This window comes from Myotis myotis, unplaced genomic scaffold (assembly GCF_014108235.1).
Source record: "Myotis myotis isolate mMyoMyo1 unplaced genomic scaffold, mMyoMyo1.p scaffold_m19_p_16, whole genome shotgun sequence".
Lineage (NCBI taxonomy): Eukaryota > Metazoa > Chordata > Mammalia > Chiroptera > Vespertilionidae > Myotis > Myotis myotis.
Genome location: NW_023416320.1, coordinates 21,064,481 through 21,641,196, shown reverse-complemented (window position 1 = coordinate 21,641,196; position 576,716 = coordinate 21,064,481). Strand labels below are relative to the sequence as shown.

The window sequence follows — 576,716 nt, the reverse complement described above, 5'->3', positions numbered from 1 at the left end:
GTTTTTTTATTTTTGCATATATGAAGGGAATTTGGGGTTGGGGTGGGAATACCTATTAGAAATACTTACTAACTTTTGCCATGCAAAACTTATAAATGTTGCACTACCTCTTTTTTCCCTATGAAATTGTTAGCAGTTTATGTTATTCATGAGCATATTGTGGGCTTCAGTCTATATTTTGAGAAATAAAATGGAATCAAGAATATAGTTCCAAGATTGGTATAGGACAAGACCACATAAGACAAGACCACAACATATCTGTTTACACTGGTCAACCTAAAAAAAGCATGTTTGGTGGTTGTGTGAAATATGGCAATGCTTTAAAATGTAAAAGAATAGTAAAAATAGCAATAATATTAGCAGATTAAATTGTAAGAAGTTTACATTTGTATATCTTAGAAAAAAACATGTAAAAGTACACCAAGAAAATATAAGACAGGGTTAATTCTTCTGCAGGAGCTCATTAAAATTCATAAGAAAACATCAAGGTAAAAATGATGAGGAGACAGTTGATAATTAGTAAACAAACATATGGGGAAATGCTCAAACTCACTGGTTATTACAAGAATGTAAATTGAAAAAAATGTTACTCTCTGATATTATTAAATTAGTAACATTTTAAAGTGACATTATAACCTCGTGTGAATGTATGTTTGCAAGAAGTATTAATTAATTCTCAGCTATCTGAAGTTTAACTGAACAACTCAGGAAAAAAAGTTACTATAAATATGTTAATATTCTTTAAGCTAGTATTTCTGGAACTTAGCCCAAGGAAATAATCGAGAGGTAGAAAAAGTCATATAGATAAAGTTGTACAAAATACAGCAAATTAAAACTATTCATATTTAATGGCAATAATATTTCAAATGCCTTTACAATTTTTCCTTTATGTTATTCTAGTGTTGCATTTGAATTTTAAAAAGAATCAGCTCTTCTAAGGACAAGTTTTTTAAACAAGATTATTTATTTTCTTCTGTCAAAAATAATCAAGATCATCATTTTTATGGTGCAAATTTTGCTCAAAAATAGAGTGAATGGATACTATGCAATTAAAATTTAGCTTATAATAATGCTTTGGCTTCAGAATTGTCGTGATGTTGAAAAATACATTAATTGCTAATTCTTGAGCATAATTCATATATATTTTTTCTGCTTTTAAATGAAACAAGATTGATTTTATAATTGAATACTCAGACATTTCAGATTTCCTATAATATTAAGGTTAGCAAGCTTTACTTTTAATAATCTCTTTATTTTTAGGATCAAAGAACAACACATATTCACTGTAGTAATTTTAGAAAAATAGAGAAACACATGAAGAAAAAAATAAAATCCTTAGCCTCTCACCACCCAAAGATAACCGTTATTAAAATTTGGCCTCTATTCATTGCATATCCACAAACAAAATGGAATCATAATGTGCAAATGTGATCTGTAAATTTTTTTTTACTTTATGTAACATGATGAATTTGTGCATTTCAATAAGTATTTTGCAACATCACAATTTTTAACTCCTGTTTTGCATCTAAACTTGCCTTATTTAATTCGATATTAAGTGGTAAATTAGATCTGTTCTACAATAAGGAAAATTCATGCAAATGTCTCATAAGGAAAGAGAAATAATAGTACAGAAAAGCGTTTTCATAGAGAATACTTCTGTCCACCCAGTTCCCTATAAGTCTGCTCTATGAAGCAGATGTCAAATGTTTTTTGTTTTATTGTGATTTTTCGCCATAGCTCCAAAGTCAATATTGTGCTGTCAGATGTGAGCTTACATGTGAAGAATAGGAAAGGAACTTAACTAGGAAGCATTGGCATTGGGATCAGGGAATTGAATTTGCATCTAATTCACAAAGCATACATGTTTCCATGACCTTTAGAAAAAGGGAATTAAACCAGTTTTTCACTAGCTCAAGGCAAACCTTGTTAAAGAGGTGATGAAATCAAGAATCTAAAATACTCCTTACAAGACAGCCAGGCTAACAGAAGATTATTTTGATTAAAATTTATCTCACTATTAAATTAATGGTGATATTAACATGGCAGGATGATCCTAGAAATAAACTAAAAGTATGAGTTTCAGTTCTAGTAGAGTTGTTAAATGAACCATGCTCTATTTTACTAAGCACCAAAGTAATCTTAACCTCTTCCCCCAAATTCAAATACAATATTTTAAAATCTCATTTTAAAGCATCAAGATTTCTTCAGGCAATTTCCTGAATAAATTCCAGATCTGTGATCAATGATAATGTCCAGTATAAAATTGATATAAAATAAGGAAGCATGGGTTAGGGACTAGCTCCATCCTTAAATAACTATATGATCATAAGCAAGTAACTTATGCTTTCTAGAGCTTACTTTTATCACAAGTAAAGAAAAATATTGGCTTGTATAAGGGTCACATAATCTATAAGATTCCATGTAGTTCTAATGCTTTTGTTTTCTAGTCCATATGACCCATCCTTTTTGGAAAGATTCAAAGTGCTATCAGTATATTGCAAGGAACCTGCTGTATGGCAGCCTCAAGGATAGAATAAAAAAGCCAAATCTCACCCGGTTTTCAGGCTTCCATTCTAAACCCAAGAAACATATGACTGAATATTTATTAAATATAAGGAATGAATATATGAGTAAACTTCTACAAATACATACATAGGGCAAGAAAAGAATTGGACTAGCATGCCAATACAGTATTATCTATTGCCAGGGTTGTGTAAAGCACTGTGTATTGAGCTGGCATACAGTTCTATCTTCTTTGTTATATATTTAAACTTCAGGTTGTGTGTACAAAAGAGTCTAACTTTAAAGGAAAGGTAGCAAGAAGAGAAAGTATCAGAGTCCAAACAAATGAGAGGGGAATAAATATTCCAGGTTTTAAAAATTATTCTAGTAATTGTCTTTAAAAAAAAAAATCCTATTTGAATTTCCTTCAGACATACAGGGATTGGCAAAAGTAGGTTTACAGTTGTCAGTTCATGAAATAGTTTATTCTTGTTTTATTATTTATTATTTATTGTATCATTTTCCATACAAATAACTGTAAATGTACTTTGGCCCCATGCTTGTTTAACTAAGTATTCATTTTTCTTGGGAATAGGAAGAAGACCTGAGAGCCATGATGAGTAGAAAGGGAGGGATCACCAATTTGGGGGAGAATTCAGAAAAGAAAAATAAAAGCAATTTAAAATCTTTAGAAATTTCATAAGAAATGGTTAAAGAAGTATATATATAGCCTGAGTGAGCAGAGATGGAGGAGAGCAGCAGTATTCATCCAACACTACCTATGGATTTGATGACATTTTTGTTACATAGCAGTTAGTTCAGTGCACTACAGTGAGTCAATATTAGTCAAGACTTAGCTAAGGAAGTGGAATATCTTATGGAAAACAAACCAAATATGAACAAGTTTTTTATAATTATGAGTTCATTTACATCCTCACAGAAAGAGGAGACTGAGAATGAGTAGAGTCTTTTTTGGATCATGGGAAATATTTAAATGAAGACAGGAAATTCAATAGAATTTTCCTTTAGTATTTTTGGAAAAAGCCAACTTTGACTAGTTGTTCAATAAATATTTTAACAATTATTTATGAACTACCAAAATGTGCAGGTACCGCTCCAGGCTCTTGGGATACTTTGACTCCTGCTTTTATGATACTCGTATTCTAAGCGGGGGAGAGGGAGAGAGGTGCAATAAACTGATAGTTGTACCATATGCCAGGTAATGAAAAATGCATGGAGAAAAGTAAAATAGGGTAAGGGAGAGAGTGACTGGGGTGGGCATTATTTTACATTGGTGTTCAATTAAATTATTTTTTTTATAATGGAACATTTGAACAGAGACCAGAGTGAAATGAGAGAGCAAAAAATGTGAGCATTTTTTAAAAGTTATAAAAGCAAGTGCAAAGACCTTGGGGCAGGAAAATTTTGGAATATTCAAGGATGAGCAAAGAGATCAGTGTGGAGAAAATAAATGTTCCAGGGTGATAAAAGGGGGAGACAAATCCATAAAGATAGCAGAGAGCAGATCACATTGAGCATGTAGGTCAAGTTAAGAATTTAGAATTTGCTCTGAGTGAGACAAAAAGCTATTGGAGGGATTTGAATAGCAGAGTATTATTTGTTAACTTCTATTTCAAAGAATCTGTCGTATTGCTGTAGGGAAATGACATTGTAGGTATGCAAGGGTCAAAGCAAGGGAAAAGCATTGGTTCACATGGGAAATGGTAGCTTGGACTACATAGGTAGGAATGGGATTAAGAGAAGTGATTGAAATATGTATAACATTTGAAGGGAAAAAGCCAAGATTTGTTGATGGATTTGGATATAAGAGAAAAGAGACAGGCATGTATTTAAGCTTATGATTACTACTAAAATGTAAGTACAGTAGAAGAGATCTTCAATTGTTTTGTTTACTGATGTGATCAAGCACATAGAACAGTCTTTGACAAATAGTAAGCGCTCCATAAATGTGTATCAAATGGAGAACGTGTGGTCTGAGATAGTTGGAGAAATGGATTTGCCATTTACAGAGATGGAGAAAACCAGGGTGGGCAAGTTGTAATGGGAATCAAGAACTTTGGTTTTGTACATATTAAGTAGAGATCTCAATTAGATATCCAAGTAAAAATATAGAATAAGTAGTTGGACACACAAGTCAGGGCTATGGAAATTAATCTGAGAGTTCTTGTATTTGAATCTATAGAACTGGATAAAATCACTTACTGATTGAAGATGGAGGATAAAATACACCTAAGAATTAAACACTGACATACTCCAATATTTAGAGATTGAAACATAAGAATGATTCAATGAATAATCCAAGAAGGATAAAGATAAATGAAAGTTGAAAATGAAAGTGAAGAAAATGTCTCAAGAAAACAGGATTAATTAACTGTGTCAATTATTGCTGAGAAAGCAGTTAGGATGGAGACTGAGAAACACTAAATTTATCATTAGTAACCCTGAGAAAAACTAAGTTAGGACAAAAGTTTCATTGGAGTAAATTCAATCAAACATGACAGAATAGAAAGTGAAGTGACAGTAAATTTAGACAATTTTTAAGTAGGTTTACTTTAAAAAACAACAACAAAACAAAACTGCAAAGAGGTAAAGAATTATGGGACAATTTTTACAAGATGCATGTTATATCATTTTTATATATATGTTGTAGCAAGTAAGGAAAGAGCAATGAGGCTTTAGGTATAGATAATTTCAGGCACAAAATCCTTATCACAAATGGATGAAGTTCAAGGCAAAAGAGAAATTGGCCTTAGAAGGACTGAGAATTGAGAAGGAAAGCAAAATATATGGGTAAAATAGGTATATTTGAATATTTTTCCCTTGGTGAACTATGTAGATGCTTGAAATAATTCTTCATGAAATAAGAATTCATCAGCTAATAATGAAAAATTCTTATCAGCTAGTAATAAAAAGTGGGGAGAAGTTATAGGGAGTTTGAAGAGAGAGAATGAGTGAAATAGCCTTGTGAACAGAAGTTATTAGATTAGAGAAATAAATATTGGGGTTGTAGGTAACACTAGGAATCTCTTAAACAATATCATAAGGCTTAATAATTCTACAACCTACAGTAATAAATGTGAATTGTGAATAATCAGTATGATTGTGTTTTCCCAGCCATGTTCTGCAACTTGGGTGCAAGAACTGAGTAGGGGCAGTTAGTTTTAATCAGGTTTGAGGGTTTTGCCAAAAGTTTTGACAGAAAGAGAGAAGGTCAAAGAATTGAGAATATAACAAGGGAATAATTGTAATACTGGGTCAGATTTGACCCATTAAAGAAGGAATGTAAGGTCATTGGAGAATTATGAATGACAATGAACAAAGCGTAGAGTCAATGGGTCAGAAAGTTCCTGTGAGGTTACTGGGTTCAAGGTTGAACTAAAATTTAAAAAGGGTGGTGGTCAGAGAGCCATATACTTGAACATGAGATGATGGGGTTCAGCTATTGTAATGACCATTCAAATATGTAATTTACCTGGAATGAAGAATAAGAACATTAGAGATTCGAAAAGGTCTAGTGGTGAAAGAATAGCCACTTTGATGCTGAAATCACAATGGCACAACTAAAAGTGTACAGAGAGGAAACCGGTTTGGCTCGGTGGATAGAGCGTCGGCCTGCGGACTGAAAGGTCCCAGGTTCGATTCCGGTCAAGGGCATGTACCTGGGTTGCGGGCACATCCCCAGTGGGGGATGTGCAGGAGGCAGCTGATCGATGTTTCTCTCTCATCGATGTTTCTAACTCTCTATCTCTCTCCCTTCCTCTCTGTGGAAAATCAATAAAATATATTTTTAAAAAAGTGTACAGAGAGTAAGATGAGTGGTAAAATAATCAAGTAATAAGGCAGAGAACGAAAGAGTGATTTAATGGGATGACGCTGATGGGGGCTCACTAAGTGAAGGAAGAGCTAGATAGCCCAGATTTGAGAAGGGCAGGATTTGAACAACAGGCATCTGTGACCTTCCTTCTAAGATGTTGCCATCATTTCTGGTTATCTCTGCTAAATATGAAAATACTAGAGAGCTTCTGATTCACCAGTTTGATTAAGGAGTCCAAACCTTAGATCAATAACAATGTAGCAGGCCCTCTCATTGGCCATAAATGCGGGGATCTGATGTCAAAAAAATGTAGGAATAGATGTAGGGTGACATTAGAAATAGTCACTGTAAAGAATATCAGCCAGTTAAAGACAAATTAGAAATGGAAAAATGTCCCCCTTGAGGCACAAGAATTCTTAAGTGTTAGATAAAGGCACAGAAGTTGCTGGCAGTTTTGAAAGTATCAAACTTCTAAAATAAAACTGAAAGATAAAAATCTATGTTTCAAACTATGATCTTATCAGAGAAATCTTGAATCAATATTGTTGGGATATTTAAAAGGTTTCTTATTCATATCTATTTGTATACAGTGTTTACTAGTAGAAGAGAATTATTAAAACCACTTTTAGCTTAAAAAACAAAAAAACAAAAAATAAGCATTTATTGATTACTCTTTATGTTCCTGGTACTGAGCACCAAATAAAGTGGGAAAATGGGTAGCTGGCCTCTCACTTTACAAGTAACCTTGGAGGGAAGAGAATACCAATGGCAACAAATGCCAAGATGACATAGTTATAAATAGATATAGACGATATAGATATAGATCTGTCACCATCAATTTTTGCCTTTGGTTATTTTTTTAAATATAATATAATAAACTAGAGGCCTGGTGCACAGATTCATGCACCAGTGGGGTCCCTTGGCCTGGCCTCTGGGAATTGGGCTGAAACCAGCTCTCCGACATCCCCTGAGGGGTCTCAGATTGCGAGAGGACACAGGCCAGGCCAAGGGACCCCACTGGTGCACAATTGGGCCAGGGAGGGATTGTGGGAGGGCTCCAGGGCATGTGCGGCCCATCTCGCCCAGTCCTGATTGGCCAGACCCCAGCAGCAAGCTAACCTACTGGTTGAAGCGTCTGCCCCCTGATAGTCAGTGCACATCATAAGTACTGGTCAAATGGTCAAACGGCGAACGATTGGACACTTAGCATATTAGGCTTTTATTATATAGGATGCTTGTTGTAAAAAAAAAATACAGATGTTTATGGGTTAACAAGTAAAAAAATCATTATTCACCACCTCCAACTGAGTTCAACATCTAACTCTCCTCATCACTTCACCCTGCAAATCCTTCAACCTTATTGTTTTATTGAATTAAAAATGTTTACCAATTTAAATGTATCACATTCTTCCTGTGTAGCTTTTTTTTGTCACTTAATTAGTAAGGCCTTTCACACTTCAATATCACACAAGCATTCTCTAATGTATTCTGTCAAATTTTCAGCATTGTTTTGTCATTATTGTTAATATTGTTTTACTATTTACATATTTAAATATATTTTATGTGTGATATAGGGTATGGACTAAACTTCTTTAAAAAAAAACAAACATTCAATTGTTTTTAAAATGTTGTAACCCATCTTTTCCACCACTAATTTGAATATTTCTATATTATTGTGTTGAATAGCTGCTCCTTTCCCTCTTAACATCATATCTAACCATTTTCTACTAACAATACCTCCACCTTCTTTGGGGAAGTACTGTCAATCCTTTCTTCTATGGAGTTTGTATGGGGTTGTCAATAATATAATTCAATCTGCTGAAGCAAGAGTGATGGTCAAATCACCTCATCCAGGTCAGTCTGAATGTACCTATCTGGAATTTTAATCATAAGAGCTGACACAACATGACAAAAGACAATAACTAGAACCAATGATCTATATTTTGCTAAAATCAATGACCATTTCTCACTTGATCTCTTTTTCTCACTTGAACTCTCAGTGGCATGTGACACAGTTGAGCATTCTCTCCTTAAATCCTTTTCTCTAGTCGTTCACATCACCACAACTATTTAGATTGCCACCTGTCTCAGTGGCAGCCATTTCTCAGTCTCTTATGTTCACTTCCCAACCTCTTTTTTTATTTCATGTTTGTATTGGTTTTATAGAGAGAGAGGAAGGGAGGGAGAGAGATAGAAACATCGATGAGAGAGAAACATCATTGATCGGCTGCCTCTTGCGCGCGCACACACACACACACACACACACACACACACACACACACACAGGAGATCAAGCCCCCAACCCTGGCATGTGCCCTGACCAGGAATCAAACCTGTGGCCTCTTGGTTCATGAGTTGAAACTCAATTGATGAGCTACACAGGCCAGGCCCAATATCTTTTATTCTTCTACATTTTACCTGAGGCGCTGAACTTGGTCCTCATCCCTGGTCTATGTTGTCTTTTGGAAATTATTTTACTAATGCAATTGTTCAGGGATTTATGGTTTGCTCTCACTAGAATATGACATATTGAAAGGCAGGATTTTGTCTGTCCTGTTCGCTGCTCTATCCACAGCACCTAATATAATGTCTGATATGTGGTAATTGATCGATAAATGTTTGCTGAATAACTGGAAAAAATATAGCTTGTTAAAAAACTATATTTCTAAGTATACATTATTCTACAAACATTCCTTGCATGCTTTCTGAGAACCAGGTATGGTATTAGACACTGGAGCTATAAAGTGGTATACTGGAAGAACGTATGGGCTAGTCCATGGATTCCATAGAGAGAGAGAGAGAAAGTTGCCTTGGACATTATGAGAAAACCTGAGAATCAGATGGCAAACAGATTGGTGTGAAACTTTTCAGTAAAACATGGCCAAGTTAGCCCCAGAGATTAATGAAAAAGGCAATAAAATTAAGTCTTTTCACCAAGAAAAAAGGTAATATTTGGGAGAAAGCATCTGGTAGATAGCCATGGATGGAAGCCTCTGATGCTGAATTCAGTGACTATAATCTCACATGACCCCATTTTGGCAGCCATTAGCTAGAACGCTCCAAATGACCTAACTGGGAGGGAGAAAAAGCATTTCTAAAAACACCCAAATCACATAACACTTCATTACTCAAAGATAACATCTTCAGTCATACTTTGAGTAGTAAGTCAGCAAAATTATAGCAATGGGCTTGCAGTGTATTCAGGAACTACAGTATAATCTGTCTTGACTAAAGTTTCATTATAGACTTCAACATTTAATATCTGACAATATTTATGTATAGAAGTGTGGACTCCTGGTCCTAATAAGTCACTTCAGGGGCAGTGAGAAGAGAATACAGACTGCAGCACACCAGATGCTAGCAAACTGTTTTACTAGGTCCTTCCACCACTCAGCTTTAGGTCTCTTTTTCAGGTCCAGGCTAGTTCCCACTTTCATTCATACCTTCTCTTCAACCCAAGGGTCTCCAGCAACTCAGCCAACTGCTCTCTAATTTTCAAAACAGTTCCCATTGTATGCCAAGTTGTATGGCAATGGGGATATTATTTTGGAACTTGAAATTTTAAGTTTATTTGGAAGACTATGTAAAAAGTCTTCCAAATAATACAAAGAGATACAAAGAGAGAGAATTATATAGCCAACTATTTGCAGGGCTCATGTTTGTGAAGCGTTCCATAGAAGTCAGATAGAAGCCAAAGATGCTTTAGGAAGGAAATTTTTTTAAAGCATAAAGAGGGAAATTTTGCTTTCTAGCAAACAAAAAAATCAGTATTATAAATTTGTAAAATTGGTTTTGGAGTATGTAAATGGAACCAAGGATTAGACTAAAGAATACAAAATCTGACCCATATATGTAGGAATTAGCATATGATTTCACAGAGTTCACTGATTGCAAGCAACAGACATGAACAGTGATTAATTCAGAGATTTCCTAAGTAACTTACAGTTTAGAGGGCATCTTATATAATAAAAGCCTAATATGCAAATTGCTTGACCTGGAGTTCAACCAGGAGTTTGACGGCTCGCTATGATGTGCGCTGACCACCAGGGGGCGGCGTGGAACATGGCGGGCGTCGGCAATGCAGCCCTGGCAGCGGGTCCCAATAGGCCCCAATGAGAGCGGGTCCATGGTGAGATGCCTTGGACATTATGGTGAGATGGTGAAGCAGGTGAACGGGTGGTGCCAGGCCAAAGCGGGTGCAAGCAGGGGCCCGATTGCCCCGCAGCCAGCGACCAGCAGCCGGCAAGCCCAGACCACCCAATCAGGGGCCAGGCCCCGGGCTGGGATGGGGAACTGGGGGTGGGTGGCGACAATCAACCTCTCTCAGCACCTGGGCGGGGGGGGACTGCGTCCTCTCGCTGGCTACCTGGGGGGTGAGAGTGATGGGGACAGAAGTGCAGTGAAAGTGCAGGGTGTCCGCTGAGCTCGCTGTCACTCCCCCTGCTACCCTCCCCCAGGATGCCATGGCTCAGGTGCCAGGTGCCTGCAAGGAGCCCGCCCCACACCTGTGCAGCCTCTTTTGGGTGTGCTGAGCTGCAGCTGCTGGGATCGTGGGGGCCGGTTGGGCTCTCTGTGGGTTTGTGCAGGAGCCAGTCTATGAGGTCAATGGGGAGAGAACACGTTGCTCACCAAGCTTCCATTTGGAACTGCTGGGCAGCCCAGAGGCCCATGCTGCACCCCGGCCTGCAACATCCAGCTACACTCACCGCATCTTCTCATGGGCACTCAGGTGGAAGGGGGCACGTGGGGGCCCAGAGACCCAGGTGCTGCCCAGGGCCCAGAGGCCAGCTGGGATCTGCCCTTCCATGCCAGATGCTCGCACTTCAATCGCCAGCCAGGCCTAGGGTCCGCACCCATGCACAAATTTCGTGCACTGGGCCTCTAGTTTTAAATAAATAGGTCCCAAGAAATGTAGGGATAAAGGAAACTCTGGGTGTTGCAATATTAAAATTAAACAAATAAAAACAACAACAACCAACATCTTGTGGCTTATCTATAGGTGGTGCCAATATAGGTCATTAGTTACCACAATTAGATAGGTGAAGTGGTGGGGAAAAAAATGGGAGGTTGGTATTTGTTAAAGAGAAAATGGAAGGAAATACAAAGAGAGAGAATTATATAGCCAACTATTTGCAGGGCTCCTGTTTGTGAAGAGTTACATAGAAGTCAGATAGAAGCCAAAAAAGACTTTGGGTAAAGGCAGGTTTTTGTTTCTGTTTTAAGATGTATGTTAAGTCATGTTTGTAGGCCAATTAGAATGAGTCAGTTCATAAGGAGAAATTGGTAATGCAGAGAGAAAGAGTACCATTGTTGGAACAAATTAGGAAGGCAAGATAGAAGTCAAGGTTTTTAATAATACAAAGGACATTTATTTTAATAAGAAGAATATAGAATGTATGGAATTCAATGTAAAAGGATGGTGAAATCAATAGTGGAAAGATATGGTAGTTCTATTTTCTTCTGTGAAATCTTCAATGAAGTTATCACCTGAGAGTGAATCGGGAATGGGAGATTAGAGATTGTAACAAAAAAAGAGAAGGATGAGCTAGCGCAGGGGTGGGCAAACTTTTTGACTCGAGGGCCACAATGGGTTCTTAAACTGGACCGGAGGGCCGGAACAAAAGCATGGATGGAGTGTTTTTGTGAACTAATATAAATTCAAAGTAAACATCATTACATAAAAGGGTACGGTCTTTTTTTTTTTTTTTAGTTTTATTCATTTCAAACAGGCCGGATACGGCCCGCGGGCCGTAGTTTGCCCACGGCTGAGCTAGCCAGTTTGGCTCAGTGGATAGAGTGTCAGCCCATGGACTGAAGGGTCCCAGGTTAGATTCTGGTCAAGGACAAGTACCTCAATATTTCAGGTTCCCAGGCCCTGGTCAGGGTGTGTACAGGAGGCAACCAATCTATGTGTCTCATATCGATGTTTCTCTCTGTCTCTCTCTCTGCCTTCCACTCTCTCTAAAAATCAATGAAAAAATATCCTTGGGTGAAGATTAATCAAGAGCGAGAGTGAGAGCGAGAGCGAGAGCGAGAGCGAGAGCGAGAGCGAGAGAGAGAGAGAGAGAGATGAAATAATCATCTCAGATGGGAAACATGAAACCAAGTAAAGGCAGTTAAATGCAATAAGATCTCCAGATAGTAGAGTAATGTGCAAAGTGAGCCCACTCAGTATAGATATGTGATTTCCCCCCTCACACTATTTAACTTCTCTGGTACAGAAATGAGAACATGGATACTTAGATTTAACACATAAATAGTTAGTCTTGGATGCTTTCCAAACAAGATGAGAGAAGAGTGTTTAAAGGAAATCAAGGTTATTTGCAACGAGATGTTAAATGCTGAATCACAGAATTTAGGCCGAGTTAAGTGGGGAATGAGAACATGAGGAAAATGACACCAAGTAAAAACATAGTCCACAGATTGGAGGTATCAGTGAGGTTCGAGACTTGCTGGGGGAGGAAGAATAGAGAAAGTGAGGTGAAAGCATAGTAATAAAAGCCAAAGGGTAGGATGTTTTACTCAGCGATTTTGGATTTGCTCCCATTTTTGGTGTTAGGAAACGGGCAGGGCAACTTGAGTGGGTGGCTGAGGTCATTGAAACTAAAAGATCACTAATTAAAGAGGTCAGAGAGATGGGTGTGTCAGGAACTGTGAACATTCAAATCACCAATTATATTAATAGTGGCCATAGTGCTGAGGGAATCAGTGGGCTAGATCTAATAATACTAATCAATGAACGAAGATGACACAAGAGGAGTAAACACTTCAAAACGCTTCTAAGAGGAGAATTGGGGAGCGATATGGAGGAAGGAGGACACTCATGTACATGATATAAAATATGGGACAATAATCAAGTTCTACTTAACAGGGAAGTAGTGAAAATAACATTTTCAATGCACAACTAAGTTTCAGTTAATACAACAGGATGAAAGGGATGTTCATAAAAGAAGTAGAATATTGAAGTAGTTTGTTGATGGCAGACCATGAGTTCAGTGGGCCAGGCAGAAGAACATTGGCCAGAGAGAGAGATTCCAATTATTAGCCTACAGAGAAGGATGAGGATGGGTAAGTGTCCACACCAGGATATGAATGGCAATGGCCTAAAGCACTGGACAACGCTTATCTCAGAGTGGCCTGCCACTCTGGAGATGAAGAATTGAAGCAGAATGGAGCATGTTGAGACATTTTCCTTTTGTGTTTCATTAGAAATTCAATTCAATTTGGGCTCTTTAGATTCCTGCCTTGAAAGAATTTACTATAAACAGCCTTTACTAATCTGTTTCAAATTGTGGTTTTTATTGTAAAAATGTTCATGGTTATGATTAAAAGAATCCAAATAGTGTGGAAGGTTGTAAGTTGAAATGTAAATGCCCCCTTTTATTCCAGCTTCCCTTCAGGTATACTCTTGTAGAGTAACTATTGCTAGCATTTTCTTATGTGTCACTTCAGAAATATTAAATCTAGAAGCACAAATATAATAATATTATGTACATTATTCTATCCTTGCTTTTTCTCCTTTAATTTAATAAGATCGGGGATAATTTTCTGTGAGAGTATGCATACATCTACATGCCTCATTTATTTAAAAGCTACCTGGTGCTCCATTATGAGATATACCCTATATAAGGATACATTTAATATTACCAAACTGGTTGCCATTATTCCTGAAGACTTAGAAGCAGCAAGGCTAATCCTGATTAAGAGTGTCAATCAAGGATCTTAGCAAAGATCAATACATAATCAACTCAGAGTCCAAAAAAAAAAAAATGAATGATGACACCAGAAGTATTGCCTTTCAGCAAGCATCTCACCTGGATCGGTGATTTGTCACTGTCACCTATGAAACAAGTAGTGGGTAAAGCCTTGCCCCGCACAGTGGCCCTGCCACTCTACAAGAAACGCTAGGGCTGAGGTTAATGAAACCGTGTTTGACTGAGTTACCTGAGAATGGGCGTGATAAAGCATTTGTGAACTGTGATTTTCCATTGACCTCACAGTGCCCTAGAAAGCAGTGTGCTGTTATCCTCTCCCTAAGAGCCATTTCTATTTGCCTTAGTTAGCTAAATTAATTTTATTTCCATTGCATTGAAAAGCAGTAACAAAAATAGTTGTTTCGCAGTGAAAAGCTCCACACCTGTTACATTCAAGAACCAGTGTTTCTACAATTTATAGAATAGGTGGGCTCCTGAAAATTTTATTTCCATTCCCATTGAATTTCATACAAAAGGGAAAATATGTTGCCTATAAATTCCATAAATTCATTGAATCTTTAAAGGACTTTTTAAGAGCAGTTTTAGGTTCACAGCAAAATTATGAGGAAAGTGCAGAGATTGTCCATAAGCCCCCTGTCCCCCAACTCCCATAGCCTCCCCCATTGTCACCATCTCCCACCAGAGTAGTACATTTGTTACAGTTGATGAACCTACATTGCCACATCGTAATCCCAGTGTTGACAGTTTAAGGTTCACTCTTGGTGTTTTACATTCTAAGGTTTGGGACAAATGGATAATGGTGTGCATCCATCCTTATACTATCATACAGAGTATTTAGTTTCATTGTCCTGACAATCTTCTGTGTTCCATCTATTCTTCCCTTCCCTCCCCACCCCCAATAAGCACAAGCAATGCTGATTTTTTTTAATCAGTTTTGCTCTTTCCAGAGTCTCATATAGTTGGAATCATGGCTTGATAGCTCATTCTTTTTAGGGATAAGTAATATTCTATTGTCTGGGTGTACTGAAGTTTATCTGTTCACCTAGTGGAGACATCTTGGTTGTTTCCACATTTTGGCAAATATGAATAAAGCTGCTATAAACATCCATGTGCAGGTTTATTTGTGACCAGAGTTTGCAACTCTTATGGGTAAATAGCAAGGAGCATGATTGCTGGATCATTTGGTACAAAATTATGTTTAATTTTGTAAGAACCTGGCGAAATGTTTTCCAAAGTGGCTGAACTATTTTGCATTCACACCAGCAATGAATGAGAGTTCCAGTTGCTCCACATCCTCACCAACATTTGATGAATTTTTATAAAAGTCTTAAAAGTAAATAATTGTTGGTAATAGTGGAAACTATTTTGCTAAGTCTTACAGCAGAGCGGCTATTTCCCAACTCTAAGATATCCCGCCATTTTCCCTTTGGGTCCTCTTGGATATTATTATCATTTTGTAAGAATGCTTTTTTTAGTTAGAAATCTTCAAACTCCATATTGAGTTTCTATGGTTTGGCTTCTCTCTTTCCTATAATAGAATATTCTTTCTTCATTGTGACTTATCAATATTTAATCATTGTTGATGTTTTGGTTGTGTTAGTTTTTGTTTTGTTTTTTTTAAAGATTCTTAAATATCTCCTTTGAAGTCTACCCACATTCTCTGTTCATGAATTTGAATAGGTCCCCTGTATGGACATCTTTCATTGCGAAGTATGTGATTCTGTCCTGGCCAATCAGCACTCTGAGATTCCCCCTAACAATATCCATGTGTTTTGCCAACACATAAAAAATGATAACAGGGCCAACATAAAGTAATAGAAGCCTGGGAGCTAGATAGAAAGAGACCAGGTTATGATGATATCATTTTATTCTTTGAACTGCACCTATCTTCCCCCTTTTGGGCAGCTATAAGAAAATACCACAGACTGGATAGCTTATGAATAACGAAAATTTATTTCTCACAGTTTGGAGACGAGGAGTCCAAGTTCAGGGGGCCAACATAGTCTCCCAGGTGGAAGGGGCTTTGTGAGTTCTCTTCTAAAAGGATGTTAATTTCGTTCATGAGGACTCCACCCTCATGACTTAACTACCTCCCAAAAGTCCGACCTTCTAATATCATTTCACTGGGCATTAGGATTTTGACAAATGAATTTGAGAGAGATAGAAGCATTTAAACATGCAGAACCTCTCCTGAATAGAAATGCTTTTTTAATCATCATCACCATTAAAATTAGTCTTAAGCCAATCTGAGTAGGGCTTTCTGTCACTTGTAACTTAAGCGTTCATAACTGATAAAAGGAAGACATGGGGAAATTCAATCTTCCTTAGCACATACCTATACCAGTGAGAAAAACACACAAACCAACAAACATCATGGTGAGGCAGACTGAAGCCAGGTTTGCAGGGTCTCACAGGCCACATTATGTGTTCAGAGTTATATTATTGGTATAGTAGGAATTTGTTGAAGAGTTAAAAATTGGGAAGTGATGTGATTGGTACAGAGGAAAGTGGGTAGAGACACGTGTGGCTACAGGGAGACCAGGCTGTAAATAATCCATGTTATGGATGACAAAGACTTGAACCAAAGTGGTGGCGGTGGGTATGGGAAGAAGTATATGGACTTGAAATATTTTGTAGGAAGATTTATGGGCCATAAATCATAGGCTTCTCCAGCTCTAACATTCTACCATTTATTTGACCCAAAGGCACAATTACTAGTATTAATCCCAAATGCTTCCTTGATGTTTTGAAGTTTTTTTTCCCAATTCAATTTTTATCAGGCTCTGCACATAGCACTGTAATATCATAGATCATTCTGGTTTTCCCTCTCATTATCATCCTCCACTCCTTCCTCATGCTTCCTTTCTCCAAAGCAATGACTTACAGAAAATAATAATCAATAATATTTGTATTCATTCTCCTAATAGTCAGCAATATTATTTAATGATTACAGTGGTTTTGGTTTTGGTTTTGGTTTTTATATTTTAAATTCAGCAATGTGTTTAAAAAGATAAGTTAATCCAGGTGCCCAGATGACAAGAAGGGAAACAAAATTTATTGCTTTGGATGCTGCTTCAGGCAACCCTCTTTCATTTTTCTTTACTGTCTCCTATCTGTCAAAAAGGGAAAAACTATCTTTGCTGTTCACCGATCTCTTGCACTGTCATACACAACTAACCAAAAAAAATAGTATTGTTCTAGGTATACACAAGTAACAACAACAACAAAATAGTATTGTTTTAGGTAAAGTACTTCCATGTTTGATTTGCTGGAATTTCAGGAAGACATGGTTTTGAAGTTGTCTTTAAAAATCCAGTGGCTTTTGCATTTACTGAACTTTGCCTTACAAAATGCATTGTTTTTCACCACCGCCCCCCCAAAATATCTGCAATTGCATTTATCATTTTACTTCCCCCAAAACCTAAATAGGCCAACAGAATAAAATTGAGCAGCTTGGTAAGTTGTAAAGTGTGGGAATATACTCTAAATATTTGCCTAACTTTATAGAAAGATGTGTTCCTAAAAGTTAATTGCTTTTAAAATCCAACCCTATTACTTGTATGCATGCATATGAGCATAACCAATGGACACAGATGGGGGGCAGGGGGAGGGGGTGGTGAGGGCATGTGCTGAAGGGTGGGGATGGCTGGGGAGAGGTCAGTGGGGGAAAAAAGGAGACTTATGTAATACTTTAAACAATAAAGAATTTAAATTTAAAAAATAAATAAAATTAGGAAAAATAAATAAAATTAGGAAAAATAAATAAAAATAGAAATTATAATAAGCAAAAAAAAAATCCAACCCTATTTTTAAAACGTTGGAAAGTGGATTATTTAAGGGAACTCAGCAGCTAATCATTTTTGTGGGTGAAGTTGTATCCTTTTGTAATGCAAATATTCATGACTGTGTTTATCTGTTTTATTATCTAAAAGGTTTGTATTTGATTGTCATGAATGGTACATTTATATCATCACTTTTTAATGACCAGTAATTATAATGACAGGAATCTATTTCTCAATCAGGCACACAAACTTAGTATCAAGGTATAATATTTTATTCCCAAGAAAGGAGCATTTCATATATATTTGTGTTCCTTTAAAAAGAATATCTCTACACCAAATTATCCATGATGCTAAAAATACCAATCATAAGAATAAACAGAAAATTAGGATCCTAGTCACATGACTATTATCAAATGACACCACTTTTTTTAACTCTTGTGGTTCTCTATATTTAAGCCATCGCTACCCCTACACAAACAAAACAGCTTTTTTAAATTTAAGTTTGTGTTGTTGCTTTTTCCCCTTAATTTTATGTGCTCTATATTTGAGAGCAGAAATCCAGACTCCTGACAACATACCCATGTATATACACCCCACTCAATGCATCATGTCACTATTTAGATAACAAATGTCTAAAAATGAAAGAAAACAGACATATGGAAAAATGTCTTGTGCCGTTACATGTTACAGAAATATGTTTGTCATATCAAAGGTTTTCAGGCATTTCATAATGAGCAGGTACCAAGGAAGGCTGGTTGCCTGTATTCAAAGGAGCCCTGGAGAGAACGTCTTTACTATGCACATCACGTCCCCTCCCTCAAAGTAAAGGATGAAGCCTGGTCTCCATGGGCCTGGGAAAAGAAAATGTGTGAGCAAGGGAACACGGTGTGAGCTTGTCATTTTGGAATTACTTAGATACAGAAGAATGTGTTGAATAACATGAGTCTTACAAGAAAAGTAAATGAAGAACTAGAGAAACACCTACATGAGCATGCTGCTACCATAACAAAAGTTTGCCAATATTTTCACAGGGGTGTGGGGATGGGCATCCTGAAGGGCTAAACAAAACTTCAGACACTAAAGGGTTGATTATTTTCAACATCTCTCTGAATAATATTTCTTTCAAGACTAGAATTCAGCTAATAAAGACAAATTAAGGTATAATAAAATCATTACAGTGATGCATATGTAATAGTCTATAGAGTCTAGTACTCATACTTACAAAATCATGTTTTCCTAACACAAACAATGTGGATCTTCTTTCTAATGAGAAGGCACTGAGGAGAGTTCACGTGTCCTCACCCAGAATCCCCTCCATCTTCTGATACATCATCAGCTTCCTGGGTTGTGCTTCAGGAGCCCAGGAACCATTCCCTTTCCTTCCCCTGAGCCTTCCCTCACCCCTCTGGCTCTCAGCTGGCTTCATCTCACTAAGTCTACCCAAGCCTTATAGAAATTTAACATTTCATGAATTGGAATTTAAACCAAGAATGATTATCTCTTTTCTAAAAACTTGTATTAGACTATTTATAGTTTCTCCCCTCTGTTAACTTATGGGCTACACTCCAACAGTGCCAGCTACCTATAAAGTGCTCTGTTCATCCCCTTGAGCAACACTGTCAGCTCCACATAAGTCAGTGCAGTTATGAAAACTTTGTTATATCATGTTCTTTGATGACATTATGTTAGCGCTTAAATAATCATTCAATGTCTATTTATTCGGAGACACTGCTGATGCAGGCAGTGGACACTGAAGTACGAAGATTAATAGAATATAGTTTTTGCTTAAAGGAACTACGGCCTCGTAGGAAAATAAGAAAGCAAAGCAAACAAAGGGCAACAACATAGACAACATAATGGAGTAAGCGATACGATGGCTGTCAGTACAGGGCACGGACAATCTTCAAAAGGAGCAGCATGTAGCCCTTTTCCGTGGAAATTACTTTGAGATTTGAGAAGACCACAAGGTATATCATTGCATGTGGAACAGCAATAATGTCCAACTATTAATTTATTTCCATTTGAAGCACACACAAAAGTAAAATTAAAAGAAAGAAGATAGGTAAATTTAACAGGTGTATCTGTTCGAAAAACTTCCCCTCATTATTCTTATTCTTGCCAGTCCCTTCAATACTCAACAAGATTATGTGTAGAAATTGTGATACTCAGTGACCACTAAGAAGTAGTACACAATATCTGGGGTTGTTTCTAAAGGATCACATTGACATAAGAACATAATACATAATAAACTTTGGCAGGAATAAAGGTCTGACTTTCATGTTTAATGGAGGAGAAAAGTTATAACATGGAGCAAATAGAGACTAGGTAGAATCCTTGCTACATCCATGTTCTTATTTTTTGTGTTTGCACTATGCCTCATTATACAAATGCTTAAAATGGCTTTTGGAATCTCATAAACAGAATGAAGTATTATGCTAATGGGATGAAAGTGGTGTGGTTTGGGATTAGAGATATTTAAGTAGATTCCATGTTTGAGTATGACAGGAAAATAGTAGATTATGGAATAGTAGATATAGTGCAAATCACCTTTAATTTACAAATATAGTGATATGAGAATATTGATTTAACTGCATTATACACAAAGGAAGATGACTTTCACATTATTGTTCTCATTAACCTAAACATTCAGCAAATTAAATCCAGTTAAATATAAAATATGTATAAAGTATTCATTCTGGGAGGAGGACAAAAAACCTCTTAGTTGTTAACTAGTAATATAAACTTCAGTCAGATTGTGAACTTTCTATTAAGAAAGCTCTAGAGAAACTTTCTAGCCATCCTAGAAAAAGAATGCTTGTAAACCAAATGTTTGCTCTGCGCTGTTCCTTACATTCATTCTATCACAGGTCATGTAGGATGTGATGTAAATTTTGTTAATTAACTTATCTTCAGCTTTACTACTTACATTCTCTGAATATGTAATTATTTTTCTCTAGTGTGAACCACCTTTTATGACAGCGGAATGAGCCAGTGGAACCCACCTTTGGGTATGGTTTGACTTGTTTTAGAATAATCCACTTACTTGATTTGCCAAAGCTGGGGTCCTCTGATCTTTGCAGAATCAACCCACAGATTTACTAGCCATATAAAGGAGCGGCTGCTCCCTGGGTAGAAGGCTCCCCTAAAGGATGCCTGCAGCTTGGCACCCCTCCCCATGGAATGCTGTAATGTTAACTCACACTTCCCTCAGAGGGAAAGCAATTCGAAGGTAAACAATCAGCTACCTCTCCCAGACATCTGACGCGTTATGAACAAAGTGCCCTCAGTCCTGGAGGCTATTTTGTCAGCCTCGGTCTTTAAAGTATACAGCATAACGATTTAAAAGAGCCCCCTGACAAGGGCATGGACATGCCTCAGCCTTCCCTTGGCTACATTTCAAAGAAACTGCGCTGGCCATCTGAGTAGCTCTGCTCTCTATTCTACAGAAAAGACAAATCTTCGGAACAAGAGGAAAAATCTACCAGACTAGAAACCCTGGCTAGCACGGCTGTGCAGCACACACACACGCAGCAGCAATGAGCCTCATTTGCAGGATGTGTGAGTGTGGTGGTGTTCCTGGTTTGGTTTGGTTTGTTTTTTTAACCAGGTTTTTGCATCTGTAGGAGTAGAGTCTGGTTGTAATCTATGTGGAAGCCATCAAGCTTCCACAAGCAATGGTGGTATGCCATCAAGCAATGTATCCTTTGGGTGATTTGATACAGATCGGTCCTGAATAGTCTGATTGACCTATTTTCCTTCATTGAAATACATTCTGTATTTTAAAATCGTCCTGACTTGTGACAAATACATTGCGAGGGTTTTTATTGATTTGTGCCAATTTACGCAACTCCCAAGAAACTGCTTAAAATTCTAGAACAAGCCTGTCAAACTCGAGGCCTGCAGGCCGCATGCGGCCCACAATGAATATTTTTGCAGCCCAGCCAATATAACAGTACGTAAGAAAACATTCATTTTATCATTGCTCTTGTTCTAGTTTATACTATGTTTTTCAAAATCTGTTTCTATGAAAACTGAAGCTTGTGTTTCTTTGTGGCCCACATAAACTTAAACCTTGTTTATTTGGCCCCTGTTAGCCTTTGAGTTTGACAAGCTTGTTCTAGAAGATGGTTTCTTCAGCATTAACTTTTTTTTAGTGAACTCCACTATCTATCTATCTATCTATCTATCTATCTATCTATCTATCTATCTATCTATCTATCTATCTAAAAGCCTAATATTCTAAGTGTCCGACCATTCGACTCTTCGACCAGTCACTATGACGTGCACTGACCACCTGGGGCAGACACTCTGATAGGTAGGTTAGCTTGCTGCTGGGGTCTGGCTGATCAGGACTGGGCAATATGGGATGAACACTCCCTGGAGCCCTCCCGTGGTCCCTCCCCAGCCTCTAAAATATTTCTTCTAATGAATTTCCTTTCAATGTACACAAATCCATGCACTGGGCCTCTAGTGTAATTATAAATAAGTACTGTATTTCCCATTTGAGTCTATTTTTTCTACATGGCATTAATAATCTCTCATAATTTTTTACCTGAGGAGAAATTGTTGAGAGTAAATTTTGCTTGACTAAGAAGAGGCACATGAACTATACAACTTCTTGGAATTCGTTTCTAGCTCTTCAACAGATGGGGCCCTGACAACCTTCAGCAAGTATGGCCAATCATCTTTCGACCTCCCTGTGGTCCTCTTGTGTGTGTCCTATTTAGATCACGTCCCATGCTGTTGGTCTGAGTTAAAATGACTTCTTCTTACTTCAAGGCCTTAATTATTCCTTTTGGTTCTAACACATGCACTTGCTTGAAAAACGTCTTCAACTATAAAGTCTCCAGCAGTTGATGTCAGTGGACAGCTTAGTGCTCAGCAGCATTCTGCGAAGCATCGTGAAAACAAGCCATTTGATGAGTTGAGTGCTTGCTTCCTTCTGTCTGGGAGATTAGAGATCCCTTCCTCCACTGTTGTGTGGTAATCCTCCAAAGTGTAGGCAAGGAATAGATGCTCTAAACAACTTTTGCCCCAATGGTCACTTCTTATTTAATGTCTACATTAAAATGAGCCCTCAATAGGCTCAATCTCCCCACTCCAGGCCCACAAACCTAGCAGAAAAGCCATCATTAAAACAAAGGATAACACAACGTCTCCATAGAGTCAGAGAAGCGCATTGGAAAAGATACAGATTTTGAAGGCTTCAACTTGGCTTAAATTGCAGTTCCTCACTTACTGTCTGTGGTGTGTTAGGTACTGCGTGCTTTGGTTTTCTGGGCTCCTGTTGAATAGGGATTGTGAGAGACAGTGCAGGCCAAAGTACATGGCACATTAAGCAATTTTGAAATGCATGGCATTTGTGGTAGTGACTTGAGAATTAAAAAAAAAACTGCACTAAGTACAACATAAACTCTAACTACCCAGGAATGAACGATAATGTGGAAACCCTGCCCAGGTTTGCTGTATAGCTAGGTGGCCTCACAAGAAAGCACGTATCCTAGATAAGTGCCGTCAGTCAGGGGTGTTGGTTCTCAAATTCCTAAGGTCGGGTTGGAAGTAGCTGCAATTCCTGACATGCATGATTGTGTTCGGCCGTTGCAGTTCACATAGCAACTCTGTCTGTAGCTTGTGGACTCAGGTACGATATGCCTGGCAGAGGGCGGGGGGAGGGGGGGGCGAGGGCAGGAAAATGGAGAAGTGGGTATAGTTTATCTTTTATGCACCTTCACACAAGCATTCCTTTGCTTCTTCCCAATCCCTTGGCATGCCTCTCTCCCTTTTCCTTACCTCCCTCTTTAACATTTCCTATTCTAACACTATTTTGTTTTGTGAGTCTTCGTTTTTGAATTAAAGAAACATTTAGTTGCAAAAGGAGGATTATTAACTATAGTTCATTAGTTCTTGACCTCATTCCCAATTCCCCCACACATTATTTCCTATGACTGTACTTTCTTCACAATGTTTTTCTCCACTTGCAATTTCCATTGTTAAACTTTTGTTGAATAGGGTTATATGTCAGTTGCTAAGGCATACAGAACAAAATCAGACCCGTTCCCTGCTCTCAAGGAGCTTGTGTTAAATATAACAGCATAAGTTGAAATCCATTTATTCATATTATAATGTATTTGTTTATTGGAATAACATATTGAATGACTGCTATATGTCAGTCTCTCATATTAGCACTGGTAAGAAAAATGATTGTTTTCCATTATGGATTTACAATAGAGTGGGGGGCATGGTTGGGGATATGTGTGTGAAAAAAATAATTTTATAAAAGCTTGATATGCTAATTAGACCAGACATCCTTCTGGACGACCTTTAGGACGAAGCCGTGGTGACAGGGGAAGAGGCAGCCACCGCTGTGGCAGGGGCCAAGCCCCTTGCATGAATTTCTTGCATCGGGCCTCAAGTAAATATATAATTGCAAACTTTGATTAACTGATATAAGGAAGTCATAAAAAGCTAGTTTTGTGTATGTTAAAAAATAAATTTTAAACAATGACTTTATATCTAAAAAAACTGTCTTTCAAAAAATAAAAGTGAAATAGACAGTTTCAGATAAAGTAAATTGAGATCAGCCAACCAACTTTATAAGAAATAAATACTAAAGGAAGTTCCTCATACTGAAAGCAAGGAACCACAAACAGTAATTGAAATGCATGGAGAGAGAGAGAGAGAGGGGCGGCGGGGGAGAGGAGAGAACTGGCAAAGGAAATTATGTAATTATAAAAGACAAGATAAATATATCTTCATTCTTTTATTAAGTGATTAAAAGGCAGTTTTATAAAATAATATTTTTATGATGCTAATGTGGTTCTATAACATATAGAAATGTAATATATTTGACAATAATAGCATAAAAGTGGGGGCTGTATTGAAGAAGATCATTAGCAACAAATGGTAATTCAAATCCACAAGAATAAATTAAGAAAACCATAAACCATAAATAAGAGGAATTATAAAATTCTATAAATTTATCTTTGTCCTTTTTCTCTCAGCTTCTTTGAAATTCATAAAGGCATATAAAGTAATCATTATTATAAGGTTTCATTTGATTTGTCATCTATAATAATAAAAGTGTAATATGCTAATTAGACCGGACATCCTTCTGGACATCCTTCCAGGCATCCTTCCAGATGAAGCCGGGGTTGCAGCCGTGGGATAGAGGCAGCCGCCTCGGCCGCGAGAAAGGGATTCAGGCAGCCGCCAGCGGTTGCCAGGAAGGGATTGACACAGCGGGTGTGGCTGCGAAGGCCTACTCTTGCATGAATTTCATGCATCTGGCCTCTAGTATGTATAATAATAATAGTACAAAAAGGGAGAAGAGAAACCTGGAATAACATTTATTTATCTCACTGGAATTAAGCTAGTATAAATCTGAAGTAGATTTTGATAATTTATGTTGTATATTATAAAGCCTAGAGCAACTACTATGAAAATAACTTAAAATAGTAAAAAAAATCATTAAAGGAATTTAAATAGTAAAGTGTAAAATAATCAGTTAATTTTAGTGCAATCAACCTCCAAGTAATACTATTTTATCTAATCTAAGAAACGTATAGCATTATATTTATATTCCTCCCTCTAATCATTTGTGTTATTATTGTAGATTATAATTCCAAATTATAAACACACGATGCATTCATATTATTTTGCTTAAATAATTATTTTTTAATAAAATAGCAATTAAGTGAGAAAAATATATTTTGCCATCCTTACTATTCCTATTTTCCATTCCTTCATATACTTACAAGTTTTTATTTGATACTAGAGGCCCAATGCATGAAATCCTTGCAATAGTAGGCCTTCCTTCCCCTGGCTGCCGGCACCAGCTTCCCTCTGGCACCCGAGACCCAGGCTTCCCTCCGGCCACTGGCAGGCACCTGGGACCCCTTCCCTTGCAGCCCCGGCTTCATCTGGTAGGTCATCTGGAAGGTTGTATGTAAGGACGTCCGGTCTAATTAGCATATTATGCTTTTATTATTATTATAGATTTTTTTTCCTTCTGCTTTTAGAATTACTTTTAACACTTTTTGTACTTCAGCTATATCAGCATTGAATTGTATCAGGTTTTAAATCTGAATAAAGTATTTCCCCTTTATTTTGACAATAGCAGCCCATCATGTGATATCGCCCGCAGTAGGCCACCGGCCGCTTCCGCGGGAGCCGGGGGCAACCGCAGCCCGCAGCTGGAAGCCGCTGGCGCCCATGGGAGCTGGGAGGGAGCCATGCTGCTTCTGCGGGAGGTAGGCCCGTCCTCTCTTCTCCAGGCCTGTGCTCTGCAGCCCGGTGCCCCTGTCCCTGTCCGTGTCCACTCCGGCTCCAGGGGGCTGGCCTGAGCAGGGCGCGGCGGCTGGACGGCTCCCCTGTTTCTGCCTCCATCTCCACTCCGGGCCTCACCTGCTTGCACAACCTCCTCTTGTCCAGTCGTGGCTCATTATGGTGTCCCAGCCTGATTTGCATATTTCTTCTTTTTTTATATATATGTGTGTATATATATATATAGATGTACTTTTATTGTCATTCAATCTGAAGTATTTTATAAATTGATGTCCCCTTTGACACATGGGTCTTTTGGAAGTGTGTTATCTAATTTCCAAATAATGGGATTTTTCTTAGATATTTTTCTAAATATTTTATTGGTTTTTATTTCTAATTTAATTCTCTTATGCTCAGAGAACGTCTTTTGCATTATATTGCTCTTCCAACTTATTGAGAATTTTTTACTACCCGTCATATGATTTATCTTGGTGACCATATGCTGTAGCCCTGATATAATTTGTTTTTCTAGTTGTTATGGGTTACTGTAGTATAAATATTAATTAGATCAAGATGGCTGATGCTTATTTTTTATATCATCTATAAACTTTTAATTTAGATGGTCAGTTGGTAAGGGGGACAAGTTAAAATTTGTTATTCAGATTTTGGAACTAATTTTTTTATTTAATTCTGCCAATTTGTGTTTCTTGTATTAAACTTTGTATTTAAGCACATTCATAGTTTCCTTTATCTCTGTAAAAAAAACCTTTTATTAAAATATATTTTTCTGGATATTAAAAAAAGCCATACCAGCTTTGTAATGCTTAGTGGTTGTCTAAGTACATTTTTTTCCATTTACATACTTTCAAACTATCAATATCTTTTCATTAAACTACATCCCAAATAGTTCATTCTGCTTTTTTTTAAATCTATTCTGATTATCTCTGCTTTAAAATGTAATAATTATACTCTTAACATTTAATGTAATTATTGATATAGCCAGATTTTGGTCAACTATTTTGTTAATAGTGTTCTATTTGTTCCTCTTGTTCTGTTATACTGTTTCCCCTCTTATGCCTTATTTGAGGTGATTTAAATATTTTTTTGAAATTTCATTCTAATTTATACATATCCTTTTTAGCTATATCTCTGCGTCTTTTTAGTAGTTTCTCCAGGGATTATAATATGTATTCTTTGTTTATTTTTCAATTACAGTTAACATTCAATATCATTTTATATTAATTACAGGAATACAGCATACTGGTTAGACATTTATATAATTTACAAAGTGATCCCCCTGATAAATCTAGAAACCATCTGGCACCATAATAGTCATTACAATAGTATTGGCTATATGTACTATGCTGTATTTTACATCCCAATGACTATTCTATAATTTGTATTTCTTAATCCCTTCTCTTTTTCACTCGATCCTCCAACCTGCCTCCCATCTGACAACCATCAGTTTATTCTCTGTATATATGAGTCTATTTCTGTTTTGTTAGTTCCTTTATTTTGTTCTCTAATGTACATATATAAGGGAAATGTATTCATAGATAGACATTTAGATAAAGAAGATACGGAACATGTGCATGATGGGATATTTCTTGGACATAAAATGAATGAAATCTTACCATTTGTAACAACATGGATGGACATGGAGGGTATTATGCTAAATAAAATCAGTCAAAGGAAGAAAAATATAATATATATTATTTTCATAGTCCAACTACAATAAATATTGTACCACCCCCACATAAAGTATAAAAAACTTATTTATTCCCTCCACTTTAACATTTTATTTGATGGTTGTCATATGTAATAAATTTAATATATTACAATCCCCAAAAGAAAATATAAATTTTGCTTTAAGTAGTTTTATTAAATTTAAATAAATTTAGGCTAAGCATGTACTTTTATGTTTACACAGATATTTGCCACAACCAACAATCTTTGTTCTTTTTTGAAGATCAAATGGTCCCTCTTTTTTAAAAATATATTTTTATTGATTTCAGAGAGGAGGAAAGGGGAGGGAGAGAGAGATAGAAACATCCATGATGAGAGTCATTGATAGGCTGCCTCCTGCACGCCCCACTCTGGGAATAGAGCCAGCAAATCAGGCATGTGCCCTGAGAATTGAATCATGACCTCCTGGTTATAAGTAGGTGCTCAACCACTAAGTAGAGCCACACCGGCCAGGCCAAATGGTCCCTCTTATTAAATTTTTCTTCAAGCTGAAGATCTTTTATCATCTCTTCTTCTGTCAATTTGCTATAGACAAATTGTTTTGTTTTCTATTATTTGAAAACGTGTTTATTTTGCCTTAACTATTGAGAGATATTTTTCAAGGCTATAGATTTCTGGGTTGATATATTTCTTTTTCCATTTAACACTTTAAAAATACAGACCCCTCCCCCCCCCCCCCGACCTCTGATTTATATACATAACTTCAAATGAGACGTCTTCAGCCATTTGACTCATTTTCTCCCTGTATATGTTTGGATTTCCTCTGAATACTTTTAAGAATTTCTCTTTATCTTTAGTTTTTACTAAAGGTTGAATATGATATGCTTCAGTTTGGCATTTTCTTATTATTGTTGTTTGGGGTATGCCAACTTTCTTGATATTGCAAATTTATGTCTGCTACCAAATTTTAGAAGTTTTTCCATTACATATTTAACTATTTTTCCTGCTTCTTGATTTCTCTTCTCATTCTCGGATTTCAATTACATATATGTTATAACTTTTGATATTGTTCCACGGGCACTTGAGGTTCTGTTTATTTTTTTAAAAAAATAGTTTTCCTCCATTTGTTTCAAATTACGTAACTTCTATTAACCTTCATCAAGTTCACAGACTCTTTCGTCTGCCATTTCCATTCTCTTATTAAGGCCATCCTATGACTTTTTAATTTACAGATGGAGTATGTTTCATTTCTAAAATTTTAATTTGGCTCTTTTCATATTTTTTATTTCTTTGCACAGACTTCCTAATATGTCATTCATTATAAACGCTTTTCTTCATCTAATTGATATTTAAATTAGCCACGTTAAAGTCCTATCTGATAATCCCAACATCTGATTTACCTTGTATGTGGCCTCTGTTGCTTGTCTCTTCCTTACGATATTCCTCACATTTTCTTTTTTCAATAATTTTGGCTTGTTTCCCAGGCATTGCGAATGTTGTGTTGTAGAGACTCAGAATTTGTATTTTATTCTATTCCTCTGAAGACGGTTGACATTTTGGTTTTAGCAGACAATTCATTTGCTTACACTTAAACTGCAAACGTACAGTGTGGCAACTTACATTTTAGTTATTTCTGTTGTCCTAATTCGAAATTTTTGAAGTCTGCCCTGCACAGTATGTTTCCAGATATAGCCAGAGACTTAGACACATACCCTTCCCGCGATCTCTCCTTCTCAGAATTCCATCTTTACATTTCTGGTGCTCTGGCAAGACTGGGATTTTTTGTTTCTCAGACAGAGAATTTTCTATCAGGTCTTCAGTCACACCTCACACACTGAGACTGTAGTGCACCCTCAGGCCAAAGAAACAAATACGTTGAATTCCCCTTGTGACAGTCACTTCTTCCAACTTTTTACTCCCCTCTAAAATACATAATGTGTTTTTTCCACTTGACTTCTTATAAAATTTTCTCTTTATCATTCATTTTCAGCAATTTAATTATGATATTATTGGCATGGTTTTCTTTATACTTATCTTGGTTGAGATCATTGAGTTGCTTTAATCTGTAGATTTATATTTTCATTAAATCTTGAAAAAATCCAGCCATTTATTTTTCAAATGTTTTTTTTTTCTGCCCCTCCTTTCTATGGGACTCTAATTATACATTTAGACTACTTTATGTCACCTCACAGGTAACTGATACTGTTCTTTTTTTCAGTTGTGTTTGTTTCTGAGTTTCATTTTGGATAATTTCTACTCATAAGTTTTTAATTATAAATGTTTTATCTACAGAATAATCTGATATTCAACCTATTGAATAAAGTGCTCATTTAAAGTGTTGTAATTTTTACTCTTAGACATTCCATTTCGTTCTGTTTATATTCTCCATTTCTCTATTTACTATTTTTTTTTCTTTTAAATACTACAATACTATATAATAAAAGGCTAATATGCAAATTGACCAAATGTCAGAACCACCGGTCACTATGACTCACAGTGACCACCAGGGGGCAGACACTCAATGCAGAAGCTGCCCTCTGGTGGTCAGTGAGCTCCCACATGGGCAGCACCTCTCAGCCAGGAGCCAGACTCATGGCTGGTGAGCGCAGCGTTGGTGGCAGGAGCCTCTCCCGCCAACTCAGCAGCGCTAAAGATGTCCGATTGCCGGCTTAGGCCCACTCCCCTAAGCTGGCAAATGGACAACCCCCCAAGGGCTCCTGGACTGCTAGAGGGCACAGGCCAGGCTGAGGGACCCTCTCACTGAGTGCATGAATTTCATGCACTGGGCCTCTAGTATGAATATAATAGCTTTTTCATGTTTTGTCTACTAATTCTTTGCTGTTATTTTTTATGTTTCCAATGACTGATTTTTTGTCACCTAGTTATGGGTTACATTTTTCTGCTTCTTTGAATGGCTGGTAATCTTTCATAGAGTGCTGAGCATTCTGAATTTTTAATGTTATCTTTCTGGATTTTGTTGTCTTCTTTAATGGTTGCTGGCTTTGTTCCGGTAGACAAATAGTTACAGATTAATTTTATCTTTTCAGGCTAATTTCTAAGCTCTGTTTGTATGGGTCTCAAGTAGCCTTTGCTTTAGGTATATTTTAGTAACACAACAAGATCCAGCCCTTCTATAGATTCTACTAAATTTTCCAGTTGACTATCAAGAAATTTCCATTCTGACTGATGGCACACTGACTGATTACCACTCCTGTGTGAGCACTGAGAACAGTTCAAGTCGCATAATACTAGTCATTCTGTTGCACAACCTTATGGATTTCTACCGTACATATGTGCATGTTTGTATTCAGGAGACTTATGGAACTTTTTTTCATCATTTCCTCTTTGCCAGACTTGTGACACGCAATTTCCCACCAGTTCAGACTTGCTGATTACTCAATTTCCAGACTTCTCAACTCAGCAAGACTTCTACTTTCTACTTGGGATTCTGCCTCTCTGATCCACAGCCTTGAAAGTGCCCCCATTCAGAAGGCTTGCATGCTCTTGTTTTTCCTCAGTTATTTCCTTTCTCTCAGGACCCAAATCCAGCGCCGCCTATATGTGCCAAAGTCTGAAAATAGTTGTTTCATGTGTTTTGTCCAAGTTTCCAGTTTCACAAAATGGGAGGTTAAATATGGGAGGTTACTGCATTATCGCCTTAGAGTTTTTAACTGGTATATACTGCAGATGATAAGATGTATAGTAAACATGATGACATAACATCAATGTTTGTTGGAAAATATTGTGCGCCAAACCCTGTATTTATCCCATCTTATTCCATTAAATTGCAAAGCAGAAAGATGATTGTTCTAATACATGTGTTGGCTTATTGACTAGTATCTTCTACTTATAAGATCATTATCAAAGAACACAAACGTTAAGGATCTTCATGTTTGCCTAGGAGTCCAGCTTTGTAGCCATATGATGTTGGAAGCTGAAACTTCAAAATTTCAGTCGTCACACATAATAAATAAGATAGATGATATTCCATAAATATCCTTGATTATCTGAAATGATTGAACTAAATAATTAATTAATTTTATCTCCTGCCTTAGTAGCATATAGTAGCTCCAGATATTGAAATTAATTTGATCAAGAAAAAAATCAAATCTCTACCTAATATCCAAATAAAAGACTCCAGCTCCATCGTGCGCATAAAAAAACAAACAACAACAAGCTTCTTTCAGGACTCTTTTAAGAGCCTTAACAAGTTTTGTAAAATACACATGAACAAATGTGAACAGTGTCAGTCACACCTACAAATACAGGGTTGGGCAAAGTAGGTTTACAATTGTGAGTAGGTGAAACACAGCGTTTAGTCTTATACTATTATTTATTAACTATTATTTTCCATACAAACAAGTATAAACCTACTTTTGCCCCACCCTTCATAAAGGTAAGAACAAATAACATATAATAGTACTTTTGTTCATCACAAAGGATCATAATATAAATTACCAGGTACTTTTATTTTTTAGGATCAACTTATGTCAAGGGCTAGCAAACTATGGCTCACACACTAAATATGGTTCACTTCCTATCTTTGTACATAAAGTCTTATTGGAACATAGTCATTTCCATTCATTTTTGTATGTTTGGATGCTTTCCTGCTACAACAGTAGAGATGAGTGTCTGTGGCAGAATCTGGGGGCCTAAAAGCCTAAAGTATTTATTATCTATCTCTTAAGAGAGAAAAAAAGATTATCCAGCCCTGTCTTACATGTATGTGGTGTTAGAAGACAAAGATTAGGAAATGGAAAGGAAATGGTGGGGAATAAGCAGTCCAAATTGTCATTTTGGTGCCCATTAAAAGAGATGGAAGAGCAAGTATGAAGAGAATTATGTCCACATGGTTACTATACATATTACTCTTTGATCCTGTGCCTCACTTAAAATTAGTAATTTTAAGATAATTTTTAGCATCTGGAAGAGAATCTAGAGATCATTTAGACTTTTAATAAACTACCCATACCCTGCTGAGTTCTACTTCAGTCATGCAAAATAAGATTGCAATAATTATTTTTTACCAGATTAATATAAAGCCAAGATGAAACATGCAGTGTTTGTGGAAATGCTTCCTAAACTTGGAATATATTGAGTGCTGAGTTTCTAGTTGCTTGGACCACCTCGTTTTACAGAAGAGGAAACCAAGGCAGAGAATAGATGGATTGGGGAAGACCTTATTAATTATTTTGTGGTGTTCGTGTAAATCAGTTCACACCTTGTATTTCTGGTTTTAACACAATTTTTTTTTTTACTGGAGTCCCCAGATCTGCTTTTTTCCAGTTCCCTCTCCCCATTGCCCAACTTTGGACTGAAAGATAGTTTACTCACACCTATTTAACCTCCCATCCAGCTCATAGGAGTAAATGTATCTTCATAAACATTTGGCTTGAAACATAGTCATCGTTAGTTTTGGTTTGGTTTCTAAATGTTGTCCTTTTTTATATCCTTTCATCATATTTGAGCTTTAGGCAATATTTACTTTTTTTGCTTCTTTACATTCTGGAGAATGAAATAGGCAAGAAAAAAAACATTCTATAAAACCCACATCTTGTCAGAAAAAGCTAAGAATCTTATGATTTCATTCATATGTGGGGTATAAAACTGAAACTCATAGACACGGACAACAGTATGGTGGTTACCAGGAGGGGAATAGTAAGCAGTAAAGGGGGTCAAATATTTGGTGACGGGAGATGATTTGACTGAGTGGTAGACACACAATACAATATACAGATTGTGTGTCATACACGGTCCTATTAAACAATGTCACCTCCAATAAATTTAATAATAGAGAAAGGAAGGAAGAAGGAAGGAAGGAAGGGAGGGAGGGAGGGAGGGAGGGAGGGAGGGAGGGAGGAAGGAAGGAAAGGGAAGGGAAGGGAAGGGAAGGAAGTTATTTCAGATTTTAAAAGCCCACATCGTATATCCTAACATATCATAATTAAGATTTGAAGCTTACTCAGAGTTACAGTGAGTTTTAGCTGAGATATAAATATATGTATATATGCATATGCTTCTAGGTGTGTATGTGTAAAGGTGTATATTGAAAATAGATGCTTACATGGTACGTTACCACCCTTAAAGTGACTATATGTTGGTGCTGCTTAAAAGTCGATATCAAATCTAAATATGACTTTTCTCAATACATGAAAATAGGCATAAGATCACTTTATGCTAAATATAAAATATATCTCCAAGTATATATATTTTTTATCACAACCCAATGATTAGAAGGAAAAAAATCTGGCTAAAATACAATATAAGCCTTTTTACCACCCATATCAATGGCACTTGAAATATTCCTCCCAGTGAAAATATTTTAGTTATTGTGTCCTCAATATCTATAAAACCTATAGGGCCTGGGTCTCATATGTCGACAATTGTTTAGCAATGAGTGTTTTTCTCCCTTGAATCACCCCTTCATTTCAATCTCCTACGGGGGGGGGGGGATTATTAGTGAACAAAGGACTTTAAAATTTACGTCTTTTAAGCAAAGTCTTTAAAATCTTTACAAAGTTCAAAAACATTTTAAAGCATTTTAATTTGTTTTGTGCTCTCTGTACTTGATGCCAAGGGCATGATGCTGCCTGCCTCTGCTTGTTTCCAGGTGGAAGCAACTTGAGTCCGTCTGATGGAGGATGTTGGGAGGGGTGGGGGGAAGCATGAGAGGGAGATGTCATTTCAGAACCAGATCCTGCTTTCACCCGTCACAGAGCCTTTTGGAGCAGCATGGCAGCTCAGCTGCCGGTCTACTTGCTGGGGCAGCAATGATAAAAGACAGGAACATCCTGACAGTTTGTGGGTGGGTGGACTCTGCCAGACCCCAGGAACCCACAGTGCTCTCCATGTGGGCCCTATCTGTCTGAATCCCTTATTTCCAGGATCATGTGTCTTTCTATTGGTGTCACATACCAAACCTCATTAAACAATGGAGGCCTGATGGTCACTCAAAAATCATTTAAATTGCTATGATTGGCATTAGTTTATAAATATTTACCAATGTAAAGTGATCAGCAGTGAACTGTGAGCCACCCAGAGATCCGCACATGTGAGATAATGATGAAGAGAGAATCTGTACTAAAGAAGAAGTACCAGTAATTGACAGGTCATGCATGTTTTTATTTTTTTATCTTCTGAAATTTAAAGTAACAATAAAGGGCACAGATAGAATACAGCATGTGGCCAAGGCTTAGGAAATCTTAAAATGTAAATCGGACAAATGGTAATACTGCACCCATAAAATGAGATTTGTAAGCAAGAGTTAACTTTTCTAAGGAAAAGCAAGTTGATATATTTCCCTTAATTTAGAAGTATTTACTATAAGAAAATTCATATAACAAATTTATTATTGAATGAATAATGTCTATTAAATGTTAATGATATTTAAAAAGAAATATGAGAAATATTTGGATTTTGGAAAAATACCAGCCATAATCCACCAGCCAAATGTGAATCTTGCATACTTTGCAGTCTATATCTACCAGTGTGCATATGCTTATCAGTAACAATTATAAAATGCACATATACTCTATAATTCTTTCATAAATAATTCAGTGTGGATTTAAATCTGAACTACTGTGATGAAAAAAACTTTTTGAATGTTACTTTTTAGGGTATTGCAATGTTAGCTGTATTTTTCAAAATTTCATTGAAAATTACCTTTCTTTACTGATGTCCAAATGTCATCACATCCAGAGTCATAATTTATTTTGACTTATCAAATATCAGGGGAGGAAGTAAATTAATGTGTTTGTTAAGGCCATCTCATGAGTGTGGCTGGCATTCCCTGGCAAGGATTGTCTAGTAGATGGCATGCCAAGGTCTTAAGGCTAAAAGTAATTATATCCAATGTACTTTAGTTTTTCTTTGCCAGTTAAAATTGTCTTTTCAAAAGAAGGATTTGAATCTACATACATATAAACTATTTCAAGGACAGAGGTACAAGAGGTACAAGTTAAATGATTTAGTCAGCTTCCATACACAAAGTGAAAGTCAGAAAATATTGAGTGAAAGAAAAAATGCGTTGGAATTAATAATGGTGTTTCTAGGTAAGGGAATTAACCTTCTTTGCACTGAAAATAGATGGGCAACAGCGTAGTTATTGAACATTGCATTTTTCTTGTATTGTGTTACCTTTTTCATTATATTCTAAGGGGGGAAATGTCATTGTATTGCAACTGTGTATTCAACTACACCTTTTGTATAAAATTAATTAACTTAGCTAAGCGATAATGTTTCCAAATGTTGAATAAAACATTTCTCAAACTCTGGTTGTCAGGTTAGAACATAATAAAACATATTATTAGTAGCACAATGATAATATGTTTTCAGTTAAAGTATATGAAGTTGGGTAAGAAAGCAATATGTTACTCTACATAGTAAGACAGAAACAGACTTATTTTAAATGAGTAATACTGTGATAGCACTAAATTTATTTCTAAGGACGTGATGACCTCCTTGAGAGTTTCAGTTTAGTCCAAGCAAGATTTAATGACAGGTCTTTGAACTTTCATTTGTATTCATCTGCTTTCTGAGTGTTTCACTTTAGATATATTGGCAATATTCCTTAACTCACAACAACTGCAATGTAGTATCCCCAGTGTGATGAGCAAGGGATGTTGCCTTCTCTGGGTCCTTACAACCCGTGTAAGTTACGTTTATTATGCTGTTAATATGACACAATTATCGCTCTAATTAGATGCAGATGTGACTAACAATTATGTATATAGTTTCTCTTTCTTTTAGATCTAGTTTTAACATGTCCCCAAATAAAATGTTCCCCCTCTGTCCCCCACTAAAAAACTCTGTATGCTTATTTGTTAGGAAATGCCTACCTAAATGTTCTAACACTGTAAGATTCTCAATGCCAATAGGATTAAAAAGAACAACAACTGGCCTAAGGAATCCAAGTCTTCTCTGTAAGGACACCAAGCACTCTTCCCTTCCTTGTGTTCAAACCTTGAAAGATTTCCAGGCAGTTACCATGCTCCCAGTTAGTCATTCATTGCTTAGACGAACTATACATATTCTTTTTTTTTTTTTTTTAGCTTTGTTGTTGTTGTTGTTGTTGTTAATCTTCACCCAAGGATAATTTTTCATTGATTTTTAGAGAAGGTGGAAAGGAGGGGGAGAGACAGAGAAAAACATCCATGTGAGAGAGAGACATCGATTGGTTATCTCCGTATGCACCCCATCCAGGACCGGGGATCAAACCCACAACCAAGATATGTGCCCTTGACCGGAATCAAACCTGGGACCCTTAGTCTGAGGGCTAACGCTCTATCCATTGCCAAACTGGCTAGGGCTACACATACTCTTTTATACTTTTTTCATGCAGTGAATCAAACTCTTCCTTCTGATGTTCTCTAAACTCTTAACAATACTTCTATATATTTTAAAATAGAATTCTAGTGTTGACAATGCATCTGTTTTAGGAAGCTTTTCATGGAGCCAAAGCAATATACTGGGTTTTTTAAATAAGAGTTTGTTTCAGAGAGGACATGTAAATAACAGCATGATTATTATGAATGATCACTTGCCCATATGACAAGGGGTGTGTCGCAAATCATCACTTACTTTCAACCTTTGTGGGTTATAGAGATAGATGATTTAGTAAGTTATTATTTTTTCCCTCCATATGGGAGGATGGGTTCTATGATATTTAATAATACCTTCTAAATGCCCCTTGGGTAAGTTTGTTTTGCATCCAGTTTTACAGATGAAAATCTAATTTCTAAATTATATTTTTATAGCCACTTATCTTTGCCTCCTCACATTGTATGCAAATTTGATAATGCCATGGTTTCGCAATGAAATCAGCAGACTGTACCTTGACCCATCAAGAGCATTTGAAATTCTTTATCCTGCTTTGCACAGGAATAGGAAATTTCTATTTTACTGAATTTCGCACTTTTCAAAATGGAAAACACAAGTGTCTCCCTACTTTCTGGTTCTTTCCCACTGAATTCCAAGTTTTCCCAATAGTTCAGATGTAGCAAACCATTCCTCGTACCATTTCCAAATGCGGACTAAAGAGTTGTTAGTCCAGTTTTCATGGCTGTGTTTGCTAATCATCCCCAGTAATTTGGTGTGAAGAGAGATGAGTGAGGATAAGGAGGAGACAGGAGTGGAAGCTCTCATGTGAACACAATGTGAGTGCGTGGGAGGCTGGGACTTTCCTATTTCTTTAAGAACTAATTTTATGGATATAAAAGACAGTGGCTCTACAAGCACTGTGCCTGAAGATATATAATTATTATCATCATCATTACCTCTCTATATTTCCCCAGAAAGAAGGTTGAACTAAAGAGCTTAACTCACTTGACAAAAATCCTGGTGGATGAAAACAGTGGCCACAAATCTCTTAATAGGCACCAACATGTTAGAGACCTCCTCTTACCAACTCACTGTTATCCAAACATAGTTTAATACTATCGGAATCAGATGAGGGCTGCATTGCTAATGAAAGAAGTTAAAACCAAAGAAAAATAAGTAGGCAAAATCAGGTGGAAGAGTAAGAGGAAATAGTCTGAAAGGATGTAATTGGGAACCTCAAGCAGGGGCTGTAGCTGGTGTGTGTGTTTTCTTGTGTGGGTGTGTGGTGGGGGAGGACTTACATATGGCACTTTCTATGGAACACCTATATGCCTATTTTTTTTTGGTGCAGGTAAATAGGACATTTAATTTACTATATGAAATTTTCAGTTTTTATTGAAATGTTTTGATTATATAAACATAGTCACTATCTTATTATTTTTCCATGGTTAATATAAAAAAAGCCTCTGAAATATTTTATGGAGTGAAATCCGATTCTTCACTGAGTTGAGTAAATGAACAAAACTTACTTAGCATGTCAAGCTAATTACTCAGATGATCTTCTCACTAGTCAACTTAAAGATTTCATATAAATCCACAGAATTTTAATTATGGAGCCATGAGTATTTCCTCTGACTTCATGGTGTTTTTGTTTTGTAGCTGTTTTTTGTTTGTTTGTTTGTGTGTTTGGGGGGTGTTTGCTTGTTTGTTTGTTTGATAAGCAGAAATGAGCCCACACATATTTTTCAGGAAAGAATATTCTTGATGCAATTCTTTTCTTTCTCTTGTCTTTCCTTGGTTTCTCCTTTCCCTCCCTCCCTCCCTCCCTCCCTCCCTCCCTCCCTCCCTCCTTCCCTCCTTCCTTCCTTCCTTCCTTCCTTCCTTCCTTCCTTCCTTCCTTCCTTCCTTCCTTCCTTCCTTCCTCCTTTCCTTCCTTCCTCTGTCCTTCCTCCCATCCTTCCTTCCTTTTTTTTCTTTCCTTCCTTTCTTCCTCCATCCCTCCCTCCTTCTCTCCCACCTCCCCTCATTTTCTCCTTTTTTTCTTCCTCTCTATAAAGAAAGAAAAGCATCATTTCTTAAACCATTACACACTTTTCAAGATATTTGTTGCAAAACATGAAATGGCTGCACACAAATGTTCTAACAGTGGGTTCTAAGTGGAGAAGGGGAGTCCTGCCCAAAATTTTTCTTATCCTGCTATTTGTTTGTTTTTCCTGTAAAAATATCAGGTCACTATACATGGCCAATTACAATCCATTTTGCAAGTGTAACTACACATTAAGTATAATAAAGGTATCAAGATATAGTAAATAGGGGTTACTTTCAAACTAAACAAATAAATATAAGGCAACATGGAAACTCAGGTAGCAGAGTGTAACTTACTTTATTTATTTATTTATTTATTTATTTATTTTTAATTTCTATTACTAAAAGTATTACATCTGTCCCCTTTTTTCCCCACTGACCCCTTCTAGCTTGCCCCTGCCCCAGGCCTTTACCACACTATTGTCTGTGTCCATGGGTTATGCATATATGCATACAAGTACTTTGGTTAATTTCTTCCCACCCACCAAACCTCTCCCTTCCTCTGAGATTTGAGAGTCTGTTCAGAGTGTAACTTTTTTTTAAAAAATATATATATTTTTATTGAGTTCAGAGAGGAAGGGAAAGGGAGAAAGAGATAGAAACATCAATGATGAGAGAATCATTGATTGGCTGCCTCCTGCACCCCCCACACTGGGGAGCCAGAAACCTAGGCATGTGCCCTGAATGGGAATTGAACCAAGACCTCCTGTTTCATAGGTCCACACTCAACCACTGAGCCACACCACCAAGATGAGAGTGTGACTTTTTAAGCACTGCATGGACGGAAGCATAATCTATAAACTTGACAAGAAAGCAAACATGGATCCAATGAACATATTCTTTCCTTACAGTTTATTCATGTTCTTCTCTCTGAAAATAGACTCTGGTGTCACTGTCCTCTGAAAGCCAAAGCATTGCTATGGAAATGGAAATAAACTCCAACTGGATTCCTGAACTGGGAAAAGATTTGTACCTTTTGAGTGAGCAAATATTCAGTGGGTTTGATTTCCTGCTTGATCTCCAATCCAGAATGAGCTTCTCTCCAAGGCTGCTTCTTCGCCTGGGGCCATGGCTGAAGGTGAGTGTAGGTTTTGCTGAGCCATGGCACAGAGAATTACTCTCTCTACTCGCCCAGGTTCTCTGAATTCCCACAGGCCATGCCCCGAAGAACTCATCATTGACATTTCCACTCAGCTTTCAAGAACTCTTTTCCCTGCCCTGGAGATTCGTAGCAAGGAAGAATTCCAGTAACATTTTAGGGCAGCTGGCTAGCTGAGCGAAAGGACTTTCGGTTTTCCTTCCCTGCCATTCTCTATAATACCTTGGGAACACATCAGTTTTAATGAAAACTGATTCGCAGAAGACAGGAGTTGGGAGACCTCTTATCCCTCAACTTCCCATCCTTGGGATTTGCTCTTTGCTCTCCCACACTCACAAGGGAAAATTGGATCCAATAATCTTTCATATTTAAAGGTATTAGGTCTATGCAGGAGGAAGAAATGCACCTCCACACTCCAAGTCCTTTCCGTTGGTCTAATAATCAAATAGACATGAGAAAAATTAGCAAGAGACAGTAACCGGATGTAGTACATATGTATGTGTATGGGAACGCCGCACACATGAGAGAGTCAGAGAACCCACAAGCATGAGAGGCTCAGACAGAAAGGGAAATTGAGGTCCACAGGACATCCTGAGCTGGGGATGAGGTAAGGCCTCCTTGAGTCTTCACAGAGTAATTGCAGGGACAGCACGTGTTCAGTAATTAGTAGTTTGCCCTGTCATATACGTAGGCAAAAAATCATTTCTTGGTGATAACTCTTATTGTCAGCAAGGCTGCTAATTCAAATTCTTCTGGATAGTTAAGGGGGGAGCAGAAGTCTCTCTTGCTCTCGCAGGGTCTCAGTGGCCTTTTGCTCAAAATAATCCACATACCACGGAGGCACATCTTGGGGTGACTCGTTTTATATGATAACTCTGTCAAATACAGTAAGCATCAACTTTACTTTTAAGATGTCCTCTTTCCTCAGTTTTACAAGAAACCAGAGAATGTAAATCCCTTTTTTAAAAATAGTTTCTCCACTATCCAAGCAATCAAGTAATGCACTGTGACCCTACTGCAACCTGATAATAGATGCAAATGGTTTTAAAAGAATATTAGTTCATAGACACAGACAACAGTACAGTGATTAGCAAATGGAAAGAGGTATTGGGGGCGGGATGCAGAAGAGGGTAAAGAGGTAAATGATGATGGAGGGAGACTTGACCTGGGGTGGTGACACACGATACAATATACAGATGATGCATTATAGAATTGTACACCTGAAACCTATATAATTGTATTAATCAGTCACCCCAATAAATTCAATAAAAATTTTAAAGAATATTAGTAAAAATTTTTGAGTTTCTTGCTCATTTTAATTCTACATGCAGTACCTGACCTCTAAATCCACAATGGAAATACTATTTTCATCTTGCTCTTCCTCCTTCACAGAGAAATAATTTTAACACTTTTCCCCCAAAGATTCCCAAATGCTAGCTATATCATTAAGTGTGAATTTGTACCCATTATAAAACAGTACACATATTAAAAACCTGGTAGAATGGGGTTTTCCTGGTGGTTATGGGTGTGTAGGTCTGTGTGTATATTCTTAACTGTAGGGATTTCTCTCGTGGGGCTGTTTGTTGGTCTGAGAAAAGTCAATTTCATAAAATCACGCTGGCAAAACATCCTTTAGTTCATGTGTGCCTCTCAAAAAGATCCCTATTAAGTCCTTAACCATCGGCAGCCATTGAGACTCCACTCCCTTTCTTAGAAATTCAATTCTTAACTCTCTAATCAGTAAGTTTTATTAAAAGGCTTACCTGGAGAAAGCACTCATAAAAATTCCAGTCTATCCTCATTTGACTCTTTTGAGGGGAAATACTGAGGTTGCTTAGCTTTGTTCTGTGGGGGTCTGGAGCAAGTCTCCCCAGGGTGTGCCACGTTGGCATGCAAGTTATTTCAAGCTGAAAGCAATGAAAGCCCAACAAACTCAAGAAGAGCTTGTTATCTCCCCCTTGCCTGCCCAAAGAAAATCAGATAGAAAAACCTGCTTCAGAAAGGGAACCTTAGCATATTCACCTTAGCATAGTTGAATTAAGCATGGCAGCCACTAAAATCTGTGGTTCGATTCTCTGTGTTTCATTGTTTCTGGTGGCCCTGCGAGAATTTGTGTGCCAAATGTTTGCTCTTTCTCACCTACCTAGTTTCCCCTTGAAATCTCAGATCCCTGCCTCCCCCTACTTAGTCCAGAATGATATATATGCCTCATTTTGGCTCACTACCTTTGGAATTTTTATGTCATGTGAATTCCTCTGCGCACACATTAAAACGATTTTCTCCTGTTAATCTGTTGTATCTCATTTGAATCATTCAACCAGCCAGAAGAACTAAGGGGAAGGGGAAGTTTTTCTGTCCGTCAGAGTTCCTTGCAAGTATGTGAATATTGTTAAATGTCAACTACCAGCGGTCTCTAGGTTACATGACCAACATTCTTTTTGGCTCAGTTTGCCACTTGAACTCAGTCCAGAAAAGACAGCTCAGCCAGCATGGCTCAGTGGTTGAGCATTGACCTGTGAACCAGGAGGTCATGGTTCCATTCCTGGTGAGGGCACATAACTGGGTTGTGGGTTCGAACCCCTGTGGGAGGGCCTACAGGAGACAGCCAATCAATTATTCTCTTTCATCATTGATGTTTCTATCTCTCTTTCCCTCTCCCTTCCTATAATTAACAAATATATTAAAAAAAGAAAAATATACATTATGCAATTAATTATTTTTTGTTAGAAATATGATTGTTGCTGAGTTTATAGGATTTACTTACTCAGAAAACATATACAGAATATTTACTATGTACCAGGCACTTTGTAAGGCTTTAAGGGTGGGAAGGTACGTGGAGGTGGGGAGAGGGGGGAGAAGGGGGACAGAAATAGACTTTGCTTGAGGTGATAGATGCATCATGTAGTGTGAAGATGACATTTTATTGAGTTGTACACTTGAAACCTATATCCCAATAAGTTCAATCTAAAAAATTTTAAATCATAAGACAGTTTCATAACAAATAATTACAATGGAATCTGAGGAATACTATAATAGAAGCTTATATAATGAGCTATAAGAACATAAGAAGAGACCTCAGTCCAGGAGAGTTGGAAATATTCTCATACATAAGTGACATTTAAATTGGGTGGAACCTTTCCACAAGAAGTGAGCCTCCTATGTAAACGTACAGAGTTCTGAAACAGTACAGTTACTAGTAATGAGAAGTAGCTCAATTAGGCTACAACATAGGTCAGGTATGTGGGAGTTTGGGGAGTTGGGACCAAATGGTTATAATGCAGCCTAGAGTTGAGGATTATATGCTTTGCAAAGCATTTAGGCTTTATCTTGTTAGTTCAATAATGTATGCATTCATTCAAAAATATCTTAACAAATATTTATAGAGTACCTACTGTGTGTCTGGTAATATGCTAAACACTGGAGGCACAGAAGGGGTGGGGGGAGAAGGAGGTCCTAATATATGATGACTAGAGAAGATTTGACTTTGGGTATTGGGCACATGGTGCAATATACAGATCTTGTAACATACAAACCCATATCTGAAACCTATATGTTCATGCTGACCAATGTCACCCCAATCAATTTAATAAATAAATTTAAAAAAGAAAAAGAAAACCAAATCCTTGTTGTTAACGGATTTGTATTTTTTTTTTGAGTAAAGACAGTAACAAATCAAGTAGACATTCAGTAGAATTTTAAAATAACATTAATGTGTTAGTAATATATTGTGGTTTTAGGTATCATAAGTGTCATGAAGAAAATTAAAATACTGTAAGGAGAAAGTGATGTGCAGTGGGAATAGTGGACAGGGAAGTTTCTCTAAGAAAGGTAACATTTGAAACAGGGAACTGTTTACCAATTTGAAGAGAGGCAGCCAGCTTATTAGGGTTCTGAGCATATTATCCAGATCCTAAGGTGGACAAGTTAAGTGACTTTAAGAAATGAATCTCTTAGGTCAGTGGTTCTCAACCTTCCTAATGCCACGACACTTTAATACAGTTCCTCATGTTGTGGTGATCCCCAATTTCATTGTTACAAATTGAACATAATTAAAGCATAGTGATCAATCACAAAAACAATATGTAATTATATATGTGTTTTCCGATGGTCTTAGGCGACCCCTGTGAAAGGGTCGTTCGACCCCCAAAGGGGTCGCGACCCACAGGTTGAGAACCACTGCCTTGGGTGATAAGAGACCATCCTGTAAATTCAAATGGGATGAGTTATGAGGGCTATGTCACTCAGAAAACACTGCCATTAACAAGAGGATGACTGAAAATACATTCTCCTTTACTGGAAGTAATTAAAATAAAAAGCTTTACACAAGAAGATTAAAATTATTTTTAATTGTTAACTCTAAATTCCTTTTTGTACTATCATTGCCTCTCACCTGGAATGAAGATTTGAAATTTGGAGATATTTAGAAAGACTAATTTAAATATTGAACATTTGTCTATATTCCTAGGTTTTATTTTTATTTTATTTTTTTATTGTTTTATTGCTTTTATTGCTTAAAGAGTATTACATATGTCTCCTTTTTTATATATATATTCCTAGGTTTTAAAGTTTGCATTGGGATAGAGGCGTAATCTGTAATGGATGGTATTGGGTGGGTGTTATCCATTTGCTTTGGGGAAAACTAGGCCTTTATTGAAATTGTTAATGAGAACAATTGCAGCAGGAACTTTGAGAGGATAAATAATGGCAAGTCAGAGTTCAATGGGTTTCACATTGTTTTCTTTTTCATATTTGAAAAAATGCTGGTCTCTTACTGTTACTCACATGTGTTATAGAGGCTAAGATACAAAGTATTAGTGGGAGACTGGGTCTTTTTAGAGTTATTTTTGATGGCCGGTTAGTTTGCCTCTGTGCTGGGAACTGGATTTAGCTTCAATTTATGCTCATGCACCTCTGCAGACACGACAAGGACAAGCAGAGTGACAAAGCAGTGATGGCAAACCTATGACACGCGTGTCAGAGGTGACATGCGAACTCATTTTTTTGGTTGATTTTTCTTTGTTAAAGGGCATTTAAATATATAAAATAAATATCAAAAATATAAATATTTGTTTTACTATGGTTGCAAAGATCAAAAAATTTCTATATGTGACACAGCACCAGAGTTAAGTTAGGGTTTTTCAAAATGCTGACACGCCGAGCTCAAAAGGTTCGCCATCCCTGGACTAAAGGGACATCAGGGCCACGATGAGTTCGCGAAGGAAGCATCTTTAATTTTCCAGGCTCACTGCCGATTGTCCATGCCAGAAATACAGTTTCACTGGCTAGCTTCTCATCATTTCTTTGCACAAGGACATGTGCTCTCTCCATCCTGAGAGAGTTTTCCTTGTTTTGAAATTCATGTGCAGGGGACAATATTTACCACGTTCAGTGTCCTCAAATTGACACTGTGTTTGATTTTACGACTAACCTTCTCTTCTGTCACCTGCCATTTGCCAATGAATTTCTGCTCATAACTGAAGCCTGAGACAAAGACACAGCAGATCCTTCCCACAGCAGTACCCTGTCCGAAATAAAACAAGTGATGGCTCCCCGTATGTTTTATGAAGCCGCACACAAGCTGTTTAATTACAGAATGTCTTAGTAGAAGAATGTGAAACTTAAAATTCAGAGGAAAATGTCTTCCTTTTCTGGAATAAAGCAACTCCCCAGAATTCCCATGAATTTCTCATACACTCAAAGCTTCCTTGTATATCACAGGCAGATAAAGGAAAGGAGAGAAACTGGGCTGTGAGAAGCCGATTCATACATAACCAGTGGGCAAGGCGGCGGCGGCAGCAGCATGTCAACTCTTGCGTGAGTGTCTCATGTAAACTTGAGTTCAGCCCAATTTTTCCTCCTCTATTTTCACTCCAAGGGCAAGCTATAAATCTAGTCTCGGTACCTCCATTCTGGATAGTGCTGCAAGCATTTCACCCATAGGATGTAGACAAATCTATATTTGTGTTTTATGGCTTGGTTGGGTTAACATGGTCATAAGAGAGTTTAAAATAGTAGCTTTGGGAATAGCAGAGCTGGAAGGACCCACGTTCTCAGAGACGAGGCGCAGAGGAGGATAAATGGTGGGTGAGCCGGAGAGATAGTGTGCTCTGCTCCACACACTTTACTCCTTTTGTATTTCCCATGGTACCTCCGCCTGGAAACTGGATGCCTGACTGTCAGGGCGATGAACTGCAGTTTAAAATAGAAGGTACCACACCAGCTATTTTGCTACTCAGAGACTATTTTAAATTGGTCTTTAAAGAATTTTAAACAGATAAACAGAAAAGCTATGAGAGTCTGATTAGATGTCACCAATGTTGTGGGACAAAAGAATCCGTATAGAACTGCTAACCGCCTTGACAATAGTAGAGAAGAGAGGAAAACTGTAAAAGCACTCTTATTTTAATATCTACTTTCTGCTTAATTGTTCAGTGCTGAGATCATTTAAAGACTTGTGATGACTCGTGTGGTATTTAGCTCCCTCTTTCTTTAGCTTATGTATTTAAACCACACTATTTATCTATTCATTTCACAAATATGCCTTGTGACTATATAATATAGAATGTGCCACACATATACTAGGTATTGAGGAATATAAAGGTGGACCCCATCTGGACATTGTCCCCATCCTTCTGTAGCTTACAAACAAGTGGTTAATTATTTCACATGATCAAATACTTTCTTCTTGGGTCTGGAAAGAAAGGCTTCAGAAGGGAAAAAGTGTGTGTTTCGGGGCGGGGGGGAGGAGGGAAAAAGAGAAAATGAGAATAAAAATCCTAGCATACTGTTGTATTTAAAAATTATTAAACATGAAACCATGATCAATAGACCTAGAAAATAATAATAATGATTAAAAACTACTTTTAAAACAAACAAAAAACTGTCCAAAATGACATAAATATAACTTGCAGAAAAGAACATCTGAAGAGTCAAATGGTTTATTGTGGCGTAGGGACAGGACTAAATCGAGAGAAGGCAGGGGATATTACTTTCATGCATACATCTTTGGGGACAAATTGATTTTTTTAAACATGCTCACGTATTGCTTTGATTAAACTTAAATTATATTAAAACTATTCAGTCTTCCATAGACCTCTTTCATATATGTTTTCTTTAAATCATAATTGAGTCTGTAAACTTAGTAGTGTTGAACAGCAGTGTAGAATACAGCTTATAAACTCTTAACAGTGGTACTTGCTGTCTTCTGTATCCTATGCTCCCTATCAATTCAGCCACTTATAATAAAACTAGAAGCAAGGCCATAAGAATTCCATGACTTTCTTATTTGTCAGGTGGTTGACAATTATGAATTAGTGTTTTAGAAAGGAGAGTTGACACACAGATCATAAATATTGGAGGGGACCTAACTACGTGTGTGTCCTCACACTAGAACAGAGACATGGAGAAGAACAACGGAGCAGTCACTATTTCTCCACCTATTTTACATAAATTGCAAATCACCTCGCATTTCCTAGGGAACTATTTTTTTGTATATAAACAACAGCTCCACTGTCCCTCACTATAACTTTGGTGATAACTGATGATAATGAATAAATGTTCAAAATTATAGAAAAAAATACATCTATACGTAAGCAGATTTGAAAGCTAGCCTATGTTTTTCTCTTTAACCAAAACGACAAGATTGTTTCCTTTCCCAAAAGCTGTTAGAATGATGCCATAGGAAACAAAAGAAACCTGGGTACAGAAAAAAAGATATACCTAAGTATAGATACTCACATGTACCATTTCTTGAATTAAAAAAAAATTAAGCAAAATATGAAGCAGTTTTATTTCAGAATTAAGGCTTATTGCTCAGACTTTGATATATAACAGATCTAAATTCAAACCTTGGTTCCCCCGGGTGCAAATTACTTTATTTTGCCTCAGTTTCCATATCTGCAAAATGGGGAATAAAATGACAACATTACAGTTTTGTGAGAATTAGCACAAAAAGGATGCCTATATAGCATTGTCACCAAACACAACAAACCATCTATAAATATTGGGTTTTTCCTTAGCTATCAATGCCACATCACACTAGTGCATGGATAGTGCAGTTTTCAGCAACAATGATAACTGCCATTCTATGAGCATCCCGTTCGCACTCAGTGTGTCACATGAAGCAAACCCAGCAGGGTTATCACCCATGTGACACAGAGAGAACATAGTCCCACAGAGGAAAGAAGGGACTTGCTCTAGATTACAGGGTTAATATGTGACAAAGGTGGGATTTTAATCCAGAGACGTTTGACTCCAAAGCCCTAGTTCTTCACATTATGACATTGCCTGAAATGTCTCATTTCTATGAGGAGGTCAGCATGTTTAAGAATTCTGCATTCAGAGCAGGTAGAAGTCCTGTGGAAATGAGAATAAGCCTCTATGTTTAATATCAGTAGCATTAAAGTAGCAATGCTTTCTTACAGGAGCAATTTGAAATCTGTGTCCATTCAAATTAATTAGAGCAACACCTGCCTACTTAAAAAAGAAAAATCAGAGCCAGTAACATTGAACTATGTGGGAATTACTTACTTGAGCATTAAGGTAAAATTTAAAGTCTATTAATATGAGTTTTTAGCAGTGCACACTATATTACACAGGTATGCAGGGCTTCTGACAGCAAAGTAATTTACATATATTATTTTAATCATCATCATAATTTCTCTGCTGGGAAAGTAAGTAGCAATTATTGCTCAGATTTTTTCAGATAGTGAAACAAAAGCAAAGGGAAGAAAAATCTTTTCTATGTATCTCTCACTGGATCTCAAATTGTATTGTTAACTTTGGGAGCATTTGCTGTATTTAAAGATGTCTTTATCTTAAGTGGAAAAATAGTAATGACTAACTTTAGAGAGATTAAAAAAAAAATTGAGAAGAAATAAATCAATTTGTGTGTGTTTTCTGAAATTACAGAAAATATCCAGGGGGGCTCTGGCAACTATTTCAATGAAAGTGAAAATGACTCTTATCAAATAAGTCATTTTGGAGGTCCACGTTTAAATAGACTTGAAATGCAAGTCATAGAGAACCGTGGAATAAAAAAAACAAAAACAATTAGCCATCCTAATGTAAGCTGTAATGCAAAATATCTCCTTGGGGTGTTTGTGATACCAGGATCACAGCTCTAAAATTAAAAGTCAAACTATCAGGGACAAAAAGTCAACATGGAACTACCACTTGTCTTATTCAAAAAGTCATCATATGGTTTTTATGAGTTTTCAAACAAACTGGAAAGATGAAAACAAAATGGAAGCGAGAATATCTGATATCCCTCATGAGTCAATTTGTTTGCCTGATTGTGCCAAGTTGTGTTTTATTACATCTGTGATTAGCAAATGGCTGTTTAAGAGCACTAAATGGTTGCAGAATTCTCCTATCAATAGTTTATTTAACAATAAGATTTAAATTAGTTGTCTCCAAAGAGTGAATGTTATTACAATTTGAAAGAACAGTTGCCCTTTATGTTAATTTTGCTTTGGTGAGATATGGAAAATTTTAATTTGATGGGAGGAAAGCTGTAATTACTTACTGATGTATTGCACATAAAAGAAAATACAAGAATTAATGAAACTTGACACAAAAGACAAATATGGAAGTGATCTCAATTTGTTCACACAAATATTCGATGAGCACCCACTATGTGGCAGGCACTGTATTGGATAAAATGATAGGCAAAGATAGACATAGCTCCAACATGCATTACAGTTTAGAGGAGGAAACAAACATGCATCAAATCCTATATCATAAAAGGCTAATGTGCAAAATGACTGAACAGCGGAATGACCGGCTGCTATGATGCACACTGACCACCAGGGGGCAGACGCTCAATGCAGGAGCTGCCCCCTGGTGGTCAGTGCACTCCCACAGGGGGAGCACCGCTCAGCCAGAAGCTGGGCTCGTGACTGATGAGCGCAGTGGCAGTGGCAGGAGCCTCTGTGGCAATGCTAAGGATGTCTGACTGATGGTTCCGGACTGTGAGAGTGTGAAGGCCAGGCTGAGGGATGCCCCCACCTCCCCCCCCAAGTGTATGAATTTCATGCACTGGGCCTCTAATAGTTATATAAATAAGTGCAAAGTTAGAAATGAGGTAAATGTGATAAAGATGTAGGATTGGACAACTTTGGGAAGTTGGAACCACTGTAAAAATGATGACTACATTGTAATCTGAAGGATGAGTAGGAATTGAGCAGACAATAGGAGAAAAGGCATGTTAAGAAAAGACTATGTACAAGGCCCCTTGGGAGTTAGCTTAGTATATATAAAAGATTGAATGAAGTTATATGTGCCTGAAGCAAAGGCAGAGGGGAAAGGTTATATTGTACAATTGTATTACATATAATTCATGTTGAAAGCTGTAGTGGAAAATTCTCTTTCCAACCACAATGGAGTAATAGGGACTAGATTTACCTCATGTCTTAAACAATGATAAAAAGGAATGGAAACATATAAAATAGTGCTTTTTCAGACATTGGTTAACAGGCAATGCACTGCAGGAATCACTACAGACTGAGGAACAAACTAGGCCAGAGCCATGTGCCCCAGCTCCCTGCCTGGAGAAGGTTTCCCAGCTACAGTGCAGGGAGGGAGACCCAAAACAGAACCTGCAGGATCTCTGAGTCCATGAGACAGAGTTGAGAAAGTGGAGAGGGCACAGCATTGAAGAAAGTAGAGCTGCACAGAAAAGGGCGGTGCCACACAGAGAGCTAAATTGACAATCTATAGAAATCTGCAGAGACGATCAAAGGCCAGGAAAGAACCTCCATAGAGGACCAGGCTGACCCATACTGGAAGATCATACAGAGCTAGGAACATCATTTTATATCATGAAAAAAAAAATGAAGCACTTATATATAAACTAGAGGCCTGGTGCACAAGATTCATGCACCTGGGGGTGTCCCTCAGCCTGGCCTGTGACCTCTCACAGTCCGGGAGCCCTTGGGGGATGTCCGACTGATGGCTTAGGCCCACTGGGACATCCTTAGCACTGCCATGGAGGCAGGAGAGGCTCCCGCCACCGCCGCTGCGCTTGCCAGCTGTGAGCCCGGCTTCTGGCTGAGTGATGCTCCCCTGTGGGAGCACACTGACCACCAGGTGACAGCTCCTGCATTGAGCGTCTGCCCCCTGGTGGTCAGTGCATGTCATAGTGACCAGTTGTTCCACCGTTGGGTCAATTTGCATATTAGCCTTTTATTATCTAGGATTTAAAGGAATACATTCAGAATCTCTATGTTGAAAGCTACAAAAAAGCACCCAATGATGAAAGAAATTTTTTAAAGATCTAAATAAGTGAAGAGCTATGTGTTTTGTAGATTGAAAGACTCAATACTGTTAAGATGCCAACTTGATTTATTTAGTTGACACTATCGGAATCAAAATCTCAGAAAAGTTTTATTTAAAAAATTTTATGTGAATAAGCTGATTTTAAAATTTATATAAAAGGGTAAGGAACTAGAATAGCCCCAAAAAATCCTAAAAGGGAAGGAAAGTTGAAGAACTCCTGCTCCTTAATTATAAGACTTATTCTAAATCTATAACAAGACAGTGTGACATTGGTGAAATGATAGACCACACTGTTCATGGAGAAATATCTCAGTTGTGGAACAAAACTCCACTTCTCAACCTGACAACCCTTTCATGCCAATACCTGTATGATCAGTCACATGTCTCTCAGGGGACAAAGGAGAGAATGGACCAAAATGAGTTTGTTTACCACTAAACCTCAAGTTGTTAACATCTCAGGAAATTGTGCTGTGAATCTTTTCATGGTTTTTGCTTTTGTTGCTGCTTATTATCATTAAACTATAGGCCCAGCATGCAAAATTGTGCAAGACCCAGACTGCCACACCGTGGGACCCATCAATGCACTTCCTGGTGACCAGTCATTTGGTCGTTTTGGCATTCTGGCATTACAGCCACTGGCCTTTTATAATATAGATACATACAATCAGTCACTATGGGTTCTAAGAAGGTTAGTGATAGCAGCAAAGTGAAAAGGAAATTGTGGGAATGATAGAGCTTAAAAAAGAAACAATTGCAAAATATGATGAAGGTGTTCACATGTCTGATCTGGCTACCGAGTATGGCATGGTGAGATTGACAGTACAGTTTAAAAACATAAAGAGTCCATCAAGAGTGCTGATTTTGCTAAAGGTGTGAAAGTGCTAATGAAACAAGGATCTCAGGCCATTGAAGAGGTAAAAAAAAAATGTTGATTTGGATAAACAAAAAGCAGTTAGCCAGTGAGCTGGTGCTAGCATTTCAGAGGCAATAATATGTGAAAAAGTGAAAAAGGCTTTATTCTGGCCTCCTGAAAGACACTCTAGAAAGTGATTCATTTAAGGCTAGTAGGGGATGGTTCGATAAATTTAAGAAAAGAAGTGGCATTTATAGTGTAGGGAGGCATGGGGAGGCTGTGTATAAGAAATGTTACAACAGGAAATCATTTGGGGGGTATGGAACAGATTAATTCAATTTACCTTATTTCTAATGGGAAACATTGACTCGGTTTTTTTTTTTTTAAATCACTTCTCCAACAGCCTTCCAGAATGAATTAAGTGCAAGGACCAAGGTTCCACTGTATTTATTCTTCTGTATATACTTTTCCATTTTGTTTCTCAACTGGTGCCATTCTTCATAGGACAGTTGTATTTTTTTTCTCATTTCAATTTTGCCTTTCAGCGATCAGGTTCCTTAAGATTAAAAGAATATAGATTTTGTTATAAGGGATGAAATATAGTTCGGAATTTTAAAATAAGTACAGGCTGGCCATGTTCTCTAAAATATTTACACCTGTTGCACTGATGAATTATCTGACTTCTAGCAAATCAATTATAATTTATTCTGTTTATTAAAAATGGCTTAACCAGGAATAAAAACATTTTAACACATTGAATCCAAGATGAACCTGTTCCCTCACATAGTCTAGGTGTTAACTTCTCAGAAAAGCAATTACTGGCAACTCCTCAGGGGTTCATTTGCAATGTCACTTTTTCCTTTGCTATTCTTTGTCTTGTGATACTTTTGCTTAACTTTGGATTTCTTTGGCATTGACAGCTGAAGAAAACCACCCTAATTAAAAGTGTGCCTTTTGAGTGAAATATCCCATCTTTTGTGTTTCACTGAGCCTTTTAATTGAAAAAAAAAAAAAAAGGTCAATGTTTTGAAATGGTGTGCTTTGTTTCTGTGTTTTTAGTATTGGCTTTAGTTTGTGATTGTACATACCATGGCTGTAGTAAATAATCCGGCTTTATAAATTTGTATTAGCATCGTCATAAAGTTACAAAATGCGACTGCTACCCTCATATCATTTTACCTTTTTAAATCCTTCTACCATTTAGGGTTTGTGTGGCAGGTAGAGTGGCAGAGACCAAGTTGTTTTGACTTTCCTTACAAACCAGGCCTTGAATGTGACACAGGGCTTCTTAGGGATTTAAAATTTGCCACTTGGGTTCAATTGCTTCTCCATTTATGTTTACTCTGAAGCTAAAGAGTGTGTGTGGGGGGGGGTGGCGGGGGGGCGGGGGGGCGGGAACCACACATACATTTAAGAAATGTTAATAAGCATCTACAAATTTTCTCACCCCAAGAGCAGAAAGAGCACTGCTGACTTACTCTCCTCCTCCTTCTCCTCTTCCTCCTCCTCTTCATTAGCTCATTAGCATATTCGGTTTATAAATTATTCATAAAAGAAGACTGTTTCATAGAACAAGAATCAGAGAGGGATCAATATCGTGGGGAGGAGTGGGAAGTAAGAACAAATAAAGCGACCTGCGGGCTATAGAGGCCACAGTTTGTAAAATATTCAGCCTCCAGACAGCTTTTTGGAAGTGGGGAGCAGTCTAGTTATAAGGATCTGAAAGCCAGAAGATTGCTTTTTTAACCGTGAAAATCTGTATTGTTCCACCTGGTTCGGGTATATTTTTACTTAAACAGGCCAGCATTTATTTTCAGGAGAGAAAGTGATGTATTGCAGCTCCACGCTTCCATATGTGCGCTCCTGTGCCCAGGCGCAAGCCAGTTGACTGCAAAAGGAGAATGTGACCAACACTCCAGCCCCACTATTCACCCTCCGGCAGAACTCGAGGCCCTTTGCCAAGGTTCTGGCAGTTTTAAGACTCTTTCCTGGCAGCCATTGGCTTTGAGAGGCCATATGACTCTGCTTCTGTCCGTCTGGAGTTTGTTCTGAATTTCTTAAGGGCTTGCTTCTGAGCAGCATCTCAGCTGCAGCAGGAGCCCTGGGATTCAGTGGAGCCATGTTCGCCAGGAACTTTGGATCCCCGAGCGGCCCCAGGCTCCTGCCAGCAGCTTGCTTCTGGGCTTCAAAGAAGGGCTTGGCTGGAGTACCCAGGATGCTTTGCAGCGGCTGCCACAGCCCCTCTTTTGAAGCACCATGGTAGCCAACAGAGAGGATTCTGTGTTACGTACAGTATGACCCTGGAGGTGCCAGCCAGCTGCTGTGACTCAGCTAAAAACAGGGAACTCGCTGTAAGAGAGAGGGCGTACAGGGGAGAGAGGACCGAGGGGGAGGGAAGCGAGGGAAAGCAGCAGGACTTTATGATGCCCAGAGTGTGTCAAAGGGCTCAAAACACATTTCTGAAAGAGCTTTCTTGATGGGCCAAAGGAAGCCCATCTCTGGGAGTCTGAAATCTGCTTGGCCTACATAATGTTTAATGGCCTTCCCAGCTAATGAAAACAAGCAGCAGAAGGATTAGGGGAAACCAGAAAAGAGAGGTCTCGCCTCTTACCGGCTCCCAGGTGCCCTGAGGAAATGTGTACTAATTGGCCCCCAGATTTTTGTTTGCGATCAAACACATTGATGTAAAGAAACAGAATCACTAGAACCACTTAGTGTATGATTTTGTTGTTGGCTTTTTCCTGTGGTGTCTTTATAACAGGAGGGATTATTGTCTGAATACACGTGGAATTAATAATCTCAGAAGCAACTCTGAATCAACATTGTCAAGACAATAACAATATGGGGAGGATTTATGAAACACTCTATTATGCCGCTGTCCTTGGCTCTGGACAGTTTTTTGAAGGAAAAATCAGTTCTCAGCTACAAATAGATCTTTGTGAAGCATTTGCTAGGGTGTAATGCTCAGTTCAACGATAGAAATTTATGAACAAATAGAACATAAGATACAAAAGGCACGTTGCCTAATGTAAACAAAGGTGAGCTTTGGCAAAGTGCTGGAGAGCAGATATCACAGGAAGAGAGTAACAGAAAGATTTGGTTAAATCAATATTTTGAGGCAAAGACCAAGGTACTCTCCCCTTACCATCCTCTCTGAAGAAGGTGTCCCTGAGGTGATGCAATGATCTGTCTGCTTAGAGAAGAAAATCTAGTTTGTGTCTTTTATCCACCGGACTTGAAGTAATGGGTGAGAAAGAAGCTTAGGGTTAAGATCACTAGAATGATCAAGTTTGCTCATGACAAGCAAAGAGAGTACAGCCCATCAGCTCAGACCTGGGCGTGTCCCATCCTGGCAGAGGTTCTAAGGTGATAAAACCTTGTGCAAGTGGTGACAGCTATCCTCTGGGGGGGAATAAATAAATAAACTCAGTCTCCAGAATTTCCCCAACAATCTTTTTTTCTGGTTTGTTCAGCTGTCACGAAACATGTCAAATTGATCAGCAAAGGAGGAGAGGCTCACCCTCAGGAGCTCATACCAGGTCCAAGGCTTGGCTTTGCTATTTTACTTTTTGTTTTGCCTGTCAAGGCTGCTGGATAAGTAAGCAGGCGGGTTTCATTAAGGAAGAGTCATTTTACTCTGAGATCCAGTTCACACATAGGCTTACTCAAACTGGATCCTCAAAAGAAACTTAATGGGATTTCTCATTATTTTTGTGGTGGAATATGTATTCTCTTTTTAAAAATGATTTTTTTATTAAATTTTTTTTGAGAGAGAAATATCTATGTGAGAGCAAAACATCAATCCACTGCCTCCTGCACGCCCCCTACTGGGCATCGAGCCTGAAACCTGAGCATGTGCCCTGAAGGGGAATTGAACCAGCAATCTTTAAGTGCATGGGATGATGTCCAACCAACTTAACCACGCTGGCCAGCGTGGAGTACATATTCTTGATAAGGGCATATGCAAAGATAAGGAAAAAAGAAGTGTATATTTTCTTTCTCATAGGGGTTCTCTTTTGAAATTCTGTTTCCACATAAGAAGGAATTGGCATCTTCTTAATGGGCATTCTGGTGAGGGCTTAAACTGAGATTAATAGAGGACAGGTTAGACGTAAGGAGGGAGGCCTCATGTTCTTGCTTAACCCTAAAAGGTTATGAATAGCTTCGGCAGGAAAAAGATATGAAAAGAAAGATATGAGCAGAATATCAGAGAGGGAAGAGCATAAACAGTAGAATTAGGAATTCCTCTACTTCAATGAGTAAAAGAAAGCTTCAGGTGACATCATCCCAAATGCCCACCATATTGCCATTGAAATAAAAAAGCCAAGAGAAGAAACAAAAATGAGGATGAAAGGCTGAACAATCTGGCTAAAAACCTGATCCCCCTGGTTTAGAAGGGGTGGATCAATTGGCTAGATTTTAAGACTTATTCATACGTTTTATGTGACTGATTAGTTCCAAGTCCCATTTGACCCCACAGTAGTCCTTGTCTGGTTTGGGGTATCCTGTGTATGGTTTCGTAGGCAACTGCCACTCCCAGTAATTCACTTGGAAATGTTAGGACCTTGTACTGGGTTGAATGGTAGACTCTCAAAAGATCTGTCCATTCACAACCTGTGAACATGACCTTATTTAGGTAAAGGTCTTTGCAGTTATAATTGTGCAGGACACTGAGAAGTGAAATCCTGGGTGAGAATGGGCCCTATAGCTAATGACAGGTGTCCCTATGAGAGAGGAAAAGGGGAGAAGACACACAGAGGTGGACGCCATGGAAAGACAGGCAGAAATTGGACTGTATGCAATTGTAGGCCAAGGACTGCCAGCAACGACGTAAGCTAGGAGAGAGGCGGAAACAGATTCTCCCCAGAGCTTGTGCCTTGATTTCAGACTTCTGGTCACCAGAACTGTGAGAGAGTGCACAGCTTTTGTTTCAAGTCACCCAGTTTGTGGTGCTTCGTTGTGGCAGCCCTAGGAAACTAAGGCAGACCCTTTTCAAAGCCAGCATGGCAGTACTGGCTGTGCTAAAGTTTAGGCAGAGCAGGAAAAAACAAACTGGATTTATTTTAGCTGAACTATAATACATGCTGATGTGAATTCCTCCAGAAATTGTAAATGGATTAGAAAATCAACTCAAGTCATAGGTCAGTTGAGACTTACTATGTGCCAAGCACCCTGCTAGGAGTTCGGTCAATACAGCAGCTCCCCTGCCCTTGGGATGCTCAGCTACGCCAGCTCAGCAGAGAAAGTTTTCAGACATCAGCAAAACATCTGGGGGCATGGAAATTCATCTTTGGGGGATGGTAGCAAGTTGGGAATTACAAATTCTGCTTTTCAACATCAACAATCCCAATCCCAATCTTCTTCTTATGCTTCTATCCTGAGCACCTCGCATAGTGTCTAGAGCATTCTGGGCAGTATATTAATTGGATAAGTGCATAAATGCATGCAATTTCTCTTGCCCAGAAGGTAAGGGCGCAGATAAGATATCAACAGCACATGGGAAACAGTAGGTGGGGTTCGTCAATGCCACAGAATGTGGAGGGGGTTTTGCAGTCAGCACCAGAGTCCCTCTTTGTGGGTCTCTTGATTGGAACTGTTTTTGAGGTTGTGGCTTCTCAATTGCTCTGTCAATACTTCGTCCCTTTGACTCGCACTCAGTGAATTGTGTTCTAAAGAAACACCTGCTCTGAGGTGCCATGCTGTTTCCAATGTGCAATTTGGGAAAGACCCACAGGCACGCTGCGGGAGGCACCACTAGAGGCTCCGCGTCTGGGAAGTCTGCTCTTTTCCCAGCCAGCACTGCTGTGGGTTTTGCCTGCTGGCTTACATGAATTGGCAGTTACATTTCTTAATTTAGACACTAGCAGTATGGAGATATATATATATATATTATATATATATATATATATATATATATAATATATATATATATTATATATATATATATATATATATATATAATTTCTCTCTGAGGAGAGCAGTGTTTTCCATTGCACAAATACAGATTGCCAGCAGCTCGTATGCACACAGAGCAACACACAGCCCACAGATGTATCATTTCGTGGCATAATGCTGGACACTGGGAGCTCAAGATCTTTCTTGTGATTGACTTGGACTATTCCTTTGCTTGTTGTTTGTTTATTAATATGATTAGGAACCGGGATGTTTAAGTAATAATAGCTATTCTCATTCCAGAGGAGGGGAGGTAAACTTCTTTACGGTGTTTCCAATGTTTGAGGAGATATCACTTCATCAGAATTCCCAATCTGTATAGCAAATAATGTAGCTGGTCATACAGCTGTGCTACAGGCCAGGTATTGTGCTAAGCATTTTGTGAATACTTAATATCTATAACAACATTATGAGATCAGTGATAGGATCAATCTCACATTAACAGATGGGAGACCAGAAACAGAAAGAGGCTGATAGAATAGCTTCACCTTCCCTGCAGTTTCAGTTACCTGCGGTCAACTGTGGTCTGAAAATAGTAAATGAAAAAGTCTAGAAATAAACACTTCATACGTCTTAACGCATGTGCTGTTCTGAATAGCACTGTGAAATCTCAAGCTGTCCTGCTTTATCCCACCTGGGATGTGAATCATCCCTTTGTCCAGTGTATTCATGCTGTATGCTGTTCCTACCCTTTAGTCACTGAGTAGCCATCTGGTTTATCAAATCACTGTTGTGGTTGCATAATGCTTGAGTTTAAAAAACTCTTATTTTACTTAATAATGGCCCTAACGTGCAAGAATAGTGATGCTGATAATTTGGATATGCCAGCAAGGAGCCATAGACTGCTTCCTTTAAGTGAAAAGTATATGCATGTATAATAAAAAAACATAGCATATATAGGGTTTATAACTTTCCATGGTTTCAGTCATCCATTGGGGGTCTTGGAACATATTCCCTGCAGATAAGGGGGGACTACTGTACTTCCCAAATTCACCTAGTGGCTCAGGTTGGTTTTCCTAGAAGCAAAGCCATAATTAGTCATTTATTTGGGGTAAGACTGGGGCCTCAGCTCAAGTCCACCTTTACTCTGATCCCACAGGGAGACTGAAGCACAAAGTGCACTGTAGATTTGGTCTCACCTTGAAGGAAGGGGTAGAGGATGGTCTTTTGTGGCAGGCTCTCAGTCAATCTTCAGCTTCTGGAAAGATCTTTTCATTTTTGCCAAGGGCAATTCTCTGAAGCATGGGAGAGTTGTACCTTCCAGCAGCCAATACTGACAGCAGGTGAGGTGAGTGCAAAGGCAAGGTGAAGGGACTCTTGGAGGGGCGCTCACAGCATCCACTACCAGTAGAACCTGGCTTCAAATCCTATGCGACTCAAAAACCCAAGCTCTTAATACTGTGCTATATTATGAACGTGAAATTTCTTAACATGATTAAGAAGTGCCATGTTTTTATCAGTGCCTGGATTCCAAGGAGTGTACAGTCCTCCACTGTCACTCCCAAAGCAGGTGTGGATAAAATCTCAAACATTTTTCTCCCACAGTTCAAATAACTTGACCTCAGAGGCCCCTGGAGGTGCTGCAGAATCTAGGGCCCACTCAGGGCCCCAACACTACTTGCTTCCGCTCCAGTTCACTCACAGCTTGTGCCTCCCACTTGCCTTTGGCCCCCAAGTTCATGATGAAGAACAGAGCCTGGGCAAGGGCTGCATTTGGGCATGTGTATCCCCGAGCCTCGCAACCAGCAACAAACAAGAAAGAGTAAGAAGAGAGAAAAACTTGTTAACACCATACTGTCTCTAAACAAGCAATCCCAGATGGCACCCTTCATGCCTTCTGCCTCTGACAAGAAAAGCTGAGTGGGGAAAGTAAGCAGCAGCTGGCAAGCCGTACCCAGCATGAAGAGCAACAGGAAGAACAGACACCAGCTCTGCGTTCTGCCCTCAGCCATGGCTCAGTACCCAACCCGGAGGCCCGCCCGCCTGCGCGCACCTTTGGCTGTGCACTCTTTTGTGGAAGCAACAAATCGTGGAATGTTACAGACCGAAGGGTTTTTCTTTCTAGTTCAGTGCTTAGTTTTCTGATGGAGACCGAGGCATGAAGCAGGAAGGTGATTTATTTAAGGACATTTTGCTACCAAAAAGACAGAGAAGGAATGAAATTCACAAGCTCCTGACTCCTGGTCACTGTTTTCCCCAGAACCCAACTTTAAGCATGTGAACATACATTTTTCTAATATACATATATGTACATGTTATTATATTCAACTATACATATTCTAATATACATGTTATTCTATGATTCTGAGACTATAAGGCAAATTTGATCACTGTCTCTAAAACTGAGTCCTGGCTCAATTACTGCATAGTGCGTGTCCTTATTCAAAGACACACATCTATGAAGCTCTATTCCCTACACTTCAGTCTCCCCATTGACAAACTGAAGATAATAATTGCGCTGTGGAAGTTTGGGAAGCGTTGGACAAGATAGTCCTCGTTCAGAGCTTAGCACAATACCTGACACACAATGGACATTCAATGGAGTTAACACTCGCTATCAATTGTCTATTGACTTGGGTAAAAAATCTAAATACCTTCTCTGTGCCAGGCACTGTGATAACTGGATCATCAATTGCTCTGGCGATCCAAACATCAACACAACATGGCATCCTTCCTTAAAACTCAGTTCAGTTACAGTGGGGCCTTGACTTACGAGTTTAATTCGTTCCGTGATGGAGCTCGTAACTCAGATTACTCGTATATCAAATCTTAAAGTGAACGAGTGAGACACGTGATGCTGGGCTGATGTTGTTGGCGTTCACTGTGACGTTCGCTGCGCCAACTAGCGGTGGGGTATCTGAAGCTGGCTCGTAACCCGAATTTTAGCTGGCAACTCAAAGCAAAGAATCGGCTGAGAGACGGCTCGTATCTCAGAAAACTCGTTAGTCGGGACACTCGTAAGTCAAGGCCCCGCTGTATTTTAAAATGCCATCTTGGAATTAAGCATAGCTCATGATACTTAAATATTTTAATATGGACATTGTTTATGTAACATGCAATAGGGCACGGATTTTAACAGGCCACTTGCAAAACACAAGTCAGCAACAGCGTTCATGCGTAAGAGCGTGATGTTGTGATGAGCCCATAGTTACGTTATAAAACGATACAGGAGGAGCACCCTAATGTTGCCACTGGACAGAGACCCATTTATTATATCCAAATTAACCAGGCATCTAGGCCAGCTCCTATTTTCACAATGCGATCAATGTGACATACTCAGAGACAGTGCTGAAATGATGGAAGAATTTCAATGAAAACCCTCTGAGCAAAGGTCAAAGGCAATGGTGTGGCTCTTCATACAAATGAGAAACCCAACTGGATTTGACTTTTTCCCCTTCCCTGCAGTTTCAGAAGATGGCTGAGTACTGCATCTCAGCTAACAGGCATTGAAGTCAGACAAAGGAAGAATTTCTGATAGTCAAATTCCAGAAAGCAAAGGTTAGGAAGTCATAGATGACATAAATGTGTCCTTTGAAAATGTGAAAATGTAGCAATTCTTTAAAAAGAGCTTATGATAATGGCATGGAAATGAGTCAAAATATGCAAATTAAATTCACTTGAAATATATGTCTTTAAAAATTAGGTGATAAATTGCTTTGTCAAATGCTTTTTGTGTGTGATTTACCGCCCATAAACCCCCATATTTAAATTCTAGTTCAAGATGATTTTCTTAAACTCAAATGAATTTTGAGAAGTGACTGGGAAGGTCAGAGGCAAGGCATTCCTCAAAACATGAGAAGGTATGACAGTATTTTTAGTTTGTATGGGAAAAAAAAGAGTAATGGGGGTAATGTAGTGAAAGTGGAGGTACAGCAATATAGTAGCATAAGAATCTTAGTAAATTAGATGGAAAGAAATGAAGCACTTTTATACTATAATGAGCTTAATATGAGATGTTTCCTAAGAGCAGGGAGCTCTCCTATCCTAGTCTTAGTAATTAACACAGCTTGTTGAAGGAATAAGTGCATATTTTCCTGAAACCCTGATGCACACTTTCATTGTAATTTGTCCTTAGAGATAAGCCTTAACTCTTCCAGGTACTAGAAGATGACAATGCATTTTGAGTGAGATTCTGTTCTCTTAAAACCTGTAAGTTAGAACTTACAACATCTGATCATGCCTAAGAAGAGCTATACCCAGGCCTAGAACAGCAGTGAATAAGAGAAAGTAGGATGCAGCGAAAGATGGCGAGAACTAAGGCTAAGACTGCTACTGGGGAGAAAGAAGTTCAGAAAGTCAAAGTTATAAGTTAACCTGCCCAAGTCTAGGAAAACACAAGATCCCAAGGCTGAAAGACAGCAGAGAATGAAAAAGTGCCCCTCTAGGCAGAGATGGTATGGCATCAAAATCACCCATTAAATTGTATACATTAAATATATGCAGGCTTTTGTATATGAGTTATACCTCAGTTATACATCAGTTATGCTATTTTAAAAAGTGAATGGACGCCATAGCTGGTTTGGCTCAGTGGATAGAGTATCAGCCTACAGACCGAAAGGTCCCGTGTTCGATTCCCAGTCAAGGGCACATGCCTAGGTTGCGGGCTCGATCCCTGGTGTGGGGCATGCAGGAGGCAGCCAATCAATGATCCTCTCTCATCATTGATCTTTCTCTACTTCTCTCCCTCTCCCTTCCTCTTTGGAATCACTAAAAAACATGTTTAAAAAAGCAATGAATGAAAGTTAGGTGCCCAGTCAAGAAAATGGGTGAGGACTCATAGCTCCTGACACAAAGCAGCCTTAAACCTAGCAAAGGCCTGACTCAGACAGGAAGCCATTTGATATTCCTGCTGCAGCAAGCATGAATGATGATGAAAGGAGGGAATAGTACAGGGCCCAGGGCCTCAAAGTCTGCTAAAATATGGCAACTCCCTTCTCTGGGCTGCTTCTGAACCCACATATTGAAAACTATTGTGGAACCACAGTCAGTATAGCCTACCATGCTCCTAGCAAATTGATATACATTTTTCAAACTACCTGTAAATCCCCAGAACATTGATAATTCCCTGCCACTCATTTGAAGTCAAAGTGACCAATGCAGATGTTCCCAGTGCCTCTCTTCTTTCCTCTCATTGATGTATTTCTCTGTACAATGAGCTTTGGAATGAAGGAAATGGATTGTTTCCCGCATGATTTCTCTGTTTGCTTAAGTAGTGATAACACATCTTTGGTTTTTGTCAATGAACTTTCAGAGGTCTTAGCATACTATGAGTTCAAAATGTCAGTCAAAGGAACTACTTACAAACATATTTTCTCACCCATTTGAACCATTGGCTAAAATACCTAAAAACAGTGGGACAGCCACTGTTTGAGCATTGACCCACGAACCAGGAGGTCACAGTTCCATTCATAGTAAGGGTACATGCCCAGGTTGTGTGCTCAGTCCTGGCTGGGGGGCATGCAGGAGGCAGCTGATCAGTGATTCTCTCTCATCATTGATGTTTCTATCTCCCTCTCCCTCTCCCTTCCTCTCTGAACTCAATAAAAATATATTTAAAAAATAAAACAAAATGAAAACAATGGAACAAGGGGATGGAGTATACAATAGATGCTCAACAGGTATTTCAAAGAGTGTAAATAAGAGAGATGCTCCAGACAGCCAAACCAATTGTTTGTCCCATGTAAGGGCTCATTTCTTTTTACAAAATTTTATAATTGTATTTCAGAGGAGATTCATCTGCAGTTTCTCCTAGAATTCCTCCAAGAAAAAAGCAATTCATTTTACCTTGTTCCATGTGTTGTTAGAAAGTTCTTATGACCAGAGGAAATGTGACTCCCTAGGCCTTATCATCTTTGATGCTAATTCTACCTTCTATAAGAACACTTTGATATATGTAAATCTTTAAAATATTGGGAGACATTTTCCCAATCAGACAAAGACAAATCCCCAACTCTGATTTATTTTTCCTCTGTGTTATTAAACTCAAATCTGCATGTCTTGTTTTCATGTCACTCAGCATTCCAGATATTCCCTTTGAGTAGATTCGGTTTGTCAGCATCCTTCTGAAAATGTGCCACCCGCACAGAAACTCCATGTTCCAGGCCTGTCCTAATCCATGCAGGGAATTTCGGGCACTTTCCTTCTGTCATTGATGCAACATGGGATTGCATTAATTCGTCTGGCTGTGAAGTACACTCCTGACTCACTGAGTTGCCAATTAAGCTAAGTCTTGAGGGGTTTTGTTCTATTTTGTTAGCTGTTTATTGATTGATTTGAAAGAGAGGTAGGTAGGGGGAGAGAAAAAGGGGGAAGGGTGGGAGAGAGAGAGAGAGAGAGAGAGAGAGAGAGAGAGAGAGAGAGAGAGATTTATTGTTGCACTTATGCATTCATTGGTTGTTTCTTGTATGTGCCCTGACCTGGGATAGAATCTGCAACCTTGGCATATGGGTACAGTGCTCTAACCAACTGAGCTACCTACCCAGGGCCAAGTATTTTTAAAATATATATGCTTCTAAGCAACTACATCTGCTCTAGTTAATTGTTTTAAACAAATATTCAATGAATAAATACAAAAAAGCAAGTATATATACCTTTTTTACTGATAGTAGCTTAACCATTAGATGATAATCCAGTAGAAATAAAATAGAAGAATATTATTTTTACAGAAGAATATTATTTTTGTTGGAAAATATAAGTCTAGACTAATATTGACTTTCAAGTTTATTAAAGAAATTATCCAGTCACGTTTAATTGTTACATCTGTAGTGGCTCTGACTTTTAATTTATACCTGACCTCATTTAGGTAATTATTTTAGAAAAATCACTAGTAACATAATGTCATTCAGACCACAAAATATCTTTACCAGTTAAATTCCTCATTTGCTGAATGGTTTCAAGAGTTTTTAAACACCATTGAGAATATAGGTCATTAGAAATTTGGTTGTCAGCCTTGAGTACCATATAAAATTTGAATCAAATTAGTATAAGGCAAGTGATTTAAAAGTGATTTGAAATTTTCTGATATGTTTTTGCTTAAATTCAGATTGCTTGTTTTGCTTTAAAAAATAATTTTCTTATCTTGAATTTGGAAGCAAATTTCTTGACAGATTAGAGTCAGGAAATCAGCACCTTACGTTGTTCTTATATAATATTACTTTTCCTATTTTAGCTCAAAAGACAGTTGAGAAATCAAGATGCAATCTACTTTATTATTCATAGGTTAAATGAAATGTATTTTAAAATAAAGCTTGACTAAAAATACCAAGTCCTTACCCCTGTGATTACTTGAGAGAAACCTACAGAGCTCTGAGCACATTTCACAGGATAAATATCTGAATCCAGAGGGTAAAAAAGAGCCATACAGAGAAGAAAGAGCATGGGACAGATTCTCACAACTGAACATGACAACACTCTATGTCTTTTTCTTAACGCCTCCACACCAAGGGTTGTATGCAAAATAATTCCTTTGGTTAACCTGGATAGCAGAGATTTAGAAACCCCAGATGTCTCTTTGTCCCCTGGCCACAAAGTAAGACAACTCACCTCTGTTCCCTGAAGAGGAATAATTTTGTACGTTTCAACTAGAAGCCATCCCTGCCTTTGAGCTCTCTCAGTCAGGTATAGACAACCAAGGGGATGGATCCTCAGGTGAACACCCTTCTGTGGCTACAAGAAACATTTTAGAATGACATCATTGTAGGAGCACGTGTTAATAAATACATTCGTATCCTTACGTACGTGCAAGCCAGTGCACTCATATCTACACACACAGATAATTATATATCTCTAGGTTTAATTGGACAAAATGGGTCTATTGTGTGAGAACAAGCCATAGGAAATCTACCTGACAGTTACAAGTATCAGGGACGGCCTAGCGCGACATAATGAATCACTGTTGTTGAACGAAATAGCACAGACCAGCTATTATTTCCTAGATGAAGGTGAGGTTATTCTGGCTCTTTTGGTGATTGTAAATAAATCTTTTGCAATGTCCTGGAACCCAATCAGCCAACAAGAGAAAGAACAGTTGTGAAGCTTCTAAGCTGTCTGACCACAGCCTGCGCTGAGGTGGGAAAATACTCTCCTTGAAAGTCATCTTCCTCACACCTTCCGCATTTACAGGTTTTGGATCCAAAGTGTCGCACCGCCCCTACCCACTACGGTCCCCCTTATAAATGGAACAGAAGTGTTGTCCTCTTTACTGGGAAAGGTTCTCTGAAGTGTTCAAGTTTTCCTTTCATTGGATTGCAAGCAACAGTTTCATCTGGTGCCAACCGGCAGAAGCAGTGTGATCCTGGCTCTAACAGGAAAAGGTGGTGGGCCAAGTGGTACACAGCCCCGGGGACAGGAGAATGCTGCAATCAGTGTTGGAACCACCGCATCTGATGTACGGGCAAGGAATGCGGAGAATGCTGCTGAGCCCAGCCACACAGCCAGGCTTGTCTCGGTGAAGTCCTTTGTAGTAAAAGACAAGGTAGATGCTGGCTGTCCCTGGCTCAGGATTTGCATGGAGAAGTTTCTGTGTCCATGTGACTCCCTTTAATTTGTGAATCTAAGGATCTGAACAATATGGGGGGGAAAGCAGGCAGGAACAAAATGTCCAGACTAGTGTTTGCCATTAAAAAAAACACAAAAAAACAATTTAGAGCAACATTGGATGGAAAAATAACCCTATCTTTAAAAAAAAAGTTTAAATTTTCAAGCCCTTGTCAACTCACAAGTCTACTTCTAAACTCCACATGTCACTGCAAGGCTCAGAAATCCGTGGACAAACATATTCTGCTAATACCCCTCTGGCTAACGTGTATTGTATTCTGGACCTGTGCTGTCCAATACCATAGCCACCAGCCACATGCAGCTCTTTAAATTCAAATTAATTCAAAGTAAATAAATTCAGTTCCTTAGCCACACTAACCACAGTCAAGTGTTCCATAACTACATGAGGCTATGACTCTCACATTGGACAATACAGAATGTTTCCATCATGGCAGAAAATTCTACCAGAGAATACTATTCTAGAATATTCACAAGATTTGTGAGTTTCTCACAGATTTCCATGGGGAGGTATAAAAAGAGCAACACTATCATGGAGCCACCAGAAATGGTGCTCCACAGTTAATATTGTGTGGGAACCGTGATGCCCCATGAGAGAAAAATTCTCTTTAAAAAATACTCCATTCTCTGCCCTGGCTGGGTGGCTCAGGTAGTTGGATCATTGTCCCCATACACCAAAAAGTTATGGGTTTGATTCTTGGTCAGGGCACATCCGTAGGTTGCAGGTTCAATCCCTGGTAAGGGCACATATGGGAGACAGCCAACTGATGTTTCTCTCTCACATTGATGTTTCACTCTTTCCCCCTTCTTTACTCTCTAAAAATCAATGAAAACATATCCTGGGGTGAGGTTTAAAGAACAAAAGCAAAAGCAAAACCAAAAAACTCCATTCGCTATCCCCTTCTGAGAAAATAGTAATGCCCGTGAAAGCTTCTGAGATGCCCCATACTAGAGAAACTTGCTTGTCATTGATTGACCCAAGTAATTCCAACATAATTTGAACACATACCTTCTACTTACAAGACATCTATTAACTTTCTACAGAATTCTGGTTCCATCAAGGATTTTGCCATGGAAGGAGCTCAAGCCAAGACTCTATATCGCTTGCCCATCTACAATCCAGCAGACAATTAGGACAGTTCCAAACTAGAGTAAATTTACTAGGGCCTGCCTGGGTCAGAATTTATGCTTCATGAATTTAGGGATATCAAGTTGGCAGGGGAGCTCAGCAATGAATGTGAAGTAAGGTACTTCTCAAGTTTGATTCCTGAAAATATTGACCAAGTACATATTGCTCTGGAATCAAGACTGTCAGATAATCTATCGTGGCTTTATCTCCGATATTCCTATGCCATAGAGTTCTCATATTTCATAAAATTTGCTGAGCCATGCTTGTCAAGTGGGATTCCTAGCTGGATTTCTCTGTGTACATGAGTGCCAGCATTCTTAATCTACCCAGCTGACAGAGACTTAAAATTTCTTAAGAAAGAGAGAAACAATTTCTTAGCAAGTCATGTGTTCTCAGATTCCTGACCCAGCATCTGTGGGCTGGGGGGCAGAGGGTGTTGCTGAAGAGACTTGAAGCTGCTGCCACAGAAATGCTTCGGTTTATATATTTCAAGTAGCAGAACCAAAATTTTTTCTTTCTCCCCCCAAGTTTCTTTTCTTCAAACCTCTCCTCTTCTTTCTTCTCTTCCTTTCTTTTCTTTAATTTCCTTTCTATCCTTCTCCCATTGAGTTAGACAGCTCTGATGGAGTCATTGCATCTAAGGACTCTCATTGTCCATGGCAGCCTCCTTGAAGAGTATGTCAAAGGAAATAAGGAGCTGCCTAACATCTCCCCTCTGGAAAACATCAGCAGCTCCTCTTACAGTTGTACCCCTTGGAATGTATGCTGTGCAATCTGAATAGAGAATTATAAAGTGAAATTAACTCTATACAGATTTCTGTTGTTTTTGTTTTGTTTTGTCTTGTTTTCCTCTCTCTGTTATGTCTTCTCCCCTGAGAAATTTGGTCTTCTGAAGGTACTACAGCTATGAGTGTTAATACTAAAAAAAAAAAAAAGAGAGAGAGAGAAAAGGAAGAACATCTTTGCTGCTTACACTAATACCACTAACATGAGGATTCTTGTTTAGAATGGTGCTCTTCAAGCCTCAGACTAAAGGCTTATTCAAGATGACAGCAGTATTCAATTAATAATATATTTGAGCATTTTAACTTTAAAATATAGCATAGATTATACCTTCAAAGTAAGTGGTACATTATAAATGAAATATAAAGAACAAAGTAAACAAAACTGAAACACTCATAGACACAGAAAACAGACTGATGGTTGCCTGAGGGGAGGAGATTGAGGGACTGGGTGAAAAAGGTGAAGGGATTAAGAAATACAAATTGGTAGTTACAAAATATTCATGGGGATGTAAAGTACAGCACAGGGAATATAGTCAATAGCATAGTAATAACTCTGTATGGTGTCAGATAGGTACTGGAAATATTAGGAGGAATCCTTTGTAAAGTATATGATTGTCTAAACAATATACTTTACACCTAAACCTATTACAGAATAATATTGAATGTAAGCTGTAATTGAAAAATAAAATTTATTTTAAAAAGTAAGTGGTATACGGTAAAAGAAAGCTAAGTTAGAATGTTTATGCTTATTGGCTAAATTTCTCCAGTATTTATATTTGCGATACAAATTGTGAGATTAAAAGGGTAATAAGTTAACTATTTATAAGAAATTTTTATAACAATACAGAGTGCTTATACATTACCTATGGCTGTGAATCAGCCACAACCCAAGAGAAGATGTTTAAAAATATCCAATGTCTGCCAGTTTAAAGGAATCAAAGTTAGTAAATAAAATTCCAGCAAAAAAAGTATCATTTTGCACAATGTTATAATTAGGTCATTCCCCAGGTGTTTTAAAAAATACTAGACAAGTCTAAGTATATTCTGACCATATAGTTCCTGCATCATCACATTAGTGATTTATTCGGTGGCACTAATTCAACAGAGATTCTCTTCCATGATTTGCAAATTTTTGTACTTTGGCAATATAAATTGTGCTACAGCCTAACTGACTCACAGATTTTTATTCAGCTTTGAAGACATGACCTGGATAGATAGCTCTGTAATAAAAGCAAGCACAACAAAACTGTTTTTGCTGAGAAAAACCCTACGAGCCAGCAAATATAAAAGAAAGCTGGGAAAGTAAATATTGCGTTGGTGGTAATACAAAACGATGTGAGTAAAGGTCCTCCCAATAGACATTTTTGAGGCTCTCACGCATGACGGTGGGCTGGAGTGCTGTCTTTTATTCATTTAGTAACTAGAAGCAGAATGAGTTTGCTGGATTCCTTAATTAACTAATTTCAAAATAGCCTCAAATTACCCCATCTTTTTGCTTCCACAGATTGCACCAGCTTTTGTTGTTTTGGGTGACTCTAGGCATAGTTTTTCACAATACGAGCCCCTGGAGGAGTGTTCTTGTGAAAGCAGGTTTTCTACCGTCTCGGTGTACCTACATTTCCAGGGTCTATTGCCCCACTCTTGCCTCTGCTGCCCGTGAATCCTACCTCTCCCCTGACTTCAGATACCTTCCCTCGAACTTTATGTTCCAGCAAAGGAACAAAATGGAAAGGAAGCAAGAAATGAGTATTACATGCAATTTTTGTCCTTTGCTTCCTTAAGCTGAAAGTACACTTTAGTGATAAGAGGTTTCACCGTTTTAACTACAGCCACCTCTGTTTCTATCAATACTTACAGAACCACACACACTCAGCTCCAGTGATTCGTCCTGTAATAGCTTCGTTTAGATCAGCGGTTCTTAACCTGTGGGTCGCGACTCCTTTGGTGGTCGAAGACTCTTTCACAGGGTTCACCTAAGACCATCCTGCATATCAGATATTTACATTACGATTCATAACAGTAGCAACATTACAGTTATGAAGTAGCAACGAAAATAATTTTATGGTTGGGTCACAACATGAGGAACTGTATTTAAAGGGCCAGAAGGTTGAGAACCACTGGTTTAGATCATGGAACCTCCACTCACCCTTTCACAGTCATCAATCCGGCTCCACCTTTCACTTGCTCCTCAGTGTTCCTGTAAGAAAAGCCACAATGCATCAACCTGCAGCAAATAATTAGTACAATGTAAACATGTGTACCTGTGAAATTAGCCAAGAAGGAATAAAAGTAAGAGAAAACACATATCTTCCCAGCCTTGCTAATTTTTTACCCGTGGTCTATTTTCACTGGTGGGACTTTTCAGACGCTATTCTTCTGTTAATTCCAGATGAGGAATTAAAATTTAGGACAGCTAATTACTAAAAGGTCCTTGATGTACTGCCCCCAAAGACGTATTTATTGTTTACTGGCTACGTGTGTGTTTTACTTTGTTAACATGACTATACTTGCTTTCTTCACATATTATGACATTTGTTTGTCTTTCTCCAGATTGATTCTAAATTTATTCGTCTTTGTCTCCATCTTCTAAAAAAATACATGGTAGGCACTTATGTTAAATAAATATTAGTTTTCATTTCATTTTTCCCAGCAGAGGTGTGTGTGGATGGACGTGTGGCTGTACCTGTATGGTTCGGAATTCAGATGAATGATGATTTATTTTGAGCAAAGACATGCGCACAGACATTGCTCATGTATACTCAATTTTAACTAGGACATGGGAAAATATGGCAAAAGCAATGTGATGTTTCAACATTATGCATGTATGAAAATCAGCCTGATTTCGAGCTACCTGATTTCGAGAAGTTATGATGTATTTTTCTACTTTAAGACACAGCATACTTTGTCTCCAGATCAATTTTATTGGATCATGATTTTGATTTTGTTCCTCTTCTGGTTAGAAACCTCCACAGACTCCTCATTGCTTACATATTCAAATCTATATACTTTAGCGTTCTTTTCAGGCTTACATCTTTTCCACTCCATTTCCCATTATTCTGTCATTCCCTGACCTTGCTTACTCCACAACTCCAACTCTGCACCTCTGGTTCTGCAATAGCACACCCACCCTGGAATCATATGTTCCCATCTTTCCATGTCCAGATGCTACCTATCCTGCATGGCTGAGGTCAAATGCCATCACTCCCTTCTGGAAGATTTCTTGGTCATCCAATTTGAAATTAACTGCTCTTTCAGTGTCTATAGCATTTGCATCTTCTCTGATCTCCCATAACATGTGTATTTCTTGCTCATTTATCTTGCTAAACTGGCATTTATAGAGTATCAATAACCAAGCACGGTCAACGTGTCAAGGGTGTGCTTGTCTAGTCAACTCAGTCAGTGCTCTTTTTAAGAGAGAAACAGCAAGTGTTGGTTGGATGCACTCTAAAAGGATGTTTTTCACTTAAGGTTTTATGTGACCAAAAAAAAACCCCAAACAAACAAACAAAAAAACAATTGAGGAGAAAGTAAAACCATATAACTAGACTCTGCAAGGTTACCATCAATCCAATTCACAAGAAACAAATGAATGTCCATTTACTAACTGTTAACAATCCCATAGACACATACAAAACGTTCAGTGAGCCCTAGCTGATGTGGCTCACTTGGTTGGAGCACTATCTTGTTCACCAAAAGATAGCGGGTTCCATTTCCAGTCAGGACACTTTCAAAGTTGCGGGTTCCATTTCAGTCAGAGGTTGTCTGGGAGGCAACTCATTGATGTCTCTCTTTCTCTCTCCCTCTCTCTCTCTCTACCGTCTCGGTGTACCTCGGTGTATTGTGGCAAAAGCAACAATAAAAATAATTGTTTAGTGAATTATGATTGATATGCATGCTCAGTGTAATTATAATTTAAGTTGGGTGTTGGTGAAGTCTTTAGCCAGAAGTCTCTGGGCAAGAATTATCTCTTCATTTCATCTATCATCCTGACTTTTTATTGCCAACTTCAAATATCTGTGTGTGCCGCTCACAGAGATCTGCACTCTCCCAGACATTTCTTTGTTTCGGTGGAAATAACAGAATCTCCAAAATGCCCACTCTAACATTCTCAATTTCTTTCTCAATAGTTGAACTACGAGTGTTTCCATTCTGCTAACGACTCCAATTTCCTTAAGCAATTGCTACCGGAGTCATAGGTGAGGAGATAGTAGGTGTTACATCTGAATCTCTCAGCATTTTGGCTTCTCTGATACTTGCAGTCCTGGTCTTACTGACAGTCCCCATACCAGATTGACATGTTGAACTAACCTAGCTCCTAAGCGTACAGGTTTCTAATGCTGGCTTGCAATTCTGTTTCTATGAAAGAGGAGCTGCGTTAGCTATCTGCAGAGTACACACATCCCAGCTGAAGTTCAGGATCCATGCTTCCCATGTGCTGCCCTTGGATACTGCCCTGATTCTCAGCCCAAGCTTCAGAGTATAGCAGTGTTTGACAGGGAAGTGACAGTGGTTCAAAATGATTGCAGACAAGTCTCACCAGGGGTTAAAGCAGGAGACAATCACACTAAAGGACATCCGTGTGAAGCAGGTTGAGCTGCTCAAACAACTTCACACTCTTTTTATAAATTTATCTTTATTGTTGAAAATATTACAGATGTCCCCTTTTTTTCTCCATTGACCCCTTCTAGCCCACACCCGCCCACCTCCCCAGGCCTTCACCACACTATAACTTCTCACTCTTGATTTCCATGCCAGAGGAAATAACTAGAGAGGGGAAACCATCAACCTTTGCTAGCTTTTAAGAGGAGAGAAGGCAGAAAAGGATGAGATGAATGAACACACCTAGTACAGCCAAGCATTTATCTCCAAACGCATAGGAAGCTTTTGTTTCCCCAGAGGCTAACAGGGTGCACTGTTGTTGACAATGTTAATAATGCCTGGTACCCTAAAGCAAAATTGGTGATTAATAAACACTTGACATAAATTTCTTTTTCTGCCTTACATCTTTGTGGTGCCTACCCAAGGATGGCATTTAATGAGTGATCCTTGCCTAGTTTTTTTCAATTCTGTGAGGACTATTCATTCTAGTTAGCATTTCAACTGTTGTATATTAACTAGTCTCATGTTAAGATGGCTTCATACATTATTCATCCAGTTGTATTACAAGAAACTTGAAGGACAGCTCTGCAGTCTTCCTATCCCTTCATTATTAACCCTTACAGAATAGGAATTTAATGAATAGTTTTTGGTTACAATTATAAGCAGAGTTTTACTTCTTAACATGCCCCTTATTTTGGAGCGTTTTATACTTGACTGTTTTATTTTGGGCTGGTACATGTGCTCTGTGTGCCAGCAGCAAAAAGGATGCCATACTGACATAGTGTTTCTTTAAACAGTTCTTTCATCCACCCTTTTTGTGGTCACCTCATGGCAACTCATCAGATTAAATGGTTATTTATGAATCTTAAGATTGCTTTCAACTTGGTCCAACCGGTAAAATTCTATTAAGATGAAACTTGTCTTAGTGCCAGTGGATTAGTTATATCCTATATCCTAATTAATGATCTTTTATCATTTGTGCCTTCTTGGAGGTGTCCTGAAAGGAAGGGAGAGAAGGAGAAAGGAAGGCAGGGAGGAAGGGAGGGAAAAGGGGAGGAAGAAGGGGAGGAAGGGAAGGAGGGAAAAGGGGAGAAAAAGAGAGAAGGAAAGATGAAGAAAAGAATGGGAAGAAGGAAGAAAAAGCAAGAGAGAAACTTTATGATAAAATAGCCCCAATATATTTTATTATCAAATCTGATTATATACAAAAAGTCTTATCTGAAGAAATAAGGAGAAATTTAAAGTTCCTTAAAACCCAGTCGATTAATTCTTCAGGCTGTTTGACCAACTTAAGCTCAAGGATGTTTACACTTTGGAGTGACCAATGTGGTCACTGGTATTCAATCTGCTGGTGCATGACTGGATCATTGTAAAAGATTTCTCTGAATTTTGTTATTGATGTCAACCTGGAAATTAATAGTTAACAGAATTATGCCACTATTGCTATGAATTAACTTGTGTCTTGTCAGACCTGAATAATTAAGGTCTGTCTCTAGAAGGAAGCAGTCCTTCTCATCCTTGCATATTTAACTTCTTTAGTATTTGGTATTTACAGAGTTGCCTTTGGCATTTCCTAGCACCTTTTAGAGGAACAACTCTACCAAATATTTTCAAGCACAACACAGATTGTAAAGAACACCTGTAAGTTCTGTCTCTCCTTTGTATGGTTCACATTCTAAAGAGCAAGGACACAAACACTTCCCTAATCACCTTCTAAGAACTTTGTTTTCCTTTCTTGGGATTATTTGGCTTTTTATTCTGCTCTTCCTACAGCAGTGAGGAGAAGCTTAGCATAGTTTTCAGACTGGTTAGAGATGGAAGTTAAACATCTCTGTCTCAATGTTTCAGCAAACATGGGAAGGTCCGGAATTAAGAGTTAGACAAATATTTATCATTCATTCACCATGTGACTAGTTCTTAGCACAATGATTAAAACAATGTCCAAATCCTCCTCTTCACTTAACACTAAAATCCAGGGCCACCTTTTCCATGAAGCCTTCCTGACTTACTGGTTGCTTCCTACATTCTTTTTCATCATCATGACATCCCATGGTACTTTTTGTTTATGTCATGTATGTTGGCCCTTGACTGTTAATCTGCCATCTATTGTTCCATGATTACTATCTTATGTCTAAGATTTCCTCCCCAGTGACAGTGCAAAGGCTCTGGTGAAACACCTTTAGATCATATTTGACTGTAAAGCTGAAGAAATGATTTGTCTCATAAAGATACATGAAGTTTGACACCCAAGTGAGAGCTCTCACCTCCCAAACAGTCACTGTGTTATAGTATCCTCTCACTGCAAGCAGGTTGCCAGGGCTCAAAACTATCTAGGGACCTGCCCTAAGAATCTGTGGCCCGCCCAACAGGTTGCTGGAATATTCCCTAAGATGACAAATCTTTGACTTTTGAAGGTGGATTTGGGTTTTGGAAATGGCCACGAGTCATTTGGAGTCTGGACTTAGAAATTGCTGTATGATTGAGAAGGGCGTTAGTTTCTAGTGAGGAATAAAGTGAGACACTAAAATGGGGGCGCTGATTTTTTGTGTGTTATTTATAAACCAGCTGTGATGACAACAGTGGGGGGGGGGGGTAGTGACACATGTTTTAAATCGTGACACTTCATTATTCTAAGGGTATTTCTTCCAAAGGTGACTAATGGGAAGGAGATGGTTCTAATTTTAAATATAATGACTGGTCATTCTGTTTAAAAAATCGGTCCTACTGTTTCATACATATACCTCCTAGTTCTTCTGCATCTGTATCCAGCTCAGTACTAAGCCAGAAATTATAAACAGAAAGTACTACATACTCTGGAGCCAGATTGCCTGGGCTTGAAGCATGCCTTTGCTGCTTGCCTGCTGAGTGACCTAGGATGGGTAACCTAACCTCTCTGTGCCTCAATTTCCTCTCCTGTAACATGGCATGGGTTTCTATAAAGATTAAACAAGTTAATATATGTGCAGTGCTTAGAAGCATGCCTGGCACATAGCATTCACTATAGTATTAGTTACTACATTAGAATGAACTAATTAGGATTAACTATTATCATAGTATTCACTATAGTATTAGTTACTACATCAGAATGAACTTATTAGGATTAACTATTATCATAGTATTCACTATAGTATTAGTTACTACATTAGAATGAACTAATTAGGTGAGGTTTTACATATGAGATCTTTTTGAACTGCAATACTGGAGGGCCTTCAAATGCTCTCTCCATGACGCCATTGCCTACTGCCTGGGCACTAGGTCTGCCCTGGCATTTGAAAACAGGGGACCCTCAGTGTGAAGACACCAAGAGTCAGAAAGTCATCACATCACACTGGGAGATGCCTGGTCTTGGCAGAAAGCAGCCCACCATGCACAGCTGTAGCCAGAAAGGGGCTTAGAAAGAGGCTCCATAAAATATCTGGGTTCTGGATGAAAGCACCATACAAGTAAAATGGCTTTAAAAAGTCTGGCTGCCTCGTTACTATTCCTCCCAACATTCTGCCATTTATAGCCACAGCCATTAATTACCCTGCAAAGTAGACGTACTCACCTACCCCTTTGCTTACCCCAAGTAAATTAGAAGCCAAGAGAGAGGGGGGTGGAGGAGACCTCAGCTCTCCAGTCTCTGGTGCAGGGGAAAATGCTGCTTTTCCTCATGGATCATGAATCTCCAAGGACAAGCAAGCCCGCTTTCACTTTGCCACAGCCTCGGAGAGCTGACCATGTGAGTAGGAAGACCCTCTGACTCTCCAGAAATGGGGCAGCTGCCCTTGCTTCCCGCCACCTGGAAGTGGGTGGCCTCTAACTGACGACCTGTTAGTGTTGCAAACATGTATTGTGTTGAGTCCATCATCCTGTTTAACTTGGCATCACCTACAACCACTCCAACATTTTGTGAATGAGATGACTGCCAAATCGGTATGTTTCTGATTCAGTCACACTTAACCCATTATCCCTAAGTGTGTTCCTGCTGCTTGTACCTGTGATGACGAGCCCTGCCTTCGGTCTTTTTTTTTTTTTTAAGTAAGACTGTCTACGTTTTCTTTCTGTCAAGGAGATTGAAAGCCATGAGTCTCTATCCAAAAACTTTTCAGGATCTGCAGTGGCATTTTCAGTGGGAAATTGGCAAGGTCTTATGTGTGAATGAAGACAAAGAAAGCCAGTGAGCAGTCGAAGCCCCAGGATTGAGCGTCTGCTTGTCCACATGTCAGAGAGGAAATGTGCAAATCTTCCTTCAACTCCTAACAGAGTATGTCTGTCTGAAACGCATGAGGTCTGGTGCATTTTAAGAATTTAAACAGAGGAGAGAGAAAATAAAAACACCTAAAGCATCAATGCAAGCTTGTCTAGAAATATTATTCCTTTAACAACTGTGTGTTGTCACACCCTTCCTCGGCTGCCTCCAACAGAAAATGGAAGAAATGACATAGGTTGTGTCTATACGGTGCCAAGCATCTGGGTTAAATTCAGTCTTGATGTTTTGATCTCATAGAGACATAGGGTTATTTTTTTTTAGCACCATCTGCAAAGCTGACATAATCTGTGTCAGCTAGGGTAGTACAATCACCAGCCTGCAGAGACTTTTACCAGATCATAAAATTTTCACCAGCCTTTCTCTCAGTGACTGCTGTTTTATCAACATTTTAATAAATTAATCACTTCCTTGTAAATGAAGCTTTTGAGGGATCTTAGTGGGATGGCTATTTTAGAAGCAAGAGCTCTAATAATCTTGCTCAGAAGAATCCATTTTGACAATGGTGATTCTGGAGTGATCAGGCAAGCTTTCACTTTCCAGCTCCGCTTTTGGATTCCATGGCATGCCACGAAAACTACCAAGAGATTCAAAGAGGTAATGATGTATGACAGCAAGATTATGGATTTAGGATTCAGATAAACTGCTTCAATGGTTTCAGTACAGCTAGAGCTAAAATAGATATGTGAATACACTTCCTCATAGATCCCATTTTTGGAATTTGATTGTGTTTAATTAATATTAATCAGTTACTGAAACAGAAGTAAAGGTGAATCATGTAAGTCTTTGATATGAGTCACCATTACTTCTGTATTCGACAATATATCATGTTGGTATTTTCATGCAGATTCTTTTGTACTTGTGGCATTATTTTAAAATTCTTTCCTACAACTTCCTGTCTTCACACCAGCTTCTCTAATCTGATTTTAATTCAGCAGTGTCACTGATATCCTGTGTGGAAAAGTCAGCACCTCCAGTCTTCTCCAGATCTTATTTGGTCCCTTGAAAATATTAATGAATGAGGTTGCAATACCTTGTGAAGTTTATGCAGGGGTGTGTGTGTGTGTGTGTGTGTGTGTGTGAGTGTGAGAGAGAGAGAGAGAGAGAGAGAGAGAGAGGAGAGAAGGAGAGAGAGTTGTATGGCATTTGATTTTTTTCTCCTCAAGTGTGTATTTTTCTAATGCTTTGTCTCATGTGTGTTCACAGAGGGCAGAAGTGATTAGCTTTCATCATTTTTTAACAAGGGAGGACACATCCAGTGGGAATCTGTTCTGTTATTAAAGGCAGATGATTTGCTATGTCTGAGTGGCAGAACTTAAGGTCTATTGTGTATATTTCCTATCAACTGCTTCCATGGCTTCCATCACCAAGTAGTTGATTCTTGTGTTTTGGTACCTGTATGTTGGGATTTCTATTCCCTCCAGTGAATTAGTGGTGTTTTTATTAACATGTTTTCTCTGACTGATATTATAATAATTCCCAGAAGAAAGGTAACATTTTTGACTTTTTATTTTAACACTTTGTTCTGACCCATCATTGAAGAAACCGTATTTCCTCCTTACCTTCATCAGTTTTAAAACACACATAAGATATCAGATTGAGTGGTATTAAAGGTGCCACAGAATATGGCTAATATTACAGTGACCCTATATTTACAGATGAGTATTATATTTATATGCAGGACTAAGATGGAATTTTCTAGGTTCTGATTCAGTATTAGTCACTTATATGGATCAAGTAGAGAAGCCATGCTGATAAAACTAAAGGATCTGTAGCAATCAAATATAATGTAAATGAAATTACATGTAAAGTTGAGAGGACTATCTTTAAGAGTATCAAAAATGATTCTTGAATATGCATACCTAAAGAATATTAGTCTATAAGCCCTGGCCAGGGTTGCTCATGTGGTGGGCATCCTACTATGCACCAGGAGGTTGCTGGTATGATTCCGGCCAAGGGCACATGGCCCGGTTGCAGGCTTCATTTGAATTAAATCTATAAAATTTATGTGAGAAAAAGTTTACTATGGTTCTAACAATAAATATAAATCTTGATAGTTGGTGAATTGTTTACTCAATAGGGGTACCAAGTGGAGTTATTGAAACAACTTCCATCTATATTTAGAGAAAAAAATCTAGGGGTTATGTTAGATTTTATTTTTAATCTTTTAATATAGTTCAAATTCAGTAATACAACCTCATACAATTCTTATATTTAACATATTTGTTAGTTTGTTGTCACAATCTCTCAGGTTACATAACGACGTTAATGATGACACCAAAAATGAGGTCCAGCCCTAGCCTCATTTGGCTCAGTGGATAGAGAGTCAGTCTGTGGACTAAAGAGTCCCAGGTTCAATTCTGGTCAAGGGCACATGCCTGGTTTGCGGGCTTGATCCCCAGCGGGGGGCATGAAGGAGGCAGCCAATCAATGATTATCTGTCATTGTTGATGTTTCTCTCTCTCTTTCCCTCTTCCTTCCTCTCTGAAATCAAATATATATATATATATATATTAATGAGGTCCAGAGGAAAGCACATGGAAACTACAGAGTATGTACTAGGTGCTCAATAAACCTTGGCCATTTTCACTATTTTATAATCAAGCAACAAATAGCTTAACTGAAAGTAATGTAGCAGGAAGGAAGTGGGCTTTAAATCAAGAGGCACATGCCTGCCTTATTTTAGGGTGTCGGGAAACATCTCAAATTTAGTTATCTCACTTTTTTTAATAATCCTCACCCGGGGATATGTTTGCTTGCTTGTTTGTTTGTTTTTCATTGATTCTAGAGAGATGGAGAGAGAGAAACATCGATGTGAGAGAGAAACATTGATTGGTTGCCTCCCATACATGCCACCATAGGGGACTGAACCTGAAACCTAGGTATGTGCCCTGATCTATAATCAAATCGGGACCCTTCCATGCACAGGATGACACTCTAACTAACCACTAAGTACACTGGCCAATGGCTCATTTTGATTGGAGCATTGTCCCATGTACCAAAAGGGTTGCAGGTTCAGTCCCCGTGGGGAGCCATATGGAAAGCAACAGATCCATGTTTCTCTCTCACATGGATATTTCCCTCTCCTCTCCTCCCCTCCCCTCCCCTCCTCTCCTCTCCTCTCCTCTCCTCTCCTCTCCTCTCCTCTCCTCTCCTCTCCTCTCCTCTCCTCTCCTCTCCTCTCCTCTCCTCTCCTCTCTCCCTCCCTCTTTTTCTCTCCCTCTCTCCCCTTTCCTCTCTAAAATCAATCAGCATGTCCTCAGGTGAGGATTGAAAAATATATGAATGAATGAACAAATGAATGAATGAACGAACGAAGAGTGCCTCTTGCACCTGTCTGTCAGGGATACTTTGAAGACAAATGAGACTTTGAGTGTAAAAATATGCAAAATCTCCAGACCTAATACCCCTGACTTTCATTTTAGTTATTTGCCACTGACCCCAGAGGTCCTTGAAATAAATACAGGATGGGGTAAAAGTAGGTTTAGAGATGTACATACTCGAAACACAGATGTATCCTTGTATTACTACTTATTGATTATTGTATTATTTTCCATGGGAACTGTAAACCTATCTTTCGCCCCACCCTGCTTGTTTCTAATTTTGTTTGGACACAAATTTGAATCCAAATGATTTCTAAGTAAAGAAAAAAAATTGCTATTTTAAAAAGCATATTTACCTACTTCCAGTGTGGTGTACCCCAATCACATAGCTAGTAGGTATTTTTGAAGACACGGTGTCATGAGAATGGAGAAGAGGGGAGTACGGGGACCAACCCAGTGGTTCCCTCTTGTATTTCACATGTAATCACAAATATTGATGTCCTTGCATGGGATGGTGCAGAGAAACCTGCAGGGCAAGTGAGATCACGTGGTCCTGACAAAGCCCTGTCGCCTGTGGTTGGAGAGTTAGGCAGGTGCACATATATTATTGGGATGAGTCAGTCAATCAGAAGGGCTGAAGGACAAGGCGAGTAGCCCCAGCCAAAGCATCAGATGGCTGGTTGTCTCCTGCAGAAACACTCTCACTAACCCTGAAGGATTCACTGAGGATATTCAGTTACTGCCTATGTTCTTTACAGGTAAATTATAGCTGTAGAGGTACCTTTAGATTTAGGGATTTGAGTTCCCTCCGAAGAAATCTTTGGAAAATATAAAGGGCTATGTGGTCGGTCATCCTGAAACTTTAAATTATCCATACTTCCTGTATTTAGAGCATACTTTAAAAATAATATAGAAGAAGCCATATGCCTATGAAGATACAAATCTTCATGCCATTCATCTCATATGTTAATTGGTTTAGAGAAATACTTTCCTCCTCATTCCCACAGTTGCATCTTTCTTTTTTTAAAAAAAACTCCTTCATCTCATATGACAGAGCAATTGTATGTTGGGCTGCTCCTTAGTTATGCAGCTGAAATGATAGCTGGCTTTTTAAGAAGGTAAGATTGGACACTCACCAATAATATTGCAATGACACTGTGAGGCTTATTTGGCTTTGCCCAATTCACTCATTATGAGTAGATGTGTTCCAGTCAGAGTTAGATGATAGAGAGGGCCTTTGTTACTGTGACATTTGCTGTACACATACTGGGGAGAATGCAAGACTTGCAATAAATATATAATTGTATATAATAGGTTCGCTTAATGACTGATAAATTGAAGGCTCTATTTTATAATTCTGATTCTCAGGTTCCTGTCTGGTTTCTACACGTTGGCACAATAATCAAGTTTATGTCACAGCAATTTCTCATGAAAAGCTGGGTTTCCAATGAATCTACATACATTTATGGTGTTAGTGTAGTGCTGTGCCTCCAGCATTGATAAATAACTTTTATTTTCATATATTGTACTCAGCGTCAAGTTATTCACTTAATTTAGAAGAACTTCAGGGTTACCAAAATTCAGGTCCCCATATTCTGCTCTTGGAAACTATTTGCTCATGACCAGTAGCTATACAAAGTCAAAATACAATGTACATGACCTCTTGTTTATGAGTTGGCTACATATCTCATTGAAGTCATCATAATATTGACTCAGCTGGCCCACAATGATATGAGAGGAGCTGGTAAGAATGGAAATTCTTGGAAGAATTGTACCAAGGATAGAAAGAGAAACAAATTCATAGCGCTTATAATCATCATGCTGGAGTTGTTTTTTCTAACCCAGTGAGATCTCTGTATAAGTCATGATGCACTTGGACAGAACCCTGCCTATTCCAGCTCTTTGCCTACCACTCCACGCTCATCTGCTTGCATTCAGGCTAAGCCATCTCTTGCCTGGCTATCTTATTGGTTTCTCCTGCACACTAAGCTGCAGTGCCTTTGACCATGACATTTAGTTTCCTAAAAATCCTTACCTTGTTCTTCAGGCTTTCTGCCCACTTCATTTAGGTCTCTATTCTAATGTCGCACCTTGAAAGGTTTTGGCTCTTTACTTGATCTAAATAGCCCCCTCGCTCTCCCTGTCACTCTCTATTTTTCCTGACACTACTTGTCTTTACCTGACATTAACTTTTATTTTTATTGGTTCATTTGTTTATCATTCATCTCCTCCATTAGACTCTGAGTTCTATGAAGGCAGGGAGTTTGTCATAGTTTTCACATTGTCCAGAGAAGTTCCTAGTATGTAAGAGATGCTCAGTAAGTATGTGTTGAATTAATGAATAAACTAATTAATGAATGACATTTTGGAGCTGTGAAGTTCAAGTCCTGGATCATCTTACTGTCTGATATTATTTTCTGGTCCTTAAAGTGAGGACAAAACTTTTTCTGCTTCCAAAATACTTTAAGAATCAAGTAAAATTGTGTTTTTGGAAGGACTAATAAGCCATAAAGCTCATTAACTTTATTAACTACGTAAAAGTTAGTGAATGACACTGCTCAGGCACTGTGGTGTGATGCAAAATTAGCTGAACCTGAGTTCAAGGTCAGACTTCTAATGGGGGCTTTGCCATATAGAATAGTGTGTGCCTTTGCCCTGGCCAGTGTGGCTCAGTTGGTTGAGCATTGTCTCATGTATTGAAGGGTTGTTGGTTTGATTCCTGATCACAGCATATACCAAGGTGGTGGGTTCAGTCCCCAGTCAGGGTGTGTATAGGAGGCAACAGATCAATGTTTCTCTCTCACATCTATGTTTCTCTCTCCCCCTCCGCCTTCCTCTATCTCTAAATCAATAAAAAATATATTAAAAAATAGAATAGTGTGTGCCTTTAAACAAGTATGTACTTCCCTGTGCATCATTTGCCTTTTCTGCTGTGAAATAGTAAAGTGATAAAATGTATATGCATATACTTCATGATCTGTAATGTGAAACAGAAATATAACATAGCATCGCTTGTCTATATGGAGCAGAACTACTCCGCTCATTGCTCTCAACCCCGCTCTCCTGTGTTCATACGTATATAGAGGGGAAAAGGTAAGTAACTGACTCTGTTGCTAGGTTAATGCTTTCCCAGAGGTAGAAAGGGGGCTGTTAAATGGATGAAGGTATCATTTCTAAATAAGTAAGTTGAATAGTCAGATAAGTTTATATGCTACTGATGTCACCACAATGCTAAGACAACCTATTTCTTTATGAACCTTTGGCTCTAGTTGTTTTCAGTGAACTTCTCAGGTTAGCCAATTCCCTGGAATGCTTCAGCCGCACAGTTTGTGAAGATCCTTGACCACTTTGGCTGAAGTGAAGCCATGCATGAATTTAACCTTCTTCAGATTGTTTGCTTGTGCTCAAAGCACTGCATTAATCAGAGAAGGAGGCTTCAGTCTTGGGCCTATTCTCAGAGTCTCTGCTGCATTGTGTTGCCTTTGATGAAAAGCTTGAAAGGCAGAGAACAGGAAATCCACTCTGATTTCATTGTTCGCTCTGAACAGTTCTTTATTGTTTGGCACAATGCTAGTTGGCCTAAAATGACTAATAATCACTACCATTTATTGAACATTAATTCCGTGCCAGGAACTGCACAAAGTAGTTTCTCTGAATCTTTACGTTTCATTCTCACACCAATGCTCTGAAGATTTTATTATACCCATTCTACAGAAGAAGAAACTGAGACAGAGATTCAGGAAGTGGAAAATGTTCTTCCATGGTAACCAGGTGAGAGGAGCAAAGCTAGAGGGTAACCATGTCTATTTGGCTCTCGGTCTTACACCCCTAACCACTAAGCTAGAACCAATAGATGCCAAAGCCTGACAGGAGTTTAGAAAATAATAAAGGAATTATTTCCCATTTCCCATAACAATTTTTGAGACCACTTAAATTTTAGCCTATCAACTCCACCCACTGACATTGAAAAGCCAACACCTCTTTTGTTCCATTTGGTGTCTTTGTATATTGTTACTCATTTCATCCTCTGAAATTGGATTACCCTATTTTGTACAGTGAAAATATGTTACCTTGGAATAATTGATTTAAACAGAGATCATTTTGAAGTATCATCATAGTGCCTAACATTGGCCTGGATTTGGGCAGTTTTTTCCCTATACAGTTAGTTAGAATTATCTGTACTTGAAACTAGCATTGTGGTTCCAGTATGGGCTTTGGAATCAAGCTTGGCCATCCACAAGCCCTTGATCTATGATTCTGGGCAGTTGCAGGAACTCTCAGATGCACAGTTTCTTCATTGGCTAAATGAGGATGATGATGATCTTGAGAATATCATGCTTAGCAAAATGAATCAGGCAGAAAAAGTCAATAAGCATATGATGTGACTCATATGTGGGATATAAAATTGAAAGCAACAAATGAACAAACAGGACAAACAAATAAGAATTCAGAGACACAGACACTACTAGGTTGGTTACCAGATGGAAGAGGAGTAGGGAAGGAGGTAGAAGAGCACAAAGGAGGTCAAATATATGGTGACAAATGGAGACTTGTACACTTGAAACCTATATAATTTTATTAACCAATGTAACCCCAATAAATTTAATAAAATTTTAAAAATCAAATGAGATTTCTACTTCCCAAATATATCCCATATAATCATTAATTGGAATAAAAAATAAAAAAATAAATTAAAATGATAACAATAAATGAGGATGAGTATAGCGCCTATCTCACAGGTTTGAGAGTTAAGTAAGAGAATGCATTGTGGATCTGAAGATTAGTTGAAATAAAGTATGTAAAGCATATAATACGGAGCCTAGGAAATAGCACTCTTGATAAATGTCAACAACTTTAATGCTTTATAAAATTGAACTGTCTTTTGAAGAATCAGGACTATTAGATACACTTTTAAGTATAAATAAGTATAAGTTGTTTATAACTCTAATGTTTCCAAGTAGGATTTGAGGTTGCTAGGTCAATATTGTATCCAGTAGCTGGTCTTTAAGCAGATTACTGCCTTTTAATATTTGGGAAGGATAATTAATCTCTGTAGCCTGAAATCAACCTACAATTCCTCTGGCATATTTCCATTGTTCTCAAAAACAAAATCTCTGCTCCCAATTAATTACCCTCCATCTCTCAAACATATCAGCATATTTTAGCACTGCTCTCTTACTCAAAATGCCATCTCCCTCACCTATTTATTTTTCAAATAATGGCCCAAATTTCTCTTTTTTCATTCTCTGAACTCAACCTTTTTTCATTCTCTGATACTAATTGGCCCTACTACTCCATTGGACCTTGTAATTTTTCGCCTGATTTTATTGGTTAGATTTTCATGTGCTTTTATGTATCTTCTCTGACCAGCTAGAGCCAGCCATGGGCAAACTACTGCCCGCGGGCCGGATCTGGCCCGTTTGAAATTAATAAAACTAAAAAAAAAGAGACCGTACCCTTTTATGTAATGATGTTTACTTTGAGTTTATATTAGTTCACACAAACACTCCATCCATGCTTTTGTTCCGGCCCTCCGGTCCAGTTTAAGAACCCATTGTGGCCCTCGAGTCAAAAAGTTTGCCCACCCCTGAGCTAGACAGTAAGCAAACTGTCCTGCAACTTCTTCGTATCATTCACATGGTAGAATTTCAGTTTTATAAATATTTATTGATTATTAAAACCTCATGTAAAATAGTTGATAAGCATTTAGTAAGGAATGAATTCTCCTTTTCATGGTGAGTTGTGCTAATATCCCGGCATTTGGTTTACATCTCCACTCCAGCATTTCACCTCTTGAAAAGTAAAATTTTAGTCAAACAGCTAGGATTTTTGTTAGCACTGTTATGCAAATAATTTTTATCTTCATCTATTTAGTTTCTTATTGATTTATTATTTTCTAATATCAGCAATTGACTTCATTTCCCAACTCTGACAATCCTTAGGTTGTTACATAGACAATGCTAACAAGATCAAATGTTGATGGGCCCCATTTAGTTAATACTGTATTTAAATTTGTAGCTGACAGGAAGATGAATAATAGCTGTTGATAAGATAATAAATTTGTAACCAATGCAAAAATTTATGTTCACTCTATTTGCTTATCACTTTGTCCCAGACTGATTATGTTTTCAAAAAGAAAACACACACACACACACACACACACACACACATAAAAGTTTTAGAATCTTGATAAACCTGTTTTTACATGCCCACAGCTGATTCATGAAAAGCCTTAAACTAGTAGCCCATTTTATCAAGCTTTGAGCTTCCAAAAATTACTTTAATTATGTTGAGGTTTTCAAAAGTGACCATTCAATTTTAATATTCTTGGTTGGTTTCGTAAATGCTAAGGGCACTATTTACATTTTGGTCATGGTGTTTATAGGTAGCTTAATAGAATGGATAATTCAAAAATGGATTCCATGCATGCATCTACATCTACTCTTATTCTCATCTCTAAAAAGGGAAATGTAGTATTTGGGGGATTTCCTGAGATCAAATATTTTGACGTGTTCAAGCCAAGCATTTTAATGACATGAGAGATTTTGACACACTCTCAGTCATTGAACAATGGTTGAGTCTAGACAGATCTTGAGGAAACTGTAGGGGAGCCAGCACATTTCAGTCATTAGAAAAGTTGTTGACATAGCTCCAATCCTCTACAAAGACACAGGAACTTTTTCAAGGACCCCTATGCAAACCACTATTACCTGGATACAAAACCTTGAACAGCCACCCACAGAACCAAAGAAGTTTGGAAACCAGATTAGATATTTTTAATATGTCCCCACACTTCTGAAAATCCCCCTTTAATAGCATTCATTACAATCTGTATTATTATTGTGTTGTCAGTCTTTCATGCTAGGCTGCAAGCTTTATAAAGAACTAGTTGTGTTTATTTTGCTCCCTATGCTACCCCTTGCATCTCCAAGGTTGTTGGCACAGGACAAGTCCTTAGTAAATATTTGTAGAAGAAAGGACATAGGATGGGTAAAAAGAAAATAGTAATGTATTGAGTTAGCAGAGTCTATTTAGGCAAAGGTGGTAATATTTGGCTCAATGGTTGGCCGCCACTGTCCCTGTGTTTGTCCTATTTCAGACTTCTTCTCCCATTTCTCAACCCTGCCCTCCCATTCCTGCATGGCACTGCAATTAATGTGACCTGCCCTGTACTCACAAACACAATAGTCAGGTAATTTTATTGACTAAGGTTATTCAGTATTATACCATTCCTGCAATCTTTAAGCTTAGTCCTTAACCCAAAAGTTTCGATCATTAATAATGATGTTGAACAGAGGAATCAGGACAGAGATTTCCTTGCAACAGATAGCAGTCCCTTTTTTTACTATAAAACCAGCTATACCATGTAGACAAAACTTCTACATTCATTCAATATTTCAGTGAGTCATTTGTTTAACCAATATTTATTTAACTAGTATTTATTCAGCATCTGTTGTATGATAGGCTTAGTCCTAGTCAAAGTAATCATAACCCGAGAAAAGAAAATAGCAAACTTATAAGGAAGTGACTGACTTCTCTGTGAGGTTGGGTCATCTTTTATCTTTTTGAAACAGCTTTTAGAAAGTGAGAGTATAAGGGATGAAATCAATATTCATCCACAGTCATTGACTGAAAAGGTATGAGCAAATTATAGGTCACTTTAAACCTTCAGAGGAATAAGAATCACTTAAGACAGGGAGCCAGCTTTCTTGCCAACCTTTGGAAATCTCTGTCTCTTTCACTGAGTCATCCAACAAAGCTCACTGAGCACCGTCTACAGGGCACTGCACTGGGCCCAGGACATGCAGATGAAATACAGTCCCCTCCCTGAAGGAGGTCACAGTCTAGAGACAGACAAGAACAGGCAAATGAACACTTACAATACATGAGATAAGTACAGGGTAGACGTCAGCAGATGGTACTATGGCAACCCAAAGGAGGGGCACACAACTATGCCTGAGGCAGCGGGTATGGCTAGCAGAGAAGATGACACTGGGTGAATGTGAGCAAGCCAGACAAGAGGGTGTGGAGCGGATGGGCTTTTTAAACAAAGGAAACTGCAAATGCAAAGGCTCAGAGGTGAAAGAGAGCAAAACACTTGTGGGAATCAGTAAAGTCGGGCTCACACTATGGGAAGGAAAATGATATTATCTGCAGGGGCAGGAATGAAGGCCCTATTTGGGGAGCTACCAAAGGTCTGCAAACGTTTAAGATGTGATGAAAGTGGCCAACTTTAGTAAGTTGCTTCTGCTAAGGTGGCTTTGAAAGAGGAAAATGGTCATGGGAGGTAACATAGAGAGGTGATTATTTTTATTTATTTGTTTGTATGCTTTTATGTTTTCTACTCTGTGTTGCTTTTTAAGAAGAGTATAGATGTTTAAAAAGACATACAAAACAATGACGTTGCAAATCATTTAGTGCTAGGGATAAGGCAAAGTAAAATAAAAGCAGGGACACAACATGGGACCTAAAACAAGATAAAACACAAAAAAAACATATCATGCATTTTTAATCAACCTCTCAAGTAGGCACACTTGGCTCTAGGCTTCCTATGAGCCAATGATTTGTTCTGTCTGTAAGGTAAACAAGTTGATCAGGATTGTCCTGGTACTAAGATCTGAATGAATATCTAATAAAGAGTCTATTATATAAAGGAAGTCAGGAACAAAATTACCCTTTGTTAGAACATGAAATCTATGAGTATAGGGACTTTTTCACTCCTATAACTTCAATGACTTGAAGAATAACAAAGATATAGGAAGGACTCAATAAATTATTTCCTAAATAAATGGATGAATAAATGGATAGGAATAAGTAGGCAGTTATAAACTAGAGTATTCTCCCTCTAAAAGTGAAATAAAAGCTGTGCAAAAGTAGACCAGCATAGAATAGATCAATGAGATCCCCCAATCATTTAGCCTATATGAGAGGTCAAGGTTTTAACCACAATCATTTCTTGAAGGGTGGATAGTAAAACCAAACTTCCTGATTATTCTGAAGCCCATCAAATTCTGCCACCTTGAGAAGGAAGGAAGATAAAGTAGACACCTCTCAGTCTAATGTAATGAGCAGCGTTCTCATGAGTACCCTTGGAGTGAACCATGTAAGGATTTTTATAGAGGTATTTCTAATAATGCTCTAAATTTAGGACAAAAATATAATATCAAAACGCAACTTAATAAATGTGAATGATGTGCTATATAATCAGTTCTCTATTAGACTGACATAATTTAAGAATAGCTTTTAAGAGATCTTCATGGATTTCTTTTTTAAAAACTTCAAGACTTTTTCTAGAAATGGTATTTCTCCCAGATCAACCATTGCCAAGTACTGGCAGCAGTGATTTTAGAATTATGCTCTCTGACAAGTATCTGCAGACAGCCATTTGGTTTGTCATGTTCAGGTTAAATTCCTAGGCCATGCTGTGGGTGAGGTTGGTAACCTCTGAGAATATTGTAAAGCTTTATGAGGACCGTACTTGGATATAAGGAAATTCCGTTTCTATTCAGAAATAAGAGGAAGAAGTAATATCAGGTAAAATCAATACTTGGCTGAGAAAATGCTCACTTACGTGTTCTACCACAGAGTTCTACATCATATGACATGACCAGAACTATAGCCTGAAAATTTTAAAAGATGGTGTGTCCAATCACTCTCCTAGGTTCTTAAAATATATTACTAAAGCACCCATGGAACATGTATATTTGAATAATGTAACTTCTATGTTTACCCTTGACACTGAGATAACTGTACAAGGTGACTTGCTCTCTATGGATTTATTAGTAACAGAAAGTTAAAAGTTGTAAAATACTGTTAAAAATGATGGCTTTTATTTTAAAATAGGGACCCATAGTCTCTGTTTAGGGCAACATTACTCAGCAGGACCAGTTTTGTGTTACAGCCAATTTAGGGCATAATAATCAAACTATATTGTATGCTTTAAAAAGAATACTCACCTTTTTATTGATATAAAAATGGACATGCATCCTAATAATGAAAAATAATATGAAAATACAAGATTGGAACATTAGAAGAAACACATGCAAGTATGGGATCTAGAGGTTTAGGTTTCATTAGCATCATGGAAAATCTGCCTTCTGTGGAGGGTCCATTCACTAAGAGAGAGAATATAGAGTGAGAAGACTTTTAGGGTCAGTGATAAAGTAAGTTTTGGAGATGCCAGGTTCTGGTGAGTCATCAAAATGAAAATGTTTTATAAAAATTGGACATATAAATCCTTTTAAAGAGAAGTCTGAGTTGGACATAGATCACTTAGGAGTCTATTATTTAGATTTAAATCTATACCAATAACTTAGAGGGAAAGCTAAACCTAGTCATTAAATATGGGGGATAGTTCTGCTATATGAAAGAGTAACAGGTCTTTTTTTCAGCTATTGTTTAGCTCAGCTCTAAAGTGATACCACAAATATTAATAATTTTTAAAGATCAGTTGGAAGATTACTGTACAAGTAGCCTCAACTCTTGATACTGTATCAGGCAAAATTTGAGGTGACATTCTCAAACCCTGGTTTCATAGTCTATTATCACAAAGTAAAACAAATCGGAGAAGTAAAAAACATTTTTGAGAGTGACTAATTAGTGCAATAAAATTTATAGGTTAAAGGAATACTAGGTAATGTGAAGACTGAGCTAACAACAAGTTTAAGTAATAGATCGATATATTATTTAGACAGAGAAAACAGCAAATGCGTGGCAGACTGTATTTGCCAAAGACGGTGAAGGCAATATATCCCCTCCAATACCCTCTACTTACAATGGCCTGTTGACACTCCTTCCTTGATACTGAGCAAAACTTTGTGACGACCAATGAAGACCAGTGGAAGTGATGCAAAGTGACTTTCGAGACTAGGTCATAAAATTGCTATGCAATTCCCTCCTGTTCTCTTGGGACATTTGTTTTATTATTCATTTTCCATGCTGTGAGGAAGCCCAGGCCACATGGAGAAAAGCAGGTGTTCTACCCAAGAGTCCCAAAAGAGTTTCCAGCCCATAGCCAGCATCAACCACCAGACATATGCACAGAGATGCCGCCGGATGATACCAGAGTCACCCCCAACCTTTGAGTCTTTGCAGCTGAAGATCTAGACATTGTGGAGCATAAACAAGCAGTCCCTTACTTTATCCTCACGAATTTGTTCTGCAGAGCCCGGGAGCATAATAAAATGGTTGTTTTGTGCCACCAATTTTGGAGGTAGTTTATAATTCAGCAATAGGTAACTGGAACTAAGTGCTAAAGCCATTAGGGGAAAATGAGCACTGGATATTCAATAAACACACCAGGCTTGCCAGGATTGAGCAGTGCTCCACCTTGGACCAAGTGTAGGGATGCGGACAAAGAACTTGGAAAAACAGATTGCAAAGGGCCATTCAAGCCATAAGGATTTTAAATCTTTTTTTTACGTATTATGAGGCCCTATCGTCCTATAGGTTAATGACCTAGAAGTCTAGTGTAGAAAGCACTTTGACCTTGGAGCAAAATTATGTGGATTCAAATGACATTTCCATCAGTTATTATTTGTCTTTTCTTGGAAAAATCTAATAATCTTTTGAACCCTAAGTTTCATCAGCAAGAATAAAAATAACACCTACTACTACCGCATAGGTTTATTGCAAGGCTCAAGGGATATAGTGTGTGTGTGAAATCACTCAGGAAAGTAAAAAAAAAAAAAAGCATTTCAGACTTTAAAAGGTTTGAAGTAATATACTATCCAAAGTTAATTAAATTTTTAGGTAGAGAAATTAAGTGCATCAAATGTGATTTTTAAAAATGGACTGTCTACTAACATTATACCATTCCTACAGGGGACTATTAGCCAACTTGACACATACATAGTCCATACTTGACTTCAGGTTGGTGGTCAAATCATTGTGGTGACATATACAGTAGATAAATGGAAAATAACACTTGCTAATTTTATTAGGAAAAGGGGTAATGGCTATTTACATAGAGAGAAGGAAGACAAGAACTTGTGAGCATTTTGGACCCTTCATTTGAAAGCCAGCAAACACTTCATTACGGGGCTGGATTATTTACCCAAAGCCCTCATCTGGATTGGATTATTAGAATTTCTTTTGTTTTGACAGATAGGCTGATGCAAACTAGAACTGGAAACAACTAAATAGTACTCTTTCTCCAAAACCAACACCCAGGAAGTTTTGAGTAGCAGTGAGAAAGTTGCACCTGTAGTTGAATTCCTGCCACAGAGAACAGCATGAGCCTGGACCACCTCTCCAGTTTCAGAAAGTAAATACAATCAGAGAGAAAGTGCAGTGGTTGGAGATTATCTGACCGGTGAGCAGCTTTGGATTCCTTTCCACTTTCCCTAGGCTTAGCAATAACAAAGCTGAATTCAGTAATGGGAATTGCAGTTATAATAACATTTATTTAATGCTAACTGCTTTACATACATTAACACATGTAATATTCACAATGATTCATAGATATTTTAGTAAATACTGATATTATTATCATCATGCTACAGGTGAGAAAAATGAGGCGTAAAGTGCATTATCCAAGTCAGTTCAGCTATTATGTATTGGAGCTGAGATTTGAACTCCTGTTTGTTCTGACACCAAACTCATGGTTTAACATCTAAGATGTACTTGGTTCCTACTTTCCAAAGGGCAACCACACTCACTACACTCTAAGTTCAGGTATAGAGAAAACTCTTCCCCTTTGGCATTGTGGGTCAGTCTGAATAGTCACATCTTCCTTGGGCTTGGGGTAAAAATGATTGAAACAAGACTTCTTGTCGGGGTCAGGAGGAGTAGAGAAGTTGGACAATGAGAAGCAACCTTCACCAATGTCATTCAAAGACTCATAAGTTAAAGGTATTAAATTTATTCCACATGAAACTTTCTAAGTTTCATCATCAGTGATATAGTTGATATATTATCTGATATTCCAAAAGCATAATCTTCTTTTGGGGGAAAATTAAGTTATGTCAGCACTCTTTTATCTGTATATTCATTCAAGCTAGAAGTAGCACAAGCCATTGTCTATGAGAGATGATTTCATACCTTACTTTAAAATACCCTTCCCTACTCCATGCCTATTGCCTGAAATCCTATCATTAGCTGCTCATTCCTTGGGGTTGAGCATTGTCCACATAATGTCAGGCATTCAGGTGATGGAAATTTTTATTTTTCTTCTGGAAGTCTGACTTTGAAGACTCAGGCTTTGTGAGTCATCTAACTCATTATTTGTGATAATAATGGACATTCTGACTAGTGCATGTTCCAACGCAGCACTGGGTGCAGAGATCAGATAAAAGGCAAGCAGACAGACCGGCACAAAGGAACTTTCAAAACCCATTTAATGATCAGTTTCTAAATATTTTACAGCTTTAGGTAGTGCCAAGTTGGAAAGAAAAGAAGACAGTCAGTCCCAAGACACTGGAAACCTCTGTCTTTTAGCTATATGTATATTCACATGAGTGAACTCTTTTTTTGCCTTCAAATTGATTGGTTATATTTTAAGTAGAGTCCATTTTTCTTCCTTCCTTTCTTCTTTCCTTCCTTCCTTCCCTCCTTCTTCCTCTCTTTCTAATGTTGACCATTTCCTCTCTCCTCTTTAGGCATTTTCGACATGATGCACTCCTAATATTCCCTATTCACTTTTCATTGTAAACTCCTTCTCCTGTGTTCCATGGGAAACAGCCCTAGGTCCGCTTTATTCTCACTCTCTACTTACTTTCTAGATACTTTCATTGACTCCCATGTCTTTAAATACCATCTGTAAGGGAGGAACTCCACATTTGTATTTCCAGCCTGCACTTCTCCTTGGAACTTTAGACCTGTGTAAATAACAGCCTACTTGAAATACCTTCTTGTATATTTCAAATGTAGCATGCTTAAAAAACAACTCCTTGATCGTCAACATTCCTTGCCCCTAAAGGCGCTTCTTCAAGTGTTAACCTTCTTAGTAAATGATACCTCCTTCCCCTAAGATGTTCATGCCAGAAATCTGCCCTGAAGTTTCTCATTCCTACACCCCTACAATCATTAATTCCTTTTGTTTCTACACATAAAATATATTTATAATTCATCTGCTTAAATCCATCTCTATGGCCTGTCTCCTAGACCTTATATATCATCTGTTTCTTAGATTATAGATTTCTAACTGGTCTACCCAGTTCAGTGAGTAACTCCCTATAATAAATTCCCTAAGACAACTCTTTCCATTGAATGGAAGAATCTCAGAGGGAAGGGATAGGGGTGGGGAGGCAGGAAGAGATTAGCCAAAGAACTTATATGCATACATGTATAACCCATGGACACAGACAATAGTGTGGTGAAGGCCCTGGGGTGGGGGGAGGGCAGTGGGGGTGGAGAAGATCAATGGGAGAAAAAAGGGGAACATCTGTAATACTTTCAACAATAAAGATAAATAAAATTTTTAAAAAAGGAAATGAATGAGCCCTGGCCCTTGTCGCTCAGTTGGTGAGCACCATCCCATGCACCAAAAGGTCTCCTAGTTTGATTCCTGGTCAGGGCACGTGTGCCCTGTGGTGGGCTCAATCCCCAGTAGGGGTGGTGCAGGAGGTAGCGGATCAATGTTTCTCTCTCTCTTCCTCTTCTTCCCTCTCTTTCTAAAATCAATACAAACATTCTTTTTAAAGGAAATGAATGAAAAGTCTGCAGAGGAAATTAAAATTCTATAAGGTAACACATGGTCTGCCAGGGGCCTTCTCAGTGGAGTTTCCTCACCCTTAAGAGACAAAGGGAAGAAATCATTTTTGGTTTTGTGTTTTTTTTCTCTGGGCTGTTTTTAGTCTGAATGTGACACATGGACCCATGGGCAGCCGCCTAGAAGCGTGAAGGAAACAGGCATGAGTGAAATCTGAAACAACAAATATGGCAGACTCGAGAGATGGAAAGGCCTTAGATCCATGGCAGTAACAGCACTGATGAAGCTCATAGCCTGATACTCTGATGAATTTCACTCTATCTCTAAATTCTGTTCATGTGAGATGATAAATGGCCTATTGTTTAAACCAATTTGAGGGGGGTATTTTGCTACCATAGCTCAAAGTATCCTAAATGATAGGTAGAAGGTAGGCTAAGAAATCAGTTTTGCCCTGGCCACGTGGCTCAGTTGGTCGGAGAATCATGGGCTCCATCTCTGATCAGGGCACTTACTGAAGGCAACAGATCGATGTCTCTCTCTCTCTCTCTCTCTCTCTCTCTCTCTCTCTCTCTCTCTCTCTCTTTCTCATTTCTGTCAAATCAATAAGCATATCTTCCAGTGATGATAAAAAAAAAGAAAAAGGACGAAATCAGTTTAAACCTAAATGAGAGACCACAGAGGAGAGGAAGGAGAGATTCTGTGTTTATAAGATCCACTCAGTGGGACTGAGATAGAGCAAAAGGAATTTGCATGGGGAAAAACATGAACACAAGTAAGTTAGGGGGGGAAAGTGGTAACAATCACAACAGAGGTGCAAATGAAATACTATAGGAACTCAAAGGAGAGAGTTCATTTCTCAAAGTAAGTATTAGGAAATGCTTTTTGAAATAGAGACATATGAGATAGAACTTAGCAGAAAAATAATTTTGACAGGCACCAAGGTAAAGTGATAATGTGTGTGTGCGTGTGTGTGCGTGTGTGTGTGTGTGTGTGTGTGTGTGTGTGTGTGTGTGAATTTATTCTTGGTTTGTAGTAAATATCTTTAGGAGACTTATAAGTACTAGTGATTAAACTCGACTCCTAACCAAGGGGAGGTTGCTGTGTAACACAACAGTCCTTTACACATTGTATTAGTTTTCTATTGATGTATAAACACTTACCACAGCCCTAACTGGTTTGGCTCAGTGGATAGAGCGTCAGCTTGTGGACTGAAGGGTCCCATGTTTGATTCTGGTCAAGGGCATGTACCTTGGTTGCGGGCATATCCCCAATAGGCGGTGTGCAGGAGGCAGCTGGTCCATTTTTCTCTCTCATCGATGTTTCTAACTCTCTATCCCTCTCCCTTCCTCTCTAAAAAATCAATAAAATATATTTTAAAAAAACTTACCACAAACTTAGTGGCTCAAAACAATGCCCACTTATTAGCTCACATTTTTGTAGGTCAGAAATAAGGCATTGTGTAGCTAGATACTCTGCTCAGAATATCACAAGACTGAAATCAGGTATCAGTCAAGCTGAGCTCTTTCCTGGAGGATTTGGGGGGAAATATGTTTCCAAGCTCATTCTTGTTGACAGACTTTTGTTCCTTGAGGTTTAGCACTGAGGTTCTTGCCTTCTTACTGGCTTCCAGACAGGGACCACTTTCAGCTTTTACAGACCTCCGGCCAGAAGAAATGATACTTGAAAGCAGAGCATTCTCTCTCTCTCTCTCTCTCTCTCTCTCTCTCTCTCTCTCTCTCTCTCTCTCTCTCTCTCTCTCCTCTCTCTCTCTCTCTCTCTCTGTACTGGAAGAGTCCTACTTACAATTGAGCAGGATTTCTCAACTTCTGCACTATTGGTATTTGGGCCAGATAATTCTTTGGTGGGGGTGGGGGTGGTGTTCTATGCAATGTGATTATTGAGCAGCATTTCTGATCTCTTCCAAACTTCCCACCAGCTGCCCCCTTACTTCACTTGTGACAACCAAAACTGCTCCCTACCACTGTCAGATGTCTCCTGAGAGACATCATCCTCACTGAGAAATACAGCTTCAGGGCAAGCCAGTGTTCTAATGGCTGCTGAACAAAGAGAGTTATGTGAACCTAAAAGGTTTCCCAGCTAAGGCAGCTTTAAGTTTTTCACCTTATACTATAGGGAGAGTCTTGGCAAGGAGACTATAATCCTCCAGTTGCCTTAACCAGGATAGTTTTCTAGAAAAATTTGTGGTGCTTCTTGCCCTTTCTGATCATGGTATCTATCTCCCAATCCTTTCCATTGATTATATTTCTGCTTATTAAATTAAAACTATGTTTTCCCTCTCTGGGATTACTTTATGATCACCTTCACTAAAGCATTAAGTGTCTCCAATATATTTAATTACACCCGAAGACATCCCTACTGGGTTTACCTTGGTTTGCTTCTACTGAGCACAATCACAGTCATTGTACATGGATTTAATTGAATTCAGAGGTAAAACATGTTCAACTTCTTATATGAGGAGAACGCAGCTTTCTCATATCTCATATTTAGCATCTAATTTTTGTATCTTTTTCTATAATTTATAATTGTATTTGTTAATGTACTATTCTGTTTTTCATAATAGACAAAGAGCTCTCTGAAAGCAAGTATTTTGCATATTTTATTCCATATGAATGTGTGTAGACCTACATAGTGCCTGCCTTGTAGTAGTAGTGCTCAATGAATATTTATGGGATGAAAAAAAGTGTGTGTGTGCGTATGTGTATGTAAACACTCATATATATATATATATATATATATATATATATATATATATATATATCCACCTACATAAAGTATTCAAGAGACTTTATATTATCACAGAATATTCTAGTGTCACCTTCAAACAAAGTAAGATTCCTAAAAATTTACACTTAATATGTATTGCTGTTGTTTGTTTTCTATGGGGAAAAGGACATATGATGGAGGCTTTCACAGTCAATAGCATGGGTGAGGGGTGATATACTGACTTTAATGTTGAAATTCATCGCAATGGAGTTGTTTTGAAGACTGAGTTAAATCAGGGAGCCAAGCGACGTCTGATTTGCTATATCCAGCATCTAGCAAGAAAATCTCTTATTTTACTTTCCTAATAAAAATATAGGAGTGCATGTTTTTAATACGTGACACAAATAGCTTGAGTATCTTACTTGTAAAAGTTATTTAACTACAATTGTTATTGTAGCTGAGTTGTTATAACAAATCCAGTTATTGTGATTCACAAGTACATGACAATCATAGCATGAACCTATAGAATTAAAGTCAAAATTCTCCCAGTGTCTTCACTCCCCTTTCAAGAGTCAAACAATTTTTTCACCAGAAGGTAGAACATGTGGTGCCACCTGTGATCTTAAGTCAAGTTTCTTATTCTCTCTGCACCTCGGGAGCTCATCTATAAAATAGTGGTCACGCTATGCACCGAGCAAAACTGTCGTGCCTCACACATAGAAAGTGATGAACAAGTCAGCTTTTGCCCTCTGTAGGCAGTTCATCTCTTGTAAGAAATAACCTTTTGTGTGTGCCATAAAGAGAAAACAAAAGGGCTTGCCACTCAAATTATGAGGCAGTGCTATCATATGATGTAGACACACCCTGGTTTCTGAAATGTTAAAATATGAAAAAGTATGTTTTATAATGAAAGATCTATCATGTTATTTAGAAAAATATGACTCACATTATTAATTCAGCAAACTTTCCTAAAGCACTTATTGCAAATGGTTATGATAAAAGTTAGGTTGTCCTGGCAGGTATGGCTCTGTTGGTTGGGCATCATCCCACACACTAGGAGGTTGCCCATTCGATTTCCAGTCAGGGCACTTGGCCCAGTTGCAGGCTCCATCCCTGGTAGGAGGCAGGCAGGAGGCAGCCAATCAATTGATGTTGCACTCTCACTTCAATGTTTCTCTCTGTCCCTCTTTCTTCCTCTCTCTTCCCTCTCCCTTGCTCTCAATAAACTATTCTTTAAAACAAAATTTTTAAAGACATACAGAAGAGCCTTTCAACAAAAATGAAACTAGCTGTGCTACAAATTCATAAGACTGAAAAGAACTTTAAATTTAAAAATACGTGACATTTACTTTCTTTTAGATTGCCCAGTTCCGTGGTCGGCAAACTGCGGCTCGCTACCACATGCGGCTCTTTGGCCCCTTGAGTGTGGCTCTTCCTAAGCCTTAGGAGTATCCTAATTAAGTTAATATCAATATACCTACCTATATAGTTTAAGTTTAAAAAATTTGGCTCTCAAAAGAAATTTCAATCGTTGTACTGTTGATATTTGGCTCTGTTGACTAATGAGTTTGCCGACCACTGGCCCAGTTTAACAAAATATTAAAATAAAAGCTAAAAGTTTAATATGGTACTAAGTCTTAATGAAGCATTTTTTTAATGATTTCACTTATTTTGTCCTTCTGTGAAAAATTATCTGGTCTAGGCTTTGGCTTAGATGTTCAGGACAGACAGAGGATAAAGGAAGTGACCTTGTGCTGAAGGCATTTGCAGTCTGGGAGGAATGCAGACAAGAAAACCGGTAATTAGGATACAATGGAATCAACTCACTGTCAACATAACACAGAGAAGGGAGCAAGTACCATCATGTCCCAATATATGGTGACCAAAACTGTAAGGCAATCCCTCCATTTTCACAATAGGAAGATAAAAAATAAACAATGAAAACTACAAAGCATGTTTGTTTGTTTTTACCAACTCGAATGAATAAAATTTTAGAATGTTGATCAACTAGTTAAGAAGGATTCCCACTACTTAAATTGTTGGCCAGCTAATAACAGATATATATATAATATATAATAAGATATTAGTTTAGCTATACCTATTTTCCCATCATTCACATCCATGAAGCAATTTTTTTTTCAAACTCTTCCTAGCACTTTGACATCAGTGTCTTCCTCTTTACTAGAGTTGCTTGACATGTCAAACCATTTTTTTTTTTTTTTTTGGAGCATGCCCTCTATATTCTGTCTAAATTGTTCAAGGCACAGCACTTGTTTAATCTATATATTGTCATTGAAAATTTTATCCAAAGGTTCAAGTGCCAACGTAAATAAACATGGGAATGATTTTTTTTAAGAATTTATCCTTTACAAATATATTTGTAATCACATTATAACCACTTTCTGTATTATATTTTTAAGTGATCATTAAAAAAGACTTACCCTCAATAATCCTTTTTTCCGGTATGATATTATACTGGAGAAATAATTTAAAAATCTAATGTAAATGTATTTGCCAGCTTCTATTAACCATATTCATCATGGATATCTTTGAGCACCATTAGCAGTGCATACTATCATTTCTGCATAATATGACTTCTCCCAAACAAATTGTCATTCAAAAGAGAAATGGAAAGAATTCCCATAATATAAGAAAAGAATTAAGGTGCCATTTCATTATTTTTTGCAAGTTAATTTTGAGAAAGAAGCTTATTCTGTACTCAGTCATATATAATCACTAGGGGCCTGGTGCACGAAATTCGTGCACTGGGTGTGTGTGGGGGGGGGGGTGGCGGGGGAGTGTCCCTCAGCCCAGCCTGCCCCCTCTCACATACTGGGAGTCCTCAGGTGTTGACCCCCATCACCCTCCAATTGCAGGATCGGCCCCTTGCCCAGGCCTGACGCCTCTGGGCAGGGGACCCTCATTTCCCCCCATCACTGGTTCTGCCCCCAGCCCAGGCCTGATGCCTCTGGCCCAGGCATCAGGCCTGGGCAAGGGGACCATCATATCCCTCCAATCCCCGGCTCCACCCCCCACCCAGACCTGATGCCTCGGCCAGAGGATTTGACCCTCATCACCCTCCGATCACCAATCACCGGATCGGCCCCTTGACCAGGCCTGAGGGCTCCGGCAGAGGTGTCAGGCCTGGGCAGGGGACCCCCAGCTCCCCACGGTTGCAGGCTCCGCCCCTGCCCAGGCCTAACGCCTCTGGCAGAGATGTCCAGCCCGGGCAGCAGGGACCCGCAGCTGCAGCGGCCCCGTGATCGTGGGCTTCGCTTTAGGCCCAGGCAAGGGACCCCTAGCTCCTGGGACTGCCAGCTCGACCGTGCCCAGCTCCCATCGTTGGCTCCACCCCTACTTCCTGTTATCACTGGCCAGGGCGGAAAAGGCACCTGATTCTCCGATTATGGCTGGGGGGCAGGCCCTGCCCCCCAGCTCTTAGATCCCCCCTGGGTTTCCAATCACTGTCAGTGTCAGGGGGCTTCTTCCTGCTTTCCCTTTCGCCTCCCTGCATTATGCCTACATATGCAAATTAACCGCCATCTTGTTGGCAGTTAACTGCCAATCTTAGTTGGCAGTTAACTGCCAATCTTAGTTGGCAGTTAACTGCCAATCTTAGTTGGCAGTTAACTGCCAATCTTAGTTGGCAGTTAATTTGCATATAGCCCTGATTAGCCAATGAAAAGGGTAGCGCTGTACGCCAATTACCATTTTTCTCTTTTATTAGTGTAGATGCTGAGAAAGTGAAGGAATTTTCATCTGTGGAGAAAATTAGATCAAGTCAGAGCTTGGAGGATTAGTTGAATGTTCTGAAGGACAGAATGAAGGAAAGAGAAGAAGAAATAAGAGTATTGATGCAGAAGAATGCAGGCTCAAAAGTATAGTATTTTCAGGCAAAGATAGTTTTATTCAGCTGGAGCACAAGGTAAAGCATAGATGTGAAATGGAATGTAAAGCTAGAGAATGATGATGGCATCAGATCATGTAGCGCTAATGAATTTAGATTTTATTTTGTAGGCAATAGGAAACTACCCAAGGGTTTTCAATAGGCAAAACGATAATATTAGGGTTTTTTTTAAAGCTACATAAATTAGCTAAATGCTAATGACCTGCACTAAAAGAAATATAATGTAATAGATATAATGAAAGCTATCCCTATGCAAAATAAATATTTTACTCCCATTTGTTATCCACACCCATCACTTTTTTTTCTGTACTCATCCCCCCTCCTCTATAGTATATTTATTTCAATCCATACCATTTTCCCAGTAGCCTCACACACTCCTCTTAATCCTCCTCTATCAAAAACTTCTTTCAGAGAAAAATAGGAAACCTGTCATGGACATCTTATTTAACCCAGCAGCCACCATAAGGTAGGTCTTATTATCAGGATTTTTACAGACAACCAAACTATAGCTTTCAGAGGTAAGGAGAATTTTAGAGCTAGAATTTCAGAAGCAGGTCTATGGAAACAGACGTCCCTGCTCTTAAACATGACATAATATATGGGTCTGAAACTGTGCTGAGTTCGATGTGCAATATCAAGGAATTTACAGTGGAATCGAGAAGGAAAGAGTAACAGATGGGGAACAAAGCGAGAAGAAGTCAAGGGTGTGGATAATTTAGTGGCAAAGTCATTTAGAGAATAAAGAGATATGCCCTGACTGGTTTGGCTCAGTGGATAGAGCGTTGGCCTGCGGACTGGGGGGTCCCGGGTTCTATTCCAGTCAGGGGCATGTACCTTGGTTGTGGGCACATCCCCAGTGTGGGGTGTGCAGGAGGCAGCTGATGGATGTTTCTCTCTCATTGATGTTTCTAACTCTCTATCTCTCTCCCTTCCTCTCTGTAAAAAATCAATCATATATATATATATATATATATATATATATATATATATATATGTATTAAAAAAGAGAGATTTTGGAAGACTGGAAAATCGTGAAAGAAGGACCTTGAAAGCTGCCTAGAAAATAGATAGTCAATGAGTGGGGATGATGGCAAGTCTGGTAGTGGGAAGGGAAAGAACAGACACATGGAGGTAGAATGTTCAGGATCATCAAGAATGACTAAGACAAGGGAGAGATTCCAGTTATAGGAAATAAGAGTGGATATGGGTAAAGAGTTTATATATGAAAGACTCTGATGTCAACTAGAGATTACGCCAGATGTGCTTGTCCTTGTAGACTGTGATATGCTGTAGATTTAGAGATGATGAAAAAGATTGATATCACAAGACTCATCTGGCAGCCATATACAGGATGGGTTAAGTTTGTGAAGGGACAGAAGAGAAGCCAAATAACAGCCTGTTACAGTAATCCAGGTGCTAAACGGTGGTGGCCTGGGCGTCTTTTCTCCCTGAAGTGAAACTCCTGGCAACAGCCATGTCTATGCAGGCTTTCAGAAAATAATCCAAAAACACAGCCTTGTCAACTTGGAGGTTGCCCGTTTAACTGGACAGAGGCCCTGGGCCAGTGAGTCACTGGAGACATTTTAAACAAGGCATCCAGACAGTCTCACTTTGTACTCAGGTACAATATACCTGGGAGGTAGGGTAAGGTTATCATCAAAAACTGCGCTGAATAATTCTGTGATGCCATAGGCCAGCCATTCAACCCATAAAACTCCGGCCTATGACCCACCCAGCACATGGAATTATATGTTGAGAAAAAAGTAATCTACTGTTATACATTAACGTCAGTAGGTTTCACTAATTCAAAAAAGGTTGAGTTTATCAAGATGTAGAGAAAACAACAGTTTCTGTGGTAACTCTCAAATTACAGGGAAAATCCCTCAATTTGCTGTCATGGATTATGTCTTTCATTTAGGAAAATGGAAGAAAAAATGTTAATGTTGTTAAGCACTCCAAATGCTTTTTGGATTTACATTCTTTTTCTATTTGCTTTTCCAGAATGTTTCTGCCTGTGTGCTCTGCTTACTAATGTGGACAGTGTAATGAAAGCTTCCAGGAGAGAGGTACAGCCTCCTATTTGTATTCTACAAGATAGACAGACTCTACTTTAGAAGCCTACATGGATAAGCACCTGAATTTATTTAGATGCCCCTGGCATTTCAGAGAACCCGGTGCTTCTCTCTGCTTTATTCGTTCAGATCTTACAGGAGTGGCAGAATGTACACTTGCCTAAAATAATTCACTGAGGACCAAGATTCGTGCCAGGAGCAATGGCCATAGTTTAGGGAGGGATGACCCAGCATCTCACCAGAAATGGAATTGCACTCTGCTGTTAGGCTGCGGTATTTCCGTGAGAAAGGAGACTAAGGCGTGTGTGATCTCTGAGGAGAGCATGAAGAGAACTGGGGGAGGGAGTGGAGGACCTGGTTTCTTTAGCCACAGTGTTTGTTAAATAAGGTGAGCACTGTCCAACAGAGGCACAAGGTGAGCCAACATGTGAACTGCATAGTGTAATTTTAAATTTCCTTGTACCTGCATTTTAAAAAGTAAGCATAAACAGGCCAAAAATATTTCAATAACACCGTTGATGTAATCTAATATATTTGAATTATCATTTCAACAAGTAATCAATAGATATGTGATTTATGTCTGTTTTGTATTCTATTTTGTACAAAATCTTGTATCCATTTTACAGCGTCAGCACATTTCAATGTGGACTGGCCACATATGAAGTGCAATAAGTACATGTGGCTAGGGGGTACCCTAATGTACCCTAAATTCCACAAAACTGTTTAAACCAGGAATGGTGTTCTCACTCAGAGATGAGAATGAGCTTATCACTGAGATAAGTCCATCAAGTTGAATAAAGAAAAAGGAGGTGAAGAAAGCTCAATTTTACCATCATTTAAACTCAGTACTTAAGTTTATTCTCATGAAGGAATCTCTCCTTGTGTGAAATGGAGACAGCATGGTTGCAAATGAGGACACAATAGCAAGAATAAATACTAATCTCTAATGAAGTGTTTACTGGCCTACAACAAAATGAGCCAGAGGCAATATAGTGAGATTTCCATAAAGTCACATTTATTTAATTTAGAACACTCCCTTTTTCTTTTTATTGTATGTTCTTCCTCTATTGTGTGTCTAAATGCCATTACTTCTATTAAGTAATAGTTATAGTAAGTAGTTGATGGATGTGTTTTTAATGGCTCCCCTGGCAAATATATATGGATTCTGAATTTTAAATATGTTCCTTTGAAACATGCAAATCATAAAAATAAGTCTAGAGACAACCGTTCAGTGACAGAGACCTATTTTGGGGATCAGGAGCCCAGAATTCAAGTTCTGTTTTTACTAACAAACGTGTTAAGTGGCCTGAATCCACTCACTGAGCCTTTCTGCTCCTCACATATTTATCTGTAAAATGAGGGATTTGTACGAGGTCACCATTTTATCTGAGAAATTCTCTACTCTCATGACTCAGCTGGGATCTCTTAGTAAGGCAGTGACAAGATACTGAAGGTAAGTGGCTCCTGACACAGAGCTAATGTGTATTTCCACCAGAGGCAAATTATGTGATCCCTGTTTCAGAAACTCCTCCTTGAAAGCCTATGAAAGGAAATGTGCTACATAAATAAGTGATCATCAAAGGAAAGATTTGCTTCTAAAATACAACCTGTATGTACATGGTGATGTAGGCACATAATACCTTCTGAGTCATGCCCACAGCGCTGCCACGTCTCCTGACTAATACACCTTCCCCCAATCCTTATGTGAAGATACATTATGGTTTTGGCAGTTAGACAGATTGATATTTGGCTTTTTCACTTTAATACTTCTATAAAATACATACCTGTTTGACCTGTTCTAGTCTGTGGGCGAGTAGGAGTCAAAATGGTTTCCAATAAGTAAACTGAAATACTTCTCTTGATTTACTACCTAGGATTGCAAGGAAGAGGAAGTGAGTTCAAGATATAATAGTATCTATTTGAATATACAGTATAAAAATAAAACTCAAAACCATCCAAGGTACAATAGTATTGGTACTTTACTCAAGTTCATGACTTAAATATGAAGTCCTCATAGAAATTTGCATGGTTTTAAACATGCATTCTGCTGCCTTGCACTTACTGGCACTTTGTAGTTCTACCAACTATCAGTTTCACATGCCAAAGCTTTAGAATTGATCTTTTGTTCAATATGCGCTAGTGCCCAATTTTCACAAGCTTTACAGTGTGTGAGTGCTATGGATATACTGCTTCTGTATTAAAAGTTTATGTGTGGATATGATTTATGACTGATGTATTACTTCAGTTTCTTTCAAGGTATACCTTAATCTTCATCTCAGAAAACAAACAAACAAAAAAGCACAACTGTTTCTAAATATAATCAAGGGCCATGCCCCCAAATTCTAAGTGCTTCAAACTTCTGTGGAAAATATAGATATTAAAAGTGAGATTTTATTCAATAAAACTCTTTAAACTCCAGCCTTCCTATTCTGATGTTTACCTGTTACAGGGCACACTTCCCAATATAGAATTTAGCTACCAAAGAGATAAATTTAGCTTGATTCTTATTTAATATATATATATATATATATATATATACACCTTAAATGAGTCAGATTCAACAATTTTTAAATAAAAAGTTTCCATGATTTAAGAAAGTGTGAAAGTTCTGTGTGATAGATGAGAAATGCTATTTACTAAAAAATCACATTACCACTTTTCTCTTGTTATAGGAAAAATAAATGAGCTAGCCTGCTTTTCCTTCTGAATAAGAATTTTGTTACTTGGGAATTACATTTATGTTTATTATCTGAGGAAAATAGCTAAATTCTAACCATTTAAAAAAAGATGAAGAAAATACATAGTCAGTTCATATAATAATCATTTTTCTCTGCCAGACTAAATTTCTGTCTGATAAATATAATAGATTATATTTGTGCATACATGGATATATACTATAGAAAATATACTATTTTCTGGAACTCAAATACTTAGTGTTTCAGCAAAAGCAAGGAAGCAAACCAGATTATTTTTTTAGTTACATAAAGCAATTTCTCTTAATATATTTAAATTAGAACTAAATGTATGTTTCTAATGTGCCTTTTTAGCTCTGAACAGATGAGTTTTTCCATCTGAACAGTTGAAGATAATTAAGTCATTTTTGCAATAATAAATCTCTTCTTTCTATCTGTCCACCAGTAATGAACAAGTAAGAGTATCTTAGCATTTATTTAAAAACTCCACTTTCTCTTAAGCATATCAGTTGTGTTATTAAATCTGCAAGTAATATTCCTGTAGTCATATTAAATCATTTCTTGAGCAGCTCCTGTTCATGCCTGTGTTCCTTCATTTGTCCTGCGAATATATTTTGAGTCCCTACTATATAGGTATCTGTCATTGTGTTGGACACACGCAGAATGTAATAGTAAGGAAGTCCTGGATGGCCTTGGCCTGCAGCAAGTTTATGGTCTAACATGAGGAGTCACTTCTATTAGACAAATGTGCATGTGATGAATGTTATAAAAGCTGAGGGAATACGAGGACGGTAATAAAAGAGAAGGGAAAATTAAAACAAGAGTTTATAACAGGTCTAGCTGATCTGGAAGGCAAAGACAAAAGATTCTCATGAGGAAGTGACATGCAAGCTAAAAAGTAAAGCATTGAATAAGAGTTAATGTTAGGTTAGAAGAGATAAAGAGGGAAGAGATAGAATTATTTATGAATTTTATTTTTTAAATCCTCACCTGAGGGTATTTGTTTTTCTTAATTGCTTTTTTAAAGAGAGATAAAGGGAGAGAGAGAGGAAAAAAATCTATATGAAAGAGAAATAGATCGGTTGCCTCCCGACCGGGGATTAAACTGCAACCTAGGCACATGCCCTGACTGGCAATCAAACCTAGAACCTTTTGGTGTACAGAACAATGCTCCAATCAGCTGAGCCACCTAGCCAAGACACAATAGAACCTTTTAGACAAGAACCAATAATGTGTTGAGGGTCCTGAATTCTGAGCGATATTGGATCATTTGAGGAATGGGAAGAGTAGAGTGAGGGGTGGCATAAGATGGGGTCTCTGAGAGCTAGTCAGGAGGTTCTTAGTGCAGGTTTTTATGGGCCATACTAGGGGCCCAGTGCACAAATTTGTGCACCTTGAAAGGAACTGTGGGCCACGAGGCTGCAGTAGACATAGGGGCAGGTCTCAGCCCATCCTCTGTGCCCCCGCCCAACCCCTCCTGCCGTGACCCCCGTCCCCTGTCTGCCAGCAGCCCTGCTCTTGCTACCACTGCTCCCATGAGCTGATGGCACCGGCCCACTCGCACCCACTGACATTGCAGAGCGATTGGGGCCAGTGCCAGCAGTGGGTGCGAGCGGGGCCGGCGCTGTCAGCAGGTGTTAGTGGCGGTTGCTGCCCCGATTGCTCCTCAGGAGCAGGGGGAGGGAGAAGCCCTCAGGGGCGATCAGGCTGGCGGCCGATGTTAACACCTGCTGATGGCACCAATTGATTGGGACTGGTGCCGGGCACTGGCAGTGAGTGCAAGCGGGTGCGAGCAGGGCCAGCGCCAGCAGCAGGTGCGAGCGCAGGGCTGGACTGTGGCGCGCAGGAGCAAATAATTTTCAGTAACCACCAGAGGCTCGCCACGGTGACAGCGACCGGCGCCCCGCCTTGGTCTGGTGCCCCCACTCACCTGCTTCACCATCCTGCCGCGGCCAATGCCCACCATGTTCCGCACACGCCCCCTGGTGGTCAGTGCACATCATAGCAACCAGTTGTTCAGTTGTTCTGGTTGTTCTATTTGGTCTATTTGCATATTTTCCTTTTATTATATAAGATTATTAACACTGTATTTTATTCCAAGTACAATGTGAAGCCAAAGAAAGGCGTTAAGTAGGAGTTTCTGAGAAAATCAATCTCAGGATAGAGTGTGGAGAACAATTTAAAGGGAAGCAAGAGTAAACACAGACTATTATGAGGTTATTGTAGTCAGTCATCTAAGCAATAGCTTGGACTAGGGAGAAGGCTGTGAAGATTGAAAGATGTGGAAAGATTCTAGATAACTAGAATAGAGGCATAGTAGGACCTGGCTATTAGCGTAGACCTGGAGATAGAAATAGGCTCCTAGATTTCTGGCTTAGACAACTGGTAGATGGTGGATTTTTGAGGAAGCTGGACCAGGAAGACAAATTCGGGGAAAGCCAGATGAACTCACATTGAGCGTGTTGCTTTTAAGGTGCCTGTTGAGACACCCAATTGTTGATGACAAGTAAGCATTTGAAAACATGATCTGGGGCTCAGAAAAGAGGTCTGCGCTGGAGATATAAATTTCAGATTTGCTTTCAAGGATGATAATTGAAGCCATGTGAGTATATGAGATTGCCTGAGGAGAAGGTGTAGAGAGTGAGCAGAAAGAAGGTTATAGGACAGAGCTCTGAGACACTCTACTACCTAAGGGTCAGAGGATGGAGAGGCGCAAGAAGAGATTGAGAAAGAGTAGGCTGAATCATGTAATGAAAACCAAGAGAGGACCCCACAGAAAAGAGCTTGGAGGAGAAAATTGATCCAAAGTTTTGAATTCTGCTGAGAGGTCGATTCAGGGATGTGCTGTATAAAAGAAATTGTGCTGAGTACTCTGAGGATCACAGAGATGGCAAGAAGGGACCTTGCCCTCAAAGAGCTAACAAACCAGTAGAGGAAATGGACACCTAATTAACTTCCAAAGAGAGTAGAATAAATAAGCACTTAGATAGGTTAACTGCAGACATTGGAGAATAAGGAAAATTGTATGTGATTGTCTAAATGATTTTGTAAAACTGGCTCTAAAAGTTTTAGACAAAATTCATGTTTGAGTGCATTTTTAAGGTATTCATTATAAGAATGGCATAAAGAAAAATAATGTTCTCCTTTATTTATGTATTGTTTGGCTGGTACGGAGCAACCATGTATGACAAGGAAGAAAAAGAAGTATTTTTCTGTTCAGGAATCTGAGAGTTTTTACCCTGGCCCAATAACTCAGCTGCATATTAGCTTATTCAGGGAAGAGTTTCAGGATCTGCTTCTTCTGGAGTTGGCTTTGCCCCATTGCTGGCCACTTCATAGAGATCCAGGAATTTGGCCTTAAAGAAGATTGGACCTTAAGGCAAAGGAAGATATTGTTCTTTCCTCCTCAGGGTGACAAAATGGCCCATCTGTTGAAATGCTCAGTAATAACTGGGACAAATGTCATAGACACTTAGTATTTCAAAACTAAAGATAATTTGAGACACACCATAATTCAGCTATTACTTCAATTACAATTCATTAATTTAAAGTTGTTTCCAAATATTTACACATTTTATATGTGTATTTCTTAAATCAATATAATTTTACAGTTCAGCATTTACATTTTCAAGAGAAAGAAATCAAAAAGTTTTTTCTAGTAAAGTATCATAGTAGTGATTTTCTCTAAATAATAATTTCATACATGCAACTTTTTCTGTTTTCACATTTGGTTTAGCAAAATTTCTGATAATTAAGCATGTTTTGTTTGTTTATTTGTTTTTTGTGTTGTTTTAGAAATACCTTTGCTAAGTGAATGAGATGTTTTTATAATTTTCTTTTTAGTACCTTTCAATATACTAGAAAATGTCACATATTTAAAAGCAATAATTACATTTCATTAAAATGATTTAATTTAGAATAGTCACTAATTAACCAGAATTTCTCTTTAGTTTTATGATATATTGATGAAGCTTTACAGACACAATTAAAAGTCTCAAATTAATTTTAATACCTTGAGAGACTTTGAGACACAGTTTAATTTTATCTTACAATGGGGATGGTAGGCAAAGCACCTTTTGGCAACCCTGCTAGTAATAAGATTCTCTCCTGGTCTATAGTCTCACTTTTTACCTTCTTAAGTATGTTCAACTCAAGAATTATTATTATTATAAAATATTAAAATATTATAAGAAAAATAAAAAAATACTGGTCTTTTTGGTCCTAGTGAATTACTTCACATAAACTGTACAATTTCAAACAAATTGAAGCCTTTATATTTATAGATGATATACTAAATCAAGTTGTAGTTTTGTATATTTCAATGAAAGTTCACATGTTGGGTGACATTTAATTAAGACTCTTTGACATGAACAAACCAGGAATTACAATTTATTTTCTTCCTAATATATTCTAGGAGATTATCCTTTATGTTTCTCTGGGAAATTTTTAATTGACACTTCAGAGTATATGTCTTGAGAGTTTATATTTATCAGCTTGCTTAGTGCTTTTAAATTTAATCCCAAGCAATTTTGTCATCAGAAAATGGCCATATTCATAACAACCCACGTTGGGTTAAATTCACATGTCAGAGATTCAACACATGTGGTTTCCTTTTGGCTCCACTGTTTTTGACTCAATAAATGTAAAGAGCTGAAGGAACACAGGTGCCAAACTTAAACTTCATTTTCCAAAGGATGTTAGAGAGAGTCAGGGGGAGGGGGAAGCAACACACACACAAAAAATAATCCATTTCTTATAAATATATATTTTATGTGTTTAAACATGCATGTGAGATTGTTGGTAATTTTTTTCAACCATCTCTATATTTTACATAGTGCTTGAATTATTTTCACAAAAATATAATCAGTTAACAATATTATTTTCATTTTGGGGGAAAATAATGTACTCAGCTGTTTTGGGAGGAGAGGGGAATTCCGTTCTATCAAACTTGAAGAGTTTGTTGTAAAAGACAAATATGAGCAAGAAGCAACATATACTCTTTTGTTCTTATGTTTTTAATCTTTAAAAATGACTGATGTAAACCTGAGTTCTATTGCATGTCTGAGTCTTTAAATAAGACTGCATATTGATTTGGCAGATTTTAGTTTGCAGATTTCCAATTTTAGAATGCATTCTCTCCTCCAAAAAGTTGAATGAAGTGTTTGCAACATTCATTTACATGTGCAGAACGCCATCTTCAAAACTGAACTTTCCTTTCCACACACAACATCTTAGAACATTTTTAAGTTACAGTATTCCTAATTAATTCCCATTATCTTATAATACTCTTACTATGTTTCCCCATCCTTGTTACCTTTTTCTTCTCACTGTTGTTGTTGAGCATTTGTAGGGAAACACTTGGATGGAATGGAAAGAAATTCAGGTTAGACAGCTTGGGCTTGAGTCATGTCTCTACCACTTACCAAGCGAATGACCTTGAGTATCAATTAGCCTGTCATGTAATTGTCTCAGCTTCCTCATCTGCAAAGCAGAAAGAATAGTACTTGCCTTTAATGCCTCACTGTATGATTGTGAGGATCAGATTATAGGATAAAAGTACACTATAAAATAGTGTTCATGGAAAAGGTATTACTATGACCATTAATATCAGTTTTAGTAGGTTCAGGGAGGCTGTTAACAAGGACCATGTGTTACCCTTTGGCTGTCTTTTTCTCAGACCATAGAAAAGAAAGCATTGAGAATTTTTGGAAATTAAGATTTTTCTTTTTAAGGAAAGATAGACAGTCACACTTGTCTGGACAACAAAGTAACAGGAAGGTTGGAGAGCAAGATGAAATATGTAAATATGAGCAACATGTGCATGTTGGTATGAGACATTGAATTCCACATTAAACAAATCCATGTATATTCCCTGTTAGCTGTGGAAATTGCAGAGACAAGTTTTCTTTAGTTTATCACCAAAGTTTCATATTACATTATTTCTTTCTCCGTGTCTTAATTTATAAAACAGAGTTAATATCTAACTACAGGATGCCGTGTGGGTACTGCCTGTGTTATTAAAGGACTTAGTCTTATTACTATTTCAATAGATTCAACCCCACAAAGATCAGTAACTATGTACAAGACATTGAACTTGGCAGCTACAGAAACCACTGAACAAATAAGATGTAATTCCTGGAAAAACATACATTCTGAAAAGTAGATGATATAGATATATAAATAAAATGTCAAAAAAAGGTAAGTGCATAATGGGAATAAAATTTAAATGCCATAGGATTCAAAGAGGGAGGAATCAAATTTGATTTAGTCAAAATCCAAAAACTTTATAGGAAGGCAGAGAGGATGTGAGATATTGATGTGAATATTTGGTTTGGCTGCCGGATAGGATTATCATGGTGGCACTTGTCATGGTCCTCAGAGGGTCGTGATAAGGATAAATAAAGGAAGAATTCATTTCTTCACTTATTTGAAATTCATTGTGAGCCATACTGTCAGGTATTGTGCAAGGAGCTGAGAATATGATGGTGAACAAATCATACATGAGTTATCAGTAGGGATTAAGACCAGAGAGAGACTAATACAAGGCATTCATTCAGTTTGATGGGAGTTCCATGAGAGAGAAGATGTGCTCGGCTGTCCTAAAAATAATGACATGTTGAAGAGGATGCAGAATGACCAGTTGAAGATGAAAAGGCATTTTGAACATAGGGATGAAATATCCAGGAACAGGTGTTGAAAGTTCAACGTGACAGAATGAACTGAGGTGATTTTAAATGCCCAGGTATATACTGAGGACATTATAGGAATGTAAAACATTTTATTGTATATTCTTTCCTTTAATCCTCACAACTACTTAGAGGTAGGTGTTATAATTCCCATTTTAAATATGAGAAAACTGAAGCTCAGAAAAGGAAAATGACTTATACAAAGCTACAGAGTCAATCACGGGCAGGGTTAGGACTTCCACCCTGGTTTTGACTCCAAAGTCAGTGATCTTGAACTCTGCCCTATACTGACACCCAGGGAGAAAGAAGTGATCAGAGAGAAGCAAATTGTCATCCTCAACTCTCAGCACTGACCAGTGTCATTCCATCCTCTTCACTTATTTTCACAGTGGGGATTTGGTGTGAAACTGCAGTTCATTCATATATTATTCATTGTTTCACTCCTTGAACAAATCTTGATTATGTCAAGTACAGGGCTAGGAGTTTAGATACGAGATGAATAATACAGAATCTTTGCTTTCAAAGAGCTTAAAATTTAGATGAAGAGGCATTCAAATAAACAAGCCAGTGCATGCCCTTGAGGTTAATGCTATGGTGGCTGAGAAGGAGAGGGTCTATAAGAATAAATAGGGGAGCCCATTGTCAGTCTTGGGGAGGATCAAGGAAAGCATGATGAAGGAGCAGCTTCCAGTGTGGAATGGGAAAGATAAGGAGGTGCTAGGAAAAAGCACAAATGAGATAGATGGGGAGGCCAAGAGCTTGTGGGACACTGTCAGGCCCCTGAGTAGTTTGATACACCTTCCTCATAGACTTATCCTAGTGGTGGTGTGAGAGGTGAGTTCTAGAGACAGCGGGGCAGATTAGGAAGAGCTTCTCACCTTTTGGGAAAAATGGCACCTACACATACCATGGGAGTGTAAATTTAGCCAAGCCTTCAAACAATATATTACAAATGTTTTCAAATTTTTATACCTTTGATTTCATATCTGTGACACTTTTGTGAAATTCCATTAAAGGAAATACTTTGAAATGTAGGCATAGGCTTATGCACAAGGTTATTCATTGAAGTTTTATTTGCAATACCCAATTTTATAAATAAACTAAATGCTCAACATCAGAGGAACAATTCAGCCAACTATGGTGTTTCAATATTATTGTGAGGTATAGATAGATGGGTAGATAGATGGATGGATAGATAGATAGATAGATAGATAGATAGATAGATAGATAGATAGAAAGAAATAGATAGACTGTGATATATAATTGCTACATTATAGTGTCAATCCTAATTATTCATGGATTCCATGTTTTCAATTTGGCCTACTCACTAACAATTATCTGTAACCCAAAACCAAGACCTATGCACTTCACAGTCATCCCAGACATGCAGAGAGCAGCAAACATTTTGAGTCACCAAGAGACACTCATTTTCAGAGGTTAAGCAAGGTGTTGTTCTGCCTTCTCATTTCAGCTCTCAGACAGTAAGCAAGTATCCTTTATACTTAGAACTACATTTTTCACATTTCTGTGCTGTTTGTTGATGATTTTTGCCTTTTAAAATGGCCCCCAAGAACAGAGAAAATACATGTGTTAGATAAGATTTGTTCAGGCATGAATTAAGTGACTGTGGGTTCAATATTAATGAGTCAACAATATATATTAAACAAGGAGTCTTTAAGCAGAAACACACATAAAATAAGGTGGCATATGGATAGGTTGATGAAAATGTGACCAGAGGCCCATAGGAATCTAACCCTGTACTTCCCCTAGGAACAAGCTTTCAGTATTTGCTAATTCAGTGTCAACAGCAATTGTATAGAACATAAGTAGCTCAAATAATGTATGAATATAAACACATACATTCAGATATGTGTGTATGCACATGTGTATATACAAAGACACACGTTACCCAAATATTAATTTTATATATATATATATATATATATATATATATATATATATTGCATTATAAGATAGTAATATCTTAATCATCTTTTTATAATATTACTAGAGGCCCGATGCAGGAAATTCGTGCAAGGGGCTTGACCCTCGCAGCCCTGGCTTTGTCCAGAAGGTTGTCCGAAGGTTGTTCCGCTGTCTGGTCTAATAAGCATATTACATTTTTATTATTATAGATATATGCTATATACCCGCAATTCAGAACAGGACGAGATTGGAAACACAAATATGGGATCCTTTTTGTTTCAATGACATATTAATATCATAATGAAGTAATAATCAACTAAATAGCACTTAATTTAGATTTTAATTTACTTCAGATGAGCGGGATAAGGAGAGCTAGATGTTGTGCTTGATATTGTGTTTGGAGGAAGCCTAGGGCTGGAGTCAACACTCTCATTACCTCCCTCTGTGAAGGAAGCTGAGACACAAGTCACCTCATAAGATCATTCTTTTCATCCTCACACTCTTCTACGAATTATCTCAGCCTTTACTGACGTCACAACACTGAGTCGATGACTATCTCAACTACCTAATTGTTTGTATCTCTTGGCCAAAGTCCATGGTGGAAGGGTGATTTATGGGAGGGATAATTTGGAATATTTTAAGATAACCAAGAGAAAAATCATGTTTGTCTCAGCACATGCATAATGAAGGCCTCAGAGAGATATACTAAAAAGTTAAATCAGATGACTGGCATAAAGTCGAGAAAATACACACATACACACATAAAACCCAAGACACGCCCCATGGTAGCAAGATTACTCAAAGGATTCCATCAAGGTCCCAGCACATGGGCACAAGAAACAGAAGGGGATTTCAGTAAGTCCTTCTCACTATCTAGTTAGGACTCTCACTCTTGTTTATCTCCTGCAAACATTGGGATGGTGGGTATACAGCAAGGATCAGGGTGGCCTATTTTTGATTCACAACAGGGAGTCTTGACAGTGAAACCACGCATTTTAAGAGGAACCTTCCCAGTGGTTTGTGCACAATCTAGCTCATAGGAATAACATAAATTGACTTTTTTCATATTTTCTCCTTTTGTGGGAGCACACCCGTTTGGAGGGGGAATTTGGGGAATCCTGCTCCTGGGAGCAGATATCTAAGAGGGGATTCCCTCTGTCATTTCCATTCAAAGCATTAACATAATTCCTCAAGCACAGACTCTCTAAGATACCTTGAGTTATTTATTAATATTTAAAGAGGTTATTTGGCATGAAGCATGGAGCATAATTCTTAAAAGGAGCTGACAGCAGAATACATTTGTTAACTAGAAAGACATGTCTAAACTTTGCCAAGAGAAATACTGTGTGCAACAAGCACTGGTGGAAGGGAGGGTTGTTTTTTCTCTGGGCGTGTTTGTGTGCGCGTGTGCGTGTGCGTGTGCCTGAGTGTGAGGGTGGGGGGAGGAGGGAGGAACACAGAAAGAGAGTAGGAGAGAGAGAGAGACTTTCTGTTTCTCCTCAGTTTCCACTTACACACCCAGCCCCTGTGTCTCGGCCCCACTTCTGAACGACTTACTAATGATAAAGAAAAGAAAGGCTTGTGCTAGCCACGAAGACTTAGCCTCTCTCTGTTCCTGGCACCATCTTTTCTTCTAGCTCAGAATTTAATAGAAGACCACCCCTGCTGTCCTCCCATCTAGCTTGTTTATATTTTGTTCATTTTCTTCCTTTTAACGAGGTGATGAATAAATGTGATTTACAAGGAAAAGGGGACTGTCAGGGTTAGAGACTGGAGCCCTCTGTTCATTCATACACTAGGTAACGTCCAAACAGGCGAAATGCAAATCTGTCTGTCAGTAATCACGGATCTGGCCTGGGGGAGAACCCGGTTAAGTGAAGGTAGTTAATGTTTCCTCCCTGCTGCTTCATTCCTGGGCCTCTTCAGAGGGGGAGCTAGAATGCTAGTTACTGATTTGTTTCTTTCCCCAGACCACTGGCTAACACCATTTCACGTGCCCCTCCGGCAAGAATCATCATACCACAGCTTTCAGCAGGCAGTGTACACGGTCTGGAGTGGCGATAGCTAATCAATGCAAATCAATATTGTCTATATTTTTTGCAAATGCTCTGAAAGCTTTCAGGGCTATCAAACCTAAATTCAGTTTAAAGGATTATGTCTAGGGATTCATGCATGGGTGATGAAACCATTAAAAAAAAAAAGCAAGGAAATGATTACTATAAAAATCAGGAAGGTGGTCCCATCTGAAAGGCGCCAATGTCCGCAGTTAGGATGGGCACATGCTGAGGCTTTTGGGTGGCCCCCAAAGTTCGGTGTCTTGGCCTGGGTGGTGGGCATAAAGTAGGTGTTCACTTTACAGCAATTCACGATGTTATGTTAAAAAGTGAAGTGAAATTCAGGATCATGGCTGCCGTTGGTGGGGGAAAGGGGCTAGCCAGAGAGGTACTTCTCAGATGTTGGAATTGTACCTTTTCCTGCTCAGAGTCCTGGATACATGACTTGGTTCAGCGACTGAAACTCCTTCCAGCTGACTACTTATATGCACTAGTTTATATGGGAACTACATTCCCATCAAAGTGTAAAAATTCAAAATCGGACTTCTCAAAAGACTTTAAAACATTTATTCAGGTTCCACCCCAACTCTGTTTCTACCTCCAATAAATCTTAGTAATTAAGAAGAAACATATCCTTCCAAGTTTCCTGAACTTTCCAGTGGAAAAAAATCTCACCAGCTACCATAGCACAAACTTTGCTCCTGTTGGGGGGATAGGAGTGGAGGGAGAATTTGGAAGGTGGATTTAGAGAAAAACAGTTTATCTAGGGAATGCCATAAGCCTTCCAGAGGCTACGGCTTTCTATAAATAAGAAACAACACTGAACAACTCAAGGCAGCAGGTCAAAATAAATATATAGTCGCTGCTCAAACTTTGACCTTATATGTGTTAGGATAACCAAACAGCACTCAATGAAAGTATGTTGATTTGTTTTTCAGTTTGCCGATAGGATTTTCCTTCTTACGAGGCTCTAAAGTCCTGTTAGAACTGAAGCCAACAGAGACATTTTGGTAGCTGAATTAATTTTTTTTTTTTTCATCCACAAAGGATGCTTCTCACTGAGAGTCAGAGTCCATTTGGGATGTAATCTAATCTTTTTAATAGCTGATAAACGGAAATGAATAGCTCCTTGGATGCCACAGAGGTGGAGCAGGTCTGGACAGCTGGCGCTCGCCTCCTTTTACATGTTCCTGCAAAGACAACCAGCTCTTCTGAAATACGCTATTGCCTGAGAATCAAGCAAGCAGAGCAGAAACCACGTTCTGACTTTTTTCCCTAGCGTTTGCACACGATATTTTTGGAAGATGGGTTTGCGAAAACACAGGGACAGGATCGGAAAGCCTAGCTAAAATAAACACAGACAGCACTCGGATACTCAAGGTAGAGTTCGTGGACGCGAAGACGGTGGAAATGATAACAATGAAGGGTGTGGGAAGGCTTTCCCTGGCGTCATGAAAATTAATGTGGGCAGATTGCCTTTAATCATCACCTAAACTGGCAAAACGAAAGGGCAAGGATTTCTGAGTGACAAGAAGAAGGTACTCCTTTTTTTTTTTTTTTTTTTTTTTTTGAGCCAGGATTACCATGTAGTTCCTCCAGAGAAGCGAGGGTGAAGGTAAAGGAAGTACAGTTTAGTGTAACATCCCTTAATTATTTACAGATGTTTATGAAACCCCTCGTTGTCTCATCTGTTCAGCAGGGGGAAACACATAAATGGAAAAGCAGGGATCCTCTGCCTCAGTCTGCTATCAATTAAATCATCAAAACAAAATTATCATTCAAATTACAATGTATCATTTCACTTTTAGAATGTATGGGGGACAACCATCGATGAAACAGAAATCTGTAAGCCATCAAAGCAACAAAGCAACATTAAAGTTCAATGAGCAGTTTGTTCATGCATGTTTTAATCTAGTTAAAAAATGGAAACCATGCTCACGTGGTCAAAATAACACTTGCGTCAAAGAAGCCTTTGAGGTTCAATCCAATGAGACAGGCAAACGATTTTTGTGAAACCCCAAAATATTTTCAAGAAGATAAAGGGCTCCCTGGGGATCGAAATACAGTGGCATTAGCGGAATTTTAATGTGGGAAAGTTATCTAGCAATAAGGCAAGCTTGTTAGACGGAGAAAATATCAAATGTTCAACTTCTAAATGTGTTCTCTTCAATGCTTATGTAATTGAAAACTGTTTTATATTTTCTATTAATACTTACATTCTATTGTTTCCTATCATGCATATGCTAAGCTTGCTTTGTATTAAGTTCGGTGTTATTGTGTCTTGCCATGTTAAAGTAATTATCTGTCTCTACAAAAGAGATTTATTACCTTCATGAATCTGACCATACACACATCTTAAATAAATTAATGAACTGACAAACAAAGAGTGCCCCATCATTCTAAGTAGCTGACAACATTTAAAAAGCAGTCGCATTGCAGTGGCAAATCTTTAAAGAGATGGGCACTTTTGGGAGAGTGAAGGAAATGATTTTGTGGATTGTCATTTCAGCAAGAAACCTAACCAAATGTAAAAGTTAATCAAAGATCAATGCTGCGACCAACTTTTCCTAGAACACTGTGTTGTTAGAGGACCTTGAGTTATTTTCTACCAAAAGACCAGGTCGGCCTGGTGTTTCTCAAGAAGCAGTTCTCTGAGTCGGCTTAGTAACTTTCTCCAAAACACACTGACCGGTCTGATTTAGTAATTTGAGACCAGGTGTGTGGATTTTATTAAAGATGAAAAAAAAGATTATTTATTTATGGACGTGTGTAAAGTATTGGCAAAGAAAACAAACACTAGATACCTTTAAGCAAAAGGAGTTTTCTCTGATAAAAAAAAAAAAGATTTTCTTTTAATACAGTGGCATTAGCGGAATTTTAATGTGGGAAAGTATCTAGCAATAAGGCAAGCTTGTTAGACGGAGAAAATATCAAATGTTTGACTTCTAAATGTGTTCCCTTCAATGCTTATGTAATAAGCATATTTTCTTACTCTGAAATATAATAGTCAACTAATAGTTAGGACTGCCAAATTATCTTTCACTCCTCTAAAGAAGACAAATAGGCTCCATGTCTCCTTGTTTATTTATATTGTTCTTCTTCCGATTTTTTAGAAATAATTGTGAGTGGTAAATAAAAATGAAAAAAATTGTGACTGCAGAATTGTTTTGACCTGATTTTAGCATCATTGAAGTGTCGACAAATATACACACAGATTTTGCTATGAGCCAGTTGACTACAATCCTACTCGTTCACAGAGCTAGTAAAGGGTATTATTTGCTTATTAAATTTTAGGTCAACAAAATAAATACAACAAATATTACACATGTTGCAGAATCAGGGATGTCTCCTTTCTGTGTTTGAGAAGCATCATAGGAAGCAAGAGCAGTGTGCTCTGCTGGGCCTCAGACATCACAAGTATTGAAAAATTATTGAGCTAAATGTGTTCTGTGAGGTTTTATTTCTGAGCCATTTCCAAACATTTACTTCTTACCGTTTGACAGGTTTTTTTCCCTCATAAACAACACGCTCAGGAAAGATTTGGAAACTTGATTCCAAGAGAACTTCTGAAGAAAAATGTCACTGAAAACAGCCATCCCTCTAGCACACAAATGCTTTCACAGTTGTGATTTCCTGTGGATGGCAATAGTGGTTTTAACCTGCCAGATTGTGTTTGAGGCGTTTAAAATGTATTGTGTATAACTAGCAATATATCAGATCCACATCTCGGAGATAAACTTTCTAGTAACCAAATCGCTCAAATCCCCCTCCAGTGTTCATCATACTTTTCCTTGACACGATTTTAAAGTTTTTGCTCCAATAAATTGTCCGGGCATTTCTGTTCACTATTACTGGATTTCTGTTGTTCACTTTCCTTAAAATTCAAAATTAAATACTTAACCATCCACTTGAAAAAAGAAAACCGATTTCTGTATATTTAATTTCAAAGTATAACTTAGCTAATGATATAAAAAATACTTACTACTACATCTTTTTATTAGTCCCTGACATTAGATCTGGAAGAGTAAATTTGTAATATTTTCCATGAATTAAAATGTAAGTAAATATTGCTTGCAATTAAGCTACACTTACAATAGTTACTACATGTTCCATATATGTTTGTTCTCATTACTATCATCATATTGTCATGACCACCACCATCATAACTAACATTTTCCAAGTACTTGTTTCATGCGATGCCCTGTATTAAGTGCTTTATGTGCATGATTTCATTTCTCTATCCAGCCCTTATTCCCAAGAAAATGTCATAGGATCAGCACCTGATCAGAAATGTCTTAACGTGAAAATGGTTCTTGGTGGGAGGATTTCACCTAACAACAGTGGCCAACAAGTTTCATGTTGCTATTTGAATCAGTGGAGAAAATACCTTCATATACATTCCTTCTTCTTTCTATTGTCCAGTAGAAAAAGAAATAGTGTATGGGGGAGGGGAGGAGGAAGCAAAAGAGTGAAGATAACTACATTTGGAGAAAGTGGGAGAATGGTCTCTATTTAGAATGGAGGAAATAGCATTATTTTCAAGTATGGTGTTTATTTTCATTGTAACGTTCTTCTTCCATGTACTAGAATGAAATTTACTCTGAGTGTCATTTTAAAGGAATATTCAATAATTGTACTACTCACATCAATTTAAATATACACAAAAGTCAGTGTCCAGAAGCCTGTTTTAGAATTGCCATGCATTTTCTTCCCAACTACAAGTTATTTCTTTAGAAGGTAAGTAAGCCTATAGCAGCAATCTTTTCTTTAAACTGTGTGCCTTTCCATTTGATCCTGTTGTGTAACTTTAAGAGAAAGACAGCACCTGAAAAACCTTCAAATTTCATTTTATCTGTCATGTCATTTGATACTATTCTATACTTCTAGGAATTCGTTTTTTTAATGTTGTTCCACAGATGAAATAATTTTTAGTTGAGTGAGCCTAATTTAATCCTTCTGCAAAAAATAGAACTGTGTAATCCCTCCGACTGAACTTTTTAAAAATGTTGATTTAATATTTCTTAGACAGGTCATTAAAAAGTGGTAACTTACAGATAAAATTTGGTTACTGTGGATAGATTTTCTGTTATGAAAATGTCCTGATATAAATCTCAGTACAAATAATTTTCTAAGAATCCCTTTTCCTTCTTCCCTGTTTCATTCTTATTGACTGTTTTGTCTAATCCTGATACTTCATACATATTCTTGGGGGGAAAGTGCCATGCAGATGCAAATATGCTTTAATTAAGCTCACCACAAGCCAAGTGAGGTGGGTGAACAGGAATTATTTCACGTGTCATGGAAGAGGATCATTTCTAGAAGCTGTTTGTGGTCTGAGTGCATGCAAACACTCTGGTCTCTCTCATGCATTTTCCATGTCAACACTCCACAGAAAATGCTTTCCAAAAAGTCCAGCTTTGCCAGTGGCCTTGCAATATAAAACTTGAGTTTAGCGTCCTTTGCAGAGAAAGTAGTATTGTTTACAGCTTCCAAAGAACGGGGGTGTGACTGTAAATACTCAGCTAAGTGTCCTTCAGCAACATTCTTATCCTGTCCTGTGTAAGAATCTAAACTCCACCTTGAACAGCCTGCAGGGTCTGTCAACAATATGTTTTTCTTTTGTAAAAGTTAAAAGTGGGTCGATCGTGCTTATTTGAATTCTACGAAGCAGTGAGAACCTTTCAAAGGAAACATGCCATCCACAGCAGAAAAGGAGAAGGAAAAGAAAAGCTGTTACTTTAAGATAGAGCAGCTCTTTGGGGAGCAGTCCTTACCCACTCAAAAGAATGTGGGTGTGGAGAATTAAAGGCAATTTCACCTGGAAAATCAGAGGAACTGTGCTCTTAAATTGTAGGAGCGAATTATATAATGTATTTTTCTATCAAAAAGATAGCACATGGAAGCCAGAAAGGAATGTATACTGCTGCTCAATAGAAGCTGGTTCATTTGGTGCCACACTTAATAATTCTGCTAGGAGGATCACCTATTTGTTCAAACAACTCCAAAAAGCCCAGAAATGCATTGACTTAGAGGGAAAATTGGACTTCATAGTTACTTAATACAGGTCATTTTCCACCAACTAAGTTGTTTACCTGTATGTTTTCTCACAGAGAGAAAATTTTGAAACCAACTGAATTTGCCTACATGCAAACAGCTTCGAGAATCAACTAGTTCTTTTTTAAACAGGGAGATTCGGTGTGCTCGTAGAGAAACAAGTGTAGCGTATTTCTTTCCTTCTTCTAAGCTTTCCACAGGTCATCAATCATGGATTTTCCCTGGTATTTTGCCGAAGCAGGGAGTGAAATGTGCAGCTGTGGATCTGCCGATAGGAGGGTTTCTGTACCTGCACATTTTAATAAGTCATCTAAACACAGCCAGAAGGAAATGCGAACTGTGTGTGTTTACCTCATCTGTGATTGTAGCTGACATCAGAGGGTTTTGGCTGAATGGATTATGTATTTCAAATAGGACTCCTGCATATTAAAAGTGAGATGACTTAGTTTAAAATTAATAGCATTAGTATATTAATAAATTAACAAAATTAATTTATGTTCTGGAAATGGCTCTAAGTTGTATTTTTCATTCTCCCTTTTTTACTTCTCAGTTACACTGAAATAATTCTATGGCTTTAACTAGCATACTTTCCATGTGTTTCTGTCTTCTCTTTTCACACTATTTGTCATTCATAATCATAAATTAGTTCATCAAAGCAGTATCGCTGGCAGATAAGGTGATATGCATTTCCATATTTTCAGATGATAAGAAATTAGGATATTTATTTAAGGTGCACATGTGCAAAATGTGCTACAAAGAAAACAAGATTTAAAAGCAACCAGTTTCTAATTAATTTCTTGAATCATTCTCTGCCACTGTTTCTGAAAGTGGTCCAATGCTTCAAGCTCATGCTGTAGTTTTCCACTAAAAATCTGATGACATATTTATATTTTGCCTGTAAGAGGCTGAAGCACTTTTAAATATGGAAAGTGGAAATTTTAAATGTGTTTAGTTTCAATGAGGAAACAATTACTGAGCATCTATTATACGCAGGTACTGTCCTCGACACAGTGGATCCCAAAGGTGACCAAGACATGGGCCTTCATTTTAAAGAGCTTATGATATAGAAACAGGAAATCAATACATGGAAAGAAATATCCAGAAACATCTGGGGAATATCAGAGTAAAGAGTGAAGATGCTGCAGGTCTGAGAAGGCTTCCTGGAAGAAGGGGCACCTAAGGTTAGTCTTGTATTATTGGTGCATTTATTTAAATCTGTGAGATGGTCCGGAGAAGTTGATGGGCTCTAGGTCTTTAGAGGACCTACTATACCATATGAAGAAGCATGGAGTTTCTCCAGTGCTTGAGAGAAAGACTTTAAGCAGCAGACACAGCTCATTTCTCAGTTCATTCTAGAGTTGACTCTCTAGTCCAGAGGACAAATATGGAGGCAGCAAGATGAGTGAGGAGATGATTCCCAAGTGTGGTCTGCGGACAAGACCTTGGGCAGAATCTCAGGCTCTACCTGAAGTCTGCCTAATTAGAATCTGTTTTTATCAAGATCCCCAGTTATTCATGTGCCCATTAAAGTTTAAGAAGCACTGATCTGGACTGAGTGGGACTAGGCAATGGGTTAGATTTTGAGAGTTATTGAGAAGGAGGGTCCTACGCCTGAAGAGGTGAAGGGCGTTGCTGGGGTCTTGCAGTTCTTCCATTAGAGGCTAACACACTAATGAACCATAAACATTAACGGAAATGATATTATTTGTTTTAAAAGACTACGCCAACACTTTACTGTAAAGCAAAAACAGAGTAAAACCTGTGGTGAAGAAAAATGTAGGAGATTATATTTTTAATTTTACGCAAAGCAAAAATGTTAGGGAACTGGGAAGTTGGAAGAGAAATGCCCATTAGGAGTTTGGATTTATAGATCTGCAGAGCTGAAAAAGGTCAGGGTAGAGATAAAGATGTGGAAGTAATCCATCTACTTTTGGTTGTTAAAATCACGATAGGAGGACATGAGCACAGGGGGAGAATAGGTTGACTTAGAAGAGCAAAGGGATGCAGAATTTCTGAGAACAACATTGATTGAGAGAAAAACCAAGAAAGAGCAGTCAAAGGTACCGGAGGACATCCAGGAGCCGAGGGGAGGGAGTGTTTCAGGAGGGTGTGTTCAACAAATTCCAACACAGCAGGGTTCCAGAAGATTTATGTCCACTGGATTTGGCAACTCTTTTGGTTCGAAAGCTGGAATATTAATTTCTCAAGGAGACTCAAATTCAGTCTTCTTCTAGCTAGCTCATGTTACTTTTCTAAGTGAAATAGAAATCATGGCTGAGTCTGAGTCAAAAATGCAGTCTCTATTGGTGGTTTCATTTATTATTTAATTTTCCCTCTGGCATTGAAAATCATATCGGGGTTCAGTGAGAGGCCCTGAGATGAGCCCCTGCAGAATCCACGCGTGATGTAGCCCAGGAGCTCTAAAATCTCTTGGGGAGTAAGTCACACTCTAAAGGTTAATTTCCTGGCAGATCAGCTGGCACTGCAGCATTTGTTGTAGGTAGTGTGATCCCAAGTATGGGATTTATAGTCAGGCAACTCTGTTGTCAAAACCCATTAATGTCAATTACTAGCTGTGTTGTTATTTTTTCTCACTCTCATTCTGCTCATCTGTAAAATGGGACTAAACATGACAGTGGAGTCATTGAATTATTTAAATGAGATCATACACACACACACATATACACACACATACACACATATGAGAGAGAGAGAGAGAGAGAGAGAGAGAGAGAGAGAGAGAGAGAGGGGGGGGGGGATACATTCCACAATATGGCGGAGTCAATAATCCACACCTTCCCACTTCTGTAGGGTCACAGTTGTTACTATCTATTACGGAAAAGTATATATAATTAAAAAGTTACTTACCTTGCCTTGAGATTATTTAGAAATTCTAGTTTGGGTGATTATCAGGAGGCCACATAGTACTTCAGAAAAATAACAAGTGTTAGGAATTCAGAAACCTGGATGGAAATCAGTTTCATAACTAATTTGTTGAACAGTAGTCATTTGTCTCACATATGTGCAGCACACTCATTGTAGATCAAGTTCTTTGGTAGGAAAGACAAAATGTAAATTACATGGAGAAAGGGATTTTGCTGGTTTAATTTATTGCTATACTTTAGCATGTAGTAAGAACACTCAAATATATATATTTACCTGGGCCATGAAGAGTATTATGTTTTAGTTATAAATCCAAATCATTGTAGATTTCAATTTTTTCATCTATAAAATGGCATCTAGGGTCCTTTTCTGCTCTAAGATTCTGTAATTTTATAGTCATGGACAGAATAAAAGAAAGAGAAAACTGTGTGTATAAATTAGAGTAGGACAAAATTAAATTGTCCATGTAGTTCTGTAGTTTTTATTAGGTTGGTGGGACAGCCATTAATAGTCCACGTAGTGATAAATTTTTACTGATAAATTACCCACTGAACATTCAGCAAATATTTTGTGCACCCACTATGTGCTAAGCACTGAGACGTGGTGAACAAAGTTGACATAGGCTTTGCCCTCATAGGAAATATAGTTCATCTCTTCTGTTTCCCTGTACCGAGTGCTATTAAATGTGAGGTGGCTGGCAGGGAGTTAGCCTGCAGCTTGTCACCATGCTAGAGAATGAATTAAACTTATCTACACTAGAGTTAGTCCCATTCCACTGAATGTTACTAAAAGACAGTGGGTTGAAAAGGTGAAAATAATGCTAGAATATCTTCCTAACAACTGCAGATGTCTGAGATAAACAAAGTAGATTAAGGTCTGCCATTATAGCATCAGCGACCTGACCAAGTAGGGAGAAAGTATGCAGGCTAGCAGAGTAGGAAAAAGAGAAGTAAATAAAACCACACAGAGGTAGAATCGTAAGGGTGATGAAAGAGCAGGGGTGACATAAGTCACTTTGACAGCCTACTTGGGCTGAGCCTGATGCAGAAGAATGTCTTCGCAAGCATCGGGTTTAAATCCCACGGGCTGTTGGCGAATGTTTAGTTGTATTTCCCAGTGTCTAGTGATAAGCCCTCACATGCATCCCAGGAAGATATTCATCACTATGTATATGTCTTTCCATAATTTATCAGCAATCCCCTTTGTTTTATAGACAATATTTCATTATATGTTTAGAAATATCACATCATAACTAATTCCAACTGGTTGAGTTACTATTTATTTTTGTCACACTGTGATGATATTTAAATGTCTTTTTTAAAACTTTTGTTTAATTTCCCCATTTCTATATATTTTCCATTTTGGGAATAATAATTATTAAGTATATTTTATTTAACTTGTATAGAATTTTCCATAAAATATATTAACAGAAAGTCTTTAATCTGAGAGATTAGTAATGATATCTTCTTACTTTTGATATACTAACATGTATGTATTTTTAATTTATGTTTTAATAAGTTTTTCAATTATTTAGTATAAAAATACACTGTTATGACAGATGTTTATATACAAAAATAAAGTCACATTTCTGTAAAACATTAGCACTTTTATAGTGTAACGCAAAATGTTTTTATATGTATGGTTAAAAAGTGATGGAGTGAAAGTACCTATTTGTATACACAGCTGCTAATTAATGTTTTCTTAGACTGAGAGTAATACATAAATTGTACATATTGACATGTATTTGCTATAGGCAAACCTATGTAAATAAATCTATTTAACCATATGTTAAGCAATCAATACATATCGTCTCCTACGTACTGAAAGGAAAAGTATTCAGGAGACAATATGTCTCCTAAAAGGAAAACCCATAGTGCCCTGTAACTTGCTTACAACGTATGTTGAGGACATTAAAACACTGATTCTTTATTCTGGGATCCTTAAACTTGAGGGTCAGATAGATTCCCACCTATTTCAAGACCATGTATCCATAATGTTTTCATAGAACCTCCACTAAGCCATTATACAATCTATAAAATATTTAGAAATACAATTTTCCCTGGCTTGCAGAAATTTTTGAAAGGATTTTCTGGTAGTTCTAATTAAATTTTCAAAACATATGTATAGTGTAAATGACAAAAAATGAACATATTTGTTAATAAAGTTTGAAAATTTTCAATTAAGTTTTATCTTCGATTTGAAAACAAATGTGTCTTCTGATTTTACAACAGTGTATTCAACTTTAGAAGTAAAACAGAAGAAAACCATCTTTAGATATCCTCTTGTCAATTAGAAGGAACAAGGTAGAATTCAGATTTTGTCATGAATATAGCCCATCTGCTAGTGTTCCCAATGATTCCTACTTTAGAGAGTTCGAGATTGCCACAGCATGAAAAATTCTCTATACACTAATTAATGTTATTAAGGCTTTCAACTATTAATGATTAGAGGGCTAAAAATAAAAAATGGGATTTTGTTGTTCTTGTTAACATTAATATTTTATGGTTTTAAGCCTTGAACGAGGAAACATTATATTCATTCCTCAGGAAAGATGTTGTAATGTTGGTAGGCAACAAAAAATAAGCAGAAGTATTCAGCTTTTCCCCACTTTTCTCTCAAGGGGCATGATCTTCAAATTGGAAAAGTTAGAATATACATCATTAAGAGGGCACTGAATTCCAGAATAGATGAGAAGATAATAGAAAGTAACTAGCACTTCAAATGCGTTCAAGCCTTTGTATGAATGACATCCCATGATGCTGAAAGAACTTGCAGATGTGGTGACGAAACCAGTTTTAGTAATCTTTAAAAAATCATGGACCACAGGCGAGGTGCCAACAGACTGGAGATGTGAATTTACACCAATTCTCTAATAGACATAAAAGCGGATTGCATCAACTATATGCTAGCAAACTTTTCAGCCCACAGTCAAATTCAAGATTATGTTATCCTATAAATGGCTTATATGTCAATGGGGGGGTGGGATGCAGTAATTACTAGAAGTATTCATGGGTAACCCAAAAATAATGTGGACACACTAACCTCATTCGTTAGCCACCTGTGTGACACCCACACTAAATGGTGACAACATTGTGAGGTCTATTAATTTCACTTGAGGAAAAAGAGTCTTACCATGGCACTTACAACTAATCAGAGCTCATCTTGACAATTCTTGTTTCCAATGTTGGGGCACCAAACATTTGGAGGATATTCTGAAATTAAAGCCTGAACAAACAAGAGTGACCAGGTTGATGAAGGACATTTCAATCGGTGGGGAGCCATTGAGATACTTAAAAGGATTAACGGAGTCCTTTCAATGATGTAAGGAGAAGTACACAGTAGAGAATACATTGTTTTGAGCAGATCCAGAGTCTGCAGCCAGGAACAATTGGTGGATGTTGCAGAAAACCAGGGAAGAGGTTTCTTTCAATTAGAAATACCAAAAAAAGGAATCCACCTATCTTGTGAAGCAATCATTTTCCTGTCTCCCCAAGTATTTAGGGAGAGACTGAATCGAACAAAGGGATTTCTACGTTGCTTTGGGCAATTGGTCTGGCTTTTAGATTCTTTTCAAGTCTATGATCATTTAATTCTAAGTATTTCTATCTACCACTTAGTATTTTTTTTTGATACAAAAATAGGGTAAAGAAAGATAAAATATCTTGAACAGTTTTTAAGTATTTAGAAAAAGTTATTGAATATAGTAGTTTTCATTGCTGTGAAAAAATGCATTCAGATGTCATCATACAATATATTCCAGAAACAAATGCTTTATTTGAGCTTCTTCTTTGGCATAGGTACAACATTTATGTCATCTTAATGATGAATATATATATTTTGCCACTTTATCTGATTTGTTTTTATAAAAGAAACATGTTTAAATTGTATACTTACACAAGCTTAGCATCATTTCCTCTTTACTGATATAGTTAAATATAGATTGCAAGACTCAGAAGTGAGCAATTCATTGATGATTCTCAGAGTCGTTTGTCAAGAAAGTAAAGGTTTCCAACCAAAGGAGATTAACTTATCCACTGCTCCCGGCAGAATGGAAATAATTTGATAACGTGAAAAAAAAAATTTACTCTCCATTTCCATGAGCTACTCAAATTCAGCCTATATAGAAAAGTATGTCTTCTCAGTTGGCATACCTATAAAATTTTTAGACTTCTATCTCTAGAAATTTGCATGTCAGTTAAGAAATCTTTGTGATATATATTAAAATCAATGAACCATGTGCAAAATAATAAAAACAACCTCTAAAATAAAACACTTCTTGAAAAGTGCCAGTACCTCAGTGCAAGGAAATGGAGACTTTTAAGATATGGAGAAAAATTAATTCAAAGAATGATGTGAAGATTTTCCTTCAAAATTAAAGAGAAGGCAATTCTATTGTGTATTACAGATCTTGCTGACTCCACCATAAGTATTTTTTTTATCTTTATTGTGAGAGTATTATAGATGGCCCCAATTTTCCCCCTTGCCCACCACCATCTGATTTCCCTCCCAACCCTGCCCCCAGGCCTTTACCACCCTATCGTGTGTGTTCTTGGGCAATGAATATATGCATACAAGTTCTTTGGTTAATCTATTCCTGACGCCCCCTCCCCACTTCCATGTGAGATTTACCATAAGTATTTAATAAAGTTGACTTTTTGTTGATAACATCAAGGAATATTTTTGAACATATGCAAAGTATAAGTGAATTAGCTAACATGACTTTGCATATTCATTAGATAAATTTTAATGCTTGTGAAAGTTGTGGAGATGAAATTTAATTATCATAATGGCATGCTTACAGGAGGTTTCACTATAGGCAAAAGTTGTTATATGTAGTCACATTTAAAAAAAAAAAATAAGGTAGTACAGTGTACCTTGTATGCAATACATCTCATTATAACTAGGATTCAGGTATACCAAAGGGCAAATCATGATTTACCCACCGATTCCAACCCCTTATCCCCCTGCCCCCTTCCCCCACCCCTCAGTCTGTAAGAACTAGGTATTTCCCTTTAGCTCTTGTTTTAGATATTACTCCTGAATCCTATATCTGACATTAAAAAGGATTTCATGTATTTAAAAAATGAGAAGAGTTACTGAAGATACAATGCTATAATTAAACAGATGAACAAAAAATCTTAAGGTCTAAAGACAGGAAACAGTATAATAACATAAAAGTGAATTAGTTTTAGAAAACATAGCATCGCTCAAAAGAATGCTAAATGATATAAAACATAAAGCAATACATTCATACTTTAGCAAAGCATTAATTTTCCTTCCCAAATAACACTCGCTGAATTAGTTAAACATCAAGAAAAATTATATGGAAGAAAAATAGGCCAAAATACAAAGACCATTCTCAGTGACTGTATATTTTGTTATATAGAGGAGATTACAAGTGTATTTTTCTCTTAGCTTCTTAAAGTTTGGAGCAGGGCACCTATATTAATGGAGTTTGCTGATGGGTGCCAACATTATATTAAATTGTCAACACTAAGAAATATGTTAAAACTTGAGTACTGCTAAAGAACTGGAAATGGTTACAGAAATGATATAAATTAAAGAAGTATGAAGCAAAGTAGCTATGGAAAATAACTGAAAATATACTATTCTGTGGTGAACCTGAACGATACTTAAGAATTGTCATAGAACATTGCTTCCCTTCCTTGGGCCATGACCCAGATTAAGGTTGCTGAGGGTCTACAGACGAATCAGGAAAGATTCTCGGGGGGGAAATGTGTTCCCTGCCTTTCTAGATAAGCACAGAATGGCACAGGGGAAAGTGGCATATTTTGGCCCACCCCTGCCATAGCACAAAGGGAATAGTCCAGAGGAAATAGAGGGCGCCAAGGAGTCTTTCTCTGGGCGCAGCAATGGAGCTGGTAACTGGCATTTACAGATCAATGTGGCATAAATCCCTTTCTATATAGAGCTGGCTGTCACCTACAATCCACACTGGCTACCTCGGGTTCAGGTGAGCCAGAGACCCATGAAATGTTTTATTGCAACAGTCCTTGTTATATACTCATTTCGCTAAAGCAAATGGGTGGAACTCTTTTAGTAACTTTTTTTAGTCTGGCCAGTAAAACCATAATAATGACCAGTTTATAGCTTCCTTGAGAGAAAACTGAGAAGCAGGGAAATCAGTGATAGAAATTGATGGTTAAGTAGTTGGTTCACAATGAAAAACACTGAGATCCAAAAAGGAAGCAGCATTTTCTTCCCCCTCCTCCCCCCACCCGGAAGCTCCCCACCCCGGGGAACCAAAAAAAAAAAAATTGGGACAATTTTGTTTTTTCTGAATGTGTGCCAAGAACAACTAAAATAACAAAGAAACTCCAAGGATGCATTGGAGGAGAAAAAAAATGTGTCATTTAAGCTGCAAAAAGAAGAGCCTGCAAACACATAAGTGTGGCAGGCAATTCAGGTGGCTGGTAAGAATAACATCGTAACTGAAACTAAAAAATTATCCTGAATATGTAGAGAGCTATTTCCAAAAGGTGAGCATGTTTATCTGATCTTGCATACATACAGGTTTTTTGTTTTTGTTTTTAATGATGGCCAAGGCATTCATTCCTTCAAAGTTTAATGAGCTTGAACAGTAACCTAGTACTAGACTTTCAGTAAAAAACAAACAAACAAACAAAAAACAAAAACAAAAAATAATCAGTTGATATTTCTCTCATAGCTGAGATTTCTGTTTTATTTACACTAACGGGGAAGGTAATTTCAACCTGATAATTTTCAGCTCTGAAGTTTCACTTTATGTGCACACTGCCAACTTACAGACCCTCTCAGGGCTCTGCACACTGTAATCAGGACCGCACTGCTCCACACCCTTAGAACAATAAAAACCCTCCATACCTTTTCAACTTGTCACGTTTTCACTGCATTATAGAATTTAAGCAAGCTTTGAAGATGAAAAACGCTGTACACAATGCTGAAGTGTTACTATTATTATGATGATGATGATATGGTCTACAAGATGTACAAGGGCATTTTGGGATGAATGTATTGTGAGTCACAAAGTTGCGACTGAAGACAGCTGTTTGATTGCTACTTGAGAGAGTAGAGTTGAACAAGCCTGAATATGGATGATCTCATTTGGGTTTATAAAACTAAACAGAGCACAGGCAGTTAATTGGATAATATATCTCCAAGGAAAAGAAGAGTTTGTGTAATTCATCTCTTTGCTGTAGTATATGTCTTGCTCTTGGTTATAAACTCCAGATAGGATTTCTGTTTCTAAAAGGTCAGATTATCTTTAGCCTGGTGACCTCACCCTCTGTTCACAACATGTAAGCTTACATGTTACTATTATTTTTTTAATGTTGGTTATCTGTATTTATAGCTTTCTTATTTTCTTTGTATTTCACTCTACTTTATCTTCCTTGTGTTATTGATATTTTATTTACCATTTTTCTCCTCCCATGGAAATGAAGAAAAAATTAGAATATTGACTTGTATTTATGAACTCCCATGCTACTGTAAAATATGAATCATAAACCTATAAGCAATTGAATGTTTCAGGATGCAAAGAAATGAAAAGTTAAATAATTATATAAGACTAATTAACAATAAATATCAAGGGTATCATGTAGTTAGTTACCAAATGATTGCAGACTTAGGCATGGAATCTGTCACAATGTGTTAACTGGACTATTAAGGTTGTAACAAGGAAATGGGACTTTTCCAAAGTCATATTGATAGGCATAAAGGAGCAGGGATGATATTTCAGACCAGAGGAATGCTGTGAGAAATGTCGCAGTGGTGGAAAGGAAAATATGTTTTTTTTCTGGAATGGTATGGGGGAAATAAAGACCCAATGGGGAATTTCTGAGAAAGGGTTTGGGAATGTTGCTGGGGAAAGATTTAGGCAGCTGTGGAATCTACATTAAGTAGATGAAACTTCATTTTGAAAGCCTAGGATAGTAAATATCATGTGTCACATCTGATTTATTGATTGATTTGCAGATAGATTGATTTATAGACAATGCCCTAAAATTTGTGTTAACAAAGATTAGAAACTAGCTCTGGGAAGGATTTTTAAGGTTCAGCTGGAAAGAGTGCTATGATTGTGGACATGAATGTATTGGTAATATGGATGCAGAACCCATGCTATAGATATTTACTATCTGTGAGTTAATCAATATGGAGTAACTAATGATCTTGATACAGAAGAATAGTTGGACTAAGGGGTGTGAAATACTTACTAAATGCATATAAGGTGATTTGAGAAGGAAGACAATAGACCAAAACAATCAAGCATGAAACAGAAATCTTCATAAGGGGAAGTGGCTGTAAGGAAGGAATAAATGATAGAAATAAATGACATGACAAAGGAGAAAAATCAATAAGATTTGAAGGCTGGTTGTGCATATGGAATATAGAAGAGTGCTGGGGTCCAGCCCCAGCGGGTCCAGGGGTCCCCAAAGGTATTGATGGAGTCGGCGAAGAAGGAATGACATGGAGGCAGCATTCAGTTCATCAGCGGCCTAGCTAGGATCTCTAGCCAAGCTCTGGTCAGGATCTCCAGCGAAGTTCTGGTTAGGATCTCCAGCCAGGTTCTGTGTCCATGTTCTCTTGCTAGGTTCTCTAGCCAGGTTCTCCAGGTTCTCCAGCCAAGTTCTGTAGCCAGGTTCTGTCCAGGATCTTTTGCCATGTTCTCTCCAGCGAAGTTCTTCTGTCTCTAGGTTCTGTGTCTAGGTTCTGTGTCTAGGTTCTGTGTCTAGGTTCTGTGTAGGTTCTGTGCCTACGTTCTGTCTCTAGCTTCTGTCCAGGATCTTTTGCCATGTTCTCTCCAGCGAAGTTCTTCTGTCTCTAGGTTCTGTGTAGGTTCTGTGTGTAGGTTCTGTGTGTAGGTTCTGTGTAGGTTCTGTCTTCTAAGTTCTGTCTCTTGCTGTCTTGTTACACCTGTATTTATACCAGTTGATTCAATCCTATCAATCTCTATTCCAAAGGTTAGGGCGTTTCTTATCTCCATTCCAGGGAGTAAAGATTATGTAGCTTAAGCATGATTGTTCATAGTTAAAGTGATTAATTACCCGCCTGGCACTTAGTTTAGGGGTTTTATTCCCTCCCTAACTTCAGGGGAAAATCCCTACCTGGGGAAACAATCTTTCTCAGAGAGGAGACCTTGGTTAAAACACATAGTGCCAAGAAGGTGAGCAAACATATTAAGAACAGTATGCCATATATGCCAGGTCCTTTGAAACAGCAAGGATGGACCGGCTCCCGGCAGAAGAGAATGAATCAAAGATGAAAACACAGTTTTGAGCTTGAGTGATGGAGAGGTATTGTCTCATGACTTAAAAATATACTTCTTCATTGAATACATTTATCTTTCTCATACAATCTGGATCTGTGGAATCTGGGTTATTGAGCAAATGATAGTCCATCCTGAATGAGTAATACTCCAAAATGGAGTATAAAGATTATGAGGAACATTTGGAGTTTGCAGACTTGAAGAAAAGCAAACCATATCCAAGATATCATTAAGTGATTCATTGTCATTGTTGACAATATTTGACTGGTGATTTTTAAAAAATCAAAAATGTATTTTCAGTAACTTATCTACACTAATAGAAGAGAAACATACAAATTGGTGTCACTTCGCTACGCCCACCAGCAAATCAGGATGAGTATGCAAATTAACCCAACAAAGATGGTGGTTAATTTGCATATGCAGCTGCCAAGCGAAGGCTGAAGGCTCCAGCTAGAGTGAAGACTGAAGACTGAAGACTGAAGACTGAAGACTGAAGACTGAAGAGGCTTGGCTTCTCCACTGCAGCCGGACCAAAGGCCTGGGTCCTGGGTGCCGGAGGAAAACCGGTGCTGGCAGCCAGGGGAGGAAGGCCTATTGTGCGAATCTTCGTGCAACGGGCTTCTAGTATTACATAAGTGAAGAGCAAAAGCATTATACTTTCTGGATCAAATATGTTACAAATGGTTGAGTATGTAAGTCCCTAGAGGCAGAGACAATATATATACTTTTGATAACAAATAATATGGAAGTGAAAGCTTTATACAGATCTCAAATTTAATGTTTTCACTGAAAAGGAAAGTATTCATTTGATTTTTGTCCTGAAGTTGTCTGATGTGCTATGTGAAAATGAAGATCTTTCATTATCAGATGACATAGTTCTTAAAAATATAGCCTTTTAAATCAGTAAGTTTTCTTACTAGGGTGTGACACTTTTGGTAGTACTTAAGCTAAGTTAGACAACAAAATATAACACTTGGGGAGACTATCAGTGAAGAATAGGCCCAAAACACATTGACCAAGAAGAATAGTAAAACTAACCCCCCTTCCTCAGAATTGATTATTGGCGATAACTTATATGCAGCATTATCTCAAGAACCTTTAGGGTACTAAAGGTCAAAATTACTAGTCATATAATATTGTTTTCCCTTAGAAATATTTATCAAAGGCTTAGTCATATGTTCCCATGGTATATTAAAATTTATTTCATTTGCAAGAATTTGTTTTAGGATCAGTTCTGAGGAAATCTACTTTTGTTAATTCACTTTTTTGTTTTAATTTGATAACTTTTTAAAGATATCTGCTGAATGGTGGGGGTAGAGCTATGCTACCTGATATCTAGCTTAAAAGTCAAATCCTAAAAGAGATAACCTACTTCTCCAAATGCTTAATATATCTAAGAATGGCTTGAACTCAAATGACATAATGTAACCTAGAAATGGATGGAGAGCATAGCACAGAAAGTAAATTTGGTTCTTTTACTTTTATTTTATTTTATATAAACCAAGAAGCTGTGTGAATGCAAGAAAGTCACTAAATTTCTCTGGGTTTTCATTTCCTTAGCTGTGAAGTGAAGTGATTAGACTAGAGATGCTCTCTCAGAGAACTAAATTTTATGAGGTTTCTTCATGTGGAATCTGTGTAGGTGACCAAGTAGGCTGACATGAATATTGATTTTGAAAATATCAACACAAGAAAGTCTGGAACTACTGGCTGACTACTTTCTTTGTGCTGCTACATTACATCCTTCCACTGACTAATACATAGGGAAAACGTCTGAGAGGAATAGTAAATGGCACCTTGATTATAGAGCCCTGGCAACTCTGGAGGATCAAGGTTCGCTGAAGGTATGAAATTATATAGCCCTGCCCATTTCCTCCAAGTGTCTTCAAAAAAGCATTGGTTCCCATGGGCACTTCCATGCCATGCTGGTAAAGATATAATCAGTGCTTGCTTTATTTCTGGAGATGATTTGGGCAATACATATCAGAATGTATACAAATCAGAATACTCTATCCCAGCCACCTCTGTTATAAGAAATTTGACCTAAGATGATAACCACACAGGTATGAAGAGCTCCACACGAATAATGTTCATGACAGTGAGTTTCACAACGTGAAGAATAGGGAACAATCTATATGAAATGAATACTCTAAGCGGCCATTAAAAATGATGATGTAAGGGCAATGGAAAAATGTGGACAGCATCTTATTAATTGTAAGAAGGAAATTAAAGACCAGTATGCCTAATATAACACATAAAAATTTGTGAAATTGTGTGTGTGTGCACATATGCATGTAAATGCATTGGTAGGTGGTTTTTAATTCTTTATTGGGTCTTTTATGTACCGCAAGAATTTTTTAGAATCAATATATATCACTATTTCAAAAACAGTAAAATGAATAAAGAATAATTTTGGCTCCTGATCATCTGCAAGTGAATATAGACTATCACCTGGATAACAGCCATGTCAGATCATGGCTAAGTTGTGAAATATTAAAATTTGGAGTGACTCTTTTTTAAGAAATATCTTTGGTATCAGGAATTACAATGTCTAAAACTGAGTTTAAGTGTTTGTTACATTATCATAACTGAAGGATTTCCCTTTATTTCTGGCTTAAAATCCTGAATTTAAATAACTATCATGTATTATACAATACTAGAGGCCCGGTGCATGAAATTCGTGTACTTGGGGTGGGGGGTCCCTCAGCCCGGTCTGCCCTCAGGGGATGTCTGACTGCTGTGGAGGCAGGAGAGGCTCCCACCACCACTGCTGTGCTTGCCAGCTGTGAGCCTGGCTTCTGGATGAGTGGCGCTCCCCCGGGGGGAGCGCACTGACTACCAGGGGGCACTTCCTGCATTGAGTGTCTACCCCCAGTGGTCAGTGCACGTCATAGCAACCGTTCGTTCAGCCATTTGGTTGATTTGCATATTAGCCTTTTATTATATAGGATGTTAATATACTATATGTTAATACTGTTAGCTTTGAACAGATTTTGTTAAGATTTTTAAAGCTAATATATTTTGTCTTTTCTTGAATATCCCTGTGGAATACTTTTTTTTTTTGCCTGTTCAGCATTTGAACTTACTCTTCACTTTATAAATCTCTGTAGGAAATAAGAAAAAAAAAACTTGCCTTGTAAAAGCTAGTCATGTGAGATACTTGCTTTCCCAGCATCCTCTGAGCTAAGGCACAGCCTCCACCATCAGAAACTCCTGCATCAGACTTTAACAACTGGGCAGGAACAGTGGTGATGGCTACATGGGCAAGTTTTAGGGAGCTAAAGTGCCCATTGTGCAGATGTTGCATCTTGAGCTCAGTGGTGGCAGCAGTAAGTCATTTCTTTATCAGTCTAGTTCTAAGGATCCTTTGGAGTGTTATTTCTGGAAGTTAAGCTTTGAGTTGGCTTTTCAGATCCCCCAATGATTGTTTGAGCTACTGGGAATACTCATAATTTATTTTCTTCTGAGTTATCCAGTCAGCTTGTAACTGAGTACTCTTCCCAAAACACTCCTGTTTCTCTACTTCCCACCACCAAGTGTACACTCACACCTGCATCTTGGCCTTTTCTCAGACACCCTGGAGGATGGGTGGCCTCCTCTCCTCAAGGAGAAGAAAGTGCTATAGATACCACCGGCCACCATCTTAAAGACTTAGCTTCTCGAATTATGCCCTCTTCTATCTGCTTTATCAATCTCATACTTTTCACTGGGTCTTTCCCTTCCACATTCAGACAAGGTCATGCATCTTCCATCTTTAAAGATGTCTTGCCCTCACCTGTACTTGCAAGTAACTAAGTCTCTGGTGCTTTAATTAACAGACATCCTAAAAGGGTTGTCTGTGCACACTGCTTCTACATCCTCACCACTGAGTCATTCTCTGAATCTTTCCCTTACGGTTTCAGTTCTCATCCTTCCACTGACACACATTGTGCCACCGTCTCCAGCAACCGAATGCCATGCAATCTAACTTATGTAACTCAACCTCCTAGTCTTCCCTCTTTCTTGAAATAGTTTCCTTCCTCTTGGATTGTTTACACCCTGCCTTGGTTTTCTCTCTTTCAGAGAGGCTGTTTCTTCCTAGTCTCCTCTGTTAGTTTGCTTTTAATTGACCTCTCTAGTCTCAGTCCCAGGTGCTTGTCTCCCATACTTTTCCCAGAAATAGTGTGGTCTATTTTCATGGCTTGAAATGTCACTTGTACACTAAATGTAAACCTTTTGCACTGGTCAGGTTTAATCTTGTCCCTCATCATTTTATGGCCACCAGTGACGTTCTATTGAATCCCCATTCCTCTGTGTGGATTTGAATTCCTTGGTCATCTTTATATGAGGGCTTTCAAATATCAAAGGAGTACTGGCATGTTGTGATAAATATTTTGCCTAGTTGGTCTTTTACTTTTCAGTAAGTTTTGAAGGGTGTTGTAAAAAATACCTTTAGCCTTCTATTAATACAATAATAGTAATTTATGAGGTCAAGGACATATGTAACTTAAGGTTATCAAATAAAACTACTAATTTAAGCAAGTAAACAAATATTCTAGAGCTTGAGAAGGCACAACGTGTTCCCCAAATTATTGGAATTTGTCTTTTGGATGCATTCACTGAATTTCCAAATAATTTCTAATATCTTCATGTCTTTGCCATCTGAGGATGAATTCAATGTCAAATATTGTCAAAAATTACACAGACCCAAGTCTGGCAAGTAAGATGCATCACCAATCTGTGCAATACCATTTTGGGTGAAAATCTATTTGGCTAGAAATGCAGTTATAACTTTTTGAAGTTCCATAATAGTATAATGCTTTGACACCAATTGGCACTGGTTTGAACCAGAAAGTAAACTGGAGAATGCAGGGGTTACAGCTGACTTGGGGTGTAGTGTTATTCAGGGGTCCCAGCAATGATGTAGAACCCAGGACCTCTTTCTCCCCATGTCTAAGCTCTGTTTTCTCTGCATTCACTCAAACTTTCTGTGGTGGTGAGACAGCTGTAGGAGCTCCAGCCTCCCATCTTTTCTGGAACAAATGCCATAGAATAAAAAGTCCAGATTATCTTCCCAGTTGTCCCCCAAGGTTTTCTTGGCTCTGACTCTGTCAGGTTCCTGAATGTGATGCTCTGATAAGCAAGGCTGGAGTCAAATGCTTGCTCTTCTTGCAGTGAGTCATTTTTCTAGACTAAGAACAGTACTTTCTTTTCCTACAGAGGAAAATCAATGGGCTATTGCTAGGGAAGAGAGAGTGGATGTTGGTATAGCCAAATAATAGCAAGTGTTCACCACAACTAGACACACACATGCAAACACACATTCACACACACCATAATTGCCAGGCTTAGTGTCAAGTCAAAAACATAGGATTGAGTCCCAATTCTGCCACCAAAATGAAATTGCAGTATAGTGGGACATTGGACCCTTGGTGCAGCAGGTTCTACCCCTGACTACCTGTTTGACTTTGGTTATGGCATTGTATATGCCTCAGTTTCCTTATTTATGAAATGGGGAGAACAGTGACACCTATCTCACAGAGTGTTTGTTCAGATTAAATGAATTCACATATATGTGAAGTAGTTAGAACAGAGCCTAGCACAGGGGTGGGCAAACTTTTTGACTCGAGGGCCACAATGGGTTCTTAAACTGGACCGGAGGGCCGGAACAAAAGCATGGATGGAGTGTTTGTGTGAACTAATGTAAATTCAAAGTAAACATCATTACATAAAAGGGTACGGTCTTTTTTTTTTTTTTTTTAGTTTTATTCATTTCAAACGGGCTGGATACGGCCCGCAGGCCGTAGTTTGCCCACGGCTGGCCTAGCACATAGGAAGCCTTGTATAGTGTTAGTCATTATTATTACTTAGGCATGGCCTTGAGCACTGCTTCAATTTTTTCATTTGTAAAATTAGAGAAGGGGTCTACATTGTAATAGAAAGCAAATGTACCATAATTCTATGCTTTCATAAGCATGTGGTTGGTTCTTATCCTCAAATAGTCTTTCCTAAGGAGTCTTTGAAGCAGGAGATCTGAAATGCATTGCAGAGATTGAATTTAAAAGTGACCTTACCCTGGCTAGGTAGCTCAATTGGTTAGAATGTTGTCCCAATATACCAAGGTTGCAGGTTCAACCCCTGGTCAGGGCTCCTACAAGAATCAACCAATGAATGCATAAATAAGCGGAACAACAAATCTCTCTCTCTCTCTCTCTCTCTCTCTCTCTCTCTCTCTCTCTCTCTCTCTCTCTCTCTCCTCTCTCTCTCTCCCTCTCTCTCTCAAACCAATCAATCAATAAAAAATTGATATTTTTACCATGACCTTAATAGAAATTATATAGCTTTTCTATGATGATATTCTGAATGAGAAAACTAATAGAAATATAGCTAAGAAATATGTACTTGTTAGAATACCTCATTGTTATACAAAGTCTCAATAAAGCAGAATGATCCTTCACTCTTACCTCTGCTTTGTCAACAGAATATCATGCTGGATATGTGATGAATCATTCAACAAAAATTCAAATTTTGTCTAATGACATTGTAAGTCACAGCATAGTTTCACACTGAGCAGTGCATACTGCATAGTAGGATAGATCATAGAGTTATCAAGCATGACTAATAGTTGGACCATTTTTAGAACGTATTTCATATATTAATCTGTAAAAATTGTTCAGATGTTCCCCCAAAGAATGGGTTATTTCTAGAAGGCCACTTTATGTTGATTTTCACTTTTGTGGCCTAAAGATAGAATTGGCTTTGCTCACCTAATATGAGATCAATGTATGACGTAGCATCTCTTTAAATAAAATAAGAATTGTGCTGGGACTCTGTTAGATTTTAACCTATAGCAATTGGAACCTTCTGGCATAATTAAAGCAGTAGTTGCATTCTTCAAGTGTCTTTGTGTTTGGGAGAGATAATAGGGGCTATGTTTTAATTATGTTTCCTTGTTTAAAGGGCCTCGATATATATGTGAATATCTGTGTATGGTATATGTATATGTATTGTATAATGATATATACATAGTTGGATATTAATTTAAGAATCTTGCCTGGGACTTTAAAAAAAAAGAAGTTAAAAACGTTGAGAACTGCCCTAACTGGTTTGGCTCAGTGGATAAAGCGTCGGCCTGCGGACTGAAAGGTCCCAGGTTTGATTCCAGTCAAGGGCATGTACCTTGGTTGAGGGCACATCCCTAGTAGGGGGTGTGCAAGAGGCAGCTGATCAATGTTTCTCTCTCATCGATGTTTCTAACTCTCTATCCTTCTCCCTTCCTCTCTATAAAAAAAATCAATAAAATATATATTTTTAAAAATGTTGAGAACAGGTTAGCTAGCCTGTCTAAACTTACTTTAAGTCTGTGAATAATAGGGGGAAGGGTAATTAAATTCTCATTTAATAAGAAGTAATTGCAGTGATCATGTAGTGGTCATCTGTAGTCACAGGCATGTCCCTAATCTAAAAACCTCAGATGTCCTCGGGAAGAGTGAATAATATGGCTAGCAGTCTCAGATATTGCCAATATTTTCAACCTCTAACTTGTGGATTTCTTGGGGCCCAAGAAATTCCCCTTATCCCCAGGAGTCTTACCTTGTTTATCTTACTGACTTAATTAGCTTTGAACTAGAGTATCCAGGCCTTTCTTTCCAGACAGAGCTATCTCTAGATTCTAGACTGGAGCAAATTGGAACAATTGCTCAGGGCTCTGCTCTGCTGGGGAAACCCAGCCAGCTGGGGCTGCTACAGTGGATGTGTGATGCTGGCTAGGGAGGAAGGAGGCAGGGTTGAGAGTAATACAATAGAGCACAACGATCAAACACAACTAGCACAGTTTGTAGAGCATCCTCTACCACCAACTTTTGCCCACCCCATGAAAAGGCAGCGACCCCAGTGCTGCTGGCACTGCGAACCACTGTACATGACCTTGCCCTCTATATCTGAATTACCTTATTCTCAACATTAGTTCATGCTTTCATGCTTTCACCCAACTCACATTTATCAAGGTCTGCCTTTGTATCTTCATATTTGTAGTAGATTGTTTAGTATTTGTCGTAGTCAAAGGACTGCTGTCTCTCATACATTAATGAATATAAGAATCACATGGTGTGATCAGCTTGCATTCTCAGGCCCCACCACCAGAGATGCACATTCATTGCATGAGACCCATACATTTATACTTTTAAAAAGCACCCACGTTAGTTTCAGAAGCACTGAATTCTTAACTAGATCATAAAATCCTCAAGGTAGGGGGCATGCCACTCATGTACCACTTGGTTCCCCAACACTTAACACAGAGTCTGGTACACGATAGTTACTTAACATATATTTATTTAACTATTGGATTATATTATAAGGACTGTGTTGGACCCTAGAGTACAAGGATGATTTTATCACAAGCCATTTTGTGTTCAGCAGAGTCCAGGTAGATAACTCAAGGAATACTCGAAGAAGCATTTAAAGAGAGTTTAACAAAAGATCATTGACAAGTCACAGGCAGGGTTTAGGGAGGCAACAAGACATGGTGAAACATCCAGGGCCTAGCAACAGCCAGAGGCAGCTGCCCCTAGGGCTAAAATCTCAAGGGGGGAGTGGTGGGATGGGGGCCTTATTACTAGAACCTTGTGAGAGTGCACCCATAGCAGAGAGTGGGGAATAAATACCCTGACTGTCTCTCTTCCCATTCTCTGAGCTGGTGGTGTCATCAGTCAAACCCTTCAGAAACCAGATGGCAGGAGAGCCCAGGTGAGGTAGTGAACCCCCTCTCATGGCACCGAGCAGAGAGAGAATAGCTTCTTTCCAGAAGCTGGAAGCCTGCCGTCTTCTAATCAGTGTACAGTTACTGAGGAACAAAGTTGAGAGTCAAGATAGTAACTAATACTTATCACTGGATCATCTGGCCATGTCTATACACCACTCCAATGGTCCAATTCATCCTGCACGAAGGATGAATCAATTGTGTGAACACGAAGATGAAATGTTAATTAAATGGAAGCTTTCATTTCCCAGATGATCACACACTCATAAACACATGCACATGTACACACACACACACACACACACACACACACACACCCTCACATACTCTTTTCAATGGGATTCATGTGATATTTTGAAGTGTGACCACTGTGAGAACCTGGATAGTTTGATCTGTACCATCAGTTAAATATCAAATAAGTGTTTGGTCACTTAATGTCTCCAAAAATTAATGGCTATTGGCAGATTGACTTACATTACCATGATTCACTATTTTAATGTTAAAGAATATAGAGAAAAAACTACCATTAATGTTTAAAGAGATAATTATTTATCTCTATTGCACTTTCACAACTTTCCTAACTCACACTTCTGGCTTCTAAAACTACAAATAAACCCTTTCCATCTGAAAATTCTCAGCTTTCTGCTTCATTTTTTTTTTTATAACTCCATAATGCCTACTATTTAGTTAACAGTCATTTAATTTGGTATTTTTAGAGCAACATGGAATTATGAACCAAAACTTAAGATAATGAGGACAATATTTCAGAGAAGGACAAACGTCTCCTCTGATATATTGCCAAAAATATGCTGCTGAGATGAAGACCACCCACAAGCCTCAACTGGCACATGATGTATCGGCGCATATGTATTAAAGAAAAAGAGAACAGAACGGAAGGAAGAAAAGGCCACATGAAGCATCTGAAACTGGGCTCAATAGTGTGTTTCTGAGTAAAACGTAGAGAGGTTGTTCCAATCTCCAAATTCAATTTAACAGATGTTATTGAGTACCTATGATTTGCTCATCTTCTGCCCTCAAGAATCTTTCAGTCTAGCATGGGGGTGGGGGGTAAGTCAACAACATAACATTATACAGGTCACTGTGATACATTGCTACCTCGAGGAAGAAGCAATGCCCTTAGAAGCTTACTTCCTGCCTTGTTGGGGAAGGCTTCATGCAAAAGGCAGAATCTGAGTTTGACTTTAGAAGAAGAGATGTTACTTAGCATGGAGAGCTGGCTTTCAAGTAGAAGGTAGCAGTAAATATGAAACAAGACATTCTAAAGTGTCAGATGGTCTGGCGAACGACTCCACCAGTGGGTCAGGAGAGTGGCCTGTGTGGAAGCCTGGAGTGAAGAATTAGGCCAGAAAAGTGTTTTGGACTACGTTATGGGAGAACTTGAACGCCCTAAGCACTTTGGTGTTATTCTTTCGGTAGTTGGAAGTCATGGATTTTTCCCATCAGAAGTAGAATATGCAAAATGGAAATGATCTGATCAGATAGCTCAGTATAACAATGAACAGAGGGAGAGAGAGTAGAGTGATAATGCTCAGTGGGATGTCTTGGGAGAGGTAATAACTTTTTAATTTGGGAAGGCTCTGTGTGGATGGAAAGAAAGGCAGTAAAAGGTACACAGTCCTTTAGAAAAGAAAACAAGGGGAAGACTAGGTAACTGATTGAATGCGGGTCGTGTGGGAGAAGGTATTGCCAAAGATGTCAAATGTCTGAGGTTTCTGGTCTGGATGACTCATACCTTCAAGACAGATAGGGTTGGTCTGTTTCCTTCCTCCTCCATGTTGTCTCTTTATAGCCTCCTCTTCTTAAATTATGATATCAGACATATGTCATTCAAATTCACAAGTTCGATTTCTAGTGTAATATTTCAGTCTGAAATTTTGGCAAAATCAGATGTGGGGCTTGGTTATATACAACTGAGAGTTAATTGAATAAAGTTTGGAAAGTGGATGGGATGAAATAAGGGTAGAAATAAGGAGAACTTTGGAAAACACCTACTTTTCAGGGGCAGATAGTGGGTCTGGGTTAATTCAGATGTAAATGTCCTTTCTTAGTAAGAGAAAGGAAGTGAATCCAGTTATTTCCCATAATAGTTTGGGTTGAATACATGGCACTGAGCAATACTATTTAATTCTGCTTTCAACCCAATGATACTATATGGTTGGACATTTATAAAGTCTATTGAAAATGCAAGAATCGTTATTATTCTGGGTCTCCCTAGGCAGGGGTGTGTGTGTGTGTGTGTGTGTGTGTGCGCCTGTCTGTGCCTACACCTCAGAAATTTGTTTCCTCTTTTAATTAAATGAAGCCCATGTTTGCTGGCTTTTGGGGTGGGCTGCAAGGCCCATCTGTTTAAGTAGGCAGTTGCCTGATATTGCAGGGGGGAGGATTGGCAAGTGTAAATGTGAATTTGAATACCAGATACAGGCTATTTAAAGCTGAATTTATCTTTAATAAAATCACCCAGAGGTGTTCGGCGATAGGTAGGTTGGAAAATGGTCATAATTTGTGTGCAGTCTTTTTTTTTTTTCTTTTTTTTTTTTTTTCGGTTGAGTGGCACATGATCCAGAGAAGAAATAGAGTCGGGGAAGTTCATGTTTGATAATGCTCTGTTTCTCTAGGTCTCACCATGCAGGAGGCAGACTCCTTCAATAATTGCTTTTAATATGCTGGAAGGCAAAATGTTCTTCCATTTCATATGATACAGTACTAACTTGAGAGCAAATAATACATAAATGTTTTCTTGCTAGTATGTGTTAAAGCAGTTGGCATTTAGGACCAAGGGTTGTCAATCTTTGAGGTTTCTGAAAGGAATTGCAATTTATGACGTGTTAGGGTAAACAGTTGGATTACATTTCTGAAATACGTGTTCCATCAGGTAAAATCATTGTGATTACAGGCACTGGAACTGTAAGTAAGTTATGTGGTAAAAGGTGGAAAATGTAAAACAAGTATGCTTTGCTTAACTACTAATCCCTCTTTGTATCTCTGCTGAATAAACTACAAGAAAAAGGGGGGGGGCAGAATGTTTAAATAATAAAACAGAAAAAAATGCACTACGTAATTTTAGTAAATAATAAGCATTATACAGCTCAAGGAACTCTTTCATCAGTGGTCCAGCCGTGAAAGAATATTCCAGAATTCAAAGAATTACAAAAGATTACAAAGAAGTTCTTTTAGTTGGAAGTTATTTCTTTTGTTTGCTTTTTAAAAATTTCTCTTCACTTGCCCTTTACTTTCTGATATAGCTGATAAAAGCACAGGTTGTCACTTTGACATGGAGACTCTATTGTTCAGAAACACTTTGCAAATAAAAGCAAAAGAAGAGAATGGCTTTAAGAGCTTTGCATATGTTTGACAGCAGAAGACAATAAATGTAAATAAATCTTTACTATTTCCCCTAATTCAGTTTGTGCCATGCACATGTCAGGACTATAAACACAAATCAACAAACATTTGAAAGAAAACAATATACATAACTTATTTTATATATTAAAAACAACTGTCAAACAATTATGACCTCATGTATTAGTTGGTTGTTTTGAAATATTCCTACTAGAATTAAAAAATGCTCTGAGGGCCTTTGAGCTTATACATATTGTGTCAATCAAGAGCATATGTAATACATCTAAAGCATGAGGTAAAAATTTTCTTCATAAATTATTTCATAAATAAATAATTTGCTTGAAAAAGTTTACAAAAATATTTGTGCTTTTATTAACTGCTCTACAGATCTTTTGTGGTTCATGTAAATGAATTGATACAGACAGCATTTTGCTCAGCTGAACTCAAAATACAAAAAGGAACATGAAGAGAGTCTTCATCTCTCAGGCAAACTTCAGCAAAATTGGGTCCATGAAACTCCATTCATTAAATTTTTAAGTGAACATGAATTTGTTGGCTTCGGTACCTGAAGTGTAACTTTATCCTTTCAATTGAAGGACATAATTCACTCTCAGACCTTTGGCTTTAACATTTTATATAATGTATAATTTGGGGTACACTTAATGGTCAAATTTTGTATTATTACAGGTGGAAAAACACCAGCCATCTCAAGGGTTTTGTGCTTGCAAGAGCATGTAATTTCATTATTTTTTTGAACCAATTTAATCAATGCTTGTTTCACGTGAGTAAATTTACACCCTTGATGATTGGCTTACATGTGAGAGTGACGAAGAGGAAGATCACTTCCCCTTTTAAATGTCATTTAAGTCTTGGGGAGCAGAAATAGATTAGGGGACTAATCCTTGTGATATATGGTGCTATTTAAACTTTGCTGCTAAGATGCTATTGCCTGAGATTTTTATCAGTTAGATACCAGCTTCAGCAGTTTTAGGTGGTATTAACCCTTTAAAAACAAACCCTTTTACTATTCAGATTCATATTTCAAACTTTATTTGATCTAATATTTTTAGTTAGTCATGACTCAAGAATGTTTCCCTCAGATCCTTTTTTTCTCCTGAATAAAAATGCTTCTCACTGCGCCGTGCATATTTCCATAAATGTCGGTAAGCTAATTTATGGCTTAAAAAAGAAAATAAAGCTCTATATTTAATATATGAATACTTTTTACAGTGGAAATTGGCAGTGGACAGTATTAAATGACTCTAGTGTGAAAATATGCAGGTGGTCATTAGTAGCTGACTCTGAGATTTACTGAAGATTTTGATATTAATTTCCCCTGCAAGCAGGACTATATATAAATCTTACTCTGTTCCCAAATTAATTTAAATTGATGGTCACATATGAATAACTCCATGCATATAAGCTTCATTGTCTTCTCCTTTAGGGAATATATTGTTTGCCTCATTGTGAAACTGTATTTTGACTACTGTTTTACCTGACTAGTTTCCCTATTGCAAAAGAATTAATGCTTTTCTACTCATAGTGTCTGGGACACAATACCAAAATTCTGGAGCAAAAGGGCTACAAAAAGGAATCACAGATCTGCCTGACTAGGAATAAAGATCTTAAAAAAAAAAAATAAAAAAGCATTAAGGTTGGCTTTTTCACTTCTGATAATAGTATGTTTCAAAATATACACTTAGCTTTTTTCTCTTAAAAGATGCAAGAATCATTTAGTGAAAAAAATATTTTGGAGGAAATTACTTCATCTTTGGCTGACGGATTCATGATTGTACGTACCTCTCTAAAATTCTAATTTTAATCATTTTGCAGTTTGGAGAAGGAAGGATGTTTCTTCTTTTAGCACAAAATTAGTTTAAACTGATTTTCACCAGAGGAAAAACATGCCACTTAAAGTCACCCAACTGAAGAAAATGGAGTCCAAACTCCCAAGAGATATTTACTTAGTTTTTAACACCTACTATACTTTGGATCCTGTCGTGGTACTCCTATGAATTGTTGGTTTTTAGAAATTTAAAAAAGAAAGAAAGAAAGAAAGAAAGAAAGAAAGAAAGAAAGAAAGAAAGAAAGAAAGAAAGAAGGAAGGAAGGAAGGAAGGAAGGAAGGAAGGAAGGAAGGAAGGAAGGAAAGAAAGAAAGAAAGAAAGAAAGAAAGAAAGAAAGAAAGAAAGAAAGAAAGAAAGAAAGAAAGAAAAGGAAAAGAGAAAAACCCCACCTGGTTCAATTCAGTAACTTATTTTGAGAGAATTTCACTTAACAATGAGAGTATTTGGAGATGTGAAGTAGTAATAAGAATGGCATGCTTAATTCAGTGTTCCTTGTCTGCTACTATAACTCCAAAGAGCTGCAGGTACTAATCTTGCAGCACCTGAGTAATGTTCCCATTTTCTCTATTTTGTGGTACCCCATTTAAGCACCCACAGAGCTTGCTAGAGTCCCCCCAGCCCACAACACCATAGCAACCTCAGTCCGCACTTCTCCAACTCAGGACAGAGTTCAAGTTCTCAGCCTCACTGGCCATCAAATGCATGGGAAACACAGACCACCGACTAGGTGACCTAGGACTTCTTCATGCCCCAGAAAAAGGGCGGGGGAGGGGCGGCGCGCGCGCGCACACACACACACACACACACACACACACACACACACGCACTCACACACACACAAATCCTGCGTCGCTTAATTGGGAGGGAGAAGGCAAAGTAACACCCAAAAAGGTAAAAGCACTTTTGGAGTTCTTTGGACGGTTCCCGAGAGCATCTCCGAGTGTTTTGGGGACCCACGATCTGGCCGCCACGCGCCGGCCCCCACCTGCCCCCCACCCCCTCCCAAGGTAAGTCCTTATCTTTTACCACCTTATTCCCTAAAGCTTTCGGATTTTTTCCCCCTGGGTTTCCAGCCCGCACGTTCACCCGGGGGGGAGGGGGGGAGGAGGAGGGGGGAGAGGCGGGGCGGGAAGGTAGCCGGGTCCCTGCCCCGCGCCGCTCTCATTTGCGGCGCTCAGACGCGGGCGAAGTTCTCGCGCAGCCGGCTGGCCGCGGCCGGGGCCGGTCCCGGCGGGCGGCGGCGGCGGCGGGTGCTCGGAGCCGGGCGGGGCGGCGGCGGCGGCGCGGGGACGCGCGCTGTCTCTTTAAGGGAGCTCGGTCTGGGGTGGCGCTTTCCTCCGCGAAGGCTCCTTTGATATTAATAGTGTTGGTGTCTTGAAACTGACGTAATGCGCGGAGACTGAGGTCCTGACAAGCGATAACATTTCTGATAAAGACCCGATCTCACTGCAATCTCAAGCGTCCTCTTGTTTGGTGCTGCTCGTTCCTCCAGACCCCGCGTCCTCTCGATCGCGCTCTCGCCTTCCCATTATTATTTTATTTTATTTTATTTTTTAAACAAAAAACAACACCCCCTCCCCTCTCCCACCCGGCACCGGGCACATCCTTGCTCTATTTCCTTTCTCTTTCTCTTGCTCTCTCTCTCTCTCTTTTTTTATAAAAGGGGGGAGGGAAGGAAAAGGGGGGGAGGCAGGAAAGACCTTTCTCTCCCCCCCACCACCCCCCCAAATAATCCAAGATCAACTCTGCAAACAACAGAAGACGGTTCATGGCTCTGGCCGCCGCGCCACCATCTTTCGGGCTGCGGAGGGTGTTCTTGACGATTAATCAACAGGTAAGGAGGGGAGGCCCGGGCGGCCGCGGGGCCGGGGCGCGGGGGGCGCGGGGGGGCGCGGAGCCGCTCGGCCCGGCCGGGCACCGCGCTGCGAGTGCTGCGCCCGCGCGTGTGTGCGCAAAATGTGGGCGATCGCGAGCGGGGAGCCCTGGGAATTAAAAGTGACTTTCTTTGAAAAAAAAAAAAAAAAAAAAAAAAAAGCAGCGGAGGGAGAGTGTGCAGAAAGCCAAGCGCAGGCTTCTCGGGTTTCACATGCATTTTCTTTCTTCCTTTTTTTGCGCGTGTGATTTCTTTCTTTCTTCTCTTCTGCTCTCTTTCCCCTCCCTTCCTCTCCTCCTTTTGGTGGGTCGGAGGCATCTGAGCCTTAGAAACGAGCGACTTCCAACTGCAGTAGCCCCTGGAGTCAGGAGGGTCAAGTTCAGCCGCCGGGGAGGAGGAAAAACAAATCCCCATTTGCCAAAAAAAGAAGTTTCAGGCCGGTGCCCCCTCCCCCTCGCAGCCCTACTCCCCCTCGCTGTCTCTCTCGGGCTGATTTTAATTCTCTCCTACCGGGCGCAGCGGAGGAGCTGGAGGTGGCTGGACCCGAGGGGCCGCTGCCGCCGCCGCCGCCGCCGCCGCTGCAAGTTTTCTGGGGGCTCCTGACAAGCGGGGAGCACACTAGGCACCAGCATGCAGAGTAGTAAGTTGGGCGAACTTGGGAGGGTCGGGAGGGGCCTTCGTGCGGTCCCCAGAGTAGGAAAACAGCACCGGACTGGCGTTGGCTTGGGAAGAGTTTGCAAAGCCAGGCTCCAAACTTTTTTCCCTTCCAGGCCCAGCTGGGCTGGAGGAGGAGGCTGGTCGCATCCCCTGATGCACCCGCCTGTGCGCGGCTCAGGGCGGCTCGACCGAGGGGTCGGTGCCCCGCGGTGCCATGTGGCAGGGCCTTGCAGCCCGGGCGCTTCCGTCGGGGCCGAGGCAGGGGCAGACTTCCTCTGCGGGTGCGGATGATGCGCCATGTGTCTCGGGTCAGCGGACACTGGCCGGTGATTACACGCCTGACAGCGGTGGGACAGCCCGGCGGACGGGCGCTGCGCCTCCTGTCTAGTTCCTGTTTGGGTTCTAGAGGCACGCACCGTGCAAAGGCCAAGGCAAACACCACTGCCCCCCTCCCCCCAAAACTCCAGGATTGCAGGACCCCGTGAATAATCTGAGGGTGAGGCGGAGGTGGGAGTTGTTTGAAGTGCAAAGCTGTTTTTGTGGCTGGGGAAGCTTTTTTTTTTTTTTTTGGTTTTGTTTTGTTGGTACCTGTGTGAGATGGTGGTGTTTCCCTCCCACCCCTGGGAAGTCAGTCGCAGTTTTATGGCCCGAAGACTCTAAAGCGATTTAAGTTAGAGGGCGAGAAGGACTGGTGGGTTTCAGGGGTGGGGGGAATCTTGGGCTTATTAAATTTCAGGTCTTGCTTTACTTCCTCCTGTCTTTTTAGGCCTCATAATTGATAACTAGGCAAGTTTTTGAGTCAGAGCGATGGATCTTTAATGATGAACCCAAAGTATGATAGGATATTCATCCTTGCCCTATTTTGGACAATCACGGCGAGACTTTTCAGGGAGGTAAGTGAAGTGAGAAGCTTTAGCGGGAGAAGTGAAATCGCAGAGAAGTTAGGCCGATTCCTGACTCATTGCACTTCTGTGAAGTCATTGAACTTTTGTAAACGCACCAGGTGAACAGGAAAGGGTCTGGGAGGGAGACTCAGTGCAAAGGGAAAACCCAGATAGGGCCCGAGACAAAAATTACACTGAAGTGATCACTCTAGGCCTGGTTGTTGGCTTACATGGGATTGCTCACAGCAAAAAAAATAAAATAGGAACCTTCCAGCCAGTCTTCAAAGTCCTTCAGCTCTTTCAGCGCAAACCTATGGATCTTGCTGGCATCATGTTACTACTTTGCTGCTGGTTTTAGGAAAAGTTGATCATTTCGAAAAGGCTGCCAGAGTTAAAAATGCAAGGGGCAGCGAAGGAAAGTAATGCGCCGCAGCCAGTTCTTGACGTGGACAAAATGAGAATGAAAGTTTCTGCACTCCCTGTTGTCAAGCTTCTTACAGGCTGCTCATTTGCTGAGAACCCTTTCTCAGATATTGCACCAGTTAGTGTAAAAAAGCCAACCAGCTCTGAAATGGTGAGGGCTTTTTTTTTTCTTCCCCCAAGTATGCCAGGGTTGTGAATAAATACAGGGTTTGTATGGGAAGATGAAGCATTTCCTGTAAGTTGTGATGCTGACAGGACAGTCTGGAAATGATACCAACATTTTGAGGATTTTTTTTTTTTTTACCTTTAAGCGAAAGTTTATTAATGGCATGCTTAATCTTAACAAGTCAAAAATGTCCTTCTTAGAGCTTCCCCCTCCTCAGATGGTTAAACTTTCCTTTAAGGTTATGCCCTGGGATGAAACGTGTCTAGGTTCAATGTGATGTACAGGGCCACTAACGGGCTGACGTTTGACGATTATTTCTGGATATTAATAATGTGAAAAGGAAGTTTCTGAGGGGAAATGTAATTGAATTGCCAGCATTCTGATTTGATTTCTCTAAAGGTGAGGCTTCTCGAAGCTTCAGTAGTACTCTGTTGGCAAAGTATTCTTTCCCACCCGTGAGCTGATGTGTGCGGCTCACCGATATATCTGTTGTATGTTAGGATGTATGTGTGTGGAATACTTTCCCGCACATAATAATCACTAAATCTGAGACTCTCCAAGTAAATAGTGGAACATAACAAGTTATTTACAAAAAAGTTTGTCACCCCTTTGGATTCTAGACGCTGTGAGGGGCTCTGCTGCTATTTTGATGATGCCCTTTGTGTCTTCAAGGTAACGTTACATGTAAGGAGAAAAGCGTCCTAGGAGCTGAGAAGTCTGAGTTGGTTTTAGACCTCAGCGTTTTGGCGATAATATTTTAAGTGATTTTATAAAAATTTTGCTTAAAAACAGGCTAGACTCTCAATCAGTGTGCTAATCTTAAGTGTGGTCCATATGCCCCTACCATATTTTCAGTATTATTTTTACTTTTCTTTTAAGTCATATTGCTTCTGAGTTGACTCTGATTTCCGCAGTGTAGGTCTCTCACATACACATAAGGAAATCTTCATTCATCAGGAAAACCTTCAAAACAGGGAAATGAATGCAGCTGTGGGAAAGCTGCTTTTAAGATCCTAGTATCTCAATGATGTTTCTATTATATTATCATTGTTATTATTTTTATTGTGTGTGTGTGTGTGTGTGTGTGTAGAGAGAGAGAGAGAGAGAGAGAGAGAGAGACCACAATTTGTATTTATTGATCTGCATATTTCTATGAAGAATGCCAAAAGGTGTTAAGCTTTAATAAACTGCTGTCTTACCTTCTTTGTTGAAGTAAATAAACATTACTGAAAGTTTTAAAAGAACTTGTAGCAAATTGTTTTTGAGCTAGAGCTTTATTTTAAATTTAAAATGAGCACAAATATTGGTAACTGGCCTTTAAATGTATCCACAATATATTTGTATAAAATTTATTTTTTGTTACTTTACTGTCCCTCTAATAGCCAACAATACCATAACAATACTATGCTATTGTGTGTAAAACAAAATAGACTTTTTAAAAAGTTATGCACAGGTGTTTATCATCAATTTCAAGGGAAAATCATTATTTTTGAAATAAGCACTTTATTTTAAGTGCTTAAAATAAAATGACGTGCACATTAAGACATATTCTTATTAAGATATTCTCTGGTGTGTAAAATGAAGCCATTCATTCAACAGACTGACAACTTTCCACTTGGTATTTGCCTTTGCTTAATTTAGTTTCCGCAGGACAGCGAGTGTGGTAGTCTGCATCTGTTTTTGGCAGGCAAAGAAAACTATAAACTCAGACGGTTCTGTCCCAAATAGTGCAGCTCACAAGTTACAATCAATTTGATAAAAGCAGCCAAGTTTTATGGACTTGCTTTCTGTTGTTCATCCTCGGTGAAGCGTTCAGGTAACTGAGGTTTCTTTCTCTCTCCCTTTTGCTGGTTCTAACTACTAATACCATCGATAACTAATTCTGAGTCTTGTTTACTCCTTTCTCGTATTTATTTCTTATTGAAATGTGGAGAAATTAATGGCAGCATATCGAGACTTGGTTTTACCTTCTGGTAACTACATTCCTCTTTTAATATCCTACAGAAAGAAGTAGATTTTTTTTTTGTTTCTATAATCATAATGATTTATGGAATTGTAGGGTCCCCCTTAGATAAAATATGAAGGAACTCTTCTAGCCTTCGCCAAGTAGAAATTTAATCTGCTTTTCGAAGGGTACTCGTAATTCTTACGTATCGAGGGGTCTAATGCACTTTGTAATCGTTTACATTGAAAAAATTGAGCAGAGTTTTGGTAGTTATCAAAAGTATGTATCTCCTAAAAAACTTTAACCCACTGGTGAAAGTAAATATGCTAAAATGCCAAGTGTTGTTTTATACTACTGTTCAGTAGCAACCAGGGCTGCTGAGGGAATAGCCACTTTAAAAAATTTGTCCTGGAGTAGAAGTGGGTCTTAAGCCGTTTGTTTATTTGTGTAGGATATTTGATTAATTATATAGGGCCCTTGCAATGTCTTCAGTGTTGATCTTATGGTCATCTTTAGGCTTGTGTCCTATCACCCCGTGGTTCTCTGATCCCTGGGAATGGAGTTTGTTGGTCTTTGGTTTGGTTCTCTGATGGCTATAATAATGTAGAACTTGATTTAAGTTAGAAAGAGAACTTTTAGAGTTAAGGAAACCTCACTGAATTTGAAGAAGAATCTGTGATAAAAATAATTTAAAATGTTAAGAGTTAGATGAAGAAATCTGACTGGTTACTTAGCAATGCCTACTTTTTTGTCATCCCACTTTTTTTTTTTTTCTTCTCAAGAGCACAAATACAAGTAGCAAAACAAAGATGAAATTATCTATGTATTTCCAATTTGAAGCATCATTGGAAATCATTTTATGATTGAGAGCTATGATTGAAATACCCATAACATCCAGACACTTCAAAGAAGACATGAAGGCTACGCTTTTTCGTTCCTAAGTATGTTTCATTAAAAATAAGAGAAAACTTTTAATTTTTAAATATTTTCTAGCTCTTTAAAAACCTGCAGTAAATACTTTACAAGTGGCTAGACACCTTCCCTGGTGGTTTAGTTTATACAAGCAGGAAACTTTCTCTCCTACTCTTTCTCTCTTTCTTGTTTTCTTTAAACCAACTGACGTAATGCCAAACTTTGCTTTAAAAGAACAGACAGAAGTAATTGGTAGCTTTTAACTTTTAATAATGTTCTGGATTGGTTTTAGTGGCCAAAATGCCATTTAAAAAAAAAGAAGTTCAAGTAAGAACGGGCTTGTGGCCTGAGGAAGAAAGGCTCTGTTGATGTAGTTATTTTTATTCTTGTTTTTCAATCTGTTATTAAAAATCTTTCCTGCTGAACACTGCCGGGTCTCTCCAATCGCTCTCTGTGATGGCTGGTGCATTTCAGGTTACCGTAACTTAAACAGTTTTGGGGTTTGGGGGAGAAGTGGGTATTTGTGTTGCGTTATTTCTTTTTTATTTGAAAAAGGACATTTGTTTTTGTTTCAACCGAGATGAATTAATTAAGATTATCAATGGCGACAGGTCAATGAATATGTTTATATAAAGAACGCTACACCTGTTAGCAAGAGCCTGAACTGTGGAAGTTTAATTGTGGCATTAATCATTTTTATGTGCAGAGGAAGGAAAATAGATGAAACTTTACCAAAATATATTTTGAGAGGGGAAAGCGTTCATTTTAAGGGTCAGTTTGTTTCTGCTGGTGTTTTTTTTGTTTTGTTTTGTTTTTTTCTCTCTCCCAATTTTAGTTGATCATTCTTTAACCCTATTAATTACACAGTGTTTTTAAGTTTTTATTTTTTCCCCATAGTCATCTTCTCTCTTCCTGATCTTGCGCAGGCGAACAGAACTTTCTCCAGTTAGGAGACATCTTGGTGATGTTGATTGACATCAGGGCAACTTCAGAAGCTGGCAAGTCGGACAGTCTTGCAGGAGGGCAGAGAGATTTGTGCCAGTGTTTCCTTCCTTGGGGAAAGACACTCCACCCAGAGATGGGGCCCTCGCCCCACTTGATGGGCCAGGACTGAGCAACATTACTGATGTGATTGTTCCTAAGGTTGAAATCTTATGGTTACTTGTCTGGGACTTGGCTTTTAAGCCCAAATTTGTTCTGAGATTTTTTTTTTTTCAAACAGTGTATTTTAGAAATAACACATACTGAAAATTAGGCATCACATTGATACCTTAAAATGCCTTTTAAGACATTTATAATAGTCATAAAAACCACTCCACATATTTAGGGAAGTTGAGGTGTTCTCTCGTAGAAATCTGACAGTTTTGATTTACCTTTATGTGTTTCTCAGTTTTTCTTGTGAGGACTGTAGACTTGAGTTCAAATCAGAGGCATTCTTTCTTTGCTAATTACTTCTTTCCTTAAGGAGTTGTCAGGAAAATCTTTAGAAACTTAAGCTATAAGTTGTTTGCATCAGAGTGTCTTTAAGTAAGTCTTGCTTTATTTTATTTTTTCCCCAAGTTTTCAATCCTAAATTTGAAGTTATGGGGTTCTCTGTTAGTACATTTTTATTTAATGAATGTTGGCTTATTCAAAACTGAGGGGACAGTAATAAAGTTTAGCAAGAAGGAAAAAAAAGGGAGGAGGAGGTGTTCAGAGCTGCTATCCTTTAATATCAGCAGTTTGTTTACTGTTCAGAGGCGGGGAGGGGTTGGAGAGGCTTTGTGGAAGATGATATAAAAAAAATCCATCAATTGCGCATATGATCCCCTCCCCTTAAGGTTTACTTAAACAATATGTTTCAGTTTTGCCTCAAACCACTCGGCACCACTTCTGCTCCAAGAATCCACCACTCTGTTGGATCCTGAGCCATTGAGGATGACACTTTCTGTTATAGAATGAACTGCAGTATTGTTTGAACAAAGGTAACATTTTGATTTGTGCAATTTTGGGGCGGTAGATACCTACAATATGAGAGGAAATCTAGCAGTGTGAATGCCTGCAAGTGCTTGAAGTATTCACAATAGCTATTCTGTGTTTAAGTTATTGCTGCTCTGTGTGCATGCTATTGTATGTGTGTGTTATGCATGTAATGTATATGGACTGATAATATGAAGGAACACCTTGGTGGTGGAGTCTTAATATGCTGAGCCATTCACTCTGCTCTTTAAACATGAATCTTTTAAGGAGATACATGATCTACTTTATAAATTCTAGAAGTTTGAAATGAGTATGGAGTTTAACAGTAATGAAGCCATTACTATCACAATACTAATATCACCTCCGAATTTACTAAGAAATTTAAGAAATGACAGAAAACTATAAATCAAAATGCTACCATTCAGTATATTTTAAGATAATGTTTCCAAAGTCCCATTTTTGTCGAGAGTAGCAGATAAGTGATGGTGCTGTTTCTGAATATATCCTTTTATGGGACAGCACTTTACAGTTTACAATTCTGTCATCTCAAAACGTTATGTAGAAATAATATAGAACATGTAAAGACTCCATACTATGACCATACCATTTTCCCCTAGGGTGATGGATTCTGTGCGTCACCCAATTGTGATGCTGTTTGCCAGGCTTGTAATACTGGTTTTGAGGGTTGCTGTATGTCCTATTTCATCAGGCAACACAATACAACAACTTTGGTATCTAGGTAATTGACACAGTCAAAGTAGGCTCTGGAAAATGTTCCAAATACTTTTAAGTAAGTCAGAAGTTAACTTATATATTCAATTTATTTAAGACTTGAATAAACAAATGACTCATTGTCAGCTCTTTAAGCCTTCTATAGTAGTGTTAAAAGGAAATATTCAAGTGTCCATAGTTTATTTTGTTTCTCTTTTTCCTTTATGTGAAGGGAGCATGGTTCATTTATTTGCATTTATAATTGTTTCATCTGTTAATTACTTTGCATTCATGGTAGTGAGTAGCATAGTATTGTAAAGAATAATAAGCATATTCATATTATCGAATGCATATGTCTCAAGTCTTAAAAAAGCATTAACATTATTTTATTAAATTGAGTATTATAATAAGCAGGAATCGACCCAGTGTAGGGTGATAGATACAACACAATTGCTATTTAGACAATAAATATATTTTAGCTGTTGAAAAAGAAGAGATAAAAGAGATTTTGCTTTAGAGCTTTTTTATTTGTTATATCTGAACAGAATTTATGAAACTTACAAATCAAAACATTTATATTATAATGTGCTTCTTGATTAGATTCTAGCTTTCAGTGAATTCTTGTGAATCACTATTTTGATTTCTTCTTATAGAAGTATCTATTATGTTTGAGATCAGATACATCTATAAATACCGGTAGTGTGAATATATGCGGTAGAAATTTGTTTGTGGAATCTAAATTTCTCTATTACATATGATACACTTCATGTGCAAAGGCATCAAGCATTACTAATCTAGTTTTAGCTTTATTTTTCTCTGAGCTATGCACAAGTGCAGCATATGAATTTGTGGCTTCATATTAATTTAGTGTGTACATGAACGTGTGCGTATCTGAAGTCTCATTCATATAGAATGTTTCTGCATTACAGGCACTGAATGGAATTTTAACATATTACCTATTTTTTGAAATGACTTTAGTCTTTAATTACTTAATGCATCCCAACACTGATTTAGAGGTTAATTTAATTATAATTTTGGTTCTGAAATGACAGCAAGCTTGGCAAAACACATTAAAAACCAACTTCTACTTGTGACTTCTCTGTGATGTCATTATCCACACAGCATCCTTAGCTCTGACAGATGTAGAAATAAATACAACAGCCTGTTTTACTCTCAATACTATGAAGTAATCCCAACGATATGCAAGTTCCTAAAAGAGAGTTTGATATTTGGTTCTGCTTTACTGTTTGATGCCATTAAATATTTTTGAAAGAGAATCTAGCTCACTTTAACTTTTAAAAATGCCATTCAACTGATGGAAGTTAAGAATGATCATATATATTAATTGGAATCAAGGCCCATGTTATTAAATTTCCTCGAATATTAGTGTAATTATTAAATGATGAATAATTCTTTATTATTTTTAGGTATACCTTTGAGATCTTTTAAAATCATGTGTTTCTGTATTTGGTGGCTGAATTTTTGCGTTAATAAATCAATTTAAATTATAAATTGAAAAAACAGAAATGATAATGTTTAATACTGTCTTTAAGTTACTCTTTTTAAAAATGATTGCAAGTGTTGCTCCTCAATTATGCAAACTTAGATAAGTTTTAGAAAACAACTTAGGTACAAGTGGCCAACCCAATTACATATCCAAGTAATAAGTAGCATAAAACAGTATTTTCTGTAAATGTAGAGTAAAAGATGTTTCTCCTTTATTTTTAGAGTGAATTTGCATTACATTCATTGGATAGAAAATGTGGTCAATTACTGTGAAAAAAGTCACTATCATCTAAACCTAAATTACAATGAACAATTTATTTTACTCTATCTCATCACTGTTTATTTTACCTTTAAATGTCCCGTTCTTAAGACAACTTATGTTTTGGAAGAGTGCCCTAGTGACTTACTTTTTACTTTTTCTTGGTACTTGATAAGCTTCCAGTAAGAAAGCTGCCACTCGTAAAATTTTAGGCCAATACTAAGAATCCTAATGTACACATTTTACGTGCAAATATGTGTTCATGATCTTGCACATTCACTTTGTCAAACATTTAACTCTTTGGTGTTACACTTTTGTACACACCTGTCCTGTAACTTTTTCCTCCAAGAATAGTTTAGCATATCATTGTTCACGTTTAATGATGTCTACATGCTATGGACGCTTCTTGAATACTTCGATGTATCAGTGATAATAATAACAATTTTAAAATGAGACCAATAAAGATTACAAGTGGAGACTAGGAGGTTAGATATGAGCGTAAACAGGTTTTCATCCTCTTCGTTTTTCCCATTTTGGGTTCCTATAGAAAAAGAGAGAGAGAGCTGAATAAAAGGGGGACTTGCATACTGTACACTCCATGATAACGTAAGGAACTATTGCTATATCTAGCTTCATTTATTTGTATATTTTTGACAAAGAAAACTTTTGACCTCCTTGCCTGAGGTACGTGGGGATTTTAGATAAACCCCATTGGGGTCACACTCATCAGTTCCGGCTTTGTGTGACAAAAAGCATAGCTTCTGGTGCGCTCCTTTGCTGTTTCCCTTCAGGAGTGGAAGTCCCGTAAGTTAATTTGGCATTTGAAAGCACAACTCGAATTTTCCCTTTTTGAAAAGCCTCTGGCTGGTTTTCAGAGTAAGCAGAGATCACGGGCAGCGTGATGTCGTTCATTTCAGGATGCTAAGGGAAATAATGCCGAACCCAAGCATGCTTCCTTTGGATTATTCTGCCATGCTTTATTACCATTTTTTTCTTTCCTCCTTTTTTTTCTTTTTTTCTCTTTGGGAATTTAATATTTCAGTTTAAAATTTCTGCAGTATTTCTTCTTTTAGTGGAAAAAAGTGCTAGCTGTGGGTTTTTTTTGCCTACATTTCTTTATAATATTTATTTTGGGGGCAGTATAAGAAGAGGAAAGGCATACACTGTAAAATAATTTCACTTATTGATTTGTTGCGAGCAGGCCTTTACCGTCCTATTTGTCTGAGGAAATGCATTGAATGAAATTAAAGAAAGTTGTGGTATAATTTTGAAACAATTGTAAGCACCAACTGACAGATTTCTGGCAAAAAGATTAAGACAATTTTAGTTACTCAGTGCTGCTACCAAACTCTGTAGTCCAAGTTTATAAATATGTATCTGACAAGTTGATCACGGATGATGCTTGAAATGCATGTGTCTTGGTTCAGGGAAGAGAGTACTTACATTAGTCTCACCGTCAGTATGCTTTATTCAGATTTGCAAGAAATAGAATGCCAACTATCCTGTTATCAGCCCTTAGGGGTCTTTAGTAAAGAGTTTTATTGTTTATGGTAGCTTATATCCAATAACATCAAGCACTGGCAGCTTAACATATTTGTACGTTGAGCCCTAGCAAAGTTCAATAAGTGCTTGTATATATTTCCACCACGATTTAGGGAGTAATGTGCTAGAGTAGTAGCCATCTGCTAAGGAGGATTTTGAGGTTTGGAATTTGTAGCTGATTTTGGGGAGCCACGGCATAAATGTAATAACTGGTAGAAATATTCAGAGCAATCACCTTTTATAAAAGTTAGCTCTGTCTTTCACATCTAGGAAAATCTAGCAGTGAATGTTTGCGTTTTGTATGTTTTGTCTCCAAGCAGAGGAAACTGACAGTTTTATGTTTTAAGTGCCGAAGGTTGTTCTTGGCTAAACAGCCCCTGGGTTAATCACTGGGATGTTAACTTGAATTTTTGTCTTTAAAAGTTTTCAAATTTGAAAACGAAATATGCTTCCATTATTTCCAAATTGACATCCTGCATTCTGGATTGGTTTTTAGAGAAATGTTTTCCAAATTCTCTTGGATTGCTTGAAGTCCATTGATTTTGAAATAATTTAGTTTTGTTGTTTTTTTAAGCTTTTCAGAAAGGAGAGGAAAAACTTCATCTTTTTAGGGTTTTCTTATTACAGAATCCTTGTTATTTTCCATAGGATGCAAATTAATTTTGCATTAATTTTGTATTTTTTCTTTTGCGTTATCTTTTTAGAAACTCATTTGAACTATCAAATTGAGAGGTCAGTGATTTCATTTCTCTTTCCATAGCTTCCTATGATAAGATATTTTGGTCATTTCTAAGGATTCACTACGGAGAAATCCTTTTTTATGTTAATCGCATACTTGTATTTTTACTTCAAAAATTGGTGTTTGAAAATCATGTATTTATTCTTTTAGGTAATTGCAAAAATTCTGAATGGTGTAAAATAACATGACATCTAGTTATTTCTCATTTGCGTCTTAGGCAATTTGTATCTAAAAATGCAATTGAAGGAAAAAGAAAAAAAAATATTGTAACCACCTTTGACATCAATTAGGGTATTCCTGTGGAATTTTCCAAAAGTAATAGGAAAATATTAAACACCGTGAATGCACAGGGTTAAAAGTAAATCTGTATATACACTGAAGACTTTAATCTGACATGTCTTAGTGTAAAGGTGTGTTTAGTCTAAAGATTTTCTCTGCTTTTGCCTGTATTTTATTTTGTGCAAACGACTGCTTAAAATGATTGGCATCCTTAAATTATAGTATGTGTAAAACAAATAAGGCTGCTACTGTGAAGAAGCAGCAGCTCTGCACACTCGTCTTAAAGCCTGTTTACAAATATTTTTGTTCGGAATAAATGCATCAGGCCCTAGAGAAATAGATACAAAATTGCAAGCTTAGTATCCCTAACACATCACCCACGCTATTCACTGAAGGTGGAATTGACTCCAGAGAGCGCCTCGTTTGCACTCCTGGTGGAGTGTATTTAACAGTATTTTGGTGTCTCCACTGGTAGAAATGTGGACATTTCAACCAAACACGCCCTCCTTTGGTCCTTATGATGTCAGGATACCATTTTGCCAAAAGTTGGGTCCAGTGTAACCAAAACCACGTTGCACAATTAAGCTAATGTGGTGATTTCAAATCACGTTAAATGTGCTATTTCGAAAGGATAATTTTAGAAAATTTACCTATTTGGAATCTAATGGAAGAGCTGGGACAATGTTTTTAGATTTAATTCAAAGCTTCTAGATACAGATAACGAATAAAAAATTTCCCCAGATTGTTTCTTCTTTTCGTAATGTAGGGTTTATTTGCATAAACAGCGTTGTAGAAATAATTTGACAAAAGATGATCATATGAAAATATGAGCAAACTTTCTGAGCCCAATAATATGTGTTCTTTATTTCATTAAGTTACATCAATAAAACCTTGGGCAAAGGAAATAAACAGATGGATAAACATTTAATCACCTATTTGAGCTCAGATTGAGAGTGCGAGAGCATGTTCTTAGTTCTGTGCCTGTGCTCTGAAACCTGGCCCCCATCTCCTTTGCTGATGGGCACATAGTTCATCATATGTGTGTGAACGTATAATGCCCTGCTTCCCACATACATGAGGGAATAATGGATCTAGACTTTTGAATCTTTTGAATATATATATATATATATATGTGTGTGTGTATATATATATGTATATATATGTATGTATATATATATATATATATATATACATATATATATATATATATTTTGGTTGTTGTGGAAACACAGACCCTGGCCAATAAAACACTTCTTTTCTCGGTGGCCGAACTTGCCTTGATTGGTCTGTTGAAATCTGCTGTTCAAGTTTAGGTTTTGTGTCTCTTTAATTTGGGTGTTATTGAGCGCGACCCTAAGGATCATGCTTTCTTTTGAATGATAGGAGGGACATGATCTACTATCCATTCTAGTGGAATCATCTTGTTTTACAAAGGAGAAAACTGAAGATTAAGGGAATTTCCGTGATCATATAGCTACTTAGATCAAGGACGGAACTTGAACCTGTGTCTGGTCACCATCCTCATTTGTACATAAAACACTAGACAGCTTTGATGTTTGTTGAGGAAATCTGCCTAACGTTTGCAATTCATTAATTTTCCTTTTTCCTTTTGTAGATAGGTATGAGAATAGAATTAGGATATAGTATGAACAGGGAGTTGATCGTATAGTAAAGCAGTTGGTATATTCGGGATATTTCTCTGTCATTACCTTATGAAGAAAGGGGAATCAAATGTTTAGACATTATCCTGGAAGGTTAAAAGTTACTGCAGAAAATCTAGGCTTACTGTTTCTTTCAAACACTTGAGTGATAGAACCTTCTTTGGAATATCCAGTTGGTACTGAAGAATTGTTTATAAAATTGTTATTAATAAGGAGTTAGTTTGCATTGTTCTTCTCCCCTTAGCTTAAACTACCTCCAACATTTATCTATTTTGAGACCAATTAAAAAAGTGGTCCATTTGAATTAAGGATTTTTTATCTTCCAAGAAACTGAACTTTTTTAAATTTATAACAGCCGTAAGTCCCTTGGTTGGTTGAAAACTATAGACAGCATCTGTGAGATTAGGCCTGAATGTGCAATTAATTATTAAAATGTGGTTGAAAAATTATTTGTGGCATTTTACATAAACTCAGCCTTTATAAAAACAAATTAACAGAGAATAGAAAAGGAACCTCATTTATTTTAAATGCCTTTTTTCGTAATCCTGTCTTTTGAGTGATACATTTCAGCCTAAATGTAGTGAAAAATTTTAAAATATAAATTTAATGCCTTTTTTTTTTAGAATTTCTGTAACGTTCCATATTTTATCTGTGACCTTGCTATACATGATGGATGCAGTTAACGTTTCTTTATTGGTTATAGTTAAGCTCATTTAAATCATTTACTTTGTTGTATTGGGAAAACAGGAAAAATTTTTCTTCTTAGATATCTGAGGTATTTTACTTGTTTCTTGTGTTTCTTTTTTTCTCTTCATCTTTCCAGTGCTGATGGTTATATTATATAATGTAAAGGGTCAAGGCAGCTCCCCCCATCAGTGAAATTTACAGTTTACATACTGGATGCTACTGTCATTTCCCTTTTGCTTCAAAGAATCGTGGTAGATTCCACGCAGAGAGATGTTGGACCAAGACACTTTCCACACTCTTTCAAGTCAGCTCCAGAAGTAGCTTTGGAGGAGGTGTGTCAGACCTTAGAAATGGGCTGGTTTGGTCCAGGGTTTGATATGAACCCACTCCATGTTGAGTTGCAAGGTGGCCTTTTATGTGTCTGGGTTTTCCACTGTTTGTATGTTATCCGGAGGACAGGCTTGTTTTTAATTTGGTTGTGTTGTTTTATTAATGTTGCTTTAGGTAAAAACCTGTTACAAGTGTCTGTGAGTAGTTATTCCTTCAAAATGAAACAGTTTGCTTGGGGAAAATAATCATATTCAGTCAGTTAGAAATAATCAATGAAATCAGAGAGTAATGGGGTGATTATTAACATTTAAAAGCAATTCTTCTAACATAGGTTAAGGGACCATTTTAACTATTAATGCTGGTCATCTCACATAAAATCTCTTTCTGTGTGTAGTAAGCATATTGTACAGAGAAAGGCTAAAACCTCCCATTATTCTTATTACATAACTATCTAGGAATTATTTCCAGCTCTTCCTCTGGCTTTTATCTCTTTATATAGTTGATTTTTTTAAACCCTGACTGTGATTATAATTTAATACCCAATGTATACCTGATAGAACCATAGGAGATGCTATGAATGTCTAATTTGCCCTAATTTTTCTTAATTTATTTAGAATTTATTTTCCTAAATAAATTATTGGTGTCTCCCCCAATATACAGACATTTTCTTTTTCTTCTTTTACTTTAAGAGATTGGAACCTAACCACGTACTTTTGGCGTTGAAGACCAAAATAGGTTTAAAGTGCCTCTCACTCTGGGCTTGGTTGATCAGAATATAATTTTTGTTGTTGTTGTTGACTTGCAAGTCAAATCCAGAAAAGTTTGAAATAAGATATTTTTTTGTATTTTATTTTTTCCTGCCATTTATTAAGGGACTTGCTTTCGTGATAAATTAGTGTGCATTTAATTTTCTTTTGCTCCTCCTTAATCACAACTCTGCTAATATATTCCCTTACTTTTGGTAAACCTCTTCTCACATATACTTTTTTATATTTTATATCTCGTTTTATGCTTGTTCTCATGGCACATGTTTGTAAGCAAAGACTATCCTGGATGTTTTATAGAGGGTAGTTAAATGGCATTCATCTTCTGCCCATTTGGATTATCATCCAGTTGTAGTTGCTTATGGAGCATTCTTGGAATCTAGGAAAAATACAGTTGTGATTCCGTCGCTAATAGATGGCTACTGAAGCTGATTGATAGGTTCGGGTTTAAGCACTGGAGTGATTTTAGGTAACGATTGACAAATATTGAATATATCTCCTTTGACAGTGTAGAAAAATACAAGGTAAAACAAAACAAAAGGCTACTTTTTATTTATTTCCAGATGGATTTCATCTTGTACTTGGCATGGCACAAAGTCAAAATGTTGCTCTTTGAGATTTATTAATTAGAATGTTCCTAAGCCAGATATGGAATGTGGTCTATTTTTTTCTTCAGATAAAAGATAAACCTACTCAGATATAAAAATAAACCCAGAGTGGGGAAAATATTGAAAGCTGGAATCTGGGTTTCTTTTCATGTACATCTTCATTTTTCAGCGACGTGGATGCTTGCCAAGGCTCCTCCATTTATTGACACTGCTGTATTGAGTATACCAGAGGCCTCATGGTAGCCAAGCCCAATTGTCTTTCCATCTGACTGCATTTCTTAAATGTATTGGATGCTGCCAGCCATTTTCTTGGGTATCTCTCCTGGCTGGGCTTCTGGAGCACTGGGTTCCTGCCATACGTGTTCTGATCTGCCCTTGGCTTTCCTCTTCATCTCTACACTTTTTATTGAGGATTATATGCTTTCAGTTTTGGATCTGAATGAAAGAACCCCAGCACATTCACCTCTAAACCTAACTTGGATTCTGAGTTCCAATGTCAGTGGTCTTCAAATGCCATAGGTATCCTATATAATAAAAGGCTAATATGCAAATCAACTGAACAGTGGAATGACCGTTCGCTATGATGTGCACTGACCACCAGGGGGCAGATGCTCTATGCAGGAGCTGCCCCCTGGTGGTCAGTGTGCTCCCACGGGGGGGGGGGGGGGCACTGCTCAGCCAGAAGCCTGGTGGACAGGAAACGGGCCTAAGTCAGCAGTTGGACATCCCCCAAGGGCTCCTGGACTGCGAGAGGGTGCAGGCTGGGCTGAGGGACACCCTCTCCCCTTGCCCAGTGCACGAGTTTCATGCACCGGGCCTCTAGTTTTTTTAAAAGTTTGTTTATCATCATTAGCTCTGCTCCCAATTTATCAGTTCCGTCTGTACCACATGATGTGTTCTATCCTCAAAGTGTTACTTAGTCCCAGAATATTCCCAAACCACCCTGTGTTCATGTTTTTCCCTTTAGGAAATACCTTTTATCTGACCTTAACTATAGCAATTCTATCTATTCCTCAGATGTTGGCTTTCATATTTCTTCTTTTTTTATCCTCACGTGAGGATATGTTTATTGACTTTAGAGAGAAAGGAAGGGGAGTGGGGGAGAGAAGAAAATATCTATCAGTTGGTTGCCTCTCCTATACGCCCCAACCAGCACCCACAACCTAGGTATGTGCCCTGACCAGAAATTGAACGCTCAACCTTTTGGTGCATGGGATGATGCTTCAACCAACTGAGCCACCTGGGCAGGCCATGTATTTCTGCTTTTGAAAGCCTTTCCATTTCCTTTAGTTTTAAACACCCCCTGCCTTTGTCTCCCCTTGTCAGTTTGAGGAGAGGAAGAACATACTCAACTCAATTTTGTTCTCTTTACAATGCCTTGGAAATGATGGTTTCTCAAAAGCATTGCATTAAATTGGCACATGGGGGAAGAATGCTTTGTCCAGAAGCGTCTACGACTTTTAGGTGCTGAGAAAATTGTGAAATTGTATCGTCAGGTTTCCGAGATGAAAAGGGTTATCTGATGTTGACTATTTGCCCTGATGTATTTTTCCTGAGGTATAATACTGCTGGCTGTGACTTAACACAGTGTATTTTGAAATGTGCTTTCAAAGTCTGTCTTTTATTGATTAATATAACCAAGTGTGACAGTGTCAGTGAAACTGAGGCAGAGGGAGGCCCGAATACATTTGCAAACTATAGAAAAGTGAAAACCCGTAGTGTCTTGGTGTGCTTTACCGATATTGCATCTGAGGTTCTACAAAGTAATCAAAGATGCCAGGTGATAAGTGATACAGCCTGAAAACACGAAGGGTGACCATGTTAGGCTCTGAGGTCATGAGTCGGAAATGCGTAGTTTTAACTTCTTTGTGTTGGGTAATTGTCGGCCCAAATGTGTTGTGATGTTTGAGACAGTGGCTTATGTATTGGCTTCCCGATCAAAGTTACCTGTAAGCGATCCAATGCTTGGACGCTAACGGAACAAGGTTGATTTAGACCTTCAGAAGTTCGAACAAGGATATTGATGAATAGGGTTTGTGAGGAGCTGAGCACAGAACTGTAAGTAATGCGGCTTTGGGATGCCCAGGCTTATGGCATCCCCTTCACTCTATTTAATACCCAGGGCTCCTTGCAAGATGGTCAGTAAAGTGATAACTGAATAATAGCTGCTGAGACATTTCTCACGTTGGAACAAGAATGCCTGAGACTTCTTTGAACGTTTTAACAATCACTTTTAATTTCATCTGAAAAGTGAACGAACAGTTTTGACGTTTGTTTTTGTTTTTAAAGATCATATCCTTGGTCTTCTCTCTGTAGTTGGGAAGTCCCTTTATTTAATTTATGAATCAGTTAAGCACTTAAATATTATTTTAAACAGCTCTGAAGGATTATTATGCATTTCCAAATCTGTATGGACACAGAACTATGAAGAATAAATAAAGAAGATTTATTTAATGAATTTCTTTACTTCTATGACAGTTCATTCCTTCTAAGGCTCACATTTTTCTATTTCTCCCTTAATAATAAAACATTCCTAAGCTTTCTAGAAGCCTTAGCTAATTGCATTGATAAACATACTTTCCTGATTCACCTAATGTCTGTCACCAACTTTAAAAACCCTTTCAAGGAGACCGCTGGATGTTTAAAAGTAATATCTGCCTGAATTTTACAAACTATTTAATTGACAGTAGACAGTTTCATGGACGAGAACAGTCTAGTTAATCAGCAGGGTTATTTTTTTATTTTTTTTTTTTTTAAATCCTCTGTACTTTTCCACAACTGAAGGAAGGGGTGCATACTTCTGGTTGAAAGTGAGTAAGTGAAATTTAGTCCTGCTGTTCTGGTCCTCTTGGTGGCTTAGCAATCTCTTCATTGCAGTTTCATAATCCCCGACATGACTCTCCAGCTCTCATGTCTGCTCAGTGCAGAAATAGAGGAAGGAAATGTATGTTTGGGCTCCATGAACACGTTCCTTATCAGACTGTAGGAGGAGCGGGCGCTGTGGAAGATGCCTCTCTGCCCCAGCTGGACAGCATGTGCACCGCGGTGGCTAGTTTCCTGCCTCCTGAAGCTGCGAGGTGCCCTTTAATGATGGGAAGGAGCACATTGATGCATGTGTCGCCCGTCGTGTTTTCACTTGTGAAAATGAGGGAGCAGAGGGCATGCAAACTTTGCCCAGAGGCTGGACACAGTTTGCATAGGCATGAGGGAGCGGCATGTAGCGACAACACGCTGATTTGGTCCAGGCCTACCTAGCCCTGATCCCCAAGTAGAAGTGAGAGCGGCCTCAGGCCCCGGGTGAACCAGGCTGGCAGGGGAAAGGCTGCCTGCTGCTCAAGAGGCCAGCCCTCTGCTTGGGGCCACCTTCACATGGCGATCGTGGCTCCCATTTTTGGAGCAACTCTGCTAAGTCTGTTTTCTCCACTTGAACAGGACCGCAGTCATCCTCATTTCTCAGGGAAGTCTTAATGCATTGCCTGGGGCTGCGGCAGGTAGCGACCGCAGAATCAGGATTTGAACCCAGGCAGTCTGTCAGGAGTGCTAAGGCGTGGTGAGCGCTTCTCCTTTCTTTCTCATCAGGGGCGAGCAGGTTTCGAGTTGCTGTGTATACCAGGGGTTCCCAAACGAGGCGGCTTTCCTATCAGCATGTTCCAAGCGTTCTCCTTTGGCCCTCATCTACCTTTCTTCATTGTCAGCGATAAAGCCATCACCTTTATATACAGGGCATTTTAAAACCTGGCTTTAGTAATAATTCACATTCAACTTGTGTTATTTCCATAGAGATGGCTGCAATCTCCTGGTTAAAAAAAAATCGTATTTAGTCTAAGTAACTGCCTCTTCTTGGCTCCGTTACAGTAAAAAGGCTGCGATCAGCAAGCTCCTGGAGGGGGATGTTGTTGAATGACAAGGAGATGTGGTACTGCCCCTCTAATCCTCAGGACTTTGTGTTTCTTAAATTGTTTGCCCTCCTGGGTAACTCCTGTGCCAACGGGGCCTTGACAAGTGTGGCTTCTGTGTGTAACACAAACTTTTTATGTTAGAAAGGTTGGTTTGGGTCAGACATAAAAAACAGCCAACCAACCAAAAAGAAAAAAAAAAGAAAAACAACACCCTTTGTCATCTGCCTTTTTGTCTCTGTTGGGTTAATTTAAAAAAAAAGTAATTTATATTTTATGAATAAGCTATAAAGACCCAGCGTGTTTGGGTGGTTAGTATCATCACAGAACTAAAAGCCAAGAGTAAAATAGCTTTTTTTGTTGTTTCCTTTGATTTTTTTTTTTTTTAAGGAGAAATAAAAAATCAGAACCGCAGATGAGTAGCAGAAATAGGATTCCATTCCGTTTTCACTGCTTCCCCAGAAGCCGCGGAGTGAGGAGTTGGTTGCCCTGGAAGAAGGCTGCTGGCTGGCGGGCGGGCGGCCTTTGCAGCTGCAGGCGGCAGAGCTGTGTGTGTGTCGGGGTGTCCGCCGGCGCAGGCATCGGGGCCTGCAGCAGCCACCACGCGCTGCACACCCGGCTGTGGGCGTGTTGTCGCAGGAAGTCCTGCGGAAGCGGCGGTGCACGCTGGCTCCCCCTGCACCCCGAGGGCGGGCGGGCTGGTGCGCGCCCGGCTCCGGCTCCCGGCTCCCTCCCTGCGCCTGCCCCTGGGGTCAGCTGCCTCCAGCCGGCCTACCGCGCTCCACCTGCATCTCCCGCCTCCCAGCCCTTCTCCCCACTTCATTCCTGTGCCCTCCCTCCACGCTCCGGCCTCTAGTCTTGTCTTCTCCCTTGCTTCCTCTTGCTCTGCTGTCTCTTTCTTTGATCCGATGCTCACATTTCATTTCCCCCTGCGGATCCCAACATGGGCTTATCAACACTCACTCCTCTTCAGATCTCAGGAGTCACCTGGGACCCCTGTGTGCAACGTGTAGACACAGTCTTCAGTGGAGATCATTGAAGTTCTAGTTTTTCATTCCGGTAATTAAAAATGTGTTGTTAGTCTTTCAGTCAGTCACATACCTTTTGAGAGTTTTCCTAGAGCTGTTTTATTTCTGACGTTTTGAAGTGCATTTATTTATGCCAGCATAGATGGGCCTATTGTGTCTCCTGCATTCTCAATCAGAAAGCTCTGAATAAAATAAACATAAGAAAGACATATGCACCAAATCACAATTTATATAATAATTTAGTAGTCTCTTATCAGTACAGGAAGCCTTTTTTGGAGTGGCTGAAGCTTCCGTTATGTTTTGGTGATCTAGGAATTGAGGCCTTTATATTTTTCTGAAATTTTAAGACAGTTGCTCTGCATGGATCCTGATCAAATTTTATCCCTCTACCTTATCGAGTTTATTTTTAAGTTAGTTATATTTAAGGCTAAGGTTTTTTTTACATCCTTTGTATTCATTTCTTTTTCTGGAAGTTCTTATTATTAAGGCCGTATCATGATACATCAGTATTTTTAGTAGAGCTGCTTTTAAATTCCTTACTATCAGAGATATTTAGCAAGGAAATGAACTTTATTGAGTCATATAATTTATATCCAGGTGTTTCGTTTTTACCTTGAAAAAGTCAGTATGTCTGATGTAAAGAAAATAGTTGATATAGAGCTAAATGCAAGGGGCCAGTTTAACTTATGGCTGACGGCGCTTATATATTGATGCCTTAGTTAATTTTAAAATTAAAAAAAGAAGAGGGACATTTCTATCCTTTTTTTACTTCATAACATTAACTTCTAGTATTGCTATCTGTAGGGAGAATTTAGAAAGCCTTTTTGGGGTGGCTGAGGCTTTGTTTTTTAAATTGATTTCATAAGACTATAGGACTGGAAATGTTTTATTGAAAAAAAAAGTTAAATGTATGAAATGGTTTAATAAGTAAATCTTTTTAAAGTAATATGCTGAAAAGAAAATGATTTTATGATTAAAAACAAAAACAGTACTAAACCAATTAGTAAGCACTGTTCTGTCCTCAAACTTCTTAACTAAATGATCACCCTATGAAAACAAAGATACTCAAGTCCCAGACCCAGGAACCCTGGTTCTAACATACACACGAAGATTGAGTCCACCATCTATGTTTATTGTTGGAGTTCAGAGGCTTCTTCGTACTTCAGTGGTCATAATTGCACATCATAATATTTTTCAACCTTTTTGTTTTGTTTTGATTTTGCATTTTCCAATCACTTGCGCACTTTGACCTCTTTCCAAGTTTATTTGTTTTCTAAATATGTGTAGTACAAAATAAAATAAAGGAGCTCCAGCCATCCCCTTGCCTTCTGGGACATGTGATTGTCTGAAATAGGCTAGTGTCCAGTTGTGTTTAGAAGTTCAGTAGGTGATGGCTATGCTTTCCTATCTGTGGTGTGGCTTTGTTAGAATAAAATCAGAATTAGAGTAAGTCTCTACTTTCTCTAGTTGACAGCGTCCCCAGCTAGGCTGTGAGTAATACTGCCTGGGAACAGGCTGTGGGAGGAGAATCAATTTAAATTATATATGTAAAACAGGTTTGGTGCATGCCAGAGGACTGTGAGAATATTTTTTTGTTTGTTAATCCTCACCTGAGGATATTTTTTCCATTGCTCTTCAAAGAGAGAAGAAGAGAGGGAGGGCGGGGGAGGAAGAGAGAGAAGCATTGATGTGAGAGAGAAATGTAGACTGGTTGCCTCTGGGGGAGGGAACTCACATCCTAGGTACATGCCTTTGACTGGGAATCGAACCTGTGACCCTTGGTGCACAGGCTAGACCAGTGGTCGGCAAACTAGTTAGTCAACAGAGCCAAATATCAACAGTACAACGATTGAAATTTCTTTTGAGAGCCAAATTTTTTAAACTTAAACTATATAGGTAGGTACGTTGTTATTAACTTAATTAGGGTACTCCTAAGGCTTAGGAAGAGCCACACTCAAGGGGCCAAAGAGCCGCATGTGGCTCGCGAGCCACAGTTTGCCGACCACGGGGCTAGACCAAGGCTCTATCACTGGGCCATACCAGTCAGGGCTCTTTCTGACTATAGTAATAATAATTGCCTTGTTTTTAATCTTTTTAATTTTAATATATCACTAACTATGGGAATACTCATTTCGACTGTTCAAAATGGTGTTTCTTAGGCCTTCTTTTATTTTTAAATTTAAAATATTATACAGTATTTAGGATATATACAGAGTGAATTATGGAGAAGAGTGGCATCAGTTATTCCAAAAGACCAGCTGGCATCGTTTTCTTGGAAGAATACGTGCCTTAATTCATCAGCTCTGATGTTAGGGTTTCTGTTGTACAAATTTTGGTGTTCAAGGCCGCTCTGAATTGTTAAAGTTACTAAAAGACATGTTTTTGGTTTATTTTTCCCCCCACATCGTTTATTTGTGACTTATTCTTTGGGTTATTAATGACCCATGCCTCCATTTTTATTTTAAATTGTATTTGTATTAGTACTTCATTTTAATACAGGACATTTCTTAAAACGTAACTTTCTGAAAGCCAGAGATTTCCCATCATAGCTTACTTTTTGTATTAATCTCATAAAATTTCTTCTCCTCCCATATGAGTCTTACAAAATTCCCCTTCAGAATTCATCGTTGCATTCTTTGTCAATAGGTTGTGGTAACTTTGTCAGAATGCATCAGACCCTCTCCTGAGTAGTATCTCACAGATAATATTGAGTTATTCTCTCTGGACGTTTCAGAATGTATTTTTTTTTTCATATATGGGATATGTGCCACATGATTATAAGCACTCTGTGAATAAAAATGATTTGTTACCACTGAGGTCACTCAGTTTTTCCGCAGGAGAATAATAAATAGTCATGTGATTTCATAGCCTCTGTAGATTGTGGTGTATGGTACAGTGATTCCGAGGCGTCACTTGCAACCACATGTCCTAGATTTCCAAGTTACGTGTATGTGTGTTTGTGTGTGTGTGTGTGTGTGTGTGTGTGTGTGTATTTTTTCCCTTTGCCAGAGGTAAGCAGGCTTTTTAACATCAGAGATAAAGTGTTACTTATTTACAAAATATGTCTGTTAAAGAAATAACAAAATGATTAAAATTAACAAGTTGGGTTTTTTTAAGGTTAGAAGTTCTAACTATTTTCCTAACAGTGACACATGAGATGTCATTCATATTTTCTAGGGGAATATACAGCAGACCGTTGAAATTACTTTTGATTTGATAAAAAAGAGGTCACTATTGACAGAGTACTAGTACTAAATGTTTGCTGGCAAATGCTGCTGTGGAATTATACTTGGGAACAAAATTTGCAAGCTCCATAACTAAAGGCTTACAGTGCATTGATGAGAAGACTAGAATTTCTCTTTTTATGCAAGTATTCAAATAATGGAGGAAGTTCCAGAAATCACCCAAGAATTTCCAAAAATGAGACTTTCAGAGGGCCTGAGTGATACTGATTTTCTGAAAACTTCTTTATCATTTAGACACAGTTCCCTGTTTACTTTGTCAGTAATGAGTCAGTAGGTTTATATCTGTATTTGTATTTATATTGTATTTATGGGTATACATGCATATAGTACTTGATAATAAATATGCATACTTAAAAATACTCCTATGCCTTAGACTTTGGAAATTAAGTAAACTGAAAATGAGCTTTACCTCTCTCCATATCACAGTTGTGTTTCAATACAGATTTTAAGTAACTGGAAGTCATTTCTATATTCTGGTAATTTGATAACCCATTTTGAAATGCATTTGTGAGCTCATTGTAATTCCATGTGCCTCTAATGAAAGGCATGTGAAGGTATGGATTGAAAGAATGAACTGTGGTTGGTCCCTACAGAGAACCTGCTGCCCCTTTTGGGCAATCTTTAATCCAGAACCCATGAGTGTATTTGCTATAGCAGAGTTTTCCAAAATTTAAATGATGTCACATTTGAAAGCGATGCCAAGAAACAATGTGGCAGTTTCTAAATTTTGTGAAGCTAAAATCCCTGGTTACAAGAACGAGTACATGTCACAGATGAGTAGTTAGTAATGACTTCAGTTTAGCAGGAAAAGAGCAATTCCCATATGCTGATTCTAGTCTCATAACAAAGAATGTTATAGAAAGATTGCACAGTATTTAACAAGCTGTGAGTTAATGTGACAGTGTCATTGGATCTAGTTCCAGAAGGAGAATCGCTTTACCATATTTCTTCAGAAATATTTTAAGTTATACAGAAAACTTGCTGCAAATAAATCCAGACTGTTCCCACTGCACCCCATCCCCCAAGTTAGGCAGTAATATTGAGTTTAGTTAAATTGCCCAAGACTGCCTGAGCTTAAGTACCTGGATAAATCAATAAGTCTCCTTGTCCGACTCTGAACCTCAGCCACTTACCTCCTAAAGAAGGGAGAGTGGGTATGAACAAAAGAGTTATTACCTCTTGCACCTTAAGTATCCAGTACAGCAGTTTACCGCTTATGGGATCCACTCCCAGTTTGAACATAGAGTCCATCCATTAACATTTATGAGCACGTGAGAAGTCAAGGAGGTGAAGTGAAGTTATATCGCTTTCAAACCTTTGGAACATGTACTGTGGACAATCTTTGATACGATAGATTCGTTATCAACAATTCATTTCCATGGCCTTTCCCAGAAACTTGGTCTCTTATGAAAATTCATACTGGCACTATGATATCCTTGCTGCTATGAACTCTAATAAACTGGTGGATTTCATTATGCATGATAGGCTTGACTATGTCCCTTTAAAGCTTAGAAATTGTTGCTCATCATTTTGCTGTTGCAAAGAATTTGAAAGGCATGGGATGGGAAGAGCTAGGGAGTGCAGAGAGAGTTTATTTTATTCAGTGATTTAGAAAAACATGTATATTATTTTCTTTTCTTTATTGATTAAGGTATTACATATGTGTCCTTATCCCCCCATTGCCCCCCCCCCACTCATGCCCTCACCCCCCTGGTGTCTGTGTCCATTGGTTAGGCTTATATGCATGCATACAAGTCCTTTGGTTGATCTCTCCCCCTTACTCCCACCCTCTCCTGCCTTCCCTCTGAGGTTTGATGGACTGTATATTCTCCATCATGAAAAAAGAGAACCTTTTTCAAATTCAGATAATATTGTTTTATTATTTCACTAATGAGGCTGTCTCTCTTTTTTCATTTAACATGTATAGTTGGAAAGTAGGAGAGGGATGCACATAAAATTAATAATTCATCATGAATTTTCACGAAATGCCTTTTATAAAGGTTATTGTTTTCTCTAAAAGCAATTATAAAGTCAATAATTAAATGAGATGCAAATATGATTATATTTAAATCATATTTCCCAATCTTACCGATACTTATAACATTCCCTGGTAACAGACTGTGGAACTAAGAAGTTAGGGGCTTGTAGTTCGTTAAAAGACACAAGGCTTTTGTATGCAATCCTTTCCTCATGAAGTGACATAGCCATCAGACACTGTGCTGCCAGTCAGTGATTTACACTGTACTTTTAAGTATAAAAACTATTTAAGAGAAACACTGATTTGAACAGAAAATTCAGTGACTCTTTCAAAAGACGAAGTATGGTCCAATTCACTTTTTTTTTCCAATGCAACAATGTTTGTCGGCCTAATAGCGATTTTGAATTTACCTGTTCACAAAGTACCTGTTGCTCCCAATAATTGCTGGTAGCTGGATGTCCCTCTTCATTCGACATATAGAGAGTCCTCACTCCGTGTGCTGCTGCTGCGAACTCATAGTCTATTGGGGAAGGATGTGGAGTATACCAACCATTATGGTCACTGCCTTTTACAATCTAGTCCAATGTCTGTTGTCTTATGAATTGAATTTGTATCCTCGTCTCTTTTCATTCCTTCTAGAAAATAACTTTGTAAAGTAGACAAGTTATACTTATTTTTATAATAAATTAAGACAATACAGATAATTTCAAAGAGGATAAAGACCTGGCCATCACCATTCTTGCTTTTGGTTTATACGCTTCTGTGGTCCTTGTAGTGTGTGTGTAACTGTGTGTGTGTCTGTGTTAAGTGTGTGCATTTCTCATTTATTCTGTCCAACCGAGAATAAAAAAGGGGTCGTTTTGCCAGCTGTTGCTTTTGGAAGTACAAGGAGATCTCTGCCCACAACTTTTGGCAAGAACTATTATCTCAAATTTGAGAGCTGTGCCAGGTTTTTTGGCTAAAAATGCTGTTGGCTTGTGCCTAAAGGTACCTTCATGGCCTTACCGCAAGTCCTCAGGTCAGCCCATTCTAGTCTTTGTGCTCATGTTGTAGGTTCTCCGCTGCAGAGCCTTAGAGTAATTGTTCTGGATGGGCACAAAGAAAATGAACTTTTGCCGAAAAAAAATGACCTGATTTTGGAGTTCTTCTTTAAAAACAAATACCATCAGGATGGGGGGAATTGGGGGACTTGAATAGTTTCCAGGAAGTAGTACTTTAAAATGGAATCTTAGATGAACATTTAGTACCTAAATATGAGGCCTGCCAAGTTTTTCTCTGTATAGATCCGGCTGGAAATAAAGGAGAGTGTTGTGTTGAGGTCTTCTTAGTTTATTTTACTTTATTTATTTTTTTAATATTTGAGAAAATTTAATAACATGGGACTTGATTCATATATATATATGTCAATAGGTAGATAGATAGATATAGATATAATCAGTCTTAAATTCCATTAGTTAAATGGTATTTTTTAAAATTAAAGTGAGCTATATTCTTTGTTTTTTATTGTGATTTTGTAAAAAAGTTCTCAATTACAGTTTACATTCACTATTACTCTGTATTAGGTTCCGATATATAGCATATTGGGTATACAAAATGATCTCCCCAATATTTCAAGTACCCCCTACATAGTTAATAGGCCATTATTGACTATATTACTCGTGCTGTAATTTACATCCCTGTGACTATTCTGTAACAGTTTGTACTTCTTAATCCCTCACCCTTCTCTGGCCATTATTTTAACTACTGATTTACATGGATCCAAATGTACTAGTTGGATTATCAATGAGTTTTCCACCCAGTTCTGAGTGAGCTCCCAATTAGACTAGAAAGATCTGGGATCATTTTGGAAGGCTTGCTTTTAAGTTACTTTGGAAAACTCCTTAAAATGCTGTAGGTCTAAGACCTTACAAGGTGGGAGCGATTAGGATGGACAGGGCTAAGATAAACCGGCAAGGATGAGCAGGCACTTCAGAAACAAACCAATGGGTGTCAAATAGCTAAGTACATTGATTAACTCTTTTTGTCTTTTCAATAAGCTTCACTAACCGTATTTTACTAAACTTCAATAAGTTCACTCCCTAAATATTTACTAAACAGCACCTACTCATTTATAGGTACTTTACTTGAGAATATCAATATGAATGACCACAGGGGGGAACACTATCCAGGCAGGAACATAAATATTGAAGGAGAAAATAGAACGTTAATAAATGTTACTCCAATTTAAACTACCCAAGATACAGTCACACATAAATGTCTAAATAATCCAGTAGCATTAATAATCCAGAATCAAGGCCCATGTATTAAATTTTCTCATAAATGTACCCTCATAACCCTATCTTTTCATCTGAACTTGTAAGATATTCCTGAATTTTTTTTAAAATATATTTTATTGATTTTTTTACAGAGAGGAAGGGAGAGGGATAGAGAATTAGAAACATCAATGAGAGAGAAACATCGATGAGCTGCCTCCTGCACACCCCCTACTGGGTATGTGCCCGCAACCAAGGTACATGCCCTTGATCGGAATCAAACCTGGGACCCTTGAGTCCGCAGGCCGACGCTCTATCCATTGAGCCAAACCGGTTAGGGCTTCCTCAGTTTTTAAAACAATTCTTCTTTCATTTATGATCAGAGTTGAAGCAGTTGCTTTTTTAAAGATATATGGCATCCTTCATTTTTCACCTTTCCTCCGTGTGCACTTCACATCACCTCTCGTTTAGTTTTCTAATTCTATTAGAAACTTAAAGTGGGTTCCTGTTTCTACAAGTACTCCAGCTTCATCAACTGGGATTCAAGATTCTAACTTATTAAACTTTATAACCGTATACGTTAATAACCCAGATATCAACGCATGCGTGTATGTATTAGTGGTTAATACCATTCTATACATGTCAGGTGTACAACATTATAATTCAGTATGCGTATGCTCTATTGCGTGCTCAACCACCAAAAGTCGCGTTTCCTTTCATTAGCATTTATTTGATCTTCCCCCTCCCTCAGATTTGTCAATGTCCCTTGACATATGTTTATACTGGAGAGCAACCCTTTGTTTCTCTTACTTCTGTTTACTTCAACGTAGTTTTTATTCTTTCTCAGCTTTTTTTTTCTTCTTCTCATTTCTAATTTCTCCTGCAGGATCGTCTCCACTATCAGCTCCCTAAAAGTTTCCAATGCTGTTGATCGCATTATTCTATTATGAGTTAAGGAAACTGTGGAAATAGTACTTGTTAAAAATAACAGCAGACATTTAGGACTTACTGTTTGCCTTCAAGGACACTTACTGTTCTCATGGATGAGTTTGGTGTGAAATCCTCTCTCATCCTGTATTGCTACTAAGATATTGACTGTAATCCTTATTGCTTTGACAGAGGAAGGGTGTTTCTTAGAAAGCAATAATTTCTCTTAAAATTTCTTCTCCTTTTGGTCTTCAGCAACATTGTTTTAAACATTACATGCTCAATAAACGTAATATATTGTAGGAATGAATTAATGGATTAGAAATTTTAGTACGAAGTGGCTATGCCCATATGCAGAATGTATATGTGATATCCGATGTTGCTTTGGTACTTTATTTTCCAAGCTGATGAACAACAGTGGAAGATTTGTAAGTCATTAATAATCAGCATTCATGGCATAGTAAACAATAACCTAATTGAGGATTAAATGTGTCAGAATATGAAGCTTTTGGGAAGAGATCGATATTAAATAAATATATATATATGCACATACACATTAGTATATTAATATATAAATGGATACAACTGTAGAATATAATGATTATATTTAATATTGCTTATAATAAGAAACTACAGGACTATTGGCACTATCATATCAGGCAGTAAAAAAAATTGTGTGAAAGTCACAGACATTTCTGTAGGCTAAAATATGATTGTATTTTATGTCTGCTTGTACCTACAAAGCAAATATTAAATGCCACATGAAATAGTTTCAAGAAATAATATTTTAAGTTTCTCTGTTAATGTTTGTGTGTCCCTTGTTCACTTATTCTTTTAGCAGGCATGTGATAATAGAGAAGCCAAAGTCTTCAGAAATATTAACCAGGTGGAAAGTTTACCATAGATAGAATTTTACCTATTAACTTATCTTTTTTATGCAAGATGAGAAGCAGCTATTATTATTCGTATTGTAAGATGGCATACCTTTTTACATAGATTGAGAACAACTACTTTATTTTTTTAAAATATATTTTATTGCTTTTTTTACAGAGAAGAAGGGAGAGGAATAGAGAGTTAGAAACATTGATGAGAGAGATCAATCAGCTGCCTCCTGCACACCCCCCACTGGGGATGTGCCCACAACCAAGGTACATGCCCTTGACTGGAATCAAACCTGGGACCCTTTAGTCCGCAGGCCGACGCTCTATCCACTGAGCCAAACCGGTTCGGCAAGAGAACAACTACTTTAGATGAAGGTAGAATCTGCCACACTTCATTTACTAAACCCATCATTTATTTAGCCTTATAAGAATACTAGAGGCCCCATGCAAGAAATTCGTGCATGGGCAGGGTCCCTAGGCCTGGCCGGCAATCAGGGCTGATCTGTGGGGTGACTGGTGGGGCGATCTGGGGTAGGGGGGCCGGTGGCCTCTGCCTTGGCTGGCCTGGGGCCTGCAAGCAGGGGTCAGCTCCTGCATTGAGCATCTGCCCCCTGGTGGTCATTGTGCAACCTGTCATTCCGCCGTTCAGTAGATTTGCATATTAGGCTTTTATTATATAGAATTCAAAATTTAGATGTGTGAATTGTCTGAGAAAAGTACAGTTTTATGCTGTGTGTGTGTGTGTGTGCGTGTGTGTGTGTTTGGCTGTTTTTCATCTATTCCATCCAGTTTTCTAAGGTAAACAGGTTACTTTATCTCCTTATTAGTTCCAGTTTTCTCATTTGTAAAAATAGGGCTCATAGATTCCTTGCAGGCTTTAGTGAGGATTAAGTGAGAGAATTATGTGAGCCACGAAGCCCATGGCTGGTACCTAATAGGTACCAACAACAACATGTTAGTTCTCTTAACTTAGTTTGTCTCTGTGGTCTGACTGATGTAGTGTTTTCTAGTGAGACATTTAATAACTATAGATATGTGTCTGTGCTTTGCCGCCTTTGACACCACCCCTGCCAGCAGCAGAATCAAAGACAGGGCTTTCCTCTCGTTTACTTGTCTCTACTGTCTTTCCCTTCAGAGCACGTCTCTTGCTTTTGGTTCTTGTTTTTGACTCCAATCTTTTTTGAATCCTTGTACCCGTTCAAATCTCTTTTGCCCAGAACGCTTCATTTTTTCCATTTCTCTTCTTTCTTCTATTGCCTTGTTGCCTACTTTGGCACATCCGGGCTCTGAGTGGCCCGAGTAGTGAATGACAACTCTCCATTCCATTGAATGGCTTGGTTTGCCCATCAAAAAATGGCAGCTAAAAGTTTCCTTCTCCATTTATTACTCCCTGGTTCCTGAAAAGCAACTGAAAAACATCTCACACACACACACAAATGCACACACATGCACACACACAACGCACACACATGCACCCTCTCTTTTGCTAACACAATGCACAGATCATAACATAAGTGTGTAGCTTAGTGAATTTATTACGAAATAAATACCCTGTGTAACTATCTCTCGTGCCAACAAAGGGACACCTCTTAGGGTCCCCTCCTGTTCTGTGTTCCCTTCTCTCTCCCAGGAATTAATCACTCTCTTGATTGCTCACACTTTAGGTTAGTTCTGCTTGTTTTGAACATTACATGAATTGAAATACAGCATTCACATGTATTTAAAAATCATTCTTTCCTGTCTGATGTCTCACACTGAACATCTCATTTGTGAAATTCATTCATGTTGTTGTATTTGGTTTGCACTATAATATTCAGCTGTATGACTGTGCATTCTGTTGCACAGTAATATGCCACAATTTTTTAATATTTTAAATCATATTTTAAGCAATATGCAGAAATTTTGAAATATGCTAATAACATATTTATCCAGTAAGGACTTTTGTACATACTTTGTTCTAATACTGATCTTCATTTATTTTGTTTCCAGTTTTGCCAATTCAAAAAATGATGTTATGAGCATTCTTGTGAATATGTGTGTGTGCCTGCACTTTTAAATTGAACTTCTGAGGCCCTGACCAGGTAGCTCAGTTAGTTAGAACGTCAACGTTGTCCCCATGCGCCAAGGCTATGGTTTGATCTCCGGCCAGGGCACATACAAGAAGCAATGCATGCATGAATAAGTGAAACAACAAATCAATATTTCTCTTTCTCCCTTCCTCTATTTCTCTCTCTCTTTCTCTTCCCTCCCCCTTACCCCTCCCGGCCCCCCGCACTCAAATCAACCAATTAAAAAATGAATTAAATTTCTCGTTTTATGTCATTCTGGTTTTCTTAAGTTGTAGGAGTCTGATCCTGATATTTGAGATTTTCCTATAATCCGTTCTGTCCCAGCCTGTTCCTTTAAAATACAACGTTTTATTGCCCTGGTCAGCATTGCTCAGTGGTTAGAGCACCAGCCCTTGCACCAAAGGATTGCAAGTTTGATTCCTGGTCAAGGGCAAGTACCTGGGTTGCAGGTTAGATCCTGCCCTAGTAAGGGCTCCTGTGGAGGCAGCCAGTCGATGTGTCTCCTTCACATCTCTCTCTCTCCCTCCCTTCCTCCCTCCCTTACACTCTCTCTAAAAATCAATGGAAAAAATAACCTCAGGTGAGGATTGACAACAACAAAAAAGACAAGGTTTTATTTATTTTTATATATTTATCAAATACCTGTATCTGGAATATATTTCTTTTGGTCTGTTATGACAGTTGTCTACCATAAGATTGATGGAGAAAAGGAATTACTAATTGGGGTGGAGGCAGTGAAAATCTTTTTAAAGGTGTGTGTGTGTGCACGCGTGTGTGCGTGCGTGCGTGCGTGCGTTTAGATAGATTCTTATATTCGACTCAAATGTAAAGACTGATTAAATTACTTATAACAAATATTTAATGACTGAGCTAATTTTTAACTTAATTCCACAGCCCTACACGTATGCATCAAATTGCTATTCTTTCTCCTTAGGTCAGCAATTTTCAACTGGTGTGCCGCCGCACACTGGTGTGTCGCCAGAATTTTTAAAACATGCAATACCTGACTATTTAGTCAGGGCACTGACTTCTTTTCCCTTAGGTTGTCAAATAAAAGAATGACAACAGCCAACACAACAATAGCTGTCCATTGTGAATGAATCAAAATATTAGACCAATTTTTTTGGTCATATTGGCAAAAAATATATACTCTATTTTTGGTGTGATGCAGAATTTTAGTAATTAGTTTATCTGTGCCATGAGATAAGGTTGAAAATTGCTACTCTAGGTGAATGAATAAAGTAGGAGCTGTGGGGGCTTAGGGGTAACCTGGATATGTGTAATCTTCTGGGATTTGATAACATTGAGCTTATACCCATATATGTTTATGCATGTATAATTTGGACCTCTGTGATCATATTGTACAGAGGTGTTTATCTCCTGTCTTTTTCACTCACTTTTCTATCATAGCTATAATCCTCTGCCATTACACATTCTTTTCAAATACTGACTCTAAATCTTTCATGATAATGGATCCAGATCTTTTAATGTTTATAACAACGCTGGGGAAAACAAACACACTTACAAAACAGATCCTTTAAAATGGTCCACTCCAGATCAAAGCATGTTAGTTTTCTTGCCAAGTTAATGAAGAAATACTACTTCATTTAAAAATATTACATAAGCTTTAAAATTAGTAATTTTCTTCCTTGAAAATTCCTGCTTAGAGCAGCATCTCCTTCTCAACAGGTAAGCGACATCATGAAGCTGGTTGATATTGGCAAATCTGGATCAAATAGAGCAGACTCCCCATTCAATGAACCCTGGGACTGTTCAGAGCGATGGTCACTAACATACATTGTGGATTTCTGAAAAGGGATTCAAAGTGTACAGTGTCTACTAAACTCAATATGACCAAAGAACTGCCTTACATTTCATTGTGGGGAGCTAATATCATAGGAAGAATGTAGGTTTTTGAATTTCTTGTCATGTGTGCTTAAATAGTTACCACAGTAAAATCTACAACAGAGCCTGGCTAAACTTGGGCAGAGGCTGAATGTCTTGAAATAATAGTTTATTCAAAAAAAAGTTCTTACAGCTGAAGATTTCTAAGTCTATTACCTACCTAAATGATTAAGGAATCCCATATGTACCCTTTTCTTCCTTTTTTCTTTTGTATATGTATATACAATTTTCTCATCCCAGGAGTCAGGAAAAAGTGGTTTAAACTATTCTACTCCCAGAACTTGCTTTCCCGTTTTTAAAATGCTTTCCATTTAGAAAATGCCTGTTTTCCTTGGAAAATTTCGATGTACTTAACAAAAGAAAAAAATGCTTCCAACCTGTGTGTATATAATTTGATTGTATCAGAAGGAAAAATGATGCTAAATTGGTCACATTAAGCATTTAGCACTAACCAGGGTGATATCTAAACCAGATTTCATGTCATTAGTGTGTATTCATTACACAGTGTGAAAGCTATCCATCAGTACTGTTTATTAATTTAAATGGACTTTTAAAAATACAGGCAGAACAGAGATCCCTGGCCTCCTGGAACTTAGATAGCGACATTCTGAGCGTGTGGCTTCCCTTTCACTGCCTTACGCGTTTGGTGATTTCTCATGGAACGTGTGCCTCACCTGTTGGACACTCCTGTGGTTCAATCATTGGTCTATTTATTGATCCTCAGATGGGTGAGGCCTTTCAAGCTGCTGCTTGTGGTACCTTAGGGGTCCTCACAGTGGTTTGTGAATTCCTTCACAATTTCATGAGCAAAAACTGTGGCATATCATGTCACAGACTTCCTTCCCTTAACTTTGGCTATGTAACATATATATACTTAACACATATATACATAAATGTTATATATACCATGTTAGATATTATGTTAAATATCACATCATGTTAAATGCTGCATTATATTTAACACATACGTGTGTGTTTAAATTACATATATGTATTATTAGTATAAGCACTCACTATGCTTTCACAACATTTGTTTTAATCTTATATCTAGTTGCACTCTGAAGAAAATTAGCAAAACTCTTGCCTAATACACTTGACGTACCAGTGCTGTGAAGACAGGGAGCATTCTATTGAATCTTCATGGTATGCCTTCCTCAGATTCACTGTGCTGTATATGTGCATTAATTTGTCAAATTGATTTGCAGTGATTGACACAGATTTTTTTTTTTTTATGGGAGAACTGAGAAAGCTGTTAGCCAGTTATATTGCTGGATTGAGGTAATAATTGGAGATTATTATTATCAATATATTAAAATTAAGCCATCTTTTAATGTTTTTCGGAAAATGCTGGAAAGTCAAAGATATTCCTACAAAGCACCATGCTCATTCATTTGGTTATCAGTGGAAATTTAATTTATGTATATATAAAATGTTAATCGCATCCTAACATCAGTAGACTAAGTTGCATTTATACTTTTCCATGACCTGTTTTTTTTGAACTTAAGTTTTATATTGGCTCTTGGCTCGTGGATTAGTTGACATACTCTTAAGTTTAATGAAGAAGAATAATGCTGAGCCTGGCCCATGTACACACGCAGAGCCAAAGTGATCTGTCTGAATAGACAGTAGTCATTTTAGATTATTTTAATTTTTTTTCTCTTTTGGGAGGAAAGCAAAAGAAAAACCAACATGTATGTGGGGAAACGAATGGTAGCATTTCTTAATTTGCTTAGTGAAATTGTGATCTTATTCAAATTAGAGCTTTTAATACATTTGCCTCTCCCCTGTTACCAAAGGGGAAATAATCCCCCCTTTCCTTTTGATAATCCGTCAAGTATACTTGGTTTATTTTAGTTATCCTATTTAGTGAAATTGGCCCATGCTTCGTTTTTTTTCTGATATATTCATTTGGACTTCTATCATAAAGTCTTTAAAGGCCAAAAAAAAAAAAAGGTTTTGTAATTTTCATATATAAATAAAATGGTTAGTGAAATTCTTTCTCTAAGATGTTTATGGATATCCGGAGACTGATTTTGGCAAATCTGACATTATTACCAGGCTATCATCTTTAACCTAGGCTAGTGCATTTGAAATGAGATATTTAAAATATAGAGAACATAGCATGATGAAATAAGAGCCTAATAAAATGTGTTTGGGCCAGCATCGAAACTCTTTGAAATAGGATATCTAAATAGTGTGCATTTTATCTCGGAGAGGCTTGGGTTTGTTGCAGTGTCCAGATGACTATTAATAGGCTTTGTGCTCTGGAGCATATGTTAATAGAAGGGATCATTTTGGATTAATTTGATGTGAATTAATAAGAGATTTATTTGATGGGAGTTGTTTGAAGGTGATGACATTTAAATCTCAACAGGATTTAAGATGTCCAAAAATACCTTTAAAGATTCAGGATCAATCAATTCAGAGGGCAAATGAAATAGACATGGATAGCAAGGAACAGGATCAGACGTTGAGTGTATGAAGTTTGGAGCCGTTTACATGAAAAGCCATCTACCAGTGCAGTATTGCCCTAGAATCTGAAGAAATGGAAAACATTTAAACTCCCTCAGCAATTCTTGGGTTTGTGAATTGGATAAACAATGTTCTCTTGCATTTTATAGTTCACTTAAGCAATCTGATTTTGATCTGTATATATGGAGTAGACAGCATTCAAAGTTTTTTCCCTAAACCAATGAGCAAACACATATGTTCTTGAAAAACTGAACTTTATATGTTGTTCATATGGAAACTATCTAGTTTGCTATAGGCCCCATATTTGACCTTCCTTTTATTTTGCTATCACTTGTTTAATTCTTTAAATTCCTTGTGGGAGACTTTTGATCAAAAGAAACAACTTGCTGTTCTCCCCCCCCCCCCCCCGTGCCCTGCTTCTTTTATTTTTTAAATAAAAGCTTCATGATATGTGTATCTAATAACTCAGAACTCCAAGGCGGTTGATATAAACAGGCATGGAAGAGAGATATATTAAGGAGAAGACTATCATGTCTCCTTTGTACTCAGCTTTGATTTCAAACAGTTGATAGTTTTATTGTATGGAAAACAATAGGAAAATGTCATGTGGTATTATATACTATGATGATAAGAACTGCTACTTGTAATACAAATCATACTCAACAGGATTTGAGACTGAGGTCACCTTACGCCCTGGCTTGCTTCCATCACTTTTTAGCCTTGTTCAGGATATATGTATTTGGAATGATATTTGAAAAGATACTCAAACGTTTGAATCTTCTTTGAGAAAGAGGGGTTTCTTGTAGTTCTTTTCTTTGCTTTTTAAAAATATCTGTCTCAAATTAATGATGACTAATACAATTAAAGTCCTCTCCCTGAATGTGTTTGGCACATAGCTGATGCTGGATATACATTTATTTGAGTGAATGAATGAATGTTAGAGGCAATATCTAACTGAGTGAATGGTAGACATCAATGGGATTTCTGCTGCCCTTAGTTGTTGATGGTTTAATATGTAAAGTCTTTTAAGGATATTGGATAAAGGTTTTCAAAGGGAAAATATTAGAAAGGTTTTTCTGAAGTGCCTAAGCCATTCATCAGAACCATTATCGAGTCTTAGAGGCAGGGCGCAATTTAAAAATAATTTATTGTAATTCCCTTGTTATAGGGATAAAAATAGAGGCTCAAGCAAAGGGAAGAGGCCTGGTCACATCAACAATGATTTGAGTCAGATTCAGAAACTGGACGCATAACTGCTGTACCATTCTTCCTCCTTAGGTTTGATTCTTTACTTTGTTTAGGACCAAGATGCTACTAAGAACATAGAATTTATAGTTTTTACCTTCAAGGAGTTTCTCATCTAATGGAAATACATCCTAGTTCTCTCTTGCATTGGATGTATGTGTGAGCTCAGTTCTTTTTTTTTTTTAATTTCTGTGAAAGTTGATTTTTTTTGGTTAAATAATTCATTTGATTATCTATTGCAAGATTTTTTGGAGCATGTGTATTTCACAACTGTGTGTGTGTGTGAAATAAAAGTAAGTTCGTTAATGGTTAATTCACAACATCTTGGTAATAATGGAAAACTCAGATTCCTTTGCTCTGAAGGTGCCATTCTGAGAACGTGAGTCACAGTCTTCTACAGAAAAAGGATTTTATTCTTACATTGTAATCAGAGAGATAAAGTAGTTACCATAATTATATTTTAAGCTGTAATGCTGATTATTTCCTCCACATAAACCTGTCTAAATGATACTGTAGCATAGAAATAGTACAGGATCCTATTGTTTTTTTTAAATAACAAACTCTTGTATTAAAAAATGCAGAGAAAGCTTTTAGATTTAAGTTTTAATTTAGAAGGAAATAATTAAGAGTAGGGATTTAGATTTTTGCAACTGGAATGTCTTACATCTCAGTAATGAAAATTAATACAAAAGAAGCATTTTTTGAGAAGCTAAATATATTTTAACCTGTTTAAATATCTTGGCACATAATATGCATTCAGGTATACCAGCCTCCAAAGGGGCATTCATGTGTTTGTGTCAGTGGGTAGTGATATAAATGTGGGAATGCTCACTGCCCCCGGGCCCTCAGGTCAGTTTTGTTATCTCATATTCCATAAAGGACTGAAATTAGTGCCTGGCCAGTGTTGCTCAGTGGTTCAGCATCGACTCATGAACCAGGGGCATATGCCTGGGTTGCAGGCTCTATTCCCAGTGTGGCGAGTGTAGGAGGCAGCCAATCAATGATTTCTCATCATTGATGTTTCTGTCTCTCTCTCCCTCTTCCTTTCTCTTTGAAATCAATTATATATATATATTTAAAGTACTGAAATTAGCACCCTTGTAGCTCTCATTACATTCTTCAACTCCTCTTTATCCGAGTCACTTTTAGCCCCATTATGTAAACCAGTGATGGCAAACCTTTTGAGCTCGGCGTGTCAGCATTTTGAAAAACCCTAACTTAACTCTGGTGCCGTGTCACATATAGAAATTTTTTGATATTTGCAACCATAGTAAAACAAAGACTTATATTTTTGATATTTATTTTATGTATTTAAATGCCATTTAACAAAGAAAAATCAACCCAAAAAATGAGTTCGCCTGTCACCTCTGACACGCGTGCCATAGGTTCACCATCACTGATCTAAAAGGTCGTTTATAGAGGGCCTACTGCAACTGGTATTTTTAATTTCTTTTTAGAGTCAGTCTAGCAGAATAAAAACACGTTTAAAATGGGGTTACCAAATTCAATGTGATTTTATATACATATATGTATAGGTATATATTTACTTACATAAGTGTATATATTTATATTTATGGTACAGCTGATTAATTTATATGAAGACCATTAATGCAATATCTGCCTCTCTAATTTATTCCGATAAAAATGATGATATAACGGGGGTTTCAAGCTGGTTCAATCACGACTTGGTAAGCTTACTGTAGCCAGAGTGAAAATAGAAGACTATTGCAAATAGCTAGAGAGAGAACACACGTCACAGCGCTCAATGTTTCTGTAACTCTTGGTCAGGCTTACGTGGGTCTGAAGCAGAATTGCTGATGGCATTGCACTGGCTTTTCCCTCAGCCGCATGGCATATGCACTGGGTACAATGAGTCTGCAAGGGACTGGCCATGGGTGCCACTTCTCCTCAGCCGTGACTGTGCAGTCCCAGCAATGCACTTGTTATCTCTTCTAGAAGCATGCCCCTCCATGTTTACTAATTAAGGTCTTTTATCCCTGCCCTAACGTAGGTAAGTATTATGATGCTTAGAGTTCAGAGGGTTCTAGAGGTTCCATGATTTCATCAACATCCTGGGCTGCTGTGAAAATGACTTCCATTCCCTTTCATGTCGTGTTCCTGCTTCTCCTGCCACTTGATGAAAGCCCATGGGGCTGGAGGTGATCTTGCTCAAGATTTGCTTGTGCTTTTTATCAGGTGTCTTTCAAGCAGCCTGCGGCGCTGGCATGGGAATGTATTTTCTGTGTGATACATTGAAGTGTGTTTACATCACTTAGGAAGGAAAATATTTTTGTTTTGCTTTGTTTTGCAGATGTACAGATCAGCTCTCAAAATGTCTTCTGTGTCTTCCCAGCGTCTTCTCAGACAGTTGCGTTAGCCTCCTGCTAGTTGACTAATAGGATTAATACTTGTAGAAAGCATTCTAAAGCCACATGCCTTATGAAGTCAGTGCTGGGTATGACTTTACAAGTATGTGATCTATTTTTTCAAGTGAAAATGTTAACTGGAAAAGTTCTTGGCACACAGTGAAACATCGTGCAATCTGTTATTTGTCTTAAAGATAATAACTGGAGGGTGGCTATAGTCCTTCGGCATCTAACTTATGATTTGTTAGGGGAGTTTCTTCCACTTAGAAGTATTGCAAATGTGCTTATATTTACATAATATGTCATTCTGAAAAATTATGGTGATATAATTCCAGTAGAAAATTATATTTTTTTTCTATAGCTACTTCAAAGTGTAGTCAACTAAATTAACCAGGATATTTTCTTTTAAACCCAACTAAAAAGATCAGGCCCCTTTCCCCCACTACAAAAAATAAAACCAAAATGACCTTTCTGAGACTTCTTTGAAGTTTTAGCAGTTAACATTCTTTGTGATATATATTATTAAGAGCTCTATTCAACATAAGGAATCAGTGAGTCATATGGGTTCTAAAGGTCTGTTTTTGGGTAGAGGAAGGAGCTGAAATTTGAAAGAATGATAATTTAATTAAATCACATTTTCCCTCAGTCACTGTAGATGCTGGTTGAGAAGTATTTAAACTATGACCCTTACTTTTCTTCACAATCACAATAAATGAGCACAATCCACTGTTTTTGTTGTTCTGAAAAACAAGTTACTTTGTTCAATATAAACATATTTATATATATATATTCACTTTAAGTACTTTATCTTCTTTCCCTTGCTATGTAAAATGCTGCTGGCTTTTCTAATTACCTTGACATTACTATATATTTTAATTTTCTCTTAATCTAGTGGAAGGAGAGTCTTAATGAATTGGAATATTTTATTCTCATTTCTTCATGAACCCTGCCTTTCAGTTAGATTTTTATCTTTTTTTTGTGTAACTTTATTAATTTCACTTTGGTGCATCCTTGCTAGATTTTATTTATCTTAAGGGAGAAGTATCAAAATTTAAATGATGTGGCTTTTCAGTATTTGTCCAAGCAAAAATTAAATTGCAGTATTACTAAAGGCATCATGTGCAATGGAAAAAACACACAGGAAGTTCAAGAGGGAAAGGCAGACAATGGCTGTGCCAAATCACCACATTGTTACATGTAGGGATGGCCGATGCTCCATAATTTAGAATGTTTTAGTGTGCAAACTAAGTTTAAAAGGTATATTTTTCCTACTCAAACTCTTGTGTTTTAAATGATTACTGATTTCTTAAGCTTCCCTCTTATTAATTAGTTGTCCTTTTCTTTACTACCAGTAAAATGGCTCTCAAGTCTTCCATGTGTTGGTACAAGTTCCTAACTTCTACCACTTCCCACACAGAAAACTACATGTCTCCTCAAACTTTGACATCCACAAATAAGACACTTAGCATGCAAACCTTAAAAAGCAAACGAGTTAACCAGTGTTCCAGTTTAGGGCCCAGCGGTAACGCCACCACAGGTGAAGACTCGTTCCCTCCCCTGCCCCACCCCTCAGAAGCCTGGCAGGTGTTCACTGCCTCTTGCCCTTGACCGCCGACCTCAGCCCTTCATCCTATAAATGCTTGTTGTTGCTGCTGCTGCTGTTCCAAGAACGAAATTCTGTGGCTACTTGGTGACTAGCACTATTTGTGTATAGAAGAAGAGCAATGTACTTCTTAAGTACAGTTACGCTATTTTCTTTAAATATATTTTATTGGTTACAGAGAGAAGAAGAAAGAGGGAGAGAGAGAGAGAGAAACATCAATAATGAGAGAGAATCATAGATCGGCTGCCTCCTTCACGCCCCCTACTGGGGATTGAGCCCAAAATCTGGGCAGGTGCCCTGACCTGGCATCGAACCGTGACCTCCTGGTTCCTACGTGGACACTCAGCCACTTAGCCAGGCCAGCTGGGCCGGTTAACTGCTTTTGACATTATTCAATAGAGTGGATTTTGATCTTATAAATGACTTCTTATACTCTAACTAGTACATTATCTTGGCTTAGTGATTCCTATGATAAAAACTTTGCTTGAGCAGCTTTTCAGAAGCAAAGGCACACCCAGATATACCAAGCCAGGGTGGTTCCCTCAGCACTTGTGACACGTTATAGATGAAAATGACTAAGACATCTTATGAATTTGGATTTGCTCAGGACGTTTTGGGTAGTCATGGTGCAACTAACTGTTAAATCTGTCCTTGTGGCAGAGTCGGCGAGCCCAGAAGGCTTATTTTATTAGTCTGTCATAGGTGGGTTTTTCCACGGGACATTTGGGGTGACAACCTCACCCAGTACTCATCGGTTTTCAGCCAGGGGAGAGGAGGTTAAGGAACACACACCAGGAACCTCGATCCTCAACGAGCCTTTGTTGCTGCATTCCTTTATTGACACAACACAAATTGTTTCTTATTCCTTACACACTTAGAGTTCTGATTCATTAGACTCCAGTAGAGGAATTTGTCACCGTGTTCTTATTTTGACCCTGCTCACTGATGCCACCAACGTGAAAGTCACAGCTGAACTAGCATGTGAAGGTGAACCGTAGGGAATTGCTATTATTTTGCCATTTTGAGCTATAAAATGACAAGGTCATGTGGTTTAATTTAAGATTTTACTTTAGTCGATATCCAGTGTGTTCCTGATGGTGGAATTGGTACTATTTCTATCAGTCTGTGCATGGAATCCTGGGGCTTAGTTAGGTTCCCCATCATTCTGGAGAGAGTTCTAGTAAAACCCAGCCTGGCCACTCTGATGCATACCAGGGCCTCTTCCTAACTTCAGGCAACCCCCCCACTCCGCCCCAAAGGGGGCTTCAAGGAATTTAACAGCAGGCAGAGGCGAAACATTTCTTATCCTTCATTGCTGAAAGTACTAGGGCAGTTTTCACTTCATTTACAGCAGGCTATTTCTATATTTTGACTATGATGATATTTTGGTGGAAACTATATTTATATCTCAGTTGCACAGTGTGTAACAGTATCGAGTTCCAATTTACGTTGTTTATATACACATACAAAAATAAACATGTAATATATATTCTATAAACATAAACATGCATCTATAGTCTATAAACATAATACGTATACACATTCTACATAATATATAGCATGTATAAGAATGCAAGCATATGTATATATATATCACCGAGTATAACTGAAGAAAGAAATTGAGCAAAATTATAATTGGCAGGAAATGATAACTGATAGGAAGGATAGAGCTAGTAATAACTAATCCTTTAGTATTCATAAAACCATTTTAAAATAAATGAGCTACTCTACAACAAAAATTTTCTAAATGTTAATTGGTGGCTTTAGTCTCAATTTTTTGCTATTTTTAAAACTGAGGGTTGTCGTGTGTTTTTTTTCCCCTTGAGGAAGTTTTTTATTATGCACTTTAACAAGCCTGGAATAGAATAAGTAAAATGTTCTAGATTAGATTACATGTCTGCAACCTTCAAATAACCCTGTATCTCCTTTTTCCTTATGTTTTTACAGATATGGTCCGGAAAAAGAACCCCCCTCTGAGAAACGTTGCTAGTGAAGGCGAGGGCCAGACCCTGGAGCCTATAGGTACAGAAAGCAAGGTATCAGCAAAGAACAAAGCATTTTCTGCAGGTCAGATGTCAGAAAATACGGAACAGAGTGATGCTGCAGAACTAAATAATAAGGAGGAACAGAACTTGCATGTTCAAGATCCATCTTCCAGCAGTAAGAAGGACTTAACAAGCTCAGTCCTGAGTGAGAAGCCTGGCTTCAATTATGAAAGCCCCAGTAAGGGAGGAAACCTTCCCTCCTACCCACATGATGAGGTGACAGATAGAAATATGTTGGCTTTCTCAGCTCCAGCTGCTGGGGGAGTCGGTGAGCCCTTGAAGTCTCCTCAAAGAGCAGAGGCAGATGACCCTCAAGATATGGCCTGCACCCCATCCGGGGACTCCTTGGAGACGCAGGAAGACCCTAAGATGTCACCAAAGGCTGCCGAGGAAACAGGGCAAGCGCAGAGTGGTCAAGCCAATTGTCAAGGCTCGAGCCCAGTTGCAGTGGCCTCCAAAAACCCACAAGTGCCTTCAGATGGGGGTGTGAGACTGAATAAATCCAAAACTGATTTATTGGTAAATGACAACCCAGACCCGGCACCTCTGTCTCCAGAGCTTCAGGACTTTAAATGCAATATCTGTGGATATGGTTACTATGGCAACGACCCCACAGATCTGATTAAGCACTTCCGAAAGTATCACTTAGGACTGCATAACCGCACCAGGCAGGATGCTGAGCTGGACAGCAAAATCTTAGCCCTTCATAACATGGTGCAGTTCAGCCATTCCAAAGACTTCCAGAAGGTCAACCGCTCCGTGCTTTCTGGTGTGCTGCAGGACATCAACTCTTCAAGGCCTGTTTTACTAAATGGGACCTATGATGTGCAGGTTTGTGCTTTGTATTGTGATCTCTTTGTACACAAAAAGTTATTACTAATGAAATGTGAATTCTTACATGCATGTAAAAGTTACGCTCCCAATACCCAAGGGGTAGTAGCTGGCTAGATCCAGCAGAAAAGAGGAGCATGCTTCATTGGCTCTGTCATCCAAATGTGTAGTGAGGGTTATCTTTAGCCTCTCATCATGGAAATTAATCCCAATATTTCTATGATGTTGGGAAAAGTCTTTTCATGAAACAGCTAGGCTTTGGATGTGACCTCCTACATTTTTTAAAATATCAGTTATTTTTATCAACTCAATAGCTACAGTGCATTTGATCTAGACCTGTCTATATTTCATGGTTAATTTGATTTTTTTTTCAGTCTTCTGAAAAATGGTACTAATCTTTATGGGTCTACATGGTAGTGACTCATACTTTGTTCTAGTTTTAGATTGATTGTCTTTTGCTATAGTCTTTGTATAGTCTTTCCTTCAGTAAGGGTTTTTCCTGTGTCTTGGATTAGAATTTGATTTTATATTCAGCCCAACATCAACTTGGACTAGATTTAGGTCATGTTGACGGATAGAGATAAATTACTGAAAAGACAACATAATTGCAAGTGAAAATTTGGAAATAAAATGACATTGATGAAAAAGAAGTCAAGGTGATTGTAAGTACTTAGGGACACCGGAATGTCCTTGATATGGGCCAGTAAAGCATTCCTTTTTGCAGGTAAGGAAAATAATAATTTATGAAAGCATTTAGTAGTAATTTAGATATCTACTTTTAGTAAACGTGGCATACCTTTTTGATCTCCTCTTCTGTCTCTTGGTTACGGCATATGTACAATAAAAAAAAAGCCATTTCAAGTAGAGTGAACTGCAGAACAGACTCTAAAGAAATGTACTTATTTTATTTTAAGCATAGTCAAGACTCACGGTCAACTTGAGAAAACTAAATTAGGTTCTATTATAGTGTGTAGATTTTTATTGTGTTATTAGGCCAGATTTCAAAGCATATTAGGTTTAATATTAACCTTCTTTCGGGGTGATTAGAAGAAGTATCAGAGAACTAATGAAATCACATCACACTTAATTGGCTTCCTAAATTTTTGAAATTATCAAACGTTTTTATCAACTCCATAGCTACAGTGCATTTGATCCAGACCTGTCTATTGACTTAGTGTCAATCAAGCCAGGCAGGCAAGGGGGGTTATAAATAAGAGGTAGTGAACATATTTGCAATCCTTAGAAGAAGAATCAGAAGAGAAATTTCCAAGTCCTTTGAAAAGGTCACAATGGCAATCTTATCATTTTAAGGGAGATATAAAGAACTCTTGAAAAGCCAATTTCATCTTGTAAAGCTCTCTTAAAAATTCCATCTTACTTTGTGAATTTCCACAAATAGAATTATTTCCGTGGAGCAGCAAATTAAGTCAACATAGCTATTATGCATGAAAGCTACATGCTTTGAACTGCAGTCTCATTAAAGATCATTCCACTGCCTTATGTCAGGTACACTCTGCTGTCAAACTATGATTGTAAAATGTGTTTTAGATAAAAGGCCTAGAAGTGAATAATGTCAGTATGTGAAATGGCGTTTTATAATTAGCAAGTAATATGATGTTAATACCTGGATTTCCGGCTGGAGTTTCAGTTTGTTCACTCTGGGGACGACTTCTGAGGGAAGCTGATCTGGGCTGTCAGGAAGGCTCTAAAAGGAAGATTACTAAGGCCTATAGTTTGGAAGAATTCAGATTTTTAAACACACTTCCATTTCCCCCAAATGGTTATTTGTTAGGTTCTCAGTTATTTATAGTAAAGTTTATGTTTGGGTAGAATGAGCTGGACACTTTTCCTGGGCAGTGATCTTAGAAATAAAACAGATGTGTGAGCTATCTGAGTTTGAACTAATAGAACTAGAAATAAAACAGCTGATCCTCGATTGTGCTATCTACTAAATCCTTGCAGAAGCCCAGAGTAAAGAAGACAGAAAGTGGCAGGGAAGAACATACAGGAAGATAATCTTGTTAAGATCTATTTTTTTTCCCCTCAAAGAGAAATAATATGACTAAACAGAAAAAAAGCAATCTGTGGGAAAAGGGGGCAATTATTTCAGAAACACAACTGGATTCAGAAACAGGTCTAAAGAGAGTTAACTTTCTCCAATTTGGGAAGAGAACACCAAATATTCTTGTAGGCCAAATGCTAATCCTGACTACTTTGCACATATACCAGATGTTGATGCAAAAACATGTCTGAAGATAAGTAACTTGTTAATATTTTTATGCTGAGATAAATATTGAACAGCTTCCCTGGATGCATAAATCGAATAAAAGCACATCTGAAACTCCCCCTTTTTCCACACGTCTGTGTTGCTGAAATGCTGTTTGAGGGCTTCTCGACTTGTCACTTGAATTGTGTGGAGGCTAAGAGCTGTGGGTGATAAACTGCTGATGGTAGAATTTCTTCAATGCATTTTCATCAGAAATTTAGGGTATATTAATGGCATGTGTGTTCTGATAAAAAAAGATGTTGGTAAGTAAGACTATTGCAGACAGTAATCATTCAATTCTAGGAATTACTTAGATCAATCTGTAACTTAAGCTAATTGAAGTAACAGATGAGCAATTCATTGATCTTTTTCAATTAAGTTGGCTTTTTTTTTTTTTTTAACACTCAGGACAGTTGGTGGTTAATGATAGATTTATGACATTTTAGGCCAAGAAAAAAGGAACAGGAGACAGAGTACAGGACTTAAGAACTCTGTGGCTTTGATCTATATTTTGGTTTGACATGGTTGGTTTTAAATAATTTGATTTGCGTGCAAACATGAGATATACAGTTGGGAAGAAGAAATCATTTAAACAAATTTTAAGATTTCCAGTTCCAAGTTCAGATAACTTAACATATATTTGCAGGACTAATTGAAGTTTAGACATATTTGTACCGACAATATCCACCTCTGTGACAATTTTATTAGCAGTAATGAAGTCAAAGAATTACACATTTGTAAAAAGAATGTCAAATAGCAGTGTCACTTTGCACTGCAAGGTAGATAGAGCCTCAGCTGGATAATGGAAGTCACTTTAAAGGGCCATTATAAAACCGGGATAGACTTTTCTGAGTCTGTGGAAATCAAATGCGCACACCACCTTGAGGTGTGTGCCCCGCCCTGAAATCAGAAGCTCTGTGGATTCTTTACCAAGAAAAACTAGAAAAGATACATCAGCTAAATGATAGAATGCAGATATGTTCACTAGCTCAGAGCTACGTGACTTGACCTGGATATTAGTTCCTCAGGTTTTAAATGTTCCCTGCCTGTTTTTATCAATGATTATGCTTAAATCTTTAAAAATAATGGATGTGGCGTGATTGGTAAGCCCTTCATGTAATTTTTACTACCTATATTCAGACTTTGAGGCTCACAGAGAGAGCAATAATAGGACAAGAGATTGAGTTCTTCAAAAAGTAATTACAGCTTCTTTCTTTTTAATCTGCTTTATTATGCTTATATTTAAACCATCGTCGAATGGAGGCCTGAGTTGTTAAACACGGACTGTGCTGTTTCATTAGGGCTTAATGTGCTGCGCATCAGGACGTTTGTGTCATCTTTATGGGGGACTCTGAGCCCTTAGACCAGGTTATAAAAGTTGGAGTCCTGTCAAGTTGTGCTTCCCACGGGAAAGTGGTTAGTTATCCCGAGTTTATAAGTGCTCACGATGTGTATGTTGCCTTTTCAGATGACTAAGCCTTTTTCTGCGATTCCACATTATTCAGGACTCCAAGAAGGTAGCTATCAGATTCCAGCTATTAAGTTCATTTTGGCCCTTCATGAAATTCTAAGGTTCCCCAAAGAATGACACTATTAACTTACCAGTAACTGTCTTGTGTTTGATCTAAGAGCACTGCATTTCTGTTCTGTAAATATTTTTATCAGAGTTGCACAATATGTCATGTTAGAAGCAGGAAGAACAGATTTTAGAGATAGGAAGTCATCCTTTGTATCCATATTTTCAACATATTTAACTCTGAGCTTTAAAGATCCTTAACATATGCCAGTACATTCATTTGAACAGGGGGTTACAGTTTGGTCTTGGGAAAAAAAAAATCAGAGAACATTAATCTCATTTGGGTCTATTTTGACTTTTCTTGAATTTTATTTCCAAATATTTATTTTTTGCCTCGCAGTTTCCTTTGATCTGGAGTAGGAGGGAAGTTGTAGATCTTAGCAGGTTCTGTTTCTTTGTTTTTTCTGAGTTGAGGACAATTGTACTTCAGAACAACTGGTGAATGAGACTTTAATCACTTCAGACTGTCTATAGAGTACCGAGTGTTTGGCATATAACCCATACTTGTATTCAGGACTGTGTCTCTTTAACAAGTAATAAAGTGTGCAAAATAAAACATATGCTCACCCTAAGGCCATAAAACAAAGCAAAGTTCTGGCATTTACCAGACTATTTTCATCCTGGAGACGGCCGAGCTGGATAGTGCAGCCACCCAGGTGGAGTAGAGTAGCTGGACCATCTTCACTAATCCCTTTACCTGCATGATGGTTAAATCTCCATTTGGCTGTGTTACATGAGGGTCAGGAGGATAAATGTCAATGCCTCTTTGATTTGGGGTTTATGTGCTATTGTTTAAAGAACATGTATCACTTTCTTGAATGTCAGTATTTCTCTCTGGGCAGAATGTTTAGAAGAAGTAATGGTTATCAGTGCATCCAATTGAATTTAATGTTATTTAACTCAATAAAAATTCTATCCTCTAATGGCTTGCTCTTCTAACCTTATCAAGTCACTGATTATTTAGTGCTTTTTGTTTCTTGGGTCATTGTAATTACCTTATACATGCAGCTGTTGGAAACACGGGATTATAAGTAGTGTGCTAACCACAGGAAAGTTTGGAGAAAGAGTAATTCCCTCTCATTTTTCAGTTTCCTTCCTGGAGTCTATTTCTGAGACTTGTTAGGCCATAGACCTCTTGAATTCTTCATCCTAGGATTTTAAAGTTTGAAGTAAGTGTGCATTTTCAGAGTATCAGAAAAGACCTTTGTTTAATTTTAATTGAAAGTCAAATGTAAAATTAATTTTTGTATTACCTTTCATTTGATCTATTCTTCTTTCATCTGATAGCTTACATAATCAAAATTGCACATATCTTCTGTTTTTCCCCCTTTAATTTTGGATTCTCTTCTAATAATAACATTTATTAAAGGTTTCATATGTGCATGTGTAGCTCTAAGCTCTTTGCATGTACTAATTAACTCATCTTCATAAAATGCCTTGAAGTTGACACTACCATTATGTCCATTTTAAAAAATGAGGAAACAGGCATAGAGGAATTAAAGTAACCTGCCCAAGATCACATTGTTGTGTAAGTGGGGTAAAGGGTGTGTACACCAGGGTAGATAGGCTATGGAAGCCTGTCTTTAACCGCTATGGTATAGCGCCTTTCCAAATATAAGACTGGTTATTACAACTAGAATAGCAATGGAACATAGGCCAACTGCAAGAAAGGGAGGAGATGTAAGCTGCCACACAAGGGTTGTGATGTATACAATGTGTGAATCGCAATGAATATGGGGACATAAGTGATTTCTTTGTGGTTATTTTATCTGTCATGTAATGCTGCCTTATTAGAACTTGCTAGGCTTATAATTGAAATCACTGAAAAGGAAATTAATTTTGCTGATTTGTCTTTTTTTAAATTACTGTGATTCATTTTCATTGGTACTTCTGCTACAGAAACTAGTTCAGACAGAGTGAGCAAGTGCCACCTTTTGATCTGATCAATCAAGGGTGATGCAACGTCTGGTCTCCAAATTCAGCGGCATTTCACCCACGTATTTGATTTATTTATATTCCCCTCTTTTGGAGAACTTTGTTTTAGGAATTTATGGTTTGACATGTGGTCTGAGAGTTGTATTCTCCTCTTCTAGTTACTAGGCACAATCCAGGTTGGTTTGTCTGTGAAAATTAAATGGTAAGGAGATGCATTAGTGGTGTCCAAGGCTGTGTAATGAAAATTTAACTTTGCTTAGGAGTGAATATGGAATTTTTAATTAAAACAATATTTATAGATCAATTTTCCTACATTTCGTAAGAAGTGTAGGCAGCGGAAACGTAGAGTGTGGAATTTGAGTGTATCACATACCCCACCCATGCATGGGGCTGGGCGATTGATTTCCCTGGATTCCGAGTGTGAGGGAAGTGTGGGCTACAGTGAGGAGCTCGAGAACGCAGAAATGGTTTACTTATCTACCTGCTGTTCTCCTTGAGTATTAGATGATTTGCTAATGTAGGAGTGAAGGACACTGGGATTCTTTCATGGGCCCAGTAACATATTTGGGAATTTTATAATAAACAATGGTTTGTTCTGAGACCTGTTTTTCCAGCTGATGGGTAGCTGCACCTTGGTTATTCCACTGGCATCTCAAAGTCAACCTGTGTAAAACTAAAGTTGTTAGTTCCTTCTCTCATGCAACATTTTTTTAAACCATCCTTTGTTCTCTTCTCCCATTTTCTAGTCAGTCCCCACTGGAAATGTCAGCTACTGGGATTTCTTTCTGATAGGTATCTCTCCCCAAGCAATTGGTTGGTTTGTTTCCTCTTCTTTATTCTTTAACTACCAACACCCTTCAAGCTTACTTAGTAAATTCTTAGTGGTTTCTTTACGTATTTTCTTTTTTCTTTCTGTTCTCTTCTCTTTTCCCTTCTCTTCTGTTCTCTTCTCAATTCCCTTCCCTTTCTTTTCTTTTTCTCTATCCTTCTCTACCCTTTCTTTCTTCTTTCCCTCTTTCCTCTTTCCCTTTCTTTAATTTTTAAAATTTTTATTTATAGATCAATTTTCCTACATTTTGTAGGAAGTGTAGGTCTACTTTGTATAAAAACCTTATCATTTTATTTAAACCTGTATAATCATATATAGACTTTCCAATAAGACATTCCTTTTCCAAATTCTTTCTCACCCCTCCCCCAGGATCCCTCCACATTTCCTGAGAACGACTTCCCTTGTTTCACCCTTATTTCTGCTTTACTGATTTTATTTCCTGCACCTGAAAAACCTTTCCATGACCACTGCCTTTGAGATTCATCTCAAATGCCAATTCATCTGTCTGCAGCTGGGCTGTCACCTCCTTCCGGAAGCCTTTGCTGGCCTGTCAGTGTAGGTTAGGTCTCTTCCTCTGTGTTGTCATGGAACTCGGTACATCTCTCAGCAGAAGCACATATTCCACTGTTGTTGTCATCGATTGACTTGTGAGCTGTCTGTACTAAACTACAGACATCTGGCTGGGGTTCTGGACTGTGCTGATTCTGTGTGTATGCCTAGTGCTTGGCACAGTAGGCATGCAACAAAGCACCCTTTCCTGGAGGAAGGATGCTACACAGTGATTTGACTCTGTTTTCCCCATTAAGACACTCTTCAGAGAACACATGCAATTTTTATTTATCTCCATTATGAGCCGGTAGCGGTGGTGAGTCAGTACATGGAAAATATACCGTTTTGTAATCCACTTGCGCTGCATTTTCTGTTTTGTTTTGTGTTCCGCCCCCTCTCCCCCAAAGATTGTCTTCCAAATTATTGAGACTGACTTTGAGATTTATCGCTATTCTGTCAGCCCCAATACCAAATAACCGTAGAGAATTAGTTCAGTATTAAACTGAATAAAATGAGAAACGAGGTTGGGGCTTGACTGTGGATTACTGTAATTAAAAAAGATGGTGATAAAAATGTGTGTAATTAAGAAGATGCAGTATTTTCCCCTCAAACTTGCCCCATTATGCCCTGGCTGGTGTGGCTCAGTTGGATGAGTGTTGTCCCATGGACCCAAACGCCACTGGTTTGATTTCCAGTCAGGGAACATGCTTGGGTTGCAGGCTGGATCCCCGGTAGGGGAGGTGCAGGAGGCAGTGGATGTTTCTCTCTCCCATAGATGTTTCTCTCTCTCTCTCTCTCTCTCTCTCTCTCTCAAATCAATAAACATAATAAAAAGAAATTTTCCCCTCATACAAATTTAAATATTTGTTGGTGCTTCTAAATCCAAATGGGTAGGGTGTTTATTCCAGTTGTTCCAGTGACACAAGGAAGTGGCTGTGACGGCATGAGACCGAGATGATTGACATCTAATTAGACTTGTTATTGAACTTTTTTTAAAGTCTCCATCACGATACATCATTAAGGCATATTATATGCTCCAGTGTTTTTTGAAGCATAGTACTACGCAGAAACATCCCCTCTGTAGATTAGCACATTAATACTGACTATAGTTAATTTCAGTCAAGATTGGCCCTTACAGATTACTTCACGTTATTTGTAACGTCAGTATTTGAACAGTGATTTTTTTTTAACACCTGAACTTTTTATTGTTAAGGTTTTACTTTTTTTGACTATCAGCCCATAACCTCAAGCCCTTTTAAATAAGCACCCTCCTAATTGTCCCTCTGTTACTGCCAATTATAGTCCTTGAAAATGAACCGCATCTAAGGAAGAGTTTGTGTTTAGTTAAACAACTTTTTTTGTTCCATTGAACAGAAGTACATGTGCTAAAGTGTCATTTTAAGAGTTCTGAGGCTTTAAAAAATATTTTCCTGTGACATATTAATTTAAATTATTCTTACAGGTTGTTCCATATTATTAAGAAGGGAGAAATAAATTGAGGGTTAAAGACCTTGAAAAAAAGCCAACCACTTATATTTTTAGTTTATATGCTGAAACATTCTTGTGAAAAGACCTCTATGTATGTGAGTTATAAATTAAAGCCATGGAATATACCTTATAGAAGGAATCGTTTTTAAAATATAAGGTTAAAATAGAATAAAAAGCCATTATGTTCTTAACCAGTGAAAATTAATTTAAAATATGTTCTTGTTCATGCATTAACATGGCTGTTTCTTTATATAACTAATTCTCCAGCAGCGGCTTCATAGTAATTTGTCTTTGGGCAAAAGATGGATTTTGTTCTATTTTTTGAAGAAGGCCCTATGTGTCAGGTTGAGTCCATAATAATGGGGCCATGAATTACTATCGCTTGCTTATTCCAGGTGACTCAGGGCCCTTAGTGAGATATTTCTCCATGTGCTCATCTGTTCAGTCTTTTCATCCCATTGGCAGGATAAATTCAGCCAGATAGTTCATTTCACTCAATAGTAATTCTGTTTATGTGACTGGTACTATAGAGCGTACTGTCTGCTGTGGTATTCACTAGTCCAGTGATGGCGAACCTTTTGAGCTCGGCGTGTCAGCATTTTGAAAAACCCTAACTTAACTCTGGTGCCGTGTCACATATAGAATTTTTTTTATATTTGCAACCATAGTAAAACAAAGACTTATATTTTTGATATTTATTTTATATATTTCAATGTCATTTAACAAAGAAAAATCAACCAAAAATTGAGTTCGCGTGTCACCTCTGATGCGCGCGTGTCTTAGGTTCCCCATCACTGCACTAGTCACATGTGGCTCTTTAAATTTCAGTTAATGAAAACTAAATGAATGAAAAATGTATAAAAGCTGCTTACATTAAAAAGGCAGTTCCTCAGCTGCCCTGGCCCTATTTCATGTGCTCGATAGCCACATGTGCTAGTGGCCGCCACGGGCACGGTAACTGCAGGACATTTCCATCATCTCGGAAAGTTCTCTTGGAGCTCACTGACCTAGATTTTGCAAATCACTTGCAGGTCCATTTACTCCCTTGACCTTCACAATAATCCTATAAAATGGCAAGGCGTACAATATTGATTATATCTGTGAGGATGAGGATACGGAGGTGCCAGGAGATTGCATAATGTATCTTTCCACAGAATTTGACTTATAGAATTTCCCTCAGGAACAAACAAATGCAAGTAAAGGTGAATGTAAATGACTAAAGGATTTTATCTACAAATTTTGGTCTTTAACTATGAGTAATTTAAAGGCAGAGAGGTGGTCTAGCTTGTTTACGGTTGTAAACTGATATTTATCACGGAGAGGGCACAGTTAAACTCTCAGTAGCTACTTAACTACTGATTGGATGCATCAAGAGTTGGTCCAAACAGAATTTACAGTTTAGTAGAAATTGTAAAGTGTGAATAACCCTATCAAAGGGACTACTGAATTAATGGGTTACAATTAAAGTTCTGGTTAGCAAAAGAAGAAAAATCAAAACTTATCATCTTTATTCTGCTTCTGATCTCTTCCCTAGTATAATCATAGCTAGGGAATATGTTTTTTTCTATTTCTTGCTATGTTTAACTATTTGAAAAGTTTGAGATAATTCTTTGAATGTGTAGCTCTATTTCCTGGCAATAATGTCCAATAAACACTTACTGCACACACTTCCCTTGCAGAGCTGTTCTTGCTGTGTATTTATGTTTAACCTAGAAAATAATTGTTTTACGTTAACGTTTGGGAATCATGAAAATAAAATGTAGTCAATTGTCTTAGGCATGGTCTCCTAAATTAATAAACTACATTTTATTTTAGAAGGGCATTTAAATGATATACATCACTTATATTTCACCATGACCAGAATGTAGATCTTTTTTTTTTTTTGGAAAGAGAAAGGAATGTAACACTGAGTAATTATGTTTTCCAAAGTTGGCTTTATAAAATGCATTCCATTTTGGGGCAAACTTTAGTTGCTTTAGTCACTGCAGTGCTAGGTTAAGGTGATGACTCGACTGTGTCCTCATGGGGTCTGGCTCTGACGTCTGTCACATCGCTGATTGGTAGGTGCTGCCTAAGAGGGGGGCCCATTCTTCCCCTTCTAGTTACCTGATGCTCTGCTGGTGACAGGCTGAAATCTGTGCGCTTGCCATGGTGGGTATAGACATTGTCAAAATGAAACGTTGTCCTCCTTCCTTTGAAGGCGGTGGGAGACCTTCATAAATGATTGTCTCGATGTACTGTACATGTTGAGCTATTTGATGTGTTCATGTGCATGCCCTACAACTGTAATATTGGAAATACATGTAGAGGTTGCCCCAGTGGAGGAAGCTACTGTTCAGAGAGGTTACGTCATTTGATCACGGTCACTACTGTCTCTAAGTGAAGAATGGACTTCAGTCTTAGTCCTGTGCAATCGCGGTACAGACATCCCTCTCAGTGTGTTGGAGGAATACTGTCTGCATATCAACTAGAACCTTTTACATGATTTTGAGAAGCTTGAGACTTTTCTCCTGGTGTGATTTGGGTATGAGCAGTGATCACACATGTCATTTTTGAGCAGCTGTTGAAGAAGGCGGAACATGATTATGCCACGTGCTTACTGTATGACATCTGGTCCTGGAAACACTCAAAAACTCTCTGATAGATGAAAGCAAACCTCTCTCCCTCCTTGGAGCATTTCAGTCAAAGACTCTATTTTAAACCAGGAATTTTGGCTGCTCGGTGGTGGCCCTTAGTAAACTGCCCATTGACGTGCACACCGGAGAGGGAGTGAGGATTTTATATAAAGTGCCCTTTGAAGGCCTTCTTGCCTAGATACTATACACATTTATAATGAAAATGCAAAGCGGTGGTGATTTTTATGGTAGAATTTTTGCATTTTGGCCTTTGAACGATCCTCTTAGGAGGGGCTGGGCCTTTGCTAGGAGATAGAACTTTAATGCATCCCTGTTCTGTTTTCTTTTTTTCATTTGTCCTCCACTGGGAAACATTTCAAACCTTTACATTGGTGCTTCTTCACCAAGACCTCAAGCCCACTGCATTCATTTCACTTTTAGCCTTAGAATGCATGCTCAGGCTCTATAATTATAAGCCATTTTGAGTGGTCGTGTCAGTATCATTGTTTTACCCCCAAAAATGAATGTCATCTTGGCCTGCAGTCTCATTGCTGTAGAAGCTGAATAGAGGATTCCCTTGAAGAACCTCTGCATTGAGTAATCTCTGAGCAACTGCCTCCGGTTTTGACAGCAACACTTAGTTTTGTCAGGAAAAATACCCACATGGTCTGGATGCTTTTGTAGGAAGTGGATTTGAAGGAGGCAGTAGTAAAACCTACTTTGTAGAAAATGGTTTTCTTCACCTTTTTTTTTTTTCCTGAAAAGTATATCTTATTAAATCCTTTGAATTAGTTCTAGTCCTTTTACTACTTACACTCTTCTGATACTTTGGCCCGAAATGTTTAACATAATGAGCCTCTCATCGAGTAGCTGTTGAATAATGGAGAGTGGATTTATTTGGCTCTGATTATTCAAGTGATTTCCTAATAAGCAGAAGTACTATTGTATTCTTTTATGTGGAACACTTGCCCGTGCCCTCTCCTCCCTCCTACGCAGAGCATGGCATTCATGACACCTTGTAAAGTAACATCCGTCTCTTCTATACCAGGTCACTTCAGGTGGAACCTTCATCGGCATTGGACGGAAAACACCAGATTGCCAAGGCAACACCAAGTACTTCCGCTGTAAATTCTGCAATTTCACTTACATGGGCAACTCTTCAACTGAACTAGAACAACATTTTCTTCAGACTCACCCGAACAAAATCAAAGCTCCTCTCCCCTCCTCTGAGGGTGCCAAACCTTCAGAGAAAAACTCTAACAAGTCCATCCCTGCACTTCGATCCAGTGATTCTGGAGACTTGGGAAAGTGGCAGGACAAGATCACGGTCAAGGCGGGCGATGACACTCCTGTTGGCTACTCAGTGCCCATCAAGCCCCTTGATTCCTCGAGACAAAATGGTACAGAGGCCACCAGCTACTACTGGTGTAAATTTTGTAGTTTCAGCTGCGAGTCATCTAGCTCACTGAAGCTGCTAGAACATTATGGCAAGCAGCACGGAGGAGCGCCATCCAGCGGCCTGAACCCAGAATTGAATGACAAGCTTGCCAGGGGCTCCGTCATTAATCAGAATGATTTGGCCAAAAGTGCAGAAGGGGAGCCCATGACCAAGGCAGAGAAGGGCTCCAGCGGGACTAAAAAGAAGGACTTCTCCAGCAAGGGGGCGGAGGAGAATGTGGTGACCAGCTACAACTGTCAGTTCTGCGACTTCAGATATTCCAAAAGCCACGGCCCCGATGTCATTGTCGTGGGGCCACTCCTCCGTCACTATCAGCAGCTCCATAACATCCACAAGTGTACCATCAAGCACTGTCCATTCTGTCCCAGAGGCCTCTGCAGCCCAGAAAAGCACCTTGGAGAAATCACTTACCCGTTCGCCTGTAGAAAAAGTAATTGTTCCCACTGCGCGCTCTTGCTTTTGCACTTGTCTCCTGGGGCGGCCGGGAGCTCGCGAGTCAAACACCAGTGCCACCAGTGTTCGTTCTCCACCCCCGACGTGGATGTGCTCCTCTTTCATTACGAGAGCGTTCACGAGTCCCAGGCATCGGACGTCAAACAGGAAGCCAACCATCTGCAAGGAGCATCGGACGGGCCGCCGGCTGTCAAGGAAAGCAAGGAACACTCATGTACCAAATGTGATTTCATTACCCAGGTGGAAGAAGAGATTTCCCGACACTACAGGTAAGCCAGGGGGCAGGGACAGGGGGCACCGAGAAATTGATAGAATACAGGGGGCTGATCCAGAAATGGTTGGGAATGATTGTGGTGACCTGGGGAAGTTACTGAGCAAGATCACCTAAAACAGTGGTTCGCAACCTTCTGGCCCTTTAAATACAGTTCCTCACGTTGTGACCCAACCATAAAATTATTTTCGTTGCTACTTCATAACTGTCATGTTGCTACTGTTATGAATCGTAATGTAAATATCTGATATGCAGGATGGTCTTAGGCAACCCTTGTGAAAGGGTCTTTCAACCGCTAAAGGGGTCGCGACCCACAGGTTGAGAACCACTGACCTAAAAGGTCATTCATAAAACTGCAGGATATATATATAATTCCAATTATAATATATATATATATTTAATTGATTTTTTACAGAGAGGAAGGGAGAGGGATAGAGAGTTAGAAACATCGATGAGAGAGAAACATCGATCAGCTGCCTCCTGCACACCCCCTACTGGGGATGTGCCCACAACCAAGGTTCATGCCCTTGACCGGAATCGAATCTGGGACCTTTCAGTTCGCAGGCTGACGCTCTATCCACTGAGCCAAACCAGTTAGGGCTGCAGGTTATATATTTATAGACAACCACAGATTCTAATTGAACCGCTTGTTTCAGACCATTTATTCTCTGTTCCCTGTTGTTGTTGTTTTTACCATTTACTGAATGCATTTTAAAATCCACAGTGATGCTGATAATGCCGATGATTTTACTAATTGACCACAATTCATTTATTTGTCCCTGCTAAGTATGGCTCTGTATTCCATAATTTTTTATGGAGCCACTCCAAAATGCAAGGTACCGCTATAATTTGTTCTGTTTTTTATTTCAACCTGGAGAGAGTCTGTTTGAGAACATGTTGCTCACTTTTCTTTTAAAATGAGATTGGAGCCTTAACCGATTTGGCTCAGTGGATAGAGCGTCAGCCTGCGGACTGAAGGGTCCCAGGTTCGATTCCAGTCAAGGGCATGTACCTTGGTTGCAGGCACATCCCCAGTAGGAGGTGTGCAGGAGGCAGCTGATCGATGTTTCTCTCTCATCGATGTTTCTAACTCTCATCCCTCTCCCTTCCTCGCTGTAAAAAAATAAAATTAAATTAAAATAAAATAAAATAAAATAAATCAATAAAAATATATTTTAAAAAGTAAAATAAAATGAGATTGGATATTCTTTGTGCTTTAAAAAATCGAGCAACAACCTTTTCTTTGCATACAAACAGTAAATATGAAGGTGAGAATTCCGTAATATGTGTGACTAGGATTCCAGTACTCACTCCTGCTGAAGTTACTTCAGATTTGTAAACAGAGTATGTCAGTGTTTCCTGCTCCTTTTGCTCTATTCTTTTTGTAAATGTTAATTTTCCCAGTTAATTTTTGTATTTTCTAGAGATGAGTTTAGGATATGTATCTTTATTTCATTTATGTACTCATTCCTTAACTAATTAATTCCAAAAATACACATTATGCCCAGTACTGAGAAAAGAGAAAATAAGACAAACATAGTCAGTGGCCTCATGGAACTTAGTTTAGTAGGGAAGCTTAACAGATCTTCAGAATGATGGGTATCTTAAAGATGAAGCAGAGACCACTATATTTGAATACAATGACAACATAGCCCAATATGGTAGACTAGAGGCCTGGTGCACGAATTCATGCATGGGTGGGGTCCCTCGGCCTGGTTGGCGATCAGGGCCAATCGGGGCTGTCTCGGTAAGTCCCAATTGGGGCTGAATGGGGCCCGCTGGCCAGGGGGAGGGGCCACGGGAGGTTGGCCAGCCATGGAAGGTTGGCTGTAGGAACGTACTGACCACGAGGGGGAAGCTTCTGCATTGAGCATCTGCCCTCTGGTGATCAGTGCACATCATAGCAACTGGTGGACTGGTCCTTCAGTCGATGGGTCGTAACAGTCTCTTAGGTTTTATATATATATATATAAATATATATATATATATATATAAATATATATATATATGTATATGTATAGATATAGATATAGATATATAGATTAGGAAATGCCTCCTTGAGGAAGGAGCATTTAAACTGAGACTTGCTTATAAGTAGGAATTAGCGTAGCAAAATCCTGATGGTACAGCGTGTTCAGGTATAACTTAGCACTTATTAGATGCTTTTCTGTTATTATGCCTTTAAGCATCAAAGTAAAGAGATTTATTGACGATTTAAGTGCTTTTCCATATGTAGACTCGATTTCCTAACTTACAAATTTTCACTTCTCAAGATCTTAAACAGGTCCTCCTCCCATTCTTTTTAAAAGTTGCAGGTTCGTGCTAGTGTGTGTATGTTTTCTCAGTCGCCAGTAGTGAAGCCGTTCAAGTCCAACAACAGCAGGCTAATGATGTGAGATGTTAATTTGAAGGGCCTCCTCATGTTCACAGCGCATGTGAATGTTCAGAAAACACTTCCTTAAGATCTGCACTGTTTAATTTATAAGGTCAGCTGTAGGAAAGATACAGCCCTGCAATCAGATATGTTCACACTTGCAGTGTTTCTGGCTCCTCTGATGTTAGCTGCATGTTAATTTGTTCTTGAGACTCGCAGACCTTCGCTTTCTCCCGAGCTTTACCGGTGTGCGTACTGTGCGTGCACATGTGTCAGGTGATGTGAAAATTAGGTAATCCACTCTTGTTTTGAAGGAGGAGGCTTTCTTCAATCATGAGGGAATCGGCCACAACACGCACACGCAGCCACACACGCACACACAGGCACACACGCACACACTATGATACATCTAGATACCCCGTCATTGAGATGAGTGGTTTTTCTCGAGGAAACTGAGGCCATTGCCTGAAAACCTGTCTGTAAAAAAAAAATAGTCCCTCTATGCTTTGGTGAAACAAAAGAGATCCTAAGACATAAAAGTATGAATAACAAATATGACTGAATAATCTCAAAGCTTACTTAATATTTGCTAGGGAAAGTAAGCTTCAGAGGGAAAAGAGACGAGTCTTGTGTTGTGACTGCTGTGTCTGCATGATTTAGCACTGTGCCAGGATGGCTAAGAGGTGCTCAGCGAATATCTTTAAGTACATGAAATCCCGGTGAGATTTTGACTTCACCGTAGTTTGAATACGCTGAGAGCCCCGTGGTAAGTTAGAGTTTAATCTTTGACTATTACAAGGTCTTGGAATCCTTCTGAGGACCTAGATTTTAGAAAAACTGACGTTTTCCTTTGCACTTTGTTTTTGGAAAATTTATCTTTATTGTTGGAAGTATTACAGATGTCTCTCTCTTTCCCCCATAGAACCCCTCTACCCTGCCCCCCTTCCCCGACCTTCACTGCACTATTGTGTCCCGGGTTATGCATACAATTTCTTTGGTTAATCTCTTCCTGCCCTCCTTCCCTCTGACGTTTGTCATGTTCCATGCTTCCATGTCTCTGGATCTATTTTGTTCATCAGTTTATTAAATTTAGGTCCACCTCTCAGTATTTTTTTAGATTAAAAAAAAATTGAACAACACTTGTCCTTAGGGCATTAAAATGATCTTGCCCTTATTCTTAAAACCTGATGGAGTTTGTATGATCCTAGACTCTTTAAATTGCTGAGCACTTTACCTCTAATATTTTTATGAGTTCTTGTAGAAATATTTGAAACTCAGACAATTACAATTTCAGGAGTCCCAGCCAGTGGAGGCTGCAGGGATGTGAAAGAAAGTAGTCACATGGAAGTCAAAAACGTTGACCTGCTATCAAAGTATTTTCCCCAAATGGCACAGTTTGAAGATAGCATAAAGGGACAAGTTTACCATATCACAATAATGTCTTTATAGTTAAATTTATGTTTATTCATTATTATTTATGTTGGGAAACTTTCACCATAATTCTGCTTTACTGTGCAATAGTCTAGGGTTTTGAGTGTTTTATATACAAGACTTACAGCGTAGTAAAATGGTAGTATAAGCTGAGAACTGTACAATATGTGAAATCATGTAGCTATAAAATAACTACAGCTAAAAAGCAGGAGAGCTGATTTAGAGCTGTGAGTGGAAAAACCTCAGTGTGGATTGCATGGGCATTTCCCCAAAGAACCACATCTAACCTGGGCTGAACTGCAGGCATTACCCAGTCAGTATCTGGAACTTGGTCAGTTTTCTTAATGTTTCGTATTTACTTTTGATGTCCCAGCTCCCAGCATGACTGAGTTATTATATCCACTCATGAATTTGTATCTCACACTCCATTTCTTTTAGTATTTAATTAAACAGTGTACTCCTTCTCTAATTGGCTACTATTCTCCTTGTCAAAATTTTCAGTGTTATAAAGTTATGTTTCTGGAGTAAGAGGAATACTTCCTTACAAGAATGACTATACTATATAAAATATACGTTTTTATGCCTTGCTAGACTTCCATGAAGTAAGGGAACTTTCTGAAGCTTTTTTCTTCTCTGTTCACCAAGAGTGAGCTAAACCCAGACTGAAGAGAATGAGGCAAACATGGAAGGTGAGGCCTCACTGAGGGTCGATGTCAATATTGATACTGCATTTGATCAGGAGTCTAAGCCAGGAGTCACCGGCAGAGAGATTGTGCAGAATGGGAATTTTACTCTAAGCTGACACCTTGAAGGTGACAATAGTGATTCCATATCAGTGCCTTCCTTTGACTCCTGTCAGAAGTAAACACAAATTTGTCTATACTGCCATTTTCACCTCCACGATAGCCATGGCCTTGCCTAAGATAAACCTGGAATGAGCTCACTATTATAAAAATGTTCCATATGGACAGGGATATAAACCACTATATCCAAAACCAGTAAAAAATGCAAATAGTAGCTTTAGATACCTAGCAACTTCAGATATATAGTCTTTAATTACAAAATCATAATCAATTCTTTAAAAATGAAAATTAGACTTACAAATTAATCAAGCTGTATGAGACTATAAATGAACATTCAAAAAGAAGCAACTAATATTTTTAAATTTAAAATATAATTATTGAAACTTAAAACATATGGATAAGTTAAATAACAGCTTAGCAAACGATTGAGAGCAACTACACATGCATTAGTACAGAGTTTCTAAAAGGGTGAGGGCCATGATGGCTACATTTGGATTTGTGTATGTTATGGGACATGTCCTTTTAAACAATATCTAATAAACCAGCTGCCTGTAATACCTGAAAATGGACATAATAGTACAAATTGAAAATTTCCACTATGAGATAAAAACGTTACCCAGGATATTAAAGTCCATCAACAAAATAACTCACAGTAGCACGACATTATTTACTAGAAATTCAGATTTAATGGTACTGAAGACTGTACAAGAACAGTCACAAATCTTGGAATAAGAGAAATTTTAGCCATGATTTCATTTCATATTAGTTTACAGAAATTATGTCCCAACTTCTTGTTTACTTTCTATTTTACCGGAAAGCTTATCTTTCTCTTTTGAATATTTCATAGGGGATATCTCCTTCTCAAAAGTGAATCATCAGTTGAAATTTTTCAGATATGACATTAGTTGTGCATTTTCCACTACTTGAAGATGAAATCAGCCCACAACCCACTTAAAAATCCAGTTACCCCAAATGAGTACTTACTAGATTATTTCAACTTAAAAAATAGGCGATAAGTTGACTGAATGGAATTTCAATTCAGAATTTCAGTTTTTCCTAGATTTTAGTTTGTAGACTGCTCCTCTGTACGTCACTAAAGCTATCATATCTCCAACTTCTAAGAGTTGATTCATCTGCTTATTCACCTATAACTTCATATTTTGTCCTTGAGATTTTCCTCTTCACCTGGTTTTTATTCCGTCCTTCTAGTGTCAGTAATCTCAACTGCCACACCGGTAGACTTTTTAAAAACAAATATATGTTACATAAATGATTGACTTTATTAGATATCAGATCTACTAAACTATGTAAATTAAATCACCTCCATTTACTCCTCTTCTGTGACAGTTTATCTGTGTCATAGTCCATAATTACCAAAAAATAACTTTCATTGTCTAATTGATTGGTACTTATGATTTATTCAGTTATTTTGATGTTCATTTAGTCATTGCAGAAGAAAAAACTGTGGTTAAAACTATTGGAAGCGAAATACAATTATTTGGTAAAGGAGAGCTTTTCAAGCATTGGCATAAATCTCTGGAAGATAAAATTTAACGGAAAAAAGGAAGCATTGCTCAGAGCTGACTTCACATGTACTATAAGCTGGTGTAGTAGGAAAATAGAAATAAAGAAATAGAATAAAAGAGTAGCATCTTTTAGCTGACTTTTTTTTAAGAATCTAAAAAACCTCAGCCCTTTATGAATTATAAAAATACTTTTAATCTCTACTAATGAATGAAATGCTACTACCAGGATAAAAGCCCACTGTGCATTGAAATGTGAATGGATCTGAAATAAGTGCTTTTTATAGCACATGAAAATTCTGTCCAGTAGGATAAGGAATAAAACATCTCTTCTCATAGAAATTTTGTCACTTGAATTAAGTACAATTTGGCCTTTTTTTAGGCAGCTTGATGTAGTTTTTTTCTGGATGCAAAGGATGATTTAGCTCTTTTATCAAAGTTTCTTTGATTCATGTCCTCATTGTCTAATGTATTGCATGGGACATAGTGAGATTTTATATAAGTATATTCCAAATATTGCATGGAACATACTTGCACTAAAATATTTTTATTTATTATCTGAAATTCAAATTTAACTGAGAATCCTATATTTTATCTGGCAGCTCTTATGCTAGGGAGACCTATAACATGACATCTTTTTTTTTTTTTTCTTGGATAGAGGAAAGTGTTTGCTCTTGAATTGGCAAGAGAGTATAGAATTTAAGTTAATGCAGAGCATTTATTTGTAGTGTCTTTTAAATTAGTTTGGCTTAATGGAACCAGAAGTTCAAGGAGTTTGTAAATAATGAAGAGTTTATGCAGAGGACCACTCAAAATATACCATCTGCCAAATATATACCACTTCGTTTCCTCTGCCACTTTATGGCTCTACACATTAAATCCAACATTAAGTCCTGAACTCCCTCAAAGCTACGGTGGTCTGTGGAGTTCAGAGTGAGTCAGATCAAAATATGCTTCTTTGGTATGTGGGCTGTTTTGAGCTAAGGGCGACATCAGCTGCAGGCTCAGGAGAAACTTCTGTCCCTCCCCTGACTACCTGGAAGAACTTGAACTAGGCGCCTTGCCCATAATGGGAGATTGTTAGACAGAACATCTTTGATCTGTTTGCATTTACTAAACATCATTTCACAGTGACCCTTTGAAGCCCCCAAGGCACTTACCTCATGCACTCTCTAGCTCAGGATGTCTTAAGCACCCATATTCCCTTTTGGCCTCTGAGCCTCTCATACATGTGGAGTTTCTGACTCTCTCATGTATGTGGGGTTCCCATACATATGTATGTGTTAAATTTGGTTATTTTCTCTTCCTAATCTTTCTCATTCTATTCTATTATTAGACCAGTCGAAAGAGCCCGGAGGGTAGAGAAAAGTTTCTCCTCCCCCATGGGTTCTACTTCTCTGGCTATGAAGCAGATATTTACTGACTGACTATCAGCCGTGGGCAAACTACGGCCCGCGGGCTGGATCCAGCCCGTTTGAAATGAATAAAACTAAAAAAAAAAAAAAGACCGCACCCTTTTATGTAATGATGTTTACTTTGAATTTATATTAGTTCACACAAACACTCCATCCATGCTTTTGTTCCGGCCCTCCGGTCCAGTTTAAGAACCCATTGTGGCCCTCGAGTCAAAAAGTTTGCCCACCCCTGGATGTTCTTGGTGGGGCTGGGTGTCAGCTTTGATCTTGATCTTAAGGCAGTGATAATATAACTGCAAAGTAAGATACACACAGGATTTTAATAAAAGGCAGTGTGGAAAAAATCCTCAGAGGAAGACAGTTTCAGAGCAGCACCGAGGATTGCTAAATTTACTCTTGGGTTGAGTCATTTGGAAAGTCTGTGGATGAGAAAGTGGTTAATGTGGGTCTTAAGAAATGGAGGGAAAATTCCCTGCACCTTTCTGAGGTTTTCATATGAATGCTAATAAAATGAAATGCATTTAATAGGTTAGAGGAGAGTCCAAACTAATAAAATCTCACAATGACTAAACTTTTATTCTTGAGTGATATTTCTTAGACTGGGTATTAAAATCATCTATTTTTATTCTCTGGGGACATGGCATTACGTTGAAGGTCTTCTCAGTTATTATTGAGGGAATGACACGCATCCTAGAATATGCCCAAATCTTAATTCCTGAATAAGCTAGATACTTTTCATCAAGTACCAAACAGCATACATGAAAGAATACTCATGGACAAGAGTTAAGATACTGTGTCATGCCTGCCATATGTGAATTGACTTGTCTGTGTTTCAGGTTCTTGTTCTGTGAATTAGGGACAAAAATATATACTTAGTGTGATTGTTGTGGGCTAATATATATATAAATGGCCCGGCACTAAAGAACATTGAAAGATGACCCCCAAACAATGAAATAAGTAGATGAATTACTGTTTGGGGATTATGCTTGACAATATCATGTTTATAATTTTAACTTACAAAGCTGTTAGTGTTGACTCTCTGAGGTGAGTAATATTGTATGTGTTTTCAGAGAAAAGGATGTTGCCCATCATAAAGAATTCATATGGGAATGTTCAAATGCTAAGTATATATACTGAGAGTTTATTCCAAACTAACTAACATCCGTGTTGAAGTTATTTCTGACCATGGCTTCATGATCCTTGCTACTTAAGGTGTAGTCTGGGGACCCACAGCATTAGCATTGTCTGGGTGCTTACAAGAAATACAGAATTTTGGGTCCCAACCCAGACTTCCAGAATTAGGATCTAAATTTTAGCAAGATTACCGGGTGTTACCTATGTATGTTAGAATTTGAGACTATTGCTCTAGATCAGTGGTTCTCAACCTTCCTAATGCCATGACCCTTTAATACAGTTCCTCATGTTGTGGTGACCCCCAACCATAAAATTGTTTTCGTTGCTACTTCGTAACTATAATTTTGCTACTGTTATGAATCGTCATGTAAATATCTGATATGCAAGATGTATTTTCATTGTCACAGATTGAACATCATTAAAGCATAGTTATTAATCACAAAAACAATATGTAATTATCTATGTGTTTTCCAATGGTCTTAGGTGACCCCTGTGAAAGGGTCGTTCGACCCCCAAAGGGGTCACGACCCACAGGTTGAGAACCGCTGCTCTAGATGTTAGCATAGGTTATTGAAAAGTTTGTATTGCTCCGAGCGTTTAAAGTAATGTTGTCTTTTAAATGTAGTTTCTGTCATTTATTAAGGCTGGTATTACAGGGAGTAAGAAGTCCTCCAGGTCTTTAGAGTACTAAGTTGGAAATTGCCTTTTCTGCTTCATCTTCTGGGGTTCAAAGAGCTGAAAATTGAGCAGTTTAACAGTTTACTGCTTAATTATCAAGATTTACTCTCTTTTCATTAACAGTAGTCAACCCAGATTCTTAAGATTCTGAATAAGAAAGATTGTAAGAGCATTTCCTGCCTTTATTAAAGTTGCTGGGCTTGGGGGACGTCTTATGAGTGTTTACTGAGTTGTTGGAACCATGATCCTTCTATTAAGGTTGATGCTGGTTCCTGCATTGGTGTCACCTGAGGAGCTTGTTAAAAGTTCAGATTCTCTGATTATGCCCAGGAGATTCTGATTCTGTAAAGCATCAGATGGGCCTTGGAATATGTATTACCAAGAAACTCCTTAAGTTGCAGCATTGCACATAGCCTGATTTGCAAATCGTTGCTGTAGTCCGTTTCTTTTTGTATTGGTGAGAAGACCTTTACCATCCCCTCATGTATTCACTTTTCATTCTTCATGTTGCATGTCTTGGTTTTCCATGTTACCAGTCATTTGATTTATTGTTGTATAAAGTTAAAAATGGAGGCAGCAGAGGGTAGAAAAATAGAACATTGATCTGGGAGGTAGAAGCCCTATATTCTTGACTTGATGTAGGCTCAGTGGGTAAGTCACAGTTTCTCCATTTTACTGTCTGTGAAATGGGCTTTATACTTCAGTGGAATGTGAGTGCTTTGAACTCTTCAAAAGAAAAGGTGTGTGAGTTGAGCGTGTTATTACCATCTTATTTTAATATCCTTCCTGTTAAAACCGTGTTTTCCTTTGCAATGTAAAACCTGGTTATTACTGAATTATTATCTCTGTAGTTGGTGTTCCTTTTGTGCTTTATACCCAACCCCCACCGTTCTCTGCATGCGACAGTTCTCCGGCTTCTGTCTCCTGGAAGGTTTTCCTGGGCCGGTTGGATCAAGAGCTCCTCTGTGGGGCTGATGAGAGCAGCTCTTGTTGAGACCTGTCAGGAGTGGGGGAGTTGTTCACTGGGACAGGAACTTGAAACTAGAAAACCTAGAAGGCCTAGACACCGTGTCTCAGTGTGATACCTTGAGCTGAATCCATTGTCTGGGCAAGGGCCCCAGGCCTAGCCTATTTAGGAGGAAGTACCAGTCGAATAATGGGTTAAGGGTTGGATGTGGTTATTTTTTATTATTTCGTAAAGGGATGGGATGGCTCAGGATCTTTGAAGGCACATCGTCCTGATTATTAGATATATTACTAGATATAAGGGCTCTAAACCACCCTAATGAACACACTCAGAAGACATCCCGGCCTCCCCAGACTTTAATAAAACAGGTAATGCCCTTTCTAGCTTCGTTATTTAGAATCTAAAGATTCTTGGTGTGACTACTATTAATGGAAAGAGAGGAAAGCTTGACAATTAAGAAGTAAATTGCTAAACTGTTCAGACTTTCAGGCCAAGGACTATGTGTCTTTTATTCACCAATACACACCCAGGACCTGGCAAAGTAATACTGTGATGATTAACTACAATTACATATATGAGTACATATTTTACAGTGGCTTTAAGTAATATTTTGTTACTTTAAGTTGGAAACTCCTAACCCATTATATCAATGGAGTGGCAGGTGTTTCACATGTTTTTAGAGAGCCACACGAGGCTTCCAGTTAAAGAAAATATGCCTAATTCCAAACCCTTGTGTACCTTTCTGGAATGCTTTTTAGAATGTTCTTTCTTGTTTATCAAACATTTGTCTTATTTTAACAGTTACTTTTTTTGTCTTTAACAGCAGGAGATGCTATAAAAGTTAACAAATAAGATCTTGTTCTAGGCCTTTTAAAAGAAGTCCCACACATAAATACAGAGTCACACATACCCTGTTCATGAATTTCTATGTATCATGCTTCTTGACACCTTATAGACACCCAATTTGTTTAGAAAAATCTTGAGTTTCTAATACATATTATTTACTAGATTATGTAGAACAGTCAACCATATTTCCTTGACTAAATCGGTTTGAATTTTATGATAGAAAAGAACATTATAGTTAGGTAGAATTTATTCCATATATAAAAGCTGTACAGAGCCCTTCAGCATCTGAAATGTGTGTATGTGTATAGCGAAAGAAAATCTCAATGTAGTTTAAATAAACAGAGTGAAAGACCATTGATTAAAACGGCTGTAAAAAATGTATGAATATCTGCTTAAATAATATAGAATCAATGGTCACTGAGCCACGGTGAAATGAACAGAGCAGGCCAATCAATAAGAAAGTAAGGCAACCAGCGTTACAGGTGAATTGACAGGAGTGTGTGTGTGCCCATAAATATGTGTGTCTGCCTACTATTGCTAATATGCCAACAGGGAATGCCGCATTCTGTAGGTAGAACTGAAAATGCCAGTTCCTTACCTTCCAATGTCTGGATGCTGAGAAGATTGTGTCGTTTTCTACCTCTTGCGTCACCTGAGATAAGATTCAGGTGTGTAAAGAGCGTTCTTTTAAGAGGCCCTTGGCGCGTTCCATTTCCCATGCCTGTTTTCTCCTCCCCAGGAGAGCGCACAGCTGCTACAAATGCCGCCAGTGCAGCTTCACCGCGGCCGACACGCAGTCACTACTGGACCACTTCAACACTGTTCACTGCCAGGAGCAGGACAGCACTACAGCCAACGGCGAGGACGACGGGCAGGCCGTCTCCACCATCAAGGAGGAGCCCAAGATTGACCTCAAGGTCTACAGTCTGCTCAGTCCAGACTCTAAGTTGGGAGAGCCCGTTCCCGAGAGTGTGGTGAAGAGGGAGAAGCTAGAAGACAAGGACGGGCTCAAAGAAAAAGTTTGGACCGAGAGCCCCAGTGATGACCTTCGCAACATGGCTTGGAGAGGGGCAGACATCCTCCGGGGCAGCCCGTCCTTCACTCAGACAAGCCTGGGGCTCCTGACACCGGTGTCCGGCCCCCAAGAGCAGACCAAGACTCTCAGGGACAGCCCCAACGTGGAAGCTGCCCACCTGGCCCGCCCTATGTATGGCTTGGCTGTGGAGACCAAGGCGTTCCTGCAGGGGGTGCCGGCAGGCGGAGAGAAGTCCGGGGCCATCGCCCAGCAGTACCCTCCATCTGCAGAAAGCAAGTCCAAGGATGAGTCCCAGTCCCTGTTACGGGTAGGAAGGTTTCATTTTTAAATAATTCCTATATCTTGAAGGGAAAAGGAGGGCGGGGGGGGGGGGGACACACATATCCTCTAGATCAGCGGTTCTCCACCTTCCTAATGCCGCGACCCTTTCATACAGTTCTTCGTGTTGTGGTGACCCCCAACCATAAAATCATTTTCGTTGCTACTTCATAACTGTAATTTTGCTACTGTTATGAATCGTCATGTAAATATCTGATATGCAGGATGTATTTTCATTGTCACAGATTGAACATCATTAAAGCATAGTGATTCATCACAAAAACAATATGTAATTATCTATGTGTTTTCCGATGGTCTTAGGCGACCCCTGTGAAAGGGTCGTTCGACCCCCAAAGGGGTCGCGACCCACAGGTTGAGAACCGCTGCTCTAGATTCTCAGGTCTCACCAAGGAAAGGCAGTGCTCTGTGTCAGTCGGGGGATTCATGCCTATCAGGACGGAGTGGCAGAAAGTAGCTCACCTGAGTGTGAGTCCTGTGCACATACTTGGCACAGTGGTGGGCAGTCGTTTGTCACCGCTCTGGGTCCAGAATGAATGTCGGTTCATCCTTCCTGGGGATTATGCGAAACAATGAGGCGGCATTCGGAGAAGGGCGGTTCACAATCCCAGAAGGATGCACACCTGTTACATTAAAATAGCGAAATGACTTTTACGTTCTAAGGTGGTGTGACGGCATGTGGTGAATAGAGAATGTAGCAGAGACTTAAATCACTGGGAATGCAATAGCCCTTGGTGAGACGTTAATACGGAAACGGGGTGTTTTTTAAAACTCACTATAATTATGTACTAGTGGCAATGCTCGTTGTTTAGTTGCCAAGAAGAGGGAAAGGGCGGGATAGATCTAAGTGTGAATGGCGTGAAGCACATTCAAAGAAGAGAACCGAGAACCGTGCATTTTATATTATCGGGCTTTTTAAGGGAGAAAGACATAGTCCCATGTGGAAAAGCAAAACAAAACCCCTGCATAGGATAAGATCCTTGATTGCCCTCTTCTAAAAATACTTTAGATTTTGAAAATTCATGAGTTCCCAATAAGTGATGCTTGCCTTTTGCCTAAGGTATCACCGCTTAGTCATTTCACCCTGACCCTGAGAAAATTTTGAGCTTCTGGATGATTTTGAAACTTGGTTCATGTGCCTAAGGTAGGATCAGAAAGCAGCTAGCCGTAATGAAAAAGCCAGTTAGGAAACGGAGCTCAGCTGGCCCGGTAGACCTGCAGGTTAGAGACCACTGGTTCTCTCTCCATGTATTCTGGGGAGAAAAATTGCTCTTTCCAGTGTCTGCGTGGCTACGCTGCTCTCATTCCCTGCCCATTCTCCGAAGCCTACCTGTGCTTCACAGGTGTTCTCGAGTGCAGTTGGGAAACACTCCTTCGAGGTGCACAGTTAATTATCAAAGCTGTTACTTTTCTTGTTTGCAGTCATGCCCTGGAGCTAAGAGAAGGGCTTGAATGCAGAAGGGGTGATGCCCCGTACACTGAGTAACAAAGAATCCTACAGGGGAAAAGCCAGTTTATTATAAGGAACTTTGAAAAGGAGGAAAATGGTTCCTATACCCATCTAGAGGGTGTGCAATCCAGGGGGCTTCTTTTAGATAAATACATAGGGAGCTGCATTTATATAAGTGTAAGTGCCGGTTACTTTCCAGCATGTCAGGACTTCTCTGGTCTCAAGTGCTCTTACAGTTTCTGGTTCTCGGGCAGGAACGATATGTCTGAGGTTTTTAAATGTCATACTGCACCTTGAGAGCATGGTGTGAATGGGCCTCAGCTCTCTAGCCCCAGCGCTCTCCTTCCTTGTTTCTTCCACTGAAAATGGTTTTCACCTGTGACAACTTCATTGCATACCTAATTGTTTGACTCTTTTAGACTGTGTCTGGAAGATTCTCTTTCCTGCCAACATTTGTATACATTAAGAATCTGTAATGAGGAATAATTAATTAAGCAGTGAAGTCTAAAACCTGAGCCTGATAGTTACATACTTTTTTAAAAAATATATTTTTATTGGTTTCAGAAAGGAAAGGAGAGGGAGAGAGAGAGAGATAGAAACATTAATGAGCAACACCGGCCAGGCAAACCCAGTTTTCACGAATTCACAAGATAAAGCTTATGTTAAGGTGCAATAATCAACACAGGTCACATATGCAATTTAAAAATTTTTATAGCAAGATCAATTCCATACTATTTACAAAGAAAAATTATAAAGACAGTTCACTAACTAAAAATATACATACATATTGGACACAAAACTAAAACTAGAAGTAGAAAAAAGCAACAGACTATTTTGAAATTTTAATTCTCGTCTGTGATTCTTATATTTCCTTCCTCACTTTGAGTAAAGCAAAATTTCATAACTGAAACCAGTTAAAAACATGTATTAGAAAGACCAATATTCTAAAAACAACAAAATTATGTGCTTTATAGCATGACCCTAACTCCATTCAGCCAACCCTTTAAAAATGTTTCCAATATTTACCAGTGTTGAAATATTTTACATTAATATTTTCTGCTAGATAAATTTTCCATATTCAAGTTTTTACTTTTAGTATTAGAAACTGTATGTACAAATGCATTTACAAATATATTTGTTCTAATAATGCTATATTGTGTGCACTATTTAGATAGAAAATCACTTTTAAAACCTATTTTCCATTTCTTAAATTGCTTTCTAAATACCATGCCAATCAGTGAGATAATATCAAGTTAAATTCTACCTTTTAAACTCAAAGATGAATAATACATTCTATCAGTCTATATTTACACAGACCGCTGTATTTTCATTCAAAATGTGCAGATTATTTTTGCATAGTTCAATTGTGCATTTATAAATTTTTATAGGGTACTCTCACTACTCACTGGACTTCTACAATTATAAAATTGAAAGACATCGTTTTTACTTTTAGTAAATAGGATGGTGATATTCTGCTGGGTTTTCCCCCACTGATGGCAGAGGAATGAGCGGAGAAGTTTGTATTTGCTGTGATAACTTATCAATGCCAATTTCTACCACCAAGAGTAAAAATCTTGTCAAATTCACAGTCAGAGTGGGCGCTGCTTAAATTCTCTCCAATGCCTTAAAGAGTTTATCAGTTAAGACATGTGTGCATTGAAGTTGTTAATTTGGTTAATACAGTAAATATTTCACAATATGTTAAATTAGCTATGCTTCCTATTCCAAATATCCAATAAAACTGGTGCTTTCCAAAAGCACTATTCAAAGACAAATAAAATGAAAATTTTAAAAATTCAAATTTGATTGAAATCACAGAAAAGTGATCCAACACTGTTTAAAATATGTATTGATCATATGTGTATTTAATTTCGTCAGCAGTCAGAATTTAGTGGATGGCAGCCTCTAAGGACCACACATCGTATGATAAGGAATTTGGTCACTCCCTGCAGAACATGGTTAAGTCTCTCGCTGAAGATTTGCTGCTCAGCAGCTAATGTGGAGGAACTGAAAAAAAAAAAAAAGTTGAAATGATGCAACACTAACTTGAAGTCAGGGAATTAAGGAAGTGGAGAAATTGAGAAAAACAATTTTTTAAAAAAGTGTTATCATCCTCAGCTTGCTTAAAGAATGTAACTATCGCCCAGCCCGGTGGCTCAGTGGTTGAGTGTCAACCTATGAACCAGGAGGTCATGGTTCGATTCCTGGTCAGGGCATATGCCTGGGTTGCAGACTCAATCCCTAGTAGGCAGTGTGCAGGAGGCAGCTGATCGGTGATGTTCCTCTCTCATCCATGTTCCTATTTCTCTATCCCTCTCCCTTCCTCTCTCTCTAAAATCAATAAAAATATATTACTAAAAAAAAAAAAAAAATTAGGTGTTTGTTGTGTATTAATCAGACAATATCTCTACAAAATCATGTGATTTTTTTTTTTTGTGAGTAGGAAAAAGTATTAAAGCCTCTAGATTTTTGCTAGAAATAGTCCATGTTTCAATGAAAACTTTAATTGGTACTCTTAAAACTTCTAGAAAATATCTTATAAAACATGAAAGCTCCTGGAAATGTTTTAAAAGTGCAGTATTTTCATTTAACTTATAATTTGTTTCTGTGAAGAAGTTAACATATTTAATATTGCCTGTGCTAAAAGCAAAAGTTAATTGGTTTTATATATTCAAATAGATGTTTCTTTCTCATTTTGAGCTAAACAGTGTAGTGTACTCAGAATTTAATATGGTTATGTGCCCTTTACTGACCAGTTTCTTCTATTTTGTGTATTTACACAAAGGTATTTATTTATTTAATTTATGTATTTATTTTGTTTAGTGGATCGACTCTTATTCACATACAACTGTGTTCATTTTATTATTTCCTGCATAAGAAATGCTAGGCTTTATTCTTGTAATTGACCTTTTAGATTGAATTTTATAAGATGGATAACTTTATCTTTTAACTGATAACCACACTAATAGGAACAAAACCTTGTGTTAAACAAAGATCCTTTTAGTATCAAATGCATTTTTTGTTTGTTAGTGAAACAAAAAGGTACTATTAAGATTAGTTGGTAAATATGTTGTTTCTGTGGTTCATGGCAAATCAACATTCAGCTAAACTTCTGCATGTCGTTTGTCAGACAGAATGTCAGAGATAATTCATAGACTCTGATTCTGCCAAGCACCATAGTTATTGGCCCACGTTCTTCATGTATGTAGGGGGGAGATAAGTCTCCGAACTGATTTCAGTTTCCCATGTGAATTTATTTAGGAAGGTTTGTCCGTTTTAAGATGCACGTTTTTCGCTGCTGGGTTCTGGCAGAGATGTTCAGCCAGGGGCTGTGGGCATTGAGTTCCAAGCTCGGGGATTTGAGTTCCAAGTTGAGTCTCTGACTGTAAAGGAAGGGCCTCCGAGAAGCCCCGTGCATCTCTCTGGGAGAGGATCGGGTGCCCGCGGTGCTCACCGGAGGGCTGTGCCGCTTCGTTAATTACCGTTTGTCAGGCCATTTGAGATCGGCAGATGCAGGGTTCTAGATAAGTGCAAAGTAGTGTGATTATTTGTTCATTTGGTAAATGCGATATCAACACGGGACAAAGCAGATGTTATTTCCCCTGTTCCTCGCAGTGTTAAATTTATAGTTTAAAGATCGTTGATACCGGACAGTCTATTGAGATGCAAAAATGTTCTTTTGGGGACAGTCCATTGGCAGCCAAACAGGCATTCAAACAAGCGGCAGTGTTGAATGCCTTTACAACCACTGACAGGAGATCGCAGGAACTTTTTTTAACCAAAGATGGTCTCAAGTGAAAAGTCTGATATTTTTTGTTCTGCTTAATGTTTAGTGAAAATGAAAACAAGTCCTTCAGTTATCATATAGGTATTATTGACTTATTATCTTCTTTATGCACATAACCATTTCCCCGACCCTATTAGAATGTTTTACATAGGTTTACCAAAGAGAACAGCCTATACCAGGAAAAAGGAAATATACATTTCCCTATTCATTGCTTATGAAACAGTAGTATTTAGGCCATGTTGATAAAGTTTCTCTTTAGGTAGCCATTGGCATTGAAATTGCCCAAGAATAAAGTGTTAAAATCAAAATCGGAGCTTAATAATCTTTGTAGATCTCTGTGCTTCTGTCCTCTATAGATGTATTTCTGTTGTCATGTCAGAAAAGGGTACAATTGAATTTCAAATATATTACTGACTTACTTTAAAAATACAATCCAGTCATTGAATGAGTTAGGTGTAATAATGAAGGTGATCATTTTAATTGTTTTCACTGAATAAAATCCAGGTAGCTTGTTTTCTTTTTCTTTATTGGTTATTCATTTTTTATATTGGCAGGTCACTTTTGATAGTAGATCTGTCCAAACCAATTTGACACATACATGTTTGGTTTTATTGATTTGGCCAATAGGATTTCCCATTATTCTAATTTCTTTTTCGTAAGTCAGCTCCAGTGGCCCAAGTATTTTTTTTAAAGCACTTTTTCTTTTTTCTTTTTTGTAACCAGGCTTTTTGTGAAGTCTGGCACAGTTCTGCTGGCCCAGGTTTCTAAGGCAGGGGAAACAGATGTATCTTGCAGTGAATTGGGCTGTAAGTGTGTAGTCACTGTGAAATGGTATCCTTCAGCACAGTATCTGTTAATTATTTCCTGTATAACTATCTTTTGCTTGACTTCCTTTTTTCACAGACTGCATGAGTCAGGAGATAACAAGGCCCCAAAAGGAACCTATTGTTGAGTGTTTTTAGATGTTGGAAGTAAAGAGTTACATAGAAGGTGGTCCAAGTTTCAGAAGCATAGATACAGATTAATTCAAAAGTGTGTCAGCCATGAGCTCCACAGCCTTGAGGTAAACCTAGTATTTTCTGGCAAAGTCCAGTCTGATGGACGGATTTCATAGAACTGTTGATCACCTAAAGTACCAGGAAATTTTTTTGTCTTGGATTGTGTGTGTGTGTGTGTGTGTGTGTGTGTGTGTGTGTGTGTGTGTATTTTGTTATTTGCTGCCACCAAAAAAGTAAATACTGTTTCCATTGTCAGATTCTTTTATTCTCCTTTCCCTTTGACTCTGTTGGAGAACTTTCATTAAGTATTTACAGAAAAGGACATTGATGACTAGAATGGTCTGCTTTTTTAACTCAAGGAAGCTTGGAAAATAGGGTACTGCTGTATCCAGTTGGGTGGTTAGTTCAGGGAGATGGGAAGAGTTTCAGTGAAGTTTCAAGAACTTGCTTCATTTCAGCAAAGCAACATTCTCATTTTATGTGTCTACAGTTAGCTCTAATTTACAAATTAGAACTGGAATAGGACTTTATTTTGGAAAAAAATCCACAATACTTTATCTTCTGGCATACTTCTTTTGTTATCATTATCAGTGATTAAGAGTAAGACAAAGGAATCTTTTTTTTTTTTTTTTGTAAGTACAGGACATTTGTGATGTGATAAATTGAGTATTTGGTATCTTTGCTCATGTCAGATTGATCAAATAGCTCTCACACATAATTTTACATGTTAACTTACCTCTTATACAAGATGGTGTCTCAATTTAGGAGATTTAATTTGGGCATATTAATTATGAAAGGGATGAGACATTTCATGCCTTGGAAATTTGCCTATCTGTAACATCATTATTAACCAGGAAAAGCTAAGAATATATAGATATATTTGTAAAAGGCAAAATACAATTATAATTTTATTAATTTTTTAAAAGGTAAGTAGTGATTATCAGTCAAACTTTTATGAGAATTTGGATGCAAATACAAATATTTTTAAATATATTTTTGGTAATAATAGTTTGAAGAAAGTGATGAGATCCATGACAGTGTGATTTATTGAATTGCATTTGCCTGTAGTGTCACATTTTGTTTACAGTTTGGTATTAAAGACATACTAAATAGCGAAAAAACGTCTTGGTAGACTCATGTCCCATAAAGTAATCTGTTCTCAGGAAATTAACTTTCTGAGTTTACCTGGTAATGTACTGAACAGCACAATAATTCCTTGTAGCTGTCCAATTTAATTCTCAATTAAACTACTTTTGAAAGCATTCAAAAATAAAGTAATGGTTAAAATAGATGGATATTTATTTATAATTGGTTGCTAAGTAACGTAGCATTTCAGTTTCTAGGATTAAAAGTTGACTGCCTTTTCATTAACTTATTATTGGCTTAACTCCTTTCATCCTCACCAAAGCCCTTTGAGGTTGAAGCTATTATTATCTCTTTTATTTTGATGAGGAAACTGAGGCAGAGAGATGAGTTAATTTACCCAAGGTCACGGTGCTTATGATGGCAACGATGCACTTCTGACGCCGGCGATTTGGCTCTGGAGTTATGTTCTTAACCATTAACATTGCACGGCCTCCTATGACTCTCTGACTTGTTAAAATTTGGACAGCTTTCTGCAACTTCAGAATAATTTATTGTATCTAAACATATACTTTTTTGTGTTTTATATACAAAACAGAAAAATAGCTTCTTGAAAATTATGAAAGTGGCTCGTACTTATTGAAAAAGAGATAGATGATACAGAACACTCAAAAGAAAATGAAGACCACTCATGAATTCTAACTCACAGATACTTTCCTATTCATGTTTTCGTGTATAATTTATTCTATATATGTATGCAAAGATATATTTTATCTAAGTATAGCATCATGTACCTCACTCTTTTATAATCTTTTTTTATTTACAATATATTGTGGATGTATTTTCCCATCAGCCAGTATAACCCGCAGTATTTGTTTTAGTGCCTGCACATTATATCATGAAATAGCTATATCATGATATGGTCAATGAATGCACTATTGGTGAACACTTAGGCAACTTGTAGTTTCTAGTTATAAAGAAAACTTGGATGGATCTCATTGTATTATTTTAATTTTCATCATTTCCTTAGGATAATTTCTTATCATTTCAGTTATTTAAATGAGAACATTCATCACTGATACAACAAATGGTGTTCCGTGTCCAAGTCACTGTCATGTAAAAGGGTCGTTTTAAGACATAAATAAATTAGCTTTTAAAAATGCTGAAAGAACAAAATCTTAGAATATTCAATTAAGGATTAATTGGTGAACTATAAATTGACTTAACGATGAATGCAGGTAGTGAAAGAAAAAGCAAATGATGATTATTAAGAGCTATTTTTTTTATCATGTATATGGAATGTAACAAATGCCCTATAGCCAGGCATATGGTGGTGCTTACCTTGTATTGTATGCGTAGCATAGTTTATTTTGTAGAGAAGTTTATGTTCAGGCAGGACCCATTTTCCTAAGCAGAGTTGAGTCATGTGTCTTATGTGAAAGCGATCAGCTCAGCTATTCTTGCCTTTTTTAGGGGAGAAATTTCTCCTTTTGCTTGTTTTTATTTTGCCTCCATGGGCGATGTTCTTGCTAACCTTCACAAATTCTCAAACCTTTTTAAAAGTTTTTACCTTCCTTGGATGTGTGTTGGGTCTGGTGGGTAATGGTGTGGGCTTTGTGGAAGTATAAGAGAAAATAACTTTTTAAAAAAATATATGAAATTTTAAGGATCTTTACTTTTATTTGTTGCTGAGATATTTATATTGATTCCATTAGAGAGTATTTTTCTTTGAAAGGATTTTCAGAATTCAGAATATTCCTTATTCTTAGTAGGTCTGGAAGAGATACAGTCTCAATTTACATGGAATTCGTGCTTGTTATTAACTAGAAATACAGTCTCAGGCCATTCTTAACCAATTGATAACATTTATGAAAACTTTTTATGATGCCATTTATAAATGCAAATTTTAAGTCAGCCATTTTTAGGTGGGAATCTAGAAATTTCCAAATATTACATTTGAGAGAGCTATTCATTTTATTTAAAAATATTTCTTTAAAAGAAAAAAAGTCAGTATGGAACTTTTAAAATTTCTTTTCACGTTTGTACATTGAAAATTAAAAATGCTTTTATTTACTTATAACTTTTTAGAAGCATACGTGTTTTGCAAAGCGTGGTGCAAGTGAAGCAATGCCAGCCATATTTTAGAAGATACACATGTTTGGCTTATTTAATTATTAATTATTCTTACTGTCAGGAATATACAACCTAAAATTTTCTTGATAACTCAGGAAAACCCACCTACGTTGCCTGAATTGGATAAACTACTTCAGAGAAAGTTGGAAGTTTTTAAAATGTGGATTGTTTGGATGAGCAGTTTATGGTCTACAAATTATCCAGTCAAAATGCCTCTCAAAACTTTATGCTGTTTTTACATATAAGAATGTAAATATAGGATGATTTTTAAAATAACAATTCATAGCTTGCCTCAAATTCACATATTATTTAAAAATTTCTGAAGACTCAAAAATATAGCCTAATTATTCTTGAGTAGTATGCTCAGCCCTTTGAGGTTATTTACTGTTGGGTTGGAGGTGGGTGTGTTCCACCTTTAGTATGCTCTCCCGATTCAGGCTTGACTGGATTTTATTTTCCAGTAAAAATATATTTCATGTTTTCTTCTACTCTTCCCTTGTGAAGTAGTGGAAAGAGGTATTGGATTGGAGGAAAGGAGTCTTTGTGTTCTAGGCTGAATTTTGTGACTAACTAGCCTTGTGATGCTGGGTGAGTCACTCAATCCTTATACACTATTTCCTTCTTTGGAAAATTATAGAGAGAGAAGTATACAACTGCTCACATCTCTTTAAAATTGCAAATCCTAGGACCAATAAATTTTCTATAACACCTTAAACATTTAGATCTGTAAATTGATACATGAGGCAAGTTGAAAACAAAAATCTTACATTTTAGACTCAGTGTCAGTGTCGAAAGAGATATCACATACTTGGTACACAAGTTCTTAAATCAGATTTCACTCCCCTGGCTTAGAATCCAGTAATTATAAACAACCGTCGCAATGCAGTCTGAAATCTTGAAATCTCAAATAATTATGTCCTTTGAGATTATCTTATACAAGAAAGTTTATTCTTTGAAAAAAACTTTGTTTCAAAGAATCATGCTATGAATAACAATAAAGGGAAGTATACACAATAAGAAATAAAATAATGCTGGTGAGAATATGACATGCTTAAAGCCTATTTCCTCCATTTCTTGGCATTGAGCGATGATGCCTGTTTTGTTCACAGTCAGATGTTCAAATCAGAATTTTGGATGCAGAAACTAATTTTAGTAGGTGGGGTGCAAATTTCTTATGAGTCCATGAATAGACTCTAATCCCAGCTGTTTCATTACAATTATAAAAATAAAATTGGCTGTGAATCATTCCAACTCTATTTAATGGATGTGAATAATTCACTTACATCCCACTGCATCTTAAAACTATAAACCTATCTTAGATTCTTCATGCTCTTTCAGCGTTCATATATCATTATTCACATATGAATTATTTGAAGTGTGATTGTTCATGATAAAACTGATCATGTTTCCACCCAATTCCTGTGGTTCTCAACCTTCTGGCCCTTTAAATACAGTTCCTCATGTTGTGACCCAACCATAAAATTATTTTCGTTGCTACTTCATAACTGTAATGTTGCTACTGTTATGAATCATAATGTAAATATCTGATATGCGGGATGGTCTTAGGCGACCCCTGTGAAAGGGTCGTTCGACCGCCAAAGGGGTCGCAACCCACAGGTTGAGAACCGCTGCTATAAAGGGTATGGATACGAGTAAATCAGGGTTCTTATTCTCAAGTAATATACAGTCACGTGTAAGTGATAAGCCAGATATACAGGGAGCTGTAATACAAAAAAGACTTATATAATAGGGACAAGAAGAAAGGAGAGCAGAGGTCTTTGGGAGTTTAAAGAGGAACAGATAACATTCAGTTGAATAATTAAAGATAGTTGTCGTAAAGGGTTTTGTGGGTTGGTTTTTTAAAAGAGGCTGGGTTTTCAGCAGGTGAATAAGCTATGTAGAGAGAACAATGTGAAGTTAACTTCTGGCATTAGATCATAGAAAGGCTTGATTGAAAGGTATGTGCAGTGTAGTTAGTAAGCTAAGATTTGACATAAAGGTTGAGAATTTCCTTCAGTGCATATGTGAACATTTTTGTTTCAAAAGGATAGAGGGAACCATCACAGGCGTTATAGCCAACGATAAGTTGATCAAACCTTTTATAAGGTTAATGTAGCATTTTTATATAGGATGGCTTGGAAGGGGGTGGGTAGGTGGACAAAGTTGGGATGACAGGGGATTAATTAATAGGTTAATCCCTTACCCTGTGAGTGGTAAAGTCTGTACCAGGATAGTAAAAATGAGGAATGATTTCTGTAGATAAGCTAGATGTAGAATCTTCAAGAGTTAGCAAAGTTTCCGATTATGGGTGACCACAAGGAGGCAGGTTCTGATGAATGAGGCTTGGAGTTTGGATGACTGGAAGAGAAGACTAATAACAGCTAACATTTGATAATCACTAACTGTGGGCCAGGCTCTGCCCTTTATTTGTGGTAACTCATTTAATCTTTGCAATAACCTCATGACATAGATGCTATCTTTTTTTAAATATATTTTATTGATTTTTTACAGAGAGGAAGGGAGAGGGATAGAGAGTTAGAAACATCAGATGAGAGAGAAGCATCGACCAGCTGCCTACTGCACACCCCCTACTGGGGATGTGCCTGTAACCAAGGTACATGCCCTTGACCGGAATCGAACTTGGAACCCTTCAGTCCCCAGGCCGACGCTCTATCCAGTGAGCAAACTGGTTAGGGCATAGATGCTATCTTTAACCCGATTTTACAGAGGAAGTAGAACCTCAGAGATAAGTCACTTGTCCAGTCTCCTAGCTAGCAAGTGACTAGGTCAAGATAGGTCCATATAATTTTGCTTCACAGTCCACATTCTTTACTACTTTTTGATAAATGCTAGGGCCACTAGCACAACTATAGTGAACTGTTTTGTGAGTATAAAATAATGAAGTTAGTCTTATACCTACAAAATTTACAGGACATGCATATGAAAATGTCTCACTGATAGTGGCAAATGGCATCTCTCATGGGGAAGAGAGGCATTGGAATGACTTCTAAATTAATTGACATTTATTTAATAATTGACTTATATTTGAAAGTCTAGTTTGCATGACATATTCTAGGAGCAATATCAATATGGACAAGCTATAGACTCTGATTCTTTAAGTCATTTGCAAACCAGTAGGGAGGATATTGTTAAGAAAAATGACTGTGGTATGAGAAAAGGAATGCCAAGTGCCATGGAGTGAAATAAACAAAAGGTAGTATTTTATTTATTCAATTATTTTTGGAGGAGGAAATGACCTCTTTTTAATTTAGTCACCAAGGAAGACTTCTTGAAAAAAATTACTTAGCAGCTGGCTCTTGAAAATGGGCAGTTGTGGTTTGATAAATGAAGATGGATCAGGCAAGGGATTACTAAGGTTTGAGAACAAACAAAAAAGAACTTTGGTGTTTGGAAAGCAGAAGGAACAATCAAAGTACACAAGTCTAAAGAGATTTCAAGTAGAAGGTGAACTTTATTACTCCAGCCTTAAAAAAAAAATAGTATAGTGGGTGAGCTCCCCGCTAGAGTGAAACATGCTATTTAGACATTAATGAGATCAAATTTTAAGATCCTCTCTACATGGTAAAATCTTTTCATTGATAGGATTCAGAAAATCACAGAAATATGCCTGCCTGAAGGGTGGTCTTATTATTTACATGCTGAACACAAAGGAAAGAATAGGTTTTGGAGCAGAATTGGTTATTTAAGTCAAAGTCTGAAGTAAGAATTTAATAATTTCTTTAATTGTTAAATAAGCACTGGAAAGTTGTTTTTAGCATATATATATACTTTATATAAATATATGTAGTATATATGTAAATTACTCTTTTATTCAAATGTAACTTACACATAATTCTATCTAGGACCATTGCATAATATGGTCAAATGAACTATAAATAAAAAAATGTTCTTGAATATCCATTTAAAAATGTATGCCATATGTACTATACTGATTTGATTGATTCATTATAGGTAAGAACTATTGTATTTTAGTTTTATGTATCAGTGTTGTGATTTATTAACTAATGTCTCTTAGGTTTAATCTGTTGGCTCATTTTCATGTCCAATTTAATGTTCTATTTTGCCATGGAGAAGAAATAGACATCCTTGCCTGTGATATGTCACCTGTTGTTTAATAGATAAAACTGTTACATATCCTAATACTGTATTATACTAAGTCATTTAAAAAGCATGCTTTTCCTTTTGTTTAGAATTCCTAGAGTCCCTGGGATATTGGTAGGGGGTTAATGGAAGTCTTGATTAAAATCTCCCAAGCTTCAAGGTTTTCAGTTCTTGTAAACAATTTGGATCTGAGAGATAGGCTTATATCTTTTTACTAGTCTATTTACTGATACAATGTTTAAAAAAGCATAAGTTTCTTCTTTGTTTTTATTCTAATAAGTACAAATTAAAATGCTTTTAAAAAAATCAACCTAGAGCATTGTGTCATGATCACAGAATTTATGGCAATTCTTTCAAAAATTCTGTGTAGACACAGCATAATCATTTAAAAGTAGTGGAGCTGTTTTCCATTACTTGAAATAAGTCTTTTAAGCTTTAGATCTAGACTGCTTTTAAGTGGTTCTTTCCAAACTTGCAAGACCTTTAACTTTAATCATGATGTAATCAATATCACTTGATTTCATATTAGCTAGCCAAGCCATAGGTGGATAAAAGCTCTGAAATAGGTAAAAGTCATAATACAGTTGGGATTTACATGTTGACTGACAAGTGTAAATTCATTAATCTTTGTGACCAACCCGAACTTAGCCTTACCTTTCTAAGACTAGACACTATGACTGTATTCAGGTTCAGTCAAAAGTCTTAGTTCTGTTTTTAACTAACCAGATAAGTTTCAAACATGGTGGTTTAGGTTTGCATGGGATTGGGTTGGCACCCCTGTTGTTTTCAGTCCTTATGATTATAATATAAGAATTCCACTGCAAAGTTGAGATATCTGTGATTTTTATGACTGGGCCTGAATTTGAGATTCGTTGTAGTATCTGTGTGTGTGTGTGTGTGTGTGTGTGTGTGTGAGAGAGAGAGAGAGAGAGAGAGAGAGAGAGAGAGAGAGAGAGAGAGAGAGAAAGAGATATGTGTTTTTCTCTCTGAAAGCAAGGAGTGCTTGTACAAGTTTTGAACACAATAGAGCAAAGAAATAAGAGAAACAGCAACTACCAGGTCTTATAATTTATCCATTTGTGCATTTGTCTCTCTTAGTAGATTGTGAGTTCCTGAGAGAGAAGAACTGTGCCATGTTTATATTTCTAATTTTCGTCAGTCCTGCCATATGTTATCTCTTAGGAGATCTAGAATTAATATATGTTTCATTGAATTTAAGGTATATGCCCTTTTTGAAAAACTTAAAAATTACATTTTAGTTTCCACATGAGGGTAAAATACTGCCTGTTTAATTTTTCTACTGTTAATTAACTTTATAATTATGAATGGATTAATATTTGAACACTCTTTTTGAGGGCTGAAAGATTAGGTAAGTTATCCTTACCTGCAATTTTTTCAATGACTATTAGAGTATGATATTATTTGCTGAGTTCCTTACTCTGGAAAAAAAATCAATTATTCCAATTTAAAGTTCACATAAAAAAACATATTTGAGGTTTAATGGATCATTTTTAAATATGAATTTTTTTTCTTAGTTCTCTGGTGAAGCAGAGGTTTCTCAGGTTGACAACATTTTTGATACAGGTATCTAGAGAAGCGGCCTGCCATTGTGTGTTTCTAGGCTTGAAAGGGGTCTAGTAAAACCTAAAAGGTTTACCTTATTTTTAAAAATCATGAATCCTAAATTCATTTTCTTGATGTAAATTCTTTTATAAAAATATTGAACTCTAGATTTTATTTTGGTTCAAATAATCAGTCCTCTGCACAGCTAAGTTCATAGTTTATAGAGCCTGATGCTGAACAATGCCAAATCTAAAATATGGGAGGAATGTTTCATTATACTTCTGTACTGCTCCCTTGTAAAGGGAAACCTTGTAGAATATTGGATCCTGGGCTCAAGATAAGATAAGAGGAAATGGGCAATGGAACTGTTTACTCTAATAACTTTATGACCAAGTCAGAGAATTCAAGGCTTATAACCTAGAAAGTATGATATGAAGAGAAAGATATTCGTAGATATTATTCCTTGAGCTTCAGCATCTGACTTACTACAGACAAACCCGAGAGTTTGAAAGCTTTTATGAACTCAGGAATGTACACAATGTTTGTTCTGCAAACCCAGCCTCCTCATCTTAATCTCCTTGCCTGGAAGAGATGAGTAAAAGTAAGGGTTGTGTCTGTGGAATTGAAATTTATAAAGGCAGGGAGCTTTGTTCTTCCAATGGAGTTCTTGTTTGTTTTCTTGACCCTTTAGGGAACAGTGGAGGGGGAGGAGAGAGAAAGGGTGTAGGCATATGCAAAAGGAAGCTGGTGAATTAGTTCTCTCCTTCTTAGTCTTGATTTTGAATTGTGCCTATGCTCTACGGTGTCCCTCTGGTACCAGATTCATTGCCTTTCAAGATTGGAATCTATGCAGAGAGCAGGGATTCGTGAAGCAATATTCAAAGCCGAGAAAGTCTTGCTGTAGTCTTGTTTTATACAGTCAGTTATTTTTGTCTAGGTGGTTTACAAAAACCTAAGTCCTTCAATCATCTAAACATGATGTACTGAAATAATTTTCAGGAAGTGAAACTTCACTCTGTTACTTTTTTTTTTCATTTAAAGGCTAATCTGATTAGTTCTAAAATATGTGTTCATCTTCTTATCCAGTAATTGAACTATGCCTATGGAAGTCATATGGATTTAAATAGTTACTTGGCTTACCATCTGCAGATAAGGGAAAGTGAGATGCTAAATCAGAGTGGCAGGAAAGTCTATTTCAGTAGATGCTATTTCGATCTGAAATAGTGTAGGCAATCTTACAGACTATTTTTAATTTGGTTTATATTGATATGTGTTAGTAAAAAGTGTATTTGTTGGTATAGTTCAAATTACATATTCATTAAATTTATATGTCGGTTTAGAGATGTGGGTTGAGGATATGTGAAATTTTGATTCCATTAATTATAGACCCCCCCCCACAATAGTCATTTGTGGTAAAACCTGTCTGATACATATTTTTACAGCAATGGTAGATTTTATGTTTCATATCAGAAATCAGAATAGAAAGCATTAATTTCTCAGGTAAATAAACTAGAAATTAAAAGACAATTTCAATTTATTTTTTGCCTTGGCTGGGTGGCTCAGTTGGTTGGAATGTCGTTCTGTAAGCCAGGAGGGTTGTAGGTTCGGTTCCTGGTCAGGGTGCATACCTATGTGGCAGGTTGTTTGTGGTTGGGTGCCTAGAGAAGTAATTGATTGATGTTTCTCTCACATCGATGTTTCATGGGTGTTTTTTCTCCCTTCCTCTCTCGAAGATGAAGATCAATTAACATATCTTTGGGTAAAGATGTAAATGAACATATCTGTGGGTAATTAATGTTTACACCAGGTTTATTTTGTTTTTTCAAATTAATGGTCACTCTTTCATAAAACATGTGTCTGTCACATTGCTTTTGGTTGGGGTAATGATACAAGTGTCAGTGATGTATGGTTTCTGCCTCCTGGGAAGAAGTAACTGAAGGGTATGTGTTGGTGTCCAGAATTACACTGGTACTTTCATAAGCATCATCCCAGTCAATCTTCTGAGGAACACTATGATGCTGAACATCTGTAACTCCATTTTGGGGAAGGCACTAAGGTATAGAGAAGTTGAATAATTTGCCCCCAAATAACATAAAAGTGTAATTAAGTTTAAAGATTACATAGCAAGTGCCCATTGTGCAGTGGATCTGTGCTGAGCACTAAGCATTACAGGGTGAATATGACAAAGTCCTTGCCCTTGAACAAGCCTGTGAGGTGACAGAAACCTAACGGGATGATTTTTAATGCATGGCAGACAGTGCTGCAGCAGAGAAGTGGTGCTGAGTGCAGGCAGCTCTCTTGGCCTGGGAGGTCCCCAGAGACTTCCTGGAGGAGATGATGCCTGTGATGTGCTGTGGTTTGATGAATAGAGATGGAGTGGTAGGTCCAGGCCAATAAGTCACACACATGAGCAAAATACTGGAGTGCTCCCCCAGTGTACAAGCAGTGCATCAAGATCAGTTCTGTGCAGTCCAGAAGTAACTAGCCACCTGTGGTTATTGAACACTTGAAATGCTGCTAGTCTGAGTTTAAATGTGCTGTAGGTATAAGGTACACACTTGGGTTTCCTACTCAGTAAGAAAAAAGTAATGTTAAACGATCAACTTAACATGTTTATTATATTTTGAAATCCCAGTATTTTCTATATATTGAGGTACATCAATTATACTTAACAATTTTACCTAGATTCAGTGAATTTAACTCACCTATTTAACAAGTAAGAGATGGTTTGGTGTTTTGGAAACTTTAGGATTTCCACATATATTGTATATGTTCATATGGTTTTGTTGGCTCATTAGAGTGATTGGAATGACAGGTTTTTTGGTGCATTAGTCTTATTAAAGAACTAGCTGGGCACTTCATCCATTTATTTCCATGGGAAAATGTGAGAGAGGCCTTGAAATCATATACACAGTCCACAGACCTAGTTTTTTTCCTTCTTTAATTTGGAAATTTTGCATTCAATTTCTTTCAGGTAGGTTTACAATTTTTAAAATATTTAAGACTACCCTTTTCCTAGTCTAAAATATTGCTTGTTTTGAACTTAGATGTTTTCCAAATCATTTTTTTTGCACATGTGTGATATTTCAAGATGTGGAAACTTAAAATTTTGTTACAGTGCTTACAATACTTTTTATGGCATCCCAACCCCCCCTCCCCCACTCATTATTGAAATGCACTATTGTCAGTTTTCTTTACTAAGGAGCTTATGAGGATCTCATTGAGAAATCTAGCACAATCTGTAACCCCAGGATCCTACATTGTGTTGGCAAAACACAGGTCAGTACTTCAGATCCTTTTAAGGGACTGGCCTTGTCTTAGATCAGATGATGCAACTTAGGGCTGAATGAATGCCATTCAGCTGACTTGCTGGGTTCTACAACCAGGACTGTGCCTCAGACACAGAAAGTTTTTTTCAAAAGCAGGTATTACATTTATTTTTGTAATGTTCATGCTTAGAAAGACCACAGTTAGATATAGCATCACACTACTGTCTTTGATATATTGCAAACCACCCCGGAATGACCGATGAGTTAGGCATGTCCTTTTAGTATATCAGAGACAGCACTTTTCTGCCTCCTTAAGTGAGAAAAAGCCAGGTTGCTGTGAATATTTTTATGTTGGTGATGGCACATGGCACAATATCAGTAAATGCCTTCCCTATTCTTCCCTCTTTCTTTCCCATTCCCATTCTTCCTTTTACTCCATTTAACTTTCACTATTACATTGAGTGATTCTGTAACTATCCCTACCCAGAAGCTCCTTTTGCAAAGGGAATGATTGGAAACCCTGCATATGAGCCCTAACAGGGTTTGGCTCAGTGGATAGAGCATCGGCCTGCGGACTGAAGGGTCCCAGGTTCGATTCCAGTCAAGGGCATGTACCTTGGTTGCAGGCACATCCCCAGTAGGGGGTGTGCAGGAGGCAGCTGATCGATGTTTCTCTCTCATCTGACGTTTCTAACTCTCTATCCCTCTCCCTTCCTCTCTGTAAAAAAAATCAATAAAATATATTTTTAAAAAACCCTGCATATGAGAAGGGAGTAAATCATAGTCTCATAGAACTAGACGTTCTTGGTAACCAACTTTTTAATCCTTAATACATCATGAATGATGAAAAGAGTGGTTCGACTCTTCTCCACAGCCTATCTGAAGGAGCGACAGGAAGTACAGGGCATGATACAGTGAGGACAGAGGCAAACCACCGATCCATGAGAAGTCCACATTGGTAGTAAGAGATGCCTGGCATGGATTCTCCTCTTCTGCCTGGGACGTGCAGGTGTGACCTGGTGGGTGGCACCTTTCCCAGAGAGGCTATGTGCTTCAGGTATTTGGAAGACTTTGTGATGAACCAACTGAGATTTTTCTTAAGACAGTACCAGTGTTTATTCCAAATTCTATTTAGTGTATTTGCCTTGAATATATCTCTGAACAAATAGGAAGATTTGATCTTGCAATGGAGAGGAACTCTAAAGTGTGGTGTGTTTTTTGTAATACTCTCCACTAAGCAACTTGCTTCCATTCTGCCACTGCTTCAGGTAGTGTTGTCAAAGCTTGCTTGCAAATCCTTCTGGGCTAGGGTCCTAGAAATGGATTTTCTGTGTCAAAGGATACGCACCTGAAAATGTGTGCAGGTGATGCTGGATTACTGTCCTATTTCCAATATCAGCAATGATTTGAAAAATAATCGTGTCTGTTTAGAATTCCGTGACATCAGAATGGCAATGAAGGTAGAAATGAAGAGTCAGCATGTGGAAAAAATATGTCTGTAATGAAGGGAGCTCGGACTGAGTTTCCCCTATCGTGTTGACGTGTTATTCCCTTGATGGCATTTACTGGAGCCACTTACTTTCATCACATGGTGAATCTTTTATCCCTCTATCTCTCTGTCTTTAGAACAAATATTTCTTGGAGATGCCTGATGAGTACAACTTGATGATGTCAACCAGGCTTTCAAAGGTGCAGACTGCTACAGTTGTTAAGAAATATTCAGGAGGAAAAAAATTCCCAGATGAGTAAGATACGCAGGGTGACTTAGGTTAATGGTCAGAGACATAGATACAACAAACATACATACTATGTTAATGGACTGGTTATTACATGTACCTCATCAGATAGTAAAGCAGTGAAATTGTTTTAGTTACTCAATTTCCCATCTTATTTTTTTCCTTTCATAGAACAATTTGATGAAGTTTAGGTACTAATCTATTTTAATTACTTTATTTTTAAATAGTTATTTCTAACTAAGCCTGGGCTAACTAAAAGTGTATGCTTAGCTCAGATTTTATTATAACTTCCGTAGCCGTCTTACATTTTTACAGAGAGAGGATCACGTTGCTGTTACTTAGTGAAGAGTCACCAAGCAGTTTGAAGAAGGAGTGGCAAAAGTGATGACATTCTGTTTCTTCTCACTGTTTTCTGATTTCTGGAGTACTGCCATTCTCCACCACATTTCCTCTGGCCTTATGACTGCCAGCTGGCTATTTAAAAAAAAAGAAGAAAGAAAAAAAACGAAAAAAAACAACAATAAAAAAAACAGAAATCCTGACTTAGGGAACCTGGGCACAGCTCCTCCCTCAGAGCCATATAGCCCAGAGCTCCTTGGCCAGGTTCTGCTGTTTGATACCCGGGAGACCTGCATCATCATCATTTTCTATTCTGCCAACTGGCCTGGGGCAGTAGAAGATCAACTCTTCTCTTTGCTCCAGGCTTGGAGGAGCTGGAGTGCAGCTGCTTTCCATAATTCTGACCACCCTGCTTTTGGGCAATCTTGCTGGTGACTTTATGGGTGTGTTTTGTGTGTGTGTGTGTTTAAACAAAGCCAGTCTGTCTGTAGATTGGTTTCATGCAGCTTTTCTGATCACCCACTAAGACAGACACACACACCCACACCCACACATGTACACACACACGTGTGTGCCCAGTGATGGTATGCCCACAATCCAGTATGTATAGTTTGTTTTAAAATAGCATTTAGCCATGTTCTTGCCAACATGTGTTTCATAGTATATATAGGTAGAATTGACATGAAGACAACATTTCCAAGATTAGGTAAGTGGTGCTGTTCATATGTGAACTTAGAAATGCCTTCCTCCTAAAGTTCAAGTAAATATCTTTGGTTCTTTTAATTTGATCTGATAAAAAATGTTGCCCTTTGGTGAGATCAGAATTATGGAGCACAATGCTTCTCATTTCTTGGTGCTGTTATTTTTACTGCACCAAATATATGTTTTAGATGACATTGTGAATTGCTTCAATTGTCAGGGCAGTCAGCAAAGCTATGATTAAATTATATTGCTTTTTGCTCATAGGATCATTTTCTCAGCTAGTGCACCTTGGAAAGGCAGCTTCTACAATTTTTACCAAATTACAGAAGCCGAGATAATTGGGTGGGATTTTTATTTTTTTCTTTTCATTTTGATTTAAAATTTGGTCACTTCGTGTAGTACTTTGGCAGGCTCACTAACATATGTATGAAAGCACAGGCTTATGAAATGGAAAATAAAATCAAAACAGGAAACTCCAGTATGTTTTGTAATGAAGAAAACAAAAAACGCATTGCCATTTTTTTCCAGTTCAATTAAAAAAAGAGACCACTGCTATGACATTTATCTAATTAGTGTCTCCGCAACACGAGCCAGCCTTCATCTTCATCCACTTCTTTTGACAGGTGTGCGGGCCGTCGGTCTTTCCCAGCAGAGTGCATAGTTGGGATTTTGAAACTAGCCTTTGAGGCTTCTTGTAGGCCAGCCTGCAAGAAAAGGTGGTGTTAGAGAACCACTGGGGAGAGCTTTCTGAACTTGAAAAAGATCAGCACCTGTGGCTGTCAGCACTGCTCCCAGCAAAGAGTGGCCGTTGTCAAGCATCGTGCAGCTACTTTCTCTTTAAGCAAGAGTCTGTGTCACACCTGAGGGTTGTCATGTCAGAAGTGGAAATAAGGCCCAAAGTCTCTCACTGGCATTTTATTTATTTTTTTAAAATATATTTTATTTATTTTTCACAGAGAGGAAGGGAGAGGGATAGAGAGCTAGAAACATCGATGAGAGAGAAACATCAATTAAGCTGCCTCCTGCACACCCCCCACTGGGGATGTGCCCGCAACCAAGGTACATGCCCTTGACCGGAATCGAACCTGGGACGCTTCAGTCCGCAGGCCGACGCTCTATCCATTGAGCCAAACTGGTCAGGGCTCTCACTGGCATTTTAACAGTGAATGAAGATCAGGATTTTTTAAAAATGCCAAGCCCAGCTAGGAGTTCCATGTGTGCCCAGTAGCCTCTTCTATTCCCGTGGCAATCACGTGTTAAAAGTTATTTTTCCCTACACACTCCCCTCTCATTCAGCTGTCTTCTGGAAACCTGGATGTTTATTAGAAACTCCTATTTATATAGTACAGAGTTAGAGTGTAAAGAAATGTTAGTCTTTTATCTGACCCTCCTCTCAACATGTGAGGGTATGTGCCATTATTTAGAAACCTGTAACAGTAACGTCGGGGGAGTGCACATTCACAAGCGGGCCATGGGTGTGTGGACAGAAATAGCCTTCCTGGAAAGCACAAAGCTATCAAAGCAATCATGGATTGTGACCCTTCGCTGTGGCTGAGCAAGCGCCTCTCATCCAAGTTGGCTTCAGGAATGGACAGAAATCGATGGGAATCTTGGGTGCGAACATGGTGAGGGGCTTGCGCAAACACAGCATTTTGGCACCCAAAACTGGAAAGGAATAATGGATGGGCCATCCGGTGTGTGCAATGGGCACGATCAGCTGTTTAAACATACACTAGTTATTTTCGAGCTTCCCAAAGCCATCTGTCACCATCTTGTCCAGTCACATGAAACAAATTGTCAGTTCTCACTGTATAAACCGACAAAGTCCTAATGGAGTTTTGCTTCAAACTTTTGTGTAGATAGACTTGTGTCATCAGGATCTATTGTTTATTTGTTTTTAATGTTGTTTCCCCTATCAGCAATGTATTGTACAATTTTTGCATATTTGACAAAGGGGAAAAAAAAAACAGGTGTAGCCAAATGACCAAATCATAAAAAATAAAGTGTTAAAAACATTTAATTATAGGGTTTAAAATATACCTAGTGAAAACTAGCATATCATCTTCTCAATGTGCACACAGTAGGTCCTCAAATAATGTCATTTCGTTCCATCTTGTTTCCTTTTAGCATCGATGAGATGCTGTAGGAACTTAACTCCTGTGTATCTGTTAGTCTGTGGCAATACTGGTTTTGCTAAATGTCCCTTTGTTTAAAGCCACAGAACCTATGGACAATGTTAAGTGAAGATTACTGTAGTTGAGTCAAGAAAAGCATAGTGTGTCTTTATGGTAAATTCAAGTAATATATTTCATAGTCTTATTTAATCACTGATATTTTTCTCTCTTATTCGTCACAGCACAAAGTGTAATTTTACAGAAATTCCTGGGCCCCTTGGCAGTCCTGGCAGGCCCAGTTCATAAACAGTGGTGACAAGAGTGAGTTTTCTGCAAGAACTGAACAATGTTTAGGGCGCTTCCAATTCTCTCGAGAATTCTGTGGAGCATAAGAGGGTGTGCAACTGAATATAGGAAAGTGTACCTCCTCCTCACCCCCAGTGGTGGTAAAAGCAGGAGATTTCTTGGTAACTGTTTTTGCTGGTTCTCAAGTATGTTTTACCTCTGGCAATGCTGAATAGACCCAAGATTGCATGGGGTTCCCCTAGGAGACGTATATTCCAGAAATGCCCATTATCATTGCATGGGTTATCATAACACCTAATACCTCAGCTGGAGTTTAAGCCTTATGACAGTTAGGGGACTTAAAGTGAGTGCGCCAAAGACAGGAGGGCCTGTGAATACAAGTGAAAAATAATGCGGTCGGCTCCCAGAGATTTAAGTTGTTAAAATCAATGGGTATGAGCCACTTTGAAGTCTTAGATTTTCCATGTAAATTAAAGAACAAAGGGTGTATCCTTTTTTAAAAAATTTTTCTTGAGCTTTCTTTCTTTCTTTCTTTCTTTCTTTCTTTCTTTCTTTCTTTCTTTCTTTCTTTCTTTCTTTCTTTCTTCCTTCCTTCCTTCCTTCCTTCCTTCCTTCCTTCCTTCCTTCCTTCCTTTCTTTCTTATTTGCATAAGAGGGAAGGAAACAGTACAAAGTTTTAATTCCCCCTCCCTTCTCACGAAAGCACCGGTTTAGTGATTAGCAGAGGAGACTTTATATTATGTTTTCAGCGCAGTTCCCTGGCCGCAATTCACTCAACCTTGAGGTAAATCTGAAATAAGTACGTTGTAAGGGGTTAGTCTTTTGTGCAGGGCGTGCGAGAGAAATCCTGCCCAGCCAGGTCGGTTACAGAAACCAGTGTCAAGTTGCCTTTCCTGCGCTGAGTAAGAAAGCCCCACAACAGAACCCAGGCGGGAATCTCCCAACGCACATCCTCACCCTCCACTTCCCACTTCCCAAAGGCTCCCAGTTCTGTTTAGCGATAAGTATTTGTTGGGTGGGTTATAGTTGCTATTCTTTTATTTTTCTAGGCATTATTCAAGTCATCGCTCATGGATACAGTCTGTCCGGACAGCAGACAGGAGTATCGCTCGCATAATCCACATTTTGTGCGGTGCTTGTTGAGGCTGGTCGTTTTTCATTGAATCTATTTGATCCTGCTCTTTGCCTTAGGTGATCAGCAACCTTTAATGTAAATCCTAACCAATCTAATAAAACTAATGAAAAGAGAGAGAAAGTACACGCACCCACACGTGCACACATGCGTGCGCGCACACCCACAGGGACTGTAGGAATTCCTTTGCTGTTTATGCCTGTACTGTCCTAGGGGGGTAGATAAATTATATATCTCCTCTCCACCTTTGAAACACTGCTCCTTTTCTCTTTTCATTTTTTTTAAGCGAGTACATTCTATAGTTTGGGAATTGAAGAACTATATTTTCTTATCGGTGCTCTGCCTTGTACTTGAAGCTTGAAATAAAATTGAAAATATATTTTAGTCCTAAATACAGAAAGTTGTTTTCAGTCAATCATGTTCCTAAAACCCCACCCCACCCCGATTTTTTATTTTTTCCTTATAAAAACTGCAGTTTAGCATTGGTTAAGCATTTTTTGGCAGTCACACTGACTTGACCGAGTTGAGTTTCAGTTCTTTTTAGAGAAAGGGAAGAGGGAATAAAGCTTGATATAAAGACTAGCTACAGATTTGTATTAAGCACCAAAACTAAAAAGGGGTGTTGCTTTTTAATAAGAAACTTTTTTTTTTAACGGTGAAAAAAAATATTTTAAAATGACAAAAGTAAATAGCTGTTTTGCTTTTTATCCGTCAGAAGACTGGGAATAAAGGGAATGTGGAGAGGGTGGAAGTATAGGAGTGGTGCCCCTGGTTTATGTAAATACTATGAATGGTTCTGCTGAGTTAGGATTTTTATTTTTAATATCATTGAGCTACATTTTAAAATCGTCATGTTAAGAGCAAGAATTATACCTGCCTGCAAAAAAAAAAAAAAATGCCTTCTCATACTTCCCTTCTGGGAGCGCTTTATTTCTTTATTTGTGTCTGCCCTATACAGTCTTCTTGTATTGTCAGAGCTTGTTACTCAGAGAACATTGATTCAAGCACCAGGGAAATTGAAAGCTTTTTTGGAATTAAGTTTTGGGAACTATGTTTGGATGTGTTGGTTCAGGGCTCCCCGGGATTCAGGCCCTTTGCTTCCCTTTCGCACTTGGGGAAGGTCCGTTACTACCAGGTGTTCGATTGCCTGGCCCTGGAAGACTTGCTTTTGAGAGGCGGGTGTACGTTTTTCCGTGCTTCCGTTCGTGCTTGGCAGTATTGTTCCTGGTGATCCAACAGGTTAGGTACTTTTTGTTTTCTTGCTTGCGTTCGTAGCTGTGGGTGATTTGAGCCAGTAGCTTAAAGATACGTATTGTGTATGAAAGGATCTTTAGAAGTTATTCATGGCATCCGCCTCTGTTTAGCAGGTTTTATTTAATGCATTCTCTAAAGGTCACCAGGGGGGAAATTATATTTCCATTACTTAATTTGTATTTGTTTTTGCAATAGGCCCCCCAAATTGCACTTTTTTTTCCCCCTGCTGGAGTTCTACAACAATTGAGGGGGAACATAAGAACAAGATTAAGGACATTGAGAAAGCAACACACTACTTTTCTTCTGATAGGGAACACAGCCTGTTCAGGAAAGTAAGCCATGCATCCAAGTGATCAGAACATGGGTCCATATTCGGTTAAGTGTCCAAAGCAAGGAATCAGCATTTCAGAACGAGGTGTAGCAGTCACACTTACCCCGCTTTGCACCACACAGCTTGTGATTACGAAATGTTTTTGAAACGTTCAGACAGAAAGGGTTGTGTTCGTTCAGAGTAACCGTGGCCCTAATCCATGATTCATGTTAAAGTTACTTCTGTCTTTAGGAAAATAAAGCTGTGACTTTTGTACCTTGCATTTTAGTAAGTGCGTTAGAGGTAAGGAGGGCAGAGAATGTGAATGTTGAAAGGGTCAGGAGGGTTGGATCCCTTTTTCTTTACCTCCTGAAGAGAGCTTTCTGCATTTAAGCTGTCTTTTTCTTCCCTGTGTGTTTTCCCCCCTTGGTGTTACCCATTCAGGAGAGACTTATTTTGTGCCAAAGTGATGGTCCTTCCTACTTCAGCAGTCAGAAAGGGAGTGACAGTCCCTCTCTGTGCCCTCCCCATGCTGCCTCCTGCCAGGTAGCATTGTGAAAGCCTAAGTATGCAGAGCCCGGGGAGGCACTGGTCCCGTCTAGTTTCTGAAAGGCCCCTGAGTCTTCCGAGAGTTGAAAAAAGTAAACTTGAAAACCTAACAGCGGTTCACGCCAGAGTACAGGTTATTTTACCCACTTCAACAGTCGTCCCCGTTTCTTTTAACTTTTCTCACAGTGCCTGTAATTTTGTACTGGGGACTTCCCTAAAATGGATTTAGCACCAATTCCCTGGAATGTTCCAAATAGTTCAAAGCACAAAGTAACCTAGATCTTTAAACGGCCCCTTTCCACCTTAGCAACGTGGTTGTTATGATTTTATGAAAACACTCTTTGTTTCTCTTCTCGGCTAACTTCTGGCTTTAGTCAGCAAAGGTTCCTCTGCCTCATTAATGTTGTGAGGACTCTTAAGTAAAATCTTTCTCCGTGGATTGCTTCTTGGTCAGGCTTAATGTGGATCGCCGATTGGAGGGCTTGTATTTTCCTGACCCATTTTATAGTTTGGGGAAGGAGCCATTTTAGACTTCGAATGCCCACAATAACCCTTTTTCTGTCTTTGGGAAATTATTTGATCCTTAATGTTGACGTTATTTTTATTCTAGTCTAAACAAAAAAAAAAGATTAATAGACAACAGCATGAAAGTAGACCGGTGGAGCAGAGAGCTATCTTTAAATTCTCTTAAAATGCCAGTGACTCATTTTTGTGCTTTGGATGTCCCAGTTTCCTGGTGCCTCCCAGACGGTCAAGATGAAGGTTCACATTCACACATTTATGTCACTGAAGGAATTATGGGGAAAAATTAAAAGACCAACTCACTCATCACTGGCCATTATTAGAATCAACAATTGGGGGATTCATTTTCATACTAAAGACACACATATGGGGAAAATGTATTTAAAATGCAACTCTAAGATTTTACAGGAGTTTGAATTTTTCTTTTTTACGTGTTTGGAAACGATGCCAAATTTTATTTGTAAACTCTGCATCACCCTAAAAATAATACCCACATTTGGCCTCAAAGATGTTGAAGCTGTGTTCATTCACACACTCAATATACACATATCAGTGCCTGTTAAACTAAGAGCAAGGCCTAAGGCTGGGCATTGGGCATTTAGTAGTAAACTAGGTGGAGATAATTCCTGCTCTATTGCTAGTTATTCGTTTTTGTGTATGTGAACATTCAAGGCTAATAAGCATAAAATGTATGTGGTGTGTGAGACCTAGGAATAAATCAGAATGAGCTCACACCTACTTAGTTCTTATTTTAGCCCTGGAATCGACACTTTATGAATTTAGTGTTATCCAAGTAATAATGCCATATGAAGATGAATACCTAGATTTAAAATGTTAAAAGCTTGTTTTAGAAGGCCAATGAATAACACACTCTTGCTTTTGTATCAGTATTTCAAGTGCTGCTCAGTAGCATATTGATATGCCGACAGCAGCCATGGATGATAATAAATAGGCATTTTTATCCATATTAATATACTGGGGAGAATAAATGACGAAAACATCTTCATATGATTTTCAAATGGATTTTGTCATACATAAATATTAATATATTTTGTAATGCTGAAGCATTAACATTAAGGAGTAAGACAGCAGGCTTTATCTTAAAGGTTTGTTTTTTGTTTTGTTTTGTTTTGATTTTTTTAGTGTTTAGTAGATTTTAAAACTTGGGTATATTTTAAATAATGCTGAAGTCCCTTTAAGAGCAACTGAAGACCACAAATATTCTGGCAGGAATGTTATCCTTACAAATGAAATCTTTATGTAGTCTTTGTAAAAGTAATTGGTTTTAAATTTTACCTCCCCATCCTTTGTCTTAAAAATACATACCATGTTAGCATCCCAAAGATTTTTTTATTGTATCTAGTTATAGCAATTGTCTTATCATTAGCACAGTGCTTTCATATATCTAGCAGGTCTGATTCTAACTAATTTGATAACCCTAAAAGCACATGCAATTCATCACAAAGCTGTTACAGAAATATAATTGTAATTGTGGATTTGAAAAATCATAATTGTACAGAACCCCACTGAGTAGATGATGAAAAAAGGCAGTGATTAAGTGCAGGCCGATAAGGGGAGAATATAAATCCACAAAGTGAATCTTATGCTACCAGGAGTGTCTTTTCTCATACTTAATTGCTAAAATGCTTTGAGGCACTGAGCAATATACTGAGAAGCACTGAGAAACACAATTCCTTCTACCCAGATTTCACCTTGGATTCCATGTAAGACTGGTGCCAAGGGGCCTGAGTGGCTCAGGCTCTGGTCTTGGGTCTAGTTTGCTCTTTCTATGGGAGAGGTGAAATGAAGATGGACCTGCCACTGTTTCCCTCCTTACTTGTTTTCTGATTTCTGTCCTATATAATAAAAGGCTAATATGCAAATCAACCGAATGGCGGAACAACGGGTCACTGTGATGTGCACTGACCACCAGGGGGCAGATGCTCAGTGCAGGAGCTGCCCCCTGGTGGTCAGTGCACTCCCACAGGGGGAGTGCTGCTCAACCAGAAGCCGGGCTCACAGTGGCGGGGAGCGGACCTAAGCCGTCAGTTGGACATCCCCCGAGGGCTCCCGGACTGTGAGGCAGCTTTACTCTAATGTTGTTTACCATCAGGTGTCCATTTTATTTCTGGTCATAGGCTGTATCTCAGTAAGTTTAAGCATAAAACACAACCTTTTTTTTGTGTCAGGGCAAACCTATTCCTTTCTGTTTTTTGAATTGAGTTTAGGTTTGCCCTCATTATCAGGAATCTGGTTACCTGAATCCCAGTGTTAGATTTTTCTTAAGAAAACATCGCTTCTTAACTGCACCATAATTACTGTTACACTAGAATTTAGAAGTAATGCTTTTAGGAGTCTTAGTGTCATTGACAAACAAAAAAATCCTTAGAAATATATTATTCTTCTCAATTCTTTGCTGAACGGAGAGAATAGGGGTGGGGAATGGTAAAAGCATTCGCCATTCAAGGGTCCTGTTTGCTCATCTTCTTGGATGCGGTGTAGGCATTTACCTTTGTTGGGGGGAGGAAGAAAGTTTCAGTGTGGTCATTCATCATCATCCTGTGAGTTTGGGACACACGAAGATGGGAGATAGGGTCTTTTTTTAAAAAATTATTATTATTTTTTATTATTGCTTAAAGTATTACAAAGGGTATTACATATGTCTCCTTTTTCCCCCCGCCCTTGACAATCCCCTGGCCTCCGGGAAATAGGGTCTTAAGTGGCCAATAATCTCTAGCACTGAACCTGTCCTTTGCATGGGCTGATATTTGATGAGCTGGGATCAAAGATGCTAGGACAAACATAGGCAGCTTAGAGATATGGCAGATAGGCATACTTAGCATTGTAAAAACTAGGAAATGCGACTAAACATGATTGAATTTCCAGAGATCCTAGAGCGATTTCCCAAATTAATGAGGTTACCCAATTTTCTGAATTTGTTTGTGTATAAAGGACCCAAAAAATATTAGGAATAAATAACAATGGGATGTGCTTCTTGGCTTGAGAAACACACAGTCTGTTTGGGAAAGAACACAGGCCCATGGATTGGCACAGGTGTGACAGTTGCCATCCTCTTAGACAGATGTGGTCACAGTGCACCATCTGAACATCAGAAGGACACAGAATAAGTAAAGGAGATTGATTTTCAACGAAAGGACCTTGATTTTTGAGAACTGTACAGGTCACACCAGGGTTTGTAGCAAGGGTCAATCCTACTAGCTGGATATGGACGCATTGTAGGAGCAGTAATAGTCAATTTAAAGAGGCTATTTATGTCAGTAAAAAAAAAAAAAAAAAAGTTGGGAATTTAGAAGATCATGGTTTTCAAAGCAACCGTTCAGAAAAAAAAATATATACCCTGCAACCAGCTTTTGTTATAAAGAATATTTTGTCCATGTGTAGTTTTTCCAAAGACCTCATTATCCAAAAGACAAATTCAAAACCTTTTTAAGGAAGGGGCAGTTGCCACCATGAACCTTGATACCCAGAGGTTGCCAATATACTGGGTGTTTTGTCTTGGAATGGTTAAACTTTTACCATCTCTCTTGAGGTCAGCACATAGAGTAGTAGTTGGAATGCATTGAAATCACACTTACTCTTTAAAGTTCTGTGAGAGCTTCAGCATCATTTTCAGCACAGGTGTTATCAGTCGGTGTGCTGGCTACTGGTTAGCAGATATGATTGATTTAAGCCCCGCCCACCTGACTGTAGGTTGATTTATGTAATTGCATGTCCTATCCAGTCTCCACATTTGTCTGAAGAGAATGTATCAGCTTGAGGTGAGGGGCATAAAAGTCAAAATAATGTTTCATTCACCCTGTCTACTCTTACATTTGGAATATGTAGCCTGGTAATGAAGACTCTAATTGAAATTCTAGTAAGTATTTTACCGAAAGTTATAACAAAGTTAGCAGAGAGGGGACCAGAAGCCCAGAAACTAAGGGCAATTTTTAACTAAATTGTTCAGAATCATCCATTCGGTAGAAGCTTACCTCTGAAAACTCAGTGATTGTTAGGTGCCTGTTATATTGTATTTGCCTCTGACAGTGAATAGCCTCTAGGGTTTGGGTGTTCAGGGAATTAGACTCCCAAAGATAATTCGGAAAGAGATAGGAAGGTATCTATGACCACAGAGTGGAAGAAGAATACCTCAGTGTTTGAGGCAGCACCATTTACTTTCGCCCCTTTGCCCTGTTTCATTCGTGCTCATTATCCAACTGGTCTCCGGCTCCCTGTTCCTTCCTTTGTCCCTCTCCTCGCCTCCCCCTGGGCCTCCGTGTCTCTCTTCACACTGTCACACCTCTCAAAGGGCCTTCTCTGAACCCGTGCCATCTGGAGCACCGGCCCCTTATCTCCGAGCTCCGCTGACTTGCCTCCTTTGCTAATCTCTTTGGAGGACTTATCTCTTCTTTTTGGCCTCCACTCTGTTCATTTATTTCTGCTTCTATTATTACATTGACAAATCTCCCGTTGGACCGGACAGTGAGGGATGTGCTGTTAAACTGATGGGGATCTTCCACTGGAGATAGCATGACAGCCCTCATTTGCCAGGATGAGTGGCTTCTTCTGCACATAGACCTTGTAAAGGCATCGCAGGTTAAAATTTGAAAATGAAGCGCAGCTCAGTTTTGTCCCCTGAAATCAGTCATTTTATTTTGGTCGTTGTTTTATCTTATTTTTGGAGTAAGATTGGTTCTAGGGCAGGCGTGATCATTGGATTCAGGGCTGTGAAATACCCTCCTATTTAGGTAAATTGGGTTTGAAGGGAGGTCCAGGTGGGGCTGAGATGGCTGGCTGTTCTGTCATTTTAAAAAGCTCCCCTTAAAGACAGGTGAGGCTCCGCCTTTAAGTCTGCTCTGAGGGCTTTTTAAGAGGAAGAAAAAAACAGTCTCCTATTATTTATTAATGAGTAGGAATGCTGAGTCAGTTTTACAGATTTCCCTTCATTTTTTTTGCTTTGCATTAACTTTAAAAATGCTTTTGAGGAATTAGATTAGTGAGGGAGAAATAGCAGATAAACACACTCATGGAAATGTTTGCTAATATCCCATCCTGTTAAACATTTCACAATATTAGAATTGTTTTTGTTAAATTAAAAATGTTTTTCTAAATGTACTATGCAAATAAATTGAGGATTGTAGGAATAGCACCAAGAGATTAACAAAGCCTATAACTTTAGAAATTGATAATAATTTTATTAAAATAATAAATTGTATGGGAAGATCATGAACCCAAACTATTCCCCTTTTACAATCTATACTGAATAATAGATTACTGTCTTCCAAATTTCAGCTCTTCTTTGTTGAAGGATTCAATAATTCTAACATAAATTTACTTACACATATGCTGCTGTGAAAATGAGGACAAGCAGGCAGTTTCTGAATATTAGAAACACCTATCATCACAGTATTTTAACCTAAAAAATAAATGGAGTTGAAAATTAAGCTAGTTAATATGTGTAGTGATATTTACACTCTCCTAAATAAACAGTTTGTCTGTTTACTTATTTATTGCTATTTACTTACGAGTATAAAAGCCACCTTCATATTAAAGAGGAAAGCAGAATATTGCAAAACAACATGTACTATCACAAACTATAAGCAGCAGAAATGGTTTTCTATTCTAGAAAAGTTTTTAACAGCACACCAGCCTAAATTTCATGTTAGTGTGTTAGCATAAGTAATAAAGGAAGAAATATGAACTACTTTTTGAAGAATTGCCACACACATCTATTTATAGTGAGTTAAACAATAGGAATATGGATGCCATTTGTTTATTCATTCCTTTATTATTTTAATAAACTGTTTTAAAGCATTTACTCTACATGAGCCAGACACAGACCTGGGCATTGTGATTACAAATATACAAAGTCCCAGAGGTCAATGGGGAATAAAATGGGACATCTGTAATACTTGAACAATAAAGATAAATTTAAAAAAAATGAAATATACGAAGTCCCTGCCCCTAATATCTTTTTAAAAGACAAATATTTTTGGAAAGATATTTACTTAACTATAATGATATTATAGAGAATATATAATGTTTGCATTATTTAAAAATAAATTTTTAATATAGCGTTAGAATTGTTTCACTAGTATCCAGACACATGCTTTGACTTGCTTTTGCAGTAGACCTGACCCAATTGTAAAACTTCTTATTCTCTAGGACAGCTTATTTCCCGATGAGGTGGTGATACATTTTTACGTTTCAGCATTCTCAAGATGATGTAGCCTGTGACCCTTGCACTAGGACAAGTTTAATTAGTCATTTCTTGGGTGGACGTTCCACTCTGGATATTGCCAGGATAAAGTTTGAAGGTGAGAGTGCTTTGAAGAAAACAAAGAATGCTGACACATAGTGTACCTTCAGTGGATGGTGTAAACGGTAGAATTCAAACTTTATAAGAACCAATGGGAACAATTATGGTAAAAAACAAACTTTTACAAAAATCAAACAAAGAGTGTTAATGGTATAGCTCAATTACAGTATGGTTTGTTGGTTATCTTGAGCCAACTTACTACAAAAGGTACTGTACTGCAGTTGGGAATCAATTGGGAATTAAAAATCCCAATGGATTTCCACACCCCGAGAAAGGGAAGTAGTGCAGTGAGCCTGTGTCACCTGCGGCTGAAAAATCCATTTAAAATTCTTAGTTTAACATTCATCTGTTACACACTCATGAGAAAGAGTCTTTGCGAAAGGCAGCACGATTATTTTCTTCTGATGTGAACAGATAAAATGGTAGGAGCAGACAGCAGATCAGATAATATCTTTGTTATTTAAAGAGAGATTAAATAACTCCCTCCAGAGATTCCAGAATTTTCAGATTTATAAAGTACATTATGTAACTTCATACACCGGTGTGGATGGCAGACAGATTCTTTAATTTTTTGGAAAGGCCTTGTAGCACACTTAATCTACAAATCCTTTCCGGAAGGCAGGGGGGACGCGGGGGGAGAAGCACATCCTGTTAGATTTGGTGACATAAAGGTCAAAAGATAAACTGTAAGTGATACCTGTGTTTATTTTTTTGACAGTGTTAAATTAGCAACCCCTCAGACCTCTCCGGGAGCAGTACAACCTGAGTAATTGAACATGTCACTGGGGACTATGCTTGGTTAAGCTGATTCCTATTATGTTGACTTGTCAGGGGCCAATAATTAACGCTGAAGAGCGATGCTCATTAGTGTCTGCGAGATGATTCAAAGAGTAAGAGGGAGAAGTCCTTGAGGCGCACCTGCAAAAGGCAGGCCCTGCACGGAGGTGAGCGCAGGCGGACTGGCTTGCTTTTCTGCTGCGTAAGCAATGCAGCCATACAGGGGATGCACTACATTAAGTGTTGCAAATGTATTCTCCTCAACTGAGATTTTAAAATGCATTTTACTTCTGCCTTTGAATGTAATTTTGTTCCATGTAATCATATTCTGCTCAATTATGTTTTTAATGCTGTAGAAGATGTTTCAGAAAACAGAGGCCAGTCTATTCAGAGGCACTTTGAAAAAAATGCTATACTAGTAACCATTTCATTCATTCTACTGGAAGCATCATAATATTCCAAATCTACTTGCTTCTTTGAACTCTCAATACTCTGCACGTAAAACATGGGAATTATCCAGGTTTGATGATAAAGGCTTGAGAAGCATACATTTGCCACATTTAGTTTGCCAAAATGGAAATGAAAAATTTAATATATATTCGATGTGAACAAAAGTACATACAGTACACAAATACTGGCTCAAGAGAAGCCTAGAAGAAAAGAATACATAAGTGTAGAATTTAAATTTATCACAACCTGAGCAAGCTGTAGCCCATTTTTTTTTTTAAGCAGCCAATACTTTTTAGCACTGGAATGGTAGGGGAACTTGAAGCATAAAGCCATGAAAAGTTTTTGATTCTTTTCAAATTTGTCTTAGGTGGGCTCAATTTTAAAAACTCATCACGGAATTATCCTTTTCAAATATTTTTAATATTTTGGAAAATTAAGACAAAATAATTTATCAAACACACATATATAGGATGTCCCAAAATGTAGGCACAGTGAATAATTATTCCAATGGGCTAAATCTGAAAAGAAACATCAATTGAGCTATCAGTGTTTTGCAGTGGTGAGCTGGCCTTTTTGCTCCCAGTGTTGTGACCATGAAACCCATCCTTCATACTTCAGCCTGAGGGATGTGTGTGTCTTTTACAAGATTTCAGAGTTAAGGATGGAGTCTTTAACTGGGCACAGAGGTCCTCTGGGTACATAGCAGAATTCAGCCTTGAAGAGGGTTCTTCCTGAACCCGAAGTTCGTAGAGCGTGTGTCACTCATATACCACGTGAGCTTGAAATTATGTGTTTCTCTCTTCCCCATCGATCTGAGTCCCTCAAGGGCAAGGACTGATTCTTGTTAATGTTTTCATGCCCAGTGTTTGGAACTCAGGAAAGGTTGGTTAAACTTAGCCAAGGGGCAGAAGAGACCTTCTGGATAGTTATAGATTTCCAAGAATACCAAGGGCTTTAGAAACCAACTAGAACAACCTCCTGCCCAGTGCCAAGAATTCCTCTCATGATGTTTTTCAACAGCTCTTTCCAGGGTTGGTAGAAGATTTCTTGTATCAGAGAGATCACCACTTTGCAAAGCAGCTCTTTCTAAATTGCTCCAATTTATGATAACAAATAGTCAGCAGTTAAAAGGCCTGTACTTTACATGAATTTTCATCTAGTGATTGAGATACTAATTATTATTACCTCCATTTTAGAGATAAAGATGTTGAACTTCAGAGAGGGTGAGCGACTTACCCAAAACCCCACAGCTAATTAATCAGTGATTGAGCTGGCATGGGAATCCATGTGTGTCTAACTCAAGAGCTGGAATGCTTGGCTGCTGTGCCCACAACTGCCTCATTTTTTTTTTTTTTGATTGTTACAAAGCTATTTTTGATTACTTTCCTTTCCAAAAGCCCACTTTTAGGAGTTTTTAAAACTCTCCACAACTCATTTGTTTCCATGAGAAATCATTACATATATAATGCATTTTGAGAATCTTCCAAACAAAAGAAGATAATGAAGAGAAATCATTCCCTATCTATCTATCTATATACCTACCTACCTACCTACCTACCTATCTATCGCATGCAGGGAGAGACTTTTGCAATATTTGTGATCCATCCAGGCTTCCAAGGTCAACATTGCCCATCAGATTGTTGCTTCATAATAGTGACATGAAAAGCAGTGCCAAAAACAAGTGGCTTCCTTGAGTGTACCTAGTAAAGCTTGAATTTGCATTCAGTACTTTGTGTATCTTAAATCTTATTCTGAAGGGCCATTTTTAATAAGGTATTCTAGTAGACAGACTAGAGATTGACTGAGATACCCAGGTTTGTGTTAACTAGCTGGAAAATTTGGATGATCCACACAACTTCTGGAGAAGAGTCCTTTAGGTATAAAAATGGGGTTGATATTGGGGTAAAATGGGCTATATATGAGAACATTCTCTTTACCAATTTATGTGTTGAAACTGTTGGCTCTTAGAAGAGATTGTGATATTGATGCTATCACCTGACACAATATATTTTCCTAAGACGTGTCATGTTGGAAACATAATCAATATTGACTCTCCTGATAATGATGTAACACTGAATACATACTCATCTGTATGAAGAAGACTGACTCTGTTTGAAATTAAGAGGGTCTGTCCTAAGCCTTGAGCAATTTTTTCTTAAAGGTTCCTGATTGACACAAAGGGGATGGGTGGGTATATATTTAATTAGACATTTTCATATTTAAGTGAATGTATTGATTACAAATGGAACAAGCTGAGCTTCCACATTAACTCATAAATTTCAACAATTTCTCTTTGTGATAGAACTAGATAAACCAATTTTATATCCTGCCCAGTACGTCTCTGAACTATTCCTTTAAAATATGTGCAAGCTCCATTGAACCAATTTTTACAGTACTATTAACCAGGGTAATCAGTATTAATATACTACTTTACCAGCTCAGTGCCACTTGTCAGTAATCTGACAGGGCGAATTTCAGATCTTCTTCACAGAGCCTTTCATCTATGAGGGGAAGAAGGAGCCCGCTATTTTAATTGCTAGCAATCAGAAGCCTATGTGATTAAGACTGGCATTCTGAACAAGACAGCAGAGATTATGCTGAGAATGTTTTTCAGCCCTTACTAATTCTTTTATGAATCCGAATATAGCCTTATTTACCAATATCTGAAACTTTAATTATAGACTTACTGGAGAGTAAGATGTCTGTTAGGAAGGTAAGAGTTTAATGTTAAGAGTTAAGGGTGAGCCTGGCTGGTGTCGCTCAGTGGTTGAGCATCCACCTATGAACCAACAGGTCACGGTTGGAGTCCTGGTCAGGGCACATGCCTCTGTTGTGGGCTTCATCCCCAGCAGGGCATGTGCAGGAGGCTGCTGATCAGTGATTCTTTATTATAATTGATGTTTCTGAATTTCTCTCCCTCTCCTTCCTCTCTGAAAGAAATAAAACTATTTTTTTGAGAGGTAAGGGTTTGCAAATGTGGTTCACTGGCCTCTTTTCCTCTGTGTCTTGGTTGGCATGTTTCTGAAATACCTTCTCCGCTTCCTCAGTCCTCCAAATTAATGTTACTGGTTTCTGAAATGGCCCCTTGAAGGCTTCTGTAGGTTTAGGATTATTATGAGTGTTTTCTGTTAAAATACAGGTGATCTTTAGAGTAGCCACATGTTAATTTATTTCTAGTATTTACACCCCAGCCAGGTTTTGTGTTCAGGTCATTATAGCTGTTCCAAGCTGAGAACAGGACCCAAAAGACAAGTTCAGGTACGTGCGATATACAGGGAGTGGTGAGGAGATGTTCACATAAAGGCTGCTGGTCTGCAGGGGTGCAGCCTTTGCTGAAGGAGAGTTGATCCAGATACACAGGATCCCTTTAGAGGAGAAGAGAGAGGGAAGAGAGGCCCGAGAAAGATGTGCAGATTCTCCTGAAGCTGAATATCATGATTGCTTCCTATCTGGACCGCTTAACAATGTGTGATGCTTTCAATGACCAGAGGACCAAGTCACTTGCTTAAGATCCCAGAGCTAGGGACAGGAATTCACACCCAAGTCGCTCTATAGCACAGCCCATGCACTTGAACCCCATTGATTCCCTGGCCCAGCTGAAGCTGGGGAGACTGGATGGTTTTCGTTTAACCCAGATAAAGAGAAAGGGAGAAAAGGATGGAATCATACATTGTCTTTTTCCATCCCTGACTTAAAAACCAAAACAATCTGATGCTTAGAAAGTCATTTTAACAAAGTATGGGTAATAAAAACATCTTTTAAGTTTTTGCTGTTTGATATGGCATTTTAATGATTTTATCAGACAAGAATTATACTATTTGATATATTTCTTAATATAATTAAAAATTAAAATTAAGTAAACTTCCCCTAATTTGGATGCTAGATTAAAAACCTAATTTCTAGGAAATTACTAAATCACTGATAAACTTCAAATGTAGTTGACAATTGTACTGGCAGTTTTATTATTTCAACATTTGAACTGGACCTTTGTGGGGAAAGTTAACATGGGATCCAGAGTTTTTTCTCAGAATTATTTTAATAACTGCTCTTGTCTGTACTTGCGGACATCTGCCCTTCTTTTCACCAACCTGGATCTAGAATGAATCTCTGCTCCGTGTTGAAAAGTTAGTGAGTTTCAATGAGAGTAGCAGTTGTTAATTCAGCTCACAGTATTAAATAGCTATGCAGACAAATTGCTTTGTCCAAGTTTACGGTGTCTGCTTGTATTGAATGTTTATAACTGTAGATAACGTGAAAATATTTTTAAAGTTCTTTATGGAAATTCAAAGTTCAACTTAAACATCGAAAACTGCGTGCATGTCTGTGTGAGTTACATTTTTACATACCAAGAGCATTGCATTGATATTTCTCTCTCCTTTGTCCATTGGGCAGATAGTGTTTTTTGGAAACAGTAAGGACAAAACATGTCAAATTCAGAGTGACTTATAAAGCCAGTGCTATTATGTAAGAGCTATTGTATTTTTGAAATCAAATCAAATAGCATCCAAAGAGTTACTTAAATATATTGGAATACTGATTTGATTGTTAGAGAAAGTCACCTCTTGGTACAACGATTTTCTCAGGAGTTTTTTTGTTTGTTTGTTTGTTTTCATTTTTGTAGCTAGCTGTGACATTCTTATTAAAGACATATTACAAATGAATTTTAAAGATATATGTATAAATGCATGTATGTATACATAGACATTTCTAATGAAATGCGATTATTTAATTATATGTATTTTTTCAATTTGTGGCATTATATTTCTTTTGCAAGTTGATTTGTGCCTACTCTTAGTATTTTCTAAATAGGTTCTAATATATAAATAATGCCAGGTCCAGTTTACGATTTGGACACTTTGAAAATACTTTTGTTTTTTCCTTAAGGGGGGGATGATAATAAATAAAAGGCATGCTATTGTATCTTTTTTTCAGATCATAAGCTATCTTATTTTGTCTATAGATTTTTATTGTATTCTGTGGTATCTGGAGATAAAATGATCAAAATTGGTAAAATGAACTGTAATATATGCATTTCACTCATATGTCTTTTTATTCATTTTCACATCATTGAATCTATTCTTGAAATAGAACAGTGGGACCATTTGTCCTAAAACTTTGATTAATGGTTGTATAAAGTATAATTAAAATATGCTATGAGATTGACTGATGAGAAATGATTAGGTGTGTCGGATTGTTTCCATCAATCTAAACTGAAGCCTCATCTAAAATATGTGTAATGAAATGACTACCCAGTTTTAATATAATCATTTTAGCAACTGTAGAATATTGTGTAGATCTGTTTAGTTTTTATTTTGGCTTTAGTTTCAAATAGTTTCAAGAGTAAAAAGAGTTAAGCAATTGACATCATTGAATATTTGTGATAGTTTAATGACTATCTTTAAGATTATGAAATCGTGGCTACCAGTAATGGCCGAGGCTCTTGGGTAGTATAATGAGGGATATGAATTATCTAGATGGAAATTGGAGACATTTAAGAAAACACAGTGTTAACTATTGAATTTGAACTCATTGACCATTTCGTCAAAGCACTATTGAACTAGAGGAAGGAAAGGTTTAATTCATGTGGTTTAATTACACCAGTTACCACACAGACATTAGTAGAACAAACTCCAATGTGGATCCATAGCAGCATGCTACGTTTTTTTCACTTCCGCATATTTGACCCTCAAGGTGGTATTTCTTCTTATGCTTGGCTGTATGTAGTAGGAATCGTTTCTGACAGAGTGAAAGACACAGAGAAAAAGGGTTGTAAGGAAGTATCCTTCCAACCGTGCAACTGCCCTGAGCTCAGAGACTGCGCCCAATAGCTGCCAATAATAATGAGATTGATAAAGAGGGCTTTGTTTGAAATATTCTCAAAATACAATCGTTAAAAGAAAGCCACAACTTTTTTTTACTTATCTCAAGCCCTTTAGATGTCATGTACTGTTCTCTGCATTTTAAATGGCTTTTATTAATAATAGGAACTTTAAAACTATATATGAAAAGGTGGAAACAAAAGTTATTCTTTTATTCCTCCTTCTTCCTCTCTACCCTCTTCTCCTCCTCCAGTTAGGTTCAGTTGCTTGTAAATTCTGAAGCCCATTCACTGCAGTGGTTCACAAAAGGAAAAACTAAAAACCCCACAGAAGTTACACTTTCCCAGAGAATGAGGTAGTTACATTTATAAAATCTTGTGTTTTAACTGAATCAGATGTGAAGCATTGGTGACTTCAGTGCCTCTCTCTCAGGCAAAAATGGCTGTGCTTATGATCCTGTTGGTATAAATAACTTCATGTCTCTGTAACTGTTGTCCCTTAAATGGATTTTCTTAGATTGCTGGATGCCTATTAATTTCATTGAGCAAAATGGTACACACAAATTTTAGTTACTATTTCCAGCTATTATTAGGAGAAATTTGCTTCCACACGGGGATGTTAACTAAAACACTGCTGGCACTAACTGGTTTGGCTCAGTGGAGCTTCGGCCTGTGGACTGAAGGGTCCCAGGTTCGATTCCGGTCAAGGGCATGTACCTTGGTTGCGGGCCCATTGCCAGAGGGGGTGTGCAGGAGGGTTTTGCTCTCATCGTTGTTTCTAACTCTCTCCCTTCCTCTCTGTAAAAACTAAATAAAAATATTTATATTTAAAAAAATAAAAAATAAAACACTGCTGACACCTCAGCTGATGTTGGGGAGACACAGGAATTAGAGTTCAGAGCCTTCCTGACACTTCCACCTGCATATGATCCAGCATCAGATAGGTCATGATGGTGTGTTCCTGAGGTCCAGGTAGAAAATATTTTATATATTAGTTCATTAAATTCTCACAGCAATCCCAGGAGACAGATATTATTACCGCCATTTTAGTGGTGAAGAAAATGAGGTCTGAAGAAGGCAAGGGCTGCTTGGCAATGGGCTGGAACTTGAATTTGAGATCTGGGACCAGACCTTTCCTAATAAGATTGAGTCTCTTCTGCTTCCTTCCCTTTGTTATGTCCAGCCAGTGACACTTTGGGGATTTGGCATTATTTCCCTTTTGGCCTAAAATTTCCTTTAAATCCCTTGATATCTTAGGAGGATTTTACTTCATGTTTCAGAGACATTTTTGTTCATTTTGCCTCATTCAGTTGTAAGTAATGATTTAAAAAAACACATCTTACTATTTAGGATGTTTGCACTTTTATGTTTAACTAGAGGCCCCGTGCATGAAATTTGTGCACTGGGGGGGGGGGGGGGCCCTCACGGCATGCTGCACCCTCTCACAGTCCAGGAGCCCTCGGGGGATGTCTGACTGCTGGCTTAGGCCCGCTCCCGCCACTGCCACTGCACTTGCCAGCAGTGAGCCCAGCTTCTGACTGAGTGGCGCTCGGGGGCAGCTCCTGCATTGACGTCTGCCCCCTGGTGATCAGTGTGCATTATAGCAACCAGTCGTCCCGCCATAGGGCCAAAACCAGCTCTCCGACATCCCCTGAGGGGTCCCGGATTGCAAGAGGGCACAGGCCAGGCTGAGAGACCCCACCAGTACATGGGAGGGTCTCGGGGTGGTTGGCCAGCCGGGGAGGGACTGCGGGAGTCTCCAGGGTGTGACCAGCCTGCCTCGATCAGCCCCGATCGTCCGGATCCCAGCAGCAAGCTAACCTACCAGTCAGAGCGTCTGCCCTCTGGTGGTCAATGCACATCATAGCGACTGGCCGACCAGTCGACTGTCTGCCCCCTGGTGGTCAGTGCACATCATAGCAAGCGGTTGAGCAGCCTTAGCATATCATAGCATATTACGCTTTGATTGGTTGAATGGCCAACTGGACGACCAGACAATTAGCATATTAGGCTTTTATTATATAGGATTATTAAGAGCATTGTCAGGAGTATGTGAAGCCAGCACCAGCACCTGGAACATGTAGTTAGAGCAGTTTCAGGTAACTTATTCTTAAACTGTTTTGTCAGAGGAAAACCTTAGGATTTTATAAAATGATTAAATGATCGACAAACTGATGAGAGGGCCATTTTAAAATCCAGACTAAATTAAATTAGACTATTAATTATTTTTAAGTGAAGTTGTGTTTCATTTTTGGTTCATTTTAGTTTGAGCTTGGTGAATAAAAAGAGAAAAGACTTTTGGCTTTAAACAAATCACTAGAGTGAACCTTGAATGAAGAGAAAAACAGGACATCATTTTTCAATTTTTAAAAAATTAGGCTCAATTTTATAAATCTTTATTTTGGTAAAATCTTTTCTTGTATTCACTTGCGTAGACTAAAATTAAAGACCTGTTTGTTTGCACAAAATAAACACTTGGTTCTTTCAGAGGAAAAATGACAGGTGGCTAAAAAATGAAAAAAAATTAAGATGTCTCTGTAAAGCTAATAACTTGGCTATTTTTTAAGTCATTTCTAATCTTGAAAGAAAGAAAATATATGAAAACTTGATATTAGAGGTGGATGTACGTAACCCAACAACCAAGGTAACAGAACCCCCATAAACCAAAACTTACTTTAATCTTTATCACCTGAGTGTGGTCCACTAAGATCTTTGAAGCTGTATGTTTTCTGTGAGACCATGGCTGGTTCCATATGAGAGTGATAATAGAGATAACAGTAATGCAGCAGGCATCAAGTGGTTTGAAAATATCCTGTCTTTTTCTCCTGCCCTTTCTCCTTTGGGCTTTCACATCCCTTAGGACACCAAGCTGCTTCAAAACTGTCTCGTAATGACTCCATGAAATTGTTTGTGTCAAGGATAAGGAGGGTGTGGATTCTCTGCTTTTTGCCAGTATAAAATAAATGCATGGGTTTTGTTCCCAGGTTTTTGTTGGTTTGTTTGTTCGTTTTTCAGTAAATCGAAAGGACAAAGATAGTGCTGGGCTTTTCCTCATGGAGCCCTGATCATTTTCGAGTAGGTCATATTGTGGGACTTAAATTTGTTTAATTATAGCATTGGACAGTTCTCTTGGAATAATAATAGTTAGCGTTTATATAGCCTGTTTCATTTCATCTTCAAAGCATTTCCCAAGCACTAATTAATTCTCACAACATGCCGGTAAGGTGGGTAAGTATCATCATCCCCATTTTACAGATGTGGAAATTGATGCAAACAAGCTAAGAAATTGCCATAGGCCACAGAGGGAAGTCAGAGTCTGAAACCAGGATGCAAACAGGGGAGAGGCTGGCACCTAAAGTCCTCTTTCTTAGTCCTAAATTAGGTCTCCTCCCTCTTCCTCCCCATCTTCTCATCTCTCTTTCTCTCTCTCTCTCTCTCTCTCTCTCTCTCTCTTTTTTTTTTTTTCTTAAGTCCTGGAAGGGACTTTGTGTGGTCTTTTCCTTTTCAGTCTCCTTTTAGAAAGTAGTTTTTTTAACATTGCCCCAGAAATAAATAAATCATCTTAGTATAACAGCTTTAAAGACCTAATATGTCTAATCAGGATATAAATATTTCGGAAAGTCAGGAAATGAATTAGGTTTGGGTGCAAGAAAGGATTCCAAATTACATTCTGCCTAATAAATATTGCATTCGTAAACAGTAAAAGTAATGATAGTGATTAGTTAACAGTACCAAATAAAACATGTATTTAAAATGAACCTGACCGGGCATTTGTATGTCACACTGACTGATGTGTACATAGTCCATTCTTTGAAAAATCAAGGCACTCATTTGAATTGTAAATTGGCAACATTGTAAATTGTAAATTGCAGGCATCTTATTGTGCTGAGAGATGTGACAAATTACAAATGGAATATTGGCCGGGCTTCCATATCTTACATGTCTCCTACTTGCTGCTACCATCCCCAAGAGCCGCTTTTGCTGAAGCTGCATGGAGAATGGTCCTGGACATGGAAAGGACATTAAGTTGCATTGTTGGCATTTGCAGGGCTTTGTGTGGTTTCGCTGACCTCTGACTTTTTATATTGGTGCAATTCCATCCTGTGCTACTCACGTTGGGCCCTGCTGTAGGTGGATATAAGAGCTTCTGGCATAATTGATGCCTGACAGCTCACTTAATAAATATTGGGTTACAGTCCAGAATTTGGGCTCAAATATGTCATGTAGATGTTAAAATGGAATATGGTCTTCAAAAGAAGATCCGTATCAGAATAAAAAAAATGTATCAATGTTGAATGGATTCTTAAACATTGGTCGTTGAAAATGAGGCAGCCTATGTAATTGTCAGAGCTAAAGGATGTAGTGTTTTCAAGTGGAATGCTTAACCTTTGTACTGATTTAATTTTTTCAATTGTTGAGACTTCATAAAAAACAAACAAACCACAAGTTCTGCATATAATTTTGGAAGTGTGTGTAGATATAGAGGTTACTTTTTCATATGGGGTAATGTACCGCCTTGGCATAACCAAAAAAAATTGGTTACACTAGAAAAAAGATTAGTTACAGCTTTTTGTTTCTTAATAGTTCATAGTGAAGCATTAGCATGTATTGACTAGAAGATGATGTTGAGCATTTTGCACTATGGTGATGAAGAAGGGTGCATATTAAGAAAGGACAGTAGAAACTCTCTTAACCCATCTCTGTTTAGCCAGTGCTCTCTAAACCTCCTGATGTCCACAGCATGCTGAGTGCATCAGATCGTTGAGCATATTCTCTAACGTAACCTGAATACACTTCTGCTACTGCTAGTTGGCTTCTGTGTGTACCAAGCATCATTGGGGATTCCAAACCCATTATGGCATTTGAATTTATTATCATATTATATATGATTACAGTATATGTATTTACAAAAATAATTTAAATATTACATGTGTGATATCTAAGAATGGAAGGTAAGTTCTATGAATGTGAAAATAAATGCTTAAGAAAGATGTAAGAAAAATATACTAGTTGAAGAATCAAATTAAATATGGATGAGACCATTTTAAAACATTGGGGGAAAAATTACAAGGATGTGGAAATTTCAGAGGATACAGTAGGTTCATGGAAGAATGACAACTTGGTATCTAATTGCAGGCCTCTTATTGTGCTGAGATGTGACAAATTAAAAATGGAAGGTTGGCAAAAATATTTTAGGGGTCTTATGATATGAAATGTTTATACTGAATAATATAATAACTGATTAAAATTAAAAATGATACAGCCCTGGCCGGTGTGGCTTAGTTGGTTGAGGTGCCGTCTCCTGCATCAAAAGGTTGAGGGTTCGATTCCAGGTCAGGGCATGTGCCTAGATCAGTGATGGTGAACCTATGACATGCGTGTCAGAGGTGACACGTGAACTCATTTTTTTGGTTGATTTTTCTTTGTTAAATGGCATCTAAATATATAAAGTAAATATCAAAAATATAAATCTTTGTTTTACTATGGTTGCAAATATCAAAAAATTTCTATATGTGACACAGCACCAGAGTGAAGTTAGGGTTTTTCAAAATGCTGACACGCCGAGCTCAAAAGGTTCGCTATCACTGGCCTAGATTGTGGGTTCAATCCCCGGTTGGGCGCATATAGGAAGGTAGCTGATCAGTGTTTCTCTCTCTTTTTCTCCCTCCCCTCTCTGTAAAATCAATAAGCACATCCTCAGGTGAAGATTTTTTGAAAAAATATTACATATGGCATATTTTAATGATTCCCCATTTCAACTGACTGTTCAAGAAACTGACAACTTGTTAGTCAACTGGTAAGGTGACTTTTAGAGGAGCTAGAAGATCAAGAAATACTATTCACAGGGCTTTATTTTTTCCATCCCATGTACATAAGACCACCAGTCATGAATTGGTTGTTTTGAGTTCACTTAGCTTTATAATATTGTTGCTTATTTGGATTTTTATTTTAAAAACATTCTTACATTTATTGGGATGACATTGGTTAACAAAACTATATAGGTTTCAAGTGTACAATTTTATAATATGTCACCTGTATATTGCATTGTGTGTTTGCTACCCAAAGTCAAATCTCCTCCCTGATTTTTTATATCCTTTAATATTTACCAATGTTTTGCTGCATTTTCGTACTACTTTTCCAATAATATTTTACTTTAACTATCACATTTGAGTATTTTAGAATATGAATACTCTAAATAAGAGTGTTCCTTATGTTGTTTGCTATTTTGTACAGAAACTTAAAGATATTAGTATTTCTTTCTCGATGGGGTTTATAACCTGAGAGAAATACGAGTGATACATTCTAAGTTCTGAGGGATGAAGGGCAATTCCCTGCCTGAGGAATAGAACAGAAACACAGCAGTTAAGAGAGGGTATGTGGGATTTGAAGATTTCTTGCCAAACTGTACCCAACTGTCATTCAACAGAAAAATAATCCATACTAACTTGGCAGAATTTGAGAAGCATCAGTCTTAGGAACAGGCTTTTGGATACTAGATGATGAATTGTTGAAGTGGCATGAGTTATCCAATAACATGAGAAACTGAAAGAGGATGGACTTGGACATGAGGACTTGGAAGTGGTGACAAAAAAAATTGATAACTGAAGCTAAAATGATTGAATTAGAGTCCAGATTTTTTTTTTTTGTCTTTAACTTGGAAATTAGAATGAGATTGATCCCAAAACTTTCCTTGTAACCCTTGTTGGTACTTTACCAGTGACCCTATCATGCTGGGTTACAGACATCTCTTTGCTGAATGGGGGAAGGGAGCTTTGTTTCCTTTTCCTTGTATTTCTAATGTCTGAGACAGTATAGGCCCTCAGTAGGTATTAGCTTAATGCAGTAATAAATCAGGAACCAGAGGAGTGTTGTTACAGGCTTACTCTTGGGTTGACTCAGTTTAACATGAAGCAATATTCTTAGGCAACTAGAATTTAATGCATCTGTATTTTCTTTTCCTTGTGGTTTCTTTTGATGCAAATATTTGTGGTAAGTGAATAATTTGCTTTTTGTGATGTTGTGTTGCCAAGTTTGGTTGGAAAACCAAAAGCTTAAACATAGAAGAACTGAGTTCAAACTATGGGTCTTATAGCCGTGAACAGGTTGAACATATTTTCTAAACCTCAAATTAATCACCTGTAAAATAGGAGCTATTATTCCCACTTTTCAGTATTTTTTTTTAAATATTTACAAATAGAAATTATTAAATTAGAATATAACAAAGCATATGGTATATGGCACATAGTAGGTTCTCAGTAAATGTTTTCTGATTCTAAATATTTCTGATTCTAAAACAGAATAGTGAATGCACCTCAGAAGAAATATTTGGAAGCTCACGTTTTTATTTTCTGAAATTGTTCTGAATTTGACACTCACTCTGAACTCAAAATCACTTTCTCAGGGGCATTTAGGTAATGGCATTGTCTTCCTAACACACACACACACTCACACACACACACACACACACACACACACACCCCTCCCCCATATATACGTGGCAAAGAATGACCTAAAACACTGAGGAGTACAAAACAGCAAACTGACACAATTCATGAAATTTCCCAATTTCGCTGGCAAAATACAGTCTCTAAAAGGTGTCAGTAGCATATCTTGTTCCGAGAACAAACAAAATAATACTTAACCATATAATAATATACAGTATTAAATCCTCCTGGGAAAAGAGTTGGTTTTAAATACTTTGAAAAGAAACTTTCAAGTTAGTGATTTACACAGTTAATTATAAACAACAAGGCTTATAATTAAGTGTTGCCATTTTGGGTGGAATTGGTTTCACCCATCACTAATCCGTCTATCCTTGTCTTTGGCCTTTGAGAGATTACGGGAAAATGCACACGATGAAAAGTTTAGCTTGTCAAGTATAAATTTAGATGCAAAGTCCGGAATATCAAACATCACAAGTGATAATTATCACCACCTGGAAATAATTTGTACCACTGAGTTAAGTAAAGAATTCTCCCTGTCTGCTGATGGGAGTTTTTAACCTCCTGATCACTGAAGCACTCCCCGCCGCTTACCGTGATGTATCTTGTGGTTCATTCCCAGTCGTCAACATAGCACCAAGCAATTAGCAGAACACTGGAGGGTAAGTGTTAGCCTGGCAAAATGTGACTAAGGCTAAACCAGGAACAAATTAGAAGCAAGGATGATCGTCTGTCCAGTTTTTTAGTTACTCTAAGCCCATCCAACTCAGTCACCTCTTCCTTCAGGTCTCTATAAATCTTGACCTTTTGTTTAAACAAGTAATCAATAAATAAAAATTTTAAAACAATGACAATTTCTGGATTATATATTAAATATCTTTCATACACATTTTTTCTCCTATTTAGAAAAAATCGTCTCAAAGTCTTAGGGTGAGTCTACTTAATAGGAGACTTAAGTGACAGTTCTGAACATGGAGATCAGAGGCTAAATTTTTATAATAAATATGTACAGGTTCTAAATACATTTTACATAGTTGACCTACTTAGACTCAGTTAAGGGCTTTGTGGTGGAAGTTGTTATTTATAATTGTGTTTGCTTTTTTGAGGTTTTTCTTTATAGCTTTCTCTCTGTAAGCAAGAGTTGACTGATATTTCAACTGCTTGTGTTTAACAAGATTTGATTCCCATTCTCAAACATTTACATACATACTTCTGAGAACACATTTAATTTAATACAATGTAGTACACAAAATGAATCATAAGTATGAATATTTTCTCTTCATAAGTTGTATAAAAAGAGAAACTAAACTCCATGTAAAAGACTTTGAGTGGAAGAACATAGATATTTCAAATTAACTTCCATGTTGATTTAAAATTATATCTGGTTTTTCTCTTTATTCTATAATAATATTTTAAAGGAGCCATCTATCAGAACATTTAAAGGAACCTATATCTAATGAGAGGCAGGAGGAAGGGAGAGAATAGGATATGTGTGAGCTCCCTCTGTTGCTCTGTAATAGCATTTTATTCGTGATGTATGATGTGATGGGGAGACTTTTGCTAATGTGTCCAAACAAATTGACTTTTTTCCAAAGACAATTTATAACTTTATTTTAATAGAGTATAAAGGAAACAATCTTTCACTGTGAAGTTCTGACCTTCAAATTTGTGTTAATATTTTAAAAGTGATGAAAACATTAAAAGACACCATTTGTCACCAATGAGATGGCAAGAAACGTCAGCTCTGTTAAGGAAGCACTCACTTTACTCCGAAACCTTCACAATAGAATGTCTGGTCTAGTTGTGTGAACTACTAATTTGGATTATAGGAGCAATCTGACTGGCAAGAAAGCCAGTTGAATTTGTTATTATATCATTAAAATAAGGAAATAAAATATGAACACACAAAAACATATTGGTAAAACTAGTTATTTAAAATTATATGAGATATTTTATAATACTGTGAAATGCTATTTTTATGGTAACCTAGAATAATCTTTTAAAATATGCCTTAAAAGTTAGGGTTAAATTGCTATATATATATATATATATATATATATATATATACACAATTATATACATATATTATATAAAATATATATATATATATATATATATATATAGAGAGAGAGAGAGAGAGAGAGAGAGAGAGAGAGAGAGAAAGAAAGAAAGAGAGAGATCTTTTTCTGTGTTAAGTCCCTATATGCATTTGAGAGATTTCAGTAACAGATACCTCAGTGCTTTACCTTGGTTGTTTCAATAATTTCATGTTTTGAGTAAGAGCCATCTAATTTTATTCGTTTAGCATTCAATTTTAGGAAATTATGTTATGATGTGAAATAGTAGAACTCTTGACCACATTGTGTAATAGTAGGCAATGTAATCATCACTCATAAAATGAAATGTGAGACTTTGGGGTTTGAAATATTATTCAGATTGTAATATTCTGCAATTTCTAATAACAATTAATATTTAAGGTGAACTGAAGCACTGACATCTGATATCCAAAGCAGGTGCATCAAAAGTCTTACTTCTCATGTGTGAACTTTATATTCTAGATATTATTTTTTTTTAAAGTTTTCTTCACCTTCTAAAACCTAAAATGTTCATTTTATGAGAGGCAGTAGGAAAAGTTCTTAGTGAATTTCTAACTTTAAAAAGAGTATTTATATTTTACCTAAATAATTATTATAATTGGTAATTGAGAAAGACATGAATGCATAATACAGTTATTTCTCCAGGTTTTTCTTCTTCTTCACACTCAGTCTCAAGTCAGTTAGCATCATATATTCTTAATGCTTTCTGAAATCACTGTTGTTGATTTGCTTAATAAACTTTTATGTTCAAAGAGAAAACAAAAGGCAAAAAGTGGATTGAGTTTTGGGGCATTGTCTTTTTTGCCTTTACATGATGCAAAGCATGTTTGAAAAATGTTTTCATCTTCAGAAGTCTTTTCTATATGTTAATGGACTAAACGTTTGTGTCCCTCCAAAATTCATATGTTGAAGCTCTGACCCCCAAAAGGATGGTATTTGGAGATGGGCATTTGGGAATTAATCAGGGTTAGATATGGTCATGATGGGGAGGGCTTGGTCTACAGGGATTGATACCCTTTTAAGAAGAAACATCAGAGTGCTTGCTCTCTCTCTACGCACATGCATACGACGGAGAGGTTATGGGAACACATAGCAAGGAGGCAGCTGCCAGAAGCCGGGAAGAGAGCCCTCACCAGAAACTGAACTCTACTGGAACTTTGATTTTGGGCTTGCCAGCCTCCAGAACTGTGTAAAAAAAAAAATTGTTTTTTAACCCTATGACAATTTTTATGGCAACTTGAGCAGGCTAAGATATTATATCCAGAGGAAATTTAAAATTAAAATGTCTTTTAAATTGACAAGAAAAAATGTAACCACTTTTATATTTAAGAACAGAATAGATACATGGTGTGTAGGGAAACCCTTAGGGTTTTATTTTCCTAATTGTGTAATCATCATACCCTTTTTACAGTTTGAACACTTAAAATATTTACTTTTAACTCATTTATGGTCACTTGGAAACATGTTTTCAAGAAAAAAAATTAAGAGATTAGAAAATAGGGCCCTTAAAATTTGGTCCTATTCAGAATCAGAGCATTTATATTGACATTATTAATGGATTAATAATTGACAACATTGCAACTACTGGGGCTCATTCTCCACTGACCTCTATTTACAAGGAGTCATGTGGGAAGGTATGTGGGAGGTGTAATAATAGAGTTTAGTAGATAACCTAGCAGACACCCTCACAGTTTAAGACAATGAATCTTCTATTTTTGAGTCATTAAAAGGCTGCTAAAAGTTTATCAAGCTAGCATTTACTCATATCCCAGCCTTCACCAGTGTTGCTCCAATATGAATGCTCAGATCGTCCAGAAATGAATGTGCAGAAAACCTGAGCACCTCACCTCCATTTCTTTCTCTTTTACTCACATCTCCCGTCTGATCAATCAAATGTGTCTTCTCTTATACTTTTTTTGGTTTCAGAACCATGTTTGTTCTCTTTTCTAAACTTCTGCAATAGCCACTGAACTTCCCTTCTTGCCTTTGGGTTTGCTGTCTCTAACCCATCCTCCACTTTGCCAACAGAGTAACCTTGCTGAAATCTGATCATGGTCCTGTTCTGGTCTCGCTTAAAACCCTTTACTGCCTTCTTATCATCAACATGGCACACAAACCCCTTTATGGGTTGGCCACGCTTCTCATGCAACTCTCCTCTCGTTGCCCTCATGTTTTGCAGCTCAGGAAAAGGAATTCATTTACTAATAAAAAAATTTTAAGTACTTTTGGGTGCCTAGGGGTGCCAAGACCATTAACAAACCATGCCTGTCTTATGAGTGGTCTCAATTCTCAATATGAATAATATTCATGTTTCAGAACTCAGCCCGACTGGTCATGTCCAGATGGAAGCCTTTTCCAGTTGGTCTTACTGTTATGTTATAGCCCTGCCTATGGATCTTACTGGAAGTTCTAAAGTTCTATATATATATATAAGCCTAAGCGACTGTCCAACCGTTCAACTGGTACCTATGATGCGCACTGACCACTGGGGGGGCAGATGCTCAATGCACAGGCATGGAAACATGAAACAGACTGATAATCTCAGAAGGGGGGGCGGTGTCTGGAAGAGATTAACCAAAGATCTTATATGCATACTAGAGGCCTGGTGCACGGATTCGCACACTGGTGGAGTCCCTCGGCCTGGCCTTTGGGGATCAGGCCAAAACCGCCCGGTGCACAGATTCGTGCACCAGTGGGGTCCCTTGGCCTGGCCTACGGGGATCGGGCCGAAACTGCCAGTCCGACATCCCTCAAGAGGTCATGGATTGCGAGAGGGCTCAGGCCAGGCCGAGGGACCCCACCAGTGCACGAATCTGTGCCCCTGGCCTCTAGTATAATAATAAGTTGCTTACAGGTCCATCACCCTTCTAGTTTCTGTGCTTCCAAGGCAGAGACTGTGTCCTATCCATGTGTTCCTGATGCCAAGCTTAGTGCCTGATTCAAGTGGTCTCTCAAGCAATATTTATAGAATCAAATTGTACTGAAATCATTTTGAAAATCCTGTCTTCATGTTATAGACTCTTCATCTGTTCTCTGATGTTAGTTTTCATCAGTCAAAATATTCAGTGTATTGTTATCATATATTATGAATTATACTCCAAATTCAAATCCCCTAGGGCAGTGGTCGGCAAACTCAGTCAGCAGAGCCAAATATCAACAGTACAACGATTGAAATTTCTTTTGAGAGCCAAAATTTTTAAACTTAAACTATACAGGTAGAGAAGAGCCACACTCAAGGGGCCAAAGAGCCACATGTGGCTCACGAGCCACAGTTTGCCGACCACGGCCCTAGGGCCCCTAGGCCATACAGATTTGTTTTAGAAATACTGGGCCAATTGTAGCTATTTAAGAAAAAAAAATCATGGTGCAGACATGTATTATCCAGGGCCTGAATATCTAATCTGTGGATTATGTAGTATACTTGGTGACTTTTCCAATATTTCCCTCAGAATTTCTTAAACCTCTTCAGTGTCAGTAACCTTGATAATCTTTTTCTTATGCTTTTCCCAAACATGCAGTACCTCTTATTTCCTCTCATCATAGATGTTTCTATCTCCCTCTCTCTCTCTCTCTCGCTCTCTCTCTCTCTCTCTCTCCCTTTTCCCTTCCTCCCTCTCCCTCTCTTTGAAATCAATAAAAAATATTTTTTAAAAATATTCTCCAAATTAGGAGGAAAATATAGGAATCATGTAAGCAATTTCAACTTTTTGTTATTCTCTTTTATCTCTTTCCCTCTTAGATTTAAATGTTCATTTAGTTTACCTATGCTGATTCAATTTTTCAAAGATCTCATATATTCACAATCTTTATATTTGCCTGTCAGTTGCTGTACTAGATGTCTGTTTTTGTGTGCTTTGTATCCTGTGCATTATTGAGGAACTATTCTTTCTAAATTCTGATTTATCAGATGTTGAAAACTAGTGTTAGTGTTATCAAGTAACTACCTGGTCTTAACCTCTTATTTTCTAGTGTCCTGGTGAATATCATGGATATTGTTCACAAGAACATAAATAAATACACCAAAGACTTGCTGTAATGTAATATAGACTTTGTGCTGTGGGAACACTGGGTGGATAATTCTCCACTCTCACTCCCACGACTGGGGTACACATTTAATGTAGTGTCTGATGAGGCTAAGTGCTCAGTACTGTTAGTTATTATGGTACTCAGTATCCTTTTCTAAAGAGACACTCATGGAGGCTTACAGTCATATAAAAAGATTAGTATAACACTTTTTGTTACCTGAATTTCTCAGCTTACAAGTTATATAAACCTGAATAAATAGTTAGCTTTGAGTTTTCCTTTCCCAGAAAAGAGCATATCTAACTTTTATGTTGCCCATTTGGGTTATTTATTTACTTATTTTTCTGCAACGATTACATCTTAATGTTAAAAGCAGAGAGAAAAACGACTGAGAACAGGCATATGTAAAACTATTGATTTGGGGTACACCAACAAGTAATTCATTAGGCTTTGATATTTCCCACTTTCACCTAGCCATTGAAATCTCAGATGGCTCCACACAAGGTTGTCTTTATTTCCTGGTAAAGGAATCGGAAAACTCTAACTTGGGGTGCCTTAGATTCTGACACTCGGGGGAAAGGATAACAGAGCCCACTTGGTTTTTATATAGAGGGAGCAGCTTATCTCAACTCCGTTAGCTCGAAGAAGGTAATGTCAGCTGAAATAAAATACAGAATGGCTTCTTTTTATTAATGCTCAATTACCCTGAGTGTTTGGGGAGGAAAATACCTCCTTATCTATTAACTGGGTTTTTCTTTCCCTCTTAAGGTGACTTTCCTCCTCAGGAACATGTTCAAGGAAAGGTATAATTAGCTAGAAAAAGGGCTTTTACCTCACAGTTTCATTTTTATTATAAATCACCCATTAGTGCATTAGAAACGAAGTGAAGGAGTGAGTGGAATTATAACTTCTTTTATTCTCTTTGTTCCAAGCCTGCCACTGAATTTTTCTTTTCTTTTTTTATATCAGAACGAAAGTTGTGGGGCAATTGGATGCCTTATTGGTTAGGTTGTCAGGAAATGGGTGATCCTTAAACATCCATTTTTTTCTGATTCAATAGTGAACAAAGCCTCACACACCTGGAGTTAAATTATTTCACCTTCTCCATTAAATATAATATTGCATATCTGAAAAGTAGATGGTGATGTGCTTACCTAAATGATGTCAGTCTGATGCAGAGCACACATTTCCTTGGGAGATTGGGGACTAGAGAATAAAAATTTAAGTGGCTGCCCTGGCCAGTGTGGCTCAGTTGGTTAGAGTGTCCGCCTGTAACCAAAAGGTTGCAGGTTCGATCCCCAGTCAGGGTACCTACCTGGGTTGTAGGTTCAATCCCCAATCCCCTGTCAGGCAACATACAGAGGCCACCAATTGTTTCTTTCCTCTCTCTCTCCTCTCTCCTCTCTCCTCTCTCCCCTTCCTCCCTCCCTCTTTCTAAACATATCCTTGGGTGAAGATTAGCAACAACAACAAAAAAAAGCAAAAGGCTTAAATGGCTGCTAAAAATTAGCAAGAAGAATGAAGGGTTGGAATCTCTGTTTCTATCACTTAATAATGGACACTTTCTCATCATACTTTTGAGCCCATGAGAAATGGAAATTCGAGTTGATTATGAAACCAAATGTCCCCTGGGACACTTGGAGGCAAAATGCACAGTTTTCTTATGTTCCCAAAGGGCCAGGGGCCGTTGGGAGAAACACGGAAAATATACCCTTTAAAGCATAGGTAGGGTAGCTGGAAACAGCGTTATAAGGAAGCCTCACACCAGTATCTCTCCTATTAATTAGACCATTCGGATTCTCTTCACTAAAAATTCCTTGGGAGAAGCCCAAATTTGAGTTATTGTTCAAAATCGGGCTACTGGGCAGTGTTTCAAGGGTCAGTTTTGCAATTAATCCTTATGTGACTAGTTAATTTATTGCTACGAGGAGCAAATAGTCTGGTTCTTTGCCACATAATTTAAGGCCGGGCAATCGGGGGATTCCTTTTCTAATGTACTAGAACTAATGTTTTGTCTTTAGCACATAGTTTATTGCCCTCTCCTAAGTGAGGCATGAATTGGTGATTTTAATGGTGATTTTATTATTTTTTAATTCCTAGTACTTAGGCATGTTCTCATTCCTTTCTCCACTCTCTTTCGCCCTCTCAAAATGAACTCTATTAACCCATTTCTTTTTTTTTTTTTTTTTAAATATATTTTATTGATTTTTTACAGAGAGGAAGGGAGAGAGATAGAGAGTTAGAAACATCGATGAGAGAGAAACATCGATCAGCTGCCTCCTGCACATCTCCCACTGGGGATATGCCCGCAACCCAGGTACATGCCCTTGACCGGAATCGAACCTGGGACCTTTCAGTCCACAGGCCGACGCTCCATCCACTGAGCCAAACCGGTTTCGGCTATTAACCCATTTCTAACTTTTTTGTCTTCGTCCAAATTATAGAAAGAGTGGGTTGTTGGGAAATAGGACAAAGAGAAAACAGATTTAGGATGTTCAAAGATAACATGGCTACTTTTTTTTTCCTTGTACCTACTTGTTCAAACTTCTTCAGGTTATAGAAAAATAGACCCAAATAGGACCTAGCTCTAGTATCATCCATGCAAACTAAATGGCCCGGACATTTCGTGTTTTCCATGTTTCCATTGGAGCCTGGCTTAACCTGATGGTGTTTTCCATCCTGAGTGCACAGTGTACGTCTTTGTGGATAGTGTCCTGTTCTGCGTTATTTCTCAGTGTGCTCTCTGCAGGTGCCACCATTGCCACTTGAGATGAAAGCATTGCTGAATAGATAGGCATTGCTGTTGTTTTTAAGTTTTATCTGTTAGTCATACCCAACAAGAAGTCTTTTGTAGAATTCCACTACTGTGGACCCCTCTAAACTTTAAAACCTTTAGATTCTTTTTTTCCCTTTTTTAAAAAATTTTATTTATTGTCTAAAGTTTTACATATGTCTCCTTTTTCCTCGATTGACCCCCCTCACTCCCCCAGCCATTCCCACCTCGGACAAGCTCCTACCGCCCCAGTGTCTGTGTCCATTGAAAACCTTTAGATTCTTTTATCTGTACTCTCCAATAGAACTTTCTGTGATGTTGGACATTTTCGATTATCTGTGCTGTCCTAATATGGTAGCCACTAGTCACATGTGGCCATCATGCACTTGAAATGTAGCTAGTGCTACTGAGGAACATAATTTTTAATTATATTTTGTTTTAATTCTTTTAAATTTGAATAGCCACAAATGGTCAGCAGCTACCATCTGGAGAGCACAGCTCTAGAAAATTAATCTTTATTACCACTGTGTCTGTTATGTGCTAGTGCTATTGAATTAATCAACTACCTTGAGCTCAAATTGAAATAGTATGGTAGGTTTATAAGCTCTAATCTCAGTTAATCTCAAACTAGTGCACATTTCACAGTCTTTTCATCATCTTTGAGAAAAAAAGCACTTATGCTGCCTAATGAGCTGGTTTATACCTGTGATATTTGTATCATGATGTAGATCAGAAATTAAAAGTCCTTTCTTTCCATTAAATCAGTTGACCTTTTTCCATCTTCTCAGAGATCTTGCTTTATCAGTTGTCTCCTTCTGTTGTATCTTCCTTTCCATAGGGGAACTTGGTTTACCTGCATGGAACCTCTTATCTGCTAACATCACCTTAATACAAACATGTTATTCAAAGTAACCGCAAGCTCCATGCGGTCAGAGGCTGTGTTGCCTGTGTTATGACCCTCACATAATGCCTGGATCATTACAAGAGTTCAATTTGTTTTGTGAATGAATATACAGCTGTTATCCCCTGACTCCTAGGATTCGCTAGCCCAGTGTAGTTAAAGAGACAGGGCCTTAAAGTCAACTGCAGAGATAGCATAACTTTTCTGAATTTTATTTTTCATACAAAAAGAACATAATTTCTATTCATAAAGTTGAACTATAATAAACTTTAAAAATGAACTAGTATATTGTAGTAAACTGTGCTGTGCTAAAGAAAAATTATAAAATGTGGCAAATGGCAGTTGTCCCATATTTGTGAATAGATGAATGACTTTCACAGATGTTACTCATGGTATTAATTTATGAAATTCAAATCAAGTAAGTCACTATTTGTAATGGTCAACTCCCACAATCTCTCTTGTGTATATCCATAGGAATAGTAAATCATTGATTCTTAAAAATCACATTAATTTAATTAAATCATTTCATTCTTGAGCAATGTGATATTAAGATATAACATAAGAGGTACACTACACATAAATCACAGCACATGTATTCTGCATTAAAGTGTGCAAATAAGTGTGAAGACAACATAAAAGGAATAGCTGGTACTATTAGGACTTTTTTTTTTTTTTACATTCAGAAGCTTTGATTCTACCCACTCTTTCACACTACTAAAGGATTAACAAAAATAAAAGTTAAAGTTTTTAAGAATTCAACACATATTCAAACTGAATGGTTATTACCATTGTACCTATTAACTCCCAAAAAGGTATGCCTGTTGCTTTTTTCTGTTACCCATCCCACCACCACGGCCACCACTTTTACAAGAAGAAATATCTTCTGTTCTGGCTTATGTGGGCTGTGCTTCTGAGCAGAATCTTCACAACAACATGGGGACCAAACTGTGAGCCTTAATCACTATAATTTTGACAGATTGGTGATCAGTTTAATACCCTATATTACTTAGAAATTTACCACTTATCTGAAGATTATCACTAACTTAATTACTTCTGAAAGAGTGAGTCTGCTTGAGTATCTCATGGAACCTTCAAAACTATCAAAGAATAATTTTTAAAATGTTGAAAAAGCATGCATGGACAAATACAGAAGAAACACATCTTAAAGAGTATTTCTGACTCATTAACAAGAGAGCCAATAAAATGGCAAAGCTGCTTTAAAGGAAAATTTGAGGAACATGAGTTATGTGGCCCTCCAGAGTGACGCTGTGACTTAGAGACAAAAACCAATGGGACCATGGTACCTTAACCTTTGGGTTTATCATTTCTTTCGATCTGAAATTAACATGTAACTTCACAGAATCTGAGCTTTCAATTACTAGTAAATAGTAAAGTCAAATTAACGTTCATTCCCTAGATAATCAAATAATCCTTTTGTAAACCTTGAAATAATGCCCCAGTATGTAATTAAAATAACATTCTGCCTACTTTTTATTTTACCTTATTTCCAAGTTTTGAATATTTTTTCATAACAGTTCTAATGCAGACAAATTTTAGATGTCAGCTTCAAAACAGGCACGTTAAAATTGGGTTTTCAGTTTTTTAAGGCCCACATAAATAATGTTTGACTACTGACTATACTGACACTATACTTACCTCATTCATCTGTCCAACATGTTAAAAGGCTCAAACAGAATCAACAATCTATACAGCTGGTTATACAAAGAAGAGCTAGGAGACAGATGATCTGAGGTGAGGGAGATAATGCCCAATCCTGTATTCTTTTTCCCTATACTTCTGCTCCTAGTCAATTTCTCCAGGTCTCCTAGCACTCAAACTGTGTGTGTGTGTGTGCATATGTACAGAGCATTCCTGGAATTTAAACTTCAGGAAAATCGTCTTGAAACTGCTAACAGGATGGAGAACCCCATTAAATCAACACTGTCCATCAGTCAGGACATATTAGTACATCAATGCTGAATTTTTTAAAAAAATATATTTTATTGATTTTAGAGAAGGGAGAGGGAAAGATAGAAACATCAATGATGAGAGAGAATCATTGATTGGCTGCCTCCTGCATGCCCCCTCCTGGGGATCAAGGCCGAAACCCAGGCATGTGCCCTTGGCCAAAATGGAACCCGGGACCCTTCAGTCCACAGGCCGATGCTGTATCCATTGAGCCAAACCAGCTAGGTCAATGCTGAATTTTTAAAGTGTTTCTGTCTCTTTGTTGATGAATTAGCAACACCATCATGATTATATTGACAGTGAAGAGGTCTGTATATGAATCAGTATCTAGAATCTAGATGTGTGTTTCCCCTTTTGCTGAATTGAATATTTTAGAGGGAATCAAATGGGGACTAGAAATGTCATGAATTGCTGCCAAAATACAGTTAGGAACTTTACAAAAAGTATTTATTGAAAAGCACATTCTGATTATTGCTTTTAATATTTCAAAAGTTTTAGAAAAACATTACATCCATTATTGATCTTCTTTTCTTTTGAACCTCACTCCTTTATATTTTTTAAAAATGCAGAATTCTAATAACACACATAGCTGTTTTGTTTAATTTTTAATTCTCTGTACATTATCATAAATGCTGTCTGTACAATGTAGAGTAAAACCTTTTAAGTTTAAAGTTATAATATAGAAAACATTTTTATGTATACTAGACTTCATGGCCAAAATATTTAGTGTTTCTGGTTGGCTTCACATCTATTGTGTATTTAAATACATTGGAAATAACAAAATACACATGTTTTTTAATTGTGACTCTTCATTTTCTTTTTGAACTAATGATCATCTATTGGAATGAACTTGGACTCACTAAGTAAATTATCTTGAAAGAGAATCTTTTTATTAGATTTTTACTTTATTTCAAGCCCTTAATTGGAACATGATGTTTAAAGGCAACATATTTCAAATTTACATTGTGGATTTCAAAGTTAATTAAAAATTTAAGTTCAAAGGATTACTCTAATGAGCATTTATGAGGGTAAATCCTCCCTAGGAATATTGTTAAAAAGTTATATTCATGTGAAAGATGTTTCTACATAGTTTTACACAATATGTGCCTTTATGACTGAAATTTGGTTTAGTTTTGATGACACATTACTTTTTTGGTTTTTCTTTGTCAAGTTCACTGCCCATGAAAATTCCACTTTTAAGCTAACAACAATCAAAAACAAAACAAAAAAGAAGGGGAAAAAAGCAAGAGAAAGAACAAGTTGAAAATTGTTACTTTAAAAATACTCATCAAAAGAAATTTTGGTGGAATTTTCACCATATGGTGGACACATATAAGCACATACATTGAAGTGGTCCCTGCCCTTTAGGAAAATATTACACAATGACACACAAGATACATGATCATGACTTAAAGAAGGCCAGTAGTGTTGATGACCGACATATCAATATACTTGTATATGAACAGCTATTTGATTTGTATCTGTTGATGTTATCTGAAAAGTTCAAATTTCTATATGACTTTGAAGTTGGCAGCAAATACTGCATGGAAAATATCACTCTTCTAATCTCTTAATTTTTCATTTTTTCAGATTGTCAGACCTATTCCATTTTGAGTGCCTTTAACTTTAATGACAAGTAAAGCCCATTCCCCTAACAATCTTCTCCACTTAGATTAGCACCTACAAGGGTGGATTTAGATTTTCTGGGGCCTCAAAGCTTATACAGTTTGGAGGGCCTCCTTTAAGACAAATAATTCATAATCATGGATACACAATTAGGCTAAAACGAATATTTGTTTAGAATGTAAAAAGAAATCACAGCGCATTAGACAATTTTAAAAGTTGGCAAATACCATAACCATCATGAACATCTAGAAAAATAACATGGTATATGTGTTTAATACCTTCCTGACCACCTCTATGATCCCTTTCTCTCACATTTTTGTCTATGTGCCCTTTGAACACCTCCTCATGTGGCAGAAATTTTGTAATATTTTCTAGAGAGAGACTAGTTTTTGTGGGTTGTTTTGTTTTTTAATTTAGTGGTGTAGTGTCATAAAGTAAAAAACACTGGACTGGGATTAAGAATAACTGTTTTAGCCTGAGTCTCAAATGACCTTGTTCATACTCTTTAACTTTGATGAGCCTAAGTGTCCTACACTCGAAAATGGGATAAATTATAAATGCTTTGCCTAACTCTTAAATTTGTTGCGAGGATCAAATGATAGAATGTGTGTGAAAATGAGGAGCAAGGACAAGGGCGTTGCATCTCTGCAATTACTAGTGTTATGTTGAGACATTAGCAAGACATTAAGTAACGATTAAACTTTTAAATCCTGTTTTTGCATATACGTGTTATTACTAATGTCCTTTATTGTTAGGTTCTACAGAGTTCTCAACAGCAGCACTACTGACGTTTGGACCAAATAATTCGTTGTAGTAGGATGCTATCCGCAGCATTGGAGGATGTTTTGCAGCATCCCTGGCTTCTATCCACTAGAGGCCAGTAGCACCTTCCCTCCCCCTCCTGGTAGAGAGGGAAACACCCTTACAAATGGAGGTTTCCCTTATAAATGTAAACGTCCCTTACAAAAGAATAACTTCTGCTCAGTGTTCAGATTACTATGAAGTGGAAGATTTTAGACCAGTTGGTTATTGAACAGGCAATCCAAAGAGGGGGGGAGAGGGTAGGTTACAGCAGGCAACCATTTAAAAAGTGAATCCCTTAAGCATTTTATGCAACTGAAACATATTTTATGCAACTGAAACATACAGAACCTGAGTAAAGTCTACTTATTGTAGTCTTTTCTTCTCTTTTTTTCCAACACCAATCCTTTTAGTGTGTGTTTTTCCAATTTTTTAATTCTAATTCTTAACAGTTGGATAAAAAATGGAAATGCAGTTATGAAATAATTTCAGGGTAGATGTTGTAAGGGAGGAAAAATAATTTCTCCTCTATCCTTTCAGGTTCTTGGCTGAGACCCTCCCCCAATGTAATAGAAACAGATTAACAGCAGAAAAACGAACAGAAGCTTAATGACCTGAATACCTTCTGTTTAATGACATGTATACTTCCTGTTCACATGGGAGTGGCCCAAACCACCACCTTAAATACCATTATAATCTAAAGACAAAAGAGGGTATTGATAGGGTGAGGCTATAGTTATGGGGTGTTACTAGGAAAACCATAGTAAGACAAGACTAAGGTTGTTATGCAGATCTAAGTCTTTGACTTCTCCATTGATAAGAGTTTTTACAGATATATGACATTATGAGCTTAGGATGTGGTAAGGTGCCTAGGGGATTGAGAAGGGAGGATGGTCTTGCAGGATGATAAGAAGAGTCCATGTTTGACAATTAGTAGTTTGCCCTGATCTTGTGTCCTCGATATTACAAAATAGACATTTCCTCATTAATGTTCATGTAAAAGAGCAAGAACAATCCTCTTTGACATTTATTTATTAATCAAAACTAGTTCTTTACTCAAGGAAGAAGTTAGAATCTTATAATTATATAACGTGATTTTATATGCTATAAATATGAAATACTTAAAGCTTATTAAAAGATTCACTGTATCTTGATTTAGATCAGTTACATTAAAAAGATAGTGATTTGTCTATTTTTACTAAGACTACATGCCAAAGTACTAATGCTACATGCCAAACTGGTTACATTTAAAGTCATTGATTTCCCTTATACTTCATGGCTAAATGCATAAACTAGTGTAATCTGTAGGTTATTAAATTATTTTCCCTTGAAATGGTGAGCCAATTCTGTTTTACAAAAAAAAAAAAATGTTTTTATTGATTTCAGAGAGGGGGAGGGAGAGAGAGAGAGAGATATAAACATCAATGATGAGAGGGAATCATCCATAGGCTGCCTCCTGAATGCCGCCCCCCCCCCCCTCCCACTGGGGATCAAGCACGCAATCCAGGCATATGCCCTTACTGGGAATTGAACCGTGACCTCCTGGTTCATGGGTCAGCGCTCAACCACTGAGCCACATAGGCCAGGATAATTCTAACTTATTAACTATGCTTGTTGCTATCACTGCATCAGGTTTCTAAATCTATTTGAATAAACTCAAAGAGGAGTTTTATCATGAGAAAATCACATTTTAGCTTCTATAAGATGTCTATCACAGCGGTAACAACATCAAGATCTTAGTGATATTTGGACAACATAGAATAATAGAAGGAGTTTAGACAATGAAGATATGTCTTTGTATTGTAGCTATGATTTTCTCGAGTGTATTTTATTACCCTGAAAGTTACTTCTCTGACTCCCCAATAGATTTTCTTTATGTACCACCTTTATTATCTCAAGTAGGTACTTGATCACCTCTGGAGGTTCCTCCTAGCCTTACTCTAATCACCTTTGTCCTACTGGAAGCACATTAAAAAAAAACATCGTCAAAATATATCCTGTTTGTCTTATATTAGAGTTGGCACATGACGCTAAAGATCTTGTGATGATAGAAGTCATGCATTTGAACAGGAAAATATTAATGAGACCACAGTTATTTTCTATCCTATCTTAAGAAGTAATTTTGCCTAATGAACTCCTTTTTGTATGGCTTGCATTTATTTGAAAGGCTCAAGTGGAATGTATTTGGAATTGTGGCACATAATATTTAACTGCAAAATTAAACTATATTTTTTATGAATGAAAGATTACATCAGTGTGGTGAATTCAAATAAGTTGTATATAATCATAATAGTGTAATAACTTACACAAAATTTTAAAATAAGTAATTATGGAGAAGAAATTATTTAAAATGTTAACAGCTTGGGAATAGACCATGGGATAAAAGAGAAGGCAGCAGGAGTTTCACTTTACATCTATCTTCTTATCTAATAAAAACAAATTGTAGATAAGCATTGCGCCTACTCCTATATTTTCTATGAAGATCCTTGAAATAGTAAAGATAACATTATCTGAGTTTGAGTTTGATTTTTACATCAAAATAATATTTTGGCCCTAGCTGGTTTGGCTCAGTGGATAGAGCATTGGCCTGTGGACTGAAGGTCCCGGGTTCGATTTCGGTCAAGGGTGCATGCCTGGGTTTCATGCTCGATCCCCCAGTAGGGGGCGTGCAGGAGGCAGCCAGTCAATGATTCTCTCTCATCATTGATGTTTCTATCTCTCTCTCCCTCTCCCTTCCTCTCTGAAATCAATAAAAATATATCTTAAAAAATAAAAAAAATAATATTTTGCTTTTGAGTTATGTTTAGCATGTTCAGCACCTTTTCTTGTTTTGCAGTTCTTCAGACACTGACCTGTCTGTCCAGTTTAGTTCTTCATAGCATTTATTTCCTGCCAGTTTCCAGCATAAGTAGGAGAAAAGTGGCAGTGGTGACCTAAATGACACTGCACTTAGGGGGACACCCCGGGGCTTGGATAACTGGAGACCGACCAAGGTATCACCACGACCAGCAGGGCACCTGAAGGCAGGCCCTCTCTGGTTCAGCTCGCAGAGTGTGGTATCCAGCTGTGGAATGGTACATGACAGATCCATTAAAAGAGGAATGATTAGAGAAATCGGACCTGGAATTTAGGTGTTGGAGTCCCAAATTCAGTAGGGACACCTTTGAAAGGGAAGGGGGATGCATGCTGGGAAGAGCCAGGGAGGGCTCCTGTATTAGCAGGACTGACTTGTTTCACTAACGGGAAAGGGTTGGGGTGATGAAAGTGTTCTGAAACCAGATTGTGGTGATAAGTTGCATAATTATATAAATGTCCTAAAACTCAAGTAGGTAAGAGAAAAGGCCTACGAAGACTACCTTTTCTGAAGAAAACAAAAAAAGAAAATTTAAAAATCATAGGAAAGTCCTATAAGAGAATGTGGATACAGTGTTTATGTTAGATTTACAACTATTATGGGCATCTTAAAAACAGGAACCATGCTTTATTCTTTATTTGTGTGTCATTCCCATTTCTCATAACAATATTTGGGACAGAGTAGTTAAGTATTTTTTTGAAATAAAACAATAATTAAAATGCTCATATATATTGAGACATTTTTGATACAATGTTAGACCAATTTTATTATGACATTTATTTAAAATATTTTTGTAGGCATGTATACAGTAACCCTACTTTTACTACGCATGTGTGTGTGGAATTTAACATATGCACACAAAATTCAAGGGAATTAATTTTTGACAAAATCTAAAGCTATGGTGAGTAAGGGCAAATAAATAAAATTTTCATATATATGTTTTTGGTGGTTGCAGATAGAAAATATAGTATTCCCTGACCAAAAATATGATGATGAGTCATTGAACTTTTTCACCATGAAAATAGCAATTTTTAGCTCAGAAAGAAAAAAAAAAGTGATACATCTATCATATCTATAGTGGAGGGAAGGATGATATCGTTATTTCTGGAAACAGTCTTCTGAGAACAATGACTTTCTTCCCTTCATAATAGAGGATCCATTTTAGATTATTTCAATTGATATTGAATTCATGAAGAAACATGGCCCAAATTTAAATTTCCATTTTTAAAAACAGGCTAGTTCCTGAGGAATGCAGATTTTTTTAAAAGCAACTAAAACCTCAAAAATTCTTTCTTTTTTTTTTTTTCTTCTTATGCTTAAAAAAAGTACATGAACATACTGTTTTTAAATTTAGGCTTAAAAAAATGTCATGCTGAATTCTTGTTTGGCAAGTTTTAGCTTAGAGAGAATTTTTATAGCTTTTATAAACCCCTAAAAATAGAAATTTAAGTAGAAATCCTTACATACCGTTAGTGAGTGCCACAAATCTTGCCACCTTTTGAGAATGAAGGTAACTTTTCATTATTTAGAAATGGCAGCAATGACATGATGTCATAGTTTTCCTAAGGACACAAAAAATTATTTAGCTATGTTTGGCATGTTAAATTTCGTATATGATAAAACGTAAAAAAAAATTCTAAATTCATTTGTCCCTCACCAAGTGTTGTTTGTATGTAGAAGCTTTTGTCTTATCCATCTTTTTGATGTCACATATAATTTAACTTGTGAATTAAATATACATTGTGATTTAACTGCTAAATGTGGTTTAGATCTACTCTGAAAGTTAGATTTGTTGTAGTAGAATTCATAAAGTGGATTTCTTTGGAAGGATTAAAAATAAAAGACTTTGTTTTCTCACTTTTATCATGTAAACCAAACGGAGAGTTGATCTTTGGGGAAACCGAAGATATGTCCGGTTTGGGGGGGTCCCAGCTCTGTTGTGATGAGTTCAGTCCATTGAAACCAGAAGTCTCGGTTCCAGAATGATAACATGTACTTTACTGCAACCAGGAGTCTATTTTAGATGGGAGAACAGCAAGGGAAAGAGCAAATGATTGAAGCCTTGGGCATAGATGAACTGCAGTGCTAGAAAGAGAACGATGAAATAGACACCCAGCAGGAAGCACTGGTCATTTTTGCCTGGACCTAAACAAAATTGAAGACATACTCCCAAAGGCCAACCACATGCATGCATACCATGTTGGTTATCTCCTGAGGAAAAGGTTTCTAAGCAGCACTGTATATATAACATAATATCACAGGACAGAATGTTAGTACTGCAGAACATTTATAGACCTCTAATAAATTTTATTCTAGCAGATAATTCACATTGAAAGAGACAAAGTTCTTGCTTTTCCTCATACATGTTTGTGGCTTCTCTCCTCCACCAGAAAGACTATCATTTCATATTTGGCAGGAGGTATGCTTCTTAAATTCTTGACATGCATATTGTTTTGCACGAGTATCCTAAAAGGAACACCAAACTGTTTGATGAGGGACAACTTTAAAGGAGAAGAAATAAAAATGTAAAACAAACTATGTTAAGATTAATATTTAGTCCCTGAGACAAGTGCATGAATTAGTGATGGAATATTGCTTGAGTGCATCCTTAAAATCCTTTACTTTTATTTCTTCAATTGAATGAGGCTTTCTGACATCTGTATCTGGAACTAATTCTGATAACCTTGACATTCAGAATGGAGATAAAGGATAGATAACTTTCCTCAAAATGCTTCAGTATGGCAAGAGGAATTATCTAATATTGATAAATAAAGCAAAGTGACATCTGTGTTGAATTCTGAATCGACTTGTTGAGTTGTGTAAGAAGTAAAAGAAGGAACTTATTTGCAAGATGTTTAATGCATTTGGGAACAGCCAAGGTCAAAGCTAAAGCAGGACTCAAATTTTTTTCTATCTTAATGAAAATGTCTTTCAATAAGAAATTGACAGTTGAGGAATCGTGTCATCGTCAGAAGTTTAACATTCTTTTTAGAGCCTAGAGAACTGAGTTGTATTAATAGCTGGTTTAAAATTTATGGCTGAGGAAGAACGGATTAATAGTTGTGGAGGAAAGCCTGAATTATGAAAGGATGGCCTGAGCCCTGGCATGAGTGATCATTCAGCTCAGTATTTACAACTGCACAGTTTTTAAGAATCTTTAAAAGGTTCCTCTCTAGCCACTGAAAAATGCATCATAAAGGAAAAATCTACTATAAGCTAAGTTTGGTGTATGTATTTACATGGCAGATAGGTCCGATCTACACAGAGAAAGAGCAAGAGGTATGGCCCAGTGAGACTTGATTCTAGATATGTCTGAGAGAATATGACTGAATTGAGCTCTGAAGGATGGACGAGACGAGGATAAGTGGGATGATTGGGTACAGCGTGGGCTTGGAGGAGGAGGCAGAGTCCAGTTTAGATCTAGATTGTTTCCTCAAGGAAATAGCGTTGAAGTTACAGGGGTAGAAACCTTGCACATCAGGCAAAATGTAGGAAACTTTACTTCTCAGTCAGTGTAAGCAAAGATGTTTGCAAATGTTTCATGCAGATTAACGCTGCCCCAATATTTGAGAAGGAAGGAGCAAGGCCCTGGAATCTTCCTGGAATAGCACATAGCAAATAGCCCAGGCACGGCAGAGGGTTGGCCATGGCATTGGAGAGAAAGGCAAGGCTGCTACACAGGTGAATGGAGAATCCCAGGCCCCATGAGGTTCTGTAAATGGAGTAAGAGAGGCTGCCAGGAATAAAAAAAATCCTTCAGGTTGAGTAGGACCCCCTGGGACATAAAACTAGTTCCTTATTTGTTTTCTATAACTCATTTCTTTTGGGAAATGATCAATTTCTTTTAAACTTTCATAGTGAAAGCTCTGTTTTTTGTGGAGTGTTTTTTTTTTTTTCTTTGTAAATTGATAAGAACTTTAATTAGCCTGGAAGGAATAATTTACAACACTGTAGATCATAAAAAATTGACAATACTACCAAAAACAGAATTGGAGAGATTAGGTTTAATATTTTGCCTAAAAGAATGTTTCCCTTGCTGTGAGCCACGACTATTTCAAGGTCCTGGGTATTTTTCGAGTCTCTCCCCACACTAGGCAACAAATGTCTTGATTGCAGAGATTTCTATCTTATCTGTCTCTGTGTCCTCAGCCTGAACCTCATGCCCAACAGACACCTAACAGGTGCTCTGTAAATGATAATTAAATGAATAAATGGAAGCCTGATGTGTTTTCCAGCGTTGATTGGTTTGTCATAGGCCTTCTCATTGGAATGAGCCCTGTTCTGTTAAAAACTCCTTTATCTCTTTAAAGAGATGATGAGAGTTTGCCTTTAGGGAAAACATCATCAATTTGCTTGGATGTCGTCATTAAGGATAAAAATTACCCGGAAACATGCATTCCTATTACTTAACACACTAGAATTTTTATTCTGTATAAAGAGTCTTTGAGTGAATTTTATGATGTGAAGGAAAATAGTTGATCATCCAATATTTTTGTTTAGTTCAAGAGAACGACTAGCAAACCCCAAATGCTGCACAGACATAAGCTCACAATTCAAAAGTGTTTTTGTTTTTGTTTTTTTTAATAAATGAACAGTGACCAGTTTTTCCAAGATACGCCAAAAGACGCATGGGTCATAAACACTCCCAGGAAAGTAGACCAGAAGTTGGAGAGCACTGGGACTCGCTCCAAATGGCTCTGGCCTCAGAGTTCTGCAACATCAAGCTAAACTTCTAGAAAGGTCTAGGTTCTGAAACCATCGCAGAGTTACAAGAAAGGGTTTTCTAGCTTCTGTTTCTTATGCCATTCAACAAGATTTAGAAGGAAATGCGGCCAAATTTAATGGTCGTTACCTGATGAAAAACAGACATCCTTTGGATTATCCAAAGTAGGTCTGAGCAGGACTAAAATGAAATTAGAAGTCTCCACTGAGGCCAAGGTGGTTGAAAATCACAGAAAAACAACTGGATACAAAATATGGTCTCACCATGTTAGGAAACCCATGCATTTTCAAATAATATTATAGAAAAAGTAGTAGAAAAATTTACTGCATCGTGGAGAACACATTAGATTGATTAATCAGCTGAGGGTGGTATTGGGTCAGTAGATACAGAGAACTTTGATTTGTCAGCTCTACAATGAATGGAGGGGTTCTTTAAGCTGTGTATGACCATGCTCTATTAATATTTTACCATGTTAATCTATTAATAAAGGTGCCATCTATGTTCATCCCCTTATATTTGTGATACGTGATACCTTTTCTTGTCTTTGAAATGACAAATTCTTTGTAAATCTTTCTGTTAAACTCAGGTTTCTGTGATACTGAACCATGCAGAAATTTCTGCATGAGCTGAAATAATGGGCATATCTGTTTAATTTAAATAAGTATGTTAAGTGCCATTACTATTCAAGAGAAACTAATGTTTGCTTTTTTTATTACAAGAAGGCAATTATTAGCTTTCTTTTTTTTTCCAAGAAACAAGGTACAAAAAGGATGGTGATAAAAAGTTCCTTCTGTAAAGCTAGGTAAGCCCTTCTCTGCGCCCCAGGAGTAGAGTGACAGTACAATTTAGTAACTGAAGCAGTGCATTAGGATTCACGGCCTATGCAGAGCCTTCACCCTCGGGCCAGACCTTTAGGACTTGTAAGAAGATGATTTATGTGTTGTAATAAATGTTCCTTCTCAATCTGTTTGCTTGTTCAGTGGTTGAGGTCCCCAAAGAAAAGGTCTATCTCAAATTAGGACTGGCATGTATTATCTGTCAACTTTATATAGTACTGTAAAAGTCGTCCAGCTGACAGTAATATTAGCAGAATGTTTTATAGGTTTTGTACTGTGTGAAGCCCGGCCTGGGTGAGGCGAGGCGATGGGTCTGTGGGCTCTGTGGTCCGGGATAAAGTTGCGTGTAGATGAGTCCTTTCAATGCTTCTCTGTAAATGAACATCTGGCTCCCATATTGATTCCATGTGTGAAAATGAGATCAGCCCATATAATGACCAGAATCAATCAGACTTGAGCTGAGGAGTAACATACACTGGTCTTGATTTGTTAGACAACCAGAATTGGCAGCACCTTGCATAATTTGGCACCAATTGACAAAGATTAGGCTGTTTGGGGGCCTGGGTGGTTATTAATTTGAAACCCCCCTGAAATATTTCGCCGAGTAAAATCAGCTGTAACTTATTTGTGCCGACCCCCTCCTTTTCATACTGGCTCTAATTGTTTTAGACAAACAAGTGAGCTTGCGGCCTGTTCACTTTACACAGGGAGACATGGGTTCTTTGATCCATACAGTATTCTTTAGCTCAACCTCGGAGCTATTTACCAAGGAGATTTATTTGCAGACAGACAGTAGAACCGTTTTTTGTGAATAGCAATGAGCACAGCGTCTATGGGTTTTCAGCTTGTGTTTCTGCTACTTACTGTAAGAGAGATAAAACTAAACCGTCTTCATTTTTGACCTGAATCATTCTTTTTTTAAAAAAATTTTTTAAATGTTTTTACAAACTGAATTAGGCTAGCGACCTTTCTGTTTTCTCCTCACACTTTACAATTATTAGAGGAGAGATCAAACCCGGAGAATGACCAAATACCATTTCATTTTTGTTCTTTGTGTCATGAGGGGGAAAATCTGTGAGATTTAAAACAGGACAAGTGTTGATTGTAAACACTTTACCAATATGTGTCCCTCCTTAATTTCTGGTTACAAATGGAACTACCTGTACTGTACTCCCGGTAAATATTTGAAAAATATAGCTATAATGGTCAAAATGTAATTTTAAAAATTGAATATTGCTGCCCAATTGTTTTAAATATATAGACTCATTTATTTGAATTTAGGTAATCTTATTTACGTGAGTGTCTAAACCAGTATTTAATTTTTTCTCCAATGAAATAAAAGTTATTTAAATAAAGGCTCTCTAAATGCTTTAGATATAATAGACCAGACGATGTAATACCAGGAGTAACAAGACAGTTCCATAAATATGTCTTTTTATAAAGCTGTAATATATGAACCCCATTAAGACTATTTGATTTCTACTTAAGATAGAGAAATTTGATTTATGAAATCAGTTCCAGGGGTAATTCTCAATTCGTAATTATATCTGACAATGAATTACCATATTCTCTTTTGTCATCTCAGAACTTAATTTGCTGGGTGGGCCTCTTGATAACCAGTATATGGAAAGTCATCTCCTTCCTTTATTTTTTTTTCCATACAAATTTGTACATTTTAATGAAAAAATGTGTATGTTAGGGAAATTTTTTCAGAGTCTTCTGATGTTACCTTTTGGTCACTTAGATCATTAACATCATTTATGGCATTTTTTTCTTTGTATTTCTTTTGAATAATTTACCAATAACTTGTAATTTACTCCCTTCTACCTAATTTGGAAATATAAGTTTCCAAATTAAGGAGTTTAATTTGGGGAGGAAAGCATTTCAGACACTTAAACACACTTTTTTGTTGTCGTTAATCAGGAAGCTTTTAAGTCTAAACAAGCATTCAGTCTAAAAGTCCCTGTTTTTCAAAATCTTTCAAATTACCTCCATAGTGTTTAGGACAGACTTTTGTAAACAAAGTACCTAAGTTTATGCTAAATGCTTTTCAAGATCACTTTTCAAGAACAATGTCCAAGGACATTGGATCCAAATGCATACCTCTGGTAAGTAGTTGGATCATTTATTATTTGTAAACACATAAAAGGTTTAGGAGAAAGTTGTAAGAGAAAATGCTTATATATATGAGTAGAAATGGGCGGACCAGAGGGCTTCATAAATTCAGACCATTAAATAAAGCAATCACTTATAACACTTATTATAGAAGGTACACTATCAAGACATCACATGCAATTGACAGTTGAGAAATGGCTAAGTGTGTGGTTGTTTCACACATTAAAACAATTTCAGCACACATGTGCCTTTTCCTGTCTCTTATGACTAGCCTCAGGTAAGAATTCTTGCATATTAAAAATGTTACCACCGTGATTTCAAAGTGAGGCCAAGTCCTGTACAGGACTGTGTGATAATTTACCATCCTGTCTGCACTGTAAGTGAAACCATGCTAACAGCAACCATGCTCAAATGTGGTTTTCGTTATATTTCAGACATGGTGTGGACAGCTTTATATTTCATAAGACACTTCTTTATTGTGTTTTGGTTTGGGGGGTTTTCTTTTGTACATTGGTTAGTTTGGTATAATTCTGTCATTGAAATCATCCATAAATGCTAATTGATAAAGGCAGTAATCTTTGGAGGAGTCTATGGGTACCCTGAAGAAGACTTTCTTTTACTTACAGAGTCTTGTGTGATATGGTAGAACATATATTTGCTGGAATAACAGATACCGTGGCTCTCTACCTGGATATGACGGTGTATATCATGTACCTCACAAAAATGCCAACCAAAGCCTCTCACACGGCTGCTATAACTTTGAAAAAAAACATTACTCTGTGGGGGATTTACGCTCAGAAGCTTTCTTACACCTGAATAAGTTCTCATTTTTATTTTCATTTTATTGACGGTGTAATTTTAATATTAACTCAGCTAGTTACAGAATGAATTCTTGAGATGGGTGTTCATGCATTTCAAACACAATGATCTTTGGGGGATTTCAGAAATGAATATGCCTGACAGATAATCACTTCATGGAAACTGACTCAGTGTTATCAGTATCACTCATACCCACCTATGCTAAGAAAATTATTTCCCTTAACGAGATTATTAAAGCTGCCTATTCTGCCACTTAACAAAAACAAACCGAAAAAAATGTATTTAAAGGTGGGGAGAGGACCACTTCTCACTTGGGTGCATTGGGTTTGGTTCATGAGAGCAATCAATGAATGACATTAATAAAAAGTTGTTTTAAGTGCTAATGGTGGAAGGGATGAATTCTCTGAAATACTCTGAACTTTATTTTTTAGATAGTAAAGCTATAACTCATGGCCTTGTTCCATTCATATCTCATTCAGTAGCTGATAAAAAAAAAAATTAAAGAATTATGGACAATGGTTGTTCTTATAGTAGTCTTCCAAACATGCCAGACTTTCTCAATCCATTGCGCCTAGCTCTCATTCCCGTTGTCTTGTGCCTAGCTCTCATTCCCGTTGTCTCATTCCCGTTGTAACCCTTCTTCCACAAGACAGACCAGAAACAAATTAACTATATTTTTTAAAATAGTCAAGATAAGACCTAATAACTTTCTGGGGTTAGGAGCATTGTATTGGAATTGATCCACAGGATCTGGTAATTAGTTGTCAGTAAGAAAGTTTGAGAAATGACGAAAAAGATGCAAGAAAGTTATCCTGAGTGAGATAAAAACACAAGACTAGAAGCAGGTTGGACAAGGGTTATGTAGACTTAGCTCTGAGAGAATTTAATGAAACATTCTATTATCTTACCCAGGCCCTTGGAAAAATATGTAAGTTTTTTCTATAATAATAAGGGTGCATAATTTTTATCCACCATCCTGATAATACCAAATAAGGGAAAACTCACAGCTTTCATTGCAGTCATAAGATTGTGGTACAAAGTACAACATTACCAGGTTAAGAAAGGAATATTCGTTCTTTTCTGTCAACCCAGAAAAATTTCCAGAGTAAATCAAGATGATGATAAAATGCATATTTTGTGTAGGTTTGCATCATTTTAAGTAAGTGAGTATGTCTTGCCTCTTTCCAAGTTGTTTTTAACTTCTTTATTTTGTCAAATTATACTCTTTCTATAGCTAAGGGAACTTCAAGAAACCTGCCCCTGTCATCTAATTAAAAACACACATACACACCTTAATTTTGCAATGTATTTTAGTTTGGAGGCTTATGATCTAAGATTCCCTATTTCAAGATATTTAAATTATTTCATTATGATTTATCAATTATTTTAAAATATTTCTGTAAGGATATTTTTCTTAAAATGTAGAAAATCAAGAGAGTCTTATACTAACCCATGATTAGATTTAAACGTGTGTGTTTTTTATACTGTCTTTTTGTTTTTTAAATTTGATGGCAGTGTTTTATAGCGCTGAACTGGGGGGTTGAATTGAATTGAATTGACTTGCCCAGTAATTCCCCTGCATTTGTGTGGTATCTTAAGTGTCATTCTTAAAATATTTTACACACAGAGAGAAACACCCTCATGTGGGGTTTCAATTTTAACTTATGAATCCAGGAAGCCAGGTTATTTCTGGGTATTTATATTGAAGGCTTATAAAAAGAAATTATCAAAAAAATTTACATCCACTATGACTAATGATGAATATAGGTTTTACTAATGAAATAGTTAATGACTGTGATACCATTTTTAAAATTTGTGCCCATACGCAGCCATGTGTGTTTATAAATATTCTAAGTATGATTAATTGACCTGCTGTTTTTACCAGTTTCACTGTTGCTTCTTGGTGACTATAGTTGGCTTTTTAGCACTCAAAGAACTCACACAGCACATGCTGGTTGAGCCCCTACTGTGGGCCAAAAATAGTGTATTGTTCCCAGATACTGTTTTTCAGTTCTGTATTTTGGTATTTCAATGAATACCATGTAAGCCATTGTATCAGAGAGCCTTCAGGGGCTTTGACAAGTAAAGCCTGTAAATGTCCACATTTCTGTACGTGTGGCTTCTCCTTTCATAGCCCTTGTGTCTTGCCCAGATCTTGCATCAAAGAGATAAGGGAAAGGGAGTTGATATTTGGAGGTAATAAGCCTTTTATTATTCTAGTTTTTGAAGTTAAGGCTTATTAGTGCCCAGGCCACCACAATGTTTCTATCTCCTTTAAACTGCTGGATTCTAGTCTCCATTGACTTTCTCCATTTTTTATCACCTGTGCATCAGAAAACTAAAACCATAACTCAGAGGAGAGTGTCATGACTTAACTGATCTTACCCTGAGGGTCTGCCTTTATTTTTCCAGATTGATTCCACTCGTAGCTCGTAGCTCACTTTTAATCCATACAGGAGAATTTGTTCTGGACGGAGGTGTTGGCTCTACAATGCCAAGAAGGTACACTTGAAAACCTTTGCTTGAGAGCGAATCACTGGAAAATTTAACCAGGGGAAGCACAAAACCAGATCTATATTGTAGGCAGTTTATGCCACTGGCAGTGAGGAAGGTGGACTAGAATGAGCAGTATTGCAGTGTGCAGATAGGAGACCAACTGAAGACCTGAACGAAGGCAATGGAATAGATTTAGAGAAATAGAAATTGTTAAGTCACCTAGAGCTGGCAAAGATTAGACACATCATCTGAGAAAAGGGGAACATGCCTTCCTCTTCTGGCCCCAGCTGACAATATGAAAGGTTGTACCATTTACCAAGATAGAGAACTAAGAAGTAACGGGGTGCTTTTGTGGGGATGGGTAGAAATCACATTGGGGAAAATAATGATATTGTGTGCTTGTTTTTAGTGAATTCTTTGAATTTCACTTGTTTGGGTCCTCGCTTTAAAATGATAAGGAGGTGCCCAGCCGGCATGGCTCAGGAATTAGGAGATCACGGTTTGATTCCAGGTTAGGGCATGTGCCGGGCTTGTGGGCTCAATCCCCAGTAGGGGGCGTGCAGGAGGCAGCCAATCAATGATTCTCTCCCATCATTGATGTTTCTCTTTCTCTTTCCCTCTCCCTTCCTCTCTGAAATCGATAAAAAAATTTATTAAAAAATGATAACGAGGTCAGAATGTGGCTCCAGGAGATATCTTTGTTTGGGTTAGATTTAGAAATTAGGGGTATTTAAATTAGGTATTAGTTGAAACTGGGCATAGATGAGATTTCTGAGGATTTAAAGCTCCCACTGTAGTTTGTGGATACTTTGGTTATACTGTCTCATTTTTTTATTTGCATGTTTATGTCCCCCTAGCTGGTATATCCCTTGAGGCCAGAATCATATCTCTTTCAACATCTCTACCTGGAAGCTAATATAGTGCCTGGAACGTGGGCAGACATTCAGCTATTCAGTAAATGTATAAGTAAACAAATAGAGTAAACTAAAAAGTTTACAGTGAGAAGGAAGGGACCTTGAGGACATATGATTTGGGATTATAGTACTTTTTCTGAAGAGTAGTCTCCCAACTTTGATGGCAACTGGAAGATATGGGTGAATGTTGCCTAATCCAGGGGAGGAGAGAACAGCAGAATTAGGAGAAAAAAACAATGAAAGAACTTACCCTATAACACGGTCTGTGCATATACTGGGAGTATGTTTGGTTCATATGCTTCAAATTTGGGGTTCTCAGTCCTTGTCAGGAACACCTGCTATGGCCGGACTGTCTTGGCATGAAAACCAAGTTCTTCATGTGGTTATATTCAATTCAGCTGAATGACTCACAGCCTAGTCTCTGTTTTCCACACATCAAGTGATAAACTGGCAGCAAGGTTAAAAAAAAAAAGTGTTTCTGGGTCTTCAGAAATTATTTGAAGGTACAATTGTTGCGGAGCTCAAGGGAGGATGTATTATGACATGCCAAGCATTTAGTTAGCTGCTTTTGTAATAATGGACATGTAGGTAACTGAGACATCTAATTAGACAAAGTCCTACCCTGACTGTTTTGTAATACAAAAGGATGGCATTGAACTTGTTTAGGTAACTTAAGAAATAAAGCCAGCATTTTCCCAGAGCACTTCATGTCATGACCCAAGATCACAAATAACCTCTCATTAGATCCTAGCTCCCCATGTTCCATCTAGTGGTTAGAACATATCTTTCTACCGTCTAATCAGTTATATCGCTCAGACGCAGCAAACAAATACATTACTTTATCTTAATCTGTGCTCATTAAAATTATTTTTAACCTACACGTACACTAACGCAGCATTTCATCTGCCCCCAGGATAGTATGGAAACACCACAGACAGACCGACTCCATTGCTAAAGAAGACTGTGTGTTTCAGGAGACACCCCTAACTTATGGTTTTGATTAGGGCTTCTTCTTACTTTCTCGTTGCTTTTCTTTGTTGTTGTTTAGAGGTAAAGCCTGATCTGCAAAAGATCTCAATTTGAATGCCTTAATTAGATTTTAAGAAACTGGAAAATTTTGCTTTGAACAGCTAGAGTGTCTTCTTGAGGGTAGAATATACATAAAGAAAAACAAAGAGGAGCCTGGTGTTAACACCCAAGAAAGATATTGGCCCTGGTCAGTCTTATGTATGTGTGTCATTATGAAAACAACCAAAAGCCTGTTTTGTATTCTTTATTAATATGGTCTAGGAAAACTCATATTTATTTTAAATAAAATTTTCTAAATCTTCCAATTCCTAGATTCTGAATTCCTTGTAAGCAGGGTCCAACTCTTAATTAGGCATTTCCATGTCTCCTATCGTGTTTTATATGAGGCATACACTCAGTTAGTGATTGTGCTCATCCAGGATCTTCATTCCCTGACAGCTTTGAGAATATCTACTTCTTTTTTTTTTTTTTCAGGACAATAAAGCATTTTACTTTATTTTTATTTTTTATTTAATTTCTTTATTGGTTAAGGTATTACAAATGTGTCCTCATCCCCCCATTAACCCCCATATCTACTTCTTTTTGTGCCTCTGACATCTAGAAACACTCAAAAAGTAGTGATTTAATTTGCAATCAAGTACTATTTTAATATCACAAGAATATAACTGTTGGTGTATGCCCACAATCAAAACCTAAGCCTACTTACAATACCAATAGATGCCCTTTACAAAGGCTTATCCATGTAACATAATTTTGACCTCTTATGTATAATGCTAACAGTGGAGCAAGATGGTCTGTCCTTCTTTGAAACTGAACAATATAAAATAGGAGAATTATTGCTCAGGCCACATGGTTATTCCCAGAACAGAACTGATAGAATTATCCCCTTCCCTTTATTCACTTTCTCTGCCTTCTTCTATGTAATTTCCTGTGTTTCTCCGAAGAATTAGAACTTGAGGACACTGGAGCCCACCGTCTCTAGACTTGCTATAAGCTGCAAATACGATAAGTAGGGAGGGGGAGAATGGATGTCTTCTACAACAAAAACAAGAACTGAATTAGATGGCTGGTTTCACTCAGAGAAATAATTCCATGAGCAAAGTGAAGATAATATTTGAGGCCCATAATTTTCACCTTCATTTTCCAATGTTATAAGTTTTATTACCTTGTTTTACACCTATGAAAACACTACTTGAAACAAAAAAAAGTATTTTTGAGATTGAAATTTGGTGATTTTTTAGCATTAGAACTTTAAGCAGCAAAATTTAGGGTGCAAGGTAAAAATACATTTTTTAACAGTAAAAACACATTTTTACACACAAACTATATATTTAAAAGCTTATTCTAAAATTAAGATACAAATTTAGGAAACTGCTGTTATAACAAAATATTTATTAAGATTTCACTGTATGAACTGCAAGTCACTTTAAACATTCCAGAATTCAGTAGGATTGTTGCTGCTATTTTTGGTCATGACATTGGCATTATCCCTTCTTCACCCTAGCTTAAATTTTTCATAAGAATTGAAATGACCAGCAAGATTGCTGACAGCAAAGTTTAATTTAGTAGATTCCCCCCACCTATTTAGTAGTAAATGATAGAGCCATGGTATTTCGGAATGAAAAAAACAAAGTGCTTGCATCATATTTTTTAAGTAGACAAACTTGTTATGGGATATTCATTACATTTGAAGTCTTTACCTTCATTTTTCCTACAATGATTTATTTGTCTGTCTTTTAAAATTGATTTTGCTATAGCAAAATAGTTACCCGTTTGCAAAGGAAATAAAGCTTATCAAAAGGTAGGCTTTTTTTATATTTAACAATTGCATATTATATTAAAAGACTTTATTGATTGCCATGATAACAAGAACTAGAAAATGCTCTTTATTTCGAAAGGCAACCTATTGGTTGTAAAGAGCTCGAGCTTTGGAGACAAAAGAGGCGGGTTCAAATCATGGTTCTGACAGTTAGCGCCTGAGTTTTATTAAAGTTCCCTAGACTTATAAGTTGCAATTTTATTTTCCACTTAGTAAAAATAGCACCTATTTTTGCATATTTATTATAAGGATTTTCAGACACAGGATTTGACATGTTGTAGTTGCTCAACAGATATAGCTATTCATTCAGTATATGCACCATGAGAAGCAGTGGGAGGAGGTGATGGGTGGTGGTGTTGGGAAGGACTCTAAGATATCATCAGGTCATTGACTTCTCTACAGAGCACCAATTGGAAGTAATCACATAACAAAGGACATAAGGGACTCCAAATACTCCCTTTTTGAAGATATCTACTAATACAAGAAATGCCATGCTGAGTCCATTTAAAAGTGTGGACTCTAAAGAGCTTTGTTTGAACAGTGTGATTAGCTCAGTATAATTCATGACTTGGGTTTAACCTGGTCCTCTGGTTTTTCCATAGTCTTTTATAGACTTCATTTCATGTTGCACAGGTGATGGCCAAACACATTGGAAAGGTAAGCCAATCCTATTTTGCATGAGCAGTCACCCTCTTGTACAAAGAAGTAGTTTCTATTCATCAACTGGAAAACATTCCAATTTCAAATGCTTTAGGAATTAGGAAATAAGTTCCCATTGAGTACATGGTAAATTTAGACCTACATTTTTTTCTCCTCTGGCTTCCGCCATAATTTGCTTTTCTTTCTCCTAACATAAGATATATTAGACTATAGGACAGGTTTCATCCCAGAAATAAGTAACAGCTTGTTTCCTTGGGAGCGATTGAACAGCAGAATAAAACAGTGCTTACTTGAAAGTTGTGTCAGATTGTCATGGTAATACAGAGTTGCATCATGTTGTCAAGGCAACCAGAATTATAAAACGGATTTAAAGAGGATGAACAGATAGCCTTTGGTGTTGTGATTCCTTTAACTTTAAAGATTTCCTTCCTCCTCTACTCCTGTTTATTTCATTCTGCTTCCTTTTTATAAAATGTGGAAGGGGGAGCATGTCTAGAGGAAATAACAGGAATGCATACTTCTTCCCAAGTGAAGAGTTGCAGCAAAAAGGCTGAAGTCATCACACACTCTGAGCCAGGTAGAACTCAGGGTCTGGACCACGGAATCAGATACACTGCTGTGTCAAGCCATCCCAACCCGGAGCAAGAGGAAGTTCCACTCCAAGGGGGTTGAAAAGGTATTTCATCTTTCTTTATGATTACCCATCTCTTTTCCTTGAAGCCAAAACATCCAAATCTTCCCCTGAACAATAAGCAATGTTGAGCTTTGGGAGCTGATTCATCAGGTTTTATCAGGCTTTGGGGAAGACTGCTTCTTCTCTGTAATTAGAATGATTTAGGTCATTATAGTTGCTCAAGAGGTTAAACTTTGACCCTAGAGGTGAAAAACTAATTTCATTGCTAGACCATTTCCATGATTCCACAGTGGGGACCAAAAAAAAAAAAAAAAAAAAAAAAAAAAAAAAAAAGCTTTTACAAGGCGGTTGGAATATTTGTTGCTGGAGTGCATCCCTTGACAGATTCTACAAATAGTAGCGATTGGGGGGGGGGGGGGAATGTTAACTATAAAGGTTTGTAAAAACCAGTTGTTTTAAGCATGCCTTCTCTTAAGTTAGCTCTTATACCCTCTTGGCATAAGCAGTTTGCTTTCCTTCTCTTTGTTGCTACGTTGCCTCCTCTCGGCTTGCTATTTAACAAACTCTAGTAATGCAAGTTGCTGCAAGTTGTAGGCATTAATAGTGGCCAGGTAGTATAATGCTATTTTTAATGAATGTCTGTTTTTTTATTCTTTATCATGCTTTCTTTGGAAAGACGCCCATGAAACAAAGTATTAAGAAAACACGCTGCTGCCCTGGAATGTGTGTATGAGCTGCAGATTATTTCCTATTAGCAGATTAGCTGCAAGGCTATTGGCTCAGAAAGGTCTTTGAGAGTATTTTGTTTTGTAACTGATTCAAGCCATGGGAGAGAGTTACCATCATGATTGGAAAGAAGAATTAGCTACTGTTGCCATGGACACCGGAGTTCCCAGTCCCATTGTGAAATCTGGTGCTTCAGAATGAGATGCCCCAGCGTGAGTTCAAGCTTTGTTAATGAAATGATCGAAGATATTTGTTCACAGCTGTGACAGAATCTTGTGAAACTTATGTGAAATACACTTTGGCTACAGAACTACCTAGAGTTTCCTCTGTAAGTCAGTGTTTTCCACTAAAATAGAATAGTTCTATGCTTATAGCACTCTGTGGAAACTAATGCATCATCCATTTAAATCTTTAATTACCTTTGTTATACATACCCATGTATAGCATGTCTTCGAATATTATGTTTTGTTTAAATATAGAAAAATAAATATTCAGAAGTTCAAATTGATAGATCTTTACCAGTATGTTTTCTAACAGTATAATCACTTAGGTGTCTCTTTTTTGAGAAAAAAAAATCTCTATAGAAGAATATAGATCAAAGCTGCCAATATATTTTAAAGGTGAGCTCTAGACATGGTGTGACATACAGTAGATATTCATTTTTAAAACCAGGAAAGGATTTGTGAAAGGTAAAGACTAGTGGTTTTTTTATGGTGATGCCGGTGCAAACCTGGGAGGTTCAAAGGGAAAGTGACAATGTGTTATCAATCCCAGGCTCCTGCTAATAGTCCAGTCGACAGATATTTAAGTGCAGGCTAGAAGCCAACCATAATGTTCTGTACTTCAAAGAGAGCTTGTAGTCTTAACCAGGCTTTCTTTTTTTAAATATCTTATCCTTCCTATCCATCAAACAACCTTTTGTTCCGTTTTTCCCCCCTTTACAATACTGTTTTGTTGGTTTACTTTTCAGAGAGGCCTAGATTCAAATCATGTTTCTGCCACTTATCATGTGACTTTGGGTCAATTAATTATTTTGTCTAAGTCTCAGTTTCCTCATTTATAAACTAGAATGACAGTAGCTTCGCCCAAGAGACTTCTGTGGATTGAATTAAATAAAAATGGTAACTATAGTGGTGCACAGTGCTCAGTACTCAATAAATACAATTGGTATGTGTTCAAAAAGCTTTCATGGCTCCTGTTTCTGACAGTCTGTTTAGATATTCAGACTACCCCTGCAAACTCATCTGCCTCTCCAATGAACTCAGGAAAAATGGATTGATTGTCCCAGACATCTCCCAAATTTATTTCTTGAACATTCTCACCTCTGGGTCTTTGCTTAGCCAAATCCCCTACCAAGAGCACCCTTGCCCCTTCCTTTCTGCCTAAGATCAATATTTAAGATTCACAATCTCTGAAGTATTTCCTCACTAATCTAACCCTGCTCCTAATACTTTCTCCTCTGAGTAGTTTTTTTTCAAATTTTTAAATGCATATACTGGAAGCCAGTTGAGAACAGGTTTGAAATAAAAGACCTTAACCCTTCATAATCACCAGGCACTTCCGGATATATTTCATTTATGAATGAAACAGCACTAAAAATAACTATATCCCAAGGATATCCACTTTCCAAGAATTTCATTTATTCTCCACATTGTGTTCAACTTTATTCTTAACTGCTAACCTGTAATAGGTTTGGGTAACTTGTCATCCCAATATTTATCATTATGCAATCATTCAAATGACCTCATTGATACTGGGTTCTTGTCAGCCTGGAGGGTGGCATCAGCAGGCCTTCCATGAGTCCGTTCTGTTAGCACTGGGTGTGAGGACTTTCCTTTTGAAGCCAAGGCTAAGCCCATCGCAAGCCTGTAGTACCTCAAAGTAAGATGAGTAATACCCTAATGTGTGCTAGGCTGTACCTGTGCTCTTTCCAATGTATATCTTAGAATCTAAATCACATGTAAATAAATGGAAATAACTTCCTTATTTAGAGATACTATCTGACAACTTCAGCTACCTGTGACATTCTAAAATTGAGAGACAAAGGTCTCATCAAAGAGGATAGTGAGTGCCATTGTTGTACAAAAAAGGGAATTGGAGTCCGGCCAGCATAGGGCTCAGGGGTTGAACGTCAACCTGTGAACCAGGAGATCAAGGTTCTATTCCAGGTCAGCCCAGGTTGCAGCTCGATCCCCAGTAGGGGGCGCGCAGGAGGCAGCCGATGGATGGTTCTCTCTCATCATTGCTGTCTCTATCTCCCTCTCCCTTTCTCTCTGAAATCAATAAAATATATTTTAAAAAGGGGAGGGAGGGAAGGAAATTGGAACCATCTTTGGGAAAGTCTGTTGTACCGAGGAAGTTGGGGTGTCTGTGGATCTCCCAGTTAGCACTTCAGGAGGGGAGAAGAGAATTGTTACCATAAACTGACATCCTGAGTAAAATATTGAAGATTTTTTCTGCAAAAATGGAATGTAAAATATATGTTCTCAAATTATTTTGTAGTTGTTTCTGTATGCTGTGTGTTTAGGAAATGGTAGAGTTGGGTTATTGTGAGCACAGAGGGTCCTGCCAGTTTTGTCTTCGGAGAGCAGCAGTCTCCCCGGGGTTTAATCTGCATAGAGGAACAATTGCTTTCCAGTTTACAAAATATTGAACCAACCCCCACAATTCTGGGAAAAAACATTTTTCTCTAGTCTTTGATATTAACTTAGAGGAAAGATTTTTAAGAAGATAATTACAGTTTCAAATTCCATGAGATTAATTCTGTGATCTGGGACAATGGAATCATTTGGGCAGATCAACCTGTGCCTATTGGCAACAGTAATAACAGGCAAACACAAAGAATAACAGCAGAAAGGTAGTCATTTGACTCAGGAAGGATATGAAATAAAAGACTAAAACTGTTGTAGTAAACTTATAACCTCTTCTAGTGGAAATACACATTTATACCTGGAATTCCAAATTTTTACTCACTAGCTCTATTAGGAAAAAAAGATATTTGCATGCATAAATGTGTATTAGCATGCATATCTATGTACATAGTAGGTTTTTTATGGATTTTAAGGTACAGGTTACAATTGAAAACATTTTTAATGACATAATTAACTATACCTTTTTATCCTCCTGTAATAAAGGTATTTTAAATTATTCTCACTTTCAGAAAAATTTTTGATGCAGTCATTTTATACACTAACTGCTTATTTTCATTTCTGAACTTTATGAGGATTGAGACATTTAAAAGCCTCTATAAAACTTAGTCATGCCCCCACTAAAATCCCCTTGTCTTGGTAAGATAGAAAGTTTGTTTGATGGAACTTCTGTGTGTACCTTGCACTGATAAACTGTGTAAAATACAGTGTACAATAAAATGGACTGCAATGTAGAGATAACAGTCAGCCAAATTCCATCCATTCACATTATTTGATTCTTGTTTTCTTATCTATATACTAATATATAAAACGCTAATATGCAAATTGTCCCCTCTGGAGTTCAACCAGGAGACCGGGAGTTCCATCACTCTCTATGACTTGCGCTGACCACCAGGGGGTGATGCAGAATGTAGGAAGGCCCCAGCCAGCAGCTGGAAGGTCCCAATCGGCCCTGATCGCTGGCCAGGTTTAGGGACCCTACCTGTGCACGAATTTTGTGCACTAGGCCTCTAGTATATTTATATTTAGCTTAAAAAGGGGGAGGGGTGAATTGCAGGAACTGTAATATTTTTTTCCCATAACAGAGGATGGAAGGAGACAAAACAGGCATAGGAAAATGAATATTTAAAAAATTACTTAAGCCCTAGCTGGTTTGGCTCAGTGGATAGAGTGTCAGCCTGCAGACTGAAGGGTCCTGGGTTAGATTCCAGTCAAGGGCACATACCTGGGTTGCCGGCTGGATCCCCAGTGGGGGGCATGCAGGAGGTAGCCAATCAATGATACTCTCTCATCATTGATGTTTCTATCCCTTTCTCCCTTTCCCTTCCTCTCTGAAGTCAATAAAAAAAATTACTTAACACAGATTAAGAGACTTATATTTGAATATTGCTAAAGATATAAAAGAATGGTAAAGTATGATACACTTGTTCTTTAAATATTCTTAAAAATACATTCTGAATGGGACTCAAAGTTGTAACTTTAAAGGTGCTCTGTTGAAAAGCCGAATTTATGCTAATGGGGATTCTCATAAAGCATATTTCTGATAACATTTACTGTCCTCTTCAAATGTCATAGGCACATTTTTTCTTCCTGCCTGAAGCCACACTTTGCTTTGAAATTAGAGCATAATGTGTCCTCAGAGCATCATAATTCATGATCTTTGAAACAAATAAATGAAAACAAAATGTACATTCTTTAATTAATGTTTAAAAATTCAATTCTTTATTAGTAAAGCCAAGAAACATGGAATTGTTGAACTGAATTCTGTCTGACAATGGTATGCTATAAAACTTTTTAATTAGAAAAGATTGAAAGCTGCAGGAAGAATTCTGCACCCTTTCTGTAAAGCAGGGGGTGGGGAGGGGGAGCTTTAGTTTGTTTTTCCATAATGGCTTGTCGCTTTTTAAGACTAGGCTTCAGCCAGAGTTTTCGTTTTGCTTTTGGATGATGGGATAAAATGGGCCATGTGGCCACACAAAAATGAAATGAAATATGTTTTTATATGCTGTGATGAAAACGCTAACAGTTTACTAGTATCCCATATATCTCATCTCTTCCTAAATGAAAAGGCATGTACGAAGTAATTCACATGAGATCGGGTACAGATCTGAGTTTAGACAAATGTAAGGATGACATTTGGAGGATACCAAGGCCAAAGTAAGTCTTGTAGATTGATGTTCAGTAGACAAAGGGTGTCAGTCATTATGATGGGCGGGAGTGTAAAATCATTAGATTTATTCTTTTAGAGGACATGCTGTTGTCACTATGCTTTAAAAGGTGGCAGCAATTGTGACCTATCAAAAAGAGTATGTAGTTTATTTTTTGAGAACATTTTTATGTACCAAAACATGCATAACCTATCCTCATTATTCTAAGCCTCAACTACTTATGACCTGCTTATGTTAATTCTGAATTATTTAGTGTTTACCTTATCATATATCTTATTTTCTGCCTTTGGGTATGAATTCTCCAAAATCACCTTGAATGTGAAGGGAAAATGTTGTGTCGGAAAGATCTGAGAGGATCTTTTAAAAACGGCAAATTTACTGGTTGGTTGTCTGACACTCAAACTAAACGTTTGGACTGAGCACCAGGATCCTCCCCCTACACATTCACAAAGGCAGTAAAAACAAACAAACAAACAAAAACAATATCAATCTTTTTTTTTAAGTTTTGAGAAAACCATGCTTTGTAATCCTCTGGATCAATGGCTCTGAATGAGTTCCCACTACCTCTGTGCCTTGTTCCTAGTTCTGCAGTGAGAGATTGGAGCTGCTGGCTGCATTTCGACTTTCAGATAGGGTTTAGGTTCTCTGCTCACACTTCTGTTCTTTATTATTATTCAGGTGTAGTTCTTTCATTTGAGACAAGTAATACAAACTGAGCGCTTTCTGGAATTACATTATTTGCTTGCTTACTTTCTGCGCTTCCCCAGAAGGGATGCTCCTTAAAACTTGAAATTTCCTTTGCTCTCTGCTGTCTCTAGCACCTGCCAATAGTGCCTAGCCCCTAGGTGGGCCAGTGACCACTCATTGCATGAGAGAATTGCAAAGACACCGCTACCCTCTCAGGGACCCCTAAGCATATAACAGTGTGACAAAGAAGACAGTTTTATCTAGTCTTCCTTAACATATGCCATGGCTAATTCCTCCTTTCCTATTCCCACTGCTCATCAAATGCCTTTCTTTCTTTCTTGGTTTATTGCCTATAGTCTGCCACCTGGTCCTTCTGTTCTCTCTCTTTCTTCTCTCTTGTCCATCCAGCAGTTTCTGCCAGGATCATCTTCCCGAATTTAGCTCTCCAACTTCTAATGACTCATATTGTTCCTTGGATTGTCATAGAGCAGTTCCCTCTGTCTGTGCCTTGTTCCCTCAACGCCACAGTAAACTGTAGGAGGGATTGCGGCAAAGTTCTTTATTTCCTCAAAGAGTAGCTACATATAGTATTGATTGAATCAGACACACCAGAACATAAATAGTGACTCTGCTATTTACTTGCTGTGTGAGCTTGGGTAAGTTACTTAACCTCTCTGAGCTTAGATCTCATCTATGAAATGGCAATAATTATTTCTTTACTAGGGGCCCAGTGCACGAATTCGTGCACCTTGAAAGGAACTGTGGGCCACGAGGCTTCAGTGGGGACAGGGGCAGGTCTCTGCCCATCTTCCGCGCCCCCGCCTGACCCTTCCCACCGTGGCCCCTGGTCCCCTGTCTGCCAGCAGCCCCACTCCCGCTGTTGCCGCTCCCATGCACTCACGGTGCCGGCCCTGCTTGCACCCACTGAAGGCGCAGAGCTATTGGGGCCGGTGCCAGCAGGGGTGCGAGTGGGACCGGCACTGTCAGCCGGTGGGAGCTGCAGCTGCTGCCTCAATCTCTCCTCAGAAGCAGGGGGAGGTGGAGAAGCCCCCAGGGGTTAACAGGGCCGGCAGTTGCTGCTTGCACCCGCTGATGAAGCCAAGCAATCAGGACCGGCGTCAGGCAGCCGCTGATGGGGCTGGCGCCAGGTGCTGGCAGTGGGTGCGAGCAACTGTTCTGGCACCGGCAGCAGATGCGAGCAGGGCTGGTGCCGGTAGCAGGTCTAAGCACCAGGCGGGACCGTGTTCCCCCGGGAGCAAAGAATTTTCAGTAACCACCAGAGGCTCACCCCGATGGCAGCGACCAGCACCCTGCCTTGGTCTGGCGCCCCCACTCACCTCCTCCACCATCCCACTGCAGCTCACACCCACCATGTTCCACGCACACCCCCTGGTGGTCAGTGCACATCATAATGACTGGTTGTTCAGTTGTTCAGTTGTTCCGCCATTCGGTCTATTTGCATATTAGCCTTTTATTTTATAGGATTATGGGATACTTAGAATTAAATAAAAAGGCATTAAGTACCTAACATGATGTCTAGGACATTCTGCTCACCAATACTTACTGTTTCCTACTTCCTCTTTTTTACAGTCATCATCATATCCATGTCTCTGTTGATAGTAGTCTCTTCATTCACTAGCAGTTACTGGGTATTTATTCTGTGCTAGGGTCTGTGTCAGGTATTAAAACTATAAGAATGAATAAGACATGGCCTCTCCCCCAAAGAGGGCAAGACCAACTCAAACAAAATACAACATATCTATAATAATAAAAGCGTATTATGCTAATTAGACCCGGCATCAATCCAGATGACCTTCCAGATGAAGCTGGGCTGCGACAGAAGCCTGGGTCCCAGGTGCCTGCCAGCAGCCAGAGGGAAGCCCAGGTCCTGGGTGCCAGAGAGAAGCCGGTGCTGGCAGCCGGGGAGAAGAAGGCCTACTCTTGCATGAATTTCATGCATCGGGCCTCTAGTATGCATATAAAATGCAAGAACCTTAAACAGTGTACATACACTGAGTGGCCAGATTATTATGACCAGCCAAATTATTATGACCACCCCATCAATACTTCATTGACACTTCCAAAAATACTGGATATTGAAAACTTCCTAAGCAAATACTCTCAAGGTTTTATTATTATTATTTGCATAACTAATTAACTTCATTGTACTGATGGGGTGGTCATAATAATCTGGCCACTCAGTGTATAAAAATGCCATATTACAACTGCTTATTACAAAAAAAAAGTAAGTCATGTAACAAGTTACATTGATCACATGGAAATAATTACATTGACCTTCTTTCTGGGTTTTGCCATGACTTTTTATTCATTTCAGTTGCCATGAAGGTGGGGTTCTTTTATCTGAAATGCCCAGGGGATATGGACTGTGGCTATTGAAGTGATATTTTTATTTCCCATGCTGCTGGAACCATGTTGATGGTCAACTGAAGCTGTTTTCATAGTGTCTCAAGATTTGATCTTTGAGGAAAGGAGCCAAAAAGGATTCAAAGGAGTTACCTTGCCTTAGGGACTTCCTCCTCCTATTAAATTGTGTATCCCAACTCTCTTGGTGTTTAAAAAAAATACTTAAAGGCCCATGTTTATTCTGTTCTGACTTGCAAGTTCCCAGGGGGGGTATGCTGGCCTATTAACATGATGTTTGCAAGAGAAGATGTAGCCATTACTCATGATTTAATGCATAGTTGTTTTGGTATTTTGGGGCATTCAGTATTTTCGGTAGTCTTAGTAATTGAAGCAAGGAAAACTGCTTTTTAAAGTGCAAAATTAATTCATTACTTATTACCATAAGATTTTGCGAAGTCAGAATTGACCTGCAAGTTCAATTATGATTCATTGGAATCGATTTGCCTGTGTGGGCTATGTCTCATCTTATGCAAACCAAAATGTGACTAGCTAGGACTATAACTGTCTAAACATGCATACCTTTATTTGCCCTCATTTGAAATGATTGGGTTTTTTTTATTCCAGTTGAACAGCTTTCTTTTAAAGCTGTTATTCAGCAAAGCTGACATAGGAAATAGCCCAGTGCAATACATCAGTTTGGGGTCCAGACTGAGCCCCGTATTTACCAGAACACTCAATCTTTCTCTCAAGGACTCTTTGCCGCCTCTGTTCTTCCTTAGCATTCTGTGACACATACGACAAGTACTATTCTGCGCTGTACAGTATTCTGCTTATTGGTATCATTATGTTTTCTTCCTGATCCCACTGAAGTTTCCCAGGGACTGTCTTTCATCTCTATGTTCACCATAGGGCCTTCTGCAGCACCTTTTCTCATGTGTTTCTCTCTCAGCAGAATTTTTTCTTAGTCGAAGCCTTAAGCCAGAAGTTTGATATTTGACCTATTCTGAGATTTTTAGAAAAAAACTCAGAAGGGGGGAAAAAAAGATTTTTCTCAGCAGATATATGTATCCAGGTTTCCACTGAGTTCCTAAAAGCAGTTCTAAACATAGTTTCTGTTCCGCAAATAGTCACCCTCTTTATTTGTGATGAGCCGGCAGGAGCTTCTTTAAACAGTGAAGAGTTGCTCAGATTTTGGAATGAAGAGCGTTCTCATAATAGTTTTTATGCCCTAGTTCTTTGATGCTCTGGTACAGTTAGATGAGGCTCTCTAGTGTTTGAATTATGAAACATTATCACTTTACTTCCAGCATATCCTAGATCCTCTGATTTTTAAGGGCAAATAAGTAATATAATTACTCAGTATTGGAACTGTGAGAGAATGGTGAGGTTGGTTAAGGTCAGAGGACTGTTTGGGGTAAAATGAGGGATTGGTAAACAATACTGCGAGCTGTTTACTGTTACTTGGAAAGAAGGATGGTCACTTAGAAAAATACCAACAGCATATTAACAGGAAAGAAAAAGCAGATAACATATTACACATGATGAATTTCAGCTAATACTTTCTCTTTGTGATGATAAAAAGGAGCATAGCATTTAATATTTCATTCTAAAATATTTTTAAATATTTTGTAGTAAATCTCTTTTCTAACCAATGTGAATAATTCCATCAACCTCTTTTAATGGCTGACATGCACTTACATTCAGTGTTCATATTGAATGAAATCATTAGCTGGAAAAAATTACACAACGGCAAGTCCTGTTAACTAATTATGCTAGATTGACACTTCAGAAGAGGTTCATCACCCTCAAGCATTATCACTTATAGAAAGGAATTTTTTCAAAGAGGCCTTCTATTTTAAAAACTTGTTAGTGAAAGGAATTAAAAAATTGATATGTATGTATGTATAATTTTTTTCTAAGAATAATATATACATCGTTTCCATAGATTCATCTTCTGTGAGTTTACACATTGTGTTTGTCAATTTGATGCCCTGTTCCAGATAGATTTCTTAGCTATGATAGCATTGGGTAGAATAAAGGAAGAAAATGAAACAAAAGGAAGAGGGTAAAATCAATCTCTTTCCAGATAAAAACTCAACATCCCTAAGAAGGCATCAAATTCCTGTGCCTGAAATATTGGTCCCTCTATGTTGAAATTAGCCATTCTCAAGCCTAATCTATAATCTGACCTTTTTAAAGAATAAATTCTATAAAAGAACATAGACACTCTGATAGCCTTTTTAATATTGAGCTCTTTCCTTAATGTTTCAACTTCTTAATAATAATAGCTACCACTTATTGAGCGCTTCCGTTATGCTAGGCACTTTGCTAAGTGTTTCGTATAGTATTTCATTTAATCTTCCTCTTAAAAGCTATAGATTAAGCAAAGCAGCTCGGTGAATTTTCAAGATCACAGGCTAATAAATGGAATTGGGATTTGTGCCCATGATGGTCTGTCTGACTTCCAAGGTCATCTCCAGTACGAACAAAAGAAAACTCCTACACACCCTTAAACTGCATCATAGATATGAAGCAAATGTAAGCAAATGCTCTGCGATCTGCATGTATAGACGTGAATAAAACTATATTCTTATGAACCCTGCTCCTACCTCTCACGTGTTTCTAACCTCTACTTCACTGGGGAGTGAAAAACCACCACTCTCTCTGGGCACTGACGCGTTACCTAGTCCTTTCTGCATGCAGCACGAAGGGCTTGCTTGATGCTGTGATCAAATGTTGTGGGGTGAATCTTCTGAGAAATATATTTGGAGCTTATGTCACGCTTCTGTTGTTCATTTTCTGGTTTCAATTATTTTTTAAAAGCAAAATCCATGACAAGTTTATTGCTTGTTAATATAAGAGCTTTTCTTTGCTACCCATTTATTCTGTTGGATATTTATATGAATATCCTAGTTGTCAGTGAGTTGGGAAGTCATTAAATAAATTTGTGATGTCAAAATATAGAGAAATGCATATAAAAGAGGGTCTATTTAGGTATGAAATTTTTACCAAAGATCAAATTCTTTAAGAAATTGACAGAGTATTAGGTTTTCGTTTTACAGTGACCACCTCCATTCTTTGAGTTAGATCATAAACATTTCAGCAGGAAAAGGAGATTTTTTTTTTCTTTCTTGATTTTCTTTTCTTTCTTTTTTTTCTTTTTCACTATGCAGACCACTGCATATTGCTTGTAGACATCAGCTCCAGGCCAGACATGATTTTCCTCTATGGTCCCTTTCTAATGCAAAGGAATATTTAATGGAACTTAGTGTTTTCTCATCTGAATTATAGTTATATCTCCCTGTGTGCCTTCTACACTAGACTGTATGTTACATAAGGGCAAGATCAACAACATACGAGTAAGTGCTCAAATCGTATTTGTTGAATTGATGAGATTTTATTATTTTAAATAATAAATCTGTTAACTGTGTAAAGTTTCTTAATTGTTTTTAAAATGCCTTCTTAGGTCACTTGAAAATATAAACTCAAGTCAGGAACTTGTGCCTGATTTATTATTTTCTCCCCACAAACATTGTTTCCTGAAAGTTAGCTGAGTGACATTTTGAAAGTAGACTTTTGTGTCACATCCTTTGTGCTCATGTTGAAAATCTAAAAGGATATAGAGAGCAAACAATGTTAAAGGCCTAGTAGTATTTCTACTCTTTATGCTTTAGTTTACAATGTGTTTAAAACATTTTTTCCCTGAAAAATGGACATATGGCACTAAAAATGAGTCAATAAAATTTTAAAAAGGAAGAAATACAGGTGACTAATGGGCATATTTAGTGAGTTTTAACCTCATTATTGATAAAAGGAATATACATTAGAATGAAAATGAAATAGGATTGCATGGGCATGTGCTAATGAGTACTTTGATTATATAAATTGCTATATTTTTGGAGGTCCATTTCATAATACGTAGCAGAATTTTAAATCAGCATACTGTACTAGGATTCTAGCAGGTTCAGTTCTAGTAATTTAGTCAGAAGAAGTAACACATGGGTGCTCATTGCATATTGTTTGAATTAGAGGAAGGAAAGGAGAGAGGGGAGGGAGGGAGAGAGGGAGGAAGATTGGAAACAATTGAAACATGCGTTAGCATGGACTTTGCTAAACACACCATTTATACCATGACAGAGATAACTATACACACATGAAAAAAAAAGACACTGGTGATTGTTCTTTGTTTATTGGCATGAGAGGATGTTAGATGAGGAAAAAATGTGGATTGAAAAAAGGCTGTACAGTAAGATCTTACAGCCTCTTGCGTATACAATACAGAGATGAAAACAAGAGGCCAAGTTCAAGTGGAACTTACTACTGCATAACTCTGAACTTTAGGAGATGACAGTGGTCATTTCACACTCAATACATGTAACTTGGTTTCAAAATTGGGGGTCTACGCCAGAGAAGATGACGGTCCCTACAGCGTTGAATCGTATTGGAGGTTGCAAATTCATCTCCATGACAGAGATCCCAAATCCGTCTTCTGTTAGGGTTTCTAATCAGCTGTGAAGATCCTGAGATAATAGTTAAGAAAAGCTTCCAGAACCTTCCCGTAGAAGCCAAGGATACAAGAGCAGTTCTAGACACTTGTGGACTCCACAAGATGTAGGGGAACCCCACTGGTCCAGTTAATGATGCATAGGCCATCTGAACATCACCATGGTGGCCACTGTACACTCTCTAATTATTTTATGCTCAGAAAATATATTTCTTAGTGCTCTTGTCACTTTTTTTTTCTATGACAGTTGTTTGTAATAACTGTATTAATCTTCTAAGTGTTATGCTTTCTTACACATTAACTACTCTTTTGTTTCTAATTCCATATCTGGGAGGGATAAATAGAACCCTGCTGTTTCTTTGTCACATTTCTCTCATGATCCATTCTAGTGTTTTTTTTTTTTTCACTTTTTAAGTTTATGATAGGATATGGACACTGAGGAAACTGTTCTAACAAATCTCAGTTTATTACTGTGTTTCTATAACAGAAACTTTAAAATGTCAGGTTACTTTAAGATGCGATTTCTGATAATGAAATACTAAGTAATTATTGCTCTGATTTTGAAAAATGCTGGCATGTGAAGGAACTATTTTATTTGCAATATTAGCTAGAGAAAAAAGTAAGCCTATAACTATGACAAGTGGTTTTTGAACTCTATATTGAGGGCAGTTTTCAAAAAGAGAAGGTGATATTCTTTTTTGCTTGTTAAGATTTTGGATGGAAATCAAGGGCACATTGTGTGAGCTGCGGCTCCCTATGTTTCCATGGTTCTCTTTTGCTTGATCGTGTTGGTCCTTTTTACGCTCAAACATTTATGAAAATCCATAATTTTGTGCAAATATTGAAGACCTGAAATTGCAAAGTCCATATAAACCCAGAGCGGCTGCTTGCTGGTTAGGCAGAAACCTCTGCCTCGTTCTTCCTTGTACTTTTCATTAGAATTACTTGTTTGTTACAATATGATTTTCTTCAAAAATAGATGCTTTGAAGCAAAAGAGGAACCACAGGCTATATGTTGAATAGAAGGTTGATTAGTTGGCCAAACTTCAGTAGCGGGAGCCTGCCATGCTTCCTAGGGAAATAATTCCTGTTCTGAAATTTTATTGTGCTAATTACTAGTCCCAATTTGAGTTCAGTATTGCCATCAATTGTTTTGTTGTTGCTTATGAATTGGGTTCAACAGCTTATGCATATTTCTTGGGCTTAAACAGAAAAATTTTTTTGAACATTTTGTAGTAAAGCATATTTTGTAATTAAAGATGTACAATTTTGTGTCATTTTATTTCATTCTTTTGGATTTTTTTTAACTTTATTGAACTGTGAGCTAGGGCACATCATAGGTTGTAAATATGAAAGGGCGGTATATGTGAAACCCCTTCCACATAAGAGTGAGATTGGTGACTAGTCTTTGAATAGTGGGTTGACAGCCCAAAGCATTCAGTGGAGTATCATCAGTGTGCTTTATTTATAAGGTATACTCCTCATATTAAATGATAATTTTTGAGATAGCACTGATAAAACGTATGACTATTGCTAAATATTTAAACTGGGGACAACAGAATCTTGTAATAATATTTGCTTTAAAAAAATACATCTTCACTGTATTACCATGTTCTGAACCTTATTGGAGCTTGTTTTGTGTGCAGTATATTAAAGGTGCTTATGCAGTTATGATAGTTTCCAAGAAGAATTTCGAATTGGTACCAACTGATTGCAAAGGGAATGTGATTCAGATTTCACAAGGAAGGAAAATGTGAAGGAAGTAAGGAAGAGTGTGTGTGTGTGTGTGTGTGTGTGTGTGTGTGTGTGTACACGCGCATTTTCTTTATAATGAACAGAAACAAACAAAAAATAATATTTATTGCCATCATCTCTAGAATTTATTCATATGCATGCTAACTTTATAACCAGTATATAGCTAAATTTGTGTTTTATGACAAGAAAAGTTCATAAAATAATGCTTTCATTATGGCACTCTTTTAAATTCCATTTATGCATTCTTTATGAACCTGATTTTTCACTTAATCCTCTATTTTATGCACTTAGAGTTTTAAAAAATCAGTAAAATATTACTGTCTTTACCTTTCCATAGTTTAGTTCAGGAAGAAAGCAAGTTCATTCTTCGCTTAATTTTAATTTTCTTCTGAAAATTTCGAAGCCAAAATTTCTTTATTTTTTCTTTCTTTCTTCGTAGTGATCAAAAAAGCCTATACCACGGTGGCCTGCTGCCTTTACAGCCCGTGGGCAAACAGAACCTTTATCACTGGTCTCTTAAGTTCAGTACTAAATCCACATGCACGACTTTTATTATACTCTCCTGCCCTCAATTTTTTTTTTTTTACTTCTTTAACTATCCTTTACTTGAAATAGAAAATTTGCATTGACTTTCCATCAGTAAACTACTTTAGAGAGTACTTTAAATCTCTTAATATTTTGATAGTGAAATTTAGATGCTGATTAGTTTGCAGTACCATTGTGCATTAGATTATTACTCATTTCTGCTCATTCATGAACCACTTTTAAATAAAGATACGTTTCAGAGCTCTGAGGGGAGAGTAAGGAGCTGCTCTCTCTTCCCACTGAACATGGAACCAGAGAAGGATGGAAGGTGCAGTCTGAGAAGGACACAAGCCGGTTCTGTAATAGTTATCAAGCACTAGCCAGAGCCTTTGGGGAGTGCTGTGGGCTTCCCTGCTCTAGAAATCCCTCCCTTCATCTTTTTATCACATCCATCCATCCCAGAGTCTTGTCATGCTTCAGTGGATTTACTGATGGTCCTGAACAAAGTCGAGAAACAGATCGTCTGAAGTCCTTTCTGTCATATGATAACTGTAGTCTCTCCAAAGATTTGTGTCTTTCATACATTTTGTGAATTACTGCTGGGAAGATTTAGTAATTTAAAGTTTTCCAAGTGATTTTTTTTCTTTTCTATCTTTTTTTGTTCCTTTTGAAGGGAGGTTATATTCATTTCCTCAAGGCCCCCCGAATTTTAATATGATCTTTTAATAGTAAACCCTTGGCACTCTATACTGAAAAACTTTCAGTAAATATTGCAGAAGACTCAGCTATTTACATGACTCCACATGACCAAATCATGAAATTAATTTAACTTTATTTATTTAGAAGCTAACCCTGTAACAGCTCTCTGTTTTCTTCTTTCTGCTCATATATCACAGAATGGGACTTCCCTTTTCCACCATGGTTACAACATTTATAGAACACAGTATTTCATCTAAACCTGGCATCTTCCTTTATTGCTTGGATTCGCCCCTCATGACGTAAACGATTTTGAAATTCCCATAGCAAAACGTTTTGCTTCCTTGTCTCTCTCAGAAAGACTTATTTCTAGTGTGGACCATTGAAGCATCTCCTCAGGGTATGAAGTCAGAATGCACAGCTTCTTCCAGACCACTCCTCTAAAATATTAATGCAACTTGCATGAATCACACACAACATATACTGCCCCTCTGTGCTGGAAAATGCCACGCTTTTTATAGTTGTTGCTGTACCGATAGGATAATAGGAGCCAAAGTCATAAAACAGTAATTAATATACTTCAGAAGTGAGCAGTTTTATAGGGTAGATGCTAATTAAGAATGATAGATGGCAGTGATTGAAAAAAGCACAAACCATTTGGTCAACACGAGTGAAAGGTCAGGTATTATCTTGAACGCTTTAATTAAGGACGCTTTGCTTTCTTTCCTCTCTGCTCTAAATATCTGAGGAAAGATCCTCAGGAAGTCTGAGGGAGATGATGTATAGTGCATGCCCTCCAGAACTGAGGATGAAGTAGATACGGGTTGAAACTTGATTGGCCTGCCTCCCAGCGAGGTTGCATTGTGCTCTGCAAAAAAAAATACATTGGTGCTTCCTGACCATGGCACAAGCTAGCCACCTCTTTGTGTGATTTTTGCATTAATCATAGGAGCAGAGAATTATGTTATGGAGACAACTGCTGCCCACATTTAAACAAAGACTCTATGCCCGGAAATAAACTGAAAAGTTACGAAATGGCTAAAGATCAGTGTTATCTGATGGAATGCATAATATCTGTGAAATCTAAAATACAAAATGAAAGAAACTTTCCCAAAATGCAGAGTAATAAAATTTAATGCATTTTCACATCTTTGACATAGAGAATAAGAGCCATAAATATGTTACCTATTAGCTTTAATTTGGCAGCTACCTATTGTCACTTGCTTACAGTTGTTTACAGTCTTTCTTAAATGATATCGTATATAATGCTCTCATTATATTTAATAGAAAGATTCTTCCATGTCACTGGCTAATCTTAAAATATCTTAAGTGACTGGCCTTTAATAAAGCTACCTTGACCAAAACAAGGGCACTTATTTCTTTTAAAACCAAACGAATGTCTGATTAAAATACCATACCAGTGTTTGTTGTTCTGTCCATATTATATACCTAGCATTCATAGATAAGGCTATCGTTAGATAATCTTTTATGGAATTGTATGCCAACATGTATAATTGTATTCTTAACATATGAAAGCAGGCATTAAAATGTTTAAATAAATGCAACATAAGAATAAGTAAACAGAATTCCATAGTTTCAAATTTGGGTAGTGATCAGATCTTACATAGTATTATTTTAATTGTTGTGTGGCATTATTTCTCATTTCAACATCTTAGTCAAATATTGGAAAGGACATTGAATTTAAATCAAGTGTGATTTGAGATTGCTGATCCATAGAGCGTTCCACTCTATGAGTAGAAACCCTACTAATGCTTCTAGAAAAAGAAAAAAGGAGAATGCATGAATGAGAAATCCTTAGAAAGTTCGTGAAGTTAATATTCTTTGTGGCTAGGGAAGCAAAGAGTGTAAAGAAACATTGTCTTTTAAAATCCTGTCCTTGTCGCCTAATCATAGAGAGAATTAAGCTATCAACGACCAAAGCATATACAAGGCTGGACAAGGAAATATTCTAATCTGGTTTCAATAATAGCCTTTTGTGAAGTTGAGAAATGTATATTTCCAGAAGCTTTCAAAGGAACTGCACTAGGACTGCAGCCAGTGGGTAGCATTGATGTGGTATGGTGGTGAATTTTTTTAAACCCTGAGTGCAACCCATTGATGTTCTTTGGAAGAGAGGTGATAATATAATTGTGGCTTCTACTCATTTGGACATTATGGGCATAGCTAGAAACTCTTTTTCTCAAATCAGCCAATTTACTGAAGACAACACCAGGCACTGTCTTCTTAGCACCAGCTAATGACTTTCTAGTTAAACTGTAACTTGCACAATATCTGTTCTTGCAATTGCTTGCCAAACATATTGCAGATCAAGGAGTCTGTTATGCAACTGCGAATAAGAATCTTGGGCCACGTCGCACTGTTTTATCTTGTCAATTGGGAGTGTTGTTTGGTTCAGTGTGTGTGTGTGTGTGTGAATTAAAATTTGATAACTTCTAAGCAAACCATTAATAGACTATGTGTATTCATTTTTCAACATGTATCATGAGTTCTATAAGTCCTAATTGCTCCTTGCGTTGTGTATGCTTGGGGAGGGCTGGCATCAGTATACATGCGCTTCTCAAACTGAAGGGCTAGCAAGGAGGCCACTGTGTCTTACTCTTCAGGGTTTTTTGTGCTATTGAGAAGCCTGAAACTTTTCCCCCAAATCATTTGTATTTAGCATTGGCTAGGGTCTTTTATTATTCTTTGGAGAGTATCTCTAATAGGAAAATTCTTCATAACTCAGACACAGTAACCACACAGTTAAACTGTGGCTCATGAAAGACCGGCGACACTGCCTACTTTTTCTACCCTCTCCTTTTAATCAATTTTATCGCTACTTCCACTTTTTTCTGCGAGTCAGCATTTATGCAGAAGGACTATTTGCTTGTTCATTTGTGCAAGGGAAATTACTTTTATTCCTAAAGCATTCCTCCCTCTTAAAATCCTGGATTACATTAAGCAAATATCCCGTTTATGTAAATAAACGTTTAATTAAGCGAGTCCGTAACAATGTCAGAAACAATAAAACGGATGATTTGTCAGAAATAAACTGCAGGGTATCTGATCCTTTGAAGATAATTGAAAGTTGACTATTTAAAAACATGAACTGAACAAATACATAGATGGATCTTGAGTTACAGTTTTATAAATCACTGTGGCATTAGTATTTGGGAAATTAAAACTCAGAAACAAAAACAGCGCTCTCGTTTGTCACTTCTCATCAGTGAAGTGTTTGAAAACAAGGAGTCGTGCTGAATCTTCCTGGGGAATTTTCTGTAGGCAACAAAGCTCTAGACGGTCAGCCACAGATGAGGACGGCTCATTCATTCTTACTTATGTCGGATAGTGGGACTATGCTTGAATCACATCTCTGTTACAAGGTTATGGAGATGTTTCCTCAGAGGCAGAACCTCAGTTCTGATCAGCCTGGGGGGGAAATGATGACACCCTTGCTTAGGTGGCAGAGAGGTTTGGATGTGCTAAACGCTGGCGTTATTTACAGAGCGCGATAAACGGAGTGATAGGAAATTGGATGCTTCAGCTGGCTTCTGATCCTGTTGAAGTCGGTCTCATTCCTCTGCGTGACCTTCAGGCTTGCCAGCTATCACATCCCATTCTACCCCCTTTCCTATCTGTTCACCTCATTTTCAACGCTATACTTCCCTAGCGTATCCCTCCTTTCCTTTTTTAAATGTCTCTTACTCTCTATACTACCTCTCAGATACACATATATCAGTTAGATTGTAAAATAGTTCAGAACAAACTGGCTTCATTTGTGCATAACAGACCAATTAGGAATATTGAATTTTGTGAATTTTTTTTAAAAAGCGAGATCCCTTCCTTTCTAGAGGTTCCTCCATTCACGCCTCTGTATCACTTATTTCCTAGCAAGACCGCTTTTCTGGAGTGTTTGTCGCCGGACAGGTTTCACCATAAGGTTTGTGCTTGCCAACTGGCCCACCACACTCCAGAACTGCTTTTTTTAAAAACAGAGAGGAAAGAGAAGACAGTACCACTTTTTATGAGGGAATCAAGTAACATTGAATGTGAATTTTTGTTTTCATAACTCCTCCAAATTTGAAATAAATCAGTTCTGGTCATTTCCTTTATGTAGATGATTTGGGGGAGAAATGAGAACCTGTTATGGGAATATCATTCAAAATTTCTTTAAGAAAATTCAAAACTGGCTTCCCATACAGGTCTATGGCGAGCTCTCACCACTGCAGGATAAGATTACAAGGAGAGAATTCTTTTTATTCAGTTCTGAGGGGAGCCCTATTAAAGGAGCGCATAATCGCAGAGCAGTTCTCTAGAGACGGACTTTTTTTATGGTGAAATGAAGCGATGTAACATAATGCAAATCATAGCACCATTTACAGAAAGGATTAAAGTTGGAAGAAATCTGTCAAAATATTGTGAAAGTTGAGGAGTCAAACTTTATGACTTTATTTTTAGAATTTGCAAAGATGTGCCGCTGCAGGAATGCCTCCGGGCATTTGTGAAATGGGAGGGGAGTGAAAAGAGCAGTCGCTCCGAAAATGCCAGTGAATTCAGCCCTGCCTGGGCCCACCGCCGGCCTTTCACGGCACTTCCTCCTTCCCCTGGCCACTCTGTTGGTGGCCATGCTAGACCCATGGCCGGTCTCTGTCTAAAAGGGTTCTGTGATTTCAACTGTTTCCTGGGACATAAGCTCTTTGGAATACTAATTGTTTCTCATGTTGAAACTAGTTCGTGTTTCATTAGAAGAACCCTTCATAACTTTGAAGAGTTTACTTTCAGGTTTCAGGAAAATTCTCAAACTCTCTAAACATTTAGGGAAAGGAAATAAAGCACTCGCCTGTATTGCCTTTGTCAACGGTTCCCTTTTCCGAATATATTATGACAGTTTGCAATATTACAGAGTTATGTTTGCCCTTTAACCTTTCAATCAAACTACTGACACCATTTGCCTTTTTAAAATCAAATGAAAGCAGCACCGTCATCTACTGTTTCTCTCTGCTTTGCCTCTGGAGTCACAGAGGCATAAATAAATCTAATTTTTAAAAGTGTAAGAAGTCAAGCGTAAGTTCCTATAGCCACCACTTGCCCTCTGTTCCCTGTTGATTACTGCAGCCAGGTTGTAATTTGTAAATTAAACCTAAAATGTCAAGGGGATAATGTATAGAAAGTTTATGGTGTTAGCAGTTTGGGAGTTCAGGGTGGAATTTGAAGGCATAAGCGAGAGTTTGTGCTGTGTGATTGTAATGACCTTCATTTAGAGAGACAGCCTTACAACCTCGAGCCACACCAATGAACCTCCACTTTTGACTGCAGTAAACATCTCAATTATTTTTTTTCAGTTTTAAGCTACATATTTAAATTTCAAGTTTCACTATAATAGGTATCTGTGACTCCCAATTTATTTTATAAATTATTGCTATTTTATAATGACTGTAATAGATGTAAGCCTTTATAATTTAAAATAAAATGAGTCCCATTTAAGTAGATTTTACAAATGAGCCCAAAGCTTCTATGTCATATTTCGTTCTTATGTGTGCAATAAAAGATCATACCTTTGCGCAGACATCAGCTCTGCTCTATAATAATGTTGCAACAACTCATTTCATTCCCAGATGTTCAAACTTCATAATATTACTGAGGGCAGTTTACGTATCTTTTCTCTTTTATATATATTTTTCAATGTGTATATATAAATATATACTTATGTATATATAAGTACATATTTTGTATGTATTTTATATATGCATATAAATATATTTGTATATATTTATATGTATTTATAAATTTTGTATATAATATATAAAGCCCATATGTATTAGATCAATAGATGTGTATAAGAGAATACAACCGAGATTTTATTTTGGGTATAAATTTAAGATTTGAGAACTTCAAGGACATAAAATTCAAAGCTCTGTCATAGTTCCCTTGTGCTTCAGAATCACGCTTTACTAACTAAATAAACTCCTGCTTTTGATGGTTTCTCTTGGCCACGGCAGAGAAAGCCAAATGTATAAAACTTTATATTGAAATTTTAATAATGTATTTAAGCACACATTTTTGATGCTTGGACTATGTTGAATTGATTCCCAAAAGCATTTAGCATTTTCCTTAAACCCTGAGAAAAATGCCTTTTGAAATATTATCCCGATTTACCAGCAAAACAGTGCCATTATTATAGGACACATTGTAAAAATTTTTAATTTTCCATTTGTGATCTTATATTCTTTGGTGGTTTAGTCTTTAAAACCTCAACTCTAAAGTGAAATTGAAAAGTTCTTAAGAAAAGAAATCTGTTGTTACAAAGTCTACGGTGGGAGAGAATAATTACACATAGCTTTTTGATAAACAGTCTAAATTGTGCTTCAAAGGACAGATGTGGCTTTAATAATCTGAAACATTTGCATTTTCAGATTAAACTTTGCTTGATTGCATTGTACTTGATATGTATACTTAAATCTATATGTTAAATGTTATACTTTGATATAGCACATCTTGTTTGACTTTGTTCTTATGATCTGACAAGCTTCATTATATAATAAACTAGTTTAAATAAATCTTAAAGACATAAAAGTGTTCCTGACAGTAAGGAAAAATTTAAAGCACACAAATGATATATCGGTTAGATGTTCCAGAGAGAGTCAAAGTTTTTTCATTCAAATCTTTGAACATGTGTTTTGAATAAAGCTGTAAGGCATTTTCCAGTAACCAGTGTTGTATTACAAAAATGAGTAAAGTAAAACAAAAGGAAAACATGTTTCAACATTTTATTCAGTATTGTCACATACTGTTGCACATTTCCTGCTGGAAGTAAATGTGACATTTGTAATGCTAATTTCTCAAACCTATCCTTTTATATCATATCAAGTATTACTGAAAATATTGTGCTCTTGTCAGACAAGCACAAATAATGAGCTACTCTATCAAAGTTCAAATGGGTCCCTAATAGTTTGTGTGTGATTATATTGCAGCTTTGATATAAAGCCATCATTGGGTAGAGATTCTACTAATCTCTACCCAATGACAAGCAGGTTATAGAACATTGGACCCAACATCCTAGCATTTTGTATAGAGCCAAAGCCAGGAAATAATATCACTATAGTTAAATTGATTGCCAAGGTGGATGGAATATTTGGATGATATGATATAATATGGTGATATCATGCAGAAAAACAAGGAGCTTATTTAAAGGTAGGAAATCCCATGCTAGGCTTTTACCATTTTGTTAACTGAAAATTAGTAAGTTAAGTGACTCTGAAGTATAAAAAAATATATCAGGACATCTATTAGGTTATTTTGCTTTTCCTAAGAAACAGCTCTCAGGCACCAACTACACAAAAGTAAGGAGGCAAAGTATTGAACATGTGCAAACAATTTCAATATTTAAGATGCCAAATTGGGGAGAGAGGTACTTAACATCAAGCTATAAACTAATTTATAGAAAGATGGATGTAATTTATTTCATTGTATTTTATTATATATTTTATTAAAATATTAGCTTTGGAACAAAATCTAAAACATATACTTTGTAAGCGATCATCAATACTACATTTCTACCTAAGGGACTCTGTTTCTGAAATAAGGAAAACTGAAATTTAGTGTTTGAGGTGGGGAATATTCTCTGTTTATTAAGGTGTGTTAAAATTTAAAATTGCTTTAAAAGTAAATGGTTTTGAATAATTGATAGCCTTAAATTGATGAAAGACTTGAAATAGCCTGGTCTTTTAGCAAAAACAGTTAGTTCTTCTAGTGAGAGCTTCCCGGTTGGCCAGCCTAGCGATGGATATTTGATTTCATGCACTGAGTGTGGTCAGCAGCTGGCCAAACTCGCTTGCATCACTCCATGAGTTCCCCAAATCTGACTTCTAAGGTTAGGAGTATTTACGTGAATTCTGTCATTGTTGTGTCTAGGAATTTAGCCAGAATTTATGAGGAGGGTGGCAAAAAAAACACACACACACATTACTTTTCATTTTACTCTTCCTCTCTAGATAAAGTAGTTAAATTTCTCAGAAAAGAACACTTCTTTTACTCGGTTTTCAATTTGGTTCTACTAAATTTTATTTTATATCTAGCCATTGTTGGTGGGAGCTTATGTTCAGTCCACGTGAGGGAAATTGTGGTTGTTGCATAGATTTCTACCTAAGCTTTGTGTTGCGTGGCTCCCATGATTCATTCCCTGCCTAGATAGACTCAGGAACAGTTCTAAGTGAACATATCTCAGCACCAAGTGGCAGTACCTTAAAGCACTTTTATTCAGACAGTGTTTAGCTTTTACGAAGTTGGGTTCTAGAAATCTCGCAGCAACGTGAAGAACAGAGCAGGTGTTATTGCTCTTATTTTTATGGATGAGAAAGTTGAGGTTCAAAGAAGTTAACCATTTTGTGTTGGCAAATGAAGGACACTACATTTAGTCAAATTTTGATGCAGTTGTGAGCTTAATGCATGACTTTTGGGCAGTGTCCTATCTGGCTTCCTCATGCTGTATCCCCAGAGCCTACTACATACAGAATGTTGCCCAGGAAGGGTATTGCATGCATGAACAAAGGGTAGAAGCTGCGTCACCTGGCTTTTGGTTTTCACTGCCGACACCATATGAGTTCTACAACATATGGGTTGTAATTAGTATATTCCAAAAGTGTGCTTTCTTTTCCAAGGTGCATGCCTTGAATTGATTTCTGGAGATGATAAAAATAACTCTTTCTTTTGAAAAATTTTGTTTGTGGACTTAGTATTTAATAAAAATTAACATTTATTGTCATGCATTCATTCACTTAACCTGTACAGCTCTATGTGGTAGAAACCATTGTCAATTTACTTTATAGATGAGATGCCTGATGTATGGGAAGGTGAAGTAGTTTGTGAAGGTCACAATACAGCAGCAATAGTTCCAAGTCCAGTTTGTGCCCCTTCCTACACTATATCAGGGGTCCTCAAACTACGGCCCACGGGCCACATGCGGCCCACCGAAAACATTTATTTTTTTACTTCAAAATAAGATATGTGCAGTGTGCATAGGAATTTGTTCATAGTTGTTTTTTTTTTAAACTATAGTCCGGCCCTCCATCGGTCTGAGGGACAGTGAACTGGCCCCCTGTTTACAAGTTTGAGGACCCCTGCATAAATCCTTGGTCTATAAAATTAAGCCATCGTATGAAGGGATCATTACTGCTCACAATGACTTCTGCACCAGCAGCTCCTAGATGGTCTGCAAAGATCTCGTGGCCATCCTCTGTAGCACTGGCTTTGTTGGGGAACTGTCTTGTTCCTTGGGGGTCATTTGTGGGCATTGTTGATTTTGAGAGTGAGGTTGTATTTCTTCAGAATACCATACCCTCAGTATGAATTTCATTCAGTTCTGCCTGTTGGTTTTGCTCTTTGGGTACAGGAAAGATACACTACCTTAAATTTAGGATAGTAGCCCAGTGAGGATGGCTCAGTGGTTGAGAGTCGACCCATGAATGAGTTCACAGTTCGATTCCTGGTCAGGACACATGCCAGGGTGTGCCCAGTAGGGAGAGTGCAGGAGGTAGCCAGTTGGTGATTCTCTCTCATCATTGATGTTTCTATTTCTCTCTCCCTCTTGCCCTTCCTCTTTCTGAAATCAATAAAAAACATATTTTAAAAATGAAAGATAAATTTAGGATAGTTGTTACCTCCTGGAAAGCATAGAGAAGGAAATCAACAAACGACAAGTGCTGGCAAGGTGTGGAGAAAAAGGAACCCTTTTGACTGCTGGTGGGAATGCAGACTGGTGCAGCCACTGTGGAAAACAATATGGAGTTTCCTCAAAAAGTTAAAAATGGAACTTCCATTTGACCCAGTGATCCCACTTCTAGGAATATATCCCAAGAAACCAGAAACACCAATCAGAAGGATAGATGCACCCCTATGTTCATAGCAGCACAATTTACAATAGCTAAGATTTGGAAACAACCTAAGTGCCCATCAGCAGATGAGTGGATTAAAAAACTGTGGTACATCTACACAATGGAATACTACGCTGCTATAAAAAGAAGGGACTTTTGCCGAAACTGGTTTGGCTCAGTGGATAGAGCGTCGGCCTGTGGACTGAAGGGTCCCGGGTTTGATTCCGGTCAGGGGCATGTGCCTGGGTTGCGGGCACAATCCCCGGTGGGAGATGTGCGGGACGAAGCTGATTGATGTTTCTCTCTCATCAGTGTTTCTGACTCTATCTCTCTCCCTTCCTCTCTGCAAAAAATCAATAAAATATATTAAAAAAAAAAAAGAAGGGACTTTTACCATTTGCAACAGCATGGATGGAACTGGAGAACATTATGCTAAGTGACATAAGCCAGTCAGAGAAAGATAAATATCACATGATCTTACTCATATATGGGATATAATATTCAACATAATTTGATGAACAAGAATAGATCCAGAGACAAATGGCAGGGGAGGTGGAGTTTGGGAGGGTTAGAGAGCAACCAAAGGACTTGTATGCATGCATATTAGCATAACCAATGGACACAGACACTGGGGCTGTGGGGGCTTGCCCCGGGTAGGAATGGCTGGGGGGAGGGGTAATCGGGGAAAAAGGAGACATATGTAAAACTTTAAATAATAAATTTAAAATAAATTTTAAAAAATAGAGAAGGAAGATATTGGAAAGAGATAAACAGGAGGCTTTCATTCCATTGGTTATCCATTTGTTTTGTTTATGCTTGAGTTGTTTGTTTGCTTTAAGGCTGGAATTTGCTGGAGAGTGCTTTCATTTTTCATTTTCCTCTTTGTATGATGAAAATAATTCCTAATTAAAGAAAAATGTTAAGGAACATAAATAGATCTGGGCCTATAGGTCATTAAAAAATATTTTATGACTCCAGAGCTGATGGTTTCAAGAATAAAGGATGTTCAGACAGCTTTTAATCACAGGCTGAAATCATAAAATAAAATCATTTTTTTACCCCTATAACTGAGGTTTACAAAAATTAGTTACTCAATATGGAACTGAGAGGGGAGACCTCATAACATTTTTAACTCAAAAGTCCTTTATAAACCAACTAGATTGAAAACATTTGAGGCATTGAAACGTTGACTTGAGAGATTCTACAGAGAGAGTTGGTTCAGGTGTTCATTAGTTCAAGAAACCTTTATGGAATGCCTACCTTGGGGAGGGAACCTTAAGTGTTACTGGGGACACATAGATGAATGTGTCCCCAAGGGATTCATGGTCTTTAGAGGCAAAGGATCTGGGTAAACAAATAATTATAGTACAAACTATTAATTGCCTTAACAAAAGATTTAATTGATGGTCTATATCTATCTGTCTATCTATCTATCTATCATCTATCTATCTATCTATCTATCTATCTATCTATCATCTATCTATCTATCTATCTATCTATCTATCTATCTATCTATCTATCTCTGTCATTTGTCTATCCTCAATACATATAAAGCATTAAGCACAGTACTTGGTACATAAAGAGTTCTTAATAAATATTATTGTATGAACTATTACTACCTATAATTTCCAGATTTTTGTTATTTTATTTTAGAGCAAGCAGAGAGAAATCTTTCAAGACTAATTAATTATTCAACCTTGTCACTCTGAGATGTTTGTGAGACAGTGAAACCTTCATTGAAGCTTTCAGGCAAAACTGTTAACTGCTATGCTATTGTAGGGCCTGGAAATATTTCTATAGCTATAGTTATTTGGCCATATTTTAATGATGGGTTACATAACTCGGCTTTAACTACAAGATATGTTCATTTAAGTCAGGCACTATCTCTTGTATGTATATGCCCAGGGCTTAGAATGCAGGATGTGGCAAAGTAGGTTTAGAATTGTGAGTGTGCAAAACACATAGTTTATTCTTGTATTATTACTTATTAATTCTTGTATTATTTTCCATACAAACAACTGTAAACCTCCCTGTGTAAGAGGTGATCAGTAAATGGTTGGTTGTTGTTTCAATGAATACATCCTACAAAGGGTTCAGAAGGGGGGATGAAGAGATTAGTTATCCAACGTACTTCTTAAATATTTATCTGAATAAAGGCAGTTTTGAGGCTTGCAGAAAATGAATATCATGGTTTGGGCTTTAAGGGTTAACACCTGACTTACCTCTAAGGAAAAAAACTCTGAAGTTTCTAGGTCATATGAGTGGTTCCTTTTGCGATTCCCTCACCAACATGGTGCCTCTGCAATCTAGTAGTAAAATTTTGCTCTAAAATAATGTTCTTGCCCTATTAAATGTAATTTTAATGCATTTATTATATGAAAATAAAATAAAGAGAAAAGTATGTGTCTATAATGTAAAAATTTTATAAACCCTAGGGTTATATAGAAAATATACCTGAGTTTTGGTTTCAACTCCAGAAAAACTTGAAGTTAAGGTTTAAATATCAACCTTAATCAAATATGATGGACTTTTCATTGCATTTTCAATGAGATAATTCTGTTTTGAATCTGTATGGTGTGTGTGTGTCTGATTTTATGTGCTGGATAAACTAAAATAGTACTTTTTTTCAGAAAAGGTAATTTTTTTTTTTAATTTGCAATCATAAATTTAACTGATCAAGTGATTGTATTTAAAATGAGTTAGTGGCAAATTATTCATTTATCAAATATTTATTGGACACCTACCATGTTTTGGGGCACTGAGGGTATATCAGTAAATAAAAGAGACAGAGGTCCCTCCCTGCTCAATACTTTCTGATAATTTTTAAAAATCCAGTTACTTTTTATATTTTAAAATCTAGTTATTAATAGGTAGCTAATGTTGTCCTTGACAAGAATGGACCATTGTGTTTTTGAAATAGATATTACATATGTATTGCATACATAACTCTGTATTACATATCTATCATGTATAAAAAGTCTATACATGATTGACTACCTTTTTGCACAATTTTCACTAACTCAACTGGTCTGCAGAAAAGACGTGGATATCCATTTGTATAACTCAATATGCTGACAAAATCTAGCTTCAGAGACATGTGGATAACTTCAATAGTCTGAATTTGATTACACTTTACATATGGGAAACAAAGAAGTATATAGGGATTTCATACTATAACCCCATTAAAATCAATGAGAACTCTGCACACCTGAACACCTGCTCACAATTCAGAAATTCAGGCTGACACTTCCACTTAAAAGATCACTAAGTCAGTGGTCTACTAGTCTTTCAGGATCATAACTTTATCATCTCACTTACTTTCTCATCTAAGTTTGTCATTCATTCTAAAAACCTATTACTATGGGTAAGAAAATTACACACTTCTCTTAATCTGATGTGATTCAGGGGGTGTAGATCCTATTTGAAGAGTAGCTCAAAACCTAGGTGAATGGGCAGCTATCTTAGAAATACCACCTACTGGAACGTTGGGAAATACACACTGCAAGCTGTCCTCAAATATGAATTTGTTAGGAAAGAAAAGGTAAATTTTTAAATTTGAAAAGCTTGTGAACAAAACTCATTTTTTAGCTGTGAATCAATGCCATTAGTGGGTAAGTAATTATTTTGACTAATAGCATTATAATGAATTAAAATCCATTTGGAAGACCAAAAATCAACAAATTAATTAATTGCTTTCATTCACAGTAACTTTGAAGGTTCTTCCATTTTAAGTTTTTATGGAATATATCTAACTCCTCTTCCTAGAGTGTTTTAAGTTTTTTTCCCTTTTCAAAATTCAGATATGCTGGTATTTTACCTTACATTGCTCTATAGTTTTATTTATTTTTTACCAGGGAGAAAGAAATGTAAGTAAGGTAAAATGAAAATAAGGCATATTTAAGAATATCTTTAGACTCTTAGCCTAGTAACTATTTGTCTATTTACTATACATCACAAATTAATTTTACCTACTCTTTGGGTAACACCAACATTTGTTTTTATCCTATATAATAAAAGGGTAATATGCAAACTGACCCTAACAGCAGAAAGACTGGGAATGACTGGTCACTATGACACACACTGACCACCAGGGGCAGACGCTCAATGCAGGATCTGCCCCCTGGTAGTCAGTGGGCTCCCACGGGGGAGCTCTGCTCAGCCACAAGCCAGGCTGATGGCTGCCAGTACAGCGGTGGTGGTGGGAGCCTCTCCCGCCTCCTTGGCAGCACTAAGGATGTCCGACTGCAGCTTAGACCTGCTCCCTGCTGGCAAGTGGACATCCCCCGAGCAAGTGGACATCTCCCGAGGGCTGCCGGGCTGCCAGAGGGATGTCTGACTGCCAGCTTGGGCCTGATCTCCCAGGGAGCAGGCCTAAGGCAGCAGGTGGACATCCTCCGAGGGATCCCAGACTGCAAGAGGGCACAGGCCGGGCTGAGGAACCCCCCCCCCCCCCAGTGCCCAAATTTTTATGCACCGGGCCTCTAGTTTTTTAATAATTAGCTTGAATTAATATAGACATTGGAAAAGTACAAACCTCCATTAACAAGCTTATGTTTTTAAAAAACTGGCCTTAGTAATTAATTTAATGGTTTTAACTTTTACTGTATTTTAAGAAAGGATTTATTTTCTTTTTAATGGCAAATAGTTTTTATTTCTCCACAAATGATTTTAATTGAACATAGAATTATAGATGTCTATCATAATTAATCAATACTCTGATATTTCAAAACAATTCCTCTAACAATGAAGTTTTTATCTGTTTCTCTGGTGCTGGATATCATACCAGCTGCCTCAGTAAATGCCAGTAAATAACTACTCGTTTTCTTGTTGGTATCTGATTTTCTACAGGTGTATTGTTAAAATTTTGATTGAAGTATTAGAACATTATTTAGTAGAATCATAGCCTATTGGGAATGAAGGGTCCATCAATATGATGTATCCAACCCCATCTGATTACAGGCAAGCCCCACTAAATTCACTCAATAACAAACAGCAACTGGGCACTTGGATTGGATTTTGCCCATTTGGTTCAGCTGGTCACTTCAAATTGTTAGTGATATATTTAGTATATTTTATGTGTAATAAGAATACTACTTTGATGGCATCTCCCTTAAATTAGACTAAATACTTGTTTAAGGGAAATGTAAATACAAATATTCCAAATATTTCATTTACAAAATAGGGTTTTCTGAGCAACTCAATAGTGCTTCTATTTTTGGAGCACTATAAACAATCTAAGAGCACAACCTCCTGTGAGATATTCTGTTAGCTACCAAATCATTTCCCCAGAGAACCTCATCCTTGCCTCCCTTCCATTTCCTCACATCCAGTCATTGAACACCAGGGCTGAAAAGGAACCGGAAAGTCATGTGACCTCATGTAGTGCCAATATTTTTCTTGAATTTAACCCCTTCTTTCTGTTGTCTCATTGTTGCTGCTTAATCATCAGGACCTCAGGGACATCCTAAAGGACTGCAATTTTTACTTCTCCGATTCATAGTCCATACTTCCCACAAATGTATGTGCCTAACACACAAACAGGATTACATTATACCCAGCCCCCTGACTCCTTAATTCTTCTCCTTGCTTGAAGTAATTGAAACCAACTCTCTCACGGAGCCATTCTGCACTCTTCCCCCACTTTCTCCTATGGGTGTGGTCTTCCAGGCTTGGCCATTACTAAACTCCTATTGGGCAACTAGGAACACTACTCAACCATTTCCACCTTCAGAAATGTTGAGTCTGAGCCAGCCTCAGTGGCATTTTTGTTTTTGTTTATGCTTTTTAAACTTTAAAGGAAAGCTACCTTTATATTTTAATCTCTATTAACCTTAAGTCTTTGCCTTTTAAAGTAAAACTACTATAATTTAATCAGTCTAAATGAACCACTTCCTCTTTTACGCATCAGTACTGTTTTGGGTATACACTGGACTTTCTCTCTTTGTGGCTCTTTTAGGACAATGGTGTTTTATGCTTTTCTGTTTTCTCCACAGCCAATGAATAGTGCATTTTCTCCCCCAGTAGAACGAAAGCAAGAATTTTTGTCTGATTTATTCCACACTTTGTTCCCAGCTTAGAGGACAGCTCCTATACCCTCAGTAAACACTTATTAAATGAACAAATAAGTTTGCTTATTACTATTTGATGCTGACTGCACTGGTTTGAATTGAACACTTCTTGAAAAAATATATTTGCATGTACTTTCTGATTAAGATTTTGGTAAGTCATTCTCTTATCACATTTCTAAATAAATTAAAACCCAAATGATCTAAAATGGGGAAGATTTTATTGTATCAAAGAGGAAAGAAGTGTGTCAATGCATGTTCCTTTGCTTTCTCTTGGGAGATAAAGTAGAGGAGCCATATATTTTCTGATTATTTCTCTATGATTTGCTTGTGCCTAAATATAAAGGGAAATATTCCAGACAATTTTCCAATGTATAAACCTTAAAATGACCTTTGCCGTGGTGATTAGTTTGGACTAGATGTAAAATTCACTTCCTTGCTAAAATATTTTGTTTCTGTTTCTTAATCCCCAACTATCATTAACACGAGTCCTATAAAATACAATGTAGGAAATGCATTTCAGAAGTTAACAATATCTTGTAGGTTAATTAAATATTTAGAATACAATCAAGTTTCAGATCAGAATAAGAATTTAGGAACACTAGGAACACAAAGTGATAGCAAATCTGAATCATCAAGAAAGGGGCTAAAATTCTATAGTGGAGTGGCATCCCGAGAAGTTAAGCCATAATTCAAGCTTCACTACAATAAAATAGATGGGTTCATCATGGGTTGCCTAATTTTAATCCAAAAATTGCAATTACTTATAAAAATACATTATCCATCTATTATAAATTGTGAACTTGAAAATACTTTCCTTTTTCAAAAAGAAGGCAGATGGCATAGGGGAAAAAAAATTCTGGTTTTGGAGGAAAAAGAAAAAAAGACCCAGATTTGAAGCTTACTAGGTATATTCTCGATTCTCTCAGCTCTGTTTCAAAATCTGGAAAATTAGTTTAGTTTCACCTATTTCAGTTTGTTAATAAAGCATTAGTGTTCAGCCAGGATTCCCCAAATTGTCTTAATGGCATGAGCCTGGTGGAGCCCTGAGAATGCCATCAGACTTCCCCTCCCTCCGCCAAGCACCTTCATTTGTACTTAAGTATAGATATTGAACACCCATACAAGGTTTAAAAAATGGTTTCGCTGATATTAAAAGCTTGATAACCACAGAAAGCATGTATATAAACTAGAAATTAGCATGAACTCATAAGCTTCTATTATTGGTTCATATATGCTAAACCTGTTAAATGTTAAAAACATGAATGGCCTGTTACTAAATCGTAACCTTGCAGGTCACCTGAATAAAATGTCTTACAGAGGAGCCCATCTCATGAAATTAAGCCAGGATGCAGGCATTGGTTGCTACCACCTAAGATTTTATAGCCACTTACTTGTGCCTAGTAAATTAGGTTTTTGTAGAATTGGGCAGTGAGAACAACCATAAGGAATATTGTATGCTTTAAAGTCCAAGAAAAGTAATGTGAAAATACCAACAGACCTTTTTCATCATTTAAGCTAGAAACAAATTCTCAAGCCCTTTAAAATCGCAAAGAACTTGGAACAAATGATGTTGTTTAATTTGATGAAGATTATAAGCATTCTTAAAAAGAAAAACAAAATCCACACACTAGCTAGAAGCCTAAAGTGTACAGAGACTTCACATCTTTACCAACAATCTAGTAATGGATTATTATGAGAAGTTGGGGGAATGGGAATATGTTTTTGAAAGTATGCAGAGTTTTAAGGTGGAATGTTTGTATTATGATTTATATTACATGCATTATAACAATTTTTAGAAAGAAAGGACTTTTAATGTCCTGATATTACATTTTATAGAATTCTTCTTTGAAAATATCCTGCATTTTAATTAATCCTGTGAATATCATGAAAATGACAAAATTTAACTCAGCAAGCTTCTAACCCATAGAGTTAATTATGAGTGTTACATGATTTACAAATAATTCAACCCATCAAAGTACAGTGATAATAATAATGTCACTGTTGACTACATCAGATTGAAATTAATCAAGTATTGGTATCTTGGGCTCTGAGAAAAATATTAAGTAACAGCATTCTATCATTGCAGTAGTGTGAGTGCTGATGAAAGAACTGGTGGTTAGAATTCTCTTGTGGAATTAAATATGTCAAAACAACTTATGCACAGTGGAGCTTACTTTGCATAAAAGCCAAAAAACTTGAAAAACTTAACAGACAATCATAGCATGGAAGTACAGTAGTAGAAGTGGAGTAATTTGAAACATTACTAGAAAACCATTTGAATTTTCTTAGGCCAGCCAATTTGAATGGTTGTATCCAGGGTGATATTCAAAGTATTGAATAGCAGCATGACAGGCACTGACCAGCCTGACAGACATGCAGTGTGGTATATCTCAGGCCAGCGTGCCCATACACTGCAGAATTGTGGGGGTGAAGGATTTAAAAGTAGGTAAGGAGACCCCAATATCCCATAGATTCCAGGATACAATCATAAAAGTCCTGACATCCCCGCATTTATTTACTTTTGAAAGTAACCAAGGTGAAACTAACAAAAAAGAGTTTAGGAACCACTGGATTGGATTATACACCCTAGTTCAGTTTAACTCAAGTTGAATGGCCAAGTGAATTCCCTTGCAAATAAAGAATTCTCTCATTCATGGGCTTCAAGTGTGTTGACTTGGGTAGGGCCAAATGTATGTATCACAGGAAAATGAATCCCAAAGCAAACAGCAATTTCGAGTATTATCTAGTCAAATTCATCCAAATCAATTTCTTGTTTATAGTTCGGGTTGCTTAGAAATTGGCAGTCTTTTGTAATTGACACTGCAATAGGTACATGACTTCTTGCAGGTGTTTTGAAAACCATGTTCATTTTAACATCTCTCTTAGTTATTGTTGATAGAGTTGATGTGGCTTTCCCAGGACGCCAAACCAACAATGTGCATCACATTTTGAACCAGCTTTTAACTTCATCTAAGTCACATGATGAATTGTCTGAAGGCAGGTGTAGGGCAGATTCATTGAGCTGTACACACACACACACACACACACACACACACACACACACAAACACACACAGAGGTTTCTATTAGCAACATAGAGAAACAGATCCGAAATGGTGGAGGGACTTTTTATTAAGTTGATTCTGTTTTTGTGTTGTGCCAGTTCACTCTAAACTGATGAGACTGCATCCATCGTTAGGGTTAGGAATCGTAGGTGAAGGATGTGAAAGTTACATGATTGCTAATACTATGTTCCAAACACCCACTGAGCTTTTTTGGTTTTGTTTCCTTTTAGGTTAGCCTAGTTTTATTAAAAATGTGTTTCCACACTGACCTATCTGGAGTGTTATTAATGGTGATACGACATTTTATATGTCAAGCTCTTGAAATGATTTAGGTTTAAGAGGCCTTCATTCCCTCAGTTTCAACTAAAATGATAAACTCTTATGTTCCATCTGTGTTCAAGGAAATGAATGCCACTAATATCATTTCATTTATATAAATACTTGTCAGGTGACTGCCTAATTTTACAGGCCTCTGAGCCTCATCCAAGCATGCCAAGGCCGTGGTCCTGGGAAGTTCCTTTGTATTTCAGTTCACGGCATCAAACAAGGCTTTTTCCCTCTCTACAAAAAAAAAAAAAAAAAAAAAAAAAAAAAAAAAAAAAAAAAAATGCAGTTTGAACGTTATCACATCAAAGGGAAAGATGCCATTGTCTGTAAACTGTCTTGGATCTGTCAGAATAAATCAATTATGGGGTGAAATTAATTTGTGGTACCATTTCTATAAACGAGGAAGCCCCCTCCCCCATTTCCTTCTCCGAAATGTAAATATATAATATATAATATATATGTTTTTTTGCTTGGTGAAAAGATACCAGTAAAGTGATAACATCTGGCTGGAGCAAAACGCTGCCAGCTAAGGAATGGTTTCCTCTCTGCGGGTCTGACCAGAGTCTGATGTTGTGCAGATGTTCAGCCAGGCCTGACTGTAAAAGTTATAAACATTGTCATAACATTGTTCGACTTCTCTAGTATTTCCTGTCTTCTGCTTAGCACTTTATTACTAAGTCTGGCCAGCCGCCAAGTGAAATGCAGGGAGTTAGGGCCTCTGGCTTGAAATTTAAAACAAGTCCAGAATTCATTGGGTTTAATTTGATATGCGAACTCTGATAACTCACACTTGTTAAAATAAAGCCGCTTACCCTTCAAGTTAGATTTACACAGCTTTGAGAGAACATGGGAGAAGAGGAAGAAAACACATTTTTCAAAACTTTAATATTGGCTTTTTAGCTCTTGGTTTTAGAGCTGGGAGTGGGGGGCGGGGGAGGGACGCTGAGCGGGGAACAGCTGATTCAGAGGCTGGACAGCTTACAGCAAACTTGTGTTCATTTCCTGTATTAGATGCAGTTCCCTGGGCACAGAATGGGCCTTTCTTTCAACACTTCTGAGCACGTTCTTTCTCTTGGCTCATTTTCAGATTAGAAAGGCCACATGAGGCTCGTTGCCTATACATCATAACAAAATGGTGAGGTGAAAACAAACGAACGATACACCAGCAGGCTGGTGTTCTGTGAAGGGTATCTCGAGCCAGCTTTGAACAGGAACATCATTGAAGCACCAGCATGAAGACATGCTAACCCAATTTTTCCTGTAATGTATACATGATTGATTGGCAATTTTTGGACCACAGGCTGTGGTTAAGATTACATCAATCAGGAAGCAGCAACTCTGGAGGGACTTCCCTGAACGATCAGTGTTTATTGGCGAAAGTGGTTGCCTTTTCTGCTGCCTGTGTCTTTCACGTGTTCATCAGTTCCATCCTTGTCTGACATGTGGTATCAGTGCCTGAGAGGGGCCACTCTTCCTCCTCCTATCCCCTTTCATCATTTAGAATAGCATTTAGATTGCAAGATGGGGGCACCTAGTACAATGTCTGGTACATAGAATGAATGCACCGATGAAAAAAGAATGAATTTTGGATGAGTGAGAAAGGAGGAGTGAACGAGAATGCATTTACCTGTGCACATAACCGAAATTGGATTTTAAGCTATTCAGAAGTAGTTGGGGTCACTTTGTGAATGAGCAGCCTGCCAAAGTTTGCCTGTGGAACATCGCTGACCTGGAGCACTACACATACAAATATATCAGTTCACGTCAATGTAGTGTTTAACTCCCGTGGGTAATTATATTGCATCATATAATCCTTGTAAATAAAACATAAAGCAAGTCTGTGAAAAAGAATTGGCAGGAGGAGGGATTTGCAAGATGCTGAGAGTGCAAATTCCGGACGCTAATTAATAGTCATCGATTGTCGATTCACACCACACTTTCATATACTTTTGGGGTAATAGGAAAAGCTTCGTCTGGAATGTGCCATCAGGATTCTGTCGGCTGTCTTGTTTTGGTGGGTTTTCATCTGGTTTTGAACATATATAACTCGCTGTGTTCCCCCAAAGGATGTGTTATGGATCTATGAAATTTTTGTAAGGTGTGAACACTAAAAAACCGTCCCAAGGCTCTGCTGTTAATTTGTTTTTATTGCGGGGGAGGCACGAATGAGGCACATGTGTGCACAGCCACTTTTCACTGCCCTGCGTTTTCATGTGTAATGGGTGTTCGGGGATGCACAGGTGACATGTGAGTTACAGGTCATAATTCTGGGGAAGAAAGAAGTTCCTGACAGAGATCCTCCGGGCCGCAAGATTCTAAACGTTATCAAACCGAAGGTAGAAAAGAGCCGCGTGTGGACTGTCTCTTCACGGTCATGGTTAAACGTTATGTTTAAGAGACAGAGCATTCGCTAGTGATTTTGTTGAAGGGCTCCTCACGAAATCAGTGGCGCTTCGTTGTATTATCTAATTTTTGGAAATGGAATGCCAGGCATTTGGAAGTTAAATAGCGTGGAAAATGAAAAGCATGTTCAAAGCATTGGAGAGGGTCGGCGAGGCCTGTGCCCTTCGGAGCAGCTCCTGTGGACATGGGATCTGAAGACTGATCATCTGATCACTCTGGGTATGGAATTCCGTCTCAGACTCGCCGCCCCGGTCAGAACAGATGTTTCTCAGACTATAGAGGTGGGTCCACGAAATAGATTTTAGAACTAACCCACTAAACTTATAATCCAATTTTTAAAGAAAGCGTTGGAATCACACTTCTTAGCATTCTCCTTAGCACACAGCCTCGTGCCTCTGCTCACTACATGCCTGTGTCTCATTCATCGCGGTGCTCTAGTCTGTGTTTTCACACAAGGAATTCCCTCACTTTTTTCCCCTCCTCCGTGTGTGTGTGTGTGTGTGGGTTTGTTCTCTAAATCGCATATTGCTTTGGCATCTTTGAGTGAAGGCCACATGCATTTCAAAGTGTTATGTGTGAAGCTCCAAGTATTTCCTGTTATTTGGGAATGCTGTTTTGACCATTATTTTTCCTCCAGCAATCTGCTGGGAATCGGCATTCAGTATGTATGCCTTTACTGGAATGGTCAAATTGAACAGCTAGTTGGTGTTTACCAATCTCCTTCAAATATGAAGCAGGCAGATGAGAAAGCCTCACCTTACTAGTATGCTCTTCCTCTCCGGTAGTTTGTTACCGAAGGAATACGTAGCGAAGAACACAGACTGGAAATCATGCCGTCTTGGTGTGGGGCCAGCAGACCGCTAGCTAGCTGCCGGAGGGTAAGCAAGCAGCTTTCTGCTGTCAGAATCCACATGACTCAGACAGTGGCAGAAGCTCTGAAGCCTTTGGATTTGTTTGCAATGAGAGATTTGTTGTGGATTTTTAACAAGGCTCCAGTGTGTGTGCCATGCTTAGTAAATATTGGCCTTCGGGGTATTTCTCAGTCATGCTGAATGGACTGTTGGTTTCCCCAAACTGCAAAGTGCAGAAAATCCATTTTCCTCATTTTGTTGCCATTGAGATTGCGTCATAGGTTTTGCAGTGCAAAAGCAAAGTGAGATCTAGCACAAATTTCCATTGGAGACCTGGAAAAGTGATCAGGAAAAAGAAAGGTACATGTGGTTGTATAAACAAATAGGCCTACAAAGGACATATAGAAGTACTGAATAGTTAAATTGTGTAAACTAATTGAAACATTTTTATTTCATTTCTTTAGAAAGGGGGAAATTAATAATATCTTAAGTATTATGACTAATGTATAAAATATAATTGCCTTCTCCTATATTATAAAGTTGAATGAACATGCCTTTTAAATTTTATCAAAATTTATCTTATAGAAAGTAAGTTTATAAGAAATAACCATAGTCGAATGTATGTGGTAAAGCTTATGGGGAAAAAACTCAACCTGTCATCAAATGTTTTATTTTTTTACGTATTTTTTTTCGTATTGTTCTTTTTGCCAGGAGATGAGTTGATGTTGACCATTATGTTATATTCAAGGGTTACTTGACATCTTAAAATTAATATTTAAAATTTACTTTCAAATCGTGATCGACAAAGTTCTTATATTTAGTCTTTAAGAAAGAATTTTAGGAGCAAGCATAGTTATGTCAGGGGCAAATTAACATGGGGTATCCAAGCATTAGAGCAGCAGTTCTCAACATGTGGGTCGCGACCCTTTTCGCGGTTGAACGACCCTTTCACAGGGGTCGCCTAAGACCATTCTGCATATCAGATATTTACATTACGATTCATAACAGTAGCAACATTACAGTTATGAAGTAGCAACAAAAATAATTTTATGGTTGGGTCACAACATGAGGAGCTGTATTTAAAGGACCAGAAGGTTGAGAACCACTGCGTTAGAGTTTCATTTTAATTGTTTAATGGTGAAGAGGTCCAAAAAAATGAAGTTGTCCAGCAAATGAATGCGCTTATATGCTTTACGTTCTTTTAGAAAATGGCCAACATTCATGTAGTAAGTGCAGGACCTCAACTCTCCAAATTGTGATGAGTTGAGGGTGTGGAGAGGTATTTAAGGTCATTGTTCTGCCCCTGATAGACACCTATTTGAGCCTGGATTTGAGGAACCTTTCTCTGGCCTTGTGCATGGAAGAAGGGCCGGGAAGAGGGGACTTCTCCATATGTTGTCCATTTGGCTGTCAGCACTCGTTCTGACAGAGAAGAACAGGGCCTGGAGTGACTGCTAGTCTGTCTTAAAGTATGGTAATGAGGCTAATTAGGAGAGATGAGAGCTGAGCTAGATTTGTGAAGGCAATTATCCATATAGCTTTTGTGCCATGCTTTATCTTTATCAGATTCCTCTTCTCTAATTTTGTCATTTCTCAGACATCACAAGAATAATGAAAATGTCTGAAGCAATAGGAGCAATGTGGTTGGGAGGAAAGAATAAAATATACTACTGACAATTCTGTGAACCTGCTTTCTATTGGGACAAGTCTTGCAATCCAGATTTGGAGCATGGCTAAGATGGTTCTTACTAGCACTGTTGTTGTTTCATTTACATAAATGAAAATTAATTGTGCTTTATTATGATGAGCCTATATATCTTCTTTGGTAAGTGAACAGCATTTTCCTTGGTTCTTTTATGTTAATCATCATGGCTAGTCAGTAATTTGTGTACTTGAAAGGAAAAGACATCAGAGGCTTACAAAGCAAGCATAAAATGTATTCTCTTTTATGTGACTTAGAAAGTTCAGACATTTTAGTTTATATTTTCAAAGGTTTAATACATTTTAACTTTGACAACAATTAGGAAAGTCAACGAATGGACTAAGATCCCTACACAATGATTTCACAGTAGGTGACATTGAACATAAGTGTTGTTTGTTCTTAAGTATTTAATTACAAAAGTTAACAGTTAAAATACTTTTTTAAAAACCTGGTGAATCATTTCTGAATAGTGCTAGTGACATTTTTTCTGAGATAATATAAAATATGGCATTCTAATAACATCACATTATTTCTAAAGTATAATTGTAATTTTAACAACACCACCCTTGCCCAAAGAAACATGGAATTATTTAAGACTAGAGGTCTGATGCATGAAATTTGTGCAAGAGTAGGCCTTCCTTCCCCCAGCTGCTAGCACCGGCTTCCCTCTGGCACCCAGGACCCAGGCTTCCCTTGCAACCCCAGCTTCGTCCAGAAGGATGTCCAGTCTAATTAGCATATTACATTTTTATTAGTATAGATTACAATAAAGTTAGAAAGGGTTGGTTTAATCCAATAGGAACCCAAACTGGGTTTGATTGGTAATTGTTTGTGGTAACGTTACACATGAGCATAATGTTTTATTACTTTTAGCAATTTTATTATAATTTTATTTGTTATGTCTTTCATTCAAAAGTTTATTGGCCTATGAGCTTCTTAAAGTCATAAAGGAGGCATCCATATTTTTTTTTGATAGAATTAATGAAAAAGGTCAAGTAAACCCAGAACAACATATAGGCAGAAAATCAGTTTAAATTGATAAACAATTTTTCTACATATAAAAGCACTAATTCATTAGCAAATCAGGGAAACTCCAAGTTGTCTCATGTTGTGATACTCACAGGACTAAGATACTTGGATGCAAGTATGGGGCAAAGGTGTAGTAAGTAGTTTGGTAAAGAACTTGTAGCTTAACCCAGAAGGTCACAGTCCATGTAGAGCTAAAAGACTAAGTGACTCAAGCTTGAAGTGCTCTGAGAATCACTAGGATATCTTGTTAAAAGTACAGATTCATGGTTCTCACAACTGGTGATTCTGATTCAGTGGGTCTTAAGTGGGACAGAAGAAACCCCACATTTTTAAGCAAGTACTCCTGGATGAGTGTGATGCCAGTGATGTGTGGACCACACTGTAAGAAGCACTATTCTAGATCAAGAGATTTGCCATCCCAAATATCAGAATGTCAGAGCAAGGCTAAGCAGTAAGAGTAGAAAGCAGGCTTGAATTGTTAGGTTGAACTGCATTCTGTTAGGTTGAACTCGATAAAATGGCAACCGTGTAAGGTCCCATCTGTAATTCTGTCTTTGTCAGAATGAGCTTTTGTAATTCCCATAACCTTCCTAGATGCATGTTCACCTATAAATTAGTTCTAGCATTTGGGGATTCTAGAATGGCCGTGGATAGAGTATACAGACTGGGACTGAAATTAGGAGGATGCACACACATTAGAAACTGAAAAATAGGAGTGATCAGAAACCACGCCAGGGGTGAGGAACCAAGATATTCAGAGGAGGAAAAACAGGAAACTAAATTGATGCAAGATTCTTGCTCCTAACTGAAGCAGCCTTCAGCCTCAGGCCCAGGTCACTTCCCTGCTTGTTTGTGAAACAAGAACCAATCTCAGTACAGCTAGACCAGGTCCTGCAGGTGGAAGCAGGTAATTGGAAGCAGCTGGTGCAGGTGAAAAGTGTGAGATTAGGGGAAAGCAGCCTTTTTTTTGGGGGGCGGGGGGGGAGGGCAAGGGCTCTGATAGGAAACAAAGCCTTTTCTTATGGGAGAAGCAAAGAGTAATACACATACACTGGTCATGTATGAATGGCACATTGCTTTTTATGTAAATGAAGTCTCTCAGATAGCTTGCAAACACTTGCCTGAGTATTTTAAACATTCTCACTCCACACATCCTTACATTTTGTTTGAACTCTCTAAAGAAACACTTTGCAAAATCAAAGCAAACTGCAACCCATATACCTACACCCGACCTATTACAAAATCCAAATGTGTGCAGGCCAAATCATTATTTTACAGTACTTTTATTCCAATTCAGAATTTAAAAGTAATCAGTGTTTGAGAGAAAAATAATTTTGTAGGAAATAATTATATTTACTAAGTGGGAAAACAATCATGATAAATATATGCATCATATATCTTTCATCTTTTTATAATTGTATCCATGAGTAAAAGGCTGTTTTTTTATATTAAATCCATCAGGCATTAATATTCATAGATAAATTTCTTAAATTTGCAATGGCAATATAGCAATAACGTAGTATTATCTTAGTAATTTTTCTCGGGTAACTTCATCTCTTGATACTGATTTTCCACCTTTTGTTCAAGCAATATTTTGAAAGAAAACTATCTTTAAGTTAAATTCATGGCCTCGTTTTCTTAAGTTCATAATTTGAGCCATTGAATTTTTCTAATTCTAAGTTTTGCTGGCCGACTAAAAGTCAGTTTCCTGCCTCTAGAATTCACAGTCTAATACGGTAACAAACAAGCTATTTGATTCCTCGTAGGCTTTTTGGTTGTTTCCTTAAGTGAGGGAGTAATTTTGGTGCAATTTAGTTCCAACATCTCTGGACCAACTTTCAGAGGAATCTGATTTCAGATACATGATGAGAATAGGGAAGTAGTTCAACAAGACTCACTGAAGGGAGGTTTGGGGAATGTTGCAGAAGGGAAAAGTAGAAAGAGAAATAAAATGTTTATTTAGCTGATGTGGTAGACTTTGACAGCACGGGAGAAATAAAGCAAGATACATGGACCTTCCTTAGAAGAAGTGTTAGAAACCAAATTTTAGAGAGTTCTTGGAAAAGCAGATAGAAGAGCTGGTTTGATCTGGACCTAAGAAGATGGGTAGAAAGGATTTAAAGCAGTTGACTACATTCTTCATTCGTTCACACATTCAACAAAAATGTGTTAAGCACCTGCTCCATTGCAGGTACTGTGTTGACACTGAACAAGGTGGTAAGAAAGCACAGTGTCCGTCGGAGAAAATAAAGGCTGACATGTACGGAGTCCAAGTGAATGGCATGTGGCCCCATGTGGGTGGAGCAGAGGGGTGGTGGTGGAGGGAGTTGATGGATGATAAGCTGACCAGATGGGGTTGGAAGGAGAGCACTAGCCCATGCTGTTCTCTAAATGATGAGGAACTTTAAATGTTCGGGGAGATGGGAGACCAGTATTTTAGATCTCTTTTGAAGACACTGTAGATACATTAGGCATGGAGATGCATTTTAGACACTCATGCAAATGCTGGTGTCAGCCCATTAGGAGATAGGAGATGGATACATTCGTTTTGAGGAAAGGACTGGGGATTGAAACTGGAACTATAATCAACATTTATTGAGTACTTTCATTGAGCACTGAATTAACTCCTTCAGCAATTGTATCAAAGTGAGCAAAAGCAACTTGCCCGAGGTCACTCAGTGAGCTAGTGTCAGAGACCCGCAACTCAGAAAAGGACTAGGATACATCATATCAAAGGACTTGAAAGTTATCATGGCAATTGAAATCCTTGTAGGAGCCACGCAGGTTGTGTAAAGGCCCAGGCTCAGAGGCCCTGGGGTGGAGAGGCAAGTACACCTTCTGAAAAGGCTGTCACCACCACCTGTGCTGTGTCTGACAATGCCATGAAAAGGCACCTCGCCATTCTGGATTTTACAAGTGCCAGGAAAACCTAGAAAAAGGGGATTTTATCTGTGATCACCAATTTATAAATGTTGACAACTAATCCAGGTTTTCCTGTTGTCCTACTACACTGTATGATTTACCTTTCACCCCCACCGCCTCCAAAGCAAGCAAACAAACAAAAAGCATACACTGGCTGCCCTGTGTTCACCGGGAAGATAATTCTGATTTTCAATAAAAACCTTTGCGATTCTTACCTACATTGCATCTATATTCATGAAGCCCCCTATTTCTTACCATGAACAGAATCATAAAATTTTCAAATATAGATCTCACCACAGTTTCAGTGTTAGGTGGAAATGTAAACGTACTTTTCGCTCACATGTTACAAATGAAAATAGAAAATCAGATTTATTTTTTTACCTCAGAAAACCAATAGGCGAAATCGTTTGTTGCTGCTTCCACTGTCACCCACACAGCGGGTTTGATTTTGTATAGAACCAGGGAATCTAAACAGGACATTTGACGTCCATCCTCCACGTGTTTCCAAATAGCCACAGACGTTGCACCAGGCAGACTAAATAATGAACTTCATTGCCATTGTTTTTACTCAGTTTTACCCACAGAGGTTCAAATATTAGTGATCCTGTGGGTCCATTCCTAGGCTTTGCATTCATGAAGTTTAATAATAAAAAGTCATAAAGTTGTGCTAGTGCTTTAAAGGAAGTAACATCAAAAACTTGTGAAAAGCTACCATGATCCTCAAAACACACACACACACACATAAACACGCACACTTTTTGGGGGAGACTTATTTGCGTAGAATGAAGCCTGATTCACCAAAGAAGAGGAATAATGAGGCCATTTTTCATTATTTTCCCAGCGGATTTTAAAATAGTTACCTCATAAAATAAATAGTTTAAGTTTCCACATTACTTTTGCCTTTAATCTCTGCCTGTGATGCAAATAAATGAGTGGAGATTTTTATACTCCCAAAGGTTTCTTCAAGGCAAATATATTAAAAACAAACATCCAAGGTAAGTGTAATTTCTCACTAACACAGCAGCTTACAGAATGCTCTGGTTAATAGAGGGGAGAATGCTTTATTCAAACAAATCTCCAAGTAGGTTTTTAAAAATATTTGCCATTCAAGTAAATCTACTCGATGTGATCTTGTCTTCACAATGATATTTCTCGAACTTGCACTTCTTTAAATGGAAGACTTGAGAACTGAACTGGGCCGCCCAAGTATAGAAACATGCATTTGGGGTGTGGGTTTCCGTGGAAAGGTTGGACCCAAACTGCTTTTGATGTGAACACCAGCAGGGAGGGGAAGGTGTTAGAGAGCTTTTATAAAATTAAAAACCCATGTGCTAAAATTAGAAATAGTTTTACTGTCCTTGTTAACAGGCTACCGAGTTAACCTAGATATCTAGCTACTCACAGCAATAGTCTACCTTAGTGAAGCTCTAATTACAGCCTCTGAACTTTGCAGTAAGTTTACAGCTTAAACATCTGAGTGATGCTGCCTTTCGAAAGCCCTGTGAAGCTAGAAAGGCGGCCTAATTAAAACAAATCTTGAATAAACCACTTCATGGAGATAGAAGTTTGATGGTTGGGTATATCAAAAATTGTTACCAGATGTTGTGCAGAGGCCTTAACAGTTTAAAGACCATGAGGGTTTTTTTTTTTTTTTAACAAAGCAAAAATATTCTAATTGAAGTTGTCAGCAGGAGTGAGACTAATATGCCTGTGTTTGATTAAATAATAGTTTATTTAACATTCAGTGTGGCCCAAAATTGGCCCAGACAAAGTCAGAAAACATTTTAGCCAGAAAACAAACTGAAAGCACCCTCTAGGTAACTGTCAGGCCCTGTGGTTTGACAATGTCCATTTTCATTCCGTTATTGCCCATTATCTTCGTATGTTGGGCCGAAGGTAATCTGCAGCAACGCCTTAGAATCTATTCCTTGATTCCCCAAAAAGGAACAAAGTTAGGAGAGCAATACCAACTTAATATAAGACTTAGAAAGCACCATGTCTTTTTCTGTTATAAAAATGTAAACATCTGTATCACTTGGAGTTATGTGTTTTAATGTAGACCTGCTCTCACGGGATGTAGCTGTGTGGAATAGAGGAGTGAGAGACTCAACATGGTCCTGTTACGACTTACAGGCACCTTTTTTTGATTACATGATAGGGGCACATAACTACTTCCTTCCCCGACGGTGGACAGCTGTGTGCTGCTCTGCTCGGGGATGAAATGCAAGAATGTCCTTCTTTTGAAGAACATTCCTTCCTACTGACTTGAGCCTCTCTCTCTCCTTTTATCTCCTGCTGCTCAGGCACATACCAGCCCTGCACCAATGAACAGTGGGCAATACCTTGATCTTTCCCAGAATCAAAATTGGTTGCCTTTTATTTGGCATAAACATTTAAGACATCATCCTCATAGGATCGTAGGGAATGGATGCATATATCTTTTTAAATGGACTTCCCACATCGTGGTCAATGCCCGAGCGATCATTTGCTCGCCGTGGTGCACGGAGGTCTGGGTTTTGAAAATAGAGGGCAGTTTACTCTGCTGCAATTATGAGAAGACAACTACGCTGGAGGGTCATTAATCATTGAAGCATTCAAATAAAACGAACTGTTTCTTTTTAGATCTAAAGTGCAGCCCATAACACGACTGAACTAACATTAATGGGAGAAGGGGATGAAAAGACGGGAAACAGCTGTTGGCCTCTCTGCGCGTGTGCCACGGGCTCTAATCAGAGGGAGATACTGTACACAGTCAGGGCCGGCATTCCTCGTCATTCCTCCCTTTCTACCGTCTTGAGCTTTCTCAGTTTAAAGGAAGTTCGGGTGGATGTTCTTACATGTCATAACATTGCATTTCTGGACATTCAGCAGAAGGGACCAGCGGTTGGAAGGTTTAGTTTTACAGCTGCTGCCGAGTGGTGTTTAAAACTTGCTTGTTAGCTACAGAGTGCTAATAATAAAGTAAACAGGGTACAAAATGTCCCCCATGGCTAGTGAGGAAAATCTGTGCTCTTTAAATATAACATTTTTGTTATTAAAATAAATTTCAATTCTAACAGCCATTGATTTTCTAATATAGTTTTATTTCAGAGAGGAAGGGAGAGGGAGAGAGAGAGATAGAAACATCAGTGAGGAGAGAGAATCATTGATCGGTTGCCTCCTGCATGCTACACACGGGGGGAAGCCCACATCCCGGGGATGTGACCTGACCGGGAATCGAACCACAATGCTCAACCACTGAGCCACTCGGGCTGGGCTACAGCGATTTACTTTAAAAACAAACTTTGTTAAGACCTTTAGAACATGACCCAGTTCACCAAATCTGTCCTAGAAAATGGTACGGAAAATAACTTACAGGCCAATTGGAAACTAATGACCCGATCGTGTCTTTGCTGTATTCATCTTTACCATTTTAACAAGTTCTGTTTCTGTCCATGTGATGCTCTTGAAAATCTCTTGACTTTGTAACGTGGTTTTTGAACATCGTTCACGTGTTCTGATTTTTTCTTATCTTATTAGCATCACTGGAATTGGTAGTGCGGAGATCATATGTCTCCTTTTCTTAAAAAAAAAAAAAAGTTGAAAGAGAATAATAACTTCAGTCAAAAAATAGTCCCAGGTCAAACCAGTCTAGAATGTGGGTCTCCCAACTCCCAGTTTCCTGCGCTTGTCACTAGGCTATGCCAGCAAATGAAAATCACGACACTACCATCCTGAGAGGATCACTGCCTGCTCCCCGTGTCCTGCGGGTGAATGGACCCGGTCCGAGTTTGTAGAAAATGCATGACTGAGGCCAGTAAGGAATGCATGTCTGTACTATGATCATCTATACCCTAACTTCAGGTGCTTGGCAAAAGAAACACTTTTAAATACTATCTCCATATGCATTTGAGACCATTGACTCCCTCCCCTCAGACAACAAAAGACAAACCTAGAAAGTGATGGGCATTTGACTAACTAATCAACACATATCTGTTCAGTGAGTGAAATCAACATTAGCTCATCCTATCCCTTTGTATTTTATGAAGACAAATCCTGTTAGGTTGGATCAGTCCTCAGTCATTGTGTACGTATTTGGATGGTGTTTTAATAATTGCATAAGATGATCTTGGAGTATTTGTTTGTTTGGGGGTTTTTTTCGTCAAAAACAGTTTTTCTTGGAACCGCCGGTGTATAATGCCTGGAACATGAATAATCTGGAAATTATAAGTGGACAAAACAAAGAAACGAGGAGGGAAGAAGGGAGAGAGGAAATGTGAGTCAATGAGGTTGCTCTAGGTCAGTGGTCAGCGAACTCATTAGTCAACAGAGCCAAATATCAACAGTACAACGATTGAAATTTCTTTTGAGAGCCAAATTTTTTAAACTTAAACTATATAAGTAGGTACCTTGTTATTAACTTAATTAGGGTATTCCTAAGGCTTAGGAAGAGCCATACTGAAGGGGGCTCTAGGTCATCTAGAAAAAGAATGAAGTATTCTGGAAATACTAAAGTTGGAAGAGACCAAGGAGAGCAGTTGTTATTTACACTCTCTGTCCTGCCCCCTTAATATAAATGCATAAAGAGGGAGAGAAGAAACTCATTTTAGTGAACACCCATTAGGTGACTGGCACAGTGCAACACTGTCTACCCACATGATAGACATGACCCGTCAGAATAATCAGCCACTTCTTTTCTTGCTGAAGCAGAACCTAGAAAGTAGTTTTCTTAGAGCACGCCTCAGTTATTTGTTGATATGGATTCCCTGATCTCTGGTGAACATTGGTTATGTCTTTTATGACTATGTGTCCATACCATCCAGCATGGCACTTAGCACAGGGCAGATACTCAATGAATGGTATTAAATATGAATGCATGAGCACATGAATAACAGATAAATATCATCCAGTTGTCACATTTAGTGTACCCTGGTCTTGATGCTTATGCAATCCTGTGCCTGTAAGACATCTTGATGTTAGATTTGCATGCTTTGAGCAGTAAGTGAGCCTTAAACTGTTTCAATTTTTTTTTTTTTTAGATTCTTGTACCTTTTTTGATATTGACTTGCTTTCATTTAGATGCGGGTAAAATATGCCAGATTTTAGTAATTTTGCCTTAATGCCCTCATGAAGTACATAAAATTGACTTCCTAAATATTAAGATGCTTTCAGTTTATAGGGGGAAATGGAATCCATAGCTTTTCTTTGACTTAAGATATAAAAAGTAGTCTCCTGTCCTCTGACTCAGAATCACAACCCAGATAAACTAGAGACATGCCCATTCAAACAAAAGAGTATATACCAACTCCTGAAGGATGTGAAGAGACCAAAAGTTGAAGTTGATAGTATCTAATGTAATACTTAAAACCTAAATATGAGCTCGGGCTAGACATAGAGCGAGAATATTACCAATCCATTTAGATTCCTCATTAAAGAAGGTCTTTTCTTTCGTTCATGTAGTTATCCAGCTTTTCTAGAACATAAGTATGATACTTTCTGTCACATTTACTTTTCTGACGTATGTGCCAATGGGTACAGTTATTGTCCCATTAATACTTTTTGATAAATCTGATGTCACCTTTGTTGTCATTATACAAACTGAAAAGCCCTGTTGGTCTTGCAAGTACAGATACACTTTCAGGAGCGTTCTCATGGGAGCTGGGCACAGGGCTTCTATTGTGAGCCTTCCAGACAGATCCTGTATATTCATTGTGAACTAAGGAAATGGCATTGATTGCATCTGAAATAGTTAACTATGGCACCTGCCATGGAGGTATCCTTTTTTTTTTTGTGCCAGTAAGGTTTTGCCAAGTTCTTCTCAACAGACTCTTCAGCGGTATAGTGACTATTATACTTCCTCATAGTGTGACTTTTGTAGAAAAAAGAAAATGTCACGGATCAATTTTGTCAAAACAGTTACATGAGAGGTGTAGGTAATGATGAACTCTTTCAAGGATACTCAAACCAAAGAAGATGCTAGCTGGGCGGCTCAGATGTGATGCTCTACTTACTGAAAGGCTTTTCTTCTGGATAGACCACACGCAGAAGTTTGTGTGTGTGCTTAGAGAAGAAATGTGTTGATTTTATTTTTATCTCGTTTTTAATACCTTACTTCTGATAACAGTCCTTAATTTTCTCTTGTGAACCCACACCTCCCTCACTTCTATTTCATCTAATTCAGATGATGCTGATTTTGCCCCAGATTCAGTGCTCCAGTGTGTACCTTAGATCCTTGTTCCTCACACTGGGAGTTTATTCAAAATGTGGAATCGCAGATCCCAGATCAGACTTCCTAGATAAAAATATGCATTTTGACAAGATCACCAGGTAATTGGTAATTCACATTAGAGAAATTGCTACCAACCTAATAAGCCAATCCCCCATTCCATCTTCTATTCCACTGGGCATAATGGGACAGGGACACCCAAGTTTTACCAACAAGGCCCTATGTGAGGGCTTTGGGTTAAGCTATCAGGAGAGCAGGGTAAGTGTATTCCGCCTCAAGCATATGGCTCTGGATTGCAACAGCCATTTTGCCATCCAAGGAGGAGGTCTATGTGAGTAAGACTGTGGACAGCACAGAGGAAACATATCCAAAACGGGGAGAAAAACTGCTCTCATGATATCATTTGAATTCTGATTAAACTGTGCCTAAAGTCAGAGTTTTTCCTGTTTTTTCAGTTGCATGAGTCAGAAGATTTATCCTCATATTAATCTGGTTTGGGCTGTATTTTCTGCCACAAACAACAAAGAATCCGAGACATAGTGATGAATAATGATTAAGAGCTTATTCAAGTCCCACCACCTATTTGCATGGGTTCCTTAGCTGTGTGTGTGTGCGCGCGTGTGTGTGCGTGAGAGAGAGAGAGAGAGAGAGAGAGAGAGAGAGAGAGAGAGAGAGAGAGAGAGAGAGATTGATTCTCATTTGTTGTAGCATTTAGAAGCATAAGAATCATAAAATCTCAGGATTCAGACATGTCTACTTTCTTGCGTTGTTCTTAATTGCTTTATGTATATTTACCTTCCCTCCCTTCAAAATTATAAACACTTCAAAGGCACTGGACTTTTCTTACAGGAGGTGATAATTTAAAGTAATAAGACGTTTATAAATAAACAGACCAGAACTTATACCAAGTGAATGTAGACTTTCAAAACCACCACCTGAGGAAGCTGCCAATTTACTCAGGTTTTGCTGACCTTGCAAGAACATTGTTGTAAGTCTTTAGAATAATGATCAGCACCAGTTTTTGAGCCATGAGATCACACCAGTGATTTGCTAGTTAAATCTGATTTTTAGTGAAAGTGATGCTACTGGGAGCAAGCCAGTCAGAGCCCTGAGTCCCCTGCGGGGCGTTGATACCCAGGTGACCTGGGTCCACACTGAGCACTCCCTGGAACCCCCGCCATCCCCAGGGAAGGCCAGCACTTGCCCTCGGGGAAGATCGCTTGAATTCTACTCCTGCACTTCAGCCAGCTCTGGTTCTGCTTCTGCTTGGTCAATGCCCATACCATCCTGGTTGGTTATATGTTTTAACATCACCTTTGGGTACCACCAAGGTGGTTCTGCCACCTTATTCGTCAGCTGCAGACTGAACAAGTTATGCCTTTTTTTCCAGAAATGAGATGGGCTCTCCAGAAATGTAGATCTTCTGTCATTGAGAAAACCAGTATCATGAATATTATGAATATCTACCTCTGAGAAACTTTAGATGTGGATGTATGAGTTTAGACACAGGGACCTTGTCATCTCTGTACAGTAGAAAGTGATTAGTAATTGTATTGAAAACAATAGGTGAATAATCTGTACTCAGTAAGTGAATAAGAGTGTGTGTCTTTTGCTCTTCAGTGTGCTGTGGTATCTTGAGCTTTTTTGAGTTCGTGGGAAGCAGAGTTTTCATTTTGGATCCTAACAGAGGAAAAGAGGCCAAGTTTATCAAACATGAATTCTAAAGGAGAAAGTCCTTCCTTTATTGATTAAATATCAGGCATTCAGGTTGTAAGTTTTTTTCCCTTTCCTGTCTGCTACTTCTGCAAGCCAAGAAGATTTCACCAGGTAATAAACATTCAAAGAAAGAAAGGGGTGGAGAACACAGTGTGCATTGGTTGCTAGGGAAAATCTAAATCACCTTAGAAGGGCGCTAAAAGAAACCAATGTTCATGGCTCAGACAAAAAATGAATATTAATAGATTTCTAATGGAAAAATTATACAAATATTGCCAAGTTAAAAATTATATATTCATCTAATAAAGAAGCATGTCCAATCATTTAAACTATGAACTGAAAAATATATTTTCAAAATAATCCTTTAAATTTTATGGATCTTAATTAAGTGATTAAGGCAGTTTTTTAAAACTAAACATAAAGATATTGTCCGTGTTCCAGTAGTTTAATGTAAATGATTTTAATAGATTATTAAAGCAAAACCTCTCTGCTAACAATCAGGGGTTTTATTATAATAGCATATTGCATAGTAAAATAAAGTAAAAGAATAGGTCAGCTTCCACAAGTCCCTCTTTTGTAAGTGAATATTGTTTTCAGAATTTGTTTTGAGATATGAATTTCAGAATTATAATAGAAGATCAAATATTTCTATAATATTATTATACCTCAGGATACCAATATTATATTCCCCATCATGGTTTTGTCTAAAACTTTCTCTTATATTAAAATAAACCATTTAGAATCATCTATGTAAAATATATCTGTGTGTGTGTGTATACAAAGGTGAGTGGGAATGCATAATTCGTGGGTTAATTACCAGGTTGTATATGGACATTATGCACACTTAATTATTAACAGCAATAGAAAACTTAGAGTTATACAGTAATCATTTTTAAATAATCCTAAATCTACGCAAGTTGAAAAGATTCTGACATCAGGAGCCTTAAACAACTGCCTTGACAAAATAGACACTGTCTTCTTTTAAAGTTGAAAAGGAGAAAGGTAACAATTATCCCTGAGACACTGGAAAGAGTTGTCTGATTTTTTTTCCCCCTCAAATGCCTTTACCTCTTGTAAAAAAGAACAGTGCACTCGGGATGTGTTAGACAATGGCTGACCTATTAGAAGCAGCTATCAGATAAACAGATAATTAATGTATCAACAGTGTGTAATTGAAATTAGGAAGAGCTTTCCTTGTGTGCCTTTAATACTGTGCTACAATTAATTATTTGTCTGAAGTACTTTCTTGAATTTTAAATTAAGATGCCATGTAGAGCCAAAGTAGAAAAACAACACTTAGCATAACTATCTCTACAAGCTTAAACTTGATTCAGAATTGAGTAGGGGTAGAAGTTATGACTGTTAAACATCTGCGATTCCCTCTTCCTAATTCATCTAAATCTAGTGTTGCTTTTTATCACGAAGATAATTCTGAGTAAGACCAGTAGTTCAGTTAAATCTAATACTTATTTAGCTGCTACATTAAATATAATAGATTTAGAGGTATTTTTAGCATAGACTAAAAATCTTTTTTTTTGCCCTGGAAGAAATTTAGAAAAACATTTCCCTGAAATTGTCTAATCCTATTTATATTTAGTTTTAAAAAGTAAAAACCTGGAGGGAGCCTGAGTAACCAGACTTTAAACACACCACAGTCTGCAGTGTGCATACAGTGGCATCCACTCACTGGTGGGGATTTGATCAGAACATTCAAAGGAATTGCTTCTCCATTTTCAATAATCATACCTCCTTAGATTAATGAACTCAGTGCATGGTGGTATTTCCAGATTCTTTCTACATCATGCCTTTAACTAGTCACAAATGTTTGTAATACTTCAGTGTTCTCTGCATGTCAAAATGACTCCCTCAGATAGGAACTCGAATTCTTTTTTAATTTCTGATCCCTCCCATCCCCCACTGTTACCAAAGAAAACCCATGCTTAGTAAAACCAGTCTATTTTCATGCTTTAAAAAAAAAGTCAAGTTCAAGAAAGAATAGCACAGCTGTTCAAGATGTCATATCTTATAAAATAAATCTATTAGGAGGGTCAAATCCTGGAAGGGGTCAACTTAATGATGTAAGTGGAATAATTTGGTCATTTTCTGAAATTTGTAAACCTACAACATAAAAGGCCTGAGTTAGATGGACTAATTAGCTAAATCTCTGCTAATGGCGATTTTCTTCTTTTTTTAAAGTTAGGACTTTTATGTTTAGGGCACACTTTAACATTTTTTTTTTTTTTTTTGTAAAGGTGAATTTCTTTGAATTTTAGTCTGGTACCAATCAGTCCATTCTGTTTATTTTTGAATTATTGCCTTCATTTTGGGTGAATTTAAAGGAAGATGGCTATTTCCATTTTTATTTTGCCAAAGGGAAAAACTGTGTGTGTGTGTGTGTGTGTGTGTGTGTGTGTGTGTGTGTGTAGTTAATGCAAAAACAATTTTGGAAAATTGCTAGAAAAAGAAGGATGGCAAGCCAGATCTAGCCACTTACCTTTTCCTTCAGAGTACACAAATTTTGAGGGCATGTAATATCTTCAAATGTGTTTTTAATCATACATAAATTATTTATTCTTCATGAAATGCTACCTGCTGGTTTCTTAAGTTTGATCCATCTATTATGTCATTACACTTTTTACATCTACCTTTTCATCAGAGATACTTTATCTTCTAGTTATATATACCCATTTAACATGGGAAAGAAGTGTAACTTTCTGTTTCTTAAAAGCAGACATGTTAAAGTACAAGATTATTAACCCTTGATTTTTTTAAATTATTAACTGGAGGACCTTGAAGCCATTTTCTTTTTTGAAAGGAGATGGGCATGTATATGCACATATTTTCAAATGTACATTTGCCTGCATGTGAATGTATATATATATATATATATATATATATATATATATATATATATAGAGAGAGAGAGAGAGAGAGAGAGAGAGAGAGAGAGAGAGAGGATGTCAAATTACAAATGATTGCTTATGTATATAAATTATAGCCAGCATTGAAAATTAATTACTATGCAAAGTTTTCTAAGTCTTGTGTAATCTACTAATTAAATATCCTTTGTCATGCTTATGATAGGGATGTAATCTATGTGATCACACCATATGAAAAGAAGAAAAGTACCTGCACCTAGAATGAGTAGTAAATGTAAGGGAAGTTGATGCAAAGCATTCCTTTCTGTTGGAAAAATCTAATGGCCACTGATTAAGTCCCCAATTTTTTCACTTAGCTTTTGAGATGAGAATTATGTTTCTTTCATAAACTCATGAAGCTTATGAATGTGAATAATTTGCTACCAAACTGGTTCAGGTAATGACATACTTAAAGGTTTTTTGGAACATAGAAAAGAAAGGAGAGAGAAATCAAGAGAGAGGTGATAGGAGAGCGATACTTAGAGTTGTATATGCATAAATGATATGATGTACTTTAAGACAATCACATATGTGAGTGTTTTAGGGTCACTATACTTATTTTCATGTAAAAATAAAATATGGGGCATTTTGCATAAGTTGTGTGCATATGTGCATAAATATGTAGCTGTAGATGTTGAATTATACAGATGTAAAATGCTTATTCAGTTATTCAATATCTTCTAAAATCTAATATCTATTGATACTCAGTATCTTCTGAAATTAAGAATTTAACGGCATCAAATGCTTGATCCACATCAAGCATGGCATTCAGAAGTCACCCGTATATAGTTACTATTACATTTAATTGATGTGTATGTGAATTGAAAGACTTCTAACATAGTAATAAAAATGAATCACAAAATGTTTATGTCTTATTTTCCACCCATTAAAAGCAATAATTATTAGGCTGCCACATAGGATACTTTTCTAGGTTCTCTTATGGCTTCGTTTCTTTTCAGTCTTTTGTACGTGTAGTTGATTACTGTTATACTCAGTGATCCAGAAAACTCATAGAATTTTTTTCCCTTTAATCTAACAACATTGTTGGTATTTTAGCACCCCCCCCCCAACTTATAAAATATAATATTGCCTTAATGAAAATAAAAGCAATTAGGGAAATCTCACTAACATATTAGTGGTGAAATATTTCAATGGATTCATTTGTGTATGTCTACATATACATACGTACACAAATACACAACATATGCCACTTCTGCTAGCTCTGCAAATTGCTCAGAAACTCACGCAAACAAAGCTTTCTCCTTTTTTTTCTCCTGTCATATAATATATGGTCTAAATATGGTACAGAATTGATTAAATTTCTTCTCCATTTCACAAAAGTGAAACTGTTTTCAATCTGCGTCCTTTTTTCTGTGACAATGCCTGCCATTTATATTTTATGAATAAAGCTGCACTTAAAGTATAATCCTTCAATCACAGTATATATGTATGTGTACACACACACACACACACACACACACACATTTTAACAGAATGTCTTTTTTATTGAAATTAGCAGAATCCTCTCTTATGATAGCAGTCAATTCAGTTAATTTGTCATTAAATGTCTACTATATATGCAATGCACTGATAATACAGAGATTTTTTTTTAATGGGCTCTTCCTTCAGAAGCCTCTGATTCTCTGGGAGTGACTTGCATATGTAAGTAATTGCAATCCAGCCCTCTACCCCCCACCCCATACCTAAATGTTGAGAAAGCAGAGCTAATGGATGATTCAGTCGTAAGTGAAAAGCTAAGGCAGAATTGGCATTCTAATGTTCCAAAGCGAGGCTTGCACACTGACAAGAAAGTACCTCTTGTGAAGAATAGTTTTGATATTCAGGGTGTTCCCCCCAAAAATGTGTATACTAGTACACACTTTGAATCATTATGAAGGCAGTGTTTATTAAAATACACTTCATTTTCAAATTGAGCTATCAGCTGTTACAGTTGGTACATTTTTGGGGACACCCTGTATTTGGGTAAATTTGTAAATGTGGAATAGCACAGGAAAATAACGAAATCATTTTACAGAGATCTCTTTTTTTTTCTTTCATATGTTTTAAATGTAAATTTGCTTCTCTGTGAATCTTTTTAAAAAATGTTTTTATTTTGACAGCTTGGTAATTGGTGGTGTTTTGCTTTTTTTAATTCATATTACTTCACAATAGGGAGAAATGTTATTTCTTTTCGGCAAATCACTTAAAAATTAATTTAGGGTAATTTCTTGTTTTAGTTTATTTGCATCTTCTGCAGAAATTGTGAACAGTTTAATGATCTTGGTCTAGACTCTAGACAACATAACCATGAGGCAGGGGGAAATAAATGTGAGCAAAGTTAGTGGCTGCATTATATTTTCAGAGCCCCTCTCATGAAATAAAGTTCCTCTCACCAGGAGTTTTGTATCTCGGGATGTGCTTGCTGCCAGGCCTCGGTGATGGTTTCCTGATTTTGTTGTTGTTCAATGCACAAATTATCAAGGAACAAAATTATTTTAACTGTTCCTTTTGGTAGGGGGGACTGAGAGGTTGTCTCAGGAGTGCTTGATGCAGTGAGGTAGTTCTTGCACTGCTATGTGATACCGTGTGATTAACAAACTCCAGATCACACAGAAAACTGGGCTGGAGTAAGGTTATTAAGTGCAGTTCCCTACCCAGACGATGTACTGCCTTGCTGATATGGTGGCACTGGAGGGGAATATATGCATATATATATAGAAGGAAAGACAATCATTGCTTTCTTCTTGAGCAGCTGCAGCCAGTCCCACTAATGGATGTGCAGAAGCAAACACTGGCCGCACAAGGTATGCGTTCGTTTTTACAGATGGTACTGCAGACAAGTTGGTAATGGAAAAGGAAGTCGTGTACGTGAGCTCTTTGAAAGGGGGCTGGACGGCAGGGGGACAGCTGAGTACAGTACTTTCCTGTGTAATTGACTGTGTGAGCTATTGAAGAAGCAGTGTTCCCATGAAAGATTTCAATTATTACAAAATTACATCATTATCGTTAAGGAAATTCATAAGTCCAAGTTGTCTTTTTGAAATAACGTTATTAAAACTTTAAAGATCAGCTGAGATTTTCCTGTCTTCACGGTACCTCTGTAATGAAACTATCTGCCCGTGTTTGGCTTTTACCTGTAGCACACACTGAGTTCTTACTTAAAGACACATCTTCCATTTAAACAATGACATAACTACTAGGCCCTAATTTTAACTATTGTAAAGGTGTATTTAAATACCTACAATTTTATGTGTCCTAAAGGAAATACAAAGTTGAATAAAAATGAGATAACATTTTAAAAGAATTTTTTATAGATTCAAAAATTAAATGAAATTCAAGTTCATTTCCCTCAGGATTCTCCCACCCCCACCCCCCTGTATAGTCATAGAAGGTGAGGTGCTATGAGAAGTGTTCCCGATACAGACTTGACAGGTGTTCAATGTGAACTGTATCTTTGGTATCAGGGTCTCTTGTTGATACCTTTGCAGTCTCTTAACATGATTCTTAAGTGTTTTGAATGTCAGTATAGTTAACTCTATAGTTCCATACGTTTTTTATTGTTGTTTACGTGGAAAAAAGCTACAATTACCATCTTTCTGCTGAGCAGACTACATGCTGTGCTTTCCCATCCAATCTGTACTGTGTCCTCTCAAATTGTAAGAAGTGTTATAGAGTGAAGAATATGTTGGTCTTTGCTGTTCCATAATGAAATGGAAACTATATCTCACATGAAAAATGTCCAAGTCAACTCCATAAGTAGATGAGTAGTAATATATATAGTAATGGGGGAAAATGTTTTAGGGAAAATATAAATATATTCACAATATCCCAATCTGAGGATTTGGGGAAAATACCTTATTTTTGAGATTGGCAATGTTTTGCCTTGAGTAATATTGATATCACACATTGCAAGAGGTCTCTGTCAGGGAACATACAAATATGTAAAGTAAATTTAGTAAATTGTTACCTGAACCTATGTGCTTATAGAACTTGTCAAAACCCCAGCGCCCATGTCTGGCCAAGGCGAATGCAAAAGCCAGAGGCCCTCGCTCGAAGCTGCCCTCCCTCAAAGCTGCCCTCCCCTGCAACTGGCATTAGTTGGGGCTAAGTCAATGGTATCACTAATTTCTGCTTTTCAGCAGAGGGTTATTTCACATATATTTGTTTTTCTTTCTTGAGACAGCTGGATCAAAACATGTGTCCTGCACCCACTCCCTTCCCCACCACTACCTCTCCATCAGCCAAATGCTGTGTTCCTCTGGCTATGACTGTATCTGTCAACCTCAAAGCAGATCGTTGCTATATCTGATCAAGGATGAGTCATTTCTTTCTGGTACCTCAAAACTTACATAATTTTGATCAGCTGTTGTAGGGTGGCTTGAAGAGATAAGGGACCTTCAAAGCCATGTAATAGTGAAATATTTTTGGTTAAAATTCCCCAATTGCCTCTTTAGTAATAGAACCTGAAACATGGTTAAGAACTGTGATTCTGCCAGGGAGAAGGCCTGGTTTGGCATCTTAGCCCTACTAGTTAGCAACTGAAAAATGTTTCTAGGCCTCAGGTTTCTCATCTGTAAAGTGGAGGTAATAATGATACTAATAATGATGATGATGATACCTGTCTCTTAGGATCATTTTGAAGATGTCAGATAATGAAACTAAGCCTATAGTGTATTTTCCTGCACATAATAACTACTTGATAAATATTAGATGTATGTTGGTGATTATTAAAAAAGAAAAAGTAAAAAGTAGTCAAACATGAAAATTATACGACCATTGATTCATAAATGGTGTTTAGAATATAGTCCTGTGTTTTTGCCTAGACTTAGAGACTACTAGGATGTCTTTTTGATACTAGGTAAGTCAAAGAATCATTCTCAGTGTTTTACCTCATCAACATAAGTGGGACAGTAATATCGAATAATTCATTTTGAATCTAAAGTAGGATAATATATGTAAGGGGTTCTTAACTTTGGGATCCAGGGGCACTCAGAGCCATTCAAAATCTTTGGATACATTTTGTGAAGGACATTCTTTTGAACAGCCTGAAATTACTTGAAAAATATTTTATTTTCTGGAGGAGTGTCATAAATTTTATCAAAAGAAGTCATGATTCCCAAGAATGTTAGAAACCATTGGTGTATATGTTAATACTGTGAGGATGGTTACATTATCTGTTAGCTGATATGAAAAGAATTACTGATTATTTGGTATTTTCTGTTTCTTTCAAAATAACCATCATCATTATTATCTATTATAAAGGCAACCCTTAATTAAAAAGACAAATACAGTTATTTTTAATGAAGTGTTTAGAAGCTAAGCCCTTTGGACTTTAGGTTTTTTTCTAGAACAAGCCTCTCTATTTTATTACCACAATGTTTATTTCTCATAATGAGAAGAATTCCCATAATAAGTGTTTTCTAAATACATTGTTTAAATAAAACGTGCAATAAATTTATTAGAACAGAATCAAATCTTGTATTCCCATGCTGAAGTTTACTTAAGAGGTACTAAAATTGTTTAACTATGCTTCCAAAAGGCTTTTTTTCTTTCCTTTTTAGTGTCAGATTTTGGCACTGCCATTAAAGAAAGTCCCTGTAGAGCAACTTTCCAACCATTGTTATAGCTGAAGGTGAAAATGGATCCTTGGTGGCAGAAACTGATTCAGTAAGAGACTTGAGTAGTTCTTTTGACAATAATGACTTTCACGTGGAATGAAAAAAGACAGTGCAGACATAAATTTTGAGCCATATTTTTAGCTGTTCACATATGTATTGCTGTAAAGGCATAAAATTATTTTAGAAACAGTGTGGATTAGAACTGCAAAGATCTGTGTTTCTCTAGTCTTGTCTGTTATGGAGTTTTTGTATGACGTTGTATGTTTGGTTTGCTTGTTACCAAATATATGGGGGTAAATCAAAAGGGTGGAGATGTGACCTTTTAGACCTATAACGGGTTCTTTATCTTTGTGATAAATTTCTCTAAGTTCTGCAGATTTGAAGAATCCATATGAATAATTGGAAGTGTAGGTTAACTGCGAAATCTTGATTTTTCTGTTGTCCCACTCCAAGAGTCACCGATTACATCTCAGAAGAAATGGAGCTAATAATGTGGTTCGCACGCTAGCATTTCCTGATATATTGGGCAACTCTTGTGTACTGATGCGTCAGTGGAATAAGTCTTAGGCACATTGGTACCTGGGTACAAGGTATGATTACTGGAGCGTGCATTGCCTCATGTCCTGAAACAGAAGTTGTTCCATTGCTTCTAGCCAGGGATGTCAGTTGTGTTTACATTGGTCTCCATTATCATTGTTGATGTGTTGAGGAAGTGAATTTAATGATCAAGATAAACAGGTTTTGTTTCTAAACTCTGAGATAGATGATTATATGATCGGTGCTTGGCTGAACCTTGTAGAGTCTCTTTAGTTGTCTGGCAAGAAATCTGAGGGCAAAGAGGACTGTTTCAAGGCAGGCAGAAACTTGCCCATTTCAATGGATTCTTCACAATCTTATTTAGAACAAAAGCCAGCCAAGATATTGGAAACTATTGTTTTCTGCTGGCAGAGTTCTTCCCCTAAATCTTGCTAAAATATTGGCCAGTCTAAAATTCTATTAATTTAAAGGTGTTCATTTCAAGCCACCATCTATTTTTGTTTTTAATTCAACTTTCTAAGTATTCTTTAGGGTCTACTGATATGTAGTCAATAGCTGATTAACTATATATTGGGAGAACTGGGAGATGGATATAGCCTTCTCTGTTTTTTTAGTGGTGAATAATAGTGATAATGACTAAAATAATATTCATCATTTATTCAATAGTTACTGGATGGTTACTATATACATGATAGTAATTAACACATTATTTAACTATATCAACACTTTTGGTAGTTAACAAAGCAATATTATTGACAGGACATTAGTACTGATGGGGCTAAGCAAGTGTCAACTTGTTTCCAAAATAATTCGCTTATTTCCCATACTTATAAAGAAGCACAGAGAGTGAGCCTTTTGATTATTAGATAAAACATTCGGCCTTTAAATGAGATTTATTCATGGGAAATACTTTGGTGTCTTTAGAAAAGTTTCCATATAATTTACATGAATTAAACTGTCAATCTTAGTGAACAATCTCAGTTTATATCATGTTAACTTCACACTTAGTTTTTTTTTAGCTGATTCTATTGGAAACTCTGAGAACAGACCTTGTCTTTGTATACATCACTGTAACCCCAGCTTCTAGCACAGTGCCAGGCACATGGTGGACATCTATAACTATCCCAGAACTGAACTGAATTACAGTTACTGCTGTTATTTTATTAACTGCAGAATTATTCCTGAAGATTCTATCATTCCTACAATTCTATCTGTAAAATGAAGTTCACAAAGCATTCTTGATACAATCAAACACAGAGGCTATTGAAAGAGTTAAAATAGTTGATGTACATCCAGATTAACAGCATACATATCAAATTTCAGACTGACTCAATTTTAAACAGCTAAGATATAAAACCATAAAAATGTGAGTAAATAATCTGCCTATCAAGGCTTGTTATATGATTACATGGTTTCAGTATGGTTCCTACTCATAGAAAATTATTTTAAGGGATCATTTCTGCAAAATTCTTTTGCCAGTGGAGATGTTTAATATTTTGGAGATGAACATTCATGGCTCTAAATGTTAAGCCACTTGAATGAATAATCAAATTTACTGTTTATTAATAAAAATAAATCAGTTTTTTGTTAATGAAATTTGAAAACCTTAAAATGTTTGTTTCTGACTGATCTTCAAATAGCAAAATAAGCAATAAAAACAGCTGAACCTAATTTTTAATACTTAATTTTTTCCTTTTTTTTTTTGGCTGAAGTCATGCCTGGCTTTACCAGCACATGTGCCAAGGCTCAACCCAGAGTGACACATGAATGAGTAATTTGAGTTCCCGAATAGAAAACTCGAGTCAGAAGCTTTGAGGGAAAAAAAATCTAACAGTAGTGATACCATACAGTGGTTAGCTGTGCACCTAAAGACTAAATGTTTTAGGATAGTTATTTAGTCATTATACTCCTTGGTGCACTCCACAGCAGGGAAATAAATTATGTTGGATTTAAAGTGTATTTATAATAAAAGATGGGTGTGCCCATCATTCTCTATTTCAAATCCTGGCATGGGTGACTGTCCAAATTCATCACCTATTGCTGTTGTAAAAACCAGTATTGCGGTCGTAACACATCTGAAATGTAGAAGGGAAACAAGTGATCCGAAGAATTCTCAGTAATGGTCACTGAAAAGCACTTGCTAGGCCTAACACTGGACTGGCTCCCAAATCCCTTACCGTTAACTGCTCCTACCACCGTCCTCCCTTTCCACGCGGGAAATTTAACCAGCCAACAGAAACAACATGGAGGCAACAAAAACATGACCTAACAGTTAGTAGACACGCTATTAAAACTTCAAATTGGAAAAAAAAAAAAAAGTTTCTCGAATTGTTGATTCTGGAATTTTTCTCTGTAGAAGTCTTCAGTTGAGGGGACTTTCATATAGATTTGGGTTTTCAGCCATCCTTCCCTCACCCTTGTGGACCCCACATGGTGCATTAGAGAAGGCCAGAGGCAGGGGACGCGGTGAGTTCGTGTTGCTTTGGATCCGTACGGTGCAGCCTTCCCTCTGCCTCGGCAGAAGCGTGCCTCTCAGGTGTGCGTCAGCTACTCACGCCCATCATGTCCTCCCCCAGAAGTGTTTCTAGCCTTATGATGGGATTCACCTCCCTCCACCGCAAGGTCATGGCTTTACAAATTATGAGTGACTCGTAAACCAGCTTGTAGGAACAGGAAAAGCACTTGTAGTAGTATTTAAACATGCACACATAGAACCGTCAGCAATGTGAGGCTAGAATGATGTTTACAAGGGAGAGCTGGAGCTTCTTTGTACCTGACCTGGTATCCTTGGGACCTAGAAAGTACCCGCTTCACCTGTTTCTCAAAAATAAGTGTGGGATGTAGTATTGGAAAAGTGATCCTCTTGATTTTTTTTTCCTACATCATTAGCCATCTCTGCCCTCCTGGACATAGATTTAGCCATATGAAGGGGCTCCATTTAAAAGGGATATTACTTTTTTAAACTCCCCCCTCCAAAATAGAGGAGTATCTGCTAATGATAAAAATAACACCTGGAGAGATTATCTTCAACTTCCTTAGTGTTTAACTGCACGAGACAGAGCACTGTCCTAGGTACTAACTACTTAGAGTATGTGATGACTGTTAGGAGACATGATTTCTCAAAAATAAGTGTGGGATGTAGGAAAGGAGAATGACGAAATATTTCAAAGCTCTGTCCTGCATGATAATCTATGAATGGAATAAGGTCCTCAGTGCCGTAACAAGGTCAGGCTTAGTTTTAAGGAGCAGGGCAGAGAAACTTCTGTCCTGCCTTCCTTGCCAACCGACTGCTTCTCTGCGCTCGACTGGGCTAAGGATGTTGGTAACTTCGAAAGAAATGCCTTCCTGTGTGCAGCCAGGTTATACTACACAGTGCGACCTAGTCAGGGCTCTCATCTCTGCTGCAGTGTAGAGAGATGTGGCACAGTCTGTGATCTGTACGAGTGCAGCTTTCCCTCTGCCTCAGGAGAGTAAGCACTAAGTTTTATGATCCTGTGGTCACAGCTGAGGGCATTATTCACGTCTCCCCCCTTCTCTGCTGCTCGCAGTGCCTACCAAAGTGATAAATTTGTTTAGATGGGCGGTAACTTAATGGGTGAAACGTTTCTCACCTACCTCCCACTCTCTACCCCCACACAAGCACGCTCCTATCGAATTCTAGGTGTGAACACCTAGATATTTCACTCTGACTCAACTTTCCATTCTCAGATGTGATAAGATTGACACAAATGAAATATACTTGATAATATCCAACTATATGTACTAGGCATATATAAAATGTTTAATAAGTAGAACCAGGAGATAAAGCCAAACTAACAAAATATGTTTTTCTCTCACCAAAGAAATACAGTTGGATCCCCTTGACGAATGGCTAACTTACTGAGCATTTACTACATCCCTGGCACTGCTTTCATTGCATCCATTAGCCCATGTTAATATTCTCAGCAGTTCATACTTTTTAAGCATTGCGAGATTAAGTAACTTGCCCGAAGTTGCACCCAGCAAAATGCAGAAGCATGTCTTGAATACAAGTAGTCTGACTCCTAAATCTGATGACCAACCTCCCGGCCACACTGATTCACTGAGAAAGTGAATCCAGAGTTCCCCTGGAGTATTTACATTAAGATATATGGTTTACCTAAAACATACCAGCCTTTATTGGAGCATAAGTGCTGTTTAAAGCAACCTATGCCTGTGGAAACCAGGGCTATAATTTCAGGATTTTCTCTCTACCTAATGAAGGGCATTTTCTTTGCAAGAGAATTAAGCACAAAATTGGGCAAGGATTGAAACGCTTTCTGAAACCAGGATTACACCCACTTTGGCAAGCTGTGTCAAGCACCCAGGGCAGAAGGAAAGAAAAGCAGGCTGGAGTGAATGGTTGGTTACACATTCAAATTTGAGCCTCTGCCATATATGTGGTTTAGTTTCCAAATGGACATTTACATCGCCTTTATGTGACTCAAGTTGGTGTTTTATTTGCCAAACATGTTAGTGTTTAGATCTAGGAAAAAGACAACATGGCCCCAGGGAAATGTCACAATTATGACCTAACGAGGCTCCCCAAGTTACTTCGGATAAAGGGGGTCCCAGAGTGTTTAATAAATACAACCTCTAGTAGTTCATTGATTTTTTTTTTCCAGGAGGCAGCAGTGTCTACTTTTACAGTAGGTCACTACTGGACTAGTGGACTGACACCTAGTGTTTGCTGTGGCTCTTACTGGGATTTAGAAACTTGCAATACATTCCTGGTCCCCACTTGGGGAGGGAAGGGAAAGGGGAGACAGAGATTATCTTTGTGAAAAATCTAGCTTTTATTACATCACCTAAAGTAGCACAACCTGCTACACTAATGAAATCGTGTTCTTGGTTGAAAAGGGCAATTGTTAGCCTGACTTTGTGCTCACTAAAAACATTCCCCAATCTTGTTAAATTATTGCTCTCATTTCAGATTTTTATAGCTGCGCAGCTTACCGGCCCTCATTTCTTTACGTTTCATTCATTTTCCTTGTATTGATGATTAATGGAGGATGTCGAATGGTAGAGTGAGCAGGCATCAGCAATTGCAAGATCATAATTAGTTTAGCTGACGAGGGCCTCTGATAGCACTTGCATCTGGATGGAAAAATTACCCTATAGGGAACTGGCTGCTCACCAGGTCTTTTTAGTGATACATTGTGAAACACCCGATGAATCAAATGCCCTTTCAATGCCAAGAAAGTGTTCCAGTCTTGAAGCCAAAATTATGTCTGCAGAAAGCTTTCCATTTGAAATGTATCAGAGTACAATTATAACCATTGTATTTTCTTGGCAGAGATACCACTCGTCTACAGTATGGACTCAAGTTAAATAAATTGCCTAAATTTTATGAATCCCTGAAATTTTGACTTACACTGCTCCTAATTTTAAATTTATAAGAAAATTGGGTTGCAGCAAGACTTTTTCCACTCCTTATCTACCGTGCATATTTTATCATTAAAGGCTTTGCTTCCTAGAGACAGGAGAGCCGAGCTGCAAGGCAGGCTGTCCATTTTTTGCAGCGAAAGAATTCCATTTCCTGCCTATTAGTATTTGTGCCTACAAACACAGCCTGACTTTTGTTTCAGTGGGACATTTAATGGGATCATTACTTGATAGCAAGAATGGAACAATCAATACTAATTATCTACTTTTAAGTATCCTTAGATTATTTCTGAATCTGGTGATTACAGACTTCAGCCCACTAACATCAATTTGTGTTCGGAAATGCTTGTGATTTCCAAGTCTGGGTCAAATAAAAGAATTATATAGCCATTGATGGGACTATGTTGTCTGGCTTAGGCAGGTACCCAATTGGGGTCCTCATGAGTAATACTGTCCTTCTAGCCGCCTGACGTTTCTACTGGTTCTCTCAGCTTTGGGAAATAGGGGGTGTTCTCTTTCAGACTTTACCATTACACACCGAAGACCTGAATTGAATGTCTTATATTCTCTTAAACGCATGTTACATGAGTGACATAGAGAAAGATACCGGCCGGGTATGATTTTAAATAATTGACATGGTGCATTTATTCCAAGCTTGATCGGATTTTAAAGCTCAGCTGGCATGGGCTCCTCCTTTCCCAAAGTATATCAAACATCTTGCCATGTTCTGTCTTTTGACTTTTTTGTTGTGACACTTTTTTTTTTCAAAGGTATATTTTCAGGTTCAGCCTCTAGGAGCCATCATTAATGGCACAAAACCCAAAGTTCAAAAAGTTAAAGCTGTTTCTGTGAAAAGCCTTTGGTGTTGCACACACCTCATCCATCATTGTAGGGTTAATTATAATGAAAATCAGTGGTGCCTATTAAACACAATTGAAGCTGACCTCATTATGGGCAGTGTGGTTTTATACTGTCATTGTTGCTAGTCTGAAGACAAAACTCCTGGGTTGATTTGGTCTAACTCCAGTGATCATGTGACTCACCTCTGACCTTGTGTTTTTTTCCCGTTTCAGAGGCGTAGAGGCTCGGGTGTTTTCTGTGCCAATTGCTTGACCACAAAGACCTCTCTCTGGCGAAAGAATGCAAATGGCGGATATGTATGCAACGCGTGTGGCCTCTACCAGAAGCTTCACTCGGTAAGGACTTATGAGACTGTCAGGAAAAGCTTCAGAAAGCAGCCTGGTCTGTGGTGTGATGAGGACCATTCCCTGGCTGGCATTTCCCCTCCCCCGCCCCCCGCAGTTTAATACAGTCCCTTGGAATGCACTTGTGATTTATGGCGAAATGGCCTTAGATGTTCTGGGGAGATACGTTTGAGATGTTAGTAATACCTTATGCTTCTTTTGATATAAAAAAACGGGGGTGGGGGGGAAGGATTGATTTCTTGGAATTTCACCTAACAGGTGCTTAAATTAATGGCTATCCGTATTTGGTGAACTTAAATTAGGTAGAAAGACAACCTTCTTAAAAGTTCAAAAACACATGACAAGTTACTTTTTTAAAGAGGACGCTCCCAGGGCCAGCATAAAAGAGTGCAGGGAAAGAATGCTTATTTTCCAGCTTACCTTTGGAATTTGCAAGTGTCATCTTGGCTGCTTTGGGGGCTGGAGGTTGGGCACATTGAGAAGAGCGGCTCTGAACTAGAACCCGAAGATACCAGGTGAATCTCTGCGGTCCATTTAATGCATATTAATGAGGTATCTGCGGGCCCAAAGAGCACACATCAGAGTAGAGTAAGGTGCGAATAAACGGTGCTTTGTGTTTTCAGATCTCTCACTGGCTCTGTCTGTGGCTCACTGGAGTACTTCCAGTAACTTCTTCCCAAATTTTAGTGAGAATCCTATAATAAAATTTAAACTTAAAAATCCCCCCATCTGTATATGCATTTGACTTCCCGAAGGATTTTTTTACTTTAGCTTAGAAAGTTTATCTGCTGACAAGAGCTGCCTTTAAAAATCTGAATTCTCTATTTAATGAACCGAAGTCTATTTCTCTGTGTTTGGCATTTCACCGTGGTTCTTAGCACAGCCAATGAATAGGTTACAGCAACAGGGAATACAATTTTAGACAACACGTCCTCATAAAGGGGCCATTGGAAACACTCTTTAAAAAATGGATGCTGCCAACAATACTAATTGGTGGTAAACTGTAAGTAAAAACCTTAAGCTAAGAGAAAGACTTTTTCCCACCACCACACCACCTTACTTTTCTTTTAACCTTCGCCATTTAAGCACAGCAATAAGCTTCCATATAATGAGTACTGACATTAATGACTTTCATTGAACTCTGGCCAATCATAGGCCAGGAATTAATTAAGCCACTGCCTTCCAGCTTATGATAATTTAACAACTGTGATATAAACTAAATTCTTCCTTTTACAGTTATTTTAATATCTCTCCAGAGATGAGATGTTTTTAGTTTTGAGTTTTTTTTAATCATGAATTTAAGTGCATAAAGGTGATGCTCACATTTAATGAAAGTTTAAAAAAGGTATCAGTGCAAATTTCAGGATTCTTTATAAAACATAGATTAAGTGCTGCATATTTTCATAACACAAATATGAAATTCTGAACAAAATCAGTGAACATAGCATATCTAAGGGATGTGTCATATTCATTCTGAAACCAGTAATTGAATTGTCAGTAACAAGTATATTATCTTCCCTTCAAAATACCTTCACAACACTAGAAATATTCCATAAAGGATTTATATTTATGTTTTGTTTAATGTATAAAAGGTACTATTTTGCATTAAGATTCATCTTTTCTAGGAATAATTCACAAATTGCTTATTGTATAGATTTGTATTTTATGTGGAATTAGTTCCTGTTTTCAGTAAGCTTTTGGAAAAATCAGATTTTAGCCTATTAAAGGTTCATCTAAATTTTTAATCTGTAAATATGCATTAATTTATTAAATTTATTATTTTTATTAATCAAAGTTAGAGCTCTTACTACAAGTTATTATAATCTTATCTGTGGATTTTAGTCATAAATACCTGTTGCACATATGCATAAATAACAATCATATAATGCTTAAGCCAAATAAAATACTCAAGCTCCTAAAATTCAGCATTCAATTTAAGTACAGAGTAGTGGAGTTAGAATGAGAGATTGGATATTTGAACCAAGGCTACAAATGAATTTAGATTTTCAACACAAAACAAATGCTTCACCTGTAATAAGTACAATCTTCCCTACTGCATATAAAATATTATTAAAAGAACAGAAATACAAGTGAGAGGTTAAAAAAAAAGAACTCCCACTGATATGGCTCTGCTTACCCGGTACCCTTCCTCATGATTCTGTCAGTTTGATGTTTTGTGTGCTCTGATATTTAATATTTTACATTCACATTTGCAGTTATTTAGAAGAATGTATGTAGTAGTCAGCTCTGGCTGCCATAACAAAACACCACAGATAGGGTAACTTAAGCAACAAATATATTTTCCCACAGTTCTGGAGGTTGGGAGTCAGACCCAAGCACTGCATGGGGGTTGTGGTGAGAGCGCTTCTCCTGGCTTGCAGAAAGCCACTTTCTAACTGTGTCCTCACTTACCGTATTTAACTCCTAAAGATCATACACTTTCCAGATGCAGTCACATTAGTGGTTTGAGATTCAACACATGAATTTGGGGGAGGACACAATTCAGACTGTGGCAATGCATAATTTTTCCACAATTTTTATCAAAACCTATCGCCCATGTTATGATGTTGACATCTTAGTGCGTGACTCAAAAGTTGAGAAATAGTTCAGAAAAATCACATTTCTTGAAGTAACTTTCTACATGGTTTTATCACTCAGTGATGCAATTCCAAAATCCATTGAGTTTGGAAAGCTGTTTTTAAGTAGATGAAAGTTTTCATTCCTCCCTGCAAAGATGGGCATGATTTAATTAGGCTTAAGAAAAGGCACTTTGGTTTCTTCCTGTGGTCCTGCTTAGGGCAAAAGGAGGAGATTTAGTAAATCTATAACATAAAGCCTATCCTTGCTTTGAACTTAAGCATGGTTTCTATTTGTGAGGAATTGTTAATGCATTTTAATGGTGGTGGTTTTTTTTTTATGTTTTCCTTTTATGTATTGTGTGTTCGTTCTCTGCAGACTCCCAGGCCTTTAAACATCATTAAACAAAACAACGGTGAGCAGATTATTAGGAGAAGAACAAGAAAGCGCCTTAACCCAGAGGCACTTCAGGCTGAGCAGCTCAACAAACAGCAGAGGGGTGGCAGTGAGGAGCAAGTCAACGGAAGCCCCTTAGAGAGGAGGTCAGAAGATCATTTAACGGAAAGTCACCAGAGAGAAATTCCCCTCCCGAGCCTGAGTAAATATGAAGCCCAGAGTTCATTGACTAAAAGCCATTCTGCTCAGCAGCCAGTCCTGGTCAGCCCATCTCTGGATATTCACAAAAGGATGCAACCTTTGCACATTCAGATAAAAAGCCCTCAGGAAAGTACTGGAGACCCAGGAAATAGTTCATCTGTATCGGAAGGGAAAGGAAGTTCTGAGAGAGGCAGCCCCATAGAAAAGTACATGAGACCTGCAAAACACCCAAATTACTCACCACCAGGCAGCCCCATCGAAAAGTACCAGTACCCCCTTTTTGGACTCCCCTTTGTACATAATGACTTCCAGAGTGAAGCTGATTGGCTGCGGTTCTGGAGTAAATATAAGCTCTCCGTTCCTGGGAACCCGCACTACTTGAGTCATGTGCCTGGCCTACCAAATCCTTGCCAAAACTATGTGCCTTATCCCACCTTCAATCTGCCTCCTCATTTTTCAACTGTTGGATCAGACAATGACATTCCTCTAGATTTGGCGATCAAGCATTCCAGACCTGGGCCGACTGCAAACGGTGCCTCCAAGGAGAAAACGAAGGCACCGTCAAGTGTAAAAAATGAAGGTCCCTTGAATGTAGTAAAAACAGAGAAAGTTGATAGAAGTACTCAAGATGAACTTTCAACAAAATGTGTGCACTGCGGCATTGTCTTTCTGGATGACGTGATGTATGCTTTGCATATGAGTTGCCATGGTGACAGTGGACCATTCCAGTGCAGCATATGCCAGCATCTTTGCACGGACAAATATGACTTCACAACTCATATCCAGAGAGGCCTGCATAGGAACAATGCACAAGCAGAAAAAAATGGAAAACCTAAAGAGTAAAACCTTAGCACTTAGCACAATTAAATAGAAATAGGTTTTCTTGATGGGAATTCAATAGCTTGTAATGTCTTATGAAGACCTATTAAAAAAATACTTCATAGAGCCTGCCTTATCCAACATGAAATTCCCTTCTCTTATGATTCTTTCTTTTGATGAGTAGGTTACCAAGATTAAAAAGTGAGACTAATGGTCAGTGAGAAAAAAGAAAGGAAGATGGTAAATAGTCACAAACCTCGTAGGTCAAAATCATCTTGGTGAATGTGTACTGTGGCAATGATCCATAAGAAGTACCACCAGACTATAATTATTAGATTTGTAAAGAAAGAGATCAGAGCTGTCTGGAATTTGAAAGGGTTTACATACCATGAGTCTAAAGCAGTGTTGGGCTGGCCATTGGCCCATGTATTCAAAAACCCATAAAACGTTGCCTAAATTTAGAAGTATCATGAAATCCTAGGCGGAGCAGGAAAAAAAATCTAATCTCCGGGGCTGTGAAAGGAAAATGGCGCCCTCTTAGATCAGTCTCCTCTCATTGACCATGTTTCAGAATTAGACCTAGAAATGTGAGCTGCGGTGAGGCTTGGTGAGAGATTGGCAAGAATGTGACAGCCGATGGCACGATGCTTTTGGCCAGCCCTTCCTGTACATACACATGCACACCCTCTCTTGATATTTTTGTCCTTTAGATGTTCGAATACGCCTTTTGAAAGTAGTCCTTTTGTTTGCCATTTAGGTTCATTTTGTCCAAATATATATGCATTTTTAAAACCAATGTCCTCAGTGCTTACGTAGTAATTTTCATTGTAGCCAGATATTTCTTTCTTGTACGCGATGAACCAGTGTGGATTTGTTTATTGAAGCCGCCTCTTGGTCACTAATCTCACTTGGCACATGATAACTAAAGGGATCCCCTCACTTCAAAAGACTAGATGGATACAAAAGTTTAGACCATGGGCTTAATTCGTTTAGAACACATGGTATTTCTCCACAAGGTAACCTGCTGTATTTATTTATTTTCTTTTGGTTAAATATAATTTCCAAACTTTGTGGTCAGGCAGTGTCTAAGGTCACGTTACCACAGACTGACGGTGTGTGTACCAATCAATTCCTTCATTAGATTTATACAGGTTTAGTTAAGTAGCATTAAATAGGATAGGATTCTTAGAAGTATGTCTTCATATTTCTTTTAATACTTAAGGCTTTGTAAAACTATCCATGAAGGGAAAGCTCCTCAGCATAACTGCTCAGGGAAATAGGGCTAAATAACTGAACATTAAATAATTGGTTAAAGGTGCTGTTAGTCGAGCCTCAATGCTTGCTACAAGGATGTATGTACAAGGACTGACTTTAATAATTTGCATTATATTGTCCCAACCAGTAGTTTATTTTTTGCCACAGAGATGTAGAAGATATTACAAGCTACTGGATGCACTGTCAGATTAACTTATTTCATTAAAGAAGTTGGGAGAACAAATAGGAAAAAAAAAAACTTATTTTTCTAGTAAATATTAATGTATTACATTTCAAATAATGGTGCCTGACATATTGAATAATTATTTTCTACAGTGTACGTATGCAACAAAGATATTCCATCATGCATTAGAGTCAGTTCTGGCTCTGCCTAGCTGTTTACATTTGCAAATGTAGCAAACAAGGTAATGAAGCAACTATTTCTATTGCGGTAGATATCTTTTTGTGTGTGTGTGTGTGTGTGTGTGTGTGCGTGCGCATTAAAATTGTAAACGGTAACATGAAACAAATGAAAGTTCTTGATATAATGGTATGGAAAACAAGAAGGAAATGAAAATATTTTTATGCCTACTTAGAAAAAAAAAAGGGTAGCACTATTCATTCCAAGTACTTTTTTTTTTTAATTTTTAAGCTCTTAACTCACATTGTTATGCTTAAAATGATAAACATATATCCTCTTTTTATTGCTTTGTCTATGTTTCAGATGAAACATTTCAGAAATTATTTTGATGAGTGCTGCTGGGACCTGCAGCACTGATGTTTTTTATTGCATTCTTGTAGTCGCATTTGCACTCCGTTTTTTACATTAATTCGCAGTTGCTTTGTATTGTTTTGTTCTGTTCTGTTTTGGGTTTTGTTTCTTTTTCTCAATGCCAGGTCTTCGGTTTTTAGAGTTGGATGGCAGGCTGAGTTCAACCAGTTCGTGACTGTTGTAGTGAATGAAGTTAAACATGTCTTTCTGATGTTGTGTTGTCATTTCCATTCTTGCATTTTCGTTTTCATGTAAAGAGAGACAGAGAGAGACACAGAAAGAAAGAACGAAATCAGGACTAAGCCTTCTGCTTCGGTTTCATTTTTAAAGGGCTCCATTCTGATCTCACCTATTGCGTAGCTCTAATATTCACATAAACTGAAATCAAGAAATGGAATGAGGAGCTCTGACATCCAAATGATGTAATGTATCTTTCTTAGGAATTTAATGAATGCATCTCAGTTGTACAGGCAGACTTGGGAGGTGGCAAGCAAAGACCTAAAAAAGAGATTTCCCAAACAATAACACCGCATTTAGTTTTCTTAATGCAAAGACTGGTAACCGAGTGCACTCTGGCAAACCTCAAGCAACATTATATGTGGACTGCTCAAATCAGCAAAACACCAGAAGTTTGGTTAAGTTGGACAATTATACAGGTATGACTGTTGGGGTAAAACGACTCCATCAGCACTTTCTTCAGTGTCAGACACAAATAGGTTGTTCACTTTTGGCATCTTATGTCTTTTTATTTTCATGTGATTTTCTTTTTCCTCAGACAGGTTGGTAGTAATGTTTAGCATTGGAAAATACATATCACTATTCTTGGACTATTTATAGTCAATCCACTTTTGGTAGAATATTCTTGGATAGCATTGACATGCTAGATCTTATTTCTTTATTCTTGATTTTTTTTCATTTTTGTTTTTGTTGTTTCATATTTTGAAGGAGAAGAGATTGACCTTTTCTGAAAAAATGAAAATCTATCATGACACTAAAATACCCCTTATTTTTTTTATTAATGAGAGCCTTTCTTCCATCTTTCAAAATAGATTACAAAAATGATTGGTTATTATTTTTTACTTTATTTGGTTTTAAGATGTCATTTGTCTTAAGTTGTGATTTTTCAATGAGCTGTTTAGGTACTTAATTTCTTTTGAGGACTTTCAAGAAGATTTAAGAATCTTCCCCTCTTGGAAAAAGCTTCCCAAACTCTGATGAAAACTATATGCCAGCTAAAATTGTATGCCATTTAAACACCGTAAGTCTCTTAAAATCCCTAGTCTATATTCGACTTTAGGCCAGGATCAGCTCATACATTCTCATTCTCCCTTTTCTCATTCTTTCTCCCTTCACCTCTCACCCATAATCATGTTGTTGTTAGGGATTGAAAAATCATAGCGAGCCAGCCCACCTCACAAGGTTGTGGATTGCGAGACACTACACGACTCTATGTGGTGAGAAAAGGATGGAGCCTAAACGTTCACATGTTAACTCTGCAGTTCAAAAGGGAAAGAGTGTGCCCTTCTTTCCACGTGACATATTGAGATGTTCTTTTAAATAAAATCAACTTTGAAGATAGTGATGTTTTGTTCTAAACTGTTCTCTTTTAGTAAAGGTAGATTTTAGAAAACAAGCATGGTGATTCTTTTCTAAGATAATATTAATGAGAAGAAGAAAAAAGTGATTATCATTAACAGCTCTTTGTTGAAGCCTGTGGTAGCACATTATGGTTGCACATGTGCACATAATCTATTATGATCCAATGCAAATACAGCTCCAAAAACAGCAAATGTATATATATTTTTAAATGCCTGAGGATAGACATTTTTCTTAATAAATTTAAGAGTATCAATACTGCTATTAAAATCATTATTAGCCTCCTGCTGTGAGGCTGTAAAACATCACCAAGTGACGTGTCTTGAGACCTCTGGACTGCCTGTGCCTGTTTAGTTAGTGAACATTAACCCAGCTCTGGAGGGGGAATGTCTGCCATCCATCGGTGGAAGTATGGAGCCCAGAAGCTGGTTTTCAGCTTCTGGGCTGCATGCCAGCCTTCTGCCTGAAGTTGACCTGAACTACAGCTTCCTGTCTTTAGGTTGAGGGCCATGACAGAAAACACAAGACATCTTTGAACAAGTAGGTAAAAGCTTACCTTCCTAGATCACAGGAGAAAATGGAGGAACTGAAATTCAACCTGAATATGAAACTAAATATGCTAACCAAAGGTAGGTACAAGTAGGTGGAATTCTATCAGCAGGCAACTGTGCATTGAAAGGAGAATAGAAAGACATGCATCAAGACCTTGAAGGGCTGTGCTCTTTTCCCAAAGAAAGACTTGGCCAAGGGCAGAAGGTGTGGCTTCTTTGAAGAGCACTTCCTTTTGGTTTTCCAATTACTGTTTCTTAGACAGTGGACTCACGTGTTCCTGATAGCGGTGCAATTGTGTAGAAAGTATCCATGGTTATTTGCAGTAATTAGGACCTCCAGAAGATACTAGGGCAGAGCGTGTCAAGTCAGGGATGAAGAAAATGTGAAATTCAACATTGATCCATACACAGAAACTGGATAATGTGTGCTCATGTGTTGTTCTCTTGAAAGGAAAGGTAGAGCTGTGAGCTTCACTCCATCCTGCACCAGAGAAGAGCAAGAGTAACTTTACATGGAAATGTTACTCACCAGAGAAAACGATCCTTCAAGTCCCAAAACTGTATTCTGATTTTACCCCTGGTTTTCTCTTCATTATATGACCTGCAGCAAATCACTTTTTCTTTTTGTGCCTCAGGTTCCTCACCTGTAAAATGGAAAAAAATATATATTAATAATAATATTAATAATAATAATAATGGTAATGTAGTACTTGTTTGTAAAGCACTTTGAGATCCTTGGTTGAAAGGCACCATGGGAGTGCCAAGTATTATTATATGGCCAAGGGACTTATTTAAACTCTCAGTTCCCAAGGGCCAGGAAAGATTGGGGTCATTTGTGTTAGAGATGAGCTGTAAATACCATAACTAGACAGCCTATAGTGTTGGCTATGAAGAGGCAAAACTATTACAAGGCTGATAAAACAATAGTTTTTTTAATGGCTACCAAGGCAGATATCACAATAAGAAATGCCAAATTCCTTCGGGTGGACAATTTGACAACATGGATAACTTGGGGGGTGGGATGGGATGGGAAACATCTCAAAATGCCAATGTAAAATTAACTTATAGCAATATTCACCAGCAGAAAATGTCTTTCTTATGGAATGATTTCATGTTGCTAAGAATAAATTCAATTTGTAGTCCTGATTTGAATATTAGAATGTTGGCTATAATAGTTCTGTTCTTACAACACATGGAATTTTTTTTTGTTTTATTTAATTTTGTTTTCATAGTGCATGTTCATTTCTACTCACAAACATGTTCTTGGTGTATTTCTTATGCAAACAATCTTCAGGCAGCAAAGATGTCTGTTACATCTAAACTTGAATAATAAAGTTTTACCACCAGTTATACATAATGGTGTTGGTATGGTTTATGTGGATTCCTTTTCATCTATGTAGCAATAGGAAATACACACCGTTGTAACATATAGACAGGCTCTGATGAATTGAGATGGTGAAATCAAATCACCACTGAAGAAATATGACTACGATTGAAAAAAGCCTGGATTCTCTCAACTTGTTTTTTTTTTTTGCTTTTTTTTTTTTCCTATCACCAATCAATCTCTTATTGATAGATTTTGTGTAAAAAAATATATACTAGTTTTTTTGGAAGATTAACAATAAAACTTGTGTTTATTTCAAAAACATTTATTGAGTATCAAGTATTGAGTGTTGGGCAATGATTGTTACAATATGTAAAAGCTCCAGCTATTGAAGTTTAACCTCGATTCAATTCAATATACCCATATGAATACGATATAAAGATCCTGATAAGTCATTTCAAGGAGTTTATATTAATATATTACAATGCCTTGTTTGTTTGCTTAAAATGAATCAGAGGAGGTTTCCTGAGGGTGATTATGAAAGAGGTAGGAGGCAGAAGAAATCCAGGTAGGAAAGGGCCTGAGAAGACTCACCCAAGTGTTTGTAGGCAGTAGGAAAAACACAAAAAGTTTAGGACATAACATATAAATAACTCATTGCTTCAGAATAGTTGTTTCTAAAATTTCAAATTAATTAGTATCTACCCTCCTTGCACAATATCCACTTCTCAGTTTTGTGAACCTAAATTAACAAATCTTGTATTTATTTTTTCTAGCTCTTTCTTCTCTAACCTTGTTTTGAAAACAGCAGAATGGAGGCTTTGAGGGGCTTCCATAATGGTAATAAGCTTGTTTAAAAGCTGGAGGCAACATTCTAGAGATAAGAGTATGGTAATACCACTTAATATGATTTCTGCCCCCCCCCCACCGGCACCCCCTTATATAGAATATGTGATTCTTGTACCAGGGACCACTTTTCAAATAAAGTTGAATAAACTTTGTTCTCACCCAGGACTCTCAGAATCCCATTGAAGGAGACATCTGTGGCCAACGGCTATTTACCATTGTTGGAGGGGAGAGAAGAGTGAGTCTGCCCTGTCACCCCTCCCTCACCTTTCAGCCTCCTGGCTCTGTGGGTAGAGCAGGATTCAGAAACTCAGTTGAACAAAGGAGCAGGCATGTGGCCTGTGTGGGTGAAGCCAACTGGGTGGAGGCTTTGGGAGCTGGAGGGCTGTGTAAAGGTAGCCTTTCCTTGGCTCCAAGACTATTGCCAAGCTGACTTGTGTTCCCAGATTTTCAGTTTTCAAGAAAAATTGGACAAAGGGAATTTTATATGGAATCTAATTTTTACTGTCAGTGTCTGCCTTAAAAAAAAAAAAAATACTGCAAGCCAAACAAAACACTTGTTAAGAATAAATTCCACCCATAGACTGGCAGAGTGTGACCCCTGGAGCTTGAACAATAGTGAACTCTGGTAACTGGCAGGGAGGAAACTGGGCAAAGGGCTGAGGTTAGTTGTGGTTCCTCTGGGTGTTGTCTCAGGTCCCAGTGTGCCTCCAGCTCTGCCAGAAAGTCAAAAGCACTGTAGCCCTGCCGGTATGGCTCAGTGGATCCATGAATCAAGAGGTCCCCGGTTCAATTCCTGTCAGGGCATATGCCCAGGTTGTGGGCTTGATCCCCAGTGAGGGGTATGCAGGAAGCAGCTAATCAATGATTCTCTTATCATTGATGTTTCTTTCCCTCTCCCTTCCTCTCTCTAAAAAAAAAATGTTTTTAAATAGAAGTAATTTTTATAATGAAATTGTATTGCTAGTTTTATAATACTCTCAAGATATTCAGAGTGTCAGTAATCTGCAAGTCACCATTCATAAATATTGCAGTACTTATATAGAATATATTAAATGCGGTAACAACCTATTCTCTCAACTTGCTGCTCAATAACAACAATGAACAATGAATATTAACTTTTTTCTTTAGGTAAGCAGTAGAGACTGGGATAGCCAAAGTTATTAGAAAATATAATCACACTTTTTAATTATTTCCATAAATAGAAGGTAAATTTCCAAGTTAAAACTAAATAAACGCCAAACTGTAAGCAATTTCCCAGGAATATTTAGGAACTGAAAACCCACTAATACATCACTGACTTTTTCTTAGACTATGTACCACCTCTTACATGAAAGCAATGTCTGCCCTCATCATGTTTACACATTAGTCAGTTGTGTGTGTGTGTGTGTGTGTGTAATATACATCCAACAGTATTTTCTTTCCAAGCTTCAATTTCCTTACATATTTTCTTTGCAAATAGCATATACTATTACCCAAGAAACATGTGTCCTACAAAGTTCTATTTGATATCATTATGATTGTTTGTTTCTATAATTTTTTTTATAGTTGCCTTGATTTTTTTTCTCTAGTGAAATTGTTTTTGCCATTATTTTATTCTTGGTGGTGACAAGCAGTACAAGCCCAATCTTTGTGCATTTATTCCACAAATACTAATTGAGCCTTCACCAAGTTCCAGGCCCTAGGACAGTGATGGCGAACCTATGACACGCGTGTCAGAGGTGACATGCAAACTAATTTTTTTGGTTGATTTTTCTTTGTTAAATGGCATTTAAATATATAAAATAAATATCAAAAATATAAGTCTTTGTTTTACTATGGTTGCAAATATCAATAAATTTCTATATGTGACACGGCACCAGAGTTAAGTTAGGGTTTTTCAAAATGCTAACAAGCAGAGCTCAAAAGGTTCGCCATCACTGACCTAGGACTATCTCAATGAAAGAAAGCAGACCTGCCCTAGTCGGTTTAGCTTAGTGGATAAAGCATAGACCTTCGGACTGAAGGGTCCCCTGTTCGATTACCATCAAGGGCACATACCTGGTTTGTGGACTCAATCCCCAGTGAGGGCATGCAGGAGGCAGCCAATCAATGATTCTCTCTCATCATTGATGTTTCTGTTTCTCTTTCCCTCTCCCTTCCTCTCTGAAATCAATAAAAATATATTTTTTTAAAAAAGAAAGAAGACCCAATCTCCTGTTATTTAGAAGGGAGATAGACAATAAATATACATATCCAATAAACAAATATATGAATAACATTTCATGTTAGATGATGAAAAATGCTTTGGGGGAAAAAATAAGCAGAGTTAAGGGGAGGATGGGTGTCATTCAGTAGGCTGAACAGTACAGTGTTCATTTGAGCCAAGACTTAAAGGAGGGACTGGCTAAGTGAACAGCTGGTACAAAGGCCCTGAGGCGAGAGGATATAAGTGGTAAGTTTGAGAAACAGCAAGGAGGCCAATGTGGCTGAGACATGGTTAACCAAGAGAAGAGTATTGAGAAATTCACTCAGAGATTAAAGCATTGAGGTGGGAGGAAACCAGGTCATTCAGGACATTGTAGGCGCTTTTGAGGATTGTGTCTTATTCTGTCTGGAGTGGGGAAGTATTTGATTTATGCTTTAGTGGGGTAATTCTCTATATTTGGAATAAATCATAGGAGGTGATAGAAGGGTAGAAGCAGGGACACCAGGTTGAACACTAATTTAGTAATCTCTACAAGAGATGAGAAGAGCAGAAAAGCAGTTAAAATCCCAGGGATCATTTTGAAAATACAACAAACTATATAGCCTGGATATAGGGTGAGAGAGAGAAGAGTAAAACATTATTCCAAGATTTTTGGTCTGAGCAACTGGAAGAATAGACTAAATGGATCAGGTTTGGAGTGGGGAAGCAAAGGAGTTAAATTTTGGACACACTACCTTTAAGATCCAAATGAAAAGGTCAAATAGACCCTTAGATCTAGGAGTCCAGAGTTGGGAGTTGGACAGCATTAGCATATAGATGATATTTAAAATCATGAGACTGGCTGAGATAATCTAGGGTGTGCTGAGTTAGAGAAGAAAATTGGCCCAATATTTGAATTCAGGGAAATGGGGAGACATGAGCAACAGAAACCAAGGACACAGGGCCTGTGAGGTAGGAAAACCAAGAGGGTAAGGCATCGTGGAAACCAAGGAAAACAAATATCATGACGGAGAGAGTGATTGACCTTAGAACATGCTGCTGCTAGGTCAAGTAGGATAAATGCAGAGGGTTGGTCATTGGCTTTAACAAAATGGTCAACGACAGGGTGGGCTATATAATTTACGTTGCCCAGAACAAGCTGAACATTCAGGGCCCCTTGTTCAAAAAGTGTGAGCTTCAGGATGGTAAGAGCAGAGGATGAAATGAAGTTCAGTGCCCTGTGTGACTACACAGGTTGCAAGCCCATGAAGCTGGCCCTGGTCAGCAATGCCTTGACAAGAACAGTTTCGTTGCTGAGATGGGTATGGAAGCATGTTAGAATAAATTTAAGAGAGAATAGGAAGAGAGGTTTGGAGAACTAAGTATAGAAACAATTTGTGGAGCTTTGCTGTAAAGGGATCAGAAGAAAAGGGGTGATAACTGGCACAAGATATTGAATCAACTGGGCATTTTTATTCCATTTTGTTTTAGAATGGGGGAGAATAACGTTCCTTTTCTACAAAGGATGATGCAGTACAAAGGGCTTTATTCATTCATCTTAAAGGAGAGAGTAGAAAATAGCTGGGGTGATGTTTATTAATAGGTGAGTAGGTGAAAGAAAATAGGCTCTTATGCCCATAGGGAGAGGATGACTTTAAAAAAGAAATGAATAGTTCACATTCATTCATAGTCATAGTTGGCAAAGCAGACTGTGTAGACATAGATGTCGGTACATGTGGATGAGATGGCAGAGTCACCGAAAGCTCTATTTTTTGGATGAAATGTTTGTCTTGAGGCACTACTGTGTTGCTTATTACTCCACTTAGAACTCTCCAAGGCACTCCATCAGACACAAGACAATTCACACATTAAATAAGCCAATATGGTTATGTTATATCTCAATGCATTTGGGTGTTTGGATAAAGTCAGAAAACTCACTTGACTAAAGCTGGTATTTGAATCGCCCTTTAAAAACTGATTCTGTAGCAAACCAAGATGGCAGCATAGGTAAAGCTGGTAGTTGCTGCCTCCCACAACCACATCAAATTACAACTAAAATACAGAACAACCATCATTCAGAACCACCTGAAAGCCGGCTTAATGGAAGTCCTACAACTAGAGAAGTAAAGAAGAAAGCATGTTGAACCTGGTAGGAGAGGTGGAGGTGTGGAACAGGCCGGACTGGCATCCATGTGGGCCGTTTTTTTAATCCAGAGGGAGATCTTCCCTGCAGAGGCCGCCTGAGGAGCAAGGGGTCCCAGCCCCACACCAGATCCCTCAGCCCAGGCTTACAGAGATGGGAAGGGAAGTCCCCATAACTTTGGGCTGTAAAAACCAGCCAGCGATCTAGGTGTCCTGCTTAAAGGGCCAGCACACAAACTTACTTAACCCTTATAAGCTCCAGCACCAGGTGGTGTTGGGAGACACAGACACATACTGGGAGGAACTGGATTGTCTGGTACCAGGGCAGGAACTCAGGGACAGCTTTCTCCAGACAGGGGTACCTTCAGGGGTCATTGTACCTGTGCTGGGACATCCCCTGTCTCAGGCTGAATGGCAGCCATATATAACTCTCCAACAGCCTGGAGCACACTGTTTGCTCCACCCTGGTGATTTCCCGAGACCCCACCCTATCCAATTTGCAGCCCCACCCAAGCTGTTTGCAGCAGCTTTTCCATATGAATGGCCTGTCCTGACTCAGACTTCAGACTTTGTTAAAATCTCTCAAACAATCTGTAGCTGATGTCAGCATACCCCAAACCTATCAACAAAAGACTCACAATGTGGCATTAGCACCAGCCTGCCTTACTTCACAGCTGGACCTTGCCTGGGCATTTCCAAACCCAATACAAATAGAAGGTATCTGCAAATTTCCCTGTAGCTCCTGCCAGGTGGCCCCAGGCAGTGACTGACTTTGCACCTTCCTGGAGGCCCTAGAGCAGGGGTGGGCAAACTTTTGACTCAAGGGCCACAATGGGTTCTTAAACTGGACTGGAGGGCCGGAACAAAAGCATGGATGGAGTGTTTGTGTGAACTAATATAAATTCAAAGTAAACATCATTACATAAAAGGGTACGGTCTTTTTTTTTTTTAGTTTTATTCATTTCAAACGGGCTGGATCCGGCCCGCGGGCCATAGTTTGCCCACGGCTGCCCTAGAGCCAGTGTACCCAGTGTTCAGTGTCAGACCATAGTAAGCTACAACTCTACACATCCACAAGTGACACACTCAAGGGGCAGACTCAATAAGCACCAAAGCCCTACTAAAGCAAGTCCTGCTCCATAGGGATGTCTTCTGCACAGCAACTCACAGCTGGTCCTCCCAGCCAATTCCTCCCAGTGACACCAACAGCAATCAATTCTCAAGTACAACAAGACTGTGCACACAGCCCACACAGGGGTGCACCTAGAGCAGTTGTCAACAACCTTTTGGACCTCACGGACCACCAGTGGTCCACCGACCACCGGTTGGTGACCGCTGACCTAGAGTACCAACTCAGGTGACTGAGAGGCTGAGCCACTGGGCCCTACAGGACACCTACTACACATGGCTACTCTATCAACTCCAGGAAACAAAGCATCTATACCTAATACATAGAAACAAACACAGGGAAGCAGCCAAAATGTTGCGACAAAGAAACATGTCACAAATTAAATAAATGGAAGAAAGAAAACTACTGGTTATAGAGTTGAAAACCATGGTTATAGGTTACTTAAGGATCTTCATGAGAGCTTCAAGGGACTTAGTGAGACTTTCAAAGATCTTAGTGAGAATGTCAAAGACATGAAAAAGGATGAGTCAGAAATTAAGCATACACTAACTGAAATAAAGAATAATTTACAGCAATTCAACAGTAGAGTAGAGGAGTCCAAGAATCAAATCAACAATTTGAAATATGAGAAAGCAAAAAACATTCAATCAGGAGAGCAAAAGAAAAAGGAATCCAAAAATATGAAGATAGTGTAAGGAGCCTCTGGGACAACTTTAAGCATACAAGCATTCACATTATGAGAGTGCCAGAAGAAGAGAGAGAGCAAGATATTTGAAGAAATAATGACAGAAAACTTCCCCTACCTGCTGAAAGAAATAGACTTACAAATCCAGGAAGCACAGAGAGTGCCAAACAAGAGGAACCCAAGGAGGCCCACCCCAAGACATGTCATAATTAAAATGCCAAGGGTTAAAGACAAAGAGAGAATCTTAAAAGCAGCAAGAGAAAAGCAGTTAGTTACCTACAAGGGAGTATCCTTATGACTGTCAACTGATTTCTCAACAGAAACTTTGCAGGCCAGAAGGGAGTAGTAAGAAATATTCAAAGTGATGAACAGCAAGGACCTACACCCAAGATTACTCTATCCAGCAAAGTGTGTATATATATATATATATATATATATATATATATATATATCCTATATAATAAAAGTGAAACATGCAAATTAATCATCCCTCTGCTACACTCAAACCACGCCCACCAGCCACACCCACCAGACCATTAGGAGCAAGTATGCAAATTAACCCAACTAAGATGGAGGCGGCCACGGAGCTGGAGTGAGCAGGAGGTTTGGGTTGCCCCTGGCAATGGAGGAAGCCAAGCTTCCTGCCTGCCCTGGTTGGCCTTCGTCTCCACTCAAGGCTATAAAGTTTCAATTATAGAAGATAAATATATCCCAGAAAAAAAAAAAAAGGGGAGACTGGGAGCTTAGGTTGCTGGGGGGGTGTGGCCAACCTGAAAATGGCCCTCAGCCCCTCACCCAGGCTGGCCACACCCCCATGGGGTGAGGGTCCCCACTGGGGGGCTTGACCAGCCTGCAAACAGCCATCAGCCCCTCATCCAGGCTGGCCAGGCACCCAAGCAGGACCCCCACCCTGAAGGGGGTGTGGCTAGCCTGAAAACAGCCCTCAGTCCCTCACCTCGGCTGGTCAGGCACCCCAGCGGGATCCCCACCCTGGACCATGACATCCTTTAGGGCAAACCAGCCAGCCCCCACCCATGCACCAGGCCTCTATCCTATATAATAAAAAGGTAATATGCAAATTGACCCTAACAGCAGAACCACTGGGAATGACTGGTCACTATGACACACACTGACCACCAGGGGGCAGACGCTCAATGCAGGAGCTGTCCTTTGGTGGTCAGTGCGCTCCCACAGGGGGAGCTCTGCTCAGCCACAAGCCAGGCTGACAGCTGCCAGTACAGCGGTGGTGGTGGGAGCCTCTCCCGCCTCCTCAGCAGTGCTAAGGATGTCCGACTGCAGCTTAGGCCTGCTCCCTGCTGGCAAGTAGACATCTCCCGAGGGCTCCCGGGCTGCCAGAGGGATGTCTGACTACCAGTTTAGGCCCAATTCCCCGGGGAGCAGGCTTAAGCCAGCAGGTGGACATCCCCCGAGGGGTCCCAGACTGCAAGAGGGCACAAGCTGGGCTGAGGGACCCTCCCAAGTGTACAAATTTTTCTGCAACAGGCTTTTCATATATATATATATGAATATATATATATATATATATATATATATATATATATATATCCCTAAGCAATCTTTACGACAGAATGACCAGAACAACCGGAACAACCGGTCGCTATGATGTGCACTGACCACCAGGGGGCAGATGCTCAATGTAGGAGCCACCCCTGGCCCACAGGCCCCGATCACCCGATGGAGCTTGCTGGCCAAACTCCTAGTCCCTCCCCGCAGCCAGCAGGCCCTCATTGCCTGATTGGGGTGGGGCCCCAGCTAGGACAGGGAACTGGGGGTTGGGGGTGGCAATGGATGCAGCCCCTTTCCCAGGGGGACTGAGAGCTGGCTCCCTCCTCAGAGCTGGTGGCCTACCTCCAGGGTCCCTCTCCCTAACTGGCAGGCCCCGTGGTGGTGGTTGGTCCCTCCCCCCAGCCAGCAGGCCCTGATCACCTGATCGGGGCTGGTTCCTGGGCTGGGATGGGGAACTGGGGATGGGTGGTAGCAACCAGCCTCCAGCAGCACCTGGGCAGGGGGCTGCGACTCACTGGGTACCTGGGAGCAGAGGTTATGGGGACGAAGTTGTGGTGAAAATGCAGGGTGTCCGCCAAGTTTGCTCTCACTCCTCCTGCTGCTCTCCCCCAGGATGCCAGGGCTCACATGCCAGGGAAGCCCCTGTGCTCAGATGCCAGGCACCCATGAGGAGCCCACCCCGCAGCCATGCAGCCTCTTCCAGGTGAGTTGGGCTGCAACCACCAGAACTGCAGGGGCCAGTTGGGCTCCCAGTGGGTTCACACAGGAGCTGGTATGTGAGGCCAGCTGGGAGAGAGTGTGCTGCCTGCCTGGCTTCTGCGCAGTGCTGCTAGATGGCCCAGAGGCCCACGCTGCAGCCCCGGCCCACGGCATCCAGCTGCACTCACTGGATCTCCACATGGGGACTAGGGTGCTGTGACTCAGGCAGAGGGGGCATGCGGGGGCCTGGTGTCCCAGGTGCTGCCTGGGCCCTGCCCTTCCACGCCAGTTGCTTGTGCTTAGATCACAGGCCAGGCCTAGGGACCACACACATGCACGAATTTTGTGGACTGGACCTCTAGTTTAGAATAAAAGGTCAGATAAAGAGCTTTAGAGTCAAGAAAAAGTTAAAGGAGTTCATCACTACCAAACTAGTATTACATGAAATGTTAAAGGGTATTCTTTAACAAGAGGAAGAAGAAGAAGAAGATAAAAAATATGAACTATGAAATGGCAATAAATACATATCTATCAATAATTGAATCTAAAAATCAAAATAAATGAACAAGATATCTAAAGAACAAAATAAACTGAAGAATAAAAAAGAATCAGAGGCATGGAAACATGGAATAGGCTGACGAATCTCAGAAGGAAGGAGAGTAGGGGAGGTGGGAAGAGATTAACCAAGGATCTTATATGCATATATGCATTACCTATGGACACGGACAATAGGGTGGTAAAGGCCTGGGACAGAGTGGGAACTGGGTGGAGGAAGGCAATGGTGGGGAAAAAAGAGGGCCATCTATCATACTCTAAACAATAAAGATTTTTTTTTTAAGAAAAACATGCAATTGTAAAAAAATAATTGATTCTGAAAAAATAGTCCCCAACATATTCTTTTTGTTTAGCCAATTCAAAAATACATCAACATAAAAAGCTTCTGCACAGCAAATAAACATCAACAAAATAACAAGAGAGAACACTGCATAGGAGAACATATTTGCCAATGATACATCCGGTAAGAGGTTAATCTCTGAAATTTATAGGGAACTCATACAACTTAACAAAAGGAAGATAAATAATACAATTAAAAAATGGGCCAAGGACCTAAATAGACACTTCTCCAAAGTGGACATACAGAAGGCTAAGAGACATATGAAAAATTCTCAAAGTCCCTAATTATCCAAGAGATGCAAATCAAAAGGACAGTGAGGTAGTACCTCACACCTGTCGGAATGACTATCATCAACAAACAACAGTGTCAGTGAGGATGTAGAGAAAAGGGAACCCTCGTACACTACTGGTGGGAATGCAGGCTGGTGCAGCCTCTGTGGAAAACAGTGTAGCATTCCCTCAAAAAATTAAAAATGGAACTCCCATTTGACCCAGTGATCCCACTTCTAGGACTATATCCCAAGAAATCAGAAACACCCATCAGAAAGGACACATGTACCCCTATATTCATAGCAGCACAATTTACAATAGCTAAGATTTGGAAACAACCTAGTGCCATCAGCAGATGAGTGGATTAAAAAAATGGTGGTACATCTACACAATGGAACACTATGCAGCTGTAAAAAAGAAAAAAACTTATAATTTGCAACAGCATGGATGGACCTGGAGAGCATTATGCTAAGCAAAATAAGCCAGTCAGAGAAAGATAAATCTCACATGATCTCACTCATGTGGAATATAATGAACAACATAAACTGATGAACAAAAACTGATCCAGAGACAGAGAAGCATTGAACAGACTGTCAAACCTCAGAGGGAAGACAGGGGAGGGTGAGCAGGTGGGAAGAGATCAACCAATGAACTTGTATGCATATATGCATAATCCATGTATACATATGTAATATTTTCAACAATGATTTAAAAAAATATATTATTTCCCAATTTCTTACATTTTAAGAACTATCTTTTTTAAAGACAACATGCACTTTGTTATGCTAATAAGGAACACCACAGGAAGTGTAGCATTCTTAGTTTCTCTTGATAGGATCTTACAAATTCCTGAAGATACACCCAATAAAATGCAGGATTTTACTGTTTTCCTTGTTAATGCGATTGATTTTTTTTTTTGAGTGAATAAATTCATGTTTGTTATTATTGATTCTGGACTCAGAATTGTGCAAGAGTAGTAACAGACAAAATAGAGTTAAAATTTGGAGCAAACCTGATTTTACAGTTAAATTATAAGGTTGCTTAGTTATAAATCTTTTCTCATTTCGGAATATCACCTATACCTTTTGTTGCATTTTGTTTCATTCTTCATTTTAATATCCTTAACAAAAAAATCTTTCTACTCTCTTAATAAAATTTTATTAATATTTTAGGGGAAACCTATCTATTATTTGCACTATGACTTTTAAAAATGAACTAATATATTCTATCGAAAGGCTTTGGTTATCTGCTAACAGTGCAACTTTAGTCAACAGGGTAACTTCTAAGAAAACACTTAAGAAACGATATCTTGCCTTCGATAGCTAATAAAGTAAGAATCAAAACGCAAAACCCAAATGAAGTGAACTTCAGTGACCTACAGACCTACAGCTTTAGAGAATGAAACTGGTTTATTTTTTCCTACAGTGTATTGCTTTTTCACTTGTAATTCAGCAATTAGCCAATGATATTTTATCAGTGGTTTTTGTTGTTGTTTTGTTTTTGCCAGCAGCAGCTGTCTTGCTCTGTAACCCAGTAATCAACTTCCTACATGCGGGTCGCCTCACAGGCAATGAGGATCCTGTGCCCTTATTGAAAAACACATTGAAGGTTGGCAAATACTCTGGCATGACTGACAGACGATGGCAATTAGTACTTCAGCATTCTCAGATGCAGTGGGAAACTTTCTTTCTGAATCGGTGCCAGTTTGCCCTGATTTCCTGCACAGTCTCATATGTCAAGACTGCTGTTAAGCTCTCCTGGCTATCTTAGGTGGACGCACGGGGAAGCCTTTCAAACACTATCACCTTCCCAGCATCTTAAAAGGAAAGAGACTGTCATTTGCTGCTGAAGACACTGGATTCTTGATGACGCCCATTTTTCTTTGCCACTTGGAACATTATTTCATGAAACCAAAGTTGGGTACAAACGGAACATCCAGGAGCATTTTTTTTTTATTATTCAAATCAAAGACCTTAATACCTTGACTAACTCTTAGTAGATATATTTTCATTTCAGTTAATTAAAGATGAACACATCATTTTAACAAGGCACACTCCAGACTGTCTCTTTCCCAGACGACAACCACTCAAGTACTGAAGCCACTAAAACTCCCTCCTTTTAACCTTCCTGCCCTCAACCACTTTTATTTCAAAAACAAACCGAAATGTCTTATAATTAACAAGAATTGTTCTTTACAAGGCAAACACCAACATGCAACTCTGCTGATAGTTACTAGTATTTCAGTTATAGGATGTTCTTTTACGTGGAAATATGTTTTTAGTATTTCTTAAAGATATAGACACCCAGAGAAAAGAGTCCTGCCTGTTGGCACACAGCATTATCCATGATGGTTTTAAAATATTGATCATTTTTAGATTAAATAAGGAACTATAAATTAAAATTTCATAATCATTAATACTTTGGATGTTTTTCATTTATTTAGTCTGAAAGGAAGACATGAAATACAACAACTAAAACTAAGCCACAACCTTAAAAGCTGTTTTAACATGCTGACTTCTATTTGGGGGACAATTTTTATGAAATTGTTGGAAAAGTTTTATAAACAGCTCCCATAATTTCAAAAATTTGAGATGCTAATATTGAATGTTTAGGATCTAATCAGTCACCAAAGAAATTCTTTATTTCCCTCTTTAAAACTATGTTTTTCCTCTAAAGACATATTTATTTACTATTTATTATTGGAAATAAATACATGGTAATACTTTGCATTTTGGCAAGTTGGTTTACACACAATCAGCCATTTAACCACTTAACAAACATGCAAAGTTTATAAAAAAAAAAGACAACCAGGGCAGCCTACACAATCTTACTGTAAGCTAAAAAGCCAAGGCTGGCTGGTTCTGCAGGGCTTCTGTATAGATTCTTGCATGCAAAGAACGGAACTCTGCACCTTCTAGGCACCTGTTAATTTTCTCTTTCACCTGATGACTAAATCAACTTAGCCTCTCCCACAAACATTTCCAGAAATGGGATCCTTATGCATGGTGTTTATCACAATGAGTTTTGTGGTAAATAAAATAACTAAATCATTATTTCATTTTTATTTTATTATTTTTAAAAAAATATATTTTATTGATTTTCTACAAAGAGGAAAGGAGAAGAATAGAGAGTTGGAAACATCCCTGAGAGAGAAACATCGATCAGCTGCCTCCTGCACACCTCCCTACTGGGGATGTGCCCGCAACCAAGGTACATGCCCTTGACCGGAATCGAACCTGGGACCTTTCAGTCCGCAGGCCAACACTCTATCCACTGAGCCAAACCGGTTAGGGACATTATTTCATTTTTAGATTGTTAGATTGAACATCTCTCAAAATGATACAAACAACAAAATATGTAATTCTCACAGAGACAGTGAGCACATGCAGAAGTTTTAATTAATTCATTAAAGAGAGAACCAGCAATATGACAACTGGTTCAAAAAGAGCTATGGAAGACTGAAAAATAAATGCTGACCTAAGATTGCTAAATTAGATACAACGTGGTGCGTGTCTTATTTGGCAATAATGATCATAATTTTTGGTTTATCTTCATTATTGTATAGAAATTATTTTCCTCCTTTTTTGGACAAAAAAAAATCATTGTGACTGATCAATTTTCTATAAGGTCACTTTATAGAGATGTAAAATAACAATAAATAGTTATATTCTTCTGGAAAGTAAAATGATAATAAATGTTAAAATAATAAATCTTTTAGCTCATGCTTAGTGTAACCTTAAAAGGTCAACCAGTTATTGTTGTCCATTTCCAAATTTGGTTATTCTTAGCAAAATACAGAAGACTCTTAAAAAAAATAAAATATTTGCATTTTACCTAGTATATATTTTCTAAAAATAAGTTACTTCTCCCTGTGAGTTATATTATGAACTACAGTTATATAAAACACAGCGAATATACTTTTTTTTAACAGAAAACAATAAGTATTTTCAAACTTATAATTGAAATCAAAGTCACCACAATTTAAATATAAGATTATTCAAGAGAATTTCTTAATTCTAGCTTATGATCAGTTATAAGAAATCTCATAAGGAAAAAATAGTGATAAAAATTAGGGTATTGAAAGTAAATGTATGGGGAAACATAAATAGGAAGTTTTCAACAAATACTTTTATTGATTTCAGAGAGGAAGGGAGAGGGAGAGAGAGATAGAAACATCAATGAGGAGGGAGGCTGCCTTCTGCACACCTCCTACTGGGGATCCAGCCCACAACCTGAGCCTGTACCCTGACCTACAATCAAACCGTGATCTCCTGGTACATAGGTCAACACTCAACCACCTAACCACACTGGCTGGGCTATTTTTTTTTTTTTATGTTTTGAAGTGAGTGGTGTCTCATAAAAGGTCACAGAAGACTCTGAAATTCAGGCAAAACTTTTCTGTTCTTGCTCAATATTTTATGAATCACTATAACTTCCTTCTTTTCCAAAGCATCGAGAAGTGTACCAAAAATTCCTCTTTGGGCCAGAGGATGTTTTTGCTATTTCTCTTAGGAAATTATAGCAAAATAACTCTCCCACCCACTACCATTTATACCTATCTCTGCTAGTCTAGCCATTGTTTTCTTAATAACGGACTGGTGCTACAGATGCTAATGACAGACAATTTATCCTCCAACTAGTTGCCTTTGGTTTATTTCAGAAAACATTTTTATGTCTACCAGAAGAGGGCAGGGAAGGGAAGAGGAGGTAAAAATACATTCCAATGCCTGTTTGCGTGAGATCAGAAAAGACTGAGCACATTTCCACTTTGTTCTTAGTTTCTAGCATCACACTGAGTAAAAGTGAGCATTTGGTCAACATTTTTTGATTAAATGGAATCACTTGTTAATCTGAAAATGTCTACTAAAGGAAGAGGTTTTAACCAAAACAAAAAGAAATACTTGGGAAATTTGGGGGGATTAAAAGTCTTTAGAAGTGCTTTTCTTTTTTTAACTTTTCTCTTTTTATTAAGCATATTGGGGTGACACTGGTTAACAAAAGTAACCAGGTGCACAATTCGACAATATATCATCTGTACACGGCATTGTGTGTTCACCACCCCAAGTCAAGTCTCCGTCCATCGCCATTTGTCCCCCTGTACCCTTCGACACCTCTCCCCACCCTCATTCCCCAGCAATCACCACACTGTTGTCCATGTCCATGAGTTTTTTCTTGTTTGCTCAATCCCTCCATCCCCCAACCAAACCCCATCCGCTCCGAGCTGTCGGCCTGCTCTCTTATCTATGAGTCTGTCTCTATTTTGCTTGTCAGTTCATTTTGTCCTTTTTTCAATTTAATATCTACAGAAATTCCTTCAGACAGAATAGTCATTGAATAAATACTTATTGATTTAATCATGAAGGGTCAAGGACTGGGAATGTCAGGGACAATCTATATCACTAAAACGCATACTTGCAAAACTGCCAAACCCAAGTTTGTTCTTGGTTTATTCATTTCTGGGCCTTACAAGTTAGCTACATCAGAATCAATGAAAGTTCTCTAATGTGCCTGTACCGACTTTTTGTTGTTGTTGTTAAGGCAATATGCATACTTTTTCAAACAAAAGGTCACCCTGAACTTCCTCTGGAAGGTTGATAGCAACTTTCAATTGAGAAATTCTGTTATTTTTTAGATTAAGAATTTCCTATTTCTTTCATTCAAAATGTATTGTTTTGTTGAAAAAGAGTCATTAACCATCTGTATTGTGGTAAACATATATATATATATACTAGAGGCCCGGTGCACAAAAATTTGTGCACTTGGGGGGTAGGGGGGGATCCCTCAGCCCGGCCTGTGCCCTCTCGCAGTCTGGGACCCCTCGGGAGATAACGACCTGCTGGCTTAGGCCTGCTCCCGGGTGGCAGAGGGCAGGCCCAATCCCTAGGCGCAGCCCCTGGTTGGGCTCAGAGCAGGGCCGATTGGGGAGTTGGGGCGCCACCCCTGTCATGCACAGAGCAGGGCGGATTGGGAGGTTGCAATGCCACCCTCAGTCACGCTCAGGGTAGGGCCGATTGAGGGGTTGGGGCACCGCTCCCTGTCACACTCAAGGCAGGGTTGATGGGGAGGTTGGGGCGCCACCCCCTGTCACGCACAGAGCAGGGCCAATCAGGAGATTGGGGCACTGCCCCCATCACACACAGAGCAGGGTCGATCAGGGGGTTGGGGAGCTCCCCCCTGTCACGCACAGAGTAGGGCCGATAGGGGAGTTGGCGCACCGCCCCCTGTCACACACAAAGCAGGGCGGATCAGGGGGTTGGGCACCGCCACTGTCACACTCAGGTCAGGGCCGATGGGGAGGTTATGGATCTACCCCATCACACACAGAGTAGGGCCCGTGGGGTGGGGGGGTTGGGGCGCCGCTCTCTATCACCCACAGAGCAGGGCTGATCAGGGGGTTGGGGCGCCGCCACTCTCACACTCAGGGCAGGGCCGATGGGGAGGTTATGGCTCTACCCCGTCACACACAGAGCAGGGCCCGTGGGGTGGGGGGGTTGGGGCACCGCACCCTGTCACACACAGAGCCGCAGGGTGATCAGGGGGTTGAGGAGCTCCCCCCTATCAGGCACAGAGCAGGGCCGATCAGGGGGTTGGGGCGCTGACCCCTATCACGCTGATCCCGGTGCCAGGAGGCCTCGTGGCTCCACTGATCCTGGTGCTAGGAGGCATATTACCCTTTTACTATATAGAATAGAGGCCTGGTGCATGGGTGGGGGCTGGCTGGTTTGTCCTGGATCAGGGTGGGGGTCCCCACTGGGGTGCCTGGCCAGTCTGGGTGAGGGGCTGAGGGCTGTTTTCAGGCTGGGACTGAAGCTCCCAACTGCTCCTTTTTTTCTTTTTTTTATTTTATTCTGGGCCAGCTTTAGCTCTGAGGCTTGGCTCCAGCTCTGAGGCCTCAGCTGCTGAGAGCAGGTATCTGGTTTGTTTAGGTTCTATAATCGAAACTCTGTATCAAGTCCAGCTCTGATATCCCAGCCTGCTGAAAGCTGGTTTCTGGGGTTTTGTTTAGCTTCTATATTTGTTACAATGTTTCTTAAACTGCAAGCTCAGAGGCCGGCAAGGCAGGCGGGGAACGTTGCAGTCCTCCGTCACTGAAGCAAGCAAGCCTCATGTTCAGTTTAAGCTGCCTGGCTGCCGGCCGCCATCTTGGCTGGCAGTTAATTTGCATATCGCCCTGATTAGCTAATGGGAAGGGTAGCGGTCGTACACCAATTACCATGTTTCTCTTTTATTAGATAGGATATATATATACACACACACACTAGAGGCCTGGTGCACAAAAATTTGTGCACTTGGGGGGATCCTTCAGCCCTGACTATGCCCTCTTACAGTCTGGGACCCCTCGGAGGATGTCCACCTGCTGGCTTAGGCCCTCTCCCTGGGGGATCAGGCCCAAGCTGGCAGTCAGACATCCCTCTGGCAATCCGGCAGCCCTCGGGGGATGTCCACTTGCCAGCAGGGAGCAGACCTAAGCTGCAGTCAGATATCCTTAACGCTGCTGAGGAGGCAGGAGAGGCTCACGCCACCACCGCTGTTCTGGCAGCCATCAGCCTGTCTTGTGGCTGAGCAGAGCTCCCCCGTGGGAGCGCACTGACCACCAGGGGGCAGCTCCTGCATTGAGCGTCTGCCCCCTGGTGGTGTGTGTCATAGTGACCAGTCATTCCCAGTCGCTCTGCTGTTAGGGTCAATTTGCATGTTACCCTTTTATTATATAGAATAGAGGCCTGGTGCCTGGGTGGGGGCCAACTGGTTTGCCCTGAAAGGTGTCCTGGATCAGGGTGTGAGTCCCGCTTGGGTGCCTGGCCAGCCTGGGTGAGGGGCTGATGGCTGTTTGTAGGCTGGTCAAGCCCCCCAGGGGGACCCTCACCCCATGGGTGTTTGGCCAGCCTGGGTAAGAGGATGATGGATGTTTTCAGGCTGGCCACAGCCCTTCAGGGTAGGGGTCCCTGCTGGGGTGCCTGGCCAGCCTGGGTGAGGGGCTGAGGGCCATTTTCAGGCTGCCCAAATGCCCTTCAGGGTGGGGGTTCCCACTGGGGTGCCTGGCCAACCTGGGTGAGGGGCTGATGGCTGTTTTCAGACTGACCAAGCCCCCCGGCAACCAAAGCTCTCAGCCTTTCCTTTTTTTTTATTTGCTCCAGCTCCGTGGCAATAGCGACTGGAAGCAGTTATCTGGGGTTTATTTATCTTCTATAATTGAAACTTTGTTGCCTTGAGCGGAGGCAGCAGCCAGCCGGGAAGCTTGGCTTCCTCCATCATTGGGGCAACCAAGACTCCTGCTTGCTTCAGCTCCATGGCTGCCGGCCGCCATCTTGGTTGGGTTAATTTGCATATAGTCGCTCTGATTGGCTGGTGGGTGTGGCTTAAGGCATAGCAAAGGTGCAGTCAATTTGCATGTTTGTCCTTTATTAGTGTAGATATCCTCCTATAATCTATATATATGAAATGCTCATATGCAAAGTGTCCCCTGGTGAGTTCGACCAGGAGACCAGGAATTCGATCACTCACTATGATTTGCTCTGACCACCAGGGGGTGGCACAGAACATGGCAGGTGACTGGCAGTGGTGGCGGGGTGCTGAGGGAGCGAGGGAATAAAGAGATGGGGAGGCAGGGGGAACTGCGCAGTAGCGGCGCACAGGCAAGGGAAGGAGGAGGTGGCAGGAAGGTGGGAAACCTGATTGGCCCTGATTGCCGGCCAGGCCTAGGGACCCTACCCATGCACAGATTTCATGCACCAGGCCTCTAGGGTACTATGTAAGTAGATAACACCAACATAATAAAAACCTGGGAGCCATCCTCACTATCTCCTCTTTCACACCCCCATGTCCAGTTTTGGAACAAGCCGTGTTCATTTTACTTGCTGAGCAGTTTTCTTATCTGTCACTTACTCTGCATCTCTACCCCAGTTAGGGCATCTGCCTTCTGGGTCAGACCATCTATCCTCTTCTACCTGAACCCAGCTTCCACACAGCTGCCAGGTGAACTCCATTTAAGGCAAAACTGACCTTGTTATTCACAGGCTTTGAGACCTCCATGTTTTCTGCTTGGTTTACAGAATAAAGCTCAAGGTGTTTTGCCTTGTAAAGCCTTCCATGTCTGCCTCTCTTTGATCTTGCCGGCTCATCCCATATTACCCCCTGGTGAAACTATACTGGCTCTCATTTCACAAACCCATAGGACTTCGCACGTCTATAGCATGACTTGTAATGTTGCCCCAATTGCAGGGCTCTTCCCACATTTGTTTGCTATCATTCTCATGGCTAAACTGTCGAGACTCAGATCAGAAATGACCTCTAGCACGACGTCCCTGAACAGAATGCTGAAAACTCCCTCCTCTGGGCTACCTGGCACACGCCTGCCTTTCCACTCATGCCATCAGGGTGGCCTGCCTCCTAAGCAGGAGAGCTGCACGTGGAATGCGGCTCATATGACTGAGCAACTGATCACCTCATTCTACTTTATTACAATTAAACAACCACACATGGTTGGTGCTATTCTCTTGGGCGGTGCAGCACCAGCATCTTCCCGAGAGGGTTTTCTTGCTATGTGGTCAACGGTAGAGAAAATAACACCAGCAGCTTCATATCTTTTCTTGACCTTTGTTTCTATGGTAAAAAGCTCAGTAATTAATTAGAAGCACTTTATATTTATGTGTATTAATGTCATAAGTGTCAAAAAGGGTCATTTTAAAAATATATATATCATTTTTACTAATTTCTCAAATAATTTACTTTGGCAAATATATTGAAGCCACTTTAAATTAGAATAATAAGCCCCTGCGTCCGTAGTCAGCTGAAAGCTGCTTTTCTCCATGGGCCTTTGTAACCATCGTGAGAAATTGATTACACTTCATTTGATTTCAGGTTTATAGTATCAGAGTATTCGCGTATTTCTGGAAATTACTGGTGGGTGTTTTTTTTTTTTAAACACGGAGAGAGCAAAAGCTGTGAATAATTTTCAAACTTCAACCTTAATTTCAATATTTTTAAATTTAACTGACAAGGTAATTATCCCAGAAATTGTCCTAACTAAATGATTTGTGAAACTATGATTGTCCCATTAAAATGACAGAGTACTCAACCAGGAGAGAAAAATGGTTCTCTGAGGTTTGGCCCTATTAAACAGGTTCTTTATATGATTAGCCACTTCTCCTTTTGAATGTATGCAGCTGTGTGTTTCTGTGTGCGTGAGAAAAAGTGTCACAGCCAGAGGGTGGCTAATGTTCATGTAGGGCAGGGAAGTAGAGGGTCGAGTGCAGCTTCTGCGGGCAGATTGTCTGACTGGGATCCCACGGGGCTATGACACACTGGTGATGAGATGGGAAAAGTTCAGTTGCCCACTTTCTACCCCAGATTCCTCATCTATAAGGGATGCTAATTTGACCTGGTATGCTGATCTGGATTGTGCTACAGTAAAAACCCACACAACTGAATTTTATAAAGCAACAGAGGATTATTTTTTTATTTTTAATCCTCACCCGAGGATATTTTTCCACTGATTTTTAGAAAGAGAGGAAGAGAAAGGAAAAGACAGAGAGAAACATTGATGCGAGAGAAACACATTGATTGGCTGCCTCCTGCATGCCCCCCAACCAGAGCCTGGGTTGGGGAGGAGTCTGCAAACAAGGTACGTGCCCTTGACCAGAATCGAACCCAGGACCCTTCAGTCCGCCACCCTATCCGTTGAGCCAAACCAGCTAGGGCTGGCGGATTATTTCTTGCTACCACTACATGCTCATCTCAGATCAGCTGGGGGCTCTGCTTCTCATCAAACTCAGGTAGACTAAGGAAGACACAGTAGTCAGCTCTGGAGTGTGGGCAGTCACCATCCCAGAGGGGAAAGAGCTCAGAAAGGTCGTCTCCAGCAAGTGCACTCGCCGAGAGGTGACTCACACCACTTCCCCTCAGAAATCACTGGCCAGATGTGGCTCCAAGGTCTTACCAGGTGCACAAGAGGGAGACTGTAGTGCCCAGTGAGAAGGCACTAATAATTACCGTAATAATTGTACCTATCTCACATACCAAAGTGTTTTTATACAAATCCCTTAAAACAGGACCTGAAGTAGGCTATTATTAAAAACTAAGTGAAGAGCAAATGCATGAAGTGTGAAATTAGGTGACTCCAATTTCATGTCAAGCTAAATGATTTTCGGACTCCAAGTCTGCTGAAACCCACTAATCTGAGCAGGAAAAGATGATGGGGAGGTGATCCAGAGGGTTATTAGCTTACTTCCATCAAGTGTAACCTATTTTAGTAGGATGCTTTGATTATAATTCCTTCTTGCCAAACAATGGTCATTCTTAAAAGTCATTTGTACATTCAACAAGTGTAAACAGACACTGTGCTGAGTGGTTGGAGGGACAGTGGGGAACAGAACAGAATGGGTTTCCGCGGTCCTCACAGGTTCGCTGTTAAATGTAACACATGCAAATCGTCACTCAGGATTGTGGCAAATGCTAGAGAGACTTTCTACACAGCTGACAGAATTAATGCTAAGTATTTGGGAATTGAACAAGCCTTTTATTTATTTGCTTGTTTATTTGATGGAGCTGTCCAGTGTCCAGAGATAACAAGGGCTTGGACACTGAGCAGTGCAGGGGACCTCCCTGAAAATCCTAGATTGCACAAGGCTTCCAGGGGCCGAAACAGGAAGGAGGAAATCTCAGTGATGATGGAATTTGACTTTCTCAACCTCTGGCGAGTCAGAGAGGGTACACAGCCTGGATACGCTGGGCAAAGGGATGATTCAAGTCCAGAGTAGGACAAAATGAGACAGCACAGATTTCATCACACTACTCAGAATGGAATACAATTTAAAACTTACAAATTCTTTATTTCTGGGATTTTCCATTTAATATTTTCAGACTGCAGTTGATCAGTTGATCACAGGTAACTAAAACCTAAGAAAGCAAAACTATGGATGGTGGGGGCTAGTATATTAGAAGTGCTTCAGGGCCTTTTTTTTTCTTCTTCTTCATCACTTGGATGCAGTCTAGGGAGTCTTTTTGGATATTTTTCTTTTCTAATTCCTGCCACCTCATAAAAGTTTAACACTGTAGTTATTTATCTGTGTTTCTCCTGCAAGCTTTCGAGGGCCATACCATTTTAATAGCTATGGTTTTTCATCCCCCAATAGTCAATGTTCACTCCCTTGAGGGCAATATTGTCTCTCCCCACCCCAGAAGGAAGATGGAAATGGGATCAATGCATTTAAGGTAAAGGGTAGTGGAATCAATGGCTTAGGGGTGTGACTGAATTCATTAGACTTTTTCTAAATGGGCCAAAAACTGCAGAATGAAAATAATTCAGAACTGTAAAATTAATGGTACCATTACTGGGCTAGAGGTACATATATAGCCATACATACTGTCTATTGATGGTCTTTAAGTGTCTTTTTAGATGTTGCTAGGTGATACAATCAAAATAATGCCTGAAAACAGTCTCAAAGGTGATTTTGGTTAACAAAATACGTCGACCACAAGAATTCCTCCTATTAGCACAGCTTACTTAGTCTTCTCCCAGTTTCAGCCCTCTCCTACACAACACTGGACCATAATTAATTTGATCAAAAAATACTTCTGCATATTTATTATGTGTAAAAAGACATTTCAGCTTTCATTTATGTAATAATGCAATGAATGTCTCTCTCTATATATAAAATTTCACTACATCCATCTCAATGTTAGCAAAGTCTTTAACATCATTCCAGTTATAATTACCATATGAAAAATGATAACAACAGTATCTTATTGAACAGGGTTCATTGGTACATGGGCAGTCTTTGTGATATTCCACATATTTCAGCAAATATAATGGGTGAAAGGTGGTCAAAAGGTACAAACTTTCTGTTGTAAGTTAAATAAGTCCTGAGGGTACAATGAACAGCATGGTGACTATAGTTAACAATAATGTATTGTATATTTGCAAGTTGCTAAGAGAGTAGATCTTAAAAATTATCACAAAAAAAACCACACACATTTTGTAATTATGTGTGGTGATGGATATTAACTAAACTTACTCTGGTCATCATTTCCTAATATATGCATATATCAAATCCTTATGTTGTACACCTAGAAGTAATACAATGTTATATGTCAAATATGGCTCAACTTAAAGAAAAGAAAAAAAATACAGGTTTTGCTTTTTCCTTTCTTATTCTTTAAATTATCATTCCTATTTTTTGTTTTACAATATGAGAAAAATGATTATTTTGCTTGGAGATCAGGGAACTGGCCAAAAAACATCTCCTTACATTAAATGCATATTCTGTGATGAATGTTCATGCTGGTGTCATGGACCAGTGTCAGTGAACTGGAAATTCTATATGGATATGAAAACACCTGCCACTGCCCCATGTGTAAAAAGGCTCCTGAAAGCTCTTTCTGCAGGAACACAGACATGGAATATCTTACATTGATACAAGGACTTTCTAGTACAAAAAGCTCGAATTCTTAAGAAAACTACAGATGCAGAAAGATTGCAACATGTAACATCTCTGAGAACCAGGGCAAGAGAAAACCTGTTGCTTAAAAACGTAGGGAGGAAAGGTAGGACTGGGAGGAGATCTAGAGGGCGATTTAAAACCACTTGTTCCACCTGCCCTATGAGTTTAACCAGTTGTGAAAAAAGTCACAATGAGCCAAATGTTGGGAAAGCGTCCGTTTTACCATTTAAAGAACAAACTTCACTGTTCACCCCCATGTAGAAGGAAAATGGCTTAGGCATAAAAGGAAATGATACTATTAGCTTCCCCTTGAATTAAAATCACCTGCACAATAAATAAGAGACCGGTATCACCTGCCCAACTAGAGGAGCAGAAGCTGGAACAGAGATGGTGGAGACCTGGATAACTGATGAAAAAAGGCCTCTTATGTTTTGTGTGGCACAGTGGTTCTCAAAGTGTGGTCCAAGAACCACAATATCAACATTACTTGGGTACCTGTTAGAAATGCAAATTCTTGGACCCTATCCCCAAACTACCAAATCAGAAATTCTGGGATGAGGCCCCCAATCTGTTTTATTAAGTCTTCCAAATGATTCTGGTACCCATCAACATTTGACAGATACTGGTCTACTTACAGAGGATGGAAATGCAAGACACATGTGGTCCCGGAGACAGAAAGCCAATCATGCTTCCTGTGGCTGGGAAAAAGTTACCCACACCTGGGACTTGTCCCATTGGATATCAGGTTCTCACCAATTCGATGGATTCTCTTTACTTCATGGAGGAGAGTGTGAAGGAACTCACTTCTCCAGAAGCCAAAGTGAAGAGCCAAGAAGCAGAAAACTACTCTAACTGGGAAGGAATTGGCTGTCCATCTGTACCTAAGGTAAACCCAGGCACCTGCCCGTCAATAAAATGGGAATGACTAAATGGGGCCCACTGTTATGTGGATTTTCTTTTCCTTCTGGCCTCTTTGACCAGGATTCTGAAAAAAATGCATGATCATTTATGGCTTCTATAATATTATGTTTAAAACTGAACAGCCCTGGCTGGGTGGCTCAGTTGGTTGGAGTGTCATCCCATGCATCAAAGGGTTGGCAGTTTGATTCCCAGTCAAGGCTCATACCTACGTTGCATGTTTGTTCTCAGGGCACTTAAGGAAGGCAACCAATTGATGTTTCTCTCTCACCTCTCTCTATCCCTCTCTCTCTCTCTCACACACACACACATTTCTCTCTCTCTCAAATTGATAAAAATATATCCTCGGGTGAGGATTTTTAAAGAAACTAAACAAAGTAGGGCTTTCTCTTGTAGTCTCTTCTAAAGCTTGATCAACTATCTAAAGAATATTTGAAAATTACAAAGTTTTCTTAGTATAGTGATATTTTCCTTTGCCAATGAATATCAAGAGAAAGCGGGGGGAGGGGAGGAAAGAAAGGAAAAAGAAAAAAAGAAAGGTTAAAAGGTGTACTAATTCTAAATACATAGAAAGAAACCAGAAGGCAGAAATAGGAAAGATAATAGCTAAATAAATATATACATAAAATTTTAATGACAAGCATTTAAGCCAATATTTGCACTGCACTTCTTCATCAAATATTTAACTGTTAGCGTCCTAATAAAATGAATAAGGTTTCATTCTGTGGTAAAAGATGAGTTACTAAAGAACAGTTAAGAAAAAAATAGAAGAGCTATGAAATTAAAATTAATCCCAAAGGTTGCTGTTGTTGTTTTTCTTTAAGAAAGAATGTTTTTGTTCCATTAGATGATAATAGGAATACTACTGTGTGTGTGTGTGTGTGTGTGTGTGTGTGTGTGTGTGTGTGTGTGGAGTATGCTCAGATAAGTTTGAAAAATGCTACGTTAAGCAAAGTGAAACAGCTTCCTTTTCTGCAGAACTCCTCAGAGGCTTCAGATATGCTAATATGCACTTTAAGTTGCCAAGGTGCGATATGCAGTATTTCTCAAAACTTGTTTCACTATGAAATCCTTATTGTTCTACACATCTGCCATCTCTGATCAAAACCAATTTAGGAAATGGTGACTCATCTCTGCTAATTCTTTGTAGATGTTTATGTCTTTTCAGACTAGTTTATATTATATGGAAATAGCACCGTTCCCCTGATCACTTGAATTCCCAATTGAATAATACAGTTTCTCACTAAATAACTGAGAATTAGGTATAAATTTCACACAATTTACCCATCTGTTATCACATCTGGATTTTTCAGCTTTACTTATATTTTCCCTTCTTTGCTTTTTTGTTTTTAGAGTATATGAAACTGATTTTACATTCCAGTTTGACAAATAGTTATTAAATTCTTACAGTAGGTCCTGAATTTCAAATAGGGGTAAGTGTAGGTCAATGAAATACAATAATAAAAACACATGGTTAAACCACAGATAGATGCAAAACCAGTGCTGAAAAATTTTACAGTCTATCTCATGTAGAAAAAAAAAGTCTTTTATTTGAAACTTCGCCATCTTCTCTTAAAGTAGGATAACTTTTTTAATATAAAGGGTTCTTTTTCCCCTCCTATACTTCTTTTTTCACTTTATTCCCTTTAGCAGATAATGAACTCATTGCCTTAAGGAAGGAAAGCAATGTGTCAGAAAGTAGGAAAAAGAATGTTTTCAGGGCTTGTGGTTTCCAAATGTGTCAATCCATTAAGGAGATTTTGCTTGATGCCTTTGAAGCAAGCCAAAGAATGGCTTTTTTTGCCTTTGGATAGAAGAGAGATAGAGCAAAGATACTGAGAGGCAGAAAATCAGAGGAACCTGGAGGGAGGAATCCTGTATGCGGGACCCCAGGGGAGTCTGGGGTAGTGCTAAGACCTCAGAAAGGGCTTGGAGCTGCAGTATATCTAGGTAAAGGGCCATATGAACAACTTCTCAGATATTTTCATACTCCAGCAGGGCCAGAGGCAGCAGTGTAGAGCCATTAGGGCTTATCTTCAAAACCTGTGATCTACATATCTTGGGAGCCTAAGACTTCTCCCAATCAAATGTCCCAAAACTTAGAAGACTGATGAAAAAAAGAAACTAAAAAATAACTAAGTTTCTACTTTGCCAGCAAAATGGGACTTCATATCAGACTGTCAATAGCCCCCAAAAATATGTTGTCTGATTTTGTAAACTGAAATTCATAACTATTATCTATGATAGGAACTTCTTGGTACCAAATCAATTTAATTCTATTCAGTAGTGAAAGAGCAGACTATATGGGCCCCAAGATCATAGTACCTGGTCTCTTAAACTACTTCCTTAACTCTTTCTCCCCTACATAAGTTCTAAAAACCCAGAACAGTATGGATTTGATGCATAAAAATAGATCAAAGAGTGACTGAATTCAAATAAGATCTGCATGACTTCCAAGGAATATTCTCATGATATTTCTCCTTCTATCTTCTCTTTTATGCTAAATATCTTGATATTTTATGCCAAATATCTTGATATCTAGCATAAAAGAGAAGGCAGAAGCAGAAATATCATGAGGTTGTTATCACATCTCATCATAAATCATATTTTCTTTAAGTGCTTAAAGAATTGATTCAAATTCATGACATTCATTTAAAGAGCTTTTAACGGGACCTACCTCCATTCCCAACTTTTATTTCCAGCCTCATTTAGTTTTGCTACCCAGAAGATTCTCTACAGAGAGAATAAGGCAAACACTAGGAATGAATCAGCAACTCTTCTGATGTTGATATTGTTGAATGGAAAACAATACCCATTGTTTTCAACATTTGAAATGTGTTCTCAAATCTGCATATGAACATCACTGGAGGAGACTGAAAACAAAACAAAGCACTCATGGTGTTACTTGTACTAGGTGTGGCCATGGGACTGCAACAATTGAATAAAAATCTAAGCAGAGATTGCTGATTGGCTTCCAATATACACCTCCCCTCTTTGTGTGCATAACAATGACCTACAAGGAACCAGGCACTGTTCTAGACACCAAGGATAGGCAAGAGAACAAAGCAAATAACAATCTCTGCCCTCTTGGAGCTTATTTTATAGTAGGAGCAAGAAAAGAGATAAATTAGCAAAATATAAAATATGTCAGATGGTAATAATAGCTGTGAAGGAAAATAGAGAAAGGGGTAGGAAATCCTAGGAAGTGGAGATTGCTGTTTTAAATAGTCAAGAAAAGGCATCACTGAAAAGTTGACATTTAACAGAGGTTTCAGGATAATTCTAAGGTTTCTAGTTTTGAATAATTCTTGTATTGTTGAGCTTGCTTTTTGTGTGTGTGTGTTTTGTTTTTTGTTGTTTTTTTTTTTGAGATGGGGAAGATTGCAGGAGGAGTTGCTTTAACATGAAAAAATAATTTTGTTTTGAACAGGTTGATACTAAAATAGATACCTACTAGACATCCAGACAGAAATACTAACTCAGAGCTGAGTATATGAATCTGTAGTTTTGGAAAGCTGGGCAATGGGTCCATTTGGAAAACTGCATTCTAAACTTATATGAAGCTAGGTTTGGCATGCTGACCAATGAGACGGTGGGTAAATAGTTTTTGTGGGATAGCCTTAGAAACTCTCAAACTATGAGAGTGAGACTTTCTTCCTCTATTTTTTCTGCCGTCTAAAATGTCAAGGCGATATCTGAAACTTGAGCAACTTGTGATTACATGGAAGTTACAGGAGGCAGAATAAACGTGAGGAGGAACCTGGGTCCCTGATTACTTTAAGGAGGCACCATTAGAGCTCTGAGCTACCTAACCTCAGATGTTTTTAATATTAGCTGCAACATTGCTTATGTGTTTAATTGACTGTATCCAGATTTCTGTGACTAATCACTAAATATTGTTCCTAATCAATATGCCAGGTGTATTATTAGTTTCCTGTTGTTGCTCTAACAAATTACTATAAATGTAGTGACTTAAAACAACACAAATCTATTCTCTTACAATTCTGGAGCTCTGAAATGGGTCTTGGGTGCTAAAATCAAGGTGTCAGCTTGGCTACCTTGTTCCTAAAGGTTCTAGGGGACAATCTGTTTCCTTGCCTTTTCCAGTTTCTAGAGCAAGCATGTCAAACTCACAGCCCACGGGCCACATGTGGCCCACAATGAATATTTTTGCAGACCAGCCAATATAACGATATGTAAGAAATGTTTTCATGAAAATTTCATAACTTTTACAATATCCTGTTATAATAATTATTAATAAGGAACTACAATGTTCGCTAATTACTGATTACTATAATTGTGCTGCATTCATTTCCCTTAAATGCCTTAAATGCAGGCGCACCATTTCACTCCACTACTACTGGCAGCGAATGTTTTGGCAGCCGATTGCCATGTCATTAGCCTTGTGGTGACTTGTTTGGTGTATGCAACAGGAAATATTTTGCTTTTGGAGAACAAAAAGAATAGGTTTATTTGCGTTACGCTTATCTGGTGCCTGGTAAATTAATGTTCAAGAAAAAATATTAATTTTTATTAAAATGTTCTATTTTATGTTAACAAATACTCATTTATTTCAGCCCTTTGTATTCAGCATGAATTATTAGGTAGAGACCGAAATAAACCTACATTTCTATAAAAATTGAAGCTTTTGGTTTTTTGTGGCCCACATAAACTTAAACCTTGTTTATTTGGCCCGTGTTAGCCTTTGAGTTTGACATGCTTGTTCTAGAGGCTTCCTGGTCCAACCAAGAGGGAAAAGTTCAGAACTCACTGGCACTGCTTTAGTTACCCAGGAGAATGGAGGTCCAGTGCCAGTGTCTCTAAGTAGGGGTCATTCCTGATGTCAAATTCACCCAGGCAGGCCCATTTAGGTTGCAGCTTCACCTGGAGGAAGTAGAAGCGATCACTGCTCCAAAGGGCCTGAGATCAGATCAGGACTTTATGTCAGTCACCTTCGATCCTTTCCAAAAACCCACTTCCCTATCCTGGGTAAGTACATTGACTGAAAGGCATGTCAAGCAGGAGCCACACAAAACAGTTACCTACACCTGTTACTCCTCAGTTGTACTGAAGGTAAGTTTTTTAACACAAATTTCTTAAACACCTATCTGTACCAGATATTGAGCTAGGAATAAGAATACAGTACACAAAAAATTTTTTTCAGCCTTCATTTTTAAGGAGCACATGCTTTATGGGAAAGGCAGATAAGTAAAATAGCAATTATAATTTGTGTTTGTGTGATGAATGAAGACAGTGAGAAACCCAAAGTTTTAAAGGTACACCTACAACAGCATAAGAGCATCAGTGATTGCAATGGTGAAAGTCTTGAGCTGATTCTTACGGGATAAGTAGGAGTTCCCCAGGAAGGCACCAGAGCTTCACGCAGAGGCTGCAATATTCGCAAAGCAGGGATAGCTTAGAACATTGGAGAGCAGTGAGGAACTGTATTACTGCAGAATGAAGTCATTATTCAGGAACCACCAGAGAGGAGAGAAGTGGGCAGGGTGAGTCAGATCATAAACAGCTTTAAATACCTCTTCAACAAGTTAAGGATGTATCCTGAGATTAAAGAGAAAGCTGACAACGGGGTTAATGATCTAGAACAATAACTCCACAGGCAAAATATGAAAAAAAAAATGGTACGTAGAGATATAAGGGTAGGGAGCGTAAAGTTGGTTTGAAGACACATAACTTTGGCACATGATGATGCTTTCCTAAATGAAGGAAGTGCAGTGAGGGTAGAGAGCAACTTCTGAGGTTGATCTGTCCCAGCTGGGGTGAATAAGGGTTTTTAATAGAGAAGGTATTTAAGTTGTTTAAGTTTCTGGTCCTAACTGGAAGAACAGAGAGCAGATGGCACTAGAAGGAAGAAAAGAAGGAATACTTGGGCATGGATATATGATTTGCTTCATCAGACTGGGTCCCAGAAAAAAACAATAGACAAAGCAGTCACCTTGGATGGTGATAGACATGATACACCCCACTGGGACCTGGGTGCTGATTGATACCTCTGCACTCTAGTCTATCCTTAGTAGAGACCCTGTTCTCTTTTTAAATAATAATATTTATTTTTTAAATTTGAAAGTGTTTCCTTTTTAGTGCACTAGTTTTAAAATGTTTAAATGGTATAGGCATTTATAAAATAAATAAGTAAATAAATACCATTTTATCTTTCCCCTAGAAACCCACTTTCCTCTCCAGAGGTGACCTCTGATAACACATTCACACACTTGTGTAAGTGGATTTACATGCATGTAGTGTACATGTAAGTGTAAACAGATCATTTTAATCATACTATGATATCCATCTATGTCTCCATTTTCCTTTTCTATTTAATAATATGCATTGGAAGTAGTCAAATAATAAAATATACAACTCTTCCTTGTTCACTTTAATCTTTTCATAGTATTCTATTATGATAATTTGTCATAATTTAACTACTACTCTATTGATAGACATTTAGTTTGATTCCAATTTTTCTGCTTAATAAACAATAGATAATGAACATTTGTTCTGCCTTTATGCATACCTGCAAATATTCTCTAGATTAGAATCCTAGAAGTAGAATTTTGAGGTCAAGGAGTAAATGCATTTTAAATTTTCATAAATACTGTCAAATTGCCCTCCAGAAAGTCTATTTCAATTTATATTCTCATCAATAGTGTATAAGAATCAGATCTTTTTCTTATTTTAACATTTTCTCTTTATTCCCTTTACCCAAAGGCTCATAGTTTTGCTTGAATCATGAATTTGGATGGTGGTGGTGTGTGAGTGTTTGAAAAATGGTTGGAGGGGCAGAGTGGGAGGATTTTAAACAATTTTCCTAATCCTTTTTTTTTTTTTTTGCCTTGCATTATTTGTTAGTGATAATGTTTCTCATCATCTTTCTTAAAAACTATATTATTCACCATTGCCTCATTACAAAATCCTTTGCTATTCTGGGGGAGGGGTTGTTATGTCCTTAATTCAATATATATTCATTTTTTTATCTCTTCAAGAGAATTATGGTGGTTTTTTTCATATAGAGTATATGGTTATCACCATACTGTTGAATAGAGCATTCTTTGTCCATGTCAGAAGGTCAAATCATTGAGGCATACACTCAGAGAGTTCCAGTCAAGCTGAACCTATTTTGATGTTTTATAGGGGAAAGATTGAGCTCAGTGCTTGGAAATCTCTACTGATATGCAGAAATCCCATAATAAAGGTTTCTATCCTGTTCCAAACATGAGGTTTGAATTGAAATTTTACTAAACTGACTTTTAATTGCAAAATATTCATTGTTCAAGTTTATTAGCCATAGACTTTCCAGCTTCTAAACTGGGTTTTCTCCCTTCCTCAAAACAATCCCAATGTTTCCCCAACCATTTTTCTCTTCCTAGCTGGGTGGCTTAAGGATTGTCAAGACTAGATTTGATGAGGAACAACAGTGGGTTAACCTGAGTTTCAAGTTTGCACTACTCCCTTGATCATGTGTAACGGAGGTTTAAAAAGAGAGAGAGATCTTAGTCTTTGAATTTTATTTACTTAGCCAAGTAGTTTTATGCTGGTTTGGAAAAACCAAGGGAAATTATATCATCCCAATGTACAATGATGATAAGAGCCCCCACTAACAGCTTTTCTGTTGAGCCATGTGTGTCTTTCCTTACCCTTTTCTTTTCCCGTGCCCCATGGATTTTCAGAGCCTGACACTACAGATGGTTTGGAGATTACGTCTAACCACTGACTGATCTATCCAGGCTGTTCCTACTTTTTAAAATGGTTAACTGAGACCGGTGTAAGCGTCTCATTTATCAGTCTGTTCTCGGTGAAGGGTAATTTTTCCTCTATTTTCAAAATAGGCTCTATTCATTTGGTTGTCAAGTAGTCCTCCCTAACTGTGGGCAAATGGGTTATTTATTGTCAAGCTAACTTTCTCTTTGCCCAGGAAGTCACTGGGAAGGTAGGTTGGAAGCTGAGTCGCATCATCTGTGGGATCATTAGAGGCAGCGTAATATTTTGTGCCTGTCAGCCTTTAGGCTGCTAGCATGGTAGAGGGGTCATCATTCGGGGAAAACATAATGATCCCAGAATGTTGGCTGACAGGGTCTTGATCTGTGCTTTTATTATGTTCAATTTATCAGTCTCTCTGGAAAGAATTGACCATGGGACTCTTTTAAAACATTTGAAATCTTGGGATAAAAGCTCAGAGACAGGCTTTTCCTACTGCCATTAATTTCATAATCAATGATGTCAATTTGTCACTATTAATAATGTTTTCACAACCACTTTCCCCAGGCTTCCCTGGACTTAAAAGCTGCTAGATAAATTCTTCCTTCCCTCCTTTTTTTTTTTTTTTCTGATCCTAGTTTCCCCTATTCTGCAGACTATACTCAAAATTTACTTTACTTTTTCCCTGGCCATCAAACTTTTTTTTTTTTAATGTTCTTGCTAGACATCACAGTATAGTTTACAATACCCAGTTTAAAATGAAATTTCTGAAAGCTGACAACCTGAATTATGAATATCTGCTTTTAACTTTTTACACTTTACCCATGTGGTTAAGTGTTAGCTTTTTGAATTTTCTCACAAAAGTGATATGTAAGCTTGTTTTTCAGTTTATTGAGAAATTCTTATTTTACGCTACCCCAAGTACCTCCAATCCTGTATGTATGATCTCTCTTTTACCTTATTAAAACAAGATAAGAAATAAGCACCTGTTTTTATATTTTTGTATCTGAATAAAATATTTGTTAGAACTTTTGAATTTTAAAGATGGCTAAATATGATTAGTATTTGATACTGGTTAATTGTAGTCTGGCATCATCATGCCTGGGTTGAAATACTGCATCTGCTTTGTAACTTTGGGCAAATGACTTCACCACTTTGGGCTTTGGTTTTCTTATGCACAAATAGTACTATTGATACTAATCTCCTAGAGTTATATTAAGAATTGCCGAAACCGGTTTGGCTCAGTGGATAGAGTGTCGGCCTGCGGACTGAGGGGTCCCGGGTTCGATTCCGGTCAAGGGCATGTGCCTGGGTTGCGGGCACATCCCCGGTGGGGGATGTGCGGGAGGCGGCTGGTCGATGTTTCTCTCTCATCGATGTTTCTGACTCTCTGTCTCTCTCCCTTCCTCTCTGTAAAAAATCAATAAAATATATTAAAAAAAAAAAAAAGAATTAAGTAACAGACAGTTTGCAGATTATTTAGCATAGTGCCCAACATAATAAGAGCCTGACATAGGTTATCTATAATAATGATAGATAATAGAAGTATAATAATAATGATGTATAAAATACAATTATGATGGTACTATTGTATGTGTATATATATACACATATATATTGCAAGTTCCTTTGACTATGACTAGATCTTCCCTTGAGATATAAACAGGAGTAGGCTTGCAGATCACAAAGAGCCAGAAAGCCTTAGTGAATTGCAAACAGCCTCATTAGGACAAGGTATAGATGAGAGAGAGTTGAGTAGGCATTTTGGAAGGAGAAAATAGGAATACCAAGGAGTTAGGTGAGGAAATGAGAGGAGCATGTCTATTGGGAGGAAGTACGAGTGGGACGATAGGGAAACTGAGGCAGAAGGGTATCTGGAATTAAGAATTGAGGAAAACAAATAGGTCAAAAGAATCCAATATCTAAACAGAGACATAGGGAAATAGGAAATGGTTTTCTTCATCAGATAAAGAGATGATCTCAAATGTAGGCGGGGGCCCAGGAAAGGCTCCGGGCTATTCTTGCCTGTGCAAGACTTGCTTGGAGCAAGAACCAACATTTTATCCCCCTCCCACTCCCCCAAAAAACAGTACCAAAAGGCATTCGTTAGAGTTAAATATTTTACTGAAAAAGTTGTGGAAGAGTCCAAGGAGGCTTTACACACCGGGCACACAGCCTTAATTCCAAAATGTTCCTTCTCAGTCTGCTTTCCTTTCGAAGCCACATCTCAGCTTTGGCCTGTTTTGACCCTCTGTTTTATACACACAGTCTCTGAGAGTCTTTTTATCTCTGGTGGTATGTCTTTCATACCTCCCTTTTCCTTACATAGGATAATTTAATTTCATCAGCTCTTTTTGTCTTGCAGCCCCATGCTCATCAATTAATAAAGGAAGCAACCAGCAAAGAACATATTCTCCAGGATCTCCCTTTCTTGTCAGGTAGAAGGAAACATATCAAATAATTTCTATTAATGACAAATAATATTTTTTTTCCTGCCAGAGTTATATTAATCTGTGCTAGCATTTTGCTTTAACTAGGCGGCTTTTACATATCACTCCAAGTGACAAGAGATGGCAATCCCCAAGCGGGAAGGGCCAGATCAGTAGCAGCAAGTGACAAGAGAAAATGAGCAGCAGTTCAAAAGTTTTGCAACACCGAAATTAATGAATTATGTATTCTGACTGTGGCCCCAGATTTTATTTGGAATATCAATAACTACCTCTCCTAACATGCCCAATAATGGCTAAGGGAAGCTGTGGGTGAAGTAATAGAAATCTATTTCTATTATTGGATATGTAAGGAAACCGTGACTTATTGAAAGTAGATCAGTTGCATCAGGTTTACGTATGGATGAGACATATATCACACAACCCAGCCTTATAGCACAGGTCCTTTTGCTTTCTTTTCAGTGTGAATGGAGTTTGTTTGTCAGAATTGTGGTGTTAGGTAGTGACATTTTATCAAACATTGAGTGTGATTTAACTTCCCAGTCAGGTTCTTCATCGCTTTCCCAAATCATACACTTGTATAAGTACACCGCCGAATTACAAATGGTATTCTGGCTAAGCAAAAATATTTTTAAGAGAAGTTCTTTCCATCCATATTTCTAACTTAAAAAAAAAATTAAGTATTTTTAAAAAAATTCTGGAGCCACCACTGCTAATAGCTCTATCTCCTTTTCTATTTTTTTTTTAAAACCTTTGAAGTCGCTTCTGATAACCTCAAATCACCTCATCTCCACTGTCAGCACCTTACTTAGAAATAACCTCAGCTTCACTAGGTCTCCTAACTAGTCTTCCCACATCTTCTCTAGCCCTTTTACATTCTGTTTTCCATAGACAACCAGTTTCTTTAAAAATCCAGTCTTACCATGCCTTCCCCCAACCCTCCACTCCTACTCCTCTTTGTCAAAATGCTTTCTTTGCCCTCCTGTGCTTCTGAAAATACAGATGAAATCTTTAGCATAGCCTTCTGTGCCTGAGACGGTGTGGCCCCTAACTTCCTCCTCAACCTCCTCTTGTTCCATCCTTCTACCCCCCTTTTCATCCTCTGGACCTTCTTTCTTCCACAAACATTCCATAGTCTCATCTAGTACAAGACTTTGCATACGCTGTCCTCTCATTTTCAAACGCTTTTCCTTGCACCACTCACAATTTTTCGTTTCCCCATCTCCGTATCTTTCTTTAAATTTCAGTCTAGGCGTCACTTCCTCAGGAACAACAGTTCCCTGATGTCTTTCATGATGTTCCTTTGTCCTGTTATTTATTTTAATGACACCACGCTTCCGGCCTTTGAAGCAGTGATCCCATGTGTAATTTTACATTTTTTATTATTTATTTCAAGTTTTTTCCTCTGGACAGTGTCCCTTGCGGATCTATCTCTTGCTTAACCGTGTTTGGACAGAACAGACCCAGGGACACCCCTTCTTCCAACCTCCGACCACCCTCCTGCGTCCTATCCAGTCACCCCGTTCAGCACCAGCCCCGAGACCAGCCAGCACACCTGTTTGTTTTCTACCTTAACTCCTGATTGCCGGACAACCACAAGCTCCCTAATCTGCCAGAATTGTTCCACCGAGGTGGGGGCTACGGTCAACCGCCTGGCAGCCTGCATCTGCGGGCCCCACACCTACCTCTCTCTGGGCTTCTATTCCCACCGCGACGACGTGGCTCTGGAGGACGGGGGGCCCCTTCTTCCTCGAGTTGGCGGAGAAGAAGCAGGAGGGCGCTGAGCGCCAGGGCCCTGAGCGTCTCTGAAAGTTGCAAAAACAGTGCAGTGGCGTCTTCCAGGGCATGCAGGAGCCTCCCCAGGATGAGTGGGCAAAACTCAGGGGGCCATGGAAGCCACCCTGGCCTTGGAGAGGAACCCGAACCAGGCCCTTGTGGAGCTGCAGGCCCTGGTTCTACCCACGCAGACCCTCAGCTCTGTGACTTCCTGGAGAACCACTTCCGGGGTGAGGAGGTGAAGCTCATCAAGAAGATGGGTGGCACCTGACTCACCTCTGCAGGCTGGCGGCCTCCAGGCTGGGCTGGGCGAGTATCTCTTTGAAAGGCTCGCCCTCCAGTGCAGCAGTTCTCAACCTGTGGGTCGCAACCCCTTTGGCGGTCGAGTGACCCTTTCACAGGAGTCGCCTAAGGCCATCCTGCATATCAGATATTTCCATGACGATTCATAACAGTAGCAACATTACAGTTATGAAGTAGCAATGAAAATAATTTTATGGTTGGGTCACAACATGAAGAACTGTATTTAAAGGGCCAGAAGGTTGAGAACCACTGCTCCAGTGCGACTAGGAGCCTTTGGAGCCTAGGGGCCTTTGAGGGGCCCCTCTCCATCCCCCTAGTGCAGTGATGGCGAACCTATGATACGCGAACTCATTCTTTTGGTTGATTTTTCTTTGTTAAATGGCATTTAAATATATAAAATAAATATCAAAAATATAAGTTTTTGTTTTACTATGGTTGCAAATATCGAAAAATTTCTATATGTGACACGGCACCAGAGTTAAGTTAGGGTTTTTCGAAATGCTGACGCGCCGAGCTCAAAAGGTTCGCCCTCACTGCCCTAGTGTCTGGCTTTTGCCTGAGCCTCTCCCTGAAACTACTAGCCATTCTTTTATCCACCCTGAAGCCCTCTCCCATGCATGGGACCAAATAGAAACAATAAAGCTTTTTGCAGCAAAAAAGAAATAAAGTCTCTCTCTGACATTAGACTGTCATCTCCATGAGTGTAGAACCAAAACACTTGTTTATCATTGTATTCTCAGGCTAGTAGAATGCCTGGTAAGTGGGTAATAAATAAAAGATTTGTTAATTGCACTAATGGAAAAGATATACTTCATATCAAAGTGTCCTCCACCCAAATGGCTTATAATAGGCACCTGAGCAGCATAGAATGACTTTGTTTCTTGGCATGAACACCATATAAGATTTTTCCCTTCTGGCTTTTTGTTTTGTTTTGTTTATTTCTGCCTTTAGTGCTCGTCTCTTAACTTTTCATCCATTAAGTTCAGAGTTATCTTCCTGGAGGACTTTTCTGACTTCCCTAGACTGAGTAGTTAGCCTCTGTATTCCAGAAATACCAATTGAAATACCAAATAAGTATTACTATTGCACCAAATATATTTCTGGTTAAAAATCTTGCTTCATCTTGACTCCTTTTTTTTTTTTTAATAGTCCACATAAAATTCATCAGCAAATCCTATAAGATCTTCAAAACATCTCCAGATTCCAAATATGACCCTACCTTATTATTTCCAACCCTCTAATCCCTATTACCATCTAATCTGCCATCTTGCATATATGATTGTAAAAGCCCCCTTACTGACCTCTTGGGTTCTATCATTACCCCATTACCAACCATTCTCAACCCAGAAGCTATTGAAATCCTTTCAAAACTTAAGTTACATCAACACCATGCTCAAAATCTTCTGAAAACATGTATCTTATTCAGAACAAATCCCAATTTTTTACTGATGTACAATATGGCCCCCATGATTCTTGTCTCCTGGTATAATATGTCCTAAAGTAGTTTCCTCCCACAGTGAATAGTATTGACCTATATAACCAACAGGACATTGTACAAATGACATTGTGTGACTTCTGAGAGCAGCTCAGAAAAGACCTAGTGGCTTCTGCTTTGCTCTCTCATAGATCATATTCTCTCTCACTCTCTCTCTCTCTCTCTCTCTCTCTCTCTCTCTCTCTCTCTCTCTCTTGCCCGGAAGAACAGCTGCCTTGTAAGGACACTCAAGACTCCCTATGGAGAGGTCCATGTGGTGAGGAACTAGGCCTCTAACAACAGCCAGCAATGCTGCCAGGCATGTGAGTGAGCCAACCTGGGAATGGATCCTCCAGTCCCAGTCAATGCTTCGGATGACTGTAGTCCCTTCAGACATCTGACTGCAGCTTCTTGAGAGAACCTGAACACCCAGCTAAAAATCTCTTGGATATCTGACCCACAGAATCAGTGTGAGATAATACATATTTATTGAGTTAAGCTGCTAAGTATTGGGATAATTTTTTTATGCAGCAATAGATAGCTAATACATTTTCCATCACATAAAGGAACCCTTGCTATGAACCCCCATTACTTCACTGGCTTCATCTCTTGCTAATCTCCCCTTTTGCTCAACCCACTCCAGCCACATAAGCCTTTTCTTCAAACCAGGAATGCGTCTGCCTCAGGGTCATTGCCTTTGCTGATTCCCTGCTCATTTCAGGTCTTTGTGCAAATGTGACACTTTCATTGCTTTCCTTGACCCTCCCAAAGCTCCATGCCCACTTTTCTGTTTCGTTTGACTCTACCGCATTTGCCAACATTTGACATATGGTGTCTTTTACTTTTTTGTTGTCGTTTCTCTCTCTCTCTCTCTCTCTCTCTCTCTTGGTGATAATGTAAGCTCTGTGAGGGCAGAGGATTTTGGTGGTGTTGCTTGGTGTTTGTTTGATTTTGTTCACTGCTATTTCTTTAGCACTTAAAACAGTGAGTGGCAAATGCTAAGTGGTCAATAAATACTTATTAAATGAATTACGTCTTCTTAATTGTTATTGTTTGTTCATTAAGTCTTGCGAGTTTTCACTGTTTGTTTGCGTATTTCCCCCCACTTGATTGTAAACTCCTTAAGTCAGGCACTATATTTTATTCGTCTTTACATTTCTGTCATCTGTATGGTGACATATGGAATAACAGACCCATTTACTAAAGTAGAAAAAGGGATCGGAGTTATTTCTGGAGATTATACCACAGAGAATATTTTAAGAAGTTAAATATGAGCTTTAAAATGTATGGATTTAAAAATACTTTGAATGAGTCAGTGATCTTGAGTTCGTGAAATTAATAAAGATTGCTTAAAAAATTAAATAGCATAATAATTTGAATTTTAAAGCAGCAAGACCAATTCATGGTGTAGTTTAAAAACTAATTGCATTTGAACTGAATGATACATTAGACATAAAAATTAATTTCGTTGTATTTTAATCAACCTTGGAATTTTTCCTCACTGAGCAGTTTGTATCAACCAATTTGAAAATGAGAACTGCTTTTGAAAATTGGTAAACTACAACTTATTAGAAATTATAATATTTTTACAAATATTTTCAACTAATTTTTAAATTTCCCTCATACTTTTATTTTGTATTTAAATCATTTCATAGAAAAGAAGCTTAATTACATATGTTCAATGTTTCTTATTTGATTTCTAGTCATTGATAATTATACATTTTACAGGGGAAAGATAAATCGGTGAGGAACTGGATCTACCAATCTGTTGTCACTTTGTAAAGGAAACTTGTAAAAGACAAGAACTCTGTTGTTTCCTGGAGAAAAGCTATAATAGGGAACAAATCCTGGTAAACTAGAATGTTCAATTAACTTATTCAAAGTCAAATATGTAGTTAGAGGCAGAAACATGTCCACCAATCAGCTGCCTACACTCCTGGTTATTGTTTTGCTCACTATCCTATTCCACTTCCTAAAGTGTTAGAGGGTGTTTTATAACAGGGTTATCTCCTCTGGGAGTTGAGCATGTCATTATGTGAAAAAAGCCCATTACTAAGCAAGTTATTGGGGGAAAGAGAGAGTAATATTCAGGGAAAACATTATGGATAAGCTTGAGCTAAATTTTGCAATGTTAAAATATAAAATTTATAAATTGCTGTCATTAATATTCAAAGACAACTTGGGGCTAGAAGTAGAAGATGGAGCCCCTATCTGGTTTGGCTCAGTGGATAGAGCTGCAGACTGAAGGGTCCCAGGTTCGAATCCAATCAAGGGCACATGTCGGGATTGTGGGCTCAATTTCGAGTAGGGGGCATGCAGGAGGCAGCCGAGCATTGATTTTCTCTCATCATTGATGTTTCTTTCTCTCCCTCTCCCTTCCTCACTGATTAAAAAAAAAAAAAAAAAAAAAAAAGAAGAAGAAGAAGTAGAAGATGGAGGAGATGTTGGGGAGGATGGTGAAAAGTGTGTAGTAATATCTAAAAATTTGTATTATTATTATTATATTACCAAAGACATTCCTTATGAAAATTCACAGAAACATACAGGAGGCTGTGGACATCAATTTGCTATTTTTTTTTTTTAAGGAAGCAGAATAGTTGGGTGTTTACTAAGTTTACTCTCTCGGGCTTTTGGAGTCAGAGTGTTCCAATACTTTCACTGTTAGAGTATGATGTTAGTTGTGCATTGTCATATACGGCCTTTATTTTGTTGAGATATATTACTTCGATAGCCAATTTATTGAGAGTTTTTATCTTGAAAGGATGTTGAATTTTGTAAGATGCTTTTCCTGCATCTGAAACAATATGATTTTTGTCTTCTATTATCTGAATGTGGTATATAGTAGTTATTGGTTTGTGGATGCAGAAACATCCTTGCATTTCAGAGATACATATATCCCACTTAATCATGGGTCAGAACTGGGGGTATGCACACACTCAGCTTTGAGGAGCACCTGGAGGTACTTGTGTGGTGGCAGAGGCCAGTGGCAGACACAGTAGTGGCCTATCAGCAGGACCAGCAAATAGGTCAGGGCCAAATGAGGCTCCGCTAGGAGCTATGAGGGCTCTGGCTGTCAGAATGCACTCCTGTGGCCACAGTGTCTCCCCATGGGCCATGTGCATGGTCGTGGGGTCTCATTGCAGGGCTGCAACTTGAGGGTGGCAGGTGCACAGCGGGATGCTGTTGCAGCAGGTGAGCCCAGCGGAATAGGCCAGTATCAGGAGACAGGAAGGAACTGGGCCAGCAAGCAGCTGTGGGAGCCTTGGCTGTTGGGGCGCACGCTTGTAGTTGCAGAGTCTCGCCTCGAAAGCGCTCGCACATGGTTGCACAACCCAAGGATGGCGCTGGACAAGCGATGGCGCACTAGGGCACCATTAGAGGTCTTAGCCATGGGCATGCGCGCGGCGATGATGGGGGACAGCCGCGCAGTTCTAGGCGGGGTGTCTCGCATTTGCGCAGCCGCAGAAGCCAGGTCATGGCTGCAGTGTGGACCCCGCGCTGGGGTGGGGCAGAGGAGGAAGCTGGGAAAGACTCAGACGGCTGGCCTCTGTGGACGTGAGCGAGATGCAGGTCCGCACGCGGGCCGGGGCGGCTGTGCTGGCCCATTGGCTGCTGCCGTGATGAAGGCGGCTGGGTCGTTGCAGAGCAGGTGAGCGAAGCGCGGTCCCTGCCTGTGTGTGGCCCACCCTGGAGCCCTGCTTTCTCTCCCATCTTGTCCGGGCTGTCTGTCTTGTCCGAGGCAGTGAAACCAAGCCCGAAGCTGGTCCTGAAAGGCTTCAGTCACCTGCTGTGGTTTTCCAGTGAAGGAAACCTTTCTAGCTGGGAAGCTCCCTCTTGGCCCTGAGCAGCGCTGGCCTGGGGCACGGGGCAGGGGAAATAAAGTTCTTCCTTCTCTTTTTGCGCGGTTGTTCTCAGGTGTTGTGTTCTGCTGTGTGCTGGGAATTTCTGAAGCAGACTCTGAGCTCTCCCAGAGCTGTTTTCCTTCTTGGATAGCTGTCTACATGCTTATTTTTGTAGGGAGAGGGAGGCTGGAGTTTCCTATACCACTATCGTGGGGATGTCTTCTGGAGTTTGTTTGTTCCATCAGTTTGCTCGTTGTTTTATAAGCAGAGAAAACACCCCATTAAAATGTAATGGGTTCCACTGATTAAGTTCACTATTTATATATTTGTTACAGAACCGTAATTGGGAAAGACTTTACATAATCATCTACTTAGTTTAACTCACATTATCAGACAAAAATCATCACCACAATTTAAATTATATGTGACTATGTCTAAAAGCCTAGGCCTTGATTTTTTAAACCAAGTTATGTGCATGGTTGAGTAACCTGCATGTGTGGGAGAGTTGATGCCTATGTGATTGCCCTCACTGATGTTTCTATCTCTCTCCCTCCCTCTCTTTCCTCTCTGAAATCAATAAAAAATATATATATTTAAGAAAGAAAGAAAGGAATACAGTTTACTTGTGAACAATATGAGGTTGAACAGCTTGGGTTCACTTACCTGTGGATTTTTTTTTTTCAATAAATACAGTTGGCCCCTTTGTATCTGAGAGTTTTACATACAGGAATTCAACCAACTGCAGGTGTAAAATAATGTTTTTGCATTTCCAACCTCGTTTTCCCAACCGTGGATTTCAACCACAGATGGAAAATTGTAGTTGGTTGCATCGCTCCAATGTGAAGGGCCAAATGTAATTAAGTTTTGTAGGAGTCAAAAGTTATAAGTGGGTTTTCAACAGTGGGGGAGAGGGGGTCAGCCACCCTAACCCTCACATTGTTCAAGGGCCAGCTATACATAATGTGGCAAAACCTTGTATAAACAAATGCAACTAACCTTATTTTCAATAATCGTCTGCCCCTTAGAGCTGGCGTAAACTTTTAGATTTTATTTGATCAATACCAACACATTACAAATATTCTTGCCCTCTGTTTTTATTTTGCATTTTTTAAATATATTTTTTATTGTTGATAGTATTACAGATATCTCCCATTCTCCCCCGCCCCACCCCCCGTATACCACCCCCCGCCCCCTAGCCTCTACCCATTCCCCGCAGGTCTTCCCTACCCTATTGCCTGTGCTTTTTTTATTATTTCAAAAATTTTAATAAATCTTTTTTATGCCTTTGAGAAGATATTAGATTTCATTAACACTATCCTTTTTTGTAAAATAATAGTCTTAAATTAGCCTAAAGCTGCATTTAAAAAGACTTAACAGTTTAGAAGAAATGTAGCTTCATCCTTAATTTAAAAAAAATTGAACTTTTAAAAAAGTGTTCACTATACTTGTCAAATGGCAGTCACCTAAATCATCCTACACTCCACCTTGATCACAAATCTAAAGAAAACAAGGAGGAAAGTTGAGTTTTCATTAACTTAAGAAAATACAATTTGGGGATGAATAGATTCAGCCCAGTGTCTCACATTCTCTATAGCCATAAGTACTGGTTCCTATGGTGCCTTGAGCATGTTGTCAGATAAAATACAGTACATATACTTAAATTTGGATTTCCAATAAACAATGAGTAATACTAAAAAAATTATTCATTGTTTATTGGAAATCCAAATTTAACTAAGTACTGTGCGTTTTTATTTGTTAGATCTTAGAATGCTAAGATCTGACCTTTGTGTGGTCAAGAAAATGGTTACTTTTATAGAGTACATTTGTTTAATGTGCCAGCATGGATTTAATGGCTCATGAGATGGGAAGTCTTCCATCCTAAGCAGGTAAAATAAAAGCTTGATAGTCACAGCATTTGTAGTAAATAAACATGGTGACTTCAACTGTGGTGTAGTTTTGACCAACTGATTAACATTTTTGCAATTTACAAATAAGACTTTTCCGCTGGGTTTGATGGATTAGTATCCATTTGGCAAGTCCCTGTTGACCAAACGAGGGTGTTGGAGTGAGAGAGGTGTTGGATTCTGCCTTATAATCAATTTCATTAAAATGGGTATTTCCAACCTTGTTATGAAGGTTGCAAATGAAGGTTTACATTAACCCCTGTTACAGTGCCACACACCATGTGGGTTCTCCTTCCCATTACTTTCATTTAACTGAAAGAAGAATTTCATCATGTGGCTTTCAGCGCATTAAAGAAGTCTTCTGGGAAGTCTCTTCTAGTAATTTTATTTTATTTTTCTGATAGAAAATCATTCTCCCTTCAAATAGTGGAATTCAGCACTCTTTTTCGTAAACTCCTTCACTTGTAATTCAGATCTCTGGGAGTAATGAAAGTATTTGCAAATATTTAGCACCTGCACCTCAAATCTTTCATCTTCAGAAATCTTATTTTTATTTAAGAGTAGAGTGTCTGACCAAGAACAACAGTTTACACTGTTCACTTGATTAAGCAAAAACATTCATGGAATTCAAGTGTTTCCATCTGAAATAGACAGTTTAGACTGATGCAGTGTGGAAAGGATGTGGATTCACAGAAGAATCAATGTGAAGTATATGATTTGGCACCGGGAAGGCCTTATGAATACCATCAATTTGAGATTTTTAAAAGCATCGAAATGTGTTTACACAGCTGGATATTCCGTTTCAGCTTGATCTTTTTTCTTCATGTTTCCAGGTTATTTACAAATGGGTTTCCCTCTGCCTTTTCCTTTATGCATTTTATTTTCCAAGTTCGGGTTTTAAAAGCTGAGATAGCAACATAATATGGTGAAATACTTTCTGGGAGTTTTGTTTGTTGCCGTATTATCAGTATCAGGAGAAAAAGTGGCAGCTGGAACATAAACATTTTTAGATATAATCTTATAGCTTTCTCTGAAGAAAAGAATTAATTTCAGACACATTTCCAAGTGAACGGTTAATTTTTTTGTATCTTTGATTAGTGTTGACAATATCCAAATTTTAGCAACATTCTGAAATAGCAACTCCAATATTTCTGTATTTCCTCTTTGTATATCCTTGATTATTGCCAGAATTCTTTTAACTTAATCTAAAATCATGGCGATGTAAGGCATGGAAAATGTGATGTGAATTTTAAAGATCTTCGTCCTTGTCCCAGGCCCGATTGCTGGCTGTTTGATTTAGAGAAGTTATTTAACCTCTCCATGCCCCAGATTTCTCTCTTGTGAAACGGAGTGTTATTTTTCAACTGCCTTCTTCATTTAGTATCAGGAGGCCTAATGAGATAATGTGCCGGAATCGTTATCCTGAATCATCTTTTTTTTGGGAGAACGTAAGCTCACAGGCACTAAAGCCATGCCAGCTGGATAAAGGCCTTCCTCCTCCGTCTAGTTACTTATAGAGTGAGACCCTCCAGAAATTATTCTTGGCTGTAGAATTCACAAGGGCATGCATGTATCCAGGATAGGGAACGGCAAAGTTCTGAGAAATCCACAAAGGGAATGGGCAGAAAAATGATTAGAAATTCACAGACATGTATTGGAATATATTACCAACTCTAGAAATTTGTTTTGTTCACTCATGAATTTGTTAGAACAGTGACTGAGACATAGTAGTTGATCAATAAATATTTTTTGGATGAATCAATTACTGTGAATTTATCTCTCTGATGGGCTAGAATTTTTCCTCTAATGGAGCTTTATTAGCCTTTTTTTTTTTTCTTTGTGCCTGAGAGGAATCTTAACATGCAATAGTATCCAAATGTGGTATTTGTTTTACAGCTGATTTTTGTTGTTGTTGTTGTTAATCCTCACGTGAGGATAATTTTCTCAATTTTTAGAGAGTGGAAGGGAGGGAAGGTGTGGGGGGGGGGGAAGAGAGAGAGAGAGAGAAAGAAAAGAGAGAGAGAGAAACATCTATGTGAGAGAGACTCATAGATTGGTTGTCTCCCATGCATTTGCCCCAGTTGGGGCCATGCCCTTGACCGGAATACAACTCTCAACCCTTCTGTGCTCAGGCCAACGCTGTAACTACTGAGCAACACCAGCCAGGGCTTGTTGCTGGTGTAAAAACACCAGTCGTTTTTTTGGTGTAATTGCCATCCTATAATTAATTACTTGGTGTTTACTTCTCCAATATATTTTATATATATATACCTGTTGATTGAGGTGGTTTTTAGATATCACTGCTTTACCACAATCCTTAGGAGATTTCCCCACTCATTTGGAGCATGAAATTCTACTTTAACAAACAAATCTCCCAGCAGGCAGGCAGATAGAATACCTTGCAGCTGGGGCTGGGGCTGGAGTTGGAGCTTTCCCTGCGGCTGAGAATAAATCTGCCCCAAAAGGTGACTGTGGACAGAGCTGGAGGGAATGTCTCTTTCAGCTCCTGGGGGAACACGTATTCCCTGGCACAAAGCGGGAAATCTAACTGTCTCAGGCTTCCAAATGAGATTTAGCATTTCCCCCTATAGTAGTGGTTCCCAGTCTATTTTGGCTTGAGGCCCGCCACCGTCCCAGCTCCCTGCAATGTACTTTGACTAGAATTGCCATGGCAGCTGCTGCTCTAACTTTAAAAATAAATAAATACATAAATAAAGTAAAAGAGTCCTCTCTCTTTCTAAAGAACATCGTAGTTAATAAATGTGTAAACTTTCCTTTGCCTAAACCGTGTGTCTGGCTGATGACCACATCATCTTTTCCAGATGATAGCAATTTTAGTGACTTCACAGCCTCCCCTGCATCCATGCACCCCTAGGGTCCGTTTCCACGCACTGTCATGGAATGCAACTCGACTTTTCTATGCCAATTTTGCAAGTTCATTTTTTCCTTGAGACTTGCATATGGCATGTCTGGCAGCCAGGAAAGGACAAAATGAAAAATTATGGGTCAAAGACTTCTGTTTCTGGCATTACGGAGAACCAGCTATTCAGAGGACTCCCTCTCCATATCGAACACCTGACATATGCTGGATTAAATCTTAAATCTTATTAAAAGCCCGGCTGAGCTAACAGTAAAGTAAAGGAAATAATCAGAGGCCAGAAATGTTCAAGTTCAGATGTGTTAGCACGTGCTAGACTTGACATTAGCCTGTGAGCAGCTCTCATCACTGGTAGTCTAGCAAGTTGTAATAGGCACATATTAACGGAGGACAGGAGAGAAAGCTGAGGGTCCATGTAGAGTGGGAGATAGCAAGGCGAATCTCGAATAACATGTGGACACCAAAGAATGACATAATTTTAAGGAACAAAAAACTGTACCCAGCAGAAAGGCCTAGGCATACTTGTCTATGCCAACCTTGACTCTTGCTGTGAGTGGGGTTGGGGGGAGATGTTTTTATGAAAAAATTTTCTAATTAGAAGTTTGCATTCGCACTGATTTGCAGCTGGAATTTACACTTCTCACAGGATCCTGCCCCCTTCCCCAAAAAGCTGAAAATTTAGCTTAAAGTGGTCCTAGGTTGACACTGGACAGTTAACGTCATAGATACTGGGTGTTCACAATCAGAACTAACTGTTGACCATAATGTAGGATGACCACCCTATATTGCCAGGTTTTGTGCAAGGATTGGAGCATCTCAGGGGAGGACGGAGGGCAGTAGGTGGAGGTGGCACTTAGGAGTCTCAAGTCAGTAGCTGTTTACCAGTTGGCTTTGCCATATATATATATATTTTTTAATCATCACCTGAAAATATGTTTTCCCTCCATGATTTCTAGAGAGAGTGGAAGGGAGGTAAGAGCAGGAGGGAGAGAGGGAGAAACATTGATGTGAGAGAGACACATCAACTGGGGTTGGGGAACCTGCACCCAAGGTACACATCCTTGACCCTTCAGTCCTTGAGCCGACGCTCTTAACCATTGAGCAACTGGTCAGGGTGCTGTGTTTCATTTTTTAAATAATTGATGTAGGGATATCAGCCTTAGCCTTGGTAAGTCACTCAGCTGTTCCAAATCTTAGCTTCCTTTTCTTCTCTGGCCTGCCTATGTCACAGGGTTATAAAATAACATCTGCGGAAATGCTTTGTGAAAAAACAAGTAGTCATCCATGAAGGTGGAGTTTGTACCCAGTTTTGCTTCAGAGAACCAGATAATGCTCGATGGTCTGAAATAACTTAGTTATTTCCTCTAAGTACCTAAAGCGGAGGCTTCATATGATTTTCTCACCTGAGTTTGTACTGGATGAAAGATGTATGGAATGAAAGATGGGTGGTAAAGTGTGCTTTGGGGAGAAACTTCACAAAAGCATGGCCCTCTCCCTGGAACAAAGCCCTCACAGGTACTGAGAAATGGGGATGCATGTTGGAGGTGTGACTCAGGAAGGTGACAATCTGGGGGGGGGGTCCCTTGCTGAAGAGGTGACAGTACTGAGGAGTTCCTGAGAGGAGTATGAATTGGGTGGGTGGGCAGAAGCTGGCACCTCAGCTCTAAAAAAGAAGCAAGATCAAAGGGAAAAGTTTAAAGCCCAGTAAAAGAAGAGATATTAAGGGAAGGTTAAACATTAAACCAAGGAACAAAAGACCCCAAACTTCCCTACTGCCCATGCATTGAACACCACCTCCGACATTAAGCCATCAAAGCAGACCTCTTCTTTAAGCTGCTAATCCTTTGTTTTCTTTTGTTGCCAGGAAGTAGAGTCTGGGTCATAAATGGGGGTCATCCAGGGTGAAGAATGAAGCAGCCAGTGATTGCATGAGTCAATCAAAGGAAGGCCTCCATTGGTGCAAAATACAAGGTAAATGATGGCATGGGTCATCCATGAGCCAACTCACACCCTGGTGCAGACTCCAGTGCTCCAGAATTCCCAAAGAGGGGTGTCCTGAGGAGGCCGTGGAGGTGGACATGTGTGGGAGGCAGGGAATAGTGCCAGAGATGTCTTCAAAAATGCTTTTGAGTACCAAAGAGTAGGTTCCTGTTTAGATTTTATGCTAGAGTTTTTGTTTTTTTAAAAAAGGTAAATCATTCTAAATATATATTTAGTCGCACTTGACCTAAGACTGAGAAACTCAGCAGTCCATGTGAAAGGATACTGAAGAGGTCTGGTAGAAATGATGAGGGAGCTTACGATCTTCCACTCTTTCTTCCTGTCAACCCTCCGTGTCACCACTGGTCAGAGGAGCTGGAAGAGCTCCTGTCTGAAATACAGGGACTTCTCTCCACCTGTCGACAGTATTTTCATACACGGGGCTTCTTTCCTTTCCATATTCTCAGAGTCCCCTTTTGGGGAATGTCTATATTCTCACCTCCATTCCCTAGATTCTGAAAATCTATAACCATGCCCAAGCCCCTACAAAAATAATAATGATTTAAAAAAATGATCATGAGATGTAAACTAAGGTGGTATTGGGTGACTAACCTGCCTTTCCTCTCAGTTGTGTAATATACAGGGAGTGTTCTTTCGAGGCCTTAATTAACACTTGGAAGTGAGTTTTAGCTGCACTACTTATGAGTTATATAATCCTGGGCCCCTCGTATGACCACAGTGAGTCTTAATTCTCTTTAGGTATAAAATAAGGGTTTGAAGCTTTAATAGTTGACCCTATTGTCCCCTTTCTCCTAAACATCCTGAAGCTAAATTATCCATGAGGATAAAAATTTTTTTTTTTAAATTTTTTACCCTTAAACTCTAGGATTGGCAGATAACATGTATTTAGCATAGCTTCCTTCAACTTCTCTTGGGTGGACTGTCTGAGTTTCCCAAAGGTAATTCATCCTATTTAGTTCCTCAGAAATTATAATTAAATGTGAAATTAGAGCACAATACTCTAAACTCTCCAAGCTGTCTGTACTACTCCTTCAGAATTATCAGTTTTTCATTACTTGTTCAGTGTCTGTCCTTCCTGCTAGATTATAAGCTTGGTGAGGGTAGGAACCAAGTATGTGTTGTTTGCCATCATATTCCCAGTGCTTAGAGCCTGGTGCATAATAGTTACTCAATACACATTGGATTTTTTTTTTTTTTAAAAGAATGACTGAATGAATAATTTTCTAAATGAAGGGAATGAAAATCTAAAGTTCAGTAAGGGTTAAAAGATTTAGTTTAAAAATTAAAACATAGTTAACATTGATTGCTTTAATTATTTACAGATCATTAGAAATAATTATCACATTCATGTAGCAGGACTGGGACTCTGGCTGTGTTGATGAAAATCTTAAAGAGACAAGGGCATATTTCTCTCAGTACTTTTAACTTTCTGCCTGACAATGACTGATCTCTGTGGGTCCCCAGTGTCACTTGAAGTTCAGAGCACAGTCTCCATCTACTTATTCCTCTGCTACCTAAAGGCCAAATTGGTGACATCCTTTGCACCTTGTCGCCCCAGGTAGAACTTTATAGATAGTCCCAGTCCAGTCACTAGCAACCACAGTGATTCAAAGTTAATTTGCCTTCATGACCTATTTATGTCAACTGAGGTCATTAATTCTGCTTTGTGACATGACTTGGGTTGGTAATACGATATTTATCTGACATATGACTTGTCTAAGAAAGTATGTTAATTAATTTTCTAAGCTCTATTATTATTTTCAAGTTACTATGTTATCAAGGAATTATTGATCCTTCACTATTCTAGTAGGTATAACTATGAAACTGTTGCCTGTCCTTTTGTTCATTCATTCACAGAGCATCTTTTTTTAAAAAAATCCTCAACTGGGGAAATGATTAGAAAGAGAGAGAGAGAAACATGGATGTGAGAGAGAAACATCAATCAGTTGCCTTTCATACACTCCCTGATTAGAACCTTGCATGGGATGATGCTCAGCCAACTGAGCCACTCTGGCAGGACCACAGAGCATTTTTTAAGACCTACTATGTTCCAGGCACTATAGGAACCGTGGTAATTATTGTATAGTTCCTGCCCTCAAAGAGTCCCTGTCTCACTATTTGTGGGGAGTGTGATTGCACAGTTAACTGGCCATTACATACAGTGGACGAATGTTAGCCAAGGGGAGCTTAGAATATTCCTGAGCACGTGGGAGGAATACATGACAAGTTTGGGGGAGAGGGCAGTTAAGGAAGTAGAATCTGAGGAGCAAGTAAGATTTTTGTCTCTTTATCTTCCAAAATGTGCTCTAAGAGTTTAATCTTCCACTGCCAAGCAGCTCATTAAGGTCATTTCTTTACATAGATAATTACTGTCCTAAAAAAAAATTCTGGTATTAGTTGTTGAAACCATGTTTTAATGGACTACTCATTAGTAACTGAATAATAGAGAAGTAGAGAAAGAGGAATTTAAGCTGGGCTTTAATGGAGAAATCTTGTGTGTGTTCTATGTCTGTATTAAAAAGTGACAGCCAAATGCATACAAGCATATTTTCTGAAAGAATGAATAGACATATATTTGGAGAGACCTATTTATAGAAGTGCTTGAAGATAAAGTTTTAAAGGGAAATCTGGGCCAGTTTTTTTCAATGCTTTGATTATCAGTCTTGGGAGCTTGGACTTTATATGGAGGCATTTAGACTTATTGTTGAATAATGAGGTATTACATTCCTAATCCCATCCATGCTACAATGCAAGACCCTTTATCTGCATGTGAGGTCCTTCTTGATTGTTTTAGCTTCACCTTACTGGACTTATAGTGTCATCGACACATTATTTGGTTTCACAATTACAAACCTTCATATGGGCACTGATGCTTTCCAGCTTGTATATTAAGTATATTAGGAAATTCTTTTTCAATTCTTGTTTTTTGACACCCCTGTGAATATATCTTTGCTCCTGATCTCCCTTCTCATGTCCCATAACATTTATTATTTTTTTTCTTTACTTATGATATTAATACAATGCTAGAGGCCCAGTGCACAAAAGTCGTGCACAGGTAGGGTCCCTAGGCCTGGCTGGCAATCAGGGCCATACTGTGGGGCGGCCAGTGGGGCAATGGAGGGGACCCCACTGGCAGCTGCCTTGGCTGGCCTGGTGCCACCTGCTCACTGGCCCACCCCCGGCTGCCACCGCCAGTTGCCTCCCTCTGTGGGCACCTGCCTTGGCTGGCCTGGGGCCTGTGGGCTGGGGGCAGCTCCTGCATTGAGCATCTGCTCCCTGGTTGTCAGTGCGCATCATAGCGACTGATCATTCTGCTGTTCAGTCCATTTGCATATCAGGCTTTTATTATATAGGATTATGTATATGACTTTATTTATTTGCATATATAAATAAATATATTATATAAACAGATTTATATATATATTCATACACAGAAACACACACAAATATATATAATATTTGTTATATATTATATATATATATAATCCCTAATAGAATAGAAGGCCAAAGACCCTCTCTTCTTCCTTTTCCTCCTCCTCTTCTTTCTGTTCTTTTCTCCCTACTCTTCTCCCCTCTTTTCTTTTCCCTGGACTTCTCTCCTGCCCCTCCTTTTTCTTTTCTTTCTTCTCCTTCTTCTGTTTTGACACCTTGGATATATCTCAGTGCCCGGATTATAGTAAACTCTTTGTATTTCACCTGTATTAATCTGAAGAGCTATGTGATTATGGGAAATTTATGACACCTCTTTGAACCTAATTTTCCTCATTTGTAAAATAAAGATAGAAAGTGAGTTACCCAGCAAGGACTCGCTGCCTGATGTGCACAGGAGCCAATACTATGACATCGGCTTTGAGAAAAGAAAAGGCTTTATTGTGAAGTCAGCTGGCAAAGAGTCAGGAGGCAAGCCCCAAATGTGTGTGCCCAATTCAGGGTTCGGAGTTTTAGGGGGGTTAGGCTAATGCAGAAGTGCTGGCAGGAGCGGTTTTGATTGGAGAGCTTTGGAACTTGGCCATAAGATAACGTAAGGGGCTTCAGCACTGGATCTTTCTGGACACCGGGTTCTAGTATTCAAATTCCAGTCACATCCCAGGCCAGTCCTTTGTTTCCTTGGGGGGGCGGAGCAAGACTTGGTTCCAGTGCAACTGGAGGTCACAATTGTCTCCTCTGCTCATGCTTTGGTTGAATGACTTGGGATTTTGGTCTGTTGTCTCTGAAAAGCAACTTAGTATCTTGTTAGAAACAGGTTAGAGCTAGTTTGAGCTGGTTTTGTGGTTGCAAGGACTTTATCCAATTTCTTGGATATTAAGTGAGATTGAACATGTAGACACTTAGACTAGTACCTTACCCATAAGATACACCAGGACTGTTTATCTTTTAGTTATCATTAGGATGTTAACTCAATGTAATTTTATAGATGTGGGCCCCTATTTGGTATAATCTTGGAATAGAACTGTAATAAAAAACAAATAAACAAAAAAATACTAGTCCTTTTAGATATATTTCTCAAGGAACCTCACAGGGGACCCAGATCTAATTCACTGCACCTTATAATATCCCCTTTCTTTTGCTTCTTGATTTTTTAAAGCTCACAGACACTTGATAGATACTCTCTCTCCAAACCACCCAAGTGGGAGAAAAATAAGAGGGGATATTAAATGATTTTAGCAGAATGTGGCAGTTGTGTGTGCATGTATATACATCCAGATATATGCATACCTTCACTAGTATTTAATCTTTATTTGATTATGTGATAAAGTGCTCAAAGAACTCAGAAGAGGGAAAACAATTGTAGCTCAGCGTAGCATTTGACTAGGCATACAGGCAAGGGGAAGGTGTCACAGGAGCAAGAAGCACAATGGGCTGTGCTAAGGGGCAGAATAAAGTATGATCAGATGTGTAAGTGACAGTGTGCTATGCGGGTTTGGAAAACTTGATAAATTAATTCAACACTGCTGTTTAAACGGAACTGTCTCCAGTAGCACTCACCGGGAATGTGGTAATGAGTAATCATAACAGAGCACAGACCATGAGATTAGAACTACCAGATTCTCCTGCTTAGTCAATGTTTTGAGTTTAAAACCGATACAGAAGTCTATGGTATCCTGGTTGCTCAGATGCCATGAACCTTGAGAACACTCAGATCTCTAGGTCTAAACTTTAAAAATTAATTATAAACACCTTATGCCAGGATGTGAGTGGGATGGGCCTTCAATTTATAAGTGACTCAGCAAACATCAAAGCAGCATAAGGTTTGCATTTGGTCCAATTATTTTTCTTGAAAGACAAGATGCTTTATTCATATACTTAGATGTGCCAGAAAAATACAGGCTGCAGCAAATATTAAAAAAAATTATGTCCCAAATGTTTCATTGGAGTATACTTATAGTAAAATTTGTTCTGTTATTTATCTGAATTAAAATTTAACCGGGCATCCTTTAGGTTGTGTCACCTTACATATACTATGTGCTTACTTCACTGATAAAGATAAGAGTTTGTGGTATGGCCCAGCAGGTGTGGCTCAGTGGTTGAGCGTTGACCTATGAACCAGGAGGTCACAGTTGGATTCCCAGCCAGGGCATATGCCAGGGTTGTAGGCTCAATCCCCAGTGGCAGGAGGCAGCCAATCAATGATTCTCTCATCATTAGTGTTTCAATCTCTCCATCTCCCTTCCTCTCTGAAATAAAAAATAAATAAATAAATAATTGTATAAAAAAGGAGTTTGTGGTATTAAATAAAGCAATTCACATGTGCAGTCACATTTTTTATTTATAATGAATTTTAAATACAGTCTTTCAACCCCCACTATACATATACCAGCTGACTGAAGGCAGGAAAGTCTGGAATGGATGGGAAGGTGTGTTGATGAAAATACCTAGCTTCTTTTCTCTACTGTCTTTGTTTGTTGGATATGATTAAATTATTACAATATCTTAATCTGTGTAATACTTTAACAAAAACAAAAAGATCTAACATAAAAATCTAGTTTTAAATAAACCATTTTTTCTGAAATTGTTGCCTATTCATCAATGCTGCTATCTTCAAACAGTTGAATCCTGTGAAAAAAATATACAACTGCATTCAAGTATTCTTCGTCTAAAAGGAGTTTTTTAGAATAGCATGCTTTTTCTTAGAGATAGTTTTGATGTATTATTCAAATACTTGACTTGATAAAGAGGAGATATTAACATGGAATTCTTCAGATTAATACATTTCTTAGGAAAACATTCCAACCTGGAACATTAGATTTGAGTGGGGAGTAATTCAATGTCCTCCTGTAATTTCTTATTGTTGGAGGGCTAAAACAATTTTTCCAGGAAGCAGTTCAGAGTAAATGCAGTTTCTCTCTATGTCCTATACTGAGGCTCACCAAATTAGTTTCAGAAACAGCAGTGCAACATTTTGAAAACAGGACATGAGGAGAATTTCAACCACCTACCCTTGATTGAGAAGATACGTACAGCTAGATAAATGCCTTTGTTTTGCTGTGCTTATTCATGTACTACACTTGTTGATTTTTTTTTTTTTGGATAAATTTTCTATATGTAGAAAGGGATTAAATTATTCCTTTAAAAACTGATGGAAAGCCTGTATATAATTAAAGGGGAGATCTGCAATTTTATGACAGGAGGGCAGGAAAGATACCAATTTCATTTATCTCTAGGCAGGAGGGTAGGAGACAATGGAAGTCTCAACATTTTCATTTAAAAAAACTATGCAAGGGGCAAGGCTATCCTTTGAAAAAGCTTTTTCAGAAGCACACAATAGTTCTTCCATAATTAAAAAAAAAACACCTTTTTTGTTGTTTTGTTAATCCTCACCGGAGGATATTTTCCCATTGATTTTTAGAGAGAGTGGAAGGACAGGGTAGAGACAGAGGGAGAGAAACATCTATGTGTGAGAGAGAGACACATCAATTGGTTGCCTCTGGCACGCACCCCAACCAGGGTTGGGGATCAGCCTGCAACTGAGGTATGTGCTCTTGCCCAGAATTGAACCCAGGATCCTTCGGTCCATGGGTTGATGCTGTATCCACTGAGCCAAACTAGCCAGGGCTGTATTTTTATGATTATCTTTCACTGTTATGAGAACATTCTTATGATTTGGAGAACTAGTGATTACAAGATACAATTAGGTAGTAGCTGTGAATTAAGATATAATTAGATAGTAGCTGGCATATAGTAGGAACTCAAGAAATCTTTAAAAATATTAATGATTATGCTGCTGTATATATATATATATATCTCATAGGAAAATATTTCCACAATTAGAACCTGTTATCTATTAAAGGATTGAATAAGTTGTAGACTACTTAGAAATGGAGGGGTGAGGCTAAGAAGGGAAATGATTGAAGAAAAATACATGACTGTAGAGTTTTTGTGTCTCTGAATGGGGTACACAAGTTGAGGGTAAAAATTGTTCAGGATGATAAAAGGGATTTTTTAGAAAATGGGGGGGGGGGTGAGTAAAGAGTGAGAAAATGGCAGTGGAAAGGAATACAGACATCTAACCTGAATTATTTGTTGTTTCTATTGTATGCATCAAATTATTTTCTGCACTTCCTTATGAAATTTTCTGAAAAATATTTGCATTACTGTGTAATGTGTTATGGAAGAGTGGGATCTATCCTGGGGATTGGCCAAAGTGCTAAATACAGTTAAAAGGTAGAAATTGGGCAAGAAGTGATACCCAATATGCAAGGAGGTCTTACACTCTGAATATCAGGCAATCTCTTTAATCATTTTCTTGCTCAGAATTCAATGGATGTTCATAATCCACTGTAGTGATTTTTCAAATTAGGTTGAAGGGAGGAGATGCTGTATCAATCATCTAAGACATTTTTCAAAACACATATGGTAACCATGTGTATTTTGGAAAAGGATTCCCATGTGATTCTCCTGTTTTCTCCCCAGAGCCTTTGTCCATTTGTGAATGACCGTCCTATGAGATAAAATCAAAACTAGCATAATAATATAGAACACTATCAAGATGTGGTCCATACGTTTCTGCTCAAGACTTCCTGGTTATTCCTGCTACAGAAGTAGAAAGTGACTACACATTTTGTGTTCAGTCCTTCCCGTTTATTTGCATTTGTAAATGCTCTTTTCTTTTCTTGGAATATCCCTTCTCAACTATCTCTCCTCACCAATGCCTATTTATCCTGTAATTATCAGCTCCCTGTTCCTCTAATACTTTGTATCTTACTTATTATACATGTGATTTGCATGTCTGTTTTTGTCTAGACCATGAGAACTTTCAGGGCTGAGGCTGTCTTTCTATTTTTGTATCATTTGGGGGCATCACAAGGTCAAACATGTAGTAGGTTTATAATAAAAGTTAATATTGACTGAAGAAAGCAAAAGAGCTTGGAGTTGAATGGGTGGTGTTAAAGGTAGATATACTGTGTCTCTGTGCTCATTTTATTTCCAAGAAAGTATATCAGAGATAAATAACCTAAACATATTTGTGAACGGACTCATATGAGATAAATTATCTGATATAAATTTTTTATTTTATTTTCATAGCACAGACGCTAACAGATTGAATTATATTTTCTTCTCTTTTTAAAAGGAAAACAAAATTTCTGTTAAAAGTGGCAACCACTTAGCCCTGGCTGGGTGGTTCAGTTGATTGGAGCATCATCCTGTACACCACAGGATTGCAGGTTTGATTTCCAGTTGGGGCATATACGGAACCAACCAACTAATGTCTTTCTCTCACACATTGATGTTATTCTCTCTCTCTCTCTCTCTCTCTCTCTCTCTCTCTCTCTCTCTCTCTCTCTCTCTCCCTCTCTCTCTCTCCTTTACTGTCTCTCTAAAATCAATGAAAACATTTTTTTTTTAAAAAATGGCAGCCACTTAGAAACCTATAGTGATGTTGCACATAAGCTGCCAGGTGGCACTCAAAGGATATTCAGAAGAGTAGCCTTTATTTGCAGATGCACTAGTGCCATGACTCAGAGGAGTCAGTCTCCAAATACTGAGTGATGAATATGGACCAAGCTTTCCTTTTATACCCGTTAGTTTCTTTGTCCCCAAAATGTGGATCAGGCTTCCTGACTTTTCGCGGGCTTTGCAGCCCGCCATGAGTTGGGATGGGGGAAGTGAGATTACACTCAGAGGCCTGTCTGACGCCAGCGCTCCCAACCCCCTCAAAAGGTTGTGCTAGTATATGGTTCATGGTTTATGGCCTCTGTAAAATGGGAGTATTCCCAGAAACAGGTTCTACAAGGCAGGCCAGGCATCACAGATAAGAATGGAGTTAATTATCCCTAGCAAGAGTGTGCGTCAGAATGCAGGTTACTGGCACAGATTCAGACAGCTAGCCCCCCAAATATCTTATTTTCCCCTTCAGTGATATAGACCTTAAGCCACCTTTGAGAAGACTGCTTGGAAACTTTGAGAATCCACAATCATTTTCTGCCATAAGGAGAACCAACAAATTGATATGTAAATGAAGGGGGCTATAGGAGCAAGAGAAAATAATTACTGGAATATTATATTTGTATACTATTATGAATGATCCAGTAGGAAAGGAAATGGTATGGGCAAATTAAAATAACGTCATAAAACAAAAACCAGAAACAAACCCCCCAAAACTATCTTGAGGCTATTTTTAAATTAATTTCGAAATTAAAAAAATACCATCTTGGGGTTATTTATAAATTAAAGTATTTAAAAAATGAACTAAAACAAAGAAATAACATGGGAAGGAGAAGGGAGAATTGTGGCTCAGTGAACAGTGAGTCAGTATTGGGGTGGGCCTTTGAGAGGACGGGAGTGAGGCACCGGACTGATGGCCTGGCTTAGGGTGCGGAAATGCTACTTCCAGACATGCCATGAGCTTGGAATTAAGACTCTGCCTGTTCTACTCACAGTAACTCTATGGACAGGTCATGAGTAAACTGAAAGAGCCCAAATATTAGCGGTTTTGGCCCGTAATGTTGGTGGAGGGGTCCAAGTTATATTCAGCCCTGGGACAAGAGGCTTTGCATCTCTGAAAACAACACAGTGAGAATCTACTGCTATAGAGTGTCATGGTGTGTTTCTCAGTCACCAGCTGTCTTTTCAGTGGAAAGGATTTTGCTGGACTTTGGTTTTGGTTGTGAATTATGCTCAGGTGACCCGAGATCTGTCAGTAGAGAGCAGAAACTGTATCAGATTGCTTCAGTGATGTATTTTGGTAGGATGTGCCTGGATATTGCCAGCAGTAGGCAAGAAAATCGGGGTTATGGGCAGCTACTGCTTTCAACAGTGACGCCATGCGGCAAGCCACATTGTCAACAGTACCAACATATGGGACTCTGGTGGATGGACTGAATAATTTGGTCTTCTCTCTGCATATTGACAGTGACCAGGACTTAGTAAGCACTCCCCGGTGACTGTTCAATGCATCACAGGAAAGATAAGACTAGGAAGAACCAAAATTTATCGAGGATGTTGTCTTAGGTCTTTTAATCGCAATATTATGTAAAATGAGACCTCATTTTGTATCCAAAGTTGATGAAGCAATGTACAAAGGTTATAGTCATAAATCTTTCACAGCTATTGCCTGTGAAGTTCGCCCTCTACAACATATTGTTAGCGTAGGCAGCTGGTTAACAAAAGGAAGGGGACAAACAGAACCAGCCGGATTAACTGGGAAAAGACAGTCACTCTGGGCATCCGAGTAGGCAGGAAAGATGCTTTACAATCAACTCCAGAAGTCCACCTTTCTAAATTGAGGGGTTGGGAGGTGGGTGGCAGGGATGGGGGGTCAGAGGGGCGTGGGGGAGGGTGGAATGGCATGGCAGAGTCCTTTCACAAAGTGGATGTGCACTAAAAGCCCAAATGGTGACCATAAGCGGGGAGAGACAGAACTGGGGAAAAGATAGATAGATAAGGATACAAGCCCAGGAAAAGCCAGAAGAGAGATTGGATCGTTTGAAAGAAAGCCTGCTCTCTCCCCAGCCCCAGGAAATACAGGGAAACGTAACAAAGGCCCCAGTCTCTCTTTAATAGCCGCATGGACAAGAGTACAGCGCTGATCAGTGCCCAGGAACCATGGAGCCTTGGCCAGGGATGTGCAGATAGGGAATGAGGCAGCCTCAGGTGCCAGAGTGATGCAGCTCTAAGCCCTGTCGACCCTCCTGGGCCTGCTGGGCCCAGTGGAGGCCTGTTGCCCTGGAAGATAGACTTCTTCCGCAGAGCGATGGAGCTGAATCACCTGGTCTCCGCTGAGCCATCTGGGGTGGTGTATCTGGGATCAGCAATGTTGACCAGCTTCTGCTGCTGGACTTGCCTGGGAAGTGCCTGGTGGAGTGTGGCAGCCTTTTCAAGGGCACTCTAATAAATCTGGCCACTGTCGCTTAAAATCCTCCTACGCGTGTGTCCCTTGAATTCTTTTCCTGGGAAACTGTGAAGAACCTATTTCCAGACCCGTCTTCCTCTAGTAACAATATAACAATAGACTGTAAAGTTAAAATCTTGCATATTTAGCCTATGAATAGGATATATAGCACATTATTATTTCATCTGAATACTTTATAGGTATAGTGGAATTAATGAGATATATACAATAATCTCTACTGTTCAAGCCAAAATATGTGAAAATGTATTATGTTTATAAATAAGAAATAGTTGAAAGCCCTGTAAACAATTACACTTTTTCTTCCCACTATGTTGCTTTATAATCTCAATAGACATGATGCCTTGAATAGTCTGAGGACTAAAGGATGGGTATATATAAATTTGAGTTATCTACATTCTTTATTTGAATTATCTACATTCTTTATTCAGAGTGGGAAAATAACAAATCTTTTCATAATGTTAATTTCTAATTATCAAGTTTAATGCTCTAATATGTTGGAGAGGCTATAAACCTGTGAGATTGTATGGAGCTAAACTGTTGCAAAAAAGGGTCCTCTTCTTGTTATATTCATCAGCTGGAGGAAAGATGATTGGATGTGGAATCTGAAACTTGAGCGCTGGTCCTAGTGCAGTTGGTAAGTACTCGTGCACATTTTGGCAGGCCACTTCTACTAGGTTTCAGTTTCTTCCTACGTAAAACGAAAGGGTTGAACCAGAGACTCTCCCAAGGTCTGAGTATGTGGTGTATCTGTTTTCTCCTATTGCATGCATTACTGCGAACTGGCTAATGTCCACTGAGGGTAAGTGCTTTGCTAGTCTCAACAAATATTATTTTGATATATCACATTTCCTAGGAAGAACAATAGTCTTCCATTAAATAAACAGATCATTAAGTGGAGACCAGTTCACTGAACAGAGGCATAATCTATTTGCTGAACGCTGTCAGATGTGAAGAGGTTCTAGAAAAACTAACTGGCCTAACAAATATTTTTATGTAAATCCAAGATTTCATTTATTTGTTCTGTATAGCAATCTTGGCAAACTCCAGGATTATAGACATCCATTCAGGAATTAATGGGCAAAGACATTCTGTTTGTAGAAGACAAAAACAAACAAAAAAGCCCACTCTGTAGGTTGAATTCTTTTGCCTGCCTTACAGATATTTACTTAAATAGGGAGAATCTGATAGACAAAAATAAGAGGTAAATTTGATCCATGACATACCGAGTAATTACTTTTTTCCTTACCATTTCATCTCAGCTCCTCTTCCCAACCAAGTCAATAGCATTCATTTAGAATACATTTTAGTTATTTAAAAAAAATAAGTTTATTAAGCCATTAAAACAATTGGAAATGTTTTTATTATCTGTTCATCAGCACAAGGGTACCACCTCCATTTGCTATTTCTTCCATCATGTACTACCTGTGAGGGAACGTAATCACATTTTCAAAAACTACTATTAACTTTATTTAAGAAGCCCAGGGGCATTTAGGAATAACAACAAAAAAATAATATTGGACCTTTGTCAAATTACACAAGAAAGTTAAACTTGAGGGTAAGGGTCTTTATTGTGTTTGTTTATTTTTGTTCTTTTTTAAAACAGTGAATTGTGCCTTTCATTATAAAGGAATGCATACTATTGTGGCTTCATATGTAATGTTAATTGGTTATCCATATATGTGTGTATATATATACCCACACCAAATGTTATTTGATGTACAGAATCAGAGCTAGTTGGAACTTTCAGATGAAAAGCTTAAGGCCACCCAACTTGAACTAGCAATTACTTCAGCAAATAGCTGGATGCCTTTGTTTAGGGATTGTGCATTTGAGAGTATGCATTTCAGTAAATTTTAAAAACACTTCTTCCATGCCTCCTTCTTACAAAAACAAATGCAGACTTTGGTGTGAAGTTGTGAATTTGATTCTCAAGCAAAAACATTTCACATATTAAAAGGGATAGCCTATATCTTGAAAGATGGTTCAAATTATATTATATCCCTGATCTGATTCTTTATGGAAAATCTAGTCTCCTGCTTAGTAAAGGAAGCAAGGGATGAATTAATCTACAACTTTAACTGTATCCACCTCTTCAATCTTGTTAGTGGGGGCAGTTTCCTTTTAGCCTTCGAAGTTCTTCCAGCTGGTCTAATAATCAAATAGACATGAGACAGATTAGCAAGAGAAAAACAAATTCGAGTTTAAAAACATTTATACCTCTTGTAAACATGGGAGAGACCCAGGAACACTTGAATAACTTGCCAAAATGGTAGAAGCCATCACCTTAAATACCACCTTCAGCTAAAGATGAAAGATGATTTTGCGGGTGGGGAGTCGGTTATGGGAGGTTACCAGGAAAAGCACAGTAAACAGGGGAAAGGTTGTTATGCAGACTTAAGTCCTTGCTTTCTCCCCTGATGAGAGTTTCTAGAGATAAGGTCACCCCCCTTTTCCTGGTACTAGAGAGAAACAACTTACACAGGAAGATTTCCCTTACAAATAGAAATGTCCTTTACTAGGACAAAGGACCATTTCTAGTAGGTTTTCAGAATTTCTTCCATGTCCGCTGTTTCTTCCATTTAACCCGCCTAAAATAATTGTTATAGGTGGGGTTTTTTTGTTTTTTTTTTCCTTTGGCCGTTGTTATAGATGTCGAAGTATCAGTTCAACAGTCACTATGCCATTATGCTGAGCACATTCTTGAAAAGTGATGTGGCAGCTTCACTTCACTAACAAGTTCAGGTTGCCGGGACCCAGGCTCACTTTTCCTGTGGTGTGATTTCATTATTAGTGAGACTGAAAAGATGCTGTATGACTAGTTATATACTACAGAATATGAAAAAGCCTGTTGTTAAAGAATTTTTAATCTAAAGAATTTATGCTGAAGAGACATACTTTTGGGTGACAGATTCTACTCTCCTATAATCTCTGTGCTTTGTCCATGCATTCCTTTATTTGTCCTTATTATTAAGCTGAGATTTTATACTTTGTCATTGCAACAATCCTGTGTGTGTGTGTGTGTGTGTGTGTGTGTGTGTATACACATACACTAGAGGCCCGGTGCACAAAAATTTGTGCACTCGGGAGGGTCCCTCAGCCCGGCCTGTGCCCTCTTGCAGTCTGGGACCCCTCGGGGGATGACCACCTGCTGGCTTAAGCTCACTTCCCGGGGGACTGGGCCTAAGATGGCAATCAGACATCCCTCTGGCAGCCCGGGAGCCCTTGGGGGATGTCCACTTGCCAGCAGGGAGCAGACCTAAAATGCAGTCGGACATCCTTAGCGCTGCTGAGGAGGCAGGAGAGGCTCCCACCACCACTGCTGTACTGATAGCCCTCAGACTGGCTTGTGGCTGAGCAGAGTTCCCCATGTGAGAGTGCCCTGACCACCAGAGGGCAGCTCCTGCATTGAGTGTCTTCCCCCTGGTGGTCAGTGTGTGTCATAGTGCCCAGTCATTCCCAGTCTTTCTGCTGTTAGGGTCAGTTTGCATATTACCCTCTTATTATATAGGATTATTATATAGGATATATTCATTTGTTCTTTTTTCACACCTAGCAAAACTCATTATGCATACGATTAACAGTGCAGGTACCATTGAGGACATGAGTATTACTGAGAACATCTGAGTATTACCAGAGGGCACATGGGAGATCTAATTGGTTTTATTAAGCTATTCAGACATCAGACTGCAACCCATCTAGCAGCTAGAAGGGTATTCTGAGGGACTATATAAAATGGAAGGTTTTTATAGGAAGGGGGTGGCCAGTGAGCTGTTAGCAAAAGAAAAGAAAGGATTATTTTCCGACTGGGACATCTATTCACTGGAGGATGAGGAGGGGAAGGTTTTTGTCATACAGATTGCCTCCTCTTCCTGTGGAGGCTGAAGAGGGCCCACTAGAGAGATTACCTTACTGGTGCCTGACCAGAAAATTCCAGGATGGTTGATTATGTTTCTTATAAAGGTTAAAATTACAGTTAGACCAGGTATTAAATCTAGGTTTGGTATCATGGGCTTTCAAGCTGACTGCTGCTATTTTGGGCCTGTGGTTTTTCCTCTTGAACAGTACTGTGGATGTAAGAAAGGTCTAAATCTGTAGAGAATTTTTATAAGAATTTGTTTGAGCCAAAACTGATGACAATTGCCAAGAAGCAATATCCCAAATGCTCCAGAAAATGACAGTTTTGCAGTTTCTTTTATAAATTTGAAATTAAGGAGGGAATGTAAGGAAGATTAAATAAAGGTGGGAGGAAGCAAGGCCAGGATTGGATTACAGAATAGCCAACAAGATTATGTGCTCTCTTGAGGCTGTTCATGCTTTCTTCAAAGGTGTATTAACCTACATGAACAAGAACAATGGGCAGAGCTTGCTTAAGACAAAAATAAATCTTTTCCTAAAAACGTTATATGCCTGGGGTCTGACTACCTACCATGACCTCCCCGGTTAGGAATTTATGATCCGATCACCCTGTGAGGCCACTTTCCATAGAAGCCCTTTTTCATTGGCAGAACCATTATTATTTTGGAATCACTGCATTCACATGGGTTTTTAATGCTGCTTGGTTATTTCCTACATTTTTCTGGCGGGATATCTCTTATGCTCTCCTTTATGGTCAGTGTGTACCTTTTACACCCTCCTTCAACACCCTAAGCACCGCCTTCTCCTCATCATGTTTAGCAGGTAACATAACCTCCTACAGAAAATGCATCCATTCGCCCTGGGCAAACTAGAGATTTGCCCACATTTGCATTGATCTTTTCCTCCTCCTCCCTCCCCCCACCCGCCCCCCACCACCAGAAAAACCAAAGAGCTTTCACCTTTCTTTAATGATAATTCCTCCTCCAGAGTTCTGGGTCCAATTTCTTCTAGCCTTTTCAGGATCCATACATTTTGCTGTACTCTTGTACTCTTCTCTTTTCTTCTCTCTCTCTCTCTCTCTCTCTCTCTCTCTCTCTCTCTCGTTAATCCACACTCAAGGATATTTTTCCCATTGATTTTAGAGAGAGTGGAAGGGAGGGGGAGAAACAGAGAGGGAGAAATATTGATGTGAGAGAGACACATCAATTGGTTGCCTCCTGCATTGGTGAACCCAGGACCCTTCAGTCCGAGAGCCAATGCTCTAACTACTGAGAAAACTGGCTAGGGCTCCTGTCTCTTTACTATAGGTTCAGCCTCCCTTTGGCAAAAGCTCTTTCTCATTTTCAAACATGTTCCAGTATCTTACATTTTAAAATAACAAGTCAACTTCACGGGTATCAGGCTTACTCCCTCATTATATGACTTCCTTTTTCAGCCAATCATCTCAAAATAATTAATTTTACTATGCTCATTATTTTCTCAGTTTTTACTCTAACTCCCACCCACTATGATTTCGTTTCTATTCCAATTTTTTTAACTGAACAACTTTGGCTGAACTCATCAATGAAGTTGGTAACAGTAGTAGTAGTGTTACTGTTGCAGAAGACCAAAGAAATACCAAGCACGCTTCCTAGAGAAAGGGAGGGACCCCCTTTATTAACACTAGTGGACTCCAGGAATAATTTCCAAATCAGAGTGAGTAACATGCAGAGGGCTTCACTTTTTATAACCTTCTGGGGTCTTTGTCTTGCAGATATGGTTCCACCCCCTTTTGTGGGCTTACAGGAAGGCCCCCAGTTGTTGGGGGTCCCCAGGTCATATCTGATGATCTGTCCTGGGGCCAGCGATAACGACCTCCCCCCACCCCCCTCCTCCGGGTAGTGCATTGTTCACAGTTTTTATGGCCTGACATGCCTTGTAAGACCAGTTTCCTCCCTATTACCAGAGAGTGCCCAAGTCAGAGGGGACTCTCCTCTCCTTGGCTCTTGTCTTGGTCATGAGAAAGAATTCAGATGAGTGACAGAAAGCAGTGTCAAAGGAAAGCAAGCAAGCAAGTTTAGTAAGGAATCAAAGCAAGCAAATATATTAAGAATACACTTGGCTGGTGTAGCTCAGTGGTTGAGCATAGACCTATGAACCAAGAGGTCATGGTTTGATTCCCACTGGTCAGGGTGCATGCCTAGGTTTCAGGCTCAATCCCTAGTGGGGGGGCATGCAGGAGGCAGCCAATCAATGATTCTCTCTCATCATTGATGTTTCTATCTCTTGCTCCCTCTCCTCCTTTCCTCTCTGAGATATATATATATACTAGAGGCCCGGTGCACAAAAATTTGTGCCCTGGGCGGGGGGGGGGAGAGGGGGTCTCTCAGCCCGGCCTGTGCCCTCTCGGGACATAATGACCTGCTGGCTTAGGCCTGCTCCCGGGTGGCAGAGGGCAGGCCCAATCCCTAGGTGCAGCCCCTGGTCGGGCTCAGAGCAGGGCCAATTGGGGAGTTGGGGCGCCGTCCCCTGTCATGCACAGAGCAGGGCAGATTGGGAGGTTGTGATGCCACCCCTAGTCACGCTCAGGGTAGGGCCGAATAGGGGGTTGGGATACCGCCCCCTGTCACACTCAAGGGAGGGTCGATGGGGAGGTTGCAGTGCCACCCCCTGTCACGCACAGAGCAGGGCCAATCAGGGGGGTTGGGGCTCCGTACCCTGTCACTCACAGAGCAGGGCCAATCAGGGGGTTGGGGAGCTCCCCCCTGTCATGCACAGAGCAGGGCCAATCGGGGTTGAGGAGCTCCCCCCTGTCACTCACAGATCAGGGCCGATAGGGGAGTTGGGGCACTGCCCCCTGTCACACACAGAGCAGGGTGGATCAGGGGGTTGGGGTGCCACCACTGTCACACTCAGGGCAGGGCCAATGGGGGGGGGTTGGGGCGCCGCACCCTGTCACACACAGAGCCGCAGGGCGATCAGGGGGTTGGGGAGCTCCCCCCTGTCACGCACAGAGCAGGGCCGATTGGGTTGAGGAGCTCCCCCCTGTCACGAACAGAGCAGGGCAGATAGGGAGGTTGTGGCCCTGCCCCCTGTCACACACAGAGCCACAGGGCGATCAGGGGGTTTGGTCGCTGCCCCATCACGCTGATCCCGGTGCCGGGAGGCCTTGCTGCTCCGCTGATCCCGGTGCTAGGAGGCATATTACCCTTTTACTATATAGGATAGAAGCCTGGTGCATGGGTGGGGGCTGGCTGATTTGCCCTGAAGGGTGTCCTGGATCAGGGTGGGGGTTCCGCTTGGGTGCCTGGCCAGCCTGGGTGAGGGGCTGATGGCTGTTTGCATCTGGTCACACCCCCTTCAGGGTGGGGGTCCCCACTGGGGTGCCTGGCCAGCCTGGGTGAGGGGCTGAGGGCCGTTTTCAGGCTGGCGGGTGACCGAAGCTCCCAACCTCTCCTTTTTTTCTTTTTATTTTTTATTCTGGGATTTATTTACCTTCTTTGGCTGTCACTGGAACTGAGAGCTGGCTTTAGCTCTGAGGCTCGGCTCCAGCTCTGAGACCTCGGCTGCTGGAAGCAGGTATCTGGGTTTGTTTGGGTTCTATAATTGAAACACTGTTACAGCTCCAGCTCTGAGGCCCAGCTGGCTGAAAGCAGGTTTCTGGGGATTGTTTAGCTTCTATAATTGCAACATAGTTGCTTAGAGTGAAGCTCAGAGGCCGGCAGCGGCAGGCGGGGAACCTTGGTTTCCTCCGTCACTGGAACAAGCAAGCCTCCTGTTCGCTTCAGCTGCCTGGCTGCTGGCCGCCATCTTGGTTGGCAGTTAATTTGCATATCTCGATGATTAGCCAATGGGAAGGTTAGCGAAGTTACGGTTATTACCATGTTTGTATATTATTAGATAGAATCCTATCTAATAAAAGAGAAACATGGTAATTAGCCATACGGCAGCTACCCTTCCCATTGGCTAATCAGTGAGATATGCAAATTAACTGCCAACCAAGATGGCGGCCGGCAGCCAGGCTACTGACGCGAACAGGGAGGCTTGCTTGCTTCAGTGATGGAGGAAGCCAAGCTTCCCTGCCTCCCTTGCCGGCCTCTCAGCTGCACTCTAAGCAACATTGTAACAAATATAGAAGCTAAACAAAACCCCGGGCTTCAGCCAGCAGGACCGCAACATTGTTTCAAATACAGAAGGTAAACAAAGGCCAGAAACCTGCTTTCAGCAGCAGAGGTCTCATAGCTGGAGCCGAGCCTCAGAGCTAAAGCTGGCCCAGAATTTAAAAAAAAGGAAAAAAGAACAGGTTGGGAGCTTCGGTCACCCGCCAGCCTGAAAACAGCCCTCAGCCCCTCACCCAGGCTGGCCAGGCACCCCAGTGGGGACCCCCACCCTGAAGGGGGTGTGACCAACTGCAAACAGCCATCATCCCCTCATCCAGGCTCGCCAGGCACCCAAGTGGGACCCCCACCTTGATCCAGGACACCCTTCAGGGCAAACCAGCCTGGCCCCACCCGTGCATGAGGCCTCTATCCTATATAGTAAAAGGGTAATATGCAAACTGACCCTAACAGCATCAGGACTGGGAATGACTGGTCACTATGACACACACTGACCACCAGGGGGAAGACGCTCAATGCAGGAGCTGCCCTCTGTTGGTCAGGGCGCTCTCACATGGGAGGAACTCTGCTCAGCCACAAGCCAGGCTGATGGCTGCCAGTACAACGGTGGTGGGGGGAGCCTCTCCTGCCTCCTCAGCAGTGCTAAGGATGTCCGACTGCATTTTAGGCCTGCTCCCCACTGGCAAGTGGACATCCCCCGAGGGCTGCCAAGCTGCCAGAGGGATGTCTGACTGCCAGCTTAGGCCCAATCCCCCAGGGAGCGGGCCTAAGCCAGCAGGTGGTCCTCCCCTGAGGGGTCCCAGACTGCAAGAGGGCACAGGCCAGGCTGAGGGACCCCCTCTCCCCTCCGAGTGCACAAATTTTTGTGCACCGACCCTCTAGTATATATATAAAAGAATACACTTGTCATAAAGCACAAGCAGGCAACTCAGCTAGTCTGAGTGCCCCACCTGGTGGGGGTTCAAGGATTTCATACATTTTCCTCTTGTAGGTTTCAAGGTCCCCTGTCAGATATCTTGGGCACTAGCCTAGATTTAAAGGTCCTTCTTTTACAAGGTCCATCTTTTCCCAGAATTTATGAGAACATTTGGCAATTATATCTTGGCAAGTTCCAAGACTGCTGACTTTCTTGTTCAGTGGGTGAGATAAACTCCCCCTCCCCCCTCCTATCCCGCTACCCTGATAGCTATCTATCCTTACTAGCAGGAATAATATGTAGGAGAAGAAATAGTGTAGTAGGAACAGAATGAGTTACAACATGGTGACCAGGAAATCTTGGGCGATGAGGAGATGACCTCGATGTTGTTCCAGCAGTCAGTGCTAGGGCAGTGGTTAAAGACAATTATAGCTGTGGATTAAAAAATATTAGGATGTGTGTCAGTGGTAGAAGCAAGGTTTAAATATTCAATATTTTTAGTGTGAAAATATTAAAGTATGAAATGAGGTATAGACTGTGTTCAAAGCAAATTTTCCTAAGTAATATATTTACATTTCTGGTTATGAGTCATAATTTATTAGGTTTTCGTCCCGCTTTCATTAATTTTTCCTATCTATTGTGGATGAAAGAGGGGCTCTGTAATAAATCGAACCAAAATGAAAGTAACCTCACAGGGTGATCTGATCATAAATTCCTAATTGGGCCAGTCATGGTGGTTATTCATGCTCCAGGCTGATAACTTCTTCTTTTTTGTTTGTTAATCCTTGCCCAAGGATATTTTTCCAATTGATTTTTAAAGAGAATGGAAGGGATTGAGGGAAGGAGGGAGGGAGAGAGAGAAACATCAATGTGAGAGAGACATATTGATTAGCTACGAATGCACCCCAATTGGGGCCAGGGATCAAACCTACATCTCAGGTACATGCTCTTAACTGGAGGTAGAACCCAACACCTTCAGTGTGTGGGCCAACGCTCTAACCACTGTAGCATGAGCCAAGGCCAGGCTGATAACTTATTTACTGGAAGGTTTTTAAGCCAACCCTGGCCATGGTTCTTATGCATCTAGGTTAACACACCTTTGAAATAAGTAATCTTTTCCAGACTCCTTGAAGGCATGATCACCCTCCAGAGAGCACTGTCCTATGATCAGTCCCCACCTTTCCTTCTCCCACCTCCATATTATCTTCCTTATTTTATTTTTAAATTCCAGAGTAATAAACTGCAAACTGTCATTACCCATAGCATTTGAGATCTTGCTTCCTGGCATTGTTCTTAGTTTTGGCTCAAATAAACTCTTATAAAAATTCTTTGCAGATTTGGATGTTTCTTATGGTGACACTAAGCAAGAACCGACAAAATTTATAGGATTACAGTATAATGAAAATATACTTATTTAATATGACAGTGAATGATTAATATATGGCTTTATGTCATAATATGATTAAAACAGACATTGTTATTCAAACAATTCCTACCTGTTTACAGTGGTTATTTGTTGTTAAATTGCCCATTGAGCTAGTATATTTTCTATTCATTGAGCTAGTATATTTTCACACAATATGTCTGCATATTGTGTGAAAACTGCCAAAATGAATGTTCATATAACATAGAAATTGGGAGCTAAACATGGAAAAAAGGACTGTTACATTCTGAGCAGTGAACATATGCCTTATCAAAATAATTTATGAACATAATAGATTTTAAATAATCTTAAGATGAGAAGGAAAATTAAAAATATCAAAAATATATTTTATCCAATTTTCTCAATGTATTCTTATTCATTTGCTCTTTGTAGGAGGAAGAAATTTTCTTCTGCAATTTAAGGTTTTTTTTTTCCTGGTCTAATAATTAAATTTACATGAGAGATATAAGAGAAAATAACCGCATTTAATTGCATACCTATGTATGAGACCCCCACAAACGAGAGAGTCAAGGTTTTGGACAGAGGGTTAAAAGGAGGTATGTATGGCATGCTGAGATAAGGATGGGGTAAGACATCTTGGGGCTTCCAAGGATAGGAAGGTCATTGCAGGGTGATAAGAAGAGCAGATGTTCAGTAATTAGTAGTTTGCTCTGCCATATAGGTAGGTCATAAAGGTTATCTCTGATAATCTCTGATTATGGGAAAGTCCCCTAATTTAAATTCTAGGTAATTTAGGGGAGGGTTGCAGCACAAGTTTCCTTTAAGCCCACAGGGTCTCCGTTGCCTTTAGCATAAAACAGTTCTCATACCACAGAGGCATATCTTGGGGTGACTCCTTGGGGTGAATCCCTGCATCTCATACAACTATTCCAACCCTTCTCTTATGCATAATTTCACCAAAAGTTTTGGGTTACCATCATTTTGTGTGCTTATTTTGTCTATTTTGAGTGTGAGATTTATGTTGGGCATGGGTGGAAGGGGAAAGGCAAAGGAAAGGTGTGTGTGTGAATTGACAGGGTGCATTGTATGTGATACAATTTGTAAAGTTTCAGTACAGAAATGCTGTATGTTCATTAAAAGGAAAAATAACTTAATAAAAATAAAACCATTGTTTGATTCTGCAAAGAAAATAAAAAAAGATGCAGTTACCATGAAATACATGAGGCTGCTGCCAGTGTAATGCAGCACACTGTTTTACAACAAACTTTTTGTTTTAGAAAGTAGAAAGAGTATACTCAAAAATAATGATAAAAGTATAAAAGTATAGGACAGAAAATACAGACACCAGTCACACAGTTGTTTACTATCATTATCAAGTCCTAGAGGCCTGGTGCGCGAGCGTCTGTCATGGAAGGGCAGGTTCTAGCTGACCTCTGGGCCCTGGGCAGCACCTGGGCCCCGGGCCCCTGCATGCCCCCTCTGCCTGAGTCATCGGGCCCCTGCCTGGCTCCCTCAGCCCCTGGGAGCTGGGTGGCGGCCCTGCCCCCTCACTCCTGCTGCTGGTCACCATCTGCAGGGTAATTGTCAGGGCGATCAGGCCCCGCTCTCACCCTCCTTGGTTGGTGCCACCTGCTCACCTGCTCCACCATCCCACCATGGTCCCACTCTCGTCGGGGCCCATTGGGGTTGGCAGCGTCTCCACTGTCGCCCGCTGCCAGGGACACATTGCTTATGCCCGCCATGTTGCATGCTGCCCCCTGGTGGTCAGCGCATGTCATAGAGAGCAGTCGAACTCTTGGTCGAGGGAACAATTTGCATATTAGGTTTTTATTACATAGGATTATGCACTATACATAATTGTATGTGCTATTCTTTTACATGACTGGCAGTGCAGTAGGTTTATCTAAACCAGCATCAACACCAGCATGTGAGTACTGTGTTGCACTATGACAGTATGATTGCTATGATGTCTGTAGGCAGCAGAAACTTTTCAGCTTTATGTTGTCCGTTAACCAAATGTTATGCAGTGCACTATGTACACACACACACACACACACACGTTTTGATAATCCTATATAATAAAACCCAAATATGCAAGTTAACCAAACAGTGGAATGACTGGTCGCTATGATGTGCACTGACCACCAGGATGCAGATGCTCAATGCAGGAGCTGCCCCCTGGTGGTCAGTGCACTCCCACAGGGGGAGCGCTGCTCAGCCAGAAGCTGGGCTCACGGCTGGTAAGCACAGCAGCTGTGGCCAGAGCCTCTCCCACCTCCGCTGCAGGTGAGCAGTAAGGAGCGAGGGGTCCTGGACTGTGAGAGGGATGTCTGCCTGCCGGCTTAGGCCCGCTCCCCCTGGAGTGAGCCTAAGAAAGGCAGGCAGACATACCCTGAGGAGTCCTGTACTGTGAGAGGGCTCAGGCCGTGTTGAGAGACTCCCTCCAGTTCACAATTCTGTGCACCGGGCCTCTAGTATAATTAATAAAACAGGAAATTTTAGGAGGAAAAATAAAAGGAAGTATAGGGAGACTAATTTTCTTATTTTTATGGTACAGTTTATATAGATACTATATGGATTTGAACTCTAGGAAAAGATAGATAATGTACCCTCTACCATTCTAGGTTCTTAGCAATAAAAGACAGATTAAACAGAAGAAAACAGAAGTTTAGGGCCATGTATACCTCCTGTGTGCATGGAAATATTCAGTAAAACTGAGTAACTCACCCAAATGACCTAAGTCATCACCTTAAAAACAATCTCAAGCTAACGACAAAAGAAAGATGTTGTGGGAGTGTGGGAATATTCTGCTTCCTTTTCCAAATATGTAGCTTAAAAATGAATACCATATATCGTTTTTTTAAATATTATCTTTTCTACCTTAAAGACTACGTTTTAAATGCATTAATAGCTTTTATAAAGGAGACATATTCGTCTAAGTTTGAGTAATAAGAAATTTTCAATTCCTCAGCAACAGAGATTTTGCTAAAATATAAGAGAATGGGGATTTCAAGACCTCCCTGTAAGTAACTTTATTTTAATTACAAATCAAGCCTGTAGGGGAAAAGTATCAAAAGAAAACAAAACAAAACAGCAGCCATCCACACACTTTACTTATTTGTAAGGTCTTTTAAGCCTGTGGTGGAGAAAAATCATAAGATTAAGCCAGAGATTGGGCACATAAATGTAACTACCACAGCATATTGAGAGCACCCAAATGAGCTCTCACAAAAATTCCGTGATAGAAATCCATTTCATGTGCCAGGGCTCCTGCTGGGATGACATTCTTTGCATTTGGTTAATTTGGGCTATGTTATATGATGTTCCACTAATGAGTGGAATAAATGTATCTACATGGTAAAAAACCAAACCAGGAATTTTTAAATCTTTAATTATTTAGAACAGTGTATGAAAGGCTGGGCAATATTTTCATTAAAACCCACAATGTTGATGGGTTTAATACCATACTCTAAATATTTCCCTTAGGATGAACCTAGAAAATTAGAGCAAATTCATATTTTACATAGTTAGAGGCTTATATTTACACACACACACACACACACACACACACACACACTCATACACACACTCAAAGAAGTAAGTTCAATGCTGTAAGTTGCTTTTGTTAACCTCTTTTCACATCTACCAGGATGAAAATTAAGGACTTTAGGAAGCATTTAGTCTATAATTTAACCTAATTTTTTAAATCACTTATGAATAGAGAAATTTTTAATTAAGTGAGTATTCTTGTAGGTCAGCCAATTATCATGCTTTTAGAAGTATAGCAATCTACTATACTAATAATCCCAAGTTTGAAAGACTTTTATGTGAACAAAAAAAGTAATGGATTCAAAAGAATTATTACAATTTTCCTTGTCAAAAATCCATTCATTGAATTGCATAGATGAAACTTAATGACTTCTTTTCAGGTATAGTAGCTGACAGCCCAAAAGTGGTATGATCGTTGAAATATAAGGTTACTTATTACACTAATGTTCAAATACTTCACATACATTTCAACATTTTTACTTCATTTGCTTTAAATCTTGATGAAGGTACTCTGAGCAAAAAGAATGAGGGCTACAAATACATTTTATTAAAATAAAAATCAATGTAAGTCACAAGGAATAAGAGAGATTTAGATTTTATTGATTGAACTCACGGGATATAGTTCCCTTGGAGAGAAATGATTATTTCTCAAACATTTATTTTTTCAACCATTTTTACTGTAGATAACCTGTGTTTGTGTGTGAATAATATGTATAAATGTGAATATGGATTCTTTAACATATATTCTCTATATAACACCATTGAGTTTTAGGGAAAAAAACTTGGCTTGAGAAATACTTTCTGCTAATTTTATTTAGGTAAATGTGTACTTGTATTGAAGGGGTTTTGGCATGTGGACTATTTTGAGTTGAAGGCAATCAAAACCTAGCAGATTCAGAGAGCTTTTACCAGAGATAGCTCTTTATCTGAATGACGTATTTGTACGACAGGGCAAACATTTAATTACCAAATTTCTGTTCTTCTTATTGTCCGCCTCCACTTTGAAGCCCCAAGCTCCTATTCTATTCCTTAGCTCAAAATGGCATGTAAGTCTCAAGTGCTTGACTTGCCCTTGGGCCGTATATTCTCACAGGGTCCCTGTATATACATAACTAAATTTATTTTTCTCCTGTTAATCTGTTTTATGTTAATTTGATTATTAGACTAGCCAAATAATTTAGAGGGGTAGAAGGAAAAATTTTCCACCATATCAGTATCTCTATCCTACTATGAAGGCTGACATATTGCAATGGTCGATTTTCTTATAATTAAATAATTGAAATATAAAACAATGTTTTCCAGGCCTTGCCAAAAAATGTGTTTAGTCCAAGAAAAAGGAGAAATATTTGAGTATTTTAACTCAAGGATATAGAAACACTTTTTTGTTTAACTTAAATACAGATCTGATAATATTTAGAAAATTCATGGAAAGATAAAATAACAAAGAATCTGAAAACTTCTTTGAGAGTACTAGTGTAAATTCCAAGATATAAAAAAAATTAGGGTAATCAGTAAAAAATACATGATTTTAAGTTCACCTTCATGTATTTCCTATGAGTCCATTGTAAGACTATATCAGTCAGGGAAGACCAGGGATTGGAAAACTAGGGCCCCACAGACCAAATTGACTCACCAACACTAGCTCTTTTTATAAATAAAGTTTTATTGGTACATAGCCACACCTATTTCTTTACCTATCCTCCCCCCCTCCTCCCCTCCCCCTTGCAATAGCTACTTTTTCATTACAGTGAAGAATTGAGTAGTTGTGACAGAGTCCTTGTGGGAGATGGGGGAGGGGGATAGTTCCTCTCTTTTCTTTGTTCTTCTGGCTGGTCAAATGATAAAATTGACATGAGATAGAATAACAGGAGAAAATAACCAAGTTGAGTTACATATGTACATAAAGGGGGTTCCATAAGAATATGGGGCCCAAGGACAAACTGGGCAGTTGAAGGTTGTATGTCATCTTGAGTCAAGGTGAAGGGAGGTGTGTAGTCATTTGAACTTCCAAGGGGAGGAAGACAAATCACATGGAGATGGGGAAGCAGATGTTTGGTAAACAGGTGTTTGCTGGGCCCATCTTTTACCATGGGACACAGAGAAGGTTTTGATCTAATAGGCCTTGCTAGTTCTTCCATGTCTATCACACCTAGTCCATATTAAACTGTAGTAATGTATAATTATAGCTACTTTCCTGGAGTGGGTCCTTTATCTAAATTCTTTTAGGCAACTCAGGAGGAGGTAAAAGGGTTTTTCCTGACTCTTTTATTTTTAAAACATAACCAGATTAAAATAACCAATATCCCCCCAAATACATATTTTAGGGTGGTAAACTTTGCTCCTTCTCAACTTTATGGCCTGAAAAGCCTAAAATACTTATTATCTGGCCCTTTACAGGAAAATTTTGCCATCTCTTGGTCTAGGTTGTGCTGTAGGAAAAAATAATTCCCAAATTGTTGTGTCTGAGTGTAAGAACATTTATTTCTCACTCATGGCCCATGGCTACCGTGGGTGGGCATGGGTGCTAAGGCAGGGCCTCGAGTTGAAAGAGTTGCACCTTGATACATGTTTCCTAGACCCAAGGAAGTTCACTGAGGCTCTTAAAACTTTCCTCTGGAGGTGACACATTAGTTACACTTGTATATCTTTAGTCAGAGAACCATGCTTATTCTCAAAGGGAACAAGAAAATAAAGTCTTGCCACATATTCTATGAACAAAAATAGACCCAGAGACATAGAAACATTGAACAGACTGTTAAACCTCAGAGGGAAGTTAAGAGAGGCTGGAGAGGGCGAAGAGATCAACCAATGAACTCATATGTGCATATGCATAACCCATGGACACAGACAGTAGGTGGTGAACCCTGGGGGTGAGAGAGAGCAATGAGGGGGGGGGGAGGGAAGGGACATATATAATACTTACAACAATATAGATTTACTTAAAAAAATATTGCCACATATCCATAAGGAAAACTTAAATATTTGTGAACAGTCCTAATAAATACCACAGAGAAATTATCTGTATTATCCAAAGTACAGTTGCCACAGTAAGTGTGAAACACAAGTTTAAAATAAAATTATAATGTGTATAGCAGTCATAAAACAAACTCTAGTGTTTACCTTCAAGCAAAGGATTTAAATGCATCTATGACATATATTTATAAAAAGATAATATTACATATTAATAATCCACATCTGCAATGAGTTTACAATCTATGCTGTAAATTATAATGAGGTGATTAAAGATGTTGCATAAAATATTTAAGCCATGTGCTGGGTATTGCTATTTCAGAACTGTTTAAAACTTTAATGATGGCTGGAGTAGTTTTTTAGATCTATATAGAATGCCCTGGATAATAAAACTAGAAAAAAGTTGCTCAAGTTATTAATTCTGTTTACAAACAGACATTTTCATGCCTTGCAAATTTCCAGTGTCATTCATTAATGCAGTAAATATAGCCAGTGGTTATTATATTTTATAACATAAGAAAAATGATCCATTTATTTAATTTTATGCATAATTTGAAATCACAAAGGAAAAGCTGATTGTCATTTAAAATCCTATGCAGTAACTCTATTCATCAGTAAATTGTTAAAATGAACATTAGTAATAGGACTATATATGCTCATTTCTTCATTCATTTGAAAGTAACCATTATATTGAAAGAATACATGTCTAGAGAGTGTAACTTCATAGAAACTCCATAGAAAATAATTTTTCTCCTTCTACCCCATTATGACTGTCTATTCAAACCCACTCTGTTGGGCTTATTCTTTCTCATCTCTGGAGTGAAATTTTGAGATGGCTTTGTGACTTTTCTAGTCATTTTTATATAATTAAAGTCCTCATGGCATTTTCAACCATAAAAAAAGTCTTATCGGATAATTATTGTTTTCACTCCAATGTAAAATTAGTATTCTAAATGTAATAGGAAATTATTGTTTCCTGAGCTTGGATCTGCTTCAGGCTGGAAGCTGCAGTGTGAAAGGGAGGTTTCCATTTTAGCTTTTCCTCTTTCCCCCTCTCACCATATCATCAGGCGTCTGTCGGCCCCAGGATCAGAAATTAGACAAGAGCAGGAAGAAGATGTGTGTGTGAGAGAGAAGTCCCGCTGTAATTAATTGACTCATGGAACACTTTCATTGCTTCTGCAGGCATCTCCACTGGGAACATCCACCTTGTAAATTTCTTGTGCTGTGGATTATTCATCTCTTCCGGCTGGGCATCTTGCCCCATACGGGAAGGATCTACCTCCGCCCCCTTTTTTAAAAGAATAGTTTATTGACTTCCCCCCCTTCTTTTAGAGAGAGGAGAAGAAAGGAGAGGGAGGAAGGGAGAGAAAGATCTATGTGAGAGCATAAAATGAATCGACCGCCTCCTGTACGCCCCCTACTGGGGATCAAGCCACAACCAGGGCAAGTGCCCTGACCAAAATCAAACAAGTAACTTCCTGGGGCATAGGAGTAAGCCCAAACAACTGAGCCACACAGGCCAGGACAGGGTCTACCCCTTTTGTTAGGATCACATAATCATTTCAGGAAGTCCCTTTGCAAAGAATGTAAAATGATTCCAGCCTGGCGAGAAAAAGTCATTCATTCCTCACTGCCAACAGAGCCAGGCGCTTATGGTTCAATTTCTCACAGTCTTATGTTCCCTCAACTCTAGAGAACACATAGAAATCATTCTGGGAGGGTGTGTGTGGGGGGTGTTCTTGAAGCTCCTATAGGTCAAAGGTGAGAGAGAGGAACTCGTTCCTGTCTTCGATTCTCTTGAGTATCCCATTGGGGCTTTTCATATGGCTGTTGGGCAAGGGTCACAAATTGGTGTTTTTGGCTACTCCCTTTGCCAGTTCCTGTTTTGGTGGTCTAGGAAATCACATTGAAAGGTGGACTTGCGCCGAAACCGGTTTGGCTCAGTGGATAGAGCGTTGGCCTGCGGACTGAGAGGTCCCAGGTTCGATTCCGGTCAAGGGCATGTACCTGGGTTGCGGGCATATCCCCAGTAGGAGATGTGCAGGAGGCAGCTGATCGATGATTCTCTCTCATCGATGTTTCTAACTCTCTATCTCTCTTCCTTCCTCCCTGTAAAAAATCAATAAAATATATTAAAAAAAAAAAAGAATGTCTTAAAAAAAAAAAAAAGAAAGAAAGAAAGGTGGACTTGCATGCCCGAACCGGTTTGGCTCAGTGGATAGAGCGCTGGCCTGTGGACTGAAGGGTCCCGGGTTCGATTCCGGTCAGGGGCATGTGCCTTGGTTGTGGGCACATCCCCAGTGGGGGGGCGTGTGCAGGATGCAGCTGATCGATGTTTCTCTCTCATCGATGTTTCTAACTCTCTATCCCTCTCACCTTCCTCTCTGTAAAAAAAAAATCAATAAAATATATTTTTAAAAAAAGAAAAAAAAAAAGAAAGGTGGACTTGCAACCTGTTACTCTATTCTAGGCATTATGCAGCCTCAAATAAAACGGGGACAGAAACAGTGTGTCTATACAGTGCCTATTTGTGTGCACCTAATGTATTCCAGATATTATATTAGACACAAGGATGTACTGGACAAGGTTCCTCCCTCCATATAAATGATGGAGAACAGGGTAACAATCAGAAAACATGATAAAATAGTTTTTAAATTGCAGTTGTAATAAGTGTTACAGAAACAGTAAGGGGAAGAATACGAGTCTTTAATGGTGGATCTAGATTAAGGTTAGTTAAAGATGAACATGAGCACTAGCTGGTTTGGCTCAGTGGACAGGGCGTCGGCCTGTGGACTGAAGGGTCCCAGGTTCGATTCCGGCCAAAGGCACATGCCCAGGTTGTGGGCTCAATCCCCAGTGTGGGTGTGCAGGAGGCAGATGATCAATGATTCTCTCTCAGCATTGATGTTTCTATCTCTCCCTCCCTCTCCCTTCCCCTCTGGAATCAATACACACACACACACACACACACACACACACACACACACACACACACACATATATACACACTAGTGGCCCGGTGCACGAAATTCATGCACGGGGGTGTGGTGTCCCTTAGCCCGGCCTGCACCCTCTCCAATCTGGGACCCCTCGGGGGATGTCTGACTGCCAGTTTAGGCCTGATCCCACCGGGCCTAAACTGGCAGTTGGACATCCCTCTTGCAATCCAGGACTGCTGGCTCCTAACCACCCACCTGCCTGCCTGCCTGATCACCCCTAACCACTCTGCCTGCCAGCCTGATTGCCCCACTCAGCTGGCCTGCTTGCCCCCAACTGGACCCCCTCTCCAGCCTGATCGCCCAAACCACCTCTACCTCAGCCCCACCACCATAGCTTTGTCTGGAAGGATGTCCAGAAGGTTTCCCAGTCTAATTAGCATATTACCCTTTTATTAGTATAGAAGATAGAGACCGGGTGCATGGGTCGGGGCCAGCTGGTCTGCCCTGAAGTGGGTCCCAGATCAGGGTGGGGGTCTCCTTGAGGGGTGTTGTCAGCCTGGGCAAGGGGCCTGGGGTGGATGAAGGTGGGCCACACCCTGATCGGGGTGGGGGGTCCCTGCTGGGGGACGGGGCCAGCCTAAGCGAGGGGCTGAGGGCCATTTGCAGGCTGGCCATGCCCCTATAGGGGTGAGGGTCCCCTTGGGGGGTGTGGCCGGCCTGAGTGAGGGGCTGTTTGCAGGTTGGCCAGCTGAGGGCTGTTTGCAGGCTGGCCACACACCCCCCCATCGGGGTGGAGGTCTCTGTTGGGAAGCGGGTGGCCTGGGTGAGGGGCCTGGGGCAGTTTGCAGGCCGGCCAGTCTCCTGATGGGTCAGGGGTCTCTACTGGAGGCAGGGTGGCCTGGGCGAGGGGGCGGGGCGGCCTAGGCAAGGGCCTGGGGGGCTGTTTGCAGGCCAGCTAAGCCCCCAGCTTTGACCGGAGGGATGTCTGGAAGGTCTCCTGGTCTAATTAGCATATTACTCTTTTATTAGTATAGATATATATGAAAGATGAACACAAGTTAGCCTACAACCAATGAGGATGTGGGTTGTTAGAAGGTAGAGAATATTCCAGGCATATAGGACCATGAAAGAATCGAGTGCACTTAGGAACAGGAAGAAGGTCATTATGGCTGGAGTGTAATGAGTGAAAAGGAAAGTAATGAGAGATAAAATAATAATTATTTAATAATGTATAATTGACCAAATGCTTTACTTGGACTCTTTTAATCCTAGCAAGATGTGTATCAAATATATTCTAATTTCAGACTAATTTTTCTAGGTGAGGAAATTAAGGCATACAGAGTTTTAATAACTTGCTTTACGTAATGAAAGAATCCACGTATTTTAATGAGTTTATTTGTATTTTTCCCATTACCACTTTTTATTTTTTCATCAACATTTATTCCTCATTACTGAACACTTAGGAAAGTGTCCCCTACCCAGCCTCACACATAATATTTACACTGTTTTAGTAATTTCTAATTTATCACCAACCTCTCCCTAGCTACCTTCCCCACCCCCATAGTCACCACTTTATTGTCCATGTCCATGAATTCTTCTGTTTTTCTCGATCCCTTCACCCCCACAATAACCTCTCCCCCACCCCTACCACCAGAACTATCTGCTTGCTCTCTATCTACATATCTGTCTTTATTTTGCTTGTTAGTTTCGTTTGTTCATTAGATTCCACATATAAGTGAAATCATATGGTACTTGCTTTCTGTGCCTAGTTTATTTCACTTAGCAGAATGTTCTCCAGGGCCATCCATGCAGTCACAAAGGGTAAAATTTTCTTCCTTTTTTACGGCCAAGTAGTATTTCATTGTGTAAATGTACCATGGCTGTTTTATACACAAGTTTACTGATGGGCACTTGGGCTGCTTCCAAATCTTGGTTATTGTAAATAATGCTGCAGTGAACATAAGGGTGTATATATTCTTTTGAATCAGTGTTTCACGTTTCTTCAGATAAATTCCCAGCTATAACCAGAATTTTATATATAATGATTTATATAAAAGAGAATGATAAGAATTAAAAAAATGAAAAAGACATTATTTTCTTCACTATTTCTCAAGAGAGTTGAGAAATATCAGAAAGGTTCTACAATTTGTTATCTTCATTGTTGGAGTGACAGATGTGATGAGGAAGGAAGGAAGTAAATGTTCTTCACAGAACTGGAATTTTTTGTTGTTGTTACTCCTTACCCAAGGATATTTTTTCCATTGATTTTTAGAGAGAGTGGAAGGGAAGAGAGAGATACAAAGAGAGAGAAACATCAATATGAGAGAGACACACTAATTGATTCCTGTAAGTCCTGGGTGAAGAAGTGGAGCAGTACATATTGGAGGTGGGAAACGTACAGATTTAGTGAATCTGCGATCCCATGGAATTATCCACCGTCACTTCACCTGAAGTCGCAGGCTGAAGTGATGAGATGCAGGTGATCAGTAGCTTCTGCTACACGCAACCTGAATTGTTTCATGACACTGACTGAAGTGGTGAGAACTTTCCCCATATAAACATATGGAACAATCATGCAAATTACTGAACACTTAGGAAAGTGTCCCCTACTCACCCTCACACACAATATTTACACTGTTTTAGTAATTCTAATGTTACGTCCTAGATATACTATTTGAATCTGTTCTAAATCCAGCCCCTGGCATCCTCTTACAGTGGTGGATTTCAGGGATGAAACTAGATTGAAGAAATGAGACACATAGGGTACAAACTGTAGTCAAGGGCTCACTTAGGGGCATTTGCACCACCCTGAGAGTGGGTGCCTCCTAAAATTTGGCATCTAGATGCCTCATTTATCTCACTCTAGCCCCAGCCCAATGGATATGATGAGTTGGCACTCAATACCCAATTCAGCTTCTTTGTCTGTACCTGCCTCTAGTGATGTGGCCAGTAAACAGTACTGGACATAAAAATCACAGCAGATAATTAAAATTTTTTTTTGCCTTGTAGAAAGTAATAGTCCTCTGTAACTTGCTTTTTGAAGTTTACTAGGAATTAGATAATAATTAAATCAAATGACCAAAAGTCAAGATGTGTATTTTAATTGGTTCGCCAGACAACGGGGAGGCTGTCTCAGATTGAGTCTTTGCTACTGGCTATATCTCTTTGATATTATAAGAAGTGACAGAGACAACGGTGTTAGTAGATTAATGTGAGTGAATGCTCTTGTTTTTCTCTTTTTGACAGCCTCCTAACCCTTCCCCTCATAGGCTCCATTAGGAAACAATATATGGAAATAACATCCTTTGGCTCCTTGGAATTATCTGACCCTGGGAACCCTACATCTATGCCCCTTTACTAAACTAAAACCTGATATTTCCCAATACGTAGCCCATAGCCTTGTATATATCCCACAAGTTTTGATATATGGTATTTTTATTATTCTTTTAGTTTAAAATGTTTTATAATTTTTATTATAATTTCCTTTTTATCCCCTGGGCTATTTAAAAGTGTTATTTTCTAAATTTATGAAGCTTTTCTGTTTTTTTATTATTTTTTTTTAATTTAAAAATTATTTTATTTATCTTGCTTTTGGCATATTTCTAATTTAATTGAAATGTAGCCAGAGAATATATTCTCTGTGGTTTTCAGACTTTTAATATTAGTTGCTACCTGTTTTATGATTCAGTATATGGTTAATTTTAACAATATTCCAAAATGTACACATTACTGATTATATTGTTAAAATTTTCTATATACTTGTTGCCTTTTGTCTGACATTACTAGCAGTAATTGGGAGAAGTATATTAAAATCATCTACATAATTACAGATTTGTCTATTTCTATAAATTTTCATTGACGTATTTTGAGACTATTATTGCATAAAATCTAAAATTGTGTTATCTTCCTGGTTAATTAGACTATTTGTTATAATGAAGTGACTTTCAATTCTACCCATGTTTCTCCTTGAGCTATATCTTATCTGATACCATTCCAGTTTACATTTTATTAGGATTTTCATGGCACCTCTTTTTCAATTTTTTACTAAAATTTTAGTCTTTCTGTACCTTTTTGTTAACAAAACCTCAATTATGTGACTCAGTTAAAATATGTAGTATTTTTATCTTTAATGTATTTCATTATATATTAGGACTTAAAGCTACCATTTAATTTTACTTAATTTGCTTGGGATTTCTTGAAAGTTCTTGCATAATAGCATTAATATCTCACTTAGTTTTCTGAAAACTTCAGCTTTCTCTTTGAATATTGTTTCTGTTTGATCTTCATTCTTTTCTCCTTCTGGATTTTGTTTATATTTATGTAAGACTTTTTCACAGTAGTCATTATTCTCTCTTTCCCCTCTTCTGCATTTCTATATTTTTATCTTTCTATGCAGTACCCAGAATATTTTTTTCTAACCTATCTTTCAATTCAGTAATTCTCTCCTTATTTGTATTTAGTTTCCCCTTAAAACATGTTCACTGGGTTACTTACTTATTCCAGTATTTTTTTCTAGAATATATATTTTGTTTTCATATCTTCTATGTAACATTTTATAGCTTATAATTTTATAGTCAGTCTCTTAGTTCTTTAAATATGAACATAGATTTATTATACAATCTGCATTGAGTGTTTCCAAAATCTAAATTCTGTGCAGATTTGTTGCTGTTGTTATTTTTGCTGGTTCTTGCTCAGGAGGTCTGCTCTCCTTGTGTGACTTATCATCATTATAGCTATGTGCTACACAATGTATTGGATTAAAATCTTTCAAAAATAAATTGAAGTCTATATGGAAATACTTTTCTCCAGAGGGGATTAGCATTTGTTTTTTGCTCGGAGACTGGTCACAACTTCCAGTACAACCTTAATCCATTTTCAAGGTATATAATTTCCCTGGATAGCACAGGAGAGTGCAATCTGAGTATAAATCCACATAGGATATACACTTCATCCTCAATTTAAGAGCGTTGTCCATTCAGCTGGGTTTCTTGTTCAGCTTCCCACCTTATTCGAGGCAGGCTTTGATTTCTGTCTCCCTTTCCTTGTGAATCTGACAAAACAAATATTGTAATTTCCCTGGATCAATAAATCCCCTCAGGAAAGAAGCAGATTCCAAACCAGCTTTCAGTCTTGGTCCTCAGTTTCTCTCCCCTTTGTGCCTTATTAGTCTTTCTTGTTTTGTTGCCTCTTTGACACTTCCAAGACTATGTATGCATGTATAGTATATATAGTTCTTTAAACACCAGAGATCAAGAATGCACTTGCAGGCAATGACATCAGGAACAGAGAATTGAAACTTTTTGTGTTTCAGGTTTGACGTGGTGAACCTGTGCCAAGGCTGATGTTCAGCTGGTTTGCATGAATTGTTTACAGTCGGCTTCCATTCTTATTGGTTGCTGCTTATTTTGGCATCATTCGGATTACACATTATCCATATTGCGTAGGTTATTAAATATGCTTAATATTTTCCCTTTACTCTTCAAAACCTATAGATCCTATACTGTAAAGTTATTAATGCTAAGATGTTAGGTACTAAAGGAAGAAAAACATGAAAATCTTGGTTATGTCAATTTTCTTTCTGTTCCTAAGGACACATCAAAGAGACGTTAACTGCACTGTTACCACAAACAATGCAATAATTGCTGTGCTTAAGTCAGTTTCTCAGAAAGCTTTGTGGGGATTTTCACATAGCCTCTGGGATTCTGCAGATTTCTATACAAATTAGAAGTTAGCTTTTTACGAAGAAAGATTTGGACTTTTTAATGGCAGCTTATTTCAGCATACATATTTTTAAGTCTGTCTTGGTTTTGTTGCAGTACTGATTCATTAATAGCAAATAATACATTGAAACCTGCCAGGAAACTGCTCCACTTGTCCTTGGATAACAATTCCCAACCTTATGTGTTCACATAAGTATCTGAAGGTTACTCACTGTTTGACGTTGTGAATAGTTCATTAAAAAGGAACACAAAAACATATACAAAAATAAAAAAGGAAAACTGAGAAAAAGGTGAATGTATGATTCAGCATATTAAAAAGCATATCACCTAAAAGAATGGTGTAGAATGAGAATAATAGTAAAGATGTTGACCTAAAAGGAAGGTAACATTTTACTTGAATTTTGACCTTGTTGCATTTGTGATGGAAATTTATGAGATATCATATCAGAAAAGCTGCTTTAATTCAGTAAATGTTATCTACACATGTTTTAGAATTAATTTCAGACTAACTCTCATAGTAATTACAACTGCATACACATTTGCAGTAATAGACAGTAATATAATTGTTTGAAGTTATAAAACCATGTGTTACATAGCAAACATGCATACTTTCTATAATATACTTTTATCAATAGTAATTTATCTACTTGATGATTGGTTTAATGCTTTCAATGTATAAGCTATATAATTTATGGGAATGAATAATTTTTTTTTGTTAATCCTCACCAGATGATATTTCTCCATTGATATTTAAAGAGAGTGGAAGGGAGGGGGAAAGAGAAACATCAATGTGAGAGAGACACAGACACATCGACTGGTTGCCTCCAGCATGCACCTCGACCAGGGCTAAAGGATCAAACCTGCAACCAAGATACGTGCCCTTGACTAGAATCCAACCTGGGACCCTTAAGTCCGCAGGCTGATGTGCTATCCACTGAGCCAAATGGGCTAGGGCTAGGAATGTATCATTTTTAAGGTTCCTTTAATTGTATCAGTTGATTAAGTCAGGACTTAGTTGCTCTTGATTTTTAAATGATCTGAAAGTCACAGAAAAACTGAATAGATACTATTTTGGTTTGCTTTATTTTATTGCTAGAAAGTAATTTACTCGATCATTTCTCTGAGTGTGATTTACATCAATATTACTTTTCTGTTTATTTTGTAAATAAGTTAACTAAAATGTAGGTAGATTAAGTTAATTGTTTAGGGTATCATAGAAAATTGCTAGCAAGGTGTGCATCAGAATATCTAAAATTAAATAATTTTTAGAGCAGAAGAGAGCAAATGAGCACTGACTGCCATGCACATTATCTAAGAAATGCACACACACACAAACACACAATTTATATGAAAATAAAAAGCTATGGATGATACTACAATATTTTTTGATAGTTATAAATGTCAGGTGTTACATAACAAACAATACTCTCTATAATATACTTTTAACAATTATAATTTATTTACTTGATTTTTTTAATCTCACGGTCCCCAGTGAAGGTCTATTCTGGACACTCAATGTATAATTTGAGAACTACAATGGTTCATTAGGTAGAAAAAACTATTTAGAACAGAAAACAGAGGTACTAGTACTGTGAGGATACCTTATTTCAAAACATCCTAAGTCATTAAGTCCTCTTCCAAAACTTAGTCTCAAGTGATTGGCTTTTAAATCTCTAAAGTAAATATTGATATTTTCATATCTTTTGATTATTTTAAATTATTAGATGCACAGTTATTATAATCTAAAAAATATTATCTACTTCTAGATAGATTTATATTTCCAGGAAATTCTTTTTGCTTAGCTGCTCCAGTATCTATTATGGAGTTGTGAGTACTGTATTTGTTAGTCATGTATGGGACATTCAGATCCCATAGCAATCAACTCCAACCAATCTGGGAATTCAGAAAAGTTTTGTATGCCCAACTATTTTTTCTTTTATATGCTGAGATTTCTCTAAGATAGAAATATTATTAAATATTTAGTGCACATAATATGCCTATCTTATCTACTAAAAGACAAAAAGGGTAATTAACCGTACCTCCGCTACGCTTCCCATCGGCTAATCAGGGCGATATGCAAATTAACTGCCAACAAAGATGGCGGCCGGCAGCCACGCAGCTGAAGCAAGCAGGAGGCTTGCTTGCTCCAGTGATGGAGGAAGCCAAGGTTCCCCGCCTACCGCGGCCCGGCTCTGAGCCTGAAAGCAAAAATGTTTCAATTATAGAAGCTAAACAAACCCCAAATACCTGCTTTCAGCCAGCCTCGGCCTCAGAGCTGGGAGCACCAGTGATGGCAACAATGTTTCAATTATAGAAGGTAAAAAAATCCCAGAAAAAAAAAAAAAAAAGAAAAGAAAAAAAGAAGAGGCTAGGAGGTTCAGTCCCAGCCAGCCTGAAAACAGCCCTCAGCCCCTCACCCAGGCTGGCCAGGCACCCCAGAGGGGACCCCCACCCTGAAGGGGGTGTGACCAGCTGCAAACAGCCATCAGCCCCTCACCCAGGCTGGCCAGGCACCCCAGCGGGGACCCCCCACCCTGACGGGGGTGTGACCAGCTGCAAACAGCCATCAGCCCCTCACCCAGGCTGGCCAGGCACCCCAGCGGGACCCCCACCCTGATTTGGGACACCCTTCAAGGCAAACCAGCCGGCCCCCACCCGTGCACCAGGCCTCTATCCTATATAGTAAAAGGGTAATATGCAAACTTTCCCTAACAGCAGAAAGACTGGGAATGACTGGTCACTATGACACACACTGACCACCAGGGGGCAGACGCTCAATGCAGGAGCTGCCCCCTGGTGGTCAGTCTCTCCCACATGGTGGAGCTCTGTTCAGCCACAAGCCAGGCTGATGGCTGCCAGTACAGTGGTGGTGGCGGGAGCCTCTCCTGCCTCCTCAGCAGCACTAAGGATGTCCGACTGCATTTTAGGTCTGCTCCCTGCTGGCAAGTGGACATCCCCAGAGGGCTGCCGGGCTGCCAGAGGGGTGTCTGATTGCCAGCTCTTAGGCCCAATCCCCCAGGGAGCAGGCCTAAGCCAGCAGGTGTTCATCTCCTGAGGGGTCCCAGACTGTGAGAGGGCACAGGTCGGGCTGAGGGACCCCACCCCATCCCCCGAGTGCACAAATTTTTGTGCACCGGGCCTCTAGTGATAATATAAAAGTCTAGCCCGTTGTTTTAAGAGTGAGCATTTTAGAATAGCATAAAATAATCCCCAATATAGCTTCAAGACATTAAAACAGAACACATTTAACTGCTCAATCTAATGTAAGTGGAAAATCTCAACTTCTTTCAAATTCTTTCCCAGGGGATGTTTGGGGAAAATGATGGATATTAAAAACTAAATCAATAGCAGTACTTGTTTTAAAATCCCAGCTGTTTGAAGATAAGCCCCGTCCAAACTGAATCCATTACTGCTTTAATTTCAGACAAAATTTCTTTGTATTTTAGCATAAGCAAATAAAGAAGAGGACACATATTTTGAGATTTTTGTAAGAGGTCAAACATCCATGACATAGACTACTGAAAGTCTATAGAAAAATCTAGAAAAAATGTTTGGTATAGTCATAAATAGCAATAAAAAAATAAGCATTTACCTTAAAAAGGCTAGAGGTAGGATGAATCATGTCTCAGCTTATTTAATGTATTTTTTTCCAGGCTGTTAGAGTGACAGTATGGTTTTATACTGTGTGTGTGTGTGTGTGTGTGTGTGTGTGTGTGTGTGTGTGTGTAGAATAACGTTAGATGAGTTCAATTTGAAAAGTGTTTCCTACAGTGCATAAATCATGGGCATCCTGACAGTCCATATGTAACAGCATTAAACAGCCTCTGTAGCTATAAAAATCAAAGTATTTTCCTTAGGGCATAAGAGTGGAATTCCACCTTAGCAGTTGCAGTGGATAGAAAAACATCACTGCTTTCTACACTTTCTGAACCCTGGTGAATCCTTCCTTATTGGCATAGCTGAAGGGCTAATACCAGGTGATTCTAGAGCAAAATGCTCCTTTAAAATTGACTTTTATTTGTATATTTGCAGCGGGTCCTGCAGCCAGAAATCACAGAAATATTTTTGTGTTGAGCGCATGCAAAGCAGAAAGGTGCATAATTTTAGGGCAACATTCTCAAGGAATAAAGTGTGAAGGGCACTCTTGGAGTACAACATCGTACTCTCTGTGGATGCGGGCCCAGGTTCCAGGAATGCCTTACACATTTCTTGGGCTGCCTTACCTCTGGCTTCGTGGCAGAAAGCTCTGGTGCGAGAAAAGGAAGAAGCTCCAGATGTGTGCAGGAGCCAGCTCATACTAACTGACAAGAAGACTGTAAAAGACTCATTCATTTTTCGAGTGGATTGTTAGTTCTTGGCCCTTTGAAATCAGCCATGTTGGAAATGGTCGCACAGTACAAATTGGGGACTTTTTTTGCCGAGGGAGAACCGCATTATCAGCACAGCACTGAACCGGACGTTTATTTACCCTCTGCTCTGTCTTGTTCCAGGTATTGTCTCTAGCGGTGCCCTGGTCCTCTGTAGCTCCAGCTCTGGGTGGAGAACTTTCCGATGAGGTCCTGTTTCCCACCAGGTATGCTGAGTTGTTTCCACCTTCCAGCAGGAGCCTCCAGTTCCCCATTCCCCCGCCCTTAGGAGTGTCAGGAGCTTCCTGTTGTTGCTACGGTCTGGAGGGCGTTACAGTCGCTTACTTCACTTTTCAGCTCTTCAGTTACCAATACCAGTATATTCAACCTGTGCTCATATCTCTTCTCTCTAACTACCTAGAATAATTCCTGTTTTCTGGCTGGATTATGCCATTTCAAACACGCTCTTCTCTATGTTAGGCTACATTCTAAATTCTGCTAAAATTCTCCTAATTGTTGTTTTGCTTTGAGCGCAATATGAGAGGGGCATTAAAAAATACATTTATTTATTTATTATAACTTTTTAAAAAATTGATTTTAGAGAGAGGAAGGGAGGGAGGGCGGAGAGAGAGGGAGAGAGAGAGAGAGAGAGAGAGAGAGAGAGAGAGAGAGAGAGAGAGACGTCAATCCGTACCCTCCCTCAGAGGCCCAGACTGGGACTCAAATCTGCAACCTGCCACCTTTTGATGGATAGCATGATGCACCAAACAACTGAGCCAAACTGGCAGGGCTGAGAGAGATATTTTCAAAGCTGGGTTAGCTGCTCATACCAGATCTAGAGTCAATGAATCTTGGACCTTATAATAAAGGTTTTGCAACCTTCATTTATTCATTTAATAAGACTTTTTGTTAAAACCATGTTCCAGGAACTATATCAGTTCTATGACAGAAAGATGGATAAGACAAGATCCCTCCACTTTCTCCACATTTTAAAAATTAGGTGTGATGATTTCTTAATATGATTATATTTGATAAAATTGCAACTTTACAACATTCTCTAGTGTAAACTTACTGGGAAATTTCCACATTAGCTCATTCACACATAACTGTGTTCTCAGTGTAGTTTGAGGAGTGAATGATGATGAGCTTAGAAATACTGTCAAATAAGCTTCTAAGAAAATATTTTTAAAATATATTCAATATTTTTTTAAAAAAATATGTTTTTATTGATTTCAGAGAGAGCAAGGGAGAGGGAGAGAAGGATAGAAACATAATGATGAGAGAGAATCATCGATTGGCCACCTCCTGCACCTGCCCCTCAGGGTGGGGGCCCCATGGGGCATCGAGCCCAAAACCTGGGCATGCACCCTGACTGGGAACCAAACTATGACCTCCTGGTTCATAGGTTGATGCTCAACCACTGAGCCACATGAGCCAGGCTTCAATGATTTTTGGTAAGTCACTGTTGGAATAAAAACTTCTCTTGGACTCAGCATTTTTGAGTACTGTGGTATACATAGTAGGGTCGGTCATAAGGCTTTATGGATGATTCTTGTAGCTTCATTCTCTGGTGGCTAATCAATACTTTCTGACTTTGGGTGATATAAATTATGATGATAGTCCCTGGACTTCATTTTAATATATTTTGAAAGGTTGGATAACATCAAATTCTTCAATACTCCCCAAAGGAGTCATTTCAAGCACAGCATATACCCCTGGCCTAAGCAGAGTCTGTTAATTTTACCAGTTAAGTTTACCAACACTGTTGGAGAGTGGACTTATACTGCTTGCTCTCACCCAGCTTTTATTGACAGCGCCCCATCTCCGTCACCAGAAGATATCTTGGGCAGCTGTAAACAATACAGGATATGCAGGCCCTCAGCTAAACCTTTTAATGATGCATAGGCTACTTTGGGCTAATCCTGCCCTAAATCAATATTGTATGGTTCAGTAAGAACTAAAAAGAACCATAGAGGAACATAAATATCCCTCATTGACTTTCTTTCCCCCCACTCATGGCATTCAGGACAATGGCAATGTTCCAGAACATCTCTTGCTGCTTTCACTGCTCCTACGTTAAGGAGGACAAAGTATTATGGGCTGCTTTGGAGAACAGAATTTTATATTCCTTTGGAGAAAAATACATAAAGTCTTTAAAAAGCCCGTTTTAGCATGTGTTAATGGCTGCATATCTGGGAATGTCAGTACCAGCTTTAGTAGGATTTCTTTCTATTCCTGTTCTGCCACATGGAAATGTGAGCTCTGAAATATTATTTCATTAGCCTGAATGCTTTTATAGACTTGTGCTCTGAATAAGCATTTGCTTAGTCTGTACAAATAAGTATGTCTTTTCCATGGGGGCAGGAGGGATGTCATTAGGAATTTAGTATGCTCGAAACAAGCAGTGAGGTTTGCTTTCACAGAATTACTCATTTGGCTATCCCAGAAATGGGATATTCTTCAAGGTGTACATAGATTTTGCACTTTTACTAATGGGAGTTTACTTAGCAAGGTTGGAATGACTTTCACACTATGTAGAGGCAACAACTTTATCCCCTTGGAAGCCCAGTTGCATTTCATATTTCAGACTAAGTTTCAATGATGAGAGTTAATGAAGGAGAAAGGTAATGAATATAGGGAGAACACATAGAATATTTAAAATTTCTCATCTGCCAAAAATCTTACATTAGACATTGGTTTAAACATATTTACCTCTACAATGTTATCAAAGTTTATTAATTGAATGTGGTTTATTTCCCCTCCACAGTGATTCCATGGTTATTTCAAACAAGAGTTAATGTTTACTAACTCTTTTGAATTTTTTACTATGAACCAGACACATGTATACGTGTTTTACACATAGCCACTCATTTCATTCTCATAAGAACCATATGAAACAGGTACTGTACTTTGTTAGTGATGAAATTAGGCATAGATAAGAAATCTGTGTAGAGTCCTATGGCTACCATGTGATAGGGGAAAAATTCAAAGCTACTATACATTTTGGATTACAATGCATTTGACCACATTTAGCCAGGCACTTAACTAGGACACAGTACTTTCTCTTTAGAACAGTGTTTTCCAGTGGGGCACGCTCATCAGAATCACCAGAGATTCTGAACAAAAAACCTAATTCTCCCAGACACCAAAGACTTATCAAATTTGAGTCTTTGTATATAAGAATTGAGCATTAGTTTTACCTTTTTGAGTGGACCCTCTGCATCATCTGTATTCATACTACTGTCTACAGGGTGAGGATTCCCTCGAGTCCATGATTCATATCCATCCAGAGCTTATGCCTGCCCTTTCAGAGCCACTCTGTGTACTCATAATTTCTAAATTCCCTGGCCAAATGGTTCTGCAGTGTGGGATGTTTACACGTCTTAGTCTGCACTAGCTTTCATAACAAAAAAATGCCACAACAAATTTATTTTCTCATAGTTTTGGAGGCTAGCAGTGTAGATTCAGGTTCGAATCAATTTGGTTCCTGGTGAGGGCTCTCTTCCTGGCTTGTGGATTACCATCTTTGCCCTATGTCCTGCATGGCTCTTCCTCAATGTATGTGTGCATGTTTGTGTTGTGGACGAGGGGAGGAATTACAAGGTAGAGCTATTCTTATAAGGACACTAATCTTATTGTATCAGGGCCCCACCCATATGACTTTTATTTTTCTTAACATGAATTAGTTTCTCACTTCAAATATAGCCACACTGGGGGTTAGAAAGTAGGGGGCATAGAAAGTCTAAGCAATCTTATCAAGAACATACAGCTAATGACAAGATAAATGATTTACCTAATACTCTTCTTTATATACACTCACGTTTTTTATGCATGTATGTGTATTTTGAAGACAAATTCTTTATCACTACCTTAATTGGATAAACAATATATCGTTATAAATAAAAGGCAGCCATAAAAATGAATACTGTGAAAACAAGTCATGTTAATAAATTTTGGAAGAGATGCTTACCTTTAAGAACTTTAGATGGGAGATCTCTTCTCTCTATTAATAGGGAGAATAGTAAGTGTTAGAGAAGTGTTGAAAAAACAGAGCTATTGGTATCCACTGATACTTTCTCCTAGAATAATCAGGAACTAAAAGAACTGAAAAGTAAGTAACTATCTCAACAAGTAAATCAATAATATTTAATGCCATGCTTGGATACTTTCTGTACTTGCTTTGGTGCTGTGGCATCCTGACAAGATTTTTCCTGATTTGATACTAATCCTACTTCATAGCATTGAACCGTGCTGGCATGTAAGCATTTATGCCATTTACATTGCTTGCTTTCACTGAACCATGTCAGTGTTCTTTAGAAATTGTTTTAGTTTTTGCCTCCATTTTAATTATAGACCATCCCCTTAGAGTTCAGGCACAATTCCTTGTGTTGCAGGTCTTGGGGCAAAATGAGTTAAGATCCTGGTGAGAGTGACGATAGTATTACTAATGACTGAATCCGATAGTTAAGCACCTACTAGATGCCAAAGAAGTGCTAAGGTATTCGTAAACATTCTTGTTTAATCATCACAGGAAATTCAAGAGGTCAATATCATTCCCATTTTCTAATGAGAGCAAAACTGAGTCTCAGAGCGTGAAGTGACCTGTTTAAGGTCACACCTTCCTTCTGATCCAGTAGTCCCCCCTTATCCAAGATTTTGATTTCTATGGTTTCAGCTACCTTCAGTCATCTGCAATCTGAACATATTAAATTTCCCCAGCCTTCGCCATCACCTGCTCCTGACATCCAATAGTTGACATCATCATGGCTTGATCAGGATCAGGGTGACTCTATCTCTGATTTTTCGTGAGAATGTCCGTAGTAGCCTAATGCCACGTCACAGTATATCTTGCACCCCACTTCATCTCATCATGTAGGCATTGCATCATCTCACATCATCACAAGAAGGGTAAGCTCAGTACAATATGATATTTTGAGAGAGAGATCACATTAACCTAACTTTTATTATAGCATATTGCAATAATTGTTCTATTTTATTATTAGTTATTGTGGGTCTCCCACTGTGCCTACTTTCTAAATTAAACTTTATTATAGGTAGATATCTATAGGAAGGAACATAGTATATATAGGGTTTCATACTATCTATGATTTCAGGCATCTACTGGGGGTCTTGGAACGCACCCTGCTCAGATTAGGGAGAATGCTAATACTCTGATTTTGACCCAAACCTGAATTCCAAAGTGAATTCAAGCTAAGAATTTATATTCTACATAAGAGACTAGAATTACTTCTTCGCAGATGAAAATTCTGCCATAGATATTTTAACAGTCTCAAGTTCCTAAGGCTAGATTTAGATGTCTCTGAAAGTTTCATTTTTCTCTCAAACTTTCTGTTGGTGAATGGTTTAGCTATTTTCTACCTCAGTTCTTTACACCTTTCTCCATTTTGTCAATCTTACTTCACAAATGCATTCAAATCGAGAGGCTCGGCGTCTTTATTATCCAGACTTACTGCCAACTGATTTCAAAAAAGTGTCCTGTTTCATATGGAACGGATTTCCTTTGCATAATGAAAACCCACCAGAAGCATGGTTGGCCTATTTGCAGTTTGCACATACAAAAGACTCATTCTTGTTTATTTTTACTTTTCAGCATTTCCTCCAACTTCTTGTTTCTGTGGCTGTTAGGACGCTCCATTAAATGCTAGATTAGGCCTGCTGTTCCAAAGTTGCCAGGTCTAAGGCAGCTGTATTCAACTTCCTGCACAGACTCACCCAAGTGCATCTGCTTCCTCCCACTGTCGGACTTGAGTCTGTTTTACTCACATTTCTCTCTCTCCTTGTAATACCTATTCTTCCCTCTCCTTTGTGATATTCCCCTTCCAATATAGGATCTCTCTTGCTTAAGTGTGGCCCAGGAAACAGCATCTGCCCAGGAAGCCTTTCTCTTTGGTGGGATAAATCACTTGTATTTTGTGCGTCAATTGCATTGCTGAAAATTTGTCGTTTTCTTTGAAGCCTTCGAAATTCCTGTCCCTCTCCACCCATTCATTTTTAACAGGAAGCTTTTGATCTTGAGGCGTTCTAAATGTATCTTCTGAGTGTCTTGGGGAATCTCTGGGAACACCACTACATAGAAAGCTCTTGTGTATAGAACATCCATCAGGCACAGGACTCGGAAATATGCCTTTTTCAAAGGAAACAGGGAAATGACAACTGCCCCAGCCCCAGCCCTAGTCAGGTAAATGGCTCTTTATACACCAAGTTGTGATAAAAGCAAACAAAAAGTCACAGTGCTGTTGATATATGAGCCTATCTGCGACAGCTTGCCCTGGCTTTTTTTGACGGGCGGGTTCTTTGTACACTTTTAATAGCATTTCAACACTTGTCTGTTCTTTAAACAACATCATCGTTCTAGCTGGAATATAAACGCCTGCTGAACATTTCCACATATTTTACACCGTCAGGCACTGGGTCTAGTATTTCCTGATAATAGAAAGTTGGTTGGCAAATAGGAAGTTATCTGAGTTGTCCAAGTAGCTCTCCTGTTTGAGATAAACCCTTATTCAGCAACTTGCTTTTGATTTGTAAAAACAAGCCAGATAAGCCTCTCTGGCGGAGGTTATCTCAGCTCTTTCAGAGGCTTGCAGACTAACCGTGTGCCCGGGTGCAGTCTGCAGCGAGCCTTCTATAACAACAATTTTTTTGGCTTTGCAAAACGAGGCATGAAAATTTAGGCAAATATGCTTGGGAACCTCCGGATTAAAACAGGAAAAGATAACACAACCAGTTTGTTGAACTAGATAAGATACGAGCATGAAGCCTCAAGGGATCCTGTTTCAGAAGATTAATGAAGATTCTCAAAGGTAATGAGCCAAAAATGCAAGAGCTTCTTTGAGAGAGGAAGGAAAGAGTTTTATTTTGTTGCTTCCTCACACCAGCGCCTTTGCCTAGACGTGAGAAGCATGGCGCCTTCGGAATAATCCTACCGAAAGAAAAGGAAGATCTTGCATGCTTACACACTTGCCCTCTTGCCCTCTTTCTTCCTGGAATGCTCATCTGTCTGTAACACCCACTTTGGCTTTTGATTACCCCTTCTGTGTCTTATTTTCACATTTTCTATTATTCTTATTTTTCAAAACACCAAGGAACGTTTATTGAGCAACTCTCATTCGGTTTACGGTAGATACCGTCATTCTTGCACACTTGATCTCACTCAGTATTTAGGGCGCATTTGTGAAAAGCATTATCGCCATTGTTTTGGTCTTGGAAAGAAAACAGAGAGATTTAAGTAACTTAGGTGGAGGAGCCTGGACGTGAAGCCCCGTTTGTCTGACTCCCACACTCTGCTTTCCTAATGATACTGTAAATTCTTTGGAAGCACACATGGATCCCAATTGAATTGAATTTATTGTTCTTGGAATGTTATTTCACTAAATCAACTCAGGCCTGAGAGAGGTAAAGCAAATGACTAGGTCACCAGTATTTTAAAAAAATTCTTCACATCTCATTTGATCTTCAAAAGAATCCCTTGAGTAGGAACTATTATTACTAACATTTACAGATGAAAATATGGAGGCTTAGTGTGGTTAAGATGGACCATGTCCACACAGCTAATAAGTGATCAGAAAGAAATTCAAACATGTATACATTTGATACTAGTTTCTAAAGTTTTATCCATTCTACTTACATGTATATTAGTGAAGCATTGAGCTTTAAACCACCCAATCAGATGGCCCCCTGGACATATGGACCTTCTGCTATGGACTGAATATTTGTGTGGTTCCACCCTTCCAATTCCTATGTTGAAGTCCTAACCCCTGGGTGATGGCAGTAGGAGGTGGGGCCTTTGAAGGGTGATTAGGTCATGAGGGTGGAGCCCTGAAGAGGCCCTAGAGACCCCTCCTCCCTTTACCATGTTAAGTTATAAAGTCCTCATGAAACATCAGATGTGTTAGTGCCTTGAGCTTGGACTTCCCAGCCTCCAAAACTTTGAGAAATAAATTTCTGCTGTTTACTGGCATAAGCCTGTGGCATTTTATTATAGCAGACTGAAGGGATCGCGATATCGTCTTGCTGAAAACACCTCCTTCCTCACACTGTGTGATTTTTCTGTGACCAGGGTTACCCTCATACATTCTTCACCACTTTTTAAAAGATAATTTTCATTATAACAGATCTTCCGTGTATAAAAAACACAGGGAATACCATTACAGATACTCTTGGTGCAAGCAGTATTTTGATTTCCTGTTTGCTTTGGATTTTTTAGATGAAATGAAATATTATAAACACTAGTTAAAATTCGCGTTATTCTTTCCTACTTCATTCCCCTCTCTTTCCTGAGGCAACAGTTATCTTGAAGCTGTTGCTTCAATTCCATATAGTTCTCATTCACCTTTACATACTTCTATTATATGGGTATTAATATATATATGTGTATATATAATATTAACTTATTTGCTTATTTATAAAAGTATAATTTGGAATGCTTTATTATGAAACTTTCCAAAATTTTACTTTTGTGATTATCCATGTTGACACATACCACGATAATTTGTTTTTTATAGTGCTAAACTATATAGTACTACAATTTATCCATGTTTTTATTAAAGGTAATTTTCCAAATATTTGCAAAATTTTGTAATCAGTTTTACTTGTTGAATAGGAATGCTGTTGACTTTTAAAATTTTTGGCCTTATATTCAGAAACCCTTCAAAAAGCTCTTTTTAGATCTAAAATATTCTCTCTAGATTTTTCCATGAGTATAATTATATTGTCTGCACATAGTGAGTTTTTTATATATTCTAATCATTATACCTTTTTTCTTGCATTGCCCTTTAGATAGGGCAAATGTTAAATAATAGCAGCAATAGGGTCATTTAAAAATTATACTTTGCTTTAAAGGGTATACTTCTAAAGTTTCATCATTTGATTGATGTTTGCTGTAGGTTTTTGGTAGAATACTTAATTAGGTTAGAAAATGTTCCCTTTCATTCTTTTTTTACTAGGCTTTTTTTTTTTTTTAAATTTGAGATTGTTGCGTTTTATCAAATATACTTTCAGAATCTATTGAGCTTTGTTTATTCTTCAGTTTTTATTATCAACTCCTTTTGGAGGCCTCACAATGTAAGGGGAACCAAAGTCCTTGGCCTAGCCTTCCACTCCAACAGTGATTCCTAACCCACTCTGTGTGCAGGAGTGGGGAATTAAGAAAGCACAGATGTTCAGACTCCATCTCAAGAGTCTGAATCAATTGTTCTAGGTGGGGCTTTGGCTTTGCCTGCTTTTAAAAACTCCTTTAGGTATTTTTACCCAGCGTTAGAAGTAGTATCATAAAAGTACTTTAAAAATGATTATGGTAGGAGAGTGATAGAGAGATCAAAGGATGTTTTACCAGAATAGGATATATTTTTCTTTAAAAAATGTATTATTTACTCTTATAAGGTCTCTCTCTCTCTTTCCAGTGACATTTTTTCCCCCCGTGACTATATACATTTAAAAAATGTTATTAAATTTATTGGGGTGACATTGGTTAATAAAATTACATAGCTTCCAAGTGTACAATCTTATAACACATCACCAACCCAAAGTCAAGTCCCCTTCCATCACCATTTATCCCCCCTTTACCCTCTTCTACCTGTTCCTACCACCTTTTTTCTCTGATAATAACCATACTGTTGTTATGCCTATGAGTTTGTTTGTTTGTTTTTATTTTTTGCTTAATTCCTTGACTGTATCTTATAGGATGTAGGATGGAACTTTTCAAATGAACAAACTATGTCTTGCTAGGTGATTTTAGATTGCCAATTGCCTTAACATGGAAACATAACCGTTTTGATTTAATTCTATGCATTTGCTATAGATAAAATATTTTCTTTCATTTTCTAAGAGAGTTTAAATATTCCTTTTGCTTCCCCGAGGCAAATGTAAGTAATTTTTTTCAAGAGCCAGACTCCAAGAGAAAAGGATCTTCAAAGTCTATAGAGACAAAACAAGCAAGGGGGGCTTGGGAGGAGTATAAGACTTAAAAAAAGATTGCTAAACCAAAAACTACCTCTGTGGACCACAGTAATGGGGAGGAAAACGGGATCTCCCCTCTGCCAAGATAAAGATTAAAGGGTACTTTGTAAGTATGGTCTATAGCAAGGGTGGGGAACGTCTGTCCCGAGGGCCATCTAAGACCCTCAAAATCAATTGGTCTGTCTCTGCCAAGGCATTAGGGGTGAGTTAATGAAATGAAATGTTTGACTAAATATAGGAGGCTAATTTTTATGTTGGTAATTTTGTATGGCCCTCGAATGATGTTATAAATATCCAAATGGCCCTTGGCAGAAAAAAGGTTCCCCACCCCTGGTCTATAGCTTGTTTGAAATCATAGACCCCTAACTCTGAACTACTGGGTCAGCACTTGCTGCTTAACAAGATTCCCGGGGAACATATGAACACTACAGTTTGAGAAACACTAGTCAACTGAAGCAACATTTCTCAACCTTGGATGCATAACGTTATCATGGGGGTGAAGAAGGGGGACATTAAAAAAATGAAATGCTTGGGTCTTCTCTAGAGATTCTGACTCAGTTGGCCTGGGAAGGAGTATACTAGGATCACTTGGCGAGGCATTGGCTCCAATTGATGGAGAGGAAAATGGGAGTTAGTATGTCCTTAGTGACCTTAGTTGGATGGGACTATTCAAGACGTTAGTGAATAAGTTGAAGGGAACCCCAGGGATTTTCTTGCTTTTTCACTGTTGAGATTCCTGCACAAAAGGTACTCCTCCCTTTTGTTTTTTTGCATGAAAGCTACACATTTAGAATAAATGAAAGGAAGGAGTCAAGAAACAGGAAACTTTTCTCTGAGATGACTCAGACTGAGAATATGAATACAGTAATTAGAAAATGTAAATAAATTAATGGAGAACACATAGTGTCACTGTTAGACTGAATATTTTAGGTTGTATGAAACCTGGATGGAAATCCTTTTCTGCTTCCATACAGTACCTATTTAAATATTTATTGAGCACCAACTGTATGCCAGTTGTTCTATATACTGAGTAGTTAATGAAAACAAAACAAAACACAATTCTTGTCCTCTTAAAACTTTAAAAGAGTAGCTTGTGTTCAGTTGCTTAATCCTTACTCTTAATGGTGTAACAATAAGAACACACACCAATGAGGGAATTTTAACTGGGGCTTTCGTGCTGTAGGTGAAGCAGTGTCCCTCCACACAGATACTTGTTCCAGATTATTAATCTGAAGTTGTAGCCAGAGCCACAAAGAAGGCATCAGGTGTTTCTTATTTCTCATGTGGATAGTACATCTACACGGCTATCTGTCCTGCATAAACTGCCCCCACAAGAGTGTTTTCAATCTATTTAATTAGGACATCCTTATTTTTTTCTCTGTCCTGAATGATCCTAGAATGTTACCAAAAAAAAGAGGGGTCCTTGAAAACAGTTATCCTTTGTCCCAAATCCGAGGTTCAGTAAAAATAAAATAAAACGTCTGTGTATTTGATTGTATTTTGCTCATTGTACTTACAAATTTAGTGGCAATTTAGTCAAGAATTTAAATTTCCTAAATATTTTAAAAGACATTCGTTATATATGGAGAATATCAGTATCTATAAGTCTGTGAAAGAAAGTTATATGTATACTTGCAATTAGAGATTAAATAGTTTCAGTTATGTTGTGTAGCCTTTTTGTCATGTTCAGAACCTAAATCTTATATAATTGTATTTTTTTCAAGTTAAATCATTTAAAAAATATCTGCTTCTCAGATTTTAGTTATTCACTTCTCTCAGTCATGTGTTTTAAAATGGCAAAATTTATTATATTTAGCTCCTGGCTCATTTATTAAAATGCACATCTTTACTACTTTTATCTCTTTTATATTATTTTTTAAGCCAAACATGCATTTAAAATATATTTTCTTTACATCGTATTAAAGAACATCAGTTCTGCCTGCCCACTGTGGCTCAGTGGTTGAGCGTCCACCTATGAACCAGAAGGTCATGGTTTGATTCCTGGCCAGGACTGCTGAATCTATGATTCTCTCTCATTGATGTTTCTATCTTTCTCTCCCTCTCCCTTCCTCTCTGAAATCAATAAAAATATATTTTTTAAAAAAAGATAGTTTAAGGGGGGGAAAAGGATATCAGTTCTTCTATAGTGTCTTTTGAAGTTGACAAATAGAATTATCTTTTATTCAGTAGAATATCACAACATAGTTTTGTGTGTTAGCATGAGAGAAATCACCTTTCTCATTTTTGGGGGGATTATTTTGCATATCTCTTCACAATCAATATAAGATTAGTAGTGAATCATATTCTCTGCACACTTAAATCCTCTAATTTTTCTTTCCTACCTCATTTCAAATGCTTTTGAGCCAGCTACCCAGAATTTCTGTTTGTTTCTTTCTCATGCATTTCATGTAAATACTATGCTTCTTTTGCAGACATCTTTCCCACTTAGAATGACATTGTTAGCCTCTTGATCCTGCTTCATCATCATTGAAAACATTACTTCCTTCATTTTTCCTTGCTTGCTTTTTCTGTGACAAATTCCATTTGCCTCTGTAACTATACTTGCCACCCATCCTGACTCAAACTTACTCCCATTATAGTACCAAGAAGATATAATTGATTATATAATTTTGCTTCTGTTATTCACTCTATTGATGAGTTCACATTCTCCTATTTTATGAAATTTCTAGCTTTTGGGGCTAGGCACTGTGATTCACATAGTTTTTTTATGTTCCAATTCTGAGTATATGGTGCCATTCAAGAATACATTGACTGGATACTTTTATAGAAAAAAAATAAAATTAAAAGAAAAAATGCATTTATTATTATATTTAAAAAATTGAATAAGCCTGCACGTTTTGAGTGTAGTGATTTTGGAAAGCTAGGGTAGGCGTTTTGACTACCCTTTTCTAAGTTGTCCTAGGATTTTGTATAACTGTAAATAGTATCTGAACAAGGTATTGAAAATTCCTAATGTGTTTGTCATGAGTATCATTTTTAGTTAAGCGGTAGATAAAACCTTCCTGACAAATCTTTCATATGGTTTTCCTCCTCCTGTTAACAAGAAAAGGCTCATATTCTATGACTAAAATGTTTCTATATAGTTTACAAATTTAATACCCAGGTATTTAGAAAATCCACTCTTATCCTCAAATTACAGGGTCCTTAAGAAGCTATTTTCAAAGTTCCTATAAATAAACTTAAACTAAAAAACAAAACAAAACACAACTTAAACTCATGTTTCCCAGTATATACAGGGTGCAGAGGAGGGGTAGAGAGGCAATATGGAAAGAGTAGGATGAATAGTGTCATATAAAACTTACCAGTCATATTTTTTTCTCTCTCTCTCTTTTTCCCTCTTTCTCTCTCTGCCTGCTCCATAGATTCTTTATTTGTTTTCCCCTGAAATAATTTTAAGGAACCCAAAAGAGTATCTCATGTGTTCAAGGGTTCACCAATTTTTGTGTCTTCTAGCTTCTGCTATTTCCTCCTTCCAAGTTCCAGATGGTTATGGTGATGACTTCTAATATTGACAATATTTAAAACTAACTCCTATCACTGAACACAGTACCCTAGCTTCCAGGGCTCACAAAGGCAACACCTGCAATTTAGAATTGGCCAGATGCTACTACTGACCTTGGTTTCCTCTAAATCTGGGCCAAGAGTTCCAGTGGTCCAAGTTATCTCCCAAGAGAGGCATTCCTGATCACCTTAGTAAGAATGGCTATTCTTTTGTTTCCTGAATTGAAAACACGAAGTATTTATCTTGTGCATTGCACAAATGCCAGACATAGTACAGTATTTGAATGAATGAATGAAGATCACTTGGGCATTTTATTAAGTATATCTATTATTAGGCTTTGTCCTCAGAGATTATGAATCATTGACTGGAGTTGAATCTAGGAGACTGATTTTTACAAAGTGCTGTCATGATTCTGCAGGTGATCTATCTAGGGACCATGGGTTAAGTAACACTGCTTTAAGAGCAATAAATACAGGACTTAGCTAAATTCTACATATAAATTGGGTTCTTCCTTTGGAAAGAAAAAAATTAACTCAAAGGAACTCCAGAAGGTAAATGATACATGAATTTTCTTAGTAATTTATTTACATCTATCTGTACCTAATTACATCATTTATTATAGGGACGCCAATTTTAAATCAAGAGCTATTTTCATTAGGAATGAATAACCTAGTGATGAGTGATCAGAGGCAAAGTTCTGGTCCTGGTCCATTTTTAAAAAAATATATATTTTTATTGATTTCAGAGAGGAAGGGAGAGGGAGAGAGATAGAACCATCAATGATGAGAGAGAATCATTGATTGGCTGCTCACTGCACATCCCGTACTGGGAATCAAGCCCACAACCTGGGCATGTGCCCCCATTGGGAACTGAACCATGACCTCCTGGTTCATCGGTTGATGCTTAATCACTGAGTCATAACAGCTGGGCTACTTTTTTTCTATTTATATGTTGGACTTCCAAATAGAACTTCCTTGGGAAGGAGGATCTGCTGGAAATAAATAAGTAAATAAATAAATGCAATGATTGATAGAATTCTGGGTGTGGGTTAGTTGTATTAGTTTCCCTGAGCTGCTCTGCAAAGTATGCCCCCCACTTTTGTTTGCTACCAGCGTGGCATTACAGGATCTTCCACTGGGCGCCTCCTCTGTGTTGACAGAGCTCCAGCAGCTTTCACAGGAAGCTGGGCCTCTGTAAACTGTGGATGTGAGGAAGCTGTGTGCTCTCAGATCTCCGTGTAGCCACTGAATTAATTTGGTTACTTCTGAAGAGAGGTGGTTCCATGAAATATTAACCAGACCTAGCTTCAGGGATACAGGCTTAATTCCTGCTGTGTCATCAGCCCTTTTGAGCATAAAACTTTTCAAGTGCTGGAAAGTTTCCTAGTGTCAGTACTATTCTTTCTGGCTTTTTCTTCAGTTTGTCTAAGTGAAATTGCAATAAAAGTTGCTGAACTCCACAGAGGTCAAGTTCAGCAGGGGATTTTACAAAAATTTATCTTTATTGTTGAAAGTATTAAAGATGTCAGCTTCCCCCCCCCGCATTGACCCCTTCCACCTTGCTCCCACCCCTCCCCAAGGCCTTCACTGCACTGCACTATTGTCTGTACATGGGTTAGACAATATATGCATATAAGTTCTTTGGTTAATCTCTTCCCTCCAACCACCCCCACCCCTCTGAAATTCATCAGTCTGTTCTATGCTTCAAAGTCTTTGGATCTATTTTGTTCATTAGGCTCCACATATGAGTGAGATCATGTGATACTTGTCTTTCTCTGACTGGTGTATTTCCCTTAGCATAATACTCTCCAAGTCCTTCCATGCTCTATCAAATGGTAAGGGATCCTTCTTTTTTACAGTAGCATAGTATTCCATGGTGAAATGTACCACAGCCTTTTTATCCACTCATCTGCTAATGGGTATCTGGGTTGTTTCCAGATCTTAGCTATTATAAATTGTGCTGCTATGAACATAGGGGTGCATGCATTCTTCCTGATTGGTGTTTCAGGTTTCCTAGGCTATATTCCTAAAATTGGATCACTGGGTCAAACGGCAGTTCCATATTTAATTTTTTGAAAAAACTCCATACTGTTTTCCATAGTGGCTGCACCAGTCTGCATTCCCACCAACAGTACACTAGGGTCCCCTTTTCTCCACATTTTCGCCAGCACTTGTCATTTGTTGATTGTAGCCATTCTGGCAGATGTGATTTGATACCTCAGTGTCATTTTACTTGGTATCTCTCAGATGATTAGTGACTTTGAGCATTTTTTCATATGTCTCTTGGCCATCTGTATGTCCTCTTTGGAGAAGTTTCTAGGTCCTATGCCCAATTTTAATTTGGACTGTTTGTCTTTCTTTTGTTAAGTTGTATGAGTTCTTTATATATTTGGAAATTAACCTCTTATCACATGTATCATTGGCAAATGTATTCTCCCATATAGTGGGATCCCTTTTCATTTTGTTGATGGTTTCTTTTGCTGTGCAGAAGCTTTTTATTTTGATGTAGTCCCATATGTTTACTTCTTTCCTTTGTTTCCCTTGCCTTAGTAGATGTATCAGCTAGCAGATTGCTGTGAGATATGTCTGAGATTTTGCTGCCTTTGATTTATTCTAGGACTTTTACGCTTTCACAACTTGCATTTAAGTCTTTTATCCATTTTGAGTTTATTTTTGTGCCTGGTGTAAGTTGGTGGTCTAGTTTTATTACCCTCTGAGCTGTGAACTTCAAATGGTTAGGGAAATTTTTGTGAATACAATGAATTTTACCTGAGGTTAAGTTTTGCTAATTTGATGAAATATTTGTTAACTTTTAAAATATTTTTTACCTGAACTACATTTTCAGGTAACTACTTTCTGAGCATAATTTAGTAGTTTATATGGCTTACTGTTTTCTTTGTCATAATTTGTTTTAAAATTATACTAGAGTCATATTTTTAGAGTTCCAAAATGGTAGCGGAGAATCTTTATTCATCTCACTAATTCCCATTATGATTTTAAATCCCTTTCCCCCCCTCTTTTTTTTATTGTGGCATAAACAAATACATTGAGAACAAAGATTCTAATTTTTAAGATTCAGTACAGTATTGCTAACTATGTATAAGCAATGTTGTACAGCGAATCTCTAGAACTTTTTCATCTTGTATGACTGATACTTTATTTCTATTTTTCCCTTCCTTCAGCCCTTGGCAATCACCTTTTTGGTTAATCAGTTTGACTACTTTAGATACCTTATATGACTGGGGTCATGCAGTATTTATTTATCCTTCTGTGACTGATTTATTTCACTTATCATAATGTCTTCAAGTTTCATCCATGCTATAGTATATGATAGGATTGACCTCTATTTTTAATGGCTGGTCTTGAAAGATTTCAATCTTGGATGAAATAAAATTCTTCATATATTCTGTGATATTCCCATGTAGGAGAAAAGCACAAACCCATCATGCTTAGAGGGCCATCATGGCTACATGGAAATTTATTTAGTTTTATTTACCTAATTAATTAATTTAATTTCTTTAGACAAGAGGAGCAGATTAAGGTTTACCTCTGTTTTATAGTAGTTCTGCATTCATCTTCATTGATGCTACATTCATTTCTATTTTAGGCCTAAAGCAATGTTGCAGACAAAGCTTTCTATTGGGGCAAAGAATACAAACCAGTCGGAGTTGCTCAGGTTAAAAGGGAGTGAGAGTTATTGTAAAGAGGCAGAGGAATGAGGTGTCGAAATACAGTAAATTTCAAGTGAAATGGAACCAGAAATAATTAAGTTGAGAGCTAAGATGGATCTTACCCCTCGAGAGTCTCAGGGACTCTCTCGTCTCTCCCCTTTTCTCCTGGAATCTTCTGTATTGTTCCCTTTCTTCATCAGCTTTCTGTCTGTATGTCTCATGAGTTTGCATGTGGCTCAATCATAGCTGTTTATTGTATACGACCCATGTGATTAACTAATTCAAAATTATAAAACAAGAATGGGTTGGCCCAATCAATCCTTTTTCACCACATTATAGGTCTCAGGCAAACTGCTGGATGGGACCCCCTGGGAAACTTCTGATCAAATCATATGCGGGTCAATGGGCAACTGAAGTTGTGGGTTACATGTGGACACCGTGGGCCTCCTACAGAAACTCTGGACATCAAATGTAAGTAAGACATCATAATCCTGCTGATCCTAGATGTTTGATACATTTAATGGTACTAAATAAAATCAAACATATCTTTGAATTTCTTATTAGAAGGAAAAATAGCTATAATTATAGCCATAAACTTTCATTATAAGAGTTAAATATGGTGGCGATTGATACTGATACTGTAGTATGATGCCAGTGTGGACATGACCAGGAGATTTATGATATATTTCTATGTTAGTGTTTTCATTATTTGACCCACAGAACAATTTCATGTATGCTAATTTACTTTATTTGACTATATTAGATATTAGTATAATTCCTTACCAAAGTCTACTGTTTATTTTGTTTCCATTAGTTAACCACATTTTTGATCAGTTCCTTCTTGTATGCAGAACATATTTCTCATCAGTTTGAGGAACAACAGATGGAAAGACCCATAATCCTTTCTTTAAGAATCATTTGTTTTGCTGAGAGAGGATTAAAAACATGCTTGGAAAAAACTAGATGGAAGATTGTCTTAGATTACATGACATTAATATAGATTAAACAAAATATAATTTAGTGTTATGGGAATATGAGATTATTGCAGTTAGGTTTTTCTTCAAAGTTCAAAAAGAAAGTAAAATGTGAAAAAATAAATAAATACAATGTATGTAAAAGTCAGAGAAACGGGGACTGAATTCTATTATTCTCACTGACAAATAGACCAAGGTGTTATGCTTCTGTGATATCTTGGACTTTGGGAGAATTTAATTGGCTAGAATATTTGGAAAAAATTGGAAAAGTGAACAAATACTTCACTTTGAAAATTTGACTTCTTCTGGGATCTGGAAAGATTGAATCATCTTCCTCAAACATACTCATAAGTGTTCCGTCTCTGCTTTTTATGGACATTACAATGTCAATTGTAGAGGAGATGATGTATTTTTATCATCATTTTTTAAAAATATATTTTATTGAGTTTTTTACAGAGGGGAAGGGGGAGGGATAGAGAGTTAGAAACATCGATGAGAGAGAAACATCGATCAGCTGCCTCCTACACACCCTGCAACTGGGGATGTGCCCGCAACTAAGGTACATGCCCTTGACCGGAATCGAACCTGGGACCCTTCAGTCCACAGGCCGATGCTCTATCCACTGAGCCAAACCTATTAGGGCTTATCGTCATTTTAATGGGGGTTTTCCAGTGTCATGATGTATATATTTAGATTCTGTGTGAGAGTAGTAGTGATTGAAGAAAGATGTATTAATTATATATTGCCAATTAATAAATTACCCCCAAACTGAAGATGAACAATAAACCTTTAGTAGCTAAGAGTTTCTGTTGGTAAGTAATCTGGGAGTAGCTGTGCTAAGGCTTCTGGCTCAGGTTTTTTTCTGAGGTTGTATTCATGATGTTGGCTGGTCCACAGTCATCTGAAGGCCTGACTGAGGCTGGTAGATTTGTTTCCAAGATGGCTCACTCATGTAGCTATTGGCGGGAGGTGTCAATTACTTGCTGGCTGTTGCTAAGAGTGCTCAGTTTCTTGTTGGGTATTGCCAGGAGGCCTTGGTTCCTTGTTGAATGTTTTTAAGAGGTGTAACTCCTCATCTGAGGGCTGCTTGAGTATATTCATGGCAACTGGCTTTCTCAGAGTAGATGATCCAAGAGAGCCAAGTGGAAGTCACAATGTCTTTTAAAACCTAGCTTTAAAAGTTGCATCCTGCAATTTATTCAATACTTTATGGGTTATCCAGGTCACTTGTGTTCGGTGTAGAAGGAACTACACAAACACCCACATCCTGGGAGGTGGGGGCCCCCTGGAAGACTGGCTAGCATAATAGCCCTTGCAAAAACAAAGCCAGCAAACTGCAGACTCAGACTGAAAATACTCTCTCAGAAAGAAGCCCAGTATAGGATCAGGTCTTGTTTTATGAGAGGCCTGCTGGAAATCCGCCTCCCTCCACTTTTGAAGACAGAAAGCAGGGGTGGGACAGAAAGAATTTTTGCTTACTTTCCCAAGAGTATTTTCTACTATAGTAGTATTACTTGTTGGTGGAGACAAATGTTTTCAGACTTTATTGATTTTTGTACCTCTATAGTAAAAATGTATAGCGTATATGTTCTTCATAAATGTATATTTATTTATACATTATATACCCATAACATAGTCAATGCATATACTAAATATTACCGACTCTTTTCTTATTTTTGTTGATAAAAATTAATATAAAAAGAAGTTTTACTATTTTCTCACATACCTTAATGAGTGCTTTTTATCCCACACACCTAGACAGCTTGTCTACATGATGCTTAGATGAAAGTAATTGTTTCACTTAATGAAAACGTGAAGGAAAAGAAGCAGTGTGTGATACAGAATTCAAACAATAGTGGTCAAAATGTCCACCCCATAGGAAGATAAGCAAGGTGTGACTTGTTCCAGTGGATTTTCTTTTTTACTTATCAATGACAAATCTCTCCATATCTACCTCTCATTTGTGGTTTTAGAACCTGGATAGCATATTTGACAGCCTGTATTTCTAGCAAATCTATAGATAGAATTAATTCTTCCTCTAGTCTTTCTCATGGTACAAATGAAGAAATCTCATATGTAAATTGGGTGATGTCCTAAATAGATTGAAGATTGAAGAACAATAAGTGTCAATGTCCCAAAGTTATAGGTTTGATAGCTATTTGGAAAAATTGCAATATCCCATTTCTAGCCCAGTGTATATCTATTGCCTGACCTGTGGGCATCAGAGGAAGAAGAAAAAATGAAAAAAATATCTTTAATAATGATCTCTTCCTCTGGTCAACCCAGGATTAAGAACAGAAAAGTAAGTAAGAGAGAATCTGTTGAACATGGACTTTGTTTTTACAAAGTTATGCTCTTCCTGTGACTAAAAAACCCCAGTGGAATGCAGAAATTACTAAACAGCTCCAAAGTAATTTTTTTTCATTGTGTTCATTTAAGTGTGCTTTTTATAGATATGGCCCCTTGTGGTAAAAACTCTTCTGCATTTTAGAAATCAGACAACAGCATTAGCCTTTGTCTGAATGTTAGCATATCTTCCTATGTGGCACACACAAATGCTATTTCTTTATTGAATAGTCGTGGTTAATGCACTTTAAATAATCGCATGTGTTTGCAAAAAGCCCTAAATGGATAAATCCACATTCAACCACAATTACTTGGTGTATAATTTAACTTTAACTCCCCCTCCTCCAGAATTATGAAATATAACTTAACCAGGATGGCAGATTTTCTTGGCAAAGTAAAAATATCAAGGAGAGCTTAGTGCCTTATTTTTATTTCCCCCCTCTAAATACAAAAATTCAGGAAGAATACCAGTTTGCATCCCTGTTCAGCTTAAGGCAACTTTCTCTCCTAATGTCTAAAGATGGTTATTGATTTAAATGTGCAACTTTCTCATTGTATTTTTGTAAACTGGAAAAATATGTTGTGTTGGAAATGGTGATGTCTGTAAAATATATGCTCCTCTTTATATTTTAAAATGCTGTAAGTATTAGGGGGAGAACCAGTGGTAGGAACTCGTTGTAGATTTCACTTTCCAAAGGAAAACTACTTTTTTTCTGGATGAGGAAAATGTTATCTTAGTTTTAGAAATTTAGAGAAGAAATATGCTGAAATGATCATAAGAAAACTTCTTGGAGAAGTGGATGGGTAATGTGTTACTCTGCTTCCTTAATTTTTCATAATAACCTGATCATTAATTTTATAATGAGGAAAAAATTGTAGAATTGAAAACAATTAGGAATTCGGTAGTTCATGATGGTACCTATATAATGTAAAAAGCATCACATATTTTAAAATTGAGGTAACTGGGTTTTGGAGACCCAACACAGAATTTGAAAACCAAATAAGGCAAGTATTAGTTTAGGCTTTAGGAGTGAATCCTTTCTGTCTTTGACAATTGTAGGCAAATTTCAGGATTTGTTCCTGCATGGCCAGACTGAAAATGGATTATAGTTACTCCCCTGAGTAGTTTTGTTTTCAGATAAATTTAGAAAAAAATCCTCGATCTCTTCCTGAATGCACATCAGTAAAGCTGGGAACCTTTCCAACAGAGCATAGAGGGATTTATCCAGAGCCTGAACTTCTGTTACACTAGGAATGTCAGATAAGTACGTGTGCTAAGAACATCACTGTCAGTGCCTTTACTAGTCTCTATAGTAAATTCTGCATTTATAGGCTGCATGTGAGAACTTTATGACCTCAGGTCAGAGAAGAGGGTTGGATTCCTCTCCTGCATAGATAACAAATGATTTGAAAATAACTGGACTTGCAATTCCTTCTACAACTGGGAGGCCCTAAATATTAAAGTCTTCAAAGACAATCAGGAAATAAAAAAAATAACAGACCAACAATATATAAGAAGAATCTAAATAAATTTGAGTGGCTAAAACTTGAAAAAAACCCAAGGAGGATATAGTTTATGTTAGCTACATATTAATGAATGTTTAAAATAGTAAGACATTAAGTAAGAAAGGAAAGAAGGAAGAAAAAGAAAACAACAATTATGAAAATCAATTTAAAGCTTAAAGCTTAAAGTTTGGTTCAAAGACACATACTCATATAGTATTATTCTGTATTAATGGGTCTTACTTTTGCATCATATGACAGCATTTTTAAAATATTGAAAATGGATGTTACTCTAAGAGTTTGGTCATAATAATGAAACTTAACTCTAGACTTGGTAAGTACGGTAAATACAGAAAATGATGTTTTCTAGTCTTAAAGACTTAGTGTAGCTAATGCAAAACTAAACCCAAAAATAATGATATGATTACCACCACCACCACCACAAAAAAGCTGAATTTCCTGGGACTGCAGCTTGAGAGATCTTTTGTAAAGAGTATTTTGAAAATGTCTGCTAGTGCTTGACTGTGATGTCCATTTGCTCTAAATTGTTCAATCTGTACTGTGTATCCTATATAATAAGAGAGGAATATGCTAATTATCCATTACGCTGTAACGTCACAACCAATCTACAAGTGGTGGAGAGCTACAGGAGGGCGGGGCAGTGAGCTATGAGCTGCGGAGAGCTACCAGTGGCGATGTGTGGGTGGCCAGCTGAGGCAAGCGCCAGCGAGCTACTCGTGCACAGTAGAACAAGAGTAATTCTTGTTCTCATCCTATAACTGAGAATATAGTTCAGAAGATGAAAAGTATGGTAAAGAACATATTTTAGGCTCTTGTTAGGATTCTGTCAACTTTAATACTAAAAAGAGCTAGCATTTCTGTAGTAGTTCCTCTGTGCCTGGTACTACCATAAGCTTGTAAGTGTGTAAACTCTTAACATATAATCCATATAACAGCTGTGGAGTCGATACTGTTATTATCCTTATCCTGCAGGTGAGGAAATCAAAGTCGCCCAGAATTTGGATCCAAACCATCTGATTCCAGAGTCAGTAGCACCATTTTCTACTTAGTTTGTTGTGTTCCAGTTTCAGTAGCTGTTTTGGTTTTCTCTGTCTCTCCTCAAATGAGTCGTACTATTTTCCCCCTTAGGGTGTCCATTCTTATTAAATTAATTACTTTTCCTATCTTCAACGAAGCCAGATCTGCTCATTTTCAGATAGGATTTTAAATGATTTTTTTTTTTTTCAGAGAAGCACTCTTAGTATTCTGGACTTCACCTTCATGCCACTTAACATGATTGTAATAAATAATCTTGGCCTTGGTCATATAACTTCTGTATTGTAATAAATAATCTTGGCCTTGGTCATATAACTTCTGTATTGTTGCCTGTAATGTTAATTCTTGAGGGAGCGATTGACTTTGGTCACCTTAGCATTCCAGTTCAACGTTTTGAACCAAGTGGGTGTTTAGTAAATAGCTGTTGAATGAATGAATGAGTGAATGAATGAATGGAATGGAATGGAGGAAGACTGCATTTCTGTTCTTAATTGAGAGCATAAAGTCCAGAAAAAAAAAATATATACATACACACACACACACACACACACACACACACACATATAATCTCAAAGCATATGTTTACAGTCAATGAAATAGAAGCTGGCACATTTTTAAAGCATAATTAAGTATTTTTTGCATGACATTTTTGCTCTTCTCTGGTAAATTTAAAAGCTTACATGTACCCCTGTCTTTATTCTCTTATGGTTAAAAAAATTTTAAAAATTCAAACCATAGACCAACTTCATTAATAAGCTTTACATTTAGTATGAATCAAACTGGTTGGAAACTTAGTAATTTTCCATTCATTGGTTAAATTCTCTGTGAATATTTCCTTTCATAATGAAACTATTTCAACTTAATGAAGTGTTAGTTACTGGAACAAAAATTATAGCCTCAAACGAATTAATGGTCCCACCAAATTGTGCCGGCTCTAACCACAGTGCTATTGGTGGTTGAGGGGCCCAGGGAGGTTGTAAACAGGCCAAAAGCTGGGGGAGGGCCACTTAGCATTCCCAGGAGTGCCAGTGCTGTGGAACACAAAGTTAAGATAGATTTTAAAGTTGTAACAAAGCAAAACAAAATGAAACAAACAAACAAAAAAAGAGATTTTTATTTCACAAGACCTTAAGCTAACTATTTGTACAAAACCAAAAAATCTTGGCAAGTTTATTAGCATTAAAACCTATTTGATCGCAGTACCATAGGGTTTCAGATGAAAAATATCTCCATTCAGACTTTGGTAAGCAGACTATCTTCAGGAAAAACATCCAAATCCATAGCATTCCTTTACTTTCTGTTAGAATTGGTTCTTACTGATTTTTTTCTGGTGAAGGGAGTAATAACTGTACTTCTGGATATTGATATGCTAGGGAAATAGCACACATTTTGTTTTCTTATATCAATGAAAAATAAGAAACTGTGTCTGTACCTGCATGAAAAAAAAATCTGCTGTGATTTTATGTAGGAAATTAAGAAATCAGTGTTTGCTGAAGAGTGTCTACAATAAAAAAATGAAGGAAATTTTAGCTTTTTAGTTATAAAAATTGAGTTAGGTTAGAACCTAAATAGATTTATAAATCTTCTTGTCATAAATTTGAATTTACTTATCATAGAATGAAACATTTGTTTACAGTTTGCTAAACACAGGTGAGATTATGTAAATAAGGATAGAGTGTTGAAAGTAGAAATAACTTGTGACAGTATCATTTAAATATTTGATTTCTGTTCCTGTGATAAAAGGAATATTGTCATTTTGCTTTATAAGCCTTTCTAAATAGAGCAAATATTATGAATAGTATCTTAGAGTAGAAAATGTTACGTTATTATTAATGATCCAAATATACTTCGATAAATTGAATGCTTTCTTACTGATATATTCATTACATTTCCAGATTTAAAATTAATTATGTTCTCTTTCTATTCTAGAATTCTATGATACCTACAAATTTTAGGCCTTTTTTAGAAAAAAGAAATGTTGTTGTTTATGAACATGGACTATCTTATGTTATTAGGACAAATTCTAGCCTATTCCTTTTTTTTTTTTTTTTTTTTTTTTTTCACGATTTTAGAGATTTATACTTTTATGCAAGGAAGTAACCCATGGACGTTCCTTGTGTAGCGCCTACATTTTTGGTAGGAAATAAGCCAACTAAGATTAGGTAACTAACATTAGACAGGCTCAATGGGCCAAGAAGATACCTGGATCTTGCAGTGTCTCCCACATCAAACCTACAACTCTTCACTCCTTAAATTGCAGGAAATCCCACTCATGAGCTTTTCACTTCGATGTATCACTTGTTCTGAAAATTCAGTGGGTCTCCATGGGGAGCACTAGCCTATTCTTAAAACAGACATTGAATAAGTACTTTAGGGTATAAATATTTACAATAAATATTTATAATAAATATTTTTCCTCTTTATGTAAATTCAGCTCTCTTTTAGTTAATAGGAAACATTTCTTAGACTTAGTGATAAAATTTCCGTGTGCTCATATCCTGAAAGTGTGTAAAAACTGTTAACCAGATATGGGATAGTTAATATGGCACCTGTATCTGTCAGCCTGGAGATTGTGCCATAACAGTTTTTATCATTACTAATGACTAAATTATCAGATAGATAATGATACTTTTAGATGGTAAATTCATACTTTTATTTTTAATTTAATCATGTTGACTTGGACTTGAATTTTTTAAAACTTACCTCCATTTTATAACTCAATTTTATTTTGAATTGAAAGAGAAATCAAGACACTTCTTTTTATTACAGTTGAACATTTGTCTTTTCTGTACTAGCATACTAATAGTGCATTATCAAATTATGATGGTAGTTCTATCTGCTATTTGATGCTTTATATAGAATGTAGTCCTCTTATAACTATCTTCATTTTTTTTTCTATTTTGTTTCTGGTGTCTTTTAACATTTTTATTAAAAAATAGTTATGGAATTTGGGTCTGTATTTATATCTAAGTGTATAAAGCTTATCTGTGATTTTTTTGTAGGATGATCATATATCTCAATTTGTTTGGGGATAGTCCCACTTTATATTTGTTATTCAACATAATTATTAATAACTAGAGGCCTGGTGCACAGAAATTGTGCACTGGGGGAGGTCCCTCAGTCCGGCCTGTGCCCTCTCGCAGTCTGGGAACCCTCAGGGGATGTCTGCCTGCCGGCCTGTGGCTGGATGGCCTTCTGCTGCTGCATTGCCTGCTGCTTGAGCTTCAGCAGCTGCTGCACGTGCACAGGCTGGGCCACCATGGTCTGTCCTGCAAACACCATTGAGTGGGTGAGTCAAGAGCAGAGGCAGGCTCACCCTGAGTTCTCTGTGCTTCCCTGAGTCACTGAGTTGTTCAGACTGACTGCCTTCTATAGAGAACAGCACCAGGATCGGGCCTAAGCTGGCAGTCGGACATCCCTCTTGCATTCCGGGACCCCTTAGGGGATGTAGCATTGTGCCAAGTGGCAGGCAGCCAGGGAGGAGCCCAAATAAGGGCTGGGCACTGCGCTGTTCATGCTCACCCTGGCCTGCTGCGCCTGCTGCCGCTGCTCAGTAGTGTTGCTGTGGAGTCGGGAGAGGCTCCTGATGTGGCAGCTGCACTCGCCAGCCATGATCCTGGCTTCTGGCTGAGCAGTGCTCCCCCTGTGGGAGCACACTGACCATGAGGGGGCACCTCCTGCATTGAGCATCTGCCCCCTGGTGGTCATTGCGTGTTATAGCTACCATCTGGTCGACCGCTCATAATGGTCACTTAGGCATATATATATATATATATATATATATATATATATATATATATATATATATATATATACTAGAAGCCCAGAGCACAAATTTGTGCAAGGGGCTCAGCTCCCGCTGCCACGGTGGCTGCCTCTGCCTCGGCTCCCGCCACCACAGCTTCGTCTGGAAGGTCATCCAGTCTAATTAGCATATTATGCTTGTGTTATTATAGATGCTCTCTTTTACTCTTGAAAGTGCCCCAACTTGGACAATAAATATAATCACCTTAATGTTACCATCTGAAACAAAATGTCCAGAATTTTTCAAATAGTTTCATATGGTAAACTTGCCAATTGATATTTTAATTTCCCTAACAGCTTTTTTTCACCACAGAAGCTGACGCTTCGTTTTTACTTTCCATGATGTATTTGCCTTATTTTAAAAAGAAAAATATTTTTTAATAATAGTAATTCCGTATCTTTGATCTCCACTCTTTGAAATGCTCTTTGGGTATTAACTCACGAATTAAATGAATGAATGAATGAATGAATGAAATGAAACAAGACTGAATTTCTGTGCTTAAATGAGAGCATAAAGTCCAGTATATAACATATATATTTTAAAGAAAACAAAATATATGTTTGCATTCAATTTTAATGAAATAGAAGCGGACACATTTTTAAAACATAATTATTTTTTGTATAGCATTTTTGCTCTTCTCTGGTGAGTTTAAAAGCTTATAAGTACACTCTATTTTTATTCTGTTCTGATTAAGAAATTTTAAAAATTCAAATTAGTTTTCACTAATTAAATCAATTGATCATATGCTATCAAGCCATGAGAGGGAATTGAGGGGTTGGGTCTGAGGAAAGGAGGATGTAGGGTTACTGAAGAACAGGTTTTTTGAAGCCACCATCCCTCCACCTTTGATTCTCAAGATTCATTACCTTAAAGAGCTATCATTTACTTTCCATCATTCAGGGAGAGTAGAAACATTAACACACATTGTCAGTTTACTGAAATGAAATATTTTTCTTTGGAGAGAGCCAAATAAATTCAGTATGTATATGTCCTAGCTCAGTCACACTTCATAATACACTTTCACCCAGATTTTTTATTAAAAGGAATCTTCAGTTATAGATTTGAGGATGAGGGTTAAGGAATAAGTATTGAGGAACTATATGGAGTAGTATAATAAATTATTACTATGGAAACCCCAAATGAGAATTATCAGGAAGAGAAAATAAAGGCTAGAATAGAGTAATAGATCCCGGATTTGGCCCGGAAGAAATTCCTCAGACAGGGTTACTATGGTAGACCAGTACAGCTAGAAGAAATTTATGGTTTATAATAGTTTTTTTCATGTATGTGGAATTCAATGGGCACTTTGATAAAATGCAAAATAAATAAAATTAGAAATAAGGTAAATTTTGAAAACAGAAAGACTGAATCATCACAAATGGAGTATAATTATAAGGAAAGGAATGAGTAAAAGTATTATAGCAATGTGGACTCCACACCTTAATTCTGAGAGGAAGTGGAAGACACAAAGACCACTGGAGCCCAGTTGGGAATATGAGTGTAAGGCTTTTGGCTATCTCTGAAGGTGTCAACCACATGAAGCCCTTTAATAAATTCCATTGTAGCAAAATCTCATAAGGGCATACATTTTCTATCCTTTATACATTGCTGGCTGAACCTGGAAGAAACACTGGGCAAATATAAAGCTTTAATGTGCAAAAATTTTAAAAAGAACAATAAAAACCTTCTTTCAAAGCATTTTCCATCCCCTTGATGTCCCTCTGCCAAGAAAAAGTTCTAGCCTTGGGCGATTTCACCCTGCGTATTAAAGCTTTGGCAAGGATTACTGTCAAAGAGATTGAGTGGGTGTTCTTTTGGAATTGAAATTATAAATGTGTGCTAGATGTCAGAGGTCACCTTTCTGTCTATTGAAAATGTTCTAAGATCCTAAATACCAAGAAACATGTAGCAGGCAAAGGTGGAAAAATAAGTAGATAGATGTGGAGAAGGCCTGGGGAATTTAAAGAATACCACTTCTTGCCTCCTCTAGCATGTATGACTTGATAGGAAGTCATAAATACTTGTCAGGAAGGTAAAAATATTGGGATCTAACATGAAGTTCAGACCAAAGTTGCCCTTGTCTACTATTTGAGTGTACCTGTCTATAAATCACTTTCTTTGTATCTACATTCTAAATCAAAAAATTTTCTTCTCACATTCTGAACAGAGAACGTTTTTTTGCATACATACCAGACTATTTTTTCAGTTTTCTTCTTTCTTGTGTTATATTATCTGAGAAGAGAGTCAATCTTCTGCTTTCAATATAGTTTGACCTAAAAAAAATAATTGTTCAAGTAATGGAGATGGGCTAGTCAAGAAGAATATCTATCCCAGGATGAGAAAATTTCTATGGTTAATCTATGGTATAGAGCTAAAAAATACATATGAATATACATATATAAATATACTAGTACATATACTAGTATTATATATATACTAGTAGCCCTGCACACAAATCTGTGCACCAGTATCTGCGGGGCCTGGCCACTCCGCACACGCTGCCCAGAGGCTCTCTGCGGCCCAGAGGCCCATCTGTGGCTTGTTGCAGAACACTTGCTTCATAGCTGGGGCGACGATGCAAGTGTTCCCTCCAGCCCCCGGCCACTCCATGCCTGCTGCCCAGAGGTCCTCTGCGGCCAGGGTGGAACACTTGCCTTGTTGCCATGGCGACAAAGTAAGCATTCTGCCAGGCTGCTCACACTGCCCACTCTCAGCAGCCACCCGCCTGGGTCTGGGGGACTCCGGCAGGGCTGAGAGGACTGGGCAACGCCATCTTTGTGATGGAGTGATGGTTAATTTGCATATTACCCTTTTATTAGCTAGGATGGTATTTTATATATAAAATAAGTATTTTTACACAAACAGATATGTATATATAATAAAAGCCTGATTGTTTGCGGGTAGTTTTTATCGCGCGCTAATAGGTGGCACGTGGCGCGGGCCATTTTTGCTAATTTTTTGCGCAAATGGCAACGTTCAGTAAAATTCCGCTAACTTTAGTTGACGTATTTATACGTTACCCTCATTCTACCGCTAGTCTATAAAAAACGTATTAATACGTGTCCCGCGCTCTATTTACTACCAGTCAACGTAAAACGTATAAATACGTTTCCCGTATAAATACAATGTATAAATACGTTTCCCGTATAAATACAATGTATAAATACGTTTCCCGATTCAGGAAGATGGCGGCGGTATAGGCAGACGCGTCCCAGGTCGTGTCCCGGAGCAAATGGAGTGAGCAGCTGAAACTAGTAACATCCACCCCGAATTGGCGAAATTCCTCAGCTGGCGAGACGGTTTACAGCCGGGAAGAGCAGAACTCCCCTGGAAAGGTAAAAAAAACAGGGATTTGGGCAGGAAAGTTTGCCAGACCTCTGAGCCCAGAGAGTCGGAGGGAGACCACGTGGCAGACAGCCGCGTCCCTTGGGACAGGCACAGCCCCTGACGGGGGAAAGGAGAACCGCGGGATTCCTGGCGCTGCCGGGGGAATTGAGAGCTGGGTCTGTGATCACGGAGGACTGAGCCTAAAGGGGGCAGCCTGAAGAGCTGACCAGACCATGCAGTCCCGGTAAGAGAAGAAGCTTACAGAAACCAAGCCTTCCCCGTTTCCGCGGCCGGCGTTTGTTTGTTTGTTTTCACTGAACCCTGTTCATGGGACATTTCGGATACAGACACTCACCTGTGCTGAAGAGAGGGAGAGTGTGCGGAGGAGTGGAATCTGGGGAGAGACTGAGGAGAGAAGGGGGGCCGGGAGAGGTGGCAGCGAATTGAGTGCTGAGACACCCCTGAGCCCACGTCTGAGGCAGCCATTCTCTCCTGAGAGTGAGACTCCTCCCCCCAGCCCCCAGGCAAGGAGCACAGCCACACCCAGATTCCACCCTGTAGGAGATCAAGGATTAAAATAACCTGATCAGTCCCTGGGAGTTAACAGGGTCTGGCCTATAGAGGGATTTTCAATCCCAGCAACAACACAGCACTGGTAACTCTTACGCAGCCAGCTCTGGGCAGTGAACTTCCACTGGACAGAGAGGCCCTGTAGCCTCAGAGGCCAACCCCAGAACACTGCCACCCAGAGGCTGACCCACAAACTGACTCTTTGCTAAACACAAAATAAGGCAGTCTGGGAAACAAATGCGGCTTGCTTTAAAATAAGGACTGTGGTTTACAACACAGAGGAACAGTGTATCGCAGGGAAACTCAACACTCTCCTGAATACCAGGCAGGTCTAAGGCGAGCCACACTGAAGAATAGAAGAACCGAAGGACCTTCACTACTGCAATATTTTTTTTTTTCTTTTTTCACCTTTTAACTAAGAAACCAATTTTTTTTCTTTTTTTTTTCTTTTTTTTTTTTCTTTTTTTTTTTTTTTTTTTTTTTTTCTTCTTTTTTCCATCACCTGATTTTACCCTTTTAATTACTACCTTCTTATTTTTAACCAGTATTATTACTGCTACCATTTTACCATTTTTTTTAAAGTGCCATTTTATTTTCTCTTTATTTTATTTTGGGATTAGTGTTCTCCATTCTATTTTCATCGTTATATTATTGGTTGTTTCTAGTTTGCATTTATCTCCAGGGAGCTGTTGCTGGAATTTGTTGGGATTAATGGCTGTTCTATAGGAGCATTCTCCTCATATAAAAAGTCTCTTCCCCTCTTCCACTTCATTCTCTCTTTTCGCTCTTTTTTTTTCTTTTCCTTTCTTTTCTCGCTTTTACTTTCCCCCCTCCTTTTTCCCACTTTCATTTTTGCACTCCTTTTTTTGGTCCCTAATTTTCTTTTCTTTTTTCTCTTTTCTCTTTTTCTCTTCCTTCTTCCTTATCCCCTAATTCTCTTAATTCAGGTGGTCACCTTTATTTGGGGTTATTCATATCGTGAATATATTTGTGTATAGTGCCTGGTACGTGGTGCCTTGTTGTGTTGTATTTTGTGCCTTTAAATCAACACAGCAGATCCAAGCAACAGCAACCTCCTGAGCACCACACCCTCTGCTGAGGAACAGCAGCTGTACGTGAAACCTCGCCCCACCAGCCAGAAGAGCCACCACAGCTGTGAACAGCACCCACCAGAGGAGTTGCTGCCAACTGAAGAGCAGCTGCTACCGCAACCGCCCGAAGAGGAACCGCAGACCAAGGAGTCACTGCCACCAAGGGAGCAGCCACTGAACGACTCAACGTCTAGATATGTCAGTGAGATCAAACATGGGTAGACAAAGAAACCCCCAAAGGAAAGAGAAGGAGGACTCTCCAGAAAAGCAGCTAAGTAATACAGAGGCATGCAACATGACAGAAAAAGAATTCAGAATAAGGGTCCTAGAGTGCATAAACCGGATGGAGGAAAAAATCGACAACCTCAGCAAGAAGCAAGAAGAAACAGATGAAAAAATCGATAACATATGGAAGAAGCTAGAAGAAACAGATGAAAAAATCGATAACATATGGAAGAAGCTAGAAGAAACAGATGAAAAAATCAACAACTTAAGTAAGACCCAAGAAGATATGAAGAGCGATATAGCTGCAATGAAAAACTCCATTGAAAGTATCAACAGTAGACTAGGAGAAGCGGAGGACCGAATTAGTGATTTAGAAGACAAGGAAGCAAAACACACCCAAAATGTACTGCAATTGGAGAAAAAAATGAAAAGACAGGAGGAGAGCCTAAGGGAGCTTTGGGACAACATGAAACGAAACAACATACGAATAATAGGGGTACCAGAACAACAGAAGGATGAACAAGGATTAGAAAACCTATTAGAAGAAATAATATCAGAAAACTTCCCTGAGGTGGGGAAGAAAAAAGTCACACAAGCCCAGAGAGTCCCAAACAAGGTGAACCCAAAAAGACCCACACCAAGACACATCATAATTACCATGGCAAATGTTCAGGACAAAGAGAGAATCTTACAGGCTGCAAGAGAGAGACGGAAAGTTACATACAAGGGATCTCCCATTAGATTGTCAAATGATTTCTCAACAGAAACACATCAGGCCAGAAAAGAATGGACGGAAATTTACAAAGTGATGCAAAGCAAAGGACTGAATCCAAGAATACTCTATCCAGCAAGGCTATCATTCAAACTTGAAGGGGAAATAAGAAGCTTCACAGACAAAAAAAGGCTAAGGGAGTTTATCACCACCAAGCCAGCAATGCAAGGAATGCTAAAGGGACTGGTATAAAAATAAGAAATAAAAAGCTCAGAAAGAAAACAGCCACACAAAAACAGAAATGCCTACAAACAACTACCTTTCAATAATAACTTTAAACGTAAACGGACTAAATGCTCCAAACAAAAGACATCGAGTGGCTGAATGGATAAAAAAACATGACCCATACATCTGCTGTCTACAAGAAACCCACCTCATTAGAAGGGACTCACACAGACTGAAAGTGAAAGGATGGAAAAATATCTTTCAGGCAAATGGAAAGGAAAAGAAAGCTGGGGTAGCAATACTTATATCGGACAAAATAGACCTCAAAGTGAAGGCCATAACAAGAGATAAGGAAGGCCACTTCATAATACTAAAGGGATCAATACAACAAGAAGATATAATCCTGGTAAACATATATGCACCCAATGCAGGAGCACCCAAATTCATAAAAAAACTCCTGGAAGATATCAAAGGAGACATCGACAACAATACAATCATAGTAGGGGACTTTAATACACCACTGACAGCACTGGATAAGTCCTCTAGACAAATAATCAGCAAAGATACAGCAATCCTAAATGACTCACTAGATCAGATGGACTTAATAGACATCTTCAGAACACTTCACCCGAAAGCCAGGGAATATACATTCTACTCAAATGCTCATAGGACATATTCAAAAATAGACCATATATTGGGTCACAAGCAAAGTATCCCCAAATTCAAGAAGATTGAAATCATAAAAAGCGTCTTCGCAGACCACGATGGCATAATATTAGAAATAAACTACAATAAAAACAACCCAAAATACTCAAACACCTGGAAGCTGAATAGCATGCTATTAAATATTGATTGGGTTACCAATGAAATCAAAGAAGAAATTCGAAACATCCTGGAAACTAATGACAATGAAAACACAACAATCCAAAACCTATGGGACACAATGAAAGCAGTCCTGAGAGGGAAGTTTATAGCTCTACAGGCCTATCTCAACAAACAAGAAAAAATGGTAGTAAATCATCTAACTCTACAACTCAAAGAATTAGAAAGAGAGCAACAAGAAAACCCCAGAGTGAGCAGAAGGAAAGAGATAATAAAGATTAGAGCAGAAATAAATGACATAGAGACCAAAAAAACAATACAGAAAATCAATGAAACCAAGAGCTGGTTCTTTGAAAGGATAAACAAGATTGACAAACCTCTAGCCAGACTCACCAAGAAGCAAAGAGAGAGGACCCAAATAAACAAAATCAGAAACGATAGAGGCGAAATAACAACAGACCCCACAGAAATACAAATGATTGTTAAAAAATACTATGGACAGCTCTACTCCAACAAACTAGACAACCTGGAGGAAATGGACAAATTCCTAGAAAAATACAACATTCCAAAACTCAATCAGGAAGAATCTAAAAATCTCAACAGGCCAATAACTATGGAAGAAATTGAAGCAGTCATCAAAAAGCTTCCAGCAAACAAAAGCCCAGGACCAGACGGCTTCACAGGGGAGTTTTACCAAACATTCAAGGAAGAACTAAAACCTATCCTCCTCAGACTACTACAAAAAATTCAAGAGGAAGGAACACTTCCAAGCTCATTCTATGAAGCCAGCATCACCCTAATACCAAAACCAGGTAAAGACAACACAATGAAAGAGAATTACAGACCAATATCCCTCATGAACATAGATGCCAAAATCCTCAACAAAATCTTAGCAAATCGGATCCAGCAGTACATCAGAAAGATCATACACCATGACCAAGTAGGATTTATCCCAGGGATGCAAGGATGGTACAATATCCGCAAATCAATAAACGTGATACATCACATAAACAAATTGAAAGAAAAAAACCACATGGTCATATCAATTGATGCAGAAAAAGCATTTGACAAAATTCAACACCCATTTTTGATAAAAGCTCTCAGCAAGGTGGGAGTAGAAGGATCATACCTCAACATAATAAAAGCCATATATGACAGGCCCACAGCCAACATCATACTCAATGGACAAAAACTAACACCATTTCCCCTAAGAACAGGAACAAGACAGGGATGCCCCCTCTCACCACTCCTGTTCAACATAGTACTGGAAGTGTTAGCCATTGCAATTCGGCAAGAAGAAGAAATAAAAGGCATCCAAATTGGAAAAGAGGAAGTAAAACTGTCCTTATTTGCAGACGACATGATATTATACATACAAAACCCTAGAGACTCCACCAAAAAGCTACTGGACTTAATACATGAATTTGGCAATGTAGCAGGATACAAAATTAACCCCAAGAAATCCGAGGCATTTCTATACACCAATAGTGAACTTTCAGAAAGAGAGATTATAAAAACAATCCCGTTTACCATCGCACCAAAAAAATTAAGCTACCTAGGAATAAACTTAACTAAAGAGGTAAAAGACCTCTACTCAGAAAACTACAGGACGTTGAAAAAAGATATAGAGGAAGACATAAACAGATGGAAGAACATACCGTGTTCATGGATTGGTAGAATCAACATCATTAAAATGTCCATACTACCCAAAGCAATCTATAAATTCAACGCACTTCCCATTAAAATACCAACGGCATACTTCAGAGATCTAGAACGAACTCTCCAAAAATTCATCTGGAATAAAAAAAGACCTCGAATAGCTGCAGCAATCCTGAAAAAGACCAAAGTAGGTGGGATCTCAATACCAGATATCAAGATGTATTACAAAGCCACTGTTCTCAAAACTGCCTGGTACTGGCACAAGAATAGGCATATAGATCAATGGAATAGAATAGAGAGCCCAGAAATCGGCCCGAACCAATATGCTCAATTAATATTTGACAAAGGAGGCAAGAACATACAATGGAGCCAAGATAGTCTCTTCAATAAATGGTGCTGGGAAAATTGGACAGATATATGCAAGAAAATGAAACTAGACCACCAACTTACACCATACACAAAAATAAACTCAAAATGGATAAAGGACTTAAATGTACGACAGGAAACTATAAAAATTCTAGAAGAATCCAAAGGCAACAAAATCTCAGACATATGCCGAAGCAATTTCTTCACTGATACAGCTCCTAGGGCCCTTGAAACTAAAGAGAAAATGAACAAATGGGACTACATCAAAATAAAAAGCTTCTGCACAGCAAAAGAAACCATCAACAAAACAACGAGAAAACCCACTGTGTGGGAAAACATATTTGCCAATGTCATATCCGATAAGGGCCTAATCTCCAAAATTTATAGGGAACTCATACAACTTAACAAAAGGAAGATAAACAATCCAATCAAAAAATGGGCAAAGGACCTAAATAGACACCTTTCAAAAGAGGACATTCAGAAAGCCAAGAGACATATGAAAACATGCTCAAAGTCACTAATCATCCGAGAGATGCAAATCAAAACAACAATGAGGTACCATCTCACACCTGTCAGACTGGCTATCATCAACAAATCAACAAACGACAAGTGCTGGAGAGGATGTGGAGAAAAAGGAACACTTGTGCACTGCTGGTGGGAATGCAGACTGGTGCAGCCACTATGGAAGACAGTATGGAGTTTCCTTAAAAAACTGAAAATGGAACTCCCATTTGACCCTGTGATCCCACTTCTAGGAATATATCCCAAGAAACCAGAAACACCAATCAGAAAGGATATATGCACCCCTATGTTCATAGCAGCACAATTCACCATAGCTAAGATCTGGAAACAGCCTAAGTGCCCATCAGTAGATGAATGGATTAGAAAACTGTGGTACATCTACACGATGGAATACTATGCTGCTCTAAAAAGGAAGGAACTCTTACCATTTGCAACGTCATGGATGGAACTGGAGAGCATTATGCTAAGTGAAATAAGCCAGTCAATGAAGGAAAAATACCACATGATCTCACTCATTCATGGATAATAGAGACCATTATAAACTTTTGAACAATAATAGATACAGAGGCAGAGCTGCCTCAAACAGATTGTCAAACTGCAGCAGGAAGGCCGGGGAGGGTTGCGGGGCAGGAGGTAGGGGGGTAAGAGATCAACTAAAGGACTTGTATGCATGCATAGAAGCATAACCAGTGGACATAAGACATTGGGGGATAGGGGAGGCTAGGGGACTGTCTAGGGCGGGGGGATAAAATGGACACATATGTAATACCCTTTGTAATACTTTAAGCAATAAAAAAAAAAAAAAAAAAAAAAAAAAATATAAAAGCCTAATATGCTAAGTGTCTGGTCGTCTGGTCATCCATTCAACCAACCAAAGTGTAATATCCTAATGATATGCTAAGGCCGCTCAATCACTCGCTATGATGTGCACTGACCACCAAGGGGTGGACGCTCTGACCGGTAGGTTAGCTTGCAGCTGGGGTCCAGCCAATTGGGACTGAGTGAGACGGGCCAAACATGCCCTGGAGCCCTCCCGCGGTTCCTCCCCGGCTGGCCAACCTCCCGCATCCCTCCATGGCTCTGATTATGCACTGGTGGGGTCCCTTGGCCTGGCCTGTGCCCTCACAATTCAGGACCCTTCAGGGGATGTCAGAGAGCCAGTTTCGGCCCAATTCTATAGGCCAGGCCAAGGGACCCTACTGGTGCACGAATTCGTGCACCAGGCCTCTAGTATATATATCAGGTAAAAATAATGGCATTCTTGTTGAAGAGGAATTGAGGGGGTATAATTCTTATTGCTCAACCAGTTTTTTTGCCTGGAGGCAACCTAGGGGCAACTTGGCTGAATATTAAACCTCAGCAGAATATAGTTAAAAAAAAATAAGGTTGCTGGACAAATCATACAATTCTTTCAACCTAAAATGCTATTACTAGAGTCATTTAAAAGCAAAACAATTACAAAGTCTTTGTATGACTATGCAGAGACTAATTATTACCACAATTTGTCTCTATCTTTTTAGTGATGGACCAATGTTCACCTGGTTTTAGCTTGTCTATGGCTTCCCAGGATAGAGACTACATTTCTTAGCCTCCCAAGTGCCTATGTGTGGTTGACTACGTTTTCCTAATTTGTAACCTCCTAAATAATATAGAAGTCTGAATGATTTTGCACAAAAGGTAAAACTATAAAAGAAATAAAGTGCCACTCTAGCAGCAAAAAAGATCAACTAATGTCAAAAGATCACTTGAGAAGTATTGAAATAATCAGTAAACTATTGAGATAAAGAAGGTGCAGTAGGTCTTGGTCATTGGAGAAAAGAAGAAGTTTTGAATAAGAACTCAAGTTCAACTTTGACAAGCATTGTTGATAATTGACCATATGGAATGAAGGAAGAGTTTCTATCAAAGCATGAGATGTTTTGAACTCGTGAGACCAAATGAATGGTGGTGTTGAAGAAAGAGTAAAGTCTGAGTTACTCCAGTTTTCTGAGTAAGATCGCAATAAATTCCAACCTGGAAAAAGTGCATATGCTTAGATTTTATGAGGATAAGCCAAGCAATATCTCAGTTAGAATAGCTCTAATAGGTAAAAATAATGGCTGTTTCTGGTAGTTAACATAATTATGGCTTTCTTGCATTTATTTAAAAACTGTATAATTCTAAGTTGGTACATATCCCATAAAGATTGAATTTTCTTGAGGCACATACCTGCTTCCAAGGGAATATCCATTTTGCTTTGATCTAAGGCCGAGTGTTTTATCTTCTATCTCTTCCTAGATGTAGAAACATCCCCAAAAGTTGGCATTGAAAGCTACCCAGAGGCAAGAGGAGCTAGCTTTCTGTTTCTTGCCTTTTTTTTTTTTGCATTTAAATAAAGATTATACTAAATTTTGTAGTATTTCCAGATTTTATTCATGATCTAAACTTTAATCAGTCAAACCTTTTAATTTATTCATTTACTTTTACAAATATTTGCTACCTTAAAATATCATTTCATCTATATTTCATTGATTCTAGATTCTATAAAGAACTAAAATTAGCTGTGGTGATTTATCGACTGCCTTAAAGTTTTACCTTTTCTCAGTGAGATGTTAAAACAAAATATTGGGCAAATTCATTAAAATTGATTCAAAAATTTTTTGAAACTTGTTCTTGAAATGTGGTGCTGGATTATAGTATAATTCTCAATGTGATGGTTCTCTGAAACATGTTGTCTTTAATTCCCTACATCCTCTGGCTATAACCACAGTATGTTTGATCTGTTACTTAGGGACAAAAATGTACACATTCTAAATACAATTTGAAAAGAACTATCTGTGCACAAAAATAAAAAGGAAAGGACCTGGGGCTTGGTTGAGTAAGCTCTGAATGAGTCAGCAATATGATGTGATTGTGGAAATAGCCTACCTGGTTTAATGTAGAGAAAATAAGACAATATACAAAAAGTTGTGAGGTAATCTTTTAATTTTATTTTTTAATATTTAAAAAGATATGTGAAAGTGGAAACTTAAAAGAATGAAAGTGATTATACAAAGAATGACTAATGTGATTGATTTGTGGGCTTAGGAAAGAACAAGGGATGTTTTGATTATGGTCTTCATGTATGTTAATATATTAAATCAAGGAGGTTTGCTGAACAGTTACTCCCTATAATTCTGGACAACAAAATACAATAAATTATAGTAAAAATAAAGGAAGAAAGATTGGAATTAGGCACAAGGAGACATTTTTTAATGTGAAGGTGATGGAACTCAGTACCAAGGGAAATAGCAGATGTTGAGATTACATTTATTAGCTGCTCAACAAATCTTTCCCTTTTCTCACATCTCTTCCCTTTCTGTGGTCTCCAAGAATCTCGATTTTTGTTCTGGTTGATTCAGATTGACTAGTCTGAAGGATCGAGCCAGATGGTCTTCTCAAATGTCTACCTCTTCTCTGCCCCTGTCTCTTTAGTCTCCATGTTTCCAAAGAAAGTGGTTGACTGTTTGGGTGAAAATGAACACAAACTGGAATGATGTGTCCTTGAAGGAAGGGGCTCTGAGGAAGCTTGGAAACTTTTTCTCTTGGACATTTTTTAAAAATATTTTTTTATTGATTTCAGAGAGGAATGGAGAATGAGAGCTAAAAAACATCAATGATGAGAGAGAATCATTGATTGGCTGCCTCCTGCACGCCCCATGCTGAGGATAGAGCCTGCAACCTGGGCATGTGCCCTGACTGGGAATTGAACCATCACCTCCTGGTTCCCAGGTTGACACCCAACCTCTGAGCTATGATGCTGGGCATCTCTTGGACATTTTTTAAGTCTCCAGTAGACAATTAGAATCAAGGGGACCAAACTAGGATAAATTAGATTGGAATAGTTAATCAACTTAGCAACTATAAAACCTCCAAATTAAGATCACTGCATTGTCCTGTCTTGTTGAAGCAAAACTTGTCTAGAGAAAGTCTCAATTCTGAGTCATTTCTGAGAAACAGAATACTTACCTTTACATTTATTTGTTTTATTTAATTTAATTTAATTTTTAAAAATATATTTTATTGATTTTTTACAGAGAGGAAGGGAGAGAGATAGAGAGCTAGAAACATCGATGAGAGAGAAACATCGATCAGCTGCCTCCTGCACATCCCCCACTGGGATGTTCCCGCAACCCAGGTACATGCCCTTGACCGGAATCGAACCTGGGACCCTTCAGTCTGCAGGCCGACGCTCTATCCACTGAGCCAAACCGGTTTCGGTTGTTTTATTTAGTTTTAGATATGCACAGCGATCTTTAAAAATATTTTTTATACAAATGCTGCATAGGATTGAGGGTCTATTCACAAAGGTCTCTCTGACACCCTCCCAGTCTTCCAAAGATAGTCCTGGAGTATCTTATTTGCAGACACAGTTGTAACTTCAATATGCCATTTCTCCACTGAGGAAGGAAAACGCTTTCTAAATGGGTATTTTTGACCATCAGAAAAACTTTAGGGTTTTTGACAATTTGGAGAGACAAGCTGAGTATAAAAGAGGCAATAATGAAATCCAGAGATTTAGGATTAAATCCTGGAATGTTTTTCTTTTCTCAGTGAAAGATCTGCTGGCCTCAAGTAAACTGTTTTTGACGATGTGAATTCATTAATCTTTTGAGAATTTAGTTTTTGTTTTGTTTTATTTTGTTTGTTTTTTTACTAGAAGGAAAAACCAGAGGAAGACATTAACCGATTTGGGAGATCGAAAATACTGATTTGTGTTTCCTTCTGTTTCTAAAATGTACATTTTGGGGGAAAAAAGAAAATATTAGAACACATAAATGAAATAAAAACACACAGACAGATTTATAGGGGCCTTCAACCTTTAGTTCCAGTCTTTTTAGCAGCATGTTTCTCACACGGAGACATACATACGGCCATGGTAATGTCTGTGGCACAAGGCAAAGTAAGATTTGTGAGGTCGTCAGGGAAGATAACATTTTCTAGGTTGTGGTTTCCATGTGACTCTGGGACCCTTTGTGTATTGCTTAAAAAATATATATATATATCACTGTTCAAAGCCCTCAGGCTATTTCAGAATTTGAAGTTATTGATTCTCAATTTATTTTCTCCTTGGCTATTGTGCTTTGTGCTGAATAGACTAGACTCTTAACAATCTTGTTCCATTGTGGTTTCTGAAGCTCAGAACCTCTGCCTCACGGAGTTTCTTCTACAGCTCAGGCCTCCTCCACTCTCCTTCCTTTTATTGCTTCTTGCCAAGCTTTGGGCATCAGATAAATTATGACATGTAAAAGGTTTGACACTTTGGGTCTCTTTTTGGATTTAGCTCAGCGTGCTGTAATGAACACTTACAATGAAAGTTTCCTTTACAGACCTGAGTCACCACCTGCATTCTTGAAGGCCCCTGGAACCTAAAGGGTCCATCTTTAAGCTTCCTTCTTTTGAGCTAGGCTCCTGCTATTCTGCCTTCTCACAAGACCATTAAGACACCAAGAGAAGTTTCTATCTGGGAGTGACATTTCCTGAGCTGTAACTCTCATAGAAATGTTCTCTCTGGGTCAGTTTACAATTTAGCATCTAATATTGCTTTTTCACCAGCAGAGAATGCATATATAAAATTGAAAGCACCTAAAATATCAAAATTCAAGATTAAATGACTTATTTCTGGTCCACCTGTCTGCCTTCCTTCTTGTACAATCTGTCTCTCCCTTTTCCCTCCTCTTACCCTCTCTCATACCCTTCCTCTCTCCCTCCCTCTCCACCCCTCCCTCCCTTCCTCCCTTCCTTCCTTCCTTCCTTCCTTCCTTCCTTCCTTCCTTCCTTCCTTCCTTCCTTCCTTCCTTCATGTCCATTCTGAGAAAATTCATTTATAAAAAATTATCATTATCTTACTTTCATTTCATCTTTTCTCTACTTAAAATGACTACACCACTGTTCAAATATAAAAAAAAGGAACATAAGGCACACTGGTATTTTTATGCTTTATTAAATGGTACATTAAATGCTTGGGTGAATCGGGTGGGGGCAGGCAGAAAGTCCTAGAGTTCAGATCTGCCAGTTTAGAAGAGAGATTTGTGAGACATATGCCTTAGCAATGAGATGCAAAAGAGGAAATTAAATTGATCTGAGGTTTATAAGAAAAAGGATTTATCAGTACACCTTCATTTCTCCTCACTTAATATATTTCTAATTTCCAGGGTGATAATATAATCCTTGACTTTGTTTATAAATACTGATCATAAGGTTGTCACTTGTGTTCATGGTTCATGACAGTCTTGGGAAGAACCATTTCTTCGGTTTTCTATACAGTGAGAAAACAACTGAGAGTAGCTTGTCCAAGATCACTCATTTAACAAGTGAAAGAACTAAGATTCTAATTCAGGTACCATGGATGTGGATCCTTATATTACCCCTATGTATTTCCCCCCACTTTTGTTCTTATTCTACGAGCCACAGATAACTAAACATTTACATAAAAGCTGGCTTAGAAATGAAGGGAAACAAATGCTGGTGAGAATGTAAAGTAGCGCACACTCATGGACTGCTAGGAAAGCAAAATGGCACAGCCACTTTGGAAGAGACTCTTGGCAGTTTTTGCAAAGCTAAACATAGGCTTATTATACAACGTAGCAGTTGCACTCTTAGGTATTTACCCAACTTGAGTTGAAAATTATTCCACACAAAAACCTGCAGTTGCACTCTTAGGTATTTACCCAACTTGAGTTGAAAATTATTCCACACAAAAACCTGTACATGAACGTTTAAGGTGGCTTTGTTTATAACTGCCCAGATTGGAAGCAACCAAGATGTTCATCACTTAGGTGAATGTTTAAACAAACTGCAGGAAGTCCAAACAATGGAATATTGTTTTCAGTGATATAAAGAAATGAGCTACTAGGTCATGAAAAAACATGGCCAATCTTGAATGCATGTTGCTAAGTGAAAGAATCCAGCCTGAAAAGACTAAATTGTGTGCGACTTAACTGTCACTCTGGAAAAGACAAAACTATGGAGACAATAAAATTATCAATGGCTGCCAAGAGTTGAGGTAGGAAGATGGGATGGAGGAATAATAAAAGGCACACGGGGTTTTTAGGCCATTGAACTCTTCTGTGTGATACTGTCATGGTGGGTACATGACATTATGCATTTCTCATAATCGATACAACTACACAACATAAAGAATGAACTCTAATGTAACCTATGCGCTTTATTAGTTAATAACAATGTATCAATAATAGTTCATCAATTGCAATGAAGGTACCACACTAATGAATGATGTTCATAATAGGATAAATTGTATGTGGGAAGATAGGGTGTATATATGGGGACTCTGTACTTTAAGTGTAATTTCTCTATAAAGATACAACATCTCTAAAAGTAAAAATAGAATAAAAAAGGAAATATTTAGCTTATAATGAATAACCTAGCAGCAGCTTGGTCCAAAGCTGACATATATTATCAGCATCCAGATTCTCTGTATACTTGGCTCTAGATTTCTTAGTGTTGACTTTATTCCTAACCAGAGTAGTAGTATTTTCTCAAGACAACAGAGCCATTGCCTTTATTTCCTTGGATTATGTCCTCTCTCACTGATATGGATGTGGAAAAGAAATTCAATTTCCTGATAACTCACATAGAATCCTCAGAACAGAGTTTCATCGGCTTTGGCGGGCTTGGCATAGTCATGTGACTACCTCTGGACCCACAACTGTAGCTGGAGGGTGAGATTTTTTTTTTTTTTAAGGAATGAAAGCAAGGATTACCTCATTAGGTGAACACAGATTACTCCCATCCAAACTACACAATTTCACTAATAAAAGGAGAGGAAAGGAAAATGCATGCTGGGAAGACACCCAGAAAGTGTTTTCTGCAGTATCTAGGTAAGTGATACAGATTTTCTGTACACTAGCTTAAGCAGTTTGTATACATATTTTGCTTCAAGTGTGAAACTTCCATATCAAAAAATGTTTCCTCTATCAGTTTAATGATGTTTGGAATTTAATAATTGGATTTATGTTATTTCTACTTATTCAATCAACACACATACATGAAGTGACTAAAATAACAAATAAGACACAAATTAAGACATAGTCCTTGGCCTCAAGTGGCTTAAAGTCTAAGATGAGAAACTTACAGACACAGATATGTACAATGACTGTCCAGGAGAGACTGCCAGAGAGGAGCTTACGCTAGAGCTGTTTTGAAGGACCATCAGAATTTCGCCAGGTGGGTCAATGGTGGAGCTTACTCCAGCCACATAAAAACAAAATAGAACACAAAATGAACAAAAACCTGAACAAAACATGGCAGCATAAAACATTGTGAAGTATTTGAAAGTAGCTAGCCGTTGAGTAAGATGTAATAATGGTAAAGAAAGAGATAATGTCTGAAAATTTGATCAAAGTGCTGAGTGGGGAATCTTTTGAGGCAGAGTGAGTAAGAAGATTATAATATTTTTTTTTTTAAAGAAGGCCACATGCCCTTGAATCCAACTCAGATGATCAGCGACATCTTCTTTTAAAAAAATTATAATCTTTTTACTCCCTCTGCCTCAAAAGGTTCCCCACTGAGTTGGATTCCAGGGGCACTAGGCTATGGAGAAAGCGAGTTTGTTTCAGAAGCTGTTGTAGGACTCCTGATGAGAACCTGTCCATCAGAGTGTGATCTGAGGCAGTGGCAGTGGTCATGGGAGAGGGGACTGACTGAAGATTTTTTGCTCAGTTAAGTACACATTGCCCCACAGCTATAATGCATGGAAGTCCCTTACAGTTCATTGTGAACTTATACCAGACTCTATGCAGAGTGTAAGTTTCCTTGGAGAAAATAAAGGGAGTCACGAGGACTTCGGGAACCTATTGATGACGAAGAGTGGTACATGCATTTTAGGGAAATTTTCATAAATAATAATGTAGCCATAGAAAATGCCAACTTCTTCCATGCCACAGTTCTTTTTTTAAAAAATATGTTTTTATTGATTTTTAGAGAGAGAGGAAGGGAGAGGGAGAGAGAGAGAGCCCACAACCTGGGCATGTGCCCTGACGGGGAATCGAACTGATGACCTCTTGGTGCATGGGACGATGCTCAACCAACTGAGCCACACCGGCTGGTGCCACAGTTTTTCTTGCAATGACCCAACATAATGGGACATCAAGAATGTAATACGTCTAGGTGTTGTGAAGATAATTAGAGCAAATATTAATTTGAGTGACAAAAAAACCAACTGTCAAGCACAGATCATAAAGCCACTATGATTGGGTGAATCTATTTGAAGTACAGTGTATGTTTCTCTAAGTATGTCCCTAAATGTAAATATGGCCCCAAATGGAGTTTAAAAATCGGTACTAATTCATGTCACCAAGATAAACCATAAACCAAATATGTATACTGATTATGAATGGTGTAGTCCCGTGGTCAGCAAACTGTGACTCACGAGCCACATGCGGCTCTTTGGCCCCTTGAGTGTGGCTCTTCCTAAGCCTTAGGAGTACCCTAATTAAGTTAATAACAATGTACCTACCTATATAGTTTAAGTTTAAAAAATTTGGCTCTTAAAAGAAATTTCAATCGTCGTACTGTTGATATTTGGCTCTGTTGACTAATGAGTTTGCCGACCACTGGTGTAGTCCAATTATGATATTTATTAAAACAAGTTATCATCAAAGACATTTTGAGGAGAATAAAACTATATCTTTGTTAATGAACTATACCTGTAAATTACTGTTGGTTAGTGTTTTCTGATGGAGGCAGCAGACAAAATGTTGCCTATAATTCCAAAGGAATGGTACTCCTAAACTCTCTAAATCACCATTTGCAGTTTAGATGAGCAATGCTAACTTTACTAGAATGGTAAACAGTTATTGATAGAATGTTCATCTGGTAAGACACTGAGGCTCTGTACCTTATATTTGGAATATTATGGCAGACTAGGGGAACACAAGTGTTTATTTCTCTTACTGATCATGATTGGAAAAGAATGGGAACAGTTGGAGAACAGCCCATCTCCAGCCACCATCTGCTTGTTATAGCATAACTGTATGTTGTCATTTCTTCCTCTTTTTTTATTACTGTTATTAACACACTATAAAAAATACATTTAAATAGCATTAAGTTTGCAACAGAAACCATCAAAATGGAGTCACTCAATCTTTAACTTGTTCTGTGGAAATTGCTTTATTCTTCATTTTAAACATGGTTCGGAGTCATGCAGTATCCTGCTGTTCAGTTACAGTAGAAACAGGTGCCCAGGAGAGGTAATTACCAATCTTGCTTTTCGTGCTTTGTTTTGATTCAGAGTCTTTGTTCACTTATTGTGTACTCCAATTGGTGTCAGACTAATATATGCAAGGATGTCTTAGAGTAGAATTGATCACATTTATGAGAGTTCATGCTTTTGTAGAAGAAATGACAGTATGACAAACAATATAATGCAATTAAAGTTTTTAAAAATGGATAAACATTTATTAATTCTATTATGAGAGAGGCATATTAGAGTCACCTTATTTTACACCACACCTGAGATTTTACCTTCTATTATTTATATTATATATTATGACCAAATAATGTAATCAAACTAGTGCAGGGGTCCTCAAACTTTTTAAACAGGGGGCCAGTTCACTCTCCCTCAGACCGTTGGAGGGCCGGACTATAGTTTAAAAAAACTATGAACAAATTCCTATGCACACTGCACATATCTTATTTTGAAGTAAAAAAAACAAAACGGGAACAAATACAACATTTGTATTTGCATGTGGCCTGCGGGCCGTAGTTTGAGGACCCTTGAACGAATGAGTATACATTTTTATTAACATATTCATGTGCTCTTAAGATATTTGAACTTTTTTCAAAATAAAAATAGCTTTATAAAATGATGTTTTCAATGTAACTATTGTGAGTAAAAACCATTAATGTTCTCTACCACAAGATAATTGTTAGTGTGATGATCCGTATAGACATCTGTTGTGTGTACATATACATTTTTTACAGAAAAGGGATTATACTAAGATATGCTTCTCTGAGAAAGAGTAAATCTCACTTTATGTCATGAACAGGTTCTTGGAACTGTAGTGAAATGACCTATAACCAAACCAATTTCACCACAGGCTAATTGATATATACAGGAGTTACGTTCCTAGAGCATCTCATTGACATTATAATGGAACAATATTGATCAAATTATTTGAGGTCCAGTTGTATTTTATAAAGTGTGTATATGTGTGTGTGGGCGGGGGTGGACCAATGATTTGAATATTCTTTTATGGAGGGATGCCTTTGAGTTCCCACGCTCCTGGCAAGCCACAGAAGGTTGAGAGGACTGATTAATAGACAAGTTCATCAGCTGAGGGCAAGTCAAGAAAGCAGAAAACATTTTAAAGTATTTCAAACAGAGGGAATTTAATGTAGGGAATTGATTATACAAGTGTGGAAAGGACGGAGGAAGTGAAAAGGGTTAGTGAGGTAACCCTGAGATAAATAATGGCAGGAAAAAGCTTCTTGCCCTAGAGAAACAAAAAAGGAGATGGTGTGTGAAGGCCCAGGGCAAACAGCCCACTCAGAGATTGAGAGGGAGGGATACTGAGGGAAATTTCTGAGGAATTGATGTAAGTTCCAGAGTTGCTGCTAGAAGCAGCAAGACAGAAAAGAAAATAGAACAGGAAGAAAAACATGCCTTCTTCATTCCTCTTGATTATGAACCTGCCAGGCCCTCCTATTAGGACCGGCTGAAACATAGCCAGCCAGCTGGCAGGGGAGTCTGAGATGTGTTTTACAAAATCCTAGCCCCAGCATTACAGAGTAGAGGAGGAAGGAATGGGTGTAGAGCTAAGCACAATACTAAACCATTTCCACAAGTAAAAACAAACGTGAGAAGATTTGGGACAAGAATTCAAGGAGATAACTATGACTAGACCCCAGATAATTTAGTAGGTAGGGGTTCAAAGTCAACTAGAGAGATCTTAAAGGACCTTATTTTGCATCTACAGGCAGAGGAGATCTGACCATCTGGTGTGTCTGTAGGGGGGTGGGGGTGGGGGGAGAGACTAGTGCTTGGCTCATAATAATGTCTCTAAATAGTAGCCATTATTGTGATTTGAAAGTATTTTTTAATTGAATAGTTACATTGTGTTGTTGTGTGTTTTTTTGTAAATTAAAAAAAAATCTTGGTTTTTCCATCTCCCATTCTTTCTTTCTAAGAATAATAATTTAATATGTTGAGTTGCTGCTTAATAGCAATCAATTTCTTATGCAAAACCCCAAAGGCTAAGAGTTAATTCTTTAAGATACCCACCTAGTGATGTGGACTTCAAAGCCTGAGTGATATTACTATTCACACATCCTTCCAGAGGACCTGTGACACCATATGTGGAGCCTCAAGACACAAAGGACATAAGAAATTCGACTTTCCCGGAAAATCTATTTGAGGGGGTGGGGCTTAGAAGTAAAGAGTAATGAATAGCTATAAGCAGGAGAAACATGTTAAGTTTAACTATTTTTCTTTTATTTTCTTCCTTAATTTCATGCTCAATCTCTTCTAATCAAACATTATAATGAAGGCCATATAATTACTGCTCTGCCTATTTGGGTACACAAAAATGACAGCAGAGGGCATGGGATTATGATGCCCAGTACCTTTACTTCTATTTTTATATGTTGTCTTAAGTGTGTAAGGGGATAGTTTATTTCATTGTTAAAGATAGGAGCGATGGAAAGAGAGAAGAGAGAAGCCTGAGGAGAAGGCAAACTAGAAGTATTTTGAAAAAACGATTCTTTGAATCTTATTGCAGAATATCCAATTTCTGCAATTCCAATGAAGATCGGTCAATTATACCTGTGCTATGTCTGAGTAATTGTGGGCTTGCTTCTTTATTGAGAGCGACTCCTATCCTAAGATCCAAAGAAGATGGTGAGATAAAAATGGCGGCACCAAAGGCCCTCTTTCTAGATGCCACTAATCAGTGTAAACTCTCAGTTGTCTCCATAGCAGGTGACATTTCATGACCTGAAGTTGGACTGTGAAGTTCCTGTCCACAGTAGCAGGGAGGGCCCTGCCATGGTCTTTGCTATTCTCTTTAAAAAACTGGTTATGCCATGTTTCTCTTCCATAGGAATTAAGGATGACTCAGGCTACTTCCTAAGGAGCATAACAGGGATCACTCCATAAGTCAGGTTCATGGGCCACCCATTACTCATTTTATTTTGACAAATTATATGAAGGGGCTGACAGAGAAATAGTGGAAAGGATGTGAATTGTATCAGTGGTAATGATATCAAATGAGTTATGGTTTTGCTGGCATAAAATATTCAAGCCTTGCTTACTCTTACTGCAAGGTATTTTCAAAATATATTTTTAAGTTCCTTTTGAATTGTAGTATAACAGCAATATATTTTTAATATAAGATGTAAAACACGTAACTTGCTCTTGCATTCTTCTCTTTGATGATAACTCAGTGGAAAGCCTCACATCCTTGAATGGGCAGCTCCTTAGGGTATGTTTCTTGAGCTTTTGGGGGGTACCTTACAGGTACCCTAATGCATTTGATCTGGTAACTCTCAAATTACACTTGTACTTCATTGTATGCTAGGCCTCTTTTTTATTCTTGTGTGCCTCCTGTTTTTCTGTTTGATTTCTTCCTGAAGGCAATCGTGGCAAGTAGTTTGTGTCTAAATTTATGGGTGTGAGAGTAGAGAATTTGGATGATTGTTCCTACTTTAGAATCAAAGTTTTCTAAATGTATAAAATCTGTTGCATATACTGTGGCAAATCCTCCATTAAAGCATGATGGAAATTCTATACTTTTCGTTATATTTAAAGACATTACTTAGATATTAGACCTGTAATGATAAGATTTGACCATGAATTGCCTTTTCAATTATGCCTCACTTGTTAATACATATGCCCAGGTATATACCAGGTGTTTGGCAGAACAATTAACACATAGTACTCAGACTACTTCATAAGGAGCATAACAGGGATCACGCAGTAAGTCAGATTCAAATAATCTGCTAGAGCAGTGGTCTGCAAACTGGCCCCTTGAGTGTGGCTCTTCCACAAAATACCACATGTGAGCGCGCACGTACAGTGCTATTGAAACTTCGTGGCTCATGCCATGGGGTCAAAGAGCCTCATGTGGCTCACGAGCCGCGGTTTGCCGACCACTGTGCTAGAGAGATCGTACTGTTAATTTGTTGACCAGGAATTTTAAACCATGGGATCATTTTACAACACTAATATTTTAGGGAAAAAAATAATCAAAATAGCTATTCTTACCATGGGATTAGTATTTGTCCAGCATTGTGCTAGGTGTTTTACTTACATTGTTCTATTTAGTCCTCTCAACAGCCTCAGAGGGAGTTATACACTGAGTGGCCAGATAATTATGACCTCCTGATGTTTGTAGGCGAATTAGCTATAATTTTGCACTGAAGTTGCTAGAGGGCCAGACCATTATATATAGGGAGGCAGGTTGTTTACCGCGACAGTAAAAGTGATTTTTTTCTGAAGATATGGGTAAACAACGTGATTTAACAGCCTTTGAATGTGGGAGATATATATATATAATTTTTAGATAGTTTAAAACAAAACATCCAAGTCTTAAAATAACTTCCAAAATCACACAAATGGTAAGTTTTGGAAGAGGGACTTGAACCCAAGTTTGTCTGAGTCCAAAATCCAGGCAAACTCACGACACATTTCAGTTCTCGTGTTAGGTTAGGAATCTCCTTTATGCATCTGTCGCTCTTGTCCGTCCTCTAATGCTTTATGTCTTTGACCTCCATGATTCTATTTTCTTTTGGCTCTCCTCTCTGACTGTTCCTTCTCCATTCCTGGACTATTCCTGTTCTCATCCTACACATTTTCATTCATTCACATTCGAATTACAACCAGTTTGCCAGGAACGCCCTCTGCCCATGCCACCATGTGCAACAGGCATTCCACATTTAGCTGAACTGCTCATCTTCCCACTCAGCCGAGCTGCTCTTTCTCTGTTCTCCGGTTCAGTGGGCGGCCTCACTATCCCCCCTTGTCAATCAACTACAAAGGTAGTGTCATACTTCTCCCTCACCACACCAGCACATGCCCCAGATCTGATTAATCAACGAGGTCTAAATATCCTTTTAGGAGGTCTATTCTATCTACTCTATTCAAATTATTACTGCCCTGGTTGAGGTTGTTTTTCCTATAATTCACCTTGACTCTTCTGTCAGACCTGTCCTCAATGCTGCTGAAAGAGTCCTATGAAATGCAAACCTGTCTTTGCCACTTCACTGCTTTAAGTCTGTCAGTAGCGCCTCAGCACTGTTGTAGGATGAGCTCCAACCCTCCAACACAAGGACATCTACAATTGATCCCTGCAGCCTCTACCTCGTCCCCCTCTTCTCCCTACATGCACCTTAGATCAGCTCCACTCTGCTTGAGCTCCCACTGCTTTTCTTTTTTTTTTAAAACCGGAATGCTTTTCAACCATCCCATGGAGCTCTACTAACTCCTCTGAACCTAATCACCTCGGAAGTCATTTCCCCTCGGAAATATTCCCGGACACTACAATACTGACTTGGAGGTATTTACACGGATACCTATTGACTTAGCTATACAGGTGACTCCTCCGAAGTATTGTGAACTCTTTCAAGACAGAGAACATGTCTTACTCACCTTTGTATTCCAAGGACTCAAAACAGTGCTGGCCGATAGTGGGTGTTTAACAGATGGTGAACACCCCAATCTCTCCAAGTAAGTTTGTTTTCAAATTTACTTTCACTTCCTGTCCACTTAGTGGAAAAACTGACATGGGAAAATAGTCAAAAAGCTGGTAACGTGAATATTTATTCTGTTTCTCTTAATAACATATTAATCTCATGCTTACTTTTTTCTGCTGCCCAGCATGTTGCTAGTCTTCTGATGTTGACTAGAACATGTTCAGGGAAATCACAGTGTTTCTAAGAGAAACTTTAAAAATACAGCAAAGTAACCGAGCTTCAAAACAGCCAAATGGTGCAAGATGTGTTACATTTGAAAACACTCCTAGCTATTATTTTCAAAAATATGTGAGGCCTCTATTCTCAATAATAATAAGTATTTGCCAGTTTTCCTTGCACCAATTACATATAATTTCCCTACACATACTGGTATAAGCACTCTGCACATAATTTCTTATTTAATCCTCACCATATTACAAAAATATTGTCTAATTTGCATATGAGCAAACTGGGATTAGGTCAACTTGCTGAGGGACACACAGCTAACAGTAGGCAGGGCCAACATTTCCACAGAAGCCCTTCTCCGGAGTCTGAGATTGCAACCGCAGCATGATTCTGCCAGAAGTTTGCTTTCTATTATGAAAGTATACTCACAGTGATTCAATTAAACCCGTGAAGAAATAAACTACACTCTGATGCTTTCCTTTAATGCGTTTCTTTGGTTTTATTCTTAGGAGGGCGAGTATCGACTTTATCAAATTATGGATTCTATTTAGAAGTTTTATTTCTCAATAACGTAAGTATAGCCTTAGATCTAGGCCTCCAGCGATAAAAATGAATGAGAAAGTGTTTCGGGAGACAATGGAAACTCTTGTGGCCAAGATGATTCACTCCCAGGGGAGCGCAGGAAGGGAGACCATAAAATATAGAGAACATTTCCATCTGCACCCGGGTTGGCTCAGCAGGACAATAGCAAGTAGCTGGCCAGCGAGAGCCTCCCTTGCTGCAAACCACACGTGTTCTGGTTCGAGTCTCTGCACTGAGAATGTAAAGGAAGCATAAACAAGAAGTTCCGCTACCAGATGGGGACCATTCTAATTAGTTAAGTCTGCTCGAATTTTTGGCCACCAGTTGGCAGATGCAGCAGATGCCAAGGGAGCAAACAGAATCTGTTGGCAGTTTTGAATTTTAAACCAGTATATCACAAATAGATTCAATTTAGAAATATTTTCCCCTTTGGTTAAACTAACTTAATTTTGTCAAATGCCAGGAAGTTAGAGACATATTATGCAGCATTTCTTTTCAGACATTTCACATTTTGGCCTATAAATTGATGGCAATGAAAGATATGTGTTCAGGCACGTGATCTCAGAATTTGTAGAGTACAACAGTAATGTTTGTATAAAAGTGATAGTTTATCATAAATATCATAAATATGGACTAATGTGGTATTTTGTGATTAGAAAATTCTATAAAATGTAAGAATTATTTATGGGAAAACATACCTTGAGATGAATATGGCATTAAGAAATTTGGTGACTATAATCACAATCTCTAGTCCATGTACATTGTTGGGGGTTCATGCCTTATAAACAAGTGGCCATTGTAGGCAAAATGCCAAAACTACATAAGTGATAGAAGAAGCGCAGTGTTACCTCAACTTGTTTGGACATAAGTGCTTTTCTTTGAAATAATACATCAGTTATAATGTGCTAATTTTTCCATTCCCAGGAATGATCATCAAGTTTTCTTAAATTACTTTTCTGCTCAGAACTACTTTCAGAGGTGGAGAGGATGATTGTGAAGTTATATCTTATTTACTATCCGTCAAAAATTGTGTCCTTGATTTTATCTACATGCATTCAATACATCTTTGTAAGTTCTCAGTATATGCTAGGCACTGTGATTCCTCTAGGTTCACTGAACTCAGCAAGACAGAGTCCCTAATGATGACTCATAGAGGAGCAATGCCTAACTGCTACAAGGTATTGTGACCGTTACTGCAGTGGATGTAGGTCGTGTGTTATGAGCATTCACAGGAAGGGACATAGAGAAGAGTAAGTAATTCTGCCTGAGCTGTTATGCTGAACATTATGAAAATATTTTCTAACTAGGTTTTTAAAAGAAAGTTGGAATTACCAATAATGTTAATGGAGAAGAAGATTATAAGCAGAGAATAGTTTAAAGATGGAGATGTATTTTTGGTGAAGTGTAAATAGTTTTATGGGATATAACAGTGAATGGTATCTTGATAAGAGAAAGAGGTGTTTGTGTTCTTAGGGAACAAACAGCTGAGTGTGGGATGGAGAAGAAGTGCTTGAGACACTGCTTTCTAGTTGTTTTTTTCTTAGAAAACGAAATATGTTATGCTGCAATTAATCAAGATAGGAAATACAGAATAAGAGCCAGTTTTATGGAAAGGATGAAGAGCTCCATTTATAAATATTGAATTAATATTATTAATACTGACATAATATAATTAATAATAATATTGTATTGGTAATGCTAATAATGCAGGTGTTGATACTGTAACATTTATGTGGCATTAACTTTGTGCCATATGTTGTACCAGATGTTTTGCATATACAAACACACTTAGTCCTCATCAGAACCTAATGATATATATATACAATTATTATGAGGAACCAAAGGTACTCTAGGTCATACAGATATCAAGTGGTGGAACTGGGATTCAAGCCCAAGTAGATTAAGTTCATATTCTTAAATAGTTCACACAATTTGGACCCAATTTCCCTGGGACTCTGGTTGGAATATCAAAAAGCAGATAGTGATATGCTTCTGGATTTTAGGAATGAGGTCTGAGTTAGAGTCATGGATTTAGAAGTCATCTGCCTTAAGGTTTCAGTTAAAACTACGAAGATAGGGTTTTTGTTTTGTTTTGCATTTATCAGGGCAGTGGTTCCCCAAATGGGAGGATCTTGGATGATTCCGCAGTCACCCTGAAATGATAGCTAAATGCTCTTCTGTGTACATTTCTACGGTGGGAAAGTACATAGTATTTAAAACATCCTAAAGAGGGCACATGAATCTACTATTCCTTCAACAAGTTAAGAACCTTTAGTATGGAGTGAGAAAAATCAATGTTCATAAAAATCCCCAGAATTCTTGGTCCTAAATAAAGCTCTAGGGCTGCCAATGCTCTATTGGATTTTCAAAGAAAGTGATAAGGTGAGAAAGCTATTATGATAAAAAGCTGTTTGAAGGGATAAACCTAGTCTGTAAAATCTTAGAATTGAATATCCTGGAGTCTTTCATTCTCACATTTCTGTAACTTTCATCTTGGTCTGCAAGTGTGACATGGCTTCATTGGGGAGGACGCCATCTTCTTCTTGGTCTTGGTCTGTTTTTCTTAAACTGGTTCTTTGACTTAGATATAATCTGTCAACTCTGGTCCTTGGTGCATGTAAAGCTTTGGTTTTAGAACTGATCATTGTACACGTTTAGCTCCCATACGCTTTTTTTAAAAGAATATATTTTTATTAATTTTAGAGAGGAAGTGAAAGGGAGAGAGTGATAGAAACATCAATGATGAGAGAGTCATTGATTGGCTGCCTCCTGCACACCCCCTACTGGGGATCAAGCCTGCAACCTGAGCATGTGCCCTGACCGGGAATCGAACCCATGACCTCTTGGTTTGCTCAATCACTGAGCTATGCTGGCTGGGCACCCCTATACCCGTATCTCTGGAAAATTGCCTTGTGTTTTGGGGCTAATCAATAGGAGGAAGCAGAGGAGAATAAATTAACAATCTTGTCAGTCTCTTACATCATTATCCCTTTCTTAGTTTTAACTTTGCTTCTCTATTTTATCTCCTTGATGAATTTAGGTTACTTAGAAGAATTTGGCTGAAAAATGTCCCTTTCTCTCTTATTTGTCATGTCCTCATCAAAATGTATAATTTGGTGACATGTTATACTTTTATACTCTTTTTATCTTATGTATAAAGCATTTTAGGAATCAATCTTGACAACTTTAGGAATTACCCAGATAATGCAACTCTGCAATATATCTAATTATCCTTGCTAGCAAACAGAAACAAAAGGAAGAGCAAGAACCAAAGGGTAATTTGATTTGATACCTTGAAAATGCCCTGCAGATATGTTTGATTGAGTGAGTTATGGTAAGAATTAAGAGTGCTTGAGAAGAGAAGGCAGAGTCCAAATTCCACCCCTTTGTACATGTTTATAATTTAAATACTGATACAACCCTAACAAGAGCACACGATCTCTTTTGCCATAAACATACCATTCTCTGAAAAGGATTAATGGCAAATTTATCTTCTTGTCAAAACAGTCCTTCTGCCTTGACTAATGCTGGTGAAATGGCACAGAGTATGGAAACCTATGAAAGAAAAATTCTGAAGACCCTCTAGTTATGTTCTAACACATTGCTTATTGTATACCAAGCCTACATGGCCACACAATGAATGACTCTTCGTAGGCATGTCTATTGTGGTCATACTCAGCAAGATAAGCATCTGATGTTACAAGGGCATGTCTTCCAGATGTTTTGCCCATTTTTATTCTTCTCTGAGTTCACAAGGTCAACTTAACTCTTCTTTCATCTACAGAAGATAAAATGACTTGATTTCTCATTAAGTCATGGTTTTGGCATCTATCAAAAGACATCTTGAAAACTGAAGTGTTTCTTCCTTGTCAGAATATTGAAGAGACAGTTATTGGTAGGTTTAGGTTGGGTAAAGGAAAACCTATAAATTCTTAAGCCTTGGTAAAGCTTACCCAAAATAGCTATTTTATCTTGAATGAAATATCATTGGAGGGTTTGGTTTTTTTGGGCGGGGGAGGGGGGGATAATTTAGTTTATATAATCTGTGAATAATAACTTAGCAACATTGGCTTATAAGAAACCATTCCTAAAGTATTGGCATTTCATGGACAACATGAAGGCAAGTATTATTGGGGTTAAGTGTGTGGGGTCTTGAGCTAAGCTAATAGTTTGTTATCCAGATCCACCACTTATTAGCTGTGTGACTTTGGGAGAGTCATTTAACCTCTTGTGTGCCTCAGTTTGCCCAGCAGTTAAATGGGGAAAATAGTAGTTGTGAGTTTTAACTAAATTAATATATATGTACATCTCTTAGAAATGTGTCTGGTGCAATGTAGCCAATATGTATTGACTGTTTACTATTTATTATTTATTATTATTATTTAATCCTCACCTAGAGACATGCTTAGAGGAAGGGAGAGAGGGAGGGAGGGAGAGGAGGGTGGATGGTAGGAAAAGTAGGAGGAACGGAGGGAGAGAAGGAGAGAGAATAAGAGAGAGAGAGAAACATCAGGGTGAGAGAGGAATATGGATAGGTTACCTTCTGTTCATGCTCCCACCAGGGATTGACCCCACAAAACAGGTATGTGCCCTGACCAGGAATGGAACCAGCAATATTTTGGTGCACAAGACAATGATGCTTAACCAAATGGGCCACTCTGGCCGGGGTACTATTTATTTTTGCTATAGTTTATGATGGACTAAAATTCTCCAAAGCTATTTGATGAACAATAGTTTCAGATACTTTAAACTAAATGTAACTTTTATTTTAAGTATATGTATATTATAATCTCATTGTGAAAACTTAATAAGAAATGAAAAGATAAATAACCACAGTTAAACCATCGTCAGCAGTCTGATGTATATTTTCCCAGATTGTTGGATATTCACACACACAATTATACTACACAAAACCTTTAAAAATATTAGATTATTGGCTTGATATTATTCTCTAAATTACTTTTAAAAATAACATGCCCATTTGGGTTTATACATGCGGATTTACCTTGTTCTTTTAAGTGTGACAATCTAATCCAACAAGGTATGTGTTAAAAAATCTAGCTCATGACTGACATTTAGTTTGTCTCTAAATGTTTGCTACTTCAAACAGTACAGAGTGTAACATTCTTATACAACCACCAAAGTTCAAAAAGTGGCCCCTGAAGGCCAAATTAAGAGTGCAGATTAATCTGGTTTGGGTTCCAAATTATCTTTAAAAGTTGTTGTTTTTTTTTTTAATTGAGTCAACATTTATCAATCAAGAGAATTTAGTTGAAAATCCAGATTGCCTTCTCTTATAAAACCTAAAGATCAAGTAAAAACTATAAATATTGCAATGACTAGCTCTGACAGAGGAGAGGCTGCTGCAATGATAGAGTCACACGTATGCCTCCTGCCACAAACTCTGTCCTCTCTGTCAGAGCTATCTTCATGTATGCCTGGTCCTCCTGCTTCTCCTCATTTATGCCTGGTTCTCCGTAAGTTTTTGATCCCTGAGATGTATCTTCAAACTCTTAGGTTGGTATTCGTAAATGGTAAAAGCCTCAGTAGTGACATTTCTGGGTCAAAGGGTAGAATCATGATACATTTTTGATAAGTACTATGAAATTATTTTTCAAGTTATATTTAATACCCAGCATGCTTTTCCCTCTATGCTCTCAGCTAGAACTAAATGTAACATAAATGAAGGAGGGAAGAAAAAGTGAGAACTTTTAAGTTTCTTTGCATTACAGAAACTTCATGCAAGGATTTATAGACTGTCATCTAGTGGTTGTATCAGCTCGGGTCCTGGCGGGAAACAGAATGCATAAGCATCTGGGATCGTGAAGAAAAGTGGTGGAGGACTATTTACAGACTTGTGGGTGGAGTTAAGAGAAATAATAAGGGATGTGCCATCCCTAACAAAGCTGTTAGTAACTTTAAGTTGATAGGAGTGGGGGAAGGGATGGTTTTTCTGGAGCCCAGTAGGGTCTAACTTACTGCTGAAACTTTGCTGCTGAGATCGAGTGGGGGAAGAGATCAAAATTCCCTGGTCACTGTCTCCTTCCACCCTCCAATTATCTGGTGATGCGTTCTGTTGGCCAAACTCTTCCAGAGCCAAACAGACAGGTTGAAACGGTTTTTAGGGGTCAGAGCAGGAAGTGTAGAGAACATGTAGTGCAGGGCTGTGCAAAGAGAGAACAACCTAAAACATTTTCTGTATTATCTGTTTTACGATCATTACATTAAAAAATATATTAAGCCACCTGACCCTAAAAATCTGTACTTATAAATATTTATTTCACAGATGAGTATAAATGACTAAAGTACTAGTACATGTGGAAAAGCCCCACAAAGTATTAATAGGATACATATAAAGTCTTCATCAATTTGAAAAATATTCATGGTTTAACCATTTTGCCTTTAAGATAAAAAAAAAATTAATGAAAACTTCCATATGTGGAACACAAAGAAATACCAGAAATGAAATTTACAAGGGGGAAAATCAGGTACCTAAGTAATTATATATTCGGGTAGATACTGATAAGAGTTTCAGATAAAGGTCTTTGGAGGTTTGGGAAAAAGAACTCATGTTAGTAACTCTCTTGACAGAACTCCACTAAGGGAGTTTGCCTGGTATAAGAGTGTCCTCCGTTCCCTCTGTAAGACAGCTGACTAATGTCTACAGCAAGCCAGCCACTCTGCTTCCCAACATCCTTGCACTTCCACTCACTCCATCTGTGTTGAATCCCTATTAAGCATCAGTTATAAACCTGATTAAGCCAGTAAGTAAATCAAACCTGGTTAAGGTAGTTTCATTAATTAATATGACTACTCAAAGCATTCAATATTAAGTAAACAAAATATATGTTTTAAGTGAAATTTATTTTTACAATGAAATCTAAGCGGAATGCATTTTTTTTTGAGGATAGAATTGATAGATGAGTTGCTAAGAAAAATTTGTATTGAATTAAAAATAGCAATCTTGAAAGTTTGAAAATTTCATGAAACATAAAGATTGATATAGCCCTAGCTGGTTTGGCACAGTGGATAGAGCATCGGCCTGTGGACCAAAGGGTCCCGGGTTTGATTCTGGTCAAGGGCACGTACCTTGGTTGCAGGCTCCTCCCTGGCCCCAGTCGGGGCTCATGCAGGAGATAACCAATCCATGTGTTTCTCTCACTTTGATGTTTCTCTCTGTTTTTCCCTCTCTTTTCCACTCTCCCTAAAAACCAATGGAAAAATATCCTCGGGGGAGAATTAACAACAACAAAATAAAATGAAAAAAGATTGATATACATTTTCAAGGATGGAGTCTGCATTCATTATGCTTTGCACATCTGAAACAATTTGTTCCATCTTGAAGAAATCAAAAGTGGATATCATATTATTATAGATGTGTTTTGTTCAGTGGGGCAGGAGGTAGAACTCTGATCAGTGGATCCTAGTCAAATACAAGACTTTGACCCTTACCCAAAGTTTGTAACTGAACCACTAGTTTAAATTTTAAAACAATTTAACGCTCAATGTGTGTGTAACATGTAAAAAGTTTTATGGCCATCATTTTTAAAAATTAATTCAATAATTAGAAGTCCTGAATGAGTTGGTAGAGAGCTTCCTCTAATTTCAGCTCAGGAAGATAAAGTAGACTTCCAGAAGAAAGAATATTTTGACCTTGCACTTATTAGATATCTCATTACTAGTCTTATTTACAAACTCTTCCTCAGCAAGTAAATCAATTATATTGAGCAAACTTTATTGAATTTACATTGCCTTCAAGGTAAAAGATAATTTATTGATCATGGCATAGAAACATGTCCATGACCTGGTTTCTTCTACATCCTCAATTTCATCCACCATCCCACCTTACCTGACTTATTTTTATGGATTAGCAAATCAATCTGCTTGTTAAATTTAAACCCCAATATGTGTCAAGATTGTATGCCTTTGTGCACTCTCTTCCAGAGGCCTGAAATGCCTATCCTGTCATCAGGCATGTGTTGGATGCTGATTATTCAATGAAAACCCTGTTCATCTTAAAAAATAAGATCACATTCTTTCATCTGCCACAGCTACACCTAATTTTCACTTTAAATGAGGAAAAATATTTATAAAGACAACTATTTATTAAAATTATTTGTAATACTGTTTTTAGGATGTTCAAAATGATTAATGCTTCTATAAAAATCATGCTTGCAAGAATATTTGAAGTTCACTAAAGTACTTCCAGTTCACTACATTATATAAAGTACCTATTACAGGTGCTGTCAGAAACACAGTATAAGGTATAGCATTAGCCCAATGACATAAGAAAAACTAGATCGAAAATAATAGAAAAAATTATAAATTTTTGTTTTATGTAACTGTAGGTGGTAGTATTAGATTGCAAGGTGTTATTTTATTATGTACTTTTCAATATTCTAACAAGTAAAATACATTACTTTGATAATAAATAAATAAAGCTTTAAACCTCAATACTTTGTTCACGGGTCACCACTTGATCTTTGTTTAAGAGTCACCCACAAAGATCTTCTGAACCATTTATTACTCTCTCTCCTCTGCATTTTTTCTTTGTTACTCATAGAAATATCTATTGAAATTATTTCTTTACTTTTAAAGTAAAGAAGTAATTTACCAACCACACAGAAAGTTATTTGAGGAAAGAGTCTGCTTTATAATTTTCTAATAATTTCAGTTACATATTATAGTGCATTCTGAAAACGTGTTTTGAACTCACCAATGTAGTATATAATATGATTACCATCAACAACATTTGTACTACAATACTTTCTCCAAATACCTGGCCAAGGGAAGAGAGTGATGATCTGTATGCAGTTTCTTATCATTTGATCCAAGATGTGTAAGCCATGTCCTCCTTCAAGGCGGTGCTAGATTATTTTTAACATCCTTAGGCCATTAATAATATATATGAAGACAGTGTTTTCCCTGAATTTTCTCTAGAGTTTCTTCAAATACTTGGCAAGCATGTTTTAGGAAAAGTCTAGGGGAATTGACATATTGTTTATTATTTTAGATTATCCTATCTAATAAAAGGGTGATATGCAAATTAACCATCACTCCCTCACAAAATGGCGGCACCCAGTCCTCTCAGCCCCGCCAGAGTCCCCCAGTCCCAGGGTGGGGAGGGTGGCTGCTGAGAGCAGGCAGTGTGAGCGGCCTGGGGTAATGCTTGCTTCGTCGCCACGGCGACAAGGTAAGCATTCCACCCTGGCCGTGGAGGGCCTCTGGGCAGGCTGGGTGCGGAACGCTTGCGTCGTTGCAGGCTGGGCTGAGGGACCCTCCCCCCGTGCATGAATTTTATGCACCAGGCCTCTAGTTAATAATAATAAGTATCAGAGTTTTATTTTTAACATTAGTTGGCATTAATCTTTAATTATTACTTTATGCTCATTTTATACTAAAGAATGATGCATCTTTCTTTTTTCTCAGAGTGTATATTTTATTGCATAGGGCCCATTAATATTCTCTTATTAGATTTAAGGAAATTTCTTTAAGTTCTAAAGAAGAGACCTAATTCTTTATTTTTACTTTTTAGACTTATGGCCAGTTTGCCTCTTTTCTGAGTTTTTGTGGGGTTTTCTTTCAGTTTAAATTAATAAATATAAATTGAGAACTTTTGCATTTGGCTCTCTGCTAATGATAGAAAAGACTGCCTGCCTTATTTTTTATATAAAAATTATAATTTATTTCTTACATAAATAAAATCTTAGTGTGGACGATTTGAACCCAAGGCTGCATACGAAGTTAGTGTTGAAACAAAGGGCACCGGGAGCTGTGATAAAGAGGTTAGCAACTGTGCTTGAGTGACCCAAGTGGGAGAAGTGGTTTTATGGCAGAGATGGCCTGGATGCTGAGCGGCAGGGGGCCGAAGGGAGCAACTCACACAGGCATTGCTTTCTAAGATGTCTGGAACACTATTATTTCACTATTAGTTCAAGTGCAGGCTGTGTGTGTGTATGTGTGTGTGTGTGTGTGTGTGTGTGTGTGTGTGGTGTGTGTGGTGTGTGTGGTGTGTGTGGTGTGTGTGTGTGTGTGTGGTGTGTTCAGTATCATATGCTCTATTTTGGGTATAGGTAATTAGTGCTCTGCATTATTGAAAAGGGGATTATGTGCAGAGGGAGGTTCAGATGGGCTGATTGGATTTGTGAAGGCTGCTGTCTGTGAAACCCTCTCTTAATGACAACACGAATGCTGGCTAAAATTCTGGCACTTTCCCAAGCTTTTATAAATGCTAGCTTATTTAATTACTACCACAGTCTTGTGGGGTTGAGGCTATTACTTCCCCATTTTCCATAGAAACTGAGGCACAGAAGAATTAAGAAACTTGCTTAATATTACAAAATTAGTAATGAGTGAACTACCCACTTAAATAAGCCACACTTTTCTAGATTTTTTTAAAAAATAAAAGACCTCTTTAGATGACCCTAAATCTTCATTTCCAAGTTTTGTGATATATTCTTTAACTTTGGTGTGTCTCTAAGTTCTGTCCAAAATCTTTTCTTTCCTTTTGTCTTTTCTGAATTTTCATACTTCTCTTATAGAATTTAATCCCCTTACCTGACTTAAATTATCTTTTTGTGAACACTTACAAATCTATTTATTTAGGTCTTTCTCTCCTTCCCTTCTTCCCTCCTTCCCTTTCTTCCTTCCCAAACATGTATCCAATCATCCATTCATGCATCTATTTAACTTATATCTCTATTCTGAGGTCCAGTATTTTATAGCCAATCAGTTACTGGACATAAAATTTTGGTTGTCCCACAGGAAACTTAAATCAAATATCTAAAACTAAAGTTGGTAATTACCTTTTGTAAACTGCTTTTATTTTCATTTACCTAGTTTATTAAATGGTACCTCACAATCCAACAAATTAACAAGTTTGGTGGCATTTATTCTCTAACCATCTCTTAAGTTTATGCATTATTTTCTACATTTAAAATGTGATTTGTTTTCCTAGTAATCATAATATTTTGAGTGGATCATTAAAACATAGTTTACCTGGCAGCTGAGATTCTAGTTTTGTTCCACATTTATACATGTTCTACATAAAAACCAGTGCATGTTTGAAAGCACAAATCTGATTATGTGCCCCTTTCCTCTCCCCTCCTACCCATTAAAATCCTCAGTGATTCTATATTGCATATTGAACTGAGTAACACTTCTTAAAGTATTTTGTTGTGGTGTATTAGTTAGCTCAGGTTGCCATAAAAATATCATAGATTGGGTGGCTTAAACAACATAATTTTCTTACAGCTCTGTTGTCTGGGAAGTCCAAGATCAAGGTGCTTGCAGATTCAGTTCCTGGTGTGAACCCACTTCCTGTTTTGTAGACAGCTGCCTTCTAGCTGTGTTCTCATATGGCCTTTCGTTGATGTGTGCACATGGAGATAAGAGAATGAGATCTTGATATCTTTCTGTTTTCCTCTTTATATAAGGGTTCTAATCACATCATGAGGATTCCACCCCCATGACATAATCTAGACCTAATTACCTTCCAAAGGCCCCACCTCCATTGCAATTTAGATTGAGGTAGAGGGCACATTCAGTCCAAAACAAATGGTCTGTGTATACCATCTGTACTGCGTTCAGACTTAGGTAGATGTGACTGCCTGACTTATCCAAGGTGACTCCCTCAGGTGTCAAGATCAAGTCACGTAGAACAATTATCCTTACGCCTTTACTTCCTTTACTAGAATGATCCATTTTCCTTCATACTTCTGTCATTTGCCTGACAATCTCAAAGTCCTGTTTCAAATCTCAGCTTACAAAAGTCTTCTTCTGGAAGCTCTCCATGATCCTTTAAAACTTGGTTAGGTGTTTCTGTTGGGTAGTATTTAATCACATATGAAATGTATTTATTCATTCATTAAGAAATATTTATTAAACAATCTTTATTGCTGGTCTTTATTCATGATATTGGTTATACAGATACAAGCAAGGATTAAAATCCTCAGCGATTCCATATTGCACACTGATCCCAGCCATTAAATTGCTTAGCAGGGAAGACTTATACTATATAAATTCTAGTATTGTGAGCGTAAAACATGAGCAGAAGGAAATGATGATTTGGATTTATATATAACAGAGTTGGAGAAGAAGGAAAAGCTATGTATGGAACCATAAAGTGCAGAGGAAGGGAAGGGAGCTAATTATGTCTTTGCATCCAAGGAGAGCTATTCTTAGGAAATGACGTTGAAGCTAAGAAATGAGAAAGTTGAAATTATGTGATTATGGATCGGATGTGAAGAGTGAGTAAGAGGAAGGAGTAAAGGATTATTCCCCAAGTACTAGCTTGGGCACTGACTTCAGTGGAGATGCTGTGACTAGTCTTGGAAAACTGATTTTGAGATGCCTGTGAGGCATCTTCAGTAGAGATATGGAGCATGTATTTAGGTACATGGGTCTAAAGCTCAGAGGAGGTCACTCGGTTCCAGAGGTGGGATTTCAGTGTTTGGGAAATGCGTAGCAGAGACCTGGGTAAGACAGCTGAAGAAGTAGGTAGAAAAGCAGGGGCATGTGGTATGCTGACACCGAGTAAAAAATGTTTTTTTGTTGTTTTTTTTTTAAAGGAGGAAATGGTAACAAGGTCAAATGCCATTTTCAGGTCAAGCAAGATAAAAACTGAGGAGTCTGTTGGACTTAGAGATATGAATGGAGATCATTGGATGGCTCAGCAAGAGCAGTTTCGGTGGAACAGAAGCCTGCTTTGAATGAGTTAATGTGAAAAAGAGAAGTGAAGAAATGGTGATGTCAATTGTAGATAACTACTTTGAGAATTGTGGCTTTTGAAATGATGAGAAAGATAGGGTTAAAGAGGAGTGTGTAGGACTGAGGGAGAATTTCTTCCTTCTACTTTTTTACAATTTGGGACCCTTGATGAAGTTTACATATTGAAGAGGAGCTGTAGGAAAGGAATGATTATACATAGGAGAACAAGGGTAGGGAGCCTAGATGGGATTTCTTACACAGACACATCCTCTGTGAGACAGAGGAGCAGCTCTGCCATTATGTAAGAATGATGTACTAAAATAGAGGGGGGAAGTGACAAAGGTCCATTTACACATTTGGTGATGGGGAACCAATGGAGTATGTCAGTCACAGTCACAGAACACACGGGGCCTTCCGTGAGGACATCTGCTGAGAGAGAAGAGCACAGTCAGAAAGCTACGAGAGGGTAAATGGTTTACAGTCATTACTATAAAACGTTGGGTTAGGAAACCTACCGTAATGTCATTTTCAAAATGTCTTCAATGTAGAGTTCATTAAGCCTGTTTTTTGTTCCTCACCTCCGAAACACTTCAGTAAAGAGCAGGTGCCCTGGAAGGATGAGAAGAATTATTTTTTCTTTGTATATGTCACCCCTCGTCTTACTTCTAGCAAGAAGGTTATGGAAACTGCTTTGATTCTTGGATACCCCTCACTGCTCTTGCTCTCAGCCCTGTGGCAGTCTGTTCTCTGCAATATAGCCATTGCTATAGAGTAGATTGATGCCATCGTCACCAGTGAGTATTTCTCAGGTGAGACAGAGCTTGTAATGGCAGGTAAACAACCTCTTTGCAGCAAACATGCAATTTTTATGAAATTTCTTTGGCTACTAAGAAAGAAATGAGAAACGAGAAAGCAAAAATGAACTAAAATTAAGGGAGTCATGAGTTTGGAAGAGAACCTGGGAAATCATCTGGGCAATACATTTTGCTACACTGATTTGACTTCTTTTGGGCATGGATGATATCTTACTCAAATCCTTGAGTCCTCTATGCCTGGCACATAGCAACCAGAGCCAATGTTTTTTTAGTGCTACCATGTGTGACAGACTTCTAAATGGTTTACAGGTTAAGTCATTTAATTCTCACCTTGGTTTGAAGTAGCCTCTCTTATTGTCCTTGTTTTAGAGATAAGGGAACTGAGGCACAGAGAGATTAAGAGTCTTACTCGGGGTCACCAGGTTAGATTTAGAGTTAGAACTGAGTCCCAAGCAGTGTGGCTCTAAAGCTTGTCCACTCACAGGCAGTCAGTGCTTGCTGAATTGAGTAATGCATGCTCTCTCGCCTTTGGTCACCTGGCATAATCTATTATTTCAGTCTTACAGCCGAGGTCCAAAGTCCTGTTTAAGATTGACCAAGGTCAAACCTTAAGTGACAGAGCCGGTATTTAGGTTCAGCTACTTTGACTCCTTGTCTTGTGCGTTTTCCACTTTGCATAATTGCCTGTGTGTCTAATTTCAGGTCTGGTGATTCCCTTTTTGCCCTGAGTTGTGTTTGCGCCTCCCGCCTGTGTACCGCCTGCTCAGTAATGATCTAATACTTACTGTGTGGGCTTCAGAGTTTATTTGATTTGGAGCAACCTAAACAGCCCGTTGGCAAGGACTAAATATAAGATTGTGAATACAGGGACAAGGATGCATATTTCTGGCCAGAAGGGATCTTGCAGGCAAATTATTGGCAACAGTTTCGATAACTAAAATGAATTCCCTAATTGTAAATGTTTGTGGTATATAATGAAAATTCATATGAAGGGAGGGAGTAGAGAATTAAAGCAATGGAGTTTAGTATTTCTAGTGCCCTGCTTCAGTTTACAAAAGTGGGATTTATCAGTTTGAAAGGCAAATCACTTTTCCAAGAGTCTTGCCTGGACAGTCACACAATCTGAGTCATTATTTTGCATAAGGTGTGCACCTTGCAGTGTTTAGAATGGGCTACTTTTGTTGTTCCCTCCCTTGTTTCCGCGCAACATCTTGTGTTGTGACTGGGCAATACATTTTGCTACACTGATTTGACGGAGGGAGAAACCACAGCACGGTGTGGTTTAAATGACTCATTCAGTCTCATAAAAGTGGTCTGTGTGAGAGCCAGGATTAGGATTTGAATCTTCCATCTTGAATGCCATGCTTTGTGCTAAACCACAGGATGTTCCAATATATCATTTGGCCTATTTAAACCACATGGATAATGCATTTTTCAACACCCTGGTTATATGTCATCTTAGCTGTCACTTCCATTAGCTGCTTCCACACCTGCATGTAGCCCTCACTCCTCTTCTGTCTGTTCTGAATCAGGAGTGGAGCTCATTAAGCAGTAGACAAACAACTAAAATAACCACCGTCACCACCACCACCCTTTTTTTTGTTCTGCCTGATTGTATTTACCTCTGGTTTCTGCTCTTCTGGAATTCAGTATCACTTCAATCATATAATGCCTATTTAGGGGGATTCTCACTACTCCATTTTGTTGCTTGCAAACTTTCAATCTCTCCCTATAGGAAAATAATGCTTTTGCATTTATGTTTGATGGAGCTTTGCAGATATTAGGAAACTTTTTATACTCCTCTTGGTGAAGGAGCCCAAAGGGAGAGTGGGATGAATACCCAGGTACAACCTCCTCATGACAGATTGTCTAATTTCATCTTAGGTCCACCACTGACATTCTTAGGCAGAGGAGGAATGAGGGCATGTGTTCACTGAGCCTCGCTACTCCATATGGTTCTAGTTTGGTGTCTGCCAATAAGAACATTCACTTGAAATTTAAAGAGAGGAGGAAAAACTGAATAGAGGGGGAGGTTGACCCTGGTGGGTTTTTACATTGTGCATTCAACAAATATTTATTAAGATTCTACACGTCACAGGCTTTGTCCTACATTCTGGGACTGCAGCTCCTATTTTTAGAGTTTATATTCTATGATTAGATGTGGAGGCCAATAAAATAAACAACTCAAAAAGCAAGTAAACTATAAATATTTCAGACCATGCTCAGCATTATAGGAATATAACAAATATGATAGGACATTTTCAAGAGGAGAGTTGAAGAATAGAAAATTAAAAACATTTAAACTTTTCAATTATAGTTTACATACAATATTGTATCAGTTTCAGATAGTCAACATAGTGATTAGACATTTATGTAACTTACAAAGTGATCATTCTGGTAAATCTAACGTCCATCTGATATTATACATAGTTATTATAATATTTACTGTACTCCCTGTGCTGTACTTCACGTCCCCGTGACTGTTTTCTATAACTGGCAATTTGTACATCTTAATCCCTTCCCCTTTCTTGCCCATCCCCCTGAGTCCCCTCCCATCTGGAAACCATCAATTTATTCTCGGTATCTAAGATTATGTTCCTGTTTTGTTTGTTTACTTTGTTTTTTATCTTCCACAAATAAGTGAAATCATATGGTATTTGTCTTTCTCTGTCTGACTTATTTCACTTAGCATAATACTCTCTAATTCCATATATGTTGTTGCAGATGGCAAGATTTCATTCTTTTTTATGGCTGAGTAATATTCCATTGCATATATGTACCACATCTAGAAGAATTTACATTTAGGCATATGCTGAAGTTCTAAAAGATGTTCTAAAGTTGATATCTTTAGGGACATTTTAACTTTCTAAACCTTTCTGGAATTTCTTCTGGATTGTTCAAGTTTTGTTTTAGTTGGGTTTTGTGTGCTCATACAGTTATCAGTGATTTAAATACCCTGTGTTAATACAGGGACTACAGTTGCTAGACACTAGCCGTTGTGATCAGAGTAACATCTTGATCTGTGGTTTGAGATGCTGTTTGTCTGGCTCCTGTAAGTCTGTCACATTCTCTATTTCCATGAAAACTGCTGAATTAGGAAAGACCTGAAATTTCAAGGTAGCCACTGAAATTTCCCAGTAAGAATTGAGAATGTGTTCCAGATTGCTGTAAGTTTTATATGGACTTATTAGTAGTATGCTGTTCCCATGTCAACTTGATCCTATACTTCATAGGATTCAGTAGGAAGGTGGCATAGTAAGAATACATCTAACTATATCTGGAAAACACTCTAGATTGATTCAGATAAGAAAGATTTAACCCACTTTCTCTCTTTAGGAAGTAATAAACAAGCAGGAGGCCTTACTTTTACAGACAGAATTGAGTATCTGTTTAGAGATGGACTCTGATTTACCAGGAAGAACATAGAGTATGTCCTAAGGGCATCAAGCTGTAATCGCTCTCCTTCAAAGTGGACTGCTCTGCCCTTGTCCTTCAAATAAAGGGGAACTGCATAATACCCTGTGTTTATTTGACTTAAGATTTATTTCTTTTTAAAGGATTATGTTAAAACATCCTTTTCACTGGGGATGGAGATTTAAGTAACAAAGAGGCTTTGGTCTTAGGAGGCTACTTTTTCTGTTAATTTTGCTTACCTTTGAAATGTTCTTATTTAAAAAAATATTTTTAAATGAGTAATAATCTTTAGTTAATGTCTTTTTTTTTAACTCTTTCTTGACTTTATGTTTTTATTAAAAAAACACCTTTTGTTTTCTATACCATTTGTTCTTTAGGACTTATAATAAAAATTATTTTTCTACATTCTCCTTCTCTAACCTTTACTACCACTGCCAGACCTTCTGTGTCTTTCACATCAACTCAGATTTAGGTGCTTAAGTGTGCTGAGAAAATATTCCTTTTCTTTTCAGTTCAGCTTTTAGAAGTAGGAACAGAGAGCGTTGGGTTCCAGGGTAGGCTCTGTACTTGATTATTTTGGTACCTGTGGCCAGACACTTATCTCACAAACGGGGATCTGAGTGTCACTGCCTTATTAGTGGAAGTAGGGGGTTTTATTAGAATAGCAGCGGTTAAATATTGTGGTCTCAGGACCACTTTCCACTCCAAAAGTATGTAGGGGCTTATAAAGCTGTTTTTTCAGGTGCTAATCCAGGGTTTGTACTGGGAGAGCCAATTATTAAATATTCAAGTATTCACCAACCTTGTAGTTAAACCATTGGTAGCTTCAAGTCAACATGGAGGACGAATTTGCATCCTGGAAATTAGTAAGTGCTGCTAATCAGGGCTTTTTATTCAGTGAGCTGCTTTATCGGCTTACTGATGGTTTACTAGAAAAGAAACTAAAATAGAGAAATTAAAACATATCTATTTATTAAATAATTGAAAATAAAACAGGCCCAACATGTTCATATAAATAATAAAATATTTTTATAAAAAGTAATTACATTTTTAGAAAAAAAAAATGAGATGGCTTTTTTCAAATATTTTGTTTAATAGAAAACAGCTAAATTATTATGTGGAGTTCTATATTCAGTGTTTTGTGATATCACATGTTAGGCAGCCTTTAAAAAACTCACTGCCCTCTTATAATAAACTTATCAAAGGCGAACAATTTTTATTGCTATTATTCAAATAGTTTTAAATTCACTGAGCCACTGAAAGAGGTCTCAGGGTATCCAGGGTCTTTGGACCATACTTTGAGAACCACTGTCAGAATCCCTAGAATTCCATCTCAGAAAAAAATCAGTAATTCTAAATTCCTCTTTTTATTTTGAGTAGTCTGACTTAGGTTGGGGGGAAACCCCTTGATAGTTGGTTGGAAGGTTTTAAATAGTGGATCTCCCCACCACACCCAATAAAAATCAGTGGGGCATCTCTTCCACTGCTCACCATTGTGCTGAACACCAACTGTCTTTACACGCCTTCCTGATTCTTCTTTTCTTACCATTTCCCAACCTACCAGGTTTTCCTACCTGTTTACAGGCAGTGTAAACAGGAGTTGAGCAACTGTAAGGGATGGAGAATGTGCACATGCTGCAGTAGAGTTTTTAGCCAATAGCAAATGGGAAACCAGCTAAAGCAACCTCATCAAAATGGTGATGGTACAGTGTGAGAGGCAGTCCAAAATGAACAGTCCCAGCCCTGAGAACGAAAAGGTGTTCTGAGAGTGTGCAAGTGTGAGAGGCAGCTGTTCTTTTGAGGCACACTAAGGGGTGTAGCCATCATGGTTGCCTTTGAATAGAAAGAACTTTGATATATGGCCTACAGCAGGGTTGGCAAACTTTTTCTGTAAAGGGCCAGCCAGTCTCTGTTGCAACTACACAGCTCTGTTGTAGCACAAAAGTAGCCATAGACAATATGTAATTGAATGGGAATGACTGTGCTCTAATGAATTATTATTAGGGGACCTCCACCTAGACAAGAAAACAAATTGATCTTGTCTACTGGTAAAACTTCCTCTCTCACGTTGACATGTATTGTTTGATAGAATCTCTAAAACTGTGCTACTTACACCTTTACGTTGAAGTATAAATGCCAAATTTTCAAAGATATTGGGTTAGCCAAGATAAATCTAATGAGGTGGTCGATTGAAATAATAACAGTTATAGCAGTTGCTATATGCCAGGTACTGTTCTAAGCACTTGACATGATTTAATCATTACAGCTGTCCTATAACTAAACACAATTATTATTCTCATTTTATTTCTCAGGAAATGGATTCATAGAATGATTAAGCAATTTGCCCAAGTTTATTCAACTAATAAATGATAGTGCAAAGGTTTAAGATTCAGACAATGTATTTTGTGATTCTGCTTCTTGATATATGCAGGTACTGTGTTATGCACCTGTGCACAATTTTGAGGTCAGGTAGATCTGAGGACTAATTGTCAGCATCAGTTTCAATTTAAAACTGGGCACAAGGCCTTCTTAGGAGTAACTAGTAAATCTACATGGAAAGTTCAGAATTTGTTTCAGACACTCTTATCACACAAAGCTTATACAGAAGACTGAATAGGGAGAAAAAAAATACTCTGATAGTATTTAAAATGGAAGAAAAAATAAATATCCATGAAGGACAGTAAATGCACATTTTCAGAGTGGATAAAACAGAACAAAGAAAGGTATAATAAATGAAAAATGAGAGATATTTGAACAAATATTTCAGCTATTAAATGAGTCATTCTTCAAATAATATGTGAATTTTATGTTTCCCAGTGTAACATTTTGGTAGAAGCTGTGTGTATTTTCTTCAAAGACATACAAAGCCATTTTTGAACAAATTAATTTATTTAGAATTAAGTTTCAATATTATCAAGAAAAAGTATAAGGAAGAGTAGAACATAAAGAAAGCAAGGAAGTAAGTCTTTTCTCTAGATTCTTCCTTTTGATGAACTTTCCCAGACTTCCTTTCTTCAACCAGTTGCTCATAGGAAGTACTGTTTTCCAAAGGGTCATTGCTCAAGAGGAACTACTGTGGGACAGAAAGAATATATTAGGACTTTTATATCTAAGTTGCATGATCCAGGGCTAAAATGACAGTGTAATGATGGTAGAAGACTTGAACTCATTCTTTCTTGTTGCTCTTCCACTTCAAGGTGCTTCTCTCATTTGTATGATCAAGACAGTTCAGTGTCATGTCCATGCCCACCTTGCAGCCATCAAGGAAATAAAATTTGAGGAAGAGAATGGCACAGTCAGGAGCTCAGATTTCATTTAAGCTTACCTCCCATTTGCCAGAATTTATTTTTATGCTCATACCCAACTACAAGGGAAACAGAAATGTGAGCATGAGCTATATGTCCATGTGCCCAGCTAAAGTTGGTGTCTCTTTTAAAAAGAACAGAATAATAGATATTGGTGTCAGCTAGCTGCTATCTCATAATATTTAAAAGAGCTTATAAATTTAAAGTTTGGTTATGAATTTTTCTTTTACAAAAGATGAGCGTGACAAACTTTGTAAACTCTCTCTGATGGCTAATAGCTTTGGTAGGGTGCTTCACTAACAGTTATGAAAATCTATACATACCTAATATTTCCCTTTAAGGTGATAAAGTGAAATAATTAAAAAAATACATATGCCATGAAGAGAGCATTTTGAAAAAAGATGCTTGGAATTGTGTGATTTTGTTGCCAAAGAGCATTCAGATGAGCAAACTTAAAATTTGTAAATAGAATTAAAATTGTTTTCCAAAGACCTTTCAATAAAATTTAAATCAATTTATTAAAAATAGAAGGATGTTCACATTTGTATTAATTTGGATGAACTAATTTTTCATTATTGTGTGGGAAGAAGGAATTTTACCAGCTCTATTAAAAACATGAAACCTTTGAATATCTGTAGGTAGGACAAAAAAATGGCCCAAAATGCATTTTTTCCATTGATATATACATGCTTTTATAAGATATCATTTTAAGCTACAACAGACTTTAAAATTAGTTCTAAAAATTATTGCTATTATATTTATTAGGCACCAAATTTTACCATTAATTTTGTATCATTATTTAGAGCATTATTAATATTGTATCATTAATGAATACAGCAAAATAAAAGTCTTTACAAATACTGTTCATTTACTATTTACTTCATTTTTCCTTTGATATGTATTTTTGTGTATATTTTGTAATATATACAGCTAATGTTATGTTTATGTGTCTTTATAATGTAAACAAAACAGCAAATATATGAAGAGTGCATGTAAATTAATTTTAGTGATATAGTGGACAATCAAAAAGGTTTAGAGAGCAGTGGTTTCCAAAAGGCTATTTTTGTTCCATTGGGATGTCTCTTTTATTTTGTAATGTAGAAATAAGAGAAATAGGCTGTATTAATATTTAATGTATGGACTGTCACGGACATACATCCTGTGTGTGCCAGAAGGTCCCAAGGTAGTCTCTGGATTAGAAACTATTTAGATGCTTTCTGAGAGGTTATTTGACGATGTCAGAAGCATCTTGAGGGATTACTGGCACTAGTTTCTTATACCTATGGTCTTAGATCCTAGTAAGCTATCGTGCATCAACATCCAATGCTACTTGCTAGGTGGGAACACACACCTCATGCTATTTTACTCCCATCCCTACCTATTTTCTTAATAGTTTGCCTACCCATTGAGACTAAAATTCTGAGTTCCTGGCATCAGGATCAGCAAGGTCATGTGAACACAGTTTAATTTTAGTCACCCTAGAGGAGCAAAATGAAATATTTCCCTAATGCTGTAAATATGTGTCAAAGAACTTATAGCCTTAGGAACTAGGAAAATTAGGCAACAGTGGTAAAATTAGGCAACTTTTGTGTTTGTGTTCAGAGAAGAGTGTGTGTGTGTGTGTGTGTGTGTGTGTGTGTGTGTGTGGCTACATGTATGTGGTGTGTATTTGTTCTTACCATGCATTAATGCAGTGGTATTTCGCTATGTCTATAGTTACCATTTTCTTGGCCATAGTATGGATGACTTGTTCACCTCTTATAACTTGCTCTTGCTCTTTTGTGCCACATGGAGAAAACGTGACTTCATAAAATATTTTTTTTACATTAGCTTTCAGTTTACACTTTCCTGGCCTATTTTTGTCTTATGACAGTTCTTTATTTTTCAACCTGTTTGACTTTAACTGAAAAGCACACACAATGTCACCTGGAACTTTTCTCATCTATATCTCATCTTCTTCTACCCTGTAGGGAGCAGTAGAGCTTAGCTTCGGGTTGCTTAAAACTTGGGTAAAGCTCAGCACCATAAATACCCAGTAACGTAATCTCATTAAAATTTAAATTGTTTTCTTTTTATCCATTGTTCATGGCCCATTTCTCTAATGTTTCATTCTTTATAACAGGATTTAACCATCTTCTTTTCGTTTACTCTCTTTTGGGGTGGACCATATACAACTGGTAGCCAATAGTCTATTGGCTGGGTAGTGTCTGCCTGTGATGTTACAGTACTTTGGGCCTCATCTTCAAATTGCCCTTGGTTCTATCTGGAGATCTTCAAAGGAATTTTCAAGTTTGTCAGCAGTACAACCATGTGTCTCTGCTTAGACTCTGACTTGTCCATATCTATTATCATTGCCCACCATGAAAAACCCAGGGTTTCCAAGCCTTACCAAAAATATGGTGCTGAGTACCATGCCAAGAAGGGGAATGGGCATCCTCCTCCCCCTTTGTGCCTTAAGTTATCCTCAGATGCCAGAAGCAGCTCTTGTCACATCATAAAGTCCCCTCAGTACTTCCATCAGCCTCTTCCCATTTCTCTACATAGATTTATGCCTACTCCAAAGGACTGGTAGGATAAAGATTCTATTTGATCCTTCTCCATTCTTCTTCAATTATCTCTTCCTTTTCTCACAACCTTCTGCATCCTTGCTTAAGAAAATAAAGCTCCCATGCATAGTAATGAAGATGCTTTTCTGTTGGATTTGGATGAAATGGTGTGGGAAATCTGTTTGATATCAAGGATAAGAGGTAGAGTTTTGACTATGCTAGCAGACATTATTAAATATGCTCTCCTATAATTATTAAAGAGAATTTTCATTTGTCATCTCAGTAGCCTCTCTGCATATGCTTCCATTTGTTAATATTTTCCTCAAAATGGGACACTTATAATTGAACCTAATGTTGCAGATGTGACCTGATTAGGTCAGTGCACAATGTTATCGTTAATGCCATTCCTCAAAATCAAATCTAATCAGAGCGGTTTCCTGCTTATGAACCCCATCTGAGGTTCTTGGTCTTTGCTAATCATGTTCAATTGATATTGGTGGCTTCACCCCCACTCATCTCAATTTCCTTCCCTACAACTGATGCAAACCTCTCAGAATTCTTCATCATTTCTCAGTCTTTTCTGTGAACACACAATTCCCTTTTCCCCTCTTCTCTACCTGAAAACAGTGTTCCTTATTCTCCAAATACTTTACTTTTGTCTGGGTTAGATGAGCCTTCCTTTTTGGTACTTTTTCAATCAGAGCAGTTATCACTTTTTCTTGTAATTATTTTTTAAGTCTATGTCATCTCAAGCACTTTCCAAACATTGATGGCAAAAACCTGTATTATTCACTTCTGTTTCACCAGCTTTGATTCTCTGCCCGGTACATGCAGATGTTCAGATTTTTTTTTTCACTCAGTTAATTAATTATTGTAGCATTCAGTTAAATTAACTATTTAATTACCACTGCTTTATTTTTATTATACTTTAAAATATCTGGTGATTTATTAGTTTTTTAATTAAATTGCTCAGCTTCTTGAGTTAACTAGTTAATTAAATAACCAGGTCGATGTTGCTCCTACCTCAACTCATTTGGGCAGGAGTGGCTGATGGTTTGTATTTTTCTATTTAAATTTTTATTTTAGTTTTAATCATCTGTCACTTGTGCTGTAATCTCCATTATCTTTTACAAAAAATAAAGGCTTAAGAATGTAAATGATTTCTGGAGTCATCACAGCTTGTTAACAGGAGAGCTGGTTATTGAAACCCAAGTCATCTCTATCTTTGCTTTTTCTTTTTAATGTGCATTATTCCACTTTCTACTATTATTTCTAATTCTTATTTCATAGAATGCCTGCATTTGTTTGCTTGCTATTATTATGCTAGTTACCCTCCACTGCATGTTCTTGCACCTTTCGCTATACTGTATGACTCCCTATTGTAGCTTCAGTCACCATATCCAAAACAGTTGGCCAGTATCTTTGATTTTCTTCTTTTTTTTTTTTTAAATCCTCACCCGAGGATATTTTTCCATTGGTTTTTAGAGAAAGTGGAAGAGAGAGGGAAAGACAGCAAGAAATATCGATGTGAGAGAAACACATCGACTGGCTACTTCCCACAGGAGTCCTGACTGGGCCTGAGCCAGGGAAGAGCCTGCAACCCAGGTACATGCCCCCAACTGGAATGGAACCCAGGACCCTTCAGTCCGCAGGCCGACTCTCTATACCCTGAGCCAAACCAGCTGGGGGCTCTTTGATTTCTGTCTTGCTATTTTTAAATAAACTTTTTATTTTGTAATAACTTTAGATTTACAGAAAAGTTACAAACATAACACAGTGAGTTACTGTTTACCCTTCACGCAGCTTTCTCTAATGATAAAAACACTTTGTTCATTTGTCAAAACTGTGAAATTAACATGGATACAATATTGTTGACTGAATTACAGATTTCATTGGGATTTCACCATCTTTTCCACTAATGTCCCTTTTCTGTTCCAGGATCCAGTCTGGATACTGCCTTGTACTTAGTGTTCTCTCTGTCTCTCTTTTTCAGTGCTCCTTTTAAAATGGACACCCATGATTGGGCTTGAGAGTGCTAATTGGGCAATTTTGTCCAGAGGCTAGAGGCACCATTACCTCTTTTATGGCCAGGGTGCTGTACTTCAAAGACATCTAATCACCCCAATCTCCTGTCAGAGACCAAAGTGAGCAGGCAGAGGAGATCACCAGTTTCCCTATTTGAAAGTCCCACTTCCAGCAGTTATGGAATAAATACAGCAGTTAGTGTAGGGAATGGAGCTTCTTGGTAGTCTTGTGGGATTTGGTCCAGGTAGATGCTCTCAAGAAAAGAGACTAAATGTGGAAATCTTCCCATTTCTCCTGATTCGAGAGCACATTTTAGAGGGAGACATTTAGTAATCCATTCAAGTATTTATTAAGCACTTACTACTGTTAGACATTATTCTTGGTGCTACATGTTATTTAAAATCTTTAAAAAGTTTATTTTTTTCTCAAATTAATTTCTTCTATCAATGTAGATCAGTAAGGAATTTTTAATATTTTCAGTTGTATCATACGTTATTTTAAATTCTCCGAGGATGATGACTATAGCTTATTTTTTTATCATTTGATTCCTACATATTGACTTATTTAACTTCACACACTGTATCAATAACAGAAGTAAGAGCTTAAATATTAAATATTTGTAAAATCTTCGCTTTGTGTCAAGAACTGTTAAGTCCATTTATGTTATCGGGCTAAATACTCAGCAAACCCTCCAAAGCAGGGATTTGCCTTTCATTTTTATTTTAGAGGTAAATAAAAGGAAACATGGAGGTGAATAAACAAGAGGTTGGGTGAACTTCCTTCTGATTTCAAAACTGCCAGGGGCAGAGCTGGGACTTAACACTTCTCTGGAAACCCACCTCTCAGCCTGCATGGCCACATTCTGTGAAGTCAGAATTTGAGGAGACTTTGCAAAGCCCGGTAAGTCATAGGAGAGTGAAAAGTAGAGACTGACTCTTCAGGTCTAAGTTTGAATCTGCTCATTTATAAGGGGAGCATGAAAAATGAAGTGCAGTTTTATGTGGTTGAGAATGAGACGTCATTGAAAGACTAAGGAAATCTGAGGAGAGGGCCATACAGTAAAAGTGTAGAGGAGAGAGTGAATTTTCTAAAGAAAAAATAAGTTGGTTGGAAGCCAAGTCAGTATATCTTACATAATGAAAAACAAAGCACGACACAAAAACAAAGTCAAGAAACAGAACAGGCTTGGGGAGAGGACTGAAGCCTGGTGTGGCCCTGCTTGGTTGCTGAGTCCTGCTTCTGCCCTCCTCTGTCTGGGGCCCTGCCTGCCTCCCGCTCAGACGCAGCAGTGCCCTGTGGAGGTCGCAGGTGCACACGAGCAAGCCATCAGTGGAGCAGCAGCTCAAACCACTGCTTAACACCCTGCTGCCTGGGCCAAAGATTTTGTCTTTGCATTTGGTAATAAAAGTCACAGATTATGAGACTATAACCTTACTAGGTTGTACTATTGCTCAGTATCCCATCAGGCCTCCAGGGCTCATTTCCAGCATGTTCTCTCAGAACAGAGTCACTGTAGGGTTAACCTTTAAATCAATGCCACCTTTGCCTCTTATGGAGTATCATACCTCTTATATTCCTCAAAATACTCTAAATTATCTCTCTCTCTCTCTCTCTCTCTCTCTCTCTCTCTATCTCTCTCTCTCTCTCTCATCTCTGTGCCTTTATTATACAGACAATAAGCTATTTAGAAATAAATTTAGGGAATAATTATTATAACAACCAGTGTCTGTTACTATTTGGCATTTTGGGGGTTGGGGTTGGGAGAGCAAGTGACTAAATTAGCATTTGTTCTTCAGAAAAGGTTGATGATGCAATTTGAGAATGGAATGCCAATAGTGGAATAACTCTAGATGCCATCTGGTTGAACTGCCCCTAGTTTTGTAGACAAAAACGGGTTCATGTTTTTCCTAAGGCACATTGGCTATGGGCAAAGTTGTGACTCAAACCCAGATCACCTAATATCCAAACCAGTGTTCTTTGTTTGTGTCATGACACGCAAAAGAGAAAAAAAAAAAATCAAGAAATCCACTTACAATTAGAACCACCACCCCACCCCCCCAATTTGGCTGGAACTAAATAGTTTGTTAAATCTTTAACCCTTTGCGGTCCAATTTTATTTTTGGAATTCAAACAGTCTGGTCCAAATTAATTGACGGGATTGAATGTTGAAGTTAATCTGTCTCACTAGACCTCAGCTCGACGTTGGACCTGCTCCTAGCGCCTGGTCTGTCGAGTCAGCCTCCACGTTGGACTGAAAAGGGTTAAAATAATTTTTAGAGGCATGTGTTGGTTAAACACCAACATTTTTCACTCATCTTAAAAGTGTTTTAGAGGGTTGGCTGGTAGAAATGATAGTGTTTTTAAGATCAAGGAGAAATTTCTATAAGTAAGTCATATTTCTATGACCAACTCAACCATTCTGCTGAAAAATCTATTATATAATGGTTATTCTTTTCCCTCAATGACTATGACACTTCAACTCCATAAAGCAAAGTAAAGAAATAAAATAAGCTATAGCCTCATAGGATAAAAAGGTACCAGGTAGGACAGAAATATCTATTTCAGGTTCCTACTCAAGAAGCCATTTAGTAACAGAAGACAAGTATTGTCACGGTAGATGGTAGACCACCACCAATAACGCATTAAGTGCAAGCTTGTTATGAGGAAGATATTGGGCAGAGCCTTGTCTTGTTACTTATTTTGTGCCCCGGGCATTCAGCCCTTTCAGAAATACATCTGCCATTATGGTTTTGTTACAAGCTGTGGTTACTGAGATAAGAAATGGGAAGGGACTGTGTTCTCGCTTGCAATGATGCTTATTATATCACTTGTTCTTACATAAAGTCTATGGATGTATATAAAGAACTGTGCTATCTATAGATGAACTATTTTATGCCTAATCACATTTGGGAAGAAAGCAAAGTTTTCTGAAATTGTTTTAGTGGGAGAAGACAGGGCACAGACACATTTAGATGAGTAAGATTTGTTTTCTAAATACTTTGACTCTATAAAATGAGGACACGAGACTAGATCATCATGCAGATATTTTCTAGTGCCCATGTCATAAGATTTACAACATATGTATGTTGCTATTTCCTCTCTTCTCAGTGATGAAATGGATAGATCTTGAAAATTTATGAGAGAAAGGAGGAACTACATATACTCACATATTTTCTTCTCTGTCTCCATGTCTGCCTCTCTTTTACACACACACACACACACACACGCGCACCATATATTTGCACAAATTTATACAGCCATAGGCAGAGTTGAGGATTAAATATCTGACTCCAAAATCTATGACGTATGTTATATTGGAGGATCAATAGAAAGGTATGGAAAATAGCTAGGAGCAATGAGTCCAAGTCACATCACCATTATTCTCAAGTCTGTATTGAATTGCTCTTTCATGACAAATACAGTACTGCTATCTTCTCTGTCTTTCTCATTTATTTACTTCTTTCCAAAGGCATTTTAGATAGATAAACATGTAAGATGAATTCCATCTATATTTTCTATCTTTGTCCTTTGTTCTCTTAAAAGTAGATTTCGGAGAAGTAACACAATAAAGTGGAAAGGACATAAGTTTTGGTTTATTAGTTTCTTGTTATGTAATTTGAGAATGATAAAACAAGTCCTAGGATTATTATGAAGATTCAATTATATAGGCCACATGAAACATTCAGCACAGAAAGACTGGGATATACTATATCAAAAACGGAAATCTTCCCCCAGTGCTAATGAAATGTAGAATGGGGAACACTGGGGGATGGGGGAAGGTATGCGATTGCTCAGCGTATATAGTCTGAATGTCAGTTTTCTTTTCCAGTAGGTCTTGGTTTTATCAGAGATGAGAGTCTCTGAAAAGTAGTGAAGGTCTTTAGCATGTGCAGGGTCTTGCTTGAGCCTCCTGAACTCACCTGACACCTAGCACAGCTATGAGTGTAGGGCTCCATGTCAGGCCAATGCAAATCTAAATGGCATCACACTCTCTTTTCACACATCGTTCACTATCTCCCTGTTAATAACACATTTTGGTTACTAACAAGTCCCAACTGGCATTAAAAAGCTTCAGGAAAATTATGAAGCTGAAAAAGTAGTGTTTGGAGATTCAGATGCTGCCAGATATATTCATTCCCTTGTTTCTTCTTACACTGGTCTAATCATTTCTTTTTGTTTTTAATCCAAAAATTACTGAATATTACAGTGAACCAGCACAATTATAGATATACAACAAATAATCATAGTAACAAGGACAACTGACATTGGGTGCTTTCCATGTCAGGCATTTTATATTTTAAGCACTTCATGTTTGTTGATCATTTAGTCCTCACAGAAAGCCTATGGAGTAGATGTTGTCATCACCATCCCACTTTAGAAGTAAAGACACTGGGCTCACATAGCTTATTAGTAATGGAGTGGGGCTTAAGGATGAAAAAGACATCAACTCTTTCCTCACAAAGAGTTCATACTCCAGCAGGAAAGATAAGGAGAATAATAAAGTACCATAAAGTAAATAATTGGAGAATGAACTCTATAATAGTGCTTACCATTACACCATAATACCACCCCTTCCACAGGGGTTATTAACTCTGACTAGACATTAAAACACATAGCCAATTTGAGTTGCATCTTGAAGGATGATTTTTAAAAAAAATCATCTGGTAGACAAAGCAGAAAGGAGCATCCAGACTGAAGTGTTAGCACAGATAGTCATGGGTATTTAAGAGGCTGTGGCAGAAACAGGAAGATGCAAGTAGTTCATAATAGTTAAATTGTAAGGAGAGACTAAAGCTAGAGAAATTAGAAGTATGCAGATCTTTATGGGCCTTGAATATTGTAGAAATTTGGATTTGGGGGATTTTATAAGCAGAGAAGTGATATGATGTAACTTAAAATGGGTTAGAAGGAAAGAGGCTGAGAATAGGGGAGTCTCTTGGTAGGAGAGCCTTGCACCAATTTTGGTAAGAGATAATGAGGAACAGATTGGTGGACTTGGAATTCAGAATAGAGAGGAGGGCATCAATTTAACTAATACTTAAGAGTTAAAATTTCCCAAATTTAGTGGGAGGACAGATGGAAGCTGAATTGCAGAGAGAAGTAGAGTGAGAAGACTAAAAGAAAAAAAAGTTCTGGTGTGTTTGATATTATAGCCTAAATTCTGAGGCCCAGCTTCACCCCTGCCTTCGTGGCTTGGATACATAGATTCACTTTGTATTATAAGTTAGGCCAAAGTGGGTTTTTGGCATTTGCAGCAAAAATATTTTTGACTAATATATCCAGGAACCACAAACCTTTAAGTTTTAGGAAGTAGAAGAGACAATCCAATACAAGATCTGATGTCCTGGATGTGGATCATTGAAGCTGAACATTCCGCTGAACAGATCACTCAGCTTCCAAGGCACAACAACATCATGCCCTTATGCATCTCCCAGTATCGGATTTTGATTCTTAATCAAAGCCTGTTCCATTGCATAGAAGAGATGCGAAGAACAGAGAGATTCCAGAAGAGTTTTTCTTCGGTTCCCGACTATAAATCGAGGTGCTGTGATCGATGCTGTAACGAACTAGATTAAAAAGTGGGCAACGTTTTTGAAATATTGAAGGAATTGAAATCCTTTAGCCCAGAGAAAGGAAGGCTAGAGCACGCTGTCTTGAATTATTTGAAATGTTCTGAAATGGAGCTCCATGACAAATGTTTCTTTCTCTCCACTGAGAGAGAGGAAGAGCAAGAGGAAATGGATTCAAGTTGAAGCCGGATCTATTTAGGTGAATTATATTAGAGTGCTTCCTGACCTTGAAGGCCATTTGGCATAGGAATGAATTGCTAAGCCAGGTCAAGGAGTCCCTTTCTCCAGAGAGAGAATCATAAAGATGAAGGGGATTTGGGAAGTCATTCAGGCAGATGAAAATTGATCTTTTGAAAGACCAAGCCCCCCTGAGGAAGAAATGCCATGCCTCCATACCCGTGCCTGACAACCTTCACTCTTGGTTATGTCTCAGTTGACATTGCAGCTTTAAACCATTTCCTATTTTTTCTCCCCAGCTGAAGTAGAGAACACTTAGTCAGGATCCTTAAAACTGTTGGCTACTTTAAAGGTCAATATTAAATCACCATTCACATTCTTTTTGCAAGTTAAATAATCCCCTTTCTATAGTTTTTCCTCATAAACTTTACTTGCTAATCCTTTCATTTTCTTTGTGACTCTCTTGTGAAAAGTCTCCAGGATTTCATATCTGTCTGTAGTTTGGAGGCCCAAACTGGACACAATAATCCAGTAAGAATTGTAAATTTTGAATATAGTAGGCCAGTTGCTTCTGAGTTGTTATGTCTACTCTTGTTCATGTGATTCAATGCAGTGCTCTTTTTTAATTTTCTAAAGCAGTGATTTCTTACACGATCTATGCTTACTTTGAGCATGCTATACTTGTTGTGTGCTTTCATCTAATCTGTCTCCCATTATCTAATGGCATATAGTAAAGTATTTGATAATTGGGTATGTTGAAGGAATGAATCAGGGTTCCAATGAATAAATTTCAGAGAGCTATTTGTGGGTTATTGGGAGCATCCAATTAGATAGCATAATATAGTTCTCCATAACCTGAATGTACTATTCTATTTCACTGAAAAATCTTTATGCATGTAATTTGAATCTATTTCTTCAATGTTCTAACCTGTAGTTCTTAATATATTTGAAATCATTTGTTTTTGCAATATGCTCTTCCAAGGGCCACATTTCTAGTGTGTTTATTATAGGTGATGAAACATTATGAAAAAAGGAAAATACAATTTTATAGAACCATATAGAATGAAAGTAATTATTCCCTTCTTCCCAGTGCCAGTTATTGCCCAGAAGTAGCTACAGTCGGGAGTTACACAAATGATATCCTAGTGCCTGTACTATTTATCTTCCTCGTCTTCTTTTTTTTTTTTTTTTACTTCTCATTATGTATGGTGCCTTACTATATATGGGGAATCTGACCACTTCTAATCCTCTTGTGCTATCGTCCTGTCCCACGCCACCATCATCTGTTGTGAATTATTGCCGTCGCCTTCTAATTTGTTTCCCTGCTTCCACTTTTACCTGCTGTTCCTCACAGCAGACAGAATGGTCTTTTGAAAACATAAGACAGATCTTGTCATGCGCTTGCTGTTGGCCCATCTCACTTTGGACTGAAGCCAAATGCTTAGAGTAAGTAGCGCAAGAGGTTCACCGAGGCAAAGATCTCTGCTCCTTCTATGTCATTTTCTTAATGACATGATCATTATTCCCCACACTCACTCAGTCAGCCCAGTCTCCTTGTTATCCTGAGAGAGCCAGGCAGGATTCCCTCATACCTATGCCCTGCTGTTTCATTTGCCCAGAATGTTCTTCACTCAGACATTCACAGACTGATTTTCTCAATCCCTTCACATCCCTGCTCAGATGTCACTTATCAGAGAGGACCTGATTAATAATAACATCCGCCTGTGTAGACATTAGTCCAGCTCACCAGATTGTGGATTTTCTACTCCATTCTGGCACATGGTGTGTGTAGAGATTGCTTTTCCTTTCCACCTTGGAGTTAGGTATGACACGCGACTTACCTGGGGCACAGACTGTTAAATGAAAGTGACCTGTGGAAGCATTGAAGAATCTGAGTGTGATCCTCTATTCTTCCTCTTTCCTGCCTTGACAACCTTCTTGAGACTCCCCCACCCCCACCCCCCATCAGTATGGATCCCTTAGTGATAATTACATAGAACTCCGCATCTCCAAATGAAAATGACTGGACTATGATATGAGCAAGAAGTGATATGTATTATTGATTGCAGGCTTTGATATCACAACATAACCTAACTTACCCTGGCTTGTGCATTGCCACCTTTCTCCCCATTTCCCTTAAGCTCTTCGTGACTCTCCAAAGCACTTACCATCACCTGACATGTTTGTTTATTTGTTTATTGTCTCGTATCCCTTCTAGAAGGCAGGAACTTTGTTTTGCTCACTATATCCCAGTACTAGAAAATGTACCTGGAATATAGTAGGGGCTCAATAATTATTGGATGATTTAATGGAATATGGTGATCATTCTATATCAGTATGTGTAAGCTCTACCTTATTTGGTTTTTAATTATATGAATGTGCCATAGATTGTGTGGATATATACAGATTATTATGAGAGTAAGTAACTTTTATTCTTTTTTTTCTATTAAAATATGCTGCAGTAAAAATTTTAACCTATTTTTTTCACCAGTATGCAAATTTTTAGCATAAATGCTGAAAACATATATTCAGGATCAAGTATAAGTCATTTTTAATTTAAAATTGTATTTTTATATATTTCCAAGTTGCCCTGTAAAGAGACTGTAGCGAACTAGAAATATGAATATTATTGTGATACAAATAGAAGATATGAGAACAAGTAGCTCAGAGGAAGAAACTTCTGTGATGCTTAGTTAGGCAGGGGCACTTGATAATAGAAGTCAGGACTGAACTGGAAAATCTGAAGAAAATGGTGTGTGTGTGTGTGTGTGTGTGTGTGTGTGTGTGTAGGTGTTGATCCTATGAATATGCCTGACAATGCGACCATTCTCTGCCTTATTAAAAATATGTGTAGAATCTTTTTTGGTGTGTGATTAGGATAAGTATTTGTCTACTGTTGCTCTTTCAAACACGATTTGCATGGATGCCGATGAGGCCAGGCAAAAGGTCACGCTGAGACAGACTGAGCCTCTCAGTCATTCAGAAAGTGGGTTATTACCCTCGTTGCATAAAATTCCGCAATGTGTATATACTGCGTGTCCCTTCTAATTTAGAAGATTGAGCTGTTTTACTCATTCTGAGAAAGAAGAACACCCCAATAAGTAACACAGCAAACAGCTAAGTGATTTGCCTAAACCCACACAGGAAGTCACCAGTACACAGGAATGGAATCAAAAAGTTCCTGATTCCTTTTCCTTTGCTGATGCCACCAAATAATTTGTCAAAACACTTCAAAGTCTGTCTTTCAAAGTAAACGGAAAACTTTTCATGAAAGTCTGTGCTTCTAAAATTTGCCTTAAAGGAAGAATATTTTTTAAAGTGTTGCTAGAAAACAAAGATTGCCTCTTTCTTTTGCCATTGCTACCTTTGCAAGTGCCAGCTGCTTACCTCTCGCTTCCATCCTCTGTATTTTCTGTCCTACCTTTGGGCAGGGCAGGGGAGGAGCCATTCAAAAGGAGGGACCTGCGTGTCCATCATGGGCAAGGCTGCATCTGCTTTCCTTTTCCAGGGCCGGGACATGGTAGGCACTGAAAAACTCATCATTTAGTATATGAATGAGCAAAAGAAAACAGATTCATTTACAAAGAATGCTAGGAGGAGGGGATGGTGGGAAGTGGCTGCCTCATGGGAACAAGAGCTCCCTTTGGACTGATGGAAAAGTTCTGGAACCAGACACAAAGGTGTGATGTTTTCATAGCATTGTGACTATTTTAATGCCACCGAATCATGTACTTTAAAATGATTCCAAATGATACATTTTGTTATGCGTATTTTACCACACTAAAAAATGTTTAAAATTTTAAACTTAAAAATGCCTTGCTTGTTATCTCTTAGCTGAGAAATATCATTTTATCCACTGATAGGTATCTTTTTTGCGCATCAGCGATTACTTCAGGTGAAGTTGCCAAAGAAGACATTTTGAAATGAGTCAAAATGCGCATCTCATTCCCCCTCCTAAGGCCTTACAAATACTTTACCGTGGATTAGTATAGCAGCCTGTTCTGGAACTTTGTATAAATGGACTCATTCAACATGTTCTCTTTTGTATAAGGCCTCTTTCACCCGGCATATTTTTGACATTCAGTTTATACAGTCAGATTTTTTTTCAAGATTAAAATGAAACTAACAAAAACGAGCCTTTAATGAAGTCCTCCGCTGCTTAAGGAAGTGGCGTTGCTTTAAATCTGTTGCCTCAGAAAAACTCCAGTCATAAAATCTGGGCCTCAGTGAGGGATTTATGAAATGTTCTTCAAGAAGCCGAGCGCTCGGCAAACATGTGTTTGGGAATATTACATGAATCATACTGACACCGAAATCTACACAACGTATTCCTGTTTAGCTCTGTGCTCTGCCGAATTGCGTACGGGAGTTTGTTCTGGGGTCAAAGTCATAGAGTCAAGGTCAGCGAGAGCTGCTGCTTACATCAGGCCTGTGAAGGATGGAGCAAAACCAGATCCAGGCAGATCCTCTCATCCTTGGCCACATTCGACGACCATGCATCTGCTTCCAATGATGGGCACCAAATTGTCTGCCTGGACATTTTATCTTTTCTTTCCTAGAGTGTGAAGCGTCGTACACTTTAAAGGCAACAGGATGCATTTAACAGAATGTTGCAGTCCCTTGTTTTCTAGGTGAAGTTGCAGTCACAGGCTGAGCTGACAAAACAGACTTCTATTTGCTAAGCAGTTGCAGTTCAAGCTTCAAGCACTTCAAGTTTACTTTAAATGACCCGATGCAAACATATGATTTAGATCTTTAAGCAAGAACTACAGAAGCTCTGCCAGGCTCCATTATTTAGTCTTGAAAGTTCCATTATTTCCAGACATCCCAAAGGCAGAGGTTGCCAAGAAATGGGAGGAACAGAAGGCCCTATCAAGAGGTGTCCTGCCAGGGAGATGACAAGACAGATAGCATTTCAACACCATCCTAATTTGCTTTGCTGACCAGAAGGGGAAGAGTCCGGTTTCCTCCATCAACAAAATCCTCCACAACTGAGAACTCTATTTTAAATCCTGTCAGCTGAATCCCCCGCCCCCGACCCCTCCTCCCCGCCCCCCACTTTCCACACATGCCTGTATTTTCCAGGTGTAAAACACTAGTTACATTTTGCAAATGTTTTGAATAGATTGGGGGTGAAGTCAGCAAGTATGAAAAACAGCAAAGCAGGGTGTTTAAGAAATAAAGCGGATTTGTTTTTTATCTTTAGGGAACTTATTTAAAATTTTATTTTTAAAATTAAATTGATATGAGTGGCCAGTGTTGCTCAGTGGTTGAGCGTTGACCCACGAACCAGGAGGTCAGAGTCTGATTCCTGGTCTGATGCCCAGGTTGCGGGCTCAATCCCCCAGGAGGGGGCATGCAGGAGGCCGCCGATCAATGATTCTCTCCCATCGTTGATCTCTCTCTCTCTCTCTCTCTCTCTCTCTCTCTCTCTCTCTCTCCCCCCCTCTGAAAAAAGAAATTAATTAATGCAATTAGAGAATTTGAAAAAGTTTAAAAGTCATCTAGAGGTCTAGGCTGGATATCAAAGTGATTTCTTAAAGAAGTGAGAAATCTCTTTTCCTGGACAGACTTTAAACTAGACTGAATTTTCATGTGGATGTAGGATGATATGACTGATGGTTGGATATGATTAGAGGATTTAATATTTATTAAATCTATTAAATGATATTTTAAGATATCTTTAAATAAAATAATTAATTTAATTATCAGTAATAAATCACAAAGTATTTTATAACACAATTTCTGGAATACTGTAATTCTAAAATTGTATGCCAATTTTTAAAAAGTATTTCTTCTTTTCAGTTGTAGCCTTTAAACTTTAACTGTAGGTTAACATATTGACTTCTGTTAAATTTAGAGGAAGGGTTAAATTTTAATAATATCAATACTGGAATTCTACTTTCTATTTTAAAATGGCTACTTGGTTTTTCATTTTGCTCTTTTATCAGCAATTTTTCCATGTGGATATAATTGTTTAATAGTACCCTTGACACTAAACTGATCTTTATGCATTTGATCTTTTCTGCCCCCATTCATTCACTTAATGGATATCTATCTAATCAATGTCTTCCATGGGTCAGATTTTTAAGATAAAACAGTTGCTGGACTCCTGGAGATTTCAATTGAGCAGGAAGTTTTTTATTATTATTTGAAGAGACACAGCGACTGGTTGTACTTTAGACAATATTTGAAAATTCTGCAAGAATCTAAGTACTTAAAAATGCCAACCAAAGTATGTATTAACTGAGGCAAAAGGAGGACGGATTATGAGCCCCTTCTAACCAAGAAGATGAGAATTATAGATACAGCACCTGCAGGCTCTTCTCCCCCCCACCCCCCACCCCCAACCCCCCCCACCCCACCCCCGCCACAAGTGATCATTATATGACAGAATATTGATCAAGTACTTTGCATTTAACACAGAAAAGCAGTTACTGGAAAATTAGTTTTCTCTTAGTTTATTCAAATGTTTTTCTTCTCTATTCTCACCTCTTAAATAAAACTTCCCTGCCTGTTCCTTTAGCCTAAGAGTCTGCCTGGGCTGCCATAACAAAATAATGGAGTGAGTAGCTTAGACCACAGAAATTTATATTCACAGTTCTGGAGGCTGGAAGTCTGAGTTGAAGGTGCCAGGGTTGGTTTTTAGTGAGGCCGCCCTTCCTGGCCTGCATAGAGCTGTCTTCTCTCTGGTCCTCACATGGCCTTCTATGCACATGCACGGGAAGAGGAGAGCTCGCTGATGTCTTTCTCTTCCCGAGATAAGTCTTCAGGCGAAAATAGCTGAAGAAATGACCGGTGAATTCTTCTAAGCAAAAAAGAAAGAAATAACACCTAGTCTGAACTGCATATCTCAATATATCGAGCTAGAGAAGTAACACTTCTCAACTTACTCATTGAGGCCAGCATTATATTGATACCAAAACCAAGACAAGCCTTGCAATGGGTAAAGAATCTACAAAAACTCCAGATCAAAATCTTTTCAAAAAATGAGCAAGTCAGGTGGAATATATTAAAACTTGAATCAAGCAGTAGAGTACTTTATGATACTAAAAAGTAAAAAGATATAAAGACCACATAGTTTATCCTAGAATTAAATGGTTGTTTTAACATTCAAAAATCAGTATTGTTATATAATTAAAAAAATAAATTACTATTTCAATGGTGACATTTAAAATACTTAACAAAACTAAAAACCAATTCATGATTTAAATTCTCAGCAACCTAGAAACAGGCAGGAACTCTCTCATCCAAATACAGGGTAACCATAATCATTAACTCCCTCTCAATACTCCTCCTCTTGTTTTAGATGCATACAATATTTTTATATTCATTGCTTTTTAAATTCCATTTAGTTCCCATGGTTCGATTACCCTTTTCCTCAAATAAGGCGTTAACATTTTTCAGCAAGAATTTCTTTATTGAAAAATTCCATCTTTGTTGAGAAATGTCTCTTATTTATTTTCAATTTTTAATTATGGTTTAAATAGTTATAGAATTTTTAGTTCAAAATTAATTTATCCTAATACATTGAATCTGTTGTTCCTGTGGAGAATTCTGTTTCAGTCTATAGACATATTTTTTATTTCTTTTGAGATTTTCTCCCTTATTTTTAATTTTGAGTTTCATCAAAACTTATGTCTATGTCTAATTGTAGGATTGTTTTCATTTAACAGCTTTGAAACTTGTTTTTCTTGATGTTGATAATGTAAGACTTTTATAATACCTGGGCAGTCTTTAGCCATTATCTCTCATTTTAGTACCTTGTTTCCCTCTTCTTTTTTCTCTCTATTGGGTGTATGTTGAGTCTTCTCATTTTATCCTGCACATATTTTAACTTCTTTTTCATATGTGCTGTGTCATTTCGCCTTGTTTCACATGTGTATTTTTCTCAATTTTTTTCTTTCAATTTACTTAATCCATTTTAGCTGGGTCAAATTTGTAGTTTAATATTGCCATTTGTTTTGCCTTTTAATATGTCTTTTAAATATTTCAACTTCTCAGTATATTTTTTTCAAATTTGCATATTGTCTTTGTACAAATATTTTCTGTAGTAATTTAAGTAAATGCATTTTCCCTTTCATATTATTCTATAATTTCAAACTGTTGAAGTTATCATTATGCTGTTTTGTATATTAATTTTTATTATCGATGGATGTACTATATCTTTGTATATTTTACAATGATGGATTGTGAACTCATCTTGAATTGGATTGAGAGAAACAAAAAAAGAGAGGGAAGAGAGAGAGAGAGAGAGAGAGAGAGAGAGAGAGAGAGAGAGAGAGAGAGAGAAAGGAGAGAATCAGGGTCAGAGAGACAGAGAGAGGGAGAGACAAAAATGTATCCTGTGTTCTGGGTTGTGTGAACTTTCTTCCAGTTTTGTTTTTTGTGTGCTTCTGCCAGGAGCCTGCTACAAAGGTCTTTCTTAGATTTTAAGCATGAAGTTCCCATATGATGGGGAAATTGTGGCTAAAACTGAGGGCCACATGGGTCAAGGGAATTTTTTTTTTTTTTTAATTTTCTAGAGGTACAATTTTTCTGTTGAAAAGACTTTATTTTTATTTCCTGCTCAGTGAATATAATTTTTTTAAGTATGTTCTCCAGGGACTTGGCTTTGGTTGTGTGTGTGCATGTATGCATATGTATTAGTTACATATCTCCAGCTTTCAATTTCAATTTCTCAATACGTGTGGCCCCAGGACCTTGTCACTTATATTCAAGTAAACATGAAAGCACAAAAGTTACTAGCATTGACAATTCCCCAGAGCAACTCAATGCTTACCAATATGCTTTTCTGTTATTTTTTTTCTTTGATCACATCACTTACTCTCCTGTGAGCTTAGATATTCTAATAAATGCTATTAAATGTGCATTTGCAATATTTGTTATGTTTTATTTAACAAGTCTGGATATTTGTAGTGGAAGGGATTATTGAGATATCTGAACTATCATATTGGCATTTCCAACTGTTTCTGATTGATCCAGCTAATTAGTTGCATAGTTATCATTTCACTAGAAATATCTGTGTAGCAACTCTATTTCCGAGTGAGACCAAGTTATATGGGGACAACTATGTGGGATGGAAGGAATTGCTCTTTGAATTCATTGTTGAATCTGATCTTTAATTTCATCTTCTTTTCTAGAAAATTTTTGGATTACATCAAGTGCTTTTATTGCCTTAATTAATTTGAGCAGATGACTGTTCTTCTTTAGCTCAGTAATATGGAGGTTTACATAGATGCTTTTTTAAAAAAATATATATTTCTTTATTGATTTCAGAGAGGAAGGGAGAAGGAGAGAGAGATAGAAACATCAATGATGAGAGAGAATCATTGATTGGCTGCCTCCTGCACACCCCCTACTGGGGTACAAGTCCGCAACCCAGGCATGTGCCCTTGGCCAGAATCAAACCTGGGACCCTTCAGTCCGCAGGATGACGCTCTATCCACTGAGCCAAACTAGCTAGGGAAACATAGATGCTTTTTGATTGTTGAACCAGCCTTGTTTACTTGTAATCAATCCCATGTGGTTGGGGATTGTAATATTGTATGCATTGTTTGATTTTATTTGCTAATATTTATGAAGGTTTTTGAATTTACTGTTGTGAGATACTGGTTTGTATTTTTTAATATCTTGTAATGTCTAACTTTTTTGGGGGGGTGTTATTAGATTAATGATGGCTTCATAGAATGTCTTAGAAAGTGTTCACTCCTATTTTCTTTTTTAATGAGAATTGGTATTTTTCCCCTTGATTGTTATAATTCACAAGTAATACAGTCCAAATGTCATATTTTCTTTTCTGGAAGGTCATTAATTATTGATTCACTTTCTTTAATAGACATAGGGTATTCAGGTAATCTATTTCTCCTTCTTTTTCTAAAATATATTTTATTGATGTTTTACAGAGAGGAAGGGAGAGGGATAGAGAGTTAGAAACATCGATCAGCTGCCTCCTGCACACCCCCTACTGGGGATGTGCCTGCAACCAAGGTACATGCCCTTGACCGGAATCGAACCTGGGACCCTTCAGTCTGCAGGCTGACACTCTATCCACTGAGCCAAACCGGTTAGGGCTAATCTATTTCTTCATGTACGAATTTGGTAGTTGTGTCTTTTAACAAATTGATCCATTTCACCTAGTTGTCAAATTTCTGTGCATAGCATTGCTTATTGTATTCTTTTAACATTTGAATGTTCAGCATATCAATGTAATGACACCTCTTTTACTTCTGATATTCGTAATTTGTATGTTTTCTTGTTAGTTAACTCATCTGGAGGTTTTTTTCCCCCAAGTATTTTTCTTTCAAAGAATGAGCTTTTGATACAGGTGACTTTTTAAAATTATTTTTTCTCAATTTTATTGATTTCTTCTCTAATTTTTATTATTTCTTTTATTTTACTTCTCTAGGCTGAAGTTACTCTTTTCCTTCCAGTGTCCTGAAGTAGAAGTTTAGGTTATTGAGTTCATATCTTTCTTTTTTTCTAATATATAAATATATTATTATGCTATAAATTTCCCTCTAAGTATTGTTTATGTTTCATTCCACATGTTTTTGTAAATTGTGTTGTCATTTTCAACTAGTTCAAAATATGTTTAAATTTCTGTTGAGAGATCTTCTTTGACACATGGCTTATTTATTACTGTGTGGTTCAATTTTCAAATGTGCAATTTTCCAACTATTAATGATTTCTAGTTTAATATCTAATAATATACTGTGTATGATTTCTATGATTTAAACATTTTTATAACCTAGAATGTAGTCTGTTTCGCTTAATTTGAAAATAATTATGTTCTGCTTATTTTTAAATGGAATATTCTATACATATCAACAGATTCAAGTTAATTGATTGTGCTACCCAGGTCTTTTACTTGGTTGCTCTTTTTCTTCCTGCTTGACCTATTAATACTGTCAGAGGGGTTTTAAAGTCTCTAAATATAGCTGTGGATTTTTCTATTTCTCTTCAGTTCTGTAAGTTTAGGCCTGTGTATATCTATTTTTTTAAATAGATTTTTATTGATTTTAGACAGAGAGGAAAGAAGAGGGAGAGAAAGATAGAAACATCGATCAGCTGCTTCCTGTATGCCCTCTTGGGGATCAAGCCAGCAACCTGGGCATGTGCCCTGACCAGGAATGGAACTGGCAACTTTTTGGTGCAGGGTGGATGCCCAGCCAGCTGAGCCACACCAGCCAGGGCTAAAATTCTATTTAAAGAAAACAACAGTCATTTCTTCTATCTCTTTTCTTTTACCATAGCACAAAGAAATGGGTTTATATATTTTAATGTTCTGTAATTAGGTGTATGTAGGTTGAGAGTATTTATGTCTCCTTGGAGGATTGACCACTTTATAATATTTTAGTGCTTCTCTTAAGTCTTAATGACTTTTCTTGTTTTGAAGTCTGATTTGTCTGTAATAAATATAGCTACTGCAGTTCTTATTTTATTAGTATAAGTATGTTATATTTTTCTGCATCTTTAAATTTAATTCTTTATGTCTTTATTTTTAAAGCAGGGTTCCAGTAGACAATTGAGTCTTGAAAGAAAATCCATTCTGACCATCTAATTATTAATTGTATTTTAATTGGTGTATTAATTATAATTCAGTTGTAAAATAATTGTTGAAATTGTCATGTTGGTAACTATTTTTTAATTAGTTGCATTTGTTCTCCCTAGCTCCATTTTTGGCCTTCTCTGATTTGAATTGAACATTTTGATTCCATTTTATCTCATATCATTGCATATCAATTATATGACTAAAACATTTTCATGGTTTTCCTAGGGTTTGAAATAGGGATAGTTTATAACAGAGTATGCACAATTTCTCTTGTCCTCTGTGATATCGCTGTTGTTCATTTCACTTATATTAGCTATCACTAACTGATTCATCATTACATTTAAGTTTAAACACAGTTATGTTTTATATATATTAGTAAGATAAAAGATTTCCTTTTACTTTCATTTATTCTTCCCCTGACGCTTTTCCTTTCTTTATGTAGATCAAACTTTCTGATATGTTATAATCCTCAGCCTAAAGAACTTCTTTTAACATTGTCTTTTTTTTTCATAGAATGTCTGCAAAAGATGATTTCATTCAGTTTTTGTTTATTTAATGAGGTTTTACATCTCCTTTATTATTGAAAGATAATTTGCTGCATATAGAATTCTAGTTTACTACACTATTTTCTAACTTCTATGATTTCTGAGAAGTCCACTGTAATTTTTTCCTTGATCCTGTTGAGTTCACGGATAAGCCCACTGAAGGCATTTTTCATATCTGTTACATTGTTGTTTTTTTTTTGTTGTTTGTTTTTGTTACATTGGTTTTTAATACCCAGAATTTTCTTTTTATTTTTTTTCTTAGAGTTTCCTTTTCTTTGGTTATATTACTACTTATTTTTCATGTTGTCTGCTTTTTCTATTAGAGTGCTTAGCATATTACTAGTAATCACAATTATTTAACATCCCTGCCTGATAATTCCAGCATCTCTGTCATAACTGAGTCGATTTCTGATGATTGTATTGTCTCTTCAGACTGTGCTTTTCCTTTTGGCATGCCTTATGGGTTTGTTGTTGTTGTTGAATGCCAGACACATTGATTGAATCAGGTAATAGAAACTGAGGTAAGTAGGCCTTTACTGTGAGGGTTTATGTTACTGTGGCTAGGAGTTTAGTCTGCTTTGTTTGATGTTTTAACTAAATAGTTATAGGTGCCATTGGCTTCAAAATACTCTAAGTATGCTTGCTTTTGTGTCCGTTCTTATGTTGGTCTTTCTTAGGTCATTCTTCTTGTGGAAAGTCTATGTCTTTCCGCTCTTTCTGCTATAATCCACGGTTATTATCTTGGAGTCTTGTTGGTATGTTGATCAGGTGTGAAGGGGGGAAGGAGCCTATAATCTTCTGAATAAACCTACCATTTTTTAGTGGGCCTGTGTTTCAGGGCTGTAAGCATCACAAATGTTTCTCTAATAGTATAGATTTCTGTCTCCTTGTGCCCTACTCCTTTTCGTGGTATAGGATTCCAATCTATATCCCTAAACCCTTCTGACCAAATTTCCTCCTCTAAGGTGAGACACAAAAATTTTAGGTGGTTTGATTGAGAGGAATGCCCTTCCTCCAGCTGGGATAAGGTCCTGGTAGTTTTTTCCTTTGGAGCACAGACCTATATGATGGCAAAGACTTTGGGTGTATTTTATAATAATCACTCTCCTCTTTCCCCTTCCAGGGCTTGGAGGACATCTTTACCATGTGAACCTGTTGGGATTCCTGTAGGGAAAGCTCCCATGTGGGGGCCCCATTAAGACTCTGATCCCCAGGCATCTCTCACTCTCACTATAAGGCTACACTTAGCCTCATGGAATTCCTCACAGTTACCATATTAGCATTCCTACCAGTTTGGGGCTCCTGTAGCTTTTGTTCTAGGTAAACTGATCTTAGTTTACCCTGTCTCTCTAGATGTGACTATATTTTCAGACTTCAGGGTGATGGCTTGCCCTTTACCCTTGGTTTCCTGATGAATAGAAGAAAGGGTGTTAATCTTCAGTTTGTCTAACTCTTTCCTCTTGGAAGGGCAAGAGTGACAATTCCAAGCTCTTTACATATCATAGCTGAGATTGGAAATCTGACATTTTGATTTGGCATTAGTTTCTGTGTTTCTAAGTTATTTGTATTTTTTTGGTTATGTTCCACTGTCACAAATATACAATGAAGGAAAACTCTCTGAATCTTTCAAAAGTACAATAATTGTTAGTCTAACTATATTTCAAACAGACAAATCACATTTTCACTTTTCCATAGAAAGGAATTATTAGCCTATTCCAACAAAAAATTATCTTCCTATTTTGAGCCATGTAAAGTCGCAGATGCCATTAAGATGGCCAACCCATGAAGTGAAATTTTCAGTTTCCCTCAAAGGCCAATTAAAAAGCCACTGCCTTGTTATGAGCCAGAAATTATAGAGTCATCTGGGATATAGAAGAACCAAATTTATTAAGCATTTTGTATAACATGCATATATTTTGTATCAGGAGGTTGTAGATTGATTCATCTTGAGCCTCAGTGACTATAATACTTTCTAAATTTTGCCAATCCTGATTTGTGGCCTAAAAGAGGGGGCATGTTTGTAATTTTTGCTCTGAAGACAAGCAAAGCCCTGTTATAAGATGTGCACACATTTTTCTATGACAGCATGCTTCAGAAAGCACTTGCACAACCATCTTTAACAAATATTTTTTAGGTTCAAATAGGACAGTTTGTTTTAAAAAGAGAAAACACTAAGACAACAAAATAGACAGCAGGAAATTCTGTGTTCATCAGTAGGACACAGATTTTTGAATTGGTTAACGTTTATAACTTGCCAGTATAAGGACTCTGATGAACTAGTATGGAATGGCTTTGTTCTGATGTAGTGCAACCTCCTTTAAGTTATGACATACGAAAGCATTCTATTCTCTGAAGTCTCCCTCAGAGGCTAACGGTTTCCCATGATCCTTTCTGGTCTGAAGCTGTATTTTATCTTCATATAAAACCACAAGAAATATTTTCTAATATTCATCAGAGTCATTTTGTCTTCCTTTCTCATGGGGAGGGGCATTAACCAAATTGAACCATGATCTAAAAGTTGGAGTAAATCACAGAAATTTGTTCAAAGATGGATAAATAAAGCCTTTCATTTTATGCAAACCATAAAAAAGAAAAACTTTCACAACAAAACAAAAACAACAGTCACACACCTATGATCAAATTTTAATAAAACTACACCTACTTAATTGCCATAAATTTAAATAAGAACAAAATAGAAATATCCTATCTGATGTGACTAGCAAACAATTCATTTTATGAATGATTAAAAATAAATGGAATCTAATTTTGGCATTGCTGAAAGTAATATTAGAGTTAAGTAACAAAACATAACATGTGTTTATAATTTTGAATATTGTGTTTGAGATATCAGCTAATAAAAATCACAAAGAGTTGCTGCAAAGATCAGTGTGAATTGTATCTATCCCTCTTGCTTTTTTTTGCACCCACCAAGAGATTCTATACAAGGAAGACAATGGCAATGATATGTGTTATGGATTAAAAGATACCCTTATCAAAAATATGTTGAAGTTCTAACCCTTAGTACCTGAGAATGTGATCTTATTTGGAAATAGGGTCTTTACAGATGTCATCAAGTTAAGATGAAATCATGAGGGTGAGCCCTAATCCCATATAACTGGTGTCCTTACCAGAAGAGGAAAATGGCATGTGAAGACAGAGACACACAGGGAGAACAGCATGTGATGACAGATGCAGAGACTGGAGTGATGCAGCTATAAGCCAAGAATGCCAAAGCTTGACAGCTGCCAGTAGAGGCCAGGAAAAGGCAAAGATGGCGTCTACTCAAAGTCTCAGAGAAAGTATGACCCTGCTGACACCTTGATTTCAGACTTCTGGACTCTGGAACTATGAGAGACTAAATTTCTTTTGTTTTTGGCTTGATGGCAGCTTGATGAAATGATACAACATGAACACTGCTTTCAAAAAGAATATAGAAGAGAAGAAAAATAGAGGGGGGAAGTGAGGAGAAGGAAAACAGAGTCAATGATATTACAGTGGATTAAAAAAATATAGTAGGATAGACATTTATTAGTTATTTTTCAAGAAAAATAAAATGTGGATGGGAAGAAAGTGAGGAAGCTATCAACATGTACTGAACACTGACAATGAGCCAGGATGGTGTTGAGTGCTTTCCACATGTTACCTGATTTAACACTCACACTTTCTTGGTGTAGTAGATACAACTGTCATCAGTTTATTGATGAGAAAGAGGAGACTTAGTGAAGTTAAGTAACTTGTGTTTTATTACACAGATATGAAGTGGTAGATGTGAATTATTCCAGTTCTGTTTAACTTACAAATCCACGTTTTTTCCTCTAGACCAAGTGGGAGAACTCTTGTGGCCAGACATAAGGGTCAAATCTTTCCTGCTCCATGTTTTTAAAAATAAAGTTTTATTGGAACACAGCCATGCTCATGACTGCTTTGCACTGCAATAGCAGAGTTCAGTTGTAGCCACAGAGACCTGTGGTCTGCAATGCTAAAGATTGTCACTGTCTGGCCCTTTCCAGAAAATATTCTAAACCCTGTTCTCAGCCTATACAAGAGAATCTGTATATGAACCTTGACTTTCCTGCCAAATCTTGAGTATGTCATTTACTGTCTGAGGCTGTTTTTCTATCAACGATATGTAGATAATACCTTATAGTGTTTTCCTGAAAATAATTTGGTATAGTGAATATTAATGTACTTTGTAAACTGTACAGAAACACACGAAGCTAAGTAGTTGCTACTCAAAAGCAATAAGAAACTATTAACTAATTTCTTGCTACGATATTGAAATTATTTTATAGCTTCATACTTCTGTTAGTTTATGTCATTGAATTTGTCTTATTAACAAAAATTATAGGCAGATTTTCTTCCCAAGCCACATTCCTTGTAGGGGTCCTCTGTGTGGGGTGGTCCTTCTCTCCTGGGGATCTGTTTGTTCTGTGATCAAAACAGTAAATTTTTTTCTTCAAAAGGCAGAATTTAATCTTTGTGGTGGGCCACCATGAGAACATTCCTCAGATTCCAGAAGAGGGAGTGTTCAAATGTAAAGACTTTGCAATCCCCTGATTAAGTCTAACAAATCTGATTTATCTTTAACATTTATCTTTAGGTGGGAGTTCTAAAAACATAAAGACTGCATCATTTCATTCAGTGTCTCCTGTTCAGATTCTGAAATTTAATTTTTTCCCATCTCTTTTGACAGCACATTCCCTTAGGGTCCACATTAAAGGCAGTTGGATCATAAAAACTGTGAGCTCATTTTATTAGAAGTCCCTTGATTGCTCCTTGTAGGCACATGGGCTTTAGGCTCTTTCTGTATCTATATCAATGCCTAGGCTAAAAACCTGTCCTCTTTAATCCTCTTTCTTCATTGTTTCCAACTGACATCTGTTTGAGCCCAGGGTTGATAGGGCTACCTGTTTTCTTTTAGTATGACAAGTTGTCAGCATGCAAGACAGCATGAGAGAAATCAGTTAACCAGAAACATTTGTAAAGCTTTTTGGTTTGAATGTAGAAATCAATATATATGCCATCTATTTCTGTTAGCTTTTGTACTTTTTCAGAATTCAAACTCTCCAACAATAAATTCCCTCCAAATGTTGACTACCTACTTCACCTTATTCAGTTACATAATAAAAGAAAAGAAAGAAAAAAATATGCTGAAAACTCTCTTTTCAGTAGGATTGTGCTTGGGAAGCTGTGGTGTGCTGGAGCTCACAAGAGCCAATTGTTACATTATCAGAAGTTTTGGGAGCTGGTTGTTAAATATAGCTGTTAATAAAATTTAAATTATATTAGTGTACAAGTTAAATAAGGTATAATAAAAACAAAAGTTGTAAAAACTCAAAACTTATCACTTTCTAATTATTTTTACTATATTTCACTATTATCTCTTAGAGTATTGTCAGACATCAAATCTCAATCTTGGAAATAGTGCTAAATGGTGTGCTTCCTACCTTTACCTTTCAGTGATGTCACATTGGTTGCTAGAAATTAACCATGCTGGGAGTATTTACACCATGGAAATTGGCATGTGCTACAAATCAGACCTTTTTCATTGTTGTTTTTTGAAAAACAGGATGTTAAACCTTTGTCAGTGCATCATTATTAAAAAATCTTGTAACATTTTCTGGTTACACACAGGAGTTCCCTGTGTTCACTCATTACTGTATAGATGAAACTTCTGCTAAGGATAGAAAGAAGCCCCTCTTTCCATAGGAGGAATAGCTTTGGTATAGATTTTAAAAGGAAACTTATCCTTTCCACAGACTGTTAGCTACATGGGAGTAGGAACTTTGTCTCTCTTGTTTACCACTAAATAGTCAGCATTTGAACATAGTGTGACATAAGAAGTTGTCAAATAATGTGTGTTGAATGCACAGCTACATAATAATGCCATGAATAATAACATTATCAATATCAATAAATACTTATAAAGAACTTACTATGTACCAGAGGCTGTTCTACATATATTACCTCCATTAACCTTTACAATAATTCTATGGTATGGACAGTATTATAATTTCAATTTACAGATGAGAAAATTGATGCACAAAAAGACTAAGTAATTTTCCCACAATCATACATGAACAACTATGCAGTCATTAGACATAAATATTGGTGTGTTTCCCTAACTTTGTAATGAATAATAACTGTCTTGTAAACAAACTATAGCATATTCTTACAATTTTTTAGTTAAATAAAGATCCTAATTCTTTCAGTATGGGCTTTATTAAATTTATATAAAACCTTTATTTTTTGCTTCCCCTCTAAGATGGCCAACTTAAAAACTTCATTCTTATGGTACTGAAATGTTACTCATTAATATATTTTGCTTTTAGAAGTCTTTTGAAATTATATTTCTTATGATTTGAAACCTTTGATACTTCTTATGACTGATCTTCATTTCATTCTAATGACCACTGACATTTATCACCTTTGAGAATGATTTCTAAGCTAAACTAGTCAACATCCTGGTGATTATCTACTTCTGCAAATTGGTTTTGAGACTTAATTTCTTGATAGGCATCATTGTTGGGATTAAATGTCTCAGTCATCAACATCTCTAAGCAGATGGCAAAACAGTGAAGGGGTTGCAAGAGAGGATTATATGTATGGCTAAGGATTACAGATTAGGTGTTTTTAAAAAATAAAAGTATTCTAGCCCTAGCCAGTTTAGCTCGGTGGCTAGAGCATCAGCCCATGAACTGAAGGGTCCTGGGTTTGATTGAGGACAAGGGCAGGTACCTCGGTTGCAAGCTTGATCCCTGGCGCTCGGTGGGACACGTGTAAGAGGCAACCAATCAATGTGTCTCTCTCACATTGAGGTTTCTCTTTCTCTGTCTCTCCCCCTCCCTTTCACTCTCTCTAAAAAATCAATGGAAAAATATCCTTGGGTGAGGACTAACAAAAAAGAAAAGAAAAGAAAAATTCTAAATGAAAAAATCTGTTTGGGGCAACTTTGTGGTTGTTAGATTTTAACAAAGTTCATTTGGAGGACTGCCACCTAGAATCAAGAGTGGGGCATTAAGAAAATTGCCTATCACTTCCAAGTAGGTAGACCTACCCATTTTCTGTACGAATATTGAAGCTACCCTTTCAGTGAATTGTTGACAGTGACTCATGAGGCTCCTCACAAAGGTGAAAAACTAACTGAAAGACTTTTGATAAGTTGAAAGCATAATGCCGTGAATTGGGTTCAGTGAAAATTTCTTTAAAAGTTTTCAGCAAATGAGCATTTGGTAGATACTGTCTCATTTGACAGCTACATTCTCATGAAATGAGATTTTTACAGTATGAGTTGGGTACATATGACAGTTTAAGTAGAAAATGGCATGAAAACTTCTGATTTTTTTTGTCTTTCCAATGACAAGAAAGACAGTGAAGGCGGAGGCGTGTGGAACACGGTGGAGCTCAAAGAAGGGAATGTTTGCATATAGTTCCTAGTTACCAACATTTCCGCTTCCAAATGATCACATGGAACGATTCTCTGGGTGTGATCCAGGGAGTGAAAGAAGAGAGTGAGCATAGAAGCTTTTGGTTTATATTTACAAACATGTATGAGCAAACTAGGAGTATACTTACATTTAAATATCTTTTTAAAAACTATAATGTTATTTGATTTCAGAGAGGAAGGGAGAGGGAGAGAGAGATAGAAACATCAATGGTGAGAGAGAATCATTGATCGGCTGCCTCCTGCATGCCTCCAACTGGGGATGGAGCCCACAACCCAGGCATGTTCTCTGACTGGGAATCAAACCCTGGCCTCCTGGTTCATAGGTCAACACTCAACCACTGAGCCACGCTGGCTGGGCTACATTTAAATATATTTAAAACTATTTTTTAACAACAACAGCAACAACACCACTAGATGCCAAGTAGTCAAAACTGTGCTTGTTCACCTTGCATATGTCAGCGCCCTTGGTAGTCACCCATCATCTGGTTCTTCTTTCTCATACAGCACATTATAAGACCTAAGCCTGTCTAAACATAGTTTTCCTCAAAGGACAGATTTCTCCTAGAGCTAAGCAAATAATTAAAGACTGATTTTGTGCTTATATTTATGCCTGAAAAAAAATACATCTAATTTTTCATTTACTTCCCATGGTACGCTTCTCCTAAATTAATTACTGTAGTTTGTGCTTTTGAAAGCCTTTGCATATGGCATATGTATTTATTAGCATCTATATGTCTTTTACAGAAGGATATTGATGGAGTGTCATCACTTGCTGAAGTTTAGAATTTCTCTGAAAATATCAACATGCAAACCTTATAATTCCCCTTTTCATATATCACTCTTCAACGCCTCCTTTGGCTGTTTTATGCAGCAGAGCCGGGACAAATTGTGCCCTTGTGGTGGAGAACAGATATAGTGAGAGCCTTCATTCCACCTGACGTGCCCTGGCAGGCCCAGCAGGGGACACACCTCATCGTGTCTCGCATTCTGGCCACATTCTCTGCGGGCTGATTTTATGTGGTTACCTCACTGGATTCAGTGAAAAAGCCTCTACTGTATTTCTTTTTCTATGTCAGTATCAAAACAGCATGCTCTAGCGAATTGCTTGATAAAAGGTTACAAATAAAGTTGCTAAGTCACTGTGAAGAGGTTTATCAGAATTCAAAGATAGTTTAGAGGAAGAGAGCACAAATGAGCATTTAGGGCTTTGTTCCTAATTGAGATTCCAAAACATAGCGTTTAGTAACTAAGGAGGAGTACAGTTGTCGGAAACACAAGAAACTAGAGGCAAGTTGCATTAGGCTGAAGTAAAAAACATAAGGTATTATCTGAAATTGTAAAGTCAAGGTGAGGAACATTCTATGTCAGCTATAAATGACACTGGCTAAGAAGATTACCATGTTTCAAACTCAGAGTGTAGAATATTTTAGGTCAAGGGAGTTTTCTAGAAGAGAACTCAAATTGTCCAATTTCCAAAGTCAGGTTAATAGGTGCAAGTTTATAGGTAAATTCATATAATTCTATCCAAGTAGTTTCTCCAAGTAGTATGAGAATATTGTATTGCATATACAAATCAATAATTGTACATTAAATCTAACGTTATTTTTTATGTCTAGGCAAAGTGAAGATTGGGAATTTAAAATATTCACATTTTGTTAGAGGTCAACAATATCAGGAAAAATCATTGGTATTGACAGGGATGCCCATTTTCTACTAGACAGCTTTAGTATCAAAGATCAAACTTCTAAGCACTTTATCAAATTTCTAGGTTTATCCTATTCTGGCCAGTTGTCTGAACTAAGGTGTTAGTCTGTGTGCTCCCCATTAATTTTTCCCCCTAGTACATTATGAAGCCCCTCCCAGTATTATCACCAATTCTAACTTTATTGTTTCTATTTCTTCATTTCAAGTAAGAACTACTCATTCTGATGAATTGATTTAATAATATAAAACATTTTATTATAATAATGTTAAATAAGTCACAGAAAAGAAGGACATTCTGAAATCCCAGACCCTTGGAGGAAACAAAATCCAGAACAACTCTAGTAACTCAGTAGCAGAAATACCTAGGCAATCTCTTTGAGGCTCTGACTTTACCCTAGCCTCTTTTCAATCATATTCTGTCCCTACATTCCCCCGCAACCCCCCCCCCCGACCCCCCGCCAAAAATCAAATGTTGGGTAACATTTTTTGGCTTGAGGTCCACATGGTGGTCTGTCCACTAAAGTCACTGTGGAGAGACTGGAAGAATCACTCCAACAAATTGCAGATCATTACTTGGTGAATTAAAATTCTGCATGTAATTCATTATAAATGTAATCTGTAAGCTTAAATTTAGGTTAATAAAATGTGTTACATTAAAAAGGGTAAGGGATAGTAGGAGGGAATTTAGAGATTCTTTTGGGTTCTGGTTCCTTTATGAAAA

At 38.2% G+C, this 576,716-nt stretch overlaps 1 protein-coding gene and 1 long non-coding RNA gene across 10 annotated transcripts; one reads left to right on the top strand and one right to left on the bottom strand.

The window, feature by feature from the left end:
* Positions 1-52,813: 52,813 nt before the first annotated feature.
* On the bottom strand, positions 52,814-70,824 carry LOC118670503. Its single transcript, XR_004972358.1, has 3 exons — positions 70,689-70,824; positions 65,909-66,031; positions 52,814-52,970 (listed from the first exon to the last, which is right to left on the bottom strand). It is a non-coding gene; the product is annotated as an uncharacterized LOC118670503 (long non-coding RNA).
* Positions 70,825-150,717: 79,893 nt separating this feature from the next.
* On the top strand, positions 150,718-381,183 carry TRPS1 (transcriptional repressor GATA binding 1). 9 transcript variants are annotated; one of them, XM_036338100.1, is made up of 9 exons: positions 150,718-150,868; positions 156,592-156,750; positions 158,566-158,685; positions 191,976-192,133; positions 195,581-196,509; positions 208,816-209,948; positions 221,861-222,464; positions 371,534-371,656; positions 374,621-381,183. In XM_036338100.1, the coding sequence occupies exons 4-9, from the start codon at positions 192,097-192,099 to the stop codon at positions 375,680-375,682; spliced, it is 3,888 nt and encodes a 1,295-aa protein (XP_036193993.1). In that variant the 5' UTR covers positions 150,718-150,868; positions 156,592-156,750; positions 158,566-158,685; positions 191,976-192,096; the 3' UTR covers positions 375,683-381,183. The 9 variants fall into 9 exon arrangements, with proteins under 9 accessions (XP_036193993.1, XP_036193996.1, XP_036193997.1 ...); XM_036338103.1 differs by lacking the exons at positions 150,718-150,868; positions 156,592-156,750 and adding an exon at positions 151,124-151,695; XM_036338101.1 differs by lacking the exon at positions 150,718-150,868 and having other exon boundaries at positions 154,979-156,750.
* Positions 381,184-576,716: the final 195,533 nt, after the last annotated feature.

Bases quoted from the DNA above. Each gene is read 5' to 3' on its own strand.
- TRPS1 (XM_036338100.1), top strand. From the start codon at position 192,097: ATGCCTTATGAAGTCAGTGCTGGGTATGACTTTACAA. The intron at 192,134-195,580 runs GTATGTGATCTA...ATGTTTTTACAG, and splicing joins TGCTGGGTATGACTTTACAA to ATATGGTCCGGAAAAAGAAC. The intron at 371,657-374,620 runs GTAAGGACTTAT...CGTTCTCTGCAG, and splicing joins TCTACCAGAAGCTTCACTCG to ACTCCCAGGCCTTTAAACAT.